General features: G+C 46.3%; 8 protein-coding genes, 3 long non-coding RNA genes, 3 other non-coding genes and 3 pseudogenes across 51 annotated transcripts, besides 70 other annotated features; 10 read left to right on the plus strand and 7 right to left on the minus strand.

Moving 5' to 3' along the window:
• Positions 30,835 to 31,427: an enhancer, noted in NCBI's record as "H3K27ac-H3K4me1 hESC enhancer chr5:137581186-137581778 (GRCh37/hg19 assembly coordinates)". NCBI's record gives its function as "activates a minimal SCP1, AML or CMV promoter by ChIP-STARR-seq in primed H9 embryonic stem cells {active_cell/tissue: H9 hESC(primed)}" and the evidence as "EXISTENCE:reporter gene assay evidence [ECO:0000049][PMID:30033119]".
• GFRA3 (GDNF family receptor alpha 3) lies at positions 37,718 to 59,959 on the minus strand. The gene is made up of 8 exons (NM_001496.4): positions 59,672 to 59,959; positions 49,599 to 49,886; positions 44,895 to 44,987; positions 42,977 to 43,289; positions 39,395 to 39,498; positions 39,104 to 39,238; positions 38,625 to 38,713; positions 37,718 to 38,395 (listed from the first exon to the last, which is right to left on the minus strand). Exons 1-8 carry the CDS (start codon positions 59,760 to 59,762, stop codon positions 38,306 to 38,308), a joined length of 1,203 nt encoding a protein of 400 aa, NP_001487.2. The 5' UTR covers positions 59,763 to 59,959; the 3' UTR covers positions 37,718 to 38,305.
• Positions 38,391 to 38,450: an enhancer, noted in NCBI's record as "active region_23196". NCBI's record gives its function as "activates an Ori minimal core promoter by ATAC-STARR-seq in GM12878 lymphoblastoid cells {active_cell/tissue: GM12878}" and the evidence as "EXISTENCE:reporter gene assay evidence [ECO:0000049][PMID:35858748]".
• Positions 46,564 to 46,764: a silencer, noted in NCBI's record as "peak5491 fragment used in MPRA reporter construct". NCBI's record gives its function as "represses an SCP1 promoter by STARR-seq MPRAs in K562 erythroleukemia cells {active_cell/tissue: K562}" and the evidence as "EXISTENCE:reporter gene assay evidence [ECO:0000049][PMID:32103011]".
• Positions 48,824 to 49,024: a silencer, noted in NCBI's record as "peak5492 fragment used in MPRA reporter construct". NCBI's record gives its function as "represses an SCP1 promoter by STARR-seq MPRAs in K562 erythroleukemia cells {active_cell/tissue: K562}" and the evidence as "EXISTENCE:reporter gene assay evidence [ECO:0000049][PMID:32103011]".
• RPS27AP18 (RPS27A pseudogene 18) lies at positions 52,337 to 53,095 on the minus strand (annotated as a pseudogene).
• Positions 59,682 to 59,871: a silencer, noted in NCBI's record as "silent region_16387". NCBI's record gives its function as "represses an Ori minimal core promoter by ATAC-STARR-seq in GM12878 lymphoblastoid cells {active_cell/tissue: GM12878}" and the evidence as "EXISTENCE:reporter gene assay evidence [ECO:0000049][PMID:35858748]".
• Positions 59,962 to 60,051: a silencer, noted in NCBI's record as "silent region_16388". NCBI's record gives its function as "represses an Ori minimal core promoter by ATAC-STARR-seq in GM12878 lymphoblastoid cells {active_cell/tissue: GM12878}" and the evidence as "EXISTENCE:reporter gene assay evidence [ECO:0000049][PMID:35858748]".
• CDC25C (cell division cycle 25C) lies at positions 70,603 to 123,693 on the minus strand. Of its 17 annotated transcripts, none has more exons than XM_011543759.4 (15): positions 123,294 to 123,679; positions 116,933 to 116,957; positions 116,325 to 116,552; positions 114,891 to 114,985; positions 113,822 to 113,867; positions 111,359 to 111,392; positions 111,153 to 111,242; positions 104,557 to 104,712; positions 77,308 to 77,454; positions 75,977 to 76,078; positions 74,839 to 74,901; positions 72,507 to 72,605; positions 71,835 to 71,968; positions 71,360 to 71,471; positions 70,603 to 71,179 (listed from the first exon to the last, which is right to left on the minus strand). In XM_011543759.4, the coding sequence occupies exons 1-15, from the start codon at positions 123,304 to 123,306 to the stop codon at positions 71,030 to 71,032; spliced, it is 1,494 nt and encodes a 497-aa protein (XP_011542061.1). In that variant the 5' UTR covers positions 123,307 to 123,679; the 3' UTR covers positions 70,603 to 71,029. The 17 variants fall into 17 exon arrangements, with proteins under 17 accessions (XP_011542061.1, XP_047273908.1, NP_001350955.1 ...); XM_047417952.1 differs by having other exon boundaries at positions 116,325 to 116,556; NM_001287583.2 differs by lacking the exon at positions 116,933 to 116,957 and having other exon boundaries at positions 70,607 to 71,179.
• Positions 92,622 to 92,797: a silencer, noted in NCBI's record as "fragment chr5:137642973-137643148 (GRCh37/hg19 assembly coordinates)". NCBI's record gives its function as "represses an EF-1alpha promoter that drives an FKBP-Casp9 reporter gene in an ReSE screen in K562 erythroleukemia cells {active_cell/tissue: K562}" and the evidence as "EXISTENCE:reporter gene assay evidence [ECO:0000049][PMID:32094911]".
• Positions 116,300 to 117,253: an enhancer, noted in NCBI's record as "H3K27ac hESC enhancer chr5:137666651-137667604 (GRCh37/hg19 assembly coordinates)". NCBI's record gives its function as "activates a minimal SCP1, AML or CMV promoter by ChIP-STARR-seq in naive H9 embryonic stem cells {active_cell/tissue: H9 hESC(naive)}" and the evidence as "EXISTENCE:reporter gene assay evidence [ECO:0000049][PMID:30033119]".
• Positions 116,965 to 117,094: an enhancer, noted in NCBI's record as "active region_23197". NCBI's record gives its function as "activates an Ori minimal core promoter by ATAC-STARR-seq in GM12878 lymphoblastoid cells {active_cell/tissue: GM12878}" and the evidence as "EXISTENCE:reporter gene assay evidence [ECO:0000049][PMID:35858748]".
• Positions 117,105 to 117,154: an enhancer, noted in NCBI's record as "active region_23198". NCBI's record gives its function as "activates an Ori minimal core promoter by ATAC-STARR-seq in GM12878 lymphoblastoid cells {active_cell/tissue: GM12878}" and the evidence as "EXISTENCE:reporter gene assay evidence [ECO:0000049][PMID:35858748]".
• Positions 117,205 to 117,464: a silencer, noted in NCBI's record as "silent region_16389". NCBI's record gives its function as "represses an Ori minimal core promoter by ATAC-STARR-seq in GM12878 lymphoblastoid cells {active_cell/tissue: GM12878}" and the evidence as "EXISTENCE:reporter gene assay evidence [ECO:0000049][PMID:35858748]".
• Positions 117,443 to 122,484, plus strand: LOC100128966 (uncharacterized). The gene is made up of 4 exons (NR_146628.1): positions 117,443 to 117,523; positions 118,771 to 118,866; positions 120,723 to 120,823; positions 122,212 to 122,484. It is a non-coding gene; the product is annotated as an uncharacterized LOC100128966 (long non-coding RNA).
• Positions 122,754 to 122,833: an enhancer, noted in NCBI's record as "active region_23199". NCBI's record gives its function as "activates an Ori minimal core promoter by ATAC-STARR-seq in GM12878 lymphoblastoid cells {active_cell/tissue: GM12878}" and the evidence as "EXISTENCE:reporter gene assay evidence [ECO:0000049][PMID:35858748]".
• On the plus strand, positions 122,895 to 135,067 carry FAM53C (family with sequence similarity 53 member C). Of its 4 annotated transcripts, none has more exons than NM_001135647.2 (5): positions 122,895 to 123,190; positions 126,522 to 126,751; positions 127,147 to 127,204; positions 130,163 to 130,947; positions 132,040 to 135,067. In NM_001135647.2, the coding sequence occupies exons 2-5, from the start codon at positions 126,674 to 126,676 to the stop codon at positions 132,295 to 132,297; spliced, it is 1,179 nt and encodes a 392-aa protein (NP_001129119.1). In that variant the 5' UTR covers positions 122,895 to 123,190; positions 126,522 to 126,673; the 3' UTR covers positions 132,298 to 135,067. The 4 variants fall into 4 exon arrangements, with proteins under 4 accessions (NP_001129119.1, NP_057689.1, NP_001337123.1 ...); NM_016605.3 differs by lacking the exon at positions 122,895 to 123,190 and adding an exon at positions 123,604 to 123,645; NM_001350194.2 differs by lacking the exon at positions 122,895 to 123,190 and adding an exon at positions 123,604 to 123,645 and having other exon boundaries at positions 130,796 to 130,947.
• Positions 123,004 to 123,483: an enhancer, noted in NCBI's record as "active region_23200". NCBI's record gives its function as "activates an Ori minimal core promoter by ATAC-STARR-seq in GM12878 lymphoblastoid cells {active_cell/tissue: GM12878}" and the evidence as "EXISTENCE:reporter gene assay evidence [ECO:0000049][PMID:35858748]".
• Positions 123,564 to 123,913: a silencer, noted in NCBI's record as "silent region_16390". NCBI's record gives its function as "represses an Ori minimal core promoter by ATAC-STARR-seq in GM12878 lymphoblastoid cells {active_cell/tissue: GM12878}" and the evidence as "EXISTENCE:reporter gene assay evidence [ECO:0000049][PMID:35858748]".
• Positions 123,964 to 124,053: a silencer, noted in NCBI's record as "silent region_16391". NCBI's record gives its function as "represses an Ori minimal core promoter by ATAC-STARR-seq in GM12878 lymphoblastoid cells {active_cell/tissue: GM12878}" and the evidence as "EXISTENCE:reporter gene assay evidence [ECO:0000049][PMID:35858748]".
• Positions 137,723 to 137,802: a silencer, noted in NCBI's record as "silent region_16392". NCBI's record gives its function as "represses an Ori minimal core promoter by ATAC-STARR-seq in GM12878 lymphoblastoid cells {active_cell/tissue: GM12878}" and the evidence as "EXISTENCE:reporter gene assay evidence [ECO:0000049][PMID:35858748]".
• Positions 137,823 to 138,062: a silencer, noted in NCBI's record as "silent region_16393". NCBI's record gives its function as "represses an Ori minimal core promoter by ATAC-STARR-seq in GM12878 lymphoblastoid cells {active_cell/tissue: GM12878}" and the evidence as "EXISTENCE:reporter gene assay evidence [ECO:0000049][PMID:35858748]".
• KDM3B (lysine demethylase 3B) lies at positions 138,023 to 222,365 on the plus strand. Of its 6 annotated transcripts, XM_047417313.1 has the most exons (25): positions 138,023 to 138,325; positions 139,866 to 140,769; positions 158,012 to 158,179; positions 160,431 to 160,544; positions 163,058 to 163,163; positions 164,922 to 165,046; positions 166,854 to 166,928; positions 171,360 to 171,959; positions 176,351 to 177,599; positions 178,509 to 178,710; positions 183,516 to 183,730; positions 185,198 to 185,350; positions 200,470 to 200,577; positions 202,821 to 202,948; positions 204,291 to 204,570; positions 206,044 to 206,300; positions 209,413 to 209,679; positions 210,749 to 210,920; positions 212,313 to 212,403; positions 212,527 to 212,657; positions 213,305 to 213,424; positions 215,164 to 215,303; positions 215,587 to 215,763; positions 216,763 to 216,897; positions 220,958 to 222,365. In XM_047417313.1, exons 2-25 carry the CDS (start codon positions 140,722 to 140,724, stop codon positions 221,036 to 221,038), a joined length of 5,142 nt encoding a protein of 1,713 aa, XP_047273269.1. In that variant the 5' UTR covers positions 138,023 to 138,325; positions 139,866 to 140,721; the 3' UTR covers positions 221,039 to 222,365. The 6 variants fall into 6 exon arrangements, with proteins under 6 accessions (XP_047273269.1, NP_057688.3, XP_005272075.1 ...); NM_016604.4 differs by lacking the exon at positions 139,866 to 140,769; XM_011543489.3 differs by lacking the exon at positions 138,023 to 138,325 and having other exon boundaries at positions 138,485 to 140,769.
• Positions 138,143 to 138,612: a silencer, noted in NCBI's record as "silent region_16394". NCBI's record gives its function as "represses an Ori minimal core promoter by ATAC-STARR-seq in GM12878 lymphoblastoid cells {active_cell/tissue: GM12878}" and the evidence as "EXISTENCE:reporter gene assay evidence [ECO:0000049][PMID:35858748]".
• Positions 138,863 to 138,962: an enhancer, noted in NCBI's record as "active region_23201". NCBI's record gives its function as "activates an Ori minimal core promoter by ATAC-STARR-seq in GM12878 lymphoblastoid cells {active_cell/tissue: GM12878}" and the evidence as "EXISTENCE:reporter gene assay evidence [ECO:0000049][PMID:35858748]".
• Positions 152,274 to 152,323: an enhancer, noted in NCBI's record as "active region_23202". NCBI's record gives its function as "activates an Ori minimal core promoter by ATAC-STARR-seq in GM12878 lymphoblastoid cells {active_cell/tissue: GM12878}" and the evidence as "EXISTENCE:reporter gene assay evidence [ECO:0000049][PMID:35858748]".
• Positions 156,113 to 156,613: an enhancer, noted in NCBI's record as "H3K4me1 hESC enhancer chr5:137706464-137706964 (GRCh37/hg19 assembly coordinates)". NCBI's record gives its function as "activates a minimal SCP1, AML or CMV promoter by ChIP-STARR-seq in primed H9 embryonic stem cells {active_cell/tissue: H9 hESC(primed)}" and the evidence as "EXISTENCE:reporter gene assay evidence [ECO:0000049][PMID:30033119]".
• Positions 156,614 to 157,114: an enhancer, noted in NCBI's record as "H3K4me1 hESC enhancer chr5:137706965-137707465 (GRCh37/hg19 assembly coordinates)". NCBI's record gives its function as "activates a minimal SCP1, AML or CMV promoter by ChIP-STARR-seq in primed H9 embryonic stem cells {active_cell/tissue: H9 hESC(primed)}" and the evidence as "EXISTENCE:reporter gene assay evidence [ECO:0000049][PMID:30033119]".
• Positions 224,223 to 224,642: a silencer, noted in NCBI's record as "silent region_16395". NCBI's record gives its function as "represses an Ori minimal core promoter by ATAC-STARR-seq in GM12878 lymphoblastoid cells {active_cell/tissue: GM12878}" and the evidence as "EXISTENCE:reporter gene assay evidence [ECO:0000049][PMID:35858748]".
• On the plus strand, positions 224,395 to 232,303 carry REEP2 (receptor accessory protein 2). 4 transcript variants are annotated; one of them, NR_073449.2, is made up of 8 exons: positions 224,395 to 224,578; positions 226,279 to 226,426; positions 226,723 to 226,799; positions 229,753 to 229,873; positions 230,092 to 230,205; positions 230,566 to 230,713; positions 230,806 to 230,936; positions 231,021 to 232,303. NR_073449.2 is itself a non-coding variant. In NM_001271803.2 (8 exons), exons 1-8 carry the CDS (start codon positions 224,547 to 224,549, stop codon positions 231,087 to 231,089), a joined length of 765 nt encoding a protein of 254 aa, NP_001258732.1. In that variant the 5' UTR covers positions 224,395 to 224,546; the 3' UTR covers positions 231,090 to 232,303. The 4 variants fall into 4 exon arrangements, 2 of the variants coding, with proteins under 2 accessions (NP_001258732.1, NP_057690.2); NR_073448.2 differs by having other exon boundaries at positions 230,572 to 230,713; NM_001271803.2 differs by having other exon boundaries at positions 226,354 to 226,426.
• Positions 225,028 to 225,561: an enhancer, noted in NCBI's record as "H3K4me1 hESC enhancer chr5:137775379-137775912 (GRCh37/hg19 assembly coordinates)". NCBI's record gives its function as "activates a minimal SCP1, AML or CMV promoter by ChIP-STARR-seq in naive H9 embryonic stem cells {active_cell/tissue: H9 hESC(naive)}" and the evidence as "EXISTENCE:reporter gene assay evidence [ECO:0000049][PMID:30033119]".
• Positions 235,184 to 235,243: an enhancer, noted in NCBI's record as "active region_23203". NCBI's record gives its function as "activates an Ori minimal core promoter by ATAC-STARR-seq in GM12878 lymphoblastoid cells {active_cell/tissue: GM12878}" and the evidence as "EXISTENCE:reporter gene assay evidence [ECO:0000049][PMID:35858748]".
• Positions 235,314 to 235,403: an enhancer, noted in NCBI's record as "active region_23204". NCBI's record gives its function as "activates an Ori minimal core promoter by ATAC-STARR-seq in GM12878 lymphoblastoid cells {active_cell/tissue: GM12878}" and the evidence as "EXISTENCE:reporter gene assay evidence [ECO:0000049][PMID:35858748]".
• Positions 243,700 to 243,866: a transcriptional cis regulatory region, noted in NCBI's record as "candidate enhancer chr5.3152 targeted for multiplex CRISPR interference". NCBI's record gives its function as "positively regulates EGR1 gene expression with high confidence in K562 cells {active_cell/tissue: K562}" and the evidence as "EXISTENCE:mutant phenotype evidence [ECO:0000015][PMID:30612741]".
• Positions 244,536 to 244,635: an enhancer, noted in NCBI's record as "active region_23205". NCBI's record gives its function as "activates an Ori minimal core promoter by ATAC-STARR-seq in GM12878 lymphoblastoid cells {active_cell/tissue: GM12878}" and the evidence as "EXISTENCE:reporter gene assay evidence [ECO:0000049][PMID:35858748]".
• Positions 249,421 to 249,690: a silencer, noted in NCBI's record as "silent region_16396". NCBI's record gives its function as "represses an Ori minimal core promoter by ATAC-STARR-seq in GM12878 lymphoblastoid cells {active_cell/tissue: GM12878}" and the evidence as "EXISTENCE:reporter gene assay evidence [ECO:0000049][PMID:35858748]".
• Positions 249,421 to 251,555: a biological region, named in NCBI's record as "BRD4-independent group 4 enhancer GRCh37_chr5:137799954-137801153".
• Positions 249,603 to 250,802: an enhancer, noted in NCBI's record as "BRD4-independent group 4 enhancer chr5:137799954-137801153 (GRCh37/hg19 assembly coordinates)". NCBI's record gives its function as "activates an origin of replication core promoter dependent on BRD2, P300/CBP, MED14 and CDK7 cofactors, and independent of BRD4, by STARR-seq in HCT116 cells {active_cell/tissue: HCT116}" and the evidence as "EXISTENCE:reporter gene assay evidence [ECO:0000049][PMID:35650434]".
• Positions 249,875 to 250,715: an enhancer, noted in NCBI's record as "H3K27ac hESC enhancer chr5:137800226-137801066 (GRCh37/hg19 assembly coordinates)". NCBI's record gives its function as "activates a minimal SCP1, AML or CMV promoter by ChIP-STARR-seq in naive H9 embryonic stem cells {active_cell/tissue: H9 hESC(naive)}" and the evidence as "EXISTENCE:reporter gene assay evidence [ECO:0000049][PMID:30033119]".
• Positions 250,011 to 250,410: a silencer, noted in NCBI's record as "silent region_16397". NCBI's record gives its function as "represses an Ori minimal core promoter by ATAC-STARR-seq in GM12878 lymphoblastoid cells {active_cell/tissue: GM12878}" and the evidence as "EXISTENCE:reporter gene assay evidence [ECO:0000049][PMID:35858748]".
• Positions 250,421 to 250,770: a silencer, noted in NCBI's record as "silent region_16398". NCBI's record gives its function as "represses an Ori minimal core promoter by ATAC-STARR-seq in GM12878 lymphoblastoid cells {active_cell/tissue: GM12878}" and the evidence as "EXISTENCE:reporter gene assay evidence [ECO:0000049][PMID:35858748]".
• Positions 250,716 to 251,555: an enhancer, noted in NCBI's record as "H3K27ac-H3K4me1 hESC enhancer chr5:137801067-137801906 (GRCh37/hg19 assembly coordinates)". NCBI's record gives its function as "activates a minimal SCP1, AML or CMV promoter by ChIP-STARR-seq in primed H9 embryonic stem cells {active_cell/tissue: H9 hESC(primed)}" and the evidence as "EXISTENCE:reporter gene assay evidence [ECO:0000049][PMID:30033119]".
• Positions 250,817 to 254,641, plus strand: EGR1 (early growth response 1). The gene is made up of 2 exons (NM_001964.3): positions 250,817 to 251,406; positions 252,095 to 254,641. The coding sequence occupies exons 1-2, from the start codon at positions 251,100 to 251,102 to the stop codon at positions 253,417 to 253,419; spliced, it is 1,632 nt and encodes a 543-aa protein (NP_001955.1). The 5' UTR covers positions 250,817 to 251,099; the 3' UTR covers positions 253,420 to 254,641.
• Positions 250,861 to 251,070: a silencer, noted in NCBI's record as "silent region_16399". NCBI's record gives its function as "represses an Ori minimal core promoter by ATAC-STARR-seq in GM12878 lymphoblastoid cells {active_cell/tissue: GM12878}" and the evidence as "EXISTENCE:reporter gene assay evidence [ECO:0000049][PMID:35858748]".
• Positions 254,818 to 255,112: a silencer, noted in NCBI's record as "tiled region #15571; HepG2 Repressive non-DNase unmatched - State 18:Pol2". NCBI's record gives its function as "represses a minimal TATA promoter and a strong SV40 promoter by Sharpr-MPRA in HepG2 cells {active_cell/tissue: HepG2}" and the evidence as "EXISTENCE:reporter gene assay evidence [ECO:0000049][PMID:27701403]".
• On the plus strand, positions 259,082 to 259,755 carry RPL7P19 (ribosomal protein L7 pseudogene 19; annotated as a pseudogene).
• Positions 276,337 to 277,030: an enhancer, noted in NCBI's record as "H3K27ac-H3K4me1 hESC enhancer chr5:137826688-137827381 (GRCh37/hg19 assembly coordinates)". NCBI's record gives its function as "activates a minimal SCP1, AML or CMV promoter by ChIP-STARR-seq in naive H9 embryonic stem cells {active_cell/tissue: H9 hESC(naive)}" and the evidence as "EXISTENCE:reporter gene assay evidence [ECO:0000049][PMID:30033119]".
• Positions 277,031 to 277,723: an enhancer, noted in NCBI's record as "H3K27ac-H3K4me1 hESC enhancer chr5:137827382-137828074 (GRCh37/hg19 assembly coordinates)". NCBI's record gives its function as "activates a minimal SCP1, AML or CMV promoter by ChIP-STARR-seq in primed H9 embryonic stem cells {active_cell/tissue: H9 hESC(primed)}" and the evidence as "EXISTENCE:reporter gene assay evidence [ECO:0000049][PMID:30033119]".
• Positions 277,031 to 277,821: a biological region, named in NCBI's record as "H3K27ac-H3K4me1 hESC enhancer GRCh37_chr5:137827382-137828074".
• Positions 277,182 to 277,821: a silencer, noted in NCBI's record as "silent region_16400". NCBI's record gives its function as "represses an Ori minimal core promoter by ATAC-STARR-seq in GM12878 lymphoblastoid cells {active_cell/tissue: GM12878}" and the evidence as "EXISTENCE:reporter gene assay evidence [ECO:0000049][PMID:35858748]".
• LOC124901078 (uncharacterized) lies at positions 277,666 to 278,663 on the plus strand. Its single transcript, XR_007058953.1, has 2 exons — positions 277,666 to 277,871; positions 278,600 to 278,663. It is a non-coding gene; the product is annotated as an uncharacterized LOC124901078 (long non-coding RNA).
• Positions 278,418 to 279,109: an enhancer, noted in NCBI's record as "H3K4me1 hESC enhancer chr5:137828769-137829460 (GRCh37/hg19 assembly coordinates)". NCBI's record gives its function as "activates a minimal SCP1, AML or CMV promoter by ChIP-STARR-seq in primed H9 embryonic stem cells {active_cell/tissue: H9 hESC(primed)}" and the evidence as "EXISTENCE:reporter gene assay evidence [ECO:0000049][PMID:30033119]".
• ETF1 (eukaryotic translation termination factor 1) lies at positions 291,433 to 328,574 on the minus strand. Of its 10 annotated transcripts, NM_001291975.2 has the most exons (12): positions 328,435 to 328,574; positions 328,171 to 328,274; positions 314,893 to 315,016; positions 304,030 to 304,205; positions 302,899 to 303,038; positions 298,906 to 299,044; positions 298,102 to 298,292; positions 296,813 to 296,942; positions 296,383 to 296,538; positions 295,903 to 295,967; positions 294,007 to 294,154; positions 291,433 to 293,725 (listed from the first exon to the last, which is right to left on the minus strand). In NM_001291975.2, exons 4-12 carry the CDS (start codon positions 304,190 to 304,192, stop codon positions 293,643 to 293,645), a joined length of 1,215 nt encoding a protein of 404 aa, NP_001278904.1. In that variant the 5' UTR covers positions 304,193 to 304,205; positions 314,893 to 315,016; positions 328,171 to 328,274; positions 328,435 to 328,574; the 3' UTR covers positions 291,433 to 293,642. The 10 variants fall into 10 exon arrangements, 9 of the variants coding, with proteins under 9 accessions (NP_001278904.1, NP_004721.1, NP_001351089.1 ...); NM_004730.4 differs by lacking the exon at positions 314,893 to 315,016; NM_001364160.2 differs by lacking the exon at positions 314,893 to 315,016 and having other exon boundaries at positions 328,043 to 328,274.
• Positions 308,962 to 309,899: an enhancer, noted in NCBI's record as "H3K27ac-H3K4me1 hESC enhancer chr5:137859313-137860250 (GRCh37/hg19 assembly coordinates)". NCBI's record gives its function as "activates a minimal SCP1, AML or CMV promoter by ChIP-STARR-seq in primed H9 embryonic stem cells {active_cell/tissue: H9 hESC(primed)}" and the evidence as "EXISTENCE:reporter gene assay evidence [ECO:0000049][PMID:30033119]".
• Positions 322,098 to 322,392: a silencer, noted in NCBI's record as "tiled region #2814; HepG2 Repressive DNase matched - State 5:Enh". NCBI's record gives its function as "represses a minimal TATA promoter and a strong SV40 promoter by Sharpr-MPRA in HepG2 cells {active_cell/tissue: HepG2}" and the evidence as "EXISTENCE:reporter gene assay evidence [ECO:0000049][PMID:27701403]".
• Positions 328,085 to 329,284: an enhancer, noted in NCBI's record as "P300/CBP strongly-dependent group 1 enhancer chr5:137878436-137879635 (GRCh37/hg19 assembly coordinates)". NCBI's record gives its function as "activates an origin of replication core promoter dependent on BRD2, BRD4, P300/CBP, MED14 and CDK7 cofactors, with strong dependence on P300/CBP, by STARR-seq in HCT116 cells {active_cell/tissue: HCT116}" and the evidence as "EXISTENCE:reporter gene assay evidence [ECO:0000049][PMID:35650434]".
• Positions 328,085 to 329,805: a biological region, named in NCBI's record as "P300/CBP strongly-dependent group 1 enhancer GRCh37_chr5:137878436-137879635".
• Positions 328,226 to 329,015: an enhancer, noted in NCBI's record as "NANOG-H3K27ac-H3K4me1 hESC enhancer chr5:137878577-137879366 (GRCh37/hg19 assembly coordinates)". NCBI's record gives its function as "activates a minimal SCP1, AML or CMV promoter by ChIP-STARR-seq in primed H9 embryonic stem cells {active_cell/tissue: H9 hESC(primed)}" and the evidence as "EXISTENCE:reporter gene assay evidence [ECO:0000049][PMID:30033119]".
• Positions 328,395 to 328,444: a silencer, noted in NCBI's record as "silent region_16401". NCBI's record gives its function as "represses an Ori minimal core promoter by ATAC-STARR-seq in GM12878 lymphoblastoid cells {active_cell/tissue: GM12878}" and the evidence as "EXISTENCE:reporter gene assay evidence [ECO:0000049][PMID:35858748]".
• Positions 328,735 to 329,134: an enhancer, noted in NCBI's record as "active region_23206". NCBI's record gives its function as "activates an Ori minimal core promoter by ATAC-STARR-seq in GM12878 lymphoblastoid cells {active_cell/tissue: GM12878}" and the evidence as "EXISTENCE:reporter gene assay evidence [ECO:0000049][PMID:35858748]".
• Positions 329,016 to 329,805: an enhancer, noted in NCBI's record as "NANOG-H3K27ac-H3K4me1 hESC enhancer chr5:137879367-137880156 (GRCh37/hg19 assembly coordinates)". NCBI's record gives its function as "activates a minimal SCP1, AML or CMV promoter by ChIP-STARR-seq in primed H9 embryonic stem cells {active_cell/tissue: H9 hESC(primed)}" and the evidence as "EXISTENCE:reporter gene assay evidence [ECO:0000049][PMID:30033119]".
• On the minus strand, positions 339,094 to 360,739 carry HSPA9 (heat shock protein family A (Hsp70) member 9). The gene is made up of 17 exons (NM_004134.7): positions 360,576 to 360,739; positions 359,406 to 359,464; positions 359,101 to 359,188; positions 356,298 to 356,479; positions 354,263 to 354,387; positions 352,987 to 353,060; positions 352,793 to 352,899; positions 352,339 to 352,501; positions 351,964 to 352,056; positions 346,918 to 347,127; positions 345,202 to 345,429; positions 343,891 to 343,995; positions 343,207 to 343,324; positions 342,740 to 342,834; positions 342,112 to 342,204; positions 341,790 to 341,930; positions 339,094 to 341,452 (listed from the first exon to the last, which is right to left on the minus strand). Exons 1-17 carry the CDS (start codon positions 360,654 to 360,656, stop codon positions 341,375 to 341,377), a joined length of 2,040 nt encoding a protein of 679 aa, NP_004125.3. The 5' UTR covers positions 360,657 to 360,739; the 3' UTR covers positions 339,094 to 341,374.
• SNORD63B (small nucleolar RNA, C/D box 63B) lies at positions 344,307 to 344,379 on the minus strand. Its single transcript, NR_145752.1, has one exon. It is a non-coding gene; the product is annotated as a small nucleolar RNA, C/D box 63B (small nucleolar RNA).
• On the minus strand, positions 346,381 to 346,448 carry SNORD63 (small nucleolar RNA, C/D box 63). The gene has a single exon (NR_002913.1). It is a non-coding gene; the product is annotated as a small nucleolar RNA, C/D box 63 (small nucleolar RNA).
• LOC105379193 (uncharacterized) lies at positions 356,416 to 370,427 on the plus strand. 2 transcript variants are annotated; one of them, XR_001742899.1, is made up of 3 exons: positions 356,416 to 356,504; positions 369,166 to 369,301; positions 370,133 to 370,427. It is a non-coding gene; the product is annotated as an uncharacterized LOC105379193 (long non-coding RNA). The 2 variants fall into 2 exon arrangements; XR_001742900.1 differs by having other exon boundaries at positions 369,166 to 369,268.
• Positions 360,320 to 360,967: an enhancer, noted in NCBI's record as "NANOG-H3K27ac-H3K4me1 hESC enhancer chr5:137910671-137911318 (GRCh37/hg19 assembly coordinates)". NCBI's record gives its function as "activates a minimal SCP1, AML or CMV promoter by ChIP-STARR-seq in naive H9 embryonic stem cells {active_cell/tissue: H9 hESC(naive)}" and the evidence as "EXISTENCE:reporter gene assay evidence [ECO:0000049][PMID:30033119]".
• Positions 360,320 to 361,053: a biological region, named in NCBI's record as "NANOG-H3K27ac-H3K4me1 hESC enhancer GRCh37_chr5:137910671-137911318".
• Positions 360,484 to 360,533: an enhancer, noted in NCBI's record as "active region_23207". NCBI's record gives its function as "activates an Ori minimal core promoter by ATAC-STARR-seq in GM12878 lymphoblastoid cells {active_cell/tissue: GM12878}" and the evidence as "EXISTENCE:reporter gene assay evidence [ECO:0000049][PMID:35858748]".
• Positions 360,774 to 361,053: an enhancer, noted in NCBI's record as "active region_23208". NCBI's record gives its function as "activates an Ori minimal core promoter by ATAC-STARR-seq in GM12878 lymphoblastoid cells {active_cell/tissue: GM12878}" and the evidence as "EXISTENCE:reporter gene assay evidence [ECO:0000049][PMID:35858748]".
• Positions 360,968 to 361,616: an enhancer, noted in NCBI's record as "NANOG-H3K27ac-H3K4me1 hESC enhancer chr5:137911319-137911967 (GRCh37/hg19 assembly coordinates)". NCBI's record gives its function as "activates a minimal SCP1, AML or CMV promoter by ChIP-STARR-seq in naive and primed H9 embryonic stem cells {active_cell/tissue: H9 hESC(naive and primed)}" and the evidence as "EXISTENCE:reporter gene assay evidence [ECO:0000049][PMID:30033119]".
• Positions 361,194 to 361,333: an enhancer, noted in NCBI's record as "active region_23209". NCBI's record gives its function as "activates an Ori minimal core promoter by ATAC-STARR-seq in GM12878 lymphoblastoid cells {active_cell/tissue: GM12878}" and the evidence as "EXISTENCE:reporter gene assay evidence [ECO:0000049][PMID:35858748]".
• Positions 364,832 to 364,881: an enhancer, noted in NCBI's record as "active region_23210". NCBI's record gives its function as "activates an Ori minimal core promoter by ATAC-STARR-seq in GM12878 lymphoblastoid cells {active_cell/tissue: GM12878}" and the evidence as "EXISTENCE:reporter gene assay evidence [ECO:0000049][PMID:35858748]".
• Positions 389,138 to 389,217: an enhancer, noted in NCBI's record as "active region_23211". NCBI's record gives its function as "activates an Ori minimal core promoter by ATAC-STARR-seq in GM12878 lymphoblastoid cells {active_cell/tissue: GM12878}" and the evidence as "EXISTENCE:reporter gene assay evidence [ECO:0000049][PMID:35858748]".
• Positions 389,238 to 389,307: an enhancer, noted in NCBI's record as "active region_23212". NCBI's record gives its function as "activates an Ori minimal core promoter by ATAC-STARR-seq in GM12878 lymphoblastoid cells {active_cell/tissue: GM12878}" and the evidence as "EXISTENCE:reporter gene assay evidence [ECO:0000049][PMID:35858748]".
• Positions 394,925 to 395,557: an enhancer, noted in NCBI's record as "H3K4me1 hESC enhancer chr5:137945276-137945908 (GRCh37/hg19 assembly coordinates)". NCBI's record gives its function as "activates a minimal SCP1, AML or CMV promoter by ChIP-STARR-seq in naive H9 embryonic stem cells {active_cell/tissue: H9 hESC(naive)}" and the evidence as "EXISTENCE:reporter gene assay evidence [ECO:0000049][PMID:30033119]".
• Positions 395,558 to 396,190: an enhancer, noted in NCBI's record as "H3K27ac-H3K4me1 hESC enhancer chr5:137945909-137946541 (GRCh37/hg19 assembly coordinates)". NCBI's record gives its function as "activates a minimal SCP1, AML or CMV promoter by ChIP-STARR-seq in primed H9 embryonic stem cells {active_cell/tissue: H9 hESC(primed)}" and the evidence as "EXISTENCE:reporter gene assay evidence [ECO:0000049][PMID:30033119]".
• On the plus strand, positions 395,993 to 406,302 carry RPL10AP10 (ribosomal protein L10a pseudogene 10; annotated as a pseudogene).
• Positions 396,191 to 396,823: an enhancer, noted in NCBI's record as "H3K27ac-H3K4me1 hESC enhancer chr5:137946542-137947174 (GRCh37/hg19 assembly coordinates)". NCBI's record gives its function as "activates a minimal SCP1, AML or CMV promoter by ChIP-STARR-seq in primed H9 embryonic stem cells {active_cell/tissue: H9 hESC(primed)}" and the evidence as "EXISTENCE:reporter gene assay evidence [ECO:0000049][PMID:30033119]".
• Positions 408,817 to 408,920, plus strand: LOC124901196 (small nucleolar RNA U13). The gene has a single exon (XR_007059160.1). It is a non-coding gene; the product is annotated as a small nucleolar RNA U13 (small nucleolar RNA).
• Positions 426,586 to 427,139: an enhancer, noted in NCBI's record as "H3K27ac-H3K4me1 hESC enhancer chr5:137976937-137977490 (GRCh37/hg19 assembly coordinates)". NCBI's record gives its function as "activates a minimal SCP1, AML or CMV promoter by ChIP-STARR-seq in naive H9 embryonic stem cells {active_cell/tissue: H9 hESC(naive)}" and the evidence as "EXISTENCE:reporter gene assay evidence [ECO:0000049][PMID:30033119]".
• Positions 427,140 to 427,693: an enhancer, noted in NCBI's record as "H3K27ac-H3K4me1 hESC enhancer chr5:137977491-137978044 (GRCh37/hg19 assembly coordinates)". NCBI's record gives its function as "activates a minimal SCP1, AML or CMV promoter by ChIP-STARR-seq in primed H9 embryonic stem cells {active_cell/tissue: H9 hESC(primed)}" and the evidence as "EXISTENCE:reporter gene assay evidence [ECO:0000049][PMID:30033119]".
• Positions 427,263 to 427,342: an enhancer, noted in NCBI's record as "active region_23213". NCBI's record gives its function as "activates an Ori minimal core promoter by ATAC-STARR-seq in GM12878 lymphoblastoid cells {active_cell/tissue: GM12878}" and the evidence as "EXISTENCE:reporter gene assay evidence [ECO:0000049][PMID:35858748]".
• Positions 427,353 to 427,432: an enhancer, noted in NCBI's record as "active region_23214". NCBI's record gives its function as "activates an Ori minimal core promoter by ATAC-STARR-seq in GM12878 lymphoblastoid cells {active_cell/tissue: GM12878}" and the evidence as "EXISTENCE:reporter gene assay evidence [ECO:0000049][PMID:35858748]".
• Positions 435,830 to 436,628: an enhancer, noted in NCBI's record as "H3K4me1 hESC enhancer chr5:137986181-137986979 (GRCh37/hg19 assembly coordinates)". NCBI's record gives its function as "activates a minimal SCP1, AML or CMV promoter by ChIP-STARR-seq in naive H9 embryonic stem cells {active_cell/tissue: H9 hESC(naive)}" and the evidence as "EXISTENCE:reporter gene assay evidence [ECO:0000049][PMID:30033119]".
• Positions 451,074 to 451,574: an enhancer, noted in NCBI's record as "H3K4me1 hESC enhancer chr5:138001425-138001925 (GRCh37/hg19 assembly coordinates)". NCBI's record gives its function as "activates a minimal SCP1, AML or CMV promoter by ChIP-STARR-seq in naive H9 embryonic stem cells {active_cell/tissue: H9 hESC(naive)}" and the evidence as "EXISTENCE:reporter gene assay evidence [ECO:0000049][PMID:30033119]".
• Positions 454,082 to 454,131: a silencer, noted in NCBI's record as "silent region_16402". NCBI's record gives its function as "represses an Ori minimal core promoter by ATAC-STARR-seq in GM12878 lymphoblastoid cells {active_cell/tissue: GM12878}" and the evidence as "EXISTENCE:reporter gene assay evidence [ECO:0000049][PMID:35858748]".
• Positions 487,718 to 488,012: a silencer, noted in NCBI's record as "tiled region #9755; K562 Repressive non-DNase unmatched - State 8:EnhW". NCBI's record gives its function as "represses a minimal TATA promoter and a strong SV40 promoter by Sharpr-MPRA in K562 cells {active_cell/tissue: K562}" and the evidence as "EXISTENCE:reporter gene assay evidence [ECO:0000049][PMID:27701403]".

Consider the following 518,269-nt stretch of genomic DNA (forward strand, 5'->3'; position numbering starts at 1 on the left):
CACTTTGCGAGGCGAAGGCGGGCGGATCACGAGGTCAGGAGATCAAGACCATCTTGGCTAACACGGTGAAACCCCTGTCTCTACTAAAAATACAAAAAAAAAAAAAATTAGCCGGGCGTGGTGGCAGGCACCTGTAGTCCCAGCTACTCTGGAAGCTGAGACAGAATGGCGTGAACCTGGGAGGCGGAGCTTGCAGTGAGCAGAGATCGCGCCACTGCACTCCAGCCTGGGCGACAGAACGAGACTCTGTCTCAAAAAAAAAAAAAAGAAAGAAGGTCTCGTTCTGTCATCCAGGCTGGAGTGGCCGCGGCCCGATCAAGGCTCACTGCATCCTCAAACTCCTGGGCTCCAGTGATCCTGCCGCCTCAGCCTCCCAAGTAGCTGGGACCACAGGTGTGTGTCACGACACCCAGCTAATTTTTTTTTTTTTTGTAATTTTCGTAGGGACAGAATCTCCCTATGTTGCCCAGGCTGGTCTCAAACTCCTGGGCTTAAATGATCCTCTCGCCTTGCCCTCCCAAAGTTCTGGGATTACAAGCATAAGCCACCATGCCCAGCCCATTTTACCCTTTAAAAAAATCAATTTGCGGGCCTATATTCCCAGTGCTTTGGGAGGCTGAGGCGGGAAGATCATTTGAGCCCAGCTGTTGAAGACCAGCCTGGGCAACATACCAAGACCTCCCTATCACTACTACTATAAAAATTAAAAATTAAAAAAATATATATCCAGGCATGGTGGTGCATGCCTGTCATCCCAGCTACTCGGGAGGCTGAGGTGGGAGGATCACTTGAGTCCAGGAGTTTGAGGTTGCAGTGAGCTATGATTGCACCACTGCACTCTCCAGCCTGGATGCAGAGACCCTATCTCAAAAAAAAAAAAAGAAGTAATGTCAATGGCAAAAACTTGAAGAATACATTAACTATAAAGAAAAATATGGGAGGTGGGCGTGGTGGCTCACGCGTGTAATCCCAGCACTTTGGGAGGCAGAGGCGGGTGGATCACGAGGTCAGGAGATCGAGACCATCCTGGCTGACACAGTGAAACCCCGTCTGTACTAAAAATACAAAAAAGCCAGGCTTAGTGGCGGGTGCCGTAGTCCCAGCTACCCGGGAGGCTGAGGCAGGAGAACATGTGAAGCCGGGAGGCGGAGCTTGCAGTGAGCCAAGATCACGCCACTGCACTCCAGCCTGGGCAACAGAGCGAGACTCGGTCTCAAAAAAAAAAAAAGAAAAGAAAAATATGGGCCAAGCGCAGTGGCTCACGCCTGTAATACCAACAAGGCCTAGATGGATGGATCACCTGAGGTCAGGAGATGGAGACCAGCCTGACAAACGTGGTGAAACCCCATCTCTACTAAAACTACAAAAATTAGCTGGGTGTGGTATTATGCACCTGTAGTCCCAGCTACTCCGAAGGCTGAGGCAGGAGAATCGCTTGAACCCAGGAGGTAGAGGTTGCAGTAAGCCAAGATCGTGCCACTGTACTCTAGCCTGGACAAGAGTGAGACTCTGTCTCAAACATAATTAATTAATTAATTAATTTTTTTAAGAAAGAAAAATATGTAGAACACTAACTCCCACCCAAAGGAAATCACTGGTTTCTGTGTTTCTCCATCCATCTGTGTACATAGCTTCATACTGCAGTGCTGCCCACATTTGTCATTTGATAATTCACTCTAAGTATTTTCCCAAGTTAATATTCTTCTAAATCGTGATACTTAATAACTGCATGATAATCCATTATATGAATGTACCATAAATTGGCCGGGCACAGTGGCTAATGCCTGTAATCCCAGCACTTTGGGAGCCTGAGGCAGGCAGATCACCTGAGGTCAGGAGTTCGAGACCTGTCTGGCCAACGTGGAGAAACCCCATCTCTACCAAAAATACAAAAATTAGCTGGGCATGGTGGTGTGCCTGTAATCCCAGCTACTCAGGAGGCTGAGGCAGAATTGCTTCAGCCCAGGAAATAGAGCTTGCAGTGAGCTGAGATCGTGCCACTGCACTCCAGCCTGGGCAACAGAGCAGGACTCTGTCTCAAAATAAAACAAAACAAAAAACCATAATATTTAAAGCATATAATACTCAACTGAATAGAACAAGCACTCTGTCACTCTAGACTCATGAGATCCTCCTGCCTCAGCATCTCAAGTAGCTGGGATTACAGGCAGGTACAAACAAGCCTGGCTAATTTTCTTTACTTTAGAGATGAGGGTCTCACTATGTTGCCCATGCTTGTCTGGAACATCTGGCCTCAGGTGATCCTTCTGCCTCAGCCTCTAGAGTAGCTGGGATTACAAGTGTGAGCCACTGGCCTGGCCAAGTTCACCCTTTTGATATATACAATTCAATGGTTTTTAGTATATTAACATAATTACGCAATTATCAACCACTATCCTATTCGAGAACATTTTCATCACCTGAGAAAGAAACACCATATCTGTTACCAGTCACTTTCCATTCTCCTCTCCCTCCAGCCCCTGACAATATTTTCTGTTGGTACCATTGTTTTCTGTGGTTCCCTAAGATTTCTTGCCCTGCTAGATAAGATTTTTGATTAAATAAATGCAACTCACAGATATGTTGAAGAGTACTTTAAGGAAAATTTACAGGATTCTTATTTGCAAGCTCCTCCTTATGTAGTATTTCAACATCAGGGTTTCTTATGCTTGGGGTCTTTAGCCATTATCCATTGCAGGTAATTTTTTTTTGGCAAATATTTATAGTAGCTTTATTCATAATCACCAATAATTGTAAAACAACCCAAATTTTTTTTTTTTTTTGAGACAGAGTTTCGCTCTTGTTGCCCAGGCTGGAGTGCAATGGTGCAATCTCGGCTCACTGCAACCTCCACCTCCCAGGTTCAAGTGATTCTCCTGCTTCAGCCTCCCGAGTAGCTGGGATTACAGGCATGTGCCACTATGCCTGGCTAATTTGGTATTTTTAGTAGAGATGGGGGTTTCACCATGTTGGTCAGGCTGGTCTTGAACTGCCTGACCTCAAGTGATCTACCTGCCTCGGCCTCCCAAAGTGCTGGGTTTACAGGTGTGAGCCACTGTGCCCAGCCCCCAAATATCTTTTAATGGGTAAATCTTAGGATAATCGGTGATACATTGATATACTGGAGTACTAGTCAATAATGCTACTAATAATTTTTTTTTCGAGACAGAGTTTCACTCTTGTTGCCCATGCTGGAGTGCAATGGCACAATTTCGGCTCACTGCAACCTCTGCCTCCCCAGTTCAAGTGATTCTCCTGCCTCCTGAGTAGCTGGGATTACAGGCGTGAGCCATCACACCCAGCTAGTTTTTGTATTTTTTTAATAGAGACAGGTTTTCACCAAGTTGGTGTGAGCCACCAAGCCTGCCACTAATAATAAATTTTTAATATGTATGTGACTTAGAAAATCAAGTCAGGCTGGTCGCGGTGGCTCACGCCTGTAATCCCAGCACTTTGGGAGGCCGAGGCGGGTGGATCACGAGGTCGGGAGATCGAGACCATCCTGGCTAACACGGTGAAACCCCATCTCTACTAAAAATACAAAAAATTAGCCAGGCATTGGTGGCAGGCGTCTGTAGTCCCAGCTACTGGGGAGGCTGAGGCCGGAGAATGGCGTGAACCCAGGAGGCAGAGCTTGCAGTGAGCCAAATCGTGCCACTGCACTCCAGCCTGGGCAACGGATCGAGACTCCGTCTCAAAAAAAAAAAAAAAGAAAGAAAATCAAGTCAAAATTACCACAGAGACCTCCCGTGTTCAGCTGAGTAATAAACTGTTTCATGCTTGTCTAATCATCAGGAACTGCATCACAGACTCATTCCCTCAAGATTTAAACTGTCCCTTTTTTCAGGAGGAAAATATTTAAATAATTATCTTATGTATTAAACGTTTAAAAAGTGAAAGCTGGCCGGGCACAGTGGCTCACGCCTGTAATCCCAGCACTTTGGGAGGCCGAGGCAGGTGGATCACAAGGTCAAGAGATCAAGTCCATCCTGGCCAACATGATGAAACCCCATCTCTACTAAAAATACAAAAATTAGCTGGGTGTGGTGGTACACACCTGTAGTCCCAGCTACTCGGAAGGCTGAGGCAGGAGAATCGCTTGAACCTGGGAGGCGGAGGTTGCAGTGATCTGAGATCGCACCACTGTACTCCAGCTTGGGCAATAGAGAGAGGCTTTATCTCAAAAAAAAAAAAAAGTTAAAGCCATAATTACCAACTTTAATGATGTAGACTCCTCAACTCCTTTGTAAACCCTTGAACTCTACTTCCTTGACCCTCCAGCACCACCAATCTCTGCCTAATTCAAAGGTTTTTCATTTCCAAGCTGACATTAGTTATCTTTTTGCCTTTCTTCTCTCTTTGTAGAGATACAATGGTGATATTAGTAATGCCAAGACCAGCTTGGTTGGGGAGACCCTAACCCAGTGGTGCTAGAGGAATTAAAGACACACACACAGAAACATAAAGGTGTGAAGTGGGAAATCAGGGGTCTCACAGCCTTCAGAGCTGAAAGCCCCGAACAGAGATTTACCCATGTATTTATTAACAGCAAACCAGTTATTAGGATTGTTTCTATAGATATTAAATTAACTAAAAGTATCCCTTATGGGAAACGAAGGGATGGGCCGAATTAAAGGAATAGGTTGGGCTAGTTAACTGCAGCAGGAGCATGTCCTTAAGGCACAGATCGCTCATGCTATTGTTTGTGGCTTAAGAATGCCTTTAAGCGGTTTTCCACCCTGGGCGGGCTAGGTGTTCCTTGCCCTCATTCCAGTAAACCCACAACCTTCCAGCGTGGGCGTTAGGGCCATTATGAACATGTTACAATGCTGCAGAGATTTTGTTTATGGCCAGTTTTGGGGCCAGTTTATGGCCAGATTTTGGGGGGCCTACTCCCAACAAGTAAGAGTTCTTTATTGGGAAAGAACAGAGTGCAGAGCTAGAGAATGTGGGCTCTGAGCCACACCACCTAAAGGCAAACTCTAACTCCACCATTATCAGCTTGTGACCTTGGCAAAGTCATTTATTGTATTAGGTTGGTGCAAAAGTAATTGCGGTTTTTGCCATCACTTTTTTTTTTCGTTTGAGATGGAGTCTCACTCTTGTTGACCAGGCTGGAGTACAGTGGTGTGATCTCTGCTCACTGCAGCCTCCGCCTCCTGGGTTCAAGCTTCTCCTGCCTCAGCCTCCTGAGTAGCTGGGATTACAGGCGCCCACCACCACACCCGGCTAATTTTTGTACTTTTAGTAGAGATGGGGTTTTACCATGTTGGCCAGGCTGGTCTCGAACTCCTGACCTCAGGTGATCTGCCTGCCTTGGCCTCCCAAAGTGTTGGGATTATAGGTGTGAGCTACCGCACCCAGCCTGCCATCACATTTAATGGCAAAAACCATGACTACTTTTGCATCAACCTAATATGTTCAGGTTATTCATTGATAAAATGAGGACCATAACAATAATTCCTGTTATTCAGGTGAGGTGAGAATTGAATGAGATAATCCATGTAATGTATTTTGAACAATTTTTAACAGATAGTAAGCACTGGATACATGTAAGCTGTTCTTGAACACTAACTCCCTGTTAGGACTTTATGTATCTGAGCACCAATCCTCTTGACAAGCCTGCAAGGCAGGTTATCGTTGCCCCTATTTTAGAGAGTAGAAAACAGACTCAGGCAACTTAACTGAGGTGACCTCAAGTTCTGTTCAACTACAGCCCATATTCTTTCACTGTGTTTTCATAATGTTAAAAAAAGTTCTTATTTATGTGTTTTGCTATTTATAGATCATTTTCAAATGTTATATTGTTAAATCTTGTGAAGTAGGCATTATGCCCTTTTTCAGACAAGATTGGGCGCATTCAGGGTGGTATGGCCATAGACATTATGTTCTTTTTCAAAGAGCAATAATTCAGGCAGGTATGGTGTCTCACACCTGTAATCTCAGCACTTTGGGAAGCCAAGCCAGGAGGATCGCTTGAGTCCAGGAGTTTGAGACCAGCTTGGGCAACATGATAAAACCCTGTCTCTACAAAAAATTCAAAAGTTAGCTGGGCATGGTGGTGCACTCCTGTAGTCCCAGCTACTCAGGAGGCTGAGGTGGGAGGATTCCTTGAGCCTGGGAAGTCAAGAGGCTGCAGTGAGCCAAGATCACACCACTGCACTCCAGCCCGGGCGACAGAGTGAGACCTTGTCTCACAAAAAAAAAAAAAAAAAATTCAGTACCTATTTTATAGAGTTGCTATGACAATTGGAGATATGTACACTTAGTAGGTACTATTTCTTTTTTTTTTTTTTTTTTTTTGAGACGGACTCTCGCTGTCGCCCAGGCTGGAGTGCAGTGGCGCGATCTCGGCTCACTGCAGGCTCCGCCCCCCGGGGTTCACGCCATTCTCCTGCCTCAGCCTCCCAAGTAGCTGGGACTACAGGCGCCCGCCACCTCGCCCGGCTAATTTTTTGTATTTTTAGTAGAGACGGGGTTTCACCGTGCTAGCCAGGATGGTCTCGATCTCCTGACCTCGTGATCCACCCGCCTCGGCCTCCCAAAGTCCTGGGATTACAGGCGTGAGCCACCGCGCCAGGCCTAGTTAGGTACGATTTCTATAAGGAAACAGACATCATGGTTTATGGGTCACCCATCCATTTAGAGGTAAGTAAACCACCTAGAAGCAGCCCAGGATTGGAATCCACAAGAGCTGAAACCTGTCACGATCTAAATACACCTGCAAAAATCTCCCACTCCCTCTCCTCACTGGGCCTTACTTTTCTCCTTGTAAAATGGCAGAGCTAAGCAAGATGACTTCCAGGATTCCTTCTACCTCTGACAAGCTCCAAGTGAGGACTAGAGCTCAGACTGCCTCCATGAAAGTTAGAAGGGAGAGGGCTGGGCGTGGTGGCTCACACCTGTAATCCCAGCACTTTGGGAGGTGAGGCGGGCAGATCATGAGTTCAGGAGTTTGAGACCAGCCTGGCCAACATGGTGAAACTCTGTCTCTACTAAAGATACAAAAGATTAGCCAGGCATGGTGGCAGGTGCCTGTAATCCCAGCTACTCGGGAGGCCGAGGCAGAAGAATTGCTTGAACCCGGGAGGCAGAGGTTGCAGTGAGCTGAGATTGTGCCATTGCACTCCAGCCTGGGCGATACGGTGAGACTCTGCCTCAAAAAAAAAAAAAGTTAGAAGGGAGAGAGTGACTTCCTTGTTTTTGGTTTATTAATAATAAATACAGGCTGGGCACTACGGCTCATGCCTGTAATCCTAGCACTTTGGGATGTCTAGGCAAGTGGATCACTTGAGCCCAGGAGTTTGAGACCAGCCTGGGCAACATGGCGAAACCCTGTCTCTACCAAAAACACAAAGATTGGCCAGTCTCATAACCCAGTCCCTAAATAAATAGATTAAAATTTTTTTTAATTAAAAAAATTTAATAAAAAACAATAAATACATCAAAAGGCAGTGATGTAATGAAGAATTAAGAAGTCACTGTCGGCCAGGCACCATGACTCCTACCTTGGGAGGCCAAGGTGGGTGGACTGCTTGAACTCAAGAGTTCATGACCAGCCTGGACAACATGGCAAAACCCTATCTCTATAAAAAAATACAAAACTTAGCCAGGTGTGGTGGCATGCTCCTATAATCCTAGCTACTCAAAAGGCTGAGGCAGGAGAATCTCTTGAGCCCAAGAGGTCAAGGCTGCAGTGAGCTGAAATTGCACCACTGCACACCAGCCTGGCTGACTGATTGAGACTCTATCTCAAAATAATAAAGAATAAGAAGGGGCTGGGCGTGGTGGCTCATGCCTGTAATCCCAACACTTTGGGAGGCCGAGGCTGGTGGATCATGAGATCAGGAAACCGAGACCATCCTGGCCAACATGGTGAAACCCCATCTGCACTAAAAATACAAAAATTAGCTGGGCGTGGTGGCACATGCCTATAATCCCAGCTACTCTGGAGGCTGAGGCAGGAGAATCCCTTGAACCAGGGAGTTGGAGGTTGCAGTGAGCTGAGATCGCACCACAGCACTCTAGCCTGGTGACAGAGCGAGACTCCGTCTCAAAAAAAAAAAAAAAAAAAAAAAAAAGAATAAGAAAGAAAGCACTTCAAGCTTCTAAATACCACTCCCAAGTTTGTCACACATGACAACGTCGCGAACAACTTTATCCAGTCGCGTGCTGCCCCACTGAATGTTCTCCAGCGTTCCTTGGGGGCTGTAGTCTGGTCAAGGCTGATCCTCACCTAAAGTCCTTCCTGGAAAAAACTCAATTGCCTTTTTCTTCTGTGATCCCGGCTTTGTCCGACAGATGGAACCATTCCCTCCCTCCCCGCTCTTCAAAGGGCTTGACCGGAAAAGGTGTTTGCTCAAGAGCGATGTGGGACCAGACACCAGAGACCAAAGTAGAGAGAGGCTAAAGAACTTACTAAATCTAAGCCCGATGAGAACTGAAAGAACAGTCAGTTCCCAGCAAGGTTTCTTGACTTAGGCATTATTGATATTTTGAGCTGGTTAATTATTTGTTGGAGGTGGCAGTGGGTAGGAAGGAGGTGGGTGCTGTCCATGTATTCATTTAACTACAATTTATCTAGTTGTTACTATGTGCCAAGCTCTGGGAATAGACTGTTGAATGAAACAGTCAATTCCTGCACTCAGACATTTTTTTCTAGTGGGGGAGAAAGATGATAAACAATCATACAAAGAATTATGTAACAACAGTTACCATAAGTGCAGTGAAGGAAAAGCTTAAGAAGCTATGATAGGAGGCCTGTGCCAGGCTGTGGGCAAAGATGGCCATAAGTCCTCCATCCCTGGATATGTGCCCCTTTACAATATGACTTTGCATCAAGCGGTGAGTCTGTGTCCCTGCCTTTGAATCTGTGTTAGCCCTGTGACTTGCTTTAACCAATAGAAAGCAGTGAAAGGGATGTTATGTGACTTCTGAGCCTCAGTTTCAAGGGACCTTGCAACTTTAACTCTTGCCCTCTTGCTGCCCTGAAGGAACCAGGTTAGCCTCTTAGCTGTCCCAGATATTCCAGCTGTCCCAGTGGTTCCCACCATTCCGGCTGAGGCTTCAGATAGATGAGTGAGGCTATGCAGGAACAGCCAGCACCCAGTCAACCTGACAACTGACTGCAGCTGCAGAAGTGACCCCAGGCAAGACTGAACCCAGTCAGAATTGCAGAAAAATGAGCAAATACATGGTTGGGGGTTATTATGCAATGATAGACAACCAATACAAGGCCCTAACCTGGTCTAGGGCTAGAGGAGTGGATCAGAGGAGGCTTCCTTGAAGAAATTAGTCCAGCTAAGACCTGGAGATAGACCTAGAGTCAGCCCGGTAGAGCATAGGGGAAGAGCATTCAGGCAGCAGAGACAGCAGGTTAAGAACTATATGTATCTGAGGACCTAAGCAGGGAACTATATGTATCTGAGGACCTAATCAGGCAACACCAGATGGTCTGAAGAGAAGAGAGCCCAGCAGTATAGACAATGACCAATGAGCGGTGTGCTGTACTTAACCCATCACCCACCTCCATTCCCAAACTGACTTTTAGTTTTTGTTTTTTTATCACATTCTGGATACATCCATGGGCCGTGTCAAGCATGTAAATTTCATCTACTATGTATGTTGAAAAATTAAAGAGTTGAAAATACCTGTGGACATTAACCTGTCTCCTAGAAGCTAGGAAAAGGTTGAGTTACAGTCTTTTGGGGATGAACAATATGAAGATGACAAAGCAGGCTGAGCACGAGGAAAAAATGTATTTTTAATAGTTGTGATGACCATCAAAGCTATTATGACCCCATCTTCACTGATCTAAGCTCATACTTAAATGGAAATTTACTTGAAAAGCCCTTTCTTTGCATAATGGAAAGGCAGGCTTGTCCAATTCCATCTCCCCAAGGTAATGGCCCTAGGATGTAATGGGAGGCCTCACTGCCAGCTCTGCTCATCGGGGGCTCTCAGCCTTGTGTAGCCCAGCTTTGGTAACCCCCCTTCCCAGTGTCCTTTATCCCTATTACTCAGTAAAGTTCCCCTAAGGATGCCTCACCTCCAAGGTTACTGCTGAGAACCTTTAGAAAGAGGGAGAATTGATGGGGCTGACATCACTGTGTTGCTCGGCCTCTTCGTCTGTCTGGGGAAGATGATCCAGTGGGAGCTCCCCTGCAGGGCAATAGGCTGAGCCTGATCTCAGCAGGCTTCCCATCAAGCAGGCCAGAATGCTCATTTCCCCAGAACAATCACATAACCCTGCACCCAGGCCATCCCTCTGTTCCAGAAGCTGAGGAAGGAGGGCAGCCTGGACCCCAGCTGAGCTGACTGCCTTAGCTCCATCCTTATTCCACCGGGGACGAGGATCCTGCTGCTAGCTGATACCTAAGAGGGAGATGTTTACATTTTTAAAAGTTTATCTCTTTTTAGCTGGGCGTGGTGGCTCACGCCTGTAATCCCAGCACTTTGAGAGGCCGAGGCAGGTGGATCACCTGAGGTTGGGAGTTTGAGACCAGCCTGACCAACATGGAGAAACCCTGTCTCTACTAAAAATACAAAATTAGCCGGGCGTGGTGGAGCATGCCTGTAATCCCAGCTACTTGGGAGGCTGAGGCAGGAGAATAGCTTGAACCCAGGAAGGCAGGGATTGCAGTGAGCCGAGATCACGCCATTGCACTCCAGCCTGGGCAACAGGAGTGAAATTCCATCTCCAGAAAAAAAAATTGTCTCTTTTTAAAAATATTTATTTATTTATTTAAGATAAGATCTCACTCTGTTGCCCAGCCTGGAGTGCAGTAGTGTGATCTTGGCTCACTGAAACCTTGATCTCCTGGACTCAAGTAGTTCTCCTACCTCAGCCTTTGGAGTAGCTGGGACTACAGGCGTGTGCCACCAAGCCCAGATAATTTTTTGAGGAGACAGGGTCTCACTATGTTTTCCAGGCTAGTCTTGAACTCCTGGGCTCCAGGTAAAGAGCATTCTTGGGTCTGAGCTGCACTTTCTACACTTGTGGACCTGAGGAAGTAAGAAAGCTGTGCTGTTTTCTCAGGGAGGGCACACAAGGAGTGGCCACTGTTAAAATTGCTTTTGCAAAAATTATGACAGTGAGAGAAATCTGACGTAGAAAACTTAAGACAGTGGAAGAAATCTGAACTAACTGACTCCATCTAGCTTCTAACATCCAAGCTGCCGTTGTTTATTCCTGGGCATAGGCCAAGGTAACTATGGGAAGTATAGTTTAACCTTAAAGCAAGGATGATAATAGTGCTTTCCCAGAACTACCCTCTCCTTGTTTGGGACTGAAACCACCTTGTAAAACTAAAAAAGACCACAAGATTAGGATTATGAGAGCAGCCTAAATTCTACTAAGATCTGTGCTTAGTTAAATGATAACTAGTCATTGTTTACTGCTCAGGAGTCAGAGGTGGACTGAAAATGTATAACTTTCCTAATTGCCCCTATAGATAATGTTGCTATTGTAGAACCTAAGATTGGTCTTTTGAGATGTTTTTCAGACTTTTGCATTCTGGTGACCAACTGATTCCACTTGGACCTGTGACTCACGACTCAATTAGTCCCATGGCCCCCATCCAGAGCAGACTCAGTGCACAAGGACTGTTTTCCACACCCGTATCATTTCATCCCCAACCAATCAGCATTCCCCATTCCCTAGCCCCCTGCCTGCCAAACTATCCTTGAAAAATTCTAGCCTCAGCCAGGTGCAGTGGATCATACCTGTAATCCCAGCACTTTGGGAGGCCAAGGCAGGTGGATCACCTGAGGTCAGGAGTTTGAGACCAGCTTGGCCAACATGGTGAAACCCCATTTCTACTAAAAATACCAAAAATTAGCCAGGCATGGTGGTGGGTACATGTAATACCAGCTACTCAGGAGGCTGAGTCACGAGAATTGCTTAAACCCAGGAGGCAGAGGTTGCAGTGAGGTGAGATCGTGCCATTGCACTCCACCCTGGGCAACAAAAGTGAAACTCCGTCTCAAAAAAAAAAAAAAAAAAAAAAAAAAAAGCAAGAAAGCAAGCAAGCAAGCAAGCAAGATTTTAGCCTCCAAATTTCAAGCGGGCTGATTTGAGTAATAAACTCCCTTCCTACCACTTGGCTAGCCCTGTGACCATTAAATTCTTTCTCTACTGCAATACCACTGTTTCAGTGAATTGGTTTCATCTATGCAGTGAATTGGTTTCATCTATGCAGCAGGCAAGAAGAACTGGGTGATTACACTGTGGCCCCCAGAAGCAACAGGCTGTTAGAAAGTCCTCTGTCATCTTTCTCAGGGGGCACAAATTATGCACTGAGCTCATGGGAGGGAGTATGCTGAGAGTGGAGATTGTTACTTCCAAGTTTTAAAGGAGAACCTAGAGGTTCCTGAGAAAATAAACAAAATAAAACAAAATAGAGGAAGTAATAGGTTACTTTGAAGTGGTTCCAGTGGTTGCCCACTGCTATAGCAATGATTAGGCACATGGGACTTGGAGTCCAGTAGACCTGGGTTTGAGCACCAGGCTGGCACCTGCTTCTTTGTGTGACCTTTCACAAGCCATTTAAATTCTCAAAGTCTCCATTTCTTCATCTGTAAAATGGAGATAATCACACTATTTTGTTGCAAATATCAAATGATATCATGAACATAAAGCATTTAGCCTAATACCAGGAACTCAGTCAATGTTAAAAAAATAGTATTATTAGTAATAAAACTGGGTTAAGAGTAAACTGTCAGAAATGTTCTATATCTTGTCAGAGCACAGCGGCTCACACCCGTAATCCCAAAGCTTTGGGAAGATGAGGTAAAAGTGTCACTTGGCCAGGCGCGGTGGCTCACGCTTGTAATCCCAGCACTTTGGGAGGCTGAGGCAGACGGATCACTTGAGGTCAGGAATTCAAGACCAGCCTGGCCAACATGGTGAAACCCTGTCTCCACTAAAAATACAAAAATTAGCCAGGTGCGGTGGTGCATGCCTGTAATCCCGGCTACTTGGGAGGCTGAGGCAGGAGAATCACTTGAACCTGGGAGGCAGAGGTTACAGTGAGCCGAGATGGTGCCATTGCACTCTAGCCTGGGCAAGAGAGCGAGACTCTGTGTCAAAAAAAAAAAAAAAACTATCACTTGAGGCCAGGAGTTTGAAACCACCTGGGCAACATAGAGAGACCCAGTCTCTACAAAAATTTTAAAAATTAGCTGGGCATGGTAGCACATGCCTGTAGTCCCATCTACTCAGGAAGCTGAGGCGGGAGGATCACTTGATCCCAGAAGTTTGAGGTTGCAGTGAGCTGTGATTGAGCTATTGCCCTCCAGCCTGGGTGACAGAGGAAGACTGTATCTTTATTTTGTTTTTGAGACAAAGTTTCGCTCTTGTTGCCCAGGCTGGAGTGCAATGGTGCGATCTTGGCTCACTGCAACCTCCGCCTCCTGGGTTCAAGCAATTCTCCTGCCTCAGCCTCCTGAGTAGCTGGGATTACAGGTGTGCGCCGCCACGCCCAGCTAATTTTTTGTACTTTTAGTAGAGACAGAGTTTCACCATGTTGGCCAGGCTGGTCTCCAACTCCTGACCTCAGGTGATCCACCCACCTCAGCCTCCCAAAGTGCTGGGATTACAGGCGTGAGCCACCACGGCTGGCCTTGACCCTGTCTCTTCAAAAAAAAAAAAAAAAAAGGAAAATGTTATATATCTTGCTTTGGGTGATTATATGGTTGTGCATATATGTAAAAAAAAATTGAAGTATACATGTAAGATCACTGTACTTTTCACATCTTACTGTATGTATCTTACACCTTGACCAAAAAAAAAAGATAAAAGCTCTTTTATTTTGTGTGTGTGTGTGTGTGTGTGTGTGTTTGCTTGTTTGTTTGTTTGTTTTGAGACAGAATCTTGCTCTGTGGCCCAGACTGGAGTGCAGTGGCACGATCTTGGCTCACTGCAGCCTCTGCCTCTTGGGTTCAAGTGATTCTCATGCCTCAGCCACCCAAGTAGCTGGAATTACAGGCGCCCAGCTATTTTTTGTATTTTTAATAGAGATGGGGTTTCACCATGTTGCCCAGGCTGGTCTCAAACTCCTGGCCTCAGGTGAGCCATCGCCTTGGCCTTCCAAAGTGCTGGGACTACAGGCATGAGCCACCACACTCAGCCAAAAGGAAGCCCTTGTAAGCCAGTGTTGGTAAAGTGAAAGAGTTCAAATTAAAAAAAAAATGCAGCCTAAAATATAGGGGAAAAATGTATAAATGAATTGTAAAAGTTTATTAGGCAGGTTTTTTTTTTGTTTTTGTTTTTTTGAGATGGAGTTTCTCTCCGGTTGCCCAGGCTGGAGTGCAATGGCACCATCTCAGCTCACTGCAACCTCCATCTCCTGGGTTCAAGTGATTCTCCTGCCTCAGCCTCCCAAGTAGCTGGGATTACAGGCGCCCGACAGCACACCTGGCTAATTTTTGTATTTTTAGTAGAGACAGGGTTTCACCACATTGGCCAGGCTGGTCTTGAACTCCTGACCTCAAGTGATCTGCCTGCTTCAGCCTCCCAAAGTTCTGGGATTACAGACGTGAGCTACTACGTCCAGGCCCCTCTTTTTCCCTCCCTCCTGTTCTGCCCTCCAAGCTGAGCCTGATCCCGGGCTGACCCAGGTCCTATAAACACATCTCCACAATGGTAATATCATACTGACCGTGGCTTCCTGACCTTCCTGAGGAGTCAGTCAATGGCAGATGACCACCTCATCCATACTGCCCTAAGAAGAAAAATCATGAGTTCCCATTTTTTTTTTATTTTTTAGAGACAGAGGCTCACTTTGTCATCCAGGCTGGAGTGCAGAGGCGCAATCAAAGCTCACTGCAGCCTCTGATTCCTGGGCTCAAGCAAGCCTCCAGCCTCAGCATCCCAAGTAGCTGGAGTTCCCATTTATTAAGCAACGTTAGGAATGTGCGTGCACGTGCAGGTAAGCACTAACTGCTTTACATGCCTGGTTTCTCTAACCCTTACAACAACACCGGGAGGGAGGGAAATATTATTTCCTCCTTTTCATACATCAGGAAACTGAGGATTTGAGAAGTTAACAACAGGCCAGATGCGGTGGCTCATGCCTATAATCTCAACACTTTGGGAGGCCAAGTGGGGGGCAGATCACTTGAGGCCAGAAGTTCAAGACCAGCCTGGCCAACACGGTGAAACCTCGCCTCTACTAAAAATACAAAAATTAGCTGGGCTCGCTGACGTGCACCTGTAATCCCAGCTACTCAGGAGGCTGAGGCAGGAGAATCACTTGAACCCGGGAGACGGAGGTTACAGTGAGCCGAGATTGTGCCACTGCACTCCAGCCTGGGCGACAGAGCGAGACTCTGTCTCAGGAAAAAAAAAAAAAAGAGTTATCAGCAATGGCACAAAGCCAGTAGGTGGTCAAGCCAGGTTTATCTCTAAAACTTTGTTGTTTTAGCCAGCACATTTTCATTTAAATTAACACTTTGTAATAAATGTTAATGTTCCAAGCTCATAGATGAAGAAACTGAGGCTCAGAGAAATTCAGCAGCTACCCTGAAATTAACCACACAGTTATTCCTTTGCCCCATTAACTCTCTATTTACTGATCTTTCACATCCCTGTGGACTGCCTTCATGGAGCCTGTCATTTGCTGCCTCAGATAGGAGCTGACTGGGTAGATATCTGGGCCTTCTTATGGTACCTAGTGTGTGCCTGGCTGTGGACTTCCATGCTTAGTCAGAGCTTGCTAATTGAAACTAATCCCAGTGACTGCCAGAGCCTCTCCCCAGCTCCTGCCTCTGAAGGCCCCTTGGGCCCAAAGAAGTGTGATGACCTCAGATTGGGCCAAAGGCAATAACCAGAAGCTGCCAGCATCCAGCCTGGGGTGGCAGCCAGAAGGCCCTAGAGCAAGTCTGATTTAATCCCATAATGGAATGTCACTCAGATAAGGCTTTTATCAGCCCTTCCTAGGCTGTGGAAAAAAAGGATCATCCCAGAGTCATGGAAGGATGCTTTCCACTGTCCTGGGATTTCCCAGAGGTCCCAGAAAGCATGACCCCACTGGAAGGTCTAGAATAAAGTGAAAATATCAAGGGGCATTTGACTCAAATTTTCAGGACTAAGGTAACAGAAGCGGGAGGAGGAGCCTAGGGATTCCACACATTCAGGCAGAGAGGACATCAAACCCTAATAACACTTAAAATAATAACAATAATAATGGCTATTATTTATTAGGCATTATGCTAAGCACTTAAATGCATTATCTGACAAAATGCCTGTAGAGCATGTGCCATTTATCAATCTTATTACAAAAGAGGAAATCAGACTCAGATAGGTAAGTTACCTGGCCAAGGTCACGCAATCGCTAAAGTGGGAGAGCCGGAATTTATACCTAAGCCGGCCTCTTTCCACTGCCCTCCAGCCTTACCGTGGTGCTGATTGCCGGTACACAATTGCTATGGCTCACACACTGCTCAACTCCTGAATCTTTGTTTGCCAGGACCTCACACGCTTCCCTTCTTCCTGGAAGAATTCCAGAAAGCTTTATGTAACCACAAGCTGCAGCCACCCCATCACCCCAAAAGGGAGGAAATAAAGGATAAAGCAAGGTGACCTGACCAATTAGGAGTAGAGGGGCCATCCACCCCACTCCTCCCAATTCCCAGGGGCAGCCACACCAAAGGCAAAGTGGAGTCTGGCCTTCTGCCAATTGCTTTCTCTTTCTCATTCCCCCTCCCCCAGCCCAAACCTCTCCTCCCTTACTTCTCATTTTTTCCTAGATCAACTTTTCTTTGCAGGCTCCTACCCCACTGGTCTTGTTCATTCTAAGTACCCACTGTTAGCAATAGTCTGGGAATTCACATCCCTTGCCAGACAGGAACATATACAATGCAATATTAATAGTAATAACAGCTAACACTTACTGAGCACTTACTATGTGCCAGTCACTTTTCTTTCATCTTGAGCTGGAAAATGCAGGCAGAATGTACAGGAGCTTTTATGTCAATTACAACAAGACTAAGTCAGACAAGGGGAGGAATCTAATATTCCATGAGCTTTCTCTGCATTAGGCGCAGTACCCTCTCAGGAGGCAGAAGAGCTTAGTAACAAAGAACATGGACTCTGGGCTCAGGCAGACTAGGATCTCCATTATCAACTAGCTGTGCCTTTATACACAAGCTAATTCTCTGAGTCTCAGTTTCTTCATCTATGAAATTTAAATAATAACAGTTCTTATCTCATAGGGTTGATTAAAGAAATGATGTGTGTGAAGTGCTTAGCAGCCGGTGAGATGGCTCACGCCTGTAATCTCAGCACTTTGGGAGGCCGAGGCGGGTGGATCACCTGAGGTCGGGAGTTTGAGACCAGCCTGACCAACATGGAGAAACCCCGTCTCTACTAAAAAAATGCAAAATTAGCCGGGTGTGGTGACACATGCCTGTAATCCCAGCTACTTGGGAGGCTGAGGCAAGAGAATCGCTTGAACCCAGGAGGCAGAGGTTACAGTAAGCTGAGCTCGCACCATTGCACTCCAGCTTGGGCAACAAGAGCAGGAGTTCGAGACCAGCCTGACCAACGTGGAGAAACCCTGTCTCTACTAAAAAAATACAAAATTAGCCGGGCGTGGTGACACATGCCTGTAATCCCAGCTACTCGGGAGGCTGAGGCAAGAGAATTGCTTGAACCCGGGAGGCAGAGGTTGCAGTAAGCTGAGATTGCACCATTGCACTCCAGCTTGGGCAACAAGAGTGAAACTCTGTCAAAAAAAGAAAAAAGTGTTTAGTAAAGTCCCTGACCCATAATAACCAATGTATCGCAATTACTATTACATATTAAAATAACACTAATGACCAGTTGTGGTGGCTCATGCCCATAATCCCAGCCCTTTGGGAGGCTGAGGCTGGGGGCATCACTTGAGGTCAGGAGTTCAAGACCAGCCTAGCCAACATGGTAAAACCCTGTCTCTACTAAAAATACAAAAATTAGCTGGGCGTGGTAGCACACACCTGTAATCTCAGCTTCTCACGAGGCTGAGGTGGGAGAATCACGTGAGCCTGGAAAGTGGAGGTTGCAATGAGCCAAGATCATGCCACTGTACTCTAGCCTGGGTGACAGAGTAAGACTCCATATAAAAAAAATAAATGGCCAGGCACAGTGGCTCACGCCTGTAATCCCAGCACTTTGGGATGCCAAGGTGGGAGGATCATGAGGTTAGGAGATCGAGACCATCCTGGCTAACACGGTGAAACCCTGTCTCTACTAAATATACAAAAAATTAGCCGGGCATGGTGGTGGGCACCTGTAGTCCCAGCTACTCGGGAGGCTGAGGCAGGAGAATGGCGTGAACCCGGGAGGCGGAGCTTGCAGTGAGCCGAGATGTGCCACTGCACTCCAGCCTGGGCGACAGAGCAAGACTCCATCTCAAAAAATAAAATAAAATAAAATAAAATATAAATAAATAAATAAAGTTAGGGTGAAACAGCTAAATAATTCCAAACTTTATTTAAAGTTCTTCAGACATAAGCAGGAATTATTTTTAATTACATGGTTGTAGTCGATTGGACTTAAAGCTACTGTGCTTGTTGGAACTGATAGGTGAAGGGCTTTCCACATTGTTCTACCCACTCTTGGAAGGATAATTGGTGGGAGCTGTTAAAATAGAAATGGTTGGATGCAAGCACTTATAGATGTGAATATCTGGGCTTGGGCATGAATGACCACTGGGAGAGCCAGAAGGAGAGCATTTTTAGATTTGTTTGTTTCATGTATTAGTTTGCTAAGGCTGCCATGACAGTACAACAAACTAGGTGGCGAAACAGCAGAAATTTATTGTCTCACAGTTCTGGAGGCTGGAAGACCAAAATCAAGGTGGCAACACGGTTGCTTCCTTCTGAGGGCTGTGAGGGAGAATCTGTTCCATGCCTCTCCCCTTGCTTCTCACAGTTTGCTGGCAATCCTTGGCTTATAGAAGCACCACCATGACATCTGCCTTAATCTTCACATAACATTCTGTGTGTGTGTGTGTGTGTGTGTGTGTCCCATTCTCCCCCTCCTTTTTTTTTTTATAAGGATGCCAGTTTTATTGAATTAGCAGTCTACCCTACTCCAGTATGAACCTCATCTTAACTAATTACTATTATTGGGTTTCTGTTTTTGAGGCAGATTCTGGCTCTGTCACCCAGGCTGGAGTGCAGTGGTGCAATCTCAGCTCACTGCAACTGCTGCCTCCCCCAACTCAAGCCATCCTCAGCCTTCCAAGTAGCTGGGACTACAAGCACATGCCACCATGCCCAGCTAAATTTTTCTTTTCTTTTTTTTTTTCTTTTTTCTTTTCTTTTCTTTTCTTTTTTTTTTTTTTTTTTTTTTTTTTTTTTTTTTTTTTTGAGACAGAGTCTCGCTCTGTCGCCAGGCTGGAGTGCAGTGGTGCGATCTCAGCTCACTGCAACCTCTGCCTCCTCTGTTCAAGCGATTCTCCTGCCTCAGCCTCCTAGGTAGCTGGGATTACAGGCACGCACCACCACACCCAGCTAATTGTTGTATTTTTAGTAGAGATGGGGTTTCACCATCTTGGCCAGGATGATCTTGATCCCTTAACCTCGTGATCTGCCCACCTCGGTCTCCCAAAGTGCTGGGATTACAGGCGTGAGCCACCACGACCAGCAATGCCCAGCTAATTTTTCATGTTTTGTAGAGACAGGGTTTCACCATGTTACCCAGACTGGTCTCAATCTCCTGGACTCAAGTGATTCTCCCGCCTCAGCCTCCCAAAGTGCTGGGATTATAGGCATGAGCCACTGTGCCCAGCCCATCTTAACTAATTACATCTGCAATGACTATTTCCAAATAAGGTCACATTCTGAAGTACTGGGTATTAATACTTCCATATATGAATTTTTTGGGGGGACACAATTCAACCCATAATACTTCAGGGCTTCCTGACTAAGCTCATAATATTAAACTTTAAAAAAATTAGAATTCAGGCCAGGTGTGGTTGTTCATGCCTATAATCTCAGCACTGTGGGAGGTCAGTGAGGATGGATCACTTGAGGTCAGGAGTCCAAGACCAGCCTGGCTAACTTTGTGAAACCCCATCTCTACTAAAAAAATACACACACACACACACACACACACACACACACAAATATCCAGGCATGGTGGCAGGCACCTGTAATCCTAGCTACTCAGGAGGCTGAGGTGGGAGTATTTGTTTGAGCCCAGGAGGCGGAGGCTGCAGTGAGCCAACGGAGGCTGCAGTGAGCCAAGATAGTGCCACTGCACTCCAGCCTTGGGGACAGAGTGAGACTCCATCTCAAAAACAAAAAAAATTTAGAATCCAAAGATATTTCTTCCTGTGGCCATGTTGAGTTTCTATGTCCATGAACCCCTCCACTCCATCCTTCTCAAAAAATTACCATTTTACTTTCCATCACTTTCTGGGTTTTTCTGTTTTGTTTTATTTTGTTTTGTTTTGTTAGAGATGGGGTCGTGCTCTATTGCCAAAGCTGGAGAGCACTGGCATGATCATAGTTCACTGCAACCTTGAACTCCTGGGCCCAGGCAATCCTCTCACCTCAGCCTTACAAGTAGCTGGGACTCTGGGCATGCACTACTATGCCTGGCTAATTTAAAAAAGGTGTTTTTTTTTGTAAAGACAGGGTCTTGCTGTGTTGACCAGGCTGGTCTTGAACTCCTGGGCTCAAGCAATCTACCTTCTTTGGCCTCTCAAAGTGCTGGGATTACAGGCATCTATCATGTCCAGCCTTTCCAAAGCTTTCAAAATGCTTTTAAGTCCTGTGATAAACATATTGAGAGCTCAACATTTATTCAAAAAATTATTTGTTGATAATTTACAATGGCACTAAGCTTTAAGAAAACCATAAGTGGCCAAGACACAGTCTCTATCCTCAAGAAGCTAGTCAAGTCAATGTCAGAGCATTTACTTTAATTTAAATTTGAGCATTTAAAAAACATTCAGCTTCAGCTGGGCGTGGTGGCTCAAGCCTGTAATCCCAGCACTTTGGGAGGCCGAGGCAGGCGGATCACGAGGTCAGGAGATCGAGACCATCCTGGCGAACACGGTGAAACCCTGTCTCTATGAAAAAATAGAAAAAATTAGCTGGGCGTGGTGGCAGGCACCTGTAGTCCCAGCTACTCGGGAGGCTGAGGCAGGAGAATGGCGTGAACCCGGGAGGCGGAGCTTGCAGTGAGCTGAGATCGCACCACTGCACTCCAGCCTGGGTGACAGAGCGAGACTCTGTCTCAAAAATAAATAAATAAATATTCAGCTTCAGCAGCAAACTTTGTCACATTTTCCTGGTCATAGTAACTAATAAAACATTTACAGACTACATCCAGGTGCTGGGCAAAGAACTTTACACGCACTATTTTATTTAATACTCAGATCAACCGCATGATAAAAAAATTGAGATTTACAATCATAGACTCTCAGAGAGATAGCTTTTTCCCCCTTGTCCCTAGTTTGTTTGTTTGTTGAGATGGAGCCTCACTCTGTTGCCTAGGCTGGAGTGCAGTGGCACAATCTTGGCTCACTGTAACCTCTGCCTCTCGGGTTCAAGTGATTCTCCTGCCTCAGCCTCCCGAGTAGCTGGGATTATAGGTGCACACCACCATGCCAGGCTAATTTTTTGTATTTTTTAGTAGAGATGGGGTTTCACCATGTTGGCCAGGCTGGTCTCAAACTCCTGACCTCAAATAATCTGCCCGCCTCGGCCTCCCAAAGTGCTGGGATTATAGGCATGAACCACTGCACCTGACCAGCTTGTTTTTATTTTTTATTTTATTTTTGAGACAGTTTCACTCTGTCGTCGAGGCTGGAGTGCAGTGGCATGATCATAGCTCACTGCAGTCTCATCCTCCCCAGGCTCTGGTGATCCTCCCACCTCAGCCTCCTGGGCAGCTGGGACTACAGGCACATGCCATCACACCTGGCTAATATTTTGTATTTTGGGTAGAGAAAGGGTTTCGCCATGTTGTCCAAGATCCAAGCTGGTCTCCAACTCCTGGGCTCAGGTGATCCACCCACCTTGGACTCCTAAAGTGCTGGGATTAGAGGCATGAGCCACTGTGCTTGGCTGTTTGTTTTTAAATTTGGAGTAATTTCAGCATAAATCTTCCAACCCCATCCATCCCTAGGTCCTCAGCATCATTTTAGAAATTACATGACCATGTAATGCAACTTTTTGAGAACTTCCAGGTGCTGTTACAAATCAAACACTTTGGGACTTCCATTATAATGACAAATTATCCAGGAAAACATGAAATGAAAAAGGTTTCTCAACTAGTTTTTGTTCAACACTTTGCTTAATAATTGGTCTCATCAATTTATCAATTTACTGAAGTAAGGGATGTTTTCGGTATATAAGCTCATTTCAAAGAAGACCAACTGAGTTATTTAAGAAGCATTTTTAGGTCTGGTGCAGTGGTGCACACCTGTAATCCCAACTACTTGGGAGGCAGAGGCAGGAGCTCAGGTTTGAGAACAGTCTGGGCTATTAAATATAGTGAGACCCTGACTCAAACAAACAAACAAAAAAGTTGGTTTTGTTTTTTGTTTTTGAGATGGAGTCTCACTCTGTCACCCAGGCTGGAGTGCAGTGGCATGATCTCAGCTCACTGCAGCCTCTGCCTCCTGGGTTCAAGCGGTTCTCGTGCCTCAGCCTCCCAAGTAGCTGGGATTACAGGCACCCGCCACCACACCTGGCTAATTTTTTTGTACTTTTAGTAGAGACAGGGTTTCTTGGCCGGGCTAGTCTCAAATTCCTGGCCTCAGGTGATCCACCCGCCTTGGCCTCCCAAAGTGCTAGGATTACAAATGTGAGCCACTGCACCTGGCCAAAAAAAAGAAAAAAAAAATTTAAGAAGCATTTTTTTGCTAGGCACAGTGGCTCACACCTGTAATCCCAGCACTTTGGGAGGCTGAGGCGGGCAGATCACCTGAGGTTGGGAGTTCGAGACCAGCCTGACCAACATGGAGAAACCCCATCTCTACTAAAAATACAAAATTAACCAGGCGTGGTCGTGCATGCCTGTAATCCCAGCTACTTGGGAGGCTGAGGCGGGAGAATTGCTTGAACCCAGGAGGCAGGAGGTTGTGGTGAGCCGAGATCGTGTCATTGCACTCCAGCCTGGGCAACAAGAGCGAAATTCTGTCTCAAAAAAAAAAAGAAGAAGAAGAAGCAGCAGCATTTTTTTTTAACCACATAAAGGGTCAAACCACTGCCCCTATTCTAGTCTTGTCTCTTTTGCTTGCAAAGGCACTCATGCTAGCACAGGAAAAGGTGGACACTAGTGGCTGGATGCAGACTACATAGACTCCAAGGACAGGAAATTAGCATAGTTAGGCCTCTTAGAACTGAAAAATAATCAGGAACAGGACCATTTCTGTATCTTCAGAGAGGTCAAAGCTAGATGGTCTCTCACTTGCATTTCTCTCTGCACCTTTCCATATCAGTTTCCTCACCTTGTCCATCAACTGTGTGCACCAAAATGGCAGTATTAGTTCTGGAGTCTATGTGACTCACCACAGTTGACTGGTTCAGCTCCCAGGAGAGGAATATTGTTTGTCCAGCTTAGGTTAAGTATTCACCCTTGGTCCAATCAATAGTGGCCAAGAAGTCAGGGTCATATATTACAAACATGGCTCCCCAGGTCTAACTTTTTGGCAGGGACAACAAATGAGAACGGTTCCTGGAGAAGTGGACCCTGGGTGACAAACCAAAGCATTATACCAGAGGTTTCTGAGAATATAATGACCTAGTTGACTAGATTGCCTATTTTGTTCCAAAATATTAGTTGGCAGATAAATTTGTGAACTATTTTATTATTATTATTGTTTTTTTGAGACAGAGTCTCACTCTGCAACCCAGGCTGGAGTCAGTGACACAATCTCAGCTCACTGCAACCTCCGCCTCCCAGGTTCAAGTGATTCTCCTGCCTCAGCCTCCCAAGTAGCTGGGATTACAGGCATGTGCCACCACACCTGGTTAATTTTTTTTTTTTTTTTTGAGACAGAGTCTTGCTCTGTCGCCCAGGCTGGAGTGCGGTGGTGCAGTCTTGGCTCACCACAACCTCTGCTTCCCTGATTCAAGCGATTGTCCTGCCTCAGCCTCCAGAGTAGCTGGGTTTACAGGCACCCACCACCATGCTTGGCTAATTTTTGTATTTTTGGTAGAGACGGGGTTTCGCCATGTTGGCCAGGCTGGTCTCGAACTCCTGACCTCAGGTGATCTGCCCACCTCAGCCTCCCAAAGTGCTGGGATTACAGGTGTGAGCTACTGCGCCTGGCCAACAATTTCAATAATGATTGCTATTTCTTAAACTCCTACTCTAGTGTCTAATTTAATCTTCACAACAACTCTTCCAAGTAGGTACTATTATTCCTGCCTTACAGACGACTTACATCAGCGGCCCCGGGCGGCCGCTGATGAACCTCAGGTTCAGAAAGGTTAAGTAAGAAGTAGTCAGCAGTGAGCTGAGATTGGAACCTGGGTCTGTTTGCTCCAAACCCTGTGCTATTAAGCTCTAGGGGTAGGAGGCTTATACTATTGTGGTAAAGAGCTGCCAAACTAGTTTAAAACCATAATGTCAAATATATTTGTGTGGTCTACAAACTTCTTTAAATTGCATTGACATCAGTGACTCATATGAGCCCACAGCAACCTGCAGCAGGGTAGGCTCAAATGAAAAACCTTGTCCCAGGGCACAGGTGGGACTCCCAGCCCCAGACTCTAGGCTGTGATAGCTAAAGACCTAATCTGTTATCTGCAGTTGTTCATTCATCAAGGACAGTTTCTTGACCTCCACAGATTCTCTAGTCTTCAGGTTCTCCCAAGTCATTGGGGATTGTGTGAGTTGAGCTCCTATCCGTAACTCCTCCACCTTTGCACCTTCTCCCAGCAAACTTTGGTCTCTGTAACCCCTTTTCAGGTAATAAGAAATGGTAACCCCCAAGTTCAGAAAGGAAAGCAAAGCAAGGATTTCTGGTTCAGGGAGAAAACTACCTCCTTTACGCTTGGCTTATTTTCCATTAAGATGGAAAGTTGCAAATCAATCAGGAGAAAATTGCCCTCGGGACTGTCAAGCAGACATCTTTGCTCAAATCAGGCCTTGAATGCATGTGTCAAAAGCACCTCACACTCTCATTCATTGCCAGCCAAGTCTCTGGGGGCAGTCCAGTTGATTTGGGAGCATTCAGTCAGATCTAACATTCATTGCACACATCTTCTGTGTATTGCAGCTGTCAGGCTGGCCATCTGATTACTACTTCCCATTCATGGGTCCAATGAGCAAGGTGAATCTACAATGCAATAAGGAGAACACTTAGAAATGAAAGGCAGAGGCTGGGTGCGGTGGCTCATGCCTGTAATCCCAGAACTTTGGGAGGCCCAGGTGGGTGGATCACCTGAGGTCAGGAGTTCGAGACCAGCCTGACCAACATGGAGAAACCCGGTCTCTACTAAAAATAAAATAAAAAAAAAATTAGCCAGGCATGGTGGTGCATGCCTGTAATCCCAGCTACTCGGGAGGCTGAGGCAGGAGAATCGCTTGAACCTGGGAGGCGGAGGTTGCGGTGAGCCGAGATCGCGCCATTGCACTCCAGCCTGGGCAACAAGAGCAAAAGTCCATCTAAAAAAAAAAAAAAAAAAGAAATGAAAGGCAGAGCTGCCATCCTCCACGCTCCAGGATTCTCGAGCTGAGAAGACTGAAGGCAATAAAATTTCCCCAGGTTTTAAAGGAATCAGGGAAGGAATTGTCAGTGAACAGCTACCTCATGCAGGTGTTTGGCATAGATTAGCTGATTTTGTCTTCATAGCATCTCTACCAGGTAGATGCTATGATTACCTTCATTTACAGGTGTAAACAATATTTTAGCTATGGAAAGTAGAACTTTAAAAACATAATAAATTATAAATAGGCTTTATGGGTGAGCCATTATATTTAAAATGAATTTCTCCTACAGAAGCTACCTAGGAAGAGTTTTCTGGGCAGCGTGGTTCGTGGTTATCATTTTTTTTACTGCTTTGTCCTACTGTCCTCTGAGATAAACTTTAAGCATGAGAAACTTTAAGCATGTAGATTTTGTGGTCAGACAGATCTGGATACAAATCATGACTCTTTGGGTAATCAGGAAAATGAACTCACTAACTATTTCAAACAGTGAGAATTTAATACTGTGGCTATGTAAGTGATGGAAGAACTGAGAAGCCAAACAGGGGAAACGGGGGCAACCCAGAGATTAGCAAGAACAGGAAACCACTACCATCCCTAGTGTGGGGCCAGATGAAGGAGATGGAGCCAGAAGCTGCCAAGGCTGTGGGTCTCCTAGCTTCTCCTGTCCTCCCACCCTCAGTCTGTGCCTGTGGCTCCCGTTGTCCAAACCCAGCCAAAAGCCAGCTGACAAGGGAGCCTGGGAAATGCAGCCTGCCTGGGGATGGGATGGGGATGGAGTGTAGGGGTAGCCCACATGTGACACAGAGTATTAGAAGGAGAGCAATGGATCTGAAGGCAAACAGACAAATGATGAGCCCAGCTCTTGCTAGTTTCAAGTTCCTCCTTTATAACACGATTTCTATCTCACAGGGTTGTTGTGAGAATTAAATGAGTAAATGTAAGTAAAATGTTAGCACAGTTCCTGGCACCTAGTATGGAGGCAGCTACAACTAACTTTCCCCTAGATGGGAAAACCAAGGTTCAGACACATTAATCTGTGCAAGGAAAAAGCATGGGAAGCTGGGAGATCAGTGTGATCTTGGGCAAGTCATTTCTCTGAGTCTCAGTTTCCCCACCCTACCAACTCCCTGGGCTGCTAAGGGGATTCATTCCTTGGGCAGATATGTACTGAGCACTTGCATCTTCCAGGCACTTTGGGTGCAGGTACACAAGGCAGATCCACTAAGTCCCGCTCTTCTGGGGTTTACAGTCTGGACGGGATAAAGATACTGTAGAGAACCTTCTATAGATCACTTTATAGTGTCACTGTGATAAATGCCATGAAGTGCTGTGAGGGTGGGTGACACGGTGGTCTGGCCTGGTCTAGGGAGGTCAGGGCGGCTTCCCTGTGACTTCGGCTGGACCTGCAGCATGAGCTGGCTGAGCGTGTTGTACAGCCTGGGCCGAGAGCGCTGGGAACAGCACCAGGGACTCTTTGGAATGTTTAAACGTTAACCCAGCCGTCGGCATCGCGCCCCTGGCCTACCCTAAGCCAGGCCGCGATGCTCGCGCCTCCGAGGGCCTCCCGCAGTCAAGCCGGGACCTCGCCCAGCAAGGACTCCAGGGCTGCCCAGGCAGGGGCGCCCGTCCGGCACCGGACTCCCGCCCTGGGCCCAGCTCCGGCGCTCGGCCAGCCCCGTGCCCCGGGCGGCCGCTGATAGTCGGCTAATGCGTATCGAATTTTTGTGGAGTTCGGCCCGCGCAGAGTGCGCGCGGAGGCGCTGCCCGAGCCTCTTAATTCCCTTTGCATCGATCCTGCCGTTAATGACATAACCTTCTCCCCTAATTAACTGACAACTGCATTAGGCGGCGCGCCTCCGCCGCACGCCGCCCACAGCTTCCCCCACGCAGTTCCGCCCGCGCCGGTGCGGGGCTGGGGCGCAGCGGCTCCGCCTGGACTCAACTCAGGGTCCGGCTGCCGTGGTGGAGGGGAGAGGATAGTGTTTCAGGATCGGGATGCCCCTGCCATCCATATCAGCTCAATAAACATTTGCCGTTATTTATATTGTTGTTGTTTACCTCTTTGCCACTTAACATACTGTAGCTTACTGTTTCATTACAACGACCCAAGAGGCAGAGAGTGGAAATTGGGGCTTGGAGAGGTGGAGGGACTTCGGCAATAACCACGAATGTGCAGCAAGCTACTGGGGGAGGCGGGACTCCCACCCTCCTAAGCAGCCTGGGACTCCAAGTTTGTACTGTTAAGCCCTAGGCTACCCTCCAACGTGTAATTTAGACCCTACTAAAGCTATTACATGCAAAGTGCTTAGCAGAGTACCTGGCAGATAATGAGCACTCAATAAATTTTAGTATGTCAGGCTAATTTACGGAAATACTAATTTGTGTTTATTCTCCTTTGCCTCCCTTTTTCTGGATGGCCAGTTCAGTCAAGTGGCCAGGTTTTCTAATTACTTGGGCAGCAGAGAAAGCAGAGGCAGTGGGCTTGGTCTCTTGCCAATTCAAACACAGGAGTCCCAAATTTTGTGTAATTTAAAGGATCATTTATCTCTTACACACACACACACACACACACACACACACACACACGCGCGCTATATGCTGGAACCAGGTCAGGACTTAACCTCAATTTCATTTGTAAAATACAAACACTTTGCCAGGCACAGTGGCTCACACCTGTAATCCCAGCACTTTGGGAGGCCGAGGCCAGTGGACCACCTGAGGCCAGGAATTTGAGGCCAGCCCGGCCAACATGGCAAAACCCCGTTTCTACTAAAAATACAAAAATTAACTGGGCCTGGTAGCGTCTGCCTGTAATCCCAGCTACTTGGGAGGGGGAAGCACTAGAATCACTTGAACCTGGGTGGCGGAGGTTGCAGTGAGCTGAGATAGCGCCACTGCACTCCAGCCTGGGCAACTGAGTGAGACTCTGTCTCAATAAATAAATAAAATAGATGAAATAGCAATTCAAGTGTCCTGCCACTATTCATGAAGCTGAATTGGCATTTGAAGGTGAAGAAACTGAGGCTCAAAGAGGTTCATGGAATTGTTCCCTCATGGTACTAAGACTTCAGGACTGGAAACTCTCTCTCCATGCTTCACCCACCACCTCTTCTTTTTCCCTTTGCTTGCTGGGAGTCACCTTTCCACCCAAGTTCCTGAGCTCACATACTGTCTACTTCCTACCCGAGAAATCCAGATTTGACAAGTCCCTAACACCCAGCACTGAAGAAAATATTAGATTAATATATCCCCCAGCCAGCCATTTCCTCTTCCTCTCTGACAAACCCATGAGGCACCACTCTTTAGCAAAAAGGCTCATCATTTTTTAGATCCAAAGACTGAAGCTCAGCAAGATTAAGCAGCTTGCCTGAATTCACCCAGCTGATGGTTTTGCTGAGACTCAAATGCAGATCAAGCTGGATCTGCTTTCCATTGTGTCCTTTAGACTACAATATGCTTTCTTTGACCAGCTAGAGGGCTGCATTCCCTAAGACAATCTTGACATGTAATTCCTGAGGAATTGAGCATATGGTATTTTGTTGGGGAGTTCATTGCTGGGCTCCTTCACCACAGACCTCCCTCTCTTCCCCTATGGAGGGGAGCCAGCCTGAGTCAAAATGTCTCTTTCAGAAGACACAAGGAGGCTTTGTGATGGAGGCTGTTAAAAGGGCACAGGCAGAATCTCCCTGGGGCAAAGTTGGGAAATGAGGCAAGTCTCCTAAGTGTCAGGCTCACCCCGTTGTGTGGGGTAGTGCTGAGATCACTCCTCTCTGACATCCCACTATCTGATATGCTTATCCCTTGGGCCTCCCTCCCACCCTTCCTGAGAAACATATCGCCCATCTCTGCCTATTGAGAGCTTTTCCTCATCCTTTGATGCCCGACTCCAGTATTTCTTCCTCCATGAAGCCTAAATGATCCCCCCATGCTGAATTACTTGGCCCCTTCTCAGGGGTCTCAGAGCCCCTGGATCACATAAGTACTTCACAGTAGGCACAGAACCTGCTTCAAATCCACCTGCCAATGATTAGCTTTGTGAGCTTGGTCAAGATTTAACCTCTAAACATCTGTTTCTCCAACTAAAATGGAAACAATAGTGCCTCCCTTCACAGGGCTGTGAAGAAGTTTAAATTGGATTAGGTATGAGTAAAGAAAAAATGTTATCTATATATATTCATGGCCTTAATTTCTCCTCTGGGGGAGCTTGGAAGGGAAGAAAGGGATGTGATGAGGGGCTGCTTTGTGTATACAATAGAGACAGATGGAAAAGTGTTTTTTGTTTTGTTTTTGTTTTGTTTTGTTGTTGTTGTTGTTGTTGTTTTTGAGACAGTCTTGCTCTGTCGCCCAGGCTGAGATACAGTTGCCCCATCATGGCTCACTGAAGCCTCAAACTCTTGAGCTCAGGCTGTCCTCCCACCTAGCCTCCTAAGTAGCTAGGACTACTACCACCATTCCTGGCTAGTTCTTTGTTTTTGGTTTTTTTTTTTTTTTTTTTTTTTTTTTTGAGATGGAGTCTCACTCTGTTGCCCAGGCTGGAGTGCAGTGGTGCATCTCAGCTCACTGCAACCTCCACCTCCCGGGTTCAAGCGATTCTCCTGCCTCAGCCTCTTGAGTAGCTGGGACTACAGGTGTGCACCACCACGCCTGGCTAATTTTTGTATTTTTAAGTAGAGATGGGGTTTCACCATATTGGCCAGGCTAGTCTCGAACTCCTGACCTCATGATCCACCTACCTTGGCCTCCAAAGTGCTGGGATTATAGGCGTGAGCCACCACATTCAGCCTCCTGGCTAATTTTTAAATTTTTTTGTAGAGACAGGGTCTCAATATGTTGCCTGGGCTGGTGTCAAACTCCCAGCCTCATGCAATCCTCCGGCCTCAGGAAAAGAGGATTTTAAGTTTTGCTGTGTATATTTTTCAAAAGAATGTGCAACCATTATTCAAATATTTTTTTCAAATATTATGGATGCCAGATTGATACCATGTGGAGACAAGACCGTGAAGAGGCTCAGCTTTTAATTTTTTGAGATGGCATCTCACTCTGTCACCCTGGCTAGAGTCCAGTGGCATAATCAGGGCTCACTGCAGCCTCTACCTCCCTGACTCAAGCAATCCTCCCATCTCAAACTCTCAAGTAGCTGGGTGGCTGGGACCACAGGCACAGGCCACCACGTCTGGCTAATTTTTGTATTTTTTGCAGGGACAAGGTCTCACTATGTTGCCCAGGCTGGAAGGCTCATCTTTTGAAAGGATACACGTGTAAAGCTCTTAGCACAGTATTTTATAGCTACCAAGTACTCAAATAATGATGTCTCTCACTATTATTTGTTTATCCATCTCTACGACAAAACTTGTCTTCATCTCTGTGCCAACCTGTCTTCTGCCCTACTCAGCCAACAGTAGGTGCTCAGCAGGAAGAAACCAAAAGCCAACCAAAGTCTGGGAAGACCAGAAACAAATGCCCTAACACTTCAGCTGACCACAGCAACTGGGAGCAGGGTCAGCACTAGGGAGGGGCTATTTGCAGGCATTCTTCTGTGGGGGATGGGCTCTCACATCCTGCTTGTCACTGTTCCCAGCCCAGACACAGGCTCACTTCATCCTCTCACCCACACAGACTGACCTCTGCCCTGGGATGTCACTAAGGGGTGAAGGGGCCACGGATGGCCAGGGACATCAAGCATGCCAAGCCAGAATTCTGCACACCAGCTCCCTGGGACTTCTGCCTGTTCCACAGGGCCTGGCTTGCACACCAGCAGCCCTGTAGTTGGGTGTGTACTCAAAGGTTAACTCTCCCCCAGGACAGCAGGGTGGGAAGATGAATGACAAGAAGACCTGGGAGTACCTCCGCTCACAGAACTCCAGTTACAGCTGGCTGGGTACAGTGGCTCACGCCTGTAATCTCAACACTTTGGGAGGCCAAGCTGGTTGGATCACTTGAGGTCAGGAGTTCGAGACCAGCTTGGCCAACATGGTGAAACCCCATCTCTAATAAAAATTCAAAAATTGGCCAGCGTCATGGCAAACGCCTGTAGTCCCAGCTACTTCAGAGGTTGAGGCAGGAGAATCACTTGAACCCAGGAGGCAGAGATTGCAGTGAGCTGAGATCATGCCATTGCACTCCAACCTGGGTGACAGAGCGAGACTCTATGTCAAAAAAAAAAAAAAAAGAGAGAGAACTTCAGTCACAGCCGACTACTTGTTCTCCCTGCAACACTGCCCTTTCCAGTCCCTGTGTTTGCTCACTCTGATCTCTGAGGTGCCCTCCCCCAATTTCTGCCTAATAAACTCTACTCATTCTTCAAGGCCTAATCCAAATAACTTCTCTTCCAGGAAACCATCCCTGCAGTCTGAAAGAGCTCCCTCTGACCCCACAGCCCTTATCCTGGCTTCTGTTGTTATTTAGGATATGGGGTCTCACCTAACATTGGACAAATGCAACGTGGATCAGAGATTGTGCTCAGGAGTCAGGGAAATTGAAGTTTCATTCCTGGATCAGCTGCTTGTTAGCCCTATCACCTTGCTTGGCCTCACTAAGCCTCACTGTAAAACCGGGAAAATAAAATAGGATAGTTATGAAAATTAAATGAGATAACGCTCATTAAGCCATTAGCATGGTGCCTTGTACACATTAAGCTCTCATGTTAGCTATTATTATTATTGTCTCTGTCTCTCTTCCACCTCCACACCCACCCACAGTATCTCAGATAAGGCCTTAACTAGCTCAATATCTGAAGGTGTAATTTTATTGAATCAGGTCTCTCAGGTTCTAGATATGAGAGGGCTTTCTCCAGAAAGAAGTGGAGATGCTAAAAAGAGGCTGAAGTTTCTAAGAACAAGAGATCCCAGCTGGGCGTGGTGGCTCACGCCTATAATCCCAGCACTTCAGGAGGCTGAGGCAGGTGAATTTGCCTAAGCCCAGAAGTTCGAGACCAGCCTGGGCAACATGGCGAAACCTCGTCTCTACTAAAAATACAACAATTAGCCAGGTGTGGTGGCCCAGGGTTCGAGTCCAGCCTGGGCAATCCCATCTGGCTTTAGACAGTGAGACCCTGTCTCTATTAAAAAAAAAAAAAAAAAGGCCAGGTACGGTGGCTTACACCTGTAATCCCAGCACTTTGGGAGGCCAAGGCGGGTGGGTCATGAGGTCAGGAGATCAAGACCATCCTGGTTAACACGGTGAAACCCCATCTCTACTAAAAATACAAAAAATTAGCCGGGCATGGTGGCGGGTGCCTGTAGTCCCAGCTATTAGGGAGGCTGAGGCAGGAGAATGGCGTGAACCTGGGAGGTGGAGGTTGCAGTGAGCCGAGATCGCACCACTGCACTCCAGCCTGGGTGACAGAGTGAGACTCCATCTCAAAAAAAAAAAAAAAAAAAAAAAAGACTCAGTCTGCCTTCACGACTTGTACAAAGTCCCTCAGGGCCTATACAATAGACCCAGAGCTGCAGCTTCTAGCCTGGAGTTCAGACCTTGAATAGAAAGTCTCCCAGGGGCAGCGTCACCAAGAATTGAGCCCACAATTGGAGAGGGAATCAGCCCTATCATCTCACCACTGTTTCAGGGCAGAGAACAGAATACATGGTACCTACAGGTCCCCTCTCAGATGTATATAATAATGATAGCTGCTATTTACTGAGTATCCATCCTGTATCAGGCACCACACTGAGTGTCATGATAATTTCCAGTCTTCAAAACAACCTGGCTGGGTAAGATGGCTCATGCCTGTAATCTCAGCACTTTGGGAGGCCAAGGCCATCCTGTATCAGGCACCACGCTGAGTGTCATGATAATTTCCAGTCTTCAAAACAACCTGGCTGGGTAAGATGGCTCATGCCTGTAATCTCAGCACTTTGGGAGGCCAAGGTGGGCAGATCACCTGAGGTCAGGAGTTTGAGACCAGCGTGGCCAACGTGGTGAAACCCCGTCTCTACTAAAAATACAAAAAAATCAGCCAGGTGTTGTGGCCTGTGCCTGTAATCCCAGCTACTTGGGAGGCTGAGGCAGGAGAATAATTTGAACCTGTGAGGCAGAGGTTGCAGTGAGCCAAGATCATACCACTGCACTCTAACCTGGGCAACACAGTAAGACTGTCAAAAAAGAAAAAAAAAAGTCGGGCGCAGTGGGCTTACGCCCGTAATCCCAGCACTTTGGGAGGCTGAAGTGGGTGGATCATAAGGTCACGAGTTTGAGACCAGCCTGGCCAATATGGTGAAACCTCATCTCTACTAAGAATACAAAAATTAGCTGGGCATGGTGGCGCATGCCTGTAGTCCCAGCTGCTTGGGAGGCTGAAGCAGGAGAATTGCTTGAACCCGGGAGGGAGAGGTTGCAGTGAGCCGAGATCATGCCATTGCACTCCAGCCTGGGCAACAAGAGTGAAACTCTGTCTCAAAAAGAAAAACCAACAAACAACAAAAAAAACCTGAGTTAGTATTTTTACTAATATCTAAATTAAATATAAATGGAGATCAAAATAAGCACAAATGACTCATGCTTATAAGCTTTTAGAGAAATAGGAAGCCAAAAAATTGCCAACCCAAACTATTACAACTGATATCAGCATTATTTCATACTGCCAATTAGTCTTTTGGCTGAAATTAATTGGCTTTACTAAAAACAAAGCAAAACAAAGACTGCAACTTGTTAAGTTATGTGTTCTATTGGCATCCCCACTTTAGATGAGGAAATAGTGGCTCAGAAATGTGAACGTTTCCTGAGGTTAAATAGCTGAGTGTGATAATCAGCCAGGCTAACTGAAGAATCCCAACAGCCCAAACTTAGGGTCCAGTTGCCAGACCCGGGCTGCTTCTTCATTAAAACGATGGCTCATGACTTGACAGGGACAGATCTTTTTTTTTTTTTTTTTTGAGACGGAGTCTCGCTCTGTCGCCCAGGCTGGAATGCAACGGAGCAATCTTGGCTCACTGTAAACTCCGCCTCCCGGGTTCAAGCGATTCCCCTGCCTCAGCCTCCTGAGTAGCTGGGATTACAGGTGTCCGCCACCACACCCACCTAATATTTCTATTTTTAATAGAGACGGGGTTTCACCTTGTTGACCAGGCTGGTCTCAAACTCCTGACTTTAAGTGTTCCACCTGCCTTGGCCTCCCAAAGTGTTGGGATTACAGGCATGAGCCACCATGCCTGGCCCAGATCTTATCTCCTGTAAAAATACTTAAGACCTGGGACAAGACAAGTGCTTGTTAAAGGTTTGTTGGGTGAATGAATGATTGGGTGAATTTGGAGATAGTTGTTTAGGAGATAGTCTGCTCCACCCCAACCATGGAGAGACCCGTAATTTAGCACTCTCCATTTACCACTGCTGCCGAAAGTCCTTCCCACATTGTTGCCCAGAAGCTAGTTTAATGGCATTAACCATCCCAGACAGCCATAACACCATTAAAAGCTTCAGTTCAGCCACTGCACCCCGACCCAGGGTCTTGGCTCTGGGCCCTGGGCTGGAAGAGTGGTGTGGTTGTTTACCAGAAATTTGGACCTTCTTCAGAGAAAAGCAAACATGACCTATTAGTCTAATTCAAGTACTTAGCAAGAAATGACTGGGCCGGGCGCAGTGGCTCACGCCTGTAATCCCAGCACTTTGGGAGGCCGAGACGGGCGGATCACGAGGTCAGGAGATCGAGACCATCCTGGCTAACACGGTGAAACCCCGTCTCTACTAAAAATACAAAAATTAGCCGGGCATGGTGGCGCGTGCCTGTAGTCCCAGCTACACAGGAGGCTGAGGCAGGAGAATGGCGTGAACCCGGGAGGCGGAGCTTGCAGTGAGTCGAGATCGCGCCACTGCACTCCAGCCTGGGCGACAGAGCGAAACTCCGTCTCAAAAAAAAAAAAAAAAAAAAAAAAAAAAAAAAAAAAAAAGAAATGACTGTACCATTCACACCCCCAGCCCTAGGTTAACGGAGCCAGGGCAAATGGAGAGGCCTTGACTGCTCAGAGATCTTCCTGGGAGGGGAAGAAGGAAGGAGGAAGGTCAACTCAGTGTCCCACTGGAGTTTTCAGGGAGGCAGCTTGGCTGAGCGTTTCCTGGGGCTGTGCAGGCTACGGGGATACAAGAATGTATATAGAGAGACTTACGGATTCCACCCACCACTCTGGCAGCTTTGTGTACATCCTACCCACAGTCACCTCCCTCACTGTCTTAAACTTGGCTCAGAGAAGAATGGGAAGACAACAAAATATCCATCAACACAGATGGTTAAATAAACTATGCATGTATGAATATGCATTCATATAAGTTCATGTCATGCAGCTGACAAATAGAATGATATAGCTCAACTCTACTCATGGATGCCGAACGATGTCTGTGTCTTGCACTTTGCTATCCAGTGTGTGACCCCACTTATGTAACACTACACATGCCCATAGATTCTCAAGGTCACAGACATGCAGGAAACAGTCTGGACACTTGCGAGTGCAAGCTTAAAGATTTTTCTTTCTTCTTTAGAATTGTCTGTAATGTCCAAATTCTCTAGAAAAACACACAATTGTTAACTTTTGTGAGTTTTTACTGTGTGTCAGCCACAATGCTTTTACATGGATTATCTCATTCCTCATGAGGTGGGTGCCATGGTTTTCCATGTTACAGATATGGATAGTAAGGCCCAGTGAGGTTAAGCCCAAGGTCACATATTAATAGCTTGTGATTAACAAACTCAAATGTTGCTGGAGGATTAAATGAATGAATGCATGTATTTGCACACGGTTAATGCACAGTAGTACTTGGCACACAGTATGGGCTCCATAAACGAGGATCATCATAATTAGGGCCAGGCACGGTGGCTCATGCCTGTAATCCCAGCACTTTGGGAGGCTGAGGCAGGTGGATCACCTGAGGTCAGGAGTTCAAACCAGCCTGGCCAACATGATGAAACTGCGTCTCTACTAAAAATACAAAAAATTAGCCTGGCATGGTGGCGTGAGCCTGTAATCCCAGTTGCTTGGGAGGCTGAGGCAGGAGAATCTCTTGAACCTGGGAGACAGAGGTTGCAGTGAGCCAAGATCATGCCACTGCACTCCAGCCTGGGTGACAGAGCAAGACTCTGTCTCAAAAAAAAAAAAAAAAAAAAAGGATTATCGTAATTATTATATATCACTCGTCATACTGCACTGCTCTTATGGACTGTTGTCTGCTTCCCTGCTCTGGTGTGTAAAAAGTTTGAACATAGGATCTGAGTCCTTTTATGCCAGAATCTCTTGCACACAAAACAGTGTCGTGCAGAGTCAGCATTCATCAGATGCTTATTGAAAGAGTGAGTGAATCAATTAATAGACAGATGTCCAGAGCTCTATAAATACATTCTTCCAACTATTATACTTTGCATGGGTGGGTGTGTCCTTATCCCAATAGGATTACAAATTCCCTGAGATCAAGAACAATCTCTGGGCCAGGCATGGTGGCTCACACCTGTAATCCCAGCACTTTGGCAGGCTGAGGTGGGCAGATCACCTGAAGTCAGGAGTTCAAGACCAGCCTGGCCAATATGGTGAAACCCGTCTCTAATAAAAATACAAAAATTTGCTGGGCATGGTGACACATGCCTGTAGTCCCAGCTGCTTGGGAGGCTGGGGCAGCAGAATCGCTTGAACCTGGGAGGCAGAGGTTGCAGATTGTGCCATTGCACTCCAGACTGGGCGACAGATAGAGACTCCGAGTCAAAAAAAAAAAAAAAAAAGAACCACTCTCTCTTTTCCTCTGGCTCCCATTATGATCTGGAGCAGGCCAATAACCCAAGCAGGTGTTCAATAAATGGTGTGGTTGACTAAGGATCCCCATCTCAGCTGCTGTGGCAGATCCCAGGCAGTATCCGAGAAATGGCTGGAGCTGGGACAGATCCCGGGTCCACAGCCTCACATAAGCTATTTTTTCTTCCAACTCCAAGTCAAGAACACAGAGAGGCTAGGAGACATACCTGAAGTCATATAGCACATGGTGGTAGGGTTGCTGTGTCTCATCACCTGGCCTGTGTTCTTTCATCTATAACACCCTAGTTCTACAGATACTCAAAATTTGAGAAAATGGAAAAAGAGCAAAGTCTTAAGTCAAAGGTTTAATCATGATCCAAGAGCCCAGAGAGACTTTAGGACAATAATAGGAATAAAGCAAGGCCCACAGGCTCCAGCTCCTGATGCCCAGATGTTCGGCAGGATCCGGGGACAGGGCAGTGCAGGCAGTAGTTTTCCATCCTCCACTCAGAGGAGGAGACGAGGGGGCAGGAGCCTTCTTCACAAAGGAGAATGACTTTCTAGGCTGCCTCAGAACACCCAGTCCTCCCTACCCTAACCCTAATCTGGAATGCAATAGAGAATGGCTAACTTATTAGATTCTGGTGATCCTGGTAGTCAAGAGGAAGGGCTCAGAAAGGGGCTTGGTGGAGCTGGTCACCACCAGATGACATGGCTAAATTGTGGCCACCAAGGAGGGGCAGCATGAATCAGAAGTGGAGATGGGGTGGAGGGAATGAGGACTGGACCAGTAAGGATCTGGAGGTCATAACCCTTAGCTTCTCCTGTGCCCTCATCTGCGCACTGCACCTCCTTCCTGCTGCTGTCCTTTCCTCACCCCTTGTGGGCTGCAAGTCCACCTGGGTGTGGTGGAGGGGAAGAGGGCCCTGGGGAAGTCCAGCTACCATAGGCTCAGGAGCAGAATCAAGGGAAGCGTGCAGGAGAAAAGAGAGGGCACCCAGGGCTGTGGCCTCACAGCAGGGTTTTCATTCTGTGGAAGAAATGGAATGGAGTTAGCTCAGGGGATTTTCTTTAGCCCTTTCACTACCTCAGCCTCAGTCAAGAGGTATTCCCCTTCCCCTGAGGTATCCATTAGAGGTCTCTAGTATTCAGGGCAATGAGGAGGTCAGCCCCTCGCCTCTATCCCTTTGTCTGCCTAGTTTGGGTTTTCCCCAGCCGGCCCAGTAAAGGTCTGAGGGGTGTAACAGAGGAGGCCCTACCTGGTGTGCCATCACAGCAAAGGTAGGGTGTGGCCAGTCCTGGGAGAAGAGTTGGCTGTGAAAACGCATCTTAGCTGCAATGGCCTCCGCTGAAGAGAGGAGAGAAGGCTCATTGGAAGGGTATGGGGGCAGGAGATTTCTCAGGCTCCCAAGGAAGGAAAGGGAATGCCACAGGGACCCTGGGCTATAGGGGAGCAAGTGGGTGGGAGGTGGAAGTGGGATACTCTCTCATTCTGCTTGTTTCTTGAGCTGGAGATGTCCCTGGGTTCCAGACAGGTTGAACAGGCAGCGTGGGAGGTTTCTCAGGGAGTGGGAGACAGAAGAAAGGCCTGGGCTATGGCAATGAAAGCCTATGCTAGGAACTGCTCTGTTTGGTGGAGATGGATGGAACCAGCCTGGGCCACAGAGTCGACCCTTTTCCTTCCCTTGAGTCCAGCTGACTCAGCCCCAGGGGCTGGGAGCAAGTACAGCACACTCACTGAGGCAGGGGTTGTGGGAGAAGAACCCTTCCAGCATTTCACACTCCTCCTGCAGGTTGCCACTGCCTCGGCAGGTGCAGCTTAAGGCAACACTGGTGTTGACATTGCTGACAAAGTTGGGGGTCATGGCAGTCCCTGTGAAGAGGGAAAGGGTAGTCAAGGCCTAGGCTAACCCTAACTTTAGCTCCCACCTTCTTCCACCCATGTCAGGATCACATCCTTTATCTCCGGAGCATTCTTACCCTCAGGCCTAGCCAACATAGGGTTCCCTACACATGCCCCCAGCCTCACCAATCAGCCCCAGGTATGCTCGTAGACATCTGGACTGCTCTGTTGCACAAGTTCCTAGGATGTCCATGGGATGGCAGTGGGTCTGGAAATCCACCAGGCGTGATCTGGAAGAAGGGAAATTTCTGTCTTTCTTTTTTTTTTTTTTTTGAGATGATGTCTCACTCTCTCTTGCCCAGGCTGGAGTGCAGTAGCTCAATCTTGGCTCACTGCAACCTCTGCCTCCCAGGTTCAAACAATTCTCCTGCCTCAGCCTCCCGAGTAGCTGGGACTACAGTCACGTGCCACCACACCTGGCTAATTCTGTATTTTTAGTAGAGACGGGGTTTCACCATGTCGGCCAGGCTGGTCTCAAACTCCTGACCTCAGGTGATCCACCTGCCTTGGCCTCTCAAAGTGCTGGGATTACAGGTATGAGCCACTGCACTCGGCCAGAAAAATTTCAAGTCACTCTTGAGGGTCCAGCCTGCAGCCTTCTCCCTCATTCCCCCTTAGCTTGGCATGCCCATTGTCGTGCCAAATCCTCCTCTGCCTTCAGAGCCTGGCCCAGAGCCTTTCCTCTGTGAAGTGTGCCCCTGTAACAGTTAAATGTACCATTCCTTGGAACCCATAGCATTTCACTCTGAGTTTGGGCTCCACGATCCCTACTTATGAGATCTCAGATAGCTTCTTTAACCTCAGTTTCCTCAACTATAAAATAGAGATGACAGCAGCACTACCTCGTGGATTTTTGTGAGGATGAAGTAAGAGAATGCATAAGCCAGGCATAGCGGCTCACGCCTGTAATCCCAGCTACTTGGGAGGCTGAGGTGGGAGAATCAGTTGAGCTCAGGGGTTGGAGACTACCCTGAGCAACACAGCAAGACCCTGTCTCAGAACGAAAGAAAGAAAAAAAAAGAAAGAGAAAGAGAGACAGAGAGAAGAGAAGGAGAAAAGAGAGAAGAGAAGAGAAGGAAGGAAGGAGAGAGAGAGGAAGGAAGGAAGGAGAAAAAGAGAGGAAGGAAGAAAGGAAAGAAGTAAGGAGAGAAGAAGAGAAAGAGAGAGGAAGGAAAGAAGGAAGGAAGGAGGGAGGGAAGGAAGGAAGGAAAGAAGGATCGATTTACCTTATTGGGGTTCTTGTGAGGTTTAGATGAGTTAATATATGTTAAGTACTTAAAACAGTATCTAGCCCTAGTAAGTATTTAGTTATTCAGTAAATGTTAGTATTATGATTATTAAGAGCCCTGACTATAAGATAGTTTACAGATGAGGAAAGTGGTAGTCTCAGAAGTTAAGTAACTTGCCGAAGGTTACAAAGAACTAAGTAGGAGAACCAAGTTGCAAACCAAGGTTATTGTCAACAAATGTCACTTGAATGAATGATAGCTTCAATTTTGTAAGTGTTTTGTCCTGAGAAGACACAGGAAAGCCAGATCAGAATTTCAAATTTCCTGAAGAGAATATTTATCAAATCTATCAAATACCTTACCAATCTCCCATGTCCTTTGATCTGGCAATGGTACTAGTAGCAGCACATCCTAAGTAATAACTACATTAGTGCACAAAGATTAAAGAGTAAGAGTTGGGCAAGCATGGTGGTTCATGCCTATAATCCCAGCACTTTGGGAGGCTGAAGTGGGCTGATCACTTGAGCTCAGGAGTTCAACACTGGCCTGGCCAACATGGCAAAACCCCATCTCTACTAAAAATACAAAAATTAGCTGGGCACTGTGGTGTGCACTTATAGTCCCAACATACTCAGGAGGCTGAGGCTGGAGAATCGCTTGAACCCAGGAGATAGAGGTTGCAGTAAGCCGAGATCACAACACTGCCCTCCAGCCTGGGTAACAGAGCAAGACTCTGTCTCAAAAAAAAAAAAAAAAGAAGAAGAAGAAGAAGAAAAAAACCAATCTGGCTGGGCACGGTGGCTCACACCTGTAATACCAGTACTTTAGGAGGCCAAGGTGGGCAGATCAACTGAGGCCAGGAGTTCGAGACTAGCCTGGCCAACACAGCGAAATCCCATCTCTACTGAAAATACAAAAAAAATTAGCTGGGCGTGGTGGCAGGCGCCTGTAATCCCAGCTACTTGGGAGGCTGAGGGGGGAGTATCCCTTGAAACCAGGAGGCGGAGGCTGCAGTGAGCCGAGATCGCACCACTGCACTCCAGCCTGGGTGACAAAACAAGACTCCGTCTTAAAAAAAAAAAAAAATCGCTGGGCACGGTGGCTTATGCCTGTTATCCTAGCACTTTGGGAGGCTGAGGCGGGCGGATCACGAGGTTAGGAGATGGAGATCATCCTGGCTAACACGGTGAAACCCCGTCTCTACTAAAAATACAAAAATTTAGCCGGGCCTGGTGGCACATGCCTGTAGTCCCAGCTACTTGGGAGGCTGAGGCAGGAGAATCACTTGAACCTGGGAGGCAGAGGTTGCAGTGAGCCGAGACTGCGCCACTGCACTCCAGCCTGGATGACAGAGAGAGACTCCATCTCAAAAAAAACAAACAAAAAAAAACAAACAAAAAAAAAAACAAAACAAAAACCTAAATATCTAGCAATAGAGGAATGGTTAAATTAAGTGTAGGGCATCCATACATGGAATATAATGCAGGCATTTAAAAATCAAGTTCTTGGCTGGGTGTGGTGGCTCACACCTGTAATCCTAGCACTTTGGGAGGCCAAAGCAGGTGGATCACAGGGTCAGGAGTTCGAGACCAGCCTGGCCAACATAGTGAAACCCCATCTCTACCAAAAATAAAGAAATTAGCTGGGCATGGTGGCACAAGCCTGTAGTCCTAGCTACTCGAGAGACTGAGGCAGAAGAATCGCTTGAACCTGGCAGACAGTGGTTGCAGTGAGCCAAGATCGTGTCACTGCACTCCAGCCTGGGTGACAGAAGGGGACTCTGTCTCAAAAAAAAAAAAAAAAGTTCTTAAAGGACAGTAAGTAAAAAAATAAGCACTACCATTTATTGAGCACTTACTCTTCACCGGTACTCTACACCACTCTACATAAATTATGTAATTTAACTCTCACCAGAATCCCATGAGGTCTGCATTATTATCCCAGTTTTTACAGGGGACTAAACGGAACCTTAGGTTTAGTGATGGAGTTTTTAGGTTAAGTGCTGTGCTCAAGATCGCAGAGACCCAGGGTTTAAATTCAAACCCGTCTGACTTCAGATCCTGTCTTACCACTACTCCACACCACCTCCACAGAAAAATGCTCATGAGACATGTGCCGTAAGAGAAAAAAAGTAAGACACAAATACATTCTCAGAATGTCTACTTTTGTTATCTGGATAGAAAATGACTGGAAGGAAATGCTTCCCAAAGTATGATAGATTATCTTCAGGTGATAGAATTTTTAATGATTTTTTAAAATACATTTTTATATTTCCTGAGGTTTTACAGCAAAGAAAAAAAAGACATATATTCTTTTTGAGAAAAGACTTTCACAAAATATCCAAGGTAGCTACTTCGTGAAGCAGCCAGTGGGTCCACGGTTCCCTGGGAGGGTCAGACCCTGCTCAGCACAGGAACGTGGCCAGGAAGGAGTGGCGTGTGCCTCATCCCTGCCCACCCTGTCCTCCCAAACTACACACCTGCAAAGCGGGTCGGAGAAGCAGAGGCGCCGCAGCTCCAGGCAGTTGGGGGCCACAGGCGGCAGCGCGCAGTTGGGGGCGATGGTGTTGCGCCGGCGCTCCCCGCAGCCCCGGTCGTTGGGGGCACATGGGCACAGTAGCAGGCCCTGCGCGTGGGGCTCGGCGGCCTTCTCGAAGAAAGTGAGCAGCTGCCTGAGGCAGACGTGGCGCTGGCAGTGGGGCCCGGAGCACGCCTCCCCGTAGGCCTTGCGCAGCCGGTCACACTTGTCATTGAGAGTACACAGCATGGCAAACTTGAGGCAGAGGTCTGAGTCTGGGGGGAAAGGGCACGGAGTCAGTCGGCTGGGCCCTCTGCACGCCTGCACCCCAGGTTCCACAGGAACCCCGGAAACCCCTGATTTGACAAGAAGGTAGTGGATATAGGAGGAAAAGAAGGCCTGTCATGAATAAACCCACTCCTAATCCAGGGCTTCCCCTCTCCCCACAAACTCTACCTGCTGTTTTGAAGCCTTCCCCACCCTACTCCTCTTTTTTTTTTTTTTTTTTTTTTTTTTTTTTTGAGACGGAGTTTTGCTCTTGTTGGCCAAGCCGAAGTGCAATGGCGTGATCTCGGCTCACTGCAACCTCCGCCTCCTGGGTTCAAGCAATTCTCCTGCCTCAGCCTCCCGAGTAGCTGGGATTACACGCATGCGCCACGACGCCCGGCTAATTTTTTGTATTTTTAGTAGAAATGGGGTTTCATCATGTTAGCCAGGCTGGTCTTGAACTCCCGACCTCAGGTAATCCGCCCATCTCGGCCTCCCAAAGTGCTGGGATTACAGGCATGAACCGCCGCGCCCGGCACAACTCCTCATCTTGACTACGTAAAATAATAAGAATAATCACTATCATCATCTATATGCATCGAACACCCATTTATCTAGAATTCAAGCAGCCAGAAAGCTTAAATAACCATACCTCTTTCCTCAGTGCTATGCTGTGAGATCTGATGGTAGAAATGATAACCTAGAGTACCTGCAACATTCTAAAGCACTTTCAGAACTGTCCAAAACAGATGCATCCAAATTCTATTTTAGGTTTCTGGTTTGGTTTTGGCTTCGTCTGCACCTATCCTGTTCCATTTTAATGTCACCTGCCCATCTTTCATTAATTGATTCATGTATACTCTGTTCCCCATACTCTGAATCTTGGGAAATTATGGTGATATTTCTATTAACAGAATATTCCAGCAGCCACAGCAATCAAGTAATTGCAACAGGTTATTTGCTGATCTTGTCACTTAGAGTTTTTCATGCATGAAACTCTATGCCTTTTTCTCAAAATTCTAATTCTAATGATAAAGCTCACATCTTTCTCAAAAAGAGAGTGCATGTGTGTATGTTTTTCCTCAATTAACTCATAGCCTCACTTTCCTGAAAAACATGCAACACAGTCCTTGCCAGACTGATGGCTCCCCACCCTGAGTCACCCCGTGCAGAGTCACACTCTCTTTTCCTGCCCAATACCTCGCCCATCCCATTAGAATGGTTGAAAACAAGCAATTTCCTAGTCTTCAGGGACAAAAAGGCTACTTTCCCAGCTGCCTTGAATGCAAGTAAATACTGCATTTCAGCACAATTTTTCCTGGGGCTGCTGCCACTCCCACCACGCCCTTTGCAGGGGCTCGCCTTGTGGAAACAGGGAGCCCTAATGGGCTCTCTTCAAATGCCTCCCTAATAACTGCTGTCCTTTGGAGACCCCTGTGAGACCAGATCATGCCCCAGAGCTCACACTTCCAGCCTGACACAGTCTTCCTTAGTCACCTGGTAGGCTAGAAACATTTCCCTTATAAGCTCCCCAACTTCTGCCCCTCCCCAGCCACCCTTCCTCCAGGGTCCAGCCCCAGCCTCTGGTTCCCGAGCCTAGTTGCCCTCCACACCTGGTTTGAGCATGTTCAGTTTGCTGAGATTCATTTTCCAGGGTTTGCTGGTCACTGTGTCTTCATAGGGGGAGACATCCAGCTCATAGTTACCTAGAGACAAGGTGGGGAGCACCAGAATGCTGAGGACCAGGGTGGGGTAGGCTGGAGGGGCTGAAGCTGCTGGCTCAGACCTCAAAGGCCTGTGGAGAAAAGGAAAAGCACAGCCTCTACCTAACCAGCTGCAAGCTGTGCAAAGATGAGAAAAATGCAGGGCCGTAAGGTATAGGCTGGGCTCCACCAATAAGCCATAAGAATAATAAGAGCTACCATTTGTTAAGCACACTGTGTGCTGAGCACCATGCTATAAGTGAGGTAAATAAATATGCTGAGCACCATCGCACTTACGCGATGGTGCTCAGCACACAGTGTAGGGAGGCAAGAGGATTCAGGGAGAAGCCTCTGAGGAAGTTCGGAAAGAGAAGTGATTAGGATGAGGAGTAGAAAACAGGGAGCAAGGAGTGTGGTAAACTGTATTATTGTTTCCAATTATTTGTTCCCCACCCCTTGGGAGGATTATACGTCCCCACCTGTTGCCATGTAACTTTCACACCCCCTGTGAGAGGCGTACACTTCCTCACCCCACTGATGGCAGGCTTGGCCAGGTGACTTGCTCTGGTCTGTGGATTGTGAGCTGAAGTGATGTAAATCACATCTGAGCAGAAGCTTTAAGAATCTTCACATGGTTCTGCTGCTACTCTTTCTCCTCTACCAGCCTGGATCTTCCAGTGAAGAAGACAAGTAGAACAGAGACAAGGCCAACTCATAGAAGCCTCCAGCAGATGTGTAACATGAGCAAGAAATACATTTTTGTTGTTGAAAGCCAGAGATTTGGGAATTGGTTGTTGCAATAGCATAACCTAGCAAATTCTTACTAAAAATGCAATGGGGTGCCGGGCACGGTGGCTCACACCTGTAATCCTAGCACTTTGGGAGGCCTAGGCGGGTAGATCACCTGAGGTCAGGAGTTCGAGACCAGCCTGGCCAACATGGTGAAACCCCATCTCTACTAAAAATACAAAAATTAGTTGGGCATGGTGGCGCATGCCTGTAATCCCAGCTACCTGGGAGGCTGAGGTGGGAGAATCACTTGAACCCGGGAGGCGGAGGCTGCAGTGAGCCAAGATCATGCCACTGCACTCCAGCCTGGGCGACAGTGAGTCTCCATCTGAAAAAAAAAAAATGCAACTGGGAGGCTGAGGCAGGAATATTCCTTGAACCTAGGAACTTGAGACCAGCCTGGAGAACACAGCAGGACTTCATCTCTACAAAAAATTTAGCTGGGTCCGGTGGCACACACATATAGTCCCAGCTACTCGAGAGGCTGAGGTGGGAGGATCACTTGAGCCCAGGAGGTTGAGGCTGCAGTGAGCTATGACTGTGCCACTGCACTCCAGCCTGGGTGACAAGTGAGACTCCAACTAAAAAAAACAGCAAAAATAAAATGCAATTGGTACCTAGAAGTGGAGCGCTACAGTAATAAAATAATATAATGTGTGTCATTGGCTTTGGTACTGGGCAATGGGTGGTAAGGAAGCTGTTACTGGGGGCTGGAAAGATGGCAGTCTTCATTATGCAGTGGCAAAGCATCTGGTAAAATTGTTGTGTGTGATAACTGGGAAGATTATATGCTGAATGAGTTTGTACTGTTAGGGGAAGCTGAGAAGCAGAAGTTTACTAGTATGTCTTGATTGCTATTGGCTGCATTTGGCAAGGTACTACAAGATATAAGCTCAGAAAAGAATTGGCCAGTTCCCAAATGTGGAGGAAAAGATAATCTAGAAATTTCAGGACTTCCAGGATTAAGAAATGCAACTGTGCTGGGCGCAGTGGCTCATGCCTGTAATCCCGGCATTTTGGGAGGCCGAGGCAGGCAGATCACGAGGTCAGGAGTTCAAGACCAGCCTGACCAACATGGTGAAACCCCCTCTCTACTAAAAATACAAAAATTAGCCAGGCATGGTGGCAGGGGCCTGTAATCCCAGCTACTCAGGAGGCTGAGGCAGGAGAATCGCTTGAACCCGGGAGGCAGAGGTTGCAGTGAGCCAATATCACGCCACTGCACTCCAGCCAGGGCAACAGAGGAAGACTCTGTCTCAAAAAAAAAAAAAAAAAAAAAAAAGAAGAAGAAGAAGAAATGCCACTGTTTCTTGTATTCATAAGGTAAAAGATAAAACATAAAAAAAAATGCTTTGAGTGATAAGGTTGATTACAACTCAGCCTTGGGGAAAAGACCAAATGAGGTATGTGGCTATCACACTGTTTGTGGATATCTCTCAGTCGATTAAGATGGTACCCAATAAGTCCTGCCAGTTGGACAAATGTACTCAGGGAAAAAAGACTAAAGTAGTGGCTCTTCCACAGAAGCCTGATAAGGGCTAGGTGCTTCTAATTAGGTGTAGAAAAAGAGGCATGTCTTGAATTGTGGGAAAGGCCACAGGCACATGAGATGATAGAAATCAAAGATATAAGCAGCAATTATGTTTTCAGAGAGTTGTACTACAAAGAGCTACCAGTGTAGATTAAAAGAGACTGTGACTATTTGAGACTTAAAATGCCCCAACATTTCTCAGGCAGGAAGCAGGCTGAGAATGCGGCTCAGTCCTCAGGGAGAATGTAGTCCCTAATACCCTTTTCAAATGTGGCCAAAGAGAAAACTGAAAGAGGAAGGACCTTTCCAGAGGGCTGGGCCAAGAGCTCTGGAAAACAATGGATAGGGCAACTACTCCCGTGGAGTAAAAACAGGGCCTTATTAAAGAACAATCCCTATTCCCAGGGAAGAGGACCCTTACAACATTTGTCTAGCAGGATTTCAGAATTGCTATGAATCAATGTCTGCTGTGTGTCTCCCATTCATTCATTCATTTATTTATTTGAGACAGGGTCTTGCTCTGTCACCCAGGCTGGAGTGCAGTGGTGTGATCATGGCTCACTGCAGCCTCAACCTCCTGGACTCAAGTGATCCTCCCACCTCAGCCTCCCGAGTAGCTGGGACCACAGGTGTGCACCACCACACTCAGCTAATTTATTTATTTTTTTGTAGTGATGGGAGCTCGCTATGTTGTCCAGGCTGGTCTTGAACTCCTGGGCTTTAGGGATACTCCCGCCTTGGCCTCCCAAGTTGCTGAAGTTACAGGTGTGAGCCACCACACTTAGATGCCCATTCCTCCCCTTTCTGAGAATGTTTGTTGTGGTTATCCTGACCCTGTTCCGTTATTATATGCTGAGTACGTATAGGAAGCAGATGACTTGTCTTTTTAGTTCATAAGTTTTTAGATTAAGAGGAGCCACATCCAGACCCAATTTGGAAACTATCATGAGATCCTAGACTTGAAGCCTGATGTCATGTTTGTTTGTTTGTTTGTTTGCTTTTTGCTTGTTTTTTTCGAGACAGAGTCTCGCTCTGTCGCCCAGGCTAGAGTGCAGTGGCGCAATCTCGACTCACTGCAACCTCTGCTTCCCGGGTTCAAGTGATTCTCCTGCCTCAGCTTCCCAAGTAGCCTGGGATTACAGGTGCCCACCACCATGCCCAGCTAATTTTTTGTATTTTTAGTAGAGATGAGGTTTCACCATGTTGGCCAGGCTGGTCTTGAACTCCTGAACTCAAGTGATCCGCCTGCCTTGGCCTCCCAAAGTGCTAGGATTACAGGTGTGAGCCACCACACCCGGCTTGATGTCAGGTTTGAACAGAGCTTTTAGGGCATCTTCCATGGAAAATAGGTGGGTATATTTTACTTGCAGAAGGGAGAGAAATGAATACTTTGACAATGGTAGATTGTATTATTGTTTCCAATCATTCTTTGCCTTCCCTGTAAGATTGTATATCCTCACTTATTGCCATGTGATTTTTGGTATCTCCCTGTGGAAGAAGTATAATTCTCAATCCAGTGATGTCAGGCTTAGCCATGTGACTTGCTCTCTCAATGAAATGTAAGCAGACGTAGTGTATATAAGATTTGAGCAGAAACTTTAAAAATCATCATGTGGTTCTGCCAATGCTCATTTCCTTCTGCCACGAGAAGGGAACATCCCAGACAGAGGCTGCACCTTGAGCCTGGATCCCAGAATGAAGAAGGCCCATGAAAGAGCCAATACAGAACATGAGCAAGAATTAAACCTTTGTTTTGCAAGTCACTGTTTTGTTACAGCAACATAGTCCGGTAAAAGCTGACTAATAAGGGGCCTATGGAAAGAGTGACAAGCAGCTCCTCTTTGGCTCTTTCTGTGCCTTCTCTCTCTTACATCTCCTGGCTGGTTAATGAGTATTCTTTCTGTTAAAGGCTGGACCAAGATGTTACCTCCCCATCTCTCTGAACTTGGTATTTGGAGCCTGTTTATGGGTTAAGACTTTTTTCTCCCATCTCCTGTCCATACCCGCTGTTCCAGGAACTCCCCAGGTTGGGCCTCAGCCTGGTTCACAGCTCTGCTAAGTGGGAACTGACATGTTGCCAGGTAAGAAAGGGGGAAGTAGGGAGAAGAGAGGGCAGTGTTATGGGGCCCCAAGGAGATCCCAGCACTATCCCTCCACCTTTCCTGATGTCAAATGCAGAGCTTCATTATCCTCCTCCTCAGATTCTACCATGTGGCCCATATCCTGCAGGATTAAAAAACAACCCCCAAGAGCCATCTTCCCCAGCTTAGTCCACTCTATAATGGGAGCCTCACCAAGGCTGCGGGCACGGTGAACGGTCCAATAGATGTCCAAGCAGGCAACCTGGTTCTTCATGCGCCGGTGGCACATGCAGCCTATCAGAGAGCTGTTCCTGAGTTGCTGTGCTGCCTCCAGGCAGTCAGCAGGGACCGAAGGCTCCTCTGAGGGCAGTGGGGTGCTTATGCTAGAGGTGCAGGAATCCAGGTGGTGGTAGGCAGCACTGCAGGTGGGATCAGCCTGGCACTTCCTCCTGGCCTGGAGACAGCTGTTCATGAGTCGGCTTTCTGTGGGAAGGGGGTCTCCTGTAAAGGGAGATACCAGGTGAGGCTACGTAAGATTAGAATAGCTGTCTGGGAATACCAAGTCATGAGGTTGGGAGAGGGATATTCCTGATGAAACTTTGTGAAAGTCTTAGGGTAGCACAAAAGGCCTTTAAGAATAAGTGTGGAGAGAGAGAGAAGCCCAGCAGGACTGGATAGTCTGCAGCTGCCACAGTCGGGACAGAACAGACCAGGCCCAACAAGAAATAGGGGTTTGCAGAGAGGCTGCTCAGCCTTCAGGGAGGTGAAGGGAATAGTTGTTTGAAGGCGAGCCTGATGACCCTGACAGGCACAGAGGAAGGGGTCCCCAGGCAGAGCCATGCCATGGGCAGGGCTAGTATCAGAACCAGAGAGTTGAGAATGGACAAGGGAGTGCTAAATGGGAGTCAGCAATAACTTTGAGTCTCCCATTAAAAATCATTTAAAAATACCTGAAGGTGGAAACTGGCTGGGGTTGGGGTAGAGAGCTAATTCCAAAAGGAAAGAAAGGGTAACCTGACCCTGTCTCTTACTCAGAAATACCAAGATTCCTCCACAGCCCGGAAGGAAGCCCCTGCATCCTAGGATTTAGGGTGCTCAACATGGGGTAATAGAACATCATCATCTCACTAGCTGTTCAAAGATAAAAATCTAGGAGAACTTTTTTTTTTTTTTTTTTTTTTTTTTTGAGACAGAGTTTCGCTCTTGTTACCCAGGTTGGAGTGCAATGGCGTGATCTTGGCTCAACGCAACCTCCGCCTCCCGGGTTCAAGCGATTCTCCTGCCTCAGCCTCCCGTGTAGCTGGGATTACAGGCGTGCGCCATCACACGCCCAGCTAATTTTATATTTTTAGTAGAGACGGGGTTTCTCCATATTGGTCAGGCTGGTCTCAAACTCCTGACCTCGGGTAATCCGCCCACCTTAGCCTCCCAAAGTGCTGGGATTACAGGCGTGAGCCACCGCGCCTTAATTCATCTCTTTCTTTCACAGCCTGTGTTCAATTCAGCAAGTCCTGTCAACTCCATAACACATCTGGAATCTGCCCACTTTTCTCCATGTGTGTCACTACCTCCTTAGATCAAGCCACCATCAACTCTTCTCCTTCTTCCCTCTTCTTTCTTCCTTCTCCTTCTCTTCTCCTTCTCCTTCTTCTCCTTTTTCTTTTTTAGATAGGGTCTTGCTCTATCTCCCAGGCTGGAGTGCAGTGGCACGATCACAGCTCACTGCAGCCTTGACCTCCTGGGTTCAAGCTATCCTACCTACCTCAGCCTCCTGAGTAGTTGGGACTACAGGCACATGCCACCACATCTGGTTAATTTTTGTATTTTTAGTAGAGATGGGTTTTCATCACGTTGGCCAGACTAGTCTTGAACTTCTGACCTCAGATGATCTGCCTGCCTTGGCCTCCCGAAGTGCTGGGATTACAGGCATGAGCCACCACACCCAGCCAGTACCTCATTGTTCTTTATGGATGACTAATATTTCATTATATCGATATGCTACATTTTGTTTATGCATTCTTCAGTTAATGGACACTTGGGTTGCTTCCACCTTTTGGTTATTGTGAATAGCGCTTTGATGAACATTTCATGTACAAGTATTTGTTTGAACACCTGTTTTTTGTTCTTTGGGATACATACCTAGGGATGGAATTGCTGGGTCATACGGTAATTCTATGTTTAACTTTTTGAGGAACCGCCAAATTGTTTTTCACAGCAGCTGTACCATTTTACATTCCCATCAGCAATGTACAAGGAGTCTAGTTTCTATACATACTGCCAACTCCTGTTATTTTCCATTAAAAAAAATTATAACCATCCTTGTGAGCATGAAGTGGTATCTCATTGAGGCTTTCATTTGCATTTCCCTAATGACTAAGGATGTTGAGCATATTTTTATGTGCTTGTTAGCCATTTGTACATCTTCCTTGGAAATAAAGTTTTTGTTGAGGTGTAACACAGAAAAGTACATGAATCAAAAATGTATAGCTCAATGAATTTCACAAATTGAATACACTTGTGTAGCCAGAATCCAGATAAAGGAATAGAACATTATCAGTAACCCTGAAGCCCTCTTCCAGTCACTGTGCTCCCAAGTAAACCAGTATCTTCATTTCTTTTTCTTTCTTTCTTTTCTTTTCTTTTCTTTTCTTTTTTTTTGAGTCAGAGTCAGGCTGGAGTGCAGTGATACAATCTCAGCTCACTGCAACCTTGCAACCTCTGCCTCCTGGGCTCAAGCGATTCTCCTGCCTCAGCCTCCCGAGTAGCTGGGACTACAGGCACCCGCCACAATGCTCAGCTAATTTTTGTACTTTTAGTAGAGAAAGGGTTTCACCATGTTGCCCAGGCTGGTCTTGAACTCCTAACCTCAAGTGATCCACCCACCTTGGCCTTCCAAAGTGCTAGGATTACAAGTGTGAGCCACTGCGCCCAGCCTGTCTTCATTTCTTTTACTTGTCTTCTGGTTTGTTGAAGCAATAGGTCAGACGTTTGCCAAAATAATGTCTGTCAGAGTGGCTGGCCATAAACACTTCAGCACCACATTCATCTGAAGGGTACTCCTGACGAAGGTGACTATTTTTGCTATTCTCATCCACCTTATGGTATTTTAGGACAGCCAGCTTCACCTTTTTTCTTTTATGCTTTTTTTTTTTTTTTTTTTTTGAGACCAGGTCTTGCTCTGTTGCCCAGGTTGGAGTGCAGTGGCATGACCTCAGCTCTCTGCAATCTCCGCCTCCTGGGTTCAAGTGATTGACCTGCCTCAGCCACCCAAGTAGCTGGGATTACAGGCATGCGCCACCACACCGAGCTGGGTTTTGTAATTTTAGTAGAGAGGTAGTTTCACCATGTTGGCCAGGCTGGTCTCGAACTCCTGGCCTCATGCGATCCATCTGCCTTGGCCTCCCAAAGTGCTGGGATTACAGGCATGAGCTACAGTGCCTGGCCTATTCTTTTTGGGAGTAGTTTAAGACTTCTTCCTTTTCTTAGGGCCACCACGAAGTCTCAACACAAGAAGGGTGGACTCCTTTTGAATGTTGTAGTCAGACAAAGCACATCCGTCTTCCAGTTGCTTGCCAGCAAAGATCAGTCTTTACTCGTCAGAAGGAATTCCTTCCTTATCTTGGATGTTGGCTTTTACATTTCCTTGTATCCAAGGGTTCAACCTCAAGACTGATGGCTTTCTCCATAAAGGTTGTTATGAAAATCTGCATTTTGGTGGTGGCTCCACTGCAGATGGTGGATCGAAAAGGCAGTATCTTTGTCTCTAACATCAGGGATTAGTTTTGCCCCAGTACAGCCAACTGATCTTGGCAACAAAGCAAACGAAAACATAAAGTGGGGAAAGAACAGCCTTTTCAACAAACGGTGCTGGGATAATTGGCTACCCACATGTAGGAGAATGAAACTGGGTCCTCATCTCTCACCTTATACAAAAATCAACTCAAGATGGATTAAGAACTTAAATCTGGCCACCACGCCTGTAATCTCAGCACTTTGGGAGGCCAAGGCGGGTGGATTACCTGAGGTCAGGAGTTCGAGACTAGCCTGATCAGCATGGTGAAACCCTGTCTCTACTGAAAATACAAAAATTAGCTGGGTGTGATGGCGGGCGCCTGTAATCCCAGCTACTCAGGAGGCTGAGGCAGGAGAATCGCTTGAACCCAGGAGGCAGAGTATGCAGTGAGCAGAGACTGTGCCACTGCACTCCAGCCTGGGCAGCAGGGTGAGACTCCATCTGAAAAAAAAAAAAAAAAAGAAATCTAAGAACTGAAACTATAAAAATTATAGAAGATAACATTGGAAAAATCCTTCTAGACCTTGACTTACGCAAAGATTTCATGACCAAAACCCAAAAGCAAATGCAAAAAAAAAAAAAAAAAGATAAATAGCTGGTACTTAATTAAACTAAAGAGCTTTTGCACAGCAAAAGGAACAGTCAGCAGAGTAAACAGACAACCCACAGAGTGGGAGAAAATTTTCACTATCTATACATCTGACAAAGGACTAATATTCAGAATCTACAACAAATTCAAACAAATCAGCAAGAAAAAAACAAACAGTTGGCTGGGCGCAGTGGCTCATGCCCGTAATTGCAGCACTTTGGGAGGCCGAGGTGGGCAGATCACAAGGTCAGGAGATTGAGACCATCCTGACTAACACGATGAAACCCCATCTCTATTAAAAATACAGAAAATTAGCCAGGTGTGGAGGCGAGCGCCTGTAGTCCCAGCTACTCAGGATGGTGGTGAGCTCCTGTAGTCCCAGCTACTCGGGAGGCTGAGGCAGGAGAATGGTGTGAACCTGGGAGGCGGAGCTTGCAGTGAGCCAAGATCATGCCACTGCACTCCAGCCTGGGTGACAGAGCAAGACTCCATCTCAAAAAAAAAAAAAAAGAAAAAGAAAAAAACAAACAATCCCATCAAAAAGTGGGCTAAGGACATGAATAGACAATTCTCAAAAGAAGATACACAAATAGCCAACATATGAAAAATTGCTCAACATCACTCATGATCAGTAAAATGCAAATCAAAACCACAATGTGATACCAACTTACTACTTCAAGAATGGCCATAATCAAAAAATCAAAAAACAGTAGATGTTGGCATGGATGCGGTGATCAGGGAACACTTCTACACTGCTGGTGGGAATGTAAACTAGTACAGCCACTGAGGAAAACAGTCTGGAGATTCCTTAAAGAGCTAAAAGTAGTCTGGGCGTGGTGGCTCACCCCGTAATCCCAGCACTTTGGGAGGCTGAGGTGGGCAGATCACCTGAGGTCAGGAGTTCAAGACCAGCCTGGCCAACACTGCAAAAGCCCGTCTCTACTAAAAATACAAAAATTAGCCAGGTGTGGAGGCGGGCACCTGTTATCCCAGCTACTCGAGAGGCTGAGGCTGGAGAATCACTTGAACCCAGGAGGCGGAGGTTTCAGTGAGCCGAGATCAAGCCATTGCACTGAAGCCTGGGGCACAAGAGCGAAACTCTGTCTGAAAAAAAAAAAAACAAAAAACAACAAGCCAGACGCAGTGGCTCAAACCTGTAATCCCAGCACTTTGGGAAGCCGAGGTAGGCAGATCATGAGGTCAAGAGATTGAGACCATCCTGGCCAACATGGTGAAACCCCATCTCCACTACAAATACAAAAAATTAGCTGGGCGTGGTGGCGTGTGCCTATAGTCCCAGCTACTGAGGAGGCTGAGGCAGGAGAATCGCTTGAACCTGGGAGGCGGAGGTTGCAGTGAGCCGAGATCATGCCATTGCACTCCAGCCTGGTGGTGACACAGCAAGACTCCATCTCAAAAAAAAAAAAAAAAAAAAGTAGAACTACCATTTGATCCAGCAGTCCCACTACTGAGTGTCTACCCAGAGGAAAAGAAGTCATTATACCAAAAAGATACTTGCACACTCATGTTTATAGCAGCACAATTTGCAATTGCAGAATCATGGAACCAACCCAAATGCCCATCAATCAACGAATGGAACAGAAATTGTGATAGAATAGAATACTACTCAGCCATAAAAAGGAATGAATTGGCCAGGCATGGTGGCTCACGCCGGTAATCCCAGCACTTTGAGAGGCTGAGACAGTCGGATCACAAGGTCAGGAGATCAAGACCATCCTGGCTAAAACAGTGAAACCCCGTCTCCACTAAAAATACAAAAAAAAAAAAAAAAAAAAAGTTAGCCAGGTGTGCTGGCAGGCACCTGTACAGCTACTCGGAGGCTGAGGCAGGAGAATGGCGCGAACCCGGGAGGCGGAGCTTGCAGTGAGCCGAGATCACGCCACTGCACTCCAGCCCGGGCGACAGAGCCAGACTCCGTCTCAAAAAAAAAAAAAAAAGGAATGAATTAACAGCATTTGCAGCAACCTAGATGAGATTGGAGACTATTATTCTAAGTGAAGTAACTCAGGAATGGAAAACCAAACATCGTATATTCTCACTGATATGTGGGAGCTAAGCTATGAGGATACAAAGGCATAAGAATGATACAATGGACTTGGGGACTTGGGGGGAAGCGTGGGGGAGGGGAAGGGATAAAAGACTACAAATAGGGTGCAGTATATACTTCTTGGGTGATGGGTACACCAAAATCTCATAAATCAGCACTAAAGAACTTACTTATGTAACCAAACACCACCTGTATGTACCCCAATAACCTATGGAAAAGAAAAAGTATATCAGAATTTCTCTAGGAAATATGTATTTCCAAAAAGCATATTTGATAATTTTACATGTACAAGATGAAAAAAAAAGCTTTTGAGATTTCAAAAAGTATTTAAGGAAGGTATGAGATTTTATATATTTACCAAAAGGGGAACATGGATTTAAAAAGATTGAGGAATTTCTACAAGTTTACGATGTTACTTCCGGTAGGTACTGAATAAGTGGTAAGTACACAAAGAAAAGTGGCAGATTCAAGTTCTATTGTTGTAACTGGACTAAAAATAATTTTTTTTTTTTGAGGTGGAGTTTTGCTCTTGTTACCCAGGCTGGAGTGCAGTGGCGCGATCTCGGCTCACTGCAACCTCTGCCTCCCGGGTTCAAGCGATTCTCCTGCCTCAGCCTCCCAACTAGCTGGGATTACAGGTATGCCCCACCATGCCTGGCTAATTTTGTATTTTTAGTAGAGATGCGATTTCTCGATGTTGGTCAGGCTGATCTTGAACTCCCGACCTCAGGTGATCTGCCCGCCTCGGCCTCAACAAAGTGCTGGGATTACAGGCATGAGCCACTGTGCCCGGCCATAAATATTTAACTGTACTAACTATTGAGTTGTAAACATTTTCAAAAGAAAACAATTTCTTAGTTGACACTTTACCAAGTTTGAGCAGTGATGGATTTAGGGGCATTCATCTCAACAAAGAACTTGGGGGCCACGTTAAATTTCATCTCAACAAGGTGGAACCTGTGTTTCCTGGATTGTGAAACACAGGACTTGATCCAGGGCAAAGGTCATAATTTGATCCAGTGTGCAAATGTGTCTTTTTTAGTCAGCATAGTTCCGTTCCTTTCTTTTTCTTTCTCCTTTCTCCTTTTCTTTTCTTTCTTTTAATCTCTGTCACCCAGACTGGAGTGCAGTGGTACAATCGCCACTCACTGCAGCCTACAGTCTCGACCTCCCAGGCTCAGGTGAATTCTCCCACCTCAGCCTCCCAAGTAGCTGGGACTGCATGCATGCACTACCACGCCCAGCTAATTTTGTATTTTTTGTAGAGATGGGTTTTCACCATGTTGCCCGGGCTGGTCTCGAACTCTTGAGCTCAAGCAATCCACCCACCTTGGCCTCCCAAAATGCTGGGATTATAGGCGTGAGCCACCATTCCCGGCAGTATTTTCTTTTCTGTTTTTTTTTTTTTTTTTTTTTTGTGTGTGTGTGTGTGTGTGTGTGTGTGTGTGGTTTGGTTGTTTTATTTGTTTGTTTGGTTGGTTTTTTTTGCACGTTCACAGTATTTTCTTTTTCTTTTTTTTTTTTTTGAGACGGAGTCTCGCTCTGTCACCCAGGCTGGAGTGCAGTGGCGCGATCTCAGCTCACTGCAAGCTCCACCTCCCAGGTTCACGCCATTCTCCTGCCTCAGCCTCCCGGGTAGTTGGGACTACAGGCGCCCACCAGCATGCCTGGCTAATTTTTTCTATTTTTTAGTAGCGACGGGGATTCACTGTGTTAGCCAGGATGGTCTCAATCTCCTGACCTCGTGATCTACCCGTCTCAGCCTCCCAAAGTGCTGGGATTACAGGTGTGAGCCACTGCACCCAGCCAGTATTTTCTTAAAGTTGTAATTAGTGGCCAACATTTAAAAATCAGATTTTAGGCCGGGTGCGGTGGCGCACACCTTTAATTGCAGCACTTTGGGAGGCCAAGGTGGGCAGACTGTTTGAGCCCAGGATTCAAGATCAGCCTGGGCATCCGAGATGGCAAAAACCCGTCTCTACAAAAAATACAAAAATTAACCAGGTGTGGTGGCACACTACTACAGTCCCAGCTACTGGGGAGGCTGAGGCAGAAGGATTACTTGAGTATGGGAGGTTGAGGCTGCAGTGAACTGGAATCACACCACTGAACTCCAGCCTGGGTGACAGATTGATACCCTGTCTCAAAAAAAAAATCAGATTTCAAATAAAACTATTAATTTCCAATTTGTCTTGAAAAATGGAAACACTCGGGCCCACATGTAACGGGTGGAGTAATGACTGCCCCCTTTTGACAAGTCATGCCTTTTCCAGCTTGTTATAGTCCATACCACTTTCTATTACTTGCCCCACCTCCTCATTTATACAGCCACTGCCACGTCTATTTCATATTGATTTGTTAGCAACCTGGTTTTGTAACTTTGTTTTCTGCTTCTTGGCTCATCAGAGAATGAGTAGCTACAGAATGGGTCAGATCAGGCTATGCCTCAGGGCACAAGATCCTCATTTGTTTCTCATCAGTGAGGCCCACAACCCAGGTATCCATTTTATAGTTGGATGAACAAAGAAAAGTAATGTGCACCAGGGGATGTAGCAAGTCAAGACCGAGTCAAGGCTAGAACCCAGGACTCCAGCCTCCTATCCACTTCAGAATGATTTTCAGTACATGACACCACTTCCCCATGAATCGGAGGTCTCCTATATGCTTGGCTTTAGCAGGCCCTGAGCAATGATATTTTCCACCCCCAAAGCCCTCTGTTGGTCTGTGCTCTTGAAGAGCACTTGGCTCTACATGGTACCTCCTAGATGACTGTTTTATGGATTTTCAATGAGGCTACTTAACCAGATGTCATTGCTGTCAAGTATTACTGTGGAAAATAGATCTGTCACCAACACTGCTTCATTAAACCATTTAATGAGAAAGGTGTTTAATGTTTTCCCCTGATCCTGACATGCAGCCATAACCTTTAGGATTAGTGAAATTTCCTGGGCAGTCAAATCAGACTGGTGATGTCTTGCTGCCCTGACTTACTGATGTTGGCAGGTGGACAGACCAGGGTTTTTCCTCCTTCCTTCCATATCTGTCTCAAGGCAGCATTTCTACAGCACTGCGTTGTGGACTGAGGTCTCAGGGCAGTGTGGTGGTCTCTCTGTCTCAGGAGTCCCTCCATTCAGTCTCTGGGCAGGAGCCGCATAATAAGATTCCACACACCCATACCACTCACGAAGGCCATGGGCCTTCCAGGGATCTCGGATCCCAGGCTGTTCTTCCTTGGGGGAGTGGCCTGGTTCTAAAACCAGGCCTTGAACTACATCTACAAAACATCTATTGTGGATTATTTATTATCCAAGGGGCAAGCCACTGTGCTAGACGGCTTGCAAGGCCTGCTATTGTAGAAGGTTATGAAACAAGTCAGTTTTAACGAACTTCTTTTTCTTCACCTGTACCTAGTTTCTTCCTCAGTCCTTAAAGCAGATGGAAGAGTTAAAGCCCACGTGGAGCAAATGACACTCTGTTTCTGATCTGATTCTCCCCGCCTCTTAGAGACGCTGTCTTGGTAGTGACCTGGCTGTGGGTTGTTCTGTGACTGTGTAGACCTACCTCAAAAGAGGGAAGAGGGGGGAAAAAGGGGCGAGGAGGAGATGCTTGGGTGGCCAGGCCATTGCTGGCACTCAGTCTATCTCAGTTCGTACACTGTGTTAGGTGTGACCCCAGCCCCTTGCAGGCACCCTGGGCTTCCTGCTCCAGTTCCCCTTGTTCGGCTCGGATGCACCGGGAGGCTGCTGCGCCCTCTCCGGACAGGTGCCCCGGGCCTCGCCTACACCTCACCTCCCCCTCCCACTGTACCCCCGGCCGGTGCGCGCTCTGACACTCACCGGCTGCGAGAGGCAGCGGCGACGGCGGCAGCAGCAGCAGCAACATCAGGACTACGGGCGGCAGCGGTCGCGGGTTCAGGGGGCGCACCATGGCGAGCTGTAGGCGCCGGGCTCCGCGCTCCCCTCGCTCCTCCCCTGGAGCTCTGAGAGCGGGGCTCCCTCGACCGGCACCTCCCGCCCCCGCCTCCCGCCCTCCAGCGCGACGCACACACTCTCCCACCAGGGTCCTGGGCGCCGCCCTCCAACTCCGAAGCGCGCGTCCACACCACGCGCCTCCAGCGCTGGTCCGAGGGACCGCGGGGGTGGGGGCGGGGGAGGGCCGGCGCCCCGGGAGCCGCCGGGCTTGGTGCGGAAGAGGTTGCTCTTTCCGAGGCGGCCCACCTGCTGTCTGACAAGTTCGACTAGCAAGACATTGTGGAAGCTGCCGCTGGAAACTCGCCATCTAGGAGAACCAAATATTTCTCCAAGAAAAGCACCCTTTCTCACTTTCTGGATCCCACTCACCCACACATCAAAGAACAGACACCACCACAAAAGAGATTTTGTAACAAAACTTGAACAAGCCAACACAAGGGCACTTGCATTTCTAGTATTTTTCTTAGAATTTGCACATCTATGATCTCGTTTTTTCCTCTCCTAAGTGTCTTCTAGGGTAAGATTGGGTGGTTATTAAGCTCAAGATGCTGCAAAGATGGGTCGCAGACAGGTGGAATGGCTTTGCTGGGGGAGCAGACCTGGGGCATTAGATTCCAAAATTCAGCCCCGATGGTGTCGTGAGGGAAGATGGAAGATTAAACTCTCCACTAAATAGCAGAGATTTCCTTGGACCAAAGCTCACTGAGGAAGGTGCCTGGAGAGACCATTTAGGAGCCCATCCTTTTCACATGATGAGACTTTCGGAGAGCAAGCTACTCTATCAGGATTAAACAACTAGGTAGAAACACATCTGTGCCCAGAACACAGGACGTCTACCCATAAGGATAAGGGTATTTATTGGGCCTGGGCCTGATTCCCACAAGATCCCAGGATAAAGCCAGAAGCAGAATGGCTTGGAAGAATGAGAACTAAGCAGCGCATAGAAAGAGAGAAGGAGAAGAGGGTGATGAAAGGAAGTGGAGGGTTTCATCCCCTAACCCTCTAACTTGACCCCCTCCTTACTTCCACAGCCAGCCTGGCAGAGGGCCAGCAGGGAGTACTGAGAATCGCAATATAAACCTCTGAGATTTATTGGCTGCTGCTTCTGAATATGGCCATCCTGCTGTGGCCTCTGGGGGGCATTTGCCGATGTAATCAGCCCAGAAAGAGAGTCATTCCAGCTGGGGGTGTAAATCACCCTTGGCAAAGCTAGGAGAGAGACATGTGGCCCTAGATAAGGAAGGAGACTGATGTGGCCTCTGTGCCCTTCCCTCCCTTCTCCTGCCCAGGGGGTGCTGGTTCCTGAGCTGTAATGCACTTTAAATGGAGTTTGTCCTTCGTTTTAATCTATATCTGCCCTGCCAGTTTTACAGAAGAGCTGTAAAAGTGAACATCTGGCTACTCAGCTTTTGTACAAGGCCTGTTTTCCCCCAGCTCCACCCTATCTCCATGTGCCTTTCCCAAGCCCTCCTCTCCAGAAAGGTGAGGGAACATGAAGCTGGGGGGCTACCATTAAAGGCCCCATGATGTCAGGCCCTCTACCCCATTGCCAGAGAGAAATATGCTCCAGGCACCTCATTTTCTCTCACACCTGCTATTACAGGCAGACAATCGTTTTTTGGGTTTTTTTTTTTGAAACTGACAATACTTAAGAAAGGAATTTATAAAGCAAAATGTAACAATTTCAGGCTCTTTGGGATGATAGGAAAGGGCTGAGACCCATGAACCAACAAAGATGTGAGGTGGTCAAGGGGTGTCTCCTCTGCCCTCCCCCTCCTCCAGCCCAAGCCAAATCATGTTATGGGCAGGAAGAGGGTTTGGGAAAGGAAGTTTGCTCAGGGTGCCTACTCTGATAGATACTCAGTGTCTATTCCAGGGCTGTCCCCACAGAATAGACCAAGAATGCAGTATCAAGCTGACGGGCTGGGAGCAATGACCAATCCCACCTGTAACAGGCCAGCCTTTTCATGAGAGAAAATAAAGTGTCTGGTGCATATTTCTGTCTGGGTACAGGGGTGGAGAGCCTCATATCATTGGGCCTTTAATGAGGATTGGAGAAGCTCTGCAAATAAATATGACTCCAAGACTAATATTGACAGCCCTCCAGCACACCCTCTCCACCAACCATGTCCTCTGTGACTGCCAACACCTGCTAGATAAGCAGCATTGCCCCTTGTGGACAATGACAAATGAGCCAGTCCTTTCTACAGAGATGATGTTACTCATCCATCATTCAATTCAATAATGTGTTTTGAGAATGATTATGAGCCCAGCTTTATGCTAGGTGCAAAATGATTAAGACACAAATCCTGCTCGGGGAGGGTGTTACAATCCACTGATTGCAACTCAAATGCCCAAAGACCCTGTATCTTATTCCACTTTCACTTGTAATCTCAATTTTCTCCTCTTATGGTCAGATTACATGGATTCTACCTTCTCTCAAGTCCTCTCTCTCTCCATTGAGCTTTAATTCCTGCTGCTATCCTAATCCAGGATGTTAGCAGTATAATAAATAGTTAAGACCACAAGCTTTACAGACTGCCTAGATTCAAATGCCGACACTAGCTGGATGACCTTGGGCAAGTCACTTAATTTTTCTGTGCTTCCATTTCTTCACCTGTAAAATTAAGGATAATAGTATCTATTTCACATTGTGAGGATTAAATGAGTATAGTATTTAAATGAAGGTGTAGGCTGGGCGCGGTGGCTCACGCCTGTAATCCCAGCACTTTGGGAGGCCAAGGTGGGCGGATCACGAGGTCAGGAGTTCAAGACCAGCCTGGCCAATATGATGAAACCCCATCTCTACTAAAATTACAAAGATTAGCCGGGCATGGTGGCACATGCCTGTATTCCCAGCTACTCGGGAGGCTCAGTGGGGCAGAAGAATTGCTTGAACCCAGGAGGCGGAGGTTGCAGTGAGCCAAGATCATGCTATTGCACTCCAGCCTGGGCAGTAGAGCGAGACTCCGACTCAAAAAAAAAAAAAGAAAAGAAAAAAAAAGGTGTAGCATTATACCTGGCATATAGCAAGCATCGAATAAATATCATCCCAGGTAGCATGCAGGAGTTAATTATTCTGTGTGTGAACTTGGCCAGACCCCACCACCCGACCTGCTGATTTGGAGCTGGAAGTGGCACTTTTTGCTCCTTTTGCTGAATATACTACTAGACCAGAGTGCTTGTAGGGATGGAAACAAAAAGAGCCATTTTTTATTTTTCTACCTTGTCAATTTCTTGAGGGCAGGGACTGTGTCATATTTTAACAACTGTGATACTCAGAATTGGCAACTCCAGATGCATATGTTTAAAGGAATTGGTGTTTCCTTAACCTATGCCTGAACAGAACAGGGAGAGAATCCCCCATGCCTCCTACTTTATACTCCTGATAAAGAAAGGGAAATATTCCTCCTTAATATAGTTTGGATATTTGTCCCCACCCAAATCTCATGATGAAATGTAATCCCTAATGTTGGAGGTGGGGCCTGGTGGAGGTGTCTGGATCATGGGGGTGGATCCTTCATGAATGGCTTGGGCCATTCTCTTGGGGATAAGTGAGCTGTCACTGAGTTCACAAGAGATCCAGTCATTTAAAAGTGTGTGGCACCTCCTCCCATAACTCCCTCCCTCTCTTGCTCCTGCTCTGGATATGTGACATGTCTGCTTCTCCTTCACCTTCTGACATGATTGTAAGCTTCCAGAGGCCTACCCAGGAGCTGAGCAGATGCCAACACCATGCTTCCCATAAAGCCTGCAGAACCATGAGCTAATTAAGCTTCTTTTCCTTATAAATTGTTCAGTCTCCCAGGCAAGCATGGTGGTCAGCCAGGCATGGTGGTGTCGGCCTGTAGTCCCAGCTACTTGGGAGGCTAAGGCAGAGGTTGCAGTGAGCCAAGATCATGCCACCACACTATAGCCTGGGTGACACAGTGAGACCCTGTCTCCAAAAAAAAAAAAAAGCCGGGCGCGGTGGCTCACGCCTGTAATCCCAGCACTTTGGGAGGCCGAGATGGGCGGATCATGAGGTCAGGAGATTGAGACCATCCTGGCTAACACGGTGAAACCCCATCTCTACTAAAAATGAAAAAAAAAAATTAGCCTGACGTGGTGGCGGGCACCTGTAGTCCCAGCTACTCGGGAGGCTGAGGCAGGAGAATGGCATGAACCCAGGAGGCAGAGCTTGCAGTGAGCTGAGATCATGCCACTGCACTCCAGCAGGGGTGACAGAGCAAGACTCTGTCTCAAAAAAAAAAAAAATTACCCAGTCTCAGGTATTTTTTTTCTTTTTCTTTCTTCCTTTTTTTTTTTTTTTTTTTGAGACAGGGTCTCACTCTACTGCCCAGGCTGGAGCACAGTGGTGCAATCATGGCTCACCACAGCCTCAACTTCACATGCTCTAGTGATCCTCCCACTTCAGCCTCTCAAGTAGGTGGGACTACAGGTGCACACCACCACACCTGGCTAATTTTTAAAAATTATTCGTAGAAGGCCAGACGCAGTGGCTCATGCCTGTAATCCCAGCACTTTGAGAAGCCAAGGCAGGTGGATCACCTGAGGTCAGGAGTTTGGGACTAGCTTGACCAACATGGTGAAACCCTGTCTCTATTAAAAATACAAAAAAATTAGCCAGGCATGGTGGCAGGCGCCTGTAATCCCAGCTACTTGGGAGGCTGAGACAGGAGAATCACTTGAACCCGGGAGGCGGAGGTTGCAGTAAGCCAAGATTGTGCCATTGCACTCCAGCCTGGGCAACAAGAGCAAAACTCCATTTTTTTTTTTTGAGACGGAGTTTCGCTCTTGTTGCCCAGGCTGGAGTGCAACGGCGCGATCTCGGCTCACTGCAACCTCCGCCTCCCAGCTCTCAGGTTCAAGTGATTCTCCTGTCTCAGCCTCCCAGGTAGCTGGGATTACAGGCACATGCCACCATGCCCGGCTAATTTTTGTATTTTTAGTAGAGATGGGGTTTCATCATATTGGTCAGGCTGGTCTCGAACTCCTGACCTCAGGTGAGCCGCCCGCCTTGGCCTCCCAAAGTGCTGGGATTACAGGCGTGAGCCACCGCACCCAGCGAAACTCCATCTTAAAAAAAAAAAATTCTTCGTAAAGACAGGGTTTCACCATGTTGCCCAGATGGTCTCAAACTCCTAGGCTCAAGTGATCCTCCAGCCTCAGTTTCCCAGTGTTAGGATTACAGGGTATTTCTTTATAGCAAAGGAAGAATGGCTTAATACATTCCCTTCTCTATGGCAGAGGTCACCCAGGTCCTGGGCTGAGATTGACAAGAAGCAATTGCAAAAAAAAAATTTATGTATATTTTTTGAGACAGAGTCTCCCTCTGTCACTTAGGTTGGAGTGCAGTGGTGCAATCTCAGCTCACTGCAACCTCCACCTCCCGGGTTCAAGCAATCCTCCCACCTCAGCCTCCTGAGTAGCTGGGACTACAGACATGCACCACTGCACCTGGCTAATTCTTAAATTTTCTGTAGAGACAGAGGTCTGACTATATTGCCCAGGCTGGTCTCAAACTCCTGGATTCAAGCAATCCTCCCACCTCAGCCTCCCAAAGTACTGGGATTATAGGCTTAAGCCACCGCACCTAGCCCAAGAAGCAGGTTTTTGTTTGTTTTTGATACAGAGTCTTGCTGTTGTCACCCAGGCTGGAGTGCAATGGTGTGATCTTAGCTCACTGCAACCTCCACCTCCCAGGTTCAAGTGATTCTCCTGCCTCAGCCTCCTGGTAGCTGGAATTACAGGTGCCTGCCACTACTCCTGGCTAATTTTTTTTTTTTTTTTTTTTGAGACAGAGTCTCCGTCACCAGGCTGGAGTGCAGTGGCCCAATCTTGGCTCACTGCAACCTCCACTTCCTGGGTTCAAGCACTTCTCCTGCCTCAGCCTCCCGAGTAGCTGGGTATTTTTAATAAAGACGGGGTTTCACCATGTTGGCCAGGATGGTCTCGATCTCCTGACCTCGTGATCTGCCCACCTTGGCCTCCCAAAGTGCTGGGATTACAGGTGTGAGCCATCATGCCTGGCCTGTTTGTATTTTTAGTAGAGATGGGGTTTCACCACATTGGCCAGGCTCCTCTCAAACTCTTGACCTCAGGTGATCCACCCTCCTCAGGCTCCCAAAGTGTTGGGATTATAGGCATGAGCCACAGCGCCCAGCCTCGAGAAGCAGTTTTTAGCTCAAAACATTTCTGTTCAATATTTCTTTACCTCCTGATGAATAAATACCAGTGCAAGGACACCAATGCCGAGCACACCCCCTACATAGCCTCATACTGAGGTCTCTGGGCTGGGGTTTTAGTGCCTGCTCATATCCTTATCTCTCAAGCCAAAGCAACCCTTATGGCCCTAAATTCTCAAGAGCTTACCATTGAGGCTCTTATAGATTTAACACCCAATACAGGGCCAACTCTGGAAAGGCACAGTGGTTTTTTTTTTTTAGACAGGGTCTTGCTGTCATCCAGGCTAGAGTATAGTGGATGGATCATAGTTCAATGCAACCTCAACCTCCTGGGCTGAAGCCATCCTCCTGCCTGACCCTCCCCAGTAGCTATGACTACAAGTGTGCACCACCATGCCCAGCTAAGTTGATTTTTATTCTATAGAGATGGGGTCTTGCTATGTTGCCCAGGCTGGTCTTAAACTCCTGGTCTCAAGGGATCCTCCCACTTTGGCCTCTTAAAGTGCTAGGATTACAGATGTGAGTCACTGCACCTGGCCAGGCACACTGTTCTTTGATGAAGGTTTGGTAACAGCAAAATCCATGAAGTGGACAGGCTCTGGAGCCATACTGTCTTGGGTCAAATCCCTACTCCACCATTAATTAGCTTTGAGATCTTATTACTTGACTAGGTGCAGTGGCTCACGCCTGTAATCTCAGCACTTTGGGAGGCTCCAATTGAAGACTAGAGCTCAGATTGCCTCCATGAAAGTTAGAAGGGAGAGGGCTGGGTGCGGTGGCTCACAACTGTAATCCCAGCACTTTGGGAGGCTGAGGCCGATGGATCATGAGGCCAGGAGTTCGAGACCAGCCTGGCCAACATGGTGAAACCCCTTCTCTACTAAAGATACAAAAAATTAGCCGGGCATGGTGGTACATGCCAGTAGTCCCAGCTACTCAGGAGGCTGAGGCAGAATCGCTTGAACCTGGGAGGCAGAGGTTGCAGTGAGCCGAGATCGCGCCACTACACTCCAGGTTGTTAACAGAGCGAGACTGTGTCTCCAAAAAAAAAAAAAAAATTCAAATTAGAAAAAAAAATGCAGGCCAGGCGCGGTGGCTCACGCCTGTAATCCCAGCACTTTGGGAGGCCGAGGTGGGCGGATCATGAGGTCAGGAGATCAAGACCATCCTGGCTAACATGGTGAAACCCCGTCTTAACTAAAAAATAAAAAAAAAATTAGCCGGGCATGGTGGTGGGTGCCTGTAGTCCCAGCTACTCGGGAGGCTGAGGCAGGAGAATGGTGTGAACCCAGGAGGCGGAGCTTACAGTGAGCCGAGTTCACGCCACTGCACTCCAGCCTGGGCGACAGAGTGAGACTCCGTCTCAAAAAAAAAAAAAAAAAAAAAGAAAAGAAAAAAATACAAAAATTATCCAGGTGTGGTGGCAGATGCCTGTAGTCCCAGCTACTTGGGAAGCTGAGGTGAGAGGATTGCTTGAGCCTAGGAGGTGGAAGTTTCAGTGAGCTGAGATTGTACCACTGCACTCCAGCCTGGGCAACAAGTGAGACCCTGTCTCAAAAAAAAATAAAATAAAATAAAAAAGAGTTAATCCCTCTGTTCCTCAATTTCTTTATCTTCATAAAGAAATGCTCATAATAATGAATACCTCTTTCACAGGCTTGTGAAAATTAAATTAGTGTGTATTTATATAGGAGTTTATATATATATATATATATATATATATATATATATATATATATGAGTTTAGAGATAGCCTTGTATACAGTAAGCACCTGAAAAATGTTAGCTACTATTGTTATTCCTGAAAATAACATGAATCAAATCATATAGTCCCTATACAATGAGAGGATATTACAAGAAATCAGTGGGCTTATATTAGGCCAGGCGTGGTGGCTCACGCCTGTAATCCCAGCACTTTGGGAGGCCGATGTGGGTGGATCACGAGGTCAGGAGTTCAAGACTAGCCTGACCAACATGGTGAAACCCTGTCTCTACTAAAAATACAAAAATTAGCCAGGCGTGGTGGTGCATGCCTGTAATCCCAGCTACTCGGGAGGCTGAGGCAGGAGAATTGCTTGAACCCGGGAGGTGGAGGTTGCAGTGAGCTGAGATCGCGCCACTGCACTTCAGCCTGGTGACAGAGCAAGACTCTGTCTCAAATAAAATAAAATAAAATAAAAAATACCAAAAAATGTTGACTTGGGTGAAAATACAATTTTCCATGAGGAAGATAATTAAGCCTTAGTGTTTTGTTTTGCAACTCAGATTTTCCACTTAAGACTACTGACTAGTGGGCACATGTACATCAATCTCTATCTATGTTGGGACTTGGTTCTAGCCTTCTGGGGAGAATTATCAGGAAATGGAAATGACCCACTAGGGTAGGCAGTGAGTTAAGGACCTCTCCTCACACTTCGAAGAGGTGCTTCAAGCAGTTTTCTTTTCTGGCTACTAGGAATTCCTATAGGGGCACGTGTGTGGGTGGGGCAGAGGAGCAGCATCTTTCCTTTGGCCATCTCCACCTAACGTAGCAGCAGCTTTTCTCTTTCCCCTAGACCTTCTGGGCTTTGAGTTCAAGGGATTAGGGAGAAGGCCACAGAGACAGCTTCCTTTTTGACAGACAGGCAGTAGCTAGGAATGGAAGCTACAGACTTCAGCAGGATGGCTTGGAGAAAACAGCAGTGCCCTCTGCTGTGAAGCATGCATGTGACACTCTAGGGCAAGAGCATGTGCAAACCTTGTCAAATAAAAAAATTAAAAGCCAGTCCAACCACTCAGGCACGTGCATGGGCCGCCCTATGGCTACAACCCCCCTTCCCTCCCACTCACTTTAAAAAAGTGTCTCTGTTCCAGAGCCTGGGAAGAGGGTATGTTTGTCTCTGTTCTGTCTCAGCCTAGGCTGTAGAGGGCTTCGTCCTGTTCCGTCCTGGGCTATCAGTCCTACTAGGTTAATACCAGAGAATGACAATGTTCAGTCAGTTCTACTGCCACCCAAGACCAAGTAGTGCCACACCTTACTACAGATAAAGGCCTATTCATATTAAAAAGCTCCAAGAAAGGAAACCCTGGCATACTGCAGAAGAGTACAGTTAAAAAATCTTCCTGAAGTCTAATGGATCTTGCTTTGTTTTATTCCTATCTTCATATATCACAAATCTCTACTTCCAACCATCCTAAATCCTAAAACTTGTCTTTGTGAGACGTGAAATGGAGTGGAGAAAAGACTTAAAAGTCAAAACCCCCCTAAGGCTATAGATAGGGAACTTTTTTTTTTTTTTTTTGAGATGGAGTCTTGCTTTGACACCCAGGCCGGAGTGCAGTGAAAAATCTTGTTCACTGCAACATCTGCCTCCCAAGTTGAAGTGATTATCCTGCCTCAGTCTCCCGAATAGCTGGGATTACAGGCAGCCACCACGATGCCTGGCTAATTTTTGTATTTTTAGTATAGACGAGGTTTTGCCATGTTAGCCAGGGTGGTCTTGAACTCCTGACCTCAGGTGTTCCGCCAGCCTCAGCCTCCCAAAGTGCTGGGATTACAGGTGTGAGCCACTGCCAAGAGGGAACCTTTGAGCCCAGCTGAGATCTGTCATTTGCCTTAGAGAATGTCTAGATACCACATGCTGCTGAGTCTGTGGTGCACTTTTAGTAACGCATACCATGGAATGATCTAGGAAAGGAAAGCCCAGGACATTGCTGAAGAAAACTGTTTGAAAGGCTTACCTTAATTCCAGAGCATTGGTTCATTTTTTTTTTGAGATGGAGTCTTACTCTGTTGCCCAGGCTAGAGTGCAGTGGATTTTGGCTCACTGCAACCTCCACCTCCTGAGTTCATGCAATTCTCCTGCCTCAGCCACCCTAGTAGCTGGGATTACAGGTGTGTGCCACCATGCCTGGTTAATTTTTGTATTTTTTTTAGTAGAGATGGGGTTTCACCATGTTGGTCAGGCTGGTCTCGAACTTCTGACGTCAAGTGATCTGCCTGCCTTGGCCTCCCAAAGTGCTGGGATTACTGAGCACTGGTTCTTAAGCCTTACCATGTATTAGAATTAACTGAAAAGGGAGATTTTTAAAACCCAGATTTCTGTGCCCTAACCTCACAAGTTCTGATTTAAGAGGTCTGGGGTGAGGCCTGAACATCTGTATTTCAAACAAGTTCAGATGATGTTGATGATCTAGGGTCCAAACTTTGAGAATTACTGGTTGTTTGGTATTTGTTTTTTGAGACAGTCTCTCTCTGTTGCCCAGGCTGGAGTGCGGTGGCACGATCTCATTGCAACCTTCACCTCCTGAGTTCAAGCGATTCTCCTGCATCAGCTTCCTGAGTAGCTGGGACTACAGGCACACGCCACCATGCCTGGCTAATTTTTGTATTTTTAGTAGAGATAGGGTCTCACCATGTTGGCCTCGAACTCCTGACCTGAAGTGATCCACCCGCCTCGGCCTCCCAAAGTGCCAGGATTACAGGTGTGAGCCACGGCCTAAGAATTACTGGTTTAGAGAAAAGCATGTTGGCCTCAGCTATGAATAAAGATAGTATGTCTGAAGTAGTCTAACTTGGTGATCTCCTCTGTAGACAGATCTTCTAGGAGCAGGCTAGGCTCACAATCACACCTCTCATTCTGTAGTGTTTATTTTTCCATTTTTAAAAAAGAAAGAGGGGGAAACAAAGAAGGAAAATACAAAGAAAGAAGGTAGACAACGCTCTTGCATAGCCCGAAGCCCAGAGAGAAAGAGTTGGCTGGCTTGTGAGAAGACATGAGGAGTTGGGAAAAGGAATGCCAGAGTTCCCTGAACCAATACAAATCTCTATGCAACTCAAGGCTGCCTTATAGAGCCAGCTCCAGGACTCTGCCACCAGCTTTCAGCTCTGCTGAAACCTAATCCATTCCCAGGCCTGGATACAAGTTGGTAGCCTGTTGGTTTGCAGAGACATCTTTTAATAATCTTGGGTTTGGCCATCCAGAAGGCCTCTTTCTGCTCAGGGTTTCTGCAGTGTCTTTTGGTGACTTGTTAGCAGCCAGTGGCTGGAATGTTATCATGGGCTCATGTCCTTCACCAGAAGGGCAATCTGCTCCCGCAGCTGCCGCTCCCCTTCCTGCACTTTGCTCTGGCTTCGACACCTCAGCAACTCAGTCTTGTGGTCCTGATGATGCATAGGGCAGTAGCTCTGTGGTTCACACAGTTCCTGAAAGGTAAGGAACAGAGTAAGGGATTCTCTAGACTCCTGAACTCTACCTATGAAGGATAATAGAGATGCTGCTGCTGGCAGTGGCTAAGGAGGAGCAGCAGTTTCTTCTCTGAAGGCTTTGCAGGCCCTGGGAGTTGAGTTGTTAAAGTTTGGCTCCCCGCATGCCCCACCCTTTACCATATATTCTGGAAAGAAGTCTCTGTAGCCGCCTTTAAGGATATATAGCTCTGGGTAGTACAATGCAGGATACTGGTTCAGAGACCTGTCCTCTTCACGCAGACAGCGGCACCTTTAGAGAGAACCCAGAGATGGGTGGGGTGGAAAGAAACAAGGTCAGGATCCCAGGGGCCATTCACTGGGGAGGGGGGAGAGGAGTAGACTATTGCCAACCTCAAAAAGGACTTTCCAATCTCCCTGTGTTTGCAAAAAAAGGTCCAAGTAGTACCACCCTTCCTCCTTTCCTCCACTGCAGCCTCATTCTCAATCCCTTTTCCTTTATTGTTTCAAACTTTTCAATTTTAGAAACGTCTTCCTTCAACCTCCCTAACATTCTTCAAACTGTAGAATCCAGTCAGTCTCTGTCTGAACTGGTGTGGGAAGTCCAACTCAAAATCCATTTCCATCACCCGCCAGACCCCATTTAGACACTCACATTCGGGGGCCCCTCTCTGAGGAGAATTCACAGTGGAACACGATGATTATTCTCTTCTGGGTGTCCAAAGGGACGATGGGCTTCTTCAGAAAGAAGTTAAACAGTTCTTCCTGACTATATAAGTTTAAGGCTCCCTGTAGAAGAAGAATTTTAGTAAGTATTTCCTCAGGGGCTTATAGACAGTGCCAATACTTAGAAATGACTGAGACGCCAACCTGGGATAATGTGGACCAGAAAAGCTGGACTATAAGCACCTTTAGGGCAGGGGTCTAAGTATATCTCTGTATATACCCTGAACGCCTGGCATAGAGCTTGTAGATGGTCAATAAATGTTTATAGACCTGAACCACTGGAAGTATAGAGATCACTGCGAGGAATGTTCATGAATAGTAAGTGTTTGCAAAGTGCTTCAGTCCTTGGATTAATGTTTTTATTTCTAGGTAGGACCCCTTGGCTCCTACAGAAAAGAGGGAGATAGATCTAGGAGGGAAAGGGAAAGTAACCTGCTTAAGGTATACAGAATTAAAACAATGAGGACCTCAGCCTTGAGGTGCTTCAAATATGTAATCTTTGTCCTGACTCTAGAGTTCATAGACCCCTTTGTCCACAGACTCTTCTCAATAAAGAGTTATCTCCAGCCCTCCCCTACTAATGGCCACAATGTCGTCTCACCTGGATGTGTCCTCCCAGATACTCATATGGATAGCGACAATCAATGACATAAAACTTCTCAATCAGACCCTGGAACTTCCCCGACAGTAAGGCAGCCACCTGGACAGAAACAATGACTGAATATTCTGCTCACTGCCACTCTGAGGGAGAGAAGGGTCAATGACACAGTTCCTTACAAGCATACTCCTGTTCTGTCCACTGTATGTCCAGCCTCCAAAGTCACCCCATATTTGATATGTGGCAATGATTCAGCCCCACTCCACAAAAGAGAATGAAACAGGAAGTGGCCCTTTTAGAGAACCAAAATAGCTGGCACTGACAAGATACCAAGGAAAACCATATTCAGGCTACCCATCTGGGGATAGGCATGGCTGGACTCAGGAGATGCCCAAGGACTTCTGCAGTGGCAGAGGCAGCAGCTAGAGAGCTTGAAATTGCAGGAAGAAATGCAAAATGGTTCCCTACCCACCATCAAAAAGGAAGAAAGTAAGTCTTTCAGGAAAGGATATGGAAGGGAAAGGTTGATACCTAAAGGAAGGAAGAAACTGAAGCTACTTGTAGGAGTGCAAATTGGTTCAGCCTTTCTGAAGGGAACTTTGTAAATACATATACAAATAAATGTAATCACACTTTGACTCAGCAATTTCTAACATCTTAAGTAAACAGGAAAAGTACACAAAGATGTAGGCACAATTATATTCATCTCAGCATTGTTTTATATTATCAATATATTAGAAATAACTTCAATATTCAATAATAGGGGTTTGGTAAAATAAATTGTACATGTCAGTAGAATAGAGCGGCATTATATAGCCATTAAAATGATAATATAGATACCTTATTGATATAGAAAGATGTCTATAATGTCTCACTAAGCAAATTGCAATACTATACGTTCATCATGATCCTTTTTTTTTGTTTTTTGAGATGGAATTTCGCCCTTGTTGCCCAGGCTGGAGTACAATGGTGCCATCTTGGCTCACCGCAACCTCTGCCTCCCGGGTTCAAGCAATTCTCCTGCCTCAGCCTCCCGAGTAGCTGGGATTACAGGCATGCGCTACCACACCCAGCTAATTTTATATTTTTAGTAGAGACGGGGTTTCTCCATGTTGGTCAGACTCGTCTCGAACTCCCAACCTCAGGTGATTCGCCTGCCTTGGCCTCTCAAAGTGCTGGGATTACAGGTGTGAGCTGTGCTAGGCCCATGATCCCATTTCTATAAAACATATGCTAGAATAAAATCTGGGGCTGGGCGCAGTGGCTCACACCTGTAATCCCAGCACTTTGGGAGGCTGAGGAGGGTGGATCACCAGAGGACAGGAGTTTGAAACCAGCCTGACCAACATAGTAAAACCCCGTCTCTACTAAAAATACAAAAATTAGTCGGTGTGATGGCTGGCACCTGTAATCCCAGCTACTTGGGAGGCTGAGGCAGGAGAATGACCTCCGGGAGGCAGAGGTTGCAGCAAGCCGAGATTGTGCCATTGCACTCCAGCCTGGGCAACAAGAGCGAAACTCCATGTCTAAAAATAAAATAAAATCTGGAAGGCCATAGGAAAATATGACTAGTGGTTATCTCTGGTGATGAGATTGTGGGTATGGTGACCAAATAATTTTTGTACAAACTGGGAGACTTTTGAGAATGAAAGCAAACACTATTAATAATTACCCTCACTAATAGATGAAAATGGGATTGTAAAATGTAAACGAGGGTGCATGGTCACCCTAATTGAGACCTTAATTGAGACCATTTCTTGTGTGTGATTTTTTATTTTCCTTTCTTTCTCCCTTTTTTCTTAAGTAATTATTATTTTTTGAGACAGTCTCGCTGTGTCGCCCAGGCTGGAGTACAGTGGCACGATCTCTGCTCACTGCAACCTCCCCAACTGGGGTTCAAGCAATTCTTGTGCTTCAGCCTCCCAAGTAGCTGGGATTATAGGCACACATTACCACGCCTGGTTAATTTTTTTGTATTTTTATTAGAGATGGGGTTTCGCCATGTTGGCCAGGGTGGTCTCGAATTCCCTGCCTCAAGTGCCTGAGATCTGCCTGCCTCAGCCTCCCAAAATGCTAGGATTTCAGGCGTGAGCCACCATGCCTGACCCCTCCCTTTTTCCCTTTTACAAAAACTATGTATCATTTGTTTAACTAAAAACGAAGGAGAGAGAAGAATGGGGAAAAAAATGAGTCCTTCAATATAACTTCAGTTGAATAAGGAGCCTGTGTGAGTGAACACAGTGAAAGAAATACAAATGGAAATGGGCATTTTAGGGACAGAAGAGACCAGATGGTAGCTTATGTAACCAGTTACCATCTCCAGAAATCTGCTTACTGTTTCTGGGTTGACATACTTCAGATCTTGGTGTTTCCCTGACACGGTTGGCAGCGCACATACCTAGAAATACACAAGAGCTGAAATAACAGCAAGTATTCCACACCCAAGTTTGAGATCAAAGACCCTTATTTTGTCCTTCTTTCCAAGTGACCCTTAAAACCCCAGAGGCCTTCAAAAAAATCAGTGTCTCTATAAAGTGCATATACATCAAGTCCATTTCTAAGAACTGATCCTAAAGAACAAATCAAGGATGTGTACGAAGTTTTAGATTTCTCTACAAATATATTCATCTTGGTATCATTCATAAGAAAAAATTGTAAAACCAAATATCTTACAAGAAGGGATTTATGAAGAAATTATGAGCAGCCAAAAAAAAAAAAAAAAGAAATAATATGGAGCTATTAAAATGAAATGGGCTGGGCATGGTGGCTCATGCCTGTAACCTCAGTGCTTTGGGAAGCCAAGGAGAGAGAGGATTTCTTGAGGCCAGGAGCTCGAGGCTGAAGTGAGCTATGATCATGCCAATGTACTCCAGCCTGGGCAACAGATCAAGACCTTGAATCTTAAAAAAAGAAAGAATGAAGCATAACTGCTTATTAATATGAAAAAAGATGCCCCTGATATAATTATTAAATGAGAGGAAAAACAACAGATAACAAAACAATATAAACTGTTTTTGTAGAAAAGCAAAAACTGTATTTGTATATGTGTTTGTGAAAACACAGAAAAAAATCTGTAAGAATATGTACCTTCTGCAATTACACAGACAGTAGGGGGGAAAAAAAGAGTATATACTAAGCAATATTACCCTGGTTAATAAAGTTTGGGATAAATTTCTTCATTTTCTACTTTTTCTGTAACAACCAAGTATTATTTACATAATTTTAAAATATGTTTTTAAACAGAAAAAAGGTAAAAAGTCTCATACTTTCCCCTGTTCTGGATCTTCCCAGAAGAATAAGAAATACTTTCTCTCTGGAAAGGCTTAGGGCCTGGATCTACCACTAGAGCACTGTCAGGTTACCAAAGAGTACTTGGTGAGGATGCATATTTACACCAGGCATTCTCGGCAAACAGAGAAGATTCAGATCCAAAATGACTCACTGAAATACAGGATGGGTGTAGCCAAACTCACCTTGGAAAAATCACCAATCAGGTGCCCCTGGTTAGAATCTTCCTCCAGCATCTGAGTGATAGTAATGTCACACAGAGAGACTGTCTTCTTTAAACATAAGCCCTGAAGATGACAAGATTCCCACCCCACACCCAATCCTCATGTTAAAGGTTTAAAAACCAGTGGATGGAGTGGGCCATGGTGGCGCACATCTGTAATCCTAGCTACATGGGAGGCTGAGGTAGGGAGATCACTTGAGCCCAGGAGGCCAAGGCTATAGTGAGCTACGATTGCACCACTGCACTCCAGTCTGGGAGACAGAGTGAGACTCCATTTGTTTATTTATTATTTTTAATAATAAATAAATATTGAGGCTGCAGTGAGTCAAGACCATGCCACTGCAATCCAGCCTGGGTGACAGAGTGAGACCCCATCTCAGGGGAAAATAAATAAATAAATAAATAAGTTGATTTTATAAAATATCCAAAGATTTTAGAATTTTAATTTTTTATTTTATTTTTTTTTATTAGAGATGGGGTCATGCTATATTGACCAGGCTGGTCTTGAACTTCTGACCTTAAGTGATCCTCCCATCTATTTAATTTTTTTAAAGTTGGGGAGGGTAAAGGACAAAGGCTAAGTTTTTCAGAAGTTGCTTTCCACAAAACCAACCTGCTATATGATGTTGTTTCTGTCAGACTGCATGTAAAACAGCAGTAAAATATCCATACCAAAGTTCCCTTGTATTCTTTCAGATCTTAAGAAAAAGGGTTGGGAAGACGGTATGATGACAACATTTCTCTTTTTTTTTTTTTTTTTGAGACGGAGTCTTGCTCTGTTGCCCAGGCTGGAGTGCAGTGGCACAATCTTGGCTCACTGCAACCTCCACCTCCCGGGTTCAAGCGATTCTCCTGCCTCAGCCTCCTGAGTAGCCGGGACTACAGGCACATGCTGCCACGCCCAGCTGATTTCTTGTATTTTAGTAGAGACGGGGTTTCACCGTGTTGCCCAGTCTGGTCTTGAACTCCTGAGCTCAGGCAATCCGCCCGCCTCGGCCTCCCAAAGTGCTAGGATTATAGGCGTGAGCCACTGCACCCGGCCTATGACAACATTTCTAAAAGTACAATATAGATATACTTTATGTATCTATGTTATATAAATATTTTATATATATATATATATTTCACGTGGATACAGATGTAGAAAAGACAGAAAGATGGAAAGAACAAAGAGGAAAAAGTAAAAGTAAAGAGGAAGAAGACAAAAAAGGCATAATAAAACAATCCTCATACCAGAAAAGCAAAGACATGAGATAGAAGATGAACAAGATTTTCATCTTAAAAAGTTCTTACCTTCCTGAGCTTTCCTTGGCCAGAAAAATACTTTTTTTTAACTTTATCTGGTATTGTGTTGTCCTTGAATTTTTCCACCTGCTTCAGTCTTGGCCTGTTCAAGTTCTCTGGCATCGACGGGGAGCGATATAGGCCACTTCTGCTCACCTGTTTGGGAATATTAAACCCCCTAGTTCTTACTCCTCCAAGTGTGTCTGCAGACCTGCAGCAACAACATCTCCTGGGAGCTTCTTTGAAATGCAGGTTTCCAGATGTTAGGCCACACCCCAAACCTACTGAATTAAAATCTGCATTTTAACAAGATGCCCAGGTGATTTCTCAAGTTTGAGAAGCCTTGGGTAGGCAACCTGTCTTCATAGGCCCGTTAATATCTTTCTACCTGGACTGCATGATATTCCATCTCCATGGACGTCTTAACTAGCCAAACCAAATTCTGCAGCTGACTGTCTTAGATGCACCAGTTCTTCTAACAGAAAGCAAACACAAGCTCAGTCCCTCCAGTTATGTGACCAAAAAAAAAAAAAAAAAAAAAAACATAAGTCCATTTTGTCTCTGGGATCCTAGGACATTGACAATCAGGATTTAAGGACCTCAACAAACCTAAAGATGAAAAGCCAAGAAGAAAAATAGCAAAAGAAGCATCATGCAAGAAAAAAGGACACACTAAAATCAAATAGCATGCTGACCATTATAGGATGGATACTATGAAACCCATCAGGGAAAAAAAAGTGGCTCAAACGTCATGAAGAACTAGCCTTGAGAATTGCTTACACAGGAACAGATTAAAGTATAAGAGGATAGACTGTTGTTTATTTGAAAGGCATGGTTTGGGTGCTATATTCAGAGTTGAGGGTCTATCAAATGACCTCTGATAACACCTTCCAACTAATCCACAATTCTATCCTCTGTTGCCACATACTTTGAGATCTCTACCTCTCACCTAGAGAACAGGCAAAAGCTCCTTCTCTAAACACTTATCGCACTACCTGTTATGGACTGATTTAGGAGGGGGGCTATACAATAAGAGAGCCATAACTGGAAGGCAGCTTGATGATCAATGGTTTCTGGAAGAACGAAATAAGAATAACAACATTTTGCTTTATGACAGCTATGGATATTATGTTGTTTATCACACACATGGTCCTACCTCTTGTTCGTGATACCAGCTGATGGTACCGTCCACATTATACGTACCCTTAGACTCCTTCCAAACATCGCCCTATGTCCCCATCCACCCTACCCCCCAGACACTGATGACTGGACCATATTGCTGGTTGAACACATCTATTTAGTGGTCTAGAATAAGCAAAAATAATCTAGGCCAATCAGGTTCCCTCTCTTGGTTGCCTAACTTGGAAGATGGAGAAATAATTAGGCAGTAGCAGAAGCCAAAGCCCAAAAGGAAGAAGCCAAGAGATACAGTCAAGGCCACGAAGCCAGTGATGCATGAATGGATCAACCAAAGGTAGGGTAGGAAAGGAGATATGGTGAGGCACTGAGGAGTAGGGTGCCTGGTCTCCATGACAGACAGGACTTCATATAACTTCAATTTTCCCCTGAGAAGGCAGGGGAAAGCTAGATGAGGATTTCAAAAGGGGCTTCTCTAGAACACACCATAATAATTATGCTAAGAGCCATATTACTAAGAGTTTGGAATTAATTAGCTAATTGAAACTTATCTTTTTTTTTTTTTTTTTGAGATAGGGTCTCGCTGTCACTCTGGTTGGAGTGCAGTGGCACAATCTTAGCTCACTGCAACCTCTGCCTCTCAGGCTCAAGCGATCCTCCCAACTCAGCCTCCTGAGTAACTGGGACTACAGATGCGCATCACCATGCCCAGCCAATTTCTGTATTTTTTATAGAGAGAGGGTTTTACCATGTTGTCCAGGCTGGTCTCGAACTCCCGGGCTTAAGTGATCCATCCGCCTTGGCCTACCAAAGTGCTGGGTTTACAGGCATGAGCCACCACGCCCAGTCTGTATCCATTTTTAAGCATTGTATCTAATAAATTTTTGCCAACTCAAGGTCACAAAAATTGTCTCCGTTTTCTTTGGATTTTTTTTTTTTTTTTTTTGAGACAGAGTCTCACTCTGTCGCCCAGGCTGGGGTGCAATGGCATGATCTCGGCTCATTGCAACCTCCGCCTCCCAGGTTCAAGTGATTCTCCTTGCCTCAGCCTCTGGAGTAGCTGGCATTACAGGTGCTGACTACCATGCTTGGCTAATTTTTTTTTTTTTTTTGAGATGGAGTCTAGCTCTGTCACCCAGGCTAGAGTGCAGTGGCACGATCTCGGCTCATTGCAACCTCTACCTCCCAGGTTTCAGCAATTCTCCTGCCTCGGCCTCCCGAGTAGCTGGGATTACAGGTGCCTGCCACCATGCCCAGCTAACTTTTGTATTTTTAGTAGAGACGGGGTTTCACCGTGTTGGTCAGGCTGGTGTCGAACTCCTGACCTCGTGATCCATCCACCTCAGCCTCCCAAAGTTCTGGGATTACAAGTGTGAGCCACCGTGCCCAACCACTCAGCTAATTTTTTTTTTTTTTTTTTTTTTTGAGACAGAGTCTTGCTCTGTCACCCAGGCTGGAGTGCAGTGGCGCGACCTCAGCGCACTGCAAGCTCTGCCTCCCGGGTTCATGCCATTCTCCTCCCTCAGCCTCCTGAGTAGCTGGGACTACAGGCGCCCGCCACCATGCCCAGCTAATTTTTTGTATTTTTAGTAGAGATGGGGTTTCACCATCTTAGCCAGGATGGTCTCGATCTTCTGACCTCATGATCTGCCCGCCTCGGCCCTCCAAAGTGCTGGGATTACAGGCATGAGCCACCGCGCCTGGCCCCGCTCAGCTAATTTTCCTATTTTTAGTAGAGATGGGGTTTCACCATGTTGGTCAGGCTGATCTCGAACTCCTGACCTCAGGTGATCCACCAGCCTCGGCCTCCCAAAGTGCTGGGATTACAGGCATGAGCCACTGTGCCAGGCCTTTCTTCAGATGCTTTATGGTTTAAGGTTTTAGATTTGGAGCTATGATCCATTTTGTGTTAATTTTAATATATGATGTACGGTATGGGTTAAAGTACTTTTATCTTTTAACGTATGGATTTCCAATTGCTCCAGCACAATTTGTTAAAAAGACTGTACTTTCTCCATTTGATTATTTTGTATCTTGGCTGAATTACCAGTTACATATATGCATAGGTCTATTTCTCAAATCTCTATTCCCTTGTTTCAATGTTTTAGGTTTCTGGTAGCTAATATAGTGATAATTAAGGTGATTAACATCTGCATATAGTCCAAGGACAAGATGTCAAAAATAAATGATAGCAGAAAACTACTTTCGCAAACAGAAACAGCTACTTCAGCGGCCAGGCATGGTAGCTCACACCTGTAATCCCAACACTTTGAGAGGCCAAGGTGAGTCCAAATCGCTTGAGTCCAGTAGTTCAAAACCAGCTTGGGCAACATGGTGAAACCTTGTCTCTACAAAAAATACAATAATTAGCCAGATATGGTAGCGTGCACCTGTAGTCCCAGCTACTTGGGAGGCTGAAGTGGAAGGATCGATTGAGCCCAGGATGTTGAGGCTGCAGTGAGCTGTGATCATGCCACTGCATTCCAGCCTGGGTGATAGTGCAAGATCCTGTCTTCTCTTAAGAAAAAAAAAAAAAAGGAAAGAGCAAGCTACTTCTTTCCTATACACTTACATGAAAATAAATGTCAACTGATTGCAAAGGATATAAGTGCTAGGCCATGGAGAGATAATGAAGATGGTACTTTAGTTCTGTCTAGCTAGTTAGAAGTTTCCCAGTTCCCAGAAGCTGGTGTGGGAAGATCCCAGGATCATCTGGCTTAGATAGCATTCAACATCTACCCATTTTCAATCTTTAAGGAATCACCAGAGAGTTTCCAAATATGGGAGTTTTTAAACACTGAGAAAGCCAAAAAGAAGGGAGGAAAACTTACTAGATTCAACCTGCAGATTCTATTAAAAGGCTTAATTAAATAATTATTATTTTATAAACTGAATTGAATAATTATTATTTTATAAACTGGCCTACACACTCTTGAGTACACATAAGCCAGCCCGGCTTCTGTCTGCACCACTCTTCTGCTCTTGTCAAGGCTATCAACAGCCTTCATGTTGCAGCATCTGACAGTCACTTCTCTAGCCACATTATCTTTCTGAACCTCATGTCGGCTTCCGTTAAGTTAGCTACTCCATTTTTGATGGCTTTAATGGCACCTCCTACTCTTTTAGTTATTTTTATTTATTTATTTATTTATTTTTGAGATGGAGTCTCCCTCTGGAACCCAGGCTGGAGTGCAGTGGCACGATCTCAGCTCACTGCAACCTCTACCTCCTGAGTTCAAGCGATTCCCCTGCCTCAGCCTCTCAAGTAGTTGGGATTACAGGCGTGCACCACCACCCCTGGCTAATTTTTGTATTTGTATTTTATTTTTTTGAGACAGAGTCTAGCTGTGTTGCCCAGTTTAGAGCGAAATGGCGTGATCTCAGCTCACTGCAACCTCTGCCTGCTAGGTTCAAATGATTCTCCTGTCTCAGCCTCCTGAGTAGCTGGGATCACAAACATGCGCCATCATGCCTGGCTAATTTTGTATTTTTATTTTATTATTATTAATTATTTTTTTTTTTTTTTGAGACAGAGTCTCGCTCTTTCACCCAGGCCGGAATGCAGTGGCGCGATCTCGGCTCCCTGCAAGCTCCGCCTCCCAGGTTCACGCCATTCTCCTGCCTCGGCCCCCAGAGTAGCTGGGACTACAGGCGCCCGCCACCGCACACAGCTAATTTTTTGTATTTTTAGTAGAGACGGGGTTTCACCGTGTTAGCCAGGATGGTCTCAAACTCCTGACCTCGTGATCTGCCCGCCTCGGCCTCCCAAAGTGCTGGGATTACAGGCGTGAGCCACCACGCCCGGCCACTTTTTTTTTTTTTTTTTTTTTTTAGACACAGTCTCGCTCTGTCACACAGGGTGGAGTGCAGTGGCACGATCTCGGCTCACTGCAAGCTCTGCCTCGCGGGTTCACGCCATTCTTCTGCCTCAGCCTCCCAAGTAGCTGGGACTACAGGCATCCGCCACCACGCCAGGCTAATTTTTTTGTATTTTTAGTAGAGACGGGGTTTCACCATGTTAGCCAGGATGGTCTTGATCTCCCGACCTCGTGATTCGCCTGCCTCGGCCTGCCAAAGTGCTGGGATTACAGGCGTGAGCCACCGCGCCTGGCCATTATTATTATTTTTTAATTTTGTATTTTTAGTAGAGACAGGGTTCAACTGTGTTGGCCACACTGGTCTCGAACTCCTGACCTCAAGTGATCGGCCCACCTCGGCCTCCCAAAGTGCTAGGATTATAGGCATGAGCCACTGTGCCCGGCCTAGTTCTTTATTTCTAGTACAGGCAGCCCCTACACTAGAAGAACTATGATGCTTCTACCTCTGTGCCCTCTCCTCTGCTCCTTCTCAATTTTCTTTGTTAGGCCTCCTTACCTATCAAACCTCTAATAGATGCTGGATTCATCAGGGCCAGGCCCTGGCCCTTTTCTCTTTTATCTCCTCCCTCTAGCCATAGGTAATTTCTTCTACCTGTGAATTTAAATTTTCACTCTAAGCTAATGATTTCCAAATTTCTATCTTTAGTCAAGTCCTCTGCTCTGACTTCAGAACTTCCAAATTCACATTTGGAAGCTTGATACGTTTTGAGTACCTACTAGGTGACATAGCAATGAACAAAAGAGTAAAAGAAACAAAGAAGTAGACTAATAAATATACTCTGTACTTTTTCACATAGTGATAAATGGCATAAATCAAAACAAAGAAGGATGAAAAGAAAAACACAGGGGTTGGGAAGTCTGTCAGGAAAGGTCCTTATAAGACATATGCACAGAGACTGAAATGAGGAAGAAAATCATGCATTGCCTTGGGGAAGAAAGTTCTAGGATGAAGGAACAACAAATGCAATGGCCCTGGGTGAGAATAACAAGGCAGCCAGTGAGACAGCCACATTTAGTATGGTACCTTTTTTTTTTTTTCTTGAGACAGGGTCTCACTCTCTCATCCAGGCTGGAGTGCAGTGGCATGATCACAGCTCACTGCAATCTCGACATCCCAGGCTCAAGTGATCCTTCCACCTCAGCCTCCCAAGTAGCTGGAACTACAGGCTTGAGCCACCACACCTTGCATTTTTTTTTTTTTTTTTCGTAGAGACAAGGTCTCTCTTTGTTGCCCAGGCTGGTTGTGAACTCCTGGGGCTCAAATGTCCTCTTGCCTTAGCCTCCCAAAGTGCTGGGATTACAGATGTGAGCCACCACACCCAGTGATACCATTTTTAGAAACCTCAAAAACTAATTTAAACAATACTATAAACCAACCAGACCTAACAGACACCTAGAGAACACTCTACCCAACAACCGTAGAATACACATTCTTCTCCAGTACACATGGCACATTCTCACAATAGACAATATGCCTGAACATAAAATAAGCCTCGCCAGGCGCAGTGGCTCAAACCTGTAATCCTAGCACTTTGGGAGGCTGAGGCGGGCAGATCACAAGGTCAAGAGATCGAGACCATCCTGGCCAACATGGTGAAATCCTGTCTCTACTAAAAATACAAAAATTAGCTGGGGGTGGTGGCACATGCCTGTAGTCCCAGCTATTCAGGAGGCTGAGGCAGGAGAATCGCTTGAACCTGGGAGGCGGAAGTTGCAGTGAGCTTAGGTCGTGCCACTGCACTCCAGCCTGGTGACAGAGTGAGACTCCATCTCAAAAATAAAATAAAATAAAAATAAAATAAAATAAAATAAGCCTCAATAAATTTAAAAGGATTGAAATCACACAAAATATGTTCTCTGACCACAATGGAATAAAATTAGAAATCAGTTAACAGAAAAAATCTGGAAAATTAGCAAATTTATGAAAATTAAATAGGCCAGGTGTGGTGGCTCACACCTGTAATCCCAGCACTTTGGGAGGCTGAGGCGGGCGGATCACCTGGGGTTAGGAGTTCCAGACCAGCCTGGCCATCATGGTGAAACCCCATCTCTACTAAAAATACAAAAATTAGCTGGGTGTGGTGGCGGGTGCCTGTAGTCCCAGCTACTCGGGAGGCTGAGGCAGGAGAATTGCCTGAACCTGGGAGGCACAGGTTGCAGTGAGCCAAGATCGCACCACTGCACTCCAGCCTAGGTTACAGAGGGAGACTCTGTCTGGAAAAAAAAAAAAAAAAAAAAGGCCAGGCACAGTGGCTCATGCCTGTAATTCCAGCACTCTGGGAGGCTGAGGCGGGAGGACCACTTAAGGTCAGGAGTTCGAGACCAGCCTGGCCAACAGAGTGAAGCCCCATCTCTACTAAAAATACAAAAATTAGCCAGGCGTGGTAGGGTACGCCTGTAATCTCAACTACTTGGGAGGCTGAGGCAGGAGAATTGCTTGAACCCAGGGGGCAGAGGTTGCAGTGAGCCAAGATCACACCACTGCCCTCCAGCCTGGGGGACAGAGCAAGACTCCGTCTCAAAAAAAAAAAAAAAAAGAAAGAAAAGAAAAAGAAAATTAAATAACACACTTGTTAATAACCAATGGGTCAATGAAGAAATCATAGGAAAATCAGAAAATACTTTGAGATGAATGAAAACTAAGATACAACATACCAAAGCTTATGGGATACAGCTAAAGTAATGCTTAGAAAAAAATTTAAAGCTATAAATGCCTAAAATAAAAAAGAAGATCTCAAATCAATTACCTAAACTCCCACCTAAGAGGAAACTAAATCCAAAGCAAGCAGAAGGAAGGAAATAAAAAAGATTAGAGCAGAACTTAAGAGAATAGAAAAACAACAGAACCAAAAGTTGGTTCTTTGAAAAGATCAGCAAAAATCGACAAACTTTTAGCCTGAACAATTAAAAAAAAGTCTCAAGTTATCAAAATCAGGAATGGAAAGTGGGACATTACTACCAACCTTACAGAAATAAAAAGGATCATGAAGAAATATTAGTGAATAACTGTGTGCCAACAAATGAGACCACTTAGATGAAATGGACTAATTCCTAACAAGACAAAAACTACTGAAACTAGCCAGGTGTAGTGGTGTGCACCGGTAGTCTTAGCTTCTCAGGAGGCGGAGGTGGAAGGATTGCTGGAGCACACAGGAGTTCAAGGCGACATAGTGAGGCACCGCCCCAACTCCAATTAACAAAACAAAACAAAAGACTGAAACCATGACCAGGTAGGATGTATCCCAGAAATGCAAGGTTGATATAACATCTGAAAATCAGCCACCGTATCCCACCAGATCAATAAAATAAATGACAAAAACCATATGATTACTCATCTCTGCACGTTGTGAGGCTAAGACGGGTGGGTTGCTTGAGCTCAGGAGTCTAAGACCAGCCTGGGCAACATGGTAAAACGCTGTCTCTACAAAAATACAAAAATTAGCTGGGTACAGTGGTGCATGCCTGTAGTCCCAGCTACTTGGGAGGCTGAGGCAGGAGGATTGTTTGTGTTCAGGAGGTTGAGGCTGCAGTGAGCCGTGATTGTGCTACTGCAGTCCATTCTGGGCAACAGAGTGAGACTCTGTCTCAAAAAAAAAAAATTGATAGATTAATAGACAGAAAACTAATAAGCATATAGATGTGTTCAACAATATAAATAAACTGGACCTACTTGACATACATAGAATATTCTACTCAAGAATAGAGACTATACATTTTCTAAGTTGCACTAAACATTTACCAAGATGTTCTGAGTCATACTCTGGACCATAAAAACCAATCTTAATGCACCTAAAAGGATTTAAGTCATATAAAATATATTCTTGACAATCGAATTAAATTAGAATTCAATAACAGAAAGGTCCTCAAATATGAGGTCCTCAAAAAGTCCTCAAATATTTGCAAATAATTAAATAACAAGCTTCTAAGTAACCCCTACATCAAAAAAGAAACCAAAAAAGGAAATTGGAAAGTATTTTGAACTGAATAAAACTGAAAATGCAACATATCAAAATTTGTGAGATGCAGCTAAAGTACTAAATACCCTTATTTAAAAAGGTCTCAAATCAATGACCTTAGCTTCAACCTTAACTAAACATGAAGATCAAATTGAACTCAAAGTATCCAAAGATTAGAGTGCAAAATCAATGGAATAGAAAACAGAAAAACAATGGAGAAAGTCAATAAAACCAAAAGATGATTTTTTAAAAAGATCAATATTGATAAATCTCTACCCAGACTTATCAGGAATAAGACAGAGGACACATATAACCAATATCAGGAATGAGAGACATCACTATGGATTCTACAGACACTAAAACGCTAATAAGGAAGTATTTTTAACAACTTTATGCCACTATATTTGACAACCTAATTAAAATGGACAAATTCCTTCAAAGACACAAACTACCAAACTCACTCAAAAAGAAACAGTTAAACTGAGTAGTTCCTATCTGTAAAGTAAGTTGAATTTGTTAAAAACATTCCCACAAAGAAAACTCTAGGCCCAGGTGGCTTCACCGGTGAATCGTGCCAAACATCTAAAAGAGAAATAAAACCAATTCTATATAAACTCTTCCAGAAAATTGAAAAAAAAAGAGGGAATTATTTGCAAATCATTTCATGATGCTAGCATTACACTGATACCAATACCAAAACATTAACATGAAAAGCTAAAACACTGAAGATCAATATCTCTCATGAACATAGAGGTACACAAAAAAAAAAAAAAATTTTTTTTTTTTTTTTCAGATGGAGTCTCGCTCTGTCACCCAGGCTGGAGTGCAGTGGTGCTATCTCAGCTCACTGCAACCTCTGCCTCCTGGGTTCAAGCGTTTCTCCTGCCTCAGTATCCCAAGTAGCTGGAATTACAGGTGTGTGCCACTGCACCTGGCTAATTTTTGTATTTTTAGTACAGATGGGGTCTCACCATGTAGGCCAAGCTGGCCTCGAGCTCCTGACCTCAGGTGATCCACCTGCCTTGGCCTCCCAAAGTGCTGGGAATTACAGGTGTGAGTCACTGTGCCCGGCCTTTTTATTGAGACAGAGTCTCGCTCTGTCTCCCAGGATGGACTGCAGTGGCACGATCTCAGCTCACTGCAACCTCTGCCTCCCTGATTCAAGCGATTCTCCTGCCTCAGCCTCTCGAGTAGCTGGTACTACAGGTGTGTGCCACCATGCCCGGCTAGTTTTTGTATTTTTTTGTAGAGACGGGGGTTCCACCATGTTGGCCAGGCTGGTCTCGATCTCCTGACCTCGAGTGATCCACCTGCCTCAGCCTCCCAAAGTGCTGGGATTACAGGCATGAGCCACCGTGCTCGGCCGATGTAAAAATTATCAACAAAATGTTAGCAATGAAATCCAACAACATATAAGAAGGATCATATGTCACAACCAAGTGAGGTTATCACAGGATTGCAAGGTTGTTTAACATTCAAAAACGTAGGCCAGGCACAGTGGCTCATACCTGTAATCCCAGCACTTTGGGAGGCCAAGGCAGGTGGATCACCTAAGGTCGGGAGTTTGAGACCAGACTAACCAACATAGAGAAACCCCGTCTCTACTAAAAATACAAAATTAGCAAGGCGTGGTGGCACATGCCTGTAATCCCAGCTACTCGGGAGGCTGAGGCAGGAGAATCGCTTGAACCCAGGAGGCGGAGGTTGTGGTGAGCTGAGATTGCACCATTGCACTCCAGCCTGAGCAACAAGAGCGAAACTCCATCTCAAAAAAAAAAAGTAATTCATCATATTAACAGATTAAAAAAAAAACTCACTTGATTATCTCAATAGATACAGAGAAAAGGGCTGGGTAGGGTAACTTATGCCTGTAATCCCAGCACTTTGGGAGGCTGAGGCAGAGGGGTTGCCTGAGCCCAGGAGTTCAAGACCAGCCTGGACAAAATGGTGAGATCCCCATCTCTATAGGGGAAAAAAAAAAAAAAGAACTAGCCAGGGGTGACTGTGTTTGCCTGTAGTCCCAGCTACTTGGGGAGGCATAGGCAAGAGGATCTCTTGAGCCCAGGAGTTTGAGGATGCAGTGAGCTGTGATTGTGCCACGCACTCCAGCCTGGGCAAGAGAGTGAGACCATGTCTCTTTAAAAACAAAAACAAAAACAAAAAACCTGTTCCTGCTAAAATCTCCTGGCAAACTAGGAAATAGAAGGGAACTTCCTCAACCTGATGATGGGCTTCTCAAGAAATGTATAGCTAACATCATACTCAATGTATAAAAAGCTGAATGCTTTTCTCTAAGCTCAGGTGTAAGGCAAGGGGTTGTAAGTAATTTTTAAGATTACAAAGGAGTTCTAAGACCAAAAAATTTGAGAACTCTTATTCTAGTAGAAGGGAAAATTGGTAATATAGGAGTGGGGAAATACTGCAGTAGTACACATGAGGAGATGCTTCCATCTGACTCGGTTTTTGCAGTCTTTACAAATGCCTACAAGGCCCTACACGATCTGTCCTTCTGCTAACTCCTCTCTGCCCTCATTTTCTACCCTTCTCCACTTGCTCCCTCCGCTTCAGCCACACTGGCCTTCTTGCTGTCCCATAAACACGCCAAGCATACTCACCTCAGGGGCATTGCACTTGCTTTGCCTTCTGCTGGGAATGACTCATTCCTCCTGACATCTGCTTGTTGGCTTCCTCGCTCTTTCAGATGTCTGCTCAAACGTCACTCTCAAATAAGTCTCCTCTGACCTATGCAACCTATCAAAAATAACAACTCTCACCCTGCCCTACTCCAATCCAGGGACTCCCTATAATCTCCCTTTGCTTTTTCACCATAGTATTTTTACCATCTGCCATATTACAAATGTATTTGTCTGTCTGTTTCCTCATAACTAGAATGTAAGCTCAGATACTACTGTATCTCTGGCATTAGTGAATAAATGAATGAATGAATGAATAGGACACAGTGTGAAGGAAGGGCTTTAGATAGGAGCAGGGACACTTCGTGCTCTGTGGCAAGAGCGACTGCAGATTATATGGGTATAAAAGGAGATTGATTGCTGTATCTGGTGAGAAAAGAAGGCAGTTTTCTTCTGATAGCATCTGTTTTCTCTTCACAACAAAACACTTCAAACTGCATATGACTAAAGTCATCCTTGATCTCATCCTTCCTTCACAGCCTGCACCCAACCCTTCAAGTCCTGTTGATTCTCTATCCAAAATATATATATCTATGTATCTTTTTACTTTTTTAATTTTTTTGAGACAGGGTCTTGCTCTGTTGCCCAGGCTGGAGAGCAGTGGTGTGATCGTGGTTCACTGCAGCCTCAAACCCCTGGGCTCAAGCCATCCTCCCACCTCAGCCTCCTGAGTAGCTGGGACTACAGGCATACACACCATGCCTGGCTTTTTTTTTTTTTTTTTTTTTTTGTAGAGACATGTTGCTGAGGCAGGCAGACAAAATATATTTTGAATGCATCCATTTCTCTGTCTCCATAGTCAACACCTTAGTTCAGGCTACCACCAACTGTAGCTAGGACTAACACAATGGCTCCTACTCTTACCTGCTTCCAACTCTTTTTTTTTTTTTCTCCTTTTTGAGGCAGGGTCTCCCTTTGTTGCCCAGGCTGGAATGCAGTGGCACGATCATGGCTCACTGCAGCCTTGACCTCCTGGGCTCAAGCAATCCTACTGTCTCTGCCTCCCAAGTGGCTGGGACTACAGGCATGCACTACCACATGCAACTAACATTTTTTTATTTTTAGTAGTGATGAGGTTTTGCTATGTTGCCTAGACTGGTCTCAAACTACTGAGCTCAAGCAACTCTCCTGCCTCAGCCTCTCAAATTGACAGGATTACAGGTGAAAGCCAAACCACCCGTTGACTTCCAACTCTTAATCCTTTCTAATCTGTTCCCCATCCATCAACAAGAGTGGTCTTCACAAAACAAATCAGACCATATTATTCCCCTGCCTAAAGCCCTCCCTTCAGTAGCAACTCATTGTACTTAGAATAGAATCCAAACACTCACCATAGCCTAAAGACCCTGCGTGATCTACCTCCTGACTACTTATTCTTTCCCAGCTCACATAACACTCCTCTCATTCACTGACTTCTCAGTCCCTCCAACATGTGAAGACCTTTTCCACCTGGGGCCTCTGTACCTGCAACATTCCTTCTTCATGAAATGCTCCTGCCTCTACTCTTGTCATATATGATTCCTTCACAATTAGAGTGGCCCTAACTTAATACCAGCTTGTCCGGGACTTTCCCAGCTTTAGCAATGGAAGCCCCATATCCTAGAACATTCTAGTCCCAGGCAAACAGAGAGTTCATCACCCGATTCTTAACCAAATATCTCCCACTTGTGGAGATCTTCCCTTATTATTCTCCATTTAAAGATTTCCTTTTGTTAGCCTCTATTTCAGACCTCATTTTGTTTCCATCATTACACTTGGACTATTTGCAATTACTAAATTATTATTATTATTATTAGAAATGGGGTCTTGCTCTGTCACCCAGGCTGGATTGCCCAGGCATGATCATGGCTCACTGTAGCCTTGAACTGCTAGACTCAAACAGTCCTCCCACCTCAGCCTCTGGAGTAGCTAGGACTACAGGGGCACACCACCATGCCTGGCTAATTTTTATTTTTTTGTAGCGATGGGGGCTTACTGTGTTGCCTAGGCTGGTCTCAAACTTGTCGACTCAAACTATCCTTCTGCCTCAGACTCCCAAAATGTTGGGATTACAAGTGTGAGCCACCACACCCAGCCCAAAATCTAAATTATTTTGTCTGTTATGGCAGACATTTACAATTTGGCTGCCTAACATACTGTTTCAGTAAAATCTAAAGTTAGAGAGGCAGTCCTGCCTCCTCATGAGGTGGCCAATGGGAGACAGATATTCCCTTTTCCATGCCCTTGTGACCAACTAGATATTCCTGCCTGGGATTTTCAACCTTAAAGAAGCTCAAAAAGCAAAGGGTTGGTCCAGACTTTTTATGGTGGCTGCATCACAGTAGAGAATATACTAGGTGGTAGCAAATATCCATGAGCAGCACAGTCTATCTAGCAGCAAGCCTGATCATGTTCCATGGCAGGGTGCCAGTAACGGTGGCATTGAGTGTCTAGCCAGCAAGTGGTGGCATCCTGAGCTCAATGTTCCTGGAATAGTATTTTGGCTGGGCCTTACTTTGTTTTCCAGCCTTCCTTGTAATTCTGAGTTCCTCAGTACCCTCCAGAAAAATCCCTTTTCTGCTTGAGGAAACTAGAATCAGTTTCTATTATTTGCAACCAAGAACTCTAACTAGAATATCTATTAACTTGAAAAAAATTTTTGTTGTTTTGATGCATCCCTGACAAGAATATAAATTCTAGTCTGTTTTGTTCACCATCGTATCACCAGTGCCTAGCACACTTCCCAACATGTAGCAAGTACTCAATAAATATTTTTTAAGTAAAGAAATGAATGAAAAATCACTAAGGTTACGACAATCTCCAAGGAGGTCACTGCTTTATACAAGTATCTATTTATTTCCGTTTATTATTATTATTATTATTATATTTTGAGACAGGGTCTCACTCTGTCACCCAGGCAGGAGTGCAGTGGCGCAATCTCGGCTCCCTGCAACCTCCACCTCCCGGGTTCAAGCAATTCTCCTGCCTCAGCCTCCCAAGTAGCTGAGATTACAGGTGCATACCACCATGCCCAGCTAATTTGTGTATTTTTAGTAAAGACGGGGTTTCATCATGTTGGCCAGGCTGGTCTCAAATTCCTGACCTCAGGTGATCTGCCCACCTCAGCCTCCCAAAGTGCTGGGATTACAGGCGTGAGCCAATGTGCCTGGCCTATTTTTTTTTTTTCCATTTAACATCAAAGAGGTAAAACAGTAACAAAAAAAAATCCCTATTCCTTTTCTTTTTTTTTTCCTTTTTGAGACAGAGTCTCGCTCTGTTGCCCATGCTGGAGTGCAGCGGCACGATCTCAGCTCACTGCAATCTCTGCCTCCCAGGTTCAAGTGATTTTCCTTCCTCGGGCTCTTTAGTAGCTGGGATTACAGGTGCATGCCACCATGCCTGGCTAATTTTTGTATTTTTAGTAGAGACGGGGTTTTGCCATGTTGGCCAGGCTGGTCTCGAACTCCTGACCTCAAGGGATCTGCCTGCCTCGGCCTCCCAAAGTGCTGGGATTACAGGCATGAGCCACCGTGCCCAGCCCCCTATCCCTTTTGTAACCTAAAACCTACTGCTATGCATATTCTTATAGGATGGGCCATCAATCAAAAATGACTTTATGGCCATGCATGGTAGCTCACACCTGTAACCCTAGCACTTTGGGAGGGTGAGGCAGGCAGATCACTTGAGCCCAGGAGTTAAGACCAGCCTGGGCAACATGGTGAAATTGTCTCTACAAAAATTAGCTTGGCATGGTTGCATGTGCCTGTAGTCCCAGCTACTCGGGAGGCTGAGATGGAAGAATCGCCTGAGCCCAGGAGGTTGTGACCTGCAGTGAGCCCTGATCACGCCACTACACTCCAGCCTGGAAGACAGACTGAGACTGCCACAAAAAAAAAAAAAAAAAAAAAGAAAAAGAGAAAGAAGGAAAAAAAGAAAGAGAAAATGACTGCATAAGAGTTACAATCTAAGAAAATGAGCCCATAAAAGGACAATTTTAAAACATTTTTTATTTAATTATTTAAATTTTCTGTCAAGGCTCTATTGTCCAAATATTTTTCAAAGACCATCAAAATGCACTTTGGGAGGCCAAGACAGGGGGAACACTTGAGCTCAAGAGTTTGAGATCAGCCTGGACAATATAGAAGACCCTGTCTCTTAAAACAAAAATCAAATAAATACTCATAGCCCTATGCCACTCTTCCACCTAAACAAAACTTTCAGAGCAGTGGTCCCCAGCCTTTTTGATACTGGGGACCAGTTTTGTGGAAGACATTTTTTTCCATGGATCTGGGTGGGGATATGGTTTCAGGATGAAACTGTTTCACCTCAGATCATCAGGCATTAGTTAGATTCTCAGATTCTCACAAGGAACCGGCAACCTAGATCCCTCGCATGCGCAGTTCACAAAAGAGTTTGCCTCCTATGAGAATCTAATGCTGCCACTGATCTGACAGGAGGCAGAGCTTAGGTGTTAATGCTCGCTGGCCTGGCCCACCTCTTACTTCCTACTGTGCGGCCCGGTTCCTAACAGGCCATGGACCTGTGTTGATCCATGGCCCACGGGTTGGGAAAACCTGTTCCAGAATATTTCCTGGGGTCAATCTATTTTAAGTCCATGCTTCTATACTGTCTATATTATGCAATTCAGAATGATATTTCTGAGACTATGAAAGATCTTCAATCACCAGAGAAAGATTCAATTATGTTCACTGTACTGTACTTAATTTCATAAAAGCAGATCAACATAACTTAGACAAGTTTTCAACAATGAAATAGAAAATAAAAGGATTTTTTAAATTAACATTAAATTCAATTTGCTAAGTTAATACCAGCTGAGACTTAACTATATTAATTACAACATTCTGCAAATGTGAAGACTAACATATTTGTAAAAGTGATCCTAAATCTTCATTTTACATTGCTCTTTTTTTCGGAAGCCCTAGAAACCTTTTCCCCATGCCGACTATTCCCAACTCACTGTTTTTCTATAGATCTACTGCCCATTATCAGCAAGTCCTCAAAACTGTTTTATGTTTTAGGAAGGTCACTGTCAATTCTCCCAACACCCATCCTGCCTTCTTCAGATTGTATCTTGGTTTTGTTTTCCCACAAACCAATGAAATTAAAAATAAAATAGGACTTAATACTATGTTATAGAACATAACGCTCAAAATTTAGTGTATATCAGAATTACCTGGGAAAATTGCTAAAAACAGGCTCTGGGGTCAGGTAGATCTTAGTTTAAACCCTGGCTCTGCTGCTTCTAACTATGTAACCATGGGTATCACACCTTACCTCATGACCCAATGGGCTCCCCTCAAAGGGAGACAACAGTCATATTTCAGGGTGGATATGAGAATGAAATGTGATTATGGATGTATACTGCTTAGCACATGGTGCCTACTATACTCTAAGTAGTCAATAAATGGGAGCTCTTGTTATTGCGTGGCCCTCATTTTTCCTTTCCATTCTAGTCTCTGTACTGTCTTCAATACTAAAACCCATTGTATTTTCCACATTCTTACAATGTCCACTGACAACACTTTGGAGAGCATGACTTCACAATACTTCCACTAAGCTTCTCTAGAACTCCACATCAGGCTCTCAACAAACTGGTATTAAAAAAAAAAAAAAAACATAAAAATACTTCATTCTTAAAACAGGAAATTTGACTGGGCACAGTGGCTCACGCCTGTAATCCCAGCACTTTGGGAGGCCAAAGCAGGTGGATCACCTGAGATCAGGAGTTCAAGACCAGCCTGGCCAACATGGTGAAACCCTATCTCTACTAAAAATACAAAAAATTAGCTGGGGGTGGTGGTGGGCACCTGTAATCCTACCCACCTGGGAGGTTGAGGCAGGAGAATCTCTTGAACCCTGGAGGCGGAAGTTGCAGTGAGCCGAGATCACACCATCACACTCCAGCCTGGGCAACAAGAGCAAAACTCCGTCTCAAAATAAAAGGGCGATGGGGGGAGGTGAGGGGAATTTAAGAAAACAAAATAAAAAAATAAAAATAAAAACAACTGCAATCATCATCTATTATTATACTATCAAGAGCTCAAACATGGCATGCCCTCAAACTAACTAAAACCTCCCCTGGCTCTCAAAATTTTTTTTTTTTTTTTTTGAGATGGAGTCTCGCTCTGTCACCCAGGCTGGAGTGCAGTGGTGTGATCTGCAACCTCCACCTCTCAGGTTCAAGCGATTCCCCTGCCTCAGCCTCCCAAGTAGCTGGGATTACAGGCACCTGCCACCAAACCCGGCTAATTTTTGTATTTTTAGTAGAGATGAGGTTTCACCATGTTGGCCAGGCTGGTCTCGAACTCCTGATCTCCAGTGATCCACCTGTCTCGGCCTCCCAAAGTGTTAGGATTACAGGCATGAGCCACTGCTCCCAGCCTAGCTCTCAAAACTTTCTAAACCAGCCACTTTCTACCTTCTCAGCAACTTTCAATCACATTACTGCTCTTACTTTACTGAGTCCACCTAATGATATCTGGCTTTTTAGCCAGGCTTTGAATCATCGTCGACTTTTCTGCTGCCTTCACCATACCTATTCTTCCTCAACCCCTTGTTCATCCACCATTGGCAATCTTCAACCCTTACTATCATCCCTGGAGTTCCAAAGTCTCCAATCTCGCTTCCAGGCCAGAACATTCTTGTAGGAAGACACTTCGAACAAGTGCCATGCATGTCTACCTGATAATGCCCTCATAGGACCTTACAAATATCATCTTACTAGGCTTTTAGTAATTCCACAGTCTCCAAAAGTCAATTATAACCTTCTTCACACACTTTTAAGACTCTCGCCTCGCACTCTCCTCTGAATCATCAGATTACTTCAATGTTTACTTTGCGGAGGACATCAAGGCCATTGAGCATCCCCTCACCTATCAGCCTTCTTCATAACTCCACATAGTTTAGTCGTATACTACAATAATTAAGCACTTACACTACACAATAATAGTTAAGTACTATTAATTGATAAGTATTGCTCTACATGTTTTATGTGTAATTAACTCATTCGATCCTGACAACAACCCAAGAAATTGAACACAAGGAGATCATATGACTCACCTACAGTCATATATCTAAAAGTGGCAGAGTCAAGCTATGAATCCAGGCAGTCTGGCCCCAGAGGCTACTTCTCAGACCACTGCGCTCCACTGACTCACATGCTCTTAACTTTTCCCACTGAGCCCTTTCCTTCAATAGGGACTTCGAATGGTGGTCAGATAGGGTTAGTTATCCTTAGCTGTTATGTTTTAACTTTTCCATAAAGGAGAATATATTCAAGGATGATTTGTGAAATTAAAGATTTATAAAATGACTTACTACAAAGCTGCAGTAAACAGTGTGGCACTGGCATAAAGACAGACATATAGACCAATGGAATGGAACACAGCCAAGAAATAACCTCTTGCATATATAGTTAAATGATTTTTGAAAAGGGTGCCAAGACCATTCAATGAAGAAAGGAGAGTTTTTTCAACAATTAGTGGTGGGACAACTGGATTTTACATTCCCACCAGCAATGCACAAGGGTCCCAATTTCTCCATATTGTAGCCAACACTGCTTTGTTCTTTGTCCCAAAGAGCAAAGTTAAAGCCTTCTCTTATACCATATACACACATTAACTCGAAATGAATCAAAGACCTAAACTTAAGAGCTATAACTATAAAACTCTTTAAAGAAAACATAGGGAGCTGAGCCCAATGGCTCACACCTGTAATCGCAGCACCTTGGGAGGCTGAAGCAAGAGGATCGCTTGAGGCCAGAATTTTGAGACCAGAAGAGTAACACAGCAAGACCTCATCTCTATCTCTACAAAAAATAAATTAGCCAGGTGTGGTGGTGCATGCCTGTAGTACTAGCTACTATGGACACTGAGGTGGGAGGATCCCTTGAGGGCAGGAGTTTGAAGTTACAGTGAGCTATGTGATCGCATCACTATACTCCAGCCTGGGTGAGACCCTGTCCCTACTATTTTCTTTTAAAAAGGGGAGGGGGTTGGGGGAGGCACATGACATTGAATCTGGCAATGATTTCTCAGATATGACACCAAAAGCACAAGCAACAAAAAAAGTGGATAAATTAGACTTCATCAAAATTAAAAACTTTTTTGCAACAAAGGGCACAATCAACATAGTGAATAGGCAACCAACGGAATAGGAAAAAAGATTTGCAAATTATTTATCTGATAAGGGATTGATATCCAGAATATATAAAGAACTACAACTCAACAACAACAAAAGAAACAACTCAATTAAAAAATGGGCAAAGGACTTGAATAGACACTTCTCCAAAGAAGATATACAAATGGCCAGGAAGCATATGAAAAGGTGCTCAACATCCCTAATCATTAGGGAAATGCAAATTAAAATTACGATGAGATACCATTTCGTAGTCATCAGATGGATAGTATCAAAATCAGGAAATAACAAGTGTTGGCTATGATATGGAGAAACTGAGACCCTTGTGCATTGCTGGTGGGAATGTAAAATGAACAGTTGCTATGAAAACAGTATGAGAGTTCCTTAAAAAATTAAACACAGAATAACCATATGACCCAGCAATTTTACTTCTGGGTATATACCCTAAAGAACTGAAAGCAGGGCCAGGTGTGGTGGCTCACACCTGTAATCCCAGTCACTTGGGAGGCTGAGAAGGGAGGACTGCTGGAGCCAAAGAGTTCAAGGCTGCAGTGAGCCATGATCACATCACTGCACTGCAGCCTGGGCAACTGAGTGAGACCTGTCTCCAAAAAAGTAAAAGAACTGAAAGCAAGGACACAAACAGATATTTGTAAACCAATTTTTATAGCAACAATATTCACAATTGCCAAAAGATGGAAACCCAAATGTCACAAAATGTGATATATACATACAATGGAATATTATTCTGCCATAAAAAGGAATGAAATTATGATACATGCTACAACATAGATAAAGCTTGAGGACATTATGCTAGTTGAAATAAGCCAGTTACAAAACAAAAAAACCCTGTATCATTCCACTTATCAGAGATATCTAGAATAATCAAATTTATAGAAAGTAGAATGGTGGTTGCCAGAGGCTGGGAGAAGGGGAAAATGGGAAGTTGTTTTATGGGCACAGAGTGCCAGTTTTCCAAGATTAAAAGAGTTCTGGAGATTGGTTACACAACAATGGGAATGTATGTAATACTACTAAACTATACACTTGAAAATGGTTATGATGATAAAGGTTATGTGCATTTTACAATTTAACATAAAACTGATTTTTTTTAAAGAGAATGAAATTCTGATACATGCTACAACACTGATTACCAATGAAAACATTACACTATGAGATATATGCCAGAGATAAAAGGATGATAAAATTCCATTTATATGAGGTACCTAGAGCAAACTCATAGAGGGCAGAAAATAGAATAGTGGTTACTAGGGGCTGGGGAAGGGGGAGAAGATGGGGAGTTATTGTTTATGGGGTACAGCATTTCTGCTTGGGGGCCAGGTGCAGTGGCTCACCTGTAATCTCAGCACTTTGGGAGGCTGAGGAGGGCAGATCACCTGAGGTCAGATATTCAAGACCAGCCTGGCCAACATGGTGAAACCTTGTCTCTACTAAAAATACAAAAAAAATTAGCCGGCCACGGTGGGGCATGCCTGGAATCCCAGCTACGCGGGAGGCTGAGGCAGGAGAATCACTTGAACCCAGGAGGTGGAGGTGCAGTGAGACAAAATTGCGCCACTGCACTCCAGCTTGGGCGACAGAGCAAGACTATATCTCACAAAAAAAAAAAAAAAAAAAAAAAGAGAGAATTTCTGCTTGGGGTAATAAAAAAATCCTAGAGATGGGTAAGTACACTCACAATAAAATGAAGGCACTTAATACCACTAAACTGTATGCTTAAAAATGATTAAAATTGTAAATTTTGTTTTACCATAACAAAAAATGTATAAAAAGAATTAATATATAAATGTGCCACCTGTATTTGTGTCCTAGATCTCTCCTTTCTGATTCCTGGCTAATATTATTCCTATATGTGTCTACTTCATTATCAGTCCCACAGTGGCTACTGCTCTTTCTTCCCAGCCTTTCTCTTCACTTTAAACTTAGAGTCATTAGCTTCCATTTTCTCCTCTATACAGCTGCCCCAGAAATGTACATTTCTCATCCTGATAGCTTCAACTCCTCATTTAGTATTTCCATCTAAATTTCCTCCTTAGCATCTATAACTCAATGTCCAAAACAGAACACATCTATTCCCGCTGAATCCACCCTTCTTTTCAAATTCATTATACTGTTGTCACCATTTCTCCAGTTACTCAGGGTAAAGTCAAAAATAATATCCTCCCAAACACCTATGTCCCTTTTTCTTTCTTTCTTTCTTTCTTTCTTTCTTTCTTTTTTTTTTTTTTTTGAGATGGAGTCTTGCTCTGTCGCACCCAGGCTGGAGTGCAGCGGCACAATCTCAGCTTACTGCAACCTCTGCCTCCTGGGTTCAGGCAATTCTCCTGTGTCAGCCTCCTGAGTAGCTGGGATTACAGGTGCCCAACACCATGCCCAGCTAAATTTTTGTATTTTTAATAGAGACGAGGCTTCAACATGTTGGTCAGGCTGGTCTCAAACTCCTGACCTCAGGTGATCCACCTGCCTTGGCCTCTCAAAGTGCTGTCCTTTATTCAAATCGTCCTGTCATTCATAGCACCTTTTTTTTTTTTTGAGATGGAGTCTCATTCTGTTGCCCAGGCTAGAGTGCAACGGTGTGATCTTGGCTCAATGCAACCTCCACCTCCTGGGTTCAAGTGATTCTCCTGCCTAAGCCTCCCAAGTAGCTGGCATTACAGGCACCTGCCACCACACCCAGCTAATTTTTGTATTTTTAGTAGAGCCAAGGTTTCATACTGTTGGCCAGGCTGGTCTAGAAATCCTGACCTCAGGTGATCCACCCACCTTGACCTCCCAAAGTTCTGGGATTACAGGTGTGAGTCACCGCTCCCAGCCTATAGCACTTTTTTTTTTTTTTTTTTTTTTGAGACAGAGTTTCACTCTTGTTGCCCAGGCTGGAGTGCAATGGAGCGATCTTGGCTCACTGCAACCTCTGCCTCCTAGGTTCAAGCGATTCTCCTGCCTCAGCCTCCTGGGTAGCTGGGATTACAGGTGCCCGCCACCACACCTGGCTAATTTTTTTTTTTTTTTTGGTATTTTTAATAGAGACAGGGTTTCACCATGTTGGCCAAGCTGGTCTCAAACTCCTGGCTTCAGGTGATCTGCCCATCTCAACCTCCTAAAGTGCTGGGATTACAGGCCTGACTCACCATGCCCAGCCAGCACTTTTTTTTTTTTTTTTTTTTGAGTTAGAGTCTCACTCTGTTGCCCAGGCTGGAGTACAGCGGTGCGATCTCGGCTCACTGCAGCCTCTGCCACCTGGGTTTAAGTTCAAGCGATTCTACTGCCTCAGCCAGCCCAGTAGCTGGGGTTACAGATGCTCACCACCACGCCCAGCTAATTTTTGTATTTTTAGTAGAGATGGAGTTTCACCATGTTGGCCAGGCAGCTCTCAAACTCCTGACCACCCGCTTCGGCCTCCCAGTGTGCTGGGATTACAGGCATAAACCACCACGCCCAGCCTCCTATAATTTTTATTATAGTATGTTGTTGTAATTGTTCTATTTTATTATTAGTTATTATTGTTAATCTCTTACTATGCCTAAGTAAAAAACTCCATCACAGGTACATATGCATAGGGAAAAGCATGGTATATATAGGGTTCAGTACTGTCTGCAATTTTAGGCATCCACTGGGGGGTCTCAGAATGTATTCTCTGTGGATAACAGAGGACTACTGTATTACAAACTGCTCTTTAAATTTTTTTTTCTATTTTATGGAGGTATAAATGATAAAATTTGTATATACTTAAGGAGTACAATATAATGATTTACGTATATATTACATGAGGATTACCACAATGAAATTCATTAACACATCCTTCATCACACAGTTACCATTTGTGTGTATGTGATGAGGACATAAACTGCTTTTAATATTTTATTTACAACAAGCCTATTAAGGAGGTAGTTGTTTTATCATGCTCTCCATTTTATAAATTAAAAACTGAGGTCAAGTGGTTGTCTTGTGAACAGTCATACCACCAAGTAAATAAAAGAATGAGGCTGGATACGGTGGCTCACACTTGTAATTCCAGCACTTTGAGAGGCCAAGGTGTTGGCAGCTGCAACTCCAGAGGGCTTGCTGCTGTCATCAAACTGGCTGCAGCAGAGAGGTATGGATAGGGCTGCATGATCCATGGAGCTAGCGGGAGCCCTTCCCCTTCTGAGTTGGGGCAGGAGCTCCCCTGGTGCTGCTGGAGCTACACAAACTGCAGCTGTTAACCTGGGCCTCCTGTTCCACGGAGCAGGCAGAAGCCCTGCCCTCCTGGGTGGGCTTGCAGCCGCCCAAGTTGTGGCTGCAGATCCGAGCCTCCCTGTGGTCTTGTGGGGGCCGGGAGCAGGCAGGATCCCTGCCTTCCCGGGTGCAGCTGCAGCTGCCCTCCCAGGTGCAGGACCTAATAGTCTCTGCAGCCTGCACCCTTGGGGGCCCAGGAAGGCCTCCCCACCACCCCCATATCCCCACTTCTCTCTGCTCTTGGCACCCACTCCAATCTCAGAGTGGGGTTGGGGCAAGTCCAGGTGCTGTTACAGTCCGGGGGCGGATCTGTGTGTGCACCCTCAGGGCAGCACCCTGCCACCTTGACCCCCTCTAGAATTTGGGCACGGAGAAGCAAAAGAGGGGAAGCCAAGTAGGGACTGAGGGTGGTCAGTGCTGGCCTTTAGGTGCACCTTGGTGTGAGCAGCCTGGTGCCATGGACTGCTGAGAGAGACAGACAGGCTCCTGGGTAGAAGGGAGGTTCCTGTAAGTCCCCACCTTCAGGACGGGGAGGGCTTAAAGGCTGGGGACCGGGCTGCTAGTCCCACCCACTGGATGGGGATTTGTGCTGCCTTTTCTCACAGTCCATGAACCAATCAGGAAGCACTTTCTCCCCTCTGAGGTCCATAAAAGGCCCAGGCTCAGCCAGAGCAGGGTAGAGGATGGAGAAAAGATCAGACAACCAAAGAGGAGAGAGGAGCTATGCTGTCTGCTGAAAGCTGGGAAATCAACAGGGAGGACCTGCCTGCAGAGAGGAGCCACCCACTCCAGGGCCTCCTCTCTGCTGAGAGCTGAATACGGGATAAGACAAACTGCCTACAGAGAGGAGCTGCCCCCTGTGGGTCTCCTCTGAGCTGTTCTAACACTCAATAAAGCTTCTCTTCGTCTTGCTAACCCTCTACTTGTCTGCTTACCTCGACGCAGGACAACAACTCAGGCAAAGGCACCACTGGGCAGAAAGGTTTCTGGCCAGAAAAGCAACACCCTAAAGATCCCGCAACAAAGGCAAGAGGATTGCTGGAGCGCAGGAGTTCCAAACCAGCTTGGGCAACACATCAAGACCCCATCTCTACAAAAAATTTTAAAAATTAGCTGGGCATGGTGGTATGCACCTATAGTCCTAGCTACTCAGGAGGCTGAGGTGGGAGGATTACTTGAGCCCAGGAGTTCAACACTGCACTCCAGTCTGGGTGACAGAGCAGAGCAAGACCCTATCTAATTAATTAAATAATTAAAAAAAATAAAAGCATGAGGACTAGAATGCAACTGTTCTAACTCCACTATACCATACTGGCCTTGTGAAATGAATAAATTTTAAAGACAAACCCATAGCCCTACTTGTTTCAAAGCAACAAAGCTGATTTAGAAATGCTAAATGTAGGCCAGGCATGGTAGCTCATGCCTGTAATCCCAGCACTTTGGGAGGCCAAGGTGTGTGAATCACTTGAGTCCAGGAGTTTGAGACTAGCCTGGGCAATATTGTGAAACCACATCGCTACAAAAAATACAAAAAATTAGCCAGGTATGATGGCATGTGCCTATAGTCCCAGCTACTTGGAGGCTGAGGTGGGAGGACTGCCAGAGCCTGGGGAGATTGAGGCTGCAGTGAACTTTAATTGTGCCACGTACCCCAGCCTGGGCTACAGAGAAAGACCCTGTCTATCTAAAAAAAAAAAAAAAAAAAAAAAAACCAAAAACCAAAAACCAAAAAAAGCTAAATGCCTCAGAAACTATCTTTGGCATATCAGCATATAGGCTATAACCCACATGCTTCAGGTATATCTATCAGTGATATGGGAAAGAAAAAAGGAAACAAAAGACTGTATTATAAAATACCTGAAAAGTAATGTTAGGTATATTCTATACATTTATACATTACCATTATCCTGGAGACATTACTTATCCTAGATTACTTTGATGGTGATCCACTCAAACTATTGACTGGAACCTGTTCACCAGCAGTAAGAAGATTTCTGTAGTGACCTGATAACCTATCAGTCAGGTAACCCTACAGTCTAAAGATAGGTTACGCCAGGCGTGGTGGCTCATGCCTGTAATCCCAGCTCTTTGGGAGGCCAAGGCGGGCAGATCACTTGAGGTCAGGAGTTCGAGACCAGTCTGGCCAACATGGCAAAACCCCGTCTCTACTAAAATTACAAAAAATTAGCCAGGCATGATGGCGTGCTTTGGGAGGCTGAGGCAAGAGAATCACTTAAACCCAGGAGACGGAGGTTGCAGTGAGCTGAGATACCACCACTGCACTCCAGCCTAGGTGACACAGCAAGACTCCATCTCAAAAATAAATAAATAAATAAAGATAGGTTATCACATCTTGTTGATCTCTGTAGCTCTAGCATTTAGTAGAGTGACTCATACATATCAGGCATAAAATGTTTATTCAAGAATGAATTGTTGGCTGGGCATGGTGGCTCACGCTTGCAATCCCAGCACTTTGGAAGCCTGAGGTGGGTAGATCACCTGAGGCCAGGAGTTTAAGACCAGCCTGGCCAACATGGTGAAACCCTGTCTCTACTAAAAATACTAAAAATTACCCGGGTGTGGTGGTGCACACCTGTAATCCCAGCTACTCGAGAGGCTGAGGCAGGAGAATCGCTTGAACCTGGGAAGAGGAGGTCGCAGTGAGCCAAGATGGCGCCACTGCACTCCAGCCTAGGCGACAGAGCGAGAATCTGTCTTAAAAAAAACAAACAACAAAAAAAAGAAGAATGAATTCTTAATTAAACTAAATTTGGCCTGGGGATGCCTCTGTACTTGAGTCTTTATATACCAAGTTGCAACCTAACTTAGTACTTAAACTAACTGAAAGCCTAATTTAGAAGTATACTTTTGTATCAAAAAGCTGAGTCTCAGGAAAGCACAGCAGCTGAGCTTCAGTCAACCACAAGCAATCAACTGTTTAAACCATGTTCAAATAAGGCAAACTCAAGGCTGCAACCAACTGGGCTGTCTCTGTACCTCACTTCTATTTTCTGTACTTCATTTCCATTTTCTGTCCATAATACTGCCTGACCACATGGCAAACTGGAGTTTTACTGAACATGTTCTGGCTATGAGGGTTGCTGGATTCACTAGTTATTTTTTTGCTCAAATAAACTCTCCTAAGTTTAATTTGTCTAGTTCTTCTTTTAACAGAATGAAGGAATATGAAGAATACAAAGATACTACCACAGAACACTTTACCTTTGCTTCTTGATCTTTCAGGGAAAACTCCATTAATTCATCTGAAATCTCTTCTGCCTGGTCTTCTCCTAGGTTTGGATTTTTATCCAATTTTGGAACAGTAGTAATGGGACTGCCCAAATATTTCATTTCACTGTCCACCAAGTTTCCATTGTCCTGTCAAGTATATTGACAACATTAAAAACTATTCAAAATATATCAAAGTTCTAAATGTAAGAGCTAAAACTATAAAACTCTTAGAAGAAAAGATAAGGGAAAAAATTCATGACACTGGATTTGGATAATGCCACCAAAAGCACAGGTAACGAAAGAAAAAAACAGATAAATTGGTCTTCATCAAAATGGAAAACTTTTGTGCATCAAAGAACACCATTAAGGGAATGAAAAGGCAACCCACAAAATGGGAGAAAACATTTGCAAGTCTTATATTTGATGAGAGATTAATATCAGAATATATAAGGAACTCCTACAACTCAGTAACAACAACAATAACAATCAAAAGGGACATGAATAGACATTTCTCCAAAGAAGATATACAAATGGCCCATAAGCACATCAAAAGATGCTCAACAAAGTAATCATTATGGAAATGCATATGAAAATTGCAAGAGATACTTCTTTATACCCATTAGGATAGCCATTATAAGAAATAACAAGTGTTTGTGCATTGCTGGTGGGAATGTAAAAGGGTGCAGAGGCATTCTATGGATAATAGCATGGCAGTTCCTCAAAAAATTAAATGTAGAATTATCATGTAATCAAGCAATTCTACTTCTGAATATATACCCAAAAGAATTAAAAGCAGGGGCCGGGCGCAGTAGCTCACGCCTGTAATCCCAGTACTTCGGGAGGCCGAGGCCAGCAGATCACGAGGTCAGGAGTTCGAGAGCAGCCTGGCCAACATGTTGAAACCCCATCTCTACTAAAAATACAAAAATTAGCCGGGCATGGTAGCATGTGCCTGTAATCCCAGCTACTTGGGAGGCTGAGGCAGGAGAACTGCTTGAACCAGGGAGGTGGAAGTTGCAGTGAGCTGTGATCGTTCCACTGCACTCCAGCCTGGGTGACAGGGCAAAGACTCCATCTTGGAAAAAAAAAATACACAAAATAAAATAAAAGCAAGGACTCAAGCAGATTTTGTACACCTATGTTCATAACGGCATTACTCACAATGGCCAAAAGGTTGGAAACAACTCAAAATGTCCATCAACAGATGAATGGATAAACAAAATATGATATATACATACAAAAGAAATGAAATTCTAATACATGCTATGACATAGATGAACTTTGAAGACATTACGCTAAATGAAAATATAGGCTGGACGCAGTGGCTCACACCTGTAACCCCAGCACTATGGGAGGCTGAAGCAGATGGATCTCTTGAACCCAGGAGTTTGAGACCAGCCTGGGCAACATGGCAAAACCCTGATTCTACAAAATATACAAAAAAATTAGGTTGAGGTGGGCAGATCACATGAGGCCAGGAGTTTAAGACCAGCCTGGCCAACATGGTGAAACTCCGTCTCTACTAAAAATACAAAAAAATTCACCAGGCATGGTAGCACACGTCTGTAATCCCAGCTACTAGGGAGGTTAAGGCATAAGAATCACCTGAACCTGGGAGATAAAGGTTGCAGTGAGTCAAGATTGCACCACTGCACTCCAGCCTGGGTGACAGAGTGAGACTCTGTCTCAAAAAAAAAAAAAAAAAAAAAAAAAAAAAAGTAGCCAGGCATAGTGGCACACACTTGCAGTCCCACCTACTTGGTAGGCTGAGGTGGGAGAATAATCAGAGCCCGGGAGTTTGAGGCTGCAGTGAGTTATGATTGTGCCACTGTACTCCAGCAGAGGTGACAGAGTGAGACCTCACACACACACATGAAAGGACAAAATATAATATTATTCTACTCATATGAGGTATCTAGAATAGTCAAATTCACTGACACAGAAAATAGAGGTTATCATTGGCTGGGCAGAAACAGGGATGGGGAGTTATCACTTAAGGGTATACAGCTTCTGTTTTGAATAATGAAAAAATTCTGGAAATGAGTTCTGGTGATAGTCTCACATTATTAATATACTTACTGTCACTAGACTGCACACTCACAAATAGTTAAAATTGTAAATATTATGTACATTTTACTGCAATTAAAAAAAATCACATATAAGACTATCCAATAATTGAACATACTCCAGGTCTTCCCTCCATCCTAGAAACCAAAAACCTAAATAAAACATGATCAACTTAGTGGCCAGGCGCGGTGGCTCATGCCTGTAATCCCAGCACTTTGGGAGGCCGAGGCAGGTGGATCACGAGGTCAGGAGATCGAGAGCATCCTGGCCAACATGGTGAAACCCCGTCTCTACTAAAATACAAAAAATTAGCTGGGTGTGGTGGTGCACGCCTATAGTCCCAGCTACTGGGGAGGCTGAGGCAGTGGAATTGCTTGAACCCAGGAGGCAGAGGTTGCAGTGAGCTGAGATCGCACCACTGCACTCCAGCCTGGTGACAGAGCAAGACTCTGTCTCAAAAAAAAAAAAAAAAAAAAAAAAAAAAAAAACCATGATCAACTTTATCTTCATAGGATAGAATATGTTAAAATAGCTTTCCCTCAGGGTTGAGATTAGAAATAATAATCCAAATCTCTGGAGTCCATGGTCTATGAAAGGCAAGTCAATGCCTGGGTAAGTTAAGACCCCAGTATTATAAGGGCACAAAAGACACTAGAGAAATTACGCATGGATAATAATCACATGAAATCACTACTAATTATTATTATTATTTTATTTTATTTTTTGATACAGAGACATGCTTTGTCGCCCAGGCTGGAGTGCAGTGGCGCGATCTTGGCTCACTGCAAGCTCCGCCTCCCGGGTTCACGCCATTCTCCTACTTCAGCCTCCGGAGTAGCTGGGACTACAGGCGCCCGCCACCACGACTGGCTAATTTTTTGTACTTTTAGTAGAGACAGGGTTTCACCATGTTAGCCAGGATGGTCTCGATCTCCTGACCTTGTGATCCGCCTGCCTCGGCCTCCCAAAGTGATGGGATTACAGGCGTGAGCCACAGCACCCGGCCTATAATTATTATTATTTGAGACAGAGTCTCGCTCTGTCGCCCAGGCTGGAGTGCAGTGGTGCAGTCTCGGCTTACTGAAACCTCTGCCTCCTGGGTTCAACTGATTCTCCTGCCTCAGCGTCTTGGGTAGCTGGGATTACAGATGCCTGCCACCACGCCCGGCTAATTTTTTTTTTTTTTTTTTTTTTTTTTTGAGATGGAGTCTCGCTCTGTCGCCCAGACTGGAGTACAGTGGCACGATCTCGGCTCACTGCAAGCTCCGCCTCCCGGGTTCACGCCATTCTCCTGCCTCAGCCTCCAGAGTAGCTGGGACTACAGGCACCCGCCACCATGCCCGGCTAATTTTTTCTATTTTTAGTAGAGACGGGGTTTCACCATGTTAGCCAGAATGGTCTCGATCTCCTGACCTCGTGATCCGCCCACCTCGGCCTCCCAAAGTGCTGGAATTACAGGCGTGAGCCACCGCGCCCGGCCCTGGCTAATTTTCATATTTTTTTTTCAGTAGAGATGGGGTTTCACCATGTTGCCCAGGCTAGTCTGGAACTCCTGACCTCAAGTGATCAGCCTGCCTCAGCCTCCCAAAGTGCTGGGATTACAGGTGTGAGCCACTGCACCCAGCCACTACTAATTATTTTTATTTTTATTTTTTTTTCCTTTTTTTTTTGAGACAGTCTCACTTTGTCACCTGTCCATTCACTGCACTGGAGTGCAGTGGTGTAATCTCAGCTCATTGCAACCTCTGCCTCCCAGGTTCAAGCCATTCTTGTTTCTCAGCCAGGTGCCACCACGCCTGGCTAATTTTTGTATTTTTAGTAGAGACAGGGTTTTGCCATGTTGGCCAAGCTGGTCTCAAATCCTGGCCTCAGGTGATCCACCTGCCTCAGCCTCCCAAAGCGGTGGGATTACAGGCATGAGCCACCATGCCTGGCCTGCTAATTATTTTTAACATAAAATAAACTATTTTACCATGTATGTATGTGTGTGTGTATTATTTATTTGAGACTGAGTCTCCATCTCAGCTGACTGCAGCCCCAGACTCCTGTGCTCAAGCAATCCTCCCAATTATAACTCACTGGAGCCTCAGGCTCTTGGGCCGAGGCGATCCTCTTGCCTTGGCCTCCAGAGTACCTGAGACTACAGGCATGCACCACCAAGTCCCAGCCATTTCTTTTTTTTGGTTGGGGGGTGGGGTAGAGATGTGGTCTTGCTGTGTTCCCCAGCTAGGGAACTCAAAGTCCTGGACTCAAGCAATCCTCTCACCTCAGCCTCCCAGAGTGCTGGGATTACAGGGATGAGCCACAACATCTGGCCTAATTAGCATTTTCCCTCAAACTAGACTGCTCAGCAGAAAGTAATTTTTTAAAAAATTCCATGAGAAGTCCAGGTATGGTGGCTCATGCCTGTAATCCCAGCACTTTGGGAGGCCGAGGTGGGTGGATCACAAGGTCAGGAGTTCAAATCAGCCTGGCCAATATGGTGAAACCCCGTCTCTACTAAAAATACAAAAATTAGCTGGGCGTGGTGCCACACGCCTGTAGTCCCAGCTGCTCAGGAGGCTGAGGCAAGAGAATCTCTTGAACCCGGGAGGCAGAGGTTGCAGTGAGCTGAGATTGTCCCACTGCACTCCAGCCTGGACAACAGAGCAAGATTCCATCTCAAAAAAAAAAAAAAAACAAATTCCATGAGAAGACTGGGCAGGGTGGCTCACACCTGTAATCCTAGCATTTTGGGAGGCTGAGGCAAGTGGATTGCCTGAGCTCAGAAGTTCAAGACCAGCCTGGGCAAGATGGTGAAACCCCATCTCTACTAAAATACAAAAAATTAGCTGGGCGTGGCAGCATGCGCCTGTAGTTCCAGCTACTCAGGAGGCTGAGACAGGAGAATTGCTTGAACCAGGGAGGCAGCGGTTGCAGTGAGCTGAGACTGCGCCACTGCACTCCAGCCTGGGTGACAGAGTGAGACTCTGTCTCAAAATAAATAAATAAATAAATAAGTAAATTCTATGAGATTTGGATTGCTAATGAAAATGTAAATTCTTGTAACTTTTTTAGAAATGAATCGGAGAAAGTATCAAAACCTTAAGGCTTGAGCCCAGGAGTTCAAGATTTGCCTAGGCAACATAGTGAGACCCTTATTTCTAGGGAGAGGAAAAAAAAAAACTTTAAAAATATTGATGCTGTCGGGCATGGTGGCTCACGGCTGTAATCCCAGCACTTTGGGGGGCAGAGGAGGGCAGACTACGAGGTCAGGAGATCAAGACCATCCTGGTCAACATGGTGAAACCCTGTCTCTACTAAAAATACAAAAATTAGCTGGGTGTGGTGGCACGCACCTGTAATCCCAGCTACGTGGGAGGCTGAGGCAGGAAAATCGCTTGAACCCAGGAGGTAGAGGTTGCAGTGAGCCGAGATTGCACCACTGCACTCCACCCTGGGGAACAAGAGCAAAACTCTGTCTCACCAAAAAAAAAGAAAAAAAAGTGATTATAGGCCAGGCAGTGGCTCACACCTGTAATCTCAGCCCTTTGAGAGGCCGAGGCAGGTGGATCACTTGAGGTCAGGAGTTTGAGACCAGCTTGGCCAATAAGACAAAACCCCGTCTCTACTAAAAACACAAAAATTAGCTGGGCCGTGGTGGCACGTGCCTACAGTCTCAGCTATTTGGCAGGCTGAGGAACAAGAATCACTTGAACCCGGGAGGCAGAGGTTGTAGTGAGCTGAGATTGCACCACTGCACTCCAGCCTGGGCGATGGAGCGAGACTCAGTTTCAAAAATAAATGAATAAAAAGTGATTATAAATGGAGATTAGAAGGACAGTATTAAATCAAGAAAAAACTGATAAGAACAGCCGAAAACATGAGTTTATCTTAAGTCAATGTAAGAAAAGAAGAGCAGCTATCTTTTATGGTAATGATTTGGGGAAAGGGATGGGAGGCAGGGAAGAAAAAACGATGTCTAGAAAAGGGGCTTAGATGAGGGATTAGATACAGAACTATCTTAGTGATGAGGTGGCTCCGGAGAGGCTAGATTTAACTTGGAACGACGGATGGCCTAAGGTTTAGATAAAAAGTACCATGGCCTCCTCGGAATAAGGGCTTAAAAGCTAGACTAAGGGGGAAATAAGAAATTAATCTACACTTGCATGTAAAGTGGTAAAAAAAAATCCATGAACAAGTTATGCAAGTTATCCCTACCTGTTAAAACAAACAAACAAACAAACAAAAAACTCCTAAATCCCTTACACTACAGTAAGGGTAATTTTTGTCCTCAAAATGATCAACTGAACATGAGAAATAATGATGACCTACTGTGGAAGATTTGGAGCTGGGTGTCTGTCCTAGGGCCAAACTTTAATAAGAAAAAACAAAAACAAAGAAATTTTCTCCCCTATAGTAATACAGTTTCCTTGTCTAGCATACGAGGTATAAACAGTTCTATGTCTCATTATGATACCAAGTTTCTTCACTCAAAAAATAAAACTGCCAATATATCTAGGTTTCCATTAAACACTCACATTTTCTTTATTTGCAGATGAACTACACATTGCATCTCTCTTTCTATGGCCACGGTCCAAACCATTCGGAGTGCTACAAAGAAGCTGTGCCTAAAAAAGAGAGTTTGCTGAGAACGTCCAGCATCCTCAAGCCACAGGTGCAATGGAAACCCTCTGCCTCCCACCTGAAAAGCAAAACAAAACCCAAAAAAAGAGAGGCTACTCACTGGGCTACATTTCATTAGGTGCTGGTCATGATTCCTGCAGATTAAAACAAACTGCCTGTCAGGTTAGTCCCAAATACTGTTTGATTATTCTTCAGTGGATTGGTGCATCCCAACATTTTTCTATTTCATTCTAGGAGCCCTATTCCTAGTTGATATGTCTCTTCCAACAACAATACATAGGGTATTCTCTGTGGTAAATATCAAGACTCAAGTGACATCCTGGGGATAAGACCCTCATTTTGCCTGCATAACCATATAACATGTTCCAAAGATGAACGAGTTTTATACAATTTACAATTTACTAATTTTCCAGCACAGTGTATTGGGGCTAATTTTTTTTTTTTGAGACGGAATCTGGCTCTGTCACTCAGGCTGGAGTGGCACGACCTCGGCTCACAGCAAGCTCTGCCTCCCGGTTTCACGCCATTCTCCTGCCTCAGCCTCCTGAGTAGCTGGGACTACAGGCGCCTGCAACCACATTCAGCTAATTTTTTGTATTTTTAGTAGAGATGGGGTTTCACCGTGTTAGCCAGGACGGTCTTGATCTCCTGACCTCGTGATCCGCCCGCCTCAGCCTCCCAAACTTCTGGGATTACAGATGTGAGCCACCGCACCCGGCCGGGGCTAACTTTTTAAAAAAATTTAATTTCTGGCGGGGCGCTGTGGCCCACGCCTGTAATCCCAGCACTTTGGGAGTTCGAGGCAGGCGGATCACCTGAGGTTGGGAGTTCGCAACCAGCCTGACCAACACAGAGAAACCCGTCTCTACTAAAAATACAAAATTAGCCAGGCATGGTGGCGCATGCCTGTAATCCCAGCTACTTGGGAGCCTGAGGCAGGAGAATCGCTTGAACCCGGGAGGGAGAGGTTGTGGTGAGCCGAGATCGCGCCATTGCACTTAAGCCTAGGCAACAAGAGCAAAACTCCGTCTCAAAAAAAAAAAAAAAAAAAAAAGGCTGGGCGCGGGGGCTCACGCTTGTAATTCCAGCACTTTGGGAGGCCAAGGCGGGCGGATCACGAGGTCAAGAGATAGAGACCGTCCTGGCCAACATGGTGAAACCCTGTCTCTACTAAAAATACAAAAATTAGCTGGGCGTCGTGGCATGTGCCTGTAGTCCCAGCCTCTCAGGAGTCCGAGGCAGGAGAATCACTTGAACCCGGGAGGCGGAGGTTGTAGTGAGCCAAAATCGCACCACTGCACTCCATCCTGGCAACAGAGCGAGACTCCATCTCAAAAAAAAAAAAAAATTAATTTCTATCCTCCCTCCATGGATTTCATTATCTATCTGGGTTAGAGCATTTAAAGCAATTCAAGCTGGGCCCAGTGACTCACATCTGTAATCCCAGGACTTTGGGAGGCCAAGGGGTGGGTGGGGGTGGGGCGCTGATCACTTGAGGTCAGGAGTTCAAGACCAGCCTGGCCAACATGGTGAAGCCTCCATTTTTGTATTACTAAAATACAAAAATTAGCCGGGCGTGGTGGTGGACGCCTGTAATCCCAGCTACTCGGGAGGCTGAGGCAGGAGAATCGCTTGAACCCAGGGAGGCAGAGGTTGCAGTAAGTCAAGATGGCACCACTGCACTCCATCCTTGGCAACAGAGCCAGACTCCATCTCAAAAATAAAAATAAATACATAAGTAAAATGCTTGGTATGTGCTAGATACACAGTTTATTTACTCCTTACAATAGCTACTTTATGAGAAATGCTATTATTGTCTCCACGTTACAAATAAAAAAAATTAAGGTCCAATGAAGTTAAAAAAAACTTGTCAGAGTCACAACTGGTGAATGAAGTAGTAAGCCAGGAATCCACACACTGATTCCAGAGCTTATACTCTGTACTTTCTTTTTTTTTTTTTTTCTGAGACGGAGTCTCGCTCTGTCGCCCAGGCTGGAGGGCAGTGGCGCAGTCTTGGCTCACTGCAACCTCCGCCTCCTGGGCTCAAGTAATTCTCCTACCTCAACCTCCGAAGTAGCTGCGATTACAGGCATGTGCCACCACATCCAGCTAATTTTTGTATTTTTAGTAGAGACGGGGTTTCACCATGTTGGGCAGGCTGGTCTTGAACTGCTGACCTCAACTGATCCGCCTGCCTTGGCCTCCCAAAGTGCTGGGATTACAGATGTAAGCCACCGTGTCCGGCCACTCTGTACTTTCAATTACTAAGATACAGCACCTTTCACATACAAATAAAAGCCTATACATAAGTGTAGTATACCATTTTCCTTCATTTCCTTATAGATACTTCTGATTATGATGGTTAAAATGAATAGCCTTCATTTTCACAACACTATTTAGATGTGGAAAACTTAGAAACTGTTCAAGGTAAGGAACTAGGCCTCAAAGCCCACTTATACCCAGTATGAAAGGTTTTGTACTCTGCAGAGTCTGCACAGGATAAAATCTCTATGACCAGTGCTAAAAGGCTTTTGTGTGGGGTTCATTTAACAACAGAACTTACATCCCAGCTAAATGCACTTCCTGAAGTCCTGAAGAATCCAGGTGACCTGCAATCAAATATAAAGAATCAGTAAAAGGAGTTATTCTTGTCCATGCATCCTGTTTTTCCTTCAGATTTTCTTCATTACCAGTAAGCCGTATTAATTTCAAGGACTGAGCTTTTGAATACAAAGCCTCTCGATTGGTACCCATTTCATGGTACAAGGTACAATTTCACAGAAACGTAAGAATTTATATGTGTCACTAAAAGAAATCAAGTGTTGGGAAACACTACACTATGCTACCTATGGAGTTTTTTTTTTTCTTATGGGTAGAAAAGAAAGGTTATCACTCAGAAAATCTGAAATTAGAATTCTGGAAGGTTAACTTATGAAACATTCCTTTTGGAATATTTCATATAAAACATATAAAAATTAGTTGACAACATATTTCTTTTTTTTTGAGATGCAGTCTCGCTCTGTCGCCAGGCGGGAGTGCATTGGTGCTATCTTGGCTCACTGCAACCTCCACCTCCCGGGTTCAAGAGATTCTCCTGCCTCAGCCTCCCCAGTAGCTGGGCCTACAGGCACGTGCCACCATGCCAAACTAACTTTTGTATTTTTAGTAGAGATGGGGTTTCACCATGTTGGCCAGGATGGTCTCGATCTCTTGACCTCGTGACCCGCCCGCCTTGCCCTCCCAAAGTGCTGGGATTACAGGCATGAGCCACTGCACCTGGCCAACAACATATTTCTTTATGCTGGTTTCTTTGCCTCTGCTGAGATTAGACTGAGGCACAAAACTTCTCATATCCTAATGACTATACTTTCATTCCCACCATTAATCAGTCAACAAAATATATTCCTACTTGTCTAACATTTTCATATGCAAAGTAGCTCCTATTAGTGTTATTATCTTTCTCTTCCCATTGGCTTAATCATTCTCAAAAATCCTCTAGTTACCCACAAAATTCCATCTCTCTAGGCAGATTCTTTTTATACTTTCACCACCTTCCGTCTCTATCCTCCTTCCCTGTTTTCTCCCTTAAAAGTTATTCTTCCCTTTGAGGCCTTTATCTCCCTTCTCCCTACCAGTTTCATCAAGGTCTGCAGAAGTGGTAAGCTGAGTGGCAGTTATCTCCCCACTGCTAAGATTCGAAAGATCGAGGCAACGTTTTGGGGTTCCTCTGTTGAGACATAATAGTACATCGAAATTCCCATTAGATTATTATATCCTTAAAAGTCAAAGATCATGTCATCCTCTTCTTTTTTTTTTTTTTTTTTTTTTGCAGTGGAGTCTTGCTCTGTCCCCCCAGCTCAAGTGCAGTGGCACGATCTTGGCTCACTGCAACCTCCGCCTCCCGGGTTCAAGCGATTCTCCTGCCTCAGCCTCCCAAATAGCTGGGATCACAGGCGCCTGCCACCACGCCCAGCTAATTTTTGTATTTGTAGTAGAGATGGGGCTTCACCATGTCAGCCAGGCTGGTCTTAAACTCCTAACCTCAGGTGATCCACCCACCTCGGCCTTCCAAAGTGCTGGGATTACAGGTGTGAGCCACAACGCCTGGCCAAGCCTGTTCATTTGAAACACCCCTTAATGACTATCAGATCATCTGAACAGTGTCCAAATAAATCTAATTGCTTTTGGGAAATATATCAGACTGGGCTGAGAAAAATCTCCCACTACCATAATCTGTACTTTATTTTCTCCTTACCAACATACTGAAACAGATAATTTTTTTTTTTTTAAATGAGGCCCAGAGTTTATTGGCCGAGGGGGATCTTGACTCCACATTCCCGGTCCTGAGCACTATGAACACAGGCTTGATTTCTCCCTGGGGTCCCTAGTTTTTCTCAGGTACTACTTCTCTTTGCTAGTTGAGACATGGTATGATCAGAATTCAAAGTACAACTGCAATAACACTAATATTAATACTAATAAAGTGACCGACTCGTAATGCAGCGGTTTTCAAAGACTTTTCCCAGTTATCACATCATTTGATTCTCACAAGATCCTAGTAAGATAGGAAGCGATTATTATTTCTTTGTCTTTTCTTTTCTTTTTGAGATAGAGTCTCACTCTGTTTCCCAGGCTGAAGTGCAGTGAGGCGATCTTGGCTAACTGCAGCCTCCACCTCCCGGGCTCAAGCAATCCTCCCACCTCAGCCTCCCGAGTTGCTGGGACTATAGGTGCACACCACCACACTCAGCTAACTTTTAATATTTTTTGTAGAGACGGCGTCTTGCCATGTTGCCCAGGCTGGTCTTGAACTCCTAGACTCAGGCGATCCGCCCTCCTTGGCCTCCCAAAGTGCGGAGATTACAGGCATGAGCCACCTCGCCTGGCTGAGATTATTTCTTGTCACAGAAAAGAAGGTGAGACTCAAAAGGGTTACACAGTCAAGGGCAGAGTTGAGACTTAAAGCCTGACCTTTGAGCCGGGATAATTGAAAACAAACCAACAAACAAACCCAACTGTTTGGAAATAGCAAAGGCAATACAGTGTAAAAATAAAAGTATATTTACCCAGACAAAATGCTTAGGTTTGCAGAATCACCAAGAAATTTGCCCACTGGAGTTCTAGGGACATCTGGACAGACGGTAAAGGAAGTGTCTCTCTCCAGGAGCAGGTTTAACATTTTCCTTTGATTAGACCTAAAACTGGGTCCTGAGCCAGAGCTTCCTTCCTCTCTTGTGGATGAGAAGAGTTCCGTAGACATGGTCTTCGAATTCTCACCAGGAGAAAAACAAAACCTAGCTAGGAGGAAAACGTCATCTAAATCGGTACATCACAGTTCCCTCAGCTTTCCTAAACTCCTCCACCCTTTCCAGCCAGGCGAATCAACACTGGAAGAGGGGCAACCCCGAAGGGTGATTCACAGCCTGGCTTAAGGTTAGAACCTGAATTCACCGACGAGAGGCAACCTTAGGACCTTAAAGATGGAATGAAGAGAGGATTTTGACTTGTTCCACGCCACACAGCTCGAGACTCCTGACTAGAAAGAACCCGGGTCTCGTAACTCGCGATAGTCCCCATTCGGCCCTCCCAACCTCTGTCTGTGGGGGCCCGACTGGACCCTAAGGGGGACAATGGGGTCTCCGTGATTCCGTGGCGGAGACGGCTGCGGACTTACCTCAAGCCTGGAGTCTGAGGCTTGCCTACAAGAGGAGAGAAAGTAGATAGGGATCGGACACAGGCGAAGACTTGAGCAGAATGAAAGGAAATCTAGGGGAAAGGAGGTAGTTAACTAGATTGCAGCTCTGCCTTCCGACTGGGTAGGCCAACGTCGGACTCAGAGTCTTCCCTGAGCAGAAGGCCAAAGTTACGGCCTCTGAGCAAGAATATCAACAGCCGCAGGCGTTGACCATTCAAACCTTCCGCCAGCCCAGTAACCTATCCCCGCTCGCCTCTAAGCTGCGTCAGCCAATCTCCGCGCGCGCGCCCAGGGCCTCATGGCCTATCGTTGGGCTCGCAGATCACCTGGGGGCGTGTGCTTGCTCTGGAAATGGTAAGACTTGCCCCGCCCCATAGCCAGAGCAGGATAGTGTTTGGCCCACCAGCGTTAGGCAGGCTGCGGGGTAAGCTCCGCCTCACGGGGAGCCTGGCGCATCATTGGCTCTCCCTCTCACCAATCTCCACACCCTTTCTGTTTTCCTCGTTCCCTCAGCCCCACGAACCCCGGGAGATTTAAACCGCGCCTTACTAGTGATGTCCATTCACTAGGGTAATACTAGGAGAGATTATTTTGGGTGGAGGGTGTTGTAAGCGTTTCATTTTCTTCGCTTCTTTCTCGTGCCGTTTTCGCGGACGTTTTCTTCTAAGTTTTGCTGGCCTTCCACGGGAGATGGAGCGTTTGCTGCCGGCGTGGCAAGTGTTGGGGCGAGACGGGTGTGTGTGTTTATGCTGAGAGGCATTAGCCCCTTCCAAGAGCTTTGTTTGGTGTTTCTTTTAGTGTGCAGCATCTCAGAGACTCTAGCTCACGTGGGTAAAAAGAAATTCCGTTGCAGGGAAAGTGGAGGAATTAAATCATCTTGGTATAATCCTTATCGCAATCCAGAGGACCTCAAAGATTGGTTATTAATGAAAATTTGAACATTGACGAGGTGATATTTATAAATTATTGGCCGGACGCGTTGGCCCACACCTGTAATCCCAGCACTTTGGGAGGCCGAGGCGGGCAGATTACATGAGGTCAGGGGTTCAAAACCAGCCTGGCCAACATGATGAAACCCCGTCTCTACTAAAAATACAAAATTTAGCCGGTTGTGGTGGCACACACCTGTAATCCCAGCTACTTGGGAGGCTGAGGCATGAGAACTGCTTGAACTCGGGAGACAGAGGTTGCGCCACTGCACTCCAGCCTGGGCATTAGAGTGAAACAAACAAAAAGACATTCCTAATGTTAGGGATTTGCTTTTAAATAATCCTGTGCTGGGGGAAGGTATTGATGATACAAGATTGACCCTGACTGTTGAGTGATGGGGGCAGGAGGGTCCATCATATCTGTGCTTCTCAAGGTTTAATTTGCACACTAACCACCTGAGGACCTGCTAAATGCAGATTCTGATTCGGGATGTCTGGGTTGCGGTTGCGGCCCAAGATTCTGCCCTTCTAACAAGCCCCCAGCTGATGGTGAGGTAGCTGGTCCTACGACCATACTTTGCGTGGTAAGGTATTACCCCATACTTCTTACTTCAATGTATATTTGAAAATTTCCATAATAAAAATGTTCAAAATAACCTTGGAAGCTCTTTAAGATGTAGGCTCCAAAAACGATAATTCGATAGGTCTAAAGTGGGGTCATTATCAAGGCCCCCAGGTGCTACCCATGCAGACGGCTTGCAGATCATGCTTTGAGAAACAAAAGTCAAAATGCAACTTGTGTCTGTTGTCAGGATCTTGGTGGTGGTAGTGGCTGAGAGGCACAGTGTAGCCAGCTGGTTTTTATCCTAATACCCTTTTCATCTGCAGAACCTGCTTCCCCAGAAAGGAGATGTGTGAAGATTCTTTGTCCTCTAGGATACAGACAGTGAGTGTAGGAGTTAGCACAGAACCTTGCTATGCCAGGTGAGTTTGAAAATCAGGCTGGGGATTAAGGGAGTGTGGGATGAGTTGTTATCTGCTTTGACGACTACAGTATAATCACACTTTGTGGGAAATTGTATACTTCCCTGCAGGTGGGAAGTAGAGACAAAGTTATTCTCTATTGGTGGCAAAAGCAGATAGATTATGGCAAGTGCACACCTGGCTACCAGTGCTTTCTGCACCAGGTCCTCAAGTAAGTGCAGTTGTGGGTGGTCACAACAAAGGTGTCAGCCAAGTGGCTTTAGTTCAATGTCAGGTGATGGAAATATACTAAAATCTGAGCACTCTGACAAAGTTGCAGCATTCCTAAAACAAATTCTCCAAAAATCTAGCCCCAAAAATAAGTTTCTGAGATTTCTCAAATGGAACTTATACACCTAGCTCTTAAGAGTATTTTTTTTTTTTTTAAGATGGAGTCTCGCTCTCTCCCGGGCTAGAGTACAGTGGCGCAATCTTGGCCCACTGCAACCTCTGCCTCCTGGGTTCAAGTTATTCTCCTGCCTCAGCCTCCCGAGTAGCTGGGACTACAGGTGCCCGCCACCACGCCTGGCTGATTTTTGTATTTTTAATAGAGGTGGGGTTTCACCATATTGTCCAGGCTGTTCTGGAACTCCTGACCTCAAATGATCCACCCACCTCGGCCTCCCAAAGTGCTGGGATTACAGGCATGAGCCACTGCGCCCGGCCGCCCTTAAGACTTTTTACAGATGCAGTGGTGCGCCTGTAGTCCCAGCTACTTGGGAGGATCACTTGAGCCCAGGAGTTTGAGGCCAGCCTGGGCAACATAGTGAGACTGTCTCCTAAAAACAACAACAAAAAAACTTTTTTTTTTTGAGACAGTTTCTTTCTTGTTGCCTAGGCTGGAGTGCAATGGCGCAATCTCAGCTCACTGCAACCTCTGTTCAAGTGATTCTCTTGCCTCAGCCTCCTGAGTAGCTGGGATTACAGGCATGCGCCACCACACCTGGCTAATTTTTGTATTTTTAGTTGAGACAGGGTTTCGCTGTGTTGGCCAGGCTGGTCTCAAACTCCTGACCTGAGGTAATCCACCCACCTCGGCCTCCCAAAGTGCTGGGATTACAGGTGTGAGCCACCATGCCCAGCCAACAAAACTCTTAAAAGCTCTACGTTTGTTAATGAGGTTGTTTTCCTAGCAAACATTTTCACTATCTCCTCATGATTCCAGCTGGCTTAGCTAATTGCAACATACTTAGCTAATTACATGTAAGTTTACATGCATACATACAAACTGTGAAATGGTAGAATTATTTTAAAGGGAAGTCAAATATTGTCTTTTATATCTTGATTTATGAGGGTGTTGGAATATATCTAAGTTATCCTTCCCAGAAGAAAGAATATTAGGGAGGTGGGAAGTTTGGTGTTTAATCTGATTTGAAGATTTACTTTTTCTGTTGGATTGAGGGCATTGATCCTATGTCATCCTTGGGGAATCCCTATCTAGGCTCCTGATTCACTGTGATAAGCAGTGAGCTGTGTTCCTTCACCTTGACCTCAGTCTGACTCATACATGTTGTTGCCAGGGCACAGTGACAGCCCGGGCTTCACCCTGAAACACCAAACAAGAACAGGAGGTACAGCCATCACTCCTGGGATGCCCAGATCAGGCAGTGGAGAAGAGCCCTGCATTCCTGGGATCCTCCCAGCCAGCCTCTGCAGGGCAGAGGGGCTGAGGGGTGTGTTTTCTATTCCTGGTTCTTTTTATGACTGGTAGGCTTAGCCCTACTTCTCCCCACTTTGCAGAGGTTTAGCTTTCACTGGGTGAAAAGGGAAGGTCTGAATCGAGTGCATGTTCCTCCAACTCGGCTGTTCCTTCCTAGGCAGGGAATGAAGAGTCTTAGAACCAATGGATTCCACTCCTTTGGATGACCTCCTGGATGACTGGCTCCAGGCCCTGGAGCCCTCAGAATATGGATGGAGAGTATCCTTTGCTGAAACCCACTGGAGCAGGGTCACAGATGGGGTTTGGCCCATGAGGGCATAATTAAGATGCAGTTCAAAGCAGTGGCTCAAGAACAAAAGACTAAAAAGGGGGCAGCAGGGAAAGAGCAGGACATGAGTAAAAAATCCTTGGGAACTAAAAGTGGAATAAGGAGATTTAATTATGGGTAGGAGTGTTGGGCTGCACTGGGAGGCCATTTTATAGATGACGAAAGGGGATGTAACCTTCCTTTGAAATGAGGCCTGAAACTTGACTTGCAGGGTTTTTTTTTTTGTTTTGTTTTTTTTGTTTTGTTTTGGGTCTCAGTTTCTTTCAATGTTTTGCAAATGAGCCAATGCCTACTTTTAACTCAACCATTTAATTCATAATAATTAAATTATTAATTTAATTAATAATAAAAAGGTGAACAGCTTAGTGGTGAAAAGCAAGGGCTTTTAGACTGCTTTTTGAGAGTACCTTTGCCTACCATGTGGGCAGTCACTTAACTTCTTGGGCTGTTTCATTTGTCAAAGAGAAGGTTTTGTTTCATTTGATGATTGTAAGAAAAAATGAGAATATATATCAAAGTATGTAGGTCAAGTGTGGTGGTTCACACCTGGAATCCCAGCACTTCGTTTTTTGTTCATTTGTTTTTTTTTTTTTTTGAGACAGAGTCTCATTCTGTTGCCCAGGCTGGAGTGCAGTGGCACAATCTCGGCTCACTGCAATCTCTGCCTCCCCGGTTCAAGCGATTCTCCTGCCTCAGCCTCCCGAGTAGCTGGGATTACAGATGGGCGCCACAATGCCCAGCTAATTTTTGTATTTTTTAGTAGAGACGGGGTTTCACTTTGTTGCCAGGCTGGTCTCGAACTCCTGACCTCAGGTGATCCGTCTGCCTCAGCCTCCCAAAGTGCTAGGATTACAGGTGTGAGACACCACGCCAATCCCAGCACTTTGTGAGGCCAAGATGGGAAGATTGTTTGAGGCCAGGAGTTTGAGACTACCCTGGGCAACATAGCAAGACGCCTCTCTCTACAAAAATAGAAATAAATATGCTGGGCATGGTGGCACACCCCTGTAGTTCTAGCTATTCAGGAGGCTGAGATGGAAAGGATTGCTTGAGCCCAGAAGTTCAAGGCTGCAGTGAGCTGTGATCGCCTCAGTGCACTCCAGCCTGAGCAACAGCAAGACCCTGTTTTTACAAAAAAAAAAAAATGTAGCATGGTGTCTGGTACATAAGAGCAATTATTGGAAACCATGTGTCCCCTACTTCATGGCCCCTAACTCTGCTCCTTTTGCCAAGGGGAAATAAGCAGTGCAAGGTAAATCTTTCCACCCCTATTTTCTCAGTTAGTACTGTACCTCATTTTTCCTCTACTCTTTTTCAGTTTGTAGACTTGGTGGCTCCTGCCTCCTCCCCTCCCTGGCTCAGTGAGGACGACCCCCGCCACTGGCTCTACTTTCCAGCTGATCACAGCTATTTACCTGTCCCAGTCTTGAGTAAGGCACAAAATATTTACAGAAAACAGATGTCTTTCAGAGGACTTGCTGCTAAGTGTAATAGTGAAGATTACTTGCATTACTGCTACTTTCCAATCAATTAAAAAAAAGAAATAGAAAACTTTGTATTACAAAGAGATCACAACACGAACGCATTGTTTAAAGCCTCTCCTTTATCCACTTTTTTGCTTGTCTCCCTAAACCATCTGTGATGCTAGCTGAGACTCGAATTTACATAAGAGCCAGAAACCATCAACCCAACCTCTTCACACACTAACGTCTACATTCAATCTCTTTAAAAAAGACTTAAATTTTGGCTCATGTGGGAGGTGGTGGTAGTGGTGGAGACTTAATAAAAGGTGGTTTTGTCTTCCTGAAGTGGAAATATAGCGCCGTCAACATCTTTTCCCCATCTGCCTGTTTCCTCCTTCCCTTTCTGTTTAAGGAAAGTCTAACCACCGCACTTCTCCCCACCTCCCCGCACCTCCCCCCAGGCAAACGCAAGCAACTGAACCGCCTATGATGTCATAATCACAATCCCATTACCTCATCCTGCTGGGGGGGAGGGGGCGGAGAGAGAAGAGAGGGAGTGAACAGCCCTGGGCTATCCTGAGCTTTACAAAGTGTTCTGGGTGAGGGCAAATTACAGAACCAAGTGGAAACGTCCCCGCAACCATTATAAGTCCTGGGTTTTTAAGGTTCAGGCCGATCCGGCAGCTGCAAGAGGGGCTCCTGGGACTCCGAGCAGGCCCTAATCCGCGCTTGGACCACACTTCCCAGCAGCCTTCACGCCGCGGACGGGTCCTTTGCTGGGGGAAGGGGGATTCCTTCGAAGAGGTGGTCGTGGAGGGCGGGGCAGCAGAGCAGGTGAGGGGCACTGTGGCTAATTGCGTGACGCGGCCCGAACCGAGTGGGAGGCTGCAGTTGGGCCGTTGGAGGGAGGGAGGGCAGGGGCGATGCCTTTGTTTACCTTCTTCCGACATGGCCTCCCCCGCGGGTTTCAAGATGTGCCTCCAACTGGGGCCGTCCACTTTCTGCGATATTTTGGAGGGGGTGACTCGTTAGTGAGGAAACCACCCCCATCCCTAAATCAAAGCGCCAGGCTCGTTCCCAACAGCGCTGTCCGAGAGACACTTTGAGAGAGACACGACACGGAGCTGCGCCCTCCATGGGTGGCTTGGGGGGATTCTGCGAGCCGGAGCTGTCCCCCTACTCTCCTCAGGGACTCGTTGGTTCGCGCCAGCGCCTTTTAAGGGCACCGTGGGGCGAACCGAGCGCTCAGAGCTGCTCCGGCCGCGGCCCTGGGAGCTGGAGGAACCGCGGTAGGTGGTGGAGGGCAGGTGGCGCTGGGGCCTCGGGGCGGGCACCTCAACCGTCCCTCCCTCCTTCCCTCTTTCCCCTCCCCCAGCCCGACCGCCCGCGCGGCCGGGCCTCGCTGGCCGCCTCTGCGGGGAGAGCACGGGACCCGGTGGGGGAGGGGGTGGCGGAGTGCTAAGTCCCAGACCCTCCCCATCCCCTGCGTCCTGAGTTCGCTTCCCGCGGCCAGATGATGGAACCTAGTGGGAAGAGGCGAACGACAGCCCCCCTGAGCGAGCCCTGGCGCACCCCCCCCCCCGCCCCGGGGACCAGCGGACGCCCCATGCCCCACCCCGCGGGGACAGGCAGGGCAACAGAGGGAGAGGTTGAAGATTGGAGGGGCCTAGCCTTTTGCTTCTTCATGGGGGTGGGGGGAGGGGTGTTCCCCACTTGTCACCCCTTTCCCCACCAGAACCATATGGAAGAAGAGCAGGCAGATCTCCACCTACCTGTTCATGCAGCTCCCTGCCTTCCTCATGTTTTTCTTCAGTCTCCCCAGGAGGTGTGGGGCTGGGACCTGAGGGGAAGGTCCCCAAAGGGTTTGTGACTCTCCTCCCTGTTGGCCTGACCTGATCCTACCTTGTCTTGGTACAGCACAACCTCAGCATCCCTGAAACAGGAGTGTCAGGGGTTACTGCCATCCAATAGGAGATGGGGTGGGGGTCTGATCTTTATTTTTGGGGGCTGCTGGTGGAGGGAAAGCCTGGACTGAGAGTTAGGTCTGGTGGGGTTGCTGAGAGGGCCTAGCGGCCTGCTGCTCTGTGAAGGGCTGAGCCCCGTGCCAGTTGTTAAACTGAGAAGTTTTAACTTGTTTAGTGAATATTCAGGGCTGTCTCTACCCTTCAGATACACAAAATGGAAGGGGAAGGAAGGCGGCAAGAGAGGGCTTCTTACACTTTTTTCAATGCCTGCTTGAGAAAGAGGAGGCCCCTCGCGGAGCTGGTTTGCCTTCTTTTGTGTCCTGGTTTGATTCCTTATGGCTTCCGTTCTGTTCCCCCTCGCAGCCTGGCCTGTTTTAGGAAACTCAGGCTGAGAGTATCAGTTGCGTGGTGGTAGTTGCATTGTTCCAATTACCACTGTGTGTGGCCACATCCCAACAATTAAAATGCAGAAAAACACAAATTCACTGTCTTGACTTGATCCTAGAGGTGGCTGGGAGTTTGCTGTTTGTCCAAATGCCTCATGAAAAGCTGGAGAGTTTGCTTCATTCCCTGCTCCTCATAGCTGGTTAGCCTGAGGCCTGGGGTCTCTAGGGTAAAATCCTGCACTTAGGTTCCCTCTCTGGTTGATCTTTGAGGGCAGCAGAGTTAAGAAACCAAGAGCAGAAGTGATATAAGCTTTAGCTTCTCCCGTAAGAATATAGGGGAAGCAGCTGAAGAGAGCTCCCCGGAAGCTAGAATTTTGTTCAGGGTGGTAATAATTATGCATGAAAATGATAGTTAACTGTAATGATGATTGACTTCTCTTGCACCTTTCTTCCAGAGAACTCCAGGTACATCCAGGTTTATCTCTTTGCTCTTCCTTGTGCCCTCCTTCTAAGGTGTGAGTGGGGTAGAGATAATTCCTCTTTTTTGTAGAGTGATCTGCCCCCAAGGTCACAGAAGGAAGAGCCCTCTTGGGCTTTTCTTAGTGTGCAGGTGAGGGAGGATGGTATTCAGCCAGAGAGATGGACCCTATTGCCTTCTTCATCTTATTGATTTCATTACTTCTGACATTCTGAGGCCTTGAAGATTCACAAACGGGAACGAGAAATGGTAGTCTGTGTGGACTCCTGATTTTTATAGGTCAGATGGTACATTTTGTACATTTTAATATGTTATATTGTTCCTGTGACAGGTTAAGATTATTCTGCCCACTTTACATATGGGTAAACTGAGGCCAAGGAGTATTAAATGATTTGTCAAAACTCTTAGCAAATTGGATTAATAATTAGATTTCTTGATGATTTGTTCTCTTGACTAGCTAATGCTACACACATTCTCTGGTAAGCTGTCAGCTTGCTGCTCATTTCCGGGAATAGATAGAACAAAATCAAGACACTGGCTTAACCTCCCCTTTTCCCTTGAGCAAGGCCCCTCAGGTAATTGTGTGGGCTTGAAGCCTGTTATCTGATACAGTTAGTTTGCTTCTATCAGAAGTTGACCACGAGAAAGAATCTTGGTTAACTGTATCCATGGACTTTGCATCAGATGAGGCTAAAAACTTAGTTGAACAGTCATGGAGTTGTTGTTTACGACGTCTGTAGAGTTGAAATGTATTGGAATTACCCTGACCATTTCTTTATCTTCCCATTTGATAAGAAAACAAACACTGTATCTATTGGAAAACAATAATATATCAGATGTTTAGGCTGTGGGAGGACATAAAATCCTATGTACTCAGGTCTAAAGCAGAAAGTCTTGCCTACAACCACTGTTCTTCCTTGTTCTCTTATTACTATTTCTGTAGTTTAGGAGAAGGGTACCTCTTTTCACTTCTGACTGGAAGATAAAATACTGGGCTGATCTTGATGGAAATAATCATTTGGGCATCCCTCTCTCTCACTTGAGCAGCTGTTTTCTAAGTGGTGCTGGTATTCCAGTTAGAAACAACAGAGCATGAACCAGTTTAAGGGTAGCAAATAAGTTTCAACTTGATTGCCAACTCTATTTTATTTCATATCTGGACTGCCAAGTTCATAATTTCTGAAGCTGTGTTTAGGCTTAGCTGGAAAGAGCTGTGATCAATTGATGTCTGCCAGAGGCCTGGCTTAGGGGTGCTGTGGTATGTGTGCCATGCATTTTCCATCTCTGGACCAGGTGCATCTCTAATATCACTTGGGGCTGGTCCCTCTAATTGGCAGACTCAGCAGGCATGACTGGAGAGGGAAGTCCCAATGGTGCTAGAATGGTGCTGCAGTGGCAGAAGACGGCTCACAAGTGAGGTCTGGAAGAACAACAGGGAAGACATCCATCATTTGCTCCAAAGTGTGCAAGTCAAATCCTGGGGAGAATCATGATAACCCTGATCACTGAGCAGCTACAGAAGCAGACTCTGGATGAGCTGAAATGCACACGCTTCAGCATCAGTCTGGTAAAAGACCAGTCTTCCTGCTTCTCCACGACCCCCTCCCCCTTTTTTCTGAGGCTGATTGTTGCTATTACTTTACTCTTGTCCTGTGCTGTATGAATCATGGTACTTAACCTGGAAGAGCCCACTAATGGCTCAAAACCCAGCCCAAAAGGAAGGGGGCAGGGATTTTTCCACCGATAGAGAAGGGACAGCAAAACTTGGGTGGAGAAGGGTTTGAGATGTTGGAAGATGTGGATTGTTTGACTTACTAACTTTGGGAAGACAAGAGGAAGAACACTTAATGTCCCTAACATCCCTGTAGCTCATGAATCGCAGAGGAGAACTGAAGAGGGCTTCCTAGAAATCTGTCAGTGTGTCCTGAATCCAAATCATGATGGATATTCTCTCTTTCTTAGCCTTTGCCTGATCATGCAGACATCTCCAACTGTGGGAACTCTTTCCAGCTTGTGTCTGGTAAGGCATCGTGTGTGTTTGTGTACGTGTGTGTACCCATTCCTCTCTCCACACATTTCTATCATTGGTTTCCAGTGACCAGGGCTAGCGAGCCTACCTCTAGAACCTTCTTGCCAGGGTCAACTTCTGAGATTGACAGTTGTCTTTCATGTTCTAGCATGAAAGTTATCTGGTTGGTTTGCTCTTATTCTAGCTTTGTGGGGACTTGTATAATCTAATTTTTTGAATAGGTAATACATTCACATGGTTCAAAATTTAAAAAATAACAACAAAAAGGTTATGCTGAGAAAAGTCTCTCTTACTCTCCCGTTCCCTATCTACCCAGCTTCTACCACCTCCCTAAAAGTATTAGTTTCTTATACAGTATATGTGACTAGAATTTCTTTATATAAAAAGAAGCAAATGTATATATTTATTTCCTTTCTTTTTTAAGTTCTCGGATACATGTGCAGAACGTGCAGGTTCGTTACATAGGTGTACATGTGCCATGGTGGTTAGCTGCATCTATTTTATTTCCACGTTTTTAACACAAAAGGTTGCATACTATATATTATTTTGTACCTTTAAAAAAAAAAATGGGACCGGGCCTAGTGGGTCACACCTATAATCCCAGCACTTTGGGAGGCCAAGGTGGGCAGATCACCTGAGGTCGGGAGTTCAAGACCAGCCTGACCAACATGGAGAAACCCCATCTCTACTAAAAATATAAAATTAGCCAGGCGTCGTGGCGCATGCCTGTAATCCCAGCTACTCGGGAGGCTGAGGCAGGAGAATCACTTGAACCCAGGAGGTAGAGGTTGCGGTGAGCCAAGATTGCGCCATTGCACTCTAGCCTGGGCAACAAGAGCAAAACTCTGTCTCAAAAAAAAAAAAAAATTGCTGGGCACAGTGGCTCATGCCTGTAATCCTAGCACTTTGGGAGGCCGAGGTGGGCGGATCATGAGGTCAGGAGTTCGAGACCAGCCTGGCCAACACAGTGAAACCCTGTCTCTACTAAAAATACAAAAATTAGCCTGGCATGGTGGTACACACCTGTAATCCCAGCTACTCGGGAGGGCAAGGCAGGAGAATCACTTGAACCCAGGAGGTGGAGGTTGTGGTGAGCCCAGATCATGCCACTGCACTCCAGCCTGCACAACAAAGCAAGACTCCATCTCAAAAAAAAAAAAAACAAAAAACAAAAAAAACTTTAATATAGCTAGGAGATCTTTCCCTATCAGAATGCTGAGTATTCATTCCCTTGTTATATATAGCTACATATTATTACACTGCATAGATGTACAGTGGCTTATTTAATGAGTTTTCTATTGATGTGCATTTAGGTTATTTCTAATCTTGTTTGGATACATAAAACTGTAGTGGGCCAGACGTGGTGACTCATGCCTGTAATCCCAGCACTTTGGGAGGCCGAGGTGGGCAGATAGCATGAAGCCAGGAGTTCGAGACCAGCCTGGCCAGCATGGTGAAACCCCGTCTCTATTAAAAATACAAAAATTAGCTGGGCATGGTGGCAGGCGCCTGTAATCCCAGCTACTCAGGAGGCTGAGGCAGGAGAATCCCTGGAATCCAGGAGGCGGAGGTTGCAGTGAGCCGAGATCGCACCCACTGCACTCCAGCTTGGGCAACAGAGCGAGATTCCATCTCAAAAAAAAAAAAAAGAAAGAAAAAAGAAACTGTAGTGAATAACCTTGTACATATGTCATTTTTTCACATGTGAAAATATATCTGAGGTATAAATTCGTAGATTATTAATTACTGAGTTAAAGGGCCCCTGATCGTAGGGACATTTAGATGGAGGCATCACTGGTGGACAATCAGAACTCCCTAACTCGTGCTGCTCAGCAGTTCTGCATCTCATTTTCTTTTCTGGGATACCTAGCAAGGGAAGTGAGTTGGCAAAAACATGTTCATTCAGTCTCTTCCTCCTGTTTATTAAAGACTTGCTGAAAGCCAGGTATTGTGTCATAAGTATAGAGCAGGAACTCATGGTCCCTGCCCTCATAGTGGTTAGTAGAGGGAAGAACTATAGACCAAATACACTCAGTATGAATTTTGCCACCATCAAGTCTGACTTCGTATACTTGTCGTTTGCCCCAAATATCCAGCCCCTGCAGAATTCCAGCCAGCTAGCCAGAGGAGTTTGGATTAGGCCCTTTGTCCCTTAATGAGCCGTCTCCCAAAAGTCACAATTTTGGTTGGAATACAGTGAGTGAGGATTGTTTCTTTTAGTCCATTTTCCCTTCCTTCTCTTGGTCCCTCCATCTGTTTGGATTTAAGAGAAGGCCTAGGGGAAGGGAATCGGAATATGTGGGTGGCCAGACAGAAACGAAGATGAGCAGCACAAAGTCAGGGTTTCCCAAGCCCAGGTTTCACTGTCAAAGGCCTTCCCCACCCTGTTTGCCCTCCCTAGGAATAAAAGTGATCTCTTACCTGCCTGATTACCTCTTACTTCTTGGCAGTCCTAACTCCTGACTTGGTGCTGTTGACACATGAGAGGAGGAAAGGCCGAGAAAGAAGAGCATAGGCCTGCTTTTCAGCATCCAGGGCAAGCGTGGGGGAGGGGCGAGGGAGAGATGAGCAGGACACTCACAAACGTGTTTGTTTCTCTTGACTTCTTTTACCTTTGAGAGGGAGTGGCAGGCAGTAGATGAAATGTTTTTGATTCCAGGTAGTTGGTCACAATGGAGGCAATAGAGCATAGTGGTTTAAAAACCTAGCCTTCGCATCAGACAGACCTGGATTTGAATCCTCCTTTGGTCTTTTGAGTGCTATGTGATTTTGGGAAAGTTATTGAATTTCTCTTATCTGTGAAATGGGGATAATGATAACGATACTACCTACCTCATAAGGTTTTTGGAAATTTTCACATAAAATGCTCCATACATTATGTGGCAAATGGTAAGTTCTTAAAAAATGTAAGCTATCATTAATATTATTCTTATTATAAATGCCTTCCAGAAGGTGCTTCCTGGAGGGGCCTGCCCCACTGTTCCTGTGCTGAGTTCCAGGACAGCCTCAACTTCAGCTACCATCCCTCAGGCCTGAGCCTGCACCTCAGACCACCCAGTCGGGGAAACTCCCCCAAGGAGCAGCCCTTCTCCCAAGTCCTAAGACCTGAGCCCCCAGATCCAGAGAAGCTTCCTGTGCCCCCTGCCCCTCCATCCAAGAGGCACTGCCGCTCACTCTCAGTGCCCGTGGACCTGTCTCGCTGGCAGCCGGTGTGGCGGCCCGCCCCCTCCAAGCTGTGGACTCCCATAAAGCACCGGGGCAGTGGTGGAGGGGGTGGGCCGCAGGTGCCTCACCAGAGCCCCCCAAAGCGGGTCTCCAGCCTCAGGTTCCTCCAAGCTCCCAGTGCCTCTTCTCAATGTGCCCCAGCTCACAGACCCTACAGCCCTCCTTTCTTCAGCCTGGCCCTGGCCCAAGATTCCTCTCGACCCTGCGCCGCCTCCCCTCAAAGTGGCTCCTGGGAGAGTGATGCTGAGTCCTTGTCACCTTGCCCACCTCAGCGCCGCTTCTCCCTGTCACCCAGTCTGGGCCCGCAGGCAAGCCGCTTCTTGCCCTCTGCCCGGAGCTCTCCCGCATCCTCCCCAGAGCTGCCCTGGCGACCTCGAGGTCTCCGCAACCTTCCCCGAAGCCGCTCACAGCCTTGTGATCTGGATGCCCGCAAAACTGGGGTCAAGCGGCGCCACGAGGAAGACCCCCGGCGTCTGCGGCCTTCGTTGGACTTTGACAAGATGAATCAGGTGGGACCAGCAAGACTAGGGGAGCTTAGATGGGAGTGTGGGGACTGTTCTGTTTCCACTTTTGAGCTAGCCCCTAGCTTCATTACCCTGCCGCCCCCACCACCAACAGCACCTCCTTTAGCTCTTAGCTAGGGTGACCTACCATCCCAGTTTGCCTGGGACTGTCCCAGTGTTAGCACTGAAAGTCCCCCCATCCTGTGAAATGCCTTAATCCTGGGAGTTAGAGAAACTGGGGTGAGACCCATGTTAAACCTTCCAACAGAGATCCCAAATTGTCCTGCAAGAGGTACTTTCCCTCCTTTCCAAGAATGCACAAGCTGCAAAAAATTCCATCAGTACCTACTCCTTGTGCCCAAAGCTGTTTTTGCCACTTGCCTGTCACTGCTTCAAAGTGGGTCTGTGAGGGCTGAAGCAAGATGGGCTGCTACAGTGTATTCATCTGTTAGACAAATGTTTTTTGACTTCCTGGTGTGAGTACAATTATTGTATGTATGCACTTTGCTCACTTTTTTCATATTATTCTTTCTAGACCACTAGGTTACAAACCTCTTTAAGAATTAATTAATTTTTTCATACAGTCGTCCATCCCATCTGCAAACATTTACTGACTCTGACTAGGCACTGGCAGTACAAAGTAATGAAACACTGCAGATGATGTTCCTGCCCTCACGGAGCTTCTATTCTTCAATTCAATGGAAACAATGGGCTCCAAATTTTGTCAGAAAGTTTACAAACGCCAGGCATGGTGGCTAACGCCTGTAATCCCAGCACTTTGGGAGGCCAAGGCAGGCGGATCATGAGGTCAGGAGATTGAGACCATCCTGGCTAACACGGTGAAACCTCGTCTCTACTAAAAATATAAAAAATTAGCCGGGCGTGGGCCGGGCACCTGTAGTCCCAGCTACTGGGGAGGCTGAGGCAGGAGAATGGCGTGAACCCGGGAGGCAGAGCTTGCAGTGAGCCAAGATCACGCCACTGCACTCCAGCCAGGGTGACAGAGTGAGACTCCGTCTCAAAAAAAAAAAGTTTACAAACCTCACCCTAAAGAATTCTTGCCTTCAGGTGTAACTGTCTTCTTTGTTTGTTTGACAGAAACCATACTCAGGAGGTCTTTGTCTCCAAGAAACAGCCCGGGAAGGCAGCAGCATCTCTCCACCATGGTTCATGGCCTGTAGCCCCCCACCCCTCTCTGCTTCCTGCAGCCCCACTGGGGGTTCCTCCCAGGTGCTGAGTGAAAGCGAAGAGGAGGAGGAGGGGGCTGTGCGGTGGGGTCGGCAGGCGCTGAGCAAGCGGACACTGTGCCAGCGGGACTTTGGGGACCTGGACTTGAATTTGATTGAGGAAAACTAAAACTGAGAGGCTACTTCCTGGGGCCACACAGACTGACTCTCTCATGGCTACTAACAAGTGTCGAGTCCCCAAGGCTGGGGGCCGAGCCTGGGAATGGGGGTGAGTGGAGGGCTCCGACTCAGGGCAGCTGGAAATCTTCTCGCTCCAGCAAGCTCGACCATGCCAAGAGACTGGCCGGGACAAGATAAACGGAGCTGGTGGCGGGAGGGACAGCCCCAGAGCAGACCCTTCCTATGGCGGCCCTGAGTGTGAGTATCCCTGCCACCAAGAGAGCAATGGGCAGGGAAGGAAGGGGTCTGCCGACCCCAGCTCGGGGAATTTCACTAGCCCCTTTGCTTCAAAGGGCACTTGTGTCTTAGAATTTGGCCAGGGTGGGGGGTTGAGTCAGCCTCCTCAGAGAAACTGCGTGAGAGTGTGTGCGTGCATGGGAGTGTACTTGTGGAAAGGTGTGTTTGCGTAGCCTTAGGGAAGGAAGGCAATTGCTCCTTAACAGCAGAGTATCATGATACCCCCAGGATCTTGAGTTTTTTACAGGATGTTGGGTTTGCTCAAGGAGTCAAGAGGAGGGCACCAAGTTTTCCTTTTTTCTAAATAGCTCTGGAACCAGGCTTGTAATCCATAGCATCACCGACTCTGCAAAGGATTTCATTTTGGGGTACAGCAGGGTGTTTTAAGTGCTGTGACTTCAGCTAATGATCTTTTCTTCAGCCCCACCCCCTCCCCACTAGCTCGATCTAGTATATTGGGGAATGCAGGTGGGGGGTGTCACCATATTTTTTCTGAGCTGGCCTTTTTTTCTCATCAGATTGTCCAGGCTATATTCCACCTGCCTCTTTTGCCCTCTTGAGTAGAGTTGCACACAGCACATGGGCAACTGAAGCAGGGTTGAGGGGCTCTCTCTCTCTCTCCTCTGCTGATGGGACCCTTTTCCCCTCACCCTCTGCCCTTCTAAGTCATAGACTAGGTAGGAAGGCCCTATATTGGTCCCCAGCATCTACTGAGGCAGACCTGCAACAGAAGTGGCATTCAGTCCCCAGCAGACATGGGTGAGCTCACCCCAGCACTGCTGTTGGGAAGGTGACTGCAGGAAACCAATTCTTACAAGATCCAGGCCCAGCCTTTTTGACCTGCTTGAGAGGGAAGAAGGGGTGTTTAGCATTTAATAGTTTGCTTGTCTTCCACTCCTGCCAGGAAGTGTTTATTTGCCTCTAATTGGGCCTGAGAGACCATAGGGAGGTTGGGGCTCACTGAGGGATTGGCTGAGGATGTATAAAGCAAAGGCTGTGAGAAGCAGTTGGGAGTTTGGTTGTCATTGGATTGAATTTACTTTTTTGTTTCTCACCCGCAACTTGAGCCAGGACAGCTGGTCCAAGTGGCCACAGTGATGGGTTTAAGTACCTTGGTAGGGCTGGCACCAGTGGAAACACATACTGAAGCTGCCACCACAATAGCTTGTGAGGTTTTATCCAGCTGTGGTTAGACCCTGCATGACCAAATTTGACCTGCCCTTGTTTATGGCAAGAAGGGCATTTTTCTCTTCAATTTCCAGGGTTTCCTAGGACCCAGTTCCTCATGTAAGGGAGGAAGACCAAGGTCTTTGTGTTTTCTTCCTCATGGAATTGAACCTGACATTTTCTGGATCTCCTGCATGTCAGGAGCATCAGTGAGGCTTCAGCCTCCTCGTCTCCACTCCAGAGAGGAGGTGGCTATGTCTTCTTAAGCCTCTGGCCCTCAGAGGCTCCTCCCTATCTCCTGGCTAGTTACCACTAGGCTACCAGGTCTCTAGGGGCCTGAGAGAGGCCCTCTAGAGAATCCAGGGAAACTGTGAGCCCAGGAGTTGCCCATCTATGGTTTCATTCCTCCCCTGGCTCTTCTCCCTCTTCAGGCCATAATTTCCCTGGTGCCAATTTCTTTTCCTCCTGGGGCATCCTCATCCCAGGGCTCTCTGCTGTAGATTGGCTGTGCCAGCTTCCAACAGGTTACTGGCAATGCCAGTGAGTTTCTGTAGGCCCTAAGCTGAAGAAGTGAGGCAGTGATTCTGCCTCCATCCTGGTTTCCCCAAAGCCCCAGGGCACCATCCTTAGGGGAGAAGGTCTACAGTTATCATTATTTTAATTCCATTACTTTCAGTCTGGAAAACTAAGCTAGTCAGAACTGTCATCTTGCTTCCCAATCTAAGAACCTGTGGCCCTGGAACACTTTTCAAGAATTGGTTCATTTTGCTTTACACAGTAGATCTGTTCCAACAGTTCTGTGTAAACCAAATGCTATTTTTCAATGCATTTGGACTGCTGACCATTTAAAAGCAGCCTATGATTGCTTCTTTTTGTAAAGCAAGCAACCTCCCTCCACTTTAGCTGTTTTGACTATTTGAATTTTCACATATTGGGCTTACCCAGAGTGGAGCACACCTCCAGGGCATGTGGCTGACACTGGGTCAATGTCTGCATCTGTGCTGTGTGTGTAGTGTGGTTGGCCAGTAGGTGAGTATCCCTGTGTGTGTGAGTGAAGCCACTCCCCAGGCTGGTGCTCTCCTCCTGTGCCCAGTGACTGCCCAGTGGCAGCTCAGCTGCCCTTCACTCCCACCTGCTGCCAAAGTCCCTGTGCTAATGGGATTACAAATACAAAAAGTGGAAAAAAATTTTCGTAAACTTTGTTTTATATTAAAAGAAAAATCCATAAGTCTGTGTGTGTTAAACATGAGGTTCTGCCTCTGTGGCTGTGTTTGAAAAAATAAAGTTTTATTAGAATAATCCATTTTCCCAAGCAACCTTGTGTACTACAGTGTCTTCTTCCCTTCCCCACAAAGACAAGGAAGAAGCAGGGTAGAAGGCCACCTAACTGTTCCAGCCCCTTCATCTAAGATGTGGGTCAACCTTTCAAAAAGGGGCAGTATTTGGACCCTAGGCCCTTTGCCGGCCATGGCAGGATGTTATACTGTGGCCCAGGCTTCTGCTAAGGCCTTGGTTATTTTTGGCAGTCTGGTTTGGTCTCTCTTTCCCTGGCAGTTATACTTGTCTCCTCCTGCCTGCTGTCACTCTCACTTCCAGCAAGTTGAAGTCAAGTATGAATGCATTCCAGCTCCCTGAGAAATGGTTTATGGTACAGTCAGGAACTTGTCTAGATTGGTTTGTAGGCTTTGGGAAGTAGGGAGAAGGCAGGGTGGGAGACAGCCAGGGATCTTTCTTAAGTTTTCACATGTTACATCCTGGAGAGATAGAGGTTTAGTCATCAGAATTCAGATTCCATAGACCTAGGCAATTTTTCCATCCTAAAAATACTGCTTTTGGAAAATAATCCTAGCTGCAAAGCTTCTCTTTTGTTGTAGAAGACAGTATTTTCCCTAATGTTTCCTTTGGGAGTGTTGGTTTGCCAAAAGAAGCTATGTGGCTCACTCTTTAGACCTTTCTGTTCCACCCTTTCTTCTCTCTATGTTGACATTCTTCCAATGTGTGTGGGTGAAGTGTAGTTGCTTAGAGATCCAGGCAGGAGCCTCTGTCTCTAAGGCTTAGCCTTTCTTTACCAGTTGTGGTGCTAATTTGCCAGGCAGCAAGAAGAGTCAAGTTGCTTAGCTTATGTCCTGGTTTCCTGCTTCAAATTGGTGGCACTCATCATTGAATACCAATGAAGTGTGTGCAGGACAGGACTGACTTGACTACCTGGAGCAGGAATCTTTGCAGGGGTGCACATACACCCTAGAAAAAGTGAGGGTTGTCACCTGCCCTGGAAACAAAGGAAGGGCTTTGGGGAAGTGGTGGGCAGTGGCATGTGGTTAAAGAAGCTTAGAATTACAGGGTTTTTTTTCTTTAAAACTGATGTTTCATTTCACCTACTGCTTGAGCAGGGGTAAAGTTTGAACATCTAAAATGACTTTGTTTCCCCCTTTTTTTCTTTTGAGTTTATTTTTGTTGGATTTTTCTGCTATTTTCTGTGAGGCCAAGTGTGATTTTATTTTTCATTCCTGAAGTCTTGTTAATATAGGAAAGAACGTAAACTCCATGAGGGCAAGAGTTTTGTTTTATTCAATATTGTGTCCCCAACACTTTGGGAAGTTCCTGGCACATGAAAAGTGCTGGTCACATTTGTTGAATGCATTTCCCTTTTGCCTTTCCCATCCGTGAACTTAGGTACATTTCTGTCTCTCTGCTGTGAGAAACTAGCCTTGGACATTGGGGCAGTAGTTAAATCTCTGTATGGGAGAAAATCCCAGCAGATAATTTTGATAGAAAAATTGCAAGGCAGATAGATCTTGTATGGATTCACCCTTGTTCCCCTCCTACCAACTACAGCTTATGGGCCATGTGCTTTAAGAGGTGGCTCTCAGCCCAGAAAAACATTCTGAGTCAGGCCTCAGGTTGGCTGTGGGAGATGGAAGTTAAAAAGAAGTGGAGGGAGGAATGTTTCCTTGGTGCTCCACAGGGTTGGTTCTAGAATGATTTTCCTATATGTTTTATACTTTAGTAAAAGTATAAAGTCAATAGTTGGTTACCCCTCTCCCCAAGCCTTTGTTACAAGAAAAGTAGGTCAAGGGTGTAGACAAGGTTATGGACAGGAGATAGCTGGGGTAGGCACAGAAGCCTTGGAGAAAGAACCAGCTACCACTATTTCCTGTCTGTAGGGAAAATCAAAAAGTCACTTTTAGAACAACAGTCATGGGTTATTACTATACCCTTTATCTTTTGTATCCATTTTGTGTATACTCAGTCTCTGCATCCATGAGACCATGGAATGTGCTAGTCCCTGATATTGCCAGCTTTAAATGATTGAGGCAATTTCCTGTTGCTTATTGTGGGTAACAATCTAGCCAAAAATCTCAGCATCTCACTTTCTCTGCAGGCTCCTTTTCTAATCAGGAGCTATCAGTCTCCCACACCTGTATTAAATGCATTCAGATAAGAGTTACAGAATTTTCTTTGCCCCCAGCCCCACTAATTCCATGGTAAGATGGAGTGCTACTAAGAGAACCCCTTTACTGTTGGTCTATTTCCAGTTCCCCTAAGAGTTGAATGGAGAAACACGTAGACTTAATAACATTGGCAGACTAGGAAGGGGAAGAAGTTAGGTCGGTTTTAGGAAAAACACCAAGATGTTGGGGGGCACGTTGGCCTTCAGTCAGTGGAAAGAGTGGCATTATACATCCAATGGAAGTAATACATTGGCCAATTGGAAAGGAACCTAAGAAGTGCTGGCAGTATAGAATGGGATGGTGCTGTTATGGGCCATTGAGAAGGAAGACATTGTGTCTCATGGACCAATGGGGAGAACATTTCCTACAAGACAGCAGGTAGGAGCTCATATTTTCAGGATAGGAAATCAATGGGGGTATTGGAGACACTAAATAGCTCAAAACATCCACTCTCTAGGTACCTTGCCCCTCACCCCCTTACCCCGTAAATGTCTTTGGTATCCGAGGAGAGCAAGCTAAAGCCCTCTCATATATACGACTCCCTGAAGGAAGATTGAGACCAGGGATGATGCCATGGGGAAGCTGAAGGACCCGCCCACTTCCCTACCCCGGCCGGACCTGCAATTCCCCTCCAGACCGCAGGGGGCACTGCAGGCCCCGGGGAGATTGGGGCGGAGCGCTGCGAGGGGCCAGGAGCTGTCGCCCCGCTCCAGAGCGCGGGGGGCGCTGTGCGGGGCCCAGGCTGCGGCTCCGCTCCCGGCCACGGGGGGCGCTGCGCTGCGCCGGTGGTTGGTGGTGGCTGTTGGGGGGGGTGGGGGGGAACGGCGGCCGCGGGTGGTGCGGAGGGAGGCCTTGCGGGCGGATCGGGCGCTTGGCGGCGGAGGTGGTGGGAGGCGGCGGGCGGGAGCGCGGGTCAGGCCGGCCCCGGCGATGGCGGACGCGGCGGCCTCCCCGGTGGGCAAGCGGCTGCTGCTGCTGTTCGCGGACACTGCGGCCTCAGCCTCGGCCTCGGCTCCCGCGGCGGCAGCGGCGAGCGGAGATCCGGGGCCTGCGCTGCGCACTCGAGCCTGGCGGGCCGGCACGGTGCGGGCCATGAGCGGGGCGGTGCCCCAGGACCTAGCGGTGAGTGGCGGCCGAGTCGGGCACTCGAGGCCGGGGCTGCGGGGCCTGCGGGCGGCCTCCCCGGGGGCCTTTGTGAGGGGGCGGTGGGATGGGGGTGACCCATTTCCGTGCCCCCGGGTCTCCTTAGCGCCCCCCGCCGGCACCTCCGCACCCCGAGCGCTTGCCGGCATGGCTTCCGCGTCGGGGTGTGCGCCCCGGTTTCCCCCGGGGGGCGGCCAGGGCGTCCGGAGCTGCTGCTTGCAGCCAGCAGGCCCCGCCTCCTGGGCGACCCTTTTCTCGGCGTTCCCCCCAACACGCCTTCGGAGCAGGCTCTCGAATCTTGAGCTCCCGGGAGCCTCAGAGTTCGGCCAGTGTTGCCGCTGCCCTCTCGAAGACGCGGACCTGTGGTCCCCAGCCTCTCCCAGGAGACCTGCGCCCTGTTCCTTTTCTCCCAGAGCCCCAAGTGGGGCGGGAATGTGGGCAGTTATGGGAGGCACGGAGGCTGCAGTTGGAGCTGGTCGGGGCTTTTTTATCTGGCAGTTACTTCCTCATCTGAGCTGGGCTCGGCCTGGCGGTCTCCAGAAAGGCCAGCTCTCGGCACTGTCTCGAGCTCTCCTCTCCTTTCCTTAACGCTTCTGGGTGACAGGAGCTGCAGTTGTGGCTGTTTTTGTTAAGTTTGAGATCTTTCTTAGTGGCCGAACGGGGCTGCTGGGTAGTGCTTTTTGCTCCCAGCTCAGCTACTCCCCCAACCTTGGGAGAGGTTTTGTTTTGAAACTTTGTGTTTGGGCTTGGCCCTTTTTGAATGCCTTGGTGTGTTTTGTGATTAAAGTTGTTCAGTCATACAACTTAACTAGCATTCGGGATCATGATGTGTTATTCTCGTTAATGTGGCGGTAAAATATAGTGTTTGAGTTTTGGCAAGCCACTTTATTTCCTCATTTTGATAGGGGCCCTAGCTTCTCTGGTGAGATAAGGCTATGAAAAATGGTGTGTGTGCGTGTTGGGGCAGGGGGTGGTCTTTTGGAATGTAATAGATCAGCAAGCAGAAAGTAAATTTTCTTGATGAACTTGCTTTTGCAGATATAAACGGGAACGCAGTTTGTGAGATTTGGAAGTAATGTTGTAGGCTTCCGATGTTCATTTTTCTTCCTATTGATCAACGGTGTTAGACTGTCCTTTTTCACTAATATACAAGCTTTATGGATTTTTTTTGTGGATGGCTTAGGCTTTGCTTCTGCTACTTGGGTTCATTTGCTTTGATTTTTCTTCATGCTGTATAAGAAACGTTACTAGGACATTTATAAGGCCTCAGTGGGGCAAATTTGCAAAAAGATACTAAAAATTTAAGGGGATGGAATGATGATTAAGACTGGGATTTGGATCTCTATTCCTCTGCGCTTTCTTTAAAAGATGGCTGGGATGGGAAAAGAAGTGTCCATTTCAGATTCATTCTACCACCTTGGAGGCAAAACATACTTAAGATCCACTATTATATGCATACTTTGACCGAAGGCCTACTTTGCCCTAGCTATTCATTGGGATTTTTTTCTGGTTCTTGCAGTGGTCGTCTCGTTTCCTCCATCAGATGAATTGCTAATGAGCTCTGCACCTGAAATGGCTCCCCATTCACTTTGTCGTTTGCTGTGCTCCCTAAGGGCAGAGGATTTTGGAGCTCACTTCCTTGCTGGACACCCACTAAGCTAAATACTGAATAATTTTACCACTGATCCCACGGAACTGGGTTCTCAAACCAAGTAAAAAGTTGCAGTGATTCTTGGAAATTAAAGCAAAGAACATTACAGCTGTGTTGAGGTCTTGCATAGGGCTGTGTGAATGTAGAAGCAAAGGCAGGTTTGTATTTTGAGAATACATTTATGCTTGTCTTACATGTATATCCAGGGACATAGATGAGAAAACAGCCAGACCAAAACTCAGAGCCTTTAGATTTTTTCACCAGCTTGCAAAATTGTTCAAGAATTGGTATTTTGTTGAGGTTCTATTAATGACAATGACCAGTGTAGGATGAGAATGGGCCGTTTTCTTTTTTTCTCATTAAGAGAGATTTCCTTTGGACCGTAGGCATGTGGACCTTTCCAATTTGCACCACACACGGTAGTAAACACAACTGTCTTCCAATCAAAAGTGTTCTTCCCGTACTCAAGGGTGGAGTTTGCAAGCAGCTGGCCTGTGATTGGGCAGATTTTCATTCAGTTATGTTTAAGATGTTTTCAGGCATGCTTGGTTTTGAGTAATGCCTAGCAGGGCGCCCCCTTTTAAGGATGAGTAATTGAGGGTTGGATGAATGAGTTTCTGAAGTGATTGAAAACACACTTCTTAATTTTAGATTCCACGAATACATCTCTTTCTAAATACTTTTTGATTCAGATATCCTATAAAATACAGTACTGATCCATTAAATGAAACCTTTTTTGGAAAACAGTAACAAAGCCAAGTGCTACCTTAAGGTGAGATGTGAAAAAAAGGAGTCAGGATCCTGTTGATTGAGAGTTTTGTTGATAAGGTTCTCATAGGTGGACATCTTCACCAGCAGAAGCCATGCTGACAAATTACTCAGATGTTTAGCCAAGGCATGAAAACAGCTTTTCCCCCACTTTCTAGTGGAATAGTAATTTTATTTGTGTTTTAAAATGGGCCTTTTATTTTTTTAGAATTAGTTTATGGGTTGTATGCATTTATCTCTGGCTTTTCTTTCCTAATCTGGTGTCCTCTTTGTGTTCCTAAATCATTATTGGCTCATGTAAGTTGCAGAGACCTTGGGACCGTCACGTATATGGGTATTGTAGATAAAACAGACCAAAAAAAGAAACCCATGGATTTTCCTTTTTTTGGTTATAAAAGCAAAGCTTGTAATTTGCAAAATGTCAAACAAAGGTTTACACAAGAAAAACCAGCAATCTCTTTGCTCATCTTTCTTAATGCTAGTACAAAAAACATGAAAACATTCAACCGTATACAAAGAGTTCCCTCTTTTTTTAGCAAATGGTGTCCTACTGCACAATATTTGCACCCTGCCTTTTTTTTCTTTCATTTGACAGTATACCATGGGGATCAATACTTACAGATTTTACTCATCGTTTTTGGTAACTACCTTATATTCCATAGAATGGATGTACCATAATTTATTCAGTTATTCCTCCTGTTAATGGACATTCAGGTTATCTAAAGTTTTTTTGGCAGTATAGACAATGCTGTCATTAATATACTTGTATACATATTTTTATGTAATCCAGGTTTTATTTCTGTAGTTTAGCAATCCAGGGTTGAAATGGTTCGGTTAAGAAGTATATGTATTTTTTATTTTATTACATAATGCCAGGTTATTTTCCAGTAGGTGTATAGCATTTCCTACTCCCACCAACAGTACTCAGGGTGCTTGTTTCTCTTTACCCTTGCCTTCACTGGTATCATCAGTCTTTCTCATTTTTGCCAATCTGATGGGTGAAAAACAATATCCATAATTTTCATGACTATTTGTCCTTTTTTTCCATGTGTACTGGCTTTTTCATTTCTTTTATTTGTTACTTATGGATATCTTTTGCTCATTTGAGAAAAATAGGAGTTGTCTTACCACTCTCTGCAAGTTCTGTGCATGGATATTAACTCCTTCACCTGCGTAGTGGGTTGTATTTTGTTTCACTTGTCTCTTGACTTTTTTTTTTTTTTTTTTTTTTTTGAGACACAGTCTCGCTGTGTCACCCAGGCTGGAGTGCAGTGGCTCCATCTCAGCTCACTGCAACCTCTGCCTCCCGGGTTCAAGCGATTCTCCTGCCTCAGCCTCCCGAGTAGTTGGGACTACAGGCGTGTGCCACCACGCCCAGGTAATTTTTTGTATTTTTAGTAGAGATGGGGTTTCACCATATTGGCCAGGATGGTCTCGATCTCCTGACCTCGTGATCTGTGCCCACCGCGACCTCCCAAAGTGCTGGGATTACAGGCGTGAGCCACCGGGCCTGGCCTCTTGACTTTTTTTATGGGTTGCTTTGCTATACAGAAAAATAAGAATTTTATGTTATCAGAATTATCGGGCCTCTTTTTGTTTGTTTTGTTTTTGAGACAGAGTCTTGCTCTGTCTCCCGGGCTGGAGTGCAGGGGCATAATTACAGCTCACTGCTGGGCTCAAGCAATCCTCCCAGGGACTACAGGCATGCGCCACCGGGCCTGGCTAGTTTTTGTATTTGTTGTAGAGATGGGGTTTCGCCATGTTGCCCAGGCTGGTCTGGAACTCCTGGGCTCAAGCAGTTGCCTGCCTCAGCCTCCCAAAGTGCTGAGATTCCAAACATGAGCCACTGTGCCTGGCCTGACTTTTCTTAATAGTTTAGGATTACTTGACTGGGAAGGAATCCCCATCTTGAACCTATATAAATATACTTTAAAAAACATTTTTTTTTTTTTTGAGACAGGGTCTCACTCTGTCACCCAAGCTGGAGTGCAATGACACAGTCACAACACACTGCAGCTTCGACCTCCCTGGGCTCAGGTGATCCTTCCGCCTCAGCCTCCCAAGTAGCTGGAACCACAGATGCACACTACCACGTCTGGCAAATGTTTGTATTTTGTATAGAGATAGGTTTTGCCATGTTGCCCAGGCAGGTCTTGAACTCCAGTCAAGCAATCTGCCTGACTTGGCCTCCCAAAGTGTTGGGATTACAGGCGTGAGCCACCATGCCCAGCCAACATTTTTGTTTATTTTTACCTTTAGATTTTTGGTACATCTGGAATTTATTTTTTTATTTTTATTTATTTATTTTTTTTGAGACGGAGTCTCACTCTTGCCCAGGCTGGAGTGCAGTGGCGCGATATTGGCTCACTGCAACCTCTGCTTCCTAGGTTCAACCAATTCTTCTGCCTCAGCCTCCCAAGTAGCTGGGACTACAGGCATGCATGAGATTAGGTTTCGCCATGTTGGCCAGGCTGGTCTGGAACTCCTGACCTCAGGTGATCCACCCACCTCGGCCTCCCAAAGTGCTGGGATTACAGGTGTGAGCCACCGTGCCTGGCATGGAATTATTTATTTATTTATTTATTTAGAGACAGAGTTTCACTCTTGTCGCCCAGGCTGGAGTGTAATGGTGTGATCTCGGCTCACTGCAACCTCTGCCTCCTGGGTTCAAGCGATTCTCCTGCCTCAGCCTCGCAAGTAGTTGGGATTACAGGCGTCCACCACCATGTAATTTTAGTAGAGATGGGGTTTCACCATGTTGGCCAGGCTGATCTCGAACTCCTGACCTTAGGTGATCTGCCTGCCTCGGCCTTCCAAGTGCTGGGATTACAGGCCTGAACCACCGCGCTCGGCGGGAATTTTTTTTCTTTCTTTCTTTCTTTTTTTTTTTTTTTTGAGACGGAGTCTTGTTCTGTTGCCCAGGCTGGAGTGCAGTGGCGCGATCTCAGCTCACTGCAACCTCTCTCTCCCAGATTCAAGTGATTCTCCTGCCTCCAGTCCCAGTAGCTGAGATTACAGGCGTGCACCACCACACCCAGCTAATTTTTTTTTATTTATTAGTAGAGACGGGGTTTCGCCATGTTGGCCAGGCTGGTCTTGAACCCCTGACTTCAGGTGATCCACCCGCCTTGGCCTCCCAAACTGCTGGGATTACAGTCATGAGCCACCGCACCCAGCCTTTTTTTTTTTGAGTGGTTTTATCTGTCATCCAGGCTGGAGTACAGTGGTGCAGTCATAGCTCACTGCAGCCTCAAATTCCTGGGCTCAGTTGGTCCTCCTGCCTCAGCTTCCTGATTAGCTGGGACTACAGGTGCACAACATGATTCTCAGCTTTTTATTTATTTATTTATTTATTTTTATTTTTATTTTTTTATTATTATTATACTTTAAGTTTTAGGGTATATGTGCACAATGTGCAGGTTAGTTACACGTGTATACATGTGCCATGCTGGTGTGCTGCACCCATTAACTCGTCATTTAGCATTAGGTATATCTCCTAAAGCTATCCCTCCCCCCTCCCCCTACCCCACAACAGTCTTCAGAGTGTGATGTTCCCCTTCCTGTGTCCATGTGTTCTCATTGTTCAATTCCCACCTATGAGTGAGAATATGCGGTGTTTGTTTTTTTGTTCTTGCGATAGTTTACTGAGAATGATGATTTCCAATTTCATCCATGTCCCTACAAAGGACATGAACTCATCATTTTTTATGGCTGCATAGTATTCCATGGTGTATTTATTTATTTTTTTTTTTTAGACACAGTCTTACTGTGTCAGCCAGGCTGGAGTGCAGTGGTGCGGTCTTGGCTCACTGCAACCTCCACCTCCAGAGTTCAAGTGATTCTCCTGGCTTAGTCTCCTGCGTAGTTGTGATTACAGGCGTGTGCCACCATGCCCGGCTAATGTTTGTATTTTTAGTAGAGACAGGGTTTCGCCATGTTGTCCAGGCTGGTCTTGAACTCCTGACCTCAGCTGATCTGCCTATCTCAGCCTCCCAAAGTGCTGGGATTACAGGTGTGAGCCACCGTGCCCCCCCCACCTTTTTTTTTTTTTTTTTTTTTTTAAGAGATTGGGTCTCACAGTTTTGCCCAGGCTGGTTTCAAACCCCTGGCCTTAAGTGATCCACTCAGCTCGGCCTCCCAAAGTGCTTGGATTACAGGCATGAGCCACTGCACTTGGCCTGGAATATTTTTGTAATTGGCAAGTGAGATGAGGGACCTAATTTGTTTTCTGCTGAGTGACCAGTTGTGGCAACACTAATTTTTTTAGGTAAACCATTCTTTTCTTTCTGTAGGTGTAATTAAATGATGCTGTACATGTAGTATCACTTGGTTTTGAATGTGTATCATAGTTATCTCATGTATCCAGAAGTTACCAGAGAAGTGAAAGCATATCCGCCCTATTTTTTTTTATCCCTTAATCTTTCATCTCTCTTTCAAGGAAAGACGGATTCTAAAATACTCCTTTCCTTTGATTAGAGATAATGTAATAATTGTAGCAATGTCTAGGCTAGTACTATGTTTCTTCTATCTGAGAGTCTTCCAGGAGGAGTGAAAGTGTATCTGCCTTCTGTTTTTACACCTCCCCACCGAACCTTTCCTCTGTCTCAGGGTGGGGTAGGTAGACTCTAAAATACCTCTCTATTTTGTTTCTAAATAATGTAATAATTATAGTCAGGTTCAGGATAGTACTATATTTACCGTATTTCCAGTGTACAATTCGCTACCTATGGTCAAACATAGAATTTCAGCCCTAGTTGAAATGGGAGTTTGTGGTTTTAAAAATGTTTGTGTCCTTTCATTACTTACAATTCCAAAAGTTGAAACTCTGAGTGATACCTTGATACTTATGCTCTATTTATTAATGTAAATAGAATATGTTTTTGTGATTCTGTGTATGGTTAGAGAACTTTAAATAAAAATGACATTGTACTTTTTGACATTAAGACTATATACTGTTTAATTGTGAGCCCGTCTAAGCACACTCATCATCTTAACTCTCCCCTTACAGCATCAGGTCTGTTTTTGAAACACTGAGCCATGGTTGAGTTTTTCAGACACTCAAGCACTTTGTATAGTTGATTTTTTAAAAAAAGATTGTGTGTGTGTGTGTGTGTGTGTGTGTGTGAATTTTAATAGTTCTATTTCTTTTTTTTTTTTTTTTTTTGAGACGGAGTCTCACTTTCACCCAGGCTGGAGTGCAGTGGCACATTGTCGGCTTGCTGCAACCTCCACCTCCCGGGTTCAAGTGATTCTCCTGCCTCAGCCTCTTGAGTAGCTGGGATTACAGGCAAGTAACTCGGATTACAGGTGCCTGCCACCACACCTGGCTAATTTTTGTAGTTTTAATAGAGACAGGGTTTTACCATGTTGGCCAGGCTGGTCTCGAACTCCTGACCGCAAGTGATCTGTCTGCCTTGGCCTCCCAAAGTGCTGGGATTACAGGCGTGAGCCACCACGCCCGGCCATTAATTTCCATTTGTTTCTAAGGGACTTGCTTCACTAACTCCCCACCTGCCAAGGGTTCATTCCCTTTTTTTTAAATACACAGCTTCCTGGGTCTCTTCTCCAACTTGTAGTTTATTTATTTAGTTCCCCTTCCACCAGCAGACTCAAAATGGTGGGTAAGAAACATGGCATTTTCCATTGTGATTTTCTTTGCAACAGCTGGGGTGGGTTCTATATAGGCTTTGCTTCCACAAGGCCTGGGGGATGCAACACCTGTTGATGCTTCTCAGTTTTCCACTGCCTTTGACAGGTTGGTGGTTTTTAAGCCCTTTCCACTGTACCATCCCTACTGCCCCTGGTGCGAAAGCATCATCTTTTGCTCTTGATCTCTAGGTGGGTAAAACCTGCCTGATTAGTAGTGATTCAGATAGTGTGACCTCCTTCAGTTTTCTAAGGGCTGAAACTCCTTTTTTTTTTTTTCCTTTTTTCATGACTTCAGAGGTAATCAGGCTCTAGGGGACTGATTCTCTCTAACCAAACTCTGGAGACTGAATTGTAAATCCACATGCAAGGTTATTAATTTACAGTGGGAGGTATACCTATCCAGAGATCTGCATAGAGCCCCTTCCTGCTCTGCTCTAGAGACCAAATTACTATAAGAAGGGTCCTTGATGTGCAAAGAATTGGACAAGGGAAATTGGGTGTTGCCAAAAGGCTGTTTAAAGCAAGCAGCCTTGATTTTGGTGATCCTTCACTTTTCTAGTATTTTCTGGCTTCCGTTGCTTTGTTCCTTCTTTAAACTTTTCTTTTAATGCTGTCATCCATTGAAATCCTATACAGAGAAAAGAAAGCCTGCTCATCCTTCAGGCCCATGCATCCTAGGAGCTACAAACCCTATAAAGCCTTTCTGATTCCCCAGCATGTTGTTTTTATTCTTTGTTCCTTTAGCACTTTGTGGATACCACTTTTTGGAATATTTATTGTAGTTTTTCTTGTTATAGATATGTGTAGCAAGATGTATAGCTTGTGAAGAAGTTCAGGAAACGCCACCCCAAAATATGCTGCATTGGATCTCAAACTGAAGGCACTTGGGGAGCAGCAGATGGAGGGCTGTCTCTGAACTTACTTCATCTACCTAAAGACACATCCTCCAAAAGGAACTCTAGGCCGGGCGCTGTGGCTCACGCCTGTAATCCCAGCACTTTGGGAGGCTGAGGTGGGCGGATCACTTGAGGCCAGGAGTTCGAGACCAGTCTGGCCGACATGACAAAACCCTGTCTCTACTAAAAAATACAAAAATTAGCCGGGCATGGTGGCGCACGTAATCCCTGCTACTCGGGAGGCTGAGGCACAAGAATGGCTTGAACCTGGGAGGCAGAGGTTGCAGTGAGCCAAGATTGCACCACTGTACTCCAGCCTGAAAAAAAAAACAAAAGAAGGAACTCTATTGTCATGAATCCCTTCCCTGCTAACCTTATGAACCAGGGAAGATTAATTCCTATCACAGGAGATGAGACTGGAGGTCTATATCACATGCAGAAAGACAGCCTTAGCTGTCACCTGTTCTTCTGAGGGCCCATTGATTTTTTTTTCCCAAAAATCATTAAGTCGGGTGCAGTGGTGTGCACCTATAGGGAGGATCACTTGAGCCCAGGATATATATATACATATATGTGTATACACACACACACACACACACACACACACACACACAAAATATCTTAAGTGAATAGTGTACGTGGTTTACTCTCCCCTAAGTTGCCTATAAGAAATATAGAAATATAATTATTTCTATGGTTTTGTTATATAATTATTTCTATAATTTTATTATATAATTTTTCTATAATTTTATAGTATAATTATATAATTATTTCTTTTTTATATACTTTAAATTTTAGGGTACATGTGCACAACGTGCAGGTTTGTTACATATGTATACATGTGCCATGTTGGTGTGCTGCACCCATTAACTCATTTACATTAGGTATATCTCCTAATGCTATCCCTCCCCTCTCCCCCCAATAATTATTTCTATAATTTTATATGATAATTATATAATTATATAAAACATATTTCTATAATTTCTATAGAAATATAAGAAAACTTCTCAGTCTCACTGGGTTCTGGGTATTTACTTTTCCTTGTTGTGATGCCCCTTACATGTAACAAATTTGTATTATTTTTCTTTCCTTAAACTGCTGACTGTTTATTTCAATCACCTAACCCTCAGAAGGTAGAGGGAAAGTCTTCCATCCTCCACACTTGCTTATCTATTCTACTAGATAGTAAATTCATGGAGGTCAGGAAACACGGATTTTTCTGTTTTTTCTCTTCTATTCCCTGACCACTCTGTCTAAAAAAAGTAGAACATTTTGAAGCCCCTATTAGGCTGATGTTCACTTCCGATTTATTACGGAATTTCTACTCCGTGGCCCCGTTGTCTTTATAATCTTTAAATTTTTTCTTTTACATGTTTTTATTGATACGGACTCACTGTTAATTTTTTCATCTTGATATTGGAGTCACATTTGGGACTCCAATCCAAGGTACACTGGCCCTTAGTTTTGTGATTTGCATCTGGGTTGTTTTCTTAGATTTGAAGCATTTGGTGTTTTCTTTCTCTGATTCTAAAGTAATACATGCCTATTATACAAAGTGTAGAAATTATTCTAATAATTTTTTTTTCTTTTTTGAGACGGAGTCTCGCTCTGTCTCTCAGTCTGGAGTGCAGTGGTGTGATCTCGGCTCACTGCATCCTCCGCATCCCAGGTTCAAGTGATTCTCCTGCCTCAGCCTCCTGAGTAGCTGGGATTACAGGCTCCCGCCACCACACCCGGATAATTTTTTGTATTTTTAGTAGAGACGGGGTTTCACCTTGTTAGCCAGGATGGCCTCGATCTCCTGACCTGGTGATCCGCCTGCTTTGGCCTCCCAAAGTGCTGGGATTACAGGCGTGAGCCATTGCGCCTGGCCTCATACTGCATTTTTAATTTTGAGTTTTGCTTTTTCATTTAATGTGGCAGTTATTCTATTTAGTTTTTCTTTTTTTTTTTTTTTCGAGATGGAGTCTCACTCACTCTGTCGCCTAGGCTAGAGTGCAGTGGCACGATCTGTGCTCACTGCAACCTCCGCCTCCCGACTTCAAGTCATTCTCCTTCCTCAGCCTCCCAAGTAGCTGGGATTACAGGTGCCACGCCACCATGCCTGGCTAATTTTTGTATTTTTAGTAAAGATGGTGTTTTGCCACGTTGACCAGGTTGTTCTCAAACTCCTGACCATAAGTGATCTGCCTGCCTCAGTCTCCCAGAGTGCTGGGATTACAGGTTGTAAGCCAGCGCACCCAGCCTGTTATTTTCCTTTTTTACTAAAAATTATTCATTTTATGGGTGATTTTAATTTTCTTGGTGCTTTTCTCTATTTTCCACAGGTAATTCATGTGTTGCTTTTATAACGCAAAAGATAATAATAAATGCTGTGCAAGGAATTTGAATGTAATCTTATGAACGTAATTTTTTTTGGCTGAGTAATTTAACTCTTCTCTTTTCGTTGGCTATTAAAGTTGTTTCAGATTTTAGGCTTCATCTATAATGCCATGGTGAGCATTTTTGTGAATAAAACCTTTTCAGTGTTTAGGGTTATTTATTAGGATTATGGTCCAGAGTGGTATGATAGACACTGAGTATGTACATATTTAAGATTCTTGATATATAGCAATTAAAAAAAAAAAAGTCATGCCAGTTTTTACTCTGACCTGAGTTTGCTTATGGAATAAGCATTTATCTGGAGCCCATATTCTGCTACGCATTTAAAGTCTTTATTTCATATAATCCTAAGGCAATCCTTTGAGGTCTTTATTGTCCCTATTTATAGGCAAAGGAAGTGAGGCTCAAAGAGGCTGAAGTGACTTGCTCCAGGCTACACAGTTAAGAAATGGGAGAGGTGGGATGCAAATCCATATCTATCATTCTGCAACCCCTGAAAGCACTATATGTGCTGGAGTTTTTATTCAGGTTATTTCCTTTGTTCCATGTACTTCACATTTAATTTATTCAGGATGTTAGAAAGTAGAAAACTTTGGGGATAATTGGTAGAAAGCTATCTCTTGAGAATCAAAGAAACTGTAAAGAGAAAATTATTTTTTATTTGAAAACAGAGATATTCAACTCATGCATCTTCGCCCACCTTGACAAGATATCCCACAGTTGTGTAACATTATTTTTAACAGAGTTTACATTTTGTTTGGAGTATAGGTAGGAAAATTGGAAAATTTAGGAGCCTTGGAAAGTTATCTTTGATTTCCTTTACCATCTCACAATCATCACCATATCCTGTTATTTTTATCTCTAATTTCTCAAATATACTTTACATTCATACAGGATTCTTTTTTTTCTTTCTTTCTTTTTATGAGACAAAGTTTCGCTCTTGTCTCCCAGCCTGGAGTACGATGGGGTGATCACTCACTGCAACCTCTGCCTCCGGGGTTCAAGCGATTCTCCTGCCTCAGCCTCTTGAGTAGCTGGGATTATGGGTGCCTGCCACCACGCCTGGCTAATTTTTGTATTTTTAGTAGAGATGGGGTTTCACCCTGTTGGCCAGGCTGGTCTCAAACTCCTGACCTCAGGTGATCTGCCTGCCTCGGCCTCCCAGAGTGCTGGGATTACGGTCATGAGCCATGGCGCATGGCCTATACAGTATTCTTATTGGCTTAGGTCTTTTAACTGGGTTATTACTGCTTCATAATTGGTCTCCCTGCTTCCAGTTTCTTCCATCCATATCTTCCAACCTGACCCCAAAAGTAATTCTTTCCTCTTTAAAAAAAAAAAAATTATAAATACATTATTTTAGTCCAGGGGCAGTGGTTTACACCTGTAATCCCAGCACTTTGGGAGGCCAAGGCGGCTGGATCACTTGAGGTCAAGAGTTCAAGACCAGCCTGGCCAACATGGTGAAACCCCGTCTCTACTAAAAATACAAAAATTAGCCGGGCGTGGTGGTGCTTGCCTATAATCCCAGCTACTCGAGAGGCTGCGGCACAGAATCGTTTGAACCCGGGAAGCGGAGATTGCAGTGAGCCTAGATCGCGTCATTGTACTCTAGCCTGGGTGACAGAGTGATACTGTCTCAAATAAATAAATAAATAAAATCTTTTTAAAAAAGGAAACATCTACTGATGAGGCTAAAATACTGTTCACTCTCTCATCCCAACCCTCCTACTCACAATCCCCTCCCCTCAAATAATCTGCAACTTGCTTTTTTCCCCTCACATAATATATCTCAGTCATCTTTCCACATTAGTCTATTAGATAGATCTCATTTTTAAAAACTCCTATTATTTATTCCATAGTATAAGTTGTATTTTAGTTATTCACCTAAGTATAAAATGCTTTATAATTTTCATTTTGATTCCCTATTTAAACTGAGTTTTGAGAACTTCCCCCCATTGTCTTTCCTTTTTCTTTCCTTCTTTCTTTCTTTTTTGAGACAGGGTCTCACTGTTGTCCAGGCTGGAGTGCAGTGGCGTGATCATAGTTCACTGTAGCCCTGACTTCCTGGGCTCAAGCAGTCCTCCTACCTCAGCCTCCCAAGTAGCTGAGACTTATAGGTGCACACCACTATGCCCAGCTAATTTTTTATTTTTGTAGAGACAAGGTCTCACCTATGTTACCCAGGATGGTCTCAAACTCCTAGGCTCAAGTGATCCTCCCACCTCAGCCTTCCAAAGTGTTGGGGATTACAGGCATCAGCCACCATGCCTGGCCCCCATTATCTTTCTATAGTTTACTAGGTCTCCCCACCACCTTTAAAACTGTCAGTGCTCCTTCAAGGCTTATAGAGGCAACATAAACTCAGATAGGTCTAGGGAGGAACTAGACTTGTGAGAAACAGCTGGGTGACAGACCAAAAGATATAGTGGGCATTGGCAGCTGCTGGAGAGTGCACACGCTGCCTAAAGATATTCAAATGCATAATATAAACAAACGAAAGAACACTCCTGGCCAAACAACATCTTTGTCAACAGGTTTCAATTTTTCAACCATTAATATGCCAGTCAAAGCTCTTTACAGCTTACTTACTAGCCTCCTCCTACTACTACTCCCAGAACACTTGATCTGCGTTTATTTTTCTCTGCCTTTGTACCTGCTGGAAAGTCTTTCTTTCTGTTTTCTGCCAGAAGGATGCAGCTTGTCCTTTAAGACCCAGTTTGTATACTACTACCTCTTCTGTGAAACTGTTCTGGTTTCCCAAGGCAGATGACTTGTCTAATCTAACATAGCCTATTCAGATCTTTATTATTACCCTGATTACTTCGCACTGTAATAATTTCTGTACCTCTCTGTTGGGCTCATCTAGGGTGTGAGTCCCTACTGTCAAGTTGCTACTTTATTTAACTTGATATTCTTGGCCCTGTCAAGTGCTTCACTTATAAGAGGCATTCCATTTTTGTTAAGAGTGTGAATAAATGAATACTGTTATTAATTATAGTAAGAATGGCCTTGAGAACAGCCAGAATCCAAACTGATGATTACATGACAAATATGAAGCCCCATATCACTTAGATTACTACCATCTGATTTTGTCAAACTTAGGATAATATATTTTATTTTTAAAAAACTTATTTAAATGTCACTAAAATGAATATAAATCACATGTAGACCACAAAGAGAAATGAAAGCAAGAGTTTTAACACTAACTTTTCTTAACTAATAAAATACTTTACTTGGAATCCTTGGGTCCTAATCGAAGCATGTGTTGTACCATTTGCTACTTTTACTCTGATAGTAGAAATTTAATCAGACTTTTTAAAAAAATTTCTTAGCTGATCATGGTTTGTATTAATCAGGCTTTTAAAAAATTATCTCAGTGGGGCATGATGGCTCACCCCTGTAATCCCAGCGCTTTGGGAGGCCGAGGCAGGTGGATCACGAGGTCAGGAGTTCGAGACCAGCCTGACCAACATGGTGAAACCCTGTCTCTACTAAAAATACAAAAATTAGCTGGGCGTGGTGGCAGGCACCTGTAGTCCCAGCTACTCAGAAGGCTGAGGCAGGAGAATCACTTGAACCTGGGAGGTGGAGGTTGCAGTGAGCCGAGATCGCACCACTGCACTCCAGCCTGGGCAACAGAGTGAGACTCCATCTCAAAAAGAAAAAAAAAAAAATCTCAAACTGTTTAACTGTTTTAGTCCTCCCCTACTAAGATTATCAACCTCCCTTGGTCACCTCTGACTCAATCCAATCACTACCCTTATTTTTGCTAGTTTATATCCCTTCTTTGTATCCTGTGGCCTGGCCACTACCATTAAGGGTATGTGTTCTATGTACTTAGATTTAAAATGGTTGTTCTTCTTCTTTTTCTTTCTTTCTTTTTTTTTTTTTTGGAGACAGGGTCTCACTCTGTTGCCCAGGCTGGAGTACAGGGGCATGATCGTAGCTCACTGCAGCCTTGAACTCCTTGGCCCAAGCTGTCCTCCCATCTCAGCCTACTGAGTAGTGGGGACTACAGATGTACCCCACCATGCCTGGTTTTTTTTTTCTATTTTTTTTGTAGAGACAGGATCTTGCTATGTTGCCAGGGCTGGTTTTGAACTCTTGAACTGCTGGGCTCAAGTGATCCTCCCGCCTCAGCCTCCCACAGTGCTGGGATTACAGGTGTGGGCCACAGCGTCCCACTTGAAATGATTCTTTACTTTGTATGCTCTAACTCTTTCATTTTTGTAGCCAGGAAGCGAAGTACAGTCCTGGGCCAGAAATAAGCTTCACTCTTGGGGGAATATGTTTACATATATCCATAGTCCATATTTACATATATCTACATTCCATATTGCTCTCAAAACAAATTCATATTATCAGATTGGAGCTGTCATTTGATCCCAGAATGTGTAGTACAGGGTTGTTTCAGATTTAACACTTTATTCCATGTCCTTTGCTCAAGTAAGGTAAGAGATAATTGCCCTTAAATTAGGTAAAATGTAACTCCCAAATATTTTAGCTTTTTCTAATGTTTTTAGGTATGCGATAATAGTATTGAATTCTTGAATATTAACTTTTTAAATATTCAAGTTCTTATGTACAAAGAATAAAAATCATTACAGCTTTAGCCCAGTGACTTATTTTAGTGTTGTTCTTGTATTTGTGTGTTGCTATAACTTAGAATGTTATGATTCCTATGTTGATTTTTAAAGTGGTTGGCAGTTTAGAACTATACATCATGGCACCTAGCCATACACCATGGCACCTAGGTTACCATGGAACCTCAACCTCTGGTTTTCTGAGGACACCTGGTAGAGTACTGTGTCACTCAGGGTCAGATCCAGTCTGGGCATTGAACATTCCAGACTGCTTTTCATGGTTTGCAAGGTCTTGTCTGTCCTCCAGCCGTTGTATCCTCCTGACATCAGTTCATCTTTGTGATGGTAGCACTTCTCTTCTCTGGTTCAAAATTGAAGTCATTTTTTAATTCTCCCGTACTCCTACATTCAGCCAGTCATCAAGCTTTGTGATAGGGCTCTTGGATTCTCATAAGCACAAGTCACTTCCTTCCTCATGTTATTACCCCCAACTCTGGGTCATGTAAGAACACTCCCTACTACTCCCCCACCGTATACACACACAAAAAACCTTTTAATGATAGTTGCACGCACACACCCACACCTCCCATTGACAGCTGGATGAAGCCCCAATCTTTTATCCAAGTGTTCAAGATCTTCCACATCTACTCCTAGCGTTTTTAGCCTCATTGGCTACTGCTTCCTTCCGACAGTGTGTTAAATAGGTCCTGACCATCCCAGAGCTTAACTGGGGCTTTTGTTGTCCTCAGCCTCTATCAGTTCCTCTGCACATCTGAAGTGATCTTATGCCTCTGAATACCCACCATACCTTATTTTACCCTATTTCTGTTTATCCTGTGACATACTATTGCCCAAATAGTGCTTTATAATCAACCAAAGTGCTTAGAATCTGTTCCTTTATTTAATTTTCACAACCAGTCCATGAGGTAAGAAAGATGTGTCATATCACACAAGAGGAAACTAAGATTTGAGGAAGGAAAAGTAAGTTGTCTAAGTTTTGCAAGAGAGTGGAACTGAGACACTAATCCAGGCCTCCTGGAACATGAGCTCCAAGCTTTGTACGTTATGCTGCCTTTCTTGGTGCCGGAGTCTGCACTTAAATGTAAGTTTGAATATATCTCTCTCTTTCCAGTTGCTTGTAAGTTACTTGAAGGCAGGGGCTATGTCTTATTCCCCTACAACATGTATGTATGAATGAGCCTATTTATATATTAAATATAGTACAGTTCAGTGTTCTGTCCTTTTTCTTAGTAAAAATCATGCTTCTCTCTGAGCCTTGCATCTCCATCTTTTTATTAAGTAGAAATGAAGCTTACTTTTCTCATTGCTAATTTCTTTGTTGGAGTATTACAGATAATAGAGCTAGAACTTTATAATGAATTTAACTTCTGGGATAACTTTTTAGCAATGCAGTTCACAAGTATTTGTTGCCTGTGAAGAGATTAAACCGATAGCTAGGCTACTGAGCTATGGTTCCATACTTTCCAAGTATAAATTTCCTGAATTTTCATATCATTATAATTTTTATGTTGGTTACTTGAGAACATGTATACAAACAAAAAAAAAGCCATTGTGAATTCAGTAATATTTTCCTTCATATTTTTTCCACTGTGGTAAAATACACATAAAATTTTATTAAGTTTTTAATGGATTTGAATTTTATTAATTACATCATCTACATGTATTTGAAAAATCATAGCACATACATCTGCAAGACCTGGCATTCACTCTACAGGAAATGCCTGGTGCCCCTAGTACTTACAGATCCTCCTGGTAACTCCACAGTTGCCAGTTGGGAGTCACATGTGTGGGGATTCTAATACTGTCCTGCATTACTTAGTGTTGCCTTAAGAAGTTTCATGTGAGTTTGTTTTTTTTTTTTTCCGAGACAGAGTTTTGCTCTTGTTGCCCAGGCTGGAGTGCAGTGGCACGATCTCAGCTCACTGCAACCTCCGCCTCCTGGGTTCAAGTGATTCATCTGCCTCAGCCTCCTGAGTAGCTGGAATTATAGGTGCCCACCATCATACCCAGCTAATTTTTGTATTTTTAGTAGAGACAGGGTTTCACCATCTTGGCCAAGTTGGTCGTGAACTCCTGACCTTGTGATCCACCCGCCTCGGCCTCCCAAAGTTCTGGGATGGCAGGCATGAGCCCCCGTGCCTGGCCGCATATGTAGCTTTTGATGCTGTGTCCACTCATCTTCAGAAGTCAGAATTTATATAGAAAGTCAAAGCTGGGGCCAGCCAGGGTAGCTCACGCCTGTAATCCCAGCACTTTGTGAGGCTGAGGCAGGAAGATTGCTTGGCTCCAGGAGTTTGAGACCAGCCTGGGCAACATAGTGAGACCCTGTCTCTACAAATAATCAAAAATTACCTGGACATGGTAGTGTGTGCCTGTAGTCTCAGCTACCCAGGAGGCTGAGGGAGAATTGCTTGAGCCTAGGAAGTCGAGGCTGTAGTGAGCCATGATTGTGCCACAACACTCAGTTTGGGCAACAAAGTGAGACCCTGTCTCAAAAAAAAAAAAAAAAAAGTCAAATCTAAGCATAATATTTATTAGAAAAATGTAGCTTCATTTAATGTAATCTGCTTTCAGAGCTGTATAAATACAGTGCCTACTTAAGTATATTTCAAGAAGTGGAGTATCTGTTCAGGGAAGAAGAAAGCATTGTTGTGACTACAGCAAGTGTCTGCTAACAGATGTGAGATTACTGCTGACTGTTGCACTTAAGAATCCACATGCAGCTGGGTGTGGTGGCTCATACCTGTAATCCCAACACTTTGGGAGGTCAGGGTAGGAGGATCACTTGAGCCCAGAAGTTCAAGACTGGCCTGGGTAACACAGCAAGACCCTATCTCTACCGAAATAATTAATTTTAATTTAATTTTAAATTTTAAAAAAGGCTGGGCACGGTGGCTCATGCCTGCAATCCCAGACTTTGTGAGTCTGAGGTGTACAGATCCCTTGTTCAGGAGTTCAAGGCCAGCCTGGGCAACATGGTGAAACTGCGTCTCTACAAAAAATAAGCCGGGCATGGTGGCACATGCTAGTAGTTCCAGCTACTTGGGAGACTGAGGCAGGAGGATCTTTTGAGCCCAGGATGTGGAGGTTGCAGTGAGCTGAGATCACGCCATTTCACTCCAGCTTGGGCGACAGAGTGAGACCCTGTCTCAATCGATCAATCAGTCAATAGAATCCACACGCAGGAATGGGAGGGCAATGTTTTTCAGCATTTTATCTTTTTGAATTTTTGCCATATGCATACATCACCTATTCAAAAAATAATTAAAAGTTCACAGTCATTTCAATAGAAGTATTAAAAATGTCTTCCTATTGGATTATGAGCTTTTTGAGACCAAGAAGTATGCCAGATTCCTTTCTGTATTCCTGAACCTAGTATAGTACCTTATATATGGTAAGCCCTCAGCTAGTATGTGTAGATACGAATTAGAAACTAAGAGTTGCAAATTTCAGTAGGGACATGACTAAAAATTACTGAATGACTGTGAATAGTTCATGCCTCCTTAACTCTGTTCCTCCTCTTCAGAATGTGGCTGAGACCAGCTTCCTGGCTCTGAAGATCAGCTATTATTGACACCCATTAAAATAACTTAAACACAAGTTAGAATTATTCCTAGTCAGTTGTTCAAAACAGTGGGGTTTATGTTCATTTATAAGTATAGTGTGAGATTTTTCCAAGTGTGACTTCCAAACTGCTTTTTATCTCTTGCAGATCTTTGTAGAATTTGATGGCTGTAACTGGAAGCAACACTCCTGGGTAAAAGTTCATGCTGAGGAAGTTATCGTGCTTCTGCTGGAAGGGTCTCTTGTATGGGCGCCCCGTGAGGACCCAGTCCTTCTCCAGGGCATTCGAGTCTCCATTGCACAATGGCCAGCCCTGGTGAGTGGCTTTTACTGGGTGGGAACATGTCTGAGCTTTACTCCTATAATATAACTATGACATGTTAGGGACAGAGTATGTGTAAGAACTACATACTTTGTCCTTAACGTACATTTATTCTGAAGTTACTAATGCAAAAATTAGGAGCAGTCTTTTCTCCTTTGTCCTCCAAAATGTTTTATATTAGGTGATATTTGATATGAAAGAATTTTTTTGGCCAGACGCGGTGGCTCACGCCTTGTAATCCCAGCACTTTGGGAGGCTGAAGCAGGAAGATCCCTTAAGCTCAGGAGTTTGAGATCACCCTGGGTAACATGCCAAAACCCCATCTCTACAAAAAATACAAAAATTAGCTAGGTCTGGTGGCACATGTCTGTGGTCCCACCTACTTGTGGGGCTGAGGTGGGAGGATGGCTTGAGCCCAGGAGGTTGAGGCTACAGTGAGCCGTGATTGTGCCACTGCATCCAGCCTGGGGGACAGAGTGAGACCCCTGTCTCAAAAACAAAAAAAACAACAATGAAAAGAATTTTTTCACCTTTAGTCTTTTCTCAGAGCAAGGTTTTGAAACATTATTTGTAACCTTTAAAGTTTTTTTTTCAATTATGGAGTGAAAATAGCATTATAAAATTTATTTTATTTTTTGAGACAGGGTCTGGCTCTGTCACTCAGGCTGGAATGCAGTGGTGCAATCAGAGCTCGGTGCAATCAGAGCTCACCGCAACCTCTGACCCCCAGGCTTAAGCCATCCTCCCACCTCAGCCTCCCAAGTAGCTGGGACTACAGACGCACAGCACGGCACCCAGCCTAATTTTTGTATTTTTTTGTAGGGATGGTTGCTCATCATGTTGCCTAGGCTGGTCTTGAACTCCTGGTCTCAAGCAGTCCACCTGCTTCAGCCTCCCAAAGTGCTGGGATTATAGGCATGAGCCACTGTGCCTGGCTGTGTGTTATAAAATTTAATTGTGAGAGTATCCATTTGTTTCTGTCTGTCTTATTAGCAAAGTATAGGTATAAATGGTAACTTCTAAAAAATCCTGATTTTCATGTGGCTAACCAAATTAAATAAATAATATTCAAAACAATTTTTTTAACTGATTGATGGTATATGTCATCACTTACTAAACTGTCTTTTCTTTTTCTTTTTGTCTTTTGTTTTTTGTTTTTTTCTTGAGACAAAGTCTCACCCTGTCACCCAGGCTGGAGTGCAGTGGCACGATCTAGGCTCACTGCAACCTCTGCTTCCCAGGTTCAAGCGATTCTCTTGCCTCAGCCTCCCATGTAGCTGGGATTACAGGCATGCGCCACCATGCCCAGCTAATTTTTGTATTTTTAGTAGAGACAGGGTTTCACCATGTTGTCCAGGCTGGTCTTGAACTCCTAACCTCAGGTGAGCCACTACGCCCAGCCGTTTCATTTGTTTTTGTTGTTGTTGTTGTTAAGATGGAGTTTCGTTCTTGTTGCTCAGGCTGGAGTGCAATGGCTCGATCTCGGCTCACCACCCCGCCTCCCAGGTTCAAGCAATTCTCCTGCCTCAGCCTCCCGAGTAACTGGGATTACAGGCGCCCACCACCACTCCCGGCTTATTTTTTGTATTTTTAGTAGAGACAGGGTTTCACTGCATTAGCCAAGATGGTCTCGATCTCCTGACCTCGTGATCCACCCGCCTCGGCCTCCCAAAGTGCTGGGATTACAGGCGTAGCCACTGCGCCCGGCTTCTCATTTGTTTTTAAGGCCACTTTCCAGTTGAACTTTTAGGAGAAGCTCTTGTATAATAAGTGCATGTGAGGTCTCTTCATGACTTTTTTATAGGCTATTTATTTATGAAATGGTAATATGAATTAACCATGCATATTTATGCTGTTAATTATTTTATAAATTTCACAAAGATTTCAAGAGTTCTGAGATGATAACAGTATAACTCTTTATTCTGGGAATTTACTATAATTTAGCTCCCTTGAAGCCTAATAAGATTAGCCTGATCCCTAGGCAGAATTAGGAGAATTTCTGATTCCTCTTGTCCTTTTTAGCCAATAAGAGTATTGAGCTGACTTTCTGCATTAGTTAGCTTCCCATGACTATTTGAGGGGTAGATGCTAGGTTGGGAATGTTTCCAAGGACTTATGCTTTAGCTTATCTGTATTTACTGGGATGAAAGATATAATAATTATTTCTTTGAAGTTAGAGATTTGTTTGAATTGCTGTTTTTTTATTCCCAAGTTCTAATCAATTTCTTGTCATTGTACTTCACAGACTTTTACTCCCCTTGTAGATAAACTGGGTTTGGGTTCTGTGGTTCCAGTGGAATATCTTCTGGATCGAGAGCTTCGGTTCCTGTCAGATGCCAATGGGTTGCATCTGTTTCAGGTATTTAACACTTGCTTTAGTCTTGAGCCTATTATTTTTTTCGCTGCTAATTTCTTTGTTGATATAAACATAGGTGTTTCTCCTTTTACTGGGTGGGAACATATTAGCATTTCTTTTATTACTTCCTCCAATAAATATGCTGTGCCTTTTTTATTTTATTTTATTTTATTTATTTATTTATTTTTTTTTGAGACAGAGTCTCGATATGTCCCCCAAGCTGGAGTGCAGTGGTGCGATCTCAACTCACTGCAACCTCCGCCTCCCCGGTTCACTCCATTCTCCTGCCTCAGCCTCCCGAGTAGCTGGGACTACAGGCGCCTGCCACAAAGCCCGGCTTATTTTTTTGTATTTTTGGTAGAGATGGGGTTTCACCATGTTAGCCAGGATGGTCTTGATCTCCTGACCTCGTGATCCGCCCGCCTCGGCCTCCCAAAGTGCTGGGATTACAGGCGTGAGCCACCACGCCCAGCCTATTTTATTTTTTTGAGACAGAGAGTTTTGCTCTTGTTGCCCAGGCTGGAGTGCAATGGTGTGATCTTGGCTCACTGAAACCTCTGCCTCCTGGATTCAAGCAATTCTCCTGCCTCAGCCTCCCAAGTAGCTGGGATTACAGGCATGTGCCACCACACCCAGATAATTTTTGTATTATTAGTAGAGATGGGGTTTCACCATGTTGGTCAGGCTAGTCTCGAACTCCTGACTTCAGGCGATCCACCTGCCTTGGCCTCCCAAAGTGCTGGGATTACAGGTGTGATCAACCACGCCTGGCATTTTTAAATTTTTATTTATTTATTTATTTTGAGAAAGCCACCTTGGCTGGCGTGCAGTGGCTCCATCTCGCCTCACTGCAACGTCCACCTCCCGGTTTCAAGTGATTCTTGTGCCTCAGCCTCCCAACTAGCTTGGGATCAAAGGCACATGCTATCACATCTGGCTAATCTTTGTAGTCTTAGTAGAGACGGGGTTTTGCCATGTTGCCCAGGCTGGTCTCAAACTCCTGGCCTCAAGTGATCCACCTGCTTTGCCCTCCCAAAGTGCTGGGATTACAGGCGTGAGCCACCATACCCAACCTCCCTGTGCATTTTAAAGTTTTTCTGCTCCCTTGCAAAGTACTTTTGGTGGCTGAGGCTTCTTTCTTCTACACAGCCCCACCCTACCTTAAAACCGCCCAAGATTTAAGAACACAATTCTGAGTCCCTTCAGAAGAGGTGGCTTCGGCCAGGCGCGGTGGCTCACGCCTGTAATCTCAGCACTTTGGGAGGCCGAGACGGGCGGATCATGAGGTCAGGGGATCGAGACCATCCTGGCTAAAACAGTGAAACCCCATCTCTACTAAAATACAAAAAAATTAGCTGGGTGTCGTGGTGGACGCCTGTAGTCCCAGCTACTCGGGAGGCTGAGGCAGGAGAATGGCGTGAACCTGGGAGGCAGAGCTTGCAGTGAGCCAGGATCGTGCCACTGCACTCCAGCCTGGGCGACTGAGTGAGACTCCATCTCAAGAAAAAAAGAAAAAAAAAAAAAAAGGCAGAGGTGGCTTCTCCGAGGTGGCTGTTTGTGTAACTTGAGTCCAAGGGGGCCTATTCATTATTGACATCCAGGAGTTTGGACTGGTTCCAAGCAGCATGAAGTATCATAGTTACAAAGAAAAGGGACAAGTTAATAGTTAAAACAAACCAGCGTCTGAGTTATAGTTTCAGAATTTAGGGAAATGTATTTATTTTTCACTTGTAAGGGTTGCTGTCTGCAGGAAGAAAATTAGGAGACTCCTGAGTTTTACTGTCTTACTGAGACAGACCAGAGCAGTTATTTCCTAAACTGTCTTCTGTGAGATGTTAATTATGATTTCTTTGTTGATATGTCTTCCCCGCTCGTTAGGTTAATGATGATTTCTTTGTTGATATGTCTTCCTCGCTCGTTAGGCCTCATTCCCTCTCAGCAACCTTGCTTTATTCATATTTATAATCCTAGTGCTTTATGAGATAGCACTTAGTAAATGTTGGATAAATACTGAAATAAGCAAAAAGATTTGCGAGGAATACAATGTTTTATGGTCAGATAAGTATGAGAAACACTGGCCTAAATAAGTTTCTTTCCTGTGTGACTTCTCAGAGCCTTTAATAGCCTATTGTATGTAGAAAGATACATAATATTTCCTAATCCTAATTGATCCTAGCATTCTTAATTTTTGCAGAACATCTCATGAGAATAGAGTTCTCTTTTTTTGTTGTTCACAAGAGACAGGGTCTTGTTCTGTCACCTAGGCTGGAATGCAATGGCGCAGCCATACCTCACTGCAGCCTCAAACTCCTGGGTTCAAGCGATCCTCCTGCCTTGGCCTCCCAAAGTACTAAGATTACAGGCATGATCACCACGCCTAGCCTGAGACTAAGGTTCTATAGATATTGTTTGGCAAATGTTGATATACAGCTCCTTAGGATATGATTTTTCTCAGCTGATTAGATGTTTGCTATTCATTTTAACATTCAGTTGTTTTCTTCTTTTATCTTTACCAGATGGGAACAGATAGCCAAAACCAGATTCTTTTGGAACATGCTGCACTGAGAGAAACAGTTAATGCTTTGATCAGTGACCAAAAGCTACAAGAGATATTCAGCCGAGGTAAGAACGGATAGTCTTCTGTCCCTGAACTCTGATTCAGGTGAATGATCACTGTTGAGTGATAGTATGGAATCCCATGCAACCTTAAACATTTGTACTTATCTCCTTTTTGTGGGCAGAGTCAGATGCCACATGAAAGATAATAATTATTATTTATTAAAAAATAAAAATAAAGAGTATCTTCAGTTAGCTGGATCTCTAAAATAGAGATCTCATTCTCTCTCCATCACTCACTCGTCTTATGGAGGTGTCTGTAACAGAGGTGAGACTGTGTTATTCTGTCTAAGGTCCATCCATCCCCTTAAAGATGCTCTTAGAACAAAAACAGGATCTCATTCAGACCAATGTTTCTGGTTCATTCTGCATTTCATAATATACAGTTTTATTGTGAGTTGAGTTTTAGTTTTTTTTATTTCTTAAATATTGCCATGTACTAGACAGTGTTAAGGCATTGGGGATATAGCAATTAATTAGAAAATCTTTGCTTTTTTAACTTAAAATCTGCAAGTTTCTTAAGAACTAAAAACTTAACACCAACAAATAACACCTTGGAGTGCAAGGTATAAAGTAATGTGTTCACAGACTCATTCACATTAAAAGCTTGTTGTTTTTAATAATGAAAAAAATTATTAGCTTTCAAGTTCAGATACAAGTTTTGCCCAAGATTCTACACAAAAGGTAAACTATTGGCTTCATTTATGTCGTACATTCACTCCCCTTCCTTTCTTGATCTCATGATAATCATTATTTTCAGGGAAATAGTTTCCTTGTTTCTCTTTTGTCAAAATAAACCTAAACAGGTAAAGGTAGAAAAACTGACCTATTGGGGAAGGAAGGTGTCAGGATAAAATGATGTTAAATAATCAAGGAAAGATACGGCAGAAGAAAGAATATGAGGAAAATTGGTAGCAGAAAAGAAAATTGAGTGGACAGGAGAGGTAGGGAGATACATATATATATAGATTATATATATCATGATATATATATATAGATATATATAGATATAATGTATAGAAAAGTTACGGAAGCTTAATTTTAGCTCTGATAGAGAATAATCTAAAATTGGTAATGATTTAGCTATATAGTCTCAAATGTACAAGGATATGTGGGAGAGAGAAACTGTCCTTAGAGGATAGCTTAAATTGCAGGGTAACATTACCTGCTGATAAAGTAATATATTTGAAACTCTGCGTTCCTAGGAAGACAGGTGCTATATTTATATTTGTTCAGCCTATTATTAGTGCAGAAGGCTGGAAACTTCATAAATTGAACTCTTCACCCACTGTTATTGAAAGTCAGATACCAGAATGTAAATGGTCATATATAAACATAACATAACATAACAGCACTTTCAACTTAGTGGCCTCCCACTTTTTTCATGTACATGTAGTTAGATACATGTCAGGTATCTACCTACATTTTCATACTACTGTAGTTTTTTATTTGGAAGTTTCCTTTCCCTTCCTATAATACTTGCAGAACTGGAAGATTGAGGCAAGGGGGAGTTGGAGGGCTGGGAAATTCTAAGGAATTTCCAAATAAATGAAGAATTTACAAAGACCACTGGAAGAAACCATTCAGGTTTTGTTTTTAAATTGCTCAGTATGGTAAATCTGGAATTGCTCATTTGTTCAGTTCTATAAAAGAGGACCAAAAGTGCCAAATATTTACATTATCTAATTTTCCTTTGGCTTTTAGGAACAATTATGAAATATAGCTTAGCCAAAAATACTCAATACTGACTGATCTCCCTTTTAGGTCCCTACAGTGTTCAAGGTCACAGGGTCAAAATATATCAGCCAGAGGGGGAAGAAGGGTGGCTCTATGGTGTTGTGAGCCATCAGGACTCCATCACTCGTCTTATGGAGGTGTCTGTAACTGAGGTGAGACTCTGTGTTATTCTGTCTAAGGTCCATCCATCCCCTTAAAGAGGATGGTTTAGATAGGCGAGCACTTCATTATGTGTAAGATGACTTGGGTTTCATCCCTGGCTCTATTACTTAATAGTTGTATAACCCCTAGAAAGGCTATTGAATTTTCTTAACTTCACTGTTCTCATCTATAAACTAGAAGTAAATATGTAAACCCCCACTGACCTTACAACACTGTTTTGGGTCCTGAGATAAAGTATCTGAAAGTGCTTTGAAATCTGTAAAACAATATATAAATGTATGACAGTAGTAGTATTATATTCATAAAGGTTAGTAGTTGGAGTGCAGTGGTGCGATCACAGCTCACTGCAACATTTGCCTCTCGGGCTCAAGCAGTTCTCCCACCTCACCCTCTGGAGTAGCTGGCACTACAGGCGTGTGCCACCACACCTAGCTAATTTTTCTATTTTTTGTAGAGAAGGAGTCTTGCTATGTTGCCTGGCTGGTCTCAAACTCCTGAGCTCAAGTGATCCGCCCACCTCAGCCTCCCAAAGTGTTGGGATTACAGGCATGAACCACTGCACCCGGCCAGAATATTATTATATTATATTTATTTATATGATATATATGAGTTATATGATATATAATTTATATGATATATATAATTTATATGCTCTATAATTATATAAGTCACACTTTAGTAACAAATAAGATCATATAGTACATATAGTTATATAATTTACCTTTTTTACTTAATTGTATATAGTGAGCATTTTTGTATGTAAATGTAAAGATCTGTCTCATCCTTTAAAATAGATGCGTTCTTTTCCACTACATGGATATATCATGACTAATCTAAAATTGATAGACATTTAAATCATTGCCAATATTTTCACTAATATGTCACAGTGAACATCCTTGAACATTTTTTACATTATTTATTGGAATAAATTTATATGTATAATTGCTAGGTCAAAGAATATGCACAATAAATTTGAAATTTTCTATCAAATTGCCCCCCACTGAGTTTTTATTCTTTAATAGTAGAATGATTCTTTTTTAAACAGAGTCTCACTGTGTTGCCCAGGCTGGTCTCGAACTCCTGGTCCTCCTGCCTCAGCCTCCCAAAGTGCTGGGGTTACAGGCATGATCCACCATGCCCAGCCTGGAGTGATTTTTTTTTTTTTTTCTTTTTGAGACAGAGATTTGCTTTTGTTGCCCAAGCTGGAGTGCAATGGCACGATCTCGGCTCACTGCAACCTCCGCCTCCCAGGTTCAAGCAATTCTCCTGCCTCAGCCTCCTGATTCGCTGAGATTACAGACACGCCACCACACCCAGCTAATTTTTTGTATTTTTAGTAGAAACAGGGTTTCACCATGTTGGCCAGGCTGGTCTTGAACTGCTGACCTCAGGTGATCCACCCACCTTGGCCTCCCAAAATGCTGAGATTACAGATGTGAACCACCGCACCCAGCCCTAGAGTGATTCTTTTAATGATTATTGGTTCTGAAGGTTTTTTGTTTCATACTATACAGAATAGGACAGTTTTAGAGATACAGGATTCAGAATTAACATCGCTAAAAGACACAGTTGGACATGAATTCACTTCTTTCATTCATTCACTTAAATATTTGAATGCTTACCATATTCTAGACCTGTTGTAGCAGTAAATGAGACAGTAGAGATCTCTGCTCTCATGGAGCTTTCATTCTAGTAGGTGAGTTGAATCAATAAAGAGATAATTACATTGATTAGGAAATTATATAATTATGTCTTTATGGACAAGGCATTAAATATCTTTTTCCCCTCCTACTGTAGAGTGGTGAGATCAAGTCGGTAGATCCCAGACTAATCCATGTGATGCTGATGGATAATTCAGCGCCTCAAAGCGAGGTACAGTAATGGACTGCATTCCTGAGCAGACTCATGAGCTTGCATTATCTTGCTGTGTGTAGATCCCTTATATATGTGTTTTCCATGGATGCCTTTTGAGTTGTTCAGCTTTAGCCACTGTACATTTTTTTGCTCTCTCCACAGTCTGTCTAATTAAGGGGGGATATTCTCAAGAAAGAGACCTAGTTTGAGCAAACCCTTTTAAGCATGACTATGTTCCCTAGTTCTTCTAAAGTGCAAGGCTGGTTTCTTCCTATATTCTGTCAGGACAGGTATATTTGAAAGATATAGTAGTCAGTTAAAAGTGCAATAAGCAGTAGTAATACTCGTGATCTACCAAGTAACAAGAAGTGAAGGATAAACTACGTCCACTTTTTTTTTTTTTCCATTCGGTGGCAGTGAGCTCCAACGGAGTCTGAAATTCTGTATTCCCAAGTAGAATCAATTCAAGCTGGTACCTAGTTCAGTGCTCAGCCCCCAGTGCATTGGTTACTCCATAATTGTTATGAACCAGCCCAACTCTTGGTTTATTCAGAATTAATATAGCCCCAAAAAAGATACATTAAAGCTCTCTGGGCCAGGTGCAGTGGCTCACGCCTGTAATCCCAGCACTTTGGGAGGCCGAGGCAGGCGGATCACCTGAGGTCAGGAATTCAAGACCAGCCTGACCAACGTGGTGAAACGCTGTCTCTACAAAAATACAAAAAAAAAAATAGCCAGGCCTGATGGTGGGTGCCTGTAATCCCAGCTACTCGGGAGGCCGAGGTGGGAGAATCGCTAGAACCTGGGACGTGGAGGTTGCAATGAGCTGAGATCGCACCATTGCACTCCAGCCTGGGTGATAGAGCAAGACTCCGTCTCAAAAAAAAAAGTAAATAAATAAAAATCTCTGCCTGAACCAATCGAGTAATTCTGTGTGAATTTCCTTCAGTTGACCAGCTGTCCACATATTCCTCACAGTATCTTGGCACCTCTGTAATATTGCTGTCGTTGCCACTCCTGCTAAGTATATAGTCTTTCCTCATCTTTATCCAGTCATTCTTGACTTCCTAAAACAAGATCAGAATAGGAAAAGAAAAAAAATTTTTTTTTTTTGAGGCAGGGTCTCGCTATCTTGCCCAGTCTGGTCTCAAACTCTCACCTAAGCCTCCCAAAGTGCTGGGATGACAGGCATGAGCCACTGCACCTGGCCAGGGTTAAATTTAAGAACTGTTTACTACATGTAATATTACCACAAACAGGGTAAGTCTCTTGACTGTGTTTGCATGCCAAAAACACCTGCTACTTTGATCGTGTATTGGTCCCCTTTTTTGTTCCTTTCCTTATTTCATTCCTTCATTAAGCATATATTGTATGCCAGGTACTGTTCAGCTGGCCAAATAGAACTGGGGAGTACTGGTCTCAATGTTGTAGGCTGCTTACTCACGTATGAGTAGCTCACTGTAAGTAGGACTTACATATAAGTTGTTTAGGGACTGGTAGTATGTTGCTGTGAGCCAGGCTCTGCAAGTTGGCTGGATGACTTATAGGTGGGATGTTTGTTTTTGTTTTTTTCTTTTTTTTTTTGAGATGGAGTCTTGCTCTGTCACCCATGCTGGAGTGCAGTGGGGTGATCTTGGCTCACTGCAACCTCCGCCTCCCGGGTTCAAGTGATTCTTCTGTCTCAGCCTCCTGAGTAGCTGGGACTACAGGCGCACACCACCATGCCCAGCTAATTTTTGTATTTTTAGTAGAGACAGGGTTTCACCATATTGACCAGGCTGGTGTCAAACTCCTGACCTCGTGATCCGCCCACCTTGGCCTCCCAAAGTTCTGGGTTTACAGGCGCGAACGAACCACCACGCCTGGTGATCTTTGGTTTTTAGCAGCAGATGTTGGGTCTTCCTTTTTTGGTATTAACATGATATTACTGTTTTCTTTGCTAGCAGAGTCCAATTATTTTTTATAGTTCTGCCAAGTTTTATAGTAACCCTTTTTAGAGATCCATGATCACCTCATCTCCTTTAAGTATGGGTGAATGAACAAGAAAGAACAGAGTTCACTGATTGTGATCTGCAACAGTGAAAACTGGGTGGTGATAGAGATTGAGAAAGAATTTAAAAGCTTTTAAAAATCAAAAGAGGCCGAGGCAGGTGGATCACCTGAGGTCAGAGTTTGAGAACAGCCTGGCCAACATGATGAAACCCTGTCTCTACTAAAAAACACAAAAATTAGCTGGGCGTAGTGGCGGGCACCTGTAATCCCAGCTACTTGGGAGGCTGAGGCAAGAAAATCGCTTGAACACAGGAGGCGGAGGTTGCAGTGAGCTGAGATTGTGCTATTGCACTCCAGCCTGGGTGGCAAGAGCAAAACTCCGTCTCAAAAAAAAAGAAGAAAAAAATCAAGGCCAGGCGCGGTGGCTCACGCCTGTAATCCCAACACTTTGGGAGGCCGAGGCGGCTGGATCACGAGGTCAGGAGATCGAGACCATGGTGAAGCCCCATCTCTACTAAAAATACAAAAAAAATTAGCCGGGCGCGGTGGCGGGCACCTGTAGTCCCAGCTACTCTGGAGGCTGAGGTAGGAGAATGGCGTGAACCTGGGAGGTGGAGCTTGCAGTGAGCCGAGATCGTGCCACTGCACTCCAGCCTGGGTGACAGAGCAAGACTCCGACTTAAAAAAAAAAAAAAAAGTCAAAAGAAAACAACACTTAGCAAACAGATAAAGTTCTTGAATGAAAGGTTTAGAGGCTGGGCGTGGTGGCTCATACCTGTAATCCCAGCACTTTGGGAGGCCGAGGTGGGCAGATCACCTGAGGTCCGGAGTTCGAGACCAGCCTGGCCAACATGGCGAAACCTCATCTCTACTAAAAAAATACAAAAATTAGGCCAGGTGCAGTGGCTCACACTTGTAATTCCAGCACTTTGGGAGGCTGAGGTGGGTAGATTACCTGAGGTCAGGAGTTCAAGACCAACCTGGCCAGCATGGTGAAACCCTGTCTCTACTAAAAATACAAAAAATTAGCTGGGCATGGTGGCAGGCGCCTGTAGTCCCAGCTACTTGGGAGGCTGAGGCAGGAGATTCGCTTGAGCCTAGGAGGCGGAGGTTGTCATGAGCTGAAATCACACCATCGCACTCCAGCCTGCACGACAAGAGCGAAACTCTTGTCTCAAAAAAAAAAAAAAAAAAAAAAAATTAGCCGGATGTGGTGGCACACACCTGTAGTCCCAGCTCCTGGGGAGGCTGAGGCAAGACAGTCACTTGAACCCGTTAGGTGGAGGTTGCAGTGAGCCAAGATTGTGCCACTGCACTCCAGCCTGGGCAACAGAGCAAGACTCCATCTCAGGAAAAAAAAAAAAAAGGAAAGAAAGGTTTAGAAACTTAGATAATATTACCAAAAGTATAGGCAAACAAAAGTTAATCTTGAGCTTTGCATAACAGTTTTTTGTTTTGTTTTGTTTTGTTTTTTGATAAGGAGTTTCCCTCTTGTTGCCCAGGCTGGAGTGCAGTGGCGCAATCTCGGCTCACTGCAACCTTCCCCTCCCGGGTTCAAGTGATTCTCCTGCATCAGCCTCCCCAATAGCTGGGATTACAGAAATGCACCACCATGCCTGGCTGATTTTGTATTTTTAGTAGAGACAGGGTTTCACCATGTTGCCCAGGCTGGTCTCAAACTCCTGACCTCAGGTAGATCCACCCACCTCAGCCTCCCAAAGTGTTGGGATTACAGGCATGAGCCAACACGCCAGGCCTCCTGGGTTCAAGCGATTCCCTTGCCTCAGCCTCCCAAGTTGCTGGGACTACAGGCATACGCCACCACACCCAGCTAATTTTTTATATTTTAGTAGAGATGGGGTTTCACCATGTTGGCCAGGATGGTCTCAATCTCCTGACCTTGTGATCTGCCCGCCTTGGCCTCCCAAACTGCTGGGATTACAGGCGTGAGCCACTGTGCCCAGCCCAGGTTCACTTTTCCTTTGGTCACAGACTCACAAACGTTGGTTTAGTGACTTCTGGTTAGAGAAGATGTCCTATTTCAGTACTTAAAATGCAAGTTTCTTTCAAGCAAGGAGGTAAATATGTAATAAAGTGAGTTATTTCATCAAGGGGTAAATGAGCTCCCACCCTAGCTTTAGCACTCTATTTTGTAAAAGAAACTCAACAAATTGTTAAAACCCTCAAAGAAGTCCATTTAAGGCAGTGTAATGTTTTATTTAAGAGAAAGTTTGCCAAGTGAGTTAACCTCTAGTAACTATTATCTTGAATGTGTGTGTATAAATTGAGTCACACAAAGATTAGAGCTTTTAACAAAGGGGATGTTTTAGAACTGGCATTGGAACTTGGCAGTCTATGCCTGCTTTGTCTGCTTCTAGAGATGGGAAAGAGCTAATGGTGTGTGGTATTCACAGGATGAAAGTTTCCTTGTAATCTTTTTTGAATTTTGTTTTGTAGGGGGGTACGTTAAAAGCAGTAAAATCTTCCAAAGGAAAGAAGAAGAGAGAAAGCATAGAGGGGAAAGATGGCCGGAGGAGGAAAAGTGCTTCGGACTCTGGGTGTGACCCTGCATCAAAGAAATTAAAAGGAGACAGGGGTGAAGTAGACAGTAATGGGAGCGATGGAGGTGAGGCAAGCCGAGGGCCCTGGAAAGGAGGGAATGCCAGTGGAGAGCCAGGGCTGGATCAGAGAGCCAAGCAGCCACCGTCTACATTTGTCCCCCAGATAAACCGCAACATTCGCTTTGCCACTTACACCAAAGAAAACGGCAGGACTCTGGTGGTGCAGGATGAGCCTGTAGGTGGGGACACACCTGCATCTTTCACTCCATATTCTACAGCCACAGGTCAGACACCTTTGGCCCCAGAGGTGGGTGGAGCCGAAAACAAAGAGGCAGGAAAAACACTGGAACAAGTTGGCCAGGGCATAGTGGCTTCCGCAGCTGTGGTCACTACCGCCAGCTCCACCCCAAACACAGTGAGGATCTCAGACACTGGCCTTGCAGCAGGGACTGTGCCAGAAAAACAGAAAGGCAGCCGGTCGCAGGCCTCGGGAGAGGTGAGTTACTTCAGGGGCAGATTTGCAAGATTTGGGTTTACTCTTTCGCCCTCCTTTATTGCTAACATTAAAAAACATTCAAGTGCCCCAGGGAAGGAGTATTTCTGAGATGTGCTTAAATTATACTCTGTGGAAGGCCTTTACTGCTCACTGGGCAAATGTGTATAGTTTAATAACTTTATCAGCTCTTAAAAGGCACCAGAACAGTTGGGTGAATCAAAAACTGATGATACAACCTAATTTAAAGACATGTTAAAGTAGATCTGGTGGGGAATGTTTTAAATTCTATTATCTATTTAGTTCACGTAGTGATCAAGCCTCTGCTAGGCCTATAAGAGGTGAGGTTAATGAATTACAGTATTGGTAATAGTGAATACTATAATTAAGGCTATGTGTGCAAGCTACCATTACCCTGTTTTCAATTCATCATTTTCTATGATATTTTCCCTTGAGGCTGAGTTAATTTCCATCATTTGATATGGCCATGGAAGGTTTTTTCTCCCTATCTTCACCTTTTTAAGCCTTACCTGAAAATTTGATGGATTTCATCACAACAGTATCTGATTTCCTTTGTTCTTTATCTGATATGCATATATTGTTGCTAAAATGGAACCTCTGTTAAATGTAAGTTAACATCAAGTTGTCTCCCTAATCCAAAATATCAAAATCAGTATAATATATTCTTTTTGACTAATTTTGGTCACCAAAATATGATTTATGGTGCTAGTCATCTTTTTTTTCCCCAAACAGCTATTAACTCAAGCTAAAATATGAAATACAGAGATGAAATGCTTAATGATTTTTAAAAATTATATATAGGAAACTACTGTGTGCTGAGTACTGTATATTATATATAAGGAATTGAAACTCCTATTTGAAGGAGCTCACATCCTAAAACGGAATCATTTCAGAAAAAACAATGCCAGACAAAACATGACAAACGTGACTTCTTTCCCTCCCCAACAAGTGCAGATTGTTAATCCCTAGTGTGCAGGGATAGGGAGGGAGAGGAAATGTCCACACAGACGAGGAGAAGGCCTGTAAATGCAAATTTCACACTGTTGATGGTTTGTCCTGTTGGTTGACCAGCATTCCCAAGATAACCAGGTGAGGATCTTATATGGATTTCCAGTGTAAATCATCATAGTGTCTGAATTATTTAAAAACAACTCCATGTTGGCCAGGCACAGTAGCTCACACCTGTAATCCCAGCACTTTGGGAGGCCAAGGCGGGCGGATCACAAGGTCAGGAGATCAAGACCATCCTGGCTAACACGGTGAAACCCCATCTCTACTAAAAATACAAAAAATTAGCCGGGCGTGGCGGCGTGCACCTGTAGTCCCAGCTACTCGGGAGGCTGAGGCAGGAGGATGGCGTGAACCTGGGAGGTGGAGCTTGCAGTGAGCCGAGATTGTGCCACTGCACTCCAGCCTGGGCGACAGAGCAAGACTATGTCTCAAAAAAACAAAACAAAACAAAAACAACTCCATGTCAAAGGCAGTGTGAATGTAAATGGAGCTTACAAAATAGACCAGGTTTTACATGCTATAAAAGAGATCCATTGAATGCTGCTACTCTTAGAGTAGCAAAGCTGAATATATGAAATTCAGATTGAAAGAGTATTTTCTTTTAAACAGGTTGAGGGAATTTCTGTGACTATGACAGTCATGTTGCTGTGTTTCTGTTTGGTTCTTCTTCTAGGATATGATTTAAAAGTATAGAAATGAGCCAGGCATAGTACAGCTCATGCCTGTAATCCTAGCACTTTGGGAGGCCGAGGCGGGCGGATCACGAGGTCAGGAGATCGAGACCATCCTGGCTAACACGGTGAAACCCCGTCTCTACTAAAAATACAAAAAATTAGCTGGGCGTGGTGGCAAGCGCCTGTAGTCTCAGCTACTCGGGAGGCTGAGGCAGGAGAATGGCGTGAACCCGGGAGGCAGAGCTTGCAGTGAGCCAAGAGAGCCAAGATTGTGCCACTGCACTCCAGCCTGGGCAACAGAGCGAGACTCCGTCTTTAAAAAAAAAAAAAAAAAAAAAAAGGCTGGGCTTGGTGGCATGTGTCTGTAATCCTAGCTACCCAGGAGGCTGAGGCAGGAGAATCACTTGAACCTGGGAGGCGGAGATTGCAGTGAGCCAAGATTGCGCCACTGCACTCCAGCTTGGGTGACAGAGCGAGACTCCGTCTCAAAAAATAAATAAATAAATGTGTAGAAATGAATGTTTTCATTACAATGGCTGATCTAAAATAAAGACAGAGCCAACAGGAAACTTCTTGCCCTAAAAACTGGCTTGACATGAGTTTCTCATCACCTTTTTATAAGAAAAGGATTTGGAATTTAATCATTTGAAGGAAAATGAAAGACTATCCAAATTATTTTTCATTCATGTGTGTATTTATTTTTAAAGGGTAACTTTAGGAGTGAAACATGAGCTACCCATGCTAGTTCCTTGCAGTCATGCAGGTATCAAGGCTCCTGGCCAAATCCTGCCTGTGAAGCAACAGCAGCACCTCAGGGCTGTGTCTGTTCTTTTTCTCTATTGTAGGGAGTAAGTTGAAGTCAATACTTACTGGTTAGTAGGAAGATAAAAGAAAAAAGAAAAGGAGTTTTATTTTTTAACTCTAAAATACCCTGAAGTAGTCTCTGTAGCAGAGACAGAGGCAAGCCTAGGTGGCCTGCTTGATTCGTACGTCTCTATGCTACTCCTCAAGGAAATCCTGAATGTTAACTCCTCTTGTGTATTTAAAGAATAGTTTAATTAAAACTCTCTCCCCTCTTTATAAGAGAATAGCCCTTTTGTTTATCGGGAATCACTTTTTTTTTAATTGTAGTAAAATACACATAATGTAAAACTTACGACTTTAAAATGTACAATTCTGTGGCATTTAGTACATTTACAGTGTTGCGAAACTATGAAGACTATCTAGATCCAGAAATTTCATCACCCCAAAAGGAAAACTCCATATCCATTAAGTGGTGATGGAATAATTTTTATTTCCAGTGTTTTAGAGTGAATATTAAGGTATATCATCCTCTACTACTTGAAAGTAATCTATGGTTAGCAAGTCAAGTACTAGGATCTGGGTTTTATTAAATTAATAAATATAAGTTTGGGCTCATACCTACCTATGGGTCTCTTCTCTCTCTCTCTCTCTCTCTGTGTGTGTGTGTGTGTGTGTGTGTGTGTGTCCCTTTCTCTTGTCTGTATCTGGGTACATTAATATATAGGAAAGTCCTTCCTTTTTTTTGTTTTTGTGAGGGAATCTTGCTCTGTTGCCAGGCTGGAGTGCAGTGGCACGATCTGGGCTCACTGCAACCTCCGCCTCCTGGGTTCAAGCAATTCTCCTGCCTCAGCCTTCCGAGTAGCTGGGACTACAGGCACGTGCCACCATGCCCGGCTCATTTTTTGTATTTTTAGTAGAGACAGGGTTTCACCGTGTTGGCCAGGATGGTCTTGACCTCCAGACCTCGTGATCCGCCCATGTCAGCCTCCCAAAGTACTGGGATTACAGGCATGAGCCACCGCGCCAGGCCCCATTCTTCTTTATACAGTCATTCACAAGCAGAAGTTAACATTTTGAAGGTAAAAGAAGGAAAGGGGAGTGTTCTGTTATTTCATTCTTCAGTTATGCTGAAGGCTTTTTTTGGGATATTGTCAGTATATACATTTATCCTCTTTGGATTCTTATTAGATTCTAATTATAACAAAGGTCTTGGTAAATAGCTTGCTTTCTTTAATTTAGCATCTTTACGTCTAACGTTAATTGAAGTAGATATTCAACTTGTAGGTTGACTTGAACCCATAAATAGATGCCGAAATCCAAAAGGGTCCATGTTGTGGACTTTCAGATTAATAAGGAAAACACTTTTCTTTAACGTGCAGTAGGCTTGTCCTAGGATTAAAGCCACTTTTTGTAAAATGGGCAATTTTACAGTAGCCTAAATAAATCAAAACTTTAACAATAGCTCCCAAGGTCATTGAGATATATTAATATTACAGGGGTCACTGTAAAAGCTGATGTCTATTCAGGAACCCTTTTCTCCAGTTCCTTAGAGGAGCTCTTCACTTCCAAATAGATACCAAAAAGCCTACAAGGCCTTCTAGCACTGTGACGACCAATTGGATAACAACCAAGGGAATTGCAGGATGAATGACATCCTGCTATCTCTGGTTCACCTTGCTAAAGATGCCCTCAGTGTAGTCTGTGGCAGATTTCTTCCCCACTGCTGGTGAACTCCAGTTACAAGAGCAGATCCATGGAATTGTAAAAGAGAAAAGTTGATGGACCCCCAAGAAATGTTGATCTGGTGATAGTGAGGTCCAAGAAAGAGATCATTAGATTGTCATGAGAAGCCAGCATCACTAATTCAGGCTATCTTCCTTTCAGAATTCAAGAAATTCTATTCTGGCCTCTTCTGGATTTGGAGCACCTCTCCCTAGTTCATCGCAACCTTTGACTTTTGGAAGTGGAAGGAGCCAGTCCAATGGTGTTCTAGCCACAGAGAACAAACCTTTGGGCTTCTCTTTTGGCTGTAGCTCTGCACAAGAGGCACAGAAAGACACTGATCTCTCCAAAAACTTGTTTTTTCAATGCATGTCCCAAACTTTACCTACCAGTAACTACTTCACTACTGTTTCAGAGAGTTTGGCTGATGATTCTTCTAGTCGGGACTCATTCAAACAAAGCCTTGAGAGCCTGAGCTCAGGCCTGTGTAAAGGCAGATCCGTTCTTGGAACAGACACTAAGCCAGGCTCTAAGGCTGGCAGCTCTGTGGACCGGAAAGTGCCTGCAGAGTCCATGCCCACCCTCACTCCAGCCTTCCCACGGAGCCTCCTAAATGCCCGTACCCCAGAGAATCATGAAAATCTATTTTTACAGCCCCCCAAATTGTCCCGAGAAGAGCCTTCTAATCCTTTCCTGGCATTTGTGGAGAAAGTTGAACACAGCCCTTTCAGTAGTTTTGCATCTCAGGCATCAGGTAGCTCCTCTTCTGCTACCACTGTCACCTCCAAGGTGGCACCCAGCTGGCCCGAGTCTCACTCCTCTGCAGATTCGGCATCTTTAGCAAAGAAGAAACCCCTCTTCATTACAACTGACTCCTCCAAGCTAGTATCTGGTGTTCTGGGCTCAGCTCTTACCAGTGGGGGCCCAAGCCTCTCTGCCATGGGGAATGGCCGCTCCAGCTCGCCCACCAGCAGCCTCACTCAGCCCATTGAGATGCCAACTCTCTCCTCTAGCCCCACAGAGGAGAGGCCAACTGTGGGGCCTGGGCAGCAGGACAATCCCCTCCTCAAAACCTTTAGTAACGTCTTTGGCAGGCACTCAGGCGGCTTTCTGTCCTCCCCGGCAGATTTTTCACAGGAGAACAAAGCTCCTTTTGAAGCTGTGAAAAGGTTCTCACTGGATGAACGAAGCTTGGCTTGCAGACAAGACTCGGACTCCAGCACCAACAGTGACCTGTCAGATTTGAGTGACTCTGAGGAGCAGCTGCAGGCTAAGACAGGCCTGAAGGGAATTCCAGAGCACCTGATGGGGAAGCTGGGCCCCAATGGGGAGCGCAGTGCTGAGCTGTTGCTGGGCAAAAGCAAAGGGAAGCAGGCCCCCAAGGGCCGGCCTCGGACTGCCCCCCTGAAAGGTGATCCTGCTGGGGCTATATTTGGGCTTTGCTCTGGCACTGGGCTCAAATGCCTGTCGTGTTCTTGTGCAGCAGAGGCACTCACTTTGATGGAGAGTTCTGTAATCTCATAGAATTACAGAGCCAAGAGGACCTGGCAGAGGCCCCTCGTCAGGCCTGGTTCAGGGCAGGATTGCATCTAAACCGGCACTGTAGGAGGAGTATCTGTCCCAAATAATGATAATCCCCCAAAGGAGGACTCTTGATCTTCCTTGGCGGTCAGTTATTTTTGGTCAGGAACTATTTCTTTGCATTTGTCTCATCCCTTTTTACTTCACTTTGGCCCATCCTCTTTACTTCAGAGGGGTTACTGGGAACTGGTATCCATTCCCACATAGCAGACATTTGTAGACTTGATGAAGCAGAGAGAATCACCCCTCAGTTTGCTCCTCTCTGAAACCTACATAAGGATTTTAACAGCTCTATCAAAATCCATTAACTTGTGTGGTGTGAGGTTATGGTCCAGAAGCGGGTAAAACAAAGTCTCATGGTAAAAGCAGCTGTTCTCAATAGGAATTGCTATGTTGTGGGAGCTCAAGAGGTCCTGATGAACAGAATAGCCATATCGTGAGAGACTAGAGGCAGGTGATGGCTACATTCTGGCTTCTTATGTTTTTCACATCCATATTCAAAGTTGTTTTGCCATAGTGGGGCACTTCCCACAAGTTCTGCATGGTTCTTAGCTCCCAATGGAAGCTTCTTTGCTCCTTGCTTTCCCTTCCTGTCAAGGATGGACATAATGGGTACATGCCCAAGCAGGGAAAGGAGTAGCAACCCAGGTCAGAACAAATGTCTGTCCCCAAAAGAATCATGCTATTGGTTCCTGTTTACACCTCATGACAAACTTTTCTTCTCTCCCCCTTGCCACAGTTGGCCAGTCAGTGCTGAAAGATGTAAGCAAAGTGAAGAAGCTGAAGCAATCTGGAGAGCCCTTCCTGCAGGATGGGTCATGCATCAATGTGGCACCTCATCTGCACAAGTGTCGTGAATGCCGCCTGGAGCGGTACCGGAAGTTTAAGGAACAGGAGCAAGATGATTCTACTGTAGCCTGCCGTTTCTTTCACTTCCGGAGGTACCCAAACTCCTGTTTTCCTCCTTTGCTAGTTTTCATTAGTGACACATAACTTCCACTCTTTCTCTGAGTCTATAAACATGTTTCATCATCTTGGTCTTTGCTTTCCTCAACTCCTTTGCTCTCAGCGTCTGTGAAGAGGCTCTGGCATAGTAGTCACTTAGTTGTTTGGATTGTAAAATGACATGTGATTTTGTCCTTGGAGAATTAAAATTGAGCAGTGTTAGCTGCAGCTCTGTGCTATTCCCTGAGTAATTCCTAACTTGGGTTGGTTCTATTTGAAACCACTATTATAAGCAGAAGGACTGCATTTCATATTATGGATCTACCTGACTGCTTATTCCTCCTCAGTGCTAGAGTAACTTGAGTCATGTTAAAAAGACGGGGAGGTAAGATTTGGAGATAATGTGAAGCATCTTTGAAATAGATATAACTGATGGAAATGTGGGAATATCGTCTGCTTTTACCAAACAATATCTCTTTAGTTACTTTTCTTCTGCTTGATAAACTTAGAAGGGGAGTTTCTTCTGAGTGACCTTTCAAGAATCTTTAATTTTTAAAGTAAATCCAAATGGTTTACCAATATGGTGTGGATTCACTTAGCAAATGTTTATTGAGCATTTAATGTGTGCCAACCCTTGTTCTGGCCATTGAATATTCAGCAGTGAACAACAAAAAAATCAAATTTCAGCCCTCAGAAGGTTTGGGGAGGCAGACAGTAAATAAGGAAAAAAGGCCAAGCATGATTACATGCCTTTAACTCCAGCACTTTGGGAGGCCGAAGCAGAAGGATCACTTGAGACCAGCATGGGCAACATAGTGAGACCTAGTCTCTACAGAAAATTTTAAAAATTAGCCGAGTGTGGTGGCACACACCTGTAATTCCAGCTACTCAGGAGGCTGAGGTGGGAGGATCACTTGAGCCCAGGAGGTCAAAGCTGCATTGAGCCTTGATCGTACCACTGCACTCCAGCCTTAGAAGCAAAGCGAGGCTCTCTCTAAAAGAAAAAGAAAAAATAATAAGTGATATGTCAGCTGATAATAACTATGAGAAAAATAAGGAAAGAGGATTGAAGTGTGAGGATGCTAGAGAGGCTACAGTTTTAAACAGGATGATCTGAGAAAGTGAGAGTTGAGGAACAGCCTGCAGGAGGTGAAAGAATACACCACACTGTGACAGGTATTCCAGACAGGTGCAAGCATCCCAAAGCTGGAGTATTTCTGGTGTGTCCATAAAGTTAGGTTGCTAAAATAGAATAAACAAAGAAGGAAAAGGAGTTGAGGTGAATGAGTTAATGATGGGTCCACATTTTAAAGGGCTATTCCAAAGGCCTTGGTTTTTACTCTGATGAGAAGTCATTGGAGGCCTTGAGCTGATGCGTGACACTGATTAATGTTTTAAAAGGCCACTTTGGCCACCTTTTTGAGAATAAGCTATGTAGAGGCAAGGGCAGAAGCAGAGAAGTTAGGAGGCTGTTGGAATTATCCAAGTGAGAAATGATGGGGCTTGGACCACGGAGATAGTGATGGACATGATGAGAAGTAGTTGAAGATAGAGTAGACATAATTTTCTGATGAATTAGATGTGAAGTATGAAAGAAAGGACTTAAGGATGATTCTATGTCTGGTTCTAGATATGTCTTTTGGCCTAAAAACAGGAAGAATGAGATTGCCATTTACTGATAAAGAGATTCTTTAGGGAAAAGCAGGTTTGGGGAGGAAAAGGGGGAGTTTTAACTTGGCCGTGTTAAATTTGAGATGCTTGTTAGATTTTCAAAGGAAAATACTGAGAAGGCAGCTGGGGATACAGCTCTAGAGTTAAGGGAAGGGGTCCTACCTGGAGATATAAATTTGGATATCACCAGGTATTTAAAGCTGTCAGTCTAAGTGAGATCAGAGCATAGATAAAGAAGAATAGCAGTCCAGGGACCAAACTCTGGTACTCTCCAATGTTTAGAGGTGAGAAAGATGGAAGCAACTAGTAAAGGAGACTGAGAAAGAACAGCTAGTGAAGTAGCAGGAAAACTAGGCAGTGAGGTATCCCAGAAGACAACTAAAGAAAGTATTTCCAGGAAGGAATAATGAACTGTGTCAAATGTTGCTGACTTGAATGGGGGCGGTAGCTCACGCTTGTAATCCCAGGATCTTGGGAGGCTAAGGTTGAAGGATCACTTGAGGCCAGCAGTTTGAGACCACCCTGAACGATGTAGTGAGACCCTGTCTCTACAAAAAATAATAGTAATAATAATAATTTTTTTTTTTGAGACGGAGTCTTGCCCTGTTGCCCAGGCTGGAGTGCAATGGCGTGGTCTTGGCTCACTGCAACCTCCATCTCCTGGGTTCAAGCGATTCTCCTGCCTCAGTCTCCTGAGTAGCTGGGATTATAGGTGCGCGCCACCATGCTCGGCTAATTTTTTGTATTTTTGGTAGAGACAGGGTTTCACCACATTGGCCAGGCTGGTCTTGAACTCCTAACCTGAGGTGATCCGCTTGCCTCAGCCTCCCAAAGTGCAGGGCTTATGGGTGTGAGCCACTGCACCCTGCACAAATCAATTTTTAATAAAAAAGTAAAAATGTTGCTGACAGGTCATGTTACATATGGACTAGAAGTGACTGATTTAGCAAGGTAGAATTACCTTATCAAAATAGTTTTGCTAGATTGGTAGGGGAATTGCCTGATTGTAGGGAAGAAAATAAAAGGGAAAGGAACCTATGGCAATGAGTATAGACAACTCTTCTTTTTTTTTAGATGGAGTCTTGCTGCCCAGGCTGGAGTGCAGTGGCGCAATCTTGGCTCACTGCAATCTCCGCCTCCCGGGTTCACGCCATTCTCCTGCCTCAGCCTCCCGAGTAGCTGGGACTACAGGTGCCCGCCACCACACCCAGCTAATTTTTTATATTTTTAGTAGAGACAGGGTTTCACCGTGTTAGCCAGGATGGTCTTGATCTCCTGACCTCGTGATCCGCCCGCCTCAGCCTCCCAAAGTGCTGGGATTACAGGCGTGAGCCACTGCGCCCGGCCAAGTATAGACAACTCTTTAGAGGAACTTTGCTCAAGCAGATAAATGGAGGGAGGGTATGGCTTGAGAGGATTTTTGTGGTAGAAATTGGAGCAAATTTATGTGCTGGCAGCAGTGATCTGATACAGAAGAAAATAGATGATGTTGAAAAGAGAGGAGAGATTTAGTGGAGAAATGCCTTTGGGTTGGGGAAAAGTGATAGGATGTAGTAGGAGATACTGGCCTTTGCTGGTTCAGAGCAGCGGGAACTCATGGAATACGTGGGCCAAGTTGCAGGGAAGTGTGGTAGTGTCGTGGTGGGAGCTTGTGGAGGTTGTTTTCTGGCTCCTCTTTTCTCAGTGGAATAGAAAACAAGGTCCTCACAGGGGAAGTAATATTGGAGGTATGAATAGAAGGAAGGTATGAAAATAGGCATCTAGAAGAGGGAATGTACCAAGAAACTGTATTGTGACTGTCAGGCAATATTAAGGACTCACTTGATGTAGGTAGACATGAATTTAAAGTGTTAAAAGGCCAGGCACAGTGGCTTATGCCTATAATCCCTACACTTTGGAAGGCCGAGGTGGGCGGATCGCTTAAGCCCAGGTGTTTGAAATTGGCCTGGGCAACATGGCAAGACCCTGTCTCTACAAACAGTTTTAAAAAATGAAAAATTAGGCCAGGCGCAGTGGCTCACGCCTGTAATCCCAGCACTTTGGGAGGCCGAGGCAGGTGGATCACAAGGTCGGGAGATCGAGACCATCCTGGCTTAACATGGTAAAACCCCGTCTCTACTAAAAATACAAAAACAAAATCAGCTGGGCGTGGTGGCAGGCGCCTGTAGTTCCAGCTACTGGGGAGGCTGAGGCGGGAGAATGGCATGAACCCCGGAGGAGGCGTTTGCAGTGAGCCAAGATCGCACCACTGCACTCCATCCTGGGTGGCAGAGCGAGACTCTGTCTCAAAAAAAAACTAAAAAATAAAAAATTATTTGGATGTGGTGGCATGTCCCTGTAGTCCCAGCTACTTGAGAAGCTGAGGTGGCAGGATTGTTTGAGCCCAGGAGGTCAAGGCTGCAGTGAGCTGTGATGGCACCACTGTGCTCCAGCCTGGGTAACAGAACGCAACTTTGTCTCCAAAAAATAAATAAATAAATTGTTACAATGAAAGTGGCTCTGTGTTAGCCGGGAGTGGTGTGGTTCATGCCTGTAATCCCAGCACTTTGGAAGACCGAGGCAGGCGGATCTCTTGAGGTCAGTAGTTCAAGACCAGCCTGGGCAGTAGTTCAAGACCAGCCTGGGCAACATGGCGAAACCCTGTCTCTACTAAAAATACAAAAATTAGCTGGGCATTGTGGCGTGCGCCTATAGTCCCAGCTACTCAAGAGGCTGAGGCAGGAGAATTAATTGAACGCAGGAGGTGGAGGTTGCAGTGAGCCGAGATCATGCCACGGCACTCCAGCCTGGGTGACAGAGCAAGACTCTGTCTTAAAAAAAAAAAAAAAATTGGAAAGTAGGTCTGTGTTTTTATCTGGTCACATTCAGCAGTATGGGTGCAGGTGTAGAACAGGTGAATGGAAAAACTAAGAGGAACTCTGGGACAGCTTTTTAAAGAATCTAGACCTACTAAATGTTATGTTAACAAGCTTTACTATTAGCAGAGAATGCATACTGTTTTGGTCGACTGGTGAAAATTCTTAGTCTGATTCCTGTTGTCTCATTTTACTTCTGTTTAGGTCCCAGGAGTTTAGGTGTGTGTTAGTTTGCGTTGCTCCTGCGATTTACCATGTATTTGATCATGTCTCAGGTTGATCTTCACTCGAAAAGGGGTACTCCGTGTGGAGGGGTTTTTAAGCCCCCAGCAAAGTGACCCTGATGCCATGAACCTGTGGATTCCCTCTTCCTCCCTAGCAGAAGGGATAGATCTAGAGACCTCAAAATACATCCTGGCCAATGTTGGGGACCAGTTCTGCCAGCTCGTAATGTCTGAGAAGGAGGCCATGATGATGGTGGAGCCACACCGTAAGTCACCTTCTCACTTGTCTTCCAGGTGCTCCTAGTGAAAAACTTTTATTTTCTTTCACTTAACGGGAAGATTGGGGACAGTGGCAGATGGCATTTTCTGTGAATGAATTAAGACCGATAAGACTTCTCTTTGTAGCAACCTGTCGTTGAGACCTTAACTATATCCAGCAGACCTCATTCTTTCAGTCTTTGGCAATTAACAAACCAAATACTCCTTCTCTGCTTGCCTTTGTTTTTGTAGCACAGCAGCCATAACATCCATTTAAATTCCCATTTGGGTTTGCCTCACTCTGAATATTTTCAGTTTGCTTTGAACCAATTTGTATTAATAAGCTCTGTGGTTTGTAAATAGATGGTGTGCTACTAGGTGCCATGTTTCATACCTAGAACCCACATTATTCATACATTTCAAATATTTCCATGTCTGTAAGATACTATGCCCTATTTTCCAGACTAAGAAAAATTATACTGTGAAATTATATCCTAAATTTCTTTTTTTTTTTTTTTTTTTGAGACGGAGTCTCGCTCTGTCGCCCAGGCTGGAGTGCAGTGGCACAATCTCGGCTCACTGCAACCTCCACCTCCCAGGTTCACACCATTCTCCTGCCTCACCCTCCTGAGTAGCTGGGACTACAGGCGCCCACCACCAAGCCCGGCTAATTTTTTGTGTTTTTAGTAGGGACAGCGTTTCGCCGTGTTAGCCAGGATGGTCTCGATCTCCTGACCTCGTGATCTGCCCGCCTCAGCCTTCCAAAGTGCTGGGGTTACATGTGTGAGCCACCGCGCCCGGCCCTGTATCCTAAATTTCAAGGGAGGAATCCTCTTATTTTTAAACTCCCCCAGTTAAAAATTTTTCAATTCCGGCTGGGCACAGTGGCTCATGCCTGTAATCCCAGCACTTTGGGAGGCAGAGGCAGGCAGATCACGAGGTCAGGAGTTCAAGACCAGCCTGGCCAATATGGTGAAACCCCATCTCTACTAAAAATACAAAAATTAGCTGGGCTTGGTGGCGGGTGCCTGTAATCCCAGCTACTCGGGAGGCTGAGGCAGGTGAATGGTATGAACCCGGGAGGCGGAGCTTGCAGTGAGCCAAGATCGCGCCACTGCACTCCAGCCTGGATGACAAAGCGAGACCCCATCTCAAAAAAATATATATATATATTTTTTTACAATTCCTTAAGTGACAACATGTGGCAGTAATTCCTTTTTGACAATAGGTTATATCCTGGTATTACCATGAGCCCTTGAAATACCATTATATTATAAATAAGTTATATAGTCTCTTTGTTCAGAAATACTAGAAATTATTGTATTTTGTTTCTCCTACAATTATAGAAACACAGACTTTATGAATCTTTGAGTTTTATTGCTGAACAAAATAGCTTGAGTAGGGATCAGTGGGTCTGGGGTCTTTTGTTATTGGTCAGGATGATCAATGCCAATTCTGTTTCCTCTTTCCACCAGAGAAAGTGGCATGGAAGCGAGCTGTGCGTGGTGTACGGGAGATGTGTGATGTGTGTGAAACAACTCTCTTCAACATCCACTGGGTTTGTCGCAAATGTGGATTTGGGGTCTGCCTTGACTGTTACCGGCTCAGGAAAAGCCGGCCACGCAGTGGTAAGTAAACATTGTCCTGTGTAGCTCGAAAGGTAACGTGGAGGTATGTCCAAGATGTTGTGGGATTTGAAAATTGAGGCAGGAATGGGCTTATGCCTCTCTTTAGCTGCTTGGCTTCATTCAACTTTGTTGTATTTTAAGACCTTAAAATGGCAAATATTTAGCCTAGGAAGGCTGAAACAAGACAAGAAGGATTATTCTTAATTTTTCCTTGGTTTTTTTTTTGTTTTTGTTTTTTTTAAGGCAGATTCTCGCTCTGTTGCCCAGGTTGGAGCGCAGCGGCACAATCATGGCTTACTGCACCCTTGACCTAGGCTCAAGTGATCCTCCTCGACCTCTCAGAGTGCTGGGAATCATAGGCATGAGCCACCGTACCTGTGTTTTTTTTTAAATAACATCTTTATTGAGATGTAATTCACATGCCATAAAATTCACCCCTTTTAATGTGTACAAGGCTTAGCGTGGTGGCTCATGCCTGTAATTCCAGGACTTTGAGAGGAAGATAGGAGGATCACTTGAGGCCGGGGGTTTGAGACCAGTCTGGGTAACACAGCAAGACCCCATCTCTACAAAATAAAATAAAATTAGCTAGCTAGATATGGTGGCACATGCTTGTAGTCACAGCTACTCAGGAGGCTGAGGCAGGAGGATCACCTGAGCTCAGAGTTTGAGGTTATAGTGAGCTATGATCATACCACTGCACTCCAGCCTGGACAACAGAGTGAGACCTGTCTAAAAATCAATTAAAGTAAATCTACAAGGTTGTACAGCCATTATCTAATTCCATTTTCATCACCCCACACCCCACCTGACAACCCATACCTGTTATCAGTCACTGCCGATTCCTCCTCAGCCCTTGGCATCCACTAGTCCACTTTTTTCTCTTTTTTTTTTTTGAGACTAATGCTAGTTTAACAAGTAGTCTGCTTTTTGTCTCTGTAGATTTGCCTATTCTGGACATGTCATAAAAATAGAATCAGCCAGGCGCCATGGCTCACGCCTGTAATCCCAGCACTTTGGGAGGCCAAGGCGGGCAGATCACAAGGTCAGGAGTTCGAGACCAGCCTGGCCAATATGGTGAAACCCTGTCTCTACTAAAAATACAAAAATTAGCCGGGCATGGTGGCGCATACCTGTAATCCCAGCTACTCAAGAGGCTGAGGCAGGAGAATCGCTTGAACCCGGGAGACGGAGGTTGCAGTGAGCTGAGATCACGCCACTGTACTCCAACCTGGGCAACAGAGCAAGACTTCATCTCAAAAAAAAAAAAAAAACCAAAACATACACTATTGTGTCTAGTCTAGTGCATAGCTAAGTAACTTGCTAAACAGTTTGATTCTTCCAAGGCTTGCTTTACACTTTGTTATGCCTTCTGTGACTAGCCCTTTTCACTTAGTGTAATGTTTTAAAGTTTCATCTGTGTTTTAGCACATGTGAACCATTCATTCCTTTGCATTGCCAAATAATACTCCTTTTTTGGATATACTTCATTTTGTTTATTCACCAGTTGATGGACTTTTGGGTTGCCTCCGCATTTGGCTATTATGAATAGTGCTACTGTGAACATTTGTGTACAGTTTTTTTGTGTGAACGTATGGTTGCATTTCTCTTGAGTATATATATACATGTAGGAGTGGAATTGGCTAGGGCATATGACAATTCTACTTTTAACCTTTTGAGGAACTGCCAGACTATATTCTAAAGTAGCTGCACTATGTTACAATCCCACCAGTAATGTATGAGGGAATTTTCCACATTCTTGCCAACACTTGTCCTTTGTCTTTTTTGTTATAGCCATCACAGTGGCTGTGACGTAGTATCTGATTGTGTCGTTTTGATTTGCTTTCCCCTGGTGACTAACGATGTTGAGTATCTTTCCATGTGCTTTTTTTTAACTTTTCTTTTTTCTTTCTTTTTTTTTTGTTGTTGTTTTTAAGAAAGGGTCTCGCTTTGTCACTCAGGCTGGAGTGCAGTGGCATCATCATGGCTCATTGCAGCCTCAACCGCCTGGGCCCAAGCAGTTCTCCCACCTAAGCCTCCTGCATAGCTGGGACTGCAGGCATGTGCTACCGTGCCCAGCTAATTTTTTTTGGTAGAGATGGAGTCTCGCTACATTGCCCAGTCTGGTTGCTAATTCCCAGGCTCAAGTGATCCTCCTGCCTTGGCCTCCCAAACTGCTGGAATTATAGGTGTGAATCACTGTGCCCAGCCATTTGTTTATTTTCTTAGGAAAAATGTCTATTCAAATTATTTGCTGCCTTTGGTTCTTCCTTTATCTTATTACGTGCCAGAAACCCTCCTTGCCCCTTGACTTTTTCATTCTTCCCTCTTCGGAGGTATAATATAACCATTGTACAGTGGTTTAGAGTTTAGGCTACTGTGATGTGGCACCTATTTCTACCTCTTATTGTACCAACTATTGTATCTTGGGCTAGTTACTTAATCCTGCAGAGCCTCAGTTTTCTTGTCTGTAAAACAAAGATATCAGTACTTCCCTCACAACTTTGTTGTTTTGAATGAGATGTTGTATGTAACATGGTTAGAATAGGACCTGACACCCACCAGGTATTCCATAAATGTTAGCTGCTAGAGTATTCTGCACCTGCCCATGAAAGATTAACTGTCACAGGAATTGCCCTCCTGCCATAAACAATGAGAAAACTAGATAAAATATATGAAACCACAGTTTTTGACATTGAACAACAGGCAACATGGGACTGTTATCTCTAAGAGAAGGGAAAAAACCAAGGTGATCCCTACAGTTGCCCTGGCTTACTGCTTAGGCACAGTTTCTAGGCTACAGCAAGGGAAAGAGAACCAAAACTGAAACTGGCAACCTTACTGACTAGAGACAGAGATGACAGTCTGAGAAGAGTAAGGCAAAGTGCTGAAAAGGCTGGAACTCTCTACAGAGACAGCCCCTTGGTTTTTTGTATATATAGTAATCTGTGCATGAATGAGATGAAGTTCCTCAAAGCCCAAGATGGAACCTTCAGAAAGCAATTGACTGAATAATTCACAAAATTCATGATTTGTATTCCCACCAGCCAGTGTGAAGAGTAGTGGGACTAATTTAGTCTCAGAATAAAAACTATTCTGGAGCTTCCATAACAAAGTATAAAGCAAGCCTTGGAAGAAGCAAACTGATTAGCAAGTTACATAATTGTGCACCACACTAACACCAAATACCCTTTAAAGGAATATTTAAAGGAGCACCCTTCAAACAAAACCCACTACCCAGAAAAGTCACAACCTTGCATTTAATCAGTAATTATCGAGTGTGCAAAAATACCAACTTACATGACCAGTAAGCTGAGGAGGGATAATCAATCAATAGGAAAAAACCCCAGAATGACGGTGATAATAGAATAGAAAAGAACCAGCCTGGCACAGTGGCTCATGCCTGTAATCTCAGCACTTTGGGAGGCCCAGGCAGGTGGACTGCCTGAGGTCAGGAGTTTGAGACCAGCCTGGCCAACATGTTGAAACCCCGTCTGCATGAAAAATAGAAAAAATTAGCCAGGCATGGTGGCGGGTGCCTGTAATCCCAGCTACTCGGGAAGCTGAGGCAGGAGAATCACTTGAACCCGGGAGGCAGAGCTTGCAGTGAGCCAAGATCGTGCCATTGCACTCCAGCCTGGGCAACAAGAGCGAAACTCTGTCTCAAAAAAAAAAAAAAAGAATAGAAAAGAACCTTAAGCCAGGTATGATGGCTCACACCTGCAATCCCAGCACTTTGGGAGGCTGAGGCAGGAGGATCACTTAAGCCGAGGAGTTCAATTCCAGCCTAGGCAATATAGCAAGACCCCATCTCAACCAAAAAAAAAAAAAAGAACTTTAATGTAGCTACTATACATCTTATAAATATGATTAAGGATTTAAAGAAATACATGATGTGATGAGGAGAGAAAAAGAAGATATATAAAAGCCCAAATGAAAACTTCCAGAGATGAAAAATATCTCAGGTATTTACACCAGATGAGATTAACAGCAGATTAGATAATGTAGAAGAAAAAAAAAAGACTAAACTTGCAGACATTGACAAAAGAAGCTATCTAAAACAAAGCAGAGAAAAATGACCTACATTTATTAATTGAAAAATGCCTTGTAGAGCTGCAGGAAATATCAGGTAGTCTACCAAACATACAAGTAGAGTTTCAGAAAAAGTGGGAGAGCAGAGGCAGAAAAAATATTTAAATAAAACCAAAAAATTTCCAGATTTGGTGAAAATTATGTAAACACAAAATTAACAAACTCCAAACAGTAGAAACATTAAGAAAACCACACCAAAGCACATTTTGTGTAGAGTAACAAAGATAAGAATGACAGGCTGGCCGGGCGCCATGGCTCATGCCTGTAATCCCAGCACTTTGGGAGGCCAAGGTGGGCGGGATCACCTGAGGTCGGGAGTTCGAGACCAACCTGGCCAACATGGTGAAATCCTGTCTCTACTAAAAATACAAAATTAGCCGGGTGTGGTGGCACATGCCTGTGGTCCCAGCTACTTGGGAGGCTGAGGCAGGAGAATCACTTGAACCTGGGAAGCCAAGGTTGTGGTGAGCCGAGGTCATGCCATTGCACTTCAGCCTGGGCAGCAAGAGCAAAACTCCATCTAAAAAAAAAAAAACAAAAGAATGACAGCCAATTTATGAGAAGTCCTGTAGGCCAGAAGACAACAGAAAACAATGGAATGAACTTTTTTGTTTTGTTTTGTTTTTTCTTTTTTTTCTTGAGATGGAGTCTGACTGTCTCCCAGGCTGAAGTGCAGGGGTGTGATCTCTGCTCACTACAACCTCATCTTCCCGAGTTCAAGCTATTCTCCTGCCTCAGCCCCTTCAAGTAGCTGGGATTACAGGCATGTGCCACCATGCCCTGCTAATTTTTGTGGGGTTTTTTATATTTTTAGTAGAGACAGTGTTTCGCCATGTTAATTAATCAGGCTGGTCTCAAACTCCTGACCTCAGGTGATCTGCCCATCTCAGCCTCCCAAAGTGCTGGGATTACAGGCGTGAGCCACCGTGCCCAGCCTACAAATTTTTTTTTTTTTTTGAGACAGAGTGTCGTACTGTCGACCAGGCTGGAGTGCGGTGGTGCGATCTTGGCTCACTGCAACCTCTGTCTCCCAGGTTCAAGTGATTCTCCTGCCTCAGCCTCCCAAGTAGCTGGGATTACAGGTTCCTGCCACCACGCCTGGCTAATTTTTGTACTTTTAGTAGAGATGGGGTTTCACTGTGTTGGCAGGCTGGTCTTGAACTCCTGATCTCGTGATCCACCCGCCCCAGCCTCCCAAAGTGCTGGGATTACAGGCATGAGCCACCATGCCCCGCCACAAATATTTTTTAAAAGTAGCCAGGCATGGTGACACATGCCTGTGGTCGCAGCTACTTGGGAGGTTGAGGTGGGAGGATCACTTGAGCTGAGAGGTTGAGGCCGCAGGGAGCCATCATCACTTCACTGCACTCTAGCATAGGCAACAGAGTAAGACTCTGTCTTACAAAAGAAAAAAAAAACGAGTGACCATTCTAGCAGCTTTTCTCAAACCAAGAAAAGCTGATAGAATGCACCACCAGCAGATCCACACGATAATAAAGTTAAAGGTAGTTATTCAGGCAGAAGAAAATGAAATGGAAATCAGAACTTACACAAAGTAATGAAGAACATCCTACATGGTATATATGAGTAAATATAAAAGATCTCTTTTTCTCGTTTATAATCTTTTTAAAAGTTAATTGTTTAAAAGCAAAAATAGTAACAATATATTTTGGGGTTTATACTATATGTAAAATTCAAATATATAATAGCAGCACAGAGGAAAAGAGGGAAAACTGGAAGTATAGTTTTGTAAGGATCTTACACTTTATGTAAAGTGAGATTAATATTTGAAGATAGACTTTGATAAGTTGAAGATTAATACTGAAAATGCTACAGCAACCACTTAAAAACAAAGAAATATAGCTAGTAAGTCCAAAATGGGAAACAAAATCAAATCACAAAAAATATGTAAGTAGTTCAAAAGAAGGCAGGAAAAATGAAACCAAAAAGAAATGGGACTGGCTAGGTTTGGTGGCTCACACTTGCAATCCCAACACTTTGAGAAGTCAAGATGGGGATTACTTGAGGCCAGGAGTTCAAGACCAGCCTGGGCAACATAGCAAGACTCCCATCTCTACAAAAAATTTAAAAATTAGCTGGGCGTGGTGGCACACACCTGTGGTCCCACCTACTCAGAGGCTGATGGGAGAGGATCACCTGAGCCCAGAAGGGTGAGGCTGTAGTGAGCCATGATTGCACCACTGCATTCCAGCCTGGGTGACATAGTGCAACCCTGTCTCAAAAAAAGAAAAGTTAAGGTCAGGCACAGTGGCTCACGCCTGTAATCCCAGCACTTTGGGAGGCTGAGGCAGGTGGATCACCTGAGGTCAGGAGTTCGAGACCAGCCTGGCCAACACGGTGAAACCCTGTCTCTACTAAAAATACAAACAAAATTAGCTGAGCATGGTGGCAGGCACCTGTAGACCTAGCTACTCAGGAGGCTGAGGCAGGAGAATCACTTAGGTGGAGGTTGCAGTGAGCTGAGGTCGCGACATTGCACTCTAGCCTAGGCAACAAGAGTGAAACTCTGTCTCAATAAAAAAAAAGAAAAGTTAAACAATTAACTTTTTAAAAGAGTATAAATGAGAAAAAGATATTTTATATGTGCTAATCTTCTGCCTACATGATGAAAAAGAGAAGGTACAGTTTACCAATGAGAGAATGAGAGATGTAGGCACAGTGGCGTGTGCCTATACTCTCATCTATTTGAGAATCTTAGGTGGGAGGATCACTTGAATCCAGGAGTTTGAGACCAGCAGGGGAACATAGTGAGACCCTATCTCTTTAATAATAAAAAAAAAGAATGTGAGGACCTCAATGCAGATCTTTTAGACATTAAAAGGATAAGTAAAATTATGAACATTATTATGCCAATAATTTTTTTTTTTTTTTTTTTTTTGAGACAGCGTCTATCTCTGTCGCCCGGGCTGGAGTGCAGTGGCACGATCTCAGCCCACTGCAACCTCCATCTCCCGGGTTCAAGCGATTCTCCTGCCCCAGCCTCCCAAGTGGCTGGGATTATAGGTGTGTGCCACCAAACCTAGCTAATTTCTGTATTTTTAGTAGAGACGGGGTTTTGGCATGTTGGTCAGGCAGGTTTCGAACTCCTGACCTCAGGTGACCTGCCTGCCTCAGCCTCCCAAAGTGCTGGGATTACAGGTGTGAGCCACCACGCCCAGCCTATGCCAATAACTTTTACAGCTTAGATATAATGGACAAATTCCATGAAAAACACAAACCATCAAAATTCCCTCGAGAACAAATAGAGAACCTAAATAACTTTACATTAAGAACTTGGTCTTTTCCTCTTGGAAGCCCCCTCTCTCTCACTAGAGAGAGAGCTGATTTCCTTTCTTTATCTTTCTCTCTTTTGCCTGTTAAACCTCCACTCCTAAATTCCTCATGTGTGTCCGTGTCCAAAATTTTCCTGGCACGAGATGATGAACCTCAGGTATTTACCCCAGACAACGTAGCTGCTTCATACTGGGGACCTCGTCCCAGATATCAAGGTACAGCATTCATCAAAACGCAACATCTGGTGGAGGCAAACCAGTGTTACAACCCATCGGAATGGCTAACAGCAATCAAACTCCAAATGGTGCTGCAGACAGAACCACACATGGACGTGCCTTTCTTCCGAGGACTCTTAGATCGGCCCCAGGAGGAGCCCTACCTGCTGTTCCCCACACAACACCTCTTTTCAGCAGGAAGTAGCCAGAAAGAGTCCTCGTCCAACAGCCCCTAATAGTAGTTAGGGTTACCACTCCAGAGCGGGGAATGATACAGGTGTTAAGAAGAAATTACTTAGGTGGATACTGAGGGTACAGAAGTCCTTGGTAAGGTTTTCCATTTAATGAAAAGCAGCCCCAAATTATTTTCTTTCTAACAAAGAGCAGCCTGTAAAATTCAGTTGCAGACATAGATGTTAGCAGTTATGAAATCATGTTCAAGATGGGAGCTTCATCTTCCCTTCGCTTTGTCAACCATATGTACAGTAAGGAGCAGACAAGATGGCACCAGCCAAGGGGAAAGTTCATTTGCATAATAACATTAGGGTGGGGTAGCCAGCCTTCCCCTAAAGCTATGTAAACATCATACCTGATTGAACCAATCTGTAATCCCTATGTAAATCAGACGCCGCCGCCTCAAGCCTGAGTAAAATCCAGCACATCTGCCACCAACTGGTCTGGGAGTCCCCTCTCTCACGAGAGAGAGCTGTTTTACTTTCTCTTTCTTTCTTTTTTTTTTCTTTTTTTCCTATTAAACCTTTGCTCCTACACTCCTTAAAAAAAAAAAAAAGAAAGAAATTGAATTTGTAGTTTCAAAAATCTTTCAACAAAGAAAACTTAAGGTCTAGATGGTGGCCTTACTAGTAAATTATAGCAAACATTTAAGGAGGAAATAATACCAATTATACACACAGTCTTTCAGAAAATGGGAGGAAGCACTTACCAGCTCGTTTTATGAAGCCAGCATTATACTAATATCAAAACCAAATAAAGACATGAGAAGCATAGAAAGTTACAGCCCCAGTATCCATCATGAACATAGATGTAAAAATATTCTATAAAACTTAAGCAAGTTTAAGTCAAGAGATATATAAAAAGAATAATACATCATGAACAAATGGGGTTCACTTGAAAATCAGTGCAGTCCACTATATTAGTAGACTAAAAAATAACCACATGATCTCAAGATATAGCAGAAAAATCATTTGTCTAAATTATCAAAAACCTAGGCTATGCATTCTCATCAGGTGAAAATTGGCTCTTGCTTGGGAGGGAGAATCTAAAATGTTAACAATTTTTTGTGCCCTTTCAGGGGGCCATAATACATAAACAGATATACAGTATATCTGGTATTAAAATTTCTTGGGTGGAGAGCACAATGACCACAAAACAAAGTCTGAAAAGGCTCTTTGGAGAATGATAATGAAATAATGTTTGAAAAACACAACTATGTATAAGTAGAATATCATATAATATGAAAGATTGACTTCTTCCTCTTAGGTTCAGGAACAAAGCAAGGATGTCAGCTTTTGTAACTTCTATTCAGTATTTTACTGGAGTTAGTGGTCAGTATGAAGAAATAAAAGGGAAAAAGGGGAAAAGGAAAACAAAAGAAGAGACATACAGATTGGAAAGAAGTAAAATGATTTTTATTCTCAGACAACATGATCATCTATGTAGAAATCCAGAGATCTACAAAAAAGCTAATATTATAATGAGTTTTTTCAATATTACATGATACAAAGTCAACATACAAAGATCAATTATTTTTCTGTATGATAGCAATGAACAATTAGAAATTGAAATGTAATGGGAGGTTGAAGCAGGAGAATTCCTTGAACCTGGGAGGCAGAAGCTTCAGTGAGCCGAGCATCATAAAATCATGAAGTGCTTAGGGACAAATTTAGCCAATACCTACAAGACACATACACTGAAGACTACAACATATTACTGAGAGAAATTAAAGAATACCTAAATAAATGAAGAGATATACCATATTTGTGGATCCAAAGATTGAATATGGGCTGCGTGTGGTGGCTCATGTCTGTAATCCTAGCACTTTGGGAAACTGAAGTGGGAGAATCACTTGAGGCCAGGAGTTTGAGACCAGCCTGGGCAACACAGCAAGATCCCATCTCTACAAAAAAATTGTTAAAAGATAAAGAAAAAATAACAATAATGAAAAATAGGCCGAGCGCCGTGGCTAACTCACGCCTGTAATCCTAGCGCTTCGGGAGGCCGAGGCAGGCAGATCACCTGAGGTTGGGAGTTCGAGACCAGCCTGACCAACATGGAGAAACCCTGTCTCTACTAAAAATACAAAATTAGCCAGGCATGGTGGCACATGCCTGTAATCCCAGCTTCTCGGGAGGCTGAGGCAGGAGAATTGCTTGAACCTGGGAGGCAGAGGTTGCAGTGAGCTGAGATCGTGCCATTGCACTCTAGCCTGGGCAATGAGCGAAACTCCTTCTTAAAAGAAAAAAAGAAAAGAAAAGAAAAGAAAAATAGAGGGTTGAATACTAAGACGTCACTTCTTCTAAATTGATATGTAATTAAATGCAATTCCAAATCAAAGTCTCAGTAGGCCATTTTGTAGAAATTGACAAGGCGGTTCTGAAATGTATGTGAAATACAGTGGATCTAGAATACCCAAAACAATTTTGAAATAGAGTCAAGTTGAAGGACTTGTACTACATTTCAAGAATTAATATTAAAGCTACAGTAATTAAGACACTGTGGTAAGGGAACAGAAAACAATCTAGAAGTAAACCCACACATACATAATCAATTACGACAAAGGTGCCAAGGTAGTTCAGTGGGGGAAAGGATAACCCTTTCAACAAATGGTACTGGAACAATTGTATATCCATATTCCAAAAAAAAAAGAGGAACCTCTGGAGGGACCAGCCCCACAGGGTCAGTGGGTCTCTCCCCGTGTGCGGCGACAAGAGAGTGTAGAAATAAAGACACAAGACAGAGATAGAAGAAAAGACAGCTGGGCCCGGGGGACCACTACCACCAATGCACGGAGACCAGTAGTGGCCCCGAATGTCTGGCTGTGCTGTTATTTATTGGATACAAAGCAAAAGGGGCAGGGTAAAGAGTGTGAGTCATCTCCAATGATAGGTAAGGTCACGTGGGTCACATGTCCACTGGACAGGGGGCCCTTCCCTGCCTGGCAGCCGAGGCAGAGAGAGAGAGGAGACAAAGAGAAAGACAGCTTACGCCATTATTTCTGCATATCAGAGACTTTTAGTACTTTCACTAATTTTCTACTGCTATCTAGAAGGCAGAGCCAGGTGTACAGGATGGAACATGAAGGCGGACTAGGAGTGTGACCACTGAAGCACAGCATCACAGGGAGACGGTTAGGCCTCCGGATAACTGCGGGCAAGCCTGACTGATGTCAGGCCCTCCACAAGAGGTGGAGGAGCAGAGTCTTCTCTAAACTCCCCCAGGGAAAAGGAGACTCCCTTTCCTGGTCTGCTAAGTAGCGGGTGTTGTTCCTTGACACTTTTCGCTACTGCTAGACCACGGTCCACCTGGCAACGGGCGTCTTCCCAAATGCTGGCGTCACCGCTAGACCAAGGAGCCCTCTGGTGGCCCTGTCCGGGCATAACAGAAGGCTCACACTCTTGTCTTCTAGTCATACCTCACTATGTCCCCTCAGCTCCTATCTCTGTATGGCCTGGTTTTTCCTAGGTTATGATTATAGAGCGAGGATTATTATAATATTGGGATAAAGAATAATTACTACCAACTAATGATTAATGATATTCATATATAATCATATCTAAGATCTATATCTGGTATAACTATTCTTGTTTTATATTTATTATACTGGAACAGCTCGTGTCCTTGGTCTCTTGCCTCGGCGCCTGGGTGGCTTGCCGCCCACAAACCTCTGTCTTTACCTCCCACCATATACAAAATACTAACTCTAAGTGGACCATAGGCCTAAACATAAAAGCTAAAACTAAAACTTCTAGAAAGAAATAAAATATTTGTATCCTTGCACTAAAGAAATATTTCTTAGATAGAACACAATGCAAATGAAAAATATAAAAGTTTATTTTTTATTCTTTTAATTTTTTTTTTTTTTCTGAGACAAAGTCTCGTCCTGTCACCCAGGCTGGAGTGCAGTGGTGCAATCTTAGCTCACTGCAGCTTCCACCTCCCAGGATCAAGCGATCCTCCTGCTTCAGCCTCCCGAGCAGCCAGGATTACATGTGCCCGCCACCACCCCCAGCCAATTTTTTTGTATTTTTAGTAGAGAAAGGATTTCACCATTTCACCATGTTGGCCAGGCTGGTCTCGAACTCCTGATCTCAGGTGACCCACCTGCCTCAACCTCCCAAAGTGCTGGGATTACAGGCACATGCCATTGTGTCCGGCCTAATATAAAAGTTTAAAACTTTACCTTTTCAGAAGACACGTAAAAGCTGGGCACGGTGGCTCATGCCTGTAATCCCAGCACTTTGGGAGGCTGAGGCAGGTGGATCACCTGAGGTCAGGAGTTCGAGACCAGCCTGGCCAACATGTTGAAACCCTGTCTCTACTAAAAATACAAAAATTAGCTGGGCGTGGTGGCGGGCACCTGTAATCCCAGCTGCTTGGGAGGCTGAGGCAGGAGGATCGCTTGAACCCAGGAAGCGGAGGTTGCAGTGAGCCGAAATTGCACCACTGCACTCCAGCCTGGGCAAAAGAGTGAGACCCCGTCTCCAAAAAAAAAAGACATGTTTAAGAAAATGAAAATAGCCCAGGCACAGTGGCTTATAACCTGTAATCCCAACAGTTACGGAGGCCAAGGCAGTGGGATTGCTTGAGCCCAGGAGTTCAAGACCAGCCTAGGCAACACGGAGACCTCATCTCTACAAAAAAAATTTAAAAATTAGCGAGACGTGGTGGCTTTCACCTGTGGTCCCAGCTACTCAGGAGGCTGAGGTGGGAGAATTATTTAACCCTGGGAGGTTGAGGCTGCAGTGAGCCACGATCGTGCCATTACACTCCAGCCTGGGTGACAGAGTGAGACCCTGTCTCCAAAAAAAGAGAAAATGAAAAGCTGCTGTGCACAGTGGTGTAACACCTATAATCCCAGCTACCTGGGAGGCTGAGACAGAAGGATCACTAGAGTCCAGCAGGAGGTTGACACCAGCCTGGGCAAACAAGCCCATTTTTTTGTTATTGTTGTTCTGTTTTGGTTTGGTTTTGTAGAAATGGGGTCTCACTGTGTTGCCCATCCTGGTCTTTAACTTTTACGCTCAAGCGATTCTTCCACATTGGCCTCCCAAAGTGCTACAGGTGTGAGCTACCATGCCAGCCCAAGCTAGTTTTAAAAAGGTTTGAACAGATACGTCACCAAAAAATATAGTCGATGGCAGGTAAGTACATGGGAAAAATTGTAATTAATTTGGGAAATACAAATTAAAACCATAATGAGAAATTATTATGTCCACTAGAATGGCTACAATTCTTAAAACTGACAGTATTGGCCAGGCATGTTGGCTCATACCTGTAATCCCAGCAGTTTGGGAGGCCGACGCGGGTGGATCACAAGGTCAGAAGATTGAGACCATCCTAGCTAACATTGAACCCCTGTCTCTATGAAAAACACAAAAAATTAGTTGGGCATAGTGGCACGCACTTGTAGTCTCAGCTACTCGGGAGGCGGAGGCAGGAGAATTGCTTGAACCGGGGAGGCAGAGGTTGCAGTGAGCCGAGATCACACCACTGCACTCCAGCCTGGGCGACAAAGCGAGACTCCATCTCAAAAAAAAAAAAAGAAAACCGGACAGTATCAAGTATTATCAAGGATGTAGAAGTAGACCTCTTAAATATTGCTGGTAGGAATGCAGATTGGTACCATCACTTTGGAAAGCAAGAAGGTCATTTCTTACAAAGTTATAAAGCTAAAATTAACTATATGACCTGGCATCGCACTGCTAGGTATTTACAAGAGAAATAAAAACATTTCCACAGAAAGACCTATACATGAATGTTTATAGCTGCTTTATTTATTTTTTTGTTTTTTTGTTTTTGAGACAGGGTCTCTTTCTGTTGCCCAGGCTGGAGTGCAGTGGAGCGATCTCTGCTCACTGCAGCCTCCGCCTCCCAGGCTCAAACAATCCTCCTACCTCAGCCACCCAAGTAACTGGGACCACAAGCATACATCACCATGCTTGGCTAATTTTTAATTTTTTTACCATGTTGCCCAGGCTGGTCTCAAGCTCCTGGGCTCAAGTTCCTGAGCCCACCTCAGCCTCCCAAAGTGTTGGTATTACAGGTGTAAGCCACTGCACCCAGCCGTGTAGCAGCTTTATTTATAATAGCCAAAAATTGGAAACAGTCCAAATGTTCACCAGCTGATGAATAGATAAACAAGTTATGATACATTGCTGCCATGGAATACTACTCAGCTATACAAAGGAATGAATTACTAATACACACAACAATATAGATGACTCAAAAGCATTATGCCAAGTGAAAGAAACCCAACACAAAGACTGCATCCTACATGCTTCCATTTTATATGACATTTTTGAAAGGCAAAACTTATTATTATTTTTTTTTGAGATGGAGTCTCGCTCTGTCGCCCAGGCTGGAGTGCAGTGGCGTGGTCTCAGCTCACTGCAAGCTCCGCCTCCTGGGTTCACGCCATTCTCCTGCCTCAGCCTCCGGAGTAGCTGGGACCACAGACAACCGCCACCACACCTGGCTAATTTTTTGTATTTTTAGTAGAGACAGGGTTTCACCGTATTAGCCAGGATGGTCTCGATCTCCTGACGTCATGATCCGCCCGCCTCGGCCTCCCAAAGTGCTGGGATTACAGGCTTGAGCCACTGCGCCCAGCCAATAGCAAAACTTTAGTATTATAAAGTTGATCACTGATGGCCAGGGCTTGAGGGAAGAGAATTGACTACAAAGAGCCTGAGAGAACTTTTGGAGATGTAATAGAAAGGTTCTATGTCATGATTGTGGTAGTTGTTCATTCAGTTTCTCTAAACTCACTGAAGTAAACACTTTAAATTGCTGGATTTATTCTTTATAAATTATACCTTAGGTTGGGCACAGTGACTCATACCTGTAATCCCAGCACTTTGGGAAGCCAAGGCAGGCCCAGGAACTTGAGCCCAGGAGTTGGAGACCAGCCTGGGCAACATGGCGAAACTCCATCTCTACAAAAAAATACAAACATTAGTTGGGGGTGATGGTGCACTCCTGTAGTTCCAGCTACTTTGCAGGCTAGGGTGGGAGGATGGCTTGAGCCAGAGAGGCGGAGGTTGCGGTGAGCCATGATCAAGCCACTAGACTCCAGCATGGATGATAGAGCCAAACCTTGTCTCAAAAATAAATAAATAAATAAAATCTCAGTAAAGCAGGGGCTTTTTGTTTTTTTAAGTTAGCTGTTATCTCCTTCAGCCATGAGAAAATTGGCCTTTGGGGTTCTGAAACTCCATTCACTGAGAAGGATCCATTTTTGTGACCCTTATAAAATAAGTGAAATCATTTCTATTTCAGAGACAGAAGAGATGGGTGATGAAGAAGTTTTCTCCTGGTTGAAGTGTGCAAAGGGACAGTCCCACGAACCAGAGAATCTCATGCCCACACAAATTATTCCTGGCACAGGTAAGGAAATTCCTTTTTTAGATTTGGTGGAAGAAATGTTTTTAGTTGAGATAGCCATACACCATAAAATTTTTTGAAATGATTTAGCCTCATTTTTTCTTTTAAGCATCATCAGATTTCTCTGAGAATTTGGATCTTTATTATTATTATCATTATTATTATTGTTATTGAAGAGACCCTTCTGTATTATTGAAGAGACACTTCTGTATTATTATTGAAGAGACTGTCTGCTCTGTCACCCAGGCTGGAGTGCAGTGGTGTGGTCATAGCTTACTGCAGCCTTGAACTCCTGACCTCCAGTGATCCTCCCACCTCGGCCTGCCAAGTAGCTAGGACTACAGGCATGCACCACCACACCTGGCTTATTATTTAATTTAAATTTTTTTTTTTTTCAGAGACGGAGTCCCAATATGTTGCACAGGCTGGTCTTGAACTCCTGGCCTCAAATGACCCTCCCACCTCGGCCTCCCAAAGTACTGGGAGTATAACTGTGAGCCACCGTGCTGAGCCAAATTTGGATCTTTAGATATGTGTTAGTGTGCACGTGGCCACTGCACACTCTGCTCCCCATTTCTGATCAGAGGACCTGGTCTTGTTTCCAGATATCATTTCCCATTCCTGTGGTTGGCTGGACCAGAATGAAAAAGCCAGTGCCTAGGCTTTCAGAAAGACTTCTGGTTTTAGGCTTGTAAAACAGCTAAAATGGTCAGGTGTGGTAGCTCATGCCTGTAATCCCAGCACTTTGGGAGGCCAAGATTGGAGGATCAGTTGAAGCCAGGAGTTCAAAACCAGACTGGTCAACATAGCAAGACCCCATCTCATATAATTAAAAAATAAAATAAATCCAGCTGAAGATAATAAGATATCTTGAATCCATGAGGAAGACAGCTTGCTCAGCATTAGGAATGAATGGTTATGTTTGTGTCACAATCCCAGTTTACTTCAGTGATTCTTCCAGAAGTTCTGTATGCCTACCTTCTGTACTTCCATTAACATACATCCATTGAAGATGATGACTCTGCCAAACTACTGCCTATATTATCCTCCACTTAAGAAAGCTTTGCCACAGGCCAGGCATGGTGGCTCACACCTGTAATCCCAGCACTTTGGGAGGTTGAGGCGGGTGAATCACTTGAGGTCAGGAGTTCGAGACCAGCCTGGCCAACATGGTGAAACCCCACCTCTACTAAAAATATAAAGTTAGCCAGGCATGGTGGTAAGCGCCTGTAATCCCAACTACTAGGGAGGCTGAGGCAGGAGAATTGCTTGAACCTAGGAGGCAGAGGTTGCAGTGAGCCAAGATCATGCCACTGCACTACAGCCTAGGCGATACGGTGAGACTCTGTCTCAAAAAAAAAAAAAAAAAAAAAACATAACAAAAAACCAAAGAAAACTTTGCTGGAGCATCCCCTGGATCCCTTATACCCCACTGCTTCTAAGCCAAAGGGTTTCCTGAGTGCAGTGGTAGGATGCCTGCTCCCTGCAGCTCTTAGTATAAATATTTAGCCATATAAAGTTTACATTGATCTGTTAGTTTTTACCTTTTTTTTAAGGTATAACTTACAGTAAAGTATACAATTCCAAATGTTTACACTCTTTGGGACGGAGTCTCACCCTGTTGCCCAGGCTGGAGTACAGTGGCACAATCTCAGCTCACTGCAACCTCTACCTCCTAGAATCAAGCGATTCTCGTGCCTCAGCCTCCCAAGTAGCTAGAATTACAGGCACGCACCATCATGCCCAGCTAATTTTTGTATTTTTAGTAGAGATGGGGTTTCACCATGTTGGCCAGGTTGGCCTCAAACTCCTGACCTCAAAGCAATTCTTCCGCCTTGGCCTCCCACGTGCTGGGATTAGAGGCGTGAGCCACCACACCTGGCCAATATTTATACTCTTGAACACTAGAGAATCTACCCCTAGAGTTTCTCCTGGAGGATACCGTGTTAATGTTTACTAGAAGAGGGAAAGGGGTGTAGCTTAGTGCTTAAAAGTAACAGAACTTTAGGGGTAGATATACCTGGGCTAAAGTCTTAGTGCTCCCGTTTACCAGCTTTATGTACTTGAGCAAATGGCCTAACTTCTTCTCTCAGCCTCAGTTTGATCATCAAAAATTGAAGTAAAAGCAGCTACGTTATTGAAATGTGGTAAGGATTGAGGGAGATAATGTAAAGAACACTCTTAGCACAATATGTGGCATATATGAGTATTCTGGTGTTATTTTTATTGTTACATTTTTTTCCCAGCTCTTTACAATATTGGAGACATGGTACATGCTGCCCGGGGCAAGTGGGGAATTAAAGCAAACTGCCCTTGTATCAGTCGACAGAACAAATCTGTATTGAGACCTGCCGTCACCAATGGGATGTCACAGGTAAACTGGTGTGTGTGGGTATAACTAAGTGAAGCCTAAATTTTTTTGTACCAGGAAATGCCCCCTTTTCAACTCTGTTATGCCAGGCTACTGTAGGATTCCTGAGGAATCAGGAGATGGAGAAGCCTTTCTAGAGAGAGCTTAAATAACTTTACTCAAAGGATTTTAATTACCCCTGATTGGTACAGTTTCTCTTCATCTTTAAACCAGTTCATGGTTGACTGATAGCACAAAGAGATTCTTAGCATCTTGTCAAGATACATACCTCAGGGTCTTTGTATGGGTAAAGAATATAGAAAAGGTTGCTAAGAATACTGCTGGTCTTCTTGAGTCTTATCTGAGAAGATACATGGTCCCTATCACTGGATTCATCTCAGGTGCAGAAGACAGAAATATGAAGATTGGCTCACTGAGTTGGGTTCAGAGGCAGTGGTTTTCACATTGCTTTGTCAGTTTTGGTTTTGGTTTTTTTTTTTTTTTTTTTTTTCAGACAGAGTCTTGCTCTGTTGCCCATACTGGAGTGCAGTGGCATGATCTCGGCTCACTGCAACCTCTGCCTCCCAGGTTCAAGTGATTCTCATGCCTCAGCCTCCCAAGTTTCTGGGACTACAGGCATGCGCCACCACACCTGGGTAATTTTTTTATTTGTAGTAGAGACAGGGTTTCACCATGTTGCTCAGGCTGGTCTCAAACTCCTGACATCAAGTGATCCACCCACCTTGGACTCCCAAGATTCTGAGATTAGAGGCATGAGCCACCGCACCTGGCCTGGTTTTCTCTTCAGACACGCACAACCAACTGCTTACATTCCATGGCCTTTCTGGCAACACTGCTACAACACATCGTTGATGATAAGAGGCACAGGGATTAATGCTGAGGGTTCTTGAGATATATTTTCAGTAGAGTTGACTATATAGAGTATGTAAATAGATAAAGCAAATTATTTAGAAAAATCAGTAAGAGTAATAAACATTTATTTAGCATTTATCTGTGTCAGAACTATGCTAAGCCCTTTGCATATGCTATTTTATGTAATCCTAAGAACAGCACTACGAGGTCATTTAAATTACCAATTCACCATTGCAGAAATTGTGTCAGGCATGCTAACTATTTTAGATTACAAACTTCAAGCCTTGTTCACTGATCTTTCCACAGAAGCTAGCCTGGTTTCTGGCATGTTGTAGGACTCAATAAATATATGTTGAATTAAATAATGTATGAAATGCCAGTTTACATGACAGATTATTCTTCCCAGACCTATTTAGTATGTGAAGCCATTACTAGTTGTATTTTTTTCTACCCAAGCACAGCACTCTAATTATGTTGGCCTTCTGCATTTTAGCTTCCTAGCATAAACCCTAGTGCCTCTTCTGGAAACGAAACTACCTTCTCTGGTGGAGGAGGACCGGCACCAGTAACAACTCCAGAGCCGGACCATGTTCCCAAAGCCGACAGCACTGACATCAGATCTGAAGAGCCTCTGAAAACAGACAGTTCGGCATCAAATAGCAATAGTGAACTGAAAGCCATCAGGCCTCCTTGCCCTGACACGGCCCCACCCTCCTCCGCCCTGCACTGGTTGGCAGATTTAGCAACTCAGAAGGCTAAAGAAGAAACAAAAGGTGAGATGCACACAAACCTCTGCTCTGCCTATGGTAGAAATCATGAGTTTTTTCCAGGATTCTTTGAACTCACACATTACCATCCACATTTATGAAACATGCTACTTACTTTCTCTGGCTAATCACATGAGGGACTGCCGGGGCCTGGCGTGGTGGCTCACGCGTGTAATCCCAGCACTTTGGGAGGCAAGGCGGGCAGATCGCGAGGTCAGGAGATCAAGACCATCCTGGCTAACATGGTGAAACCCCGTCTCTACTAAAAATACAAAAAAATTAGCTGGGCGAGGTGGCGGGTGCCTGTAGTCCCAGCTACTTGGGAGGCTGAGGCAGGAGAATGGCATGAACCTGGGGGGCACAGCCTGCAGTGAGCCAAGATCATGCCACTGCACTCCAGCCTGGGTAACAGCAAGACTCTGTCTCAAAAAAAAAAAAAAAAATATATATATATATATATATACATATATATATACACACACACATATATATACACACACATACACACACACACACACACACACACACACACACACACACATATATATGAGGGACTACCTTTCAACTTCTTTCTAGAAGTGGAACTTCTCTAAAAAGGCAGATGCCTGGGCCCTACCCTGGATCTCTAGTCAGAATTTATACAAGGGGTTTTTTTTGTTTGTTTGTTTTGAGACGGAGTTTTGCTCTTGTTGCCTGGAGTTCCGGCTGGAGTGCAGTGGCGCGATCTTGGCTCACTGCAACCTCCGTCTCCCAGGTTCAAGTGATTCTCCTGCCTCAGCCTCCCAAGTAGCTGGGATTACAGGCATGTGCCACCACGCCCAGCTAATTTTTTTGTATTTTTAATAGAGACGAGGTTTCTCCATGTTGGTCAGGCTGGTCTCAAACTCCCGACCTCAAGTGATACACCTGCCTCGGCCTCCCAAAGTGCTGGGATTATAGGCGTGAGCCACCATTCCCAGCCATATACAAGACTTTTAACAAGCTTCTGAGATGGTTCTGTTATGCAGCCAGGGTTGAGAGCTAGACTTAGAGCAGAAGTTTTCACTGGGCACAAGAATCATCTGGGGAATGGTTAAAAATGCAGATTCCTGTGTCCCGCCCAGAACTATGAAATCAGAATCTCTGGGGGTAAAGATCTCCATTTTTAACAAGCACTCCAAGTGACTTCAGTACAGGTATCCTGAAGATACACTTGAAACACTGTCTTAGGAAGTGAGGGAGATGAAAGATGGATGACAACAAAAGGGAGTTTGAAATTCAGATCTGGTAAAGAAGTAGTAGGAGAGTTTCTCCTTGGCTGTGAGACCTCCTATAATTATAGCTTGTAAGGCTTGACCCAAACAAACCATACACAGTTTGGGGGGTGCAAGGGAAAGGAGAGAATCTTTCCTCCTTCCCATGTGACTGATTTTTAGGAGTCAGTTGTGTGCTGATTATTCCTTTTTGTACCTAATGCTGTTCCTGGTTATGTTCTTACAGAAGCAGGGTCCCTGAGGTCGGTGCTCAATAAAGAGTCTCATTCACCCTTTGGGCTGGACTCGTTCAACTCCACTGCAAAGGTCTCTCCGCTGACTCCAAAGCTTTTTAACAGTCTGTTGCTGGGTCCCACTGCCTCCAACAACAAAACCGAAGGGTCTAGCCTTCGAGACCTCCTTCACTCCGGGCCGGGAAAACTTCCTCAAACCCCCTTGGACACAGGCATACCCTTTCCCCCGGTCTTCTCTACATCCTCAGCAGTAAGTGTCCTCTGCAACTGTAGCCTTTTCAGCTTTTCCATGAAAGAACCATCAGAGATCAGATAATTGGGTTAGAGGGTACATGGGTGATTTGTGTTCTCTACATTGTCAAGCTGACAAGGTCTCTCTTTAAAGTTTTGGGAATCTTTTTAAGTAGTGAACCTTTTGTACCATGTTAGGAAGTCTGTAAAAGTTGAGATTTTGAAATGTTTCGGTCATCAGCAGAAAAGTTAATACATTGATTGCTTGTTTTTCTTGATAATAGCAGGCATTAATTTTTTTTTAACCTGGACAGTACATTTGTATTGTATTCTCTTGGATATCTAATAGATGTCTCAAACCTTTAATGCGCCTAAGCCTGAACTCCTGATCTTCTGACCATAAGCTTGCTTCTCCTTAGTTTTCCCCTACTGGTTGGTGGCATCTCTGCCCTTGTGATTGCTTGCACCAGAAATCTTAGAATCATTTGGGACTCGCCTGTCTTACCTTTCATATCTAATTTGTTAGCAAATCCTTTCAAATTTGATCTTCAAACTATATTCAGAATCCACTCATTTTTCATCAGCTCTGTTGCTTCCTCTGTTCTGAGCCAACATCTTGCCTAAGTTTTTGCAATAAATTCCTTACAGGTCCCCTTGTTTCTGCCCTTTACAGTCTACAGTGTATTTTCAACACAGTAGCTAGAGAGGTTCTTTTAAAATATGTCATCCCATGGGAGGCTTTTTATTAAGAAATAAAGAAAAATAAAAGAAAAGGAGAAAAATAATAAAATATAAGTCAGATCATATCTTAACCTCTGCCTGAAATCCTTCAAGGGCTTCCTTTTTCTCTCGTAAGATGAGCAGAGTCCTTGTAGTGCTTACAGATGAGTAGAGTCACGCACCTGGACTATGAGGCCATAGCCCTATCTGTTCATCTTGCTCTCACCTCCCTGTCTTCAACTACCACTCTCTGTTCTGTTCACTCCGTTCCAGCCACACCCACCTTCTTGCTGTTCTTTGAACATGGCCTGGCATGCTCCCTCTTCAGGGCCTTTGCACTTGTTATTTCCTCCACCTAGAATTTCTTTCCCATGTAACTACCTCACTTGCTTCATCATCAGCTCCCTCACCTAAACCTTCAGTAACCCTTTCTTCATACATCACCCTTTTTAAAATTCCATCACACTGTCAGTTCTGCACATACCGATTTTCCCTGCTTTGTTTTTTTCACAGCACTCATTACCATCTGACCTATTACATGTTTGATTTTCTGTTTCTTGCCTCTCCTAAAGGCATTTTTGACTGTTCTATAATATATCCCTAGTGCCATGGTGTTTGATCCAGTCATGTTTAGTAAGCATTTATTGAATGAATGAATTCATAAGGTACAATATCTAAAAGATAGAAAAGAGGCTGGGCACAGTGGCTCACACCTGTAATCCCAGCACTTTGGGAGGCTGAGGCGGACAGATCACTTGAGGTCAGGAGTTCGAGACTAACCTGACCAACGTAGCAAAATCCTGACTCTTTCTAAAAAACTACAAAAATTAGCCAGGCATGATGGCACATGCTTATAATCCCAGCTACTCGGGAGGTTGAGGCAGGAGAATCGCCTGAACCTGGGAGGCAGAAGTTGCAGTGAGCCAAGATCGCACCACCGCACTCCAGCCTGGGTGACAGAGGGAGATCCATCTCAAAAAAATAAATAAAATAAAAAAGGTTTCGACTGAAAAGTTTCCTTTGCACCCTTGCCTCCCAACCACCTGTTTCCCTTTCTAGAAGTCTCCAGTGTTTCTCGAGATATTATCATATGTATGTTTTTCCCCTAAATGTTCTACACCTTGCTATTCTGATTTTTAGTTTATATGTCCTGCAAATCATTTCAAGCGAATACATAAATACATTTCTTCTTGGGTTTTATGACTAATGGCTGAAACGTGATGAACTGTGGGTGACTGAGCCCTCTATACAATTTGGGTTATTTGTTTCTCTTTTGGATAAGTAACTTTTTTTTTTGAGACAGTCTCACTCTGTTGCCCAAGCTGGAGTGCAGTGGCACGATCTCAGCTCACTGCAGCCTCCACTTCCCAGGTTCAAGCAAATCTCCTGCCTTAGCCTCCCGAGCAAGTAGCTGGGACTACAGGCACGTGCCACCACACTGGGATAATTTTTGTATTTTTAGTAGAGACAGGGTTGGCCACCATGTTGGCCAGGCTGGTCTCGAACTCCTGACCTCAGGTAATCCACCTGCCTTGGCCTCCCAAAGTGCTGGGATTAACAGGCATGAGCCACCGTGCCCAGCCTGGATAAGTAAATTTTAAAAAGCAAACAAAACAATTACTTTGGGTACCGTTTTATGTATACTTGTTCATCATACTGCCAGTTCTTTTTCTAATTCTCCCATGATGTTACATAATTATACATACTTTATAGAGATAGGGATTAGTAATACTGTAAGCATAGGATTATCCAGTTTATAAAAGCTTCCCTACCTTCAGTTCTGTGACCTTAGGTATGTCACTTTCATCTCTGGGCCTGAGCTTTCCCATCAGCTGAAACAGGTGAGTGATTCTCAGTGGGATGGTAGTGAGGAAAAAATTGGAGAGTAGGAGACTGCTTTCAGAATGTACTTCCTCTTGGACACTCTGCTACACCCTTCATTGAGGTACTCCCTGGTAGAAAACCATTGCCTTGATAAGTCACTTCAGTTACTTAATTGAAGTATTGTATCCCTTGGGCATGCTGGTTAGGAAAAATTTAGAACCCTCAAACTGAGTGACCTTTTTACACTCAGTTACAGCATTTGATGATCCCTACAGTCTACATGCATGTGTGCTTTGTATACTGAATGGCTGATGCCAAAGGTATTTCTTAGGTCTCAGATCTCTCGAGGCAAAAGGGATCTTTCTATACTTTTCTTTCCTAAATGTTAAGGTAAAATATGAAGGATAAAAGAATTTAAGATGTTGACTTATTATCCCCCTTCCAGTTGTAAAAGACATTTTAATAATTTTTGTAGAATTTAATCAGACAGGTCAGAACTCCTTGTGAATACAATTGTGAGACAGTTTTTTGAATGCCGTTCTCATGGTGCCTCAGTCAAGCTTACCTGGTGGATTTGTGTCTGGCAGGGAGTGAAGAGCAAGGCCAGCCTACCCAACTTTCTTGACCACATCATTGCCTCAGTGGTAGAAAATAAGAAAACCTCAGATGCTTCAAAGCGGGCCTGCAACTTGACTGATACCCAGAAGGAAGTGAAGGAGATGGTGATGGGGTTAAATGTGCTAGATCCCCATACTTCTCACTCCTGGCTTTGTGATGGGAGGCTTCTGTGTCTCCATGACCCCAGCAACAAAAACAATTGGAAGATCTTCCGGGAGTGTTGGAAGCAAGGTCAGGTAAGCAAGAATAAGTCGTTCCAAGGGCCAATTCTCTGCCTGCCTACCACAGATACCTGGACAATTCCAGGTCTCTCTTTTTGCCAGGGAGATTTAGACATAGTGAGGTTATTGTAATAGCCTTGCTACTTCGAGTTGTCTTGGATTTTTAAAAGCAAGGAGATGGCCAGGCACTATAGCTCACGCCTGTAATCTCAGCACTTTGGGAGGCCAAGGCAGGCGCATCATCTGAGGTCAGGAGTTTGGCCAACATGGTGAAATCCTGTCTCTACTAAAAATACAAAAAAAATTAGCTGGGCATGGTGGTGGGTGCCTGTAATCCCAGCTGCTTGAGAGGGTGAGGCAGGAGAATCACTTTACCCGGGAAGCAGAGGGTGCGGTGAGCCAAGATCATACCACTACATTCCAGCCTGGGCTACAGAGCAAGATTCCACCTCAAAAATAAATAAATAATAAATAAATAAAAGCAAGGAGATTACTAAAAACACACTTTGCATCCTCTTGTTTCTAAGCTGTATAGTTCTGTGTTCTTAAAAAGGCAGTTGAAATTTCTGTTAGGTGGTGATCTGGCATTGATATCTTTAGAGAAAAATCCTTAAGTGTGATTTTAAGATGGGGCAGAGAAGGGGTTGGAGGTAGGTAGTACTTTTCTAGGCAAATGTTTTAAGGCCACACAAGTTTTTTGATAGTGTGATAACACTCCCTAGTTTAAAAACTTTAGCAGGTGCTTGAGGAAGGGGAGCTCATGGCATTGTCATTTTCAATATGAGGAAGTGTTCTCAAAGTTGGACTTGTCAGATTTTTGTCCTTTCACCTTAAAACAATGGTAGGTATTAGGGCAACAGAAGTGATTTCCCCAGGGTGAGAATGAAGCATAACAATGGAGTAGAAGCATTTCCTTTCACTTTAGTTGACATGTGGAAATCCATGGATTATACAACTAGGAAAGAACAGTAGAGCTTCCTGGAGAAGAGGAGGCCCTCCTCAGGAAACCCTCCTATTCTGTCTCAGCCCTAGAGCTGGAAGTTTTTCCTAGATTGCTCTGATTGGGATATTTTTGTTTCCACAGCCAGTGCTGGTTTCGGGGGTACATAAAAAGCTCAAGTCTGAGCTCTGGAAGCCAGAAGCCTTTAGCCAGGAATTTGGAGACCAGGATGTAGACTTGGTGAACTGCAGGAACTGTGCTATAATTTCCGATGTGAAAGTTCGGGATTTCTGGGATGGTTTCGAGATCATATGCAGTAAGTAGCTTTCATATCTAGTTCAGTGATAGCAGACTGGAAAATAAGCATCTATACGCCCAGCTCTGCCCTTGAATAATAAATTATATTCTGGGGCATAATGGGACTTGAAAAAATAAATGAATAAAAAATTAAAAACAGACAGCCGGGCGTGGTTGCTCGCTCCTGTAATTTCAGTCTTTTTGGAGGCTGATGTGTGGATCACTTGGGGTCAGGAGTTCAAGACCAGCCTGGCCAACTTAGCGAAACCCCACCTCTACTAAAAATACAAAAATTAGCTGGGTATGGTGGTGTGTGCCTATAATCCCAGCTACTCAGGAGGCTGAGGCAGGACAGTCACTTGAACCCAGGAGGCAGAGGTTGCAGTGAGCCAAGATGGCACCACTGCTCTCCAGCCTCGGTGATGGAGTGAGACTGTCTCAAAAATAAATAAATAAATAAATCCAAATTATACCCACTTGGTGGGGGAACATTCTGCCCTGGTGCCAACTGTGTAGCTTACATGGCAATCACATGACTCCCAGAGCATGCCTGGACTTAATCATGTGATTCCATGGGCTATGCAGAGCACTTTCACTCTGAGGAATGGGGATAGAATCCCCGTAAGATGGAAAAATAAGACACACACTAAAGTAGCAAGTGAGGAAAACAAAGCCCACCTTGTCCATTATGGGGGTTTACAAGTCTGAAATAAAAGGTTAATCTCCCAGGGCCAGGCACGGTGGCTCACACCTGTAATCCCAGCACTTTGGGAGGCCGAGGCGGGTGGATCACAAGGTAAGGAGATCGAGACCATCCTGGCTAACATGGTGAAACCCTGTCTCTACTAAAAATACAAAAAAATTAGCCGGGCATGGTGGCAGACACCTATAGTCCCAGCTACTCGGCAGGCTGAGCCAGGAGAATGGCATGAACCTGGGAGGCGGAGCTTGCAGTGAGCCAAGATTGGGCCACTGCACTCCAGCCTGGGCAACAGAGCGAGACTCCATCTCAAAAAAAAAAAAAAAAAAAAAGATTAGTCTCCTAGGCTGGGCGCAGTGCCTTACGCCTGTAATCCCAGCACTTTGGGAGGCCAAGGCAGGCAGATCATCTGAGGTCAGGAGTTTGAGACCAGCCTGGCCAACATGGCAAAACCCCGTCTCTACTAAAAATACAAAAATTAGCCAGGCGTGGTGGTGGTTGCCTGTAATCCCAGCTACTCAGGGAGAATCGCTTGAACCCGGGAGGCCAAGATCATGCCACTGCACTGCAGCCCGGGTGACAGAGCAAGACTCTGTCTCAAAAAAAAAAAAAAAAAAGAAAAAAAAGAGATTAGTCTCCCAAAAGTTACTGTTGAAAATCGGACACCAGCCAAACCAGCAGATGTTTGTGGGAGTATTCTCTGTCTTCCAGAACGACTACGGTCAGAAGATGGGCAGCCAATGGTGCTCAAACTCAAGGACTGGCCTCCTGGGGAAGATTTTCGAGACATGATGCCAACCAGGTTAGTGACCTGCAGTGGTGTCATCTTCAGAAGCCATCACAAAGTAATCACAGAAAAGTGAAATTTGTCTATTGGCTTTCTTCCCCTATAACAAGCTAAGTCATCTTTCCTGCACTTTTATAGGTTTGAAGATCTGATGGAGAACCTTCCTCTGCCAGAATATACCAAACGAGATGGCAGGCTCAATCTGGCCTCTAGGCTACCTAGCTACTTTGTAAGGCCTGATCTGGGCCCCAAGATGTACAACGCCTATGGTATGAGGGAGAGGCTAAAATTGCTCTTTTGGGGGACTGTTGTTCTTATTTCAACTATAGAAGGATATCTGTGGTCAATGTCAGGTATAGAGATGATTGCAGGCAAGTGCTGGAGAAGTGAATAGTATCCAAGGTGGTCTTGAATATGTTTGCTTTTGTCATATTGGTTTTCATAACATCCATGTGGGCCCAGACCATAAGCTTACATGTCTCCAGTAGTGAGGAAGTTTCCTGTTAAGAACTCTACCCAAGGAGCCATATTCTCGAGTATAAGAGACTTGACAGAATAATAATGAAGAGGTCTGGGTGCCATGCTACCCAGCCAGTGCTTTGTTAAGGCCAGGGATGACCTAAATCACAGTGAAAGCTCAGCTTTATCTGAATACGCCCTAATGCCCATATCTGTTTTGTTTTTCATGGAGAGATTGTTTTTTGGAGGTAGATTTGTTCCATGGCCAGTGTCAATGAGAAATCAGTCTTAAAACAGTATAAAAGAGATGAAAGTGATTTCTTCATAAACAAATAGACTTCACTCTCCTAATTTTACTCATTTAACAACACCCTTGAGCATGTTTTCAGATGTAGTGTCGACGTGGATTCTTCCAAATATTGGCCCTTCACCTTGCATATTTTCCTTTCTCCTTTAGGGTTGATAACAGCAGAAGATAGAAGAGTTGGTACAACAAATCTTCACTTAGATGTGTCTGATGCTGTTAATGTGATGGTGTATGTTGGGATTCCCATCGGGGAGGGTGCTCATGATGAAGGTATGCTTTCTAGAATCCACTGCTTTAGGATGGTGAGGCTTTGTCTTGGGAATACAGTTTTGTGTTTTCATCCTTAGGGCCAGTGGCTTTTCCTTTTTTTTTTCTTTTTCTTTTTTCTGTTTTTTTTTTTGGGGGGCGGGGAGGCAGAGTCTCGCTCTGTCCCCCAGGCTAGAGTGCAGAGGTGCGATCTTGGCTCACCGCAACCTCCGCTGCCTCCCACGTTCAAGCGATTCTCCTGCCTCAGCCTCCCAAGTAGCTGGGATTACAGGTGCCTGCCACCACGCCCGGCTAATTTTTGTATTTTTAGTAGAGACGGGTTTCGCCATGTTGGCCAGGCTGGTCTCAAACTCCTGACCTCAGGTGATCCGTCTGCCTCAGCCTCCCAAAGTGCTGGGATTACAGGCGTCAGCCACTGCACCCGGCTTCTTTTTTCTTTTCTTATTCCCCTGGTGGCTTTTTCTTGTTTCTTCCAGGTCTGATGGGAAGTGGGTGCCCAGTGGATGTTGCTAGATAAAGGGGGAGGTTCTAATAGAGAAGAGTACTACTTTGCGTATCTTTGACTAGAGTCTCTTTCTAGAAATGCTACCCTTTTCCACTTTGTAGCCTCACAAAGAGAAATGAAGAAAGGGCAGAGTTCTGACCTGACCTATCAGCCAGATCAGCTGTGGAGTGACAGATGATAAAGCCAGGACCTTCATAAAAATGAAGCATAAAAGTGATATTTTGCTGTATTTATACTTCCTGCCATCTCAGTGTTAAAATTAATACATGTTCATTATGGAAATTTCAGAAAAAGGGATACTTTTTTAAAAGAAAATAAGTAACTCAAAATCTTAAGGTTCAGGGATAATTTCTTTTTTTTTTTTTTTTTTTTTTTTTGAGATAGAGTCTCACTATGTTGCCCAGACTGGCTTCAGACTCCTGGGCTCTGGCATTCCTCCCACCTCAGCCTCCCAAGTTACTGGGCCTACAGGCAAGGCCACTGTGCCTCACTTTACATTTGCCTTTTTTTCTTTTCTTTTTTTGTTTTTTTATTTTTTCTGCAACTTCCGCCTCCTGGGTTCAAGCAATTCTCATGCCTCAGCCTCCCAAGTAGCTGGGATTACAGGCATGTGCCACCATACTCGGCTAATTTTTGTATTTTTAGTAGAGATGGGGTGTCACCATGTTGGCCAGGCTGGGCTCGAACTCCCAATCTCAGGTGATCCGCCCACCTCAGCCTCTCAAAGTGCTGGGATTATAGACATGAGCCACCATGCCCAGCCTACATTTGCCTTGGATTTTGCACACCTGCAGCATTCATTATGGTGTAGGTCATTGTAATAGACAAGCATTAAAAGCCAACCCTCTTCACTTGGTAGTGATGCTTTATGCTTTGTAGGCTTAAATCCAGAATCCTAGTGTTTGAAGGGGTCTTGAGAAAATATACAGACTCCATATACTTGTAGCGGAAGATAACCTGCAAGTTAAACATAAGATATGGCAACACAGTTTAAGCAAAAAATATGTTTTAAGGGGAAATTATACCTCCAAAAATGCTGAATCTCTAATAAGTAAGGAAGGTTTAATGTTGTTCTGTGTGTAGGGAGCTTAGACCAGTATCAATTTTCTGATTCTGCCTTACATTATTCCAGAGATGGAGAAGAGTAAAACTCAATTTATTTAAATTGGACATTTCATTTCACTCAGTGGTACTGAAATGGCTGACTACATTGAAAGTGTCATTTTGCTCTTTTCAGAGGTACTCAAGACAATTGACGAGGGAGATGCCGATGAGGTGACGAAGCAGAGGATTCATGATGGAAAAGAGAAGCCAGGTGCTTTATGGCACATCTATGCAGCCAAGGATGCAGAGAAGATCCGGGAGCTGCTCCGAAAGGTACGCCCCTGGGTGGGCTGTGCTCCCAGCTCACATATCAAGAGTCTCGTTGCTGAGACACCCTATCTAGGGTTTCTCATGTAGAGTCCCTTGGCATTAAAGACTTGTTGGCCATGATACCTCTGGTGGAAAAGCCCAAAGGCTTGAATCCACACCTAGAGGATGTTGACTAGAATAAAGTTTTGCCATCCCCACCCCATCTTAGGACATTGCTGCAGCAAGTTGGATTTATGCTGTTAATGATTTTTAATTTTCCCATCTTTGGATTTGATTATGGCTTCAGGTTGGAGAAGAACAAGGCCAAGAGAACCCCCCTGATCATGACCCAATTCATGACCAAAGTTGGTACCTGGACCAGACCCTCCGTAAGCGACTCTATGAGGAGTATGGCGTGCAAGGCTGGGCTATTGTGCAGTTCCTAGGTGATGCTGTTTTCATACCTGCTGGAGCCCCACACCAGGTGGGTTCCTGCTTGGGGGTTGGGCTGAACAGTTCCATGGGCTTTCTTATTTCTGCTTTTCTTGCTAATCTACCAAGAGATTTAAGTAGCTGGATTGGACTGATCTCTCTTATGCTGCAACTTATTTTATGCTTTTATTTTCTTCCTTGTAACATTAAGGCTCATTTAAAAAATTTTAAACAGGGCGGTCCTGGTAGCTCAACGCCTGTAATCCCAGCACTTTGGGAGGCCGAGGCGGGTGGATCACCTGAGGTTGGGAGTTCAAGATCAGCCTGACCAACATGGTGAAACCCCATCTCTACTAAAAATACAAAATTAGGCAGGCATGGTGGCACATGCCTATAATCCCAGCTACTCAGGAGGCTGAGGCAGGAGAATCGCTTGAACCCGGGAGGTGGAGGTTGCAGTGAGCCAAGATCGCACCATTGCACTCCAGCCTGGGCAACAAGAGCGAAACTCAGTCTCAAAAAAAAAAAATTTAAACAATGCAAGCTATTAAAGAAAAAGTGACAAGTCCTAGCTCAGCTACTTGTAGCATACTCTTCTTATCAATCCCCTTATCCTACCTTCCCAATCTAGTTTCTTTCCTCAGAGATAGCCTACTGTTAACAGTTTGGTGTATATTTTTCCAGAACATTTTCTGTGCAAATACTGATATTTTTATGTATTTCTTTTTTCCTTTTTCTTTTTTTTTGTTTTTTTGGTAGAGACGGGGTTTCGCCATATCACCGTATCAAGCCCAGGCTGGTCTTGAACTCCTGAGCTCAAGCGATCAACCTGCCTCGGCCTCCCAAAGTGCTGGGATTACAGGCATGAGCCACTGCACCTGGCCATTGCTTTTATTTATACATTTGCACTTACAGCTTTTCTGTGTTGTTATAAAAATGGAAATATTATACCTATTTCTCAAGGGTTTTTTTAACTATATCATGGACATTTTCCATATGTTATTGAATCTCTAATGTCTGATATTTCTCCTCTGCACTTTGCCCTTCTCAGGTTCACAATCTATACAGTTGCATAAAAGTAGCAGAAGACTTTGTATCTCCAGAACATGTAAAGCACTGTTTCCGCCTGACTCAGGAATTCAGGCATCTCTCTAACACTCATACAAATCATGAGGATAAACTGCAGGTAAATAACTCCTCCCTCTACCCCACTCTGTCTTCTCATTGCATACTCACATACATTACGCAGAAAGCACATTCTCCTTTCTGAGGGTATTCTCCGAAGGTCTAATTGTGGAGGAGAAATGATGCAGGGAAGAAGTTTGGGGATATGGAGTCCTTTTAGGAAGCATTTAATTTTTTTTTAAGTTTTTCTTCTTTTTTACAAAAATTAGCAGGGCATGATGGCGCATGCCTGTAGTCCCAGCTACTCAGGAAACTGAGGCAGGAGAATTGCTTGAACTGGGAGGTGGAGGTTGCAGTGAGCTGAGATCATGCCACTGCACTCCAGCCTGGGCAACAGAGCAAGACTCCCATCTCAAAAAAAAAAAAACAAAAAACAGTTTTTCTTCTTTTTAATAGAATGGGGTCTATGTTGCCCAGGCTGCTCTCAAACTACTGGGCTCAAGAGATCCTCTCACCTCAGCTTCACAAAGTACTGGGAATACAGGTGTGAGCCACTGCTTAACCTAATCATTTCTGTTGTGACAGTCCTCATTTCTGTCCGTTTCAGAGTTATAGTATTACAAGTGTTAGTAACTAACTAGACTGACCTCCCCAAACAGGTGGAAAAAGCACTATGGCAGTGTGTTCTAAGCATGTTTCTGAGAAGAAATATTGCGCTGAAGCTGCTTCTCATAGCAGATTTCTATGCAGACTCAATTTCTTAGAGCTCTGCTAGGGATTACAGTTCATGTCCCTAAGAACTGTATCCCCTTGTAGAGCAGAGCTGAACAATCAGATTAGGTTTCCTCTGCTCTTGAAATGGATTGGAATTTTAAGGGCAGAATTTCATCATTAATACACTTAGGTACTTTAGTTGCATAAAAAGAACAAAGAGGGCTGGGCGGGTGGATCATGAGGTCAGGAGATCAAGACCATCCTGGCTAACATGTTGATACCCCATCTTTACTAAAAATACAAAAAATTAGCTGGGCGTGGTGGCACACACCTGTAGTCCCAGCTACTTGAGAGGCTGAGGCAGGAGAATCACTTGAACCTGGGAGGCAGAGGTTGCAGTGAGCTGAGATCACGTCACTGCACTCCAGCCTGGGCGACAGAGCGAGACACCGTCTCAAAGAAAAAAAAGAATAAGGAAGCAGAATTCTCTAGGCTTTCACTGTGGCCTCTTTTCTTCTGGCATGCCTGTGGCTCAAGTGTATCTTTTTTGGTTGTTGATAGATCAGATTGAAGAGGTTTTGGAGTGCAGTGGCGTGATCTCGGCTCACTGCAAGCTCCGCCTCCTGGGTTCATGCCATTCTCTTGCCTCAGCCTCCCGAGTAGCTGGGACTACAGATGTCCACCACCACGTCCAGCTATTTTTTTGTATTTTTAGTAGAGACGGGGTTTCACTGTGTTAGCCAGGATGGTCTTGATCGCCTGACCTCGTGATCCGCCTGCCTCGACCTCCCAAAGTGCTGGGATTACAGGCGTGAGCCACTGCGCCCAGCCTGAAGAGGTTTTTCTTAATTGCTGGTAGATTCAATCACCTTCAACTCTGAGTCTGATGCACTTTTCCTTTCTTTTTTTTTTTTTTTGAGACAGATTCTCAGTCTGTCACCCATGCTGGAGTGCAGTGGCATGATCTCGGCTCACTGCAACCTCCACCATCTGGGTTCAAGCAATTCTCCTGCCTCAGCCTCTCGAGTAGCTGGGATTACAGGCACCTGCCACTGTGCCCGGCTAATTTTTGTAGTTTTTTAATAGAGACGGGGTTTCACCATCTTGGCCAGGCAGGTCTTGAACTCCTGACCTCATGATCCACCCGCCCTCGGCCTCCCAAAGTGCTGGGATTACGGATGTGAGCCACTGCGGCTGTTTTTTTTTTTTTTTTTGAGACAGTCTCACTCTGTCACCCAAATGAAAGTGCAATGGTGTGATCTTGGCTCAACTGCATCCTTCGTCTCCTGGGTTTAAGTGATTCTCCTGCCTCAGCCTCCCATGTAGCTGGGATTGCAGGCATGCACCACCATACCCAGATAATTTTTGTATTTTTTGGTAGAGACGTGGTTTCACCATTTTGGCAAGGCTGGTCTCGAACTCCCGACCTCAGGTGATCTGCCCGCCTCCACCTCCCAAAGCGCTGGAATTACAGGAGTGAGCCACTGCACCCAGCCAACCATAGTTTTTATACAAAGTATAATCAACGTTGGTGTTTGTTTATTGAGATGGAGTCCCGCTCCGTTGCCCACGCTGGAGGGCAGTGGCGTGATCTTGCCTCACTGCAGCCTCTGCCTCCTGGGTTCAAGCGATTCTCCTGCCTCAGCCTCCCGAGTATCTGGGGATTACAGGCACGTGTCATCACACCGAGCTAATTTTTGTATTTTTAGTAGAGACAGGGTTTCACCATGTTGGCCAGGCTGGTCTTGAACTCCCGACCTCAGGTGATCCACCTGCCTCGGCTTCCCAAAATGCTGAGATTACAGGCGTGAGTCACCGTGCCCGTCCAACATTGGTGTTTACATAGAATGAGAATATAAAGGTAACATGTCACCTTATCCATAACACCTTTCCCGAGCTAGGGATGTTGGGTGTGTTTCTGCAGTCCCAGCCACTCAGGAGGCTGAGGTGGGAGGATTACTTGAGCCCAGGAGTTTTGAAGCTCTCGTGACCTATGATCACCCCACTACACTCCAGCCTGGGCAACAGACTCTGTCTCTTTATTTAAAAACAACAGGCTGGGCGCGGTGGCTCACGCCTGTAATCCCAACACTTTGGGAGGCCGAGGTGGGCAGATCACAAGGTCAGGAGTTCGAGACCAGCCTGGCCAATATGGCGAAACCCCGTCTCTACTAAAAATACAAAAATTAGCCAGGCATGGTGGTGGGCGCCTGTAGTCCCAGCTACTTGGGAGGCTGAGGCTGGAGAATCGCTTGAACCCAGGAGGCGGAGGTTGCAGTGAGCTGAGATGGCGCCACTGCACTCCAGCGTGGGCAACAGTGTTAGACTCCATCTCAAAAAAAAAAAAAAAAGACCTTTCCTGACTACCCTGTTTAGAATAACAACTCCTGCTCCAGCACTACCAGTCCCACTTTCACTACTTTATTTTTCCTGTAGTATTTTCACCATCTGAGATATAGCTATAGATACAGATATAGATATATTTTTTTAATCTGTTACTTAACCCTACTAGAATGTAAGCTATTTAAGCTCTGTGAAGGCAGGAATTTTACATTTTACTCACTGCTTTTCCTTAGCACAATGTCTGACACATAGTAGGTATTCATAAATCTTTGTTGAAGCAATGCAAAAAAATTAATGGAGAATAGTAAAAGAAGGACTTGGATGCCCATGACCCAGCTTAAGAAATTATAGCACACATACATATACAGCAACTACATGGTTGAAGCCCCCATGTACCCTTCCCCTTTGCATTTCCCCGCTTTTCCTCCCCAGAAATAACCTCAGTTTTCTTGTCAGCCCTTTAAAAGAAAGCTGTCTTTATTCTCTTCACCTTAATATGCCTGTTCACTTTTTTCAATAACTTTTATTGTGTGTTCCAATTTCACAGGTAATATATCCAAATCAGAAAACATATAAGCACGAAGGGAAAAAATAGGCCATAATCCTGCTTTCCCCTCTTGTTTTAATGCATCCTTATTAGCTGTAGAACCTTAAGGAAGCCTCTTAACCATATAAGGAAACAAAGTTCTCCAGGTGTTCACTGTGGCCTTAGTTTCCGCAGTTTCTCCTCTGTAAATTGGGCATGATAATAATAGAACCTACCTCATAGGATTCTGTCAAGGATTAAGCAAAGGTCCACATAAAGAGCTCAGCAGCAGCGCCTGCCCAGGACATAGTAAGCACATAAATGATGGTGATCAGATGGCCTTTCACATAACTTCATTATTCTTTTTTGAGTACACACCTCATGCCCTATGTGATTTGTAAATGACTGTGGGGATTGATACAGGAACGCACAGTCCTTTTTGGGAGTTTCCCCACTAAACCAGTAGGCTTACAGTCAAGGTAGAACGTACATTTGCATGGGGCTGCTGTGAACTGACTTTGCTGTACACCTTCTCTAGGTGAAGAACATCATTTACCATGCAGTGAAAGATGCGGTTGGCACCCTCAAGGCTCATGAATCCAAACTGGCAAGGTCCTAGGCATGGAGAAACTCCAAGCTCCTCTGTGAAGCAGGTCTTTCACTCACAACACTTAACAGGGAACGGCAGGGCTCTTTGCTGGAGCAGAGGCCCTTCACCCAGAGCCAGTGTGGTCAGTATTCCAAACTCTCCAGCCACTCTCTTCTACGCTGCCTCAACACTGAAGGTTGACACAGGAAAGTCGTACTGTTCACACACACAGTTTGAGACTCCAAGCCAAGAGTGCCACATCCCTATCCTGTGGCCTTTTGGAAATCCAAATTGCCTGAACATGGCGGGGCTTTCCTGCACATTCTCCTGATTTGAGATTCACGGGCACACCTTTCTTTTCTTTTCCTCTTGTGCCTAGTTAAGTGGAAATGTGTTTGGAGATAGGGGAAATCACATAACTGGTACAAGTATGGGGTAATTGCTTAAACATGCCTGGTGGAAGTCTGATAGCGTCTCTGCACGTGACCTCTGACAAAGCCCATCCCAGGAGACGGGGTGAAGCTATTCCCCACACTCTCCTGTGAACACTGGAGTCTTGCAAGACCCAGGGAGAACCCACTGCTTTTCCCAGGAGGCTCCAGGATTAGGAAATGTGTGTATTTAGTGAAAAATAGGTTTGTAGTGAAATAGTTACTATTTCATGAAAGTAGATATTTTTAGAATTTTTGAAATACCACAGTTGTTTTCCTGGATTATAAGGAAAGGCACATTACATTTAGTCTTCCTTTCGATATAAAACTCTTTGAAGAAATATGATTTTTAGAAATCAGCTACCCATTATAGCACAAAATCAGCCAAAGCAGAATTTTTAAAAATTGGCTTTTTTAGGATTCTTTTTCTCCCCCTCCCATCTTAGTCTTACCTTGAGGGAACAGTCATATGAGAAGGAACTTTGTCACATCTAAGCTGTGGTGTGTTCCCCATGTGTGTGTACAACACTGGTGACTCCAGGAACCATTTTCACCTATTACCAGTGTTCCCTGGGGACTCCTCTTAATGTTTCCAAATGGGAAGGACAGTTGATTTCCAACATGAGGTTTTTTGTTTTTTATCCAGAAATATTTTCAGCAAAACTTTCCAACTGAGTGGAGTCTGATTAAGGATTTATTTGAAAATGGTGGGATTCATTGGCCCATAGGTACATTGGAAAATGTATATCTCTCCAGCTGTACTGTAGTGCCCTGCAGGCTGTTTATATGTTCACAGTTACTTTTTTTTTTTTTTTTAAATAAAAGTCATTTAATGTAGAATACTTTTAATTTCACTTTCTGTATTTTAATTTTGTTGAAGGGCTGATTGGGATTTCCATGTTCTTATTAAAAATCTAACAAATCTGTTTGGAGTGGACTAAATTATTCGTGTACCAACCCTTCTAAAATCAACATCAGATTGGGAGTTGGGTTGGAGGTGGGGGATTCATTTCCAGGTCTTCATGACTGTGCTACACCCAGATATTTTTCTTTGCTTGTTGAGACTGTGCCATGTTAGAAAAAAGGAAAGTGCCAGGGTGAGGTCAGTATGGTTTGGGGAATTGGGGGTAAGGGGAAGGGGCCACATGAATTAGAGGGTAGAAAGAGAGACATGTTTCCCCATACTTTATGCTTTGTGAATGGAGTGGGAAAGTTGGGGTCCTCCCTTCCTGTGGCAGAGTCTGGGGGGAAGGGTCATGGTGTGTGGCCTCAGCAAAGTTGGACAGTCTGTGGTGGGATTCTTAAGCAGGCAGCCTGGCTGCCTACATGAAACGTGTGGCCATAGATCCACCTTAGAGATGGTGGGAGACACTCATGTGGGATTTATCAAGCAGTAATTAAAGTGTTTCATTGTGGGGTGATAACAGACTGCATTCCAATTAGGAGATGTTTTCTGGAGAGGAAGTTGTAAAGAATAGCAAGAGGGGTTATCAGAGGCTGCTTTTCTGGAACGTTTTGGGAAACATCTTCCAAAGTGTTTGAACCTGGAAATATAATTTACCAGGTTAGAAATAGACCATTGTGTTGTTCAGGGATACTGAGCTTGAATAAGACCATGACTCTTTGAAATACACAGTTCTGAATGTGTCCTTTCAGCCCAGATGGGCACAGGTTGATGCTGTGGTCACCCGAAGGATTACAACTCAACATAAAGGGTAGAGGAATGCAGAAGCTCTAAAATGGGACAGGAAAGGAGAGCAATAGGGCTGGGGGTGTTGGTGGATGGTTGGAGGTTGGTTGCTTTCCTGAAGATCAGGAGGCAGGCTAGCCTACATTCTGGATATAAATGTCTTTAGAATCAGGACATTCACTGCCACTAGTGCTTGCTGATGGGGGTGGAACTGGAGCCCCAGGACCCTCTCGCAGCCCCTCTGTTTGAAAAGAAGGTTGACCCTTTGTTGTCAGTAACCACATTGAGAGCATAAAGCTCTGTTCCGCTGCAAAGCTTAGGAGCTGACAACCTAAAAAAGCAGACCAGCAGCCCGGTGGCTCACACCAGTGATCCCAGCACTTTGGGAGGCTGAGGCGGGTGGATCGCTTGAGCTCAGGAGTTGGAGATCAGCCTGGGCAATATTGCAAAACCCCATCTTGGCAAAAAAAAACAAAAAACAAAAAAACAGGAATTAGCTGGTGGTGTTTTGGGCCTGTAGTCCCAGCTACTCGGGAGGCTGAGGCGGGAGGATCATTCAAGCCCAGGAGGTGTGCTGAGATTGTGCCACTGCACTCCAGCCTGAGCGACAGAGTGAGGACCTGTCTCAAAAAAACAAAACATCATCTGGTCAGGGGAGATCCTCTTTCAACGGGGTGAGAAGGAGTGGGGTGGACAGGTGCGGCTGTACCTGTGACTCAGGAGCTCAGGTGGATGTCTTCAGGGCCTGTAATGAGGAGAGTTTGCTAGTCAGCAGTTGGGGGATGTAACCTGTTTAAAGTAGGCTTCCTGGGGTCATCTTAGCAGCATGACTTGGTGGCTTTGTGACTCTCAACAGATTATTGAGCCTTAAGCTTCTCATTCCCTTATCTTCAAAATGAGGGCTTTTATAGCGCCTGCCTTATAGGGTGGTCAAGAGGATTCACTGGCAACGCAGTGAAGCTCTTAGCACAGGGGCTGGCACACAGTAAGCGCCTGGTGTGGGCAGGGCAGGAGGTGGGCAGGGGTCGATTTCAGGATGTAACCATGGAGACCTCCACGACAACAGCCTAGGGCTTGAAACCCAAGAAAGATGAACAAGCGATTCGAGGAAGGCAGGGCACTGAGGGTCGGAGGCGCATGCCCGGCCACAGCAGGTGCCGGGGCGGGGGCGCGCCGCCGCCGCCGCGGCGGCCTCCCGGCCTCCCCTTTAAGAGCCGCCACCGCCCACGGCCCGCCGCTGCGGCAGGGACCTCCCCTTTAACGGCGGCGCTGGGCGCTCCGCTGCCCCCGCGGCGGCTGCTGCAGCGGCTGCTGCTGCTACTGCGGCTCCTGCTGCCGCCGCCGCCGCCGCTCGGCCTCAGGCAGCTGCATCCTCGGCCGGGCCGGGTCCCCGCCCCGCGCCGCGCCCGGCCCCGCCATGGTGTCCTGGATCATCTCTCGCCTGGTGGTGTGAGTGCGGCGGCGGCGGGGGGTGATGCGGGCTGTGATGGAGGGCGGGGGTGTTAAAGCCCGGGTGGACTTCTCCGAAGCTTCGTGCAGCAGAGTCACCTAAAGGCGCTGCGTCCTTATTTGGGGCCCCCAGAGACATGGAGATGTGGCACCCAGGACTGGAGGGGGGAATATTAGGGGAGCGTGGCAGGCCTGGCTTCCCAGGGACCTCACCCACATTCTTTATTAATAACCTCTTTTATTTCTACCGTCCTTGCTCCTGCGCCCATCCTAGAGGCTGAGCAGCACGGCTTGATTTAAAAGGGGAGGCAGGCGCGTCCCCTCCCCCACCTAGCAGGTCTGGGCTGGAGGAGATCCTCAGACCCGGGCCCTGTCCCTCTGGGGGAGGTAACAGGGTGATGGAAGAGAGTGGAGCAAGGCAGGGCCTCATCATCATTCCGCAGCTCAGAGCCATCACCAGGCCCCTTGGTCTCTCCCTTCCACTCACTGTCAGGAGACTGGGGACGAGGGCATATGCCCTTAGGCCCCCTAGGGAGGAAGTCTGGGTATCGGGAAGCAGAAATGCTCGGAGGACAAAGTGTGAGAGGTAACTGGGAGAGGGGATGTGTGTGCTCAGCCTGGGATTGTGGACCCCGCTGGGGGAGGACGCTCCGTGGCCTTCATTCCAGGCTGCCAGCCACACTGTGGAGCTGTGTCTCTGGCACCTCCCCGGGCCCCAGGAGGGAACACACACCATTCCCCACGAGCCCAGACTTTGTCCTTGAGGATTCTGCTCCGCACTCCACTTGCACCAGCCGGTTTGGAAGTATCCCTCCTGTCCATGTGGAAACAGGCGACAGCCACACATTGTCAAGGGGCTGAGCCTGACAGGGGCTCCTCGTGGTTCTCGGAGCTATCCCCTGCCCTAATGAGGACACTGCCCCTCGGCCTCCACCGTTGGGGACTGACACCGGCAGCCCCACCCTGCTCCCTTCTTCCCATTCGGTACAGCCGGGCCGGCCAAGTGCTTCTGTCCTGGTTTACTCTAGACTCCTTCTCTTCCCCCACCCATCCCAGGGGGAATGGAGGGGCCTCACGCCTCCATGTGGCCTTCAGGGTGGCTGCTTCTCTCTTGCCTGGGCAAGCCCCAAAGGGCATCGGTCCTCTTCTTTCCCGGCCTGTGTCTTGTCTGCATTCTGTACTTGGATCACCAGCGGGGCCCTCCCCTGAGCCCTGTCCCTGTGGTGTTTACATGGGGGAATAAGCCTCTTTGCCTCTCTCAGGGCCTCCTGCCCCTGTGCCCTCTGTTCCCTAGGGCCCCAGGGCCACAGTGGTACCTCTGCCTGCCAGGTAGGGTGCCCTGTTAGGTGGTGTCAGGTTCCCTCGCAGAGCCTGGCTCTGAGGGAGGTGGAGGGTAAGGGCAGATGGGTGTGAATGGGCATGAGGTCAAGAAGGAAGACACCCTGTGGCAGTGACCTGACTCCCAGTCTCCATGACATATTTGTGTGTAACCAAGGATCATGGCGCAAGGGACTACATTGGACCCTCTGGCCTCTGGGCCTTTCCCTGCCTCCGGGGCTAGAGAAAAACTGAACAGTGGAGCGGGGAGGGGGCATCACCCTACCTGGCTGGGCATGTTCCATGCTGCTTTGACCTTAACCCCTGACCTGAGTTCATCAGTCCAGCGGGGAGTTCTGTCTCTCTTCCCATTACTTACCCAGGGGCTGATGCGGAGCTGGGAGGGAGAGGCCACTGCCCTTGGCTGAGAGGCCCAGTAACCATGCCTGCCTCCCTAGGCTCATCTTTGGCACCCTGTACCCAGCCTATTCTTCCTACAAGGCCGTGAAGACAAAAAACGTGAAGGAATATGTGAGTGGATGACCCTTCACCCCCTACCCAACCCACATGGCACAGAGAGGGGAGGGCACTGGGTCCTATTACAGATGGGGGTGACTTTGCACCAACACTGTCAGCCACTAACAAGACCCACCAGCAAAGGAGGGCCCTGGGTGTCCCACACAGCGCCTCCAACATGGCTGGCAGGCAGAAGTGGGGTCCTTGGTGTTCTCCCCAGCCCAGGCATGTTCAACAGGCAGAGCTGGGGTCCTGGGTGTCCCTGGCCCCTCAGCCCCGTGCCCCAGCCAGCGCTTCCCTCTGTCCCTCAGGTGAAATGGATGATGTACTGGATCGTCTTTGCCTTCTTCACCACGGCCGAGACGCTCACGGATATAGTGCTCTCCTGGTGAGGTCCAGCGTCCCCTCCTGTATCTCAGGGCCCAGGGCCTCTGCCTTTCTCTACCCAGCCAGCCAAACAAAAGACTGGGCCTGGGGGTGAAGCTCCTCCCATTCCTGACAATTTCATGGGGTCCTTGATATCTCCCCTCTCATGCCTAACTTGACCTGCAGAAGAACAGACATAGTAGTGCCAGGCGAGGGGGCTCACACCTGTAATCCCAGCACTTTGGGAGGTCTAAGTGGGTGGATCATTTGAGGTCAGGAGTTTGAGACCAGCCTGGCCAACATGGTGAAACCCCGTCTCCACTAAAAATACAAAAAAAAAATAGCTGGGCATGGTGGCGCCCCTGTAATCCCAGCTACTAGGGAGGCTGAGGCAAGAGAATTGCTTGAACCCAGGAGGTAGAGGTTGCAGTGAGCCGAGATCGCGCCATTGCACTCCAGCCTGGGCAACAGAGTGAGACTCCGTCTCAAAAAAAAAACAAACAAACAAGGAGTAAGAACAAACATAATCCCCATGTTTCTTTCTGGCGGCAGCCAGAGCCCCTCAGTGGAATTCAGGAAACCCGCTTCTGCCATGCTGCCTGCGACCTTAGGCAGGTCACAGCTCTCGAGGCCTCAGTTTCCTTATTTGTAAAATAGGCATATGATTCACTCCTATAAATGCTGGATACTTGCATTTCCAAGGCATTTTCCAGGCTGTACTAGACTACGTATGTATGAGCACTTTGAGGACAGGGAATATGTCTTAATCATCTGTATATTCACAGCAGGAACTCAAAAATGTTTACTGAATGATCAGATACCTCTTGGAAGAGGGGACTAATAACACAGTTCATCGGAACTCAAGAAGAGAATTTTACCAAGGGGGAGAGGACAAGAGATCATTACATTTATAGATAAGACCCTTGCATTTGAGAAAAATAGTTTTAGAAGAGGAAAGAGATGGAGAGATGGGTTAAAAATTGAGGGTAAAGGCCGGGTGTGGTGGCTCACGCCTGTAATCCCAGCACTTTGGGAGGCCAAGGCAGGCAGATCACGAGGTCAGGAGATCGAGACCATCCTGGCCAACACGGTGAAACCCCGTCTCTACTAAAAATACAAAAATTAGCTAGGCATGGCAGGGCGCAGTGGCTCACACCTGTAATCCCAGCACTTTGGGAGGCCGAGGTGGGCGGATCATGAAGTCAGGAGATGGAGAGCATCCTGTCCAATACGGTGAAACCCCATCTCTACTAAAAAACAAAACACAAAAAATTAGCCGGGCGTGGTGGCGGGTGTCTGTAGTCCCAGCTACTCTGGAGGCTGAGGCAGGAGAACGGTGTGAACCCAGGAGGCGGAGCTTGCAGTGAGTCGAGATCGAGCCACTGCACTCCAGTCTGGGCAACAGGGTGAGATTCTGTCTCAAAAAAAAAAAAAAAAATAGCTAGGTATTATGGCACCTACTTGTAATCCCAGCTACTTGGGAGGCTGAGACAGGAGAATCGCTTGAACCCAGGAGGCGGAGGTTGCCGTGAGCCGAGATCGTGCCACTGCACTCCAGCCTGGCAACAGAGCAAGACTCAGTCTCAAAAAAAAAAAAATTGAGGGTAAAGGCCGGGCATGGTGGCTCCTGCTTGTAATCCTGGCACTTTGGGAAGCCAAGGCAGGAGGATCACTTGAGCCTAGGAGTTTGAGATCAGCCTGGGCAACATAGCAAGACCTGCCTATTAAAAAAAAAATTGGCCAGGTGCGGTGGCTCATGCCCATAATCACAGCACTTTGGGAGGCCAAGGGGGGGCAGATCACCTGAGGTCAGGAGTTCGAGACCAGCCTGACCAACATGGTGAAACCCCTTATCTACTAAAAATACAAAATTAGCCGGGCGTGGTGGCACATGCCTGTAATCCCAACTACTCAGGAGGCTGAGGCAGAAGAATTGCTTGAACCCAGGAGGCAGAGGTTGCAGTGAGCCAAGATTGTGCCATTGCACTCCGGCCTGGGCAACAAGAACGAGACTCTGTCTCAAAAAAAAAAAAAAAAAAAAGATGAGAGTAGGGCAAGGGTGGTGAGGTGAAAAACAAAACTGAGGGTAGTAAATATAGATGCCTTTTTTTTCTTTTTCTGAGATAGAATCTCACTCTGTCATTCAGGTTGGAGTGCAGTGGTGTGATCTCGGCTCACTGCAGCCTCTACCTCCTGGGCTCAAGTGATCCTCCCACCTCAACCTCCTGAGTAGCTGGGACCACAGGCACACGCCACCACACCTGGCTTATTTTTTATTTTTTGTAGAGATGGGGTTTTGCTGTGTTGTCAGGCTGGTCTTGAACTCCTGGGCTCAGATGATCCTCCCACCTTGGCTCCCAAAGTGCTGGGAGATTACAGGCCACTGTGCCAGGCCTATACATGTGTCTTGACACAGCAAAAGAGAGAGCTTTGATGAAGACTTTGTGAGGACATAGGTGACCTGAAGGAGTTTGTGACCAGAGGAGAAGGCACTATGGGGACTGAAGGGCAATCCTGGAGAAGTGAGGGTCGTGTCACGGTGGGGCAGGAGGGTCCAGAGCAAGCTAGAGAAGTCCCAGGCCTCTCGATGATAGGGAGGGCAGAAAGGGAAGGAGTGAAGACCCAGGTGTAGGCCTGCACAGTCAAGAGTTTCCCTTGGTGTTGACCCTAGGGCAGAGGAAGGGGGGTTTTCTCTAGGAGTGAGAGGGCTGGGGCTTGGGGAGAGGATGAGGCCAGGAGAGTCGCTGCTGGGGGAAATTCCTTCTAGTGTCACTGCTTACCTTCCTGTTTGGAGCTTCAGCTGAGCCCTCCAGACCCTTTCAGATTAGAAAGGAGCAGTCCCATGAGCCCCATGGGGACCCCAGTGCACTAAGAGTGAGGGGCTGTGCAGGGTCACACATGGGGCCGGTGCTGCTGGACACAGGGCACCTCCCAACTCCCTGCCCTGTACTCTGCGCTTGCCCCTGTCCCAACAGGTTCCCCTTCTACTTTGAACTGAAGATCGCCTTCGTGATATGGCTGCTGTCCCCTTACACCAAGGGCTCCAGCGTGCTCTACCGCAAGTTCGTGCACCCAACGCTGTCCAACAAGGAGAAGGTTTGCCCCCACTCTCAGCTCACCTCCCAGCCTGCCCCCAGCCAAGGCAGTCCAGAGCCTGCAGCCTCATACAGACTGGCCCTCCCTGTGGGGCCCAGAGCCCAAAGTGACTTGGCAGGGCTGCCGTGGCCTCCCGGAGCAGGCAGGGGCCTCTGTCCAGGGGTGAACAAGGGTAGGGCAGGACCTCTCCTCTTCTCCCTTCCCCTCCAATCCCATAGGAGATCGACGAGTACATCACGCAGGCCCGAGACAAGAGCTATGAGACCATGATGAGGGTGGGCAAGAGGGGCCTGAACCTTGCCGCCAATGCTGCAGTCACAGCTGCCGCCAAGGTGAGATGGGGGCAGGCTCAGACTCCCAGGGCCCCTACCTTGTACAAAGGGCCCTGGCCAGGCCCCTTTGCATCCACCCTGTACTCGGGGCTGTAGAGACTCTGGGCTCATGCAGCTGGAGGCTCCAGTCCAGGCTCTACTGCTATCTGGCCGAGTCACTTTGATTGTCCGGCCATTTCCCCATCTGTCCCCAGAGGCAAAGTGTGGCCCTGCCCCAGCCCTCAGCTCTGTCTGTGTGGGACTGGGTGAGGACAGTGTGGGGAGGGCACCGAGCCTGGGGCTGCTGCCAGCACCATGGTGACCTCTATCTCCACCCCGCCCCTTCCCCCCGGCTCTCCCGGTGCGTGGTGGTGACCCTAGGGCCAGGGGGTGCTGTCAGAGAAGCTCCGCAGCTTCAGCATGCAGGACCTGACCCTGATCCGGGACGAGGACGCACTGCCCCTGCAGAGGCCTGACGGCCGCCTCCGACCCAGCCCTGGCAGCCTCCTGGACACCATCGAGGACTTAGGTACAGGCAGGGCCCGGGGTTGGGGTGGGGCCCCAAGGGCAAGGAGTCCAGATGGGAAAGATTCCCCCACCTCCTTTTCTCCCTGCACCCAGGAGATGACCCTGCCCTGAGTCTAAGGTCCAGCACAAACCCGGCAGATTCCCGGACAGAGGCTTCTGAGGATGACATGGGAGACAAAGCTCCCAAGAGGGCCAAACCCATCAAAAAAGCGCCCAAAGCTGAGGTGAGGGCACTGGCCAGAGCTTGGGGAAACAGGCAGGGGGTGGCGGCTCCAGGCTGAGCCCCATCTTCCTCCTTCTTTCCACAGCCACTGGCTTCCAAGACACTGAAGACCCGGCCCAAGAAGAAGACCTCTGGCGGGGGCGACTCAGCTTGAGCCCCTCCACCCCCGCAGGCTGCAGAGCAAGGATGAAGCCTCAGGAGGGGCCTCAGACCCAGCCCCTGCTCCACACTGTGCCAGTAGCCTAGGTGTCTCAGGCCCCTGGGCCCCGCAGATGGCCATTTCCGGTGCCTGCCCAGTGGCCACTCTTCTGGAAGGGGCTTGGAAAAGAGGAAGGAGGCCCAGCTGTGGGGGTTGAGGGTAGAGGGTGGACCAGAGGCTGAGGACTGAGCCACCCAAGGAGGTGGGGACTGCTCGGCCTCCACCGCTGTTCCGCTGCAGCCCCGCCCTGCCCCACCCACCCAGTGCCTTGCTGAAGCCCATAGCAATCCGCTTCTCAGAGGTCCTGTCGTGTTTCCACTGCTCGCCTTGGTTTGGGAGCAGGGAGGGGGAAGTCCTAGCCCAGATGGACCAAGGACGGGCCTGAAGGCACATGGGGGAAAGGGAGCACACGGGGAGGACGTTGGGGACCCTGGGTGGGGCCTCCAGGTGCAGCTGTGGATGGAAGACAGGGATTGGCCTGTGCTTCAGCGACCAGGATGGCCAGGCCAGAGCTGCAGCTGGGGGCTCTTTTCCTGGTCATTGGGTGGGGCTGAGTGCCACATGTTCCCACATTAAAAAGGGGGGTCCAGGGCTGTGTGAGTGTGTCTTTCTGGGTCTAGGGCTCGGGGTAGTTTGGGTCAAGGACTGTCCCTCCAGCAGTCGCCTCCTCCCACCCTGAGCCCCACAGTCATCTGGCCCTTTCCCTGCTCAACCCTCCATCCTAGGCTCTGAGCCTCAGAGGACCCAGCCCATGAGAGAACGGGGATCTGGGGGGCCTCTCACCTGCTCCTATGACCTTGCTCCCTTTTAGGTCACCCCATTGCCACCGTGCCCCTGGGCTGGACTCCCGTGCTCCTCAGGGCCCACCCCTGCTCTGTCTGGTACAGGCCCCTGCTGAGTGGGCCCCTCTCCTCTGCCCCTGGGGTCCATCCCCTCTTGCCCAGGGTCCCCATCCTGTACCAAGCAGACTGGGCCCTAAGACCCCTGGCAGAACCCAGCCTCTGCTCACACCCGCCCCAGCTTCTGCCACGGCTTCAGTCAGGGCCAGGAGGAACACGTGAAGGAGAAAGAGAAATGCAGGAGCCGCGGGGCTCCCGGTTCCTTGGGAAGAGGGTGCCCATTGGACCTTTGGCACTGGATGAGCCAATAAACCAAACTCTGGCACCTCATTTATTTTGGCCTCTGTGCTTTGTTCTTGCCACACCAGCTGACAGGTGGGAAGGACCTCAAGTGAGAAGCAGGGTTCAGCTGGGGGAGTGGGGAGGCCAGCCTGTGACTGACAGGAGCTCTGGTGCCCAGCTAAGAGATGGGCTTGAGGGGGCTCAGTCTGGGAAAATGGTTTTGGGACTCAAGATAAAACCAGAGGCCTAGGCTGGGCGCAGTGGCTCATGCCTGTAATCCCAGCACTTTGGGAGGCCGAGGCGGGCAGATCACGAGGTCAGGAGATCAAGACCATCCTGGCCAACATGGTGAAACCCCATCTCTACTAAAAATACAAAAATTAACCAGGCATGGTGGCGCGTGCCTGTAGTCCCAGCTACTTGGGAGGCTGAGGCAGGGGAATTGCTTGAACGTGGGAGGCAGAGATTGCAGTGAGCCAAGATCGTGCCACTGCACTCCAGCCTGGTGACAGAATAAGACTCCGTCTCAAACAAAACAAAAAACAAACAAAAACCACAGAGGCTTAGCTGGGTGTGGTGGCTCACACCTGTAATCCCAGCACTTTGGGAGGTGGAGGCAGGAGGATCCTTGAACTCAGGATTTTGAGACCAGCCTGGGCAACATGCGAAAATCACATCTGTATTTTTTTTTAGGGGGGGAAACTGAGTATTGCCAAGGCTGGAGTGCAGTGGCGCGATCTTGGCTCACGGCAACCTCTGCCTACTGGGTTCAAATGATTCTCATGCCTCAGCCTCCCAAGTAGCTGGAATTACAGTCATGCGCCACCATGCCCAGCTAATTTTTGTATTTTTAGTAGAGACTGGGTTTCACCATGTTGGCCAGGCTGGTCTCGAACTCCTGACCTCAAGTGATCTGCCCGCCTCGGCCTCCCAAAGTGCTGGGATTACAGGCGTGAGACACCGCGCCCAGCCATGTCTCTATTTAAAAAATAATAATAATAAATAAAAACCAGAGGCCTAAGAAGGGCCAGGGGCCCCAACCCCAAGGACTGTCTTTTCCCTCAGAATCTTACCCCAAGTCTTGAGTGGACCTTCTGGTATCCAACAGAAAGTGCTAGGTGTAGGCTCTGGGGGACAAAGATCCCAGTGAGGCCCCCAGGGGACAGAGGATAGGATATGGAGCTGTGGGGCAGGCCTCGGGGACTGTGCCTAGAAAGACCAAAGGGGGTTGAGCCAGAGAGGTTGAGCGAAGAAGCAGAGATGGGGAAGACAGGACAAGGGCTTGTGAAGAAACCAGCCCTGGGGACAGAGAGGGAACCAAGGGCTGAGACAAAGAGGCACAGCCTGTGTGGCACCAGGAAAGGCAGAGGTCCAGCCCTGACTACTGGGCTAGGTTGGAGGAAAGGAGGAGAAGGGAGCTGCAGGGCATGGGGTCCGAGCCCTGGGACGCAGAGCCAGAGCTCCAGGGGCCAAGAAGCACAACTGACTGGGGATGAGCCCCCGGGAAGCCGGAACCCAGGGGGAGGGAAAGGCTGGCAGAGGAGCAGAGGCAGGTACGGAGGAGAGACTAAGGAAAAGAGCCGTAAGGGAGGAAAAAGGGGATCAGAGAAATAGCTCAGCCTGTGGAAGGAAAATGAACGAAGCAGACCATGGGGTGGGTAGGGGGTATGAGTAGGACCCAGACCCAGGCTCTGGACCCCAAGTTTGGCAAAGCGCCCCTACACTAGGCTTTCCTCCTCCTTCCCTGGCATCACAGGGCATGTGCACCTTCCACACTTGAGCCAAGCTAGCCAAGAGCCCCCTGAAGTGAGGTCACAGTGGGGGATGTGAGGTGTCCCTTTTGTCTTTCCTTGGAATCCTCCAGTCAACCAGCCCTCTGAGGGGCATCACCTTCACCATCAGCCTCTCAGCAATTTTGGCTCATTTTTCCATCGGAAAGGAGAGGAAGCTACCACAGTAAAATTTAGGGGAGGGATTCATTCTAGAAAAGTCCCCAGAGAGTAAGATGCTGCAGTCCCACGCTAACAGCTACCATATGCCCAGGAAACCAGGTTAGGCGCTCTTTAACCTAAATCTCATTTGCTGCATACCACACACACACAAACACACACACTGGCTCACACTCAGGAGGAGCATGCTCACATCTACAGTGACTGGTGGCTAGGCAGGTCACATCCAGATTCTGCATTGTCAAGCTCTCCGTGCACATCAGGGGTTCCCTGTGTCCACAGGAACATGCTCAGATTTCCAAGCTCATTGGTTTGTTGCTATGGAAACATTCAGGCTTCTAGAACTCTGGGCACAGGGCCTGCCCCCTGTGGTGCAGAGGAGAGAAGAGATGGAGGGTGACAAGAAGAACGGGTGGAAAGGCTCCTGGGAAAGAGGCTGGCTGGTGGCACACATCTGGGCCTAGGTGACCCCTTGCTGTCCCCTCATTCCCTGGGACAATCTCCCCTCTCCCCTTTCCCCTCTGCCTCCGTAGATCTCTCCAAGCCAGGGTAGTGGGAAAGAGATGTCAGAAATAGGTGGATGGCCAGAGCTATGTGGAGGGTGCTCGATCACTGCCTGGGTCCCCAGGAGCCTTTGAGAGGTATTAGCTTTGGGTAGGGACTGGGGCAGGCTAGCGCTGGGTCCCATGCCCAGGCCTCCTTGGGATCGCTGGGCAGCCCTCCAGGCCTGAGGTACCTGACTATAACAGCCTCAGGTCTCTAGCTTCTTCAGCTGGCCCCCCCTCCCTTTCTTGTGGGTGCCCTACACCCAGAGAACCTGCTTAAAATGGGATTTCCAGGCTGTGACGTCAGAGGAAAGCCAGCAGCTCCATCCAGCCTCTGCCAGCTCTCCCTTGATCGGCAGAGCTGAGCCCAGCTTTGCTTGGCCTGGAGGGAGGTAGGGCGGGCACAGAAGGGAGGGCCTTGGGGGCTCTGAGCCATGGTCCCCATATCTGTGGCATCCAGAATGACAGGGAGAGGCTGTTTGCAGGCCCAAAGCCCCTCCTGGCTTCCCCACTATCTTCAATTTCCGCCAGTGCACGATCACCCCCCTCCCACATCCCCCCAGTTTCTCCCTCTCTGAGCTGGGTCAGGTCCGTCGGGAGGAGGAGGGCATCTCCTGTCCTTACCGGACAGCGGCTTTTGTGTGTGTCCTGCCTGAAACGGTGCCATATCCAGGCTGGAGGCGGCGAGGCGTGGGAGGGATGCCTGCGAGGATGGAAAAGCCCACTAGGTGGCGCAGCTGCCTCCCTATGTGGGATTCCCCGGCCCCGCGGACAATCCTCTCCCGCGGCCAGTAGGCTCCAGGTTTGGTGAGCAGAGTGCCTCATCCTCCGCTCCCTGGAGTTGGAGGTTCATGAAGAAAGCATTCTTGTGGGTGAACAGGACAGCTGTGGGTTCTCCAGCAGTCTCCCCCTAAGCCCAGTCTGTGTGCACACCTACTGCCCCAGGAGATGGTCAGACCTAGAAGAAGCCCCCCACTTGCAGTGAGGTTCCAGCACCCAGCAAGCACCCTCCCCCGAACAGATAAATTGCCAAGCTCACCCTGGGATGATTTTTTTTTTTTTTTTTTTGAGACAGAGTCTCGGAGCTCTGTCGCCCAGGCTGGAGTGCAGTGGCGCGATCTTGGCTTACTACAACCTACGCCTCCTGAGTTCACGAGATTCTCCTGCCTCAGTCTCCCAAGTGGCTGGGATTACAGGCACAGGCCACCATGCCTGGCTACTTTTTGCTTTTTTTTTTTTTTTTTTTTTTTTAATATGGAGTCTCGCTCTGTCGCCCAGGCTGGAGTGCAGTGGCGCGATCTCGGCTCGCTGCAAGCTCCACCTCCTGGGCTCACGCCATTCTCCTGCCTCAGCCTCCGGAGTAGCTGGGACTACAGACACCCGCCACAACGCCCGGATAATTTTTTGTATTTTTAGTGAAGACGGGGTTTCACCGTGTTAGCCAGGATGGTCTCAATCTCTTGACCTCGTGATCCGCCCGCCTCGGCCTCCCAAAGTGCTGGAATTACAGGCGTGAGCCACCGCGCCCGGCCTTTTTTTCCTTTTTAATAGAGATGGGATTTTGCCATGTTGGCCAGGCTGGTCTCGAACTCCTGGCCTCAAGTGATCCGCCCACCTCCCAAAGTGCTGGGATTAAAGACGTGAGCCACCGCACTTGGCCCCAACCTGGGCTTCTGAAATGGCATCTAGAGAGGCTGCTGGAGCTGAATTCAGGATCAAGAGGGGAGAGGGACCCCTGAGGCAGCAAGGGATGGGGACTGGGGCGGGGAGGTAGGAAGGAGAAGTTGGGTCCAGAGGCAGGGAAGCTCATATAGCTGTGACATTCCCTGGATATGGTCTCCCTGATGGCCACAGTGGCAGTCCCAGGCCTGCTCCAGGTGCCCCCTGACCCTTCCTGTATTTTCATCTGGGGTACTATGGAGTTGAAAAAGACAAAGTCAGGCCAGGTGTGACATGGTGGCAGACACCTGTAATCCCAGCTACTCGGAGGCTGAGGCAGGAGAATCGCTTGAACCTGGGAGGGGGAGGTTGCAGTGAGCTGAGATTGCGCCATTACACTCCAGCCCAGGCGACGATGTGAGACTCCATCTCAAAAAAAAAAGAAAAGTAAAAAATAAAAGAAAAAGACAAAGTCCCTAGTCTCCACATCCTGGAATCCCATAGTATTCTTGCAGGGGCTGGGGGTGAGGCTCCTCAATGATCTACCTTTCCCTGACCTTTTTCCCAAGTTGACCCTACCAGCCCTGCATCCCCTATGAATTACCCTCTCCTTTTGTCCCAGCCAGAAAAGTGATCAATAAATAATGCTGCTTGAAATATTAATGGTGAGTTTTACACCAGCATCCCTTAACTGTGTGTGCCTGTCATTTTCCTGATAGGGAAATGCATGGTCCTCCAGACAGCTCATTCCTGTCTTGGCCAATAGAGGGTCTTTCTTTGCCAAGACTTCACCCCATTCCCATCTCAGCCAGAATCATGATTCAGTCCCATCAACTAAGAAAAGGAAGCGTCCCCCAGAGATCACCTCAGTTAGCACCTCCAACCCAGGAAGGGTGGAGTAAGCTAAGCCAGGTAGAAGCCTTCCTGATACCTCGATTTCCCACGGTGTGATTGAGATCCCATTTCCTCTGTTCCATGTCCATCCTGGGCCTGCCAGGTCCAGCTTTCTGGGTGGCCAACTCAGAATAAGACTGCAGCCTCCCTGCCCGCTCCTGGATTATTTGGAGTCTAAGCAGAGGACATTTGTGTGCTCCTAGACTCCTCGAGCACAGGTCACTCTCACCTGGTTTTGTTCTCCCGGAAGAAGGGGAGGAGTGGGAAGGACAAGGAGGTGGAGAGGAGGAGCATTGAAACTCTGGAGCCCAACTTACCCAGTACTAGTTCCCTGCTCTGCAGAAGCCATGACTGCTCAAATCTATTTTTTTTTTTTTTTTTGAGACAGAGTCTTGCTCTGTCACCCAGCTGGAGTGCAATGGCATGATCTCAGCTCACTGCAACCTCCACCTCTTGGGTTCAAGAGATTCTCCTGCCTCAGCCTTCCAAGTAGCTGGAACTACAGGTGCGCGCCACCATGCCTGGCTAATTTTTGTATTTTTAGTAGAGTCAGGGTTTCACCATGTTGGCCAGGCTGCTCTCAATCTCCTGACCTCAAATTATCTGCCTGCCTCGGCCTCCCAAAGTGCTGGGATTACAGATGTGAGCCACCATGCCTGGCCTCAAATCTTTTTTTTTTTTTCCTGGAGACACAGGGTCTTTCTCGCTTCATTGCCTACACTAGAGTGCAATGGCACAGTCACGGCTTACTGCAGCCTCAACCTCCTGGGTTCAAGCAATCCTCCCACCTTAGCCTCCCAAGTATCTGGGACCACAGGCGCACACCACCACGCCTGGCCAATTTTTTTTTTTTTTTTTTGAGAGAAGATGGCCTTTATTGCAGCACGAACCAAGTGAGGAGGACTGCATGTAAACAGCTCTCCAGGAGCCACCAAAGGTGATGGGCCCACCCTATCCCTGCAACAGGCCCCCCAGGGGCTAGAGCGCAGCTCCCCCCAGGAAGGGCAAGGGGTTCTTGTAAACAGGGGCCCAGACAACACAGAGAGGGGAGGCAGCATCATCAGGTGCAGTTTGCTACAAGAAAGATTGTTCTTAATTTCAAAGATGAGACACCGCCATGCCTAGCCCTGCCCTCCCGCATGCTGGAAGGCTCTGGAAGCAGCTCCTGCCTGCCTGGGGAGTTAGGCCCACCCACTGCCCGTGAGCCTGGCCCAGGCACACTGCAGCCACACAAGAAACGCTGGCAGCTGACTCCATATTTCAGAAACACAATTAGAAAAGAACTAGGCCAGGCATGGTGGCTCATGCCTGTAATCCCAGCACTTTGGGAGGCCGAGGCTGGCAGATCACGAGGTCAAGAGTTCGAGACCAGCCTGACCAACATGGTGAAACCTGTCTCTACTAAAAATACAAAAATTAGCTGGGTGTGGTGATGCATGCCTGTAATCCCAGCTACTCAGGAGGCTGAGGCAGGAGAATCGCTTGAACCCAGAAGGTGGAGGTTGCAGTGAGCCGAGATCGCGCCACTGCACCACTGCACTCCAGCCTGGGCAACAGAGTGAGACTCTGTCTCAAAAAAAAAAAAAAAAAAAAAAAAAGAAAACTGGAATGTTACATTTTTCTCCCATACATTAAAAAATAAGAAAAAACGAACATTTTGACTGTAGACGCTGGTAGGTGGCATCTGACTTTAACCTGAAGTTCTCCTTGGAATCCTTTTCTGCCTGGCGCTCCGCCGTCCACAGTCAGCCCCAGCCCCAGGCCCCCCTCACCGGAAGATCCTGGCCCATCTCAGAGGAGGGCGGGACCCTGCGGGGTGCCTGGCAAACAGGGCAACCACTGGGAAGACATGGACTGACTTTCCTGTTAGGGTCTGTGACCTTCGGCAAATGGAAAAGGAAACAGTAACAGAAGACGGTGGCCTCCTGCCGGGACCTCAGCGGGAGGTTTGCTGGTGAAGGTTCTGGGTGAGCTGGAGATGGGTGATAAGGTGGGCTTGCTGGGCGGTGGCCTCAGGCTGTTCCTGGGCACCTGTCACATAGAGCCCTGTGGGCACACTGTGGGGCCCCACACCCGTCCCCGGGTTGTCCTGATACATAAGAGCAGAGACCCTGGAAGAGAAACCCGCTTGCCCCGTGCAACACAGGGCTCCCAAACGCTTCCCTGTGGAATCCTGCTCCCGAGGACACCTTGTCTCGCTCCACGGAACCCTTTCCCCAGCACCCCCTGGAAACACAGCAGCCGGGAACAAACTCTGCATGCCAGGAATGAAGCCCTTGGCTAAGCCAGAGACTCATCAGTGCATGGATGGTGGTGAGGGGTGAGGACAGGCCCTGGGGTGGTGCTCAGTCCTGGGGACACCAGCACTGTCCTGCTCTGACCCACAGGTGGGAGAAGGATGCTGTGCTTCCAGAGTGTGAGGCCGGGAGGATGACTCAGGAGGACAGAGGCCTGGGGCTGAGGCTGTGCCCAGAGCCAGTGTGGGGAGGGGCGTGGGGGCCTTCGCAGAAGCAGCTCAGAGAACTGAGGTTGGAATCCTGCCCCAAGCATAGGTTTCTGGGACAGCAAGTGCCTAGACAAGGCAGGCGACATGACAGTCACTGGGCTGGTCCAGAAACAAGGTGCTGAAGACGTTGTTGAAGAAGGAGAGATGGTACCTGCAGGCTCGCTTGCAGTCAGGGTTGAAGTTCACCTCCAGGATCTGCAGCTGCATCACCCGCTTTCCATCTGGACGGTTGTCCCACTTCAGCATGAGGTCGATGGCATACATCTGGCCAATTTTTTTAAATGATTTTTTGTAGAGACAGGGGTTGCCCTATGTTGTCCAGGCTGGTCTCAAACTCCTGAGCTCAAGGGATCCTCCTGCCTCGGCCTCCCAAAGTGTTGGGATTACAGGCGTGAGCTACCGTGCCCGCCCCACTCAAATCTTTGCATGCACATTTCCTTCTGCCTGAAGCACCCTTGTTTACCTGCTTCACCTGGTCAGCTCCTGTGTGTGCTTCGAGTCTCAGCTCAGAGTGACTCCTCCACCCCACTGCCAAGTTGTCAGATGCCCCTCCAGGCCCCTGACATACCTGTCCTTTCCCCCTGACAGCACACATTGCCCTGTGTGCCCATTGCCTGCTTCCCAGTCTGTTTATCCACCAGCCTGAAGGCTGGGGCATAGACAATGGGCCCAGCTGGCTCCCCACTGTTTGCCCAGCATCTCCAGCACGGGGCCTGGCACACGATAAACACTTGGCACATTTGTGTAGAATGTTACAAGGATGCCCCTGCAGCAATCTTTCCCTTCTGGAAAAACAGCAACCTTCAAACTTCAGTGTCTCTCAGCTGAGCTGTTGCCTACGCCCGAGGATGAGTGTCTGCGCTAAACAAGAGCTGCCCGGATCGGCTGCCCTTGCCCTGGCTGCCCCAGCGTGTGCCCACGCTCACTTGTGCTCCTTTTCTCTCTCTCACACACAGATGGGAGTCAGCTTTCCAGCCACATTCAGTTCTCGCTTTAATTCAAATGCTAAATTGGGAAGAAGAGCAGCTTCACACTCTCGATTTAGCCTGGGAGAGAAAAAGTGAGACAGCCTGGATGTTGCCAGGGAAAGGAGAAAGAGAAAGCAGGGTCTGGGGTTGGAGTGTGGTGGCAAATGTACCAGAGCCCAAGGGAAAACAATGAAAGCCCCACCACCCAGCTCCTAAAAGTAAACCACCCAGAGCTCTGACCCCAGGGTGGCCCTTAAAGCCTCTTTCCTCCAGCAGGGCAACCCTTCCCGGCATTATCTCCATCTGGAGAGGGTGTGATGAGGGGCAGCACGGGAGTCTCTGAATATTAAAGCTACCCAGAGAGGGAGATGTTGCTACTTTGGTCACTGGTAGTAGGAAACCATGAGGTCTTTCTTAAATCTGACTTTGATTCCCCTTGTGAGAGCTACAGGTTATGATGAATTAGAACCCTGAGTCCACAAACAGATATTTCCACATCAATGTTCACAGCAGCATTATTCCCAGTCACCAAGAGGTGGAAACAACCTCTGTTCATCAGTCGGTAAGTGGATAAACAAAATGTGGTATATATATACAATGGAACATTATACATCCTTAAGAAGGAATGGGATTTTGACACATGCTACAGCATGGATAAGCCCTGAAAACATTATGGCAGGTGAAATAAGCCAGACACAAAAGGACAAATATTGTATGATTGCGCTTACATGAATACCTAGAATAGTGAAATCCATAGAGACAGGAACTATAATAGAGATTAGCAGGCAGCCGGGCATGATAGCTCATACCTTTAATGCCAGCACCTTGGGAGGCCAAGGCGGGCGGATCACTTGAGGCCAGGAGTTTGAGACCAGCCTGGCCAACATGGCAAAACCCTGTCACTACTAAAAATACAAAAATTAGCTGGGCGTTATGGTGCACACTTGTAGACTCAGCTACTCAGGAGGCTGAGGCAGGAGAATCGCTTGAGCCTGGGAGGCAGAGATTGAAGTGAGCAGAGATCATGCCACTGCACTCCAGCCTGGGCAACAGAGTGAGACTCCACCTCAAAAAAAAAAAAGCAGGGATTGCAGGGAGGAAGGAACAAGGAGTTATTTAAAGGGTGCAGAGTTTCTGTTTGGGATGATGAGAAAGTTCTGAAAAGGACAGTGGTGATAGTTGTACAACAGTGTGAATGTACTTAATGCCACTGAATTGTACACTTAAAATGGTTCAAATTGTAAATTTTTGTGTATTTTACAATAAAATATAAACATTAATAATTAAAATTTTAGGCCAGGCACTGTGGCTCACGCCTGTAATCCCAACACTTTGGAAGGCCAAGGTGGGCGGATCACCTGAGGTCGGGAGTTTGAGACCAGCCTGCCCAACATGGAGAAACCCCGTCTCTACTAAAAATACAAAATAAGCCCGGCGTGGTGGCACATGCCTGTAGTCCCAGCTACTTAGGAGGCTGAGGCAGGAGAATAGCGTGAACCTGGGAGGTGGAGCTTACAGTGAGCCAAGATTGCGCCGTTGCACTCCAGCTTAGACGACAGAGCGAGACTCTGTCTCAAAAAAAAAAAAAATACAGTTGTGTCCTGCCACAACAGCCCTCTCTGCAACTGGACCAGAGGGAAACTGGATCCTGTAAGTTCTAGACCCCTTCCTGTGCCTGCTTTTAGGAAGAGAAGTGCTGCCTCTGCCGGGAGTATAGCTGAGACCTTTCTGAGGATGTTCCTAGGGACAGGAGCAGACCCTCCTGCCCTTATGGCTATTTGTCAGCATGATCGTGGATGGAAGCGCTCTCTCTCTCCTGTGCTGGGCGCCAGCTTCCTTCTCACTCACGCATGTTGACTTTGGCTTAAAACAGGGTTCCCATATGGAGGGAGTTGATAGGAAGATGGTTGGAGGAAGGAAGAATGACAGGGCCCTTCCATCAGCCTCCCAACCACCCTGCTGCCACTGTACCCGGGGAGATGGATGCTCCTTTGGGCTGGGCAGCTTGTCAGTCGGTGTGGGTGTCAGCTTTTCTGGCTGTCTTTCTGTCTCTACCTAGGAGGCCCCTGCAGGAGCCCCTGTGATAGCCGGTGCTGATGCATCCAGACCCCACCCTCTCTCCTGGACCATTGCATGGGTGCCTGCCGGTCTCACCATCTGACCTCCCTGTGCCCCCCACAGCCTCCTGCGATGATTTTTTAAATGACAAGTTGGCTGTCTGACTGCCTGGGAAGCACTTCAGGGGGTGGGAGCTGGATCAGGGCCCCCGCATTCGCTGTGCTTCCCCCATGACAGCGTGTGTCACACTGCTCCAAGTGCTTCTTAACGTCTGTCTCCCCCACTGGGCTGTGAGCTGCCAAAGAGGGGGACCCTCCTTACCACTCTTTGCATCTTTAATGCCTAGAGCAGAAATGATGTTTGATAAATACTTGTTGAATGGATGAATTTAAGTGACCCGTTCCTATGTCTGTCTCCCCTACTGGACTTGACTCAAGAACCCTGCAGGGTGAAAGTGAAAGCTTCATCTGATTCATTCCGGGGTCCCACAGAAGAGTTCTTGGTAGGAGCTGGGGTTCAGCCGGAGGGCTCTGAAGCCAGGCTGTCTGCATTGGAATCCTGGCTCCACCAGTGGGCAGCTCTGTGCCCTGGAGCAAATCGCCTGCCCTCTTTGAGTACGTTTCCTCATCAGTGAGATGGGGGTGAGGATGGCACCTGCCTCATAAGGCACTGTGAGGACAAATGCCCATCAAGTGTTTAGCACAGAGCCTGTCACATGGTTAACGTGTATTGGGGTGAGGGTGGAGATAGAGAATGTATCCAGAGATTAAGGAAAATCAGTGGAAGCAAGCAGAATAGATATTATTGCTGTTTTTCCTGCATCCTGGTGTTTGTTGGAGTGGAAGTTGGGGGTGAAGCCGGTGCCAGAGTGGGGTGACCCCAGGGGCTGCCTGCCCCCTCCCTCCCCATCCCCCGCACCAAGGCCTGCAGGACCCAAGCTCACCCACCAAGAAGCTGAGCAGCCCCGGCGCTGGGCGGTGGTGAGGGGCCAGAAATAACCGCCGTTGCTATTCCTGCCTTTCTGGGCTGGGTGGAAACGCTGCCTTTCTAATCTAAAGGCTGCTCTCGACTTCCTGCACATCAGTGGGCTCTTATGTAATGCTCCCCTCCCTCTCCTGCCCAACGAGCTTCCAGAGATTTCTGCAGCCGGCTGGCTTTACTGCACACTCAGCTGGGGGTAGGGGGAGCAAAGAAACCACCAGAGGCTGGATTGTCCTCTGAGCCCAGGGTCCTGCCAGCCTCAGGCCTGGGAGAGAGACTGGCCAGCACAGAGCAGAGGGACGGATGTCCAAGGGCAGCAGCCTTGTTCTGCATCTGCAGGGCACTGCGGGACAGAGAAGACCCACTTCCACCCACTCCTTCTTCCCTTTACAGACCCCTGCCCCCGAGTACAGACTGTGCCCCTCCCAAGTGCTGATGCCCCAAGGTCTTCCATTGTAGGCCTAACCTGACTCTGCCTGGTGCATCACTCCCCAGGCAGCCTCTGGGGAGAGGAGCCCAGACCCCAACTCTCCCAGGCAGGAACCCCCCATCCCCGTCACCAGGGGCTCAATCCTCTGTGATCTCTTCCCTGCAACCCCTAGATCCCGTCCAGAGCACGCCAGGCACCCTCTTCAGACGCCCTGCGCCTCAGACCTCAGCATCACACTGCACGGCCCTTCACCTAGCTTGAGACCCAGGGCTGTCCTCTGGCATCTTGAGTGAGTAGATGAGACGGCTCACACTTCAGCACTCCAGGACGATCCTCCCTCTCTCTCCCTTGTCTTCCTCATGCTGCCCCCTCTCACCCACCCCCTCAGGGCACCTTCTGTCCCATCTCATGCCTGGCCTCCTCAGGTTTCTTCTCACCCCTCAAAGCCCTCCCTGGGGTAGGAGCAGAACTGCCCCAGACCCATTCAAAGCCCATCAGCCTTCGGCTGGAAAGTCAGTCGGAAAGTGTGACAGGTGCCCCAGACAAACCCCAAGAGAGTCACTTCCTGAGGCCCGGGCTGGCCACGTGCAAACCACGGCCTGAACAGTGCACTTGGGTGCTGACGTAGCCCAGGGCTGGGGAGGAGGAAGCAGCAATGGAAAAAGGGGCTTGTTTTCCTCTGAGAGCTGCAGCCGGCTCAGCCCTGGGTCGAGTGTTGGAGATGGGATGGTTCCACTGGCTTTCTCCTGGAGCCTCAGCGGCCTTGGGCAAGCTCAATTCTCTCTCCCCTCTGCCTCTTCCTCCTCTCCTGTTTGCAAGGAAAGGTCTAAGTGCAGATATCAGCTGAGGGCCTCTTACCTTTTCCCCGGCTTCTGGTATCAGTCACTTGGCCAGAAAGGTCTGAGAGCCCCAGGTCATCCCTAAGCACCCTTGAGGCCCAGTAGGCCCCTAGACCAGGGTGCAGAGTGACTCGGAGCCTTCCTTACCTCCAACATGGTTTCCTGCAGGCCCCAGGCTGGTTGTTTCATCTGGGCTGTTGGTCACAAGTGGGGTGCTCACTAGCCCCAACTGAGATTTGGCTCCTCGGGAGGGGCCAATTTTTTCACCATCTCCTCCCTTTCCTGTCCCCCCAATGACAGCAAACAGAAGTGTGCCATTGGCCAAAATATAAGACCAGAGGGGAGTGAGGTGGCTCAGATGCCCCAGCCTTGTGACTGAGAAGCCAGGTCAGCGGCATAACCCTATCTAGGGAGGTGACTTTCAGCCCTTTTCATGACAGGCTAAGGCCTGGGCAGCATGCACGGTTCTGAGCTCAGCTCCTCCCACCGTTCCTAGGTGGAAGCTGCCTTCCAGGGGCTCACACCACAGGGGCTGGGCAGGGTTGGGAAGGGCCACCTTCTCCTCTCTATGAGCTGTGAGGACAGAACAAGGGAGAGAGGGGGTGGACTGGTACATTTGGCTCTGCACAATTCTTGCTGTCCACACCTTCACCTGAGGCCCCAGAAAGATCACAGCCAGACTCCCTTCCCTCCTGAGGCCTTTGCAAGGCTGGCCCTCTGCCTGCAATGCTCTCCCCACCACACCCCTCTATGCAGTCAGTTTCCTCTCCTCTTTTTTATCTTTTATCGCTGCATAAATGCCACCTCCTCCAATATGCCTTTCCCTCACCTTCCTAGTATATCAGCCACACTCACCATGATCTGAAATTATCCTTTTTATTTGCATAACTGTTTATTTCTGTCTATCCCACTAAATGGTATTTTCCATGAGAGCAAAGCCTCACTGCAGAATCTCTAAGACTCAGCACTGCACCCAATACACACAGTGGGCAATAAACCTTTTCAAAAGAATGAATGTTTTATTTAACTTTACCTTCTGCTACTTCCCAAGAGGAAATCTCTCTACTCTAGCCCATTTCGTCCCCTTCCAGCCTCATTTTCCCCAGACAGACCACACATGGGCGCTCCTGGCCAACCCACCCCCAAGCCTGGCCTGAAACAGCTTCTCACTTCCCCACCACAAAGTTTGGGCCTTCTCACGTTCCTTCTCCTCCAAAATCTCTTCATTGTCCCTGACCGTCTCCCAGCCTCCTGGAATCTCTCCCTTCTCTTATCTCCTATGTCCCTTAGTGTCACTGAGTTTTGCTGGCTAACAGGGCTGCTTCCTTTCTATTCTTTATTCTCTTGTAACATAGAATCCAGGCTCTCTTCTACCCAGCTGTAAGATCCTTAGAGGCAAAGGCCTATGCCATGGATCTTATTCCCAAACCTTGACTGCAGTTAGTCCTCAGGGAAGTTTTTATTGTTGTTGATAATGGGTGTTCAACTGGTTAGGTTGTGAGTGAGAGAAACTAACTGAGGATGTTTTATTTTATTCAATAAAAAAGGAATTCATTGGCCTGCATAACTAAAAAGCTCAGGCTGAGTCCAGGGACCTTCTGTACGTTTGTCTCTCTCTTCTGTATGTCTCTTCTCTCTGACTTCCCCTGCATTGGCTTCATTCTCAGGCAGGCTCTCCAGGCCTGTGGGCGAAACGGCCTCCAGGCTTACATCCTATTGGCTTAGTACCATCAGGGAAAGGGAATTTCCCTTTCCCAAGAGTTCTGGAAAAAGTGATTCTCATTGGCCTGGTTTGGGTCATGTGCCCATCCTGACTCAATCACTACAGCTAGGGAAATGAACCACTCCTAGGCTAGGCCACCCCTGGGTGGATGGCCAGGCCCAGGGAACATACCTACTTATAGATGTAGAGTAGGGGCTATCTGCCCCCAACCACATGGATTAAGGTGGCTCCCCAAAGGAAACTGCTGGCTGGGGAATAGTAATAAAAAGAAAGGGGAATTGATGTTGGTCATGCAAAACAAAAGATGTAGACGTAGACTATGAGAATTTCCCATGCTGAGCTTCAGCAAGAACCTGACAAATACGTTAGGTGAGCTGCACAGGAGAATCATCGGGGAACTGGTTTGCCCTGGCTGGGGCAGAGGATGTTCTCTCCCAGTCTGGGTGGCTCTCCAGTGACAGCACAAGAATCCCAGGCCGATACCTTGGCTCAGTGCTGCCACTCGCAAGCTCGGGAAGATTGTGATGCAGCTGGTCCAGGGTAAAAGCTGTCTTTTTCAGACTTCCACAGGCGATTCTGCTGCACAGTCAAGGTTGAAAAATGCTGCTCTAGTAAACGCTCTACTGCAGCAAGATGGGTTCAGATCAACTCTTAGGGATTACGTCCCCTGTGATAGGATTGGTATGTTTTTCCCCATCTGCACAGCTTTCCAGAAAAGGGTCACTGGAGTTTTCTTGGAGGCTGAGGATGGGTGGGTGAACTGTGGATGACTCTATGGATCCAAAGCCTCTGAAAAGAACAATAGCCACTGTTTGTTGAATGCCAATTGCAAGGCAGGTACTGTGTGTTGGGACTTGACATATGGCAGCCCGCATAAGTTTCAGTCCTCACAACAATACTCCCATGTGGGTATTATTACTATTATTTATTTATTTGAGACAGAGTCTCACTCTGTCGCCCAGGCTTGAGTGCAGTGTTGTGATCTCGGCTCACTGCAAGCTCCACCTCCCGGGTTCACGCCACTCTCCTGCCTCAGCCTCCGGAGTAGCTGGGACTACAGGTGGCCACCACCACGCCCGGCTAATTTTTTTGTATTTTTAGTAGAGATGGGGTTTCACCGTGTTAGCCAGGATGGTCTCGATCTCCTGATCTCATGATCCGCCTGCCTCGGCCTCCCAAAGTGCTGGGATTACAGGCATGAGCCACTGTGCCCGGCCCCATGTGGGTATTATTAACATTAGCCCCATTTTACAGTTGAAGAAAGTGAGACACAAAAAGCATGGCTGGCTGGGCACGGTGGCTCACGCCTGTAATACCAGCACTTTGGGAGGCCAAGGTAGGTGGATCACCTGAGATCAGGAGTTCAAGATCAGGCTGGCCAACATGGTGAAACCTGGTCTCTACTAAAAATACAAAAATTAGCCATGTGTGGTGGGGTGCACCTGTGGTCCCAGCTACTAGGGAGGCTGAGGCAGGAAAATAGCTTGAACCCAGGAGGCGGAGGTCGCAGTGAGCCAAAATTGCCCCATTGCACTCCAGCCTGGGTGACACAGGGAGACTCTGTCTTAAAAAAAGCAAAAACAAACAAGTAAACAAAAAGCTTGGCTGGCTGGGTGCTGTGGCTCACACCTGGAATGCCAGCACTTTGGGAGGCCGAAGTGGGTGAATCGCTTGAGCTCAAGAGTTCAAGACCAGCCTGGGCAACACAGCGAAACCCCTCTCTACGAAAATACAAAAAAAAAAAAAAAAAAAAAAAGTAAAAGCCAGGCGTGGTGGCAGGCACCTGTAGTCCAAGCTACTCGAGAGGAGGAGGCTGGAGGATCACTTGAGCCTGGGAGGCGGAGGTTGCAGTGAGCTCGCGCCACTGCACTCCAACCTGGGTGCCAGCGTGAGACCCCGTCTCAGAAAGAATAAAAACATTAAAAAAAAAATTTGGCTAAGGTACCCTACCAGGGAGTGGCAAAATGGACATTCAGACACAAGGCCATCTGCGCTGCAACAGCCTGGCCTTCCTGCCCTTGCGGCAGGAGTCCTCTGAGAGGCGCATCACTCCTGCCCCAATGGACAACTCGGTAGACAGTGGGAGTGAGCCCCCCACCTCCCCAGCGGACTTGAGACGGCAGGCTCCGAGACGAGGGAGTCCTGGTTCATTAAGTTGGTTTTTATAAGAAAACATGTTTGGAGGGGGGACAGCCACAGAGGGATTAAGTCCAAGAAAGTTACACCCTCCCCCACCTAATCCCCCTGACCCCGACCTCCAGAGGCTGTTGGGGTTCACAGAGGCCCTCACCTCCTCCCTTCCCTCTCGGTGTCGTCAAGCACCCTCCTTCCCCACATTCTCTTTCTGCTTTCTTTTTAAATCCAGAAAAAACAGCACCTCCTCTGGATTCAGAGCTAGAGCAGGAGGAGCCTTCCCTTCCCGGAATCCCTGTTCCCTTTGGGGTGAGCAACTGACTGCGTCGTGGGGGCGGGGAGGGCTTCCCTGTTCGCGTTCGGCCCCAGGGAGACCTGCGGGAATCGTTCTCCCTCGCCACCACCCACCCCCTGCTTCCTTCTCCCCCTCGCCTTGGCCAGGCTCGGGGTGAGGAGTGTTATCCCGGAGTCTGGGCGCCTCGGCAGTGACGGCTCCCCAGGGACTGCAGGGGGAGCCCGGGCTGCAGCGCCTGCTCAGTTCGTGCTCACTGCGTCGAAGGCTCCCCCGGCCTGGCTCCGCGCCCAGCGCCGCATCCGGGAGGAGGAGCGAGGAGGCGGCGGAAGAGCCCGCGCGGCCGGAGTCCGGGGCTGGGAGTGGAGAGGGAACCTCCAGGGGGCAGCACCGAGCCGCCAAGCCGGTCCTCTCTTCGCGCCCAGCCCGGGGTCCCCAGACAGCCCATAGGGAAGCCCCTCTTTCGGATTCCCGCAGTGTGGGCCGGCCCTCCACCTGGACTGGATAAAGGGGGGAAAGTGACCCCTCACCACAAGGACCATTATCTCCTGGTGAGAACAAGAATCAGGCCTCTCTTGGGGCAATCAGCTTCCCCACTTCGGTCCCCCAAAGGTGGGCTCTTTGCCGGCGGGGACTAGGGAACAGCCTTTCGGTTCCGGGGGAGCACAGGGGACCCCAGGCACCAGCAGCCCCATCCCACCGACAGGTGGCAGAGGCAAGGCAGCTCACTGCTATACAGTGTCCCAAGAACCAAGTGGCCGTGACTTCCTATCCTCAATTTCCCAGCGACACCCGGAAAGACACCGTGCCATAGATCGAGGCCCGGGGTCAAGGCCCCGCCTCTCCTGGGCGGCCCCTGCCCAGGCGGGCCCAGCCGCTCCTCCCCCGCACTCCCGGTTCGCTCTCACGGTCCCTGAGGTGGGCGGGCGGGCCCTGGATGACAGCGATAGAACCCCGGCCCGACTCGCCCTCGCCCCCGCTCTGGGTCTGGGCTTCCCCAGCCTAGTTCACGCCTAGGAGCCGCCTGAGCAGCCGCGCGCCCAGCGCCACACGCCACGAGCCCTCCCCGCCTGGGCGTCCCCGGATCCCGCGAGCGCTCGGGCTCCCGGCTTGGAACCAGGGAGGAGGGAGGGAGCGAGGGAGCAACCAGCTGCGACCCGGAAATGCCATATAAGGAGCAGGAAGGATCCCCCGCCGGAACAACCCTTATTTGGGCAGCACCTTATTTGGAGTGGCCCGATATGGCCCGGCCGCTTCCGGCTCTGGGAGGAGGGAAGAAGGCGGAGGGAGGGGCAACGCGGGAACTCCGGAGCTGCGCGGGTCCCGGAGGCCCCGGCGGCGGCTAGAGCTCTAGGCTTCCCCGAAGCCTGGGCGCCTGGGATGCGGGCGCGGGCGCGGGCCCTAGGGTGCAGGATGGAGGTGCCGGGCGCTGTCGGATGGGGGGCTTCACGTCACTCCGGGTCCTCCCGGCCGGTCCTGCCATATTAGGGCTTCCTGCTTCCCATATATGGCCATGTACGTCACGACGGAGGCGGACCCGTGCCGTTCCAGACCCTTCAAATAGAGGCGGATCCGGGGAGTCGCGAGAGATCCCAGCGCGCAGAACTTGGGGAGCCGCCGCCGCCATCCGCCGCCGCAGCCAGCTTCCGCCGCCGCAGGACCGGCCCCTGCCCCAGCCTCCGCAGCCGCGGCGCGTCCACGCCCGCCCGCGCCCAGGGCGAGTCGGGGTCGCCGCCTGCACGCTTCTCAGTGTTCCCCGCGCCCCGCATGTAACCCGGCCAGGCCCCCGCAACTGTGTCCCCTGCAGCTCCAGCCCCGGGCTGCACCCCCCCGCCCCGACACCAGCTCTCCAGCCTGCTCGTCCAGGATGGCCGCGGCCAAGGCCGAGATGCAGCTGATGTCCCCGCTGCAGATCTCTGACCCGTTCGGATCCTTTCCTCACTCGCCCACCATGGACAACTACCCTAAGCTGGAGGAGATGATGCTGCTGAGCAACGGGGCTCCCCAGTTCCTCGGCGCCGCCGGGGCCCCAGAGGGCAGCGGCAGCAACAGCAGCAGCAGCAGCAGCGGGGGCGGTGGAGGCGGCGGGGGCGGCAGCAACAGCAGCAGCAGCAGCAGCACCTTCAACCCTCAGGCGGACACGGGCGAGCAGCCCTACGAGCACCTGACCGCAGGTAAGCAGTGGCCTACGCCGAGGGGGAACCCTTTCGCCACCATCCTGGCGTCCTGTCCTTCACCGCAGGAGTGCTCCTGGATCTTAGAATGAGAGCCGGGTTTCCCTTTCATTCCTCGCATCCCCAGAGTCATGTGTTAGAGGGATGCCAAGGAACCCCACACAGCCCACCCCCTGCCCTCATCCCTAGCGGAGCGCAGAGGACCGAGCTTTTGTTTTGGATGGAGAGCTCTGGAGCTGCGTGGGTGGGTGGAGGGGGAGGGCTTGTTTTGATGAGCGGGGCTGCGCCCCCCACCTCCAGTAAGACTTGCCTTGCCTTGCTTGCCGCCTGTCCCCAAGGAAGGACCGTGATCCTTGGCCGTGGATGTCCCGGCAGCCCGGGTTTGGGGGCGCGCACTAGCCGCGGCCATGGGGGTGCTGGCGGGAATCCCTCGCCCGCACAGCCGCCGCTGCGGAGCGCTGCGAGCTGCAGTGGAGGGGGATTCTCCGTATTTGCGTCAGCTGTTGTTGAAATGGGCTCTGCCACTGGTGCGGGTCCAGGAACATTGCAATGTGCTGCTATCAATTATTAACTACCTCGGGAGTCAATGGTAGCCGGCCCGGTCTCTTGCCTGGCAGCTCGGGTCGTCCTCGTCCTCCAGTGATTGCTTTCCAGTAACCAGGCCTCCCGCTTCTCTCTCTCCTGCCAGAGTCTTTTCCTGACATCTCTCTGAACAACGAGAAGGTGCTGGTGGAGACCAGTTACCCCAGCCAAACCACTCGACTGCCCCCCATCACCTATACTGGCCGCTTTTCCCTGGAGCCTGCACCCAACAGTGGCAACACCTTGTGGCCCGAGCCCCTCTTCAGCTTGGTCAGTGGCCTAGTGAGCATGACCAACCCACCGGCCTCCTCGTCCTCAGCACCATCTCCAGCGGCCTCCTCCGCCTCCGCCTCCCAGAGCCCACCCCTGAGCTGCGCAGTGCCATCCAACGACAGCAGTCCCATTTACTCAGCGGCACCCACCTTCCCCACGCCGAACACTGACATTTTCCCTGAGCCACAAAGCCAGGCCTTCCCGGGCTCGGCAGGGACAGCGCTCCAGTACCCGCCTCCTGCCTACCCTGCCGCCAAGGGTGGCTTCCAGGTTCCCATGATCCCCGACTACCTGTTTCCACAGCAGCAGGGGGATCTGGGCCTGGGCACCCCAGACCAGAAGCCCTTCCAGGGCCTGGAGAGCCGCACCCAGCAGCCTTCGCTAACCCCTCTGTCTACTATTAAGGCCTTTGCCACTCAGTCGGGCTCCCAGGACCTGAAGGCCCTCAATACCAGCTACCAGTCCCAGCTCATCAAACCCAGCCGCATGCGCAAGTACCCCAACCGGCCCAGCAAGACGCCCCCCCACGAACGCCCTTACGCTTGCCCAGTGGAGTCCTGTGATCGCCGCTTCTCCCGCTCCGACGAGCTCACCCGCCACATCCGCATCCACACAGGCCAGAAGCCCTTCCAGTGCCGCATCTGCATGCGCAACTTCAGCCGCAGCGACCACCTCACCACCCACATCCGCACCCACACAGGCGAAAAGCCCTTCGCCTGCGACATCTGTGGAAGAAAGTTTGCCAGGAGCGATGAACGCAAGAGGCATACCAAGATCCACTTGCGGCAGAAGGACAAGAAAGCAGACAAAAGTGTTGTGGCCTCTTCGGCCACCTCCTCTCTCTCTTCCTACCCGTCCCCGGTTGCTACCTCTTACCCGTCCCCGGTTACTACCTCTTATCCATCCCCGGCCACCACCTCATACCCATCCCCTGTGCCCACCTCCTTCTCCTCTCCCGGCTCCTCGACCTACCCATCCCCTGTGCACAGTGGCTTCCCCTCCCCGTCGGTGGCCACCACGTACTCCTCTGTTCCCCCTGCTTTCCCGGCCCAGGTCAGCAGCTTCCCTTCCTCAGCTGTCACCAACTCCTTCAGCGCCTCCACAGGGCTTTCGGACATGACAGCAACCTTTTCTCCCAGGACAATTGAAATTTGCTAAAGGGAAAGGGGAAAGAAAGGGAAAAGGGAGAAAAAGAAACACAAGAGACTTAAAGGACAGGAGGAGGAGATGGCCATAGGAGAGGAGGGTTCCTCTTAGGTCAGATGGAGGTTCTCAGAGCCAAGTCCTCCCTCTCTACTGGAGTGGAAGGTCTATTGGCCAACAATCCTTTCTGCCCACTTCCCCTTCCCCAATTACTATTCCCTTTGACTTCAGCTGCCTGAAACAGCCATGTCCAAGTTCTTCACCTCTATCCAAAGAACTTGATTTGCATGGATTTTGGATAAATCATTTCAGTATCATCTCCATCATATGCCTGACCCCTTGCTCCCTTCAATGCTAGAAAATCGAGTTGGCAAAATGGGGTTTGGGCCCCTCAGAGCCCTGCCCTGCACCCTTGTACAGTGTCTGTGCCATGGATTTCGTTTTTCTTGGGGTACTCTTGATGTGAAGATAATTTGCATATTCTATTGTATTATTTGGAGTTAGGTCCTCACTTGGGGGAAAAAAAAAAAAGAAAAGCCAAGCAAACCAATGGTGATCCTCTATTTTGTGATGATGCTGTGACAATAAGTTTGAACCTTTTTTTTTGAAACAGCAGTCCCAGTATTCTCAGAGCATGTGTCAGAGTGTTGTTCCGTTAACCTTTTTGTAAATACTGCTTGACCGTACTCTCACATGTGGCAAAATATGGTTTGGTTTTTCTTTTTTTTTTTTTTTGAAAGTGTTTTTTCTTCGTCCTTTTGGTTTAAAAAGTTTCACGTCTTGGTGCCTTTTGTGTGATGCGCCTTGCTGATGGCTTGACATGTGCAATTGTGAGGGACATGCTCACCTCTAGCCTTAAGGGGGGCAGGGAGTGATGATTTGGGGGAGGCTTTGGGAGCAAAATAAGGAAGAGGGCTGAGCTGAGCTTCGGTTCTCCAGAATGTAAGAAAACAAAATCTAAAACAAAATCTGAACTCTCAAAAGTCTATTTTTTTAACTGAAAATGTAAATTTATAAATATATTCAGGAGTTGGAATGTTGTAGTTACCTACTGAGTAGGCGGCGATTTTTGTATGTTATGAACATGCAGTTCATTATTTTGTGGTTCTATTTTACTTTGTACTTGTGTTTGCTTAAACAAAGTGACTGTTTGGCTTATAAACACATTGAATGCGCTTTATTGCCCATGGGATATGTGGTGTATATCCTTCCAAAAAATTAAAACGAAAATAAAGTAGCTGCGATTGGGTATGTGTTTCCTGGGTTAGGGGAAGGACTCTGCCCTATTGAGGGCTGTGAGGTTTTCTGAAGACTTGGCCTTTAGAGATACAAGGATCCTCCAGCCAGAGTCAGGCCCACTGTGTGAAACTGGAGTTCGTTATTTATGAGGACTGAGTATGGGTCTTCAAATAGGGTCTCGGTCTATCCACCCAGGCTGGAGTGCAGTAGTGTAATCACAGTTCACTGCAGCTTTGGTGTCTCAGGCTCAAGTGATCCTCCCACCTCAGCCTCCTGAGTAGCTGGGACTATAGGCACGTGCCACCACACTCGGTTAATGTTTATAGAGACAGGGTTTTGCCATGTTGCCCAGGCTGGAGTTCTTCTTGATAATGGGCCTGTTCCTCTTCAGTCTGTTGGGCTGAAGCTTTACCTTGGTTAGCTAAAGCCAAGAAAGGCAAGAGTTAGGGCTGGGACATGTGTGGCCAAAGGCAGTGTTACTCTCCTGGCATCAAATGTTGGGCCAGTCCCGTCCCCCACCTCTACTCAGGGTTGGAAAACCCATGATCTTGGGAATCCCTGCCATGTGCAGTTAGAGGAGGTAAGAAGTAGGCACAAGGCCTTTAGGGGAACAGTAACAATGCTGGGGCCGACTCAGCCTCTCCCTCCCATTCCCCAGGTCCCCAGCAACTTGAGGGCATCAAAGAAGCCTAGACGAGGTAAAGGCCAGTTCTCAAGCCAAGAATCCTTCCAGGAAGAAATTCTTATTACTTGCCAGCTGGAACTGCCATCCTTGGCAGCTTCGTGGGACAAAGGATAGAGTGGGCAGAAGCCTGGCCTGGTGTCTAAAGTTCCCATCCGGGCCAAATCTGTTCCCATTGTGTAGGAGGCCTGAGGTTCTAGGTTCTTTTGGGCCCAGTCCCCTGAGGGACCACTCCCACTGCTGGGGCAATCCCTGTGGGCACGTGAGCATCTGCCTACTCTGTGAGAGGCCTTGACCTGGCCACAGCAGACACCATGGGAGGAATGTGGATTGTTGGTTGGGGAGACGGACATAAGACACAAATCACAACATGGTATTGTGTTATGCAATATGGGCAAGAATGGAGCTCTTTGGGAGCACAGTGAAGGGCACCCAACCCACCTGGGGGTTTAGGAAAGGTGGAAAAATTGAGTTAGGAAGCATAAGCAGGAGTCAACCTGATTGACTTGGTTTGTGGGTGAGGCAGGGAGGACACTGGCCAAGTCTACTCAGCAGTGTGGATGAGACGGATTACTGAGTGGAAGCACTACCTCCAACCCCAATATCTAAGTCTTTTGTGAATTGGTCAGACTCCACGATTCACTGGGTGGATGGGTACAATAGATTTGATGTACTGGAATTCCCAACCCTTGGCTCCTCTCCCAACTTCTGACCCCTAAAATCAGAGGAACAATGAGGTATCCCCTTGACCTGGTATGGTTATCAGGCCCTGAGTGAAGTGAAAGTCTAATCTGCTTCTACCTCTTCTCCTTCCTCTAAGGGTCTCCCAGGTGGTTCTCAACCCACACTTTCTGGAGCCAGAGGGATTCCAATAAACCCCTGACATTGGCCCAATTCTTTCTTGTGCAGTCTAGCCTTCCCTGACCAACACTGTTGACCTCTGCCCTTTCCCATGGCACCAGACTCCTCAGCCTTGAGGAGGGGGAACAGGACACCTTCTCTAGTAAGGGGCACATCCCTGTGAGCCTCCTGGCAAAATTGCCAGGTCCTGATGGGACAATATTTGTATTGGCGCACCTCTTCCCAGCCCCACCTACCCCTCCCCATCTCACTCTAGGCCCAGGAACACAAGTCCATACCTGTTACACATTCTTAAGAGTTTCTCACTCCAGACTCCCAAGAAATAAAACATGGCAAGAATAAAATATGAAAGAAGGAGCATTGAGACTCTATTTCTTTAAAGCAGAGGGTCTTGTAAGTTACAAGTGCATCAGAATGAGATTCCCAGGCCCCATGAACGGAGCAGGTGACTGATACCTTACATTTGGGATAGGGTCCTGGAACTGGCCTTGATAACAAGGTCATTCTGATGCAGATGGCTTGTTGCTAGCTAATATTTATTTTATTTTATTTTTGAGACAGGGTTTCATTGTCACTCAGGCTGGAGTGCAGTGGTGCGTTTATAGCCCATTGCAACCTTGAACTCCTGGGCTCAAAGTCTCCTCCAGCCTCCCAAGTAGCTGAGAATACAGATGCACTACAGGTGGCTAATTTTTAAAATTTTTTTTAAATTTATTTTTTGCGACAGAGTCTGGCTCTGTTGCCCAGGCTGGAGTGCAATGGCACAATCTCGGCTCACTGCAACCTCCATCTCCTGGGTTCAAGTGATTCTCCTGCCTCAGCCTCCCAAGTAGCTGGGATTACAGGCACCCACCACCATGCCTGGCTAATTTTTGTATTTTTAGTAGACACGGTTTCACCATGTTTGCCAGTCTGGTCTTGAACTCCTGACCTCAGGTGATCTGCCCGCCTTGGCCTCCCAAAGTGCTGGGATTACAGGCGTGAGCCACCACGCCCAACCTTTAATTTTTTTTTTTTTAAGAGATGGGAGGGTCATACTTTGTAGCCCAGGATGGTCTCGAACTCCTGAGCTGGAGTAGTCCCTCCCATCTTGGCCTCTCGAGGTGCTGGGATTACAGGCGTGAGCCAACACATTTGGCTGCTAGCTAATTTTTATTAGCCCGTCACCAGGGTTTCTTTAGGTTCTGACAGTCCAAACTTAAGTTTCTTTTCATGGCTGAAATAGGGAATGGGGCAAAAAGCTGCTCCCTTTTACAGTCCTATAGTATAAGGAATGTGTTGGCTGATATAAAAATAAAAATATAAAAATAATAAGTGTTTATTTAAATTCCTACTCCTGCTAGGGAAATAGAAAACCAAGGGCACGAGACAGTGCTGATAAGAGATCTCATCATTATAAAGGTTAAGGTTGGAGAAGGGTCCCGGAGAGTGTTGAACAAGTGATTGCTACCTGGGGAAATTGTCTAGGGCTTCAGGAATATGAGGAAGGACAGAGAGGAGTAGGGTAGAAGGGAGTTGGGGGTGGGGGACTGGGCTAAGGACAAGGACAGGTTTTGATTCTGAAGTGAAAGAACCAGGTCCTAAAGACCCTTGACCCTTCCTCCTCCTACCTGAAAGGTACTCTTTTGCTTGAATTTCAGGAACGTTCAGCCTCGTTCTCACCTGTTTTGAAAGATTCCAAGCACTCAGGAAGGCGGAGCTTGGCCCGGGATTTGCAGCACGCTGGAGTTTTCAGTGTGTTTCCTTCCACCTTCCCCCTATTCAGAACCGCCCCTATCCCCCAGGTATGGAACTGGAGGCAGGTAAGAGTACTATAGGGTCAAAGGTATTCCCTGCCAGTCCCCCTCCCTGCATCCACACTGTTTTCACTGTTTCAGGACACACTTAATGCAGTTGGAGAGGGGAAGCCATTGGGCAGAGGGATATCCCAGAGTCCTAAGGGAAATGAGGCCAAGTTTAAAAGAATCAGATGTCAAGCAAATAACATTTCAACATTTTACCCAGAAACCTTTGGGTGCTAATAAGATTTTTGCACCCAAATAGCAAATCTAACCCTCTACTTCAGTAATTTTTCTCTCAGTCTCCTTATCTCCATTACTAGGACCTAGGAGAGCCTCTGTGGCTAAGCTTACTTCAGATGACCTCTTAGGTCAGATCGGTGGCCCAGCAACTCAGATGCAAGTAAAATCTCATTTCCCTTTCCAGGGAGTTCTCTCCATCAAGCCCATTCTCCTTAGCACTTAGGGTTTTAAAAATTATTATTACAACTCTATTGAGGGCTGTGTATGGTGGCTCACACCTGTAATTACTGCACTTTGGGAGGCTGAGGCTAGAGATTGCTTGAGCCCAGGAGTTCAAGACCAGCCTGGGCAACATAGGGAGACCCCGTCTCTACAAAAAAATAAAATAAACCAGGCATGGCAGCCCATGCCTGTAGTTCCAGATACTCGAGACGCTGAGGTAGGAGGATTGCTTGAGCCTGGGACATCAAGGCTGCAGTGAGCTGAGATTGTGCCTCTTCACTCCAGCTTGGGCAGCAGAGCAAGACCTGGTTTCAAAAAAAGTTTTTTTAAACTATTTTTGTATTTTTTAAGCCAGGTGCGGTAGCTCATGACTGTAATCCCAGCACTTTGAGGGGCCGAGGCAGGTGGATCATCTGAGGTCAGGAGTTCAAGACCAGCCTGGCCAACATGGTGAAATCTGGTCTCTACTAAAAATACAAAAATTAGCCAGGCATCGTGGCAGGCACCTGTAGTCCCAGCTACTCAGGAGGCTGAAGCAGGAGAATCGCTTGAACCCCGGAGGCAGAGGTTGCAGTGAGCCAAGATTGCACCACTGCACTCCAGTTTGGGCAACAAGAGCAAAACTCCATCTCAAAAAAAGAAAGAAAAGAAAGAAAGGCAAGGAGGAAGCTTATCTGTGAAAAAGAAAAGCACTATCACAAGGAATATAGGCAGATGTACAGAACTGAAATTCGAATGGCGAGGATGGCAAGAAAAGCTGGCAACTTCTATGTACCTGCAGAACCCAAATTGGCGTTTGTCATCAGGATCAGAGGCATCAATGGTGTGAGCCCAAAGGTCTGAAAGGTGTTGCAGCTTCTTTGCCTTTGTCAAACTTCAGTGGAAACTTTGTGAAGCTCAACAGGCTTCAGTTAACATGCTGAGGATTGTAGACCCATATATTGCATGGGGATACCCAAATCTGAAGTCAGTAAATGAACTAATTTACAAGCATGGTTATGGCAAAATCAATAAGAAGCGAATTGCTTTGATACATAACACTTTGATTGCTTGATCTCTTGGTAAATATGGCATCATCTGCCTGGAGGATCTGATTCATGAGATCTATACTGTTGGAAAATGCTTCAAAGAAGCAAATAACTACCTGTGGCCCTTCAAATTATCTTCTCCACGAGGCGGAATGAAGAAAAAGACCACCCATTTTGTAGAAGGTGGAGATGCTAGCAACAGGGAGGACCAGATCAACAGGCTTATTAGAAGAATGAACTAAGGTGTCTACCATGATTATTTTTCTAAGGTGGTCAGTTAATAAACAGTACCTACTCTTGGCTGGGCGTGGTGGCTCATTCCTGTAATCCCAGCACTTTGGGAGGCAGAGGCGGGTAGATCACAAAGTCAGGAGTTCGATACCATCCTGCCTAACACGGTGAAACCCCACCTCTACTAAAAATACAAAAAAATTAGCTGAGCATGGTGGCGGGCGCCTGTAGTCCCAGCTACTGGGGAGGCTGAGGCAGGAGAATGGTGTGAACCCAGGAGGCAGGGCTTGCAGTGAGCTGAGATTGCACCACTGCACTCCAGCCTGGGCGACAGAGCGAGACTCCATCTCAAAAAAAAGACAAATAAATAAATAAATAAAACAGTACCTACTCTCAAACTGAAAAAAAAAAAAACATGCCCGGCCTCCTCCTTGCCTTTTGAAGCATCTTTTGGGCAAACTTCTTTCTCAGGTGCTTGATTTCCAGCTCTTCGAAATTCTTTTTCTTTTTCTTTTCTTTTTTTTTTTTTTGAGAAGGAGTTTCGCTCTTGTTGCCCAGGCTGGAGTGCAGTGGCACACTCTTGGCTCACTGCAACCTCCGCCTCCCGGGTTCAAGCGATTCTCCTGCCTCAGCCTCCCGAGTAGCTGGGATTACAGGCATGTGCCACCACGCCCAGCTAATTTTGTAATTTTAGTAGAGAAGGGTTTCTCCATATTGATCAGGCTGCTCTCAAACTTCCAACGTCAGGTGATCCGCCCGCCTTAGCCTCCCAAAGTGTTGGGAGTACAGGCGTGAGCCACCACGCCCGGACTCCTTCGCTTTTTCTTAAGGGTTTCTGGCACAGCAGGAACCTTCTTCTTCTCTTCTACACCCTGCATGTTCCAGCCGGAAAAAGAGGATAGAGGGTCTTATATATGGAATCATTCCATATGTCCTTGATTTGATCTGGCTTACTTCACTTAGCATCACTGTTCAGGATTCACTGATGTTGCTGTGTGTACACTGCAAATAGTTCACTCCTTTTCATTGCCAAGTAGCATTCTGCTATATGGCTGTGCCCCAGTTGTTCATCCTTTCCCCTGTGGAGGGACATCTGGGCTGGTTCCTTTGGCGCTATTATGGATAAAGCTGCTGTGATTATTGGAGCACAAGTCCTTGTGTGGATGTGTCCACATTTACTCCAAAGTTTCCCCCCAACTGTTCTGGCTCCTTCTTCCCACCATATCCACATTTTTTCACATCCCTGGTGCTTAAAACAACAAGCACCCATCTTCTCCCACACTCACAGTCAAAGTCTCCTAAAAGATATGCTTCCTTTAATCATTGCTCAATTAAACAGAGCGAGCCCCTTTGTCTTTTTTTTTTTTTTTTTTTTTTTTTTTTTGAGACAGAGTCTTGCTCTGTCACCAGGCTGGAGTGCAGTGGCAGGATCTTGGGTCACTGCAACCTCCGCCTCCCGGGTTCAAGCGATTCTCGTGCCTCAGCCTCCCGAGTAGCTGGGATACCAGGCATGTGCCACCACACCCAGCTAATTTTTGTATTTTTAGTAGAGACGGGGTTCCCCATGTTGGCCAGGCTGTTCTTGAACTCCTGACCTCGTGATCCACCCACCTCGGCCTCCCAAAGTGCTGGGATTATAGGCGTGAGCCACCGCCCTGGCCCCTTTGTCATTTTTATTGCTCTACTCCAAGCTCTCTCCTATTTGTTTCTATCTTTTTTTTTTGAGACAGAGTCTCACTCTGTCGCCCAGGCTGGAGTGCAATGGCGCCATCTTGGCTCTCTGCAACTGCCACCTCCTGGGTTCAAGCAGTTCTCTTGCCTCAGCCTCCCGAGTAGCTGGGACTACAGCCGCGTGCCACCACGCCCGGCTAATTTTTGTACTTTTAGTAGAAGTCTCGAACTCCTGACCTCAAGTGATCTGCCTGCCCCGGCCTCCCAAAGTGCTGGGATTACATGCATGAGCCACCATGCTCGGCCCCGTTTGTTTCTGTCTTCCTGGTAATGAGGTGTCTGGGCTAAGCAAGGTAGATTGTCATTATTTAGTCAGCTTGGCAAATGGACAAAAGTCCATGGTGATAGTTTTCTAAAGAGGAGAGGTGCCTGGGAGAGGGTGAGCCTGGGATTGATCAGATACTCCTATCTCAAAAACAGGAAGAGGCTAAGGGTCAGGTGATGTGGGACGCTGCCCTTGGGGGACTAGTCCCGAGAGGTTATCTGTACACTTTGCCTTTATCACCATCTCCTGTGGGCAGTTCCTGATGGGTTTTCTGGAACACGGGCCGCATTCACCCACTGGTTGTCACAGACTCTAATCTACCACATTTTCACCTCTTGGACTGGGGTTAGTACTGTAACTAAAACTTCTCTCTTTCCTCTTTGGACATCAGGAGTGTGGGGCTATGGAGCCACCAGAGGAGAGAAGGACAGCGGAGGCTGGAAGGCAGGTCTGGGTCTGTGCTCGCAACTCTGATAAACTGACACTTGCTGATGACCTGGCATGTGTGGTAGCTATCCTTCACAGTTATTCTTTCCAGACAGACAATAACAAGTATCAGTGAGGATGTGAATAAACCAGAACCCTCACATATTGCTGGTGGGGACGTAAAAAGATGCAGCCACTTTGGAAAATGGTTTAGTTACTTCTTATAAAGTTAAACATACACTTACCATATGACCCAGAAATTCCACTCCTGGGTATCTACCTAACAGAAATAAAAATATGTTCATGCAAAGACTTGCATGCAAATGTTCATAGCAGCATTATTCATAATAGCCGGAGTGGAAACAATCCAAATGTCTATTCAACCAGTGCATAGATAAGCAAAATGTGGTGTATCCAAACAATGAAATAGGCCTCAGCAATAAAAAGGAACAAAATACAGACGCGCGCCGCAACATGCATAAACTTCAAAACATTTTGATAAAGAAGTTAGGTGTGTGACTGCGTTTATATGAAGTGTCCAGAAAAGGCAAAAGTCTTATAGAGACAGAGAGCAGATTAGTAGTTGTCTGGGGCTGGGTATAAGAGAGTTATTGACGGCCAATGAGTTTGCTATTTTGGGGATCATGGAGATATTCTAAAACTGGATTGTTATGTTTGAACAATTGTTTACATTACTGAAAGTTATTGAATTATATACAAAGATGGGTGAAATTTGTGATATGTAAATTATAACTTAGGAAGAATTTTTTTTTTTTTTTTGAGACAGAGTTTTGCTGTGTCACCCAGGCTGGAGTGCAGTGGTGCGATCTTGGCTTATTGCAACCTCCACCCCCCGGGTTCAAGCGATTCTCCTACCTCAGCCTCCCAAGTAGTTGGGACAATTGGCATGTGCCACCACACTGGGCTAATTTTTGTATTTTTAGTAGAGACGGGGTTTTGCCATGTTGCCCAGGCTGGTCTCAAACTCCTGACCTCAACTGATCTGCCTGCCACGGCCTCCCAAAGTGCTGGGATTACAGGTGTGAACCACCACGCCCAGCTGGAATATTTAAAACATTATCCTTGCTTGCTGGGCGCAGTGGCTCACGTCTGTAATCCCAGCACTTTGGGAGGTGGAGGTGGGCAGATCACCTGAGGTCAAGAGTTCAAGACCAGCCTGGCCAACATGGTGAAACCCCGTCTCTACCAGAAATACAAAAATTAGCCAGGCATGGTGACGGGTGCCTGTAACCCCAGCTACTTGGGGGGCTGAGGTGGGAGAATCACTCGAACCCGGGAGGTGGAGGTTGCAGTGGGCCGAGATCGCGCCACTGCACTCCAGCTTGGGAGACAGAGTGAGACTCCCTCTCAAAAAACAAACGAAACAAAAACAAAAGAACAGGCTGCCCACCTGGGCCAGAGTGGCTCCTCAACTGCCAGATAAATCTAAAAGTCACCATTTCCACAGAACCAGCAGTGGGTGCCGTACTCAGAGAAAACCAACTCAGCCTCCCAGGAAGCTCATTTCTCCTCAGAACTAACTTCACTTCCTAGAACCTCATTTGTTGAACAAATTAACAGAGCACCTACGGTGGGAGAGTTGGTTCTGAGGATTTGGAGGGGCTCTGGGAGAAGGAGAAACTTAACCACCCCAGCCTTGCCAACCACCTTTGAATCTCATTAGAACCAACTTTGAATTCCCTGAAACTGGCTTCTCACAAACAGTGCATCCCCTCCAGCTGCCTTATTAGAACCAATTTTCAGTCACCTCAACACCAACTGTCTATCTCAAACTATCATCTCAGAACCACCCATTTAATAGTCTCAGATCCACCTGACTGGGTCCTTTGTAAGCCTTCGCTGGTCAGCTATGGCAGTGTTCTCAATCCTCTGTTAATGACACTAACACAATTTCTATTGCCCTCAAGTCCCCATAAAACAGAGACTCTCCAGTGGTGACTGCTTCCAGTCCCATTACAGCAGCCTCAGAACCAATTTTGTCACCAGATTTGTGATGACTCCCCTGCATTGTCTCCTCAGAATCATCGTTCATTCTCTTCAGAGCCAGATTTCATTTTTGGCTAATGAAATTGTCAAGGTCCTTACAACTTTCTCTTCAGAAGTATCTTGGTTCTGGCCGGGTGCAGTGGCTCACACCTGTAATCCCAGCACTTTGGGAGGCCGAGGTGGGCGGATCACGAGGTCAGGAGATCGAGACCATCCTGGCTAACACGGTGAAACCCCATCTCTACAAAAATACAAAAAATTAGCTGGGCGTGGTGGCGGGCGCCTGTAGTCCCAGCTACTCAGGAGGCTGAGGCAGGATAATGGCATGAACCTGGGAGGCGGAGCTTGCAGTGAGCCGAGATCGCGCCACTGCACTCCAGCCTGGGTGACAGAGCGAGACTCTGTCTCAAAAAAAACAAAAAAACAAAAAAACAAGAAGTATCTTGTTTCTACTCGGAAACATTTTTTTCCATCTCCTCAGGTCCAGCTGTCAGCCTTCGTAAGGCAAGTCTTTAGGTTATTCATCCCTGGGCTTCAGTTTCCCCATCTACTTCATGGGGGAAATAATGTTTATTTTTTTTCTTCTTTGAAAAGGTAATGTTGGCCAGGCGCAGTGGCTCATGCTTGTAATCCCAGCACTTTGGGAGGCCGAGGCAGGTGCACTGCTTGAGCCCAGGAGTTCGAGACCAGCCTGGGCAACATGGTGAAACCCCATCTCTACAAAAAATAAAAAAATTAGAGGAGTATGATGGCGCACTTGTTGTCCCAGCTACTTGGGAGGCTGAGGTGGGAGAAATGCTTGATCCTGGGATGTGGAGGTTGCAGTGAGCCGAGATCTCATCACTGTACTCCAGCCTGGCTGAAAGAGCAATACCCTGTCTCAAAAAAAAAAAAAAGATAAAAAACAAGACAAAACAAAACAACAAAGAGTAATGTGAATTTTTTTCTTATTATGAGATATATATTCATTGTGAAAAATATAAAAGCATACCTTTTTCACACATGTTGAAAGAAGAGAAAGCTTTGACACATGAAACTAACATGCTGATGGAGGGAGAATGAATTGGGCCCAGTTTTCCTGAGGGCTACAAGCACGTACTCAGAGCCTTGTAAAAGTTCATGCCACCCGGGAGGTGGAGGTTGCAGTGAGCCGAGGTCTAGCCACAGCACTCCAGCCTGGAGACAGAGCGAGACTCCGTCTCAAAAGGAAAAAAAAAAGTTCATGCCTTCTTTCCTAGCAATTCTACCACGACTGCTTTTAATCACAGTATTATGTGTAATGGAGAAAAATGGCAACAGCATACATGTCTGATGGGTGATGGCTGAAATAAACTGTTATATCATATGATGAATTACTAGGCAGTCATTATAAATCATGTTATAAAATAACTATTGACCTGAAAATGCTCACAATATAATACTAAGGAATGAAAGTAAGATATAAAACTTTACATGGTACGATTCCAATTTTATAAAATACATGCACATATAACATCATTATACATCAAATGCTGGTGATTGTCATTCTAGGTAGTGTATTTTTTTTTTTGAGACAGGGTCTCACTCTGTCAACCAGGCTGGAGTGCAGTGGCGTGATCTCAGCTCACTGCAACCTCCGCCTCGCAGGTTCACGCCATTCCCGAGTAGCTGGGACTACAGGCACCCGCCACCACGCCCAGCTAATTTTTTATATTTTTGGTAGAGACGGGGTTTCACTGTGTTAGCCAGGATGGTCTTGATCTCCTGACCTCATGATCCGCCCTCCTCAGCCTCCCAAAGTGCTGGGATTACAGGCATGAGCCACCGTGCCCGGCCTCTTTCTTTTCTTTCTTTTTCTTTTCTCTTTTTTTTTTTTTTTTTGAGACGGAGTTTTGCTCTTGCCCACGCTGGAGTGCAGTGGCGTGATCTCGTCTCACCACAACCTCTGTCTCATGGATTCAAGCAATTCTCCTGCCTCAGCCTCCCGAGTAGCTGGGATTTCAGGCATGCTCCACTACGTCTGGCTAATTTTATATTTTTAGTAGAGACGGGGTTTCTCCATATTGGTCAGGCTGGCCTCGAACTCCCGACCTCAGGTGATCCTTCCTCCTTGGCCTCCCAAAGTGCTGGGATTACAGGTGTGAGCCACCGTGCCCAGACTAACTTTTATTTTCTATACTTTTCTGTGTTTTCCAAATGAGCTGATTTTTGTTGTTGTTGTTGTTTGTTTCTGAGACGGAGTCTTGCTCTGTCGCCCAGGCTAGAGTGCAGTGGCGTGATCTTGGCTCACTACAACCTCCACCTCCTGAGTTAAAGCGATTCTCCTGCCTCAGCCTCCTGAGTAGCTAGTGCTGTGCCACCACGCCTGGCTAATTTTTGTATTTTTAGTAGAGATGGGGTTTCGCCATATTAGCCAGGCTGGTCTTGAACTCCTGACCTCAGGTGATCTGCCCTCCTTGGCCTCCCAAAGTGCTGGGATTACAGGTGTGAGCCACTGTGGCCGGTGAGCAGATGTTTTTATCATTGGAAGAAAATTGTTCTATTTAAGAAAGCAAAAGAAAAAGACTAGATAAGCAAGTAAATATTTTCTAGAATCTGGTTTATTATAAAGGTCCTCTGATGGACTATTTTCTTGCATTGCGGGAGTATGACCCTTTGATAATAAGCTGTTAAAGACTGGTAAAAAATAAAGATGGGTCCAGGTGGAATGGCTGATACCTATAATCCCAGCACTTTGGGAGGCTGAGGCAGAAGGATGGTTTGAGACCAAAAGTTCAAGACCAGCCTGGGCAACATAGAGAGACCCTGTCTCTACAAAAAGTACAAAAAATTAGCTGGGTGTGGTGGCACATGCCTGTAGTCGCAGCTACTAGGGAGGCTGAGGTCAGAGGATCGCCTGAGACCAGGAGTTTGAGGCTGCAGTGAGCTATGATCTTCACTGCACTGCAGCCTGGGCAACTAAGCGAAACCTAGCCTCAAAAGAAAACAAAAGAAAACACGCCTGGCACGGTGGCTGATGCCTGTAATCCCAGCACTTTGGGAGGCCGAGGCGGGTGGATCACTTGAGGTCAGGAGTTCAAGACCAGCCTGGCCAACATGGTGACACCGCATCTCTACTAAAAAAAAAATACAAAAATTAGCCAGGCATGGTGGCAGGTGCCTGTAATCCCAGCTACTCAGGAGACGGAGGCATGAGAATCGCTTGAACCGGGGAGGCGGAGGTTGCAATAAGCTGTGATTACACCACTGCACTCCAGCCTGGGTGACAGAGTGAGACTCTGTCTCAAACAAAACAAAACAAACAAACAAACAAAGATGGGAAAGATTTCCTAGGGACTCAGGCCTCTAGGCTTTTGCTGAGCGGATGCAAGTTGTTTAACATTCCCCGTAAGTGGATGGTCTGTCTGTTAGAGGCTGGCGGGATAGAAGCACCAGACAACTGCTGTTGGCTTCTAAATTTGGGGGCTGTAGGTTTTTTAAAAACCAGAAAGTGTTATTTTATTAGTTCATCAAGCTCCCTCAACTATTTCTTAGAGAACTCGTGAGATCTCGCCCCCATCACTGAATTCTCTTTCCATCTTCATTCCCCATGTACAACTCACACAAAGCACTAGGCTCAAAGCCTTTCTCTTAAATATCTTTCTTTTGCTTATTACTGAATTGGTGTTAGCCAGGTGTTCCTGTTGGTTATTCTTGGGTCAGACTTTGTTTTTATTGTTCTACAATTTCGTAGGCACCCCTTAGAAAGAAGAGCTCAAGTCTGGGTGACTCTCTTGGGGTCATCCTCAGTACTAGTTCATCCAGAGTCTATGTGGCTCCTTTGCTCTATCATGAATAGATCAAAATTTATCCAAGATGTATTATCAAATACCTACTTTATGTCAGGCCCTAAGCACATACAGATAAACAGGATAGAGTCTGGGGCAGCACCACATTGCATGCAGAAAGATTCAGAAAGAAATAATTACCATAGTGTGATATATGAGAGGTGTGTACAGAGCAGGGAGTGACTAATTCTGTCAAGAGGAGAGATGGAGGAATGGGGTGTAGAAGGAAGACCAGGAGTTCACAGGAGGACGTGCGGGCAAGGGAACAGCAAGTGCAAAGCCAGGGAGGTGTGTTCAGGAACCAGCAAATTAATGGTGGGGCGGCAGGAAGTACGGAGGGGAGGGGCAGGGAATGTGGCTGGAAGGGCAGGTTGGGGCCAGATTTGGAAGGCCCTCAGTAACAGTCCAAGGGGTTGTACTTTTCCTGAAGGCAACAGGGACTGAGATGGCATTAGTGTGTTGGCACGCCACTACTTTTGATGGTGTTTCTGGGTGTCTGAAAAGCTACACTGCTTCCTGTCTCCTCAGGAGAGTCCTCTACTTCTGATGTAGCAATAATAACAGTAATTTAGATGGATCACTTCGGACTGTATGCATGCCTTTTAATTTCAGCTTTCAATAAGGTCTGGGATACCTGAAACGCAACTATTCAATCTTTTCTCTTTTTTTCTTTTTTGAGACGGAGTCTCGCTCTGTCGCCCAGGCTGGAGTGCAGAGGTGCGATCTCGGCTCACTGCAAGCTCTGCCTTCCAGGTTCACGCCATTCTCTTGCCTCAGCCTCCCAAGTAGCTGGGACTACAGGCGTCCACCACCACGCCCGGCTAATTTTTTGTATTTTTAGTAAGGACGGGGTTTCACCGTGTTAGCCAGGATGGTCTGGATCTCCTGACCTCGTGATCCCCCACCTTGGCCTCCCAAAGTGCTGGGATTATAGGCGTGAGCCACTGCACCCGGCCCACATATATGTAAATTCTAAAAATAAATTCTAAATATCAATTTTGTGGCTAGATCAAACTTCATAATTTTTATTGTAGAAAATCTTAAATATCCTCAAAAGTAGGGGGAAATGATGTAATAACCTCCCTGTATCTATCAACCAGTTCAACAATGATCATTTCACAGCAGTCTTGTTTCTTCTATAACACCCTCTTCCCTACCCTCACCCCCACACACTGGATTATTTTGAAGCAAATCCCAGACATTATATAATTTCATCTGTAAATACTTCAGTGTATATCTTCATAAGTATTTTTAAGTTCTTTTGCTGGAATCAGAACCCAAAAAAGACCACACTTTGCATTTGGTCGATGTCTTTAAAGTTTCTTTTCAGCCACAATAGTTCCTTTTGCTATCTATTTGTTGAAGAAAACAGGTTATTTGTCTTGAAGAAAACAGGTTATTTGTCCTGAAGAATTTCCCACTTTTTGAATTGTACACATTGCCTTGTTTCCCCCCTTATAATTCTGTTCAATATGTCCTTTTATCCCATCAATTTCACATAAACTGGTTGTTACACCCAGAGGCTGGATCCGACTCGGGTTCACTTTTTAGGTGATGCTATACACTTGGTATTGCAACATAACAAGAAGTACATAATTTTTAGGGTTTTATTTTTTTTCTCTCTCTCTTTAGTTTCCTATATGGGATTTCTAAATGGTGAAATATAATTCACATAACATAAAATTCTCCATTTAAAGTGTACAGGCCGGGCGCGGTGGCTCAAGCCTGTAATCCCAGCACTTTGGGAGGCCTAGGCGGGCAGATCACGAGGTCAGGAGATCGAGACCATCCTGGCTAACACGGTGAAACCCCGTCCTTACTAAAAATACAAAAAATTAGCCGGGCTTGGTGGTGGGCGCCTGTGGTCCCAGCTACTCGGGAGGCTGAGGCAGGAGAATGGTGTGAGCCTGGGAGGCAGAGCTTGCAGTGAGCCGAGACCGCGCCACTGCACTCCAGCCTGGGCGACAGAGTAAGACTCCATCTCAAAAATAAAAAATAAAAAAATAAAAATAAAGTGTACAATTCAATGAATTTTAGTATATTTGTAGTGTTGCACATCCGTTGCCACTAATTCCAGAACATTACAATTATCCCCAAAATAAACCCTGTACCTGTTAGCAGACACTCTCCATTCCTTACCACCCCCTGCCCCCAAATCACTGACAACTACTAATCTACTTTCTGTCTCTACCAGTTTGCCTGTTCTGGATATTTCATATACATAGCATTAAATAATATATGGCCTTTTGTGTCTGGCTCCATTCGCTGAACATAATGTTTTCAAGGTTCATCCATTTTGTAGCATGTCTCAGTACTTCACTCCTCTTTATATCTGAATCATATTCCATTATATGGACACACCACATTTTATTTATCCATTCATCAGTTGATGGACATTTGAATTGTTTCCACTTTTTAGCTATTTGAATAATACTTGTTGCTGTGAACATTATGTACAGGTTTCTGTACAAACATATGTTTTCAATTCTCTTGGTTAGTTCTCTTTTTGTGTGCGTGATGTTAAAATGAATTAATCAGCCAGGTGCCTGTAGTCCCAGCTAATCAAGAGGCTAAGGCAGGAAGATCCTTTGAGCCCAGGAGTTTGAGGCTATAGTGAGCTATGATTGCACCTGTGAATAGCCACTGCACTCCAGCCTAAGCAACATAGGAGACCCTGTCTCTGAAAAAAACCCAGATTGATTGATGGGTCCAAGTATCACTGGCATTACAAAGTTTCTCTATACCTTTCATGCAATGGTTACAGAAATCTCCGATGATCAATGATCCTTATCTAAATCTATTATCTCATTAGGGGTTAAAAGGGTGATTTTATTTATTTTTTGTTTTTCTATTTTTTTGAGATGGAGTTTCGCTCTTGTCACCCAGACTGAGCACAATGACGTGATCTCGGCTCACTGCAACCTCCTCCTCCCAGGTTCAAGCGATTCTCCTGCTTCAGCCTCCTGAGTAGCTGGGACTACAGGTGCACGCCATGATAACCGGCTAATTTTTGTATTTTTGGTAGAGATGGGGTTTCACCATGTTGGCCAGGCTGGTCTTGAACTTCTGACCTCAAGTGATCTGCTCGCCTTGGCCTCCCAATGTGCTGGGTTTACAGGCATGAGTCAATGTACTTGGCCAAAGGGTGATTTTATAATTCTATCATTCCGTTTGCATTTGTTAGCCAGAATTTTTCTAGACTAAATCATAATTGTAAAGAAAGCACGATAAATACTCAAGTCTCTTCTTTCATTTGTCAAATGACAATATTTTGTACTTTCCTGTATGGAACCCCAAAGACATTCTGAATGTCAGCTGGGCGCAGTGGCTGACACATGTAATTCCAGCACTTTGGGAGACTGAGGCGGGCGGATCACGAGGTCAGGAGATCGAGACCATCCTGGCTAACACGGTGAAAACCCATCTCTACTAAAAATACAAAAAATTAGCTGGGCATGGTGGCGAACGCCTGTAGTCCCAGCTACTCGGGAAGCTGAGACAGGAGAATGGCGTGAACCCGGGAGGCGGAGGTTGCAGTGAGCCGAGATCGTGTGACTGCACTCCGGCCTGGGCGACAGAGCGAGATTCCGTCTCAAAAAAAGAAAAAAAAAAAAAAGAAATTCTGAATGTCTACATGGTCAAGGCTCTCCATGGAGTTGCAAATAAAAAATTATGATCCTGGCCTGGTGCGGTGGCTCAAGCTTGTAATCCTAGCACTTTGGGAGGCCGAGGTTGGAGGATCACCTGAGGTCGGAAGTTCAAGACCAGCCTGACCAACATGGAGAAACCCTGTCTCTATCAAAAATACAAAATCAGCCAGACGTGGTGGCGCATGTCTGTTAATGCCAGCTACTCGGGAGGCTGAGGCAGGAGAATTGCTTGAACCCAGGAGGCAGAGGTTGTGGTGAGCCAAGATTGCGCTATTGCACTCCAGCCTGGGCAACAAGAGCGAAACTCCGTCTCAAAAAAAAAAAAAAAAAAAAAAAAGGATTATGATACTGGAGACAGAAAACAAAAATAAATCCAATCTTGACTTGGAAAACTACAGGGTGTCTACTTAATGCCTCAGAGCAATACTGTACTCTATAAAATTCCTCCTAACCTTTCCTTTCTACCCCCTCTCTTTCCCTTCTCTCTTCCCCTTCCTTGTTCTTTATTATATAGATGGATTTAGCCTCTCTGCCTAAGTCCTTCTTTCTCCCAGCCTCTCTAGCTCTCCATCTCCTCCTGTCTCTAACCAGCACCCTCACCCACTCATTTTGATTCTGCATCACAAAAGATGCCGGACTGGGGATGGCTGAGAGCAGACTCTTGGAGTTGGGAGTGGGCATGAATTCTGAGCTGGAAACCTTTTGTGGATGGGTGAGAGGAGAGAAAACAGGGAGAAACACTCAAACTAATGAAGCTTATTTCCATCACATGTATTTTCTGCAATGAGCATGAATCACATATGGTGGAATAAAAAATAAATAAATAAAATGTTTTAAAAATAAGAGATGGTAGGGAAGGAAGTAAGCACTATTCTTTCTCAATTTCCAGTTCCCCTTCTTCTCCATACAGACTGCAGCATCCTTGGCTTTCTGTTCCAGGGCAAGTGAAGTGGAACCTTTCCTCTGACTCAGGATTTAAAGTGTTTCCCACCCCCTCAGGCCCACAGCGTGGGTGGCAGCCTTGGAGTCATGCTCCTGTCACCATGCAGAGGAGCTCTGTGAGCTATGGGAGCCAGGCTGGCTAAAGGCCTTCAGTGATAGATGAGAGGTCTCCCTGATTTTTTTGTTTGTTTGTTTGTTTGTTTTTTTGAGATGGAGTCTCGCTCTGTCACCCAGGCTGGAGTGCAGTGGCGCGATCTCGGCTCACTGCAAGCTCCATCTCCCGGGTTCACGCCATTCTCCTGCCTCAGCCTCCCCAGTAGCTGAGACTACAGGCACTCGCCATCACGCCCGGCTAATTTTTTTTATTTTTAGTAGAGATGGGGTTTCACCATGTTAGCCAGGATGGTCTAGTTCTCCTGACCTCGTGATCCACCCGCCTCGGCCTCCCAAAATGCTAGGATTACAGGCGTGAGCCACCGCGCCCGGCTGAGGTCTCCCTGATTAAAACTGCTGGGCTTGGCTGGGCCCGGTGGCTCATGCCTGTAATGCCAACACTTTGGGAGGCCAAGGCAGGTGGATCACTTGAGGTCAGGAGTTCGAGACTAGCCTGGCCAACATGGTGAAACCCCATCTCTACTAAAAATACAAAGATTAGTGACCATTTGTGTGGTGCAGTTGGTTGGTGTGCTTGCCTCCAACTCTGGAGATGGGCGCCCATTCTGGGGAGTTTCTCTTGCATTTTGGCCAGGCACGGTGGCTCACGCCTATAATCCCAGCACTTTGGGAGGCCAAGGTGGATGGATCACGAGGTCAGGAGTTCAAGACCAACGTGGCCAACATGGTGAAACCCCGTCTCTACTAAAATACAAAAAATTAGCCGAGCATGGTGGTGCGCACCTGTAGTCCCAGCTGCTGGCTAAGGCAGGAGAATCACTTGAACCCCAGAGACAGAGATTGCAGTGAGCCGAGATCACACCACTGCACTCCAGCCTGGCGTGGTGGCACGTGCCTGTATTCCCAGCTACTCAGGAGGCTAAGGCAGAAAAATCACTTGAACCTGGGAGGCGGAGGTTGCAGTGAGTGAAGATGGTACCACTGCACTCCAGCCTGGGCAACAGAGCAAGACGTGGTCTCAAACAAACAAACAAACAAACAAAAAACTGCTGGGCTCTCCAGCCTCTTCTCCAAGAAGCACCTCCTTGGGTCTTCAGGAGATCTCCCGAGGCTGTTCAATGGAGACATCTTGGTCTCTTAGGAAAATTTCAAGGCTTGGGAAGGGTAGTGGAGACCTCTCAAGTCTCCTGCTTCTGGAGTCCGGGTTGGGAGAGAGAGTCCAGTTGACAGCCAGAGTCCCAAGACACAGGGCCCCGTATCACCCATGCCTATCTGTCCACGCCCCATACATGCTCTGGTGGCAAGTGTGAACAAACAAAGTGAACAGCAGCCAAGTTTTAATCTGTGTGTGGAGCACTAGGGAAATGTAGGTGTGGGCAGATTTTTGTGGTCTCAGCCTATCTGAGCAGGAGCCCTAGGGGCGGTGAAGAAGCCTTGGTGAGTCAGGAGACAGCAGGGCAAAAAGGACAAGCACACGTGCTCTGGAGTCACACAGACCCAAATTCTGAGCCCTTGGTCTGCCATTTACATACTTCATGATCACAGGCAAGTTCCCTACTTCTCTGAACCTCAGTTTTCACCTGTAGAAAATGGGAGTAATTCTCATTCTAGTAGGTGTTAAAAAAAATAAGAAATTTAAAATAATTAAAGTTTTAAAAAAAAGCAAAATAAAATGGCCATAATGGTTTCATCTCATTGGTTTATGCGGGTTAAATGAGGCAATGTCTACAGAGTGCTGGGCTGGCTCTCTTTTTTTAAGAGATAGAGTCTCACTCTGTCACCCAGGCTGGAGTGCAGTGGCGCAATCTCGGCTCACCGAAGCCTCGACCTCCCAGGCTCAAGCAATCCTCCCCTACTTCAGCCTCCTGAGTAGCTGGGACTATAGGCAGGCACTACCACGCCTGGCTAATTTTTGTATTTTTGGTAGCGAGGGGGTCTCGCCATGTTGCCCAAGCTGGCCAAATCTCTCATAAATTGGGAGTTGTTACTGAGGAGTCCATATGCCTCAATTTCCTTATCTCTAAAACAGAGATAACAGTAGGATTACCTGAGGGGGGATTAAATGAGATAATAAATGAAGAGTGGTTGACACACTGTGGGTAAATGTTAACTATTAACACTATCAACACCTTCCCTGTTTTGCTCAAGGTCAAAACCCGATAGTTCCCTCCTCTTCTTGCTTTCTCCCTGACCCTGTTCCATTTGCCAGGAAATGACCCTTCTTATCTTTTTGGACAGAAGAATGCACTCAGAAGAGAGCACGTGGGAGAGCAGGAGGAGATCCAGGGGTCTCTGTCCTTGCTGAGACCTGCGTCTCCCCTCCCACCGCACTCAGACCCAGGGCTTTCCACGAGCATCTCTCTTGGACAAAGCTCTGCCCAAGGGTTCATTTTAGAGACTTCTGTAACTCAAGAGGATCAGTATTAATCTTCCCCACCTACAAGATGAGTGGCAGCCCAAAGCCAAGTGCTTCCCAGCCAGGGAGAGAAAGACATGGAAGTTCCCTTCTTTTCTGTGTCTCTCCCCGCCTCCTTTTTGCGGGGGAGCTGAATGTGCTCCTCTGGAGGGACTGAGGGAAGCCAGGGCTGGCTCAAAAGTGATTTTGCCTAGATGAAGCTGGCAGCTGGGAACCACTTTCCCTCCGCTTGCCCTCTGCCGGGGAAACTCCATGACGGAGACAAGGCAGCTGGCAGGGAGAAGCCTCTGGATTGGGGCTGCTGGGGCTGCTGCAGTGCCAGGCAGGGCCACACAGGAACACATGGGCCCAGAGGCAGATGCTGATGCCACCTTTCCTTGCTGAGGACTCCCTAGAAAGGCAGTGCCTTGGAGCCTGCGGGGAAGACTATCTTTACCTGTAGCACAGAAGCAAATATAAAGGAACACAGAACTAGTGGAAAAGGTACGGGGTTGGGCTCTGAAGAATGGGGTCCCAGCCCTGGTGCTGCCACTCCACGGCCGTGTGATTTTTGGTCAAGGTGCTTAAGATCTTTCCCCAAATTCTAGTTTCCCTATTTGCAAAATGAATGTTGTAATACGTCCCTCATAGGAACTGTGCAGAGAATTAGTTGAAATGATGTATGGGAAGCTGGGACACGGGAGATGGCTAATAAATATTCATTTATTCCACAGAGGAATCGAAGAGAAAGGAAATCGCTGGATTTTGGAGGCTTTATGATTTATCAGCTTATTCTATGGAATTAAGCCCTGGGCATCATGCTATTTGTCAGGGGCCTGGTTCTAGCGAAGATATGTGTTTATCTTTCACTATGAGATCCCAAGAGTCTCCCGAAATATTCTGGGCCTCAGAACTGGTTTCTCTGGGTGGCAGAGTATCAGAACACAGGGCAGAAGGAACCTGTTCCTCAGAGATCCAATCGACATCTCCCTTAAGCCTTTTGCTGCCCTCCACGAACCCATCCTTTTGTGCTGCCAGCTCCATGTCCCCATTCCGGGGGAGGCCAGAATGACACATCTACATGTCACCCCGTAGTCTACAATGTCGGGAAGGAGCTGTGTCCCTGCTGGAATTGAAAAACATCCTTGAGGGCTGCAACTTTTACAGGGAAAGTTACCATGCCAACGACAGCCTCCTTGCCTGACAGGGATGAAAGGAAACAAGGCTGTGGGTGACATGCATCTATTGTGTGTCCACAAACTTGCCTGGAATCTATCAGGGACTGCGGACTGCTGCTCAGCAGGATGGAACAGGAGGATTCAGGTTAGATTTCAGTGGGACTCCGGGATGGGCAGGACTGATGAGGGCAGGGCAGGGCCAGCAAGCGAGGATTGGGAAATGCTTCTCTGAGATTGATACCCATCTCTTGGTGAAATGTGTGGGTGTGGTACTGACAGCAGGCGTGGGAGGGGACGGTGTCCTAGATACCAGTTTCTGGCTGTGATGGGAACCTCGACTTCCCCCAGGTTCTTTCTGCCTTCACAGGATGGTCTAGGAGGTTACCTATGCTCTGGGTTAGATAGAAGAGGGCATGGCAGGTCACTGGGGCAGTGGGGCCACAGGCATGCCTATGGAGAAGGCCCAGTCTTGGCGAGGAGGCCCCAAGATGCCTAAGGAGGAGCGTCTCCTTCAAGGGGCAGGGCTTCCAGGGAGAATGGCCCCCACTCCCGAACAGGGAAAGGGCACAGAGGACTGAGGAGCTGGCACTGCCGAAGCACCTACGCCACGTCAGGCACTTGACACAGCCCCCATTTCATTTAATTATCTCCACAAACCTGCACAGCAGGAACTCTCACTCCCATTTCACGGAGGAGATGAGGACACAGGCTCAGGAGAAGGTGAGTACCCGTCCCAGCATCACCCGGCTGGCAAGGGGAGACGCTGGGGCTGGAACCTCGCTGTCTGAACTGGAAAGGAAAACTCCACATTCAGGGTGCCCTATTTTCTTCTGGAAAGATCTCTCCCGAAGCCGTCCGCTCCTCATTCTGCCCTTCGTACAGGCTTCCCGGGCCTGAGACGGCTGGGAAGAGGCTAAAGGGGCACGACCAGCCGGCGTCTGGGAAACCGCTCCTGCAGCCTGCAACTGCGAGGGCCCGGGGCCGCCACGCGGGCCCCCCGGCAGCCTCTCGTTTCACCCCAGCCTCCGGAGAGGGCCCGAGGCTCAGAGACGAAGGCACTGCACCCAAGGCCACAGATCGTGCATGGCTTTGCTGGAATTCCCACCGGGCCCGCAGGCGTCGAGGCCGCGTAGAACCCCGGAGCCCCTGCGCCCCTGCGCCCCGCCCGCGGCTGCGAGGCTCGGTGCCCGCAGAGGCTCCGGCGGAAACGGCTCCATCCCGGGCGGGCTCCCGCCCCCGGCCCGCCCCCGTCCGCCCCGCGCCATGTATGGCGCTTCCTCCCCGAGCCCTACAAGGCGCTTCCTCCCGGCCCCAGGCCCATACAAGGCGCTTCCTTCCCGGCGCGGCTGGCTGGCGGCCCGCGGGCTGGGAGCCCGGTCCGCTGGGCCCGCCCAACCTCGGAGCCCGCGGCCAGCGGACCTGCTGCCAAGGAGGGGGCGGCAGCGGCGGGAGGGACGGGAACGCGGGGCCTGGCCCGGCGCGGGAGGCGCGGGACGGGCCGACTTGGGGGTCCCGCTGGTCCCCGCTGGTTTCGTATTTTGCCTCGCTTTTCTCCCCTAGCCCGGAGCACAGCACGCCCTGCCGGAGGTCTTTCAGCGGCCCCAGCCCGGGACCTCCAGCCACACGGGCCTCCGAGCCTCGCCGGCCGCTCTCCCCTGAGAGTTGACAAGTGGGTCTTCCCTGACATCTCTCTTCCTCCCCGCTTGCGCTTCTCGTACCTCCCTGGCTTCAGCCGAGCTGCCCCCTCCGCCTGGAATACCCTTCCCACACTATTCTGGCAGAAAGAACTGCTACGCATCCTTTACTTGGTTCAGACTTCTGGCCTCCTGGAAATCCTTCCCACCCCCACCCATAGGTCACCAGCCTCTGCTGAGCTGATTTAGGATCATAGGATCTTAACAAAGTGTCGTTATCTGAGTGATCCTGTTTCAGGCCTGCCGCAGTCCCTTTTCACCTTGGACAGTCATTTTTGACTTTAGGTCTGGTCCCCAACGTCTCCACCTGCTATGGCTCCCCGTGGTCTGAGGCTCATGACCCCACAACCCTACTTGAGTAGTTTGACTCTGCAGGAGAAAGCTGGAGGGGTAGGGTGAGGGGAGCCACAGCTGGGGCAAGTGTACACCTGGAGTGAGTTGGGGCTGAGCACTGCCCCTGGGTGCCCCCATCACCCAGAAGGGCCTCTCCTGCTCAGCCTGACAGCTCTGGTTTATCCACCACTGAAAGAACCAGCAAGCCCCTACAGGCCCTCCCGACAGCGCCTCCAGAAACAAACCTGGCCCAGCCATGTGGTTACCCTGATCTGATCTGCCATGAGAAAGGTCACAAACAGGGACTGGATCTCAGCACAGAGGGCTGCCAGCAACAGTTCCCGAGCCCCCTCCCCCCATGTTCCAGCAGGACAGCTGTCACAAAGTCCAGCTTTCTGCTGGGGAGGAGACAAGCAAGTCCCCATGTGGCCAGCTAGACCCGCCTGTGAGCCTGTGATTGTTCTGCCACAGGTAAGGCAGGGAAAGAAAAGCTCAGAGCTTGGGGCTGAGTGGGTGAATATGTCAGAGAAGGGCCTTTTAGGGCCAAGCAGCCTCTGGGCTTGATCCAGAATAAAATCACTCACAGGCTTCCAGGCGCAACACACACACACACACACACACACACACACACACACACACACAGTGGCTTCCAGGCGCAACACACACACACACACACACACACACACACACACACACACACACACACAGTGGCTGCAAATCCAAAATTTAAGGAGCCTTGTGGGTCTCCACAGCCCCAGGTTGGCTGAATGCCTGTGAATAGGGTGCATGGAGAGAATCTCAAAGGTCCAGGAGGTAGGTTTGGGAAAAAACTGGGTCTCAGAATCTGGGCTGCACACTTAGAGCCTAGGATACCTCTTGGCTTGTTTTCCCACTTAGGGCTGCAGGCCCCCAGCAGCCTTCTCTGTAGATCTATGCTCTAGGATTGTGGGTAATGCAGTCCACAGAGGCCAGGCTCCTAGTGATGCTGCTTCCTGCCCTCTCCTCCCCTCCTCTCAGGCCCCTGACAGCCACCCGCCTTCCTGCTCCAGGAGGAGGGCAAGTCAGAGTGAGGAGGTGGGCTCCTTGCAGGGATGGGAGATCCCAGGCTGGAAACCAGTGAGCTATTTATGATTGAGCTTAGCCAAGGGGCAAGGTGTGAGGGGAGCTCCTGTAGGCTGCTACAGAATTTGCAGGAACCCCAGGCCTCTGCTTGGGTAGGGCTTTTATTCTCTTCTGTGTGCAGGGTCCTTGATTCTTTTTTTTTTGAGACGGAGTCTCACTGTGTCACCCAGGCTGGAGTGCAGTGGTCTGATCTTGGCTCACTGCAACCTCCGCCTCCCGGTTTCAAGCAATTCTCCTGCCTCAGCCTCCCGAGTAGCTGGGATTACAGGAATGCGCCACCATGTCCGGCTAATTTTTTTGTATTTTTAGTAGAGAAGGGGTTTCACCATATTGGCCAGGCTGCTCTTGAACTCCTGACCTTGCGATCCTCCCGCCTCGGCTTCCCAAAGTGCTGGGATTACAGGCGCGAGCCACTGCGCCCGTGTGGGGGCCTTGATTCTTTGAAAGCCCTATGAAACAGTAAGGGTCCTGGGCTATTCCCTGCCTTAAGAGAGGACCTATGCTCTAGTGGTCCTGGGGCTGGCTTTCGGGCCTGTTAGGAATACTGGAGCCTGGGATTGATAATCTTTCAACAACTGCCAATGTGACACCCAATAATACCACAGCCGCCTGTTATTTCCTGCATTTTTTTCTCATTGTTTTCCTGTGCTTGCTTCCTCCACAAAATGAGATTTCCAGACAGAAACCAAACCTTCTCAAGCTGGGCGCGGTGGCTCACGCCTGTAATCCCAGCACTTTGGGAGGCCGAGGCGGGCGGATCACAAGGTCAGAAGATCGAGACCATCCTGGCTAACACGGTGAAACCCTGTCTCTAAAAAAAATACAAAAATTAGCCTGGGTGACAGAGCAAGACTCCGTCTAAAAAAGAAACAAGAAACCAAACCTTCTCTTGCCAGTGGATTGGGTGCCACTTTTGTCTCCCGGCCCCACAAAACCCTCTGTGCTTTTAACCACCAAACCAGGGCTTTTTTTTTTTCTTTTTTCTTTTTTTTTGAGATGGAGTTTCGCTCTTGTTGCCCAGGCTGGAGTGCCGTGGCGCCATCTTGGCTCACTGCAACCTCCGCCTCCTGGGTTCAACAATTCACCTGCCTCAGCCTCCCAAGTAGCTGGGATTACAGGCGTCCGCTACCACCCCCGGCTAATTTTTAAATTTTTTTTAGTAGAGATGGGGTTTCACCATGTTGGCCAGGCTGGTCTAGAACTCCTGACCTCAGGTGATCTTCCCACCTCGGCCTCTCAAAGTGCTGGGATTACAGGCGTGAGCCACGGCACCCGGCCCATGGCATTTTTTCTTTGGCTGGGTTTGCCACTAGATTGAGCGCTCTTTATTGACACGGACTGTGTCTGCCTTGTTGACTACAGGTCCTCAAAAAACGTCATTTTATTCAGTTCAACGTCCTTTCCTTATAACATTGATGAGAAAAAAAATCAGTTTTCAGCTGGAGTTGTTTGGGTGGAGTTGGTACGTTCTCCCCGTGTCTGCATGGGCTTTCTCTGGGAACTCTGGTCTCCTTACACATCTCAAAGATGTACTCATTAGATGAATCAGCATGTCTAAATGGTCGCTGGATGAATGAGTGTGGGTGTGTTTGTGAGTGTGCCCTGCCGTGGAATGGCATCTTGTCTAGGGTTGGTGTTTTCCTTGTGCCCTGAAAGCTACTGGGATGGGCTCCTGCCACCTGAGACCCGCAACTGGAAGAAGTGGGGTGGAAAATGAATGAATGAATACAAATTATTGTCAAATAAAAATCTGTAAATATCCAATAATCATATGGTGCACAATGACAAACAATGCCATATGAAAGTGCTCAGCAAGCCTTCCATATTTGTGATTGTTTTTGAACTCAGGCAGGTGAAGCAGTAGGAGGTGCTCCTTGCAATTTTTGTTTTGCAAACATTTATTTCTTCATGTAACCCACCACCACAACATCCCTGATTCACCAAAAATTGAGTAAATAATCCTTGTTTTGTTTTTTTTTTTTGAGACAGTTTCGCTCTTGTTGCCCAGGCTGGAGTGCAATGGAGTGATCTTGGCTCACCACAACCTACGCCTCCCAGGTTCAAGCAATTCTCCTGCCTCAGCCTCCCGAATAGCTGGGATTACAGGCATGCGCCACCATGCCCAGCTAATTTTGTATTTTTAGTAGAGACGGGGTTTCTCCATGTTGGCCAGGCTGGTCTCGAACTCCCGACCTCAGGTGATCCACCCGCCTCGGCCTCCCAAAGTGCTGGGATTACAGGCATAAGCCACCACGCCTGGCCAATCCTTGTTCTTATGAATCTTTCTTAAATGTGTATATAGCTAACATTTTATTTATTTATTTATTTATTTTTTGAGATGGAGTCTTGCTCTGTCACCCAGGCTGGAGTGCAGTGGCACGATCTCGGCTCACTGCAAGCTCCGCCTCCTGGGTTCATGCCATTCTCCTGCCTCAGCCTCTGGAGTAGCTGGGACTACAGGTGCCTGCCACCACGCCTGGCTAATTTTTTGTATTTTTAGTAGAGACGGGGTTTCACCATGTTGGGCAGAATGGTCTCGATCTCTTGACCTTGTGATCTGCCCGCCTCGGCCTCCCCAAGTGCTTGGATTACAGGCATGAGCCACTGCACCCGGCCAGCTCACATTTATTTCATTTTGAGACAGTCTTGCTCTGTCACCCAGGCTGGAGTGCAGGTGTGGTCTCAGCTCACTGCAACTTCCACCTCCAGGTTCAAGAGATTCTCCTGCCTCAGCTTCTGGGATTATAGCTGTGTGCCACCACGCCTGGCTAATTTTTGTATTTTTGTAGAGAAGGGGCTTCGCCATGTTGGCCAGGCTGGTCTCGAACTCCTGACCTCAAGCAATCTGCCTGCCTCAGCCTCCCAAAGTGCTGGGATTACAGGCACAAGCCACTGCACCCAGCTTCACTTTAATGTTTAATATTAGAAGTTGGTGGGGCATGGTGGTTCATGCCTGTAATCCTGGTGTTTTGCAGGGCCAAGGCAGGAGGATCACTTGAGACCAGGAGTTCAAAACCAGTCTGGGCAACAGTGAGACCCCAACTCTATTAAAAATTAAAAAAAAATTAGCTGGGCATGGTGGCACACACCTATAGTACAGGCTACTCAGGAGGCTGAGGTGGGAGGTTTGCTTGAGCCCAGTAGGTAGAGTATGCAGTGAGCCATGATCCTGTCACTGTATGCCAGCCTGGGCAACAGAAAGAGACTCTGTCTCAAAAAAAGATCAAACAAATAAACATACTACAACGTAACATAAATCAAAACAATGTGGTACTGGTATAATAAAGTTAGAAATACAAACCTATATATCTATATCAGTTGTATATGGGATTATTATACCATACCCAGTTGGCCATAGGTATATGGGATTATTTCTGAGTTCAGAAGTAATTCAGAGAGTTCAGAGTTCAGAAATAATCCCATATACCTATGGTCAACTGATTTTCTCCAAGGGAGCAAAGAGCATTAAATGGGGGAAATAATAGTTTCATCAACAAAATGGTGCTTGCACAACTTTTTTTTTTTTTTTTTTTTTTTTTTTTTTTTTTGAGACAGGGTCTTGCTCTGTCACTCAGGCTGGAGTGCAGTGGCAGCACCATGGCTCACTGCAGCCTTGACTTCCGAAGCTTAAGTGATCTTCCCACGACAGCCTCCCCAGTAGCTGGGACCACAGGTGAGTGCCACCACATCCAGCTAACTTTTTTGTAGAGATGGGGTCTCCCTATGTTGTCCAGGCTGGTCTTGAACTCCTGGGCTCAAGTGATCCTTTTGCCTTGGGCTCTCAATGTGTTGGGATTACAGGTGTGAGCCACAATGCCCAACCCCACAACAACTAGATACTCACATGCAAAAGTATGATGTCAGACCCCTGACCTCATACCATATGCAAAAACTAACTCAAAATGGGCCAGTGACACATAATAGATAGGGTCTTGCTCTGTCATCCATGCTGGAGTGAGATGGCACAGTCATAGCTTATTGCAACCTCAAACTCATGGGCTCAAACAATCCTCCTGCTTCAGCCTCCCAAGCAGCTATGACTACAGGTGTGCACCACCACACCCAGCTAATTTTTAAATTTTTTGTAGAGTTGAGGTCTTGCTATGTTGCCCAGGCTGGCCTTGAACTCCTGGCTTCAAACCATCTTCCTGCCTTGGCCTATCAATGTGCTGGGATTATAGGCAGAAGCCACTGTGCCTGGGCTAAAACTCTAAGAGAAGAAAACATGGGTAAATCATGACCTTGGATTTGGCAAACAACAGATATGGCAACAACAGAAAAACAGATAAATTGAACTTCACCAAAATTAGTTTTGTGCATCAGAAGACATTATCAAGAAAGTGAAAATACTTGCAAATAATATATCTAATAAGGGTTTGGTATCTAGAGTATAAAGAACTGTTATAACTCAACAAGATAAACCAATTCAAGATGGGCGAAGGAGTTGAATAGACATTTCTCCAAAGATATACAGTATCAACCCACGAGAAACAAAAAACATATATTCACACAAAGACTAGTATGTGAATGTTCATAGCAGCATTATTCAAACAGCTAAAAACTGGACACCGTCCAAATATCCACCAGTGGAAGAGATAAACAAAATGCGGTATATTCATACAATGGAATACTACTTTTGTGCTGTTTTACCCACAACACTTCTGACACCAAATGTGTGGAGTTTTGTTCCCACATCAACCTATTCTCCAACTCTCCAGACACAACTTGGTGTCCTACAATTCAACTCAATTCTGACACTAATACCCTAAGTTAACAGACCCCACAGATTAAGGGTTCAGTTCCATAAGACTGCCCCAATATTAGATGCCAGTCACAAGTTACCACCTGTACTTCTGACTAACTGGCTGTAAGGGGTTCCCATGACCCCCTCTTCAAGTTTGATAATTTGCTAGAACAGCTCACAGAACTCAGGAAAAATCTACACATTATGGTAGGTTATTATAAAGGATACAACTCAACAGAACAGATGCATAGGGCAAGGTATGGGTGCAGAGCTTTCATCCCCTCTCTGGGCATGCTACCCTCCCAGCACTTCAATGTGTTCACCAACCTGGAAGCTTCCTGAACCCCATCATTTAGGGGGTTTTATGGAGGTCTCATTATATAGGGATGATTGATAAAATCATTGGCCATCAGTGATTAAGTCAACCTCCAGCCCCTTTCCGCTCTCTGGAGGTGGGAGGCAGGTGCTGAAAGCTGCACTTTTTTTTTTTTTTTTTTTTTTTTTTTTTTGGAGACAGGTCTAGCTCTGTTGCCCAGGCTGGAATGCAGTGGAGTGATCTTGGCTCACTGCAGCTTCTGCCTCCCAGGTTCAAGCGATTCTCCTGCCTCAGCCTCCTGAGTAGCTGGGATTACAGGCATATGCCACCAGGCCCAGCTAATGTTTTTTTGTATTTTTAGTAGAGACAGGATTTCACCATGTTAGTCAGGCTGGTCTTGAACTCCTAACCTCAAATGATCTGCCCGCCTTGGCCTCCCAAAGTGCTGGGATTACAGGCATGAGGCACCGCGCCTGGCCCAAAAGCTCTACTCTCTAATCACGTTTTGGTCGTTCTGGTGACCAGTCCCCATCCTGAAGCTACCTAGGGGCCCCCAGTCATCAGTAATCATATTAGCATAGAAAAGACACTCTCATCACTCTGGAGATTCCATGGGTTTTAGGAGCTGCATGCCAGGAAAGGAGTGGAGCAAAGACCTGTATATGTATTTCTTATTGTATCATACTACTCAACAATAAAAATGAACATGCAACAGGCTGGGCATGGTGACTCACACCTGTAATCCTAGCACTGGGAGGCTGAGGCGGGAGGATCACTTAGAGCTAGGAGTTCAAGACCACCCTGAGCAACATAAGGAGACCCCATCTCTATAAAAAATATATATATATACAAAAAATAGCCTGACATGGTGGTGTAATCCCAGCTACTTGGGAGGCTGAGGCGAGAGAATCACTTGAGCTCAGGAGATCAAGGCTGCAGTGAGCTGTTATTGAGCCACTGCACTCCAGCCTAGGTGACAGAGTGAGACTCCATCTCAAAAAAAAAAAAAAGAAAGAAAGATAGGATAGATGTATCTCAAAAATTTATCTAAATGAAAGAAGCTTCACATAAAAGACTACATGTTGTGCTTTTCCATTAATATAAAAATTTCTAGGAAGGCCAGAACTGTAGAGGTAGAAAGCAGATCAGTAGCAGCTGGGCGTGGTGGCTAATGCCTATAATCCCAGCACTTTGGGAGGCCAAGGTGGGCAGATAACATGAGGCCAGGAGTTTGAGACCAGCCTGGCCAACATGGTGAAACCTCGTCTCTACTAAAAATAGCAAAATTAGCTGGGCGTGGTGGCAGGCACCTATAGTCCTAGTTACTCAGGAGGCTGAGGCATAAGAATTGCTTGAACCCGGGAGGCGGAGGTTTCAGTGAGCTGAGATCGCGCCACTGCACTCCAGCCTGGGCGACAGAGCAAGGCTCTGTCTCCAAAAATAAAAAATAAAAAAAAAACAAAGCAAGTAGATTGATCAGTAGTTGCCCAGGGTTGGATGTGGGAACAGAGATTGACTGCAAAAGAGCACAAATAATCTTTTTGGGATGCTGAACATTAAGTTGTGAGTTGTGGGATGTTTACATAACTATACAAATTTACTTTTTTTTTTTTTTTTTTGAGACAGAGTCTCACTGTCACCCAGGCTGGAGTGCAGTGGTGGGATCTTGGCTCACTGCAGCCTCCACCTTCCGGGATCAAGATATTAGAGGCCAGGCGTGTAGGCCTGGCCTACACACATTTACTTTTAAAAATAAATAGCCAAACTATACCTACAGTGGGTTAATTTTATAGTTTGTAAATTATACCTCAATAAAGCTGTTAATAAACAAACCACAGAAATGACAGCAGGATGAAAAAACCAGTGTCCTAGCCGGGCACGGTGGCTCACACCTGTAATCTCAGCACTTTAGGAGTCCAAGGCGGGCGGATCACGAGGTCAGGAGATCGAGACCATTCTGGCCAACATGGTGAAACCCTGTCTCTACTAAAAATACAAAAATTAGCCAGGTGTGATGGCGCACGCCTGTAGTCCCAGATACTCGGGAGGCTGAGGCAGGAGAATCACTTGAACCCAGGAGGTGGAGGTTGCAGTGAGCCGAGGGCACGCCACTGCACTCCAGCCTGGCAACACAGAGAGACTCTGTCTCAAAAAAAAAAAAAAAAAAAAAAAAAAAAAAAAAAAAAAAGAAAGAAAGAAAAAGAAAAAAGAAAAGAAAAGAAAAGAAAAGAAAAAACAGTGTCCTGAAATCTGAATGTCTTCCTGGCCTTTGGATCCAGTCAGGACTGATCCACGTGCCTCTCCAAACTCACCCTCTCATCTCTCCAGCTAACCCAGGTCCCCACATAGACCTAGCACCCCCAGAGGAGGAAGGAGCCACCCTGCACTCCCCTTGTCCTTTAACACTCATTGTCATTCCTTGTTCAGAGTCTCCACTGCTGGACCTTCAACACCGAAGGGCAGGGTGTGCACCTGCACTGTTTGCCACTGAATCTTGCACGGGACCTAGTACACGGGACATGTCTAAATGCTTGCTGAGTCAAGGAATGAGACTGGCTTAACCCAAGTCTCATTTAAGGAATAGAGGTGGCCGTGGAGTGCGTCTGTGGAGAAGGCTGGAGGAGACTGGGGTAGAACTCCTTCCATGTTACCTTTCAGAATCAGAGCCCGACAGGGGTGCAAGGGAGGGCCTCTAGCCCTGAGCACAGAAATTCGTCTTTATCTGGAGGAGCAACTCTCTCCCAGGCAACATCCTGCCTTATTACAAAGAGTCCCCCTCTGCAGGCCCTCCAGGCCCACCCCAGCTGGCTCATGTTGCCTTTCCCCACCAGAGAGCCTAGGCTGGGCATGTCTTTGGGTCTGGACAGTAATACAACATGGGGCAGAGGGTCCTGGCATCATCAAGCCCTGATTTCTCCTCATGCCTTCTCCCAGGAATCGGAATATCTCTGCATCTTTGCCTCTCAGAAGATCCTTGCCATTCCTGCTCGGAGCCTTTCTCTCAAGTTTCCACCCTCCTTCCTTATTCTCCTGGCTTCCTTGGAAATGGGTTTGCCCTCTAGCTTTGAGTGGGGATGGACAGGCAAGCAGAAGGGGCTAAGCCTAGGTATAGTATCTCAGCAGAGTGGGAGGAGCTGGAAGTCTGTGGCAGTCAGGGAGAGCTAGATGGGGCTAATTTGGAAGGCCGGGGGCTGAAGAAGCAAGTTGATCCACACACCCAAGCCAACCTTGACTCACAGGGAAGTGACTTCAAACAGCTTTCATAACTCCATCTGGATGTTGGCCACCTTTCCTCTCCTAGCTCTTTGGTTTCAGGCCACGTGCTCCCTCCAATTGTCCCTTCTCTCATTTATAACATTAGAGAGAACAGGGCCTGGATGAAGAATAACAAGATCATCCGGCTGTTAAGAGCACCGAATCTGGAGTTGGAGCAAGTGTTCATGTTGGCTCTGCTAATTTGCTGCATGAGCCTGACAGGTCACTATATTCCTCTCTGGCCTCAGCTTTCTTCTGTCTTTAGTGAGGGGATTGGAATAGGTAAGGTGCAAGACCCTTTCTAGTGCTAAAATTAAGGGGCCCGGCACAGTGGCACACACCTGGAATTCCAACACTTTGGGAGACAGAGGCGGGCCAATCACTTGAGCTCAGGAATTCAAGACCAGCCTGGGGAGGCTGGGCACAGTGGCTCACGCTTGTAATCCCAGCACTTTGGGAGGCTGAGGCGGGCGGATCACAAGGTCGGGAGATCAACACCATCCTGGCTAACACGGCGAAACCCTGCCTCTACTAAAAAAACAAAAACAAAAAATTAGCCGGGCGTGGTGGCTGGCGTCTGTGGTCCCAGCTACTCAGGAGGCTGAGGCAGGAGAATGGCATGAACCTGGGAGGCAGAGCTTGCAGTGAGCCGAGATCGCACCCCTGCACTCCAGTCTGGGTGACAGAGCAAGACTCCATCTCAAAAAAAAAAAAACACCCAGGCTGGGCAACATGGCGAAACCTCATCTCTACAAAAACAACAAAAAACCAAAAATTAGCCAGGTGTGGTGGTGTGTGCCTGCAGTCCCAGCTACTCGGGAGGCTGAGGTGGGAGGATCGCTTGATCCTGGGAGGTTGAGGCTGTAGTGAGCCAAGACTGCACCACTGCATTCCAGCTTGGGTGACAGAGTAAGACCCTGTCTCAAAAAAAAAAAAAAAAATTAGGTGCTAAAATTATAATTCCTTAAGAAGTCTAAGTATTGGGTATTGTGGAGAAAAGCTATATAAAGGTATGGCTGTAGACTAAGGACTAGAGTCGAATGAGACTCTTTCTGAGAGTCCTTTCTGAGAATGGGCTTGACATTCCCAGGTACAGCTTTGCCTTCTTCTCATCACTTCCAGGATTGCTCACCTACTTGGGGCCAAGGGCCCCCCAGGAAGCCCTTCTTCATGCTGTTTTATTTCACTCTGTAGGGATGACCTGCATTTGCACTGGCTTTGGAACCAAACAGACCTGACTTTGAGTCCCAGATTTTGCCACTTAGTAGAACGTGGATGGGAAGATATAAACAGCATCTCCCTCACTACGTTTTTCTAAGGATTACATAACTGTTCAACAAATGTCAGTGACTATAGTTACTTCACAGACGGATAGCTCAAAGCCCAGAATAAGGAGTAAGAAAACTGGGCAGAGCTGGATTGAGACTCCTGGGATCTCCTCTCCGTTCACTCATCCCTACTCCTTTGTTAAACTGCCCTCTCCACTTTCCTAAAATTTAAGGGCAAAGCAAGTTGTCCCAGGCACCTCTTAATGCTTGTCAGAAATCCCCCCTACTTCAGATGAAGCAAATTTCTTCCAGTCAGCATCCTTAACTCTATACCACCACCTTGTGGTCACCAGCACAAACTTTCCCTGGCCACTTCCAGAGGACCAAGGTTGGGAGAGGAAGAACCATGAGTAGCTGCCATCCCAGTCCTTGCTAAGTGCCTTCATGTGCCTTACTCCATTTAATCCTTATTACAGGTGGTGAAACTGCTACTCAAAGACATGGAATAATTTGCCAGCCTCTCAGGTGGCGCCAGGATTTCTACCTCAGACCTCAGAGATCCTGCTTCCTACTGCACTCTCCTGATAGCTTCCTGGGAAGCTGGCTGGCACGGCACTTCAGATTCAGGGACTGCCTGATACTGTGAAGTCACAAACCCAGTTAACTGCAGAGCCAGAGCCTTTTTTTCTTTTTTTCGAGACAGTCTCTCTGTCGCCCAGGCTGGAGTGCAGTGGTGCCATCTCGTCTCACTGCAACCTCTGCCTCCCAGGTTCAAGCAATTCTTGTGCCTCAGCCTCCTGAGTAGCTGGGATTACAGGCGCCCACCACCTGTTCGGCTAGTTTTTGTAATTTCAGTAGAGACGGGGTTTCACCATGTTGGTCAGGCTGGTCTTGAACTCCTGACCTCGGGTGATCCACCTGCCTTGGCCTCCTGAAGTGTTGGGTTTACAGGCGTGAGCCATGGTGCCCAGCAGAACCAGAGCTTTTCTTGACTCCCTTGTTTGGTTCTGGGCTCTTAGCTAAGCCCCAGGTAAGCCTGCCAGTTTCAGGGAAGGACTCCTGGAGATGGCTGTATCTGAAACAGAATTCACCAGACAGGGTTTTAGACTTGATTTACAGAGAACCCTTTAGGTGGTGAATTGTTTTCACCTGTTATTTCTAGTGCCTGCTATTCAGCCACATCCTCAGCAACTTGCAGCACCCAAACTGCCACAAAACAAGCAAGTAACTGTGCCCTGCTTCCCTAGCTCTAATCGGATGCTCCCACACCACTTGGCTGTTCAGTTCCTAGGTCCCCTGAGACCCAGTCCCATCAGGGCTGGACTTGGCAGGCAGGAATCCCCTGGCATTCACTCAAGCTGGCAACAAAGGAGAAGCTGGCATGAAACTTAAATTCCACCTTGGCTCTCAGCCCTAAATCCACCGTGCCTGTCTGGGAGTGTCATGGCATGCGTCTTGGAGCCAGAGAACAAAAGATGGCAAGTGCTGCAGGCCCAGACAGGCAAGGACCACAGCCCATATATCCTGCACCACTGTGCTGCCTTCCAACAATTTTGTCTTCAAGAACAGCACCTAGACACGCATTAGGAGGGAAAATTACACTTCCACCAGCACAGGCATGTTCGCCCCTTCCCAGCTGGTAATTGAGTTTCGTCGTCAGAGCTATCACCTAGATCAGGTAAGAAAATGGGTGAAAAGTACGCCAAGTGCCATTACTGGTCAATTTTACTTAAAACAGTTTTCTCAAACCTGGAGAAAGCAAACCATGCACCACCTTGGCTCCTCAACTAGGCTTCCTAAACTACCAAAGAGGCTCTTTAAGCACCTCAACCTTGGGGGAAAACAAAGAAAACAAATCCTCTTCTGCTCTGAACCTGGCCTAGGAGCCCTGCTCCTCTGGACCAGCCCCTGACCTGCTTTTGGGTGGGCTACTACTCTCCTACCCAGTGTAAGGTATGTAAGATGAAGGAGCGTGGGAGAGAGAGAGGGCCCAGGCCTAGTTTCTGCTATTCCATCTGGACCATTCTATTATAGGACTCAAAGACAGATACAGAGAGAACTTTGGAATAAGGCCTGGGATAAAATTTTGGTGTTATCACTAAAGAGCTGCTACTTAACCTTCTTTTGTTCTGTTTCATCACCTGTAAAATTGGGTACACCATCTACCTCCATGGGATGCTGGGTTATGGGATAATATACTTAACATACCTTAAAAAAAAAAAAAAGCAAGATTCCCTTTGGCATGCATATAGAATGGGGGAGAATACAAATTAGTTTGGCCCCAGCAACCTGAACCTTCTTCTTCTAGCATAACTCTGGGATCATGACCTCAGAAAAACTTTGCATATACCTTTCCATAGACAAATGTAGTAAACACAACTCAAACCCAAGGCTGAAATGCTATTGGCCGTGACTAATCTGAGGTATGCCTTGGAGAACTGTCTCCACAGTTCAGGCCTTTCTAGACCAGTCCTAAAAAATCTCAAGCACACAAAGTATATTCTTAAATATGGTTTAATACTCTTCTCCATTTCTGTACATCACAACACCAAGATTTTGCTGCTTAGTATCTCTCTGCAGAGGCTATAGAGAATGCAAAGGCTACGGTTTTCACCCCCTCTTATATGTGTTTGTATGTGTAAGTGTAATACATATCAATATATATTGATACACACATCAATATATAATGCAATATATATCACCGAAGAGAACACATTGATTAAAGAAATACAAAAATTTGGCATCATTTCCAAACTTAAATAGTAAAAATAAAAACTACAAAAGGAGCTGCATACCCTAAATGTATCATGTGAAACAACAAGCATATTCAAAAATGTAAATTTACATCCAATTTCTCTGGTCTTGTCATATCACATCAGACCCATTTACAATGGCAAAACCCTAAGGTACTGCTGTGAAGAGAGCATGTTTGCTCGCTCTTGGGTGTTCTGCAAACAAATAGCAGAGCCCAAAGCAAAAAAGCCTGTTCCGGTGAAGTCTCCCACGTTGGTGAACACCAAATAATGGACTCTTCTCACAGGGGGTTGAGACATCAGGTTACACATTGACAGACAGTATTTGGACCTCAGAGTACAGTGTGAGAACCAGAAACTTTACATTTAAGACATACTCCCTTCATTCAAGTGAAACAGGATTATTGGAACGATAGGCAGGTCTGTAACCTGGGAACAAGGAGCTGGTTCAGACCAATAAAGCTACGAGTGACTGAATCAAGTCAGTAAAGAACAGCAGTCAGGCACTAAAGTGTTAAAAGTACCCAATTTGAAAACCAAATGCACCCCACTACCCTAGTCAGTGTGGAGGTGATACCAATTGACTTTTAAAACCTTTGGTCCTTCAAAGTCCATTTGGTATACTTTTTTCCATCGCTACCACTGGGCACGTACTATACACTTTGTTCAACTGTCACCACCCTGGGCACGCCATGACCTTGCATATCAGCTGGGTTCAAGTCTGACTTACAGCCCAGCTGTGAAGCATAAGCTTCAGGGTTTCAGGCCAACTTTTGGATCCAACATGGTCTTAAATCCATGGTGCCAGAAGCTGTGTCCCATCCCTTCCCACCCGCCCCTAATTTCTCATGTGAGAAGTGCTTGTAAGTCCCACATTTGAAACAGATGCTCCAACCCCACCAGGAGGTCAGGAGTTTATAATTACATGCAGTCATACATGTCTGTCGTTCCTGTGAAAAACCTTGCAGTTCATTTTAATAAATCAAAACATTCACATAATCTCATGCCATCCAACACAAGGAAAACACATCCACCTCCCTTTTAACAAGGATTGACCCAAGCAAAATAAAATCCTCTTTAAATTTCTTCGCTTCCACTTAAATTGCATGTTTTATTTCTCCCAATCCCAGCAATAGCACAGAAGCCCCATCATATCCATCCCAAACCGGTTTCGAGTAGGTTAAGGTTATAGGGACCCTTGTCAGAACATTGATACAAAGGGCTCCCAAACGCCGGGCACAAATGTGTCTGCAAACAGATGGAAGTAAACAGTGCACTGGCCCAAATGCTTCATGAGTCAGTTTGATTTTGCAATGCAATTTGCATCCTTGAAACTGCCAGTCTGGAGGGGGACGGGGTAGCGTGAGGGAGTGAAGTTGAAAGTGCCTCCTATTAGCTCACCCTTTCAACATTAAACAGAGACCAAGAGAGAAATGGTTCCAACATTTCACCACATATATTTCTTCTTACGCAGTCTAAGCTGAGAATGCCATGTAAATGGGTCACTGCGAAATGCAGCAATTTAATTTTTCTCCAATCAAAATAAGAAACAAACCAGTATGATCTCACTTCTATTAACTTTTGAAGGTTTACAGCAGTTAAAGTATTTTTGCTTCTATGTATGAAGGTTAAAAAAATCATTTTTTTTCATAAAATACAAGAGCAACCAATTTCACCATCCAGTAAAAGTAAAAACTGGGATTCTTTTTTAAATTAGTCCAAAGTGGCGTTTAGGAACTTAGTTGTAGGCTGCTGCGCTGACACCATGACAAACCAAAGTGTAGGGCTGGGTCTGGTTTTGTTTCGGTTTTCTTTTCAATATCCAATGCTCATGGATTAAGTTCTGGAAATGTTCCAATTGTAAGGCAGGGATCTGTTTGGATTCCACCATGGGTATGCTCCTTGGGTTGGATGCTGGAGGGTGAGGCACGTTTTGCCGGACCCATGTCGACTACCTAGTAGTCATCAAGGTCAAAAAATTCATCGTCTCCTCCTTGGTATTCCATTCCCTGGAAATCTACTCGGTACCGCAAGATACCTGGGGAAACAAACCAAAAGGTAAATTACCTGTGTTCATGGGATGGGCATGTGTGTAGGTGGCTGGTAAGGGAATAAGGGAAGCCCTATTCTCTTGCAGAATTGCAGAAAGCAAAGAGGTAATAATAAACATGGGTCCAAATTAGGAACCTGCACCTGCTGCGTCAATCACCTATCCCAGCAGATAATAAGCACCTCACCGGAAGCAGGGCTAGGGCTAGCCAGGAGGGACCTTGACCTGAGACCCTGGTTTTAAGTTTGGTTTGCTGATTTGCTACTCACCTCCAATTCCACCAAATCCTTTCACAAACTGAGACCCTTCTTGTGATTTATCTGTGACAATTTCCAACGTAGCTCCAAATTTTTTATAGTTGTTAGCAAACCATTCCAACAGGGGCATGCTCTCGATAAGCTCATGTTCCTGTCCGGTCTACAGGGATGACCATGAGATACAAAAATGGGGGATTAGGATATATGAAGGCTAATTAGTCCCTCTCACAGCCCCTTGCCCACCTATCACTCTCATCCTCCCATTTATAGGCATGTCTGTGTGTAAAGCTCTGTAAGTCATCTCTGGTTTTGATAACCTAATGGATATCAGCAGAGAAATTCGGATTATTTCAAACAACACTTCTCCTCAGGCTCTACCCTCAGCTATGAAATACCAACACAAAAACTCAGTGGGTATTCAGCTTATGATTCCTACTGTTGACTCTAGAAGTCAGGCTGTTGTAGTGTCTCTAAGCAGCACCCATTCAATGGCTCAGAAGAGACATTCCAGGACTGCTTTTGGGAGTGGCCTCGTAGAGAACAAAGCTCTCCAAACCAGAATTTGAGGAAGCTATCATTTAAACCTATCTCATACGGGAGGGTCATACTTTCAACTGTTGTGATGCACTTAGAGCAAACCAGAGAAGCCACTGCAGTGGAAGAGCTGATCAAGTGAAGAAAGCAGCACAGGTTTCACAGTGCAGGAGAGGCATTATGTAAATTACATTTTCCTCCCTATTAAATTTCAAGGATAATGAAATGTTTTCCTGATTGCTTAACTACTTAAAAACAAAGACAAAAACAAACAAACAAACAAAAACCAGGCCAGGCATGGTGGGTCACGTCTGTAATCTCACCACTCTGGAAAACCAATGTAGGAGGATCACTTGGGCCCAGGAGTTCAAGACCAGCCTGGTGAACACAGCAAGACCCCATTTCTATAAAAAAAATTAGGCTGCCTGGCATGGTGGCTCACGCCTGTAATCCCAGCATTTTGGGAGGCTAAGGCAGGTGGATCACCTGAGGTCAGGAGTTCGAGACCAGCCTGGCCAACATGATGAAACCCAGTCTCTACTAAAAATACAAAAATTAGTCAGGCGTGGTGGCGGGCGCCTGTAGTCCCATCTACTCGGGAGGCTGAGGCAGGAGAATTGCTTGAACTCGGGAGGTGGAGGTTGCAGTGAGCCGAGATCACACCACTGCACTCCAGCCTGGGTGACAAGAGCAAACTCCACCTCAAAAAAAAAAAAAAAAAAAAAAGGGAATGAGGGCTTGTGCCTGTACTCCTGGCTACTCAGTAGACTGAGGCAGAAGGATTGCCTGAGCCCAGGGGTTCGAGGTTATAGTGAGCTATGATTGTGCCACTGAATCCAGCCTGGGTGACAGACCAGGACCCTATCTCAAAGAAAAAAAAAAAAAGACCGGTCATGGTGGCTCACACCTGTAATCCCACCACTTGGGAGGCCGAGGTAAGTGGATTGCTTGAGCTCAGGAGTTTGAGACCAGCCCAGGGCAACATGGTGAAAACGCCTCTCTACAAAAAATTCAAAAATTAGTTGGGCGTGGTGGTGTATGCCTGTAGTCCCAGCTACCAGAGAGGCTGAGGCAAGAGGATCACTTGAGCCCAGGAGGTGGAGGTTGCAGCGAGCCGAGATCATGCCACTGCACTCCAGCTTGGGCAACAGAGCAAGACCTTGTCTCAAAAAAAAAAAAAAAAAAAAAAAAAAAAAAAGCTGCAGCTCCTTCCCTGAAATCAGATTCGTATGTGGCAGATAGATGACCACCTCCCACAGCACCCCCAATTAGTATAAGGTTTGGTTTCCCAAAGCTCACCCTCTACACAGCCAGTACTCTAACACACGGATTTACGCTTGCACGTATCATCAAACCAAGAAAATAATCACATACCTCTTTGTCTGTGAAATGAGATTTATCCTTTTCTTGCTCTGGAGTTAGATAGAGAATTTTCTCCTCTGTAGTATTAGGAGGAAAAAATGTGTTAACCTGGCTCTCATATACTAATCTGTGTAAGCTCCATAAGATGAGGTTAGATGAGAAAAGGGCTCAGGGACTCAATCTCTCAACATTTTTTCCATAAACATGTTAGCATACACTGAGTGTCTACTAGGTACAATGCTTCAACCATAAGGAACATCAGAGATGTTCAAGATATAGTCCTGGTCCTCAGCAGATGTAACAATCTTAAGCAGACGTTAAACAGTTCAAGCAGAAAAATCTATGCAGGAATGTGCTACAGACTGAAGGACTGGGGAACAATGGGTAGATCTACCTTCTGATTGCTCCTGAAATCAGCCATCCCTCCCAAATCTCCACCCCAGGCTTCCTGGCTCAGTAACAAATAGCAACCTTATTTTCTAATTCTCATACCTTCTGTGCCTTGGCAATGAAGAACATATCTCATTATATCCAGATTTTCATAGACTATTAGAATTTCTACAGCTCCCATTTCCAAAGCCTTTAGTGTATCTTCAACGCCAAAACAGTACTTGCCCGTGTCCTGGCTGATTTCATCAAAGTATCGTCCTACGATTAGGGATCAGTCAACAGGATATATATTAAAGTTTCCCTAGTAGATACAAACACACCTATTCGACCTAATGACTAAAGAAGATAAAAAATAATGCTTTTACTGAGGCAAAAGAGTTAATAAAAATACTAAATATTCCTTTTTACATTTTTGGTACCTTGTCTCATACATACAATCACGTACATACACACACACACATACACACACACACACACACACACACACACACGAAAACATTTCACAGAATAAGTAGTTGCATTTCACCGATACCTATTAATTTCTTCTCTTGAATGAATTTCACGTTGGAGAGGACTTCAGTAGATAACTCAATAGCTTGGTTGAATCCATTTTCACCACCATAGGATATATCAACTAATTTTAAAACTTTTGATTGTAACCTCTAACACACAAAAAAAATATTATTAGTACTTACTGGTACTTATTTAAAATATTATTAAAACACCTTTACTCAAACCCACTAACTCTTAATGGTATGCAAAGCTCAGCATTATGATCACTGAAGTCTAAATATGGGGAAGGAGCCCAATTTAATCAAAAGCTGCTCTTAAAGTGAACAGCACTGCCAATTATATCACACATTTTATTAGACCTACTATAGGACAACTCATTAAGTGCAAACAAAAATAAGTTATTGTGGAGGAAAGGGGGGACCACTGGCTCCTGCCAAATAAGGTAGTAGAGGTTAAGACGGGCTGGGGAGGGTGGCTCACACCTATAATCCCAGCACTTTGGGAAGCTAGGAGAGGCAGACAGCTTGAGTCCAGGAATTCTGAGACCAGCCTAGGCAACATGGTGAAACCCTGTCTCTACCAAAAAGTACAAAAATTAGTTGGGCATGGTGACACATCCCTGTAGTCCCAGCTACTTGGGAGGCTGAGCTGGGAGGATCACTTAAGCCTGGGAGATCGAGGCTGCAGTGAGCCATGATTGCCACTGCACTCCAGCCTAGGCAAGATAGCCAGACCCAGTCTCAAAAAAAAAAAAAAAAAAAAAAAAAAAAATATATATATATATATATATATATATATATATATTTTTTTTTTTTTTTAAAGGCAATTTCTTTGGTGGACCTTCTACCATAAGGCTACTTCCTCCAGATCTTGAAAGTGTATTATGGCTGAGCCCATGTTATAAAATGTGCTTTAAATGCTTTAGGCTGAATCAGCTGTCATACTGCTGAGAGCTTTGCTGCTATGTATCTCCAAGAATAAATCAGAAAAAGAAAATAAGGAACAGGTTTTAGTTTCTTTGAAATCAAACTCCATTCTACAGCCAATTCTGACAACCCAACTAAACAAGGAACCTCCACAGGATCCATAAGAAGCCCACCTAAAAATGGTTGATTTCAGAAGAGAAGGGGTTCAGAAAAGCACAGGGGAATGTTTCCTGATAAACATCTGTAAACCTGCTGTTTAACTCAGAGGCAAGTTTTTAACCCAAGGAATTTTAAAAAGATGTGTCTGTTCCAGTGCTCACACAGAGGACTCACCTACTCCTACCTAGGGTCTTACATAATAAAGCATCTACTTCTTACTTACCTGATCAAACATATCAGATTGACTTAGTTCAGTTTTAAAGTCAGCGGATCCAGCTAAAACTAGACCAGCCACATTCACTTTGTCCCCAGAAATAAACAGCTGCACAGCAGTCTCTGCTACTTTCCGAACATAGTTATGTCGCTTTTCCATTCTTAAACGGGCAAAACGCAAGGCTGACTGACCTCCTCTACCTTTGACACAAAAGTAGCAAGAGAAAAAGGCAATTATTAAGAACTACAAGATGTCTTCAAATTAAAAATAAAATAATCATGTCATCATCTAAGAAAAGGACAAAGAAAAATCACCATTCCCTTAACTAAACGTTCAGCATAAACTGCTACTTGTTTTCAGAGAGCGACTACTAAGTCTATGTCAAGAGAGGAGCTGTAAGTACCAATGAGGCACCAGTCATTACAGGAGGCTTCTCTCCCCATCATCTGGATTCACTCCCCTCACATCATACTGTTTTCTCTCTCTCTCTTTTTTGAGACAGAGTCTCACTCTGTCGCCCAGACTGGAGTGCAGTGGCGCAATCTTGGCTCAATGCAACCTCCGTCTCCCGGGTTCAAGCAATTCTCCTGCCTCAGCCTCACAAGTAGCTGGGATTACAGGCGCCCGTCACATTTTTGTATTTTTAGTAGAGACAGGGCCGGGCTGGTCTCGAACTTCTGACTTCGTGATCCACCCGGCTCGGCCTCCCAAAGTGCTGGGATTACAGGCGTGAGCCACCGCACCCGGCCCACCATACTGTTTTCTTATTGCTAGACACAAAGTAAGTGGGTTCATGTTCTCCTCCTGTATTACCGTGTTTCTTTGGGAGATCCACAGTGAATTTGTGCAGGACTTCTCTTGTGTTTCCTTGGAGTGTGCCAAAAAGTGCACCACTACCATCTATTACAATGAATCCAAACTTGCTATCATCTGAAAGTAGTGCTGTAAGAGCCTGAAAAGCAAACACAAGTACCACACGGTGAATCCCAAAGCTTTGCTAAGGTCAAAAAAACTCTGAAAGGATATATACAAGCCCTTTCACTCCACTCACCATGCTATTAGCACTGTGGGAAAACCTTCTACGGAATAATTTATAGACTTCAGTTATAAACATGTAACTCTTATGGACAAATTTGAACCCAATAAGGAAATAACGAATGATATCTATGTGAAGCTTTTCAACACATTTGACATGGGCATGTAAATATAAAACCAGAAAGATATCTGTATGCCCATGTTTATAGCAATATTACATACAGCAGTTAATACTACTCAATCTCAAAAAGGAAGAAAATTTTGAAACACACTACAACAGGGATGAAACTTGAATACATGCTAAGTGAAATAACCCTGTCAAAAAAGGACAAATACTGTATGACTCCACTTATATGAGGTTCCTGGAGTAATCAAAATCAGAGACAAAAAGTCAAATGGTGGTTGCCAGGGGCTGGAAAAAAGGGGGAACAAGGAATTATTGCTCAATGGATACAGTTTCAGTTTTATAATATAGAGTTCTAAGCTGGGTATGATGGCTCACACATGTAATCCCAGCACTATGGGAGGCTGTGGCAGGCAGATGGCTTGAGCTCAGGAGTTTGAGACTGGCCTGGGCAACATAGCGAAACACTGTCTCTACAAAAAAATACAAAAATTAGGTGGCTGTGGTGACACGTGCCTGTAGTCCCTACCAGCTACTTGGAAAGGCTTTAGTCTGGGAGGTGTAGGTTGCAGTGAGCCAAGATTGTGCCAGTGTACTCCAGCCTGGGTGATCCAGAGACCTTGTCTCAAAAAACAAAAAAACTTTAACTTGTTCCTTTTTTTTTTTTTTTTGAGACAGGGTCTCACTTTGCTGGCCAGGCTGGAGTGCAGTAGCCATCATAGCTCACTGCAGCCTCGAAGTCTTGGACTCAAATGATCCTTCTGCCTTAGCCTCCCAAAGTGCCGGGGTTACAGGCATGAGCCAGCATGTCTTTAAAGGTATTGCAGCTAATGATTCTGAGTTTTATGAGGAAAACCTTCCTTCTATGTTAACTTTATATCCCTTTATGCCTTCCCAAAGAGAAAATATTGAAACAGTCCTGGGACATACATAGATAAGAGTTCTCACAGTGGAATCGGAATACTACACACTTAGTTGATCTCTAATTGCCAGGGGACAATCTCTTTGGAAGTAAGAAATTGTTACCCATTCCATTTTATTTTTATAAACTGATCCTCCTCTTTGGCCTCCCAAAGTGCTGGGATTACATAGGTGTGAGCCACAACACCTGGCCTTACCATTCCATTTTAAGAAAATAGCCCCTTCAATAATTGACTAGAAAGCAGATGGATCAACTAAGAATCCATCTTTAACAAACCATGCTAGATAGTTGGCATTAAGACATGAATATTGTGGCCGGGCGTGGTGGCTCATGCCTGCAATGGCACTTTGAGAGGCCAAGGTGGGTGGATCACTCGAGGTCAGGAGTTTCAGACCAGCCTAGCCAACATGGTGAAATCTCATCTACTAAAAATACAAAAATTAGTTGGGCGTGGTGGTGCACACTTGTAATCCCAGCTACTCAGGAGGCTGAGGCAGGACAATCACTTGAATTCGGGAGGTGGAAGTTGCAAGGAGCCGAGATCGTGCCATTGCACTCCAGCCTGGGCAACAGAGCAAAACTCAATCTCAGAAAAAAGAAAAAGAAAAAGAAAAAAGACATGAATATGAATATTGCACGTTAATAATATAGCCTTATCAAAATGACCCGTTAGGTAGATTGAAGTTTTTAATAAATCTGCTTATCAGGGAATAGGCATATCCCTTATTAGAATATATAATTACCCTGATAAACAGGATATAACCCTCTCAGTTAAAGCTAAAATGTACAAAGTTAGCAAGATTAAACAGTATCTTAGAAAAGGAGTTAAGGTTTGGAAAAAAGCCAACAAGGCTAACTCAGTAAGTGAGCAAAAGCCAGACAACATGGGTACCTGGCACTGTTTAAATCAACAAGATTCAAAATCGGCTTTCATCCAACCAGATACAGGTAAGTGGTTTCAGTGGCTGAGAGGCTCCCTGAAAAACCCTCTGCTGTAAGTAGAGTGTGGTAGTGAAGAGAAAAACAGTCTGGATTGTCTATGCAGTCGACCAAGATCCAACTATAAATGGACTTCCCATCAAGTTAGCAAAAATCATCCACTGTAAACTGTCGACAAATGTCAGTTCTAATTCCACTGTAGAGGTTTTTCCCTAGGTTGATGAAAGGCAAGAGAATGAACTAAGGAGCCAGCTGTGAATTCTTGATTGTTCTACTGTTGACTGATTTAGGTCACTCTAATGAGGTTTCCTTTCCACTGTTCAAGTTCATCCTATGGCAGCTTTGTCACTCAAAAGTTTCAGGGGAAAGGGGGGAAAATGAGTTCTTACAGTTCTGCTACTAAAAATTTTACAATTGTTATGTGAAAACTGAGTGCAATAACTCAAAGAGTATAACTGGACTGCTTGTAACACAATGGATATACGCTTGAGGAAATGGGTACCCTATTTTCCATAGTGTGATAGCTCACATTGCATGCCTGTATCAAAACATCTCATGTACCCCATATACACCTACTATGTACCCACAAAAATCAAAACACACACACACACACACACTTTGGGAGGCTGAAGCGAGCAGATCACTTGAGGCCAGGAGTTTGGGACAGGCCTGGCCAACATGGCAAAACTCTGTCTCTACTAAAAAAACACAAAAAATTAGCCAGGCATGGTGGTGCACACCTGTAATCCCAGTTATTCAGGAGGCTTGAGGCACAAGAATCGCTTGAACCATGGAGATGGAGGTTGCAGTGGGCCAAGATTGCACCACTGCACTCTAGCCTGGGCGACAGTGTGAGACTCTGTCTCAAAACATGCTGAATGACTAGTGTCATAATAAATGTAAATTGCCTTACTTTTTGAAAACAGACAGCTTTGTAAAATGGTACAACGGTTTGGAAAACAGTCTAGCAACTTCTTAAAAAGTTAAACATAATTACTATATAACCTACACGATTCCACAAATCTAAGAAACATGAAAATGTATGGTCACATAGAAACTTGTCCATGAATGTTCACAGCAGCATTATTCAGAACAGCCAAACAGTGCAAACCACTCAAATGTAAAACTGATGAAACGAGAAGCTATATAAAATATGAAATATGGCATATAGGTATACAATGGAATACTACTTGGTAATCAAAAGGGATGAAATGTACTGATGAATGCTACCACATGGAACCTTAAAAGTATAAAGTAAAAGAAGCCAGTCACAAAAGGCCACAAACTATATGATTCCATTATATAAAATGTCCAGGCTGGGCGGGGTTGCTCATGCCTGTAATCCTAGTACTTTGGGAGGCTAAGGTGGGTGGATCACGAGGTCAGGAGTCTGAGACCAGCCTGACCAATGTGTTTAAACACCATCTCTACTAAAAATACAAAAAAATTAGCTGGGTGTGGTGGCATGTGCCTGCAATCCCAGCTACTCAGGAGGCTGAGACAGGAGAATCCCTTGAATCTGGGAGGCGGAGCTTGCAGTGAGCCGAGATCATACCACTGCACTCCAGCCTGGGAGACAGAGCGAGACTCCGTCTAAAAAAAAAATAAAAAAATAAAAATAAAAAAATAAAAATAAAAGAAGTACAGCACAAGCATATCTATGGAAAGAAAATATAGTGGTTGCCTAGAATGAGACAGGTAAGTGGGAGGGATGGGGGACTGACTGCTAATGGGTACGGGGAAAGAATTCTGGAGCGATGAAAATGTTCTGGGTTTGACTTCTTACCTCTGTATGGAATTTGTTGTCACACAAATACAATGACGTATTAATTGGTTTGAAAGGTTCAAAGTCAATGTTGACTTTCTTTTCCTTTCCTTCTTCTGTTACAATTGTTCCACAGTATACAACCAGACCATTTGGAGGTACTGCAAAGAACACAAACAATTTTTCTACTTTACCCCATATCTAGTTTTTCGTCAATTAATAGAAAATGTTCCCATAGCCTATTTTCCCTGCCTGATCCTTTAAGTCATAATTTAAATAAAGCAGAAAAAGCTTGAAATCTCTCAGGCAGAACTCTCTCCCTAATTTTAAAACTTCTTCTGAGACGTTTCAGTACGATTTATTCTTTAAAGTAAACAGGCTGGACGTGGTGGTGGCTCACGCCTGTAATCCCAGCACTCTGGGAGGCCGAGGTAGGCGGATCACCTGACGTCAGGAATTCAAGACCAACCTGGCCAACATGGTGAAACCCCATCTCTACGAAAAATACAAAAAGTAGCCAGGCGTGGTGATGGGCACCTGTAGTCCCAGCTACTCGAGAGGCTGAGACGGAAGAATCACTTCAACCTGGGAGGCTTGTGGTGAGCTGAGATCGGATTACTGCACTTCAGTCTCTGGGTGACAGAGCAAGACTCTGTCTCATCCCAAAAAAAAAAAAAAAAAAAAAAATTGAGACAACGCCTCACTCTGTCACTCAGGCTAGTGTGCAGCAGCGAGATCGTGGCTCACTGCAACTCCCACCTCCCGGGTCCAGTTGATTCTCTCGCCTCAGCCTCCAGAGTAGATGGGACTACAGGTGTGTGCCACCAGGCCTGGCTAACTTTTGTATTTTTTGTAGAGACAGGGTTTCACACCATGTTGTCCAGGCTGGTCTCGAACTCCTGACCTCAAGTGATCCACCTGCCTCAGCTTCCCAAAGTGCTGGGATTACAGGCATGAGCCACTGTGCCTGGCCTACTTAACTTTCAATAAACAAAAAACAAAACAAAACAAAAAAGCTAACCACCAAGGCCAAAGAGACACTGATGACAGCCGACTTAAGGGAACATTAGTGAACAAAGCACCATAGCAGCATCACAGTATAAAACATAACCAAAATGTGTAGAGAAGGAAAAGGAGCAAACTCCAGATTACCTTTGTTATAAAGTTTGAGTCTTTGTTGTACAGATGTAATGGCTCCCAGGACTGAAAGGCGGTTTACTCGTGACTTAATGTTAGATGCAGTTCCAAACTCATCCGCTAACATTTTTGCCACTCGTGAAATCTGGTCTTTGGGAGGAATGATCAATGATATCATGCTGGTGCCATTGCTGTGGAAGAAAGAATAACTCATTAGGGATTTAAATATCATGTAAGTAAACTCATGTTTCTCTCTGGTAAAAGCAAGCTACAGGGAGATGCCCCAAAGTTATGGAAACAGGTCACTCTCAAAGGAGTAATGTAGGGACTATATTAGTCTTGTTTATGAACGTATACACAGAGTTAGGAACAGTGTTCAGAATCTAGTGCTCAATTTGATTGAATAGTGAGGTAAGTTATGTAAAGAATACACTTGGAGAGATACTTGAGAAACACCTCATTTCCTAAAGAAAGAAGCTATCTATGATAAATAAGGAGTGTCAACAGGCTGGAATTTGGTAGTGAATCTGTCCGTGGGAGAGCCTTCAAATGTGGTGGTTGAGTGGGAGACGCCATGACAGGATGATGCAATGAGTCTTTCCAAAGTCTAGGCATATTTGTAATCAAGAATTTAGTATTCTAATGATGGGAAAGGAGAACTGTGGAAGTCACAGAAATGTCCCAGTTATGAAATCTCTCTCTCTCGGCCGGGCACGATGGCTCACGCTTATAATCCCAGCACTTTGGGAGGCCGAGGCGGGCGGATCACAAGGTCAGGAGTTCGAGGCAAGCCTGGCCAACAGAGTGAAACCTCGTCTCAATTAAAAAAAAAAAAAATTCGCTGGGCATGGTGGCAAGTGCCTGTAATCCCAGCTATTCAGGTGGCTGAGGCACGAGAATCACTTGAATCCGGGAGGCGGAGGTTGCAGTGAGCCGAGATCATGTCACTGCACTCCAGCCTGGGCGACAGAGCTAGACTTAGTCTCGAGAAAAAAAAAAAAAAATCTCTCTCTCACAAACTCATTCTCTTTAAATGGCAACATATTAATTGCATTTGAGTTTGATTAAAAGGAGGAATGACTGACAGCCTGATAAATTCTGGGTGCCCAACCAAACTCAAGTTTTTAGAACTAAAAAACGGGACCAAAATCTGACCTATGGAAGATTTTGGTTTTTTAACTTTTTAATAATAACAATGCTGATGTGTGTGAGATGTTGTCTCATTGCGGTTTTGATTTGGATTTCTCTGATTAATGATGTTGAGCATTTTTTTCATATGTTTATGGGGCACTTGTTAAATGCGTATCTCAAAATGTCAGAAAGATATCAAACTAATGATCCAATATCATACTTGGAAAACCAGAAACATAAGAGCAAACTAATTCCAAACCTAGCAAAAGAAAAGAACTAAAATCAGAGCAGAACTGAACAAAATTAAGACCCCAAAATCCAGGGAAATAATCAACTTAACCAGAAGTTGGTTTTTTGAAAGCATAAACAAGATTGATAAACCACTGTCTACATTAACAAAGAAAAAACGACAGAAGATCCAAATAAGTACAGTCAGAGATGACAAAGGTGACATTACAACTGATCTCACAGAAGTAGAATGATTCTGAGAGACCCTTATGAACACCTCCATACACATAAACTAGAAAATCTAAAGGAAATGGGTAAATACCATCAAGGCCCTGCCACATGGGAGGTCCCTTCTGAGCAGTTACCAACCCATTTTTAAGCCCCCTTTAAATTTCAACACCAATGCCAGTAACATATCTTTTTTGTCTACAACTTCCAAAGACACTTATCATCACTACCAGTCAAGAAATATCTCATCGGAAAATTCCTACTTCTATGCAAAGCAAACACAGTGGCTCACACCTGTAATCCCAGCACTTTGGGAGGCTAAGGTAGGAGGATCACTTGAGTCCAGGAGTTTGAGAACAGCCTGGGCAACATAATGAGGCCCCCATCTGTACAAAAAATAAATAATCAGCTGGGTGTCACGTGATGCAGGCCTGTAGCCCTAGCTATTCAGGAGGCTGAGGCAGGAATATCACTCAAGCCCAGGAGTTAGAAACTGCAGTGAGCTATGATTTGCCACTGCACTCCAGCCTGGGCAACAGTATAAGACTGTCTCAAAAAAGGAAGGAAGGAAACAAAGTGTTGGTGAGGATGTGGAGAAATTGGAACCCTTGTGCATTGCCAGTGGGAATATAAAATGGTACAGCCATGTGGGATAAGTGTGGTAGCTCTTCCAAAAAAAAAAATTTTTTTTTAACACCTAATTACCATATGATCTAGCCATTCTACTTTCAATTACATACCCAAGAGTGAGAGCGGGGACTTACACACCAATGTTCATAGCAGCATTATTCACAATAGCCTAGAGGTGGAAGCAACCCAAACATCCACTGGTGGATGAACAAATAAAAAAAAGTGGTGTGTGTGCACAATGAAATATTATTCAGTCTTAAAGGAAGGAAATTCTGACACACAAAATGGATGAACCTTGAACACATTATGCTAAGAAAAATAAGCCAGACAGAAAAGGACAAATACTGTATGATTCTGCTTACATGAGGTAACCTAGAATATTAAAGTTCATAGAGACAGAGAGTAGAAATGCAGTTGCCAGCAACTGGAGTAAGGTGGAACTAGGCAGTTGTTTAATAGTTGTTTTAGTTTTACAAGACGAAAAGTCCTAGAGACTGGCTGCACAACAGTGTGAATGTACTTAATACTGCTGAACTATACACTTGTAAATGGTTAAGATGGTAAACTTCATGTTATGTATTTTTTACAACGAAAAAAATTCTTAAAAATCAACTACTTAGTCCATTTATAACTTATTTATTTATTTTTTTTAGATGGAGTCTTGCTCTTGTTGCCCAGGCTGGAGTGCAGTGGCACCATCTCAGTTCACTGCAACCTCAGCCTCCTAGGTTCAAGCGATTCTCCTGCCTCAGCCTCCCAAGTAGCTGGGATTACAGGCTTGTGCCACCAGGCCCAGTTAATTTTCTTTGTATTTTTAGTAGAGACTGGGTTTCACCATGTTGGCCAGGCTGGTCTCGAACTCCCGGCCTCAGGTGATCCCCCTGCCTCAGCCTCCCAAAGTGCTGGGATTACAGGCGTGAGCCACCGCGCCCAGCCTGTAAGTTAAAATTTTTTAGAGCATGCACTTCCCCAAAACAGTAGTTCAGTTCTCAATTTTTTGCAGATGAAAATCACCTGGGGAGTTCATTCTAGGTGATTCCTTTTCAAAAAGGATTCCTGTAAGTTTCATTTCTTTTCTCATCCTGATTTTTCTTAGTTTAGTCACAACATGGATAAACGACTATTTAAAATATTAGATGATCTACATCAAGTGGATTTCAAAATTAAAAACTTTTAGGCTGCTCTACAGAGTAGCCATTCTCTTGTTTTTTGTTTTTTTGGTTTTTTTTACTTCTCTAATCAACTTGCTTTCATTCTCAAAAAAACCCAAAAACCGACCTTTGGACTTCAAAGGATAGCATTAGGAAAGTAAAAAGACCCACAGAATGGGAGAAAATATATGCAAATCATATTATCTCTTAAGATTTATGTAAAGAATATAAAGAATATGTAAAAACTCATAATTCATCAACAAAAAACCCAAATAAAAAATGGGCAAAGGGTGTGAGGAGACATTTCTACAAAGACATAGCATGTGAAGAAATCGAAATCTTCATTCAATGCTGTTGGGAATGTTAAGTGGTACAATACTTCCAGAAAACAGTCTGGCAGTCCTTAGGAGTTTAAACACAGAGTTACCATATGACCCAACCACTCTACTCTTAGTTAGATACCCAAGAGAACTGACAAAATATGTAACACACAAAAATTTGTGCTTCAATGTTCATGGAGGCATTATTCATAATAGTAAAAAAAAAAACAAAACAAACGAAAAAAAGAAACAACCCATATGTCCAACTGATAAATGAATAATCAAAATGTGGTACATTCATATGCTAAAAACTATTCAGCAATAAAATAAATGACATATTGCATTAACTTACACTACATTGGCCAGGTGTGGTGGCTCATGCCTGTAATCCCAGCATTTTGGGAGGCTGAGGCAGGAGGATCACAAGGTCAGGAGATCGAGATCATCCTGGCTAACATGGTGAAACCCCATCTCTACTAAAAATACAAAAAATTAGCCGGGCGCAGTGGCAGGCGCCTGTAGTCTCAGCTATTCAGGAGGCTGAGTCAGGAGAATGGTGTGAACCCGGGAGGCAGAGCTTGCAGTTAGCCAAGATAGCGCCACTGCAGTCTGGTTGGGGCGAAAGAGCAAGACTCCATCTCAAAACAAACAAACAAACAAACAAACAAAAAAACCCTTACACTACATCAAGTAAAAACTGTCACAAAAGAACACATATTGTAGACAGGGCACAGTGGCTCACGCCTGTAATCCCAGCATTTCGGGGGGCCAAGGTGGGCGGATCACGAGGTCAAGAGACCGAGACCATCCTGACCAACATGGTGAAACCCCGTCTCTACTAAAAATACAAAAATTAGCCGGGCGTGGTGGTGTGTGCCTGTAATCTCAGCTACTCAGGAGGGTGAGGCAGGAGAATCGCTTGAACCCGGGAGGCGGAGGTTGCAATGAGCCGAGATAGAGCCACTGCACTGCAGCCTGGATGACAGAGCTAGACTCCGTCTCAAGGAAAAAACAAAAAAATTAGCCGAGCGTGGTGGCATGTGCCTGTAGTCCCAGCTACTGGGGAGGCTGAGGCAGGAGAATCGCTTGAACCCGGGAGGTGGGGGATGCAGTGAGCCGAGACCACGCCACTGCACTCCAGCCTGACAACAGAGTGAAACTGTCTCAAAACAAAAAAAACACCACATATTGTATAGTTCCATTTACACAAAATGTTCACAATAGGCATTCCAGAGAGACAAAGGTAGATTAGTGGTTGCCAGGGGCTGAGGAGAGGGAGGAATGCAGAGTGATTGTTAAAGGGTACAGGGATTTTTAGGTTGATGGAAATACTGTTTTTCTTTTTTTAAGGAAAATATTTTAAAATTAGTGGTTGCACAACTCTGGAAAAACAGTGAAATAATGCACTTTAAAGGGGAAAGGCTGGGCGAGGTGGCTCACACTGGTAATCCCAGCACTTTGGGAGGCTTGAGGCAGAACTGCTTGCGCCTAGGAGTTTTGAGACCAGCCTGTGAAATGCAGTGAGACCCTGGCTGGGCATGGTGGCTCACACCTGCAATCCCAGCACTCTGGGAGGCCGAGGCAGGCAGATCACTTGAGGCCAGGGGTTCAAGACCAGCCTAGCCACTATGGTGAAACCTCACCTCTACTAAAAATACAAAAAGTTGCTGGGTGTGCTAGGCGTGGTGGCTCATGCCTGTAATCCCAGCTACTCTGGAGGCTGAGGCACGAAAACTGCTTGAACCTGGGAGGCAGAGGTTGCGGTGCAGTGAGCCGAGATCGTGCCACTGCACTCCAGCTTGGGTGACAGAGTGAGACTCTGTCTCAAAAAAAAAAAAAAAAGTTGGGCATGGTGGCACACGCCTGTAATTCCAGCTACTTGGGAGTCTGAGGCACGAGAATCGCTCGAACCTGGGAGATGGAGGTTGCAGTGAGCCCAAATCGTGCCACTACACTCCAGACTGGGTGACAGACCGAGACTGTCACAAAACAACAAACCAAAAACCAAAAAAATATAGTGAGACCTGTCTCTACAAAAATTAGGCAAGTATGGTGGTATGTGCCTGTAATCTCAGCTACTTGGGAGACTGAGGTGGGAGAATTACCTAAGCCCTAGAGGTTGAGGCTGCAGTGAGCCGTGATCACACCACTGCACTTCAGCCTGGAAACCAGAGTGAAACTGTGTCTCTTAAAAAAAAAAAAAATTTCTTTCCGTTTTTTGTTTTTTTTTTTGAGACAGAGTCTTGCTCTGTCACCAGGCTGCAGTGCAGTGGCGCGATCTCGGCTCACTGTAGCCTCTGCCTCCTGGGTTCAAGCAATTCTCCTGCCTCAGCCTCCCCAGTAGCTGGGACTACAGGCACACGCCATCACACCCGGCTAATTTTTGTATTTTTAGTAGAGATGGGGTTTCACCATGTTGGCCAGGATGGTCTTGATCTCCTGACTTCATGATCCGCCCGCCTTGGCCTCCCAAAGTGCTGGGATTACAGGCATGAGCCACCGTGCCCGGCCAGGATATTTCTTTCTTTCTTTTCTTCCTTCCTTTCCCTTTTTTTTTCTTTTTTACATTTTTGGAAGTTAATTTTATTATATGAAGATGGTATACAAAATACATTCATCATGACTAAAAATAATAGGACCCAGGATATTTCTTTTAATGTCTCTTGGTCTCAACCTGACAGTTTCCCCCATAAAAGCCAAAGCATGTTTTCCCGAGAAGTAGTAATTTGTGTTTTTACTAAATTATCAATAAATTCTAATTTTATCATGTTAAGAAAAACCAGCTTACTATTAATAATTTTTTTTTTTTTTGAGATGAAGTCTCACACTGTCACCCGGGCTGGAGTGCAGTGGGGCGATCTTGGCTTGCTGCAGCCTCCACCTCCTGGGTTCAAGCGATTCTCCTGCCTCAGCCTCCCAAGTAGCTGGGAGTACAGGCGTGCGCCACCACGCCTGGCTAATTTTTGTATTTTTAGTAGAGATAAGGTTTCACTATGTTGGCCAGGCTGGTCTCGAACTCCTGACCTCGTGATCCGCCTGCCTCAGCCTCCCAAAGTGATGGGATTACAGGCGTGAGCCACCATGTCTGGCCTATTAATAATTTTATGAGAACAAGCAGCAGTATAAACAGAATCAAATCTACAACATATAGGAAACTAGAAATCCCAAATCTGCCCTGACCTGATCTAAAGGCTGGCTTTAGTACAATAGCTACCAGTATAAATTGAGCTGACTTACATCTTGAAGGCAAAGGCTGATCTGATATGAACCGAAGCACACTAAAAAATGCAGTATCACCTGGCCAGGCGCGGTAGCTCATACCTGTAATCCCAGCACTGTGGGAGGCCGAGGCGGGTGGATCACCTGAGGTCAGGAGTTCGAGACCAGCCTGGCCAAGATGGTGAAACCCCATCTCTACTAAAAATACAAAAATTAGCTGGGTGTGGTGGCACACGCCTATAATCCCAGCTACTTTGAAGGCTGAGGCAGGAGAATCGCTTGAACTTGGGAGACAGAGGTTGCAGTGAGCAGAGATCACGCCACTCACTTCAGTCTGGGCAACAGAGTGAGACTCTGTTTAAAAAAAAAAAAAAAAAAGAAATGTGTTATCACTTTATAAACTGTTTCTATCTGATATTTCACGAGACTGTAAGAAAGTTACTTCCTGAGATCCTTATAGATTATTGGATCTATACCCTTAAAGGGTATATAAGTTTAATATTGTAGTTAGACTGCCAGAACCATCTAAACTTTCCCCTAATTACTGAGAGTGCATCATCTCACAGTAGCCCAATATGCCAGCTTTAATAAAATCTCACCTATCCAGAGTCCAGTGGAAGCTGGCAAGAAAAAGAAATCAGAAAGCTGGTTACAGAGTCAAATTAAATGGGCTTACGTGTTAAGTGACTAGTAAGAACAGAAGCAGCACTGTGAGGGGAACGAAAATAAACCCCCTATATTAGCTTTTAACTACAGGTGTTTAAAATATGAAAATATCTCAAATTGGGTCCTAGAAAGCTTATTTTCATAAAGCAAAATTTCATAAACGTGTACTATAGTGTCTTCGGTATTTGCATTGGGAAGGGATCTCATTAACAGGACCTCTTGCCCTGGAAGTTTTCTCCTAGTGGTTAATTCCACAGGTTTTCCAGGCAGAAAATGGTTTTCTTCCCGCCTACCCCCTGCCCCCCAGGATGGAGTCTTGCTCTGTTGCTCAGGCTGGAGTACAGTGGCATGATCTTGGCTGACTGCAACCTCCGCCTCCCAGGTTTAAGCAATTCTCCTGCCTCAGCCTCTGGAGTAGCTGGGATTACAGGCATGCACCATCATGCCCAACAGCTATTGTTTTTTTTTTGAGATGGAGTCTCGCTCTGCTGCCCAGGCTGGAGTGCAGTGGTGCCATCTCAGCTCACTGCAAGCTCTGCCTCCTGGGTTCAAGCAATTCTTCTGCCTCAGCCTCCTGAGGAGCTGAGACTACAGGCGCATGCAACCACACCCAGCTAATTTTTTGTATTTTTAGTAGAGATGGGGTTTCACCATGTTAGCCAGGATGTTCTCGATCTCCCGACCTTGTGATCCGCCCACCTCAGCCTCCCAAAGTACTGGGATTACAGGCATGAGCCACCATGCCTGACCTTCTAATTTTTGTATTTTTAGTAGAGATGTGGTTTCACCATGTTGGTCGGGCTGGTCTGGAACTCCTGAGCTCATGATCCACCTGCCTTGGCCTCCCAAAGTGCTAGGATTACAGGTGTGAGCCACTGTACCCGGCCCAGAAAACAGTTTTCTTTCTAACTAGATGAGCTGGCTGTCCAGTCCTCCCACTATCAAAAATAGCTACTCTCAGATTGGCAGCCAAAGTTACATATCCAAAAATCAGAATTCTGTTTGGGTGTCTACCTTGAAGGCTGGTTCATAAACTTCTGTGCTATTTTCCCCAATAAATTACAAGCTAATCAAAGACAGTACACAGGACAGTATGGTGTGTGCTCTGCTGCCACCCCTTGGATAGGGGAGCAAGCATTCTGGCCAAACCACGGAATCAAGGAAATTTATGATACACTGCTTCAGTTATCATCACAAACACTTGCTAGGCTTCTAAACTGTAATTTCCAAAAAACCTTTTTGATAATTCCTTCTGGAGTTATGTCAAACTCTACATACATGCCAATGGAGAGAAAAGATACTTGCTTTGGAAGAGACTGGAAACACTGGGCAACTAAACAGAACTTCCATCACAATCTAGACTGTAGGTGCCACCTACCTGACACAGGGGTCCACTCATGCACAGGGAGAATACGAAGAGATAAAAGATGGGGAAAACACTTGAGTACCAATTTTACTGGCTTATGCTTGGTAAGCCAATTCTCAAGGGGCCTACAACCCTAGGGGTTTGTAGGAAGTTCTTTCTTTTCTTTTTTTTTTTGAGAGGGGGTTTCCCTTTTGTTCCCCAGGCAGGAGTGCAGTGGCACGATGTCACCTCACTGCAACCTCCGCCTCCTGGGTTCAAGCCATTCTCCTGCCTCAGCCTCCTGAGTAGCTGGGGTTTCAGGTATGTGCCACTACGCCTGACTAATTTTGTATTTTTAGTAGAGACGGGGTTTCTCTATGTTGGTCAGGCTGGTCTCGAACTCCCGACCTCAGGTGATCCGCCCGCCTCAGCCTCCCAAAGTGCTAGGATTACAGGCGTGAGCCACCATGCCCGGCTGGAAGTTTTTTCTTAAAAGGTGTTGGTTTTTTAAAAAGCCGACATGCTCTGACTTACAGAGAATAGTTTCCTAAGATGCAGTCGGCAGGGAATGGAATGAAAACGGATGGCAAAGGTAAAGTCTCAGAGCTGAGGAAGAACAGGCAACAAACCCCAAAGATTTGGAACGTTTAAGGCTAAAGAGGGGAGAAATTTGGGACAAATTAACTGAGAGAACTCAAAATGCCTTACAGCAACCCTTCAAATAAGATAATGATGTGGAGGGCAAAGCAATGACCTTAAGATAAGCAGCTACTTACTTTCCACTGCTGATAGTTTAAGAAGATAAACATTCATTAAGCAACCCTACTGTATAGCCCAGTTGGGCAACCTTACATTCCATATCCATGTAACATTCCAGAGGACCAAGGAGCAAATACACCTAAGAATGTAATCTTGTTATAGGATTCCACTTTAAAAAATGGCTCAAAAGTGTAGCTTGCCTAAGAATTGTTTTTTGTTTGGTAGATTTCTACAAAGTTGATAAATGAAACAAAACTTGAAACTTGGTCTTGGCTTCTTATTCCTTTTGAATTAGGTGCAAAAAATTACCTTTCACTAGTTTCCCTGCATGCCCCCTCCCCCTACCTTCTATGGGGGAAACATTAAGTTTCTGAATTTACCTTTAAAATAAGACACCTGACTAGGGAGGGGAAATGCAGATTATTAAATGGATGGCTTTCACTTTAAAAATTTAAAGGGTACTTTAATAACTTCTGATGTTTTGTATGTTAGGTTTAATACAAGCAGACTGGGCCAGGCATGGTGGCTCATGTCTGTAATCCCAGGACTTTGGGAAGCCGAGACAGGTGGATCACCTGTGGTCAGGAGTTTGAGACCAGCCTGGCCAACATGAGGAAACCCATCTCTACTAAAAATACAAAAACTAGCTGGGCGTGGTAGTGCATGCTTGTAATCCCAGCAGGAGAATCGGCTTGAGCCTGGGAGGCAGAGGTTGCAGTGAGCCAAGATCCCGCCATTGCACTACAGCCTGGGTGACAGAGCGAGACTCCATCTCAAAAAACAAAAACAAAACCAACAAAAACCAAAACCAAACAAACAAACAAACAAAAAAAACAAGCAGATTAACGTTTTTCCAGTAAAGTTTCCAAACAAGATAAACATTCATTTACCCTCACTCCTGCAAGTCAATCAAAGTTGTTAGACCAGTTTGTGTAAACACCCAAAATAAAATTAAGGAAGCTGAATACTTCCATGTCTTTTAAAGTGAACACCCTTCAGGGGAAAATGAAAAATAAAGCTCTCACTAAGGAGATGCTGGCTACACAGGCAAACTACAACCTTCTTTAACTGTAATAGTTTTCCTTCGTTTTTCTACTATCCCTATACTCCTCTTCCGAAATCAAAGAACTAGTGAATCATGGGGTACAGCAATGTGTCACATGCAGGTTGTAAAAACTGGGCAAAACAAGAGACAACATACAGCAATGTATCCCTCAAAGCTCCCAGGGGCCTCTGCACTCAGATTCTCTTCTTGTTCTCATTGGTTTTAGGGGCACTTTGGCTTATCAAAGCTTTCATCAATGCTTCGCCCAGAGGGTTAACGTCTGAAAAATCAAACAGGTGAAAAAAAGGAATTGTAACAGAACTAAACCAAATAAATCCCAAACAAAACTCAAGTAGAAAGATAATTTTTTTAGAGATGGGGTCTTGCTCTGTCACCCAGACTGGAGTGCAGTGGCACAATCACAGCTCACTGTAACCTGGAAACTCCTGGGTTCAAGTGATCCTCCCACCCTAGCCTGGGACTACAGGTACGCACCACCACGCTCAGCTAATTTTTCTTTTTATTTTCGAGATAGGATCTCACAAGGCTGCCCAGGCTGGTCACGAACTCTTGGGCCCAAACACTCCTCCCACCTCAGACTCACTGAGCAGCTAAGGTTATAGGCGCAAGCGACCGTGCCCGCCTGACCCACAAGGATCTTAATCAATGTTCACCATCATCAACAATGCTCAAGAACACTTCAGTTTGCATACCTCCCAGCCCTGAATCCTTTTAGAGCTTTCTAAAGAAGCAAAATAAAAGAATACATGCTCAGACACAAAAGATCCCTTCTTCCTCCATCCTGACTCAATAGTTTCTGAATAGGGAGAGTGAGGGTGGTGATGATTTTGGTTGAGACAGTCTCAATTTTGAAATATGAAAGATTTTTTTTTTCTCTGAGACAGAGTCTCGCTCTGCCACCCAGGCTACAGTGCAGTGGTGTGATCTCGGCTCACTGCAGCTTCTGCCTGCTGGATTCAAGTGATTCTTCTGCCTCAGCCTCCCAAGTAGCTGGGATACAGGCGCCCACTACCACGCCCAGCTAATTGTTGTATTTTTAGTAGTGATGGGGTTTTGCCATGTTGGCCAGGCTGGTCTCGAACCCCTGATCTCAAATTATCCACCCACCTCAGTCTCCCAAAGTGTTGGGATTACAGGCTTTAGCCACCGCACCCAGCTGATTCTTTTCTTTGAGACAGAGTCTCACTCTTGTCTCCTAGGCTGGAGTGCAGTGGCGCCATCTCTGATCTTTGCAACCTCTGCCTCCCCAGTTCAAGCAATTCTCCTGCCTCAGCCTCCCAAGTAGCTAGGGTTACAGGCACGCGCCACAATGCCTGGCTATTTTTAGTAGAGGCAGGGTTTCACCATGTTGGCCAGGCTGGTCTCGAACTCCTGACCTCAAGTGATCTGTCTGCCTTGGCCTCCCAAAGAATTGGGATTACAGGTGTGAGCGACTGTGCCCGGCCTCAAATACGCAAGATTCTAATGCAGAACTAGGGTTGAGAATCACTGCATCTGGCTTGCTTTCTTCACAGGGTCATCTCTAGGTCTGCTGAAGGTAACAAGCCTCCACAACCTCACCTCCACCCAAAGAAGAAGAACCCAGAGCAGTTGCTTGCTGCATTTACCCTATGCTATGGTTTGAAGGTGTCCCCCCAAATTCATGTGTTGGAAACTTAATCCCCACTGCAATAGTATTGAAAGGTGGGGCATATGGAATGTGTTTAGGTTATGAGGGCTCTGCCCTCATGAATAGATTCATGCTGCTATTTAAAATAAGGTGCTTATAAGACCTGAGAGCTACAGTCACACGCGCACACAAAAAAGATAAAATAAGGTGCTTATAAGTAGTGGGCCATCTCTCTTTTGTTCTCTTGCCATGAGAGGAACAGTGTTCCTCCCCAACAAAGGATGCAGCGTTCAAGGTGCCATCTTAAAAGCAGAGAGCAGGCCCTTACCAGAACACCAATCTGTGGTATTCTGTTATAGCAGCACAAAAACAAAAATCAAAAAACCCCCAAAACCTAAGACAACCTAGCTATAATACAACCATAATGAATTGTGACAGCTCAGAGATACTCAACTTTACCAGCCCGAACACTCACTCCCCCTCAAGTACTCTGCCATCCAAGTCATCACTTGTAAATCACGTTAACTACTTTCAGGTTAGGACCAGGAACGTTTTAGACACTGCTTACTATACTCCCTAACCGGGATGTACAGTACATGCTCCCCAAGAAGCTTTCATCCCAGGGTTTGATGGCTGGGTTGTGCCTAGGCTATGGATGGCCAAATTTTTCACCACTTCCCTTTTCAAGCTCCCATCTGTGCCTGCCTCACAAAGCTCAATTTAAATCTCAGCCAGAGGCCAGGTGCAGTGGTTCACACCTGTAATCCCAGCACTTTGGGAGGCCAAGGTGGGCGGATCACGAGGTCAGGAGATTGAGATCACCCTGGCTAACAGGGTGAAACCCCATCTCTACTAAAAATGCAAAAAAATTAGCCGGGCGTGGTGGCGGGCGCCTATAGTCCCAGCTACCTGGGAGGCTGAGGCAGGAGAATGGTGTGAACCGGGAGGCGGAGCTTGCAGTGAGCCGAGATCGAGCCACTGCACTCCAACTTGGGCGACAGAGCGAGACTCCGCCTCAAAAAAATAAAATAAAATAAATAAATAAATAAATCTCAGCCAGATCATTTCTGGGAAAGTCACTAAGCCAGCAGTATTACATGGATCACCACCTGAAAATCAATCAGTTCCTCTTCAATTTCTACTCCATTTCCAAAACTGTCATTGTTTTATTCACTGTGTGTTTTCCATTTTTCTTCTCCCAAATTTGCAAAACTAAGTTTAAACTTTTAAACTAAGATGGTCTTTTTGATATGGGGTTAATATGGGAACAGAATAGGAGGAGCCCAGATTCAGGCTCACGTCCAGCTCTATCACTTAATGGCCGTGTGACCGAAGGCAAACCACACAAATCCCTGTGGGTCTGTTTCTACTTACTTCACAAGATCATGAGGATTCTACGAGATCATATATGTCAAGTGCCTAGCTTGGAGAGCAGATAGTAACTGATCACTAAATGGTAATGAGATGGAGCTCTAGTTCTTGACTATCGCCTCCCCTCCACCAGTAGTACCAGTTGGAAAGAAGTAGCACAGCCCAACTAGAAATGGGGAGGGGAGAGAGGTAATATCAGATGGGGTTGAAGTCTTATTTGAATCCTGTTAGGTCCTGAAGTATGAGCTGATTTTTTGTAGCAGATGATGGTCACCTTTACGGGATTACAGGACTTGCCAAATCTTCCACAGAACAAAAGAGCTATACCAAAAATAATATGGCCAGAACACTGGAAACTCTGTAATTTATCATAAGGGAGAACCATAGAAATTCATTCCTTTCTAAAACTTGTGTGGCATGAGTTCAGTATTCTGATATAACCTATGGCCAGTCTTCACAGGGACCTGATACTCAACTTCTCTTTTCTCTTCCACCAAGTATCAAACAATGAAACACATTGTTTACAGTAAGTGTATATAAGCTTCTTTTTTTTTTTTTGAGACGGAGTCTCACTCTGTAACCCAGGCTGGAGTACAGTGGCGCCATTTCGACTCACTGCAACCTCCGCCTCCCGGGTTCAAGCAATTCTCTTGCCTCAGCCTCCCAAGTAGCTGGGATTACAGACACGGACCACCACGCCTGGCTAATTTTTGCATTTTTAGTACGGAAAGGGTTTCACCATGTTGGCCAGACTGGTCTCGAACTCCTGACCTCTCCATCCACCTCAGCCTCCCAAAGTGCTGGGATTACAGGCGTGAGCCACCGGGCCCAGCCCAAGTGTATATAAGCATCCTGAGGGCAAAAATCATTTTAGCACATAGTGGTGCTCAAACATTTGAAAAATGAATAAATGGCCAATTCCTACCATCATCTCTATATACTCTTTTTTAAGCAAACACCAGAGATTTATTCTAAACTACCAAATAAAATACCAATAAAAAAATCTGGCCGGGCACAGTGGCTCACGCCTGTAATCCCAGCACTTTGAGAGGCCGAGGCAGGCGGATCACGAGGTCAAGAGATCGAGACCATCCTGGCCAACATGGTGAAACCCTGTCTCTACTAAAAATACAAAACTTAGCTGGATGTGGTGGCACGCACCTGTAGTACCAGTTACTTGGGAGTCTGAGGCAGAAGAATCGCTTAAACCTGGGAGGCAGTGGTTGCGGTGAGCCAAGATCGCACCACTGCACTCCAGCCTGGAGACAGAGCAAGACTCCACCTCAAAAACAAAACAAAACAAAAACCAACAACAAATTGTCAGTCCTTGGAGAGGAACTAATGTGCCTTAAATTGACTAACTGTCCCCATCTTTCACTGCACCTAAAAGTTCAAACCATCATACTATATTAGGCGTTTACCTTAAGAAAACCAGCACTAAACAAAACCAACCCTTATGAAGTGTCATTTTAATTTTGTTGATCCTCACATTAATGCCACCCCACTCCCTCTGCTACTACCATCTATGAGGCATGTTAGGAGGTGGATGGGGCTGCCTTTTATAAAAGGTTTAGTTAGACTATCAAATTAGGAGGGATGATTCTGTTACCCTTCAAAGGGACTAGGAAAGTTACCTGAAATTAGTTTATGCAATTGACCTTAGAGTCAGATGCTATTACCAAATGGGAGAAATACCAAGACCGGAACTTACTGAGACATTACAGCAACCTCCACCCTAGGGTACAGAATAACTCAGATGTCCAAACATTTTCAGAATAAAGTTCACAAAGGTTCATTTTAGCTTTCTGTCCCCCAGAGAACAAAGATTTACTCAGTCATCTAAAACAAAAATGTACACATCTGGTAGAGTGTGTACACTTTTTCTACAATGATAGGCATTATTAGTCTTAAAAAGAAAAATTAAAAGATCTTCACAAACCCAGTGGAATATTCCACCAGGAAGCAGCTTTGAAGCTGGAAAATTTCTCTAGTGTTCTTACAACAGTGCAAAGCAAGAGACTGCAATCACAACCAGTGTTCGGGATTCATTACTTCACTACTTAGATCTTTCTAATATACGAATGAGCTCCTGGGGAGGGATTTTGCAACAAGTTATTTCTCTCTCCACTGATGCTCGTCAAGAATAAACATGTTCAGTATCCAAGTTCTTCCTAGGGTGGAAATAGCATGTCTGTTTTCTTTTAAATCTTTGCACCTGAGTCTCAGCACACCTGCTCCTCCTACTAAATTACAAATCTCCATGGACAAGAGTCTTCCTTTCAGAAGGGAATGGGAGACGTCTCTATTCAGCAAAAGAAATACTTGCCAAAGGGCAAGGTAGTGTTGTACAAATTAGCACCACAGGCTTTGAAATCAGAAAAGTGAGTACAGAATCTGGCACTGACCCTTACTAAAGGCTGTGATATTAGGCAGCTATTTACTCCCTGTATGTACTTTAATTTCTTCATCCATGAAATGGCAATAATAGCTTTCCTCACAGAGCTGTTATAAGGTTATAAGGGGGGGGGTCAAATGTATGCTTACTCATCCTCAGAAAACTAGTTTCTTTTTTTTTTTTTTTTTTGAGACAGAGTCTCCCTCTATAGCCCAGGCTGGTATTGGCTCACTGCAACTTCCGCCTCTTGGGTTCAAGCGATTCTCTTGCCTCAGCCTCCCGAGTAGCTGGGATTACAGGCATGTGCCAACACACCCAACTAATTTTTTTATTTTTAGTAGAGACAGGTTTTCACCATGTTGGCCAGGCTGGTCTTGAACTCCTTACCTCAGTGATCTACCTGCCTAGACCTCCCAAAGTACTGGGATTACAGGCATGAGCAACCATACCCAGCCAATGTTACCTTTTTTAAAGAAGAAGAAGAAAGCATTAGTTCCCCCATGAAGCAGATGGGGAAACTGAAGCCCATGGATGAATAATTGGCTTTTTTTTTTGAGACAGAGACTGGCTATGTTGCCCAGGCTGGAGTGCAGTGGCACGATCTCGGCTCACTGCAACCTCCTTTTAATAAAAGATGAATTTCGGCCAGGCGCGGTGGCTCACGCCTGTAATCCCAGCACTTTGGGAGGCCGAGGCGGGCGGATCACCTGAGGTCAGGAGTTCGAGACCAGCTTTGCCAACATGGCAAAACTCTGTCTCTACTAAAAAATGCAAAAATTAGCCGGCTGTGGTGGCGGGTGCCTGTAATCTCAGATACTTGGGAGGCTGAGGCAGGAGAATCGCTTGAACCTGGGAGGTGGAGGTTGCAGTGAGCTGAGATCACGCCACTGCACTCCAGCCTGGGCAAGAGAGCAAGACCGTCTCAAAAAAAAAAAAAGAAAAAATTAGCCAGGCTTGGTGGGACACACCTGTAATCCCAGCTACTCGGGAGGCTGAGCTGAACCTGGGAGGTGGAGGTTGCAGTAAGCTGAGATCGCACCACTGCACTCAAGCCTGGGCGGGAAAGCGAGACTCCGCCTCAAAAAAAAAAAAAAAAAAAAAAAAAAGACCTTAATCATCTGCTTATACTAAATCCCCTTCAACATGTACTGTGTTATTCTGTACTCACTAATATGGAGTTGAAAATGGTTTATATTATCATTCCATGGTTGTGTGGCAGATCATGTTTTCATTTTATTACATATTTCTTCCAAAATGTCTAGTGCCCAACTCACAGCAGATGTTTGGTGAAGCCCATTAGCTTACTGGTTAATAGTAAAAGTGCATTTCTGGCTTCATATTCATATACCCAGATGTGTATTTTGGAGGAAAATCTAGTTTATAAGGTCACAGACACAGCAGGAAAACAAAAAGAACCTTTTATTTTGACTATGATCATTCTTCTAAAGGAGATCTTAGAAGAACAAATGAAAATGTGAAAACAAGAGTACAAACTCAACATGCAGAGCTATCTGTATGATAAGAACCAGTTGCCAGGCACCTGAAAATGTCAAGTCCTCTGAACCTGAAAGGATTGTGAGAAGAGTAAAGAGAGTGGGCAAGGATGTGTGTCAAATGGCATAAGATAAAACCGTATCAGAGGGAGCTTCATCATACTCTCTGAGGACAGTACCCAGTGAGAAACCTCAGACTCTCAATTTCTAACCTGCCGGGGAAAAAAAGCCTGAACCTTCCTAATTCCTTCTCCCCCTCACTAAGATAGTAGGCTGCTGAAGAATTAAAAGACACCTACAGAATGTATCCTAGGAGAAGGTTCTATTCTGAGAGCCCTAGAGAATAGGCTGGACTGAGAAGTAATTTCTACTGTCCAGCCTCTTAGTTGAACAGATCCAGCAGTGGGAAGGCAAATTTCTCCTTCCTACTCTTCAAATAGGATCGAAGACCATTTATAGCCCTGCTGCAAAGCTGACACTAACTTTTTTAACAATGAAGTACCATCCCAGGACAGGGGGTGGTGCTGTACTGGGCCGATCCTCAATCTCAAGTTCAAAGAAAACGAGCCCTGTGAAGAAAGGGTCCAACTGGTGTGGAGGATGGGAGAGACCTATAACCTACACAGCACTCTGCCTTAAATGATACTCTAATTATGTACTCTTGCTTACCTTGCAATATGTCCAGAGTAAGCCTTCCTTCCCTGGAAGCATAAGTATATCTGCTATTACAATAGGAGGTCTGTCAAGACTTGAAATTCAAAGGGAGTAATTGTTCATTAGGTTCACAGTGCATAGAACACCATGCCAGATACAACGGCTGTTAGGACTAGTTCTGAGTTGAAGCAGGCAGCCTACATACTTGGAGGAAACTAAGGACCACCACCACATCCTTTCTAACATATATACTCTGTCCTCTTCCCTTTACTACCTCTTTTCTCTCTCATCTATTTCTCCTCTTTCTCATAGTTCAGACCTGTGGCATCTGTATCCTGATCTTTTAATAATACAGTTCTCCATTAGGGTATCTCTACAGAATCAATGTTTGTATATACAAAAGGAAAGAGCTAACATTACAGAGCACTCTCTATGTGGCAAATGTGGTGTTAAGTATTTTAACCCATATTATCTCAACTGTTACCACCTAATCCAAGATTAATGTCCATAGTTACACATGTGGAAACCAAAATTTGGAAAGAGTGAGAAGTCTGTAGTTGTTTGTTCTATATTCATCTCTTCTCACAAAACTTAAAATAGTCTAGTTCTTGACTTTTTTCTCATGTGGTCTTTATTTATTATTATTGTTATTATTATTTTTTTTGAGATGGAATCTTGCTCTGTCGCCCAGGCTGGAGTGCAGTGGCGCAATCTCGGCTCACTGCAAGCTCCGCCTCCCGGGTTCAAGCCATTCTCCTGCCTCAGCCTCCCGAGTAGCTGGGACTACAGGTGCCCGCCACCATGCCTGGCTAGTATTTTTAGTAGAGACAGGGTTTCACTGTGTTAGCCAGGATGGTCTCGATCTCCTGACCTTGTGACCTGCCCACCTTGGCCTCCCAAAGTGCTGGGATTACAGGCGTGAGCCACCGCACCAGGCCCCTATTATTATTATTATTTTTTTTTTTTCTGAGACTGAGTTTTGCTCTTGTTGCCCAGGCTGGAGTGCAATGGCGCAATCTCGGCTCACCGCAACCTCCACCTCCCAGGTTCAAGCGATTCTCCTGCCTCAGCCTCCCTAGTAGCTGAGATTACAGGCATGCACCACCATGCCTGGCTAATTTTGTATTTTTAGTAGACAGGGTTTCTCCATGTTGGTCAGGCTGGTCTCAAACTCCTGACCTCAGGTGATCCACCTGCCTTGGCCTCCCAAAGTGCTAGGATTACAGGCGTGAGCCACCACGCCCGGCCTGGGCCCCTATTATTTTTGAGACAGAGTTTCACTCTGTTGCCCAGGCTGGAGTGCAGTGGCGGAATCCCGGCTCACTGCAACCTACGCCTCCAAGGTTCAAGCATTTCTCCTGCCTCAGCCTCCCGAGTAGCTGGGATTACAGGTGCAAGCCACCACACCCAGCTCATTTTTGTATTTTTAGTAGAGACAGGGTTTCACCATGTTGGCTAGGCTGGTCTTGAACTCCTGACCTCAAGTGATCCACCCACCTTGGCCTCCCAAAGTGCTGGGATTACAGGTGTGAGTCAACGTGCCCAGTCCTCATGTGGCCTATTAATTTGTCTAACCAACAGTTTGGGGGAAGGGAGGCATGGAAAGAGCCAGAATAGAGGACAAAAAAAGTCTTCTTTATGAGCCTGAACTTTAAATGGTTCAGGTATTTGTATCAAAGACCACAATGTATCATTTTAGCTACAACCAGCCCTTCAACGATAGTGAGGGAAAAAAAAAAAGAATGTGAAATTCAGTGCTTTGAGAATATTATTTCCACCACCATTTAGGTGAATATTCTATTAACCAACAATGTTTACTTGGGGAAGGTACTCAAACACATCCAACATACCTTAATTTATTCAAAGTATATAAATTAAGCAATCTGTTCATATTAATTATCTCTAAGATTTAAAACATTAACCTATTCAATGATCTCGCCAAAACACTGTTAAATCTATATAATGTGAGGAATTCAGTGGGGATTCTTTAAAAATGGTTATATTTGGGGGCAGGAACAACCAATTTTATTTCATTTAGAATTAAGATATCAACAAGTTATTTTTAAGTAAACAGTTTTTAAAATGTCCAAACACTACAGCAGAAGTTTGCAAGCTCACTGACCTTCAAACAAGGGTTATGGTTATGAGGGTTATCTGACCAAGTGTTCATTGGATAAGAAACACATAAGGTTTCCTAGTGAAGATAAGTGAAGACATTTTAACACCCACAGACACAACCTAACCCAAATTAACACTGTCCATTCCTTTGTCACATTCACCACTGTCCCTGGCTAGCACAGGCTCTAGTTATGATTTTATTAACATTACCTTAAAACTATAAGGTGTCCAACATTATTTCTGAGGCCACCTCTTGCCTGCTCAGAAAACACCAAGGGAAAAAACAACCAATAATTCTCCCCCTTTTTCCAACATACGTTGACCTGTTTTAGTTCCTTATTCAAGATACCCTCAACCACAGTATTGGTTTATGTATACATTTGTCCTTCATAAGCCAACTGTGGAGCATATACCAGGAGCAATCATGAACAGGGAAGAACTACCATCAACTTTAAGTGGGGCCTATGTCTACCAAAATAATTAACTGGTTATTTTACTAGCACACACAAACTAACATTCGACCAGGCTTATCTGAAACCAAATAAGCATGTTCTACCCAAATCAAAAATCAAGTTTATGTGTGACACTCCTTTCAACTCAGAAGATTAAGTATGATGCTGGTTACAAAACAGAATGCTATGAAGTTCCCCATTTTAGTAATGTGGCCTCTATAAATGCTCTTCTACACACGTGTAACATAAAATAGAATCTGTTATAGCTCAGACTACATTTTAAGGAAATCTAGTTTTGTATTTTCTGAAAATAAAATATACCCATTATAGCACATTGGTTTAAGTTCTGAACTCTGCTACATTTTTGCTGTGACATCTTGGACAAATTATCTCTTAGCCTCAGGTGCCTTGTCTACCAAATGGTGGCAATACTTGTGAGGATTAAATGACTTAATAATGTACTGTAGCACAGTCTATAATATAGTATGTGCTTAATAAATTATTTTGCCAACATACTTCCCTTTATTCAGATGTAGTTAGTGAGCCCATTTTGCAGGTGGTTCCTTTTTCAAGCTACATTAAATTTGGGTCATATATCAAGAGATAACCACATAGGATTATCTTAATTTCAAAATCACTCTTATTCTAGCATATTTTAATAACTACTGTTAAAAACAAATCCATGATTCCTATGCCTAGAATTCTACACTGCTAAGGGGAGGAAAGGGCTTTTTCATTTCCAAAACAATACTGTTACTCAACCACTAAGTCTCACTACCTTGTCCTAATAACCATGCCTGAAAACCTCAGTTTCCTCCTGAAAACCAGAGTATCCCCAAAACATCAGCAAATACAGATTCATTTTGCCATCCACTTAAGTCTTTAAAGCCCATTACAATTCTTCTAAAGATATTTTATCACTAGGTAAAGTAGGAATAACATTTTCCACTGTACCCTATCTATGAAAATCTAGAGTCTGACTTTAACACAAGTTGGCAATGAAAATATTCCCACCTCCAAAAACTGGTATATACTGGGGAATCTTCTGACTCCCTTACCAATACTCAGAGATGGCCAAGATTTTAAATTTCCATGGGATCAAGATGCAACCAAATCCTGATTAAAAGCAAAGTAGGACATGATTATTAACCACAATGTGTAGCGGAAGGTCCTCCAGCTATTTTAGACAGCTTAATCATGTCTGAAATATCCAAACTCAACAACTTGAAATACAAGTTGTGTCTTATAACTTCATTTTTAGCATGCTTTAAACTTTACTGAACTTTGCTAAACAAAGAGGTAAAGCCTTCAAAAGCCTTAAAGAGGCGCTTAAAAGTTTCTAGTGGCTAGGTAACATGGGTAGAACAAATTTAAGAATGAGTTTCCTTCATTAAGCAGTAGAAAGGAATGCTGTTACTTATTAAGCAATGTCATCTTCAATGTTACTTCATTCAAACAGGCAAATTATAGTCATGATTTAATTTTTTGGACTGTTTCAGAGAATATAACGTATGCAAATTAAAATGTGTAAACCTGCCTGCTACTGAAAGCAGTAAGAACAAATCCAGAGGTCACATCCACCTATATACAATACTGCAACAACAGCAATCTATAAAATGCAATACTGGATTGAAGGCTTCAAGTAACAAAACAAGATCCTACTGAAACAAAAGAACCTGGCTAATTCTTGGTAGTGCAACATAATGGGTCGTGACCTATGTTACCCTTTCTGTACAGTATTCTCACATTTTGGGAATAACTGGTCACTCTATCATACGGCACAAGTTCCTGTAAGATCATTAAGAAGGTCTGGATATTCTATTGAATTCAAAGAAAAACCTAAGGACTAACAAGCCGCTGTCTTCGATTCATATTAAACTAACGTTTCTCCAGTAAACCGAAGGAGTGAGCACAAGCCCGTCACTGAATGGGGCCAAACTTTTAGAAGCCTCATTCCAAACAGAACTGTCCCTAATTTATTAAGAACAAAACACTAGTAAAACCAACCTGTGAATTGGGCCTTCAGTACAATTAAGCACATCCTGTTTCATATAACAGTAATAATGAAGAGCTTGGAGGGGCTGTCATTCTAAAATTGCAAATCTACCCATAAATGACAATCCTGGGCTGGAAACCAGAATGTCAAATTCTTGTGCTGAAATCAACTTTTCACATGGCCTGAGGCAGGCCATTCTACTATTCTAAGAATGCTCAGACATACAAGTATGTAATAATGTTCCAAACACTTTTTTTTGGGGGGGGGGGCACTTCCTGTAAGTAAAAAGTTTCTATGACTGGGAAAGGAACAAAATAAAGTAATAAAAGAAACAGGAATACCCCTGGCACACCTTCCTCAAACGAACAACGTTAAAAAAAAAAGAAAACACACACACACAGCTAATTTTAATCTAGCCTACTCTCCCCCCAATGGACACACCTACAGTTTCTTATCAAAATGTACAAGACTCAAAGCCCATTTAATTCAATTATGAATCTCACTCAACAAGCATCAAGCACATCAGGCGCCTCTCTACAGCGATATCCCCACAAGTTTCAGAGAAATGCCAGCAGGGACTCTGTAGTTATGATTCCTATCAAACGGCCCCCTAACCCGTATTTCTCCTGGACATACACATGCAGATTCATTAACCAAAACCTACCCAGCACCCCTCACATCGCGCGTACGTTGGCATTTTCAGTTTATAGGTGGGTCCTGGAACAGCTAAAACCAGGAAGCTCCGGGGTAATTAGAGGACTTGGGAGAAGTCATCTTGGGACAGGTGGAAGACCCAGAGAAATCAGGAATCAGAAAGAAGCTGTCCCTGGCCACCTCTGCTTCCCGTCCCATCCAAACTTCACCCACCCGGGTCTCAGAAGCCCAGAAGGGAGAGGCCATTTTAATGAGGCCTGGCTGAGAAATGAAGGGAGAAGAGGAAATCAGGGAAGGGCCCTGGGAAAGGAAGGCCGAACACTTTGCCACAATAGCACCCGAGTCGGGTGGCAGCACCTGGAGCCCGAAGAGGGAGGACCTGGACTTAAGGGCCCGGGAGAGGTGCAAAAGTAGCGGTGGCCTACCACGAGGGGGGCCGAGTGATCTAAACCGGGGAGCGCGGGCCCCTTACCCCCATGCGGGGAAAGGACCCCTTCTCGGGCCAACCGCGCCGACCCTCGCCCCTGGGTCAGGGGCTACTACCCAGAGATCCAGAAGGCGGGAGTTGGCTAGTGCCTGGTTCTCCTCATCCGGCCATGCGGCGCGGGGGCGTCCATCCTGAGGGGTCCGGGAACCAAGAGGGCACGGAGGGTGCCGGACGCGGCGCTCACCCGCGGGCCGCCTCCAAGCTCTTAATGAGCTTCTTGATCTTCCAGATCTCCACGTTCCTGTCGGCAGCACTGGGGTCGTCCGCCATCTTCTCGCCTCCTCCTCCCTAGAGCGGCCCGGCGGGGCCCGGAGACACCAAGACCACAGAGTTAGCGCCGCCGCTGGGGCAGAGCGGCCCCCTTCCTCGCCATCCCCCAGAGGCCCTCTCCTCCCGTCCGGTGCAGCTCGCCACAAAGGTCACCGGCCTTTCCCTCCCTGTGCCTTACCTAAGGGCCCAGTCCTGGGCGGCAGCGGCTGCTCCTCCCCGGCGGCGGCTCCGCGGCGGCGGCGGCTCTGACGTAGGACACCGGCTCCCTCTCTCCAGGCAGCTGCATGTGTTGCAATCCGCTCACATGGGGCCTGTGACATCACTTCCTCCGCCAGGGGCGGAGTGGAAGGCGGCAGGCGGAAGGGAGGGGGCCGGTGCGAGTGAGGAGAAGCTGGGCGTCCGCCGCGACTTCTCATTGGCTCTCTGCCCCGCAGCCTACAATGAGCCCGCCGATTGGCTGCAGCTGGGTCCGCGCCGCCTTGTGAGGTAAGGCTGGGGGGTGGGAGGTGCCACCTTTCTTCCGGCCCGGCAAGGCGAGAGGAGGAAGCGGGCGGAAGCCGGTGGCTCTCGCGAGTTTACTGAGAGCCCCCGTCAGGCTCGAATGGGGGTGGTTCTTAAAGAGAGAGGACCGGGGTCGTCGTCTTTTCAGTCCATTCTCCTTGAATAGGGTGGACATCTGAGGCTTTGCGACTCGAAGCTAGGCACTTGGGCCCGACGCGCGGTTTGAACGGTGCTTGAGAAGCCGCGAAGAAGCGCCTCGCGCTCAGCGGCTTCTTCGCTGACGAAGTGCTGCGGTCTGCGTGCGTCATGGCTGCACGGAATAGTGTGGAGGAGTCCTGGCCAGTAGGTCTGGATGAGGAACCTGCCTCCGGGCGGTCCGGGACCCTCACCTGCAGGGGCGAAAGAGGCCTGTTTTCTCTCGCCCCAGAGCTAGGACGGGCTCACTTTGGACTTAGAACTTTATGGGGTGGAAGACAGCGGGGGCTGCCTGAGCTTGGAGACCTGAGGTATCTGGTCCCATGTATGATTTGGCCTGAGCCGTTGAGAATGGGGGTGGAGAGAGTTGAAACAAAATGGGCATCCACATACGGTTAGAACTTTATCTTTTTGAGTTAGGATTTTTAGGTGGCTACTTTGTCCCCCCTCACCTCGTCTGGGTTCAAATATTGAGCCCAGACCGTGTGCTGGACCCTGTTTTCCTGGGGATACAGAGGTGAACCAAACAGATGACAGTACTTACCCTTATGGAGCTTATAGTCGATTGGGTTTTTAAGTTTGTGATTTTATACTTTTTGTAATAAAATAATTACACAAATGCTTAAGTACTTCAGGGTGCTCTGAGAGTGTATGGCGGGGACCCAGCTCTGAAATGAGACCCAAAGGATGATTAAGAGTTTGTCAGGAGGAAACAGAATACAGTTGAGAACTACAGAAACGCCAGTGTGCTGGCACAAGGTCAGGGACGGGGAGAGTGGTTTGAGGGAGCAGCAGGGGAAGAGGTCATGTAGGGTCTTTTAAGCCAGATTCAGAAGTTTGGTTTCTTTCAAGAACAGTGGGTAGTTTAAAGGGTTTAGAGCCCTGGTGTGGACTGGAGAGAGTACAGGAGAAGCCCAGAGACCATTTTGGCTGCTTCATTATCATGTGAGAGATGATTTTCGCTTACATTAGGGTGGTGACAGTGCAGATAGAAGTGAATGAAGGGCCTGGTGCAGTGGCCCACGGCTGTAATCCCAGCACTTTGGGAGGCCAAAGGGGAGGATCGCTTGAGCCCAGGAGTTTGCGAGCAGCCTGGGCAACATGGCAAGATTCCGTCTCTACAAAATTACAAAATATTAGCCTGGTGTGGTGGCCCGCGCCTGTAGTCCCAGCTGCTTGGGAGGCTGAGGTGGGAGAAACCCTTGAGCCGAGGAATTCGAGGCTGCAGTGAGCTGAGATCACACCACTACACTCCAGCCTGGGTGACAGAGCGAGACCTTGTCTCGAGGAAAAAAAAAAAGTGAATAGGACTGGATGATGGATTGGTTGAGGAAAACCAAGAATGGTTCCCAGAGTACTGAAGTGGTGACATTTACTGAGGTGGGAAAGGTGAGGAGTAGGTGTTGGGGGATGATTGAGAATTTCATCTTGGGCCTGTTAAGTTTGAGATTGCTTATGAGACATGTAAGTAGGGATGTCCGTCATGCGCTTTCATTTGTATGGTTTTTGAATACTTTTTGCATGTGTTATAAACTGTGTCCACACTTTGAAGATGGGGGTATGACCTCCATTTCATACATGGGGAAACTGAGGCAAAGAAAAGTGAAAGGGATCTGCTCAGAGTCCACAGCTAGTTTATGGCTTCCCGACTCCATTTTTGGAGTCCAGTGTATTATACAGTGACCCCATTACCTGTATTTTCATAGGGTGGGGACACGGTCATACTTCTGTCCCCCAGGAAATGAATCTCAGGTTGGAACCTCTTCTTTGGGTTCCATTTTGTAGTTTTTGGCATATGTTTATTTGTTATATAATATTGTACTCCTGCTGTGTGTGTGTCATTCACTGTGTTTAGTAGTGAACGGAGGGGTCTTCTTAGTCATAAACACTGCTTACTGACTAGGAATCAACTGTGTCCAAGGTTTTCCTTCATTCCTCTTGCCCTGGTTCCTCCTTTCTATATTAGATTGCCCTACTCTACCCTTCCTGTTCTTTTTTTTTTTTTTTTTAAAGACGGAGTCTCCCTTTGTCGCCCAGGTTGGAGTGCAGTGGCACGATCTTGGCTCACTGCAACCTCCACATCCCGGGTTCAAGCGATTCTTCTGCGGCAGCCTCCTGAGTAGCTGGGACTACAGGCGGGTGCCACCATGCCCAGCTAATTTTTTGTATTTTTATTAGAGTCGGGGTTTCACCGTGTTAGCCAGGATGGTCTCGATCTCCTGACCTCGTGATCTGCCTGCCTCGGCCTCCCAAAGTGCTGGGATTACAGGCGTGAACCACCATGCCGGGCCAGTTTTTGTATTTTTTATTTTTTATTTTTTTTTTAGCAGAGACAGGGTTTCACCATGTTGGCCAGGCTGATCTTGAATTCCTGACCTCAGGTGATCCACCTGCCTCCGCTTCCCAAAGTGCTGGGATTACATGCGTGAGCCACCACACCTGGCCTCCTCTTCCTTTTGATGTTTGTGTTTACAGCATTGCTTCAGGTCCATGCTTGAAGGCTTTCTTCTGTGTGATTCAGGCTGAAGTAAGCATGACGACATCCCAAGTAGGATTGCTGTTTTCAGCCTCTGAATTCTTAAAACTTATTTCTTAGACAATTGCAGGCCCAGGTAGCCCCAAAAGCTCCTTGCCTAGTTGCTGCAAATTCACCATCTCTGCATTTAGAATTAGAAATCAGTGCATTAGAGGCAAAGGCTGGGATAACTATCTACGTGAAGAGGTTTGGGATGTATGAAGCACGGATGGTAGTGCCTGCATCAAGGCTTTTTAAATGGGACCATGACGATTCATTGTTGAGGAATGTTCTGTGATATAAAAGTGATACAGATTTTTCAAACTGCTAAATGGTGAGAACAAAATATATAACCTCTCTAGGCACACAGATTCTCTGAAAAATAAAGGAATTGTTCTTTATGATCTCAGAACTTCCTCCTCAGCTCAAACATTATGTAACAAAGTTAAATATTGGGATATAGGTGATGTTCCTACCTAATTAGGTGGGAGTAGGCAAGTAAGTTTTTGTTTCATTTTCTTTTTTTTTTTTGAGGCAGGGTCTCACTGTTGCCCAGGCTGGAGTACAGTGGTACGATAATAACTCACTGCAACCTTGACCCCAGGACTTAAGCGATCCTTCCACCTCAGCCTCCCTAGTAGCTGGGACCACAGGCGTGGGCCATGATGCCTGGCTAATTTTTGTATTTTTAGTAGAGATGGGGGTTTCACCATGTTGCCCAGGCTGATCTCGAACTCCTGACCCCACGTGACCCACCTGCCTCAGCCTCCCTAGTAGCTGGGACCACAGGCGCAGGCCATGATGCCTGGCTAATTTTTGTATGTTTAGTAGAGATAGGGGTTTCACCATGTTGCCCAGGCTGATCTCGAACTCCTGACCTCACGTGACCCACCTGCCTCAGCCTCCCAAAGTGTTGGGATTACAGGCCTGTTATAAGTTTTGATGTTGAAAGCACAAATAAGTCTTTGTGCTTAGAGAGAACTGGTCTCTACAAAAACAAGAAAAAAAAATCAGCCAGGCACAGCAGCATGTGCCCCTAGTGCCAGCTACTGAGGAGGCTGAGGCAGGAAGATCACCGGAGCCCAGGAGTTTGAGGTTACAGTGAGCTGTGATCACTGCACTCCAGCCTGGGTAACAGAGCAAGACCCTTTCTCAAAAAAAAAAAAAAAAAAAAGCTACAGAATGAGGTTATTTGTCACTAATGTGAAGATAAGTTTAAGAGTAACGAAGATAGACCACACACAGTGACTGATGCCTGTAATCCTAGGACCTTGGGAGGCCGAAGCAGGAGGATTGCTTGAACTCAGGAGTTGGAGTACAGCCTGAGCAACCTAGTGAGACCTCATCTATACTACAAATTAAAAAAAAATTTAGCTGGGCATGGTGGTGCACACCTAAGTCGTCCCTAGTAGTAGTCCCTAGCTACTCAGGAGGATCACTGGAGTTCAGGAAAAAAAAAAAAAAGAGTAGCCAAGATGAAGGCAGGGAAGGGATGGTTGTGGTAAGATTTGCTAAAGGGCTGCCTTTGACTCTTCTGGAAGTCAGTGTGCTTGTTAGAGGAAAGTTTTCTCTTTTTTTTTTTTTTTTGATACGTAGTCTCGCTCTGTCACCCAGGCTAGAGTCAGTGGCGCAATCTCAGTTAACTGCAACCTCCGCCTCCCGGGTTCAAGGGAGTGATTCTCCTGCCTCAGCCTCCTGAATCGCTAGGACTACAGGCGTGCACCACCATGCCCGGCTAATTTTTGTATTTTTAGTAGAGACGGGGTTTCACCATATTGGCCAGGCTGGTCTTGAACTCCTGACCTTGTGATCCACCTGCCTCAGCCTCCCAAAGTGCTGGGATTACAGGTGTGAGCCACTGCGTCCGGCCAGGATATCTTATAAGTTAAAGTAAATGAAGACCTAAGCTGTAGTAGTACAACATAAAATAAGATTTAAGGTTTTTATAAATTGACCTAGGACAAGTTGTTTATGGAGTGCAGTGTGTGTGAAAGGGACTTGGAATGGGCAAGTGTAAGATATCCTTTGTTCCCCTGTGGACACCTAGTGGTGAAATGTAATTCTTCAGTTGAAGAGGGGACTGCAGCTAAGGAATGACAGTTTCCTCTCTAGAGGATCAGACATCTCTACATGAATTTGTAGTGTTGTTAAATTAAGCACACACTGGCCATTAATGCTTTACTGTGTAATGATTTCCTCCTTTAAGAAAATAAGGCCCACGGAGAACTAAAAGTTAATGTTTTTCTCATTCTCTCAGTGTAAAAAAAGGTGTGTGTGTGTGTGTGTGTGTGTGTGTGTGTGTGTGTGTGAGTGAGTGACAGAATACCTGTTCTAGGGAGAGCTCATTAGCTGGGGTCTATCTCTAGCATATAAGAGAGTATTTATAGGGAGAGCCTGAATCCTGCCCTTGGCCCACCTGAAGAGGCAAGTGTTTAATGTTGCCAGTTGCCAGTGGTGCCTTGTTTGACTCAATAGAGACACTTGTAGAATAGCTAGACAAATGTTAATCTTTTAGTTCAATTCCATAAATATTTATTGCATGCCACTTTTTTGGTCCAGCACTGGGACAAGTGCTGAAAATTTTTAGATGTAATTCAGTCCTTATATTTATGGTCTTTTGTGGGGGTGCAGGGGAGACATAGGGTTGTTAAACAAGTAAGATAACAGATAAAATAAATAGTTGTTTCTTGGACTGAAGCAGAAATGAACAAGGTGAGCCTGGAACATCTTGTTATATCAGTAAGCAAAGAAAGTAACATGGACTACTGGGGTTTTGTCAAAACGACTTAAGGGCCAACAGGAAGAGGCTCTCAGGCCAAGGTTAGAACAATTTGAGTATCACTAAGAAAGGTTGCAATGAAGTGAAACATAAAAAGTCGAAATCCATGAGTTCATGATGACACCCAAGAAACCTAATTTCCCCACTTTTGATTATGGAATTAATTCTGAAAACTAGTAAATTAAGGAAAAGAGCTAAACATTTAACTGGTCTTCCCTTATATGTAGGTACATTGCAGTGTAACTTGGTACTTGTTAAAAGGGGAATTTTCTCACTATAGAGGTATTCCAATAAAAATGAAAAGACAGAAGTAAAATAATATACCTTTAATCAAATTAGAGATCTAGGTAATGATCATCAGTGGCTACTAACATGACAAAAGAGCCAACCGAAATTATGTTTGGAATTCATATAATATTTTAAATTCTGATGGAAATACACATCACCTGTTGTAGAAAAATGAAACAGGCTGGGCGAAAGGCTCATGCTTGTAATCCCAGTGCTTTGGGAGGCCAAGGTGGGAAGATCACTTGGCTCAAGGAGTTTGAGACCAGCCCGAACAATATACTTAGCAAGAGTGCCATTTCTACAAAAATCATTTTAAATTAGCTGTGTGTGTGGTGGCGAGCACCTGTATGTAGTCCTAGCTGCTTGGGAGGGTGAGGCAGGAGGATTGCTTGAGCTCAGGAGTTTGAGGTTACAGTGAGCTATGATAGCACCACCCACTCCAGCCTGGGGAACAGAGTGAGATCCTATGTCAAAAAAACTGAACTTGAATTGGATTAAATGGGACGAAGGAATACATTAAATTACATCACAGGGAAGCAATTAGTAAAATCTAGAATGTAGGAGACGCTACGGGACCAGTGGTCCAGTTTCTAAAATAAATTGCAAAGGGGAAAAAAGGCAGGGAAGCCTAAATTGAAAGGAACTTGGACATGTCAAACTATGTGGGTGTGACGCTTGGTTCCTGACTCAGATCAACTTTAAAGTTATGAGACTATTGGGAAAAGCATATTCTTGTTTGCTATAAAGATGTTAAAAGGTGTGAAAATTATATATATATATATATTTATTATTATTATTATTTTGTTTTGTTTGAGACGGAGTCTCGCACTCTTGCCCAGGCTGGAGTGCAGTGGCGCGATCTCAACTCAATGCAAGCTCCGCCTCCCGGGTTCACGCCATTCTCCTGCCTCAGCCTCCCGAGTAGCTGGGACTACAGGTGCCCGCCACCACGCCCGGCTAATTTTTTGTATTTTTAGTAGAGATGGGGTTTCACCGTGTTAGCCAGGATGGTCTTGATCTCCTGACCTTGTGATCCACCCACCTTGGCCTCCCAAAGTGCTGGGATTACAGGCGTGAGCCACAGAGCCTGGCCAACAATGATATGTTTTGTAGTATAATCCTTTTAGAAGTACATACTTTCGGCCGGGCGTGGTAGCTCACGCCTGTAATCCCAGCACTTTGGGAGGCCGAGGCGGGCGGATCATGAGGTCAGGAGATTGAGACCCTTCTGGCTAACACGATGAAACCCGTCTCTACTAAAAAATACAAAAAAAAAAAAAAAAAAATTAGCCGGGCATGGTGGCGGGCGCTTGTAGTCACAGCTACTCGGGAGGCTGAGGGAGGAGAATGGCGTGAACCCGGGAGGTGGAGCTTGCAGTGAGCTGAGATTGCGCCACTGCATTCCAGCCTGGGCAACAGAGCGAGACTCTGTCTCAAAAAAAAAAAAAAGTATATACTTTGAGTCAAATTATGAATTCTAGCATTTGCTTCAAAATAATCCAGAAGGTAGGGAAAAATGTAATAAAAGAGATGAAGGCCAGGCATGGTGGGAGGCTGAGGTGGATGGATCACTTGAGCTCAAGAGTTTGAGACCAGCCTGGCCAACATGGCAAAACCCTGTCTCTACTAAAAATACAGTTAACCAGGCGTGGTGGTACATGCCTGTAACCCCAGCTAATACTCAGGAGGCTGAGGCAGGAGAATCGCTTGAACCCAGGAGGCAGAGGTTGCAGTGAGCTGAGATTGTGCCACTGCACTCCAGTCTGGGTGACAGAGCAAGACTCCATCTCAAAAAAGAACAAAGAACAAAAAGATGAAGTTGCTAAATGGAACATTAAGTAATTAAAAAATAAGAGCGTAGGGAAGGGTGTGGTGGCTCATGCCTGTAATCCCAGCACTTTGGGAGGCCGAGACGTGTGGATCGCCTGAGCTCAGGAGTTTGACACCAGCCTGGGCAACACAGTAAAACCCCATCTCTACTAAAAATACAAAAAATTTGCCGGGCTTGGCAGCGTGTGCCTGCAGTCTCAGCTACTTGGGAGGCTGAGGCAGGAGAATCGCTTGAACCTGGGAGGCGGAGGATGCAGTGAGCCGAGATCGTGCCACTGCATTTCAGCCTGGGCAACAAAGTGAGACTCCAGCTCAAAAAGAAAAAAAAAAAAAAAGCGTAAGAATTTGAGTGAAATGATCTGTGTGAGCTGAGTGGGGAAGGTATACCAAGGAGGTGGATGGTAGACCAAGGATGCTAAATAAATGCACAGGATTGAGGGGATGGCAAATGGCAAAGGGGTGACTGGTATGGTACGACTTGAAGCCATTTAAGCTAGTAAACTTACCATATAATGGTTAACCCTCTTTGGGACAGACTCCAAGGAACCAGTGAAAGCGATGGACCATTTTCCTAAAAATAATCAATACTCACAATCTTGCACTTTATACTCAGTCCCTTATGGACTCCCCACCCCACAACCCCATCACCTTTGACCCTAATCTTCACTTTCTCAGTCAGGGGCTTCAACAATCTGTTTAAGAGCCTGTGAGTTTGGTGGAACATTTTACTTTCCCATTCTTGATTGCAGGGCTGATGCCTACCTTAAAGGCTGGTTTGATGTTCAGCTGCGGTCTTTAGTGTCAAGACAGATTACCTGACCTGCTGTAGCAGAAATGGCTCCTAATAGATTTAACTGTAGGAAATTGCTGATATTCAATTGTTTATCTACTCAAATGCCTGTTTCAGCAATTCTGTAATTGCTAAAGCACAGCTCCTGCATGCTGTTCAGAGTGCTGTAGGTCGCCCTATAGCTCCTTTATCTGTTCCCAGGGCTTTCACTCATTTTGTATTCTGATACTAGAGGTGGGGAAAAGGAGAAGACAAAGCCCTTACAAAGTGGACTTATGAGCCGGGCACAGTGGCTCATGCCTGTAATCCCAGCATTTAGGAGGCCAAGGCGGCTGATCACGAGGTCAGGAGTTCGAGACCAGCCTGACCAACATGGTGAAACCCCATCTCTACTAAAAATTCAAAACTTAGCCGGGTGTGGTGGCATGCACCTGTAATCCCAGCTACTCAGGAGGCTGAGGCAGGAAAATCGCTTGAATCCGGGAGATGGAGGCTGCAGTGAGCTGAGATCATGCCACTGCACTCCAGCCTGGGTGACAGAGAGAGACTCTGTCTCAAAACAAAAACAAAACAAAAAAACCTGGCCTTATGACTGGAGAATAGAGTTGCAATGGTATCTGAAATGGTGAAGGGTCTCTTGAATATTGGTTATTTCCAAAATTTGAATTGTTTCTTCATACCCAATCTTCTCATGCAGTTTGTAAGAACTTGCTTTTATTTCTGCTGCTCCATCTTGCTTGTAGTCACTACTATAAATGTTACGTGGATCAAAGAAATGGAATGTCTTGATTTCCCTGAGAATTGACACATTATGTACACATGTATGTAGTATTTCTACTGATAATGTATACCTCACTCAACACAAATAATCAGGCTGGGCACCGTGTCTCATGCTTGTCATCCCACCACTTTGGGAGGCTGAGGTGGGAAGATTGCTTGAGGTCAGGAGTGTGAGATCCTGTCTCTCCCCCCCTCAAAAAAAAAAAAAAAAAAAAAAAAATAGCCTGGCACGGTAGCTTGCACCTGTGGTCCCAACCACTCCATAGGCTGAGGTGAGAGGCTCACTTGAGCTCGAGAGGTGAGCCAGGTGTGGTGGTGTGCACCTGTAGTCCTAACTACTTGGGAGGCTAAGGCAGGAGGAGTGCTTGAGCCCAGGAGTTCGAGGTTGCAGTGAGCTATGAATGCACCACTGCACTATAGCCTGGGTGACAGCAAGACCCTGTCTCAAAAAACAACATAAAAAAAGGAGGCTGGGTGCGATGGATCACCTGAGGTCAGGAGCTTGAGACCAGCCTAGCCAACATGGCAAAACCCCGTGTCTACTGAAAGTACAAAAATTAGACCGGGCACAGTGACTCAAGCCTGTAATCCCAGCACTTTGGGAGGCCGAGGGGAGTGGATCACTTGAGGTCAGAAGTTCAAGACCAGCCTGGACAACGTGGTGAAATCCCGTCTCTACTAAAAATCCAAAATTAGCTGGGTGTGGTGGCAGGGTGCCTGTAATCCCAGCTACTAGGGAGGCTGAGGCAGGAGAATCGGCTTGAACCTGGGAGGTGGAGGTTGCAGTGAGCTGAGATCGCACCACTGCACTCCGGCCTGGGCGACAAGACTGTCTCAAAAAAAAAAAAAAAAAAATTAGCTGGGTGTGGTGGTGCGCACCTGTAGTACCAGCTACTCAAGAGGCTGAGGTGGGAGAATTGCTAGAACCCAGGAGGCAGAGGTTGAGGTTGCAGTGAGCTGAGATCACACCACTGCAATCCAGCCTGGGCAACAGAGCAAGACTCCATCTCAAAACAAAAACCAAAAGAACAAACAAAACACAAAAAACCAAAAACAGTAAGTTGGTGTAAGAGGGATACCGTAAGTTCTTCTTGGGACCTAAGCAAGTACTTACAATCACTAAAGGGAGGCTCTACTAAAGAATAAAACCAATCATTTCTTTTTGCCTTTTGTGATAGTTAATTTTATGTGTCAGTTTAGCCATTGATGCCATTTAACGGGTTAAACATTTGTCTCTCTCCAGAAGAGATTAGTATTGAATTGGAGATTGCTCTGCTTTGATGTGAGTGGACATCATCTAATCAGTTAAGGGCCTATATAGAACTGCCAGAGCTAAGACATCCATATTCTTCTAACCTCGGACTAGGACACCACTGTGTTCCTGGTCACTGAAATTTTACCCCAACAGCTTTCCCAGCAGTGGACTGTGGGTGGGACCTCGGTTCCATAATTGTGAGCCAGTTTCTTTCTTACAGTAAATCTTATTCTAGATATATATCCTATTGGCTGTAGGAAATCTCCATATACCTTCTTGCTATTTATGCTATTAGCTTTACTGATAGGTGACTGAAATACTGTGTCCACCCATACCCAAGCAACTTCTCCCTCCTAATAGAACTCAAATATATATTTTGCTTGGGCATTTGGCTCCTCTCTCTGATCCCAAGGATGAATCTTGACTAGCATTAAGCCAGTAGTTCTCAACTGGAGTACTTTGGAAATCCTGGAGGGCTTTTAAAGTTATCTTTAGGAGACAGTAGAGGCAGTGGGCAAGGGCCAACCAAAAATGCTAAAAGTTATTTTCCAACACACCATATAACAATCCTTCATAATCCTACAATGTTCCCATTGAGTGTTCATGTGGTTGGAAACCTGAGCCTAGAATTTTTCACGAATCCCAAGAATCTTTTACATGGGTGTTAACAAGCACTGAATCTTCCAAAAATGTTGTCTAAATCACTTCCTTCATACTTGCAAATTAAATTGATTTCTTATACTGATTTTTGGAAATACAGTAATCTCATTTCTACATATTACAAAACATTATAAAAGGAGCCATTGTGTCTGATATTCTAAGCCCATCTTGATAACAGACTCTTTTGAACATGGCATATGACATTCATCCATGAAACATAAGGGAAATGTGCTGGAAGACTTTTGGGAAATCTTAACATTGAATAAAGATGTAGTTGCCTTTCTGCTCAGGTTGTCAGCACATGATAATTATTAGAACTACATCAGAGAATTTGGGACAAGCCAGTACACTGAGGACAGAAAAGCAGAAATAGGGAAAGAAATCTGGGTTCCTTTTATTTTTGAGCCATAGAAATAGTATCTTAGGACTTATTTCTAGATGCAGTTTCTTTAATGTAAGCCAATTCTGGTTATTTCTACTTGGAGCTGAAAGCAACCTGAAAATAGCCACCTTGGTTTTCATGTTAGAGATCTAAAAACTTTCATGTTAGAGATCTAGAAACTTTCATGTTAGAGATCTAGAAACTTTCAAGATTCTAAATGTACCAAAGGTCTAAGGGGAGAAAATAAAATCCTTCAAACAAGATTTGCACATGCTGATACTGCTCATTATTTCATTATAACAGCCCTTCCAAATCTTGAATTTGCATTTTTAACCAGTGTTAGCAAATCCTGTATTTCCCTCTTTGGGAAATATGGGAAGCATGAGCCATGGCATATTCTTGAAGCTAAATCTCAGGGCATCACCCCTCACAAACAAGAGATCAAGATGCTTTCTGTATTTATTTAAAAAAAAAAAAATTCCAGAATGGGTAAGAGAACAATCATCAAGGATGTAGGTGCCAGACACAGGGCAGAAGGTAGCTAGAAAAGTATGCCTTAGGGAAGTTAAAGGTCTAGCCTCATTCCTACCTTGTTTTAATAGCTGTACCTAATATAAATAGCTAAGTTTCCCATTGTTCTAGATTCCTCTGCCCCATCTACAAACATGGCACAGCCAGCTTGACTTGCAAGGCCTCAGTTGAAGGACCCCATGTACATACAGGCCAGTACAGCAGTACTAGGCTAACTAGAAGGATCTCATCCCCATATGTGGTCTCATTTCAAGTCTATGGATGACTACCTTCATTGCTGTGTGCGAGATGGTTTCACCCCTTGAAAATATGGTCACTTCAGCATAAAATAGTTAAATCTTTATAATGATCAATTCATCCTACCTCCTTTTACATGCAGCTGAAAAATGACAGGCTAGGGACATAGAATATTGTGAACTTTATACTGTTAGAATCACTGTCCATTAAATGATCACTAGCTAATGGTCACTAAATTTACAAATTAAGGAAATTATATATAGAATACTGCAAAAACACAGTAAAAAGACTGAAGTTCGCCCATTTCTGCTCAGGAAGTCTCTTCACTCCTAAGCTTCATATGTTGTCCTTCTGGCTTCAAAATTTCTGCTATTATTACTGTTTTTCCTCCTTTTGATCTTCCTTTTGTTCCCCAGTGCCAGAACTTCCAGAGCCTTCTCGCTCAGATGCCATCTGTTAAGAAAACATTTGAGAGCCACTCAGATTTAACGTTAGAGCTAACCATTTGCTCTTTGTTGCACTCCAAGATGAGGGACCCACATATGTCCTCATCATTCATTTCTATTCCACTCCCCCTCCCCACTTTCTACCCTACTGGTGGTTTCTGGATTCCTTCCCTTTGACACTAACTCCAATGCCAAAGTAGAGTCAAGACGGCAGGAGACTATCTCCCAACTCTAATCTCACTCTAAATTCCACAAATGGCTATGGAGGGAGCCACCAGTGACAGTCATCAAGAACAGTTCCATCCAGATCAAGTTAGAATCAAAATCCACTTCAGCCCTTGTACCTTTTTGTATGCCATTTCGAACAGCTTCAGTGATGCCTGCTGAAGAGAGGATGCTGCCTGTCTAATATTTTCTCCTGTTTCGCTGTCTTTTCTAGCCAGGAGCTCCCTCATTTTGGAAATCTCTTCTTTCAGCTTGTTGCACTTAAAAAAAGAAAACAAAAATCCTTACTTTTCCAGGTCTCCTGTACCATTACAAGTAGAAGTACTATTTAGAAACATTTTAAAATAATTAAACCCCTATCAAAACCCACAGAAAAATAAACTTCACTGGCATTGGTAAAAATGTGTTCAACCTCTTGAGTTACTTTAAAATAGAACTCACCTCATCAGCAGGTAATTGGTCCTTGAATTCTTCCATCTTGGTTTCTGTGTCGTGAATGATTCCTTCAGCCATATTAACTGCTTCAACTCGTTCCTTAGAGAAATTAGAAGTTTAAACGAAGACTTTCCAATCAACCAAAGTTTGCTGAATGTCTATACTCAGACAATAAGCTATGTGTTACATACAGTTACAGATAAAAATAGAGTAAGAGGGAGAAATCAGAGTGGCATGAAAGAGTCTGGGATGGCTTTGAGAGAGATTTGGGCTAGATTTTGTAACATCAGAATTGTGACAGGGAAAACAGAAGAAATAATAAAGGCACTGCAAACATAAGGTATAAACAACGGGGAAGGAAGAATAGATTATCTTAGGTTTTCTCTTACCCACAACCTATGACATGTCCAAACTCTCCCACTTTCTTGTTCAAGCGATTCTCCTGCCTGAGCCTCCCAAGTAGCTGGGACTGCAGGCGTGCACCACCACGCCCGGCTTCAAACGATCTGCCCACCTTGGCAGTGGGCTTACAGTGCTGGGATTACAGGAGTGAGACACTGCGCCCAGCCCCAAACTCCCACTGTCAAGACTGAGCTTTACTAAGATTAAAGTTCAGAAGACAAGAAGTAATCACCTTCTTTCGCCGGTCTTCTTCAGCATATTTCTCTGCATTTTTAACCATATTTTCAATATCATCTTTGCTTAATCCACCAGAAGACTGGATTACAACTGTAGTAAACAGAAGGCATTTCATTAATTCCCAGGTAAAGTTATATGCCTCTTCTTCCTCCATTGCATTAAGAGTACTCCTGCTCATAGCAGCCAATCTTGATACAAATTATGAAGAGGAGAAATACCCTATAGTCCTATAAAGCAAAATGAAACCAAGGACCCAATATATACACAAACACCAACTGGCCTGTTTGCCCATCAAAACTTCAGCAATCCACAGGCTCAGTGCCTGTTTGTGGGGAATAAACATTACACTTGTACAAGTAAATCTGATAACTGAGGGGCAAAGAGGACTCATCATTCTAAGAGGGTCTATTCCCAAGACCTCCCTCACCTCACTCTTAGGGTCTGATAAACAAGGTGACTTACTCTGCTGCTCACGTCCTGTGCCTTTATCTTTAGCAGAAACATGTACTATCCCATTGGCATCAATGTCAAATGTAACTTCAATCTGAGGAACTCCACGAGGGGCTGGTGGAATTCCAATCTAAAATAAATAATATCCAGAGTAAGGTCCTCTTACAGAGGGGTCCAGTGCTATTATTTCCAAATCTATATGGTTTTCTAGTAAACAAGTCACTTGGTTCCTGGGAGAAACAAGTGATTTAATGTACAAAACACAAAGTTTATAAGCAACAGTAGTAGTTCGCTGCCTGAAATCAACTGGTTTTATACCAGTGAAGTTTAGCTATAGCAAGTAACCATAATGGCTGTATGTACCTGTGGACACACTAAATGACAGATAGCAAATCTCCTATTATTCACCTCACCAATAACCAATAAGCAATGCTGATCAGAAACCAGTAACAATATCAAATGTCTTTTAAATGAGTAATCAGGAGTTTATTTCTGAGGAAATTCCTAAGGCACAAGGAAAAAGCAAGGCTTTCAGGTAAAAACTGATGCCATGGGTATCTAGTTGCATCCCTTCTTCTCAAGACTACTCAGTATGTATGTGTATGCCAGCAGTTTATACTAATATTTTTATGGCTTAGAATATTATCTCACTTTACAGTGAAGGAGGCATAGTATTCAGGATTCACAATAACCTACCAAAGTAAACTGTCCAAGGAGTTTGTTGTCTCCAGCCATCTCTCTTTCACCCTGACACACTTTAATTTCCACTTGCGTTTGACCATCAGCGGCAGTAGAGAATACCTAGGGAAGAAGAAACCCTCCTGGGTTGTCAATGTGATTAACCTACTCCATTTCTATAGAAAAAATGAAAGCCAAAGGTTTACATTCCAAGACTGGAAGACTCCTAATTTACGGTATGTTCAGAACAAAGGCTGATGTCTTTATAGGGAATAGAAGTAGGATTAGTACAGCAAATGGGCATACAATAGCAACTGTTTCAGCTAAGCAAATGCATTGTACAAAGACGCAGCATTAGGACAGAAGTCCTCAAAAGGAACTAAAATGTTGAAACATGCTCATCTGGGGAAACGGGATCAGAGAAAGAAGATGTATCATGCTCAGTCACAGAAAGTCACCACATACTTTTCTTCAGAGTGATGTGTTGACAAATACATCACGGCACAAATATACCAACAACCATAGTTTTATGGAAAAACATCACAAGATTGGGTAAGTCAGGAAATAATTTTTTTTTTTTTTTTGAGACAAGACCTCACTTCATACTGTCGCCCAGGCTGGAGTGCAGTGGCATGACCTCAGCTCATTGCAACCTCTGCCTCCCATGCTCAAGTGATCCACCCACCTCAGCCTCCTGAGTAGCTGGGACTACAGGTACACAGCACCATGCCTGGCTAATTTAACTTTTTGGAGAGAGGGAGCTTCACCATGTTACCCAGGCTGGTCTCAAACTCCTCAGCTCAAGTAATCCTCTCGCCACAGCCTCCCAAAGTGCTGGGATTACAGGCATGAGCCACGGTGCCCAGCCAGAAATAATTCCTACTTCAAGAACAAGCCATGTCCAAGTAGCCCTGCTTGGTATCTCGGCACCCTCATACCACCCCCTTCATTCATCCATAAGATAAGAACACTCCCCTAAGTCTGGTCCAGACTACCCTTTTTACTGTCTTTGAGAACAGAAGACTACAGGAAATTCAGTCTCAAATGACTGAGATCCCTTTTAGCAAATTATGTTAATCCTGTGGAGGAGACTACTGATGTCCTTCTTATAATCATCACTACCAGCTAACATGTAAGAACTTTTCTGGTAACAAAAAAACAAAAAACAAAACACAGGATTCTCACCACCCACAGTTAACTGTTTAATATTCTAAACTGTAAAACAGATAAAAATGAAGTTTTCTAGAAAAAACTCATGAAAGTGGCTGCAATTACATCCGTCATAGAACCTAAAACCCATGTGACAAGGTAGGAAGTGATGGCTCTTACCTGGCTCTTCTTGGTTGGAATAGTGGTATTCCTATTAATAAGTTTGGTAAAGACACCTCCTAGAGTTTCAATACCCAGAGACAGGGGAGTGACATCAAGGAGCAGCACATCCGTGACATCGCCGGCCAACACACCTCCCTGAATGGCAGCTCCAATGGCCACAGCCTCATCAGGATTGACAGCTTTACTTGGGGCTCTGCCAAAAAGATCCTGTACAGTCTGCTGAACCTGAACATCAAGGAAAAAGAACCTGTCGGCCCACACTTGGGAACTACCTGAGCAGAACAAAAGGGAGCACGTGTCCTACGCTCCCAGCCAGATCTCAAGACAGGCTAACTCAAATCTGAGAATGTTTATTCAAATAACCATTTCGTACTTGGGTTCCTGCTAATGATCTTCTAACACTCATACACTTTATACCTATAGAAGTATCTCCTTCATGACCCTTGTAAATCTGGGAAGGATTCTCCTAAGTTTTATTATCTGCTTTCCTACACAACACATTAAATCATTTGAAACAGAGGATGCAAGGCAAGGGGACTTAGAAGTCCACATTCTCTTGTATATTATCAACTAAAGACCAAATTATCATAGGCAGCTGTAGCAATAATTTGCATTGCTAACATGGGGCATGGTCTTCCCTTGTGTTTATTAGTGATAAAGTTCCATTTGAATAGTATCGGGGATACTTTTTCTTCTTCTTTTTTTTTTTTTTGAGACGGAGTCTCGCTGTGTCGCTCAGGCTGGAGTGCGGTGGCGCAATCTCCACTCACCGCAAGCTCCACCTCCTGCGTTCACGCCATTCTCCTACCTCAGCCTCCCAAGTAGCTGGGACTACAGGCGCCCACCAAATTTTTTATATTTTTAGTAGAGACAGGGTTTCACCGTGTTAGCCAGGATGGTCTCGATCTCTTGACCTCGTGATCCGCCCGCCTTGGCCTCCCAAAGTGCTGGGATTACAGGCGTAAGCCACTGTACCCGGCCTCGGGGATTTCTTAATATATGAGGCATCCACCTGGTCCAGGACCTTTTTTTTCCAGGTTCATTTTTTTTTTTTTTGCATATTTCCTTAAGGCCATGTATTTCAATGGAAAAATTAAGAAAAAAAACAAGGTCACTATCTTAGGTCCAAGATAATCCTATTTAGGCTACCAAGAAGAACTGCATCTTCAACAGGTTTGTGCTCAGTCATTAGTTTTCCACACGTTCTTTCAGAATGATGTGTTGAATAAAATACATCATTGCACAAATCTTTGTCAAAGAGATGCACTAAGCTGCAAAGACACATGTACAAAGATGGTGGCCGGGGGCGGGGTATTACCAAGGTTTTATGTTCCCCTCTGACCTCAAACTTTGTTTCAATCCTAAAAATTCTATGACTGAGTTCGGGATCCTCCCTGCTACTGCCCCTAAAGAAATTCTGCCCCTCCCTAATTTTTCATACATACATACATACATATATATATATAAATTAGACTCATGTGATCTGCCCGCCTCAGCCTCCCGAAGTGTTGGGATTATAGGCGTGAACCACCATGCCCAGCCTATTTTTCAATTTTAACAAAACAAACAGAAAAGAATTCTTTAGTGAGTATATAATCTCATCTCCCTTTTAGGTCACCCCAGCAGAATGGGCCATATATTTGTGCCACCTGTCCCAAGAATACACTATGCGCCAGCCCTCTCTCTCCACGACAGAATTCCACTGGTCCATACCTTGGGCATCCTAGTCATGCCACCCACAAGAATCACTTCTCCTATGTCACTCTTGCTGACTTCTGCATCTTGCATAGCTTTTTGGCATGGAGCGATAGTCCTTCTGATTAGATCAGTGACAATCCCTTCAAATTGAGCACGGGTCAACTTCATATTCAAATGCTTGGGTCCAGAAGAATCCATTGTAAGATAGGGCAAATTGATGTCAGTCTGCAAAGGAAATGTTTAATTGCATGTCAGCGAGCAGGCCAAATGACGGTTACATTTATTATTTCAACTAAAATATGACCATGCCCTAGGACAGAAGACTTGCAAAACCAAAGGGAGGGTGAGATCTAATTTAAATGAATAGTCACCAAGAATACTTTTTTTTTTTTTGAGACAGAGTCTCATTCTATCGCCAGGCTGGAGTGCAGTGGCATGATCTTGGCTCACTGCAACCTCCGCCTCCCAGGTTCAAGCGATTCTCCTGCCTCAGCCTCCCAAGTAGCTGGGACTACAGGCATGTGCCACCATGCCCAGCTAATTTTTGTATTTTTAGTAGAGACAGGGTTTCAGCATGTTGGCCAGGATGGTCTCGATCTCTTGACCTCGTGATCCGCCTGCCTCAGCCTCCCAAAGTGCTGGGATTACAGGCGTGAGCCACCCCACCCGGCCAAGAATAGTTACTCTTTAAGATGCAATGTTTTGCCGGGTGCAGTGGCTCACGCCTGTAATCCCAGCACTTTGGGAGGGCGAGGCGGGTGGATCACGAGGTCAGGAGATCGAGACCATCCTGGCTAACATGGTGAAACCCCGTCTCTACTAAAAATACAAAAAAAATTAGCCGGGCGTGGTGGCACATGCCTGTAATCCCAGCTACTTGGGAGGCTGAGGCAGGAGAATCGCTTGAACCCGGGAGGTGGAGGTTGCGGTGAGCCGAGATTGTGCCACTGCACTCCAGCCTGGGCAACAAGAGTGAAACTCCGTCTCAAAAAAACAAAAAAACAATGTTTTATCTCCCCAGAGATAAGCACTATAGAATGTTTTAATAAAGTTTATAGTTATTAACAAGAATGCAGCAGATAAGCAGGAAAAAAATCCCCATTCAGAAGATAAAGAACTATTCTGCCACTACATATTCATTAGAACCACACTACTGATGTTTTCCTTCACCAAGTTTTAAAAATATCCCATGTAGGTGAAGAGAAATGTCAAAGTTATGTTCTGAACCAAATAACATGCCATTAACCCTGGGCTCTGTAAGTTCCAGGACGTTTACAAGTGATACGAAAGCTACAGACATGCTCTCATTAATGTATGAGGACTGACTTGTATGGCCATCACATCCATGGAGAGCAGCTGACAGTCACACCATGTAATATCCAGTATTTAATAAATCCCAAATCCCAGTACAACATGGGATCTTACAGTGTGTAACTGAGAGTGAGTCCTTAACCACCTTTCTTCAGGAGAAGTATCCTAAACATTTGAATACTTAATAAATAGAGTTAACACACCATCTGTAGAATAGTGATACCTAAATATTATTGACAATTTCTTTTTTGCAAAATGTTGATTAACCAAATCAGAACACAGAATTATCTAAATCAATGCTATCCAGTAGAATTTTCTGTGACAATGAAAATGCTCCTTATGCTGCTCAATTCAGCAACCACTAACATGACTACTGAGCACTTGAAATAAGACTAGTGTAACTGAGAAATGTAATTTTAAATGTTATTTAATTTTAATTAATTCAAAACCCATATTTGGCTATTATAGTAGCACGACTCTAAACACTAAAAGCTAATGGCAACCTGAAAATCTCCAGCACTAACTCTCAACCCTCTACAACCAGTCCAACATCTATCACAATGTTCTTTCCTTACCCTCCTCTCTCAAACCCAATCACTTGTGTCTTACTCTCACTCTCATCCAAGTCTTTTCTCAACACATGGTTACCAACAGCCCCCCTACACCCACTCAGGGTGCCTTCTGCCCTTCACAATTCTCCACTCTACTCCAGCCAAAGGGCTTTTCACAAATCGACACATGACCATGTTACTATCCTCAACTCCTCTGGGGTTTGTATTCACTTATCTAGGGAGAGACACCAAATCCCAAATCTATAAAGCCTCTAGCCCAAGGGTATCCAATCTTTTGGCTTCCTTGGGCCACACATAAAATACATTAACACTAACAATAGCTGATGAGCTTAAAACAAAAACAAAAAACAAAACCCTCAGTATTTTAAGAAAGTTTACAAATTTGTGTTGGGCCACATTCAAAGCCATTCTAGGCTGCAGGTTGGACAAGCCTGCTCTAGCCTCATTTTCCATGCCCACCAACAACCGACCCCAATCTTCACTCTGCCCTTTTGGCCACTCTGGCCCTTTCTCAGGTCTTCACCTGAGAGCCTTACTCTTAACCCATTACACATGCCCATTTATCTTTTTCTGATAAACTCATCTCTCAGATGCTATTCTTGTTATGCTGAACACCTCTCTCAGGTACCTTCTTAGATTATTTTTATTATTTTTATTTTTCATTTTTATTTTTTGAGACAGAGTCTCATTCAGTCACCCAGACTGGACTGCAGTGGTGCCATCTGGGCTCACTGCAACCTCTGCCTCCTGGGTTCAAGCGATTCTCCTGCCTCAGCCTACTGAGTAGCTGGGATTACAGGCACCTGCAACCACACTTGGCTAATTTTTGTATTTTTAGTAGAGACACGGTTTCACCGTGTTGGCGAGGCTGGTCTGGAACTCCTGACCTCAAGTGATTCACCGGCCTTGGCCTCCCAAAGTGCTGAGATTACAGATGTGAGCCACTGCGTGCGGCCCCTTCTTAGATTGCTTTTAAGAGACCTGCTCTGTCACCCAGGTTGGGGTGCAGTGGCATTCACAGCTCACTGCAGCCTCAAACACTTGGGCTCAAAAGATTCTTGTGCCTCAGTCTCCTGAGTAGCTGGGACTACAGGCACGCACCTGTGGTGTAGTGCACCACGCCCAGCTAGTTTTGTAGAGACGGGGGTTCTCACTATTTTGCCCAGGCTGGTCCCCAATTCCTGAGCTCAAGTGATATTCCTGCCCTGGCCACCCAAAGTGAGGCCCCTTCTTAAATTGTAACTGCATTTTTACCACTTGTTACATTAATAGTAACTTACATTTAGAGTATTCACAATTTCCTATGTTTTCCTAAGCATGTAATATTTATGAACTTGGTAATGCTCACAACTCTTAGGGGAAGAGTACCACTATTATCCTTGTTTTGTAGATAAGTAACAGTAATGTTAATTCATCCAAGATCACCAATTAATAAGCAATACAAGGGGGACTTGAACCCCAGCAGAATGCTTGCAGAACCACCCTTAACCTTTACTTTGTATCACTTCTAGTTTAACGTTTACTAATCTGTTCTAATTAATGTCCATCTTTCCAAACCACAATATAATCTGCATGAGGGTAATAAACGCTAAGAATTTATTCTATAGATTTAAAATCACCTATGCAAAACTGAATGTGTAAGGATGCTCAATACATCTTGCTATAATAAACACTGGAAAACAATCAAAATGTCTATCAATAGGATGCAGCCACACTAATTAAAACCAACCAATCTCTTCCAACACCTCGCATCCCCTACCCCAAATGTCAAATCCCTGGGAAGAATTATCTTCTGGCAGTGCCAGGTATTTCAACCTCAACCCTAACCAACGTTGCAATGTTCTGCCACTCCATGATAGCAGGGGCAAAGTAACATCAGCAAGACCATGGATGCGTGTGTATAACTATGTCACTCCTCACAGCCACTTAAAAAAAAAAATCCAGGTTTGAGGGGAAGGTTCATTAGCAGCAACCACAGTGACAACCATCATAAATACCTCTTCCCTTGTGGGTGATCAAAATAAAGGTGTCACCGCTCTGCTTTTCCTGCTGTCACCCAAGACACCGGAAATAGATCTGCTGCTTTCTATCTTCATGGGTCTCTAACACAGATCTAAAATGGTTTATATAATTCTATTCTTGGTGGTGAAGACAAGTTTCACCTCTCAGAACTGGAGCTAACCAAACTGACAAAGAGGCTGTGTAAATCTGATGCTCACAGACGGAAACTTGCACAAGCTTCAGCTCTTTTTCTAGACTGGTGATTCAAATTATTGTCATTTTTTGACACAGGGTCTCATTTGTCACCCAGGCTGGAGTGAAATGGTGTGATCACGGCTCACTGCAGCCTCAACCTCCTGGGCTCAAACAATCCTCTTAGCCTCTGGAGTGGCTGGGACCACAGTTGTATAGACTATGACCAGCTAATTTTTCAAATTATTAAGTGAGAGACAATTAGCCGGGCTCAGTGGCTCACGCCCATTATCCCAGCACTTTGGGAGGCCGAGGCAGGTCAATCACCTGAGGTCAGGAGTCCAAGGACCAACCTGGCCAACATGGCAGAACCCTGTCTGTACTATAAATACAAAAATTAGCCAGGCATGGTGGTGCACACCTGTAATCCCAGCTACTTGGGAGGTCGAGGCAGGAGAAATCACTTGAACCCAGGAGGCAGAGGTTGCGGTGAGCCAAGATCACGCCATTGCACTGTAGCCTGGGCAACAGGAGCAAAACTCTGTCTCAAAAAAAAAAAAAAAAAAAAAAAAAAGACACTCAGAGACTCTCCAATTCACAAGGAGAGAGGTTATTTAATATTGTCAGTTAAGACAGCAGTTTTTCCAAGCTAGTAATTCTAGTTTTAAACACTGCCAGAGCAGGTTTTAAAATAAATGTCTTTAACTGAAAGGCAAACAAGTACACCCAGCACATCATTCACACATTATTTAGCTCCAGTATATGTAACTGATTTGAGTGGCTAAAAAAATTTCAGCTCATAAAGAAACTAAAGACCTTACTGTCCCTGTGCTCATGGCAAAGGTCTCTAGAAACCAGAAAACTGAAAAAACAAACAAACAAAAAAAACTCAACTGACATTAGGCCAATTAGAAAATACTATTTATTTTAAATAAGCTCCGGCTGAAAATATCCATCAAGACTGCTCGAATTTTCCGTGTCTCACCTGCACAGATGAGGAGAGTTCACATTTAGCCTTTTCAGCAGCTTCCCGTACCCTCTGAAGTGCCATGTTGTCTTTAGTCAAATCAACCCCTGTCTATAAAGTGAAGACATTGAACACCAAACACCAGCATTAGTGAGGTGATAAATAAACTGCAGTAATAAGGTGGAACAACACAAAATGGAGTCATACCTTTATATATAAGCATGAATTACTTTTTATTACCCTTAATGTGTAGGGAAAAAAAATATTCTGAAAAGAGTATCTGTGTCTAGAATAAGGGGGTTGAACTGAACTCGTAAACAAAGCAAAGAGCAATCTGAACAAAGAATTTCTCAATATCCCAACGTCTACATATTAACCACATTGGTAACTCACCTCTCTCTTGAACTCCTTCACAATGTGCCGTAGCAAGGCCTGGTCAAAGTCTTCCCCACCTAAGAAGGTATCCCCATTTGTGGATTTCACCTCAAATACTCCTTTCTGAATTTCCAGGATAGAAATATCAAAAGTTCCACCACCTAAATCATATACAGCAATGCTGTAAATGATTTGTGAAAAAAAAAAGAAAAGAAATCCTTAAGAACAAAACCTATCACCAGGATATAAATTTCAATAACCAAATACAGATAATCTAAGCTATTTCCCTGAGATATGTACTAGTTAAATTACCATGGCCCAAAAGAAAAGAAAAGAATGGTTTTGAAATGAAAAAACAAAGACAATACAGACTTAAAATCAGTAAAAGCACTGTAAAAGGCTCAATTACTAAAAAATTAAGTGACACTTTAGTTTCACACATCCAGGTGAGAAATTTACTGCACAAACTTACACTTTGTCTTCTGATTTGTCTAGACCATAGGCAAGAGCAGCAGCTGTGGGCTCATTAATCACCCGAAGCACATTCAGTCCAGATATCTGGCCAGCATCTTTAGTGGCCTAGAGAAAACAAAGAGAAAAACATTTTTGTACCCTTCCATCCCAGGCACCTTACTTTTTGTGAATAAGAATGCTAATTGACCTCACCTGTCTCTGCGAGTCATTGAAATAAGCTGGGACTGTGATCACAGCATTTTTTGCTGTGTGCCCCAAGTAATTTTCTGGAAAAGAATGAAATTCAATCATGGAATTCTGTCAGAACAGAATTATTAATATAGCCCAACAACCTGTGTCATCCTTTTGCAGCCACAGACAACATTCTTCAGTCTTTTGGTAAGTGACCTAATATGTCCTTGCAGGAAACACTCCAAGTAAATACACTGGTTAAAAACCCAAGATCAGGCCGGGCACGGTGGCTCACACTCGTAATCCCAGCACTTTGGGAGGCTGAGGCGGGCAGATCACCTAAGGTTGAGAGTTTTGAGACCAGCCTAACCAATATGGAGAAACCCCATCTCTACTAAAAATACAAAATTATTCAGGCATGGTGGCGCATGCCTGTCATTTCAGCTACTCAGGAGGCTGAGGCGGGAGAATTGTTTGAACCTGGGAGGCGGAGGTTGCAGTGAGACAAGATCGCACCACTGCACTCTAGCTTGGGCGACAGAGCGAGACTCTTGTCTCAAAACAAACAAACAAACCCAAGATCGGCCGGCCAGGCACGGTGGCTCATGCCTGTAATCCCAGCACTCTGAGAGGCTGAGGCGGATGAATCACCTGATTTGTCGGGAGTTGGAGACCAGCCTGACCAACATGAAGAAACCCCCATCTCTTTACTAAAAACACAAAAGTGGCTAGGCATGATGGCGCATGCCTGTAATCCCAGCTACGTTGGGGGGGAGGGAGAGGGCAGGATAATCGCTTGAACCCGGGAGGCGGAGGCTTTGGTGAGCCGAGATTGTGCCACTGCACTCCAGCCTGGGCAACAAGAGTGAAACTCTGTCTCAAAAAACAACAACAAAAAAACCCCAAAAAACAGAAACCCCTAAGATCACTCTTTCAACATTTTAGTGAAGGTTCACTAAACTACAATGACCTTTAGACTTACAACAGCCACTTCAAATAGGAAGTTCTAATTTATACCTAACAGGGACAAAAGCTTAATGTGTAGTCTTGTGGCTTTCAATATAGAACATTACCCCCTACTGGAAAAAAAGAAACAAGCCAGCCACCATTAGTGAGATTTGAAGATTAATTCAATCTGCAGGGAAAGCATGAAGTATAACACAGTTTTGCCATTCCTAGTTTTTCTATACAAAAGGGACCACAGATTCATCTACAGGAGCTGGAGCACAGGGAGCTAGTGATCTCACAGGAATCATTGTTCTTAGAACTTTCCCAGATGTGAACTAAACCCACTCACCTGCAGTCTCTTTCATCTTCATCAACACAAATGCTCCAATCTGACTCGGAGAATACAATTTCCCATGAGCCTCAACCCAGGCATCACCATTGGAGGCACGGACAATTTTAAAGGGAACATTTTTACTGTAAGACACAAAAATTCTATTAGAGAAAACTACCTGAACAACTTACCATGACAAAATTACCACATACCATGAACATCCATCTTCCACCCCAAGAGACTCATTCATGGCCAACAAATGACAGTTTGTGAAATTCTTTAGAAAGCAATCACTAACATGGTTTATGAGAATTACAAGGCAAAATGAAATAAATAAATAAAAAGAAAGCAATCACTAACATATAAAAACATTATGATGAAACCTCAACATTCTTTATTTAGCGCCCCAGGCAGAAGATTTTTGCAGCCACTTTAGAATAATTTGATGAAACCGTTACTGTATGATCCAGCAATTCTACTCTCTAAGACAAATGGAAATATTTATGTCCACACAAAAACTTGTACACAAATGTTTATGGCAGCATTATTTCTAATAGCCAAAAAGCAGAAACAGCTCAAATGTCCATCACTTGACAAATGGATAAACAAAATGTGCTGTATGTCCATACAGTATAGTATTATTTGGCCATAAAAAGGAATGCAGTACTGACACATGCTACAACATGGATGAACCTTGAAAACATGCTAAGTGAAAGAAGCCAGTCATAGAGGTCCACGCAACTCCATGCATACAGAATTCATATTCTACTCAAGCTCAATAAAGCTGTTTAAATTTTTAAAAATATTTAGTTTATATATATATAGACAGAGACACACACAGTCTTGCCTTGTTGGCCTAGATGGTCTTAAACTCAGCCTCAGACAGTCTTTCCACCTCTGCCTCCTAAAGTGCTAGGATTACAGACATGAGCCACTGCTCTAGGCCTAAAACATTTTGTATACAACAGGAAACTCTACCTATGCTTCTAGTTTTTTTTTTTTTTGAGACAGGGTTTCACTGCTATTACTCAGACTGGAGTGCAATGGCATGATCTCAGCTCACTGGAACCTCCGCCCCTCAACGCTCAAGCCTCACTAGTAGCTGGGACTATAGGCGCGCACCACCGAGCTTGGCTCTTTTTTGTATTTTTTGCAGAGGTGGCTTTTCCCCAAGTTGTCCAGGCTGGTCTCGAACTCCTGAGCTCACCTCAGCCTCCCAAAGTGTTAGGATTACAGGTGTGAGTCACCCCACCGAGCCTCTAGTATGTCTATTTTAGAAAAAGGCAGGCTGGGCATGGTGGCTCACGCCTGTAATCCCAATAATTTGGGAGGCTGGGGTGGAAGGGTCAGTTGAGTCCAGGAGTTCAACACCAACTTGGGCAACATAGTGAGCCCCGTTTCTATTGGGAGGGGGGAAGAAAAAAGAAAAATCAAGTCTTTTTCTGTACTGGATCAACACATGATAGAACCTATGCCATTTCTGCCTTATGTATTCAACACTGAACTATGTGGTTTAGGAATGCTTTGCAAATTTTCATGTATCATGTCAATACATAGCAAAGACCTAATCTGTAAAGACAAAAATGAATTTTTTTCTTTTGAGACAGAGTCTCAGCAGCCCAGGCTGGAGTGCAGTGGCAGTGATCTCGGCTCACCGCAACCACCGTCTCCCGGGTTCAAGTGATTCTCCCGTCTCAGCCTCCTGAGTAGCCGGGATTACAGGCACCCACCATCATGCACAGCTAATTTTTGTATTTTAGTAGAGACAGGGTTTCACCATGTTGGCCAGGCTGGTCTTGAACTCCTGACTTCAGGTGATCCACCCACCTCGGCCTCCCAAAGTGCTAGGATTACAGGTGTGAGCCACTGCACTGGCCAAAAATGAATTTTTTAAAGGGATTACCCTTTTGGCAGTGGTACAGATTTCCCCTAGGGACAATAAGTAAAATTACTAAAGTAAGGTGCTCCAGGGATCCTCATCAACATGCTGAGGCTCTTCTGTGTGGCCCTTGCAAATAACTGCTTTTTGCAAAAAACTTTTGCTGTTACTCACATGTCTTTCTGTACTTCAGGATCATCATATCGCCGGCCAATGAGACGCTTGGTAGCATAAAATGTATTGTTTGGGTTGGTGACAGCCTGTCGCTTGGCCGGCATTCCAACAAGTCGCTCACCATCTGCTGTAAAGGCCACAACTGAAGGGGTGGTTCTGGCACCTTCGGCATTCTCCAGCACCTAAACTCCCAAAATGTGATAGAGAGTAAGTTTGTAGTTATCACTGGTATGTTTTTTGAGATGGAGTCTCACTCTGTCGCTAAGGCTGGAGTACAATGGCACAATCTTGGCTCACTGCAACCTCCGCATCCTGGGTTCAAGCGATTCTTCTGTCTCAGCCTCCCTAGTAGCTGGTACTATAGGCGTGCACCACCACACCAAGCTAATTTTTCGGCATTTTTTAGTAGAGACGGGGGTTTCACCATTTTGGCCAGGCTGGTCTCGAACTCCTGACCTCAGGTGATCTGCCCGCCTCAGCCTCCCGAAGTGTTGCGATACAGGCATGAGCCAATACGCCCAGCCTATTACTGGTATGTTTGCAGCAATCATTTAAGACACAGAAACAGCTCCCAAATTGCGAAACAAATGCACATCAACAATACTACCGGGCATGCTTTACTGCTGATAGTTAATGAACAGTAGATATTTAGTTAAGGTATCTTTAGCCCTTTACTTTCAAACTACTATTTTTTTTTTTTTTTTGAGAGGGAGTCTCGCTCTTGTCACCCAGACTGGAGTGCAGTGGCGCGATCTCGGCTCACTGCAAACTCCCTGTCCTGGGTTCAATTCTCCTACTTCAGCCTCCTGAGTAGCTGGGATTACAGGTGCCTGCCACCACACCCAACTAATTTTGTGTGTGTGTGTGTGTGTGTGTACTTTTAGTAGAGATGGGGTTTTGCCAAGTTGGCCAGGCTGGTCTCGAACTCCTGACCTCAGGCGATCCGCCCACCTTGGCCTCCCAAAATGCTGGGATTACAGGCTTGAGGCACTGCGCCTGGCTTTTTTTTTTTTTTTTGAGACAGAGTCTCACTGTCACCTAGGCTGGAGTGCAGTGGCACTGTCACGGCTCACTGCAGCATTGACCTGCCAGCCTCAGCTGATCCTCCCACCTTAGCCTCCAGAGTAGCTGGGACTACAGGGGCACACCACTATGCCCGGCTAATTTTTTGTAGAGACAGTGTTTTGCTATGTTGCCTAGGGTGATCTTCAACTCCCACACTCAAGTGGCCTCCCCAAGTGTTGGGATTACAGGCATGACCCACCAGGCCTGGCCCTGATTTACATTTTAAAAACTGCTTTGGTTGCTTAAGACTCTTGTCAGGTGAACCTTTGTAGTGCTGATAATTGTATGTATCTAACTTCCCAGAAAAGGATTTAAATGTGGTATAGAGGTAGGACTACTAATTTACTATTAAGAGGGGTGGGAATGGCTTGCACTGTTTGGTTACTCTGGTAACCACCAAAGTGCTGCATTTTCTAAATTGAAACAAAGTTGGGTGTGCAGAGACAGACTAGAAGTGGAGCTTCATCTCTGAAGTAATGCATGTTGTTCATTGGAGCAGGCTATTTCTTTTGAAGCCTCCTTACTCTGTACATGCAACCTTTATTCCCACCGGGTTCTTAGCAAGATTTAGAACACCTGGAATTCTTGACTCTTGCTTCTTCCATTCATGGCCTCTTTTGCTTTCATACTTCCTTTCCCCCCAATCTCCTCTTCTGAAATAACCTGAACTGTCTATGGTCTTCTTATCCCACTTGTTTGGCACCAAGAGATTATTCCTTCTCTTGGCCCTAATTTGGGCTTCTTGGCATTTTTCCTATATGCCTGATATCTGTGGCCAACCCCCCAAAAAACTTAGAAGTAGATATAATTCTCCATGTGGAAGTAAAGATTCTTGTCCCAACATTGGGTATGAAAAACCTGATCTATAGTCTCTTCTTTTTTTTTTTTTGAGACAAAGTCTCGCTCTGTCACCCAGGCTGGAGTACAGTGATGTGATCTTGGCTCACTGCAACCTCCACCTCCTGGGTTCAAGCGATTCTCCTGCCTCAGCCTCCCGAGTAGCGGGGACTACAGGTGTGTGCCACTACGCCCAGCTAATTTTTGTATTTTTAGTAGAGACAGGTTTCACCATGTTGGCCAGAATGGTCTCGATCTCTTGACCTTGTGATCCACCCGCCTTGGCCTCCCAAAGTGCTAGGATTTCAGGTGTGAGCCACTGTACCCGGCCAATTTTTTGCATTTTTAGTAGAGACGGGGTTTCACCATTTTGGCCGGGCTGGTCTTGAACTTGGGACCTCAGGTAATCCACCCCCCTTGGCCTCCCAAAGTGCTGGGACTGCAGGCGTGAGCCATTATGCCCGGTCAGCCCTGATCTATAGTTATGTTTTTGCTGTTTTAGTTGGAAGTACTTCGAGGCCAGGCTTAGTGGTTCACATCTGTAATCCCAGCACTTTGGAGGCCAACGTGGGCGGATCACTTGAGCTCAAGACCAGCCTGGCCAACACAGTGGAACTGTCTCTACTGAAAATACAAAAAATTAGCCAGGAATGGTGGTTCATGCCTGTAATCCCAGCTATGTGGCCAAGGCAGGAGAACTGTTTGAACCCAGGAGGCAGAGGTTGCAGTGAGCGGAGACCGTGCCACTGCACTCCACCATGGGCTATAGAGACTGTCTCCAAAAAAAAAAAAAAAAAAAAAAAAAAAGCGCAAATCAGGTTCTCAAATTCCTTAACTAAGGAAAAGAGCACAGAATTCTGGACAGATTCTGGATAAGGTACTAGTTATCAATCATGCTCACCTTTGCTTGTTTACCTTCCATAACTGCCACGCAGGAGTTGGTAGTACCCAAATCAATACCAACAACTGCTCCCTTGATTGCTTCTGATCTGTAAGACATTTAGAACAGTGTCACAGCTATTGTTATCTTGATAGACCAAAGTCACTGGAAGATAATATTTAATTGGAAAATTAACAGTGGTATACTACATAATCTCTAAATAAATACAGATAAATAATTACAGAGAAGAATAATCACAAATGTAGAAAACACTGCTTTGAAGTTTAATATGTATTCCCTCTCAAAGGAAATGATATTATACTTACGCATAATCCCGCCTTGAAACAAGTCTAAAAGCCTCATGACTAAGGCCATTCCAGCTATCCTAAAAAAGAAAAAACTGACTCAGTCACCAACCAGTGTGTATCCTGGGAGGAAAAAGAGAAAACTTGGGCTCACTTAGTATATAAAATACATTAAGCTACTAAAACAGTAAATATTAAAGTTTCCCAAATAAGTAAGACGAAAAAAGGTAAATAAAAGATGGCCTTAGAATCACATTACAGTAGGATTTCTCAACCGTGGCGCTATTAATTTTGGGCGAAATTTTTGTGGTGGGGGCTGTTCTGTGCATTGTAGGATATACAGCAGCATCCCTGGCCTCGACACCCTAGAAACCAATAAGCACCCCAGTAAGTAAGTGACAACCTAAAATATCCACAGACATTGCCAGATGTCCCCTGGGGGAAAACACTTCCCCTTACCTTGCCGTGCAATTAGTTTAAAAGAACTAGAGTTACTAAGGGTCTTTGAAAGAAAAAAGAAAAGTAGTGGCGTTTCACTAGGATAAAAGACCTTTATTACAACTTAACCTCAGGCTCCTTCCAAGCCTTCCTTAATGCCCACATACAATTCCTGTTCTCTAAAGCATTTGTCTTTTATTTTAGAAAACAAGTAACCACTCCATAGCCTTTTCTCCGCCCCACGATCTGCTTTTTTTTCTGAAGTAACAAACGAGTACAATCTTACACCACAGATTTTGAGAAAATGTTGCTAAGCACGAAAACTGGAGTTCCGACTCAGAGCTTTCTTATTTTATTTCACCGTATCAACGGGATCCTTACACACTCTGTATTCTGTAGAGGAGCCAAAAATAAAACTGAAAATAGTGGCTTTCCCAATAGACTGCATCCCTCACCCCCAAGGCCAAACCTTTCCATTCAGCCACAGAACAGGCCATGAGGACCACTACCTGGTAATTTTGAAATGACACTCTAGATCGCGAGGGGTGTGACTCAGCAGGGCCCAAGCCGGAGGCAAAACCTTGGGCAAAATCTTGACCCGGCAGCGCTAACTATGGAAGGCCCGTTACCTTCCTTCCCGCCTGACCTATACTGGAGAATTCAAACCCTAAAGGGCGCGCGGCCTGCCGCAGCGAAGCCCGAGGCCCAAGGCCCGAGGCCGTGACCCCATTCGGGAAGGTCCCAGTTCCTCACCTGGTGGCGGGCGGCCGTAGGGCCCCGGGAGGCTGCGGCGCCCACGAGACGGGCTGCTGCAGCTCGGCTGGCACTTATCATGGCGGATAAATGGAGGAGTACGAGGCAGCAAACAAGCGCTCCGACGGCAAAGAGCTGCGCGATGCGGTGGCGGCAGCGCTTCTGGAAACCTCCAACCACGTGGGGTGAGGGGCGGGGGTTGGTCACTGCGGCCCAGAGGCCCGCTCTTCCGCTGAGGCGCCGCCCGCGCCGCCTGACCAGAGGATACTCGACTGCCGCTCCCGGAGCCAGGGCGTACAGGTAATATGCTCCGCAGCATGATGGTTGGAGAAAGCCTGCCCTCCTGTCCCGGCTGCGGCGGCTCTGAGCTCAGAAAGAGTCCAGGGGAGGAAGAGGGATATGAAGGCCGTATCTCGGACAGCCCCGGTCCTCGGCGACAGGAAAGACTCAAGGTCACACGGGATAAATTGCGAACCGATTACAGTCTTCTTGCGTCAGTTGCGCGGGAGGAGGAGCCTGTTGGCGCAACAGACATCCAGCTAAGAACCTAGAGCGCATGTGCGCAAGGAGTGGCGGAAAACATGGGTGGAGACTAACTGCGGCGCTCACTGGGTGCCCGAGTGCACGCCAGCGTTCCCTGGGGCGAGCCCGGGCGCGTGCACACCCCCCGGGCGTGGACGTGTTCCCAGCTCCCGCTCCTGGAGGACGGCGCCATCTTGTCTTGTGGCTTTGTGAAGTGAGGACGTCAGTACTTTTGTTGTTTGGTCCCGCCCGTTGTTCACAACTTGAAAGACACTTGGATATGCAGACAGACGTTAAACAATTTCGTGTTGCGTTTTATCACAGGGGTCTTGGGTTTCCAACTACGAAGCGTTTGATTCACACAGAACATTAGGCCAATTAGCCTGCACAAAGGGAAAAAAAAATAGCTGAGCTTGGCCGGGCGCTCACGCCTGTAATCCCAGCACTTTTGGGAGGCCGAAGCGAGCGGATCGCGAGGTTAGGAGATCGAGACCATCCTGGCTAACACGGTGAAACCCCGTCTCTACTGAAAATACGAAAAAGTAGCCGGGCGTGGTGGCAGGCGCTTGTAGTCCCAGCTACTCGGGAGGCTGAGGCAGGAGAACGGCGTGAACCCGGGAGGCGGAGCTTGCAGTGGGCCGAGATCGCGCCACTGCACTCCAGCCTGGGCGACAGAGCGAGACTCCGTCTCAAGAAAAAAAAGAAAAATAGCTGAGCTTCAGGCTCTTCCTCTCCCCACTGTGCTGGGCCTGACTTGAGACTCCTCTGGCCCTTTTTAAACCTTGTGCTGGTGGCAGGATGTCAACTACTTCACTACCCTGTGACCAGTTTTTAGGTTTTTGTTTTTTTTTTTGAGGCAGTCTTTGTCGCCAGGCTTGAGTGCAGTGGCGCCATCTCGGCTCACTGCAACCTCTGACTCCCTGGTTCAAGCTATTCTCCTGCCTCAGCCTCCCAAGTAGATGGGATTACAGGCGCGCGCCACCACGCCCAGCTAATTTTTATATTTTTGGTAGACACCGGGTTTCACCATGTTGGCCAGGATGGTCTCGATCTCCTGACCTCGTGATCTGCCTGCCTCGGCCTCCCAAAGTGCTGGGATTACAGGCGTGAGCCACCGCGCCCAACCCAGTTTTAGATTTTTAAGAAGAGGAATTAATTGATTCAACAGATATGTTTTGGCATGCCTACCGTGTGTCAGTCACTCTCCCAGGTGGTAGGAATACAGCGAAAGCAAAACACGAACGAATGGCTGATGACAGATTGAACTTGATTTTGGAGATGAAGCAATTTGTCCTGGAAGCCCGCTTTCAAAAAAAGAGAAATGTTTCAGACCCCCTATCTCTTCAGGAAGATCTGTATTATTAAGTAGTCACCCCTGGGTGAGGAACTGTGAAGGAAATGTTGGGGAAAGTTGGGGAGGGAAAGAAGCTAACTGAAGAGTTTACATTCTGAGGAGGATGGCAGTGGGAGTAAGAAAATAAACAAAAGTCTAACGTAACATGGGTTATAGATTATATAGATTCTAAAAGTTTTTAAAAAGCCTCCCACACACTCTTAACTGTCAGCTATTACTATATTATCCTCACTAGTTACTTAACACTTCATTTCTCTTGTTTTTAGTTCTCTCAGAAGGCAGGGGTGGCCAGGCGGTGGCTCACGCCTGTAATCCCAGCACTTTGGGAGGCCGAGGTGGGAGGATCACTTGAACCCAGGAGTTCGAGATCAGCCTGAGCGACAGAGTGAGACTCCATCTTTAGCCTCTGTCGCCCAGGCTGCAGTGTAGTGGTGCAGTCTCAGCTTACTGCAGCCTCCACCTCTCTGGGCTCAGATGATTCCAGTGCCGCCTCAGCGCCCCCCTCCCCCGAGTAGCTGGGATTACAGACATGCGGCACTACGCCTGGCTAATTTTTGTATTTTTCGTAGAGACGGGGTTTCGCCTTGTTGCCCAGGCTGGTCTCCAACTCCTGAACTCAAGGGATCCGCCCGCCTCGGCATCCCAAATGCTGGAATTACAGGCGTGAGCCACTGCGGCCGGCCAATTTTTTTTTTTTTTTTTTTTAAATTGGCTGGGCATGGTAGCAAGCACCTGTAGTCCCACCTACTTGGGAGGCTGGAGTGGGAGGATCACTTGAGTTCAGGAATTTGAGAACAGCCTGGGCAACATGGCAAAACCCCATTTCTACAAAAAATTAGCCGGGCATGGTGGTGCACCTGTAGTCCCAGCTACCAGCTACTCGGGAGGCTGAGGTGGAAGAATCACCTGAGCCAAGAGAGGTCGAGGCTGCAGTGAGTCGTGATTATGATTGTGCCATTTCACTCCAGTCTGGGTGACACAGCGAGACATTAAAAAAAACAAAAAACAAAAAAACAGAAAGAAAGGAGAAAGGAAGGAAGGAGGGAGGGAAGGAGGGAAAGAAGGAAGGAGAAAAGGAAATAAGGAAAGGAAGGAAAGAGAAAGAGAGAAAAGAAAGATGCGGCCGGGCGTGGTGGCTCACGCCTGTAATCCCAGCACTTTGGGATGCTGAGGCGGGTGGATCACCTGATGTCAGGAGTCCGAGACCAGCCTGGCTAACATGGTGAAATCCTCGTCTCTACTAAAAATACGAAAATTAACCAGGCGTGGTAGTGGGCACCTGTAACCCCAGCTACTCGGGAGGCTGAGGCAGGAGAATTGCCTGAACCCAGGAGGCGGAGGTTGCAGTGAGTGGAGATTGCACCACTGCACTCCAGGTGACAGAGCCAGACTCCGCCCCCCCCCCCCCCCAAAAAAAAAAGAGAGAGAAAGGAAGAAAAATGAGAAGGCAGGCTTTCTTAAAGGCTATCCAAACAGGCTCATGATTCCTGTTTGTAGAGATTTAGATTCTAAAACAATATACCGATGCAAAGAAGACAGAGGAGTGACAAATAATATTGAACATTGAAATGCAATAAAAAACATTATGTTCTTACGTTGTACATGACGGGGCGGAGAAGGGCAGGTGGAAATAATTGGAGAAACTGCATACTTCTCACTTCTCTGTTGTATTAACTGGTTCTCCTAAGAGTTTTTCTTTTCTTCTTCTTTTTTTTTTTTTTTTTTTGTATTTTTAGTACAGATGGGGTTTCACCATATTGGCCAGGCTGGTCTCGAACTCCTGACCTCAAGAGATCCGCCTTCCTCGGCCTCCCAAAATACTGGGATTATGGGCGTGAGCCACCGCGCCGGCCGAGAGTTCGCTTTCCTTTTTCTTGCTCTATACGTTAAAAAGCCACGAAGTGTTAATCAAAAGAATCCTGGAATTAGGCCGGGCGCGGTGGCTTACGCCTGTAATCTCAGCACTTTGGGAGGCCGAGGCGGGTGGATCACGAGGTCAGGAGATCGAGACCACGGTGAAACCCCGTCTCTACTAAAAATACAAAAAATTAGCCTTGCGCGGTGGCGGGCACATGTAGTCCCAGCTACTCGGGAGGCTGAGGCAGGAGAATGGCGTGAACCCGGGAGGCGGAGCTTGCAGTGAGCCGAAATCCAGCCACTGCACTCCAGCCTGGGCGACAGAGCAAGACTCCGTCTAAAAAAAAAAAAAAAAAAGAATCCTGGAATCAAATGTTGTTATCTAAGGGTGTAGGAAACTACGATCCTATGGGTACATCCAGTGTGTTTGCTGTTTCTGGTGGTTTCTCAGGCGCCTTGCAAATACTCTCCACGACCACAAGGGGGATGTGGTAGCGCTAGATATTCAAAGCACAAGCTTTATCATATCTTCAGCGTGAAGGACAGGCTACTGGACTGCTTTGCAAATTAACATGGGCTACAGCCTGAAGGCTCAAGGAAATGAACCTGAATCTAAAAACATAAAGGTTCAGATGAGCAAGAATGGACAGATCCGTAGCTAAATGGTATAATTCTTCTACAGCACAGTGCTGTATTTCATTTCTGTTGTCATCTCAGTGCAAAATTGGGAAATGGAAGGAGCTAATGCATAATCTGCATGCAGATAAATGTTTACCAAACAGAGCAGGCGGCTGTCCAATACCTGTGTATGCCATACATATATATTATTCAGGAAATAATTATATATGTATAATTATTTTTTCTTTTATAGAGATAGGGTCTTGCTGTGTTGCCTAGGCTGGTCTCAAACTTCTGGCCTCAAGCAGTCCTCCTGGCTCAGCCTCCCAGAGTGCTGAGATTACAGGCGTGAGCTACAATGCCTGGCCTATATTTTTAATAATATTCTAACTGGCATGATTGTTACTTTAGCATATTTGAAGACAGGTAACTAGTTTCAACTTTTAAGTATTTAAATAACTCATTCATTAATAGGAATTGTCATTAGAATAGTAATCACCAATAGTTGTTGAGCGTTCATTTTAAGTGCCTTACAAATGCTTTATATACATTATTTACTGACATGTTCACAACAATAGTCTCAAGTAAATATTATTGGTATTACCATTTTGCAGATGTGGAAACTGAGGCCTAGAGTGGTTACATAGCAATTGAATGGTGAAACTAGAATTTGAAGCCAAACTCTCTTAACTCCAGAACCTGCACTACTAAACACTAGGCTCTGCTGTCTAATAACCAAGCTAGGTCTTATCTTTTACCTCTACTTTCACATATCCAGAAGGTGCGTTTTATAATACTGGCCTAATACATTATTAATAGCAGTTATTTTAGGCAGCAGAATTAAAAAGTTAGAAATACTTTAACCTTTTTTAGAATTATTTAGGTTCCAGGACAACTATAAAGTTCAATCTGTATTATAACTCATAGGATCAAGTTTATATTTTTAAAGTAAAGTCTCTTTAAACTGGTGACTCAGAAGACATTTTATTCAGTTTCCCCAGAGATGAATAGCATGCTGTGGCACTTTCCATCTTCAGGAAATAAAAATGTGGCATACTGCAGGGATTTGTCACCTTTGTTCTCCTTGGAATTTTTCATGTACCTTTGGCAGATTTCAGGAGACAGTTCCCACTTTTCTCTTTTGGCATTAGCTATACTCTATTGGAGTGCATTACACAGTGTCGCTCCACTCAAGTCTGGTTCAACAGAGCTTGCCCCAGCAAAGTGTAGGAAGAATTATGGCAGGTGATGTCCCTGGCCCCAGAAGTGGTGACAATTAGCAAGTTTCATTCTATGGTGAATGCCTAGTAACCCACCAACCTGCCCTCTTTCTGTTAGGAGAAAAGAGAAATACAGGATGACCCTAAAAGAAAAGTAAGGCAGCAATAAATCAAAATAAGATGTCACTTTGATTAGATAGGACATTTACATTCCAGTGACAATGTAGTCTCATTGCTCAAGGTAGAAAGCAGTCAGTTATGCTCACTCTGGATTTTCAATCAGGTTTGGAAAATAGTTGGCTATTGGATAGGCCAAGGCCTTGTGCAAGAAGTTCCTACTGGGAGTGGGGAGGGCTGACAAAACAAGAGATTTGCTCCTCATGAAGATCTATTTAATATTTAATTCTTAAAGATGTAGGAGCCTTTTCTGGATTTTTTAGTTTAGAGGGCCAAGTTTGTAATTTATTCTTGACCAGCATGATATAGTGTGAAAGGAACCCTGAACTAGCCGTTAAGCCTGAACTTGGGTTCTAGAAACCTGGAAAGAACCTTAGATAAAGAACAGAGAGAATCAGTGAATTGCCCAAGGTCACACAGACTGTTCCAGCTTCTGCTCTACAGCCTCCTTTTTTAACTTGCTATGCTTTTTAGAAATAACCCACATGACTTCAGGTTAAATGTTTAGTCAGTCCAGGACCTTTTTCAAATGCTTACAGACAATTCTGGCTCATCACCCTCTTCCTCCTATCCTGTCCTCACCCTTTCAGGCACATGATTAGTGAAATTACGTCAGTTGCCTTTTCAGTTCGCTTAGATTATATGCTCTCTCTATGCGAGGAGCTGTTGGTTTCTGCTATAGACTGAATGTGTGTGTCCCCCAAAATTTATGTGTTGAATCCCTAATTCCCAATATGATTATATTTGGAAATGGGCCTTTGGGAGGTGATTAAATCATGAAGATGGGCCCTCATGATGGAATTAGTGCCTTTATTTATTTATTTATTTATTTATTTATTGAGTCAGAGTCTCACTCTGTCACCCAGGCTGGAGTGCAGTGGCGATCGCAGCTCACTGCAAGCTCCGCCTCCCGGGTTCATGCCATTTTCCTGCCTCAGCCTCCCGAGTAACTGGGACTACAGGTGCCTGCCACCACGCCCGGCTAATTTTTTGTATTTTTAGTAGAGACGGGGTTTCACCATGTTAGCCAGGATGGTCTCTATCTCCTGACCTCGTGATCCACCCGCCTCAGCCTCCCAAAGTGCTGGGATTACAGGCGTGAGCCACTGCGCCCAGCCGGAATTAGTGCCTTTACAAGAGGAAACAGGAAAGATGATCTCCCCTTCCCCATGAAGAGAGCCCACACCAGAACCCACCATGCTGGCACCCTCATCTCAGACTTTCAGCCTCGGGAAGTGTAAGGAAGAACTGTCTATTGTTTAAGCCATCCAGTCTACAATATTTTGTTGTAGCAGCCTGAGCTGACCAAGACAGTTTCTCAGTTTCCCCATTCCTGTTCCTCAACTGTCAAGAGAGGAAATACCCAGGTTTCCTTAGGAGATGAGAGTTTAATGGAAGACTAGTTGGGAAAGTAAAGCCATTGTCTCAATACCCATACAGCCAGAATGCTGGAAGAACAGGGACTTCTTAGTCAGGCTCCATCAGGAGCTGTAGCGGCCAGTTACCTGTTTTCTTCTTAGAAATGGATTTCTGGTGTTCTCATCTGCACTGACTCTGCCTTTTTCTAGCTCAGCCTTTTTATGTTAGCTTCTCTAATTCTTGTGCTGCAATGGTACCCAAACTTCAGTAGCAGTCAGAATTACTAGGTGGTTCTTTAAGCATGCAGAGCACTGGTATCCCACCTCTGGACATTCAGGTCTGAGATGGGTCGTGGAATCTGCATGTTTAATAGAGGGGGATTCTGTCGGTGGGGTGGAGATTAAGGACCACGTCTTTTTAGAAATAGCCCAAACTCTGTGGTGTCTTCTTGTCTCCAAATTTTTTCATTACATGTCCCTATTAGAAAAATATTGGCGCACATCCTCCCATTATGTGTATGTTCATGTATTTATAAACTACATATGTGTATATAGTACTATTATTACAAATACATAAAAATAGAAAACAAAAATGAAAGAGATAAAATAGAAATAGATTTAAATACTTCTTTCCTGTACCCCAAAGTATCCCTGGGGCTGCTTGTACCACCCTTGCTGCCTTCCTCTGTGTGGCTTGATTACATCATCCCATATGGAAAGCCTTGTCGGGCAGAGTAAAGGCCCAGAAAAGTGCCAAGGTGTCACATGGGTCACTGGTTTACCTTACAGGCCCAGCCTTTAGTTTAAGTGCCAATTGCTTGTTTTATTCAACTAGTGGTTGAGGGGTTGGGTGAGAGGGCTTGTGTGTGTGTGTGCCATGACCTGAAGCAAGCCAGTTTACCTGGAAGGATCGCTTTGACGAGTTCTTCAAGGGAAAAGGGGATCTGCTTGCATAAGGGTCTCATGAACACCTCTCTTCCATAAAAAAATGAACTGTTTCTTTTCTTTTTTTTTTTTTTTTTGAGACAAAGTCTTGCTCTGTTGCCCAGGCTGGAGTACAGTGGCACGACCAAGACTCACTGCATCCTCCACCTTCCAGGCTCAAACAATTCTTGTGCCTCAGCCTCCCAAGTAGCTGGGACTACAGGCATGCGTCACCATGCCCAGCTAATTTTTGTGTTTTTAGTAGAGACGGGGTTTCACCATGTTGGCCAGTCTGGTCTCTAACTCCTGAGCTCAGGTGATTCACCCGTCTTGGCCTCCCAAAGTGCTGGGATTACAGGCATGAGCCACTGCACCCTGCCAGAATAAACTGTTTCTAAGCGTGCCAATGGGTAGAAGCCGTGAATGAGGCCATCCTGCCTGTGCTCTGCAACTTTGCATGGCTTCCCAAAGGAAGTCTGCTCTGTCCTAGGTTGTGTTGGGTGTGTGCATTGGTGTACATGTGTATGGTACTGGCCCACTTCTCTCTCATTCCATTACAGCATGAATCCCTGGCCTGAACTGGGGAAGTCACTTTCAGGATTAAAGGCAGCCAACAGAACATCAGCACCCAGAGCCCTGGAGAACAGCATCTGTGTTTGAGTGGTAAAGTGTCAACAGGCCGCTTAAGGAGGAGTGGTAACTGAGTCCCTGAACCCAAATACAATTCTTCCCTGGGGTCTGTCTGTGCATCTATCTGCTCTCGAGTATAGTCCCAGTTGCCAAAGACGTTTCACTTTTTCTGGTGTGTAATCTGTGGTTCATTGATATTGTCCTCTTGTTCTAGGACACCATTTTGTGAGTGGAGTATCATTTTCACGAGTTAGAGTGACCACACTGGCACTAGAGCTCAAAGTCAGAACTGGGAGAATCCCAGACACATTTCAGAAATCAAGTTACTAAGTAAATAGCAAAGAGCAATCTCCCTAAAAGGTTTATTTAGTTATCAAATACGGAAGGGGGTTTCCTACCTTCTTTTTTTCGAGTACTTTTCCTCCTGCTACGTAAAGACATTTACATTTTCAGCTTTCTTCGGTGGACCTAGGTATCTGAGTGCTGGTGTTCTTTGAGAGTACTCAAAGGCCAGAGAGAGTAGAATGTTCTTTGGAGAGCTCTGCAGAGGAGGGAGGCGTGGGGTGCTTCTCAGATTCAGGGCAGTCAGCAGCCATGTGTATATATCTATTTCCTTATTGGTAGGGAAATTTGAAAATAGATTATTTAGGGTTTTATTGTTTTTCATTTAGCTTTATACCATTGAAAATCTCTAGGACTGAAACATCATTTTTTTCTATCATTTTGTGTTCTGCTTATTTTGTTTACTATTGTCTAAAGATTTCTGCATGTCAACCTGGTCCCATATACTTGTCATTTTTAATGGCTAGCTATATAATCTTATTCCATAAGCTACATAAGTTTATTCCACTGAATGCTCTGTTCTTCCAAGTTTTTATTTATTTTTTATTTTTTCAGGGTATAGGGAGAGAGAGGCTGCATTTCTAAAATATCTCTGAGAACAAGCTGCTTTTCAGAATTCAAATCAACATGTGATCTTCTTCACTTTAGGGGTATATGCAGGAAGCCATTAGACACAACCAGGTATTGAATTGTCTTCCCTGAAGTCCGTGTCTGTGGGTCTGGCTGGGCCACTTGATGAGAAATCTCAGCAAGAGGTCTCAGACACCAAACTGGGGAAAAAATTAAACTGACAGAGTGCTTGATATTTCCAAGAAGTCACTTAGGTTCTGTGTATTACCGCAGCATTCAAAAGGGGGACATAGTTCAGTGCTGTGATTAAAGTGACTTTTGCCGTTAGCCTCTTTGTTCATGTAAGATATAATGGTGGGTTATAGCCATTTCATCATTTGGGGGTGTAATGGTTAGCTAAAGCTATTTTTCTCCAAAGGGCCAGTTATTTCTGCAGTTTTTCTCTAAAACTTCAGCTTTAGTGGGTAGGAGCCATAAATTCTGTGACATAGCTGCCTTCTTATCTGTCTTGGGAGTTATAGATTACAGATATAAGACAATTCATGTACCTCTGCATAATGAGGTGAGTTTTATAAATCATAAATCTTCACTTAACATGCAGGTGGTGTTGGGTGCCAGGTTTAGAAAAACTGATGTAGTTGCCAAGTTCATGAATGTCATAAATCATTCATGCTAAGGTAGCCCAGAATCATGCTGTCCTCTGAGGCAGACCAATTTCAAGGTTGTTGTTAAACACAAAAATGTGAGTCTCAGTGATTTTTTTTCAAAATGAACTGCACTTTTTTTGAAGATTAAAACCAAATTACCTTTCTTTTTTAAGTTGAAGTCAGTTTCCTAAGACCCTCCCTTCACCCTCAAAGAATCTATCAGTAATAATATCTTTCCTTCCCTGATCCCTGAATTCTATCAGAAACACATCACAAAATACATAACCTGTACATTTGCAATCCAGATCTTTAATGTGCTGAAAATGAGATTCAGACGTTTCAATAAATCTTGAGGCACATTTTTCGGAAAAAAACCCCTGGAGTTTTGGGGGTTATTTTCTTCTTGTTCCATATTTTACATGAAGTTGCCACAGATTAAAGATATGCTGATCTTAGTAAGCAAGGGTAGCTCTCTTCCACACTGCCTCTTTGGGGCAAAGACAGGGAAAGAGTAGGGTCTAAAGAGTTGTGATCCCAGCCAGGTGTGGTGGCTCACGCCTGTAATCCCATCACTTTGGGAGGCCAAGGCGGGCAGATCATGAGGTCAGGAGATCGAGACTATCCTGGCCAACATGGTGAAACCCCATCTCTACTAAAAATACAAAAACTAGCTGGGTGTGATGGTGCGTGCCTGTAATCCCAGCTACTTGGGAGGCTGAGGCATGAGAACCACTTGAACCCGGGAGGTGGAGTTTGTAGTGAGCCGAGATCTTGCCACTGCACTCCAGCCTGGTGACGGAGCGAGACTCAGTCTCAAAAAAATAAAAAATGAAAATAAAAAAAAGAGATGTGATCCCAGGCTGGGTGCGGTGGCTCACACCTGTAATCCCAGCACTTTGGGAAGCTGAGGCCAGAGGATGGCTTGAGCTCAGGAGTTTGAGTTGAAACCCTGTCTCTACAAAAAATACAAAAATTAGCTGGGTGTGGTGGTGCACACCTGTGGTCCCAGCTACTTGGAAGTGTGGGGTGGAAGGATTGGTTGAGCCCAGGAGGTTGAGGCTGCAGTGAGCCATGATCGTGCCACTGTACTCCCGCCTGGGTGACAGAATGAGACCCTGTCTCAAAAAAAAAAAAAAAGAGTGTGATTCCCGGGACCGTGTGCTGGAAGCTGTGCAGTATGGATGTAGACATGTGATGCCTGGGACGGCATGCTGAAGCTGTGCAGTATGGATGTACCCCTGTAAGGTCCCAGGCTTTATCCAGACTCCTGGGATGTGGATATTAAACCATAGTGTTTTCACTGAAAGGTGCTCACTTGGTAAATGAAGAAAGCTATGAGGCTGGCTATTATTGAGGAAGGAAAACCTGCCAGTGCTTTTGGTGAGAAGCCCTGAAAGAGAAAAAAAGAGAAGAAAATGATTTTGCTGGAGGCTAGTAGGTTTTCTAAGGGTAGATAAATGTCTGCATAAACTATCTCTTTGTGCGGTCTCCAGCAAAGGGCCATACGGCAGATAACGTGTGACTTCTTCCCTTTCGTGTACCACAGAAGTCCATTGGTGGTGAATATGTGAACAGCTACCCCTTCAAGGTGGGTTAAAAATGGTGAAAAATGGCAGGAGCCAGCCCTGCGTGGTGGTGGTATGTGCCTGCAGTTCCAGCTACTGAGGAGGCTGAGGCTGGAGGATCGATTGTGCCCAGGAATTTTAGTCCAGTCTGGGCAACATAGGGAGACTCTATCTCAAGAAAAGAAAGTGTAAGGGCCAATTCCAGGCAGAACATCTTTTTTTCATGGAATACAATCGAGTTTCCTTCTGTTGTGATAATCCCACTTACCCTGTGAATCCAAATTCTGAGGCTTGGATATAGCTCCTTAACAACTTGTGAATTTTTTTTTTTTTTTGAGACGGAGTCTTGCTGTGTTGCCCAGGCTGGAGTGGTACTATCTTGGCTCACTGTAAACTCCGCCTCCCGGGTTCACACCATTCTCCTGCCTTAGCCTCCCGAGTAGCTGGGACTACAGGCGCCCGCCACCACACCCGGCTAATTTTTTTGTATTTTTAGTAGAGACAGGGGTTTCACCATGTCAGCTGGGATGGTCTTGATCTCCTGACCTTGTGATCCACCTGCCTTGGCCTCCGAAAGTGCTGGGATTACAGGCGTGAGCCACCACGCCTGGCCAACAACTTGTGAATTTGCAGAATTACTAACATGATCTTTGTAATTTAATTAATCTCGTGAAAATATTGGAAGGCCGTTTCCTGCCAACTTCTTTTTCACCCCTCCTCTCCCTCCTCCACACTGCAAGCCCACCCTTTCTTTGTGTCTCCATGCTTTTTGTGTACTCTTCTCACTCTCTGGAATGCTCTTCTCTTTCTTTTCCAAATGTTGGGCCAGGCTCAGTGGCTCATGCCTGTGATCCCAGCACTTTGGAAGGCCGATGCAGGAGGATCACTTGAAGTCACGAGTTTGAGACCAGCCTGCGCAACATGGTGAAACCTCATCTTTATAAAAGATATGTACAAAAATTAGTTGGGCGTGGTGGTGCACACCTGTAGTCCCAGTTACTCAGGAGGATGAGGTGGGAGGATCACTTGAGCCCAGGAGGCAGAGGTTACAGTGAGCTGAGATCATACCACTGCAGCCTTGGCAACAGAGTGAGACCCTTCCTCAAAACAAAACAAAACAAAACAAAACAAAACAAAACAAAACAAAACAAACACAAATGGTGAGCTCCTATTCATCCTGTAAAGCCCACCACTTAAATCTCACCTTCTCTGTAAAAGCCTTCTCTGGCTTCTTGAGCTTGTCACTTGATCCTCTGTGCTTCTAGAGAACTTATCCACAGTTCCATCACAACATATCACAGAGGATTTAATTATTTGCTGGAATGGCCATTCCTCTGAATAGATAATGAGCATATTAAGGGCAGGAAGAGAGTTTTAGTAATCTTGGTATTGCTAGTCCTCATCATTTCTGACACAGAGTAGAAACTCAGTGACTAAATTTTCTTCTTTTTTTTTTTTTATTACCCTGTCCACCTGAGCAGTAACATGCAGCCTTGGGAGAGAACAAAGCTTTTTTTAAGTTGCATTTCATCATAACTTATGGATGCCAAGACTAACTCATAAAGCATTGACTTGAGTCCCCTGTAGGGATGCCTGCAGGCAGAGAGCAACCGAAACAAGGAGAAACTTTGTGCATTCTCAATGTGTCCTGGGATTTGCTGTAGATTCTGGGCAAATCTAGTTCTGTTCTTTATTCCTGTATATCACTAGGACTTTTATGTCTTTGTCTTTTCGCTGAAATCATTCTAATCTAGTTCTCATCCTTTCACACTTGAACTGTAGCAACTGCAGCAGGTATGACTCTCAGTTTATAAATTCATGTGTGTAGGAAGTATCACATTTATTTATATTCTTAAATAAAGGTAAACTCCAATTACATGCTCTGATCCCATCTGACTGTTGGGAAAGTTAATCTAGCTTATTTCTTGTCTTCAAGCTTGCGTTATGGTTCCAAGATCTTATATTTTGGATGAGATTGGAGGGAGCTTTGAGTTGTCCCATCATTTGTACCATCACTTGAGGCCCAGGTACTGACAGCCTGCTCTTCATCCTTGCCTCATCCTCTGGCCTGGGGTCCTATCTCCTAGATATACCATGAGGCCAGGCCTCTCTAGGGTCTTGCTCCCTTCTTAGGTGCTGTCATGCCAGGGATCAAGGCCTGGGTTCCCTTGTTCCAGGACCTACAAACATTCTCATTCCTGACCCCAAAGCATCTCTTTCTAGTCTGCTTGAAGTACCTTCCTGCATCATGCTGCTCTGAGGCCAATTTCCTTAAGTTCTAGGCTCTGTCTTGTTCTTCTACAGTGGTCTTTGATGGTCTTTTTATTTTTTACTTTTATTTTTATTTATTTTTGAGAGACAGTGTCTCACTCTATCACCCAGGCTGGAGTGCGGTAGCATGATCACAGTTCACTGCAGCCTTAACCTCCTGGGCTCAGGTGATCCCCCTGCCTCAGCCTGCCAAGTAGTTAGGATTACAGGCATGTACTACAATGGTTGGCTAATTAAAAAAACTTTTTGTAGGCTGGGTGCGGTGGTTCACACCTGTAATCCCAGCACTTTGGGAGGCGGAGGCAGGCAGATCACTTGAGGCCAGGAGTTTGAGACCAGCCTGGCCAACATGGCGAAACCCCGTCTCTACTAAAAATACAAAAAAAAAAAAAAAAAAAAAAAGCTGGATGTGACAGCGCCATGCCTGTAGTGCCAGCTACTTGGGAGGCTGAGGCAGGGGAATCGCTTGAACCTGGGAGGCGGAGGCTGCAGTGAGCAGAGATTGCACCACTACACTCCAGCCTTGGCGACAGAGTGAGGCCCTGTCTCAGAAAATTCTTTTTTTTTTTTTTTTTTGTAGAGACAGGGACTCACTCTGTCTGTCACCCAGGCTGGTCTCCAACTCCTGGGCTCAAGTGATCCTCCTGCCTTGGCCTGCCAAAGTGCTGGGATTATAGGTGTGGGCCACTGCACCTGGCCTTTTGATGGCCTTTTAAATCCCAAACCCATGTCACTGCAGCCATGTATTGGTTATGGTTTACCTTTTGGTGCATGTTTCTACTTTCCTCATTTAGATTTGTGAACCTTCTCGGGGCAGAGACTACCACTTTCTTGTATCCTGAGTCACCACAGGGCTTTTCATAGTGTGGGGGGCACTTATTAAATATTGATTAATTATGATAATGACGAGGACACAGGACTGTTTGTGAGCACACACAGCCCTGCCACACAGTGAGAATCAGGAAGATGAAGGGAAGAAGGGGCCAGGTTCATTATTGTCATATAATCATGAATATTTCACTGGTTTGTATCACCAAGGAGTAGCCTGTTTGTCCTGCTGCCAGCACAGGAGGAAGCATTTGCCCTGATAATGATGAACAAATTTCCTTGATCGAGTCCATGGGCCAGAGCTCCTCTGGGTGCTGGTCAGGCTGGCTTTGCCCTTCTTTGGCTTCTTCACAGGCTGTCTTGCCCGGCTCTCAACAATAGATTTCTCTGTCACGAATACAAACTAGCCAGGCCCTCTTGAACAAATCAACCTCCCCGACACCTGCTCAGAGCAATTAGCCTTCCAATGTGCTATGGTTAATAAACACGAATGGTTGTTATCTGCTTTTCCTTGGCTGGTCCTATGAGTGTCCTCACACAAATAGGCAGTTTGACCAGAGACCAGCTCCAACTCATACTTGGGTCAGAGAAATGGAACCCGGAACCCTCCTGCCTCAGCCTTCGGGGCTTCATGGATACTCCCTTACCTCAGCCTGCTGTGACCTCATGCCAGCCCCTCTCTGGCCTCCATTTGGATTCATCTGGTGATAAAAAATGAGCAGAGGAGATACCAGTATCATCTGGGTGGTGGGACTAGATGACCTTTAAATCCTGTGACTGCCCATCCTGCAAGTCTTTGATTCTATACTTTCCACTTGCTTGGTTTTTTTTGGAGACGGAGTCTCACTCTGTGGCCCATGCTGGAGTGCAGTGGTGCGATCTTGGCTTGCTGCAACCTCTGCTTCCCGGGTTCAAGCAATTCTCCTGTCTCAGCCTCCAGAGTAGCTGGGACTACAGGAGCTGGCCACCACGCCCATCTAATTTTTGTATTTTTAGTAGAGACAGGGTTTCGCCATGTTGGCCAGGCTGGTCTCGAATTCCTGACCTCAGGTGTTCTGCCCACCTCAGCCTCCCAAAGTGCTGAGATTACAGGCATGAGCCACTGCTCCTGGCCCACTTGCTTGTTCTTAATCAACATTTAAAATCCCCCAAAGGCCGGGAGCGGTGGCTCATGCCTGTAATCCCAGCACTTCAGGAGGCTGAGGAGGGCAGATCACCTGAGGTCAGGAGTTCGAGCCTGGCCAACATGGTAAAACCCCATCTCTACTAAAAATACAAAAATTAGCCGGGCGCGGTGGCACTCGCCTGTAATCTCAGCTACGTGGGAGGCTGAGGTAGGAGAATCGCTTAAACCTGGGAGGCGGAGGTTGCAGTGAGCCGAGATGGTGCCATTGCACTCCAGCCTGGGTGACAAGAGTGAAACTCTGTCTCAAAAAAAAAAAAACAAAAAAAAACCCAGAGTTGGGTGTGGTGGTGCACACCTGTAGTGCTGAGAAGAGGATCACTGGAGCCCAGGAGTTCAAGGCTGTAGTGTGCAATGATGGTGTGCCTGTGAATAGCCACCACACTCCAGCCTGGGTGACATAGTGAGATCCATTCTCTTAAAAAAGAAAAAAATCTCCCAGCTTCCTGCTGGTCCCTTCAACCTCCTTATATCGGCAACCCTTCCTTGATAGATTCACTGCAGCAACACGGGCCTTCTTTCGGGTCCTTGAAGTGTTGCTTCTGCACTTCCATAGGCCCTCACTTCTCCCTAGATCACTTTCTCCCCACCAGCCAGTTGTCTAACCCTATTTAGCCTTCAGGTCCCAACATAAATGTCACTTGTATAGGCAAGCTTCTCCAGCCCCCAGAATAGATTAGATTCCTAAGGCCTAGGCCAGTCCTGCATATTATCTTCCACAGCACTGTCTACACCTATAATACTTTTTTTTGTTTTTTGAGATGGAGTCTCACTCTGTCGCCCAGGCTGGAGTGCAGTGGTGCAATCTCGGCTCACTGCAGCCTCTGCTTTCCAGGTTCAAGTGATTCTCCTGCCTCAGTCTCCTGAGTAGCTGGGATTACAGGCACCTGCCACCATGCTCAGCTAATTTTTGTATTTTTAGTAGAGACGGGGTTTTGCCACGTTGGGCATGGTGGTCTCAAACTCCTGACCTCAGGTGATCTGCCCACCTTGGCTCCCAAAGTGTTGGGATTACAGGCGTAAGCCACTGTGCCTGGCCTATAAGCTACTTTTTAGTAAAAAATTATTTAGTATTTATCTTCTCTAGTGTTTTGATTCTTCATGTATGCAGGGACTATGTCTGTTTTGTTCAAATTTTTATTGCCAAAACCTGGCCCAACATCTGACACCTAGGAGCTGTTCAGTAAACATTCATCGATTGGCCGCCTGCTTGCCATCTCAATCATGAAGTTGCCCTGCTGTTCATTCATGTATTGGTTTAATGTTGTTTCTCTATTGTTTATATGTTTATGCTTGTCTGTTTAATGTTAACTGTCTTAAGTAGTACATTTCTAAGGGGCTAGAATCCATGTATAGAATTTTCTTTGTATGGTGTTTTGTATGTGGGTGTAAGCGTATGTATCTCATTCCCCAACTGTAGGGAAAGAATGAGGAGGTATTGAGAGGCCGAGGCAGGCAGATCACCTGAGGTCAGGAGTTCGAGACCAGCCTGGCCAACATGGTGAAACCCCGTCTCTACTAAAAATACAAAAATTAGCTGGACGCGGTGGCACGTGCCTGTAATCCCAGCCACTGGGGAGGCTGAGGCAGGGGAATCCCTTGAACCTGGGAGGCGGAGGTTGCAGTGAGCCAAGATTGTGCCACTGCACTCCGGCCTGGGCAACAGGGTGAGACTCTGGCTCAAAAAAAAAAAAAAAAAAAAGAGGTAAAATTGAGAAGATGGCAGCAAGTGTTACCATGGAGGAGACTCTGAAACTCAGTCGAGATGACTTCTGAGTCCTTATGGTATTCCTGAAGATGGGCAGGGTTGGGGGCAGGACTGAGGGAGTTTTATGATGTTGTTAAAAGTGGCTGTACTCAGAACTGTGCTATATACTGCAGAGTAACAGGAGGAGGGAAGAGAGAGTCTTCAGGAAATGAAGAAGAAAGAGGAGAAGTGGGCTGAGCTGGAAGCCTCATTTTCCACAAGGACACTGAAACATTGTTAAGCCAAGGAGAACTGTTAGCTCTGACAATAGCTCCTCTTCTTATGAGTCCTTTGGTGTTTTAATTATTTTTAAAATAAAGATTGAAGAACAACTTTTATAACTGCAACTGGAACAATGACAAGCAGTACTGATGGGGTATAATCATAACAGAAACTTTGTTTTCAGCTCCCACTGTTTCTTCTTTTCTTTTTTTTTTTTTCAAGACAGAGTCTTGCTCTGTTGCCGAGGCTGGAGTGCAGTGGTGTGATCTTGGCTCACTGCAATCTCTGCCTCCAGGGTTCAAGCAATTTTCTTGCCTCAGCCTCTTGAGTAGCTGGGATTACAGGTGCCTGCCACCATGCCCAGCTATTTTTTTTTTTTTTAGTAGAGACGGGATTTCGCTGTGTTGGCCAGGCTGGTCTCGAACTCCTAACCTCAAGCAATCTGCCCACCTCGGCCTGCCAAAGTGTTGAGATCACAGGCGTGAGCCACTGCGCCTGGCCCCACTGTTTCTTTAAACCTGCTTTGTAGTGATGGTCTTAAGTGTGCTCCTGGACAAATACTTTTCAGGATCCCTTGGAGGTGTTAGGAAGCCTTATAGCCACTGTACGCAGTACAGCATGATTTCAATTAGGCACTTAAAATGTTCAGCTTGGTATTATCAATGTTTCTGCTTGGTTTTCGAAGCTTAAGCTATTTGCTATTTGTCCTTCCTATCTGGGGCCTGCTGCAAATGAAAAGAAAGGGTGTAGTCTTTCTCTTCTGAAGTTTCTGATCCTTCTAGAATTAGAGCACAAGAAACTAAGAGGCGACAGAAAATATGGTACTTGTCTCATGTCAAAGCTGGCTTTGCACTCTCCTACCTCCCAGTGTGGCCAGTGTTTAAATCTAGCTTTCTCATAAAGCACTTTTGTGGGTTCTTCAGAGATCTGCGCACACACACACACACACACACACACACACTGCTGCTGCTGCTGCTGCTGCTGCTGCTGCTGCTGCTGCTGCTGCTGCTGCAGCAGTTCCCAGTGGCCTGGGCAAGTGGACTCCCCTCTTGTCAGTTGCTTTCGCCCTCTCCAGACCCTCATAATGTAACAGTCCATTTCCAGTTTCTCTTCTGCTCAGGCCTGTTTGCCCTCTGACATTCCTATTGGTCAGGATCTAAAATGCTCTCCAAAACATCCCCCTATGCATGTGCCCCACCTCAGGTCTGTGAGAAACAGGTTTTTGCCCACACAAGCTCTGAACAAATCCCAGCATCACAAAGCAGCTGCTAGCACATATGGTGGCTTCTACATTTTTTTGGGCTGGAGTCAGAAATTAGACCACTCTGTCCTGCTAACTGCAGGAGAAGACACATATCAAACTCTCCTAGGAGTCTCTTCCAAGCTCTTCTCATTAGGCTTGTAGTGAAACACAGGTATCCTCTTTCTTTTGGAGGGGGTACCCATAGCACACGAATACTTTGCACCGAATAAATCCTTTTCAGAAACATTCTCTTAATATCCAACAATTTCTTTTTCCCCTTGATAGGGGTGAAAATTTGAGAGTCCCATAAGTGATTGTCAACTGTTTCCTATGAAAATTTGCATCATTGCTGGCGCCTCACTTTGGTATGACATGGGTACTGCATATTGGAGCCTTACTGAAATTTCCAAATAACACAATGTCATCAAACAAGGGATTTCAGGAACCAAGTGGTTATTTTCTGAGTATAGGTAGGTAATATTATTGTTCTCCTGTCTTCTCTCAAGGAAGCTTAATTGTTCTCATCTCTAAAGTGGGCCCTCATCCTTTCCTTGCTCAGTAAGAGCAGTAAGAAATCTTGAGGATAAAGATGACTCTGCATGGACCACAGGCCCTTGGGAATAGTTAAGTAATCTACAGAGGAAGCCTCTTTCATAAAGAAGGCAAGTAGAGGTGAAGGGCATGATGGAAAGAAGAAAACGCTAATTTCATTAGTGTTTTTCTGATCCCACCCCTACCTCGGTTTGGAGCTGTCCTCTTGTTGTATGAAGGTCTCTATTATAGCCCCCAAAGCAATGCTTATGCACAGCACAGCCAGTGGCTACTGGGCTGCCTTCCCTAACTCCTGTCAGAGAGATCAACAATCCTTGGCTCAGTGTTTCCCTGGCGTATTTGTATCTGTGTCTATGGGTTTAAGGTGGGAGGGGTAGATGTCATCGCCTTTGACAAAATGGCTGAATATCTTTACTTTATCATGATGAAAAGACTTCTTGGTCTTCCAGTTCAGAGCCAGAGCCTGCCTTGCAAGGAATTCAAAGGCTCTGATCTGGAGCTGCTGTCAAGCCAGCAGATGGAGTCACAGTCCTCTGTGTGCTGCTGGGCCTACCTGGGCTGGTGTGCAATGTGATGCTGGGCCCAGCTCTGCAGCCAGAGGGGACAGGGAAATGAATAAAAATGATGGCACCTCATTGCCATAACTGTTGTTCTGACTGCACAGGAGTTTGATAAAATATGCTCCTGGGGAGGTTGCTTTCTTGTATCTCTCTGGAATCACTGCAGAAGCAACTGTAAGGAGTGAGTGCTCGGATTCCTGAGACAACTGTAGGGCATGGGGCAGGGAAGATGCAGAGATGACAGAACCAAGTCCTGGGCAGTGGAGGAATATGGCACAATTCGCTCACCCCTGCAAAACCTCATGGGGGAACAGGGATACAACCAGTGGCTCTTGGAGAAAGGGCAGCCCTAAGAGGAAAGTTTAGACAATGATGGTGAATTACCATCTGCTTGACTCTCCTCTGTCTGAATTGCAAGCACTGGAGTCCCTTTTACTAACATCTGTAGACTGCTTAGGAAATTTGCTTTGGGGCTAGTAGAATTTAAGTTTCCCCGATATTACTTTTTCCTATTCTCTAAGCACCCCCCCACACAGCTTGATAGATAGTAGCTCTTAATAAATCACACAGGCGTGAACGGTGCTCCCACTGAGAACTCTTCTCTGCCCCTCTCCAGCCTACAGGAGGTCTTCTGTGAAAGGAGCCCTCCCCACCTCCTCTCATAGCTTCAGAATGGAGGTGGGGCAGTGGGTGGATTCCTACTCTCTGTGACTATCCTCTCTGACCTCCTCTATTTAAATAGCCCAAATTCAGAAGTAGGAGTGGACCTGAGGACCCAGCAGGATAGTCCCTCTAGCCCACGGCCTAACCCCTGCAGATGCCCAGGAAACCAGGGGGCAAGTGGGCCCCCCTGGCTGGTCCTTTGCTCAATCCTGAAGGCATCTGTGAAGGGAGCGGGGGTGCTTGGGTTCTTAGCTGCAAAGCAGGTGGCATGGTCTCCTCTTCATTGGGAACCCAGAAGTGTCTGGCAAGTCTCTCTGCCACAGGCCTCCCTGGGGACCAGAGCTCTTTGAAGAGAAGAAAAGGTTCTAGGAACAAGAAAGCTGCTGCTCTTGATGAAAAAGTCAGGAGGGAAGAAAATGAGACCAACAAGGGCTGAAGAGAACTATCTGTGGGCTGAAGAGAATGTTAATGGCTCTGCTCCCGAGCTTCAAAGCCTGAGCTGGGTAGGAGTGCATGCACATGCCTCAGCTGTCACCTCCAGAATACTTACCAAGGACTGAGGCTTGCAAGCATTCCCAGCCTGATTTTCCCAGATCAAGCAGAGCATCTGCTAAGGCAGAAGAAAGAGAAGCCATTGGGAGATCCTAGGCCTGTTTCTGCTAGCTGGGGTTTAAACTTAACTCTTCCATATCAGTCAACAAATGGGGTTCCCAGAGGAATTTAGGTGGCAGGGAAATGACTGGTGGGGAAATGGCTCTCATGGAACAAAGCTGGCTTTCCTGTTTAGAAAATGGTAGCTGCTATGGACTGAACTGTGTGCCCCCAAAATTCGTATGTTGAAGCCCTAATGCCCAGATGGTATTTGGAGGTGGGACTTTGCGGAGGCAGTCAGATTAAAGTGAGGTCATGAAGATGGGTCCCTCAGGGTGGGATTAGTTCCCTTATAGGAAGAGACACCAGAGGGCTTGGTTTCTCTACTCTGCCTCCCCCTCTCCCCCTCTTACTGCCCCCATCTTGGACTTCTAGCCTCCTGAACTGTAAGAAAATAAATGTCTGTTGTTTAAGTCACCCAGTCTATGGTATTGTGTTACATCAGCCCTGGCCAACTAACGTGTAGCTGTATTGGATGCTGCTGGTACCCTGCCCAGATTCCCTTTACCTTTTCAGTGTATCCATCCCCCAGCTGTTATCTGGGACTCCAATAGCTCACAGATGTCCCCGCCTCCAGAAAATTGCTCCCAGTGTGTAGGAGACCCTTTGTACCCTCCTGTACCCATCCCCTTCAGGTTTCAGCCAAGAGGGTACAAAGACCAGCCCCTTCATTGCAAGAAAGGATCAATTCCTTGGTGCTGTTTATGCTCTTGAGTACCCCCCAGTGGAGTCAGGCTGAGGCTAAACACAAAGTTGCAGCCATATCCTTCTCTCCTACCCTTCCCTGCTTCCTTCATTCTCTTTCTTCTGAAGCCACATCTCAATAAATCGTGTGCCTTGAATCCTACCTCAGGCTCTGCTTCTGGGGAACCTGACCTAATACAGCCGCTCTCCCAAGTGGCAGAGTATTGAGCAACCCAAATGGCTGTAGAGAGCCCTGTGAGTATAGTGATGATTAATGCCCAATGACAACGAGCATTGGGAACAACAGCCCCTCTCTCTATGTTCAGAAAGCATAGAGGAGTAAAGGCCCACTGAAAAAGAAGTGGAGTGTGTTTTTCTAGCAATAGATGGCTCCTTCAATAGGCATCTGGCAGACAGCTGTGGTAGCAAGGGTATAAAAAGCCTTGTTAGCAGAGAGCCACAGGCTGAGGTTCCATAGGTTTAACCAGTAAAGGAAGCACATTGACTGGAAGAACCTTTGAGCCATGACTAGACAGTCAGCCGGGTAGGTCTGTGCTCTGCCTGGGAGCCAGCTGCGCCCTGAGCGCCACACTCCCCTGGGCAGGGTCCGGAGCTCTCTGGAAGAAGCCCAGCACCTGCCCAGGGAACCGGCTGCTCTGAGGAAAGGCGGCAGGTACTCAGGTCTTGTCATCCCTCTGCTATGTTTTGCTCAGCTTCTTGGCCTCTTCATGATGCTATTTTGTTCTTGGGGCTTTCTTTTTCAATCTTTTTGCAATTGTTCCCTTTAAATTTCCTCCTCCTTCCTTTCTACCCCCTGCTTTCTTCTCTGAGTCCAGGCTTCATTATTAGGGCCTGTGAGATTGGGTCTGGCTCCATTTTTTAATTTTAATTTTAATTTTTTGAGACAGTGTCTCGGTCTGTTGCCCAGGCTGGAGTGCAGTGGTGTGATTTTGGTTCACTGCAACCTCTGCCTCCCAGGTTAAAGCGATTCTCCTGCCTCAGCCTCCTGAGTAGCTCGGATTACAGGTGTGTGCCACCACGCCTGGCTAATTTTTGCATTTTTAGTAGAGATGGGGTTTCTCCATGTTGGCTAGGCTGGTCTTGAACTACTGACCTAAGATGATCCGCCCACCTTGGCCTCCCAAAGTGCTGGCATTATAGCCACAGCGCCTGGCCAAGGTCTGGCTCTATTTTGGAAGGATGAAGGTGGATTCTTACTTTCTTCCAGTAAAGCACCTCCAAGACGGTTCCTCATTGCTTCTGTCACCCCTTAGAGCTTAACTTCAATGCACCGTTATGTTGAAGACCTCCTTCCCACTAGTGGTGAGGATGGGAAGGGAGTTGGTGAGGGGGCAAAGAACCCTCTCTGGCAAGGCCACTGGGTGGTACCTTGATCCGTCTATTTTGATAGTGATCCCCAGAGAAAATGAGACAGAGAGCACAGTAAATGTTTATCGAGATGCTCCCAAAGATGTAGGGATACACCTCAAATATCTCTGACCTCAAAGCACTTAGTTGACTCACTATTTCTAGAATCAGAGTGGCTCCTGATTCTTACTCTCAAGAGATCTGGAATCTTGTGTTTTGATTTAGAGGTGAAAAGGAAAATTTTGGATAATTATTATCCATTTCCATAACTTTTCTCCCAACATATTTTGTGGGAGGGAATAAAATAGGGGTAGTGCCAGGAATGGTGGCTCATGCCTGTAATCCCATCACTTTGGGAAGCTAAGGCAGGTGGATCACTTGAGCTCAGTTCAAGACCAGCCTGGCCAACATGGTGAAACCCTGTCTCTACCAAAAATACAAAAAAATTAGCCAGGCGTGGTGGTGTGTGCCTGTGGTCCCAGTTACTTGGGAGGCTGAAGGATGAGAATGACTTGAACTCAGGAGGCAGAGGTTGCAGTGAGCTGTGATTGCGCCACTGCACTCCAGCCTGAGTGACAGAGCGAGACTGTGTCTCAAACAAACAGAAAGGTAGTATAAGGACCTTATCCCAGAGAGACAACTAACTAAAAGGTAGCTGTTTTCTTCCAAACATCTCCAGCAAAATGGTCGACTGGCTTTGGGAAGACTAGATCCATGACTTCAAATGATGCATCATGGCCAGGGCACCGTGGCTCACACCTGTAATCCCAGCACTTTGGAAGACTGAGGTGGGAGGATTGCTTGAGCCCAGGAGTTCAAAAGCAGCCTGGGCAACATAGCGAGATCCCATTTATACAAAAATAAATAAAAATTTCAAAACACCAGCTTATTAAAAAACACGCTGGGCACGGTGGCTCACATTTGTAATCCCAGCACTTTGGGAGGCCAAGGCAGGCAGATCATGAGGTGAGGAGTTTGAGACCAGCCTAGCCAACACGGTGAAACCCCGTCTCTACTAAAAATACAAAAATGCAGGGCGCGGTGGCTCATGCCTGTAATCTCAGCACTTTGGGAGGCCAAGGCGGGCGGATCATGAGGTCAGGAGATCAAGCCCATCTTGGCTAACACGGTGGATCCCTGTCTCTACTAAAAATACAAAAATTAGCTGGGCGTGGTGGCAGGCACCTGTAGTTCCAGCTACTCGGGAGGCTGAGGCAGGAGAATGGCATGAACCCGGGAGGCAGAGCTTGCAGTGAGCTGAGATTGGGCCACTGCACTCCAGCCTGGGTGACAGAGACTCCATCTAAAAAAAAAAAAAAAATTAGCCAGGTGTGGTAGCACACACCTGTAATCCTAGCTACTCAGGAGGCTGAGGCAGGAGAATTAATTGAACCTGGGAGGTGGAGGTTGCAGTGAGCTGAGATTGTGCCACTGCACTCCAGCCTGGGTGACAGAGCAAGACTCTGTCTCAGAAAAGAAAATTAACAAACAAACAAAAACACCCACACACAAAAACAAATGGTGCATGGGGTACAGACTATCCCTGTTCCTTGGCTTTGCTTGTTGCTGCCTTGCTTCAGGGTCAGACAGGCTCTTCACATATGGCAGCCAGGTGGCCACCAGCAGCTCCAAACCAGCGCTACCCTCAGAACTCACCATTCCATGGAGAGAGTATGTATTTTTTCCATAGCTCCTGCAGAAGCCCGGAGAGCACTGTGATTGGTCTGGTTTGAGTTCTACGTCCTTCTCTGAATCAGTTGCTGTGCCTAGAGGTGTGGAGTAATCTGATGGGCTAGGCCTGGGTCATGTCCTTACCCCTGAAGTCCAGGGGAGGATCTTGCCACTCCCAGGACCATGTGGTTTTGGAATAACTAAAGAGATTGATCCCCTAAGGAAGCAACACTTGGGGAGAAACTCGTGTCCATTACAGCATGCGTTGTCTTTTTGCCTTTTTGACTGTAGAGTACATCTAGCTCATTCAAATGAAATTGCTTAAGAAACACAAATGATGGGCTGAGCGCGGTGGCTCATGCCTGCAATCCTTCAGGAGTCAGAGGTGGGTGGATGACTTGAGTCAGGAGTTCAAGACCAGCCTGGCCAACATGGTGAAACCCCATCTCTACTAGAAATACAAAAATTAGCCAGGCATGGTGGCAGGCACCTGTAATCCCAGCTTCTCGGGAGGCTGAGGCACGAGAATCACTTGAACGCAGGAGGCGGAGGTTTCAGTGAACTGAGATAATGCCATTGCGACAGCCTGGGCGACAAGAGCAAAACTCCATCGCAAAAAAAAAAAAAAAAAAGAAAAAAAAAGGAAACACAAATGATAGGTTCAGCAGTCAATTATAAGAGGTACTTTCTAGACTCAGTTGTGAGGAAAGGGAAGGTCAGTATAAGAGAGGATCAAATCAGTCCAGCTCCTGGTCATAGGGTCCAGAAAACCAGCTGGGGGTATTGGAGAACCATGAGGAGGAGGCAGTCTTGCCATGAACCCATGGGTTGTGCCAGGAGCAGCAGCTTGCACATAGCAGCACTCAGATAATGTTTGTAGAATGGCTACTCCAAGAGTCAGAAGGTCAAAGAGAAAGCTGAGAGAAGCAGGAAGAACCAAGAACTGAAGGCAGACTCTTGTGCTAAGTCAGAGTCCGACTCTTGTGCTGAGTCAGAGTCCCACTCTTGCATCAAGCCATGTTCCTGCAATTTGCCAGATTGTACACAGCTGATACTCTAGGATTTTCCCACACTATATGAAACTCGTTTTGTTGCCTTCATTCTAAACAGCCGGTAAAGTATTTGGCTTTCTAATAGTTCACAATGGAGGACAGGGCAGGGACCCATTAGAAATGACAGGTGACGCTGGTCTTGTGGACAGAGTCTTCAGAAACAGGCAGTCTTCCTCTTGAGAGTGAATTATTTTATTTTTTGAGAAAAAGTCTCACTCTGTCACCCAAGCTGGAGTGCAGTGGCACCATCTTGGCTTACTGCAGCCTCTGACTCCCAGGCTCCAGCAGTCCTCTCACTTCAGCCTCCTGAGTAGCTGGGACTACAGGTGCGTGCCACCAGGACTGGCTAATTTTTGTATTTTTTGTAGAGACGGGGTCTTGCCATGTTTCCCAGGCTAGTCTTAAACTCCTGTGCTCAAGCAATCCTCCTGCCTCAGCCTCCCAAAGTGCTGGGATTACAAGTATGAGCCACCATGCCAGGCTGAGAGTGGATTTTAGACATTGTGACATTGTAACAAATTTTCAGTTATAGATAATTGTCATAGAGAAAGATTCCACGTGGGGCTCTTTAAGCAACATTTTCTTGAGCATGAGTGGGTTTTGGGAAATGAGTGCTGATTTACCCTTCCCGCTGTCCTCCCTCCCATCTCTCCGTGCATGGCCTTTGTGGCCAATAGGCAGGCAGGCATTAGTGTGTACTCCACGGAAGCATGTGGGTTCTCAGGCCGGGAGCTGGCATTCAGCGACCTGGCCTGAGCACAATGTGGAAATGAAAAGATAAAAACCTGAGATATGTGATGGGGGCTGCAGTTTGGAATAAATGGGTTCAGGCCCTCTGCCCAGTCAGCTGAATGCTCTGGCAGCTGCTGCATTTAATGGACGACTCCATTAACATCTCCCTTAAGGGAGGGCTGTTGGGGGTGGAGGAAAGAGTGTGTCGGGGGGTGTGTGTGTATATGTGTGTGTGTATGTGTTTGTGTATGTGTGTGTAGAAACTAAAAAGGCTTGGAGCTTTTCTCCATGATCTCTTGGAGTCTATTCACAGTTATAAATCTGTTGTGTTGGCGTTTTTGGTTTCCTGGGGGAGCTTTGTGGTTCCCTTTGTCTGTGTACCATGGCAGGCTTTGGCAGCTGAGGTGGAGCTGGGAAGGACAGCAATTTGGATAGGGTAGAAGGGGGGCTCAGACCACCTGCCTTCTCAGCCCCACAGGCTAGGGAAGATGAGAAGGAATACATCTTTTCCCCTTTGTTTTTTGTTTGTTTTGAGACTGCATCTCTGTCACCCAGGATGAAGCACAGTGGCACAATCAAGGCTCACTGCAGCCTCAAACTCCTGAACTCAAGTGATTCTCCCACCTCAGCCTCCTGAGTAGCTGGAACCACAGGTGCATACCACCATACATGGCTAATTTTTAAACTGTTGTAAAGATGAGGTCTTCCTGTGTTGCCCAGGCTGGTCTCAAACTCCTGGCCTCAAGCAGTCCTCCCACCTCGGTCTCCCCGAGATTACAGGAGTCAGCCCTTTCCCCCTTGTAATGAAGAAATTGTCAGTTCTGGAATTCAGAAGATAAAAACATGAAGGACTCTGGGGTGCCCTCAGAGCGATTCTGTGATGATGCTGGCAGATGAGGAGAGGGGAGGGAGGGAAGAGGCGGGCCCCAGGATCCAGAAGCGGTGTCATGAGTGACAAGATACTGGCCATTGCAGGAGAAGATGAGAGCCAGGTCTAAAGGGGGAACATGGGAAGCACAGACTCATCTGCCTGGTGTGCTTAGATTCAGGCCCTCTCTGGATGGACAGGAGGAGGAGGTGCCTCTTCCCATGGCTAATGAATGAGACTCAAAACCTGCCAGATAATCACGGTGCCTGAGTCTTCCTGAGTCCCTCAAACACAGAGAACACAAAGGGTAGTAACAGGAAACCAGGTTTCCACTGAGGGATTTTCAGTCCTAGATCTTCCCACTCTAGCCTTTTAGCTGCTGTCAGACCACATTAGGGCAGAATCTTGAACCCAACCACATGACAGCTGCTGGGAATTTCCCCCAGAGGAGAGTGTTGTGACACGAGCAGGCAGAGCAGCTCTGATCCAAGACTTTGCTCCTGGCATCCCTGAATACCCTGACTAGCTTACCTCTTCTTAAAAGTCACTTCCAGAGGCAAAGCTAGGTACTTGGGGGTGGTGTCTACCCACAAAACACACAGAACTGTATATGACTTGCCCAGAGACAAGTTCTTAGATAAAGGCTGTGATTTGCAGCCATAGTGGCCTGACTGACCCTGAGTCCTGGGTTGGCAGGGAGGCCAGGGTGGAGGGTACAGTGGACATGACCCTGGCTTAGAAGTGAAAAGTGTGGGGTTCAGGCCCTGATTCTACCGTGTGTAGCTGTGTGACCTTGAGATATTACTAAGTTCTATAAGTTTTAGTTACTCATCTCTAAAATGGAAATAATACTTTCCTCAGAGTGTTATCAAAAAGCGTATAAAATCACTTTGCAAAATGCTGTATTGATGGAAGGAATGATTTCCTTTATTCATTCTGTCTTCCAGATCCAAAGGCTGTTCTTGGGAATGTGTGACAGCTATTGGGTTCAAGGGAAGCATCTGGAAAGGTGTGTGTGTAGTGAGGGAAAGAAGAGAGGAAGGGGGAGTAAAAGATAGGGGAAGTGGTGTTCCCTGTAGTCATGAGGACATGACATGAGCTTCTCATTCACACAGTAAGAGTCAATAAGCACCTGGTGGAAGCCACTGGCTCGAAACATCCACGGGCCTGATGCTACTCCGATATAGGGAGGGTAAGCAGGGGCAGCCAGAAAATGGGGTTGTGAGCATGGGGAGAGAGTGAGGGGCAGACTCGTGATGAGGTGCTGGCTGTGACTCTTCAGGCCTCGATCTCAGATTCTGGCTCCTCTTTTTACGCATCTTGTCCGCCTTCATTCCCACTGCCAACCATTTGGCCCTGCGTTCTACTCCTAATTCTCCAGAGAGAATTTGACGCCCTCCCCTCACCAGGTTGCCCTGGTTCAGAGCTTGAACTCTCATTATAGGGTACATGGTTTGCATAGGATATAAACAGTAGCTCAAATTTTTGAGGGACTCCTATGCGCCAGGTACAGTGCTAGGTACATATCTCACTAATATAACCCTCCAAACAACCCTACTGCAGTAGCTTCTAATATTTTCCCTATTGTGTAGATAAGCAAACTGAGAGGCTAGATAACCATCAAGTGGTAGAGCTAGGATTTGAATCCAGGCCCACTGGCTTCAGAGCCAGAGCTTGTAAGCAGCTTCCTTACTGCTTCCGAGGTAGGACTGTGAGTGAAGCTGTACCTCTAAGCAAGTGAGTGCTCTCTTAGGAGCTGTGAATGGGTATGGTATGAAAAGGGCTCTGTTGCCATTTCAGGTTGATAAACACTGAGGGAAGGGGTACATGGCTCCTTGACATGTTCCAGTAGAGAAACTTTCTCCCTTTGTTGACTCTGGAGTTTCTTTCCCAACATTACCTAAGCAGAGAACTCATTTTTATTTTTTGCAACATGCCTACTAATCTACAATGGACTACAGGACTGCTGGTTTGGGAAATGCTCTCCTAGACTTACCCTCCACCCCACACCACTCAGCACCAGGGCAGCTAGGACTTCTGCAGAGCACCAAGTGTTTGGTGGCCAGTCAGCTCAGATGGCAACCACAGGCTGGTAATTAACCAGGGTCAGGCAGCAGCTGCCGTCCCCGGGCTGATGAAGAAGCCATCCAATAGAGTTGGGTGGTTTATTTCTTGCTTTCATTTCCCTCTGTCACTGCTCTTGTCTAGACCCTTTACAGATCAAGTCTGCACTGTCACAACAGTTTCCTGACAAGTGTCCCTGCCAGCTGGTTCTTCCCTCCAGTCCACCCTACACACCTGGCCAGATCTGTCTTCCTAACATGAGGCTTGGAGCTTGCCACTCTCCTGTCCCAAATGCATCAATTCAGCTTTCAGGACTGTCTTGGTTCCTTTTTCCCCCTGCACACCCTATACTGTGGATGCAGCTGAATCATTTCAGGCCCCTCTGTGCTCTGCACATTCTGCTTCCTCTGGCCAGTGCTTGAAGAGCTCCTTCCTGCCTCAGGAAGGGAGGGAGTTTCTTTCCCAACATTATCTAAGCAAAGAACTCCTTTTTATTTTTTGCAACATTCCCACTAATCTACAATGGACTACAGGACTGCTGGTTTGGGAAATGCTCTCCTGTCACAGTCCTGTGTTCTCACTCAGTCACTTACCTATTCAATAAGCATTTATTTTGTGCCTATGTGCCAGGTCCTGGGCTAGAATAATACACACTCCTTAACCTAAAGAAACTAATAAAAACAGATACATCTACAATGGAGTGATGTGTATTATGATAGAGTGATACTCAGGGTTTCGCAGGCAGGGACACTATCTCTGCCTAGGTCACAAAAGGCAAGTCAGGGCAGGCTTCCTGGAGAAGGGGATGTTGAAGCTTAAAGGACGAAATGGTGTTAGGCATTTGAAGGCATATGGTATGCCAGGAACTGTCCAAAGATGTGTTGGGTACCTGGATCTTTGCAATAGGCTAAGCAGGCAGGTTCTCCCCAACCTCTCTGTCCTCAGGGAGAATCTCAGGCTAATTCTGCTGACCTGCAGAAGCCAGGTGAGGGGACAACACTTGTTGTCATCAGGAGGTGGGGTCTAGGGGCTGAAAGGTGGAAAGGGGGACAATGCCTCACATGCTCCCTGCATCCTGTGGTTCAGGGACCAATCCTCCTCCTCCCCAACTCCCAAGTCTCCTCTAAGAGATACAGACATTCAAGCAGTTTGGTTGCCAGGGGCAACCCTAGAAGGCAGCTTTATTCCAAAGGCAGGCACTGAAGCCCCTACCCGGGGGCCTCATAGCCTGGCTCTGATAGACAAGGGGTAGGTGGTTCAATTCGGCCAGTCCCCTTTGGGAGGTGACAGGACAGAGTCTGAGTAGCGCATGTGGAAGATAACCCTTCCAGCCACTCAGCAGGGCCCTGAGAAAAGAAAGGTGACCCACAAAACAGTAGATGGCATTTTAATCCACACGAATACTTAATATGAGTAACATAACCTTGTTTTTTCTGAGACGCAGCCTAATTTATTTCAGGCCTCAGGCTTAGTAACTAACCGCTGACAACCTGCAGGTCTGGTGCATGTGTGTGTAGGTCTGCAGTGTTAATGAGACTGTAGAGGTGGTGAATTTCTCTTGTTCACAATTTTCCTGCTCTGTTGAGGCTGTCCACCAGTAAGTTGCTCCTTTTCCTGAGCTAGGACTTGTGATCTGGGAATATGAAGACTACCTAGAAGGCAGAGGGTACAGGCTCCTCTTGAGAGAGCATGCCTGGTGCAAATGACAGGCAGTTGGGTTTACCAACGCTCCCTGCTTCTTTCTCTCATTCCTGTTATTCTGCCTGCTTACATTGCCCTCTGCTCTCCCCACAATGAGAGAAGCTTGTGCTATGTGGAGTCAGAACACCTGGGTTTGTTTCTGCTCTGTGACTTGGATGATGTATTTAATCATCTTGAGCCTCAGTGTTTTTACCTGTGAAATGGAAACAGTAGCACCTGCCATACCCAATCACAGGGTTATTGCAAATATCAAATGAGATAATTGATGAGAAAGTGTTTTGTAAACCAAGTAATGAGGAGGAGGAGGAGGAGAAAGTTGTTGAGTGGTTACTGTGCTAATTGCTCTTCTCTTTATTTATGTTATCTCTTTCTTTTCTCTTCTTTTCTCCTTTTTTTTTTTTTTTTTTTTTTTTTGAGACAGAGCCTCACTCTGTCTCCTGGAGTGCAGTGGCATGATCTCGGCTCACTGCAGCCTCCACCTCCCAGGTTCCAGCAATTCTTCTGCTTCAACCTCCCAAGTAGCTGGGATTACAGGTGTGTGCCACCACACCCGGCCTATTTTTGTATTTTTAGTAGAGACGGGGTTTCACCATGTTAGCCAGGCTGGTCTCGAACCCTTGACCTCAGGTGATCCACCCGCCTTAGCTTCCCAAAGTGCTGGGATTACAGGAGTGAGCCACCATGCCCGGCTGAGCCTTATTTATGTATTTAAGACAGAGTCTTGCTCTGTCTCCCAGGCTGGAGTACAGTAGCACCATCTCAGCTCACTGCAACCCCTGCCTCCTGGGTTCAAGTGATTCTCATGCCTTAGCCTCCCGGGTAGCTGGGATTATAGGCATGCGCCACCACACCTGGCTAATTTTTTAATTTTTAGTAGAGACAGCGTTTCACCATGTTGGCCAGGCTGGTCTCAAACTCCTGATCTCGTGATCCGCCTGCGTCAGCCTCCCAAAGTGGTAGGATTACAGGCGTGAGCCACCATGCCTGGCCTATACAGCCTTTAAGAGCAGAATCTTCCTGCTTTCTAATTTCTTCCAGTTTATGTCAAATCACTGTCCTCTGGCCCAGCGTGTCCCAAACACATGAGCCTCCTTTATCATTTCAGGGCCTGCCATGGCAGGTCTAGTTTAGGGCCTTTGCGCTAGTTGTTCCCACAGCCTGGAAGCTGCTGCTCTGAGATCTTTGCCTGGCTGGCAACTTCTTATTCAAATTTTATCCTAAATCACAAATCTTTCCCGATCTCCCAATTTAAAATAGCTTCCTTGGGGGCAAAAACATAGACTGTACACATGTACTTGCTTTTGTATGAATACATTTCTCTGCAAGGATGCACAAGAAATTAACATTTTGTTGCTTATGGGGAAGGAAAGTGGATAGCTAGGAAACAGGGCAGGAAAAGAGACTTATCTGCATATCTTTTTTCTATTTTTAAAAAATGTAGATTCATTAAATATATTATCTATTCAAAAATTAATTAAAAAATAAATAAAAAGAGAAAATAAAGTAGGCCCCTGCTGAGCATCCAACCTTCCTTTCTTCCTTCCTTCCTTTTTTTTCTATCTCTATTTCTCTCTCTCTTTCTTTTTTAGAGACAGGGTCTTACCCTTTTGCCCAGGTTGGAGTGCAGTGGTGCGATCACAGTTCACTGTAACTTCATGATCCTCTGGCCTCAGCCTTCCAAGTAGCTAGGACCACAGCTGTGTGCCCACCAGGTTTGCCTGGGTATTTTAAAAAATATTTATTTTGCAGGAATAGGGGATCTCGCTATGTTACCCAGGATGGTCTCAAACTCCTGGCCTCAAGTAATCCTCCCAAAATGCTGTGATTACAGGAATGAACCACTGTGCCAGCCTCTTTATTTACTTTATAAATTTTGTTTACAAAACAGGTGGTAGGCAGATTCGGCCCATGACTATAGCTTGCTGATCTGATCCCTGCTCTATCATATCTTATTTGATATATATCCTGGCATTAATTATTGGTTTCCTCATTTCTTATCTGCCTCTCCCCACCCCCACATACTAGAATGCAAGCCCCATGAGAGTAGGGTGCCTCTCTGTCTCGTTACCACCATATGCCTACACCTGGAACCATTTCTGGCTCATAAAGACTCAATAAATAATTGTCAAATGAATATTTGAATGTATTATGTTTGTCTGGGCTGAAGAGAAGAGCAACTCTATTTGAAGGGAGATCAGATGAGATAAACTTCTGATGGCAGCCCCTCTGGGAAGAATAATTTCCAGTTTGATCATCCTCAAGACAGCCCAACCTGTAGTTCTTGCCTCAAGGAGGAGCTGCTCATGCCGACCTCCTGACAGCAGATATGAAACTGAGTAGTACCTGTCCTCCTAGGACACGTTCCAGAAGAGAGGAGAACCGATGGATTAATCACTTTTCAATTTAAGAAGAAAAAGTACTTTACACACACACACACACACACACACACACACACACACATACACACACACACACCCAGGAGAGACCTCAGAGCCCAGGGAAGCTGCTCAGTTGGCAAGTTGGGCTTTGCAGACTAATAATTGCCTTGCCTGAGGGTATGGAGGAACCGGAATTCTGACTACCAGAATGACATGGGGAACAGCCAGGACCTGGAGAGGCGGAGGAGGTGGGGGAAAGTGGGAGAACGGAGTTTGGCACATTCCAATTTAGGCAGCACGTTGCCCTGAACAAACAGCCTGAATCACCACGTGCTTATTAATTTAAAAACTGTTTCTGAATCAACACATTCTTTGCCTGTCCAGGGCTGGGCTTTTTGCAGCCATGTAGCACACTGGCCAAGAAAGTGTGGGGTCCTGAAGGAGAAATGGCACTAGAGGAATCACCCGAGCCACTGGGCACTGCCTCCCAAGGCTTGCAAGACAGCGCAGAGGGTTCCCAGGCTGCGCTACTTTTGTTCCCTTGGAAGAAAGTCAGTAGGCAGATGCCTCTTCTACCTCCCCCAACACTCTCTTCAACACCACACTCCCTCTCCAGCTCACTCAGAGGAAGCTGGGAAGGTTCCAGTGGCGCGCTCCTGAGAAGCAGTGGGAAGGGCCAAGGTTACGAGTTACCCAGGCATGGGGGCGAACCCTGGCTCCCTCACTTGCTAGTTGTGTATTCTCTCTGTCTCTCTCTCTCCGTCTCTCTCTCTTTCTCTCTCTCTCTCGGAGAGACAGAAATGAGGTCTCGCTATATTACCCAGGCTGAAGACTGGACTCCAACTCCTGACCTGGGCTCAAGTGATCCTCCTGCCTCAGTCTCCCAAGTAGCTGGGACTCCGGGCACACGCCACCGCGCGCTTGGCTGTAATCTTGATCAAATCATGTAAAATTCCTGAACCACAAGTTTTTTTTTTTCTACAGTAACACCCTGTGGAGTTATGAAAATTAAAATAAAATAATGTGCTTAAAGCACAGGGACCAGAGAAGCAGCCGGATAAAGAGAAGGTCTTGGGGAGGGAGGAGGGCAGGGTATTGGCCCTCCAGTGGCCAGCAAGGAAAATGATGCGGCCCATCTTTGGGTACTTGCAGCTGAGCCCACAGAGTCACATGTTTTATCCCCGCACAGTAGGGAATGTCCTTTGACTTTTCTGACCCAGGATCTAGCTTGGCAACGCCGGGTCCTCCGGTACTCAGGACCGTCACTTGGCTCTCACTGGCTGGTTCTCTTGGAGTTTTGAGAGAGCTCTGAGAGGTCCTTGAATCCTTTCTCCTTCCCTCTTGTAGTGATATCTCTCTCTCAGACAAACCCAGGGACTGCTGGCCATCAGCTGAACCCGAGGGGAGCGAGGCCACAGCCCATGAGATGTACCCCACACTTCCTCTGCCCCGCCCCCCAAGCAGGACTGTGTCTGTGTTTTTCAGGGTGTGCTGCTGGAGCCCTGGGAGGAGGGGGTTGGGCAGTCGCTGGCGCTGCCGCTGGTGGTCCCTGTGCTTGAAGTGCCGGTGGTATCGGAGTCCATGCACCCAAGGCCCAGCACCCAGCAACATTCTCTGGCCCAGCAGAGGGGTGAGAGATCAAAGGAGGGGGCGTGGGGCATGGATTGCTTCTGGGCAGACCCATGCCAATGTGACATGGGGTTTCCTGCCTGAGTGTTACTGTGTGGCTGTGCCTGCCACGCTCATCTGGGGTGTGTGTGTGTGTGTGTGTGTGTGTATGTGTGTGTGTGTATGGGTGGGTGTTGGGGGGTGTACAGACGCTCTGGGTATGTAGGGGGGTCAGCACTAGGGGGGCTTCTAGGATTTGTCTGTGGTCTCATCTCCGCCCTCCCTGCTCCTGGAGGGGGAGCTGTAACTCAGCCAGGAGGCCACCTAGCTGATTCCCCTCCCCCCACCCACCAGCCGCTCGCTCTGTCACAACAAGGAGCTTTGGCAGAAAGGGAGGGGAGCGTGGGTGCTGCGGAGAGAAAAACACCCCAAAGTTTCAGAAAAAATGGCAGGAGAGATGCCAGCACCCAGGAGCAGGAGCCTTCTGCTTCTCACAGCCTGCACTGCTGGGCTGGGGGGAGACCACGGTTTCCTTTCCTTCCTTTCTCCCTTCCTTCCCTCCCCGCCCCTTGCTGCGTGATATTCAGGAAAAGGAAACATTACAGTGAGGGGAGAAAGGGAACAAAGAGATGCTTTTCAGAGGGGTCATGGGATCTTTCCGTAGCCACCAGAAGACACAGTTCTGGGCTCTGCTTGCTCTGGGCTAAGTGGGTGTGTATGTGTATGTGTGTGTAGAAGAGAACAAAAAAGAGAGAGAATGTGTGTGTTAGTGTGTTAGTTTATGCATGCCTGTGAGTAAATGTGTGTCTGAGTGTGGATGTGAATTGGGCGTGCATGTGTGTGTTGGGAAACAGTAAAGATAAAAGCAGACAGAACAAAAAGAATCATATACAAGATTGGTTAGACAGCTGCCCTTAGATAGTCTACACATGAATACTTGAAAAATGTTTGTGCAATAGGTTGGCCATTACCCAATATTGCGCGGCATTAGAATAAACATGTATACAATGAAAAACCTCCAGATTGACACTTCTTCCTCATGCTTTTGAAATCAGGGTATTTCATTTGGGCAATGACTCCTTTTCTGCAGGGTAAAAACTTCATTTACTCGCAGGTAGCTGGAACACCATTAAATATTCTTAAGAAGTTAGTTAATATTACATGAAGCTTCACGGAGAAAATATAAATATCTATTTATAATGATATATTCACTGTGAATTGACGTCTTTATTGTAGTTGGAACACGTAGCATGAGATCTACGGTCTTAACAAAAATTTAAATACACAATGCAGTAATATTAACTATATTAACTATAGGTGCTATGGTGAACAGAGGTCTAGAACTTATTCATCTTGCATAACTGAAGTTTTATACCTGTTGAACAGCAACTCCCTATTTCCCCCATCCCTCAGCACTTGACAAGCACCATTCTCATTTCTGTTTCTATGAGTCTATTTCAGATAATTGGTGTAAGGAGAACAGTGCAGTTTGTGCTTCTGTGACTGTCTTATTTCACCTAGTATAATGTACCCCAAATTCATCCATGTTGTCATATATGACAGAATTTTCTTCTTTTTAAGGCCAAATAATATTTTATTGTATGTATATGCCATGTTTGCTGTATTTGCTTATCTATTGATGGGCATTAGTTTCCATATCATGTGTATTGTAAATAATGCAATAATCAGGAAAATGCAGACATCTCTTGGAGATCTTGATTTCAATTGTTTTGGATAAAAATACAGAAGTGGGATTGTTGGATTATATGACAGACATTTTTCCAAAGAAGACATACACATTGCCAAAAGGTACATGAGAAGATGCTTAACAACACTAACTGTTAGAGAAATGCAAATCAAAACCATAGTGAGATGTCATCTCGTCTATTAGGATGGCTACTATAAAGGGAAACAAAAGGTAAGAGTTGGCAAATTCATTGGGAAGTAAAATGATTCAGCTGCTGTGGAAAATTGTACGAAGCTTACTCAAAAATTATGAATTTTTTTCCCCCAGAATGCTTAGCTCTTTTTGTAACTTTTATTTTAAGTTCAGGGGTACATGTGCAGGTTTGTTATATAGGTAAATCTAAGTCATGGGTCTTTGTGGTACAGATTATTTGATCACCCAGGTATTAAGCCTAGTACCCATTAGTTATTTTTCCTGATCCTCTCCCTCTCACACTCCACCATCCAGTAATCTCCAGTGTTCATTTTTTCCCTTTTTGTGTCCATGTGTTCTCATCATTTAGCTCCCGCTTATAAGAGGACATGTAGTGTTTGCTTTTCTGTTCCTGTGTTAGTTTGCTAAGAATTATGGTCTCCGGCTCCTCCTGCAAAGGACATGATCTCCTTCTTTTTTTATGCCTGCATAGTATTTCATGGTGTATATGAATTAACTTTCGAGTGGAGAAAAGAACTGGTAGATTTGTGAGATTAACAAATATTTCCATAGATTCAAGTTCATTTTCCCAGGGTTTTCTGAGCTTAATAACCTCAAAAGTACCTGAAATATAGTTTTTCTTCCTTTCACAGAGCTATTTATGTTATATATGAACTACAACTTAGAGTATTTAAAACTCAATAAATAGTGAAATTAAAAAAAAACAAAAAAACCTCATTTACTCAAAGCTCAGAATACAGTTTTGTGAGCATTTCACCAAAGTAAGGGCTAGAGTTTCTCTTAGCATTATTTGCTTACAAAATATTTGAGTTTGTAAACAAGATCCCAAGGGAAATATTTATCCCACTCAAGAAAACAAGTTACTTTTACCTCTTTGAAGTATCTATTTGCATTCCAACAATATGGTACTTATAAATCACTCCTTTCTAGCAACTTATTAAAGCAACTCTTAGAGGCAATACTTTTAAAAAATAGCAAGGCTGTATTTTTTTAAAAAAATTTAAAGGCCTGCAATGACTTTTAACAGCTTATCTGACTTAGTGATGTCTATTTGCTTATGATTATAATAACTTCTTACATTTAATGAATGCTCTTCATGCACCAGACACTGCATTAAATGCTTTACATACATGCTCTTATTTGGTCCTCCCAGCCAAGGAAGTACTGTTATTTTACAACTAAGGGGTAGAGAAGTAACTTAACCAGTGTCAGGTAGGTAATACATGTCAGGGCAGTACTTAAATCTGAGTTTTGAGTCCAAAGCCCCATGCCTTACCCTACATGCTCAGTTGCATTTCTTTATATTTCTTTCTTTTCTTTTTTCTTTTTTTTTTTTTTAGTCAGAGTCTCACTCTGTCATCCAGGCTGGAGTGCAGTGGCACGATCTCAGGTCACTGCAACCTCTGCTTTCTGAATTCAAGCAATTCTCAAGCCTCAGCCTCCGTGTAGCTGAGATTACAGGTGTGCACCACCATGCCCAGCTAATTTTTTTGTATTTTTAGTAGAGCCCCGGTTTCACCATGTTGACCAGGCTGTCTCGAACTCCTCACCTCAAGTGATCCACCCACCTTGGCCTCCCAAAGTGTTGGGATTACAGGCATGAGCCACCGCGCCTGGCCCATTTCTTTATATTTCACTGCCCAAAGATGTCCAAACATCAGCATGCAGGTGCCTACAGGTGCCTACAGAGGGCTGTCCCCACAAAAATCTTGGCTCCTGGTCCAGACCCACTGTTAGGGCCAGTGCCTGGGCATTATGGGTCAGTCCAGCTCTGAGATTTTAATTCCTGTTGTTGGAATGAGGGGAATAAATGGGCACTCAATCTCTTGGGATTTTTCAGCTCTCTCTGAGGCATCAGATTTTTTTCCTAGGGTCATCTCTGAGAGAAGTATGCCTGGAACATTGGCATGAGGAAATCAATCAATGCAAAGCATATAATGAGGTATGTATTCAGCACCATGAGGACCAACCCAGCGAGAATAAGCTCAGAAGGTTGTAGGAAGAGTGTAGGACTTGGAGAAAGAGCAATGACCCTGCACTCCGTCTAGAAGGGGTGAGGGAGAGGGGACAGGGAGGAAAAAGAAGGTGATGGGAAGAGGTTGAGGAGGAGCATGTGGGGTATGTGCAATTGGATGAGTAATGGAGAGCAGCTTTATTACTTTGACTTTTTGAAATAAGAACCAGCTTATGAAGGTGGGGAGGGAACAGCCTGGGAATAAATTAATTGAGAAAGGAAATTAAAGCCATCATTTCTGCTCTGCTGACGAGCAGATGTCAGCATGCCTCTAGCCTCTTGCTATATTCAGTGTTTTTCTAGAGATAAATGGTGGAGCTCAAAGAGGTTCCAACAGGGCCTGTGTTGAACACTTGAAGGCTCTAGAATATTTTGGTCATGAGAAAAGAGGGCTGAAAGTTGAGGACCAGGCTTCTAGGCTCTGAGGATTTTTTTTTTTTTACGTTAGCTATTTCACAATTACCAGTAGATTTAACTGCAAAACTGAAGGGAAATCAGGTAAGCATTTATAAAAGAGGAAATTAAGATGCTGGTATTCCTACCAAGATGACTCGAGGGAGAAAGAAAAGAGTTGGAAACACCTTTGCCAAGCCATTGAGAAGCTAGCATTGAGGGCAGAGAGTGCTTGAAGCAACCCAGCCTTAAGGCACTCTCTTAGAAGCAGCCAGGGCAGAGAGCAGCGGGGACAGGCAGTTCCAGCAATAGCTGGCTGAGGAGGATAGAGAGGGAGGCTGGCTCAGCAACCTAGCCTGGGAAAACAACCCCTGTGCTGAAATGCATTAGAAGTTCTCTACTCTGTATTCCAGTACTTTGGGAGGCCAAGGCAGGAGGATCGCTTGAGCTTATGAGTTCAAGACCAGCCTGGGCAACATAGAGAAATATAGATAGACCTTCTCTCTACTAAAAATAAAAAAATTAGCCGGGTGTGTTGGCATGCACTTGTAGTCTCAGCTTCTTGGGAAACTGAGGTGGAAGGATTGCTTGAGCCCTGGAGATGGAGGCTGAAGTGAGCTATAATTGTGCCACTGCACTCCAGCCTGGGCAACAGAATGAGATCCTTTCTCAAAAAAAAAAAAAAGAAGTTATTTGTGAAGACTTACTCCCAGCAAGGGGAGACAGGCAGAGTGTGCACCAGAAACCAGGCATCTTCAACATGGATATTTTGGATCTTTTCTGCATCCAGACAAAGGAACTTATTTACTAACAGCTGGCAGATATGGGCAAAATCACAATTTGATGGGTTAACCAAGGTCTGTATTACGTGCATAGGGGCATCGCATGAAAGAAAAGTGAGTATCTCCAAACCCAGTGAGATGTTAACATTTATATGCCCCCTTCATAGGGGGGATGTGAGGGGAGATATAGGCAACTTAGGGGACTGTAAATGATTTTGGGGAAAGATGAATGGGCCCTCAGAAGAACAGGTGACATCATGAGATGGTCTGGGTATGAAGTGGGCCTCTAGTTTCCTCTCCTGGTTAATCTTCCCTAGTTGATGAGATTTCTGGGGACGGGACTCATGACAATGGAGTTCTTCTTGGAGAATCTGTCCTTAGGCAGATGAAGTTCAGAGAAAGCCTCTCCCTGCATTTGCTGTTTCCCAGGTGTCCTCACTTTGAGGCCCAAAGCAGCATATTTTGGGGTGGCATTTTCTGAACTCCTTTAGAGCTAATCTGTCAGAAGGCAGGTGGAGCCTGGGTCAGACGAATCTGAGCATGCCCAAGTTACATAAAAGTTATGTGTCAACAAGCACATCCTGCTCCACTTTTTTTTTCTTTTTTCTTTTTAGAGACAGGGTCTTGCTCTGTCACCCAGGCTGGAGTGCGGTGGCACGATCATGGCGCACTGCAGCCTCAACTTCCTGCCCACCCTACTTTTTTAGTATAACAGCTGAAAGATATGGAACGTGGAATTGATGAAGGGTGACTCATTAAAATTATAATAGCAATTAGGAACAAGCAGAAAAAGACCATAGGCAAGGACAGTTTCATGGCCAAGATCATATGTTTTCCCACATTTTATATTTGGCGAGCGCGTAGGAGGGATCAACACATCCAGATTACTCTCCAGCTACAACTTCGGTTTCAACAAAACCCTGAATCTGACACCCTCGGCCCAGGCCCTCTTTCTCTTTCCTGAGCACTAAGGCTCCTGTTGGTGCTCTTGGCATTAGTGGCTTCAAGGCGAGGGTGAATGGGTTTGTGTTAGTGACTTTGTGGATGAAAGGACACTTGAATTTTCCTTGCCCAGCCTCGGCACTGCCTCAGACATTAAAGGCTATGAAATCTGCGCTGGTGTTTTGGTGAGGGACTGGAGTAGTCTCAAACCACTTTTTATACCCTATGTGAGAAGGAACTGTCAACCTAAATAACGATCAGAGAGGCTCTCTAAAAGAAAAGGTCTTTATTTTGGAATAGAGCATTGTAATGGGAATATGAAAATGCATGCCATAGTAAACTGTTTGAGTGAAGGAAGGCAAAGTCTTTCTTTTTTTTTTTTTTTAGATGGAGTCTCGCTCTGTCACCCAGGCTGGCGTGCAATGGTGTAATCTCAGGTCACTGCAACTTCTGCCTCCTATGTTCAAGTGATTTTCCTGCCTCAGCCTCCCGAGTAGCTGGGATTACAGGCATGCGTGACCACGCCAGATAATGTTTTGTATTTTTAGTATAGACGGGGTTTCTCCATGTTGGTCAGGCTGGTCTTGAACTCTCAACCTCAGGTGATCCGCCTGCCGTGGCCTCCCAAAGTGTTGGGATTACAGGTGTGAGCCACCGTGCCCGGCCCTTTTTTTTTTTTTTTTTTTTTTTTTGATACACGGTCTGGCTCTGTTGCCCAGGCTGGAGTGCAGTGATACGATCTCGGCTCACTGCAGCCTCTGCCTCCCAGGCTCAAGCAATCCTCCCACCTCAGCCTCTCGAGTAGCTGGGACTATAGGCGTGTACCACCATGCCTGGCTAATTTTTATATTTTATGTAGAGATGGGGTTTCATCATGTTGCCCAGGCTGGTTTCAAACTTCTGAACTCAAGCAATCTGCACGCCTCGATCTCCCAAAGTGCTGGGATTACAGATGTGAGCCACTGTGCCCAACCTGATAAAGGCTTTTAAAGGAAAAATTAAGAAGATTCCATAATTATTTAAAAATAATTATCCTTGGCTTTAAAGATCAATATTAAGGGTGATGCCAGTCTGAGCTTGGACAGGCAGTTGCTGGGCAGATGTCCTTGCAGAAGTATTTTTTTATGAAATGTTGTGAAGGCCTTCATGCAAGGTTGTGGGTTTTACGTCTTTTGTGATTTTTTTTTTTTTTAAATCAGGCATACAAGCATGAAAACCCTCTCTTCATGGCCTGCCCTGATTCTATTTGTCAGGGTTTTCTTTTTTTCTTTTTCTTTTTTTTTTTGAGATGGAGTCTCGCTCTGTTGCCCAGGCTGGAGAGTAGTGGTGCAATCTCAGCTCACTGCAGCCTCTGCCTCCCAGGTTCAAGCAATTCTCCTGCCTCAGCCTCCCAAGTAGCTGGGACTACAGGTGTGTGCCACCATGCCTGGCTAATTTTTTGTATTTTTAGTAGAGACGGGGTTTCACTGGGTTAGCCAGGATGGTCTCAATCTCCTGACCTCGTGATCCGCCCACCTCAGCCTCCCAAAGTGCTGGGATTACAGGTGTGACCCACTGCGCCCAGCCAGGGTTTTCTTAACATTAGTGACTTTATTTTAATCTTGACAACTTTCACAGAACTTAATTGTAGTCCCTTAATCCATAGTTGCCTCTGATTCTGAACTGCCCAGAGAAAAAGGACGTTAGTTGGTTGGTTCCCTGGGTTTTTTTCCTTCCAGTCATTTATTCACAACTGGTGTCACACACTGGAGATGTAAGAACAGAAAAAATCGTGGTACCTGTCCTTCAAGAACCACAGTCTTGTAGGGGTGACAGGGATAGAAACCACAATACAGGCCTGGGTGCAGTGGCTTATGCCTGTAATCCCAGCACTTTGGGAGGTTTAGGTGGGTGGATCACCTGAGGTCAGGAGTTCGAGACCAGCCTGGCCAACATGGTGAAACCCCGTTTCTACTAAAAATACAAAAATTAGCCGGGCTTGTTGGTGCGTGCCTGTAATCCCAGCTACCTGGGAGGCTGAGGCAGGAGAATAGCCTGAACCCGGAAGGCGGAGGTTGCAGTGAGCTGAGATCATGCCATTGTACTCCAGCCTGGGTGACAAGAGTGAAACTCTGTCTCCCATCCCCCACCCCTAAAAAAGAGGTCACAGAGTAGAATTTGGTGGAGGCAATTGTTCCAGGGTCCCAAGTCCAGTAGGGCTTAATAGCTATCTCCTATCCTGGTCCTCAAATGAGGAATTCTTTTCTCTCTTCTTCCCTTCCTTTCTTCCACAAAGATGTAGTGAGTGCTGTGAGTTAGGTCTGAGTTAGGTCCTGCGAATACATAAATGAACAAATACCATTCCATGCTTAGAGGAGATCATGGACTAGTTATGTTCTTCCCAGACTCCATGCTAGGGTATTCACTGGTCCATTTCACTATCATGATGAAATGAGAAAAAGCAAGAGACAATGTAGTGAGTCTTTAAATAAAATTAAATGTATTCAATATAAGATCTTTTCTCTTTAGTTTGAAGTTATATTCTTATGTACATTCTTTCCTCAAAACATGTTGATAGTAGATGGTAGTCATCACTGATTTGTTTGTTTATTTCCTTGCTCGCCAAAATGAAAATTAAGCAATCTTTTGTCACACCACAAAAAGTACGTGTGTGTGTATTAAGTGTTGTTACTGGTTAAAGATTCATTTCCTCATTTCAAAAGTGGGATTAAGGCGGGGCACGGCTGTAATCCCAACACTTTGGGAGGCCGAGGCAGGTGGATTACTTGAGGTCAGCAGTTTGAGACCAGCCTGGGCAACACGGTGAAATGGTGAAACCCCATCTCTACTAAAACTACAAAAAAATTAGCCGGGCGTGGTGGCACATGCCTGTAGTCCCAGCTACTTGGGAGGCTGAGGCAGGAGAATTACTTGAGCCTAGGAGGCGGAAGATGCAGTGAGCCGAGATGGCGCCACTACACAATAGCCTGGGAAACAGAGCGAGACTCTGTCTCAAACAAAACAAAACAAAAAAACAACAACAAACAAAACCAAAGTTGGACTAAGAGTGACCCTTTCTCATCTAATAAAGTGGACCTTATACAGGGAACATGGATTTACCAGACATGACAAATGCAGGCTCTCATGCCACTCCCCACTCTCCTTAGACTCAGAAGGGAGGAAATGGGAGAGCCCCAGGCCTCAAGAGAGGCAGGATTAACTCTTTTCTTGTTATCCCTGCACAAGACACCAAGAGCAGCAGCCTCTTGAGACCCTGTAGGAGGCAGTGCGGGAAGTCCTGGACAGGAACCAGTGCAAGTGCCAGAAACTTTTGGGAACAGTGGAGCTACAGATCAGCTTGAAGAACTCTGACCCTCAGAAGGATGAACGCTTCTTGGGCACTGTCATCTGAAGTCCACTCGCCGCCCCAGGTTCTCCACGTGTGTCCTGGGGGACCAGCAGCACAGGGTTGAGGCCAAGCCTGTGGGTATCTCCTACGTGGACATCGAGGTGCTGAAGAAACTCGACAGGAACAAGAAGCTGCTCAACAAGTATGATGCCTTTCTGGCCTCAGGGTCTCTGATCAAGCAGATCCCACAAATCCTGGGCCCAGGCCTAAATAAGGAAGGCAGGTTCCCTTCCCTGCTGATGTACAGTGAAGACATGGTGGCCAAAGTTGATGAGGGGAAGTCCACAATCAAGTTCCAGGTGAAGAAGGGGCTCTGTCTGGCATGGCTCTTGGTCGTGTCAAGATGACAGATGATGAGCTTGTGTACAACGTCCATCTGGCTGTCAACTTCCTGGTATCATTGCTCAGGAAGAATTGGCAGAACATCTGGGCTTTACACATCAAGAACACCATAGGCAAGCCCCAGTGCCTGTATTAAGGCACATTCTAATAAATCTTAGTGCCACAAAGAGAGAGACAGAGAGAGAAAGAGAGAGAGAGAGAGAGATAAACAAAGAGAGAGAGAGAGAGAGAGATAAACAAAGAGAGATTCGGGATTCAGCAATCTCCTTTCTAGACAAGGGCTGCTCCCCCTGACACCACAGAGGAGATGGCTGATGTTCCAGGAGTCTACAGGCCCAAGAGACCTGGGTTCATCCCATCTCGTTGGAGAAGGACAGCAATTCTACAGAGGGACCCAGCGGGAAAAGCTGGTGAAACACAAATAGGCTGCCCCAGGGAGGAGCCTCTGGCTCTTTTATAGGGTAACTGAATATGGTCACCAGCTTTTATCAAAATTAGCCAGGTACTCAGAGTTTCCAACGGCCCAGGCACAAATAATCCACAAACCAATCACTTCAAATTATATCCCTGAAATAGTCACACGCATGCTCTCAACATACCATTAGCACCTAAACTCAAACTATGACACACCCACAAGTCTGCATCACCCTGCTTATAACTTAAAGCTTGTGGGTTTAAACTAATTTAGGAGTCAGTCTGGGGACCAAAGGGGGAAAGTCTTATAATGAGGTGGCGATTTGCTTAGGGAGGGGAATGCAATGCATGCGTGACATCCAGAGGCTGGGAACTAATCGTCTCATAGGAGAGGTAAGTGTGTAAGCAGGCTGGGTGCAGTGGCTCACGCCTGTAATCCCAGCACTTTGGGAGGCTTAAGGTCAGGAGTTCGAGACCAGCCTGGCCAACATGGTTAAACTCCTGAGATCAGGAATTCAAGACCAGCCTGGCCAACATGGTAAAACCTCATCTCTGCTAAAAATACAAAATTAGCTGCACATGGTGGCACACACCTGTAGTCCGGGCTACTCCAGAGGCTGAGACAGGAGAATGGCTTGAACCCAGGAGGCAGAGGCTGCAGTGAGCCAAGATCGTACCACTGCACTCCAACCTGGTGACAGAGCGAGACCCCGTCCTGGAAAAAAAAAAAAAGAAAGGACCATGGTGTAGGGGTAGGGTGGTGAGTTTAGCATGGGTAGAGGTGATGGGCATCTGGTGGAAGTACCTGAAAGGTACTAGAAAGGGAGGTTGGAGCCTGATTGTGAAGGGCCAGACCAGGAGTAGGTTCTCAGGAAGCAGAGCTGAAGAGAGGGCTGCCGACCAGTGACCTAGGGAAGCTGGGAGAGTCTTTCCCAAGGAGCTGACCCTTGGGGTGCGTTTCTTTTCTCATCTCTGCCTTAAGGCTCTCTTGTCTCTTTTCTTTCCCCCGCCCCACATTCCTATGCATGCCAGGCCCAAAACATCCTCACAGGCTGCTGCTCTAATTACTTCATCCCATTTTAATTCTGCTGAGTTAGGAGCCTGTGAACTCAAGAGGAAATTCATGCAAAATACCCAACAAATTGAATGTGCTGGTGTTTTAGAACGCCAGGTCTGACCCTATCTGCCCCCTTCATCCTCTCTTCCTGTGGCCCTGCTCCTGACCAATCTCAGCTTGAGAAATCAAAGGTAGAATGTGCTGGTGAGAAGAGAGGGTGGCATTGATTGAGAAAGATGTTGAGTTTCACTGAATTGTTTGAGCCATTGCTTGGGATGAGGACAGGGTGGAGGCTTTCTGATGGGAGGCTTCTGTGGGAACCTTTTTGGAACTGATGGAGTCCATCTCTAGAGCTCCAAAATACCACGTGTGTTTGTGAGTTGTAATGTTTCCTTGTCCCTCAAGATACTTACAAGTTAGGAGAGATTTCTTATTCCAGCTGTTTGTCCACGGAGATGATAAATCATTTAAAACAAATGGATGGCTGTTTTCTTTCTTTCTTATTTTTTTTGAGTCGGAGTCTCGCTCTGTCGCCCAGGCTAGAGTTCAGTGGCGCGATCTCAGCTCACTGCAACCTCCACCTCCCAGGTTCAAGCAATTCTCTAGCCTCAGCCTCCCAAGTAGCTGGGACTACAGGCACATGCCACCACGTCTGGCTAATTTTTGTATTTTTAGTAGAGATCGGGTTTCACCATGTCGGCCAGGCTGGTCTCGAACTCCTGACCTCAAGTGATTGGCCCACCTTGGCTCCAGAATGTGCTGGGATTACAGGCATGAGCCACCATGCCTCGTGGATGGCTATTTTAAAATCAGTGATTCTCGAGTTTGAGACAGTCTGGGCAGCAAGGCAAAATCCTGTCTCTATTAAAAAATACAAAAATTAGCTGGGTGTGGTGCTGAACTCCTGTAGTCCCAGCAACTCAGGAGGCTGAAGTGGGAGGATGGCTTGAGTCCAGGAGACAGAGGTTGCAGTGAGCTGAGATTGCATGACTACACTCCAGCCTGAGCAATAGAGCCAAAACCTGTCTCAAAAACGAAACAAAGCAAAAAAATAAGTGATTCTCAAATTTTTCGGTCTCAGGACTCCATTATACTCTGAAAAATGACTGAGGTCTCCAAGAGCTTTTGTTTATGTGGTTATTGCTATTGATATTTACTGTATTCAAAATGAAAACTGGGATCCTTTTGTAGTTCATAAGCATGATGATTGGGTTTTCATGCTTGTGTGTGAGATGTGCTTCCCTCAAACCTTGTTATGATGGTGGCACATTACCCATCTGATGTGAAAAAAAAAAAAAGAAAGAAAGCCTGAGAAGTTGAAAGAATATTTATTAATCCATTTAAATTTAAAATACCAAAAATAAACCATAATGTGTTAACATAACTAACACATTTTGGTGAAAAAAGTACATTTTCCCCCTAAAATAGTGATAAAATTGGCATGTTTTACATTTTTACAAATCTCTAATAACTGGCTTAATAGAAAATACCTGGATTCTCTTATCTTATTCTCTTATTACAATTAATCCATTTCTTTTTTTCTTTTCTTTTCTTTTTTTTTTTGAGATAGTCTTTCTCTGTCACCCAGGCTGGAATGCAGTGGTGTGGTGTGATCTTAGCTCACTGCAACCTCTGCCTCCCTGGTTCAAGCCATTCTCTTGCCTCAGCCTCCCAAGTAGCTGGGATTACAGGTGTGCACCACCACACCTGACTCATTTTTGTATTTTTAGTAGAGACAGGGTTTCACCATGTTGGCCAGGCTGGTCTCAAACTCCTGACCTCAAGTGATTCACCCACCTCAGCCTCCAAAGTACTGGGATTACAGGTCTGAGCCACCATATCTGGCCTAATCAGTTTCAATATGTTGTTTTGGTTGAACTGGCCTCAAGTGATCTGCCTGCCTCGACCTCCCAAATTGCTGGGATTACAGGCATGAGCCACCGTGCCTGGCCAATGCTGTTATTTCCTAAATATCTCTTTAATCCATAACATGAAACAAATCTGGCCTCACTGAGTTAGAAAAGTGAGGAATATTTTAGTCTTCAGATAATTGTGGATATTTTTCTTGGACACTACACCAAAAGTTGACACACAGCAGTTTTTTCTTCTTTTCTTTTTTACTCACCACTATATTAATGAGGAAACATAGTAGTTTCGTAAAGGTATGTGGAATCTAAAATCATGTCAATCAATTCCTATTCTATTACATTAAAATCCATTGGTTTATCTTGAACTTTGAAGAGATTTTGTAACATTGTGTATTAGTCATTTGGAAAATATAGGTCCACTGAGTTATACATAGCTTCTAAATGCTGATGCATTTCATTATACAATACTTTAAAATCACATTCATTATATCACTATCAATCTCATCAAAGAAGTCTTTAGGAATTCGGAAGTTTTCAAGTTCATGGTGACAGATATAAGTGTTCCAAAATTCTAATTTTTCACTTGAAAGCTTGAATTTTATTATTGGCAACAAATACTGTCAGTTGTTTCCCTTGAAGTAATAAGCTTACTTTGTTCATTTTTGGGGAACTATCTGCCAAACACTCAAATTTGAATAATCATAGTTTGTCTCTCCATTATATTTTCAAGTAAAAATAATTCTCCTTGCTGGGTGCCATGGCTCACACCTGTAACCCCAACACTTTGGGAGGCCGAGACAGTAGAATCACTTGAGCCCAGGAGTTAGAGACCAGCCTGGAAACAGAGTGAGACCCTGTCTCTACAAAAAATATACAAAGTTAGCCAGGTGTTATGGTGTGTGCCTGTAGTATCAACTACTCAGGAGGCTAAGGTGGGAGGATCGCTTGAGAATGGGAGGTCGAGGGTGTAGTGAGCCAAGATCACACCACTGGACTCCAGCCTGGGTGACAGAGTGAGAACCTGTCTCAAAACAAAAACAAAACAAGAAAAACCTCAAAAAACAAAACAAAACAAAAACAACCAAACACACACACACACGCACACACACAAAAACAGAACAAAACAAAATGGTGCTCCATGAAAAAAGAGGCTAATTCTGCTTGAAACTCAAACAATTGCAGAAGTGCTTTTCCTGGAGACTATCACTGTACTTGGGATACAGCAGAAATGCTTTATGTGTACTTCCTATTTCGTCAGAATATATATATATATTTGAGACGGAGTTTCCCTCTTGTCGCCCAGGCTGGAGTGCAATGGTGAGATCTTGGCTCACTGCAACTTCCTCCTCCCGGGTTCAAGCGATTCTCCTGCCTCAGCCTCCTGAGTAGCTGGGATTACAGGCATGAGCCACCACACCCGGCTGATATTGTATTTTTAGTAGAAACAGGGTTTCTCCATATTGGTCAGGCTGTTCTCGAACTCCCAACCTCAGGTGATCTGCCTGCCTTGGCCTCTCAAAGTGCTGGGATTACAGGCATGAGACACTGCGCCCAGCAGAATATTTTTTAAAAAGTACCCAAGGATTGAGATTTAGTAGAAATTAATAATCTTTACCATTTGATGAAGAACATTCCTAAGTAAACGTGAAATTTTTTTAGTGCATGTGCATGGCAGTGAAGTGTACTATGAATACTAGCACAGGTTAGCACAACTGCTTCGATTTGTTTTGAGGTGCAGTCTGTTTTACCCACCATTGCTTTTGCACCATCAGTGCAAATGTCAACACAATGAAAAAGGCAAATCGTATCTTACACTATTATGAAAATAGTTTTAGCAGGGCACACTGGGTCACGCCTGTAAATCCCAGCACTTTGGGAGGCCGAGGTGGGAGGATGATGACTTGAGCCTGGGAGTTTAAGAACAGCCTGGGCAACATGGCAAAACTTATCTCTACAAAAAATACAAAAATTAGTTGGGTATGGTGGTGCACACCTGTGGTTCCAGGTACTCAGGAGACTGAGGTAGGAGGATCACTTGAGCCTGGGGAGGCAGAGGTTGCAGTGAGCCAAGATCGCACCACTGCACTCCAGTCTGGGCAGCAGGAGGGAAAGCCTGTCAGAAAAAAACAAAAAACAAAAACAGAAAAGGAAAGAAAATAGTTTTAACTTCACAGACCCTTGAGAGGGTCTTGGGGGCCCCCTCAGGGTTGCATGGAGCACACTTTCAGATCCACTGCCCTAAATGACGTGTCTGAGTTCCTGAGAGTTGGTCCTAGGCCTCTTTTCTTCTCACTCTACTCTCTCCTTAAGTGAGCTCATCTACTGCCTTTGAACTACCTCTGAGAAAATGACCCACACATTTGTCATCTCCAGCCGTGACCTCTCCCTGGAGCTCCAGACTGTGTATCCAGCTGCCGGCTCAATTTTGGCAGTTGGGTGTCCCAAAGGCAATATGTCTAAGACTTTACTTCTGGTCTTCCATCCATTTATATAAGCCCAAATCCTTATTGTCACCATGTTCCTCCTCACCCCGTATCTAATCAATCATTAAGTCCTGTAAATGCTGTTATTTCCTCTTCCTTTCTCTCTCTTTCTCTCTCTCTCTTCCTTCCTCTTTTGCTTCCTTCCTTCCTTTCTTTTCTTTCTTTCTTTCCTTTTTTCTTTCCTCCCTTCCTTCTCTCTCTTTCTCTCTTTCTTTCTTTTGAGACAGAGTCTCACTCTGTCACTCAGGCACAATCTTGGCTCACTGCAATGTCCCGGGTTCAAGGGATTCTTCTGTCTTAGCCTCCTGAGTAGCTGGAATTACAGGTGTGCACCACCATGCCCAGCTAATTTTTGTATTTTTAGTAGAGACGGGGTTTCACCATGTTGGCCAGGCTGGTCTCGAACTCCTGACCTCAAGTGATCTGCCCACCCCAGCCTCCCAAAGTGCTAGGATTACAGGCGTGAGCCACTGCACCCGGCCAATGCTGTTATTTCCTTAATATCTCTTTAATCCATAACTTCTGTCTCTACCACCATCACCACTACCAAAGCAAGATACCATTACCTCTTGCTGCATTACCACAACAGGCCTCCTTCAATCTGTTCTCCTCATTATAACCAGAGCAATCTTTTCAAAATGCAAATCTGATTATGCCAAAACCTTGTTTAAACCCTTCAACAACCTCCTATTGCTCTCAAAATAAAGGTCCAAATCTTTAACATGGTCTGTTTCCCCAGTCTAGGTCAGATTCTTAAAGTTCTCATAGAATCATGCCCCCTTCTTTCATAATAGTCATCGTCGTTTGTATTTGTATATTCATTAGTAGGATTATTTGATTATTATCTCTCTCTGATGAGACTATAAGTTCTGTGAAAGCAGAGACAACCACATAGTAGACATTTTATAAATATTTGCTGAGTCAATGATTCAATGAGGCCTAGGACAACTCCTTTGAGCATGGAGTAACCACTGAGAAATAATTCTTCTGCCCTCGGCCCTCGAGTTGGAGAAGACCTATTTTCATTCTTATCGTCTCATAGCATTTCAAAGAAAAATGCTGCTTTGTCCAGGCATTCCATCATAGTGTCTTCCTAAGCATGAGGCACATTTATCTTCCTTTTGACATAGGCGCCCTCTTTGCTCCCCATCACTCATCCTGCCAGTGGTTCTTGAAGTGGGTTAGCAATACTGGTTCTTCAGGATTATAAGAGAGGGGACTGGGGCTGGGCGTGGTGGCTCACGCCTTAATCCTAGCACTTTGGGAGGATCATGCTGGAGAATCGCTTGAACCCGGGAGGCAGAGGTTGCAGTGAGCCAAGATCGTGCCATTGCACTCCAGCCTGGGTGACAGAGGGAGAATCTGTCTCAAAAAAAAAGAGAGAGAGAGAAAGAGAGAGGGGACTCTTTCTCTCCTACTAGGTGGTTGGCTAGGAGGCCCATTTCTGCAATAGAGAACAAAATGTATTAAGAGAGAACAAAGGAAGAACAAAGGGAACAAGAGAGAACAAAATAAGGCCTTTCCTATAGAAGGGAAGGGAAGGGAAACCAATGTTTATCAAGCAACTACTGTGTGCCAGGCACTTTGAGACTTTTGTTGTCCCCTTTCATCTTTTTTTGGAGTTCCAGTGGGCTTTTAATCTTTACAACAACCCTATGAGGTAGGAGTTATGGTCCCATTTGTATAGATGAGAAAACAACGGGCCCAGAGAGGTTAAGTAACTTGCCTAAAGATACACAATATAGTGTATTAGTCCTGTTTACCTACCTACCCTAAGACCCCTTCTAAGGGACTTTGTACTGGCAAAGATTTTGCAGCAGGCCATATTACATACCATATGACATCATCCCTACCCCAGTAGTTTATATCACTACTTACCTACCCCTGCCTCTTCTGCCCTAGGTGATTAGACCACAGGGAGGTTCTAACCTTAGCCATGTTGGTCCATGGGCTAGCCAGTCACCTCTGACTTATTGCCTGGTACAGAAAGACAACTGGCCAATAGGATTCCCTCTTAGTAACCTCAACCTGAAGCAGAGTTCCCCAGCAGGGAGCACAGACTGGGAGAGATGCAGACACACCCAGTGTGGCAGAATCACATTGAGGGTGGGCAGAGCCTGAGAAGGAAGAGCCGTGACCTTATTTTCACTCCTTAAGAGCCCCTGAGGAGTCTTTTTTTTTCATTTTATTTTTTTTGAGATGGAGTCTTATTCTGCCACCAGGATGGAGGGCAGTGGCCCTCCACTTCCCGGGTTTAAGCGATTCCCCTGCCTCAGCCTCCCGAGTAGCTGGGACTACAGGCACGTGCCACCACACCTGGCTAATTTTTGTATTTTAGTAGGGACAGGGTTTCACTATGTTGGCCAGGCTGGTCTTGATCTCCTGACCTCGTGATCCGCCCGCCTCGGCCCCCCAAAGTGCTGGGATTACAGGCATGAGCCACCATGCCCAGCCCCCTGAGGAGTCTTGAATCCAGATTCCTCCTCAGCTTCAGCACCTGCCCCTGGGGTTTCCTGACAGGCCAGAAGTGGTTCTGCATGTATTTTTATACTAAGCTTCTGTGCCTGAGCTAACTCAAGGGGTCTCTTTTTCCATAAGAGTCTACCTCAAATGGGTACAGAGTGACAGGGTCAGGATTGAAACCCAAGCCTGTCTGTTTCCCTAGCTTATCCTCCTTTCACTATTCCACAGAGGGTGAGCCCTTGAGCGGTGTCAAGCGCCCACTGCCTGGGAATGAGCACAGCCAGCTTTGCAGCAAGGCACTAATTTAAAGAAGAGTGTGAGGAATCCTCACTTTCTGAACACTCTGAGGTGGGCCAAAGACTAACAGCGCCTGGCCTTGCTTTGGGAAGCTTTCCTGAGAAGTACAAGCCATGCCATCTAGAAACCTTCCCACTGTGGGCCACAGTTCAGTGTGTGACATCATGTATGAAATCACTAATCATCAGTGACATTACTCGATGATGCCACTTCCATAATGACCCTAAATCTTGGTCAGCTCAGGATGGGAAACCACAGACAGCCTGGGAATTAGGCAGACCAGGATTCCAGTCCTCTTCCTGACTGTTTGTCCTTGGGAAAGGCAGCACTGCTTTTCCTGTCTTTCCTCTCAGTGTCCTTGTCGGTAAAAACTGGGAGCCAGGCAGGGTGGCACGCACCTGTGTCCCCAGCTACTCAGGAGGCTGAGGCAGGAGGATCACTTGAGCTCAGGAGTTCAAGACCAGCCTGGGTGACATAGCAAGACCTTGTCTCAAAAAAAAAAAAAAAAAAGAAAGGGGGGATATTTCCTATCTCAGAACAAAAATCACAGGAGATAAATATGCAAGATCCTGCACTGAGGGGAGTTGGTGTTTAATGGGCACAGAGTTTCAGTTGGAGAAGATGAAGAAGTTCTGGAGAGGGATTGTGGTGATGGTTGTATAACAGTATGAGTGCACCTAATGCCACAGAACTGGACACTTTAAAATGGCTAAAATGGTCGATTTTAAAGGAAATAAATACACACATATATATTTCCTTTTTGTTTTGAGAGGGAGTCTCACTCTGTTGCCCAGGCTGGAATGCACTAGCACGATGTTGGCTCACTGCAACCTCTGCGTCCCGGGTTCAAGTGATTCTCCTGCCTCAGCCTCCCAAGTAGCTGGGATTACAGGCACCCACCACCATGCCTGGCTAATTTTTTTATTTTAGTAGAGATGGGGTTTCACCATGTTGGCCAGGCTGGTCTCGAACTCCTGACTCAGGTGATCCACCCGCCTTGGGCTCCCGAAGTGCTGGGATTACAAGTGTGAGCCACTGTGCCCGGCCTATGTTACCTATATTTTACTACAACGACAACAATAAAAAGACTTTACCTTGGGCCCCTCATGTAGCAGGTACCTTAGAAATGCTGATTTTTCATCTTTATCCCATGTAGCAGAAGCCAAGGTCCAGTTAATCCCGGTGCCCTTAACCCAAGGCAACCCTCTGGCCTCTCCTTCAAGACTCTGAGACGTAGAGCCCACCACAGCCCCCTGCCCCAGAGAGCTGGAAGCCCATCAGAGCAATGAAGTAAAGTCTCCAGACCTGGGAGATCAGGACACTCCTATGAACTGGCACTTTCAAGGAAAGAGCCCAGGACCTGGGACTGCTGTGGCTGAGAAGAGCTGGGCCCAAGACTTGACCAGGTCCGTCCCCAAGCCCCAGGACGCCAGGCCCGTGGGGCAGTGTCCAGGGTTCTGTCTGCTGAGACCCTCCCTCGCTGGAGAAAGGAGCACTTGGTGGGCTTCTCATCAGGAAAGAGGAGATGGTTGAGCTGCATCTCTACTGAAAACTCCAGAGTTCATCTGGGAGGGCTCCTTTTTCTCCAGCCATCAGTTTTCTGACTAGCAATGCTCATTGTGTGCTGTGTAGGGCTGGCCTGGTTCCTCTTCCTTATAGCAGCCCCCTGCCTCCTCCAAAGCCAGTGCCTGTGTTAATACGATAATGCCATGACAGTGGCCAGGAGATGGTTTTACCTAACTGATTAGGCCCTCTGGAGTGGCATCTGGGGCACAGGCTTAATTCTCCCTGGCAAGGAGGCAGCCAGGGCCCAGGGCTGGAGAGCACAAGGCACTGGCTGGGAAATTGCATCTGGGAGAGCACTGAGGGGGAAAATTGGAAGTATCAGAACTTCCCAGGTTGCTATTCCACAGAGGCCAAACATTGTTAGCAGCAGCACTAATTATGATCCAGGAGAGTCAGGCCTGGCTGCCTAGCCTGCCAAGGCAGTCCTTGAGAGCGGCCTTGGGAGCCAGTAGGGCAGAGGCAGAGATGCAGGCAGGCTGGGGCTCTCAGCAACAGGGTGAATTTGGGAGAGGAAAAACTGCAGAGCCTTTCAGACCCATGTGGAAGGGGAGCTGGATAGACTGAGTTGCTGGGTGCCTTCATGTCCTTTAGAAGGCTTAGAACTATGATAGGAAGGGTGGAAATTAGATGCTTTAATGATTTCTACCTGCCAGGAATTAAGAATCGTCTGTATTTGTCTCCACTTCCTCTCTTCCCATCCCTGCTTGTCCTCAGTGCTCCAAGGCAAATTCTCTTGTCAATGTCACCAGTGATTTCCATGTTGCTAATTTCAGCTGTCATTTCTGAGTCCCCATTTTACTCATCCTGGCAGTGGCATTTGACATGGATGGTTTCTTCATAAAACACTCTCTTCCTTTGGCCTCCATGACACGCCCAGTTCTCCTACCTCCATCATCTCCTGGGCTGGCTCCTCACCTCCCCATCACTGGATGCCTCAGGGCTGTCCTTACGCCTCTGTTCTTCTTCATCCATCCTCACTCCCTAACTAATTCCATCTTCTCTGGACTTTAAAGCCAGCTATGTTGATAGGTCGTGGTCATATCCAGCGGCTACTTGCCATCCCCATGTGAGTCTCTCTTATAGTCCTCTCAAACTCAGCAGTCCCTCAGTCTTCCCCAGGGCAATAAATGCAAATCTGTTCTACCAGAGCCCCAATCTTGGAGTCATTCCTGGTTCTTCTCTTCCTTTCATGTCCCCTTATCCAATCCCTTGGGAAATGCTATCAAGTTCTACCCTTTAAATTATCTCCAGAATCTGGTCACTTATACCCAGTTACACCACTATCACCCTCATCAGAACCACCCGCTGTCACTGTTTGCCTGAGAAATTACAATAGCCTTTGAATTAGGTACAATACAGGCCATCGTGGTGGCTCATGCCTGTAATTCCAGCCAAGACAGGCAGATCACTTGAGGCCAGGAGTTCAAAACTGGCTTGGGCAACATGACAAAATCCCATCTCTACTAAAAAATACAAAAATTAGTCAGGCATGGGGGCGCGTGCCTGTGATCCCAGCTACTTGGGAGGCTGAGGCATGAGACTCGGTTGAACCCAGGAGGCAGAGGTTGCAGTGAGCCGAGATCACACCAGCCTGGGTAAGAGAGTGAGACTCTCCCTCAAAAAAAGAATTAGGGGCCGAGCACAGTGGCTCATGCCTGTAATCCCAGCACTTTGGGAGGTCAAGGTGGGCGGATCACAATATCAGGAGATCGAGACCATTTTCTATTAAAATTGTATATATTATTTGAGCTGTACAATGCAATGTTTTGGTATCTGTATGCATTGTGAAATGATTACCACAATCAAACTAATGAACATATCCATCACCTCACGCATTTACCTTTTTTAGTTCATGTTCTTTTTTTTTTTTTTGAGACTGAGTCTCGCTCTATCACCCGGCTGGAGGGCAGTGGCACGATCTTGGCTCACCGCAACCTCCACCTCCCGGGTTCAAGCAATTCCCCTGCCTCAGCCTCCGGAGTAGCTGCGATTACAGGCGCCTGCCGCCACGCCCGGCTAATTTTTGTATTTTTAGTAAAGATGGGGTTTCACCACCCTGGCCAGGCTGGTCTTGAACTCCTGACCTCGTGATCCGCCTGCCTTGGCCTCCCAGAGTGCTGGGATTACAGGCATAGTCCACCACGCCCGGCCTGCTCACATCCTTTTTGCTGGCATTTTGTCACATGGCTGCGCTTAGTTGCAAGGGAGGTTGGGAAATGTAGTCCTTTTTCTGAGCAGCCATGTCGCCCGCTAAAATGTGGAAGGAAAGGATGAATTTGAGGGGAAAACTCCTTGCTCTGCCATAGTCTCCTAAGTGGTTTTCTTCTTTCTGCTCTGCCCCCTACAGGTTGTTCTAAACACAGCAGCCAGAGTAATCCCGTTAAATCAGAACGTGTCACTTTTCTGTGTAGAACCTTCTAAAGACCTCCCCCCTCACTCAGAAAGAAATCTAAAATCCTTACCATGGTCTACAAGGCCCTACATAATCTGAGCACCAATTTCTCTCTGATTTCATATCCTACATCTTTCATCCTTACTCACTCCACTCCAGCCTCACTCACTCCACGCCTTGCAAAATACCCCCACCTCAGAGCTTTTGAAGCTGCTATACCCTCTGCCTGGAACATTCTTTCCCCAGATAGCTGAAAATGTGTCTCCTTCACTTCCTTTAGGATCCTGCTCAAATGCCACCCACTCAAAGAGGCTTTTCTTGGGCCCCATTCCCACCATCCCCATCCCCCTTACCATCCTTTGTTTTTCTCTGAGGCAATTAACATCACCTGAAATATTATATGTTTACTTACATTATATGTGTTTTTCCCACTAGAACATATGATCTAGGGTCCACATACAGCAGGTGTGCTCTACATGCTTGTGGAGTGAATGAACAGATGAAGACAGCAGTGCATGGGAACAAAGGCAGCAGAAGGCTGCTTCTTCCTTAGTCATTTCAGGAGGACCCATGTCTTGATTCCTGTTGTGGGTCCAATTTGGAAACAGACTCCTTAGTTTCTTGCTTCTAGGAGCTCCCTTGAGTTCAATTTATGAAATATTCATTAGACATCTAGTGCGTTTGTTACCTAGTATGGCAGATGTAGAAGGAAAATAAGCTATAGAGCACTATTGGCCCTTGGGAAACATATGGATTGGTTAGGAGCCTAGATTTTGTCCTTTTCTTTCTTTGCAAGTGTGACCATTCAGGTGTTGTGTAAAAGGCCAGGGAAAGAGTGGCTTCACTCTTTATGGAGGCACGATAAACTGGTATGGCCTGGGTAGGAAAGAGGGGAGGAGGCCGGGCGCAGTGGCTCACGTCTGTAATCCCAGCACTTTGGGAGGCCAAGGTGGGTGGATCACCTGAGGTTGGGAGTTCGAGATCAGCCTGACCAACATGGAGAAACCCCATCTCTACTAAAAATACAAAGTTAGCTGGGTGTGGTGGCGCATGCCTGTAATCCCTGCTACTCAGGAGGCTGAGGTAGGAGAATCGTTTGAACCAAAGAGGTGGAGGTTGCGGTGAGCTGAGACCGTGCCATTGCACTCCAGCCTGGGCGAGGGCAAAACTCCGTCTCAAAAAAAAAAAAAAAAAAAAAAAAAGGAAAGGGGGTGGGGTCTGAAGAGAGGCTGCCCCATTACAGGTTATAGTGTTTTTTTTCTCCCTCTTATTCCCTATGGAATAGGGCTTCGTTCCTTGCTGGTCTGCTTAAGAAACAGTTTGAGGCCGGGCACGGTGGCTCAGGCCTGTAATCCCAGCACTCTGGGAGGCCAAGGTGGGTGTTCACCTGAGGTCAGACATGGTGAAACCCTGAATCTACTAAAAATACAAAAATTAGCCAGGTGTGGTAGCAAGTGCCTGTAATACCAGCTACTTGGGAGGCTGAGGCAGGAGAATTGCTTGAACCAGGGAGGCAGAGGTCTCAGTGAGCCGAGATTGCGCCACTGTACTGCAGCCTGGGTGACAGAGCAAGACTCTGTCTCAAAAAAAGAAAGAAAGAGAGAGAGAAGGGAAAGAAAGAAAGAAGGAAAGAAAGAAAGAAAGAGAAAGAAAAAGAAAGGAAGGAAGGAAGAAAGGAAGGAGGGAGGGAGAGACAGAAAAAAGAAGAAAGAAAGAAAGAAAAGAAAGAAAGAAAAAAGAAACAGTTTGAACCAGTTCTCATTTGATGGAGGAGGGGGAAAGATAGACGGGGGTGGGGGTTGGGGTTGGGGGCTTGCGGGGGTGGGAAGGGGCCTGGCCAGAGGGCTGCAGAGGGCTGGTGGAAGAGAAGGAAAGGAGGGCTAGGCTTTAGGGGGCCCCAGCTGGAGGGAAAGGTAGCTGAGAAAAGCTGAGGCTGAGTAGGAGATAAATGACCTGAAAAGATTGCTCCATTATCCTTCCTTGCTCTGGGCAAAATGCAAAAGGTCATGCTTGGTTATTTTCCCCCCAACTCCCTCCTCACAGGGCCACTTAGACACTGCTCTGACATTTACAGCCGCAGAGGATCAGAGGCCTCTTCTGAGGCCTGGCTCGAGATTTCCACATTGGGAAAGTTCCAGTTTCTTTTTTTCTTTGGATGAGGCTGCTTGCTGCATCCCTCATAATTCTTCCTTCTCTTGACATTCCCCTTCAGTCCGAGAGGGAGAGCCAAGAGCAGTGGTTCTCAAACTTGAAAGTGGATAAGAACCACTAGAAGGCTTGTTAAAACAAGTTTGGGCTGGGTGCAGTGGCTCACACCTGTAATCCCAACACTTTGGGAAGCTGAGGTGGGTAGATCACTTGAACCTAGGAGTTCGAGACCAGCCTGGGCAACATGGCAAAACCCCATCTCTACTAAAAATACCAAAAGATTACCCACACTTGGTGGCGTGTGCCTATGGTTACAGCTGCTCTGGAGGCTGAGGTGGGAGGATCACCTGAGCCCAGAAGGTCGAGGCTGCAGTGAGCTGTGTTCATGCCATTGCACTTTGGCCTGGGCAACAGAGTGAGACTGTCTCAAAAACAAACAAACAAAAAAACAAGTTTGCCTGATGCCACACCCAGAGCTGATTCAGTAGGTCTGGGGTAGGCCTGAGAGCTTACATTTCTAGCAAGTTCCCAGCTGATGCGGATGCCAATACTGCTGGTCCCAACCACGTTGGGAGAATCACTGACCTAAAGCAACTTGTTTGGGTCAAAAGATGTCCCTCATGATCTTCAGTCCTTTTCTCCAGCTCCCCAACCAAGGGGAAGTAGGCTTGAGTTATCACAAGAGTCATCCAAATTCAATGTCAAGGACTTCTTGACCATCAGGTTTATAGGACAAGGCAGTCCACAAAATCCCCCTCCCTCTAAATCTTTGAGAATCTCTTCCATTCTCATACACCTGGGTGAGTGAAGATCTGTTCTCCCCTGCCACAAACCCCACTGCCTGGACAGGGAATTCCCGGGACTTGAGAATGGCAGCAAGTGTGGCAGGTGGAAGATGGGAGGACAACAGATGCCGAGTAAGCAGAGGGAACCCCTCCCCTCCTACATGCTATTTCTTTGAGATTAAAATATTTGTTTCTTCCTGGGCTCTGGTCAAGCCCATATCTGGGAAAGCATTTATGCTTAATGTCCTCAACCCATTAGCAACCCGGCATGGGGCTCTACTAATCAGGGTCCTTAATGGCAGCACCGTGAAGAGTGAGGCTGTAAGTGACTGCACCTGCTTCCCAGCCTCAGCTGGAGAGGAAGTGTCTAGACAAGACCAGAGACTAGGTAGGCTCAGCGGTGGCCTGAGAATGATTCATGCCGGCTTAGGAGGCTGATCTGACCTAATGATAACCTGTCCTCCCACCTCCAGTTTGGTAGGGGTGCAGAGGAGGCTCCCTGGTTACCTTGGCTGAAGTAGCAAGACCCCCCAGTCCTACTCAGCCTCCTCTTCTCTCCTCAAATTACAGAACATTGGCCTCCTTTAGAGCATGTTCTTCTCCCAGCATCCAGCATTTATTGAGCACCTCTATGTGCAAAGGACTCCTTCCCGCACCAACTGCTTTTCATTTCAAAATCCACAAGCTCGTACTTGAGTCTGTCACCAAATAGGGGGTGAGGGCCTTTGACCTGGAATCTAGGGGATACCTAGGGATCCTCTAGTGCTCAGACTGTGTGGGCTGCACCTTCTGCAGCCACTCTTGATGAGTTGGGTTCTTTGGCTTTGATCTACAGAGGGAGTATTTGGAGAGCCCTTATTTAAGAGTAACCAGATATTCTAAGGATCAAGGCCAGTCTCGAAGTATTTGCCTCTTGCTTCTCTTGACATGATGTGTTTGGTCCTTGCTGCAGACTAAGTGTCCCCAACTAAATGTGTATGTTAAAACCCCACCCCTCAATGTGATGATATTAGGAGGTGGGGACTTTCGGAGGTAATTAGGATTAGATGAGGTCATTGGGGCCCTCATGAATGAGATTAGTGCCCTCATTCATGAACGGGGCTAGGCATGGTGGCTCATACCTGTAATACCAGCATTTCAGGAGCCCAGCGCAGGAGGATTGCTTGAGGCCAGGCGTTGGAGGCTGCAGTGAGCTATTTGTGCTACTACACTCAGCCAGGGTGACAGAGCAAGACCTGGTCTCTAAAACCAGAGTCCTGAGAGAGCTTGCTGCTTCTTGCTTGCCTCCTCTCTCTGTGCTCAGCCAGCTGAGGATACAATTAGAAGCTGGCCATCTGAAGGAAGAAGAAGGCCCCACCCAGAAGTTGATTCCGATCTTGGATTTCCAGTCTCCAGAACTGTGAGAAATTAATTTCTGGTCAGGTACAGTGGCTCACGCCTGTAATCCCAACACTTTGGGAGGCCAAGGCAGGCAGATCACTTGAGGCTAGGAGTTCAAGACCAGCATGGCCAACATGGTGAAACCCTGTCTCTATTAAAAATACAAAAATTAGCTGGGCATGGTGGTGCACACCTGTAATCCCAGCTACTTGGGAGGCTGAGGCAAGAGAATTGCTTGAACCTGGAAGGCAGAGGTTGCAGTGAGCCAAGATGGCGCCACTGCACTCCAGCTTGGGCCACAGAGTGAGACTCTCTCTCAAAAAAAAAAAAAAAGAAAAAGAAAAAGAAAAAAAAATCTGTTGTTTATAAGCCACTCCATTTACAGTATTTTGTTATAGAAGCCTGAACTGACTAAGGCAGTTCCACTAGACAACTCAAACCACTGCAGCTCTCCCAGATTCTGGAAAGGAAAGATATCCCACTCCACCCCCACTCAATGAAACACTTGAGACAGGAGGTGAGTTTCTGCTTCAGAAGGACATGGAGTCATGCTTTAAAAAGGACTATAGAAAAAACAAACAGGCTGGGTGCAGTGGCTCATGCCTGTAACCCTAACACTTTGGGAGGCCAAGAAAGGCCGATCACTTGAGCCCAGGAGTTTCAGACCAGCCTGGCTAATGTGCTGAAACCCCGTCTCTACTAAAAATACAAAAATTAGCCAGGCGTGGGTGTGCGTGCCTACAATCCCAGCTATTCAGGAGGCTAAGGCAGGAGAATTGCTTGAACCTAGAAGGTGGAGGTTGCAGTGAGCTGAGATTACACCACTGCACTCCAGGCTGGGCAGCAGAGCGAGACTCCATTTCAAAAAAAAGAAAAAACAAACAGATTGGGTGCAGTGCCTCATACTCTTGATCCCAGCACTTTGGGAGGCCGAGGTGGGCAGATTGCTTGTGCTCAGGAGTTTGAGATCAGCCTGGGCAACATGGCAAAAACCCATCTCTACAAAAAACACAAAAAAATTAGCCAGGTGTGGTGGTGCACACCTGTGGTCCCAGCTACTTGGGAAGCTGAAGCATGAGGCTCACTTGAGCCCAGGAGGCGGAGGTTGCAAACAACATAAGAGAAACAACATAAGAGAAACCATCAAGTGCCAGTGACTGGTTCTTGTTCATTCTCCCCTCGTTTATGGGAACTTCAGAGCCTGGAAGAGGTAGAGCACCTCTAAGGGGGACACCACACAAAGCCACCACACTAAGCCACCACTGTCATCAGAGCCACAGGGCTGGACAGTGCTGACTTTTCTCCTACTCGGAGGGGAAAGCCTATATGGACACCTGTATTCCAGGCCACCAACAAGCCCGATGGTTGTCCAAGAGCTCAGGGCCTCCTCTCTCCTGCCTTTTCTATTCTGGTTCCTCAGCCTCAGGTCTGAGCCATGGGAAACCCTCTCCAATCTGCTGCAACAGAACATCACAAACTGCTCCTGTTGTGGTCTGGGCTGCCAGTTCCCTAGCCTGCTGTTGCTACTGGAAGAAGACTATGACATCAGTAATCTCTCCCCATGCCAGTCCCTTTGTAGGTGGAAGGTGCCCATTTGAAAAGAATCACATCTAAAGCAGACAATTCAAAGCAATAGGGACAATGAAGGAAGCAAGAAGTGCCAACTGGGTGAAGCCGTGTTTCAGCCAGGCCCCATTATGCCTACACTTTTCTCAAGGCCCAGCCTCCCCACATGGCCGGTTCAGGCCCATCTGCCCAGCTCTCTTCCCCTTGCCTGCTCCTGGGCCCTGTCAAAATGCCAGCTCTTCCCTTCTCTGTCCCCTCTGCCTTCCAGGCTCCACCTGGCCCATCCCCAAGATGTCCAAACCTCCCAGCTGGAGGCTGGATTAGCAGCAGGCAGGGTAAGCCCGGCTGGGGCTAGAACAGTAGGTCTGAGCTGATGAACCTGTGTTCCAGAGCCAAGGGTAGATGGGAACACTAAGCAATTGAAATGTCACCTGCTTCCTGCTCCCCCCTCCCTACCAGGACATGATCTCCCTAAAGGCAGACTTTGGAGATGGAAGACCTGTGCTTGACTCGGATCTGTCCCTTTCTAGCAGCTAGCTTTGTACAAGTTAGACCCTCTAAGTCTCCACTTCCTCCTTTGTAAAATGAGGGCAGTAATTGGGGTAATTTGAGAAGGAATGGTAAATTGGTAGCTGAGGTACAGCTCTTAGCTTTTAGTTATCCTTCTCATGCCCTGCCCTTTCTGTCACCCTGGGCACTGGTCATGCAGGAGATGCTCTCTTGGCTGCTAGGGGGGTTGGGATGCCCCAGGAGGCAGCCCGCACCTTGCCAAGGAGCAGCCGGAGCCCTGAAACCTCCAGGAAGGGGTGGAAAAGCCTCTATCTGTGCTGTCTTTCCACAGAACCAAGGGAGAGGGTGGCCAAGAACTTAGGTGAGAAGAGGCACTGTGGGTGGCGGGGTGGGGTGGGGGCTCATTTCCATAGTTTTGTCCCAGAAGAATGTGCTGGGTATTTTTCCTGCTTTGCCCTGGCCAGGTTTGAAGGAGGAATCCCTGCTGGAGATTGATGTCACAGGCTTGCCTTCCCCTCCCCAGCTTCATCCTTGTGATTTAAAGAAATTATTTGGACATAGAAGTTAATGGAAGTAGGTTGCTAGTGTGTGGGCGAATCCATCACTGTCTCCCAGCATTCCAAGAGTGGATCTGTCTTTCAGGGTGAGATATCCTAGAGCGACTTTCCAAGGTCTGAGAAATAGAGTCTACCTTGGGAGGACAGGGCCGGGGGCATTGTGGACAGGGATTTTAGAAAGCTGGGGTGACTGCACGCTACTTCTAGGGCCTGGCTGGAGGACTTTCTTTACTTATGGGGGAAGGGAGGGAGACGGTATTGGCACGGATGGGGATGCTGCTTCTCTACCTCCGTCCCCAGCTGTCTTCTGCCCCAGGAAGTGGATAGGAAATAGACGGACACATCCCCGCAGTCCACTGCTCAGGATGAGGAGGGCTGATTTTGCAGCTGTCAGTGGCAGTGATGAAAGAGGTGGAGGTGAGGGGAGGAGGGGGTGCTGTTTGATGGAGCAGTGCTGTCGGGGGAAGAGGACTAGCTCCCCTTCCTTCCATTCCCCCATTCTCTCAGCTCAGCACTTCCTGGAGGTAGCATTCTGGGAGGGAGCTGCTTTGAAAGCACAAAGAACTAGTGCTGGAAGGCTGAGGGGTGGGGAGGTGTGAGGAGGAGAAGATAAGTATTCAGGAGGGGGCAGACTGCCCCTCAAGCCCCACACACAGCCAGGCCTTCTCCACAGCCTAAGTATGTGATGTGTGTGTGTATGTGTGTGTGTCCACGCCTACATGTAGTGCGAGCATGGACTTGCAGCTATGAAGTGTTGACAGGGAGAGTGACTAGGGACAATGCAGAAGCTGTTCTCCACCGGGCAGATGGCTCCTCTCAGGTACTTGCTCGGGTCTTCCTCTCTCCACTCCTTCAGTTCTCTCTCCACTCCTTCTCCTTGTTTTGTCTTTCTCCTCCTCAGTTTCTCAGCATCCCCTTTGCTTTCCCCCTCCCTCTCTTCTAGCTGTCATTCAGATGCAGCAAGATGGATTTAAATCAGACTGAAGATCCAATGTGGACTCTATATGGCAAATAAATAAATTAATTAATTTAAAAAAATCAGACTAACGAATAAACTGGGAAAGGGCAGCTGCAGATGGTCCAGGAGAGAGAATCCTGTAGGTTATGGAATGTTAGAACTAAACACCAGAGGAGTCTGCGGGTCTCTTCTGCACCTGTACACAGGAAGCTGGAGGTCCTTTGGGAAACATGTCTCATTGGCTCTGGGGGCAGTTGCTGGGGAGAAGCAGCATCTCCCCTCTTGTGCTTCCCATGGCTGGCTGATCCCCCGACAACACACTCATAGCCCTGAGATAATTGACTGTCTCAGCCCTTTCTTTCTTAGGCTCAGAGGAAGAGCCTGGTCTTTCTACACAGACCATGACTTTTCTCATGAAGCTGGGGACATCTGCAGGCTGGATGGCCTCCAGAGCTCTAGGCATGTGCCCAGAGGCCAGGCTGCCAGGCCCAGGTATGACAGCCTAGGCGTCCTCTCAGGTCGACTGCGCTTTAGACATTCTCCTCCTTGGTCCCTGATCCCCCTTGAGGAAGTCCAGCTCTGATTCAGGCTGTGGCAGTATCGGGGGGCAGCCTAAAGTGAGGACCCTTCTGGTAGGGCCTGCTCCTGCAGCGGCTGTCTTTGGGCATTGTGATTAGAATCTACTTTAATCATTCTTTCTCCCCGCCCCCCACACTGGTTTCAGCCAAACCAGACAGAAGGGGGCGCTCCTGAGTCATCCGAGAAGAGGATTCTGGGCTGATGCCTTAGCCCTGGCTCAGGGAACATCGGAAATTTTGTCTGTTCATCCATCAATCTGAAGGTGACTGGTGCGGTCACCTCGTTCTCTTTCTTCCTTTGCTTTCTTTCTTAAGAGATAGCGTCGGCCTTTCTTAAGAGATAGGGGGTGGTGGCTCACGCCTGTAATCTCAGCACTTTGGGAGGCCAAGGCGGGTGGATCACTGGAGGTCAGGATTTCCAGACCAGCCTGGCCAACGTGGCGAAACCCCGTCTCTACTAAAAGTACAAAATTAGCCAGGCATGATGGCAGGCACCTATAATCCCAGCTACTTGGGATGCTGAGGCTGGATAATCGCTTGAACCTGGCGGGCGGAGGGTGCAGTGAGCTGAGATCACGCCACTTCACTCCAGCCTGGGCGAAAGAGTGAAACTCCATCCCCCCACACCATAAAAAAAAAAGGGATAGTGTCTCACTATGTCATCCAAGCTTGCAGTGGCACGATTATGGCTCACTGCAGCCTCAAACTCCTGGGCTCAAGCCATCCTCTCACCTTAGCCTCCCTAATAACTAGGATTACAAATACGCACCATTACACCTGGTTAATTTTTACATTTTTATTTGTAGAGGTGGGGTCTATGTTGCTTAAGTGGTCTCGAGCTCCTGGTCTTGAGCAATCCTCCTGCCTCAGCCTCCCAAAGTGCTGGGATTACAGGCGTAAGTCACGGCACCCAGCCCCACTCACCTGCAGACTGACAGATGGACAATTTTTTTCTAGCAGGACCAGACAGAGACTTGGAGGAAACACTTTTATGACTTGTCCAGAGACTCCCTGGGCTGGAAGGAATCTGGCCTCTGCCTCTGGGAGATCAGCAAGTGGGGCAAGTCTTTGTCTGGGGCCACGGCCAAGGCTGGCTGGGTCCTAGGCTGGGGACAGTGTAACCCCTGACCATTTGCCAGCCCCCAGTAGCTCACCCTGGTCTGACTGTCTTGGCAGAGCTGAATGTCCCAATTTTCTTCAGAACTTTTTCCCAGGTTAATCTGTGTTGCTATTGCCCATGACCTGCTCACCACCTTCTTCATCATGAAAAAAAAAATGGCTTTCTCTCTTTCTCCCAGATCTCACAGTCCTCTGTGACTCTTCCTGGCCCCATCAGATGGGGATGGGCTGAGCCTAGAGTACTGAGCTGGTCGGCAGGGTGCAGCACATTCCTTACCTGGAGCTGACACTGTTAGGACTTTCTTCCCAGTTGTCTTCTTCGGGCTTCCTCCTCCCCACCCTGTCACCCCAAAGCCTCCCACACTTGGGAGTTTCTCCTTCCAGTAACAGGGCCTGCATGAGCACTGGCTTAGGGGGATGGGGTGGGGGGTACGATGCCTGTATCAGGTTACACAGCCCCAAAAGAAAAGGCTGGCTTTTTGGCTTCTAGCACCTCCAAATTCTCTCTGTCCAAAGGATGAGGAGCAGTCCTGGGTGTGGTGGCTGGTGTGGAGGATGGGACCTCTGGGCTGCCAACAAAGGCATTGCCAGCAGAGCTGAGGGCACAGGCCAAGTCTGGAGTCTGTGGACTTGTACTTGGGACATGCCCAAGTCATCCCTATGTCTACACCCTTCCATCTGACCAAGTCATCTGTTCCCCCAGAGCAAACTTGCCAACCCAAGACCACATGTGGCCCAGGACAGCTTTGAATGCAGCCCGATGCAAATTCATAAATTTTCTTAAAACATGATTTTTTTGCGATTTTTTTTTTTCTCACAGCTATCAGTGTTAGTGGGTTTTTTTGTTTTTTGGGGCGGGGTGGGGATGAAGTCTTGTTCTATTGCTCAGGCTAGAGTGCAGTGGCATGATCTTGGCTCACTGCAACCTCCCCGCCTCCCAGTTCAAGTGATCCTCGTCTCTCAACCTCCCGAGTAGCTGGGATTACAGGCTCGTGCCACCATGTCGGCTAATTTTTGTATTTTTGTAGAGACAGGGTTTCGCCATGTTGGCCAGGCTGGCCTTGAACATCTGACCTCAGGTGATCCACCTGCCTCAGCCTCCCAAAATGTTGGGATTACAGGCATGAGCCACTGCTCCTGGCCCATGTTAGTGTATTTTATGTGTGGCCCAACACAGTTCTTCTTCCAATGTAGCCCAGGGAAACCAAAAGATTAGACACCCCTGCCCTAGAGCCTGGCTCTGTAGAAACTCTCAGGACTTCAGGGGTCTACCTCATCCCACAGGGCCACAGGGTTGCCTTGGGGGTGGTGTGGGGTTGCCCTACCCTTTTAAAATGCCCTAAGGGTCCTGACAGCTACGGGTGGATACCCAGCCTCAGCTCCAGCCCAGCCCTACTGAGGCATTAACTCTGGAGCTCTCTAGGGCAGTAGGGGGTAGGGAAGAGGCCTTCTCTGATTGAAAATCTGAAGAGAAGAAAATTGCGTGGGCCTGTAGCCTTTTCTTTGCGTCTCTCAGCTCTTTCACCAAGGACGTTTTCCCTGAGGTTTCCTCTAAATTCTCCCAGCTGCAGATCACGGCACACACTGCAGACCCCTGAGACACCCACCTGTGAAACCAGTGTGGGAATGGACCAGTGAGGTGCACATCTGTGGGAAGGGCCAAGGATGAGGAAACTGTATCTGTTCAAAGCCCATCGCAAATCAGCTTCTTCATCCCTCTCAAAGGTCAAAAGCATGACAGGGCCCAGAGGAGTGTTGGTATTTTCAGAGGAGAAGGCAGTGAGGATTTGGGAGCAGTCCACCCTCCTCAGCCACATCTCAGATCTCCTTGCTGAAATAAGGCCTCAGCTGGACCAACAGAAGACAGGGAACTTAGGCACCTGGAAGAGGTGCAGACCTTATCCATCCTCCTGTGTGTCCCCCCACCCCAAGCCTGATACCAGGCCCTCTGTATAGGGGCAAAACTTTTTCCATTCTAAACGAACATTTACTCCTTTTCTCCAGGACACTGGGCATTAGCTGGACATCGGCCTGTTCAGGGGACCTCAGGCTTGAGACAGAAATGAGGAAGCACAGAGATCAAAGCCTCCTTCCCAGACAGGAGTGACTTTGAAGTTCACTGGCATTGCAATTAGGAATGACTTCCGCAGAGGGCAGGGATGGAGGAAAAAAAAAAGGAAAAAGGAATGGCTTCCCTGACTACAGCTCCAGAAACCTCGTTTTCATAGCCCCTACTACTTAGGGAACTGGGAGTTTGGGCCAGTTTGGTGGTGGCTCCCCAGTAGGTAATCTGAAGGCCTGGGGTGGGGGTAAGGAGGGGAGTATAGGGATCACTCCTATTAATTGACACTTCCCATGGCTAAGGTGCTGTTCAAGGCATTTTACGTGTTTTGTCTCATGAAATCTGCAAACTACTCATTGAATTAGGTCTAATCATGATTTCTATCTTACAGACAAGTAAACAGAGGCACACGCAATGATAATAAAAATCAGAATAGTAATAATAATGATAACATTTTAACAGCTTTTTAAAAAAATTTTTTAATTAAAAAGAGATGAGGTCTCACTATGTTGCCCAGGCTGATCTCAAACTCCAGGCCTCAAGCGATCCTCCCACCTTGGCCTCCCAATATGCTGGGATTATAGGTCTGAGCCACCATGCCCAGCCTTTAACAGCTTTTTTTTTCTTTTTTATTTAATTTATTATTATTTTTTAAATCAGGCAGGCTCCCAAGCCAGAGTAGGCTCAGAGAGACTCCCAAACCGCTTTAAAAAAAAAAAAAAATTGACACAGTGCCAGTCTTGGTGCAAGCACATGATGTATATGGTACTATTAAATCCTAAGAATTCATCATATTATCCCGATTTTCAGCTAAAGAAACAATCTGAGCAAGAAGTGACTTCACCAAGGTCATGGAGTCTTAGAAAATGACCAAGCCAGGAGCCAAACACTCTTCTCTCCAATTCCAACCAATCAGCAGCCTGTGCTGCTGATTCCTTGGCAAGATTGCCTCCCAAGGGGACCATGGTAGAGCAAGCAGTGGTGATGGAGGAGGGTCCCGTTGGCCTTTGAAAGCAGGAGAACCCTTGCCCGTGGGCTGGGCCAGGAGCTGCAGCATCTGGCATGCTGGGAAATTGTGGAGGAGCCCTCCTTTGCCCCCACTCCATCCCCACCTGACAGGGAAGGAAGCTTTGATGCTGTTTTCTCGCCCACAGGGGACTGGGGTTTGTAAAACAAACTCACAGCCTGCAGGAAAACAGATCCTGGAACAGCCCAAACAGAAAGGCAGGGGCTGCTTGCTGTGGCCCAAAGCCCCTGCCTCCCTGCTCAGTCTCAGATGTGTGCCTCCACCTTGGCATTCTGTCTGGGCTTCCTGTCAGTCCCCGCTCTCTCTCCATCCTCACTGTGAATCTTGCAGGGCTACAGTTGCCTTGGTAACATGATGGGAAGCTCTTGAGGTTTTCTGGAACCAGAGAAGGCTGTGGAGGGAGGACTCAGGCTCTGTTGGGCTGCTTGTCACAAAGGGAAGAAACCACTCCAGTGCTCCTGCCCCTGCCAGTCCTTCCTTGGGTCTGACCTCAACCTCTTCTGTTGCATCTGCAGGAGCTTTGTTTGGGTGGCCTATAGGGCTGGGCCTGAGAGGAGGGAGCTGTCACATACTGCTCTGTCCTTGGAGTTGACTGCCACTGTCACCAGAGCTAAATTCCTACTTGCTACCATGACCTGGCCCTGTAGCCCTAATTGGTTTTATGAAGTTCAATGCCTGTTTTTTATGAGACAGATAATTATGATGCGGGGAGGTCAGGTCCTCCTCTGCTGGACCTGGCGGGGTCTCCAGAATTGCTGATTCTCCAATCGGCTCCAGGCAGACTGATGGGATCAGGGTGAGCCGAGTGCAGCCAGGCTGTGGAAGGAGAGCGAGTCTCCACTTTCCAGTCTCTGACGGGATCAGGGAGGAAAACGTGCACCGCCTGCCCCGTGAAGAAGCCCATGCCTGTGAAGTGGGCACCTGTGATGCCGTCCCTCGTGGGTATGAGGGATAACAGGCAGTGGGGTGGGAGGGGCAGCTCTCTCAGGCTAGAGGAATCCAACATGGGGCTGCCTGCGGCTCCGCGAAGAAATCCTCAATCTTTGACACTACGGGCACCCCGTGAAGATGTTTTTTTCCTCCATCTCTCCTTCTAGTCTTCTTCCTTTCCTTTCTCCCACAGTCTCAGTTCGAAATATGGCCTATTTCTTCCCTATGTCTATGTCAGTTTCCGTAACTGGTATCTCTCCCTGCCCCCCAATCCGCCCCCACCCTCCCCAGGTGAGAGTTGACTTGCTGTGCCCTGGAGGGCAGTTCTAGGAGGGTGGAGATGGAGGGGAGGGCAGGGCAAGCTGTTCTGCTGACACTGGATGGCTCCCCTCCGATCCTCCTGGTCAGGAAGACCGCGGCAGGTAGAGGCTTCCATGCTTCGCTCCAGGCTGGGAGCAGCTGTCCACAATTGTGCCTCCCAGATGGGGTGAGAGGTTGGCCCCATCCCTAGAACAGGCCACACAGCTGTGTGCCCTGTGTGTTTGACCCACTCATGGCAGACACAGAACTGCACTTTCAGACTAAGCCAGTTGTTGGGTGTGGCTGTGGGACAGGATGACCTCAGGAAGACCCTTACACATTCCACAGATTACCAAGTTCCCAGCTTCCCTTGCTTTCTGACTCAGTGGCCAATTCCTCAGGAGTTGCCTTCTCTTTAGAGTAAGGCCAATCTTGCAGGAAAGAAGGGAGGAGTGAGACTGGGGCCCAGGTAAGAAGGGCCTGGGGTCCCTGACTGCAGAGGCCAGCTCCTCTCTATCCCTCCTCCATTTAATTAGCTAATGTCTGTAAAGGGCTGGGCAATGGAAAAGCCCTATACAAATGTTGAGCACAATTTCATTTCCAAGACTAGACAAGAATATATTTGCAGACTTGAGCAAAAGGTCACTGGGCCTGCCTGGGACAGAGGGAGGACTCCCTGCAGGCCCCAGAGGGAGGATGACCCTGAAAGACTGGGGCAGGAGAAGGAGAGGCCACAGTGGGGGCCGGCATGCCTGCCTCCTTGGTCTTTAAGCTGGGTCTCTTGGTACCATGCCTGCCTTGCACTGTCCCCGTTCCTTGTGAATCCCAGGGTCCTAGAAGCTTACCCCTCTCTGCAGGGACCACCCTCAGAGACTTTCCACCAGAAGATTATGCTAATATCCACAACAGCTGATGTTTATTGAGTATTCACTGCATGCCAGGCTGTGCTAGAGGCCAGAGTGCTCCGGCTTGGGGAGACGTGGCTGCCTCTCTGCAGCAGGTGAAGGAGCTTTTCCAGTGAGGGAGCCCCTGCATGCTGCAGACTCTGCCTGAAATCTCTCCGAAACCTTTGGGAGATTGGTATCACTTATCTTCTCTGACCAATGAGAACAGTTCCTGGTTTTGTGATCTCCCAAGTCCCTGGTGTGGATGTTCTGTGAGCTTCTGAATTCTCCTCTCCTTTCCCCACTGACAACTCACCTGGCCCTACACTCATTATGAAAGAATATTGAGGCCAATTAGCCTTGACAAGCTTCATGCCCAAGGGGCAGCTTTCAAGTTTCTGGTCCTCTAAGACCTGCTCAGGCCACCTATGTGTCTCTGCCCACTCAGAATTCTAGGAGCAGCTCCCCTCTCCATCTCTGGGCAGGACCTGGCTTTGAGTAAGGGCTAGAGTGAAGGAGACTGGGAGAGGGGAATAGCCAGCTTTAGCCTCACAGCCCCGTAGTCAAGGGGAGTCCTCTGGGAGGGCGAGAAGAATAGCAAAGCAGGGAATGGAAGGTTCAGGAAGAGGCAGGCGGGACAGGGAAGGGAAATGGAGAATGTGTTTCCAACATCCCCTGGGTTTCCTCTGTCCCTGTCTCCTTCCCCCACTGAAAGAGGAATGGAGCTGGCTGGCCTTTCTGGGAGGCATAGTCCTCTAGCCTCCCAACCCTACCAGCCTCCTCTCTGTCCCCAACTGCTCCTTCTCTGGCTTCTCTCCAGAGCCCAGGGCCTCCCTGTGTCATCAGTTCATTATCATTCTGATAAAAGTCATTAGTCCTTGAAAAAGCATGATTCCCCAGCTGAGGCCAGCCCCCGCTAACCTGGGGAGGAATACAGATGGATGGAGATGTGGGGGTGGGGACAGACAGAGGCACAAACACAATGACACTTGTTTCCAGGAGGTGTGTAAATGGACACAAACCCACTGGTGCACACGGCCACACACCTTTACACACAGGCCCAGGGATGTCTCACATGGTCACCAGAGAGCCCACAGGGCTACATCACTGGAGGCACACTCAGCTGCTTCCAGTCCCAGAGAATCACTCGACACTGAGACCCAGCACCCAGCAGCCTCAGCCTCCTGGAAACACAGAAGCTGGGCTCCGCAGACTCTGGGGGCGGGGGCAGGGAGTGGAATATGGAGGCCAAGGTTAGAGATCTCCGAGTTCCATTAGCCACAAGAAGCGTGTCCGGAATCTAAAAGTGCAGGGACAAGGGCGCTGCAGAGCCGGTTCCTGACAGTGTGTCCCCATTTCCCACCCCTTCCACCACTGGGAAGCTCCTCCCTGTCAGCAAAGCCATTTAGGGATTAGAGCAGCTCCCTCAGTAAAAGCTGCTTATTCAAAAGGTGCTTTCAGTTCATTTGCATTCACTTCATGGATATTATAATGCGTGGAGGAGCTTCCTCCTCAGTCCCTCTTTGCTGTCCCCAGATTGAGTCCCTGGCCCATGCAAGGTATCAGTTTGGGCTGGGCCAAGCTTTCCAGTGACCTGGGGATCTTGTCAGGGAGTGGGAGGTGATAAACACTGACCATTAACCCCTGGTCCTCAGAAGGCAGCTCCGGGGACAGCTAGGAGGGGTCACAACTGGAGTTTTCCCAAGGGAGAGGAAGGAGGCCAAGGTCTGGAGAGGCCTCTCAATTCCCCCGGGGTCATAAGCCTGGTCTCCTAGGGAAGGAGGAATCTGCCCAGCTGCTGTCTGCAGATGGGGCTGCCACAGGGGAGCAGGCAGAGTCAGCCTCAGCTTTGAAGACCTTCTCTTTGGCAGCCACCCCACCCCGGCTCCATGCATTCAGTTCATTCAAAGAGTATTTAACTAACACCATGATGTGTGAAGCTTGATGCTAAGTAACTGGAATACAGTGTTGACCAGGCAATGTGGCCCCTGCCTTCACAGAGCTTCCACTCCAGGAGTGAAAACCCACAAAAAATGAAGACACAAGACAATATGGAATAATATGAATTATACCTAGTACCATAACAAACAGGGCGCTAAGATAGAAAGTAATAGGTCAGGGCCGGGGGACCGTCTTCAGATGGGGTGATCAGTAAATGGTGGACACATAACACACCTGCAGTTGAGGCTTCAGGGAGCCAGCTTCGCACGACTGCACTCCAGCCGGGGCAACTCTGTCTCCTAAAAAAGAAAAAAAAAAAAAGGAAGAAAGAAAAATTTCTTTCTTTCTGTGTGTGTGTGTGTGTGTGTGTGGTTTTTTTTTTTTTTTTTGAGACAGAGTTTTGATCTGTCACTCAGGCTGGAATGCAGTGGCACAATCTCGGCTCACTGCAACCTCCTCCTCTGGGTTTTAGGAGATTCTCCTGCCTCAGCCTCCCAAGTAGCTGGGATTACAGGCATATGGCACCATGCCTCGATAATTTTTGTATTTTTAGTAGAGACAGGGTTTCACCAGGTGATCCGCCTGCCTCGGTCTCCCAAAGTGCTGGGATTACAGGCATGAGCCACAATGCCTGGCCAAGAATTTCTTTCTTGATTTGTCCTTTTATCACCTCAAAGGTGCATCATGGGATTTCCCATCCCAGCTCAGGGGAAAGGCATGGCTGTGCCTCTTCATCCCCAGATCAGCCTATGGCGAGGCTGCCGTCTTTTGGACACTCCAGTGAACGTGCCCACCTGCCTGCTCTGGCACATCTGACAAGGCTGGAAAGAAGTTGCCATTTTCGGGGAGGGGTCAGTTTCAATGCCTTCCCACCAATTGGTCCGGAGCATGTCCACAGTTCTGTACACTGGGGAGCATCCAGTTCAGGCTTGGCTGAGTCAGGCAGATCCAGAGCTGCCCACCCCTCTCCCCAGGCCAGGGCTCCAGAGACCCTAGAGCCATTTCCAGCTTCCCTGCTGCTCCTCTCACCATCAATCAGGGGCTGGGATGTCAGAATCAGGACTGGGGGAAGCCACTCACATCCTGAACCACCCCCCAGGGACATAGGAATATGAGGCGAGGATCCTGAGCTCGAACATTTACAGGTAGCATTCAGGATTGAAAACTGATTTATAGTCTGAAGGCAGGCAGGAGGGAGCGGGAGGAAGGTGGGAGCTCTGTGTACAGTGCAGCCTTGTGGGGCGGCGGTAATTATATATTACGTTGAACTGTCCTTGCAGCACGGTGAAGGGCAGTGGGAATGAGACTCTAAATCACGCTTCCGTGATGCTCCCCATAGCTCACCTCCCTGTATGTGGCCCCAGAGGCCAGGGCTGACACTTCTCCCTTCTCCCCAGCCCCAGCACCACCGCCTGCCCCCACCCCCACACACACAGAGCCCAGTGGCAGGGCCAGCCTGACTGACTGGGGGAGAGCAGGAAGATGGGATGTGAGCAACTCTGGCAGCTTCCAGGGGCTGCTCATCCTGCAGGCCTCATTGTTTATTGCCCCCGCAGCCGCCAGCACTTCCCACTCTCTACCCCGCTTCTTCCACTGGGGCCTGTATGTGCGCTGTGTTGTTTGAAAAAGACATCCCTGTCCTTCCTTCATTCATTCTCCCCTGTAGCATCTCTCTTCTTTACACCACAGCCACACAGCCACCACCTTGGTTCGAGTGGGGCCTCATCACTTCTCACCTGGATTTCTGCCACCATCTCCTAACCAGTCTCCCTCTAGCGTGCCCCTACTCTTAGTCCATCATCCTTTACCTCGTTGCCATGGTAATCTCCCTAAACACACCTCTGACCATAATCTTGATCTCATTTGTCTGGGAAGTGGGGATTGTCCCTGCTGATACAATAGCTTTGTGCTCGTGAGCTATTATTATTATTATTATTATTATTATATATTTTTGAGACAGAGTCTCGCTCTGTAGCCCAGGCTGGAGTGCAGTGGCACGATCTCAGCTCACTGCAACCTCTGCCTTCTGGGTTCAAGCAATTCTTCTGCCTCAGCCTCCTGAGGCGCTGGGACTACAGACGTGCGCCACAACACCCGGCTAATTGTTGTATTTTTAGTAGAGACGGGGTTTAGCTATGTTGGTCAGGCTGGTCTCAAACACCTGTCCTCAAGTGATCCACCTGTCTCAGCCTCCCAAAGTGCTGGGATTACAGGCGTGAGCCATCATGCTTGACTGTAAGCTATTATTACTGTAATTAGACATCTCTGAGCCTCAGTTTACTTGCCTGTAAGTAAGGAGTGGGGAGAGGTGGTCAGATGTTGGTTCCTGAAAGGAACCAACACGTTCCAGCTTCTTTAAGAAGTCTACCCGGGCTCTTGGCGGGCTGGTGCCTGCTGGCTCACCTCCCGCCCTGTGCTTTCAGTCCAGGAGGAACCCTGGTACTCATCTGTCCTGAGGGGCCATTTCCATGACTAGACCCTGATCCTTACGGTCAGTCACCTGGACTTCCCACCAATCTCCTGCCCCTCCATCTAGGCTTTGAGTTCCTGGTTCAGAGGGACATATTAGTGCTTAGTGGTGATGAGAAACGGGTCAGACAGGTCAGGGCTTGAAGTCTAGCCCATGACGGTGCACAAGGTTTTGGAGTGGCGTACTGATTGAGAGCGAGGACTCAGCCGCCAGACTGCTTGCTTGAGTTCGGATCTTGGCTGGGCTACTCTTTAGTTTGGCTAACCTCTCTGTGCAGTTTCCCTGTTTCTAAAATGAGGATAATAATTGTACCCACCTCATAGAATTGTTGTACAGATTAAATGAGTGAACATATGTGATTGTTCTTGCTGATACAATAGCTTTGTGCTTTTGAGCTATTATTATTGTAATTAGACTTCTCTGAGCCTCAGTTTACTTGTCTGTAACACATCTCCATAATACCTTTCCTTCCTGCTTCAGGGTTATTGTGAAGATCAAATGACACATTCCCTTTGGAAACTCTTAAAGGCTTTACAAAGGTAAGATTATTATTATTTATTATCAGATACTTGTTCCTTGGGGTTCTCCGCCACATTCCCTTTAGAAACAAAGCAGTTTCCTTCACCCTTCTCTTGCCCCAGTCTCAAGGCAGAAAACCGTGGTGTCTTGGAAACAGGAGCAGCCATGGGGTCTCCCTCCACCTAGGAAAAGGGGCGCATAAAGCTGTGCACACAGACACATCTCTGACAGAGATTATTTCAAAGGAGGCTGCTAATTAAACCAAGAACAGAGAGCTTGTCAACATTTTACACAATTATCCCCTTCACTGCAGAGGTGAACCCAGGTTTTGTGGAGCCCAAAGCTTATACAATTTGGGGGGCCCTCTTTAAGAAAAAAAATACAAGATGATGAATATGAAATTAAGTGCAGGGTTTCGAAGGGGCCTGTGCAAATGAGGAGCACTGCCACCCAAGCTTCATTAGCTTCACAGAAAATCCACCTCTGCCACCAGGCCAGGTATGCATTTGACAAGGACTTGTTGGTTAGTTGCTTATGGCCAAAACAAACCGTTTTTTACCAACCACAGGCAGGCCAGGATCTCTAGAGGGCAGGAGCGCACAGCCTGCACCCAGACTCCAGAAGTCACCCTGTTACCAGGCTGTGGCTCCTCCACTGCCTTCACCTCAGTCTAATTGTTCCTTTTTCAAGACCCACCACCTATTTATTTTTGCTTTCAACACATTTGCATGTGATTTACATAGCATTAATATTCAGTCTCATGTTGGGAACTCTTCCTCTGCCCCGGCTTAAGCTAGATTCCTGGGACTTGGTTACCAAGTGAGATGCAACTTTCTCTCTTCTCAAAATGTAGAGGGAAAGAAATATACATCTAATTTGGGGGAGGGTGGGAGAAGGGACAGTGATGACATTTGTCTTGAAGTCAGTTTCTAGTCTCTGGCCCTCCTAGTCTATGTCTTCCTCCATATATCCCCACTGTCCCTACCCACAACCCACAACCCAATTCCACCCCAGTTTTCCTCTGATTATGAAATTGGAAGCTCACCTTCTCAAGGACACACATTCCTACCCAAATTCTGGGCTTACTGGGGCTCAAGGGTGCAGCCTCTGAAGTGAAGAGGCACATGGCATCGAGGTGCCAGCAGACAAGAGCACACAGGGATTCTTCCTCAGGTCCCCCTCTGGGAGAATCAGCCCCTTCCAGTCCCCCTGCACTGTTTGGAGGCCCAGTTTATGTGATCCCCCGACTGACGGAAACAGATGGCAGGTGGGAGTATGTGTGAGTGTGAGTGAGTGTGTGTGTGTGCATGCACGTGAGCTGTACATACATAAAAGAAATGTGCACACATGTGTGAGACAGAGAATGCCCACGTGCACATGAGTACACCCCCCCCCCCACCGCCACAAGACAGGCAGAGGAGGAGGAGGTGAGGATGTGGGAAGGAAATTCTCGGTTTAAAAAAACCACATTGTGGTTCTAAATGTCATCAAAGGTGAAACTTGCTTCCTTAGCCCTGCCCTATAAAGGGAGGCAAAAAGAAGTCAGCAAGGCAAGAAAAGGTCTCAGGGCAGGGATGGGGCAGTTCTAGTGTCAACAGTGACATCACTCTCCCAGACCCCTCCGCTGAGTGGTGAGTCACCAGAGCCCACTCAATACCACAGTCTTTATGCAGTCATGAGCCGGCTCATGCTTCCATCTCCATGTGGCCTAGGCCTCACCCCCATGGTCCCCTGGGCCTGAGCTACCCCAGCCCTGGGGCTTTGCTCTCTTTTAAGCCTCTATCAGAGAAGGCAGGGGTCCCTTCTCTGGGTAAGGCAATCAGAGACATAAATGAGAGACAAGAGAAAGAGAGACTCTTCTGTATGTGAGGGGGGTTTGGGAACAGAAGTTGAAAAGTTGCAAAACCAGTCTGAGGAAGAGGCAGAAAAAAGAGAATGGAAAAGAGAGAGTGAGAAGAGAAAGAAGAAAGAGGGAACTGGGGTTGAAGAAAAGAGCCGGGTGTGGTGGCTTACGCCTATAATCCCAGCACTTTGGGAGGCCGAGGTGGGTGGATCACGAGGTCAGGGGTTTGAGACCAGCCTGGCCAACATGGAGAAACCCCATCTCTACTAAAAATACAAAAATTAGCTGGGGGTGGTGGCGGGCACCTGTAATCCCAGCTACTCAGGAGACTGAAGCAGGAGAATTGCTTGTACCCGGGAGGCAGAGGCTGCAGTGAGCCAAGATCGCGCCACTGCACTCCAGCCTGTGTGACAGAGTGAGACTGTCTTGGGGGGGAAAAGAAAGAAGAAGAAGAAGAAGAAAAGAAGCAGGGTGAGGTAAAGCTGACAGCTGTGAATTCTCACTTCTCAGGATTTTAGGATTGCTACTCCATTTTCCTGGCCCTCTGATCTTTTATGGGTCCCCCAGGTCTAGTGATGTAGAAGGAAGTCCAATACTGTAACCAGCACCTCTGGGAGAGGACTCCCAGTGTCTATGGTATCATCACCACCTACCCTGACACATCTCAGCTTGGTCCCACCCTCCTTGTCAGAGATAGGGGTTGGAGGGTTTAGACATCGGTGGGGGAAGCAGTTGTGGTGGCTCACGTCTGTAATCCCAGCACTTTAGGAGGCCAAGGTGGGAGGATTACTTGAGGCCAGGAATTCAAGACCAGCCTGGGCAACATAGTGAGACCCCATCTCTATAAAAAACAAAAAAAGAAAAGACAAGAAATTGGGGCTGGGAGCAAAAAGTGAGAGGCACAAAAGGGAAGGCAGTACCCACTGGGGCAGCTCTGGTTTCTCTCTCAGGACCTCAGTTTTTTCCCAAGACCTTGGCACCTGCCCAACCATTGTTCCTTCTGGCCTGGCCCTCATGCTCAGTGGCAGCCTGAGCGTCATCCCTTGTCACTGATGGGAATCAGAACAGGGGCCCCTTTATCTGACAGTGAGAGCGACTCTGCCCAGTCTCCGTGACTCGAATTTCCCAAGATGCTGCTTATTCCTGATGTAAACTGAGCTGCTCCAAGGAAATCAAAGCCTATATCTGAGTCAACAAGACAGCACCAGAGTGGCAAGACTAGGCCCTCATGAGATCACAGATGGCTTCTGTTAGAGACCCCTGTCTGGGGATTTCTTCTCCTACTCACTGTGGTTGCCTGTCTCTACAAACAAAAGACTGCTCTTCAATTCCCTCTTCTTGACTCCCCATCACCAACATAGTGATAACAATAATAGCAACCATTTACTGGGTGCCCAATATATGCCAGAAAACTTGGTAAGTTTCTTTCTCTGTCTCTTTCTTCCTATTGAGACAAAGTCTCACTTGTTGGCCAGGCTGGAGTGCAATGGTGAGATCATAGCTCACTGCAACCTCAAACTCCCACCTCAGCCTACCGAGTAGCTGGGACCAAAGGTATTTGATACGGCACACAGCTGATTTTTAAATTTTTAGTGGAGGCAAGGTCTTGCAATGTTCCCACGCTGGTCTTGAACTCCTAGCCTCAAGTGATTCTCCCACCTCAGCCTTCCGAAGTGTTGGGATTACAGGCACGAGCCACAACACCTGGCTGGTAAGTTTCTTATGTACATTATTTCATTGAATGCTGCAACAACATTATGGAATAATCACCATTGTGGAGCGTGGAGGAGGAAACCAAGGACTCCAGAAGTTGCCTAAGATTTCACAGCTTGAGATGGAGCTGAAATGTGAACCCAGATCTGTCTAAATTCAAATCCTCGGCTTTCCACTTTGCTTATTTTTATCTTCCCTGCCTCAACAATACATCCTCCTTTTGGGTTTTGAGGTGCAATTCAAATCTTTTATCTCCCGGAAGTATTCATCCACTCCTCCCTACCTCAGCTCTTGCTCTCACCTGCACCATCCTTAGGAGGCCCCTATGCTGTCCCTCCTGCTGGCTCAGGTTAGATATGGAGTTCCTCCTGTGGTCCCTGGGGCTGAGGTGGTGAAAAAAATAGTGGTCAGGCCCTCAGTTCCCACTCTCCAGGGAGGAGGAGGGGAAGGTGAATGTGGCTGGCATTTCGCACTAGGAACAACCACACGCAGTTGTTGGAGAGGTTTAGGGGCCTGTGGTGCCTTGGGTTCTGGTTCCCATCAGGAGACAACTGGCCAGGCTCCAGAGCCCCACAAATGGGAGTAAAAGAATGTGGAAAACTACCGGGTCCTCCAGGAAGCTTGGAGTGGGGCAAAGGTGGAACAAGAGCTCCGTTTCCGCCAGGACCTGTGTCCCTAAGAAGGCTGATGCTGTTATTTACCCACAGGGAAGTCACAATTTCTAATGCTTGAGACAGAGGCAGCCTTCATTTCTAAACCTGTGTCCCTCAGGGAAGGGGACCTGTTTCAGACCTTGGAAGCCTCCCAGGCACCTCCTGATGAGCTTGGTAGAAACAGTGTGCAGCTATGGCTTTCAGGCCGTCCCAGAGCCACTTCCCACCAGACACCGTTTCCAGGCCCATGGCCAAGGGCATGTTCTGGAACTACACCGGAAGACTCTACAGACCAGATATCCCTCAGAGACTCTGTCAGCAAGTGAGGGAGAGATCTGCAAAGAGAAAGAAGAGCAGGGCAAAGACAACTGGATGTGCTGGCCCAGGAAGAGGAGCAGCCACACAGGGACAGAGAGTGGAAACCTGGAGATGAAGCAACGCAGCAGAGAACAGCCACCCTCCCTTCCCTGGGGTCTGGGCACTAGCGAGGCAAGGTGGCATTAGGCATGATTTAGGGCAACCCATCTTTTAAATATATGGGAGTTGGCCAGGCACAATGGCTTACAGCTGCAATCCCAGCACTTTGGGAGGCCGAGGCAGATGGATCACCTGAGGTCAGGAGTTTGAGACCAGCCTGGCCAACATAGTGAAACCCCGTCTCCACCAAAAATACAAAAATTAGGTGGGCATGGTGGTGCACGCCTGTAATCCCAGCTACTTGGGAGGCCGAGGCAGGAGAATCGCTTGAACTTGGGAGGCAGAGGTTACAGTGAGCCAAGATTGCACCCTTGCACTCTGGCCTGGAAGACAGAGCAAGACTCCATCTCAAAAAAAAAAAAAAAAAAAGAAAGAAAATAGGCCAGGCGAGGTGGCTCAAGCCTGTAATCCCAGCAATTTGGGAGGCCGAGGCAGGCAGATCACCTGAGGTCAGGAGTTCGAGACCAGCCTGGACAACATGGTGAAACCCTGTCTCTACTAAAAATACAAAAATTAGCCGGGTGTGGTGGCACATGCCTGTAATCCCAGCTACTCAGGAGGCTGAGGCAGGAGAATAACTTGAACTCAGGAGGCAGAGGTTGCTGTGAGCCAAGATTGCGCCATTGCACTCCAGCCTCGGAGACAGAGGGTGACTCCATCTCAAAAAAAATAAAAATAAAAAAATTAAAAAGTAAATAAAATAAAATAAAAATAAATAAATATAAGGGAGTTGAGGCTCAGAGGGTGGACAGGAACTGCCCTAGATCATGCCACTCCTGAGTGAGTCTCCCATTCAGTGTTCTGGGAGCAATGAGAAGAAGGGGTGCTGGCTCCGCTGTCTTCTGGGAAGCAAGGGGACTTGAAGGGGAGGGGTCACAGTTTCTCCACCCCCACCAGACTGCACCTCCCGAAGGACCTCAGAGGCTTCTATCTCTCATCTATGAAATGTGCGGGGCCCTCAGTTCCTTGTTAATAAAAGTGAGGATGAGAACACCTGCTTTCCTTCCGTGTAGGGCTCCTGTGAGGCTCTGCTGGAAATAATGCATGGAGAAGAGCTTTGTAAGTGCAGGGTGTTATTAAGTTTGTGATTAGGCCAGGTCAGCGAGGGCTGCAGGAATAATGGGAGGATTAATGCCCAGGACGTGGCAAGGAGGAGGCTAAACTCTGCCCCATCCTCCTCCCTCGGTCACCTGCCCTGAGAAAAAGCATTTGGTGTTTCCAAATTGACTGAAATAAGAAATGTGTGGTGGCAGCAGCCTTCTCTCACTCAGCCTTCATTTGCCCAAGGCAGAGAGATTTTAATTTTCGAGCCATAATGAGAAAAAGAAACTCAGGATTAAAGAATATTCCAGTGAAGCAGTCAAAATAGCTGCCCAGACTCTGAATCAAGCCGAGAAATATAAATTAAAAACTCCATCTCCCTCTAGCATCAGCTGGGCTTGAAGATGCCAGGCTGAGTGGCTGGCAAGGGTTCTTGCAACCCAGGTCCTGGGGTCAGCTGGCGGGCAGGCCCCACCCCAGGGTGCTGATGGGACAGGGAACCAGAGACGCACCCACCCACTCACAGGAGAGATTTACCTCCACCAAGGCTGGCTCCCCCAAGCTACAAGCCTCCTGAGTCAGGTCAGGCCCTGAATGTTGAGCTCAGGAAGTGGGGGGTGACTCCCTGGCCCCCACTGTTTAGTCTCCTAAGGCACAGAGATGCTGCTGTCTGCTCTTGTTTGCTCTTCTCCCAAATGCTGGCTCACATGCTGCAAACCTCTTTTTGTTTCCCCGAACTCAGGCCAGTGGTCCTGGGAGTGGGAAGGAGCTGCCTGAGAAGGGGGGCACCTGAGCCTTCAGCCCGGATTCTTCTGAGCTTCAGTCTGTTCCCAAGGGAATGCCCTTCCAAATGCACTTGCACTCAGGATGGTGGGAATGACAAGGAGCCCTGAGAAAGGTGTGTGAGCCCCAGGGCCAGGCCATACCGTTCCCTGCCCACTTGAAGCCTCACATCCCATGGCTCCCCAAAACTGAACATCTCTTGCCCCACCCAGCCCTACTATCTTCTTGATTGCCTTTGACCATCTCCTTTCTCCTTCTCCTTTTCTCATCTACTTATCCAAGAAATATTGACTGTGTGGCCTACTGTGTGCCAGGATCTGTGCAGGGTTTAGTGGCTACAGAAATAAACCAAACCCAATTCCTGTTGACAGGCAGAAAAGAAAGACAGGTGGCCTGAGGATTATAATATAGCACAGAACACACTGGGCAGTGGAGTTGGGTGGGTGACCAAAAACTCTGGAGTCAGACTGATCTGGTTCAAGAACTGTCTCCATCTCCTACTTCTTACAGTAAGACCTCAGGCAAATTGTCTAGCCTTGATAAGATGCAGTTTATTCATCTGTAAATTGGGGATGATAATGCTTTATAGGATTGCTGTGAAGATGAAATGACATAATCTTGGTAAACTAGTTGGAACAGTGGCCAGCATATGGCAAACACTCGTTAAAGGCCAGTTGGTATTATTGTAAGTGTCTTAATGACAACACTGACATTCATTACTCTGTATTGGGTGCTCACTCTGAGCCAGCCAGGGTGCCATGCCTACAGCAGTGACTCAACTGTGGTCCTTGTCCTGAAGAGTTCACAATCTATTAGAGGTGACAGATATGTAAACGGATGACTGAAAAAGTGCAATCACTGCCATTATCACTCGAAAAACCGTCATTTTTTGAGCCCTGATCATGTGCCAAGTACAATGCAAAGTTTTAAAGATACATTACCTTTAACTCCTTGCTAACCCTGTGAGGGATCTATCATCTCCATTTTACAGAGGTCCCATAATCATTAGTAACTTGTTCAAGATCAGGCCATTTGCAGAATGAAGTATTGACTCAAAGGAGAGCAATTAGCTAGACCTGAAAAGGGATCAGATCTGAGAAGGCTTCAAAGAAGAGGTGATCCTGTTTTTTTACAGACAGGGTCTTGCTCTGTCACCCAGGCTGGAGTGCAATGGCAAGATCATGGCTCACTGCAGCCTCAGACTCCTGGGCTCAAGTGATTCTCCCAAGTAGCCGAGACTATAGGCATGTGCCACTGTGCCTGACTAATATTTAAATTTTTGTAGAGAGAGTGTCTCACTTTGTTGCCCAGGCTGGTCTGGAACTCCTGGGCTCAAGCAATTCTCCCGCTTCTGCCTCCCGAAGTGCTGGGATTACAGGCAGGAACCACCACATCTGGCCAAACCGGTGATCTTTGATCAGGATTTTGAAGAATGAGTAGTTTTCCAGAAGCCAAGACTGGGGAGGAATGGCATAGCACCACACTTCTGTGGGCCTGCGGGAGCACTGGAGCTTCAAGCAGCATCCACAGGAGTTCCCAGGCCTAGAGGTCCTTATGTCCCTAACAGCCATTCGGTCGTGTGCCTCAACACCACATTATAGCCTAAATCAAAGGAGGGTGATTATTTTAGACAGATTCTAGTCAACAGCTTGAACCCGGAGGATTTCAGCTGAATCATGGAGCTGAAATAACTGCATGGAGTTGAAGTCCCTCATCCCCCCTGTCCAGGTGCCCAGCAAGTCAGGGGGTGTGGGTTGGGCTCCCTAGGAAGCTGGGAGGCCACAGACTGGGCTGGAGTCAGGGAGACAGTCTCAGTGACCTTGGGAACACTCCACCAGATTTGGGGCAGAAAAAAATGAAATCTGTTCCTGCATTTCAGTCCTTTCGCTTCCGCTTTCTGCCTGTTCACTCCCCTCATTTCCTGCCCACAGTCACAGGGGAGGCGGCCATCTTGGCGCAGTGGCAGGTCTGGAGGCTGGAGCCAGGATGTGGCGCTGGAATCCATCTATCTGGCTGGTTCCACACCCAGGGAAACCTGGACTCATCATCATTAGCATTCTGTTTCCTTGCCCCGAGCAAGGAGGCGCAGGGCAACAGCATAGAGGGGGCACGCCTAGAGCAAAGCAGCCCTCAGAGCTCAGAGCCCGAGTCTCAGGGCCACCCATCCTCAGCCAGCGCAGGGAGGCACTTCCGCGAGGCGCTTCCGGCGTAGTGCAGGGTTGGAGGAAGACCTTGGGGGTAACTCTAGGACCATAACGTGGTGAGGCTTTGGTGCTTGCGACGGACAGATTGCAGATGGCTCTCCAAACACCTGTCCGTATAATGTGGTTTTGCAGGAAAGGGGATGGATAAGGTCCCTCCCTGAGGCGGACCTACCCTCCACCCGCTCCTTGAAGCAGCTCCAGCAGCCTCACAGGCCTAATTCATTCCTCACGTTAAGAAGCAGCCCTGGGAGAGAAGAGCCCCTACAGAGCAGGAAGCACGTGCATATTCCAATAAAGCACTCAAAGAGGTAATTATTTCTGGGCTGCCTATCCCAGCCCAGAGAACCAGCAGCCAAATTTCCAGAGCTGCTGTCGTTGCCTCTGGCTGTTGGCAAAATTAAACTTCTTGAGAAATCAGAATGAGCTGGCCCCCAGCGTGAGGGGTTGGAATTATTCCCCTGACCTGGGCCCTCTGTGTGGAGCTGGGTGTGGGTGGGGACAGGGGGAGATTATGGAGGAAGGGAGTGGGTTGTAGGCTTCCATGAGATAGCACATGCCTGTTCTGTGTACACATTGAAACACACATGGAGGCCAGGCATGGTGTAATTGCAGCACTTTGGTAGGCTGGGGTGGGAGGATTGCTTTAGCTCAGGAGTTCAAGACCAGCCTGGGCAACATAGCAAGATCTCATCTCTACAAATAATTTAAAAATTAGCCAGGCATGGTGACGCATGCTTATGGTCCCAGCCACTTGGGAGGCTGAGGTGGGGGGAATCGCTGGAGCCTGGGTGGTTGAGGCGGTAGTGAGCCGTGATCATGCCACTGCACTCCAGCCTGGTGACAGAGGGAAACCCTGTCTCAAAACAAAGAAAAAGAAAAAAGAAACGTGTGGAGTGGGTACTAAGTCTGCCTGTCACACACTGGGATGTTATGCACAGTAATGGCAGGGCCCACTGCCACTCCTCCAGCACCCAGGACAGCGCCTGGCACATAGTAGATGCTCAGTAGATACTGATTACTGAGTGAATGTGCTAGATCTCATGATAAATGCGGTGAGACTCTTCCCTAGCCTTTCATCCAGCACGGGTTCCATGCAGGTACCTTGAGAAACACATCAATACCCTACCTCCTCATCCTTCCCATGGAATGATGCTATGGGACTCTTAGTAAATGCCCCACAAAGTGAGAGATGGGCTCCTTGAGACATGTAGGGGTGGCAGTGCCCTGATTGGGCACCCCACAAAAGGGAGGCACCATCTGATGCCTCAAACCACAACTTCCTCTTCCACCCACGTCAGAAATATTTGCCTGCCTTGCTTCCACCCTCTTCTCAGGCAAATACCACTCACCCCTCCTATCTCCAGCTGCCATCTCCATCCTCATGATGTGTCTCTCTTACTGTACCAGGCACCTCTTGTGCACCACAACCAGCTCCACGCTGGCTTCAACCTGTTCATGCGTGATCTGGCAGTGCCACACCCGCAGGCCCCTGAATTTACGCCCCTGCTCTTTGCCCCAGGGCTTCTCTGTTGGCAGGAAACTGCCTGGCTTTCCTGCTTGGGCAGCCCAGTGGTGCAGGGCAGTTAATTCCTTGGGGGAAACTCTTGGCAAGGGGGGGCAGGAACCACTGGATAAATGCTTCTCTCTTTCTTGCCCTGGGTGGACAGTTGCGAATTCTTCATGAAGCTTTTCAGAATGCTCCCTGGTTGCTTGAAGCTGTGACCAACTCAAAAACTCTTCTCCTTTGGGCTCTCTTCTGTCGTCACCTGCTCCCTGGATCACAGCCTTTGATCAGGGTCAACTTTCAGGGGAGGTTGGCTTAAATCTCCCTGACTTCCCTCTGCCCTCTCTGCCTCATCCACCCCGGTTTCCTTTTAGTTCTTCAGCTCTTTCCCACACCAGGCCTTGCCAACAAGCTTTCCATATTCCCTGGAGTGCCTTTCTCTCTGCTTGGGAAATCTCTCAGCTGAGACTTGCATGACCGGAAGGAAGCAGTCACAAGAACATCGGGGAGAAAAAGAGTTCCAGGCAGAGGGAACAGCCAAGGCAAGAGCACTGAGGTAGGAGTGAAGTTGGCATGCTCAGGGCAGAGCAGGAGGGCCTTTGTGGCTTCAGCAGAGTGAGAGAAAGAGGGGCATAGAGTGCAGTTGGAGAGACCATGTGCAGTTTTGTGGGCCACAGTAGGCCGTCTGGATTGTATTGTATTGTATTGTATTGTATTGTATTGTATTGTATTGTATTGTATTTTTTGAGACGGAGTCTCGCTCTGTCACCTAGGCTGGAGTGCAGTGGTGTGATCTCAGCTCACTGCAGCCTCCCCGCCCCCCAGTTCAAGAGATTCTTGTCCCTCAGCCTCCCGAGTAGCTGGGATTACAGTTGCCCGCCACCACGCCCAGCTAATTTTTGTACTTTTGTAGAGACGGGGTTTCGCCCTGTTGGCCAGGCTGGTCTGGAACTCCTGACCTCAGGTGATCTGCCTACCTCAGCCTCCCAAAGTGCAGGGATTACAGGTGTGAGCCACTGCACCCGGCCGTAAGTCTGCATTTTAAATACATCAGGTAATAAGCTCCATGAAGGCGGGGATTCTGCTTGTCTGATTCACTGCTGGTGCCCTGTATGTAGCAGGCACTTAGTGAATGTTTGTGAAATGAATGGATGAACAGCTTACCTTTATCTGTATCCATGTCCTAGCCACCCCTCCCCCACACAAGGTGACAGAGTAGTCTTCAACGATCACAGCTTTCAGGAGGGAGAGAAGCAGGTTGTAGGAGGAGGCTGGTTGTGTTTTCTCCTAAGAGAATCCTTTGGGAGTGAGAGCCGCGCTGGCTCTGGGTGCTGACTCCTCTCCTCTCCTGTTTTCTCCCACTTTCAATTCTGATCCCGTTGCTCAATTCTCTGCTCCCGCTAGGCTCTGCTCCTGACACCATTAGTCACCTCCCTCTGTTCTCAGCTTCCTTAATGAGCATCTGTCTTGCCTTCAGTCTGAAACAGGCCTGCCCCTGCCTGCTGCTTCCTGGGAAAACCAAGGTCTGGGGCGGGAGTGCAAGGCTCAGAGAAGGCTCCCAATCTTTCTCCCTGCTCCTCACCATGCTCTGAGCAAGAGGTAGTGGGTGGGGGCAGAAAAAAGGATTACCTCTGGGCAAAGGAAGAGGTAAGTGGAAGACTGCTGAAGTTCAGGGGAAGGTTATAAAAGAGCCCTGGCTTCCCTGCTACGAAGAGTCCATGGAGGACAGAGTTGCACACTTTTCATTAACAAGACAAGGAATCGGCTGAGATGGCAGCAGAAGGAACAGAAGCAAAGCAGGGTCCAAAGAACCCATCCTTGGGGGCAGCTGAGGCCACAGGGCCTCTCCTCAGCTGAAGGCCTTTCTTGGGTTGGCCAGTCTCAGCCCTACTACTATTCTCCATGTGTGGAGGCAGGGAGGTGACAGAATAACCTCTTAAGGGCTCTGCCAAACACCAGAGAACACTTGATTGAGATTCCTTGACTGTTGTTCTCTCTGAGGCAGCCCTGGGCAAGCAAGGGGCTCAGCAAGGGGCCAAGGTGATAGGGGGCTTCCATGCTGCTGTGCTATAGTAAGAGGTTGTTCCACCAGGGGCCTGCAGAAAAAAGGTGGCTCCTTCAGAGGGTAAGCTGAGGAGAGGCTAATGAAAAGACTAGTGACAGGCGACTGGGGCTGCAGGAAACTACGAGGGCCGGGAGGCACCCAGGGCCTGGCTGCAGAAGAAAGCCCTTAGCACCTGGAGGCTGGAAGGGGTAAGAGGAGGCATGGTGGGTTTTTTGGTTCGTTCGTTTGTTTGTTTGTTTTAAGACAGAGTCTCACTCTGTCACCCAGGCTGGAGTGCAGTGGTGCGATCTCGGCTCACTACAACCTCCGCCTCCTGGGTTCAAGTGAGTCTTCCGCCTCAGCCTCCCGAGTAGCTGGGACTACAGGTGTGCATCACCACACCTGGCTAGTTTTTGTATTTTTAGTGCAGATGGGGTTTTACCATGTTGGCCAGGCTGGTCTCGAACTCCTGACCTCAAGTGATCTGCCCGCCTTGGCCTCCCAAAATGCTGGGATTACAAGTGTGAGCCACTGTGCCTGGGCGTGGTATTGGCAGAACTTGGTGACAGCTGTGGCTGGGGGAGAGCTGTTGCCCTGTGGGAGCTGTGGCCTTCTACAGAGGAAGGCAGCTGCTGCCAACACCCAGGCCCAGCAGTGGGGCTGAGGGTGTGGAATGAGTGCCCTGACCTCTTTCTCATCCCATCAGCTAGTCTCCTGCCAGTGGCTTCCATTGGCCAAACCCAACAGGAAGCTGAGGGCAAGAAGCCAGGGCAGTAAGTCCACAGAGGTCAGCTTCCTGTGGCTCTGAGCAGGGCAGGGAAGAATGGAGAGTGAATCTAGAACCTTCTTGTCTCCTCCTCCTGATGTCACATTCTTGTAAGCCCACTCCTCCCTGGTTCCTGAAGAGCCTACAAGTCCCTTTGCAACCTGTGCTCAGAACTCATTCCACCTCTCAGACTGAGCTGGGCCAGGTCTGGACAAGGCTCAGGGAGGCTCCAACCACAAGGAGAAGATTTCGGTTGCCCTGAGTCTACCTCTGCCCCCGCTGTACAGCATCAGGATCCCAGATGGTCCCATTTTCCTCGTGCCAGGCTTTAGGAACAGGCAGGCTTGGTAATTACACTTTCCTAACAAACCCCCGCCCCCGTTTGACTCTCTTTCAATTGCATGAAGCAGGAGGTTTCTCCCTACTTCTCCCCTGCGTGAGCACTGGCCTCTGCCTCTGATCTTCTGAAATTCCATGTGGTGTGAGGGGCCTGGGGAAGCCGGGGGAACGCCTGACCCTCTTGGCATCCTGGAGATTGAGAATGGGCTTACTGTCCATGCTTGCCATATCCCAGGAAAAGCCAAGTCCCTCCCTCCTCCCACTTTGGAACTATTAAATTATTCAGTTTCATGGGTTCACTTCTCAACACTGGCCTGGGGTTCCCACCTAGAACCTTTTTTTTTTTCTTGAGATGGAGTCTCGCTCTGTTGCGCAGTCTGGAGTACAACGGCGTGATCTCAGCTCACTGCAGCCACTTAGAACCTTAACAGCCCCTTCTTCCACACCAGCTCACATCTCACCCTAACAGTCCTGAAGGCCCCTAAGGGAGGAATTTGAAGTAGACTCTGGGCTCTGAGGCCTAGGGATCCAGTCACAAGGGTACACCTATCAGTTCAGGTAACTGCTCCATCCTCCCGCTCTCCCCAGCCTGCAGCACCAACTGGGCCCTAGGTTTTCCCAGTGCACACGTCCTGTAATGGAGAGCCACTGTTTTGGCCTGCTCAGTATCCATTTGCCTTGGCATCAGCTTTGGAGATTTGGCTTGGGGCAACTGTTTCAGCTGCTGTAATCTTGGTGGACTGTCAATGAAGGCTACCTCCATTCCCTGGCTAAGGGATTGGCATGTGACCCAAGCTAGGCCAATCAGATGCTCTCTCCTCCTTGAATCCTTTTTTTTTTTTAAATAGAGATGGGGCTGGGCGTGGTGGCTCATGCCTGTAATCCCAGCACTTTGGGAGGCCAAGACAGGAAGATCACCTGAGGTTAGGAGTTTGAGACCAGTCTGGCCAACATGGTGAAACCACATATCTACTAAAAATACAAAAATTAGCCAGGCGTGGTGGCAAGCGCCTGTAATCCCAGCTACTAGGGAGGATGAGGCAGGAGAATTACTTGAGCCTGGGAGGCAGAGGCTGCGGTGAGCAGAGACTGCACTCCAGCCTTGGCAACAAAGTGAGACTCTGGTTAAAAATAAATAAATAAATAAATAAATTAATTAATTAAGTAAGTAAAATAGAGATGGACTTTCGTTCTGTTGCCCAGGCTGATCTCAAATTCCTGGGCTCAAGGGACCCTCTCACCTCAGCCTCCCAAAGTGCTGGCATTACAGACATAAACCACTGTGCCTGGCCACCTCCTTGAATCTGAAATGGAATGACATGAAAATGGGACCCAGTGTAGTGGCTCACACCTGTCATCTCAGCACTTTGGGAGGACTAGGCAGGAGGATTGCTTGAGGCCAAGAGTTCAAGACCAGCCTGGGCAACATAGCAAGACCTGTCTCTATGAAAGAAAGAAAGAAAGAAAGAGAGAGAGAGAGAGAGAGAGAGAGAGAGGAAGGAAGGAAGGAGAGAAAGAAAGAAAGAAAAGAAAGAAAGAGAAAGAAAGAAAGGAGAAAGAGAAGGAAGGAAGGAAAGAAAGAAAGAGAAAGAAAGAAGGAAGGAAGGAAGGAAAGAAAGAAAGAAGGAAGGATGGAATTAATGTATCCCCAAGGCGGCACCATAAAGGGATTGTTCCATAGCCCTTGATTTCAATGTCCTGCTTCCTCCTATTTCTGGGACAGCCTCTTTAGCATTTTCTTTGATTCTGTGAGCCACCCTCATTTCTTTCTAATACGATCATTTTTTGCTTAAGTTAGCTAGAGTTTTTCTGTTGCTGGAAACCAAAGCCTCCTCACCCATACAAATTTCACCTTCTTAGAGGAGCAGAGGGATATGCCCCTGTGGTGGGCTCATATTTGGAGTCTCTGGCAGGGGTTCAAATCTCACCTGGTCCTGGAATGAGAGGAAAGAGAGCCCTGCTGCTAGTGGGTGCTGTCACACCTCGCCTCAGGCCAGTCTTTGTGGCCAGTTTTGCCAGGATCCACTCCCAGCCTAACCTCCAGGTCTCAACACTGAGCCCACAGCCTGAAATAGCTAAGTTTACCCCCATGACTCCCTATCACAAGTGCTACAAATGGCTCAGGCTGGTGTCATGGTTATTTTCCACAAATAGCCATCTCATTCCTGTGCTGTGCCCTTGCTCGTGGTGTTCTGGGACACCTTATCTCAGGGTAAGCTGGGCCCCCCGTGCCCTCTGCCCCGGCCCCTCCCGTGCCTTCAGACCTTAGGCCACATCCTGCCTCTTCTGAACCAACACTTCACTGGGTTCCCTCTGATGTGGGATGGGCAGAGCAAGTGATTTGTGTGGTTGAGCTCTGTTTCCTTTGTAGACTTTAGTCTTTGAGGACTTGACTACAAGCTCCAAGTGCCTTGTTACTTTTCTTGCTTGGACCTCAGTGTCAAGCAGGAGGCTGGGCACACAGTGAATGATCATGTTGATTTCTCCACCCATAGTTTGAAAATTGTTCCCACCCTGTGATTCATATTCTTCATTCATTCATTTACACATTTATCAAGCACCTACTAAGTGTGGGTTCTGCCCTAAGTGCTGGAGGTACACACTGAATAAAACATAGCCGAGGAATTCAGTCTCATGGTGAAGATTTATTGAGAATTAATTGTAGCAGAATGACCTATTGAGGAAATAACCATGTCTAGTTTTTCTCAGCTGCAGGCTCACCTAAAAAGAATGAAAGGCATTTCATCCCTGGGGCGAGGGGCAGGAGAGAACCAGGCTTCATGTCCTTGAAGTGTGGACTTTCTTGACCCCCATGAGGATTGGTGTAGTTCAGAGTAGAAAAGAGAAGCTGCAAGCAGCAGGATACCCAGAAGACAACTTCCAAACAGACGTTTTAAACAAAGATTAGGATTGGAGGCTTAATGCTTCCCAGATTAAAGTGGGATGGTCTCAACTCAGGAGGGTTAGTTGGAACTCTCAAGATCAGAAAGGGAATGAAGGTATGAATTCCATCGATGGCAGAAACCTGCACTCATGAGGATGCATCCTCTGAGATGGGAGGACCTAGGAGGAAGAATATTTGGGTGACCACATGTGTGATAATAATAATAGACAGCATTTAGTGCATACTTACTGTGCGCCAGGAGGCACTGTGTTAAGCATGTTGTACGTATTCACTTATTTCTCACAAGAACCCTGTGAAGTAGGTACTATCATTGTTTCCATTTGACAGATAAGGCAAAGAAAGATTAAGTGAACTTCCTAAGGTTATGGATCCAAGAATCAAACCCAGGCGATCAGATTTCACTGAGGGCCATGTATGCCTATGAGGGCTGAGCACAAAGGGCTATAGTTTTGGGAGCCTTTGTTCTCAAAGGACACCATGACTGAACTTGTCACAGAGGAGGTGGGGCTGCAGCCCCCACCTGCAGATGTGCTTCACAACCAGGCCGGGCATACATATTAGCTGTGGCAACTGGCCACAGCCGATGGCCAGTACTGAAGGACATGGTAATCTTGGTAAGAAGGGGCTTGTATCAGTTAACCATAGTCCCAGTAATGAGTGCGGTAGAACAATCACAAAATTTCAGCAGCATACAACAGTGTTTATTTAGTGCATGTGTTTGGGGACCAGCTGGGGTTCATTGCTATAGGCCAGCTTTGGCTGGCATGGGTTGGCACCACTCTATGTGTCCCTCATCCTCCTTTCATGACCAGCAGGCCAGCCAGGGGACATTCATGGAGATGGCAGAAGTACCCCAGCAACAGTCCCAGTGTGCACGCCCATTTTAAACCTCTGCTCATGTCACATCTGCTAAAATACTGCTGCTCATGGCAAGTCACATGGCTGAGCCGAGGCAAGGTATGGAGAAATCCACCCTGCTCACAGTTACTGGGTAAAGAATGTGGATAGATAACCCTATTACCCAGGAGGGGGTGAAGAGATGGAAGCAAAATCTAGCATTCCACAAAACTTAAACTGGATTTAATTTTGATTTCAAGAGAGAATGAAATGCTACGTTATGTTGTGGAGCAGTTCATGCTTGTTATAAAATCTATCTTCGGGGACCACAAATTTTACCATGAGAATATTTAAATTTTAGTTTTTATTTTAGTGAAAATCTTAAAATAACTTTTAGCAAGAACATATTTTGGGTGGTCTAGAACAGCGGTCCCCAACTTTTTTGGCATCAGGGACTGGTTTCGTGGAAGACAATTTTTCCACAGACGGAGGGAGGTTTTAGGATGAAACTGTACTCAGGCATTAGATTCTCATAAGGAGCGCACAACCTAGACCCCTCGCCTGTGCAGTTCACGATAGGGTTCGCGCTCCTATGAGACTCTAAGGCCGGTTGGAGCGTGGCTCACGCCTGTAATCCCAGCACTTTGGGAGGCCGAGGTGGGTGGATCACAAGGTCAGGAGTTCAAGACCAGTCTGACCAACATGGTGAAACCCCCTCTCTGCTAAAAATACAAAAAATTAGCTGGTTGTGGTGGCGGGTGCCTATAATCCCAGCTACTTGGGAGGCTGAGGCAGGAGAGTTGCTTGAACCTGGGAGGTGGAGGTTGCAGTGAGCCGAGATTGCATGCCACTGCACCCCAGCCTGGTCAGCAGAGCAAAACTCCATCTCAAAAAAAAAAAAAAAAAAAAAAAAAAGGAGAAAGAAGAATCGAATGCCACTGTGACCTGACAGGAGGCAGAGCTCAGGCTGTAATGCTTACTTGCCCACCACTCACCTCCTGCTGTGCAGCCCAGTTCCTAACAGGCCAGGGACTGGTACCGGTCCGCAGCCTAGTGGTTAGAGACCCCTGGCCTAGAAGACTATGGTAGTTTGGTAGTTGCCTTACAGTTTTCAGAGCCCCAGTGATCTGCTACAGTGCCAGCATTTAACTTTTTTTTTTTTTTTTTTTTTTTTGGAGACAGGGTCTCCCAGGCTGGAGTGCAGTGGTATGATCATAGCTCACTGCAGCCTCTAACTCCTGGGCTCAAATGATTCTCCCACCTCAGCCTCCTGAGTAGCTGGGACTATAGGTGCATCACCATGCCCCTCTATTTTCTTTTAAAAAAATTTTTTTTTTTTTTTTTTTTTTTTTTTAGAGACAGTGTCTCTCTGTGTTTCACAGGCTGGTCTCGAACTCCTGGGCTCAAGCAATCCTCCCTCATCAGCCTCCCAAAGTGCTGGGATTACAGGTGTAAGCCACCATGCCCAGCCTAGCATTTAACTTTTCAGTGCAGCTTTCTCAAACCAAGACCTGTATTCTCAGGGAGCCATGCATTTCCAAGGTTGGAAAACTTTGGTGAGAATGATACACAGCAGACAATATATAGAAAAGGCCCAGAGACAGAGGCATTTAAAGGTGAGGGGGCCTAGGACAGCTATGGGGTCTCTGGGCAGGGTTTATGGTGCTCTGCAGAGAAGCACTGGTAGCATTTGAATAGGTCTTGAAGGATGGCAGAGTGGGGTCCTGGGGATCTCCAGGTTCCTTCTTCTCTGAGTGGACATATCAGATACTTGTCTCTAGGGCTTCTGGACCACAGCCTTGTCCTTCACCTCACATCTATGCTACTGGCTATAGCATTTGAAGGAGAGGCTGAGGAGTATAATGGCTGAACTTTCTGGCTTTGGAGCCAAGTCAACCAGGGTTCAAATCTTGACTTCAGGACGGACGTGATGTCTCACCCCTGTAATCCCAGCACTTTGGGAGGCTGAGGCAAGCTGATCTCTTGAGCTCAGGAGTTTTGAGACCAGCCTGGCCAACATGGTGAAACCCCATCTCTACAAAAAATACAAAAAATTAGCTGGGCACGGTGGTGTGTGCCTGTGGTACTTGGGAGGCTGAGGTGGGAGGATCACTTGAGCCTTGGAAGTGGAGGTTGCAGTGAGCCAAGATGATGCCACTGTACTCCAGCCTAGGTGACAGAGCCAGACCCTGTCAAAAAAAAAAAAAAAAATCTTGGCTTTGACATTTACTAGCTCTGAGCCCTTAGGCAGGTTGCTTGATTTCTTGGAGCCCGTTTCCTCATCTGAAGATGGGAATTATAACACTCTCCTGGGGTGTTTTAAGAATTAGAACTTGGCCAGGCACAGTGGCTCACGCCTGTAATCCCGGCACTTTGGGAGGCCAAGGCGGGCAGATCACTTGAGCTCAGGAGTTCGAGACCAGCCTGGGCAACATGGCGAAACCCCATCTCTTCAAAAAATACAAATATTAGTCAGGCATGGTGGGGCGTGCCTGTAGTCCCAGCTACTTGGAAGGCTGAGCCTGGGAGGTGGACGTTGTCATGAGCCACGATCGCGCCGCTGCACTCCAGCCTGGGTGACAGAGGGAGACCCTATCTCAAAAAAAAAAAAAAAAAAAAGATTAGAACTTGCCAGTGAAGCCTGAGATTTTCTTCCTGGAGCATGTTTGACTTCTGATTTCATTTCCTTAATGGTTATAGGATTATCCTGATTCCTGTGTCAAGGTGAGTCAGTTTTGCTAAGTTATGTATTCAACCAATTTGTCTATTTCGAATATACCCTTCAGTTTTATTGGCACAAAATTATTCACAATATCCTCTTATTTTATTTTTAATGCCTGTAACATCCATAGCAATACCTTTCTTTTCATTCCTGACTTTGAATATTTTTGCCTTCTTTCAACTTTTTCTTCATCATTATCACCAGGGATTTATCAATTTTCACACAATTGGCTTGTGGCTAGCTTAGCTGATCCTCTCTGCTGCATGTTAGTTTTCTGTTTCTTCAATTTCTGTTCTCCACTTTGTCATTTCCTTCCCTCTACTTTGAGTTTATTTGCTGTGTCTTTTTTTCTAATTTATTAAGATAAATTCTTAGCTCATTAATTTTCAATCTTTTTTCTTTTCTAAGACGTGCATTTAAGGTTATACGTTTCCTTTTGGAGGCTTAAATGAAAAACAAAAATACATTTAAATGCCTGCTCCCAAATAGGCACTCAGTAAATATCTTATCTTCACCATCAACATCATTATGCCGCATCATATGAGATGGGACCCCAGCACAGTTTGCAGCTCTCTTGCTCTCTGATGCGATATGTATTCACTGAGTGTTCGCCAGGGGACTCTCTGAGGACTCATTCTGGGCCTCAGGTAACTTCTCTTTTTGGGTCTTCGGGAGGCTTCCTCCACAGGGTAAGGCAGGGCACAGACAGGAGCATGTGCTTTTGGCCCCATCATCCTTGGGGACCTTAGGCCTTGTTCTCTTGGGATGGTTGGCAAGTCCATGGGAAGTATGAATTCTAACCTGCAAGCCTTTGGCAAATTAAATTTTCTAAAAATGTTCACAATAATATCTCCCATCCTACATGCTCTTCTAGAACTTTGTTCTTCCCCCATCAAGAGATAGGGTTTAATTCTCCTCCCCTTGAGTCTGGTGGGCTTATGTCTCCTTTGTAACTAATAAATTGCAGCAGAAGTAATGCTGAGAGGCTGGGTGCTGTGGCTCATTCCTGTAATCCCAGCACTTTGGGAGGCCGAGGCCAGCAGATCACCTGAGTTCAGGAGTTCAAGACCAGCCTGGGCAACATGGCAAAACCCCAACTCTACTAAAAATACACAAATTAGCTGGGTGTGGTGGCACGCGCCTGTAATCCCAGCTACTCAGGAGGCTGAGGCAGGAGAATTGCTTGAACCCGGGAGGGAGAGGTTGCAGCGAGCCGAGATCACCACTGCACTCCAGCCTAGGCAACAGAGCAAGACTCTGTCTCAAAAAAAAAAAAAAAAAAGTAATGCTGAGAAACTTCTGAGGCTTGGAGCAAAAAAGGTGATGCAGCTTCCTCTTTGGTAGCTGAAAAACTCATGATTAGATACTGAATTGCCACATGGGAAGTCTGACTATTCTACAGCCGCCATATTGTGAGGAAGCCAAACCATCCAGAGAGGCCACATGTAGGCACTCTGGCCTGCAGTCCTAATCTTCCAGTCAACCCAGCCCAGGAACCAGACATGTTAGTGACTGAACCTTCAGTGATTCCAGCCCCAGTTGTTGAGAGACCCACATCCTTTGAATCTTGCCAGCTGAGGCCCCAGATGTTATAGAACAGAGACAACCCACCCTCCACTGTACCCTGTCTAAATTCTTGACCCAGGGAATCATGAGCACAAAAAAATGATTGTTCTAAGCTCTCAGCTATCAAATATTTTGCTACACAGCAATAAATAATTGGAATGATGCTAATTGTATTGTTTGGTACCCTACTCCTCCACCAGAATCCTTCAACCCCCATCACATTTCATAGTCTCTGGACTTCGCACTTAGAGACCCAAACAAAGTTTGAAGATGCAAAGCACAGTAAAGATCTTTTGCAGGAGAACTGTGGGAGCAAAGATGGCAATGGAAATTTCTCTGATCCTATCGACTTTCTGGACTGAATGCTCCTAAGACCCTTGTTCCCAACATTTCCAAGTGCTAAGACCTCCTTTGTCTCATCAAAAAGCCTGGGTGTCCCTCATATGATATTGGCTGTACTTTCAGTACAGCCAATAGATAGCTATTATTTATTGGGACCTTACACAAGTACCAGGCACTGTGCTAAGTATTTTACATATATTATCCTCATAAGAAACCTGTGGTTGTTTTTATTCCCATTTTGCAGATGTGAAGTGAGGTAGTCAGATTACCCTGGCAGTCTGTTCTGCATATCAAATGCAAAGCTCACAGAGTCTGTAGGATGGTATCCTGATATGACACTGCATAGTGATGATGATGGTGATATTTATTGAGGGCCTATTACAGGCGCATACCACCACTCCTGGCTAATTGTTGTATTTTTAGCAGAGACGGGGTTTCGCCATGTTGGCCAGGCTGGTCTCGAACTCCTGACCTCAAGTGATCCCCCTGCCTCAGCCTCCCAAAGTGCTGGGATTATAGGCATGAGCCACCACGCCTGGCTGCCATTTTCTTTTCGCATTTTGATGGCACCTCTAGCAATGGCCACATTGCTTGCTCTTGGGTTCCCACTTTCAAGCAGTTCATTTCCTATACAGCAGCCTCCATGGCTCAGGAATTGATTATGATTACCACCATTTCCTATTTTGCTCTTCCAGCCTTAGGGCTGAGAGTGAATTCCTTTAAATACTCCTCTTTGGATAACCTCATCTCCTTCTTTTTGCTCCTCTACTTCTTCCAACATGTTTGTTACCAATTCTTCAAATTAAATTCCATCTACTTGAAATACCTAGAGGAATTTCTGATTTTTTTTTTTTTTTTTTTTTTTTTTTTTTGAGACAGGGTCTCACTCTGACACCCAGGCTGGAGTGCAGTGGCACAATCTCAGCTCACTGCAACCTCCTCCACCTCCTGGGCTCAAGTGATTCTCCCACCTCAGCCTCCTAAGTAGCTGCGACCACAGGGGTATGCCACCATGCCCAGCTAATTTTTGTATTTTTTGTAGAGTTGGAGTTTCGCCATGTTTCCCAGGCTGGTCTCGAACTCCTGGGCTCAAGCTATCTGCCTGCCTCAGCTTCCCAAAGTGCTGGGATTACAGGCATGAGCCACTGCACCTGGCCTTCTGATTTTTTCTAACTGTCTATTGGCTAATTTACTTGGCATTACAGAACTTAGCATAATCTGCCATTCAACTCTCTAACCTCCATCTCCAATTCATTCTCCCTTTGCACCTGTTGTTCCTAATATGTACTTAGAATGCTTGTCCCCCAACACTTTGTAAAGCTGGCTCCTTCCCATGTCTCAGTCTCAGGTCTTGGTGTAAATGACAGCTTTGCAGAACAAACTTCCCCGTTATCTAGTGTAAACCTACTCTGTACCTAGGTACTCTTATCACACTACTCTTTTTTTTTTTTTTTGAGACGGAGTTTTTCTCTTGTTGCCCAGGCTGGAGTGCAATTGCATGATCTCGACTCACCGCAACCTCTGTCTCCTAGGTTCAAGCGAGTCTCCTGCCTCAGCCTCCTGAGTAGCTGGGATTACAGGCATGTGCCACCACACCTGGCTAATTTTGTATTTTTAGCAGAGATGGGGTTTCTCCATGTTGGTCAGGCTGGTCTCGAACTCCCAACCTCAGGTGATCTGCCTGCCTAGGCCTCCCAAAGTGCTAGGATAACAGACGTGAGCCACCATGCCTGGCCCACACTACTCTTTTATTGTCTTCACAACACTTACTACTTACCTTATCTAGCTCATTTATTCCTTAACTTGCTTACTGTCTGCTTCCAAGGCTAACAGAAACTCCGAAACAACAGGAAGCATGTCTGTATTGCTTATTACTGTATTCAGTGTCTGGCACAGAGTTGATGCTTAATACATATTTTTGAGTAAATGAATGATGGAATGAGTCATATAAGCTCTCCACCTTCCAGGCCTGAGATGGGTCCTGGCACCTACTGAGATTTTTGACATTGGAGGCTCCCATGGGAGGATTCCTCTGCCTCCCCTGAGGCAGGACCACCAAGGTCCGTGGCCAGCAGCAGGGTCCTGAGCTCCACTTGTGCCTTCAGGCAGGCCCCTCCTGGGCAGTGGGAGGCCTCCTTGTGGCTCTGACTCTTCTCCTGGTACATCCTAGTCAGACTATTTATTTCCATGCTTCCAGCAGGCTGCAGGGCATTAATGATTAAAAGTGCAAGCCTGCCCAGAGCCAGTATCAATTAGACCACACGCCCACCATGCTGGAAGCTCATTAACTCCAACAAGCTAGGACCCACTCTCACAAAATTTTTCCCATCTGTGTACTGGATTTGATAGCTACAAAGAAAACCATCAAGACTGTGATAAAATTAATTTTACTGATCATCACATTTTTATCACATAATAACAAGCAGAAAGTTTGTTACATAAATATTTAACTCAAATCATTCCTGTAATAATAAGCAGAATAGAAAAAACACAATGAAATTCATACTGTAATGAATGAAACTGTAAAGAGCCATTATATTTTTATTCTATGACATTGTGAACAAAATAAATTATGCGGTTTTATGCTTTTTTTTTTTTTTGAGACAAGGTCTCACTCTGTCACCCAGGATGGAGTGCAGTGGTGTGATCATAGCTCACTGCAGCCTCCGACTCCTGAGCTCAAGGGATTGTCCTACCTCAGCCTCCCAAGTAGCTAGGACTACAGGTGCATGCCACCATGCAGACTAATTTAAAAAAATTTTTACTTGAAGAGATGAGTCTCAGTATGTCACCCAGGCTAGGGATCTTATTCTACACAAAACAAACAAAAATTAATTTTGCTGTTACAGAAGAGAGAAGCCAGCAGGGTAAAGACTGAGGCGTCCCTTTGCAAGCATGGGCGCTGCACCAACCAGGTTATTTGGTCCATCTGCCTGCCTTTAGGAAGACCCCTTTTGGGTTTTAACATCTCCTAGCTTGGAAGCATCCTCTGGATAACAGGCTGGCTGAAGCAGGCAGAGGAAACAAACAAACCGTAGAAACCTTTTTAAGAACATTAGAAGCATAATTCCCAACAGGACTTTGAGACGAGGCATTGAGAGAGAAAAGCTGATGTTGGGCTAACATCTGGGTTTGATCAAGCCAGGAAGGGCAGAAGAGTCCAGCAAAAAAAGCCTGCCCACTCTCAACTCACTAGCAATTACAGGCACTTCCCTAGTTCAGAAACCCCTTGCTGGGGAGCTAGATTGCTGGGGTGGGATATTCTGTAACCTCTTAGAGGTCCGCAGGCTGACTCATATGGAGTCTCATCCTTCCATTATTTCTTCTACCAGCCTGGACAACATGGTGAAACCCTGTCTCTACCAAAAACACAAAAATTAGGCAAATGCGGTGGCATGTGCCTGTAGTTGCAGCTACTTGGGAGGCTGAGGTGGGAGGATCTCTGGAGCCCAGGAAGTCGAGGCTACAGTGTGCCATGATCATTCCACTGCACTCCAGCCTGGGTGACAGAGCAAGACCCTGTCTCAAAATAAATAAAAATAAAATTTAAAAAATATATTTCCTCCTAATTCCCCTACTTCAGGCTAACTAAACCATCCACCTTTCCTATCTAAGCATTCTACTTTTCCTCTTCTATGCCTTTCTCTTGCTGTTCCTTTGCTAGAATGCCCTGCCTTCTTCTATAACCATCAAGATCCTCTAATTCTAGGTCATAACTCAAAAGCCGTTTCCTCCAAGAAGTCTTCTGTGATCTCCCCAACTGGAAAGTCTTGCTCTACCTTTGTATTCCTAATGCCCTAGATCATAAGACTCTGACCTCTTCCTTCCTTCCTTTTTTTTTTTTTAAATTATACTTTAAGTTTTACGGTACATGTGCACAACGTGCAGGTTTGTTACATATGTATGCATGTGCCATGTTGGTGTGCTGCACCCATTAACTCGTCATTAAGCATTAGGTATATCTCCTAATGCTATCCCTCCCCACTCCCCCCACCCCACAACAGTCCCCGGTGTATGATGTTCCCCTTCCTGTGTCCATGTGTTCTCATTGTTCAATTCCCACCTGTGAGTTAGAACATGCAGTATTTGTTTTTTTGTCCTTGCGATAGTTTGCTGAGAAAGATGGTTTCCAGCTTCATCCATGTCCCTACAAAGGACATGAACTCATCCTTTTTTATGGCTGCATAGTATTCCATGGTGTATATGTGCCACACTTTCTTATTCCAGTCTATCATTGTTGGACATTTGGGTTGGTTCCAAGTCTTTGCTATTGTGAATAGTGCCGCAATAAACATACATGTGCATGTGTCTTTATAGCAGCATGATTTATAATCCTTTGGGTATATACCCAGTAATGGGATGGCTGGGTCAAATGGTATTTCTAGTTCTAGATCCCTGAGGAATCGCCACACCGACTTCCACAATGGTTGAACTAGTTTACAGTCCCACCAACAGTGTAAAAGTATTCCTATTTCTCCACATCCTCTCCAGCATTTGTTGTTTCCTGACTTTTTAATGATCGCCATTCTAACTGGTGTGAGATGGTATCTCATTGTGGTTTTGATTTGTATTTCTCTGATGGCCTGTGATCATGAGCATTTTTTCATGTGTTTTTTGGCTGCATAAATGTCTTCTTCTGAGAAGTGTCTGTTCATATCCTTCGCCCACTTGTTGATGGGGTTGTTTGTTTTTTTCTTGTAAATTTGTTTGAGTTCATTGTAGATTCTGGATATTAGCCCTTTGTCAGATGAGTAGGTTGCAAAAATTTTCTCCCATTCTGTAGGTTGCCTGTTCACTCTGATGGTGGTTTCTTTTGCTGTGCAGAAGCTTTTTAGTTTAATTAGATCCCATTTGTCAATTTTGGCTTTCGTTGCCATTGCTTTTGGTGTTTTAGACATGAAGTCCTTGCCCATGCCTATGTCCTGAATGGTATTGCCTAGGTTTTCTTCTATGGTTTTTATGGTTTTAGGTCTAACATTTAAGTCTTTAATCCATCTTGAATTAATTTTTGTATAAGGTGTAAGGAAGGGATCCAGTTTCAGCTTTCTACATATGGCTAGCCAGTTTTCCCAGCACCATTTATTAAATAGGGAATCCTGTCCCCATTTCTTGTTTTTGTCAGGTTTGTCAAAGTTCAGATAGTTGTAGATATGCGGCATTATTTCTGAGGTCTCTGTTCTGTTCCATTGGTCTATATCTCTGTTTTGGTACCAGTACCATGCTGTTTTGGTTACTGTAGCCTTGTAGTATAGTTTGAAGTCAGGTAGCATGATGCCTCCAGCTTTGTTCTTTCGCCTTAGGATTGACTAGGGAATGCAGGCTCTTTTTTGGTTCCATATGAACTTTAAAGTAGTTTTTTCCAATTCTGTGAAGAAAGTCATTGGTAGCTTGATGGGGATGGCATTGAATCTATAAATTACCTTGGGCAGCATGGCCATTTTCACGATATTGATTCTTCCTACCCATGAGCATGGAATGCTCTTCCATTTGTTTGTATCCTCTTTTATTTCATTGAGCAGTCGTTTGTAGTTCTCCTTGAAGAGGTCCTTCACATCCCTTGTAAGTTGGATTCCTAGGTATTTTATTCTCTTTGAAGCAATTGTGAATGGGAATTCACTCATGATTTGGCTCTCCGTTTGTCTGTTATTGGTGTATAAGAATGCTTGTGATTTTTGCACATTGATTTTGTATCCTGAGACTTTGCTGAAGTTGCATATCAGCTTAAGGAGATTTTGGGCTGAGACGATGGGGTTTTCTAGATATACAATCATGTCATCTGCAAACAGGGACAATTTGACTTCCTCTTTTCTAATTGAATGCCCTTTATTTCCTTCTCCTGCCTGATTGCCCCGGCCAGAACTTCCAACAGTATGTTGAATAGGAGTGGTGAGAGAGGGCATCCCTGTCTTGTGCCAGTTTTCAAAGGGAATGCTTCCAGTTTTTGTCCATTCAGTGTGATATTGGCTGTGGGTTTGTCATAAATAGCTCTTATTATTTTGAGATACATCCCATCAATACCTAATTTATTGAGAGTTTTTAGCATGAAGCGTTGTTGAATTTTGTCAAAGGCCTTTTCTGCATCTATTGAGATAATCATGTGGTTTTTGTCTTCGGTTCTGTTTATATGCTGGATTACATTTATTGATTTTCGTATGTTGAACCAGCCTTGCATCCCAGGGATGAAGCCCACTTGATCATGGTGGATAAGCTTTTTGATGTGCTGCTGGATTCGGTTTGCCAGTATTTTATTGAGGATTTTTGCATCAATGTTCATCAAGGATATTGGTCTAAAATTCTCTTTTTTTGTTGTGTCTCTGCCAGGCTTTGGTATCAGGATGATGCTGGCCTCATAAAATGAGTTAGGGGGGATTCCCTCTTTTTCTATTGATTGGAATAGTTTCAGAAGGAATGGTACCAGTTCCTCCTTGTACCTCTGTTAGAATTCGGCTGTGAATCCATCTGGTCCTGGACTTTTTTCTGGTTGGTAAGCTATTAATTTTGCCTCAATTTCAGAGCCTGTTATTGGTCTATTCAGAGATTCAACTTCTTCCTGGTTTAGTCTTCGGAGGGTGTATGTGTCGAGGAATTTATCCATTTCTTCTAGATTTTCTAGTTTATTTGCATAGAGGTGTTTATAATATTCTCTGATGGTAGTTTGTATTTCTGTGGGATCGGTGGTGACATCCCCTTTGTCATTTTTTATTGCGTCTATTTGATTCTTCTCTCTTTTCTTCTTTAATAGTCTTGCTAGCGGTCTATCAATTTTGTTGATCTTTTCAAAAAACCAGCTCCTGGATTCATTGATTTTTTGAAGGGTTTTTTGTGTCTCTATTTCCTTCAGTTCTGCTCTGATCTTAGTTATTTCTTGCCTTCTGCTAGCTTTTGAATGTGTTTGCTCCTGCTTCTCTAGTTCTTTTAATTGTGATGTTAGGGTGTTAATTTTAGATCTTTCCTGCTTTCTCTTGTGGGCATTTAGTGCTATAAATTTCCCTCTACACACTGCTTTGAATGTGTCCCAGAGATTCTGGTATGTTGTGTCTTTGTTCTCGTTGGTTTTGAAGAACATCTTTATTTCTGCCTTCATTTCGTTATGTACCCAGTAGTCATTCAGGAGCAGGTTGTTCAGTTTCCATGTAGTCGAGTGGTTTTGAGTGAGTTTCTTAATCCTGAGTTCTAGTTTGATTGCACTGTGGTCTGAGAGACAGTTTGTTATAATTTCTGTTCCTTTACATTTGCTGAGGAGTGCTTTACTTCCAACTATGTGGTCAATTTTGGAATAGGTGTGGTGTGGTGCTGAAAAGAATGTGTATTCTGTTGATTTGGGGTGGAGAGTTCTGTAGATGTCTATTAGGTCCACTTGGTACAGAGCTGAGTTCAATTCCTGGATATCCTTGTTAACTTTCTGTCTTGTTGATCTGTCTAATGTTGACAGTGGGGTGTTAAAGTCTCCCCTTATTATTGTGTGGGAGTCTAAGTCTCTTTGTAGGTCACTAAGGACTTGCTTTATGAATCTGGGTGCTCCTGTATTGGGTGCATATATATTTAGGATAGTTAGTTCTTCTTGTTGAATTGATCCCTTTACCATTATGTAATGGCCTTCTTTGTCTCTTTTGATCTTTGTTGGTTTAAAGTCTGTTTTATCCGAGACTAGGATTGCAACCCCTGCCTTTTTTTGTTTTCCATTTGCTTGGTAGATCTTCCTCCATCCCTTTATTTTGAGCCTATGTGTGTCTCTGCACGTGAGATGGGTTTCCTGAATACAGCACACTGATGGGTCTTGACCCTTTGTCCAATTTGCCAGTCTGTGCCCTTTAATTGGAGCATTTAGCCCATTTACATTTAAAGTTAATATTGTTATGTGTGAATTTGATCCTGTCATTATGATGTTAGCTGGTTATTTTGCTCGTTAGTTGATGCAGTTTCTTCCTAGCCTTGATGGTCTTTACAATTTGGCATGTTTTTGCAGTGGTTGGTACCGGTTGTTCCTTTCCATGTTTAGTGCTTCCTTCAGGAGCTCTCTTAGGGCAGGCCCGGTGGTGACAAAATCTCTCAGCATTTGTTTGTCTGTAAAGTATTTTATTTCTCCTTCACTTATGAAGCTTAATTTGGCTGGATATGAAATTCTGGGTTGAAAATTCTTTTCTTTAAGAATGTTGAATATTGGCCCCCACTCTCTTCTGGCTTGTAGAGTTTCTGCGGAGAGATCAGCTGTTAGTCTGATGGGCTTTCCTTTGTGGGTAACCCGACCTTTCTCTCTGGCTGCCCTTAACATTTTTTCCTTCATTTCAACTTTGGTGAATCTGACAATTACGTGTCTTGGAGTTGCTCTTCTCGAGGAGTATCTTTGTGGTGTTCTCTGTATTTCCTGAGTTTGAATGTTGGCCTGCCTTGCTAGACTGGGGAAGTTCTCCTGGATAATATCCTGCAGAGTGTTTTCCAACTTGGTTCCATTCTCCCCATCACTTTCAGGCACATCAATTAGATGTAGATTTGGTCTTTTCATATAGTCCCATATTTCTTGGAGGCTTTGTTGGTTTCTTTTTATTCTTTTTTCTCTAAACTTCTCTTCACGCTTCATTTCATTCATTTCGTCTTCCATCGCTGATACCCTTTCTTCCAGTTGATCACATCAGTTACTGAGGATTGTGCATTCGTCACGTAGTTCTCGTGCCATGGTTTTCAGCTCCATCAGGTCCTTTAAGGACTTCTCTGCATTGGTTATTCTAGTTATCCATTCGTCTAATTTTTTTTCAAAGTTTTTAACTTCTTTGCCATTGGTTCGAACTTCCTCCTTTAGCTTGGAGTAGTTTGATCTTCTGAAGCCTTCCTCTCTCAACTCGTCAAAGTCATTCTCTGTCCAGCTTTGTTCCATGCTGGTGAGGAGCTGCGTTCCTTTGGAGGAGGAGAGGCGCTCTGATTTTTAGAGTTTCTGGTTTTTCTCCTCTGTTTTTTCCCCATCTTTGTGGTTTTATCTACCTTTGGTCTTTGATGATGGTGACGTACAGATGGGTTTTTGGTGTGGATGTCCTTTCTGTTTATTAGTTTTCCTTCTAACAGTCAGGACCCTCAGCTGCAGGTCTGTTGGAGTTTACTGGAGGTCCACTCCAGACCCTGTTTGCTTGGGTATCAGCAGCAGTGGCTGCAGAACAGTGGATATTGGTGAACCACAAATGCTGCTGCCTGATCGTTCCTCTGGAAGTTTTGTCTCAGAGGAGTACCCGGCCGTGTGAGGTGTCAGTCCGCCCCTACTGGGGGGTGCTTCCCAGTTAGGCTACTAGGGGGTCAGGGACCCACTTGAGGAGGCAGTCTGCCTGTCCTCAGATCTCCAGTTGTGTGCTGGGAGAACCACTACTCTCTTCAAAGCCATCAGACAGGGACATTTAAGTTTGCAGAGGTTACTGCTGCCTTTTTTTTGTCTGTGCCTTGCACCCAGAGGTGGAGCCTACAGAGGCAGGCAAGCCTCCTTGAGCTGTGGTGGGCTCCACCCAGTTCAAGCTTCCCGGCCACTTTGTTTACCTACTCAAGCCTTGGCAATGGCGGGCGCCCCTCCCCCAGCCTCGCTGCCACCTTGCAGTTTGATCTCAGACTGCTGTTCTAGCAATGAGCAAGGCTCCATGGGCATAGGACCCTCTGAGGCAGGTGCGGGATATAATCTCCTGGTGTGCTGTTTGTTAAGCCCGTTGGAAAAGCACAGTATTAGGGTGGGAGTGACCTGATTTTCCAGGTGCCTTCTGTCACCCCTTTCTTTGACTAAGAAAGGGAATTCCCTGACCCCTTGTGCTTCCCGGGTGAGGCAATGCCTCGCCCTGCTTTGGCTCACACTCGGTGCGCTGCACCCACTGTCCTGCACCCACTGTCCGGCACTCCCCAGTGAGATGAACCTGGTACCTCAGTTGGAAATGCAGAAATCACCCATCTTCTGCGTCGCTCATGCTGGGAGCTGTAGACTGGAGCTATTCCTATTTGGCCATCTTGGCTCCACCCCCAGGACTATAATCTTTTTTTTTTTTTTTTTTGAGATGGTGTCTCACTCTGTCACCCACAGTGGAGTGCAGTGCCATGATCTCAGCTTGTTGCAACCTCCACCTTCCAAGATCAAGTTATCCTCCCGTCTCAGCCTCCCGAGTAGCTGGGACTACAGGCATGTGCCACCATGCCTGGCTAATTTTTGTATTTTTTATAGAGGTGGGGTTTCATCACATTGCCCAGGCTGGTCTCAAACTCCTGGGCTCAAGCCATCTGCCCACTTCAGCCTCCCAAAGTGCTGGGATTACAGGTGTGAGCCATCCACCATGTCTGGCCACACTTTCTAGTATATGAAGGGCATTCATTTACTTCTACCCTTTTGTGATGATTATATCTTCTAGCTATTCACTTCTCTCTGTAAAATATTGCCTCATATTGCCATGTGACTGTCAATACTTCCCTGTGGGAGGAAGATACTTTACCACTCCATTAGTTATCAGTTTGGCCATGTGGCTTGTTTTAGCCAATCTAATGAGAATGAAAGTGATCAGAGCAGAAGTTTTAAGGGCTATCACAGTCCCGTTTACCATCTGCCATGAGAATGGCCTGTGTTAGAATGAAGAGACTCTTGCAACAGAGCTGAAACTAACTTGAAGCTGATGAGCAAGAAATAAACCCTTGTTGCTATAAGCCATGAATATTTTGGTGGTGTTACCACAGCATAGCCTGGCAAAAGCTGACTAATACATCTTTACTAAAGTGTAAGTCTTTTTTTTAACTTCTAAAAAAATTAAAAATACAAGTCTTTTGGTGGGAAAGATCACACTGTATTCATGACTCGTCTTCATGACCTTGGCCTTCCAAAGTGCTGGGATTACAGGCATGAGCCACTACTTCTGGCTTTTTTTTTTTTTCACTAGAGAGTGATTTGTCTCTTATCCTTCATGAACCTAGCACAAAGCCTCACTTAAAGGCTCAGCAATTATTTACTGAGAGAATAAATAAATAAATCCAGCATTTACTAAGTGCTACTGTTATAATCCTTTACCTTATAGTACTGTGAAATTCAGAACACAATTTGACAGACATTGCCTCACTGAGCCTCAGGACATCCAGGGGAGAGCAGTAGGGGAGAAAGAGTATTATCCCACCTGTCTAACATCTCTGTTTTCTTTGGAGAACTACCCTCCCCCCATTCCATGTGGTTCTGGTGGGGCTGCCAGTCACAACCCCAGCCCTTCTGGTTACAAGAGTAGGCATATGACCCAGGTCTGTCTAATCCCAGTATTGAATCCTCTGTACACAATGACTGGACCAGAGACAGGAATATGACCTAAATGGGACCAAGCATCAGAGCGCTTTCCTGAGAAGAGTGGCAGACCCAGAAGGAAGATGTCTAGAAAGAGTCCGAAGTATGAGTGGGAAATTTCAAGAGGACACTTAACACTGCTCTGTAATCCTCCACCATTCCTCTAATGTGTTTACTTTCTCACTCTTCACAACTTATATTCCATACCTCTTCCTGTCTCTTCAGACATCTTTCACTCTCTTTACTCCTCCCTTTCAGCTGATGGTCTCGCCTCGTGCCTCATGGAGAAAACAGAAGCAATTAGACAGTTGCTCCCTCATTTTCCTAGCACCAATTCTACTTACCTACCTGCATGCGTATTCAAATTATCTGCCTTTTTTCTTATACATTGGATTAACTGTTCCCACTCCTATCAGTGGCCATCTGCTACCCTAGAACATGCTCAATAGCACGCAAACATTTTCTAATATAGCCCAGCTTTAAAACATAAATAAATGACCCTACCCTCTATCTTGTATTGTCACCCAATTTTTCTACTGTGCTTCATGGCAAAACTTTTTTCTCTTTTCTTTCTTTCTTTTTTTTTTTTTTTTAAAGACAGGGTCTTGCTCTGTCACCCAGGCTAGGGTGCAGTGGTGTGAACATGGCTCACTGCATCTTCCGCCTCCTGGGCTCAAGCAATCCTCCCGCAGTGCTGGGATTACAGGCATGAGTCACTGTGCCCGACCAAAACTGCTTGAAAGTTGTGTATAGTTGCTGCCTTCACTTCCTTCCTTGCATTCTCTCTTCAGTGAAGAAAAAACTCCACTGAAACTGATCATCGTTGGGATCACCAATGGTCAGCATGCTGCCAGGTCCAAAAGCCACTCCTCACTATTGTTGACTGCTGCTTCCATCTTGAAACATAATCTCCTCTTGGCTTCCAGGACACCATACTCTTCTGGTTGTCTACCTCACTGGGCACTTCTTCTTTGTCTCCTATGCTGGCTCCTTCTTTAACAAACTACTAAATGTTGGAAAGTGCTGGAACTCAACCTAGTTCCCTTTCTCTTCTCTATCTACATGTAGTCCCATGACTGTTTTTCTTTTAAGACAGAGTCTTGCTCTGTCGCTCAGGCCGGAGTGCAGTGGCATGATCTTAGCTCACTGCAGCCTCTGTCCCCGGGGCTCAAGTGGTTCTCCTGCTTTAGCCTCTCAAGTAGCTAGGAATACAGTCATGCGGCTGGGTGTGATGGCTCACACCTATAATCCCAGCACTTTCAGAGGGCCAGGTGGGTGGATCACTTGAGGTCAGGAGTTTGAGACCAGCCTGGCTAACATGGTAAAAACCCGTCTCTACTAAAAATACAAAAATTAGCTGGGCGTGGTAGTGCCTGCCTGTAATCCCAGCTACTGGAGAGGCTGAGGCACCAGAATTGCTTGAACCTGGGAGGTGGAGATTGCAGTGAGCCAGGATCATGCCACTGCACTCCAGCCTGGGCAACAGAGAGAGACTCTGTCTCAAAGAATAAAAATAAATAAGTAAATACAGACATGTTACACCATACCTGGCTAATTTTCTTATTTTTTATAGAGGTAGGGTCTCACTATGTTGCCCAGGCTGGTCTCAAACTCCTGGGCTCAAGGGATCCTTTCACCTTGGCCTCCCAAAATGCTGGAATAATAGGCGTGAGCTACTGCACCCAGCCCCCACTAGTGTTTTACTGTGATGGCGAAATTAGTGCTTCCAAACTAGACCTCTCCCCTGAATTTCACCTTTGTATACCTATCAGCCTACTTGACACACCCTTTGATATCTCTTATGTGTTGAATTGTGTTCCCTAAAAAGATATATTGAAGTCCTAACCCCCCAGTACCTGTGAATGTGACCTTATTTGAAAATAGGGTCTTTGCAGATATAATCAAGTTAAGATTGCCATTGATTTTGACTTGGTGTAAAATAGGTTGATAAATAAGTAAATAATCAAGTTAAGATGAGATCACACTGGGTTAGGGTGGGCCCTAAATCCAATATGACTGGTGTTCTTATAAGAAGAGGAGTGGTGGTGCACACCTGTAGTCCCAGCTACTTGGGAGGTGAAGCCAGGAGAACCACTTGAGCCCAGCAGTTCGAGGCTGCAGTGAACCGTGTTCACAACACAGCACTCCAGCCTGGAAGACAGAGTGAGATGCCGTCTCAAAAAAAAAAAAAAAAAAAAAAGGACTGGGCACAGTGGCTCACGCCTGCCTGTAATCCCAGCACTCTGGGAGGCCGAGGCAGGCAGATCACGAGGTCAGCAGATTGAGACCATCCTGGTTAACACGGTGAAATCCCAACTCTACTAAAAATACAAAAAATTAGCTGGGCGTGGTGGCGGGCACCTGTAGCCCCAGCTACTACTCAAGAGGCTGAGGCAGGAGAATGGCATGAACCCAGGAGGTGCAGCTTGCAGTAAGTCGAGATCGCGCCACTGCACTCCAGCCTGGGCAGAAGAGTGAGACTCTGTACCCCGCCCCCCCCCCAAAAAAAAAGACGAGAAACATAGAGACAGAGACACACAGGGAGAATACCAGGTGAAGATAGAGGCAGAGACTGGAGTGATGTGTCCATTAGCCAAGGTTTGCTGGCCACTACCAGAAAATAAGAGAGAGGCATGGAACACATTCTGTCTCAGAGTGTCCAGAAAGAATCAACCTGATGACACCCTGCATTCATACTTCTGGCTTCCAGAACTGTAAGATAATAAATTTCTGTTGTTTTAAGCCACTTAGTTTGTGGTCATTTGTTATAGCAGCCATAGGAACCTAAAACAACATCTAATAGGCATCTCAAAAAAAAAATTCTGTTTTTGAGACGGTCTTGCTCTTTCACCCAGGCTGGAGTGCAGTGGCATAATCATGGCACACTGCAGCCTTGATCTTGTGGGCCCAAGCAATTCTCCCAACCAAGCCTAGGACTGAGACTACAGGTGCTTACTACCACGCCTGGATAATTTTTTTTTTCTTTTTGAGACAGAGTCTTGCTCTGTTGCCCAGGCTGGAGTGCAATGGCACGATTTCAGCTCACTGCAACCTCCGCTTCCTGGGTTCAAGCGATTCTCTTGCCTCAGCCTCCTGAGAAGCTGGGACTCTAGGCATGTGCCACCATTCCAGGCTAATTTTTATATTTTTAGTAGAGATGGGATTTCACCATGTTGGCCAGGCTGGTCTCTAACTCCCGATCTCAAAGTGATCCACCCGCCTCGGCCTCCCAAAGTGCTGGGATTACAAGCGTGAGCCATTGCACCCTGCAGCATCTCAAATTTAACATGACCAGAATGTAACTTTTTGTTTTGTTTTAAATTTATTTCAAATTTTTTTTTAAGACGGAGTTTTCCTCTTGTTGCCCAGGCTGGAGTGCAATGGTGTGATCTTGGCTCACTGCAACCTCTGCCTCCCAGGTTCAAGCAATTCTCCTGCCTCAGCCTCCCAAGTAGCTGGGATTACAGGTGCCCACCACCACGCCTGGCTAATTTTTGTATTTTTAGTAGAGATGGAGTTTCACCATGTTGGCCAGGCTGGTCTCGAACTCCTGACCTCAGTTGATCCACCTGCCTTGGCCTCCGAAAGTGCTGGGATTACAGGCATGAGCCACCACACTCGGCCAATTTTATTTTTAGTTGACATGTAATGATTGTTCATATTTATGGGATACACAGTGATGTTTTGATATATGTATATAATGTGTAATAACCTAATCAGGGTAGTTAGTATATACATCATGTTAAATATTTATCATTTCTTCGTGTTGTGAAAATTCAAAATATTCTCTTCTAGCTTTTTGTTTTGTTTTGAGACAGGATCTTGCTCTGTCGCCCAGGTTGGAGTGCAGTGGTGCGATCATGGCTCACTGTAGCCTTGACCTTCCAGGCTCAAGCAATTCTCCCACCTCAGCCCAAGCTTCACCCCTCCCAGTAGCTGGTAACACAGGCCTGCATCACCATGCTTGGATAATAATAATAATTATTATTATTTGAGATGGAGTTTCACTCTTGTCACCGAGGCTGGAGTGCAGTGTCACGTTCTCGGCTCACTGCAATCTTCGCCTCCCAGGTTCAAATGATTCTCCTGCCTCAGTCTTCCAAGTAGCTGGGATTACAGGCATGTGCCACCACGCTCGGCTAATTTTGTATTTTTTTAGTAGAGTTGGGGTTTCACCATGTTGGCCAGACTGGTCTCGATCTCTGGGCTCAAGTGATCCACCCACCTTGGCCTCCCAAAGTGCTGGGATTATAGGGGTGAGCCACTGGGCCCGGCCAAATTTAGTTAATTTTTTTAAAAAAAGGGTTTTTTTTTGTAGAGTTGAGGTCTCATTATGTTGTCCAGGCTTTTTGAAAATGTACACTAAATTACTGTTAACCAACATTCACCCTGCAGTCCTAGAGAACACTAGAACTTATTCCTCTCATCTAGCTGTAACTTTGTATCCATTAACCAACCTCTCCCTCTCCTCCCCTCCCCATACCCTTCTCAGTCTCTAATAAACACAACTCTTCTCACTTTCATGAGTTTGAGTTTTTTTAGCTCTCACATATGAATGAGAACATGTGTTATTTCTCATTTTGTGTCTGACTTATTTCACTTAACATAATGTCTTACTGAAAATGACAGGATTTCATTCTTTTTTTATGGCTGAATAGTATTCCATTGTGTATAGGTAGCACATTTCCTTTATCCATTCATCTGTTAATAGACATTCAGGTTGATTCTGTATCTTGGCTATTGTGAAGAGGGCTGTAGTCTACATAGGGATGCAGATATCTCTTCGATATACTGATTTCCTTTCTTTTGGTTATACCCGCAAAGGGATTGCTGGATCATATGGTAGTTCTATTTTAGTTTTTTGAAGAACCTCCATACTGTTCTTCAGAGCGGCTGTACTATAATAATTTACATTCTCACCAACAGTGTACAAGCATTCCCCTTTCTCCACATCCTCCCAACTTATGTTATTTTGTCTTTTTGATAAAAGCCATTTTTAGACTGGGTGCGGTGGTTCATGCCTGTAATCCCAGCACTTTGGGAGGCCGAGGCGGACGGATCACTTGAGGCCAGGAGTTGAGACCAATCTGGCCAACATGACGGAAGCCTGTCTCTACTAAAAATACGAAAACTATCGGGCACGGTGACGCACACCTGTAGTCCCAGCTACTTGGAAGGTTGAGGCAAGAGAATTGCTTGAGCCTGGGAGGTGGAGGTTGCAGTGAGCCGAGATGATGCCATTGAACTCTAGCCTGGGTGGCAAAGCAAGACTCTATCTCAAACAAACAAACAAACAAACAAACAAAGGCCATTTTTACCATGGTAAGATTATATCTCCTTGTGGTTTTGATTTGCATTTCCTTGATGATAAATGACGTTGAGCATTTTTTCATAGACTTATTGGCTGTTAGTATGTCTTCTTTTGAGAAATATCTATTCAGATTCTTTATCCATTTTTAAATCAGATTTTTTTTTGCTGTTGAGTGTTTTTTGAGTTCCTTACATATTATGGAATATTAGTTCCTTGTTGGATGAATAGTTTGCAAATATTTTCCTCCATTCTACAGGTTATCTTTTCACTGTTGATTATTTCCTTTGCTGTACAGAGCTTTCTAGTTTGCTATAGTTTGTCTGTTTTTTTTTTTTTTTGCTGCCCATATTAGTCTGCTCTCACACTGCTGTAAAGATACTACCCGAGACTGGGTAATTTATAAAGGAAAGAGGTTTAATTGACTCACAGTTGCACATGAGTTGGGAGGCCTCAGGAAACTTACAATCATGGTGGAAGGTGAAGAGGAAGCAAGGCATGTCTCACATGATGGCAGGAGAGAGAGAGAGCACAGGGGAAATGCCAGGCACTTATCAAACAACCAGATCTCATGAGAACTCCCTCACTACCATGAGAGCAGCACGGGGGAAACCACTTCCGTGATCCAATCATCACCTCCCACCAGGTCCCTACTCGACGTGTGGGGATTACAGTTCGAGATGAGATTTGGGTGGGGACACAGAGACAATCCATATCATTGCCTATGCTTTTGAAGCCTTACCCATGAAATCTTTGCATAGCCCATTGTCCTGAAGCATTTCCCCCATGTTTTCTTCTAATAGTTTTATAGTTTCAGGTCTTATGTTTAAGTCTTTAATCCATTTCGAGTTGATTTTTTTTGTTGTTTGCTATTGTGTGTGTTTTAGGTTTGCTGTTGTTGTTGTTTTAGAGACAGGGTATAGCTATGTTGCCCAGGCTGGTCTCAAACTTATGGCTTCAAGTGATTCTCACACCTCAGCCTCCTAAAGTGCTGGGATTACATACCCAAGCCACCCCATCTAGCCCATTTTGAGTTGAGAGATAGAAATCTCATTCTTCTACATATAGATATCCAGTTTTCCCAGCACTATTTTGTTCTTAATTTTTGAGACCAGGTCTCACTCTGTGACCCAGGCTGGAATGCAGTGATGCAATCATGGCTCACTGAGCCTCACCCTCCTGGGCTCAAGCAATCCTTCTACTTCAGCCTCCTGAGTAGCTGAGTAGAGACAGGATCTTACTATGTTGCCCAGGCAAGTCTCAAACTCCTGGGCTCAAGTGATCCTCCTGCCCTGGCCTCCCAAAGTTCTGGGATTACAGGTGTGAGCCACTGTGCCCAGCCCCAGCACCATTTATTGAAGAGACTCTCCTTTCCCCAGTGTATATTCTTGGTGCCTTTGTTGAAAAGCAGTTGGCCATAAATATGTGGATTTATTTCTGGATTTTCTATTCTGCAGAACAGAACTTTTATCATCACCTCTTCAAATCTGCTAGACTAGACTTTCCCCCAAGCCCTCCTTCTATTCTACCCCTGGTCTCCTTTTCACATAGCAAACAGAGTGTTCTTTTGAAAATATAAGTTCGATCAAGTCCCTCAGTGTTTAAAACCCATCAAAAGCCTCCCCATAATCCTTTGGATAAAATTAAATTTCCAGTGGACATGGTGGCTCAAGCCTGTAATCCCAGCCCTTTGGGAGGCCGAGGCAGGAGAATTACTTAAGTTTAGGAGTTGGAGACCAGCTTGGGCAACAGAGTAAAACCCTGACTCTATTTTTTTTTTAAGAAAATTTCATTTCTTGGCCTATAAGGTCATTCATGATCTGGCCTGTATAGAAAAGAACAAACTGTTTTCTTTCTTTCTTTCTTTCTTTCTTTCTTTCTTTCTTTCTTTCTTTCTTTCTTTCTTTCTTTCTTTCTTCTTTCTTTCTTTCTTTCTTTCTTTCTTTCTTTCTTTCCTTTTTCTTTCTTTCTTTCTCTCCTTTCTTTCTCTCTCTCTTTCTTCTTTCTTTCTCTTTCTTCTTCTTCTTTTTTTTTTTTTTTTTTTGACAGAGTCAGTCTCTCTCTTTCTCACTCAGGCTGAATGCAGTGGCACAATCTCGGCTCACTGCAACTTCCCATCTCAGTCTTCCAAGTAACTGGGACCACAGGCATGCACCACCATGCCTGGCTATTTTTTTTTTTTTTTGTATTTTTAGTAGAAATGGGATTTTGCCATATTGCCCAGGCTGGTCTCGAGCTCCTGAGCTCAAGCAATCCACCGGCCTCGGCCTCCCACAGTGGCTGGGGTTACAGGCATGAGCCACTGCGCCTGGCCCAAACTGTTTTTCTTCTGCTCTCACACCACAACAACCATCATAGAAGACTTCTGTGACCAAATATGTGGGGGTTTCTTCCCACCAATAAGCAAGCAGTGAGTTCTGCTGTGGATATCAACTGAATGTCCTCTAATTCAGTTCAATTGTGACACTATTTATCTGGAGATAGCATCAGACTCCTGAGTTTGAAGGCTCAGTCCCTAAGACTGCGTCCTCTTCCAATGCCAATTGCAAGCCCCAGGTTGTTTCATCTGTGCTTCTGACTGACCCCCCTCCTTGGGTTTGGTTAATTTGCTAGAGTAGCAGTTTTCTGCAAGGACTCAAAGAACACTTACTCATGTTTACCTATTTATTATAAAGGACATTACAAAGGACACAGATGAAGAGATGCATTGGGTGAGATATAGGAAGGCATGTGAAGCTTCCGTGCTTTCCCAGGGAGCGTCACCCTCCAGGAACCTCCATGGGTTCAGCTGTCCAGAAGCTCTCTGAACCCTGTCCTCCTGGGCCTTTTATGGAGACTGCATTGGATAGGCATAATAGAAGCATGGACAGCCATGTAGAACTGTGGTTGGACAAGAAGGGGATGATCTAATGTTAACAGACTGAGTGGGGAAACCCAGCAAAGCCTGTCTGTTCAGATTCTTCTTGGCCTCTCTGCAGCCTTTCTTCCTCCAAGGTATGGGGCAGGTCCCTTCTGAAATGAGGGTCTTATGGTCTACAGTCAGACAAGGTAGGTCAGATAATTTCTTTATGGCCAGCTCCGAGACAGAAAGATGGGTAGGATTTGAGTCCTGCCTTGGAGAGAAAAAGGAGCAAGTGAAAGGAGGGCAGGAGTCAGAGAGAGATTCCATTTTCTGAGGCCTGCTTCTGATGCCTAAAGCAGCCCAACATTATAAAAAAGGCAGTAACAGGGGCTATGGGAGTTATGAGCCAGGAACCATGGATGAAAACCATTCTATGCTGTGTATGTCACATGGCCCTGCCTCCTTGTGGTTGTCACCTCCCATCATGCCCTCCTGGCATGTAGGTCCTTTGCACTGATTATTACCTCTTCCTGGGGCTGTTCTGTCCACAGATCTGGCATGACCTGACCTTCTTGACCTCCCAACATAAAGTGGGCCCAGGTTTTTTGTTTTTTTATTTTTTTATTTTTTGAGACAGGGTCTCACTCTGTCACCCAAGCTGGAGTGCAGCAGCCCAATCATGGTTCACTTCAGCCTCGACTTCCGGGGCTCAGGTGATCCTCCCACCTCAGCCTCCCAAGTAGCTGGGACTACAGGCATGTGTCACCATGCCTGGCTACCTTTTTTTTTTTTTTTAATATAGTGATGAGGTCTTACTATGTTGCCCAGGCTGGTCTCAAACTCCAGAGCTCAAGCAATCTGCCCATCTCGGTCTCCCAAAAAGCTGAGATTACAGGTATGAGCCACTGTGCCTGGCCAACCACTAGGTTTTATTTCCTTCATGGGACAGTGTTTCCCTGCATGCTGAGCCTCTGGTTCCAGTCCCTGTGGCCTTGATTCTGACAGCTCTTCCTTCTTCAGACTCTGATTAGGGTCCTTCCCGAGTCTGGTCTCTTGTCTGCGAGTCAATGCATTCCATTTTTGCTTAAGAATTTGAGGGAGGTGGCTGGGCATGGTGGTTCACACCTATAAGCCCAGCACTTTGGGAGGCTGAGGTGGGAGGATTGCTTGAGTCCAGGAGTTCAAGACCAGCCTGGGTGACATGGCAAAACTCCATCTCTACAAAAGATACAAAAAATTAGCCAGGCGTGGTGGCATGCGCCTATAGTCCCAGCAACTCAGGAGGCTGTGGTGGGAACATAACCTGAGCCCAGGAGTTCGAGGCTGCAGTAAGCTGTGATCATGCACTGTACTCCAGCTTGGGCACCAGAGTGAGACCCTGTGTAAAAAACAACAACAACAAAAAAACAAAAAACAACAACAACAACAACAACAAAAAGAATTTGAGAGGGTTTTGGCACTTTCAGTAGAAGAATGTAGCCTAATCAAAGGCTGAGCCCAGTCTCTACAAAGAACTAACCCCCAAGGAAGGCTGCTCAGAAGTCCAGGCCCTTCCTGTGTAAGAAGCCCTGATGACTTTAGCTTAGCATCATTAAACTTTCCATTCTGTGATGGGAAAAGGCCATTTCCATCTTCCACCAAGTGTGGAGGGAGGCAGAGCTGACAGTTTATCTCTCAAATGCCCTCACCCTGCCAAACAGACATCAGAGTTTCCCTGGTGCTGGCTTCCTCCCGGACTGAGGCAGAAGCAGAGCATGGGACAGAGGAATTAGGGGAGAGAGGAGTCTCCCAGCCTGTGTCTGTGTGATGTGGAGATCGCTATGGTCTCCAAAGAGTTGAAAGAAGCTGCAGCTCTGCGTATCCTCTGGTGGCTGAATATAACAGTTTCATTTATTCAGCAGATTCCTAGCCAGGCACTGAGCTAGAACTTCAATACTAATAATGGCGTCAACGGCTCCCATTTGGAGATGGCAGGCTATGGACCAGGCACAGTGCTGCACACTCTAGAAGCATTATGTCAGGAGGCTGAGGCAGGACAATGGTGTGAACTCGGGAGGCGGAGCTTGCAGTGAGCCAAGATCGCGCGACTGCACACCAGCCTGGGCGACAGAGCAAGACTCCGTCTCAAAAAAAAAAAAAAAAGAAGCATTATGTCATCTCATTCTCACAACAGTTCCCTGAGACAGGTATAATTATCCCCACCTAACAGATGAAGAAACAGGCTCAGTGAACAGAAGGCACTTGCCAGGTGGTTTCTACTGCAAAGCTGTGATCTTTCTTCTGCAAGGAATTGCCTCTTTCCTAAACCTCCTGGCGCCTGGTTCCCAGCATGAGAACTTGTGACTAAATGTAGGTGACGGGGGCCTATGGCGGCCCTTCTGTGGCAGCCAATGAGGGAGCAGGGTAAGGACCTGCCAGCTCAGGAACCTGCCCTCCATGAATCTGCCCCCAGTTCTTTCACAGCTGTGGGGAGACACCAAGCCCTGAGTCACTTCCCTGGGAAATCCCCGCAGAGGCTTTCCTGGGAATAAGATAATGCAGGAATCTGGGCTGGACTGTCCAAGGGGCCCGATTCCTGCCAGCCAGCCTATACGTCTTGGAGCAAGACCTCAGGGTCTTCTCCAGATATGGACAGGCCTGATAGACATAAGCTGCAGTGGGACAAGCAACATGTGTAGAAGGCCTCTGGAGAGAGGGGTCTGGGAAAGGGATGGGGTGGGTATCTCTGCCATCAAGAGAATGATTGCTAAGGCTCCCTCCCAGGCCAAGGCAATGGCAACCTGTGATTCTGTGGGTCAGGGATGAGGCCACTTCAGTGAAAGGCCTTCAGCCTGACCCCCCCGTAGGAGACAGGGAGGCAAATGGCTGAGCAGATGCCATGGCCGAGAACTCAGGTTAGAGGCCAGTTACGGTGGCTCATGCCTGTAATCCTAGCACTTTGGAAGGTTGAAGTGGGAGAATCACTTGAGTCCAGAAGTTTGAGACCAGTGTCAGCAACATAGCGAGCCCCTGTCTCCACAATAAAAATTTAAAAATTAGCCAGTTGTGGTGGTGCACACCTGTAGTCCCAGCTACTTGGGAGACTGAGGCAGGAGGATCGCTTGAGCCCAGGAGTTCCAGGTTACAGTGAGTGAGCCAGTGAGCTATGATTGCACCACTGCACTCCAGCCTGGGCAATAGAGTAAGACCCTGTCTCAAAAAATAAAAATAAAGAATAGGAACATGGATTCCAGCCTCCTTGATGCACAGATGGGGAAACTGAGGCACAGGTAGGCGAAATGTCAAGGTCTCACAGCAAGTGAGTGATAGACCTGCCACCTCCCACACTTCTGTGCCTTCAGGTAAGAAAGCCTTCATCTCCCTGCTTTCATACTAAAAATAGAGCTTTGAAAACATGACAGGGAGTCATGTGGAGTCTGGCTGCTGTGGGGGTCCCAAGTGTCTGAGCCCTTGTGATGCTGCCTGAGTATCCCTGGAAAGCCGAGTTGGCATCTGAAGGTGTGGGGATGGGGTTCGTGCTGGTGCCAGTCACACACCAGCCCACCTCCAAGCACAGAAGGGTGTTCCTCAAACCCTCTGGGCACGGCGTCTTTGCCTGTGATTTTCCTCTGATGATATCTTGTTTTGCCAACTAAATTAAGACTATGACAGAGAACAGAGACTACCTCTAGCAGTTTAGTTCAATTAAGATTTCACATCAACAAATTAAAATGCACCCTCACCGTCTGCAAAGTAAATCTGCCTGCGTTTAGGAGGAGGCACTGACATTTGCTGTTCAGGCACCTAGCCGATGTGAGCTGAGTGTCAAAGAGGGCCTACCCTTTCTGGGACCAGTCTGGGGGTTCAGAGCCAGGAATTGTCTCCAGGGACTTACAGCCTCTGGGTCAGGCTTCTCAAGCATGAGTGTGAAGCTCCCTCTGAGCCTGTGAGAAAGTCTTCACTGGTTCTCCCTAAGATAACAAAAATGAGAGTAATGTCATGTTTTTAAAACAAAACAAAACAAAACAAAAAAACTAAGTTAATCCAAATTAAAGGACCATCAGCAAACACTTTTTTTTTTTTTTTTTTTTTTTTGAGACCAAGTCCTGGTCTGTTGCCCAGGCTGGAGTGCAGTGGCGTGATCTCGGCTCACTGCAACCTCCACCTTCCGGGTTCAAGTGATTCTCCTGCCTCAGCCTTCTGAGTAGCTGGGACTACAGGCACGTGCCACCACACCCGGCTAATTTTTTGTATTTTTAGTAGAAACAGGGTTGCACTGTGTTAGCCAGGATGGTCTCGATCTCCTGACCTTGTGATCCGCCTGCCTTGGACTCCCAAAGTGCTGGGATTACAGGCATGAGCCACCGCGCCCAGCCTTTGTAACTTTTTGAGGGCTTAATTTGTCAGTCTCTTTTCAAGGGACTGAGGAGACAGCAATCAGCAAAACAGACAAAAGTCCCTGCTCTCCCGGATCTTTTATTCTACAGGGACAGACAATAAACGACAAATACACAAAATATGCAATAAGTTAGAGAGTAAGAGCCATGGAGAAAAATAAAGCAGGGAAAGAGGGTGGGGAGCGTGGAGGGCAGAGGAGTTTGTGGTTTTGTTTTATCCGTTAGAGACAGGGCCTCACTGTCTGTTGCCCAGGCCAGAGTGCAATGGCAACATCAAAGCTCACTGCAGCCTCCAACTCCTGGGCTCAAGAGATTCTCCTGCCTGAGCCTTCTAAGTAGCTACAACTACTCAGAAGTTGTAGCACCACCACACCTGGCTAAGTTTTTAATTCTTTATATTTTTTTCTTCTCCTCCTTGTAAGTTTTAAATTTTTATTTTGTAGAGATGAGGTTTTGCTATGTTGCCCCGGCTGGTCTTGAACTCCTGGTCTCAAATGAGCCTTCCCCACTCAACCTTCCTAAGTGCTGGAATTACAGGTGCGAGTCACTGAGCTCAGTTGAGTTTGCACTTTTATTTATTTATTTTGAGGTAAGATATTGCTCTGTTGCCCAGGCTGGAGGGCAGTGGCATGCTCTCAGCTCACTGCAGCCTCAATCTCCCAGACTCAAGTGATCCTCCCACCTCAGCCTCCTTAGTAGCTGTGACTACAGGTGCACACCACTACACCCAGCTAATTTTTGTATTTTTTGTAGAGATGGGGGTTCACTATGTTGCCCAGGTTGGTCTCCAACTCCTGGATTCAAGCGATCCACCCTCCTCGGCCTCCCAAAGTGCTGATATTACAGGCGTGAGCCACCATGTCCTCCCAAGTTTGCAGTTTTAAATGGGGTAGCTGGGGAAGGCCTGGATGAGAGTGATGATTAAGTCAAGACCTGCCAAGATGAGGGAGTGAGCCAAGAGGATGTCAGGGCACAAGGGCAGCCCTCTGGGCAGAGGGAGGCAGAGAGCAAAGGCTGGCGTGGGATTGTGGGTGAGGTGTGGAGCAGGAAGGGAGGGCAGTGTGGCTGGAGCTGGATGAGCAGGAGGGTGGGGAGGAGAGGAGGTCAGAGGACCAGGGCTGTAGCCCCTGTAGGCCATTGCAGGGACTTGGTTCATTCTCTGGGTGAAGAAGCCAGGGCAGGGTTTAGAGCAGAGAAGAGACAAGCTCTGCCTTCCTTTTAACAGGATGGCTGGGGCTGCTGTGTGGAGAACAGCCAGGAGAAAGGCCAGGTTAGGAGTGGGGAGACCAGTCACAAGGCTATTGCGGAAACCAAAGTGAGACCCGATGATGGCCAGAGCAACAGCACAGGAGCTGGTGATATGGGGACACTGGCTCCGAATGTTTGAAATCAGTAATAACCTAGAGGCTGGGTGCGGTGGCTCATGCCTGTAATCCCAGCACTTTGAGAGGCCATGGCAGGCGAATCACGAGGTCAGGAGTTTGAGACCAGCTTGGTCAACATGGCAAAACCCCATCTCTACTAAAAATGTAAAAAATTAGCTGGGCGTGGTGGTGGGTGCCTGTAATCCCAGCTACTTGGGAGGCTGAGGCAGGAGAATTGCTGGAACCCAGGAGGTGGAGGTTGCAGTGAGCTGAGATTGTGCCGTTGCACTCCAGCCTGGGCAATAGAGTGAGACTGTCTCAAAAAACAAAAAACAAGCAAACAAACAAAAAGATCCTCTCACCTTGGCCTCTCAAAGCACTGGGATTACAGGTGTGAGCCACTGCACCCGGCCATGCCCCTCTCACCTGTTTTTTATAATCCCAGAAGGCTGTTTGTGTAAGTGTGGTTTTTGTTTTTTTCTGTGAATGTAAAGGATTATTATCACATGGATTTGGTTATTGCCTCTGAAGGACTGGGGCAATTTGCAGGTCGTCTCTTGTTCTCTTGTCTTTCTTCTTCTCCCTGTTTCCTTCTCCCTCTGCCTCTGTAATCTTAGTTGGCCGTCATGTAAAACCGAAGAGAGTTTTATGCTTCCTAGTCCTACTATTTAGAGTGGATAAGTGGAATGTTTTTAATTTCTGTCTCTTAGAAAAACAACAGCTAAATTAAATTCTTTGTTACTTGTGTAACTCTCAACTGCTTTTCCTCTCACTGTGCGTCAGCACCCCCACTTTCTAAGACTGAGAAGTCGATACTGCTTCCCAGGGAAAAGGAAAACACACCCAACATGGGCCTTTGGATTTCCCACCACTTCAAACTTCTCTTCTATTTAACTTGCATGGTAATTTGCATATATCTACATATGTTATGCAATCAGCCTGTTCTCCTTTTACATTTAAGCCTAAAATAATTTTGCGTTTCTGATGTTTTCCTTCTCTACTGCCTTCTTTATTTCTTTCTGGACCTGCAAAAGGAATTGATGAAAGGCCAGTGGTATGGACACACTACACACAGCATGGGGGAAAGGAAGATTGGGGAACAGGATGATGAGATTGTCTCTGGGGCTTATTCATTCGTTCATCAAATATTTATTGAGCACCTACTATGTGCTAGGCCCTGTGTCAGTTGCTGGGAGTACAGCGATGAGCAAATCGATCACAGTTCTTACTCACATGGAGCTTACACTCTAGTGAGTAAAATAGTAAGCATAAATAAAAAGATAACTTCTGATATTAACAAATTATATAAAGAACACATAGTGACTGGAAGATTGGTAGCTTATAGAAGGTCTCTCTGGAGAAGGAACTTTGGGCTGAGGCCTGAATGATAAGAAGGGGACAGCCATGGGGGGATTTGGTGGAATCCTGTTCCAGACAGTGGGAACAGCAAGTGAAGACACCTGAAATGAGAATGAACTTGGAGGGTTTGAGGAGCAGAAAGGAGGTGTATCATTTAGAATGTTTTTAGTAGAAAGAGAAGTCCCAATTCAAAATGGCACAAACAAGAAGGAATTTTATTGCCTTCACATAAAGAAGCCTGGGGGCCATGGGGACAGGGTTCTAAGTTTGTTTAGTTTAGCAAATCAACATTATCAAGGGCTAGGTTATGTCCTTCTTTCTGCTCAGCCATTCTCTTGGGCTGGCTTCCTTCCAGACACCAAGATGGCAGCCAAAGCTCCAATCTCCCATTACATCCTCATCTCCATGCAGTGTCCAAAAGCAGAGAGAACAGTGCAAACTCGCTCCTTTTCAGAACAAGGCAACCCTTCCCACAACCCTGCACAGATTCCTCTTCACATCTCATAGCATAAGAAAATTACACAACACGCCCATTCCTAAACCAGTCATTAGCAAAAGGAATGGGATTACTAAGACTGGTTTAGAGCTGGGCAAGGGAGAAACCTAGCTTCTGTAGAACTTTAGTGAAGAACCAATGTTCTCCATTTCTGACAAAAACCAGGCTTCTGTGAGCAGAGTGCAGTGGCGTGTGCCAATAATCCCAGCTACTCAGGAAGCTGAAGCAGGAGGATTGCTTGAGCCCAGGAGTTCAAGGTCAGGAAAATAGTAAGCATGGAAAAAAAAGAAAGAAAACACAAACCCCCATTCAACACTGTACTGGAGGTCCTAACTAGTGAAATAAGGTAAGAAAAAGAAATAAAAGATGTATATGTAAGAAAAATAAATAAATTTAAAACCCAGGCTTCTGGAAGCAAAATTAAGCTTCATTAAGCAAAGAAATGGGAAAGGCCTACCTATAAGTAGGTGATCAGGAGTATCAGCCACAGGAGGTCAGTGTGGCCAGAGCATTGGTGTAAGAGGAGGTTATAGAGGTGGAACTGAGGGATGGCAGAGCTTGCTTTAGCTTCTTTGAATGCAGTCTTTCGAACTGGATAAATCCCTAAGGGCCTTATCCTTACCAGGAACCCCCTCCAGCATCCCCCGCTCTCCAGGACCCACCCCACCTCTGGGTGAGGAGCCATGGAAAGACTGCCCAGCTCAGGCAACAGACACCGACTTTAATACTAACTGATGACACTGGGTGTCACCTTTCCTTCCTTCAGTCTCAGTTTCATTATCCATAAAAATGATGCAATAACGTTTGTCCTGTTGGCCATTCAGGGAGGTTGTAAGAATCAAGTGAGAGCATATCTGCATGTCCCTTGATGTGCCATGATTATTATTATTGCTATAGTTGTCATTCATCTTACATGAAAAACAAAAGGATTTTAAGTTTTAAGTAGTCACATGCTCCAGCTCCCGGGAAGGCACATCTGTCATTTTGGAAAGCTGTGTGTTCTGAGGGAGTAAGGAGGGTACCCTTGGGCTCTTTGTTCCCCAGACCTTTTCTCAGCACCTCCTGTGCCCCCACCCCCACCCTACCAGCAGCCTTCTGTGCTTTGCATCACAGATGTCCTTGGAAACAAGCTCAGCTGATGTTCAATAAAATGTAGGCTAAAGCTGGCTGAGTTATTATCCTTTTTTCTTGATAAAAAGAGTGGATGTATTTTCATTACTGGCAGAGTGCTTTTAGCTAGTGTGGACAATTAAGCCCTGGAAATGCAGCAATCCATTTCACACTGAGAGAAGATTTGAGCAGGACTGTCACCAAAAATCCAGGAGGAGCTGAAATCATGGCCATGGTGCCCAACAATAAAAAGCCATAGATATTTGGAGGCAGCCCACAGGGATTTGCCCCTCCGTGGAATGTTGCTGTTGCTGGCTTGGAATGAGAGCTGCGTCCCCTGATGCTTCTCCACTGGCCTCAAGACCCTTCTTAGCCACCCTCTTCCTCATTCTCACCTCTCTTGGGCAGGCAGGCAGGGAGGAGCACCCTGTTATTGGCAGCAGCTCCTACCAAACTTTGCCTTTTAGGTTCAGGCACCCTTCTTGGTTTTCTTCATGATCTCCTGATCATCTCCTTCACCTCTGGAGACACATTCTGTCTCCAAAGAATTGGACCTCTAGACCAAGAGAATTGTCCATTCCAAAGCTACTAGATCAATGACGAAGTCCTCCTGTAGGGAATAACAACCCTCCTGCCTCCTCTATCCTTCCCTTCTTTCTTTCTCTTGTTCATTTACTTCTTTTTAAAATGGTGGCCCAGGCATGGTGGCTCACACCTGTTATCCCCGCACTTTGGGAGGACGAGGTGGGTGGATCACTTGAGGTCAGGAGTTCAAGACCAGCCAGGCCAACATGGTGAAACCCCATCTCTACTAAAAATACAAAAAGTTAGCCAGGCGTGGTGGCTAATCCCAGCTACTTGGGAGGCTGAGGCAGGTGAATCGCTTGAACCCAGGAGGCAAAAGTTGCAGTGAGCCAAGATCACGCCACTGCATTCCTGCCTGGGTGACAGAGCTTCTAAATAAATAAATAAATAAATAAATAAATAAATAAATAAATAATAAAATGGTGCATTAGCAGCTCTAATTTCCAGCTCCTAAAGGTAAAGGTGAGATGATCCCCCTTCAACCTCCCTGTCCAACCTAACCCAAGCTAGGGGAAGAGGTGGGTTTTTTTGTTTTGTTTTGTTTTGTTTTGTTGAGAGGGTCTTGCTCTGTCACCCAGTCTGGAGTGTAGTGGCACAATCTCAGCTCACTGCAACCTCTGTTTCCTGGGCTCAAGTGATCCTCCCACCTCAGTTGGCTGAGTAGCTGGGACCACAGGCATGTGCTGGCACACCCGGCTAATTTTTGTATTTTTGGTAGAGATGAAATTTCACCATGTTGCCCAGGCTGGTCGCGAACTCCTGGACTCAAGCTATCTATCCACCTTGGCCTCCCAAAAGGCTGGGATTACAGGCATGAGCCACTGTGCAGGGCAGGGGAAGAGTCTTAAGGGGCAGATTCTTGGGAGCAACACAATTTGCAGGTGCTGTGGCTTATCTGGCTACACATCTACTACACATCTCATCTGCCTCCCCCTGCTGTTTTTTTTTTTTTTTAAGACAGAGTCTTGCACAGTTGCTCAGGCTGGAATGCTATGGAGCAGTCTTGGCTCACTGCAGCCTCAACTTCCCGGGCTCAAGCCATCCTCCTACCTCAGCCCCCTGAGTACCTGGGACCACAGGTGCATGACACCATGCCCAGCTAATTTTTTTGTATTTTTTGTAGAGATAGGGTCTTGCCATATTGCCCAGGCTTGTCTCGAACTCCTGGGCTCAAGCAATGAGCCTGCCTCGGCCTCTCAGAGCGTTGGGATTACAGGCGTGAGCCACCATGCATGGCCTCTTCCTCCCCTTATTCTAAGAGCAACTGGGGGGCAGGGATAGTCCCCCACCTCCCCATCTCTGCATCTCCTGCAGCCAGTACAATGCCTAGGACAGAGTCAGTTCAGATGCTTGAGGAATGAAAGGAAGAATGAATGAATGAGTGAACAAAGCCATTTCTGTGTTAGTTCCTTTCTCACAGCTTTGTCTCTTTGTTCTGAAAAACACCCACAGCTCCTCCCATCATAATGTAGAAAGTATAAATTACTTCAGAGATGTAGGGACTGAGTGACGATCAGTGGAGTGATAGCAATCTGCTACATTATTACGATTTTTTATTTAAACCACTTAAGCTCTAGTCTCCCTCCTGTTTACTGTTAGAAATGATCCCAAATCAGTTGTGAATCTTCTCCTGCCTTGAGGGAGTAAGATGAGAAGACTGGGGTGGTTGTCCAGGCTTATTATCTTCTCCATTACTCAGGCATGTTCCCCTGAGCTTTCTCATGATTTTATTTTAATGCAGTTATTTGTATTAGGCGAGTCTCCAGCTCAGCCAGGACAAAGAGGGAGGTGGGGGAACCAGGGAGAAGCTGGTGGAAAAATAAATACCCTGAAGGTTCATGATGATCTGACCATGGCTTTAATATGAATCAAATTTGCTCCAACCTGCTTTCCCACAGTCAGCATTTCTGCTAGAAATAATTTGTAATTATCAAACTCCAATTAGGCCAGAAGACTCCTTGTAAAAGACTTTGATGTGATTAGGGAAAGGCTTGAAAATATAATTTGCATGATTCTAGCCCTCTCTGCCAATGACATTCCTGGAGAAGACATCTTGTCTCTCTTGGCAGGAGAAATTCCAAGGACAGGAGCTGGGGGCCAGACTTCAGGGTCACTGGGGCTGCTGCTCCAAGGCTGGCCCAAGAAGGTGCTTTCCTGGAATAATGAGCCTGAGAGATTCCTTATCTCAGCATTCAAGAGCTGAGAGTCAGTGAGTGGCCCAGAGAGGGACAGAGCTAGATGCATGCTGACCAGCAGCTGTGCCCAGCACTTTGATGAAGGCCCTTTGGTAACTGCCCAGCATCAGTATGGGTCACCCCCGGGGGATTCCTGGTCTTGCCCTTGGCTGAGAAATGATGACAACCTCTTTCATCCCTTCTCATATCTTAACCTTTCAGCTCTGTAGCAGCTGAGCCACGGCAGTGCAACAGTAATGCAAAGGTACTGAAAAATAACCAAAAAGGTCTAAAGAAATTAGCAAAAACCTAGATAAATGGAATGATATCCTGTGTTCATGGAGGACAATATTGTTAAGATGGCAATACTCCCAGAATCGATCTACAGATTCAACACAATTTCTATCAAAATCCCAGCTTCCAGCTGGGTGCGGTGGCTCACGTCTTATAAACCGGCACTTTGAGAGGCTGAGGTGAGTGGATCTCTTGACGTCAGGAGTTCGAGACCAGCCTGGCCAACATGGTGAAACTCTGTCTCTACTAAAAAATACAAAAATTAGCTGGGGGTGGTGGTGCACATCTGTAATCCCAGCTACTTGGGAGGCTGAGGCACAAGAATCACTTGAACCCAGGAGGCGGAGGTTGCAGTGAGCCGAGATCACACCACTGTACTCCAGCCTGGGCTACAGAGTGAGACTCCATCTCAAACAAACAAACAAACAAACAAGAAACAGCTTCCTTGCAATAAGGAAAAAGTCAAAAAGTCAAATAAATGGAAAATCAACAACTTTTATTTGATCCATCAGAGAGCTGAAGTCACAGAACAAAATGCCTCCCTGAAAATGAGACAGATGAATACGGATCAGTTTATCTGAAACAGAAGCTGTTTCAGCCAGGAGCCAGTGGGAATGAAGTGCTGAAACATGGAGGACGCTTAAAAACATCACAGTGAGTGAAGGAAACCAAACAAAAGATTACATAGTGCATGATTTTATCCATAGGAAACGTCCGGAATAGGCAAATCCATAAAGACAGTAGATTACTGGTTGTCAGAGCTGACGGGTGACTGGTAATGGGTACAGGGTTTCTTTCTGGGGTGATGAAAACGTTCTGGAATTAGATAGTGATGATGGTTGCACAATTTGTGAATACGTTAAAAACCACTGAATTGTACATTTTAAAATGGTGAATATTATGGCATGTGAATTATATCTCAATTAAGAAACAAACGTTAAGCAAAGATAATTTGGGATGGGAAGTCGAAATTTCCCTTCAAATTCAGTTTGCAGACCATTTTCAGGAACAGAAGGCTTTTCTACTGACTCATGAGTTAGTAGTAGTCAGAGCCCAGTCAGAGCCCAGCCTCTGACCACCCTGCTCCCCTGTGATTTGCTGACTTGAGAAGAGGAAGTCTGGGAAATGGAACAGAGAGAGCCAGGAGTAGCCTGAAGAAAAGGAGCCAGGACTGGGAAATGCTTGAAACAGACTTCAGAGCTTTGTGATGCTGGCTGAGGGCTCTGCAGGAGGCCTTACTGCTACAGCATGCCGCCACCTCCTCCATGAAGTCTCCCTGCCTCTTTCTTCCCATAAGGCACTTTATCTGGCATACATCGTTTTCACCCAAAGACCTCACACTGGATCCTTTACTGCCTTGTTGCCTTGCAGGTTCTCTGACTGTTCCACAGAGAGCTATTCTACTTGGAGATATGTGTCCCCTCCACAATGACATCACAACCTCTTCCAGGATGGGATGCCTGTCTTGGACTCACAGACCCCCTTAATGCAGGAAAAAACTTTAGGCATCACCTGGCCCCCTCTTCCAAATTTAAATGTAGCCCAACTATGAGACACTTGGGTTGACTCGAGTCTCCCAGCCTCCTGGGGTCATCCTTCCCTCTGTGTTAAGCTAGATGGACACGCACTGCCCCCTATCCCCATGTACAATGGAAAACTCATGTCCTGAATCCTGTGCCTTTGAGGGTTTCTGAGGGGCGGAAGTGTGTGATTTTGTTGTTGTTTTTAAGAGGTGTGGGTCTCACTATGTAGCCCAGGCTGGAGTGCAACGAGTATTTATAGGCATGATCATGGCACACCATATCCTGGAACTTCTGGGCTCAAGCAATCTTCCTGCCTCAGCCTCCTGAGTAGCTGAGACTACAGGCACGTGCCTCTGGGCCCTGCTAGAAGTGTGTAATGTGTAAGGAAATGGCTTTGGAACCTGGGTTCACATCCTAGCTCTGCCATTTACCTTGGACAAGTTATTTAACTTATTTGTGTCTCTGTTTCCTTATCTATAAAACGGGGATAATAATACTTCCTCCTTTTGTTGTTGTTGTTGTCGTTTGTTTGTTTTTGAGATGGAGTCTAGCTTTGTTGCCCAGGCTGGAGTGCAGTGGCACGATCTTGGCTCACCACAACCTCCGCCTCCCAGGTTCAAGCAATTCTCCTGCCTCAGCCTCCCAAGTAGCTGGGACTACAGGCACGCGCCACCATGCCTGGTTAATTTTTATATTTTTAGTAGAGATGGGGTTTCAGTATGTTGGTCAGGCTGGCCTTGAACTCCTGGCCTCGTGATCTGCCTGCCTTGGCCTCCCAAAGTGCTAAGATTACAGGTGTGAGCCACCATGCCCAGCCTACTTCCTCCTTTGTAAGATTGGTATGAGGATTAAATGAATTACCAGTAATATAGGAACATAAAGCATTTAGAACTGTATTTGCCATCCCATAAGTTCTATAAAAATATTTGACCTTATTTCTTGTTTCTGCTGAATTCTTGACCTACCGTGTGTCTTGCCCCTTTCTCCTCTCCTGCTGCCTCCATCTGCCCCCTCCGAAGCATCCCTCATTCAAGGCCACGTGTGGCAGACTTTTGCTAAAAGCTTTGAGGGGAACAGAAGGGGCCACACAACACAGCTCAGCCAGCAACTTAAAATTGTCTTGGACCTTGCTGTTCCTGAAAGTGCCCTAGTCGTTCCTACCACAAGGCATCTCTCAGACACTGCCCATCTTCTCTTCTCTAATGCCAGCTTGCTGCCTTGCTGCACTCGCTCACTTTCCTCCTTCTCATACCTCCTCTCTCTTTCCCCCAGCCCCTCACCCTGCAAACTCTGCTTTCTCTCCGAACAAGCCTGAACAAGCCTCGTTGTAGCCCATCTAAGTCCTGCGTCAGGGGAAATGGGGAATGGGGAGTGGCAGGGAGATCGACCTTTAGCATCCAAAGAGGCCTTGCAGGTAATTTCTAGTAAAGATGCTTCTCTCACTATCAGGACTCAAGGAGATAGGAGAGGCCCAGGGATGGGAAGAGACACTCCTACCATTCCCAGACAGAGAGAAGTTTCCATCTCCCCACGAAAAGCACTGCACAGCCTGCTGGGTGCAGTGGGTCACACCTGTGATCCCAGCACTTTAGGAGGCCAAGGCGGGGAGATCACCTGAGAGCAAGAGTTCTTGACCAGCCTGGGCAACAGTGAGACCTTGTCTCTAAAATATATATAACTATGTACATATAAAACAAATAAAAGCACTGCACCCCCCAAAAAAGCAACACAAAGCCCACGCTGGACAAAGGACCGGCCAGAAAGCTGCCTAAGTAAACCAGCCTCCTCCTGCCGCTCACCCTGCATTATCTGTTACTAGGCCCAGACGACTGGGGAGTTATTGTTTCGGGGGAGGGTCAGAGGTGATATTTTAGCCCATTAAGGCCGCTGCTTTCCAAGGCCTGATTTTCCTCAGGCACCGCATCAAACTTGTTCTCTAGCTGCCAAAGAAGGCAGGATTTCAGCTGAAGGTAATTTATGTTAATTTTTCCCCTTTCTGGTCCGTTAAGTTTTGTGATGTTAATATATCTTTTTGGGGGCCTCTTCGCAGGGTGCTGCTGGGTGGGCTGGGGGTGGGGGCCACCTGCTGGCATGACATCTGGGACCCTGTGTCTCCCTTCCTCTGCTGCCCGGGGACTCTCCATTGCTGAGGGCCTTGTTGGGAGGCTGCTTTGGGAGGGCAAAGACCTTTGTATTTTTCAGAGTTCTTTCCTTACCACCCCTGTTCCAAGCTCAGTTTTTCAGGGATGTACTGAAAGAAGCCTAAGGTGCAGTGCAGTCAACTGAGCAACAAATATTTTGGGAGCGTCAAGTAAGTGCCAAGCTACTGTCTTGGGAAGTTTTGGGGATTCAAAACTGAATAAAACATAGTCCCTGTCCTTTTTTCTTTTTCTTTGTCTTTTTTGAGACAGAGTCTCACTCTGTCACCCAGGCTGGAGTGCAGTGGCATGATGCCGGCTCATTGCAGCCTCAACCTCCTGGGCTCAAGCGATCCTCCCACCTCAGCTTCCAGAGTACCTGGGACCACAGGCATGCACCATCATGTCAGACTAATTTTTTAATTTTTTTATAGAGATGTGGTCTCCTTATGTTCCCCATATGGTCTCAAACTTCTGAGCCCAAGCAATCCTCCCACCTCAGCCTCCCAAAGTGCTGGGAATACAGGTGTGAGCCAGTTTGCCTGGCCAGTCCCTGTCCTTAAGGTGCTTTCCATCTAGTTGGGATTTGGGAGAGAGGTTAGGTGTACCCAAGTGTAGTCAATTATGTTATAAGGTGACATGTGTGCACCTAGAATATCACCAAGCTATGCAAAATCCCTCAGGGCTTATGGGAAGAAATGGGGCACAACACTGAAAACTTCATCAGTGACACATTGAAAACTAGCTGGGCACGGTGGCTCACGCCTGTAATCCCAGAACTTTGGGAGGCCAAGGTGGGCAGATCACCTGAGGTCAGGAGTTCGAGACCAGCCTTGCCAACATGGAGAAACCCCGTCTCTACTAAAAATACAAAAAAAATTAGCCAGGTGTGGTGGTGGGCGCCTGTAATCCCAGCTACTTGGGAGGCTGAGGTAGGAGAATCACTTGAACCCAGGAGGTGGAGGTTGCAGTGAGCCAAGATAGCTCCATTGCACTCCAACCTGGGCAAGAGAGTGAGACTCTGTCTCAAAACAACAACAAAAAAAAACAAATAACAACAACAACAAAAATAATAGCAGAGCTTTACAGATGTTAAGTCATTAAGAAAAACATAAAGGCCAGGCACAGTGGCTCACACCTGTAATCCCAGCACTTTGGGAGGCCAAGGAGGGTGGATCACTTGAGGTCAGGAGTTCAAGACCAGCCTGGCCAACATGGCAAAACCCTATCTCTACTAAAAACACAAAAATTAGCTGGGTGTGGTGGCGCATACCTGTAATCCCAGTTACTCAGGAGGCTGAGGCAGGAGAATTGCTTGAACCCAAGAGGCGGAGGTTGCCGTGAGCCGAGATTGCGCCACCGCACTCCAGCCTGGGCGACAGAGCAAGACTCTGTCTCAGAAAAAAAAAAAAAAAAGAAAAGAAAAACATAAATACTATAGTAAATATGGCACTTTCCCTTGAAAAAGACCTGAAGTTTGCTTGTGGAAGTAGGTATCAGAACAGTTGCAGCTTGCGAGTTATTGTGAAGCAGTGGAAGGAGAGTTATCTGAAATGTAGTGGGAAGTTAACACCACATGCAGATGTGTTATGCATGCTGTTTGTCCAGGTTTTATGTATTCCTCTGTGGGCTGGTTCAGCTGGGTGTGGTTTTCTGCACTTACCAGAAACAAACATGAAATTTGCATTTTTCTTTGGGAGGCCGAGGCGAGTGGATCACTTGAGGTCAGGAGTTCGAAACCCGTCTGGCCAACATGGTGAAACCAAGTCTCTACTAAAAATACAAAAATTAGCCCGGCATGGTGGCGCATGCCTGTAATCCCAGCTACTCAAGAGACTGAGACACGAAAATCGCTTGAACCCGGGAGGTGAAGGTTGCCGTGAGCTGAGGGATCACGCCACTGTACTCTAGCCTGGGAAACCGAGAGAGACTGTCTCAAAAAAAAAAAAAAAATTGCATTTTTGCTCAAATTGCTCCCTAATATATCAATCGCTTTGGAACAAATTCACATTTTCAAAACAAGCCTTACAGAAGCATAAGACACAGTGTATATACCAAATTCTATAATATAGACTTACAACAGGATAATTTATTAAGGAGACTCAAGGAGGTAGGAGAGGCCCAGTGAGGGGCAGAGACACCCCTATGGTTGCCAGACACTTGTTCCCTCTTCATTTTTTTCATCTTCTCCATTCCAAGAAGGTAGCTAAGTCTTATGTAATTATTTGCCTCAGAGGCATCTGCAGAGCCATTCATTTAATCAATCAATAACCATTCACTGAGTCCCTCCTGTGTGCCAAGTGGTGTTCTGGGCACAAGAAGATAGTGCAATGAACAAAACCACAAAGACTCTGTCTTCACGGAGCAAGGGTTGTAGTGGGAGAGACAGAAAATAAACAAATGAATATATTATGCAATGTTAGGCAGTGAGAAGTACTACTGAAAAATAAAGAGCAGGCCGGGTACAGGGGCTCACGCCTATAATCCTAGCACTCTGGGAGGCCAAGATGGGAAGATCACTTGAGCCCATGCATTGGAGACCAGCCTGGGCAATATAGCGAAACCCTGTCTCTACAAAAAATACAAAAAGTTAGCTGGGTGTGGTGGAGTGTGCCTGTATTCCCAAGCTACTTGGGAGGCTGAGGTGAAAGGATTGCTATATGGAGAGAGACAGAGAGAGACAAAGAGACAGAGACAGAGAGAGAGAGAAAGAACAGACAACGTAACTAGAGAGTGACTAGGAGTGGAGGGAGAGGATGTGACTCCTTTTCAGGGAGGGGAGATTTGAGCAGAGATCTAAATGAAGTGAGAGAGTGGGTCACGTGATTATTTAAGGAAAGAGTGTTCACAGCAAAGAGAACAGCAAGTGCAAAGGCCCTGAAGAAGAAGCAAGCTCGGTGTATTCAAGAGATGTCGGCTGGGCGCAGTGGCTCAAGCCTGTAAATCTCAGCACTATGGGATGCCAAGGCAGGTGGATCACGTGAGGTCAGGAGTTCGAGACTAGCCTGGCCGACATGGCAAAACCCCATCTCTACTAAAAATGCAAAAATTAGCCAGGCATGGTTGCACATACCTGTAGTCCCAGCTACTCGGGAGGCTAAGGCACGAGAATTGCTTGAACCTGGGAGGTGGAGGTTGTAGTGAGCCAAGATCACACCACTGCACTCCAGCCTGAGGAACAGAGAGTGATTCTGTCTCAAAAAAAAAAAAAAAAAAAGGGATGTCAAGGAAGCCGGTGTCTGTGTCTGGAAGTGAGTGAGAGGCAGAGAGAGCGATAGGAAATGAGATTGGAGGCATAGCAGGGGGCCTGGTTACATAATGTCTGTAGATTATGGTCAGGTCTGAATTTTTTTCTAAGTGTAATGGGAGGTCATTGGAGCATTTTGAGTAGGTGAGAGACATGATCTGACTGAAATATTAAAGGGCTCACTCTGGATCAGTTCCATCCAATAGAACTCTGGCAATGATGAAAATGCCCGGTGTCTACTCTGCCCAGTACGGTAGCCACTGGCCATGTGTGGCTATCTTTATTATTTTGAGAGATGGGTTCTTGCTGTGTTGCCCAGGTTGGCCTCAAACTCCTGAGCTCAAGCAATTCTCCAGCATTAGCCCCCCTAGTAGCTGGGACTAAAGGCATGAGCCACCACACCTTGCTGAATATTTGGCTATTGAGCACTTGAAATGGTGCAAGTATGACTTTGGAAATGAAATTTTAATTAACATAAATTTATTTTTTATATTAAATAAACAATTTATTTTTATTTAATAATAAATTATTTATGAAATAATAAATTATTTAATTTATTTATATTAATTATAGCTAGCCAGTGCTGTTCTAGATGTTGTGCAGAAAATAGACTGAAAGGGAGAAAGAATGGAAGCAGGGGCACTTGTCCTTCAAGTTGCCTGCTTGGGTATCTTCCAAGTGTTTTTTGTTTTTTTGTTTGTTTGTTTTGTTTTTGTTTTGAGTCAGAGTCTCACTCTGTCACCCAGGCTGGAGCGCGATGGCGTGGTCTCAGCTCACTGCAACTTTCAACTCCCAGGTTCAAGCAATTCTCCTGCCTCAGCCTCCCAAGTAGCTGGGATTATAGGCGCATGCCACCACGCCTGGCTAACTTTTTTTTTTTTTTTTGAAACAGAGTCTTGCTCTGTCGCCTAGGCTGGAGTGCAGTGGCACCATCTCAGCTCGCTGCAAGCTCCGCCTCCCGGGTTCACGCCATTCTCCTGCCCCAGCCTCCCAGGTAGCTGGGACTACAGGCGCCCGCCACCACGCCCAGCTAATTTTTTTTTTTTGTATTTTTAGTAGAGACAGGGTTTTGCCGTGTTAGCCAGGCTAGTCTCGATCTCCTGACCTCGTGATCCGCCCGCCTCGGCCTCCCAAAGTGCTGGGATTACAGGTGTGAGCCACTGAGCCTGGCCAATTTTTGTATTTTCAGTAGAGACGGGGTTTCACCATGTTGGCCAGGCTGGTCTCGAACTCCTGACTTTGTAATCCGCCCGCCTTGGCCTTCCCAAAGTGCTGGGATTATAGGTGTGAGCCACCACACCCGGCCGTATCTTCCAAGTGTTCTAAAAAAAAAAAAAAAAAAAAAAAAAAAAAAAAAAAAGAGTGAAAGCAGGAAGACTAGTTAGGAGTACAAGAATCCAAATAACAGACAATGGGGACTTTGAGATGATAGCACTGGAGATGGTGAGAAATGATTAGATTCTGGATATATTTTAAAGGTTAGAGGCAACAGGCTAATGGACGGAATTTTTTTTCTTTTTTCTGTTTTCGAGACAGGGTCTTGCTCTGTTACCCAGGCTGGAATGCAGTGGCATGATCACGGCTCACTATAGCCTCAGTTTCCTGGGCTCAAGTGATCCTCCCACCTCAGCTTCCCGAGTAACTGGGATTACAGGCATGCACCATCATGCCCAGGTAGTTTTTTAATTTTTTGAAGAGATGGGGGGGGGGGGTCTCTCTATGTTGCCCAGGCTGGTCTTGAACTCCTGGGCTCAAGTGATCCATTCTCCTCGGCCTCCCAAAGTGCTGAGATTACAGATGTAAGCCACCGCACACAGCTGGATTGAATATTATTATAGTGTATAAGAGAGAGAAAGGAATTGAAAATGATGAAGTTTTTGGCTTGCAACTAAGTGAGTGGTGGTTTCATTTCTTGTAATGAGCGATAATGGAGAATGAGCTGAAAGCTTCCATTTTGCATTGCTCCCCCTACCCCCAGTCCCAAGCTCACTGATGAGACTGTACCAGAGTCCTAGAGAGGGCAGGGAGAGAGGAGGGTGCCCTGGAGGGCAGCCAGATTGAGAAGAGATCTGAAGTCAGGGGTCTTTTGAGCTGGGCAAAACTGAATCCCTTGACAGTGTCCCTCAGCAAAGGCAAAGAGAGGCTGGACTCCCACAAACCCGCTGCTTCAAGTTTAGCTCCAAAACAGCAGAGCTTCCTGATCTGATTCTCCAGACTCAGCCTCCCAAGTAGCTGGGATTACAGGCACCCACCATCATGCCTGGTTAATTTTTGTATTTTTGTAGAGATGGAGTTTCACCACATTGGCCAGGCTGGTCTTGAACTCCTGACCTCAGGTGATCCGCCCACCTCGGCTTCCCAAAGTGTTGGAATTCCAGGAGTGAGCCACTGCGCCCGGCTGAGAATAGGTATTTGGAGTCATCTTTAAGAGAATTCAAAGAAAAAGAAGTGTAGGTACTTGAAAAGGATTGTGGATGGGATGATGTTTAGACTTGATGATGAGGGGTTGATGATTCGGGGGCAGAATTAGTGGGTGCTTCTATGGCATAGACTGTAGATTCTGTGTCCAGTGAAGTTCAGAGCTTTTTCTGGGACCTTCTCAAGGGGTATGACAAATTTCTTACATTCAGGTTATTCTATAAACATGTTAGAAATAATCTTTAACTTTCTGTGTGGGTGTCACACACTGGAGGATGTCTATGTCAAGGCAAAGATAATAAATACCTCTCTCTAGCAGTAGGTAAAATAGAGAATGTGGGAAATCTGGGTTTGAATCCCAGATCCTTCCCATACTACCTGTGTGATTTGGGACAATCACCTCAGTTAATTAATTACTTCTTTCTGAGCCTCAATTTACTCATTCACAAAATGGGAGCTCACAGGTTTTCAATGAGAACTAAATAATATATTAAAATATCATCGGCAGCGCCTGACATATAGTAAGAGCTCAGTAAATGCTAATTTGCTTCCCTATGGAATTGAACAAAGCTGCTCCTAGTGGCTTTGGTCCAGAACCTTCTTCGATATGCTGCCCAATGTCTCCTCTGGTTTTGACCTGGATTCTCCACTGTTTGCTCAGATTCCTTCATGGCTTTTTCTCCCTTGCATTAATTCTAAGCACCTGCTTGTTATTAAAGTAAAATCCTCTCTTTGCCTAGTCCCTGTGATCTGAAAAAGCATCTGTAAATAGAAGGTATGCCCCCTATGACACAGCACTATTGGCATTTTGCTCTTTTTTTTTTTTTTTTTTTTGTGACGGAGTTTCACTCTTGTTGCCCAGGCTGGAGTACAATGGCGCAATCTCAGCTCACCGCAGCCTCCACCTCCCAGGTTCCAGCGATTTTCCTGCCTCAGTTTACCAAGTAGCTGGGAATACAGGTGCCCACCACCACGTCTGGCTAATTTTTTGTATTTTTTTTAGTAGAGACAGGGTTTCCCCACGTTGGGCAGCCTGGTCTCAAACTCCTGACCTCAGGTGATCCGCCAGCCTCAGCCTCCCAAGGTGCTGGGATTACAGGCGTGAGCTACCACCCCCTGCCTGGCATTTTGCTCTTCAAGGGTTAATAATGGTCAGGGCTGTACCTTTAGAAAACTCAGCCAGCAGGGCTCACCAGAAATAATTGCAATAGCAGGGACGCAGGGAGGTGGGGCTGAGAGGATGTGGGGTGGGTATTGAAGAAGGCCTGCAGAGCAGGACAGTGAGCCTCTGTAGGGAGAATGGTATATTCCAGGGGGAAAAAATGACGGGCCATTGGAAACCCCTGGCCATGAGAGGTAGCAGCGGTTTGGCTTCAACCTGGCCCCTTTCCAAGACCACATTCTTATTGCTGATCCCTTGCTGGTCAGCAAGAGCCCCTGAGAGGACTTGCTGTGATAATTTGGTGCCAGATCATGCTTCAGTTGCAATTTATTTAAAGTTGACAATAGGGTTCCTGTCTTTTACAAGCAGATTCCCTGCCCTTGAATGTCTGCAGGCTGGATTTTTTGCCTTGATGAAAAGGTAGTTAAATTTCACACTTATTATAGCACCTGGCACCTGACATCTTCCAGAGACTTTATAAAGACTAATGAAATGAAACCCTCAGCGCTATTGTAAACAGGGAAGAAGAGAGAGCAGACTCATATCCTCTCTCTGCAGGAAACAAAGAACTAAACCTGCCTCATCTCCACCCCACCAGTGGACCCATTTTTTTTAGGCTAATCTTCAAAGGGCTACTGACTGGTTATCAGACAGGTCATGGCTCAGAGCATCTTTGGAGAGCAGGATCTGCCTGAAAAATGGGTCAATAAGGCACCAGCATACAGGTCTGCGCTGCTGGAGATGAGGCCTCCAGACCCAGAGATTCTGTTCCAGCTTTTTTCACTCAGCATCAGACATCAACCAGTCAGGGAAGCTGGACCGATCTTTGCCAATGTCCCCAGGAATTGAAGTGTGTGAGCGTGTCTGCCCTGTGATGAGAAGGTGAGTGCAGAATTTGGGGTATGGTTTAAATGAGGAAAAGTACAACAGTATGATTCCCTCCCCCAACCCAGTTAGTCCCTTCACCCCATCCTTTATTGTGTCTGTAGTGGGAAAGATGGAGTTTACAGTCAAACAGACCTGCGTGCAAATTGTCCTGTCACTTGCCTTAAAACTTAATTTCTCCAAGTCTCAGTTTCCACATCTGTACAATGGGAATAATAATACTGCTATGATTACCTATGGTTGTGCAACAATCTCAAACTTAGTGGCATTAGGGGAAAAAAAAAAATGGGCTGGGTGCAGTGGCTCACGCCCATAATCTCCACACCTTGGGAGGCCAAGGCGGGAGGATTGCTTGAGGCCAGGAGTTCAAGACCAGCCTGGGCAATATGGGGAGACCCTGTCTCTACAAAAAATAAAAAAATTTAAAAAATTTATCGTGCTCACAGATTCTATGGGTCAGTAATTTGGACGCGGTACAATGGCAATTCCTGAAGCCCCTGGTTCATGATGTCTGGGGCTTTAGCTGGCATACCTGAGAGGGTGGGTGTCTTTAATGGCTGGAATTAACTGGAGGCTTTTTCATTTGCATGTCTGGTGCTTGGGCTAGGATGACTTGAAACTGGGCTCAACTGGGACTGCCAACCAAAGCATTTCTATATGGCCTCTGCACACAGCTGGGGCTTCCTCAAAGCATGGTAACCTTTGGGACTTCTTACATGGTGACTTCAGGTTCCAAGAGTGAGTGTCACAGCCAACAAGGCAGGAACTTCATGGCCTTTTATACCCTGGCCTTGGGAGTCACATGTCATCATTTCCACCATCCTCTATAGGCAAAGATGTCACCAACCTGTACAGATTCAAGGAAAGAGGACATAGAATTGGCCCCCACTTCTTGATGAGAGAAGGGTCAAAAAATTTGAAGCCATGTTTTATTTTTATGTATTTATTTATTTTTGAGACAGCTCTGTCACCAAGGCTGGAGTGTAGTGGCGTGATCTCGGCTCACTGCAACCTCCGCCTCCTGGGTTCAAGTGATTCTCCTGCTTCAACCTCCTGAGTAGCTGGGATTACAGGTGCCTACCACCATGCCCAGCTAATTTTTCGTATTTTTAGTAGAGATGGGGTTTCACCATGTTGGCCAGGCTGGTCTCGAACTCCTGACATCAAGTGATCTGCCCACCTTGGACTCCCAAAGTGCTGGGATTACAGGCGTGAGCCACCATGCCTGGCCTGAAGCCATATTTTAAAACTACCACCAGGCCAGGAGCATTTGGCTCCTATATTATAATGCCTATAATCTCAGCACTTTGGGAGGCTGAGGTGGGCAGACTGCTTGAGCCTGGGAGTTTAAGACCAGGCTGGGCAACATGGCAAAACCCCATCTCTACAAAAAAAAAACAAGAAGTTAGCCAATCGTGACAGCTCGCACCTGTGGTCCCAGCTATTTGGGAGGCTGAAATGGGAGGATCATTTAAGCCCAGGAGGCCAAAGCTGCAGTGATCCATGATTGTGCCATTGCACTCCAGCCTGGGCAACAGACTGAGATCCTGTCTCAAAAAAACAAAAAATAAAAAAAAGGCTGAGTGTGGTTGTGGCGGCTCATGCCTGCAATCCCCTGTAATCCCAGCACTTTGGTAGGCTGAGGCAGGGGAATCACTTGAGGCCAGGAGTTCAAGACCAGCCTGGGCAACAAAGTGGGACTCCATCTCTACAAAAAAAAAAAAAAAAAAAGATAAAACTGTCCTCAATTCCTTCTTCCTTCACTTGGTTCTTGTGAAGAATAAGAGAAATAATAATCTTATACATAAAAGCGTTTCAGTAAATATTATTCTGAATCCTCCCAACTCCTTCAGGCCTTTCAGATCAATTTGTACTCACTCCAAAGGAGCAGAACACAATCAATGATGCCCAAAATAACTAAAACTGGTTCTCGCTTTTCTGCCTTATCTTCTACCCTGAATTATCATAAAGTCTGGAGAAATGATCCCCTCAATGCCAAATCTTAGGGTGGTGACTTGGGGTACGTAGGTGGTTTAATATCCCTTGAGAATTTTCAGAGCTGCTTCTCAGGACAGAAAATTAAAATGAAAAGGGGAAGCCAAACTCTAGAGCTTGAACCCCCTGCTGAGAGACTCCAGTCCTATGATTTGGTTCTAAGCATGCCAAGTCCTGTGCTACAGCACAAAGATGGCTCTGCACTGAGTGTGTATCTCATCCTGACCTCTGAGGACGCCACCCTGGGAAGTGTTTGTGAAGCTCCAATGGAAAAAGCAGTCCAATGAGGCAGAGCGACTGAATCAGAGCAGGGCAAGAAAGCTGCCAAGCTTGGACCCCACTCAGAGAACACAAATTCCAGGTTTAAAATCAAACTCCAACAGTTTTTGGGGTCTAAGTTGCATTTATTCTTGGCAAGCTCACTTCTTTTGTTCACAGAGAGAGTAGAAGCTTTAAGGGGCTCCAAGAAAGACCTCTCACATCGAATCACTCTCACAAAGCCACAGGGAATTGGGGAGTGTAAATGAATCAGGAAATTATGGCTTCTTTTTTCCTTTGAATTGTATAAGGGAACATAAATTAAGGAGAAAAACTGCCAAGAGAAAGAAAAAGTATGCAGTGTTTCAGCCAACTTCGAGCTTTGAAAGCAGCTTCAGAACCATGCTGTAACACTTTCTGTTGGGCCTACCAAGAAATGCTGGTGAGCAGGTGAACAAAGAGATCTGTAGGAGGCAAGCAGCAAGGCCCTGCCTATTGAGGGGAAGGGCATATGGTAAAGGCAGTGTATTAGTTGTCTATTGCTATGTAACATAGTACCCCAAAATGAAGAAACTTAAAACAGTACACTTTTTTTTTTTTTTTGAGACAGAGTCTCATTCTATTGGCAGACTGGAGTACAGTGGCACGATCTCAGCTCACTGCAATCTCCGCCTCCCAGATTCAATCAATTCTCCTGCCTCAGCCTCCCGAGTAGCTGGGACTACAGTTGCATGCCACCACACCCAGCTAATTTTCGTATTTTTAGTAGAGACGGGGTTTCACCATGTTGGCCAGGATGTCTCGATCTCTTGACCTCGTGATCCACCCGCCTCGGCCTCCCAAAGTGCTGGGATTACAGGCGTGAGCCACCGCGCCTGGCCAAAACAGTACACATTTATTATCTCACACAGTTTCTGAGGGCCAGAAATTGAGGAGCAGGGCCGGGTATGGTGGCTCACCCCTGTAGTCCCAGCGCTTTGGGAGGCAGAGGTGGGAAGACCATCTGAGGTAAGGAATTCAAGACCAGCCTGGCCAACATGGTGAATCCCTGTCTCTACTAAAAATACAAAATTAGCCCGGCATGGTGGTGGGCACCTGTAATCCCAGCTAGTCAGGAGGCTGAGGCAGGAGAATCACTTGAACCTGGGTGGTGGAGGTTGCAGTGAGCTGAGATCATGCCATTGCACTCCAGCCTGGGCAACAAGAGTGAACCTCCATCCCAAAAAAAAAAAAAAGAAAGAAAGAAAGAAAAAAAGAAATTGGGGAGCAGCTTAGCAAGATGGTTCTGACACAGGGTCTCTCAAGAGGTTTCATTGCCTGGGGCTGCAGTCACACAAACACCTGGGGCGCTGCCTGAGGGCTTTGTTCTGGCCACAGGAACACACCTGGCCTCTCTACAAAGGGAAAGGAGGGAGTGCCAGAGAGTGAATGGCTCAACTCAGGAAGCAGCTCCCAATCAATGACAGAAGTGTATGTGTGTGCATACACATGTTGTTGGGGGAGTGGGGGGTGTTGGTGTTGGTGTTGGTGGATAAATGCCCCCGCTTCAGCAGTCATCTGAAGGCTTGACTGGGGCTGGAGGGTCTACTTCTAAGACGAGTCACTGACATGGCTGTTTACTGCAAGTCTCAGTTTCTCTATAGAGGTACTTGATATGGCAACTGATGAGAGAGAGAGACTGAGACTGAGAAGAGAGAGCCCAAGACAGAAGCTGCAAAGTCTTTTTTTTTTTTGAGACGGAGTTTTGCTCTGTCACCCAGGCTGGAGTGCAGTGGTGCGATCTCAGCTCACTGCAAGCTCCACCTCCCAGGTTCACGCCATTCTCCTGCTTCAGCTTCCTGAGTAGCTGGGACTACAGGCGCCTGCCATCACGCCCGGCTAATTTTTTGTATTTTTAGTAGAGACGGAGTTTCACCATATTAGCCAGGATGGTGTCGATCTCCTCACCTCGTGATCCACCCACCTTGGCCTCCCAAAGTGCTGGGATTAGAGGCGTGAGCCATCACACCTGGCCTGCAGCGTCTTTTATAACCTAATCTCAGAAGCGAAATACCATTACTTCTGCTATGTTCTATATTGGTCACATAGATCAACTCTGGCACAGTGTGGGAAGGAACTACACCAGATGTGGATACCAGGAGGTGAAGATTGTTGGAGGCTGGATACAATAGATGGGTAGAGGCACAGAAACCAGGAGGATAGGTGGCCCTAGGCTCCTCCTCCGAATGCTTACTGGTTCAGAGAAGGGCAGCCTTCCTGTGATCTCTACCCCATCTCTCTCTTCTCCATCCCTGATGGGCTGTAGACTCTCTGAGGACAGGGACTGTGTGACTGTGTCTGTCTTATTAACTACTGTTCCCCTAGGGCTGGTCCATGCCTGGTATATAGTAAAGCCCTCAATACATGTTGGTTGATTCGTGAGGTGCGTAGGAAAGACAGAAGTAGATGAGATAGAAACAGTAAATCGGATTAAGGTATTGAGTTCCAGGCTCAGGGCTTGGACTTTGTATCCTGGATGACAGGAAGGCATTGGGCGGGGGCCCCCTTAGACCCTGGATAAGAGCTGGCTGTTGCTCTTCCTCTGCCTGCAACATTCTCCCTTTAGATCTACTGTCCATCATTCAAGGAGGGTTACTGACAGAACAACATCTTGGAGGAAGTAGGATGTGTGTGTCTGTGTGTGCAAAAGCTCACGTGGAAGGGAAAGGTTCCAAGCTCAAAGCAAAGGAAAAAGAAATGGGGGGAGATGTGAAGGCATTTTGAGATGGGGAGGAGGGACATTTGAGGGCAACAGGGACAAGAGAAAGGAGAGAGGGTAAGGAATATTTGTGCTTATCTACCGGGAGTAATGAGGAAAAGGGGAGATAGCTTAGTGAGGGACTGTTTAGCTTCAAGGGATAGAAACCCACTCAAACTGGCTCAAGTTAAAGGGTGCAAGTTGGAAGGCTACAGGGGTTTGTAGCAGATGTTGTTGCCTCACTTAAATCTTCTTAGTCCTCACCTCTCTACCCAGAGACTGATCACGCAAACACCTGGGGCGCTGCCTGAGGGCTTTGTTCTGGCCACAGGAACACACCTGGCCTCTCTACAAAGGGAAAGTAGGGAGTGCCAGTGAGTGAATGGCTCAGCTCAAGAAGCAGCTTCCAATCAATGACAGAAGTGTATGTGTGTGCATACACACGTTGTTGGTGGGGGGTGAGGGGTGTTGGTGTTGGTGGATAAATGCCCCAGCTTCCTCACCCCTCAGTTGCTCAGTTGGGATAGCCCTGATGCATGTTCCTCATTGTCTTCTAGGGCCCCCACCCCCAGCAGTCCTTGCAGTGAGTTAATATACACCACTTAGTGGTTTCCTTCTCTTTTATTTTTTTATTTTTTGAGACAAGGTCTCGCTCTGTCACCCAGGCTGGAGTACAATGGCGCGATCTCGGCTCACTGCAACCCCCGCCTCCCAGGCTGAAGCAATTCTCCTACCTCAGCCTCTCGAGTAGCTGGGACTATAGGCGCATGCCACTGTGCCTGGCTAATTGTTTGTATTTTTAGTAGAGATTGGGTTTCACCATGTTGCCCAGGCTGGTGTTGAACTCCTGACCTCAGGCTACCTGCCCGCCTTGGCCTCCCAAAGTGCTGGGATTACAGGTGTGAGCCACGCGCCTGGCCCAACATTTGGATAAGAAAGAGAAGAGCATTCCGGTTAGTGAGAACAGTACATAGCCCGACCTGCCCTTCTCTTTTTATTTCTTACTTCCTCACTCCCCTACCAATGTTTCCTGGAATCACCTCCTAAATAAACTATTTGCACTTGAACCCCTGTTTCAGGATACCCCAAACCAAGACAGATGTCTCACAAAACACAAGCAGAGATGTCAGTCTTCAGGCCTCGCATGGAGAAGATGAAAGAGAGGGGTGGCTTTTCCAAAGCCCAGCGTCAGCACGAAGCTTCCACGAGATGATTTTCCCTCTTATTTTGAAGTCCTGGTGAGTCCCTCTCTTCTCTCCATTTTAACAAAATCTGCTTTCTAATTGCCCAGTTTGGTATATGCTATGGTCCCCACTTTGTCATCAACGCTCCTGAACTCATCTTATGCCCGATGTACCCGAAAGCACTTCATAAACTGTAAAGTGCTGAACAAATGGAGCAGGTGAGAAAGAGGGGGAGAAGAAGAAAAAGAAGGGAAGAAGAAAGAGACAGGAAGAAGAAGAAAAACAAGTGGAAGGAAGATGGAAGGCTAAAAAGCAGAAATATAGTGCAGAGTCAGATGAAGAAAGCCAGGGCAGGCAGGGGAGGCAGGTTGAAGAAAATGGCCAGCACTTTTGTAGGAAGCCAGTGTTGAAAACAGGCCTGTGAGGCCAGGCACGGTGGCTCATGCCTGAAATCCTAGCAATTTGGGAGGCCAAGGCTGGTGGACCACCTGAGGTCAGGAGTTCGAGACCAGACTGGCCAACATGAGGAAACCCCGTCTCTACTAAAAATACAAAAATTAACTGGGCAAGCCAGGTGCGGTGGCTCATGCCTGTAATCCCAGCACTTTGGGAGGCCGAGGCACGTGGATCACAAGGTCAGGAGTTTGAGATGAGCCTGGCCAACACAGTGAAACCCAGTCTCTACTAAAAATACAAAAATTGGCTGGGCGTGGTGGCGCGCGCCTGTAGTCCCAGCTGATCGGGAGGCTGAGGCAGGAGAATCATCTGAACCCGGGAGGCAGAGGTTGCAGTGAACCAAGATGGTGCCACTGCACTCCAGCCTGGGTGACAACAGCAAAACTCTATCTCAAAAAAAAAGAAGGCAGGCCTGTGAAAAGCAGATGCGGGGCTCTGCTTGGAGCCAGTTCTTCAGCTCTCCTTGACTTCATTTGAAGTAAGCCCTTCCACTAGGCTGGTATATGGCAGACTGGAGTAGCAGAGATGATGCCCAGATGCCCACAACTCTCCTGGGCGTTGTGCAAGAGCATTGTTTCTTCATTTCCCTCTTTTGTTTCTGTATCCACTGGCAACTGGCAGGGACAGGCACTGACAGTCTGGCTCAGAGGGCCCGCAGGGCTGAGACATGTGCTCTCCTGGGTATGTGGTTCTCAGAGCACTTGGACACCCCTAGCAACCCTCCCACCTCCCATTATAGAACACCAGACACACAAGATCTGATTTCTTCAGGGCTGAAATACTGGATGTGGGTACAGTAGGTGAGAGCCGGCTGGGGGTATGGTGAGGGTGGCCTTGAATTGAAATGTCAGCAAGGCCAACCTTGCCTTCTGGGCTTTCTGGGGAGATAAGGCCAGGACTGCAAATGTGATCAGCCAAAGAATGCAGGGTTGGCTGGGGACAAAAGTGCCCCCCGGCCCTTTCCCCAAGAGGAGACTTTGTGCTTCCCGCCTTCCAGGAATCCTCCAGTCAGGGGAGCTGGACCTGAGGAAAAAGGTGGGGTTTGCTGTTCCTGCAGGTTGGGAGGCAGAGTCACAAAAGAAACAAGCCTGGGGAGAGAGGGAAAAGGGTCCAAACCACAGAGCAAGACCATGTTAGTGTGGGGAGCGCATCTTTGTTGCATTCATTCACGTGTGCATGCATTCATAACTTCATTTACTAGCTGGCACGCAAGAAATGCCTACAAGGTGCCAGACCCTCTGCCAAGTTCTGAGCCTGCCCAGATGCACAGAGCTTCCTGACTTGGTGTCAGATTGCTGCCCTGGGGATAGCTGGGCCTCCTGCTGTGGTGAAACCAGTTTTTCTATTCTCTGAGGGGCAAATTACTATTGCTTAGGCACAGGAGGTGCTCCCTCTGGAGGAGAGTGAGCTTACAGGGTAGGCGGCCTGGGGAGAAGGTGTGGCTCACTTTTCACGCTCAGTCCCCACATTCCCCTGTGCCAGGGAGGGTGTTCCTTTTTACTTGGGTGATCTGCCTTAGAGCTTCTGCAGTTCTCCACTCCACAGAATGGGAGGGACTTGCAGGATGACGCAGTCCGCCCACCTTCCATCCTTTCTCTTTCCTTTCCTTCCAGTATTTACTGAATGTCTGCCGAGACCCTGGCACGTTACTAGGTGCCTGCCTTGAAGCCATTTAGGAGAAATGGCGTTCTCCAAACAAAAGTATTCCGTTGCCATTCACGTTTCTCTCTCTCCCCCTCTCTGGCCACATGGAGCTGGGCAGAGGTGTTTTTTTTTCCTTTTCTCTTTTTCTCTGTCTCTGCTTGTTTCTCTGAGAAGATAAAAGCTGGCCTTTGGCTCCCCGCTAGGGGACAGGCCCATTACAGCCCTCTGTTCCTTTCCCTGCTTTCTCTGACACTGTGAGGCTGAGACACAGTGAGTCCTGCTCAGCTGGGCCTGTGTTCATCCCATTAGCATTGTGGCCACTTCAGGGCCTCTGGGATTGAGTTCTCTGGAGCCAGAACAGTTTCATAACCCCTAGAGGAGGCCAAAGTCGTCCCAGCCTTCTGGGTCCAAAGGTTCTCTCCCATGTGGCTCCTGCCTCAATAACCTACCTCCATTTTTTTTTTTTAGTTTGTTTCTGCCTCAGGCACATTTTCTCTGTAATTTTTGGAACCCAAATATAAGGGAAATCTCATTTGCTCCGTTCTGACTCATTTACAATTAAATACACTTGTTCCCATCTGTGTCTGTATACATCTGCATATATTTGCTAAAGCATCGCCCTTAATTTTGGAAAATGAGGCGGCTGGTGTTATTTTTATCCTGACTGCCAAGTTGGCTGAGAAGACCAGTGGGTGTTCACCCACCCAGTGACGACCCCTGGCCAGGCCTGTGCCTGAGGGAGGTGGTGACATTTCTCCCATGCATAGAACATGCAGACCCCTGGACAGTTGTGGCCTTCGTGATTGCTGTCTTTAGGGGTCCAGTTACCATGACTAGGCGTGTTCCTGTCCATCTCGGTGCCGAGGCTTCACTGACCACAGAGATGGGCCATGACTCTCTTGTCTTTTTTACACAGTTTCAATCTGTCACCTAGGCTGGAGTACAGTGGCACAATCATGGCTCCCTGTAGCTTCAAACTCCTGAGCTCAAACAATCCTCCTGCCTTAGCCTCCCAAGTAGCTAGAACCACAGGCATGCACCAGCATGGCTGGCTAATTTTTAAATTTTTTGTAGAGACAGAGTCTCACTATGTTGCCCAGGCTAGTCTTGAACTCCTGGCCTCAAGCAATCCTCCCACCTTGGCCTCCCAAAGCACTGGGATTCCAGGCATAAGCTACCACGCCTGGCTGAGCCTGGACTCTCCATGTCACTTTCTGGCAGCTGCTTTGACAAGCATGGGCTTTGGAGATGAGAGTGGGGGGCTGGCTGATCCTCAAGGAAGGCTTCACTGAGGAAGCAATGCCAGGTCATCACAGCCCCATCCCCTCCAAGGCCAGGAGAAGAGAAGAGATGTCTTTACTGTTCAGAAGGATGTGGTGGCATGTGTGGGCGCCTGCCTCACCTACGTACCTAAAAATACCATACTGTGGTTGTCTACCTCTTTTTTTTTTTTTAAATCGAGTTACACTGTAAAGATATTCACATTTAATGAGATGGTGGTGCCTGTCAGCACACTTAGAACCCTTTTGATATTATCATTGAATACTTTTATTTATGCCCAGGTGCTAAAATAGAACTTGGCCAACAAGAATTACAGGATGCAGAAAATAAAATGTCTACTCCTGACAATAAAAAAAAAAGTTAACATCAAAACAATACTGGAAACAACACTTACTTCCTGCTGACCTACAACCTTCTCTTGAAAATTCTGTGATGGGCAGTGCTGCTGCTGACATTGATAAATAATTCAGATTGATTCAGGGAAATGCTGGGCTTTTACATTTTTTCTGCACCACTTCCAAGATGCTAGACTCCATACTTCATGTTGAACCAACCGCACTCCTGAGAAGAGATGGCTTAGAATGATCCCAGGATTGTCCAAAGTGTCTTCCTCTTACCTGAGGTCTCTTTAGAGAACCAGTGATGCCATGGGCACTAGTCACAACTGAGGGTCCTTGTTGTACGTGGCTTTGTCTTGGGCCTATGAACTCCACAAGGGTAGAGAAGCTACCATTTCTGCCCTTAGAGAGCTTAATTCTTGGCTGATATTTCCAGTCTAAGCCTGTGGATCAATTAGCTCCTCTCCTCCCCTGGAGGGTGTGTAAGTATCTGCTTTTTCCATTCATAGCCTCTGCCCAAGAGTTCTTGACTGGTTAAAGTCTTATCCCTTGCTCAGTCTGAGTGGCTGCTACAAACACACACACACGTACTCAATCATACGCGCAGAGTCAGTAATCGTGTTTGGTGGTTGTAGATAGAGTCATCTGCTCCTTGAGCAACCAAGCCTATTGTACATGGCCCCTATGCCTAGGTTCTAGCTTGACAATGTCTCTCGTAAATTTTCCTCTTTTTCCTTACTAACTCCTAGCTGTTCCTCAAGATTTAAACACTACAATTTAAACATCACTTTCTCCAGGAAACCAGATTGCGCTGGGTGGCCCTCCTCTCCTCTCAGTCTACACAGCAGTGTTTTGTAATTGACTGGAGATGTGTGTTGATAGCCACCACTAAAGTGTATGTTTTCCATTGACAAAGGCTGTGTTTATCTTGTATTCCTTGTGCTGAATAGTGTTTGTTAAATGAAGTGGATGAATTAATGCACTCCTAAATTAGGTCAGTTTATGAAATCCGAGCTCTACAGAGTCAACTGTACCCAATTAATACTATGAGAGTAGCCAGTTTCCTGAAAAAGAAAGATATACTGGATATGTACACATAAACATCTACAGAGATGCACCCCAAAATGAAAATCTAGGGTAATGGAATAACAGGTGAATTTAATTTTCTTCTTTCTCCTTATCTATGTTTTCTAAATTTTCTATATTGAAATAGCTACATATCTACATGTATACAAATATGTACGCTAGGTAGCAAAAGAAATTTTAAAAAGAATATATGATCCACGATTATTCTATATAACTATCTTAAATTGTTTTTACAAATTTAAATACATCTTCCTTTTTCCAAGAATAATAATGATAAATAATATTTATTAAGAGGCTGTTGTGGCCAGGCGTGGTGGCTCATGCCTATAATCCCAGCACTTTGAGAGGCTGAAGCGGGTAGATCACCTGAGGTCAGGAGTTCGAGACCAGCCTGACCAACGTGGTGAAACCCCGTCTCTACTAAAAAAATACAAAAATTAGCCAGGTGTGGTGGCGTGGGCCTGTAATCCCAGCTACTCAGGAGGCTGAGGCAGGAGAATCACTTGAACCCAGGAGTCCAAGGTTGCAGTGAGCCGATCGATCGCACCACTGCATTCCAGCTTGGGTGACAGAGCAAGATTCCGTCTCCAAAAAAAAAAACAGAGGCTGTCATGTCAGTACAGTCCTCTAAGAAACAAACACTAAGCTGAGTTTAGGCATGCAAGACATTAATGGGGCTGGGTGTGGTGGCTCACGCCTGTAATCCCAGCACTTTGGGAGGCCGAAGCGGGTGGATCACCTGAGGTCAGGAGTTCGAGACCAGCCTGGCCAACATGGTGAAACCCCATCTCTACTAAAAATACAAAAAAGCCGGACATGAGAGCGGGTGCCTGTAATTCCAGCTAGTGGAGAGGCTGAGGCAGGAGAATCGCTTGAACCCAGGAGTCGGAGGTTGCAGTGAGCCGGGATCATGCCACTGAACTCCAGCCTGGGCAACAGAGTGAGACTCTGTCTCAAGGAAAAAAAAAAAAAAGAGGCTGTCATGTCCATACAGTCCTCTGAGAAACAGACACCAAGCTGGGTTTAGGCATGCAAGACATTAACAAGGGAACATCTGTGAAGGATAAAAGAGGAGGAGCAGGAAAAGGTGGTGAGAGCTTTCTGACTGTGATGCAGGCGTGACAATCTGTAAAAGGAGGTGGAGAATGAGGGAGGATAGGTAGGAGGAACGTCAGACTGAAGTGACGTTCTGAAAAAGTCTCAGCCAGGCTGATAGAGAGTCCTTGAGCAAAGGTTGCCCACCAGATGAATGGATAAACAAAGTGTGGTGTACACATGCCATGTAATATTATTCTGTCTTTATTTTACTATTTATTTATTTATTTATTTATTTTGAGACAAAGTCTTACTCTTGTCCCCTAGGCTGAAGTGCAATGGTGTGATCTTGGCTCACTGCAACCTCCACCTCCTGGGTTCAAGTGATTCTCCTGCCTCAGCCTCCCGAGTAGCTGGGATTACAGCTGCCTTGCCACCACGCCCAGCTAATTTTTGTATTTTTAGTAGAATGGGGTTTCACCATGTTGGCCAGGCTGGTCTCAAACTCCTTATCTCAGGTGATCCGCCCGCCTCAGCCTCCCAAAGTGCTGGGATTACAGGCGTGAGCCACCGCGCCCGGCCTATTCTGTCTTTAATAGGAAGGAAATTCTAAGACACGCTACAACGTGGATGAGCCTTGAAGGCATTATGCTAAGTGAAATGAGCCAGTCACAAAAGGACAAATACTGCATGATTCCACTGATATGAGATATCTAGAGTAGTCAAATTCATAGAGAAAAAGTATAATCCAGCTTGGCCGACATGGCGAAACCCCGTCTCTACGAAAAATACAAAAATTAGCCAGGCCATGGTGGCGGGCACCTATAATCCCAGCTACTTGGGAGGCTGAGGCAGGAAAATCTCTTGAACCTGGCGGGTGGAGGTTGCAGTGAGCTGAGATTGTGCCACTGAACTCCAGCCTGGGCGAAAGAGTGAGGCTCTGTCTCAAAACAAAAACAAAAACAAAACAAAACAAACAAAGTACAATCGTGTTTGCTAGGGGTAGGGGAGGAGACTAATAGAGAGTTACTGTTTTTTGTTGTTGTTGTTGTTGTTTTCGAGATGGAGTTTCACTCTTGTTGCCCAGGCTGGAGTACAATGGGGCAATCTCGGCTCACCGCAACTTCTGCCTCCCAGGTTCAAGTGATTCTCCTGCCTCAGCCTCCCGAGTAGGTGGGATTACAGGCATGTGCCACCACACCCGGCTAATTTTGTGTTTTTAGCAGAGACGGGGTTTCTCCATGTTGGTTGGTCAGGCTGGTCTCGAACTCCCGACCTCAGGTGATCTGCCCGCCTCGGCCGCGCAAAGTGCTGGGATTACACGTGTGAGCCACCATGCTCAGCTGAGTTATTGTTTAATGGATATGGAGTTTCAGTTTGGGAAGATGAAAAAGTTGTTGAGATGGATGGTGGATGGTGGTAATTGCACAATTTGAATATACTTAATGCCACTGAACTGTATATTTAAAAGTAGTTAAATAGTTGGTTTTATGTTATATATATTTTAGCACATACACAAAAAGTGCTGCTTATTGGAAGATCTCATGTTAGGCAGGAGTGGTCTAACTCTGGTACTCCACCGTGCTCAGTTATTGGCTGACAGCGGCTCAGGGGAAGAGTGTAGCCTTTATGTGAATGCTGTGATAAATTCCAAGGTCAGTCAACTCTGCACAGCGGTTCTCTCAAAGGGAAATGTGAGCAGTGCACTTCTATAGTTGCCATGGTTGTGTAGTATAATGGTTAAAAGGTTGGCCTCTGGACTCAGGTTGCCTGGGTTCAACACCCTGCGCTGGCACTTTCTGTCTGTGACTATGGTGAAATTATGCAACTTCCCTGTGCCTTACTTACTTTATCTATAAAACAGGGGTGATGATGCTAGTATCTACCTTGTAGAATTATTACATACATGAACGAATTTGTGAATGTTCCTAGCATGTTGCCTGTCAGGCCAGGTGCAATGGCTCACGCCTTGTAGTCCCAGCACTTTGGGAGGCCGAGGCAGGCCGATTACCTGAGGCCAGGAGTTCGAGACCAGCCTGGCCAACATGGTGAAACTCTGTCTCTACCAAAAATAAAAAAGTAGCTGTGTGTGGTGGTGCACACCTGTAATCCTAACTACTCAGGAGGCTGAGGCTTAGGCAAGAAAACTGCTTGAACCAAGGAAGTGGAGGTTGCAGTGAGCCAGCCTGGGTGACAGAGCGAGACTCAGTCTAAAAAAAAAGAAGAATGTATCCCGTCATAAAGTATGCTGCATGTAAGGATTTGGTTAGTATCACTGTAAAGCATTTTTTGTGTATAGACAATGTGATAACGTGATAATGTTTTACAGAGATTACTTCAAAAGAGCCTCCTCAAAACCCTTTAATTCATGTAATAATTTCTCCATTTAGAAAGGGGGAAACTGAGGCTTGGTGGACCACACAGCCAGTAAGAAGTAGAGTCCTGAGGTCACAGATGGCCCAACTTGAGGGTCCAGCTCAACTGCTGGGCAATGCAACATCCTGATCAGCCCTTTGCCTGTGACACTGGCTCCGGCTCCATTATCTTTGTGTTTTGTTTTATTTGTTTGTTTGAGATGGAGTCTCACACTGTCACCCAGGCTGGAGTGCAGTGGCAAAACCTTGATTCACTGCAACCTCCGCCTCCAGGGTTCAAGCAATCCTCCCACCTCAGCCTCCTGAGTAGCCAGGATTGTAGGCACCCGCCACCACGCCCAGCTACTTTTTTTGTATTTTTAGTAGAGGCAGGGTTTCACCATATTAGCCAGGCTGGTCTCCAACTCCTGACCTCAAGTGATCTTCCCACCTCGGCCTCCCAAAGTGCTGGGATTACAGGCATGAGCCACCGCGCCTGGCCTGGCTCCATTCTAAGGTAAGAGTTCCCTCTGGACCTGGTCTTCAGGGACATCTTCATCATCATCATTATCAAAATTGCCATCATCCTCAGCATCATCAGCATCAGCATCATCCAAAATGGCTTTATTAAAAGCAACTAATTACACATTCTGCTGTTCTATATTTTAGACAACAATAATTACACAGACTTCGAGGAGTTTAGCAACTGAAAGTTGGATGAGCCTGTTAAGGGCTCCCAAGTAGCATAATAAAGACACAGCTATTAAGCTATTGAGTCTTAGAGAGGTCCAGCAGCCTGCCCAACTAGACACCAACAGGAGTTTCTCTGAGACTGACAGATAGGCTGAAACCTACGTTCCTTGCCCCTAGGCCCCAGTGAGATAAGGATAGAGGACGTGCTTGGTGGAGTGGGGAGCACTTTGCAAACTTCAGCTGGCACTTTTCTGGGCCTCTTTGATAGATCCTGCCAGAGTTGATAGTGAGAATGCTTCTATACTTCTCACCCAGTAATTAACTGCTCTCTTCCACTTGGCAGTAGGCAGATAGTGAGAAGCAGGGTCTTTTTGGCCACATCCACCTCTTTTTGCTCTTAATTTTGAGAATTTAATATGGTGTTATTTTCCTGGTTTGGCCTATAGGAAGGGGTTGCCTCTCTGCTGTAGGCT

This window comes from Homo sapiens, chromosome 5 (assembly GCF_000001405.40).
Source record: "Homo sapiens chromosome 5, GRCh38.p14 Primary Assembly".
In the NCBI taxonomy this organism is placed as follows: Eukaryota; Metazoa; Chordata; class Mammalia; order Primates; family Hominidae; genus Homo; species Homo sapiens.

Coding starts and splice junctions, on each gene's coding strand:
- GFRA3 (NM_001496.4), bottom strand. CDS start 59,762: ATGGTGCGCCCCCTGAACCCGCGACCGCTGCCGCCCGTAGTCCTGATG. Junction 39,239..39,394: donor AGCATACCTGGGGCTGATTG/GTGAGGCTGGGG, acceptor CCCTCTTCACAG/GGACTGCCATGACCCCCAAC. Junction 38,396..38,624: donor TTGCTGTGATGGCACACCAG/GTAGGGCCTCCT, acceptor TTTCTTCCACAG/AATGAAAACCCTGCTGTGAG.
- CDC25C (NM_001287583.2), bottom strand. CDS start 123,493: ATGGAGGGCGCAGCTCCGTGTCGTGTCTCTCTCAAAGTGTCTCTCGGA. Junction 116,553..123,293: donor GGAGGCCATGTCGGAAGAAG/GTAAACAAAGGC, acceptor CCTCCTAGCTAG/GTTTTGTTTTTCTCCTGGTG. Junction 111,393..113,821: donor GAAGTGCATTTAGCTGGGAT/GTAAGTTCTGTT, acceptor TTTAATCTGCAG/GAATCATGACCAGCACCTAA.
- FAM53C (NM_001135647.2), top strand. CDS start 126,674: ATGATAACCCTGATCACTGAGCAGCTACAGAAGCAGACTCTGGATGAG. Junction 127,205..130,162: donor CTCTTTCCAGCTTGTGTCTG/GTAAGGCATCGT, acceptor AATGCCTTCCAG/AAGGTGCTTCCTGGAGGGGC. Junction 130,948..132,039: donor ACTTTGACAAGATGAATCAG/GTGGGACCAGCA, acceptor TTTGTTTGACAG/AAACCATACTCAGGAGGTCT.
- KDM3B (NM_016604.4), top strand. CDS start 138,134: ATGGCGGACGCGGCGGCCTCCCCGGTGGGCAAGCGGCTGCTGCTGCTG. Junction 166,929..171,359: donor ATTCAGCGCCTCAAAGCGAG/GTACAGTAATGG, acceptor TTTGTTTTGTAG/GGGGGTACGTTAAAAGCAGT. Junction 200,578..202,820: donor ACAAATTATTCCTGGCACAG/GTAAGGAAATTC, acceptor TTTTTTTCCCAG/CTCTTTACAATATTGGAGAC.
- REEP2 (NM_001271803.2), top strand. CDS start 224,547: ATGGTGTCCTGGATCATCTCTCGCCTGGTGGT. Junction 226,427..226,722: donor CAAAAAACGTGAAGGAATAT/GTGAGTGGATGA, acceptor TCTGTCCCTCAG/GTGAAATGGATGATGTACTG. Junction 230,937..231,020: donor AAAAAGCGCCCAAAGCTGAG/GTGAGGGCACTG, acceptor TTCTTTCCACAG/CCACTGGCTTCCAAGACACT.
- EGR1 (NM_001964.3), top strand. CDS start 251,100: ATGGCCGCGGCCAAGGCCGAGATGCAGCTGATGTCCCCGCTGCAGATC. Junction 251,407..252,094: donor CTACGAGCACCTGACCGCAG/GTAAGCAGTGGC, acceptor CTCTCCTGCCAG/AGTCTTTTCCTGACATCTCT.
- ETF1 (NM_004730.4), bottom strand. CDS start 328,256: ATGGCGGACGACCCCAGTGCTGCCGACAGGAACGTGGAGATCTGGAAG. Junction 299,045..302,898: donor ACAACAAATTCCATACAGAG/GTAAGAAGTCAA, acceptor TTTGCTTTTCAG/GCTCTTACAGCACTACTTTC. Junction 298,293..298,905: donor GGATCTCCCAAAGAAACACG/GTAATACAGGAG, acceptor TTTGTGTCAAAG/GTAGAGGAGGTCAGTCAGCC.
- HSPA9 (NM_004134.7), bottom strand. CDS start 360,656: ATGATAAGTGCCAGCCGAGCTGCAGCAGCCCGTCTCGTGGGCGCCGCA. Junction 345,430..346,917: donor GCATGACTAGGATGCCCAAG/GTATGGACCAGT, acceptor CTTGATGTTCAG/GTTCAGCAGACTGTACAGGA. Junction 343,325..343,890: donor TCCTTGGACAGTTTACTTTG/GTAGGTTATTGT, acceptor TATTTATTTTAG/ATTGGAATTCCACCAGCCCC.